Raw genomic sequence first — 533128 nt, 5'->3', positions numbered from 1 at the left:
GCTTCCTGGTTTGGGAGCACATCAGTACTGGCTGCCCTTCTTCCAAGGTGGTAGTGTTATTGTCTGTTTGCTAATGAGTAAGTTGAGAGTCTTGCTTCTTGACCTCCTGGGTATTAAAATGTAATCTTTGGGATGAAATCCTTCCTGCCTTCTGCTATGTTGTTTACGGCTGCACCTGCATGATGAATTGATTGCCTGAGTTGCAGACTATTTGGGGTCAGAGAGAACAAATAGCATATAAGTAAAGTTAAAAAAAAAAAAAAAAGAAGCTGGGCCTGTATGACTAACATAATAAAGACAGGCTATGCTGAGGGCCCCTCCTTTATCTGAAGAATATTCAGACGTTCCAGCCCAAGTTGCTCCTGTCTTTTTGAGCTTTAATTAATTGACTCTGAGTCTTTTTAGTAGACTTTCCTGGCCTTTTTCTCTTTTCACCCCACTCAGAGGTGGAAAGAAATACGGCTTTAGTGCATTTGCGTCTTTCCTCAGGGGTGGAGAGAAGTTCACCTCCATATCAGTGGGTAATTACCTGGGCAACGGAAGCCGGAGAGGTGAGGGAGAGGGTCAGTTTTTGGCTGACGCTAGAGCCTGAAAGAGAGAAACAGCCCCAGACTACAGCTTGTGAGCAATAAATAGATTTTAAACTTTATTTCTCCCTTTGACTGATTTCAGTTTTAGAGGTATTTTGCCCCAAGATTTCCTCTCCCTGAACTTAACAATGTAAGAAAGACTTAGTTTCCCTTTGTCTTCTGGGGAGTCCACCAAGAATCCCAAGATGTTTCCATTGAGAGAGGTCCCACTAAAACAAAGAGAAATTTTTAATGCTCCCCTCACGGGTACTGAGGTGAGAAATTTTAAGCATTGCTAGAAGATCCCCTTGGCCTAGTGGACCAACTAGATCTATTCCTGGGACCTAATATATATATACTTAAATTGAACTGATGTCCATCATGAATATCCTATTCCCTGGTAGTGAGAGTGAGACAGAGACCATAGATGTAGTCAGAGCAGGGTGAGGGCCTCCGGAGGGGGCAGGGTGGGATATCTGCAGTCAGAGAAATGTAACTACATGCAAGGAAACCCCCCTACTAAAACTCTTATGTTAAACATTGAGCTCTAGAATCATTCTTCAGTAAAATCAGTTAATGTTCCCCAGATAAAGAAGAGTAGCACATGTTTTATTATGCTAACCATTTATAATCATGTGTAAGGTTCACTTTAACATACTAAAAGGCCCAGCCCTGTGTGCTGTCTTTCCTCCTTCAGATCTGACGAGGTGATTTTGCAAACTGAGCAACTAACTTAGCATGCAGACCCAGCTGTAGACATAGTAAAAGGCAGGAAAAATTCCATCCTAAAGATACGACTGCATTTTTAACACCCAGGAAGTTCAAGAGGCAGGATTCTTTAGCAAGTAGACAATACCTCAGCCCACCTTGGGGGCTGGGCAGGCAGCCTTTTGATGTGCTCCCGGACCAAGGCCCCGGTGTCCCAGAGAGAAATCAAGGCAGGAAATTCCTTACAGTTAAGTTAATTTTTAATATTCAGGGACCACTTAACAAGTCCCCACCCCTAAGTTTTTTCATGTTCTCGAAAAATCCTCAACTGCCTATAAAACCCCCTAGACAACGCACCACTACGGACTCTCTTGTCCCCTCCTGGCATGAGCCGGGAGCTCTGTCCTTTCACTGTATCTCTAAATAAAAGCCTGTACCTTGCTCTCCTACCTTGAGTGTTTGTGAAGCTCATTCTTCGGCTCCACAAACAAGAACCCCGGCATCAAGAGGGGGGTGATCAGGAGAGCTGCTGTGTCCATTTGTGAACAAGAACACCCACTGGGCCAGGGTGTCCAGTCAGCAGAACAAAAGTTCCCAAATGTAGATCCTAGATGGGATAATAATAATCTAGGGGATAGAACTAAAAGGCAAGATCTTCGAAAGCTAATTATAAAGGGAATTAGGGAATCAGCCCCAAGATCTCAAAATGTTGCTAAAATGTTTGAAGTTCAACAAGAAAAAGAAGAGACCCCAACTGCATTTTTACAGAGACTCGGGGACCAGATAAAAAAGTATTCAAGACTTGGCCCAGAAGCTCAAGGACAAGATCTTTTAAAAGTCAATTTTGTAACCAAAAGTTGGCCAAATATATCTAAAAAATTACAGAATTTAGATGGATGGAATGAGAAACCTATAGAAGAATTACTGAGAAAAGCTCAAAAAGTGTTTGTTAGAAGCTAGAAGCTTATGTTTCAAATTGTTAGAGAGAGAGCCAGACCTTCTCCAATGGACCCAGGGGAACTGCAAATTCTAGAGGAATTGAAAGCAATCTTTAGTCACTACCCCAGTCCTGGCACTCCTGTCTTTAGAGAAGCCATTTCACTAGTTTGTTACTGTTGAACCAAGTTCCCTGTAAGAGTTTTGACCCAAGCCTGGGGAGGAAAGAAACAACCAGTAGCCTTTATGTCTAAACTATTTGGACCCAGTCTCTTGAAGATGGACTGAATGCGTTCAGGCCATCGTAGCCATGGCCTTACTGGTAGAAGAGAGCAGGAAATTAACTTGGAGGAACCCTCATAGTCAGTACTCCTCATCAGGTTCGGGTCATGCTTACTTAATCAGTGGGCTGGGCACTGGCTAATAAATTCTCAAATTTTAAAATATGAAGCAAGTTTACTTGAAAAAGATGACCAGGTCTTAATAACCACAAACACCTGTCTCAATCTGACCAGCTGCTTATGTGCAGGGGAAGCTGAAGGCCAATCAGAATTGAGCCATAGTTACATAGACCTCATAAAATATCATACTTGAAGTAGTCCATACTTTTGAAAAAATTTGGACAGAAAGAGGCCTTATAAACAGTAAAAGAAAAGAATTAATTCATGAGGAATTAAGGAAGTTCTAGAAAATCTTGTACTTCCAGCTGAGATTTCTATAACGCATGTGAATAGTCACCAGAAAAGAAGTTCTTATGAAGCCACAAGTAATAAGATTGCTGATGTAGCTGCTAAAGAGGCGGCATCTGAAAATGAAATTAGATTTTTGAACTTCACCCCAAATATCTCTAAAATCTCATTGATCCCAAAGTTTTCTGAGAAAGAGATTAAAAATCTAAAAGAGGTGGGGGCATCTCAAGATGAGAAAGGTCGGTAGACCTTACCAGATGGGAGAGAAATGATCGGCCAGCCTATTATGAGAGAGCTGATGAACATGTTACATAGGGGGGGCCATTAGAGTCCTCAGGCTATGTGTGATGCTTTGCTAAAGGTTTATGGGTGTATTAGCATTTACACCATTGCTAACAGGTTGGTGCAAGCTGCATAATGTGCAAAAATAAAATTACTAAAAAGTGTATGAGAAAGTCAGTATCTAGAGAGACTCCCAGGAATAAGACCACTCCAAAGTATTCAGATTGACTTTACTGAGATGCTGAAAGTGGGAAAGCTTAAATATTTAATAGTGATTGTTGACCATCTCACTGGATGGGTGGAGGCTCACCCATTAACAACTGCAACAGCAGGATCAGTGATAAAGGTACTGTTAGAGCAAGTTATTCCTAAGTTTAGGTTAATAGAAAATGTTGATTCAGATAACAAGTCATTTTACTTCAAAAGTACTACAGGGAATAATAATTACATGAGCTACCATATCTGGGAAGGGCAACAGACTTGCCCACTATAGAAACAAAAGATCAATTTTTAAGAGAATATGTGCTGGCCATGTCTTCTAACTTATCTTCTCTCAAGCTGAAAGGACTCCTCACCCAGACTCCCCAGCTTGAGTTCTTTGCTCACTGCTTCCAGCCTAGAGACCTAGTGTTAGTAAAATCCTAGAAAAAAGATCGACTCCAGCCCAGCCGGGAAGGCTCCTACCAAGCGCTCCTGATCACTTGAGACGCAGTGAAGATGGCTGAAAAGGGTTGGACTCATTACACCGGAGTAAAGAAACTGCGGGATCTGGGGACAAAACAGAATTAGCAAGTGTCCCAGGTGGCTAACCAACCCTTAAAGCTAAAACTAAAAAGAACCTAAAAATGTTAACTTTTATCCTTCTAACTCTGTATTTCACAGGCAAGTCACAGAGAGCCCTAGAATAAGAAAGAACTTCTAGTTATCCTGTCAAACTAGTAATATTACTAGAACATCAATCCCCAAACCATTAGGTTTAATGCTTGTCAAGTTCTCTCTTGTAGTGACCTAAATGACCAAAGAGCTTTCTGGAGACTGTAACAGATAAAATATCTAAAACAGACTCGTGAAATAGAGATAGGTTATGGAAACACCAATGCCTGGGTAGAGTGAGTTAAGTTTTCAGTACTCACTTTGAATAAAAGCGATTATTACACATGTGCTGCTGGATGGCCACAGGCACAGGTGACCCCGTTCCCTCTGGCTGGGACACAGACCCCACTGGGATGAACTGCATGTTAGCCCTGTACCAGGACAAGGATGCTTGAAGAAATGAGACTTGCAAGAGCTTGTCTTTACTCTTTCATGCACTGAAGAAGTCAGACCCAAGGGCAATCCCCTCTTTTTCCGTAGAGAAAATGAATCACTCATGCCTCTCTAGGCAAGGGGAAGGTTTCAAAACTCCTGTAAAAAACTTACTGACTTGTACCCATGTCCTAAATGTCTAAAGAGAGCAACTTCTCGAAATTATGCATCCCCCGAGCGGATGTTTGGTGGTACTGTAGAAAGGGGAACCTGCGCTACTTGTTGCCACCCACCTGAACTGAGACTTATGCTTTAGTCCAATTGACCATTCCGTTTACCCTGGCATTTCTCTCCACACCCAATGAAAAAATTTTTCATAGAAGTCAAATGTGTACATTGACTGAATAAGAGTCCCCAGGAGAGAGTCCCTGATGAATTTAAAGCTATAAACCAAATAGCTGCAAGATTTGAGTCAGCACTATTTTAGTAGTCCACCATCAACAAAAAGGTAGATTAGATAATTAAATATACCAGGAATGCTGTTGAAAGAGTAGCTAGTCAACTAGATGCTACCAGCAAGATAGCCTGAGAAAACAGATTATCATCTGTTATGTTAAAAAGAAAATATTGTACTTTTATCCCAAATAATACTGCCCCTGATGGTACTATTACTAAAGCCCTACTCACCACGTTAGCTAACGAATTAGCTGAAAACTCTAGCATCAGTGACCCTTTTACAGACTAGTTAGAATGATAGTTTAAAAAATAGACAGGTATAGTTGCCTCTGTTTTAACATCCCTTGTTATAGTTGCGAGAGTTTTAACTGCTGTAGATGCTGTATCATCCCTTGTGTGAGAAGCTAGACTCAAAAGCTTATAGAAGCAGCCATAAGATTAGAGAAATTTGAAAAAAGACCAAGCGTAAATTAAAATACATTACTGAGAATAAAATCAGAAATTCTTAAAAAGAGGGGGGGGGAACTGTTAGGAAAGAGTATAAAACCTAAATGTGATTTATTCCCACTAGGATGTTTAAACATTTTAGCGTAAGGTATTAACGAAGGGCCACGTGGTGGAAGCTGCTCGGGCTGGGGTGGGGGTGGGGAAAATAAGGGCCTGGCAATACCTGTTTGAGTTTTTTAAACCTACCAATAAAATTAAGACGTAAAAAAAAGATATAACTGGCTTAGGCGACGTCCGGGAAAGAATGTGAACCCTATAGTACTCAGCCAATGAGGAACCAGGGGAGGGACTCGCGCACTAGGAGATAAATTATAGGCGCCAGACTCCCCAGGTGGCCCACCAGACACCCGATCTTGCAAGACCGTCATTAAAGCCTCGCTCCGCTGTTCTCTTTGTCTCCGTGTCAACTTACTGAATTTAGACCAGTGAGTGTGTTTCTCACAGCCTTAAGATGAAATCCTTCCTGTTCTTACTATACTGTTTATATCTCAGCTTTTTGGAAAACTAATCATAATACTGTTCTCCTGTCTCTGCCCTATATCATTTTGAATTGCAGAAATAAAAGGTCTTTAAGGGTGCAGGGAGGAAGTTATTAGCAGGGGATCCATTGTTTTAGGCAAGGTCATCCTCCTACGGGGAACAGAAGGAGTCTGTCAGTAAATTTCCTAGTGCTACCCAGGAAATTCCATGTTGACTGACAGAAGGTTACATTCCTCGGGAGTGAAACTGCAGTTAGGTCAGATGTTCAGTCTTGGTTTGCTGACGAAGGGCTATTACCATGAGTGACTCCATCTTTGGGACTGTGGTTCTCTTTTTAACAATACCCACCAGCGCTTATCACATTATACACTGCAAAATCCAGCCTGTATGAGGCTATAGAACAAAGGACCTAGTTTCTTCAGTAAGAAGAAAAATGCAAGATGAAGGGGAACTCCAAAATTAAGAGAGTTTAGAAGTATCCCAACTGTCTGCAAGTTGAGGCCCTCATTTGGATCTTAATCCAAATAAACTTCAAAAAGCAATGAAGGGCATGGATAATTGGGAAATGTGATCATTTGACTATTTGGTGATATTAAACTATTGTTGATTTTGTGCATGTGAAAATGGAATTGTGCAGAAGGAGGAGGTCAAAGGCAGGATGTTTACATTTATAAAGTTTTCCATTTATATTTACCAGGTGGGAGTCTGAGTAAAATTGGGCAGAGCTCCTGATAAAATAGTCCGGAAGTGATGGGGTCTGTGAGCTGTTGGTTGGAAGCAGCTCTGAGGAGTACAGGCCTTGAAGGCACCTAATTGAGCTGACAAGGGCCTTATCCCTCTGGATGGCATCTAGCTGAGTAGCCTAACTGTTCAGATAAATGGATTCTTAGCAAGTTGCTGAGAGAAATTAGTTGTTTGCCCCTCCATTCTCCCAGAATAAGGTTCTGGGGACACAGCATGGCACAAGTCATCCTGATGGAGACTGAGCTGAAGGCTGCGAATGGCATTAGTCCTCAACTCTTGGTGTATCCGCCCCCCCTCCACATAAATGGTACAATATGTATCTTTCAACAACTTGATCTTGTCACTTAAGAATTATTGCTACATCACAGTCTCTAGATCTGTCATTCCATGGTACCAGTGCACTGTGGAATGCATAGTTTATATACGGTCATTCACTTTGGTTCTACATTTTCACAATTGAAAATATGCTACAATTAATATCCTCTGCTATGCTGTCTTGCTTCCATCTGGGGGTATTTCTCCAATATAGATACCCAGAGGTGGAATTGTTGGTTTGCAGAGATCCACTTTACATTTTATTTAAATGTGAATAGCTACTGCCAATTATTCTAGATATTAGTTATCCAATAAATTACACTGTAGCCAAACAGCTTATAACAATAATAAACAATTATTATCTTTCATCTTTTGTGGGTCAGGAATTCAGGAGAGATTTAGCCAGCTTCTGGCTCTCAAGGTCCCTGGCAGATGTCAGACTTCAGAGGATGGTAATCCTCTGTTAGAAATGGCATAAAACTGTGATTTGCTCCCGGAGGAAGTAACGTTTAAACAAAAGGGGTATTGACAGGAAAGACTGCATGTCTGAACACTTACCAGGGAGTCACTCTGGCTGGGAGGGGGAGGGAGATTGAGAAAGACACACGGGCTGTGTGTCACTTCAAAAAAAACTGCAGAAAAAAATTTGAACAGGCCAATAAAATTAAGACAAATGTAAAGAAAGCCTAGTATGGATATACCTTGTTTAGGTGACATCTGGGAGAGAATGTGAACCCTGTGGCACTCAGCCAATGAGGAACCAGGGGAGGGGCTCAGGGAGCTAACGAATAAATTGCTTGTTGTAACCCCCTGAGTGAGCCTGCTCTTCAGACACCTGATCTTGCAAGGCCACCATTAAAGCCTCACTCCACTGTTCCTTGTCTTTGTGTCCACTTCTTGAGTTGGGACCAGTGGGAGTATTTCTCACACCTCTGAAGGCCTGGCTGGGACTGGAGGCTCTGCTTCCATGGTAGCCCACTCAGAGCTGGCAGGTTGGGGCTGGTTTTGACAAAGGTGTCTGTTCCATGGAGGCCTCTCCTTCGGGTTGCTGGACTGTCTGCATGACACTGCAGCTCATTTAATTGAAGACCGGGTAAGCCACAACTGCAATGCCCTTTATGATGCGACCTTGAAAAGCACACGCTTTTACTCTGCCTCACTCTGCTACTTAAAAGTTACTAAGTCCAGCCCCCATTCAGGGGGAGGAAGACTGGATCTTACCTTTTGAAGGGAGGAGTCATTATCTGCAGACATGTTTACAAACCACTGTACACTCCAAATGGGCCGTTCCAGTTTACATCCCCATCAGTTCCCGCTCTCACCAACCGGCCCCTGATCTCATCGTGTTTTACATGTTGCCATGATGATGACAAAGAGTCTCCTTGTCCAAGCCTTAGTCAGCTCCTTTTGAGACAGGACCATGGGCTTCTGGGAAAAATAGGCTGAGGGCCTCTGGGTAAAACAAAGCAAGATAATCCATTGTGAGATTTGCTTTGGCCTGCTGGGGGTGCCCAGCTTATTTTTCTGACTTTACCCAGGTGCTGCTTTTCTTCCTCCAGCCCTAGTCAAGTGATTTGCCCCCTGGGCAATTTAACAAGCAAGCCCAAAACAAAAGGGAAGGATTCCATCTGGAAAATAAGATTGCATTTTAAAAACAAATTTGTTAAAAAGTAACTTTCTTAACATACTCTTTAACAAGCAGACAATAACTCAGCCCACCTTGGGAGCGAAGCAGGCAGTCTTGAGTGATATGCTCCCTGACCAGGAAGCTGCTATCCTGGGAAGAAATCAGAGCAGTAAATTTCTTGTAAGTAACCAGGAAGACTAATAAACTTAATGTCTCTTCAAAGATAAACATTTGGGGACCACTTAGCAGGTGTAAATCCCTATCCCTTTGTCTCTCAACAGCCTATGAAACCGCTAGACAGCACACCACCCCTGTCTCTCGTCCCCTCCTGGCCTGAGCCAGGAGCTCTGTCCTCTCGCTTTCCCTCTAAATAAAAGCCTCTGCCTTGCTCTACCTTGAGTGTTTGTGAAGTTCATTCTTTGACTCCGCCAAGGAGATCTCCGGCATCACTTTGAATCCTCTTCTTGACTAGGCCTTGACCTTGGCCCCTTTGGCCTGCCTGGTTCATTTACAGCAAAGGATTCTGCTAAGTCAGTTTAAGGAGAATGCTCCCCAGGCTTGAAATCTGATCAAATATTCATTCCCCACCTTTGGTTATCTTGTTAGGCCAGTTTAGCAAGAATCCCCCTTCTTTTTTTGTCTCCTCTTAGCAATTTTCTATCCACCAGCCCCCTCTGTCTGCTCCTTGGCTATAAATCCCCAGCTGTCTTTGCTGTATTCAGAGTCGAGCCCCATCTCCTTCCATACTGGCATGCTCCTACTGCAATAGTCTTCCTTAAATCTTTCTTTTTTAACAAGTGTCAAAACAATTTTTTCCTTAATAATACGTGAAAATGCGTTGTATCATTTGCATTTCCTGGTTATTAATGAGACTGAAGTCTACTTTTCTTTCTTTATATTCTCGGGGCCATTCCCTAGTGTTTCCAATTAATGTCCCTTTACCGTTTTCCTGGCTGGTTGACTTTCTAATTAGTGACTCATATGTTTCTTATATACTCTGGATAATAATCCTTTTTCCATTATATGTGTTGCAAATATATTCACTGATATATTGTTATTTGCATTTCCTTTACTTTTCTGATGTTGATGCTTGTTAAGTCCGGGGAGAGGAAATCCCAGGGCAAAATAGCTCTAAAAACCGAAATCAGTCAAAGGGAGAAATAAAGTTTAAAATCCGTTCATTGCTCACAAGTCACAGTCCTGGGCCGGCTCACTTTCCTGCTCCATCAGAAGTAAAATTGGCCGTCCCCCTCACCTCTCAGGTACAGATAAGCCCTCCAGTTGCCCAGGTAATTACCTAGTGATATGGAGATTAACTTCTCTCCACCCCTGAGGAATGATGCAAATGAACTTAAGCCATACTTCTTTCCACCTCTGAATGCCTATTGATATGCAGATGTACTAAAGCCAGGCAAGATATTCTGGAAATATTACAGTTTTGCCCACAATGCTTCTCCCAGGTATTGAGTTATTTGTTCATCTTTTTTTTTAGTTGTAAACTTTTTAATTGAAGGATAGTTGATATACAACATTATATCAGTTTCAGGTATACAACATAGTGATTCAACAGTTATCTACATTATTAAACGCTCACTTCAGTAAGTATAGTTACTGTCAACGCACAAAGATAATACAGTATTATTGACTATATTCCTATATTCCTTATGCTGTACTTCCATCCATGTGATTTATAAATTGGGATTTTGTGCCTCTTTATCCTGTTCAGCCTCTTCTGATGAAAAAAGAGGATGTCATGTCCATGATGTCCTAGTCATGTCCATTTCCATTTAACTGTTGGGCTCTTAATATCTTATTGTTTTGTGTAAATTTTTTATACACAATTTGGTACTTGCTGGCAATTTTATTGCAAAAGTTTCCTCACTTGTTTGTTGTTGTTTAGGATGGCTGTGATCACACTGTTTTGTAGTTCAGTGTGTCTCTTTTCGAGATGTCTTCCACGGGGTTGAGGCTTCAAAAGTCTATTATCAGTCCTTTAACCAGTTTCTTTGCTTCTCATGTCTCTCTTCCCTCTACTTGCGTTTACTCAGCACCTGTTGAGTACCAGCCCTGTTCTAAATACTAAAAATACAGCCATGAAGGAGCAGAGGAAGTTCATACCCTTGGGGAATGGAGGATCTAGCAAGAAAACACATCCATGCTCCACCAGATCGCCCTGCACAACACAGCTTCTGGGACCACCTCCTCTCTTGCCACTCCTCTTTTTTAGAACTTTCCAGCCGGGGAGCCACCAACTTGATCTGGGTGTGTTTTGAGATGATGGGCCCTCTTTCTCAGAGCAGACTGGTCAATACCCTCTCACCTCAGTCCTGGCCGGCACCCAACCCACCTGCTCCTGGCCTTCTCCCTCTCCCTCTCCATCACTCTCTCCACCCATCAGTTCTTCCTTCCATCCCTGAAGGTGCTCGTCTCCAGTTTCCCCCTTCAAGCTGTGGTACCATCTGTCCTATCCCAGAGGCCACCTGCAGTCTTCCTATCCCACCTTGTCACACCAGCTTCTGCCTCTCTGAGGAGGGGGCTCTTGTGGATATACCACAGGACTCCCTATCCCAGATCCACCGGCCTTGCCCCTTCTCCCCTCTGGCACCACCTGGCCCCATTGTGCCTCTGAGATGACTCCTCCCTTGTTCCCTTGGAGGGTTCCTGCTCTCTGGGTGCCCCCTGGAACACAAATGTGCCTCATGCTCTGTCCTCAGTCCACTCTCCTTTTCTCCACACTTATTCTGGCTCAATGTGTCCCCTCTGGCCAAAGTGCATGATATGCCCATGACCTCATCTCCAGCCGGATTCCCCAGAAAGCCCTTCAGCTGGGCATCTGCAGCCTCCTTACTCTGCCTGGGGCCAAGGTGGGTCTTGTCTTCCTCTAAACTTGCTCTAGCTTTCTTGTGACTAGGGTAGCCCCACTGTCCCTCACCATCTCCTGGGCTCACCCCTCCTCACCTACTTACCAGGTTTCCAGCTGGCACCACCCTCTGTCCTCACTCTCTGCCCACAACCCACATTGGCACCTGCCTGCCCTGGCTGAGGCTGTCCTCAGGGCCACGTGCACTTTGAGAGGGCAGGGTCTGGTTTTCAACTTGCCCTTCAGGCTCAGAAACTCAGGCAGCCACTCACTTTGCTACATCTCACCTCCATGCCTCTGCTGACACTGTCAGTCTCCTGGAAGACTTTTCCCATTCCCTAGAAGTCCTCATCGGTTACACAGCTGGAGGAGCACCTCTTCCAGAAAGCATTCCCGGAAGCCCACTCCCACTGGGAACCTCTGCTCCTGGAGGCTTGTCCTATTCTGCTGACCTCAGGCAGCTTTCTGGGCTCAGCCAGGACAACACTTCTCTTTCACCGATTTTTTCTTCTATATCTCCATCTTTCTTTTTTTACCACGGAGCTACCCTCTAGTTACATCCTGTATGCACAGTTCACCCCACCCTCTCAAAACGGCAGCGAAAGACACCCTGACTCCATCTATGGAGGCTCTGCTGGCTCTAATCTCTGGACGCGACCATTTACGGACGACCCTCCGAGGACGGGACCCTCTTGGAGGTGAATGCCAAAAGCCCGGCGGACTGCTTTTGGGACTGGGCTGGGAACTGGATTTACTTCAGAACCTCCGTGAACAGGAAAACACCTGCTCACACTGCCTGAGTTCATCTCTTCTCTCCGCACGCTGCAGAGGGCAGGCGAGGGGCAGAGCCCCGCAGACCTAAGGGCCCGAGAGGGAGGGAGAATGAATAGGAGAATGAGAGAGGTGGTGACGAGAAGGGAATGACAGGGAGTGGGGGAGTAGAGAGGGTCTGAATGTGTGAGAATGAGTTAGGAGGGAATGGAGGGACAGAGGAAACGAAGGGGGAAATGGATTTACAGGGCGCGCCCCCGCCAAGTGACAACCGTCATTTATTCACTCATCCATTCGTTCAGCCCCGCCAGGTACCAGGAGCTGTGCCACGTGCGGAGACACACGGTCACCCAGGCATCGGGGGCCTCTGTCCGCCGAGCCGAGATGGAAGCCTGCCCCGCGTGCCCGCGCCCGCCCAGCGCCTGCGCGTCAAGGCCACGTGACGCTGGAGGTCCCGCCCCGCGGCTGGCCGCCCCGCCCCCGCCTCCGCGAGTGCGGCCTCGGCTCGCTGCGGTACCAGGTGAAACGCAAGGCGCGGGCCGGGCGGGCCGGGCGGCGGGGAGCGCGGGCGGCGAGCGGAAGGCGGCGGCGGCTGGGCCTGTGCGAGCCGCGCGAGGCGCTCAGGGACGCGGGGGCGGGCGCGGGCCGAAGGCGCTGGGCTGGCGGCCTGAGGCGATCCCGCGGCCTGACGTGGCGGGGGCGCGGCGGGCGAGACCCCCGGGCGCCGCCCGGACCTGTAGCTGGCGCTCGCCGAGGTCCGCGGCCTGCTCGCCGCTGTGGAGCCCGGCGGCCGCCTGATCTCCGGGCCGGCCCTGGCGTCCGCGGCGGTTCTGAGGGCGGTCTTCCCGGCCTCGACCCTCGGCGCTGCTCGGGCGGGTCCTGCAACAGGCGTGCGGGCGGGACCGGGCTGCCGCCACCCGACATGACCTTGGTCTTCGGCCTGCGAGCCTCAGTTTCCTCAGCCGCGCTGAGGATCAGGGTCTGGAGGCTGAAGCGGGGAGCCCGGCCTCCACAGCTTTCGTGGTTTCCTGACAGAAGCCGGAGGTCGCGCTGTCAGGGCAAAATCTGCGGGCGCCGAAGCTTCGGTTTCCAGGTCCGACTATGTGCAGGTCTGGGCGGGCCGGCGCCGCGGGGCCGCTCCCACCTTCGGTCCTGGGCTCCTTGCCGGGGCCCCTCTCGCACCGGGTCTCCGTGGGGCCGCCGCAGGCTCGGCGCTGCGAGGTGCTCCCGCTCTGCTCTCTGGGAGGCCCGTTTCAGAGCGCCTCCGAGCCGCCATCCCTGCGAAGGCCCCCTGCAGAACCCAGGACCCGCGCCTTCCTCTTCCCGAGCGCCCCTCTCCCCCCCAACACCCTTTTTTTTTTTTTCTCTCCTTTCCCTTTGTTGGAGACCTTGCTTTATACTGCGAGGATTGGGGCTCGTTGAGGGCAGACACTGTTGCGGGGCGCTACGGGGTGCTGAGGGTTGCCTACTCGCTGAATGGTGCTTAGTTGAAAATTCAGAAATGCTTTTGGCCCAGTCGTATGTGTGTTTGTACGAATTCATCTTACGTCCTTCAGTTTGTACCTACTGGGGCCATAAAGGCTTCCCTCTAAAGCTTTGAACAACACAATGATTAGATTATTCTTGTACCGATTAGACTGGGGAGTGTTAGGGGTGGGAGGGAGTTTAATCTAGGGAAGGAATTTGTGATAACCTCTGTAAGATGGATAGGAGAACTAGGGTGCCGCTGAGCAAGCACCCGGGTACATTCTTTATTTCAGAAAACAGGCATGGGAAAGGAATCACAAAGGATATTTAATTTTTTATTTCTTGACACTTTGTCAATTACAGAAATGTGACATTGAGAAATGCTGTTTTTCATCTAAGTCAGCAAAGATTAGAAAACACTTGGTGAGTTACTGGTTGGAATCAGGTTCTCATACTTGGTGGTGGAAGAATAAATTGGTGCAGCCTTAATGGAGGGCAATTTGTTGATATCCATTAAAGTGACAAATATCCATTAACATTTTAATGACCCAGCAGTTCTGTGTAGTTACATCAGTAACTGCATATATGGCACACATCTCTCAGATCCTAATATTTTTTTAAGGAAATAAAACATGCCCTTTTAATTGTGACTTTGAATTCCTGTAATGTGTCTTTACTATTTTATACCTTAACACTTACCTGTAAGCAATACTGGACAGTATTTTATGTGTTTTTAAAGTTTTTTGTAAATGAAATTGTACTGTGTGTACCCTGCAGCATGCTGGTCTCTGTGCAGCTCTGAGGTTTCTCTACACTGGTGACTAGCTTGAGTTCCAGATGGCCCATCTAGTTGGCTAATGCGGGGAGTCACTGCGCCACAGTACCCAGTCCCCTGAAGGTGGGCATTTGGTCACGACTAGTGATTGCTTTATGAACAAGAAGACTGTGATGTGTGGTCTTGAATGCATCGCTGTCTGAGCTGTGCTCCTTCAGAGCAGGGAATTGCTTCATATTTCTTCACATTCCTCTCAGCACCTAGCTTAGTTCCTTAGATGGTGCTTGATAAGTAGGTGTAGCTGCTTACGTTTCCACCCAGCAGGGCAGAGGGGCTGATTTAATCCTCACAGCCAGTCCCAGAAGAGGAGGCCTTCTTGACTTCGTGGCGGTCATGGTGGTAAGGAAAAAAGCTAAGGCCTGTAGATAATGAGCTAAGTGCCTGGAGTCACGTGGTTTGCAAGTGGTGCAGTCTGCCACGGGACTTTGAGGTGTAAGGTAAAGCTTCAACCCTCTAAGACACAGAATCTCTTCCTGGTGAGTAGATAGGACCACCGTCAGTAGTGGAGCATTCCTGACATGTTCTTGATGTGGTGACAGAGGGGAAAGCGTTCAAGCTAGATCTTGACCAATACGGAGTTAGAAAGAGAGAAGGGCCTAGGTGGGAATCTCAAGGTTTTCAAACGATGACAGGTTGTCCCTTTTGGTCTAAGGGCTAGTGACAGGGTACAGAGGAAGGGGTATTTTGAGCCAGGTCATGCGAGCCCCAAGCAGGAGGCAGTAGGGAGGCTCAAGAAGCCAAGTGACACATTCATGGGCCATTTGAGGACCCTTGTGCAGCCTGGCAGGGGAGGTGGGGAGGAAGGGGTTAGGGGAAGGAAACCACTTGGGACATCATAACTTGCTGTGGTCTGACCCATAATGGTGGCCATCTGAGATGAGAGAGGAGAAGGAACTGGAACTAGAGGGTCTGATAGGACACAAGGGATAAAAAGGTATAGAGATCGTTGAGACCATAAGGTTTCTGACATGGAAATGGTGACTGGATTAGGTGTTGAGCCAGAGGTGCATTTGGGAATGCAGGGTAGACTTGGAAAAAAGGGGTGGACTAGGGTGGGATGTGTTGGCTGAAGGGAAGAGGTCCAAAAGGGGGGCATTGCTGTAGGCCAGAATTTCAAGGCAGGAGAGGTGGTCAGCTGGGGATATATGCCTCTGTCCCAGCAGTCTTTACATGAGCCAGTCCAGGGTCGGGAGGAAGGAGGGGTAGGTGGGCAGAAGTCCCAGGACTGGGAGATACACAGGGGGCCAGCACAGAGAAGTGAGCATGCGGGATGGGAGTCAGTGGAGGGCCTGGAGCTGGCAGGTCCCAGGGAAGGGAGAGAAGGAGGTAGCAATGGGAGTGGTGCTCCTGAGCCCCAGTATCCAGGAGGAAAGCCTCTTTTTGTCAGGTTTCACAGTAGGATCTATTTTTCATTTTTTTCTTTTAAAGATACAGTAGGAAATTGGAGAAGAAACAAATTGGGGGAGAGGACAGTGGAATGGTGGGAGGTAGGAAAGGCAGATGTTCACAGCGTGTGTGGCAGGTGGTGCCTGGGCCCTGCCTGCCAGTGGGCTGGAGAGAGTGCAGTCCTGCCCCACAGCGCGGTGCAGAACTGGACAGCCTGACCCAGGGCCCCTGACTGTCCACAGTTGCTTCTGGTTAGTTTGGAATATGCGGCCAAAGCATGTTTGCAGAAGGTGTTTTTACTGATTGGGTTTCTAAGGCTGCTATTCAAATTAGTTTGCACTTTCTGAAATACTCAATTTTTAGAAAGTAGCCTTTAATTTAAAACGATACAGGTGATGTCAAATGCACCAGGTTTAATTGAAGTTCCTGTGCTTGACTCTCAGAATCTTGGTAAAAGAAGGCACCTCCCCTGGGTCTCCTGACTGCCGCTCAGGCCTGTTGTCATTTTTATACATCTATTCCTGCATGGGGGAACCCAGTTTTGTTTTTTCTCAGTGGAAAGGAGGAAGAGCTCTTAGGACCTGGTCTGTGCTGGTACTTCATGTTCAATGTTTACCAATTTTAGATTTCCCCAACAGGCTGGGTGCTTTTATTTCCCTTTTTTCTGTTGAGGAACCTGAGACTCAGGTTGGTCATGCGGTAAGTCTGTGGTGGAGTGGGGGCCCCAGCCTAGCTTGGTCTGTCTTCAGAACCCTTCAATTTCCCCAGCGATGCTGAAAGAGATAAAATGGGATGAAGAATCTTGGCAATGAAGGGCCACAGGTCATCAGGAAGAAGGCCCCAAGTTTGGACGTGTGGTGGGAGGGGAGAGGGAGTTTAAGACCACATGGGAAGCATGGTGAGCTGGAGGGAGGAACAGAAGTCATGGGCAGCAGGTGCCGCTGGGAGCAGGGCTGGCCATTTTGTGCAGGGTGGGTGTTGACTTCCCTGGCTTATTTGCCATCCCCTCTGTCTTGCCAGCTGACGGCCGCAGTAGTGGTCTGGTGTGGTGGTCAGGATGGCGGAAGAGCAGGAGTTCACCCAGCTGTGCAAGTTGTCTGCGCAGCCCGCTCACCCACACTGCGTCAACAACACCTACCGGAGCACACAGCACTCCCAGGCCCTACTCCGGGGGCTGCTGGCCCTTCGGGACAGTGGCATCCTCTTTGACGTCGTCCTCGTGGTGGAGGGAAGACACATTGAGGCTCATCGCATCCTGTTGGCTGCATCCTGTGATTACTTCCGGTGAGTTATGTGCACCTTACAAGTAAAATAACAGGTAAACCTGGCTCCGTAGGAGTTCTGTTGGTATGAAGCGCCAAGTGCCTTGCTTACCCAAGCTTCTCCACCTGCCTGTTGTGACGACTTGATCAGCAAAGAGAGAGAGAGGCAGAGGCAGAGGTCTTCGTGTTTACGTTCTGCTGTCTTGTCATGTTTTCTTTTTTTTCAAAGATGATATGGTTGGCTTTACTTGTAATAATGTATTTTATAAAATGAATTTTCTGCTGTAAGTACAATATCTTGGTATAAAACAGATTTTCTTTCTGCTTTCCTCTGGTTTCTCCAACATTTCATTTTGAAAATTTTTATATCTGGACAATCTAATAGCATTATGAATACCTGAATACCAGTTGTTAACATTTTGTCATATTTGCTTTCTCTTTATACACATACACATCTTCCTTGAAACATTGTCATTCTTTACACCTTAGTGTTTCAGTTACCACCCCCCCTCTAACAATGGTGTTCTTTTAATGCTGGCTAGAAGCCCGCCTGAGCCCTGCTCACCACTCAGGACCTCTGGCCTCTGTGGGTGCTGAGCTGCGGCCAGTGGTTAGGACAGTGTACGCATGGCCTGCACAGCTACTCGATGTGTGAGTCACCCCTTTTGCGCCCCTTCCTCAGCCATCCACTTTCTGGCTTAAACCTTCTCATCCTGAGGATCTCCACCTCTGCCCCTCCTTGTGAGTTCTGTGGCTCCCTGGGGTTTTTTATGGTCTCCTGCATGATGCCATCTGAGCACTTGGCACTTTGGGGAGAATTGACGCCACTGCCCTCATGCACAGAGACGTGGGGCCCTCCATGGCCAGCTCCCATTCAGTTTGATCATTTTGTCTTCACATCTTGGTTCCAGTTCTCATTGTTTGGGTTTAGGAGCTATTGAGCACTGTATTTATTTATTTATTTATTTTGCCCTTGCACGATATTTCTTTATGGTTTAGGTGTCTCCTATTCTCTAGAAGGAGAGTGTGATCCAGTGGTGTCTTGGGGCAGACAAGTCCAGGGAGGGTAATGTTCCTTCAGTTCATGGGGGGTTCAGCTGAAGCTTTTATTGAGCTTCAAGGTAACATACAGGACAGTGGGCTGGGTGGGGTTGCTAAGAGCCACCTGCAGGGAGGACTGGGGGTCAGCAGACCTGATGGGGGCAGCTGGCTTAGGGCCTGTATAGGAGAGGCCGACGGCGCTGTGGAGCCAGCGGCATTTCCTTGACTTACAGGCCTGATCTCCTCTCCCCATGTGGACTGTCCTGACTGTTGCTGTCATACCGCTCTTCCTAAAGGACACTTACAGATGCTGCTTTTCCCTGATTGAAAGCCTGTGGCTCTTTGGATCCTCCAGGAGCGAATCCTGGCACTTTCTGTAGCCCTCTCAAGTGCTGTCATGTGCATGCTGGTACTCCCTTCCATTGGGGACCAGAGAGGGAGTGACAACATTGAGGGGCTCCAGAGTTACACATAGATATATAATTTGAAGTAGGTCATTCCCAAGCTTTAGCGTGTTCATTATTACTCATTTCAGTTATTTGATTTAGGTTAAAATGATAAAGGACCATTTTTACCCAGTAAGACTGGCAAAAATGTGGAAGGTTTGTAACACATAATGTGGGCAAGGGTAGAGAGAAGGGCTTTGGAGGGTGGGCTGGCCTGTACCCTGGGCCCTGCTGTGGGTGTCTAGGTGTCTGTTCTGTGGGATGTCATTCCAGGTGCTGAGCAACCTGGTGGGGGGCTGACGGCCCTTCCATTTTGCGGGTGTCTGGTGCAGCTGTTTACAAACAGGTGGATCAGAGCCTACTGAGCAGGAGGGTGGGCTCTGTGCAGAAGGGTGGGCTCTGTGCGTAAGGGCAAGAGGGTGCAGGATGAGCCGCCTTGAAGATCTGGAAGGACACACAGTGAACTCTGGGGATTGAGCCGGGGAAAGGGAGACCAAAGGACTCATGCACTGATTTTTTTCGTGAGGAACAGGAACCACTTTTGAGATGTAGAGTTGTAAGACATGCATGATGCATTTCTGGCTGGCAGAGTTGTCCCTGTGTTTGGGGGCACAGGGTTCAGAGGCCACATGTGGCTGTGGGTTCCCTGGCATGCAGCCCTCGGGGAGGTGCACCTGTCTCAGTCTCGCCTCCCACGTCTGTGCACTTGCCTTGCCTAGAGGACCCCTGAGGCAGATGCACTGTGGGCCAGTCGAGCTCTGGGCGTTCTTGCCTCTTTGCTTCTGCTGTTCCTCAGCAGTACTGCTCTCCCGGCCCTGCAGAGTGTTCTGTTCTGCCAGGCCCAGCTGAGTGCCTCCTGCTCTGGGGAGCCTTCCCCTCCCCAGCCTCTGGCTCTCAGGGCCGGCTCCTCCCTGCAGAAGGCTGCTGACCTGTTGCAGGCAGAGTGCTCCCATGCAGGAAGCCTTTGTTGGTGTGGACCTTGTACGCAGTTTAGGAATTGGCTGGTCAGACTGCGTCTTAGGTCTTCTTTTTTGGCTTGTGTTAGTAACTGTCCCCTGCACATCTCCTGGCTCCCCTGACCCTGCCCGCTTTGCCCTGTCTATTGTGGGCTGGTTCCTAGCTCCTCCTCTCCCCTGCATGTACAGGCAGCCCAGAGCTCTGTCCTGTAGCCTCCCTGGGCCACCCAGCCCTCACTCAGTTTGCATACCATGTATGAATTATAAAATAGGCAGCTTTGCTTAACTCAAAGCCTGTGATTTTGAAAATTTGGATAAAATTGATGATTTTGTAGAACATATAAATTGACAGAACTTTACCCGTAAGAGAAAGCGATATATTTGCCACAAAATCATGAAGCCCAGATATGTCCCAGGGAATGTGCCTTTTAGAAACAGACTCCAATGCCATTTAAACTTTCCTAGAGAAAGATAAAGGAAGTCTCCAGATTTTTTTAGAAAGTTATGTAACATTGATATCAAAATTGGACCCACAGAGGAAAATTACAGCTCATTTATAAATGACTATGTGAAATTTTCAGTGGGACCTCACGTGGAGAGCCCTACCATGCCCATGTAAATGGCAGAGCAGTAGGTCCTAGCCCAGGTGCATTGAGTTCTTGGAACAAAAGCTAGTTGCTTGTTTGATTAAAACCTTGCACTATAAGAAAATTTTTCTGGTATCAATCAAAGGTCACATAGCCTGTAGCTATCCAAACACAGGTGATGGGCATGCCGGAACATTCCATATCCATTCCTGCAGCTAAAACACTTCAGGTGTGAAAAAACTGAAAGCACTTTAACCCTGCCCTCCCATCTCACCCCCAAAAAGCATCGTAACCATTTGTGAATGTTCCTGTTCATCTACACATTGTTTCTTTTTGTAAATACTTTCCATAATTCTGAAACCCCAAAGGCTCTGAAATTAAGAGGTGTTTTGTTTTTTGTCCCAGTGTGTTGCTAAAACTTAGGGTGCTCTGGAGGGCTCCCAGACCTGTTTTTGTTAGCAGATAGCTGACAAATCGTGGATCTTTCAGTGGGGAGGGGAAAGCTGGGTTCTCCTGTGTCAACATTTTTTCCACAGGTTTCTGTTTTTTTCATTTTTGTAAGTTTAGCACAAACATATAAGCTACAAAATTGCACCCTGAGCTGCTATGAGTCCAATTATATTTTTATCATACTTAGTGTGTATCTTAATACATTTTGCTTTGGAAATATTGAGGTGTTTGGATATGAGGTACTGACCCGACTCCACTGTGTGCGTGACATTATACAAGGAATGGCTACAGTGTTTCTCTAGCAGAAACCTTGAAAACACTTGGCCTGATGGGTTTGGAGGAGGGATCAAGGGCCTGAACGGGCTGACACAGGAAATGTTCACCTTGCTGTACATCAGAGGCAGCTCAGGGCACCTTGTGACATCTGGTTGTGACATCCTGGCAGTAGAGGTGCCCTTGTTAGGTAGAGTGTTGGGGTTGTGTCTGTGCTCACCACTTACTGGGTTCATCCTCTTTCTGGGTACCTGGTGAACATCCTTTTTTTTTTTTAATTGTGATTTAAAAAAACACATAACATAAAATTTACATCTTAGCCATTTTTAAGGGTATAGTGTTAAGTATATTCACCCCGTTGTACATCTAATCTTAAGAACTTTCTTATCTTTTAAAACTGAATCATTAAACAACTTGCCATTCTCCTTCCCCAGCCCCTGGGGACCACCATTCCACCTTCTGTTTGTATGAATTTGATGATCTATAAAAATTTTATTTGTTCTTTTATGACTGGTTTCTTTCACTTAGCACAATGTCCTCAAGGTTCATCCGTGGTGTAGCCTGTGTCAGAATTTTCCTTCCCTTTTAAGGCTGAACAATATTTCATTGTACTGATGGATCGCATATTATTTATTCATCTGTCGGTGGGCACTTGGGTTGTATGCACCTCTTGGTTATTGTGAAAAATGCTGCTATAAACATGGGTGTACAGATACTTTTTCAAGACTCTGCTTTCAGTTCTTTTGAGTATATACCTAGAAATGGGATTGCCAGATCATAAGATAATTCTATATTTAATTTTCTGAGGAACCACCATACTTTTTTCCACAGTGGCTGCTTCAATTTACATTCCCGTTAACATTGCACAAGGGTTTCAATTTCTACACATTCTCACCAACTCTTGTTGTTTCTCTTTTGATAGTGGCCATCCTAATGGGTATGAGGTGTGAACATCATTTTAAAAGTTCTTTCTTTTATTTTGACATTACTTCAGTTACAGAAAAGAAGTAAGATTATGATAAAGAATTAAACATTCATTTTTTATTAAGCACAACAATACAAATGAATAATTTTATTTTTCTTTGGCCTTTTTTCCCCTACTCTTATTTTGAAAGATATGAGTCCTACACAAAAGTTGAAAAATAGGTAGAATGAACACCTGTGCCTTTTGCTCAGATTCATCCATTATTAAGATTGTATCACATTCATTTCAGAGTAAGTTGCAGACATGACTGTTTATCTGGAAATACTTCAAGGCACCTCTAAGAATAAGGACCTTCTTTGACATCTGTAATACCACTAAAATCTAAAAGTATTTGCAGGCATTCCATAAGTTCATCTGATATTGAGTCCATATTCCAGTTTTTCTGATTGCCCCCAAAGTGTCATATATCCTCTCTCCCCTCTCCTCTCAGGGTCCTCACATCCCATGGATCCTTTCTTAAGATGACAGTATTTGTGTGAGTCAATCTAAGCTCCCAAACCCTGCTGTGGGGGGTCGGTGCTCTAGCGCTGCCTCCCCACTGTTGCCAGCGTGGTCACAGAGGTCCTGCAGTCGCACAGTCCAGGAGAGTCAGCCGTAGCACCCCCGAGAGAGAATCAAGGACCACAGAGCACAGGAAAGCACCCTGAAGGGCTTCCTGTGGAGTGAGTGAACTTACAGGTGCCAGGTCTGTGGGAAGGTGACCTGCAGGACCTCCAGAGAGCCAGAGACTGGCCTGCTAGGTAGGAAAGTACATGTCCGTCACAGAGGTGCTTGCTCTCTCCATCAGCTTAAGTGTTCAACACATTCTTAGTAAAAATACCAAGAGGCTTTATTGGGAGAATTACACAAACTGTTTCTAAAGTTCAAATGCTAAAAAGCAAGCAATGGCCAGGGTTGTCTAAAAGAAAGGTAGGGAAAGGAGGTTGGCTGTACCCTGTGTTGGTGTGTGTTGTGGGGCTGCAGTGATCGAAACCGCTTCTGTACACAGTTGGAAGCTTCTTGGGTTAGGCTCGGGGTTTGGAAACAGACACAAACTTTGCATGTGATGAAGGTGGCCTCCTGGTCGGGGGAAGGTGGTGACGGGGCTACTATCTGGGAAAATGTAAAGTTGGACCCTTGTTTCACGTGTTGTACCAAAATAAATTTCAGGTGAATCAACAATACTAAATGCAAGAGATTAAACACATAAACTAGAGGAAAACATGGGGAAATGTCTTTAATTTAATCTCAGAAGGAGAAAGCTTTTTTCTAAGTTTGACGCAAAACTCACAGGCAAAAAAGAAAATGAGAAATTTGCATTCAAAACAGTCAAACTTATGTATGGTGATAAAGATCTGAGGTAGAGAAAAACACTCAACTGGGTCTAAAAATGGCAGATTTCTTCAAATTGATAAGACAGTGGATTTGTTTAGCAAATGGGCAAAGAATCTGGACGATTCAAAAGAGAATATAGAAATGGCTCTTAAATATTTGACAAGATCGTCTGTCCCATTCTTGTTAAGGTTTCTCCTGTACTCCCCTAGAGTCAGCCCTCAGCCTGTCCTCTGCCCAGCCTGGTAACCTCCTCTACAGCTCTCCAGCCTCACAGCCCTCGCCCAGCCTGCAGGAACCTTCCTGTTCCTGAAAAGTCAGCTCCTGCCATGCATGGGTTTTAATCAAGACTCCATCCTGCCCAGGGGTAGCAGGACCTGGCCCTGTCTCACCTCTTGCTCACCTCCTCCTCGCCCTGGCTGCCTTGCATGCTAAGTTCATCCTTGTCCCGGGCCTGGGCACCCATCTCCTCCACCTGGAGCGCCGTTCCCTGACTGGTGAGGTTTCATGCCCAGCCTCCTCTCTGTGCCTCAGAGTGGGCCTGTTTCTGCCCCACATCCCCTCCTCCCGCTCCTCCTTCCCAGCCAGGCACTCCTACGTCAGGTGTCCTGTTGTCCCCATTCCTAGTATTTCCTCACTCAGAAACACCATGGTTCTTTGTCGGTTGGCCTCGAACTCCATGTATGAAGGAATCTTGCTGCTTTACCTCACTGTTACTCCTCCTGCTCTGATAGGTACCTGGCATTTAGTAGACACTGAGTAAATACATATTGAGTGGAATGACTTATTGTTCCCCACTCATTCATTCAGAACATGCTCTGGGCTGTTGTGATCAGGAAATGTACTAGTAAATGCAGCAGAAAGTAAGCTGGATGTGGTTCCTGCTTGCGGGAGGCTCATGTGTGACTTGACTCCCTGTGGCACATGGAAACAGGGTAATTTCTAGAGTGGCTCCCATACTTGATCAGGAGCTTGTGGGCTCCTTCCCTGGCATGACTCGGTGTCCAGCCCAGCGTGAGCCAGTGTCTGCTGCCAGGTCAGCCCACCACTGTTCCAGTTGCTCTCTGTCTGTGGGGCCTGAGCTGGCATCCTGAGTGATACAGATTGATAAGAGTTTCATGTGTTGTGTCTTCACTTTGCAGAGGAATGTTTGCTGGGGGGTTGAAGGAGATGGAACAGGAAGAGGTCCTGATCCACGGTGTGTCCTACAATGCCATGTGCCAAATCCTGCATTTCATATACACCTCTGAGTTGGAGCTCAGCCTGAGCAACGTCCAGGAGACGCTGGTCGCTGCCTGCCAGCTTCAGGTGAGGCTCTCTTCCTCCAGTACAGCAGACTCATTCCCACGTGGGGTTTCCCTGGGTGCCCACTGGGCAGTGATGTGAGGGTGGGGCAGGCAGGGAAGGGGCCTGCGGGTCGGACGCCCTCAGATGGCGCCTGGCTCAGAAAACTGAGCTGCTCTGAGTGCCTCCAGGCCCAGGCCCCGCCTCTGCTTTTCCTTCTGCCTCTGCCTGTCTGGTCCCTTCCCCTCTGGGTCTCCCTGACACTGAAGAGACCCCGCATGGAAACAAGTTGGCTCGTCCCGAGGCTGAGCGGGTGATGCCCAGTGTGACCTGGCCCTGGCATTTGGTGAGGCTGAGCTTCCCTGTGTCTCCCAGGCCTTTCTGCCCATCCTGTGCACTTGGCCTTGTTAATCTACTTGAAACTACTATTATTTTTGTTGTTCAACTTTGAATACTTGTTTCCATACAGAACTCAAACGTTTTGAAACTTTGACAGTGACTTAGTTTGAGAAGATCACCCTGGCTCCGGGTTGGTGCAGTTATGGCTCCTTTGCTCACAGGAGCTGTCAGACAGTTCAAGCTGCTTAAGAGATATCTCTTCCCACATTTCTTGAAAGTGAAATGTAATGCTATGCTGAGTTCATTATTCTGACCTTCAGGTCAGAGCACGTCTGGGGCAGTCAGAAAAAGCTCATACAGGGAAACCAAGTTTGTCCCTGGGTGTCTGGAGACCCCACCCTGCATGGCAGAGCCATCTCGGCCCCCAGCTGCCGTTACTTGGTGGGTTTGAGTACAGCTCCCCTTGCCATATGTGATGGGCAGCTGGAGTTGAGCCATGACCGCCTTTAGGATAGAATTTCCCTACCTTCTTTTATTCAGAGACCTTGTGTGTCCCTATCCAGAACCCTCATCTAGCTCTCTGGCCTTGGAATACTTAACTCCATGTTCAGTAGCCTCAGACCCTCTCCACCCAGAGGCATTGCCTCCCCATCTGACGTACTCCCTCTCAGTTCCCCTGGTCTGTGTGCCCTGTGGCCATTCCGCCAGCTCCCTGGGCTCAGAGCCTTTGTCCCCTGAGCACTTCCATGTACCTTCTCTGTGTCCAGGTTTACATGAGTTGTCCTTGCAAATATTGCCTGCAGCTGTCTCCACTCTCTTATGTCCACATCCTCATCCTGGCCCTGGCCTCCATCTCATTGCTCCCCAAGCTGACCCCTGCCTCCTGCCTGTCCCTGCATCCGTCATACACGTCGACACCAAACCATCTTCCCAGACACTATTCCCCTCCTGCCATCTGCCCAGAGACCTGCTGTGTCCCCCTCGCTCACAGTGGAGGTTTGGCTGGTGCTCCGTGGGGCCTCTGAAGCCACTGCAAGGAAAGCATAGGGCAGGGGGTGCCCACTTCACCTCTGGCAACTTTTGCTTTGTCTTAGTTTTAACATGTTGGGTTTCTATGCAATTTTGTTTTTAAAGTAAGCCTTACTCAGCATAACAGTTCCACAGCCAGAGGCCCACCAGATCATGTTTGTTGGTGCAGCCGGCAGCTATCCCCTTGCACACCATGTGCTGTTCCCTGTGCTAGCTCAGAAGCAGATGCTGTGTGGTCAGACCTGGTTGGAGTTCCCAGGAGATCCTACCACTGGGTCACCCGTGGCTAGGGTTCCGTTCTCTGAGCCTCCTGTGGGGCTCCTGCCCTTGGCGGGCCTGGGGCAATACCTCTGTGGGCTTCCCCTACAGATGGCCTGCTGCTCTGATCGGAAGAGTGGGTAACTTAGTCGCTGAGTTCTTCAGATGCTGCTTCTCAGGCCCACTCAGGGCTGTTTGCTCTTGCCTTCCACCCAGAGCTTGGCCTTCAGTGTCCTGGCCCCAAGCAGATGAGACACAGCATTTTAGGAAGAAGTGGCAAAGCAGAAGAGCCTGCTAAAGGAGAGAAATGGATGGTCAAGCAAAGACTTTCAGGACCTGACAGAGCACTAGAGGGGGGCATCCTGTGTGGGGCAGACGCAGGCCTGGCACCTTGCAGGTTTTCATTCAGCCCTTAGTTCAGCACCTGGCAAGCACTAAATGTCTTTTGAATCAGAAAAAATAAAGACAAAAGATTTAAAATGTTTATTAATAACTTCACATGCCAGCAGAGTTACTCTGTGCAGTGGTTAATTGGTAATGATAAGCAAGGTATTCCCATTTTTAGAGAAATTCCAAGTTCTCTTTTCCTAGGAGTTCAGCGATTCCTGGGCAGCTTTCCTAGAGCGCTGTGCCCTGCTGCGCTTTGGCTGTCTGATCACAGGGGCCTTGACCCTTCTGCCCCCTTTCTGGCTCCCACCTCAGCACTGTTCTCTTGCCCTCCTTCCCATCCACTGGCTCTTTTGCATATTTGGGAGAGGGGAGGTGATGGCTGTCTGGAGCCCCTGTGTTTGAGTCGAGCAGGCCTCAGAGCAGGCAGGATGGCTTCCAGCTTTTCCAGATCTGGGTCAGGTTCCCAGGATGCATGCCAGGCAAGTGGGAACACTCTGCTGGCAGTTCTTTAGTGCCTGGGTGGTTCAGGGACCCACTGCTGAGCAAGGGTGGGTTCCCTGGGCCCACAGCTTTGGCTGGGCCTCCAGCTGTGGGGTTGGTGGCAGGAGAAAAGAGCCCCATATCTTCCCGAGAGCTGGGAGGGTAAGAGGCCCCGGTGCCTTCCTGATCGGGGGTTGCTGACTCGAGGGCTGTATGCTGCTTCCCTGTTTTCTGGAGGTCCAGTGCTTTCAGTCGGAACAGGTCCGTTCTGTGTCAGGTGCACCCTGTATGGTCTCGTCTTCAATTTATCCTTCTCTACCTTAACCATATTTATTTTATGGGGGAGGAAACTGGGGCTCAGAATGGTTAAGAACATGCTGCAGATCACTCCGGAGCTGGGATTTAACCCTAGGCAGAATGCAGTGAGCCCCAGCTGGCTCTAATGTGTCACTGGAGAGTGGCCACACCAGGCCCACGTGTCAGGAGAGGTTGGGGATGGTGGGGGGGCACTGTAACTGGCAGCTGCATTGGCCATGTCACCATTATCCTCTGTCTCCTGCACCCAGACACCATTCCCAGCCCAGGCTTGATTGGGGTTTGCTCCCTTCACAGATCCCAGAAATCATCCATTTCTGCTGTGATTTCCTCATGTCCTGGGTGGATGAAGAAAACATCCTTGATGTCTACCGCCTGGCAGAGCTGTTTGACTTAAGCCGCCTGACCGAGCAGCTGGACACCTACATCCTTAAAAACTTTGTGGCCTTCTCACGAACTGACAAGTACCGCCAGCTTCCCCTGGAGAAGGTCTACTCCCTCCTGAGCAGCAACCGCTTAGAGGTCTCCTGCGAGACTGAGGTGTACGAGGGCGCCCTGCTCTACCATTACACTCTGGAGCAGGTGCAGGCCGACCAGATCTCACTGCACGAGCCCCCGAAGCTCCTCGAGACGGTGCGGTTTCCCCTGATGGAAGCTGAGGTCCTCCAGCGGCTGCATGACAAGCTGGACCCCAGCCCGCTGAGGGACACGGTAGCCAGTGCCCTCATGTACCACCAGAATGAGAGCCTGCAGCCCAGCCTGCAGGGCCCGCAGACAGAGCTGCGGTCAGACTTCCAGTGTGTCGTGGGCTTTGGGGGCATTCACTCCACGCCGTCCACTGTCCTCAGCGACCAGGCCAAGTACCTGAATCCCCTGCTGGGAGAGTGGAAACACTTCACTGCCTCCCTGGCCCCCCGAATGTCCAACCAGGGCATCGCGGTGCTCAACAACTTTGTGTACCTGATTGGAGGGGACAACAACATCCAGGGGTTCCGAGCCGAGTCCCGATGCTGGAGGTAGGAAAGGGTGCCTGGCTGTGCCCTGGTCTGCCGGTGACGCCGTGGCATGGTAGTCGGGGGCTCAGGGTGGGTTATGATGGGGTGGGTTCTGCAAGGGCTCTTGGCTAGAGCCGAGGCAAGCAACCATTAAAAGTGATCTGATGGCCTGTGAAGGTACCCCTGTTCGTGGTAAAGTCCAGGCTAACTTGTTGAGTGCAGACGGCAGTAAGATACGGAAAAGGGGCCCAGAATGCTTTCCCCCTTCTCCTCTCAGAAACCCACTCACCCTGGATCACATACTGCTGTCCTGTTTGTGAGGGTCTTCGTCATGAGGGACATGCCCTTGGACTGGCTGAACACAGGGGGAAGAGCCCCAGGCAGGAAGGCAGTTGGGCCGTGGAAGGAGGGGGTCTAGTTGCTGGGGGCACTGGACAGGGCGATGCTCCTTCCATCTTGCCCTCCCCAGAGCTTTGACCTGGCTCGTCCCAGCCTCCCTTGGCCTGGCTGCTTTGCTCTGCGCAGTTGACCTCAAGCCATGCTGGCTGTGGCTTCCTGGTGCTGCCTGCCCTATCCCCTCCAGCGGTGGGAAGAACGACAGGCGTCTCTGAGCCTCATGCCTAATTTCTCCCCACACACTTCGGCAGCAGCTCTGAGCTCGCATGAGGGCAGTTTTCTGAGAGGGTGTGTGTGGTACTGTGATTTATGTACTTATGTCTATTTGGTCTTCAAACAGTTTCCTGGCTCTCAGCTTCCAAAATTCTTGGCATTTCCTAAGCGTTGAGAGTGATGGGGGGTGTCTTGTTTTTTTAATGAGGGGACCTAAGGAAAGCACCTAAGGGTGGGGCCTCGTCTGAGTCCCACCCCTGACCTCTGGCGGGGAAAGAGGGGCTAGAGGTTGAACCATCACCAGTGACCATGCCAAAGTAATGGGGCCTTCATAAGACCTACCAGGAGGGGGCCCCTGTGCATCTCTGCCATCTGGCTGTTCCGAGTTACATACTTTTACAGTAAACTGGTAATCTACTAAGTACCATGTTTCTCTGAGTTCTGTGAGCCAGTCTAGCAAATTAATAGAACTCAAGGATGGATCATGGGAACCTCTAATTTATAGCCAGTCAGTCAGACGTGCAGGTGACAGCCTGGACTTGAGATTGGCATCTGAGTTGGAGGGGTCATTGGAACCTCCAGTTTATAGCCAGTGGGTCAGAAGCACAGGTGACAGCCTGCTCTAGTGGCCGGCTTCTGAAGTTGGGAGGTGGCAGGGCCGTCTTGTAGACTGAGTCCTTCCCCTGTGAGATCTGACGCTGTCTCTAGGTAGACACTGCTGGAACTGAGTTGAATTGTAGTGTTGTGGGCAGCAGATCTGGCTGGGGAGGCCTTTCCCTGGGCACTAGGTGAAACCTCAGCCCATATGGGGGAGGGTTCTTGACTCTGCCCGAGGAAGATCTCTGGAACAGGTCAGACGAGTGTAGGTGAGGGAGGAACTCATTAAAGCAGCGGTGGCCGTGAATGGTAGCAGCCGTGCAGGCAGCAGAGAGCAGGGAAGAGCAGAGGGAGGAGAGGGGAGCTCACTGAACTGCTCAGCATGGGGCAGATCCCTTGCCAACTCCTAAGCCAGGGTCGCCTGGTGTCCGACGTCTGTTTGAATCTGTACAGTGTGGGAACTAAGTCCCTACCACCCCAGGATTTACCGGATGGAGTGAGTTTATGTTCTGAGAACTTCCCTTCCCTACTGGTCTGAAATGAAACAAAGGAACGGTTGTGTTAAGATTACAAAGCTGAATGAAATAGCAAAGGGACAAAGACATTTACCATCACAGGTGGAGGTTGGAGTAAGTATTCTTGTCTTCATCATGGAAAAGAGTTCAGAGACAAGTGCAGTTGGCTTATGTAACAAGAAAATTTATTTGATAAGTTAGTACACACTCAGATGGGAGTGTGGGTGACCTCAGAGAGGAGGTGTGCTTAAGGGTTTAGTGTCTGGGGTTTCATAGGGTCTTTTGGGTAGGTCAGCATAAGGCATAATGTATACAGGTGATTCATAATTCCTTTGAAGTTTTGTCTTAAGAATAGGGTTATTTAGTTGGCTGTTGATCTGGATGTCAGCATTCTTTATCCACGAAGGCTCATTTACATTTCAGAGGTTCATCTCTTGTCCTCGTTACAAAGTTACTTAATTGACTAAGGGGCTGGAAGAAGGGGAAGAACAGCATATAGATTAAGTTAAAGAATAAGGGGCTTTTTCGCAGGCTCAGTAGATTTTACAGTGACATGACCCATCATTGAGAATTGCTTGTTAGTGTGGGGAAGTCCTCCCACCTTTGGAATTGGGCCCAGGAACCCAGTAGAGGGGGTTTTGTGGACTGCCATGGTTCGTAGGATGCTTCCAGCTCTGTCATTCTATGAAGCTGTGATCCCACAGATCATTTCTTTGGGCAAAGCAAGAGAAGTAGAGCAAATCCGTGAGGCCATTATATTTCTGGGGCCCCCTCTGCTGTATGTTGGTTCAGTTTCTTGGGATTCGTGTGTGTGAAATGTCTCCATCCCCGTAAGCTGAAAGATGGCAGTGTAGAGAGAGAGACTGCCAGCTACTTTGGCAGCTGTGAGCCAGGCACTGACCGGGTTTGTGTTCATGTTTCCGTCTTCTGAGGTGGGGAGCAGGGGTGCCCTCCGGCCTGGCCGTGCCTCTTGGGCATGAGTGTGGTGGCCATGACCAAGGAGGAGACAGCTGTTCCTCGGCCCCTCTGCTCTCCTGGCCCCAGGATGCGGTCACCTTTTTTAAACTGTTGGGATCCAAAGCTTGGCAGCACACTGTGGTTGAGCAGGAGGATGGGCCAAGTTCAGGAAGAAGGAAACAATGCCTTCATGTTCTCATTATCTGAAAGCCATGTCTCCAGTGGGTAGGGCAGCCCCGGGTTCAGGCATCCCTCCAGCCAAGCCAATGAAACTTTTTGGGGGGCTGTTTCCCATTTGGAGGGCCAAGGAAACCCTCCTTGCTGAGAGCAAACCACAGAACTGCAAAGTAGACCAGGGTGTTGTGGCCTCCGGCCCTTGGCACAGGGGCTGCCCTGTGCCCGCAGGAGGACCCTGAACATGGCGGCCAAGGACACTGCCCGCCCCTGTAGTCTGTCCTGTCACTGCCATCGATGTCGGCTGCACTCAAGACTGGCTTCCCTTTCGGGAATATGTGCTGTGAGACCCAAGCCAAACTCTGGAAAATGCTGATGTCAGCCTTGTGGTTAACTGCAGCCTCAAACTCCGAGCAGGGTGTTGGTGAGACCTGCGTGGTGGGAGAAGCATCCCTGAGGGAGTGGGGTACAGTGTCTGCCGGGCTGGGAGGGCCCTGTCATCTCTACAGGGTGAAAGTTTGTTAATCTCCTGGTAGACTCTTAAACCTGACAGAAGGATCTTCATCTGAATGGCCTAAGAGTTTGGTCCTCTCCCCTCTCTCCTTGCATATTTCACGAGCCTCAGAATATGTAGGCTCTCAGAGTAGAGCAAGATCTTGTAGCTAATTAGAGTTTTCATTTTGAGGCATTGGGAACTTAACCAGGTTATATCTTAAAGCATTGTTATAGAAACTGCATATAAAAATTTACCTCTCTTGGAGCAGATTGTATTTATCTCTGAGATACCACTGTTTTCTCTTTTTTTTCTTTGATTATCTCTGTATTACCCACGTTGCCTTTTCACCTTTTCCGTAGCTACAGCTCTGTGGCTACTGAATACAGGTATCCTCGCTTTTTGAGTTTCCGTCATACCACTTCACTTTTACAAAAGATTTGTATTAGTACCTGTTTTCATTTTTGCTTTCACAGAAAAGGCGAAAAGCAGAAACAGAGTTTAGTGTTTGTTTTATAGCAAGCCATTACAGAGATATCATGTACCTTGAGCAGGGAGATGGCCCCACCAGGCTCCTTCCCCAGAGCTGTGCTCAATCTCAGCATCATGCCGCCGGAGCTTTGAGCTGCGTCTGTGAGCACCTGTGCTTTATCTGCATTTCTGTTTTATCCGTTAGCAAGATGTGTCCTAAGGAATCAGACAAGCCTGAGAGAGATTATTTTTGGGGTCTGGGAAGGCTCAGATTTTTTCCATATAAAGTAGTTGCTTCTTCACTTTACGCCATTTCAGTTTAAGAAGGATTTCCTAGGAACACTCTACTTTCAGATAACCAAGGAAACCGATACTGCCCACATGCCTTACCTGGTAGCAGCTGGTCCCATATTGCCACAGGCCCTGACGCTTCTTAGAATAGTAACTTGTTTTTTCCTTAGACATTTTCATGACTAGTAATATTTCAAAGTATACTTAAGAAATTTTTAAAAATTGTAATGGACTTTACTAATAGTCATGGGAATGCTTAAGCCATGGAAATACAGAAGAAAAACAGTCTACTAAGTTTAATAAGGACCCCAGGACATTTCTGTACCAACTCTAGATTATACTTTTGAGTTGACAATAGGATGAATCTGCAGTAAAGTGACTATGTTTATATCCCTATATGCAATAATAAAGCTTATTTTTATTAGAAAAAAATATTATTTGAAGGCAAAGTGGAAAATCCAATAAGGAGGAAATATGGGATATAGGACACAGTGGGGAGATGAGAAATGAACCTAACTGGTTATGTCTAAATGATTAATGTGTGGTGTGTGTATACATGTGCATGTGTATGAGTCTCCTGGACACACAAACCCAAAGGAACTCAGTCTAGGAGGCTGTGAGGGCAGGAGGCCAGAAGGAAGCAGGCAGAAGCATCTGGAAGGGCTTGTCTTGAAACAGGAGAGTCACGCATGTAAATGAGTGTTGTGCACAGTCCCAGGCTGTTGGCGGGGCCCCAGTGACCCATGCCAGCCAGCACCACCTATCCCCAGCAGGACTTTGACCTGACTGGGCTCTGGGTCATTCAGTTCTCAAATGCCGCCTTCTCAGGAGGCCCTGCTGGTCTCCATAACAGAGCTCTGCCCCGTGCAGACCTTGCTGTTCAGAGGTCACTCTGTGCACCTCACTTCTTTTCCTTCAGGGTTCCTGTCATTACATGGAGCACTTGCCTACCCTGTTCTCTGTAGCCTGTTTCCCACTCTGCAGTGGGAAGGAGGGCCCTTGTCTTGAGTTTTTCTCTGGGTTTCCAGTGCTGAGCACCATGCCTGGCCAACATAGGGTGGCCAGGATTATTTGTATAGTGAGTGAATGCTTTCACTGCTTGTAATCATTTAATTCGTTGAGCAGACAATGCATGATCTGCCCCGAGCTACGCTGAGGTCTAGGAATACAGGTGCAAACCTGGGTCCTTCACAAACTCCCCTTGAGTTAACAAGGACTGATTTTATGTGCATTGTCCCTTATAATCCCCATGGTAGCTTTTCTAGGCAGGCGATACCACCCACCCCATAGGACAGGTGCGGAAACTGAGTGAATCTTATCAGAGTAAAATTGATGCCCAGATATGCCCTGTGAGACAGGCAGAGCCAGCTCGAACCCTGATGGTTGTGACCCAGGTGCCTGTTCCCTCTCTCTTGTTGGCCCCAGTTCCTGAGGCGTCCTGTTGCTTGTAACTCCTGGCTGGCAGGGAGGGGCTGGCCAAGGGGCACAGACAGGAAGAAGCAGCTGCAGAGCACGTCTAACTTGGGCTTTGGGGCAGAGGATGGAATTGATCTCCCCGACGAGCACACGGCACAAGCCAAGGAAACCTTTGTTCACCCTCTTCTGAGCCAGCTGACGTTCAGCTTGTCCTCTTTGGAGTTATCTGACTGTAGAGGAATAACGACACTTATCTGAAAGAGGCTGTAATTACGCATGGGCCATTGAGCAAAGAACCTTGGAAAGCCGGTTCTCAGATGCAGGTGATGGTAGATGCCCAGGGGAAAGGCCAGACACTGGGTGGTGAAGGAGTGGACTTTGGGCCTCAAGCTCATGAGGTCCTGGCCCCTCGAGGCTCTGCGATCATCTGTATTCACCCCAACAGCATACCTGCCTGTGTGCCTTGCAGAGTGCCAGGCCTGGGGTGTGGAGAAGGGCGGGAGCGCAGGGGCTGAGTGCTGGAAAGGTGGGCATGCACTTGGTTTACAAAGGGCCTCAGTTGCCAGGCTAAGGCTTGAGAATTCTGGTGTGTGAATAGGGGCTTTGCTGGTGGGGATGGGATTGGATGAGTAGAGGAGGGAAAGCAGGGTTCCATTTAACACAGCTGAGCAGCCATCTGGGAATGGCCTCAGCAAGGAGGCATTGTGTGTCCAAAGTGCAGGAGAGAGAGAGGGCTGAGAGCTGGTCATGCTGGGTGGCTCAGATCACCAGGGCTCAGAACATGAAGCCCTCTGAAGGCAGAAGAGGGGCAGGGTGGCCTTGGGAGCTGTGGGAAGGGGCAGCACCACTCAGGAGTTCAGAAGAGAGCTGCTGCTTTGGGATTAAGCTTTTTTACAAAGGCTGATGGGAAAGGGGAAGGTACAATTATGGCTTAGGGACAGCTTTGTCCTGTGGCAGGGGTGTGAAGCTAAGCCTGATGTCAGGGATGTGAGACTCAATAACTGCTTGTAACAGTGCTCACACGGCACCAGGGCCAGGAGTGCTCCGGCCTTGAGGGGCTGCTGTAGCGCCAGCACAGTGTCTTCTTCCCACGGGAGCACCTGCAGTCCCACAGGATCGCTTTCACCATGCCCACAATGCCCACAGTGTAAGATCACTTCTGTTCCCACAACTGGAGGGGTCCGGGAAGCTGCGGGCGCGTCAGCAGCACAGGAGAGGCCCCAGAGGCATTGGGGTGAGCTGTGATAGGACTAAGCCCAGGCGGGGCTGGTGCTGGCTGCATCCTCAGGGGTGTTTCTGAGTGGGCGTGGGCAGTGGGGACCAGGAGGGGAGACAGGTAGGATAAAGGTGGGCAGCTGGGCAGGCTAGTGCCCACCCAGGAGGTGCACCTGGAAGGGGCTGGCCTCGGGGAGAAACTCCGCAGCTCCTGGCTGCACCTCCCTGGCCAGGCCCTGTGCCCAAGTGTGTAGCAGCTTGCTACTGTGGCTGGGGTGACCGTGTGCTGGTGTGTGTAGCTGAGGAGGGTTCAGGGAACGTGGGCAGAGCAGGAAGTGTGGACCTGCCAGGCAGGCTGTCCCACCCATCAGTGACACACTGTCCTTGCATCTCCTCCAAGGTATGACCCAAGGCACAACCGTTGGTTCCAGATCCAGTCCCTGCAGCAGGAGCACGCCGACCTGTGTGTGTGTGTTGTGGGCAGGCACATTTACGCGGTGGCTGGCCGTGACTACCATCATGACCTGAATGCTGTGGAGCGCTATGACCCCACCACCAACTCCTGGGCCTACGTGGCCCCGCTCAGGAGGGAGGTAAGGAAGTCCCTCCAAGAGGGGCCTTGTCCCTCTGCTGTCCTTGGAGGTGTGCAGGGAGTGAGAGGCCGGGCCAGGAGGCCAGCCTGGTGAGCAGAGGCCTAGGCCCTCCAGAGACTCTGTGCTGAGGTTGGGGCAGGGGACCCCTGAGCTTCAGCAAGCCACCTGGGGAGAGCCTCATCAAGCGTCCAAACCCTGTTCCCCAGAATCTTACTCCCCTCTCTGGGTCTCGTCACCTTGGCCCCAGGAAGCTCCTTTAACTCTGCAGTTCAAATGTAGATAGAAGCCTTCCCCTTGCTCGTCCCCTCAGCGCACCTGAGATGAGCCGGGACGGGTCCCAAGATGTTGAATAGGAGGTACCCTGTGAAAAGCCACAGAAGCCTCAGACTTTCCCCGACAGACTCCCTGGAGGGCGGGGCCTGTGAGAGGCCAGAAACACTCTCACAGTTGTATTTTTCATGTTTTTAAAAATAATTGGATGCATCTTGTATAATACCTTGATTCCAATTAGAAAATGTTTAAAATATGTTCATTGTGCAAAGGCAATGCTTTAGGGAAGTGCCTCTGTTTTCTCATGGCCTCGGGCTACTGGGACTCTGGGCTCAATACCAGACACCAGATCCCAGCGCAAGGAGGAGGGCTTGCTAATCCCGCGCTTCCTGGGGCCCAGCCTCTGAGAGCAGGGTGCATGACAATCCAGCACTGGCATTGCCATTTGTGGAGTATCTGCTATAGGCTGGGACACCTTTAGGGATCCCCAAGCACCTCTGAGGCAGACGGTGGCATGAAGGATGTACACGGGGCACCGCTCCAGGTCCTGCCCCCCTGGCTCTGGGAGCTTGGCAAGAGCTCCTGCCTTCCTGAACCTCTTTCCACACCTCCCCTCTCTACCTCACCCTTCCCAAGCCTCCTGGGGCCTTCAACTTTGACGTCAGGGGGTAGGAGTCTCCCCGATAAGGCCAGCTCCTCTTCACAGCCCGCACATGCTTCCTCCCAGGCATGGAACACTGGCTTGCTCCTTGCCTCTCAGCTGCCCTGGGGGAGGGAAGCCCCGCCGGAGGGCGCCCCCTGCTCCCATCTGGAGAAAGGACCAGGCTTTGCACGGGCAATATCAGGGGGGGTCCTTGAGACCTGGTGGTCCAGTTTCTGAATTCCTTCTGGAAGGGAGAGGGTGGGAATGAGCGGGTGGCCTCCTGGGGGCGGGGCCCTTCGGGGAGGGGCTTGAGGGCTTCTTTGTCTGGAGCCTCCTCGGGGAAGCTGCAGTTTTCCAGCGTGGCCACAGAGGGGCAGCGTCTGCCGCCAACCAGCTTCTCCCCGTCAGCAGGAGGACAGATGGGTTCAGGAGTGAGAAATCCGTCTAGAACATGATAAATGTGAACTGTGCAGGGACATCCGATTAGAAATGTCACTTTGACATGAAAAGTCAAGCTCAACGGAGTGGTCAGCCTAGAGACAGACGTGGAGAATACGGCAGTGTGTGGGCCGCAGGAATAGCTGCGATCCCCACATTGGGGCAGGGACAGCGAGAGAGCAGTGGGGGAACAGCCAGTGCAGGAGATGGGAAGGCTGCCGGAGAGCAGGGGTTTCATCCTGTGAGCAGAGGGGACACGTGGGTCCTGGAAAGACAGGTATGCAGCCATCATGGGAAGTCTTGTAGCAGGTCTTCAGGGATTGTGGAGGGGGTGGGCTCACAGGGTCAGCCCAGAGCCCATTCAGGCAGTGAAGGACTGAGAAGAAAGACTCACACGGCCTCGCTCATTTGAGAGGACTCAGAAAGGTTGAGAGAAGACAGACCAGCTGGGGACCTCAGAACCTAAGGAACAGCACAGTATGGTCATTTGTTCCCTGGGTTTTCTTTTTGCCTCATATATCTCAGACTTGGAACTAAAGAAGCTGACATCAGGAGACAAACTTCAACAAATGCATAAAATTGAAATCATGCAGTGCATTCTTTGACTCATACGAGAAACCACCAGTGGAAAGTTAACAGAAAACTCTTCAATCAGTTGGAAACTAACAACACATTTCTAAATAATCCATGGATCTAAGGGCAATAATAAAAGTACCTTGAACAGAATGAAAATGCAAAAACAACATGTCAAGATGTGTGGCACCCAGCTAAAGCTATGCTGAGGGACATCTGTAGCACTGAAACTTACGTTAGAAAAGAAAAAAATCTCCAATCAGTTATCCCTAGCTGGTCTGCCTTCCTCTCTCAACCTTCCTGAGTCTTATGAAGATTGTTTTACATGTAATGTCCTGAGTTTTGAGTTGTACTTAACAGGAGGAACTGGGAAGAATACACCTACTGTATCTTCCTGGAAGTGCATGTTTTAAGTAGCAGAAAGGGGGCTCCCTGCAAAGATCTCCTTCCTTTCCTCTGGAAGCATAAGAAAGCAACACTCGGCTTTAGGCCAAGCTGAGAAGAGCCTGTGACCAGAGTATTCTGCCCACTGCTAGGGCAGTTATCAGAGCTCTTACCTCAAGAGTCTAGAAGAAGAGCAATATAAACCCAAAGCAAGCAGAAGAAATAGTAAGAGCAGAAGTCCATGAAGTTAAAAGCAGAAAAACAGTAGAGAAAAATCAATGAAACAAAGAACTGATTCTTTCACAAGGTCAACAAAATTGGCAAACCTCTAGCAAGAATTGCAAAGAAGAGAGGCAAGACACATTTAAAATACCAAGAATGAAACGGGACATTACTGCAAACCCTGCTTATGAGGTTAATGTTACCCTGATACCAAAACCAATGAAAAAGACAAGAAAAGAGAATAAAGGCATGCAAATTGAATAGGAAGGAAGAAAATCGACCCTACAGATGACAAGATTGTCAAAAATCTAAAGGAATCTACCAAAAAAAAATCCTAGCACTTAAAAATGAGTTCAGCAGAATTGCAAAGATCAGATAAATATACAAAAGTCAGTTGTATTTTTTTAATTAAAGTATTATTGATATACACTCTTTGAAGGTTTCACATGAAAAAACAATGTGGTTACTACATTTACCCATGTTATCATGTCCCCCCCATGCCCCATTACAGTCACTGCCTATCAGTGTAGTAACTGCCACAGTCACTATTTGCCTTCTCTGTGCTACACTGTCTTCTCCGTGATCCCCACACACACACCATGTGTGCCAATCATAATACCCCTCAATCCCCTTCTCCCTCCCTCCCCACCCTTCCCCACCCCTCCCCTTTGGTAACCGCAAGTCCCTTCTTGGAGTCTGTGAGTCTGCTGCTGTTTTGTTCCTTCAGTTTTGCTTCATTGTTATACTTCACAAATGAGGGAAAATATTTGGTACTTGTCTTTCTCCTCCTGGCCTATTTCACTGAGCATAATATCCTCCAACTCCATGTTGTTGCAAATTGTAGGATTTGTTTCTTTCTTATTGCTGAATAGTATTCCATTGTGTATATGTACCACATCTTCTTTATCCGTTTATCTACTGATGGACACTTAGGTTGCTTCCATATCTTAGCTATTGTAAATAGTGCTGCAATAAACATAGGGATGCATATGTCTTTTTGAATCTGAGAAATTATATTCTTTGGATAAATTCCTAGGAATGGAATTCCCAGGTCAAATGGTATTTCTATTTTTAGTTTTTTGAGGAACCTTCGTATTGCTTTCCACAATGGTTGAACTAGTTTACATTCCCACCAGCAGTGTAGGAGGGTTCCCCTTTCTCCGCATCCTCGCCAGCATTTGTTGTTCTTAGTCTTTTTGATACTGGCCATCCTAAGTGGTGTGAGGTGATATCTCATGGTTTTTATTTGCATTTCCCTGATAATTAGTGCTGTGTGGAGCATCTTTTCATGTGCCTGTTGGCCATCTGAATTTATTCTTTAGAGAATTGTCTGTTCATATCATCTGCCCATTTTTTTAATTGGGTTATTTGCTTTTTGGGTGTTGAGGTGTGTGAGATCTTTATATATCTTGGATGTTAACCCCTTGTTGGATATGTCATTTACAAATATATTCTCCCATACTGTAGGATGCCTTTTTGTTCTGCTGATGGTGTCCTTTGCTGTACAGAAGCTTTTTAGTTTGATGTAGTCCTATGTGTTCATTTTTGCTTTTGTTTCCCTTGCTCGAGGAGATGCATTCAGGAAAAAGTTGCTCATGTTTATATTCAGGAGATTTTTGCCTATGTTATCTTCTAAGAGTTTTATGGTTTCATGACTTACATTCAGGTCTTTGATCCATTTTGAGTTAACTTTTGTGTATGGGGATAGACATACCCAATTTCATTCTCTTGCATGTAGCTGTCCAGTTTTCAGTTGTATTTTTTTATGCAACGAATATGTGGATACCAGAATTAAAAACGCAATACCGTTTGTTTACATTTGCTCGAGAAATGAAATGGTTAGGTGTAAATCTAACAAAACATTTATAGGATTTATATGCTTGATAATTACAAGATGCTGATGAAAGAAATAAAGCATAAATAAATGGACATACCACATTCTTGGGATGGAAGACTCAAATAATGAAGATGTCAGTTCTTTCCAATTTGATAAATGGCATTTAAATCAATTCCTATCAAAATCCCAGCAAGAGTTTTTATAGCTGTAAATGTGATTATTCTGAAATTTATATGGAAAGGCAAAGTCCTTTTGAAAATACTTCAGTTTTGAAAAAAAATAAAGTGGGAAGAATTAATGTATCCAATGTCAAGACTTACTACACAGCTACAGTAATCACAACTGTGGTATTGATATGGGTCAGTGGGACAGAACAGGGAGCCCAGGAAAGGGCCACACAAACAGGGCCAACTGATTTTTGACAAAGGTGCAGAAGCAATTGCATGGAAGAAAGATAACCTTTCAACAAATGATACTGGAGCAACTGGACATCTGAAGGCAAGAAAAAATCTCACACTTTATACAAAAATTAACTGAAAGTGGTTTACAGATATAAATGTAACATGTAAAACTATATATCACTTAGGGAAAAAAAAGTTTTGGGATCTAGGGCTATGCAGTGAGTACCTTAGACTTGACCCCCAAGGCAAAAACCATAGAAAGAAAAGCTGACAAGTTGTAGTTAGTCAGCATTACAGACTTGCTCTGTGAAAGGCCCTGTTAAGAGGATGAAAAGAACTACAGAAGGGGAGAAAATATTTGCAAACCACTTATCCAACAAAGGACTAGTATCTAATATAAACAAAGAACCCTCAACACTCATTATAGCACACACACACACACAAATAGACCCACTAGAAAGAAGGCAAAAGACTTGAGGCATTTCGCTGGGGAATATACAGATGGAAAATAAGCATGCAAGAGGGTGTTCACTATTTTTAGCCACTGGAGAAATGCAAATTAAAGCCACAGTGAGAAAACCGTGTATGAGAATGACTAAAATAAACTCTAGTGACAATAATGTTTGTATGTTGCTGTTGGGAATGTAAATGGTATGGCCACCCTGGGAAGAATATGACAGTGTCTTTAAAGTTATCTTTCAACTACCACATGATCTACCAGTTGCCATCCTGGGCATTTATCCCACAGAAGTAGAGATAAATGCCCAGGATGTATACAGATATTTATAACAATTTTATCGGTCACAGCCAGGAACTGGAAACAAATGAGAGAGGTGAATGGCTAAACAAACTGTGGCATATGCACAGCAGGAGTACTACTCATTCCAAAAAGGGACACACCATGGGTACCACAGCAGCCTGGATGATCCTGGGGTGGTGTAGAAAGCCTGTCTCGAAAAGTTATGTGCTGCATGATTCCATTCATCTAACACTCTTGAAAGGACAGAATTATAGAAATGGAGAACACATTAATGGTTGCTAGGGATTAGGGAAGGGGTGGGGTAGGAGGGAAGTGGGTGTGACTATAAATGGGCCCCAGGAGGGACCCTAGTGGAGGTGGAAATGTCCTGTGTCTTGCAGTCGGCATGCTGGGTATGATACTGCACTGCAGTTACAGTCTCTGACCGCTGGGGCTCTGGGCGAAGGGTACACCAGATCTGTATTGTTTTTTACAACTACACGTGAATCTACACCTACCTCAAAATGAGAAGTTAAATTAAAAAACAAAAAACACCCAGAACCTCCCCAGACTCACACCATTGATAGGGAAGACCCAAGGCCTCAATGTGTGGCCTGCCACTGCTGTGTTCTCTGTCTGCTGGCTTGCCCACCTCTCCAGCCCCTGATTGTGCCACCACACAGCCCAAGTGTTGGTGACTGGCGCTGTAACACAAGCCCTGGAGCCTCCACATGCTGTGGGACTCTCCTACCCCAAAAACCCACAGTGCCCTGCCTTGGGTCCCATAAGCACAGTGTTTAAGGCCTTCTGTGGGGCAGGTTCAGGTAAGTGGCTCTGAGAGAGGAGGTTCTGGCAGTGGTAGGGATCAGTGTGAGGGGTCCAGCTAGCTGGGCAGCAAGGAGATCCCCTGGGTGTGGGAGAAAGCACATGGGAGCTTGAGGACCAAAATCAAAGGCAGGCTGTTGTGTTTCCTCTCCAACATGTGCCCATCACTAACGTGGCCTTGGTCTTTGTGGTTGATTTTCCACGCCCATTTTTTCCTCAGCATATCCTTAGATATTACTTGTAGGCAAACAGATTTTAAAAATGGGTTGGGCCTGGGGTTCCTAGAAGTGCTGTCCCTTCTCTGTGCCTGGCTCCAAAACCTGTGCTCTGACTGCTTCAAGTTCCCCCATCCAGTGGTCCCCTTTCAGGCCAAGGGAAACACAAAGGTTGTGCTCCTCTTTATAGAAGCTCGGTCATCTCTGGGTCCTTAGACTTATTGTCCCCTGCTGGGAAGAGGCTGGGGTGGGTGACTAGTATGTCCTGCAAGAATTCAGGGCCCATTCTCGTCAGACTGTGAGGAGGAAGTTGGGACAGAGCTGTGGGGCAGCTATGGGGTATGCATGGCCTCCCTCATGGCCCACCTGCCCTGTTCTCGGTGGCCCCGTGCAGGTGTATGCCCATGCGGGCGCCACACTGGAGGGAAAGATGTACATCACCTGTGGCCGCAGAGGGGAGGACTACCTAAAAGAGACGCACTGCTACGACCCAGGCAGCAACACCTGGCACACGCTGGCCGAGGGGCCTGTGCGGCGGGCGTGGCACGGCATGGCCACCCTCCTGGACAAACTGTATGTGATTGGGGGCAGCAACAACGACGCTGGCTACAGGAGGGACGTGCACCAGGTGAGCAGGACCAGCATGTTATTCCTGCCCCTTCTAGTTGCAGATAAAAGTTAATTGCAATGTGGCCTTTTTTTCTTAACAGCCTTTGTTTCTTAGAGCAGCTTAAGGTTCACAGGACTACTGAACAGAAAGTACAGGTTTCCTATATACCCCTCACCCCCCACATCGCACAGCCTCCCCCACATCACCATCCCCCTGCCAGAGTGGGGCATTTATCACAACAGATTTGCCACAGCCGCACGTTATCACCCAGATTCAGGTTCACGCTGGTGGTGAGCATCCTATGGGTTTGGACAAATGACATGTCCCAACATTACAGCGCCATACAGAATAGTTTTGCTTATTTTTATTACTATTAAAAACTTACAAACTTAATATAATCACACTGCAGAACCCGTAAATGGAGAAGAGTGAGGAAAAACACTCATAATTAAGCCCACTGCCACCCGTTTTTCTGTCTTCCTACATATGCATGTCTCCCCCAGTTGTGTTTAAAGAACATCCATTCTGCTGCCTGCAGTTAGTCGTGGGTGTTTTCCAGTTTACTACGTTGTCTCCATAGCCACCCCCACCTTGCTGTGCTGAATTTTGTCAGAATGATGCGTTGTTTGGGTTGGTCTTAAGTTTCGGCTATTACAAATAACATAACAAGCAGTTTGCTTTATAGAGCTTTTCAGGTATTTGGGATTTTTTCCTTAGGTGAGTGCCCTGGTTTTCAAAGTGTTGTCCCAGACCAGCAGCATCGCCATCACCTAGGAGCTCATTAGCAATGCAGTTCCCAGGCCCCAGACCCACTGGCTTGCAGGCTCCAGGGTGGGGCTCAGCAGTCTTTTTAGCAACCCCCCCACAAGGAAGTGAGAACCACGAGAACCACCAGCTCTGGTGTCCTAGTTACCTATTCTTGCTACAATAGGTCACCACAAACATCACAACTTAACACAAGCATGTTCTTATCTGTAGGTCATGAGTCTGACATGGGTGTCCGCGGCTAACATCCAAGTGTGCAGGGCTGCTCCCTTCCTAGAGACCCTCAGGGAGAACCTGGGTCCTTGCTCACTCAGATTGTCAGAATCCAGTTCCTTGCGCTTGCAGGATGGCGGGCCCTGTCTCCCTGCTGGCTGTCGGCTGGCCTCTCTGCTTCCAGAGGCCGCCGCGTGCCCCGGCCTGGGGCCCCCCATCCTCAGAGCCGGCGGCAGCGGGCAGTCCTTCTCTCCCTGGTGCTCCTGTCAGACCTGCCCCTCCTGCTCTCAAGGGCTTGTGCCGGTACACGGGTCCCCCGGATGATGCAGGACAATCTCATTTTTATGCCTACCACAGCTTGAAAACCAAAGGTGTGACTATTAAGTCAAAAAGTAAGATTTTTGTGGCTCTTAATTCATGTTACGCAACTGCTTCCCTGGCATGTGAGTACTCTGGCTTTATTGTGCCTTCCCAAGCACTGACTTCCATGATTTTTCTTCCTCCAGTGGCTACTAGTCAATAATTTTGTCCCTGACGCCTAGTATGCAGTTCTTGGCTTACTAGTAGGTTGAACGTTTTTCCATATTTTTGTTTACTTTTTGGGGTAATTTTGAAGATGAGAACATTGGTGGTCATTGTTAATCAGCAAGTGACTATTTTCATGTTTTGTCTGCACATCCCCATGGTGTTGGGTACTGTGGGGAAGGTAAAGACTGTCCATGGGGTCCATTGGCGTCTACGTGCATTTCAGTCTCGTGGAGAGGAGAGAATAGTACCCCCAGGCCGTGGGTAGTAACAGCACACTGACTGGGAGGGGCTGCACGCGGGGCCACAGCAGGCTGGCTGAGGGCCCTGCAGGCAGGACAGAGTATCGGCCCAGCCCAGGGACAGGATGTCTAACTTGGCCCCCAACCCTTCCTCCAGGGGGCCAGGCCCCTCAGCCTTGGTGTGATCTGGGGCCTCGCCGAGAGCTGCCCTGGCCAGGTGGCCCAGGCCAGGCCTGTAGCCCCGTCTGAGCAGGTGCCAGCTTTACTCTGGCCTTGGCTTGCAGGTGGCCTGCTACAGCTGCACATCTGTGCAGTGGTCATCCATCTGCCCGCTCCCAGCGGGGCATGGCGAGCCTGGCATTGCTGTGCTGGACAACAGGATCTATGTGATGGGCGGCCGCTCACACAACCGTGGCAGCCGCACGGGCTACGTGCACATCTACGACGTGGAGAAGGACTGCTGGGAGGAGGGGCCCCAGCTGGACAACTCCATCTCCGGCCTGGCGGCCTGTGTGCTCACCCTGCCCCGCTCCCTGCTCCTTGAGCCGCCCCGCGGGACCCCGGACCGCAGCCAGGCAGACCCAGACTTTGCCTCCGAGGTGATGAGTGTGTCTGACTGGGAGGAGTTTGACAACTCCAGTGAGGACTAGGGCTCCAGGTGCCTGTTGTCTAAGGGGTGGAGGGAGCTCTGAGGGAGCAGGGCCCCCAGGCAGTACTTTACCCTTTACCTTGGGACACTGGCAGCCAGCCCTTCCTTCCGGTACTACCGCCCTGCCTGCCAGCCTGCAGCAGTGCAGGCTCTGCAGATGTGGGTTACCCTTCTGTGGAAAATGCTCGTGAAGGGCTCTGGTTCTCTGATGAAGTTACCGGGCCTGCTCCTCAGCTCAGATGGGGTGCTCCATCAGCAGCTGGCTTGGCCTCCCTGCTTCCTGGTTCTGGCCCCTGTTGGGCTGAGAAGGTACCCTTCTTTGGGGGACCTGGGGACTGGCCCCCCAGGTGAGGGGCTGGGGTGCACCTGTCACCCACCCCACAGCCAGGGGCTGGAGCATTTGGGAGTGGCAAGGGCTGGAGAAGGAGCAAAGATTATAAAATTGCCTGAGACTGGTTCTAGTAAGAAATCCCCTACAGCTGGGCTTTTCTGACCCCATGTTGTTGATAAATAAAATAAATCATCTTACAAAAAGGCTTGAATTGTCTTCCTGTGGCCACGGCCTCACTTCCTTTCACAGTCTGCCAGGCTGCAGCCCTGGGAAGCACCGGTTTCCGGGTCGGCTGCTGGGGCCCAGGCCAGAGTGCTGAATGCAGTGGGAGGGGAAGCATGGGGCTCCTCCGAGTAGAAGAGTGTCACCGGGAAACTCACCCCATTCTGGGGACAGGTGGTCACCTGGCCAGCCTGGGCATCTTCTGGTGAGGAGCTCTTCTCTGAGCTCCCAGTTAGCAATCTCTGAGCCCCAAGTAAAGCACATCCCGAGGTTCAGGGAACGAGCCCCCAGCACCTGCCAAGGGCAGTCACGGGGAAGGGGGCTGCATCTCCTATAGGTTTGCTGGGTGAGTCCTTAGCACATCTGCTCAAGGGACCCCTGGGGGCCTCCAGCAGCAGCCAAGCCTCTGCTCCACCTGAATGCCCTCCCCTTCTCCTGATGGGCACCACCCTGCACACCAGATGACTTCCTAAGGCCCTGTCCTGTCTGGTCAGCTGGGAGCTGGGTCTTCTCTCTCTCCCCCGGTGCCTTGCCCAGAGCTGGCTGCATGGTGCCCCTCTGTGGGTGGGAGGAGAGCAGAGAGGCAGGGAGGGCTGCTTGCTGGGAGGAAGTGGATGGGGAGGTACAGGCAGTGGGTTGCTCTGGGCTTTCATTTGAGGTGGGGGTGAAGCTAGTGGGAGTCACTGTCCCTCAGGGCTGTGTCTGTGACCTTCCTTGCTGTCCCAGGGTATCCAAGGAAACATGGCCCCCTTCCCTAAATGCAGTGTGACAGCATGTAGACTCTGGGTAGCAAGCCCAGTGTTGACCCTGGTGGGTCACTTCCAATGAGAAAGGATGGCCACATTGTCCAGTGTCATGTGCTCCCAATGGTGAAGTGGGAATCCAGTGCTTCCTGTCCCTGCCACCACCCCATGTCTAGGGCAACAGTTCCCATAGACCTCAGAGGTTTTGGGGAAGGAAAAGCACCAGAAGTGCTGCCCCCCACCCCTTGCCCTGCAAATCTCCCCAGTGTGTACCAAGCTCACCAATGCTACCTCTGTACCCAGAGCCACCAAGGTACAGCCACAGCCTTGCAGGGGACCTCTGGTCTGCAGGAGAGGCGGGAAGAGTCTGGAAAGCCCAGCACAGCATGGGGCCCTGTAGGGGTCCCAAGAGATGGGCAGCAGCCTGGTGCTGCCACCGTCCAGCCTTGAGACCCAGCCTGAATTCATGGGTGCCCCTCCCAGGACCTCCCTCTGAGCCCACGCGGCCAGGCTCACCAGCTTGACAGGCTCAGGCCCTGCATTCAGGCTTTTGCTTGGCTTATTGCTCATCCCTTCCTGCCTGCAAGTCAGTCTCCTCTGGGAAGCCATCTTGGCCAGAACTAGGCTCCCAGTTTGTCTGTGTGGTGGTCAGTTGTCTGTGGGTGCCTGTGACCCCACGGCTCCCTCCTCCTCATGTACACCTGGCACCAGGCCAGGCACAGGCCATTCACTCACTCCACCCACACCTCTCAGTCTCAAGATAGTGGTGTGGTGGCTGGGACAGACATGGACCCTGTCCTTGACACCTGAACTTGACTTCAACTGCAAGGTGGCCGTGATGGGACACATGCAGGCAGCTGAGGGTCTGTGTAAGACAAGGCAGGGGACGGTTTTACTGCTAGGGGGCAGCCAGATGTGAAATTGGAAAGACTACTCTGGGTAGCTCCCACAGGTGGGAGCGGGTGGAGATTTTGGATCTTCAGGAGGTCCTGGAGATGGTGTGGAGCGGGGGCGTCTTCAGCTCATGCCCTTCACAGAGGTGAGACTTTAAGGGGCAGGGAGCAGTTCTAAGGGAAGGGGCAGGTGGTGGAGTCTGAAGCACTTGTTCATGAACTCGGTCCAGCTGGGGCAAGTGCCTCTAGAGCCAGGAGCTGGGCTGTCACGTGCTGCTGGGCAGACACTGCAGCCACGCGGGCCGCTGCTGCCTCCTGTGCTGGTGGCCAACAGGCTGCTCTGGGAGGGGCCCCGGCACTGGGAGGGCACTGCTGAGTTCAGGCCATGCCCAGACAGAACTGCCCAGAAGTGGTTGGCCTGTTTACTTGCCCCAAGAAGTGTTTCCATTTGTGATCACCCGGGTGCTACTGCCCTCTCAGTCCAGCCAGCTGTTGCCTGCCTCTGGCCTTCCTCCTGCCCTAGCATGGCTGAGGGGCCCTCACCTCCGAAGCTCCATCACACCCTTTGCCAGCCTGCTTGGACACCTCCAGCCCAGCCAGCCTGGATGCCCACACCCTTGACCTTTCAGTGGCCCTTGCTCCAAGCCGCCTGCTCCAGCTCCACCTACTCCGGCAGGCCCTCCATATAAACTGAGAAAGGACCCCCCATCCCACTCCTCAGCAGCCTGCTTTCTGAGAGAAGACAGGTCCCTCCCTGCTCAGGCCCTCCTGCCAACTTCCAAGCCTGCAAAAGGAAAGCTTATCTTCACTGGAACCTGGTCACCCCACTTCTTGTTCCATCCCAGGCCTGCCCACCTTCCCTGCTCCATGGACCCTGGGGTTGGGTCTGCCCCTCGGAGCACTGGGCATCCATCTGTTCCTTAGGCCCAGAGTTCCTCTTCCTCCTGGTCCCCTGGGCCCTCTCCTCTCCATCCTGCCACCCCACTCCGCCCCCATCATCCCTATCATCCCCGCCCTCCTCTGCTCCCTGCGGTCCCCCCACCTCTCCTCCTCCTCCTGGACTCTCCCCTCCGGTGGTCCAGCAGCCTTCTCCAGCAGCGTCCCTCTCCCTGGCCCCCGGGCCCTTCTCGCCTTTGACAAGGGCCGCAGGATCTCAGTCCCTTTACCTCCGCATCTGGCAGAACTGGTGGCTAGGCCATCCTATCTCCCCCCGTATCTGTCCGATCCGCCCCTGCGGAGACCCCTTCGCCCGACCTCCGGTGCAGACCGAGTCTCCCCGGGCCTCAGGCATCCTGCGCGGGCCTCTGCAGGCTTTGATGGCGCCAAGTGCGCAGGAGCAGCTGACCGCACAGCCCAGCACAAGGGCCTCGCGGGGTGGGGAGAAAAGAGGCCGGCGTGCGGTCTTGACCTAGGCTGGCTGTGGGCCTCGCCGGCCGGTTCCCAGGCGCTAGGATCAGGGGGACTTCGGTGCGTCGCGCTCTCGTCTGCCACCCCACTTCCCGACCGGGGCCTGGCCGCGCAGGGAGCGCGCTGGGCGGCTTCTCCAGTGGGTGTCGGGGTGCGGGGAGGGAGGGCCGCAGGGACGGGGATTCCTCGCGCGCGCCCCCCCGGCTCCTCCCGCCCCCACGATCGGCGGACCTCCGCCAAGTTCGCCCCAAGTTTGCGAGCGGCCGCGTGGGGGCGGGGGCCGCGCGGAGGGGCGGCGGCGCGGCCGGAGGGTGGGGTCTGGCTCGCGGGGCGGGCGCTGCCGCCTGGCCGGCCGCGGCTGGCCCGGGATCAGGGAGCCGATGTGGAATTTCCTGCCCGGCCCGGCGCCCCTCCTGCCGCCCCCCGCCCGGCCGCGCACTCCGCTTCCGGCCGCTCTCCCTGCGGCCGCACCCGCGCCCGCGCCTGCCCCGCGCCGCATGGAGGGCGCAGGGCCCCGGGGGGCCGGGCCGGCGCGGCGTCGGCGAGCCGGGGACCCGCGGCTGCTGCTGCTACTCTGGCTGCTGCCCGGCCCCGCGGCGCCCCAGGAGCTGAACCCTCGCGGCCGCAACGTGTGCCGGGCGCCCGGGTAGGAGCGCGGCCTGGCGGAGGGAGGGCCCGCGGGAGGGGGCGCCCGGGACCTCCCCGCGCCGAACGCGCCGGACCCCTCGGCCGCCCTCGCTGACGCCGGCTCCGCTGCAGGCCGGGCCTGGGCGCCGGGCCACGACGGTGCATCCGAGGATACGCCGCGCGAGACGTCGGCCGGGGGGAGGACAGAGCCGTGGGCACCGGAGGGGTGACACCCGGTGTCGGAGATCTCACACCTAGAAACAGGGCCCCTTGGGCGCTCCGTGAAGGCCGTGGGGAGAAGCCGGGGAAGGGCATTCCGAGCAGATGGAATGGCATGTGCAAAGCCTGTGGGCACTACTGCGGCGCGAGAACGGAGGGGCGATGGAGCGGCGCCCCAGGGAGGTGGGCGCCGAGAAGGTTTTGAGGCAGGCGAGACCCAGAAGGACTGATTTGTGTCCCAGAAAGACAACTCGGGCGGGAGGAAGACGGTGATGGACGTGGGCACTGAGGGGCCTGAGCTCAGAATGGACCAGAAGCGGGAACTGAAAGGACAGTCACGTGCGCCGGGGTCGGGAGACTGAAACTCCCGGGCTGGGGCACTGGGTGCCCTGCCCGGAGCGCCGCGAGAGGCCGGCCGGGGAGGCCAGTGGGGGGCAGGCAAGGGACAGGCCCTGCCGGGGGGCGAAGAGCGGAGCACAGGGCGCAGGGGTCGAAGGACTTGCTCGGCGGGTCAGAGGCCACAGCGAAGTCAAGGATATCTGCGCGCGGGGCCAGAAGCCGGTGTGAGCGGCGCCTCGGCGCGCGTTTGGGGGCGCCGCGCAGGCGGGAAGCTCGACAGGCGGCCCCGGCGTCCGGCCTGCGTCCCGTCGGGGCGCCCTGGGCCGCAGGGCCAGGGGAGGCCGCGTCCGGGGGCTTGGCGGGCGCCTTAGACAAGGGGCTGTGAGGGGGCCGCGCGGGGTTTCCGAGCTCGGATCCCGAGGCGCGCAGACCCCTCCCCGCTGCGAGCTCCGCCTCCGGGGCGGGGGCCGGCCTGGCCCGCCATCTGCTTCGCATCGAGGCCGCCGCCGCCTCCCGGGCCTCCCCGGCCCCAGGAATGCAGTGGCGGTGGCGGGCGGGGCCGCGCCTGGAGAGGGGGAGAGCGGCCCTGCCTATCCGCCCCAGCCCAACTGCCCCACGGGGTCCATGCCCGGGGATCCGGTGACAGGCTCGAGCTGTGGGAGCCTGAGCTTTTCGCGCCCACACCCCGTTCCCCAGAGACCTCCCCAGGAGGTTGCCTCTGACAGTAGCCAGGAGCCGGGGTTTTGGTTTCAGCTCCTGGAGCCACTTCTCTCACCTGTGTGGCCTCAGGGCAAATAGCTTAACCTCTCTGGGCCTGACTCCTTGTTACACGGAATTGGTGATGGTCCCCACCTCGTGGACTGTGGTCACGTGGGAGCTGGTTAAGGGGAAGGACAGCCACTCTGGGCCTTGCCACCTGGAGGCTGGGCCATCACTCTCATTACCCTCCCAAGGCCCAGGCTTGCGAGGCTCCCACCAGCTGTTCCCCTCTCTTTCCCACCTCCCAAAAGGCAGGAGGACCAGTGGAGGGGGAGCATGCTTCCAGCCAATAAAATCCCTTGCGCCTACTGTGTGCCAGGCCTGTGGCTGGTGCAGGGATAAGCAGCAGAGACAAACACTTAAAGTCAGCTGACATCTATCAAGTGCTGGGGAGGGATGTTCAGATGCAGCTTCCTTTAGGGTGATCTGGGAGACCCATGGAGGGTGACAAGTGGGCAGAGGCCCGAGGGAGAGGGGGTGGGGCCCTGTGGTGTCTAGGGGGAGGCCCTGACTGCAGGGCCAAGGGGGCTGGGCAGAGCCTGGGGTGGGTTGGGTTGGGGAAGAGGCCAGAGTGAGGGTGAGCCAGACACAGGGGTCTGCCCACTCTTGTGAGGACCTGGGCTTTTAGTCTGTGGTCCAAGGGGACCTCAGGGGGCTTTGCACAGAGTAGAAGCAGGATCTGACCAGGGTTGGCTGCCTAGTGGCAGAGGAACTAAGGGCAGATGGGTGAAGCTGAGGCCCAGGAGAAACCAGAGAGCGAGGGTGGCAAGGGTGGCAGGGGTGTCTCTCACAAGGCTGTGGCAGGGGAGGAGAGTCCCCATCCCAGATCCACTTTGGAAGGTAAGCCTGGTGTGCATTAAGAGAGCAAAGTCAAGGGTGCTTCTGGGTGTTCAGTCTTCCACCCTGGAAAGACAGGACTTCCCGAGATGGGAAGGCCTGGGGTGGGAGAGGCTGGGAGCTCATATTTGGGAGGAGGGCCCTGCTGGAAGGCTCCAAGACATTCAGTGTCAGTGTCTCTTCGGGCCCCAGGGAACTTCCTGAGGGAGCCAGTGTGGACAGAGGAGAGGAGAGGACAGCCGAGGAGGCGGCAGAAACCAGAGGGGTGTCCAGGGGGCAGGAGGAGAGCTGGGCAGATACAGGGTCCAGGTGGTGTGGTGGGCTGGGGAGAGAATGGGGGCAGATGTTGGCACAGTGAGGAGCAGTGCCCCCAGGGACCTTGCTGCTGTGGCGTGGGCAGGTTCAAGATCCCCAGGGATAAATTTTGGCAGCTTTGCTGCCAATAACAGTGGACTATAAAGGGAGCAGCCTGCTGGGAATGGCTTGGGGGCATCTGAGGGGCATGATGTGGGGCAGCTGCAGCCTTTCCCTCCCAGCCCAGCCCACCCTGCCAGGGTCCTCGGCCCCCTCCCACCTTCCTCCCACCCTCTCATTGGGTTCTGCTCTCAGATCCTCCTTTTCTCTAAAATGTGAATGGCTGCTATGTGCCTTAATGATTTGGGCAAAGTTATGCTAGGTCCCATGGGACCCTACAAAACTGCAGCCTGTCCCTTCTCAGACGCCTTTGCTCCCCAAATGGGAACATACCCCATTGTGGCCCTCATGTGTCCTCTCCAGTGGTTGTGGCTTCATTCAGGCAGGGCCTCCAAAGCTTTGCGCCCACACACCCTCTCAGCTCAGGGTTCGGGAGGCCGTACCACTCCAAAATGCGGCAGTTACAAACAATTTACCTCCTACTGGAGTAACATCATGTATCTTATAATGCCAAATAAAATTAAAGGAGATTTTTATGAAATATGAGATACTCTAACATCTCCTTCCGCCCCAGCCTTGTCCTGGTGCTCCGAGGCTCTCACTGCCTTTACACTCACAGAGGGCCCCCCTGGTGTCCCCTACCCTTCTAGAAGACGCTTCTCGCTGTCCACACACACCTCGCTCAGAGGCTGCACATCTACCTTTGTGCTTAACCCCTCTTGCGCATCCAACTGTGTCCGTCTGGCCCAGCCAGTCCTGGCACTGCCAAGGTCTGTCACATTGGGATCCTGACAAGCTGAGCAGGTCCTGGAGCCCAGGCTCTGCTCCCCAGACCCCACCTCATTGCCCCTGTGTTTTTCTTTTCTCAGGTCCTGTGGATGGGGGCGGCACAAGGAGTTAGGTGGTGTGGGGAGTGGTGGGGCGGTCTCTTGCAGAGGGGCCTGGGGCATTCTTGGAGGTCAGCTCTGTTCGGGGTCTGCCCACTGCCATCTCCCAGTGTCAGATCCTTTGAGGGTTGTAATTTGTGTCTTTCTTATTCACGGGAATCTCCCAAACTACGACAGTACTTGGCATAGGACCAAGGTCTCAATAACCATCTCCTGAAGGAGGGGGGTTTCTGGGGAGCCCCAGAAAGGACAGGGATTAAGGGCTCAGGCTCAGGGGCCCTCTCTCTGTCTGCAGCTCCCAGGAGTCCATGTGCTGCGCCGGCTGGAGGCAGCAGGGGGATGAGTGTGGGATCGGTGAGTGGGGCCTCCTGGGGGGGCTGGGCATGGGTGGGGGCGTGGAGAGGGGGGCATAGTGTAGGGGCTGGACACCCGGCAGCTCGGCCTGTCTCTTTCGCAGCGGTGTGCGAAGGCAACTCTACGTGCTCGGACAACGAGGTGTGTGTGCGGCCGGGCGAGTGCCGCTGCCGCCATGGCTACTTCGGTGCCAACTGCGACACCAGTGAGCGAGGGTCCAGGCGGGTGCTGGGCAGTGGCGTGGAATCTGAGGGCGATGGGCGGGGCCTGAACAGGGAGGCGCGGCCTCTGAGTGGGGCGGGGGTCTGATCCTGGAAACGCGATCCAGTTAGGGGCGCGTCCTTAGAGGCGGGCGTGGGACGCGGGCAGGTTCAGGCTGCGTCTGGGCTCCTTCGCGAGCTCCCTGGCCTCCCCCACTCTCGGCTCCCCCCTCAGAGTGCCCGCGCCAGTTCTGGGGCCCCGACTGCAAGGAGCTATGTATCTGCCACCCTCACGGGCAGTGCGAGGACGTGACCGGCCAGTGTACGTGTCACGCGCGGCGCTGGGGCACACGCTGCGAGCATGCATGCCAGTGCCAGCACGGCGCGTGCCACCCGCGGAGCGGCGCGTGTCGTTGTGAGCCTGGCTGGTGGGGCGCGCAGTGCGCCAACGCGTGTTACTGCAGCACCACGTCACGCTGCGACGCACAGACGGGAGCGTGCCTGTGCCACGCAGGCTGGTGGGGCCGCAGCTGCAACAATCAGTGCGCCTGCAACACGTCGCCGTGCGAGCAGCAGAGCGGCCGCTGCCAGTGCCGGGAGCGCACGTTCGGCGCGCGCTGCGAGCGCTACTGCCAGTGCTTCCGCGGCCGCTGCCACCCTGTGGACGGCACGTGCGCGTGCGAGCCGGGCTACCGCGGCAAGTACTGCCGGGAGCCGTGCCCTGCGGGCTTCTACGGCCTGGGCTGCCGCCGCCGGTAAGCACGGACCCCCGGCCGGCTAGGGGGGACGCAGGAAGGGTGGGCCGCCGAAGGGGGCTGGGGGAAGCGACTCCGGGCCCTGCCTAGCCTCCCCTGCCTCCCCAGATGCGGCCAGTGCAAGGGCCAGCAGCCATGCACGGTGGCCGAGGGCCGCTGCCTGACATGCGAGCCCGGCTGGAACGGCACCAAGTGTGACCAGCCGTGCGCTGCCGGCTTCTACGGCGAGGGCTGTGGCCACCGGTGCCCGCCGTGTCGCGATGGGCATGCCTGCAACCACGTCACCGGCAAGTGCACGCGCTGCAACGCGGGCTGGATCGGCGACCGGTGAGCAGCCCATACCCGGATTGGCCCCAGACATGCAGCCCCCAGCCTGCCTCCCCCTGAATGCCCTTCGCGGAGCGCACTAGGGGCCTTCCTGTTTGCCCGCATTTGCGCTGATGCCCCCTCCCCGCGCGTTCCAAGGTGCGAGACCAAGTGCAGCAATGGCACTTACGGCGAGGACTGCGCATTTGTGTGCGCCGACTGCGGCAGCGGCCACTGCGACTTTCAGTCGGGACGTTGCCTGTGCAGCCCCGGCGTCCACGGGCCCCAGTGAGTGCACCGGGACCCAAAGGGGGTTGGGGGATACGTACCCGACACAGGACTTCAGCCTGACCCCCGGTGTTGCTATGCTGGCCGTCGAGGTAGGACCCTGGAGCCTTGGCCCCTTACCTCAGCTAGGGAGTGACGGCAGGCTCTTTCGGGCGATTTCCTGCCCTGGTGTGGAGCTGACCCTTGGAGCAGGATCTGGCGACCTGTCAACCTGTGGTCATGGGCTCCTGAAGACTCGGGCTAGGTGACCCCGAACTGGTGTGAAGCGAGCAAGGACCTCTCCTTACAGCCAAGGGCCTGGTCTGGCAACCCCAGTTCTCATCCACACAAGAGTCAGCCCCAGTAAAGGGCACTGCGGCCGGGTGACGACAGCCGTCACCAGTCCGCCTCCTGCTGGTTTTGCACACGTTTCTAAAGCATTGATGGCCCAGTGTGTGCCCGGAGGTGGGGGTGGGCATCAATCCTTAGTGCACGGAGCTAAAGAGCCTGGCTCCGGGCCCGGGGCTGGCTGGCCACAGGGCGAGGGCGGGAGGCACCACGGAGGCCGTTGTGGACCTCCCTGACCCTGAGACCCCGCAGCTGTAATCTGACGTGCCCGCCTGGGCTCCACGGCGTGGATTGCGCCCAGCCCTGCAACTGCCACGAGGACTCGTGCGACCCGGTCACCGGTGCCTGCCGCCTGGGTGAGTGCGGTGGGGGTCGTGTCCCGTCGGGGGACTCGGGGTGGGGGGAGCCGGCCAGCGCGCTGACCCCTGCCCCCCCCCCCACAGAGACCAACCAGCGCAAAGGCGTGATGGGTGCGGGCGCGCTGCTTGCGCTGCTCCTCGGCCTGCTGCTCTCGCTGCTCGGCTGCTGCTGCGCCTGCCGCGGCAAGGACCCGGCACGCCGGTGAGGAGCGCGCGGTGCTGCGCTCCCCCGGGCTCAGGCCGCACCCCGTCTGCGGCGCTGCCGGCCCCGCCCCCGGGGTGGGGCCCCGTCTATCTTTAGCTCAGGCCGCGCCCCTCCGAGCTTGGGCTCCACCCACCCTCTCAAGGCCCCGCCCCGCCCCTCACTCAGGCCCCGCCCCGCAGGGAGCTCTCGCTCGGGAGGAAGAAGGCTCCGCAACGGCTGTGCGGGCGCTTCAGCCGCATCAGTATGAAGCTGCCGCGCATCCCGCTCCGCAGGCAGAAGCTGCCCAAGGTCGTAGGTAGGGATGCCGGCACGGGGTCTCCCTGGGAACACCTCCCGACACAGGGGGCTGCTGGGAAATGAGTGTGAAGGGGTGTGGGTAGGAAATGCGGGACCCTGAGTGTGGATGCGAGTGGGCGTGGGGAGACGAGACCACAGGGAAGAGGGCCTGCCGGTGCAGGCAAGCCGGGGAGGAAGGCAGGAGGCCTAGGTGTGCAGGCGAGTGTGGGCCCCCCGTATGGGAGGCGGTGGGCCCTGCCTCTGAGTAATGGAGGGGCTGAGGACGTCCGGGTCCGCAGCCGCCCCCACACCCACCCCCCGCCCAGTCTGTAGAAGCGCACTGAGCCCGGGTGGGGAGCTGCAGGCGAAGACGCGCCCCTGCCTGCATCCCCTGCAGTGTGCTTTGTGCCTCCTGGAAAGTGGGCAGGCTGGTCTCGCCCCCCCCCCCCAGGATCCCGGATCGGGAGAGGGAGGCGTGCTTCTGTGGGCACTGACCCACCCCAGGGGTTGGCTCTCTCCCTCTTTCCTACTTGTTTCTGAAGACCAGGGGAAGGGGGAGATTCAGTCTTCTAGGAGGTAAATATGCAGACAGCCGAGAAAACCTGCCAGCCCATTCATTAGAGTGGGACCTATGTACACAGGTGTGGGGGCTGGAGCCTACATGCCATCTGTGTAAAGGGGACAGGCCAGCCAGCATCTGGGACTCCCAGGTTGTGAGATCTGCATCTGTGGAGCCCAGACCTGGGGGTGCAGCCTGCTGAGATGGGCTGAACCAAAGGGTGGCCTCACTACTGCACATTTGAACTCAAAAAGTGCTCCGGGGCAGTCCAGATCCCGGAGGACAGGGTTTGGAGCATTGCCTGGAGGCCCTGGTGGCCTGTCTCAGCCAGGCATTATCTCTAGCGTTCTTTCCCAGCCTTGTTCAGCTCCCTGACTTGCACACACTAGCCTTGCACCTTTGAGTGTGTTCTGGCCTAGTGTCACTCTGCCTTTTGAATTGCCTGTTTCACTCCGTTTTAGGGTAGGGCTGTGTTGGTCACCCCATCGCTTGTGGCAGGGGGGCTGTCGAGGGCACTGGCTGGGGCAGGATGGGGCCCTCTGGCAGCTGTGCCTCCCTCCGTCCCCAGTAGCTCATCACGACCTGGATAACACACTCAGCTGCAGCTTCCTGGAGCCACCCTCTGGCCTGGAACAGCCCTCGCCATCGTGGTCCTCCCGTGCCTCCTTCTCTTCCTTTGACACCACCGATGAAGGCCCTGTGTACTGTGTACCCCACGAGGGTGAGAACCACTGTGCCTGGGCCTCACTCCAGCCTGGGGAAATGGTCCAGCTGTGAAGATCCCTGCACTTGGAGGGACGGGCAGGAAGGGCGCCATGGGGCTTGGGCACAGCTGAGGCTGCAGAGTGGGGTTCTGTGCTGCCCAGCGCCGGTTGGAGGTGGAGCCTGGGGAAGTGGGTGGGCTGTCCTGTCTCTAGCCACACTTCTGGGGGAGACCAGGCAGAGAGAAGGTTCTGGGCCTGGGTGGGAGGTGTCAGAGGAGATAGGAGGCGGCCCTCTGCAGGATATGCTGACACACCTTCACCTGAAGCCTGGGCTGCAGACATCAGGAAGCAGCCTGACTGGTTGGGATTCTGGCCTCTCCTTGTGCAGGCGACTGACCTCTGAGCTTTAAAAGCCTTATCTGTTAAAGAAGGTTAATGAATCTCCTTTGAGGAGTTGCAGGTCAAATTTGATGATGGTGGCCCCCAGGGCTGGGGATGTGGTGGAGCAGGGGTGTAAGGCCAGGCCGAGGCTGGGGCGTCAGCCCAGAACCAAGGCCTTCACCGCACGGCGCTCAGCCACACGCCCTGGGTCTCTGAACTGTTTGTGGTTAGTGCTATGAATGGGCCAGGCGACTGAACACCAGGAGGAGGGAAGGCCAAGGTTTGGGCCTGGAGGCTGGACAGCCTCGAGCCCTTTCCGGAGGTGGTGACTGCCCCGCCCTTACCTTGTTAGAGGCGGCATCTGAGAGCCGGGATGCGGAGGCCCCTATCGCCCCTGCCGAGGCGCTGGCGTCATCCCCTGCACTGGTAACCATGCCAGCGCCCACGGAGGAGACTACGCCGCTCCGCGCGTCTTCCGACAGCGAGCGGTCGGCATCGAGCGTGGAGGGCCCTGGCGGGGCGCTGTATGCGCGTGTGGCCCGGCGCGAGGCCCGGCCGGTCCGGGCCCGGGGCGAGGCTGGAGGCCTGTCGCTTTCGCCATCGCCCGAGAACAGAAAGCCACCGCCACCGGACCCTGCCACCAAGCCCAAGGTGTCCTGGATCCACGGCAAGCACGGTGCCGCCGCCCGTGCACCCTCGCCGCCACCCGCGGGCACCGAGGCCGCGCCCAGCCCCAGCAAGAGGAAACGGACGCCCAGTGACATGTCCGCCCGGCCAGAAGAACCAGGCAGTCCCCGGGCCCGTGACCCGACGCCGAGGCCCTCGGGGCTGGCCGAGGAGGGGCCAGCCTTCGCCGCACCCTCGCCACCTCGAGCTCGGGCGCGGGGCCGCGGCCTTGGCCTCTCGGAGCCCACGGACGCTGGTGGTCCACCGCGCAGCGCGCCCGAGGCCGCCTCCATGCTGGCCGCCGAGCTGCGCGACAAGACTCGCAGCCTGGGTCGCGCCGAGGGGACCCCGGGCGCGCAGGTCTCCCGGGAGAAGCCGGCGCCGCCGCAGAAGGCCAAGCGCTCGGTACTGCCCGCCTCGCCAGCCCGCGCGCCCCCCGCGCTCGAGGCCCCGGGGCCTGAGAAGGCAGCGGCCGGCGTGCCGGTGCCCGACACCCCCCGGAAGAAGACCCCCATTCAAAAGCCGCCGCGCAAGAAGAGCCGGGAAGTGGCGGGCGAGCTGGGCAGGGTGGGCATGCCCACCCTGTAGCAGGCGCCGGCCCGGCTGTGCCCGCAGATCCCCCGGCTTAGCAGCGCTGCTTGCCACCCCACGCTCCGCACCCGCCGAGCGTCGCCCGCAGCGACAGGGCACGGCGCCTCCTGGGAACCCGGCCCAGAGCGTGGGGGGCAGTGTGTCTCACTGGCTCGGGCCAGCGGCGGCTCCTTGATTGGAGAACCGTGCCCGGGCGGGAAGGCCGCTTCCCATTTGCCGAGGCCTGACGGGTGCTTAGCTGGCGACCCCCTCCCATGCCTGTTCTTGGGGGCTCAGGCCAGCGGGGTCTCAGAGGCAGAGGACCTGAGGGTTCTGCGTGGAGTCCACATCTTACTGGCCCAGAGGGCCCTTGGCTGGGGCTCCCTTCTCATTGGCTGAGACCAGAAGCACTTCCGCCCTGGCTGCCTCTCATTGGCCGGGGCCTGGCGCCTGTGGCTGGAGGCTCCTTTCCTTGACCTTAGCCTAAGGTTGTTTCCACTGGCTGGGCCCTGGGGCATCTGGTTGACCAGAGCCTGGGGAGGAGGGCTGGTCTCTGCTCCTCAGGAGACTAGGCCCATCCCACCCCTTCCCCCTTCCCTCCGTGTGCCCCCAGCTCCTGGCTTCCCCTGCCCTGGCCCCTCAGCTGTCAAGCTGGTTTTGATGGCCTCCCCCACCCCACACGCCGTGGGAACCCGAGGGGTGACTTCAGTGGCCTGAGATGTATTTATAGGCCCCCGGCAGGGCTGCTCCCACCCCATCCCAGTGCCCAGGATGGGCCCCTCTCAGCAGGGGCTCTGCCAAAGCTTTCTAAATAAAGTGCCTTCCCCCCCTGTGCTCTGACTGCTTCCTACTTGCAGTCCTCTGACATGGATGTCCCCCAAAAGCAACTGTATGTGACCAGCCTGCACTCACACCCCCGGGACCCCTCCAGCTTCCGGGAAAGCCTGGAAACTCAGGTGTGGGTGCCCAGGGACTACGCTGTAAGTGGGTGGTGTCCATCTGCCCATCCTTGGTTCATCGAGTTCAGTGATCGTTCACCTTGGCTGGCCCATCCCGGACCTGCTGCCTGGGAGGAAGAACGGGGTGGGAGGCCCTTGGCTACAAGGAGCTGGTGCTAGGGCTCCTTCTGACCTGTGCTTTCCACACTGGCCACTGCTGTTACCCTCGTGGGCTCCCAGCTATTTGGTACGACTGGGGCAGGTCAGAGGCCGGGCCCCGGGGGCAGTGGGCCACTGGCACAGCTTCCAGCCCAGCCCGTCTGGCACAAATAAGACGGTTTGGACTGCACAGAGCCCTGCTGTCCACCTCAATGGGCTCCTTGTCCTCAGCCGGAAATTCTCACCCCCCACCCTGCCAGGCAGCAGGAGGTGGGGGCGAGGGAGGGAGCATGCCTGGCCCAGAGCCCTGGCTGGCTTTTCAGGCAGCCCAGCTTCCTAGCCTTGGCCAGCCCCCAACTCTGGCCTGGCCCTCTATCTCTGATCATTCGTTGCCCACATCTTCGCAGCCGGCCCTCAGGCAAGGCCTCCCTAGTGACCTTCCTGAGCTAATTCTATGGCATCCACTGTCCTCTGTCCACCTGGGCTCTTCCCATCTCTCAGACTCTGCATGGCCAGCTTCCTGCCCGTCTTTTGATGCCCAGCTCTTTCAATTAGGAGATTCTGCCAACATTCTCCAATCACTGCCCCGCCCCCATCCTGCAGCCCCCGGTTTGCTATGAGGTCTGACCAGGGCTGGCAGCTCAGGGGTCTCACCTGGCGAGTCTACAGCCCTCTGTCCGGATGCCACATTGAGGTCAATATTGGAGACCCAACACTGGTGACCACCAGAGTGGAGATGGCCTCATGTGATGGGCAGGACCTCTGGTGTGGCTTGCATGGACACAGCGCCTACATCTGGCCTGGGCAGGCAGCGTGTGGAATCTAGGCTGCCTGTCTCCCGGGCACGCTACCTCCCTCAGGCCGGCTGGGCACCCTCCCAGCCTTGGCCCTGTGGCAGGCCAGCCTCTGATGCGTTTAGGCAGCCGGCCATGCTGGCTGCTGGGGTTGAGAACACAGGCTTAAAGTTGGTCAGGAGGGGCAGATGCGGAGCTTGGCCCAGCAAGGGTAGGGCAGTGACTGAGGACAGTGGGGAGGACAGCCCAGTGGCACAGAACATTGTCTTGCTTTGCAAACCCCCCCGCCCCCGCCCCCAACCAGCACCACCAAGTGCCACGCTTCTGCTCCCTGGCCCCCACCTCCCAGCTCTGGCTCTTCCTCATCCCCCAGCCTGGGTCAGCACAGCGTGGGGAGACCAGAATGGTCCCAACAACCGGGCCCTGCCCTGGGAGCCCTCCAGGGCATGAGACCCTGACCTTCATGGGCCCCTCTATGTGGTTGCCCCACAGAGCAGGGGTGCCTCCTGTTCTTCCCGCTGCCAACCCCCACCCTGTGGGCTGGATGCTGTGCCCTGGATGCCAGGCAGGACTCAGGCCAAGACACCCCCAAGATGATCCTGGTAGCTGTCCAGGGAGGAAGCGGCCACAGCCCCTCAACACCCCTGCCCCCACCCCCTCCTGTCCCACCCCTGGCTCGCAGCAGCGCGGCTCCCAGGGCAGGCGCCACAAAAGGGAACCGCGGCTGCTGGAACCTCTGTTGCCATGGGGACGGGGACCACAGGACCCACATCTGGTAGCGATTGAGGAGGAAAAATTATGAGTCGTGGAAAATGCAAATATTTTTTGTAGCACAGAGCACAAAGGAGCGGGAGGAATGTGGGACTGGAGGAGGCCTGGGCCCAGCCGGGTTTCCAACGAGGACATACCACAAAGAGAGACAGAACTATGCGCGTACCCCGCCATGCTCGCAGAACACCGAGGCAGACACACACCACAGGCGTGCACCCACACACAGCCAGGCCCAGGACGCCCACCTGCCAGCATACACACTTCCCTGGAAGGAAACAGACACCATCACTCCAGCACTCACCCTCCAACACACGGAGACGCTGAGACGCAAACACGCCCTGCAGCATGGCACAAACACACCAGCAAGAACCAAAGGATCACCCAAGGAGAGAGGTGCACGGTAACAAGCACGCTCTGCGGCCAGCCCATGGGGACCGGCACGTGCTCACCCCGCAGGCACTTGCAATCCAGCTGATATGCAGGAGCAGCAAGCACGCGCTCTCCCAAAACTGCCGCTGCCACGTATTGCACACACTGGGACAGCAGAGAGATGGAAAGAAGGGCGCAACCGTGCAACACAAACACACACACCACCAACTTACAGGAGCATCAAGAGAGACACAGACCCCACAACACACACATGCAAACACCAAGAGGCGCTCACTTGGCAATCACATGCCCTCCACCAGACATCCAGATGTACATGCATACACACACGCCACACAGGAACATGGTGACACACACAGAATGTGTGACACACACATCCTACCAGACCCACAGAAGCATAGAGACACCTATCTTACAAACACAGAGAAACACACACCACAGCAAACAGAAACAAGTCTGCAGCAGCCACAGAGCTCACCAAGCCTGACTAAACGCTGAGGCCCACCCTCAGACTCAAACACACACACACACACACACACACGTGCAAACACTCCACCTGAAACAGAGAGATGAGTCCACGCACCCTACAAACCGCCAGACCCGTGGGGCACCCAGTCAGCTGCCGGCACTGAATCATCTGAGCCGTGTTGCAGAAAAGCAGAGATGGTTGGGAGATCGCATGTCTGTGCCCGGGAATGGCTGACCCTAAAAGCCCACTTGGCCCTCACACACACCAAGGACCCCCGCTCTTCCCCATGACTCCCTTGTCTATTCACCTCTAGGTGCTCCCAAGCACCCTCCTTTCCCTGCAGACAGTCTTCATTAGCAAACTTTCTTCCTGTCACTGGATCCCCATTCAAATCAGCCCCCCACGGTTCTGGCGCCCCGATTTGGCGTGGGTTGAACTTTGCCTTAGGATCCCGTTCACTGCGTCCAGGCAATGAGGTCCCTCGGAGCCCTTGTGTGCCACTCCTGGGTGGCGATCAAAGGCCCTCACAGCGGCTCTCCTCTGGTCCTGTGCCCTGAGCCCTGGGCCTTTGGTAGCACTGTAAGAATTTGATTTCGGGTTCATTTTGAGGACTTGTTCATTTCTGGTGCCTGATTCTTTTGGTTTCACTGTCTGACCATTTGGTCTTATGCTTGTCTTTTTTGTTTGTTTGTCTGTTTTGAGCTTAAATCAATTAGGAGTTTGTACCCACTGGAAGGATGGTTTGGAGACATGGCCAGTAGAAGGAAAGAGTGGGGCTATTTTGAAGGTTTCCTTAAGATCAGTCAGAGAGGCTGCGATAGGAACAGGCAGGTGAGCTTGTGACATACCCAACAGCACGCTTTGCTGAGACTCACCCAGGTGCCTGGCAATCAGTGCCTCCCGAGAGAGCCATGGTGCACCTGGCAGGGTTAGGAACATTGAGGTCTCAGCACAGGGAGTGAGGGCTGAGGACAGGTGAGGGTATCTGTGGAGGTCAGGGACCATGTGGCAGAAGAGTAGGGCAGGCGGGGTAGTAAGGGGGGTTCAGTGGGGTGTGGCCCATGGATGACTGCATCTGGGGTCTCCATCAGGGATGGTCTTCAGCAGAGGTCTGCCACTGGAAAGGCCAGCTGTAGGGCTGAGGTCACCTGCTTTAGTCCAGAATTTGGTTAGTTTCATAATAGCTGATACAGGGAAGCCACCCAAGGGTCCATCAGCCAATGAGCAGATTATCAAAATATGGTCCATCCATACAATGGACTATTATTCAGCCCTAAAAAGGAAGAAAATCATGACACATGCTACAACATGGGTGAACTGTGAGGACATTATGCTCAGTGAAATAAGCCAGACACAAAAAGACAGATACTGTATGATTCCATTTATACAAGGTACTTAGAGTGGTCAGTTTCATAGAGACAGAAGGGAATGGTAGCTTGCAGGGCTGCAGGGAGGGAGAATTAACCAGTTACTGGTTAATAGGTCTAGAGTTTCAGTTTCACGAGATGGAAAGAGTTACAGGGATGGATGGTGGGATGGCTGCGCAGGGCAAGTGTGCGTCACATCGCTGACCTGTCCGCTTAAAAATAGTTAAGATGGCAAATGTTATGTGTATTTTAACCCAACAACAGGAAGGAATTTTTAAAAAAGGAAAAAAGAGAAGTTGATCAGAGGGAAGTCCAGTGGGTGAGCCTCGGCTGTTGCTGGGGGCCGTCAGCCCAAAGCTCATCCCAAAGGCACCCCATTCCAGTGGCTTTTTTTTCCCACTTCAAAAAAAATGTTTAATGCTCACTGACTTGTGAAAATGAATATATAGGTGTTAACAAAAAACGCAGCTGATAAGCCTGCGAGCACACAGACAGGGCTCCACTGATGGGATTGACCAGCCATTTCTTACAGTCTCAGAAATTTCAGTCTTGTCAGGCATTTAAGGATGCCAGAAATCATGCCGAGCCAGGGGTTCAGATGTTGGCCTTCCAAGAAGAGCGCCGAGGCCGGCCGGGGGGAAGGTGGTTCCGCGCAGACACAAAGCGTTGGGCGGTCCTTCAGTTTCATTACACACCAGACTAGTGCTGTCTTGGTCAGTTTTTTCAGTCTTTTCCTTTCCACCATGATTTGCTTAAAAAAAAAAAAAAAGACTATTTTTTAAAGCAGTTTTAGGTTCACAGGAAAATTGAGCAGCAGTTACAGAGATTCCCCATATACCTCCCGCCCGTCCCGTAAGAGCCTCCCCAGCAGTCACCCTCCCCCACCAAGTGGGACATTTGTTTTGAGATGAACCTGCAGCGACATCCCATCGCCCAGAGTCCCTGGTTTGCGCCAGGTTCGCTGTACGTCCTGTGGGTTTGGACAGATAGATAATGACATGTGGCCACCGTTCTCGTATTTTTTCAGAGTAGTTTCACCCCCTAAAAGTCTTCTGTGCCGACTAGTCTCCCTTCCCCTCCCCTAGCCCGACAGCCTTTTTACTGGTCCTTGTGAGGTTTCCGCAGTTCTCCTTTCCCACGACGTCGTCCAGTTGGAACCACAGAGCATGTAGCCTTTTCAGATGGGCTTCTTTCACGCAGGGACGTGCACTTAAGGTCCCCCCCGTCCTCCCGGCCTGATAGCCCAGCTCTCTTTAGCGCTGGTAACATCCCATCGCCTGGGCGGGCCGCAGCTTATTCCCTCCCCTTCGGGAAGACATCTCGGTTGCTCCAGGGACGTTTTATTAATGACCTGACTTGCGTTTCTGAGAGGCAGGGCGTGCGCTGGAGGGATTCATTCACAGACCTACAGTGGGCATCCATGCCCACGGGCTGCCCGTCTGGAAGACTCGCGGCGGCGTTTGCAGCAGCCTCAGGGCGGCCTTCCTCCCCCGCAGCGTTTTGCCCGCGAGGTGGAAGTGGGGCAATGGTGCCATCTAGCGGTCGGCTGTGGCAGCGGCGTGACGAGCCCAAATGAGCAGGGGAGACAGAGCGGCCGAAATACAAGGAGCCCGGCAGCTCGCCCGCAGTCCGACGGGATGCGGTGTCCCAGGCCCTGAGTCCCCAAAGCAGGCACAGCCGGGTGATAAAAGCCAGAAGGCCGACTGACAGCATGTGCATGAAGTGACACCAGCCGGACCGCGATCCACGCGGGCACAGCGTGGACCCGCTGGCCCTGCCCTCATGTAGGACGACAGCCCGTCTCCCAGTCATGCCATGTGTAAGAGCGCCCATGGAATCTCCCCCAAGGTCTTGCAGGCACCAGAGTGTGCCACCCCACAGGCCACCAAGACACGGAGGGTCTTGTCCCTCAGAAGTGAGCACGGTGGGTGTCAGGAAGGACATCCCGACATCGCTCCAACGTGGGTGCGCCCGGACGGTGTCATGCTGAATGGAGGAGGCCAGCCTCAAGGCAGCCCGTGGATAGAGACCGAAAGCTGAATGACCTCAGGGCCGGCGGGTGGGACTTGCCGGTCAATGGGCAGAGTTTCTGTGTTGGGAGATGAAAACGTTTGGACCCATAGTAGCGATGGTCGCACAACAATGTGGATGTACTTAATGCTGCTGAACTGTACACTTAAGTGCTGTTAAAATGTAAATTTTATGCCATCTGTATTTTATCACAATTTAAATATATATATATAGAGAGAGAAAATACAACTAAAAAAAAAACAAAAGTGACTGTGAGTAGATGCTGAGAGGCTGTGGATACGGGCTGTGTAGAATGTATCAGCCCAGTTACAACAGTGAATACTGGCCCCCGGGGGACTGAATGGCCTGCACCCCTTCCGCTGTGTTAGGGACAGGGCCTGACCACTAGTTAGGGTTGCAGCAGTTCACTGTGAGGTGCCATTTGTCCTTTCTGGGTTGAAAACCAGGCCAAATTGGGCTGTTAAATGGCAAGAGAGGGTAATCACTGCTTCGCTTCATGCATCTTGTGTAACGGAGCTCATCCCTGAAGCCCTGTTTTAATATACATTGAGCCATATTAGCAATTAAATGACTTGGGCAAGTCTTTAGGATCTGAGTGGACAAGGCCAACAAGAAGGAGCAAAGGTTTTATTTTATTCCAACTCAGTCATCCATCCCGATCATGAGAAATCCCAGAGGAGAAGGAGCCAGACCCCCGGAACAACGAGGGAGTCTCGTTCACCTCCAGCTTTTGTGGGGGAGCATCCGGAGAGCTTAGGGAGCGCCACCCTCACATTTAGTGGGGTCTCTGGGGAACCAGTATCAACTAAGGCCATAAAAAGTTGCTTAGCACGTGGGAGCAAGGGACCACCACTTTTGCACAGAACGACTGTCCCCCTGCTCCCCACCGTGGTGTCCGGAACCCGGGGGCCCGAGCGCTTGCCTGAGGCCAGGGGAGGTGAGGGGTGCCCACACCCTGAGGACCCGGTTTGGAGCGGGGCTTGGATGCTCTGTATTCAGGAGAGCAGGTGTTCCTGTGGCCTTGCCTGAAGTCTGATTGGTGAGGAAGCCCGTTCACAGATTTGCCCCAGGTCGGGGAGAGGCCATGGAAACTCTGAAGTGGGGGCTTTCCTGGTAGGAAGAGTCTGAGCATTGAGAGCCTTTCTGCTTGGGCATTTCTGGATCCGGTCTCATTGCAGTTCCTCTGCCACACATTCCAGCTCGCCCTCGAATGCTGCCTTGGGTCCAGAGGAGTTGGCAGGTGGTGGGCCTGGAGTCAAATCTGGCTGGCTATGTGTTTTTGTAAATAAAGGTTACCTGGAGTGTGCGCTCACACGTGTACACATTTACACACCTGCGCGCACGCACACATGCCTGCTCAGGGCCCACTAGGGCTGCAGTCCGTGGAGTACTCCACAGAGGATAGCCCCCCTGAACAGCACACCAGGCTGCCTCAAGAACCAGCATCCCCCGCCGAAGTACCTCGGGCTGAGCACGATGCACGAAAGTCAGCAGTCACGGCGCAGGCCATCTTCCAAGCAACTGTCACCTGATGCAGGAAGGGAGGGCCGAGGCCGTGCCTGTGGATGCTGCAGAGGGTGGACGGGGCGTGTCCGCTCCCGTGAGACCAGCGGAGCCCACGTAACAGATTATCAGTCTGGGGGGCGGTCAACAAAATCTGCTGGCCGATCAGAGCATCTTGGTAGTGGTTAAAGTGAACTGAGAGCCAGTATGATGCACGTGCAAAAGCCAGTCTGCCTTTTTTGAGGTCTCAGTCCATAATTGTTTGTTAAATTTCAGATTTGTCTATTTTGCCAGCACCATAGTCTTGGCCACTAGCCTTTCAGCGAGCCCTGAGGCCGGGCGCCCTCAGCCCTGACTCTTCAACACTGTTCTGGCTATTCTGCCTTTTTTTTTGCTTTGCAAAAATCTTTTTTTTTTTTTGCGATATCCACAAAATAACTTACTGGGATTATGATTGGTATTGCATTGAATTTGTAGACCAAATTGGGAACAACCGATATCTTGACAATAATGAGTATTTCTCAATAAATGAGAAATGGCATATTTCAGTCATCGATGAGACATCTGTCTGCTTGTTTTTTCTAACACCGGTAAGCAGCGAACTCAATTCTGATGCTGTCTGCCTGGAGATAGCATCAGGTCCCACCGGCTGGGGCTCTGTCCTGCAGGACTGCCTCCCCCACTTCAGAGGCTGACCCTGAGTCCGGCCGCCACTTGTGCTTCTCACTGACCGGCTACAGACAGGAGGTTCCCCTCCTCGGGCTCTATAATTAGAGTGGCTCACAGAACTCAGGAAAACAGTTTATTTACTAGATTTCTGGTTTATTATAAAAAGATATAACTCAGGAAGCAGCCAGCAGCCGGATAGAAGTGATACCCAGGGCGTGGTATGGCGGAGGGTGGGGGGATTCCATGCTCAGCGAAAGCACCGCTCTCCCCGAATCTCTGTGTTCACAGCCCAGGAACTCTCTGAATCCCATCCCTTTGGGTTTTTATGGAGGCTTCATTACTTAGGCACGATTAGCTAAATCATCAGCCATTGGTGGTGGCTTCAACCTCCAGCCAGTCTCTCCTCCCCAGAGGTCGGGGGTAGGGCAGAAAGTGCCGACGCTCTAAACACATGGTTGTTCCCCTGGCAAGCAGTCCCCACCCTTAGGTGTTCTCCAAATGTCACCTCATTAACAAAAGACACCTTTATGGGCCTCGTAACTTGGGAAATTCCTAAAAACAGGGTTTTGGGAGCCCTGTGTACCAGGCTGGGGACAAAGACAAACTACATATTTCTTATTACAAATCACAGTATCATGATCAGGGGTGAACTGAAACTGAGTCTGATGCCCTTAACATTTTTTAAAATTGAAGTACAGTTAATATAATATTATAGTGTCAGGTGACCTTGTTCCATTTTCGCTGTTTGCGAACAGCGGTCAAGTCCCACCGGCCCTGTGCCCCTTGTCAGGGCCAGCTGAGACAGCCCCCCTGTACCTGTGGACTTCACACCACGGGACCCCCCAGCCCTCGCCTGGAGCTCATCCTAGTTCCAGCTGGGCCGGCCTGAGGGCCTGGTGCACATGGGCAGGAACTGCTTGTGCCCACCTGCTCGCTCCACAAGCCCTTTGGGTGACTGATAAGCTTTCTTTCAGATATTCCTGTTGCGTGGGATGTCCTCAGTATCGATGTCCAACCTATTAATTGGAGGTGAGTCCCTCACACTTTGTGGGGTGACCACAAAATCATTGCCTCATGGTTGGAGTGCAGGCTGGGAGCCCCCCTTCTGAGACCTTTCTTCTCATGCTCTTGGTCATGGAGCCCAGACCCCACCCAGCCTGTGGGGTGTGGCTCCCCACTTCCTGGAGGGGCTCGCCTTGCGTGTTGTGCTGATCAGGCTCCATTTGCTCATTCCCATGGAGCCTTTGTTATAGGTGTGGCTGAAATGAGAGTTCCTGTGGCCAGGATTCTCACCTGGCCCTGGCTGGCTGGCTCACTACGCACGTGTGGGCAATACATTGCTACTGACTCTATATAAAGAGCTCCGCCCAGTAGTCTGAGTGACACGGTGACACAGCTGCAAGGCTGCAGGAGAGCAGAGCAGAGGCTGGAGTGGCGGCAGCGCTGAGGACAGAGGGGCCCAGTGGCAGAGACTGGCTCACTGCAGGCAGACTCGCTCTGAGTAGAGGAGATTTTAGTGATTGACCTGCCATCGTGGAAACAGAGTTGGGTGTAGCCCTTTCACCCCAAGAATGTTCTATTGTCATTTCTTTGGTCACACTGAATCCACAGTGAACTTGCCCAGGACTGAAATCCATTGGCAAGACAATTGGTGTCAGAAGGAAAAAGAAGAGGCTGCCCTCATGGAAGGAGTGTTTTCAGCAGGCTGCACCTATGGACAGGGAGACGCTTGAATGTCCCATGTGGACATGTGGTACTGGGAAGGGGTGGAGGACTGGGGTCCCCCCCAAGAGAAAGCTGGCTGAAATGGCATGACTAGGAAATGTGGCCCGAGAGGAAGCGGTGTGGGAGAGCCCGGTACCGCGGGGCAGGGGAAGGATGCAGTGGGGCCTCAGCCCCAGGAAGGGAGGAGCGGAGGTCTGACTGACAGGTGGGGGTGGAGGTCCTGCAGCTATGGAGGCCTCGGCCCCTCCTCGGCTGAGACCCCTCCCCCCGGCTGAAGGCTGGTGGGCAGCCGGAAGGACTCGGCAGCCGCGGGTTCCTCCAGGAGGGGTGCAGCCCCCGCCCCAGGTCGTGGAGCGCCCCATGCTCCGCTTCTATCCTCAGGCTCAAGCACAAAAGGAAACACGTCTGCTTCTCGAAGGAGGAATTTTAAGGGCCCCGTGAAGGTCGCAAAGACCCAGATGTGGGCTGGTGTGAAAAGGCAGCAGCAGACGGAAAGGAATTGGATGCCCGGATCTGTGGCAATTGGGACCCGTGGGCAGTTCCGGCCGCCGAGGGCGAAGCAGAGGCAGAGAGAACGCAGCAGGCTCGGCCTGTGCGCCCGCAGGACGGCTGGAGAAGGTGGGTGCTGTAAGGCCCACCCGCGGTCCTTTGGGTAACTCCTTTGAGCAGAACTGGTTTGAGTACAGCCGGGATAACCACCTGGTGGCAATGGATCTCCTCAGGCTTGAGGGTTATTATAATTTGTTGTAATTTTTGTTATTTGTATATTGTCGTGGCCTCGGTTGTTAGTGTGGAATTTGGTTACAACGCTCCAGCTTTCTCACACAGGGACCATTGTAGAGGATTGAGGGCACGTAGATTGAGAGACGAGAATCCTGGAGGGGTGGAGTGTGGATAAAATGAAAGTTCCTGCGGCCAGGATTCTCACCTGGCCCTGGTCGGCTAGCTCACCACACATGTGTGGGCAATGCGTTGTTATTGACTCTATATAGAGTCCTGCCCAGTGTGTGGGCGAGACGGTGGCACAGCTGCAAGGCTGCAGGAGGGCAGAGCAGAGGCTGGAGTGGCGGCAGCGCCTAGAACAGAGGCCCGGAGGATGGCTGTGTGGGCAGAGGGGCCGAGGCAGAGACCGGCTCACTGCAGGCAGACTTGCTCTGAGTGAACAGGATTCTAGTGATTGTCCTGCCACTGTGGAAACAGAGTTGGGTGTAGCCCTTTCACCCCAAGAACGTTCTTCTGTCATTTCATTGGATCCATAGTGAACTTGCCCGGGGCTGAGACCCACTGGCAAGACAGTAAGTAGGTTTGTGGCCTGAGCTGCCTTTGGGGGCAGAGTTCAGGACTGAGGCCCTCCCATCAGATCTACACCTGGGTGGGGTGGGGGTGGTCTCTGTTCCAGCAGAGGCGGTTGGGGGGAAGGTCTCTCCCTCTGAGCAGAGGTGTGTATCCTAGCCAGGCAGTGACCCCTGCCTCAGTGCGATACGGGACCCCAGGGTGCTCGCTGTGTGAGGGCCAGCAGTCACCAGGCAGGGTGCGGAGGGCCGGACTCCCAAGCGCAGGTGGTCACTGGGATGCTCCGAGGCCTACAGGCCTTCGCAGCTGCTGGCTGGGGGCCTGGTTCTCAGCGCAGCAGGTGAGATGTGCACATCATGCGGGCACTTAGGGAAAATGGCCCCAGCTGTTGGGCCTTCCTCAAGGGCCAGAGGACACCTGGGCAGGAGAGAACTGGCTCAGGGTTGTCTGGGTCGGAGTGTGCGTGTAGACCTGAGGCCTTGGGCTAGGTGCACCAGTTTGCCCAGTTAGGTTTACCCTAAGAACTCTGTGAACATGTGTCTTTGCTCTGGGGTCGGCGTGGGGCTGAGGGGGGCTGGACTCTTGAGGCTGAAGTGCACGGATGCTGCAGCCCAGGTGACTGACCCTCAGTGAAAGCCCTGAACGCAAAGGCTGGGTGGCCTCTCTGGTCCGTGGGAATGCTCGCTCGTCGTGCCGCACAGGCTGCTGGGAGGGCTGAGTGCATTCCTGTGTGTCCCCACTGGGAGGGGTGCCTGGGAGCGCCCGCCGGGTCTCTCCTGGGCGTGTGCTTTTCCCCCGTGTGGTCTGGGTTTGTATCCTTCCACAGTGATAAACTGTAACTGTTTCCGGGTCCTGTGGGTCCTTCTAGCCAATCATCAGGCCTGTGGGTGGTCTCAGGGACCCCAGCACAGCAGCGTGACCTAGCGGGGCTCGTTGCATGAAGGCCCAGCGGTGACTACAGGTCGTTGTGGCAGCTGCAGGTCCACACTACGGGCGTCTCTGCTCCCAGCTCCAACAGGGGCCCCTAAAGCCAATAGGCAGCAATCGCCGACGGACGTGCCCGAATTCGGGTAATGCTGATTGGACTTCCTGCAGGGAGACATGCCACCACGAGCAGCAGGCGGCGACCCCCCCCAGCACACCCCATAACCACCCCCAAAACGATTCTACACGGGGAGGAAACTGACCTGGAAACAGATTTCTCTGACTCAACTCAATTGGAAATTCAAAATTTTATGTAGAGAATTTACCCAATTAGGATATGAAAAAGGTGCCAGTCGGCTTTTGTGCCGGTTATCTGTGCCCCTCAAGTTGGTAATGCAGGGCCTGCTGGGCTTAGAGAAGTGCATGCGCAGTTCCCACCTGCCGCGGTGCCCACAGGCCTCGGCCAGATATCGTTTCCCAGCAGCCGTTCAGGGCATGAAACAAAGCCCACCCTAGTCCCAACCCCAGCTCCCAGCCCGCCTCGGGTCTCGAGTGACCTTGCCCTGACCCTGATCCTACCGAGCACACAGACGTTCTGGCCTCTGGACCGGGCGAGGTGCTGCCGACACCAGTTCTGCCCCTGCTGCTGGGAGGGACCTGGGGCAGAGCGGGCACCCCAACCCACCCTGGCAGCCTCTGCCTGTGGCTCCCTCAGCCACCACCCAGCTGGAGGCACACCGGCAGGGAAGGAGGGTTGCTGCCCAGCCCCGGACTCGGAAGGGTGCGCGGGTGCAGCCAGGGTGTGTCCTGGGCTCTCCCTCCGGCTTGTGTCGGTCACATCACGGCTTTGGTCCAGACAGTAAAGACAGTGTCATTCTGGAGATGGGCCATAGGAAGAGCTAGGGACCCTGTATTTCATTGTTCAAAGTGGAAATTGCTTATTGTACTAATCAAAAGTACTAAGTGTCATCTTAATAACTCCCAAGGTTAAAAGTCAGTCCTGACCCAACATCTAGATATCGCAGGTGTCTGGTCCGTCTCCCTGGTTCCTGGTGGGTCTCCCCTGGTCCTGTCCCAGCCACTATGCCATATTCTGGGGAAGGGTCCCCACCCCTCTTCATTTATTATTATTTTTTGAGCAAGTGGGAGAACAGTCCTGTCGGTGGAGCCCAGCCACTGTATTGGGGCGGCCCTTCCTCTGAGAGGGGGCGGCCACCCAGTCACAGGCGGTTCACGTCCGGGCAAAGCCAGAGTGAAATTTTGGGATCATTGTTGGCCAATTCTGCTTCCTGCCCCCGAAGTTTTAGAAAAGTGAGTCCACACATAGTAACCTTGATGAGCCCTTGCAGAATGGAGTTTATTCCAGTGACAGATATGTTCGAAAAGCTTTTTATAAATCCAATTATATCTCCACCAAGGAAGGAAACCATTAAATCACTTTTGAGGTGTACCGAGGTGTTTGGTAAAATTAACACCCAGTCCCGATTTTTTCAGTCTTTTCAAACGAGGCCCATTTAGTTCACTGACGTGATAAACAGTCATGGCCAAGGGTTGACATGTCACCTGATACACATCTTCCTCCACCTACAATGGGGGTCACATTCCAATACACCCATCATAAATTGAAAACAAAGTCAAAACCCACTTAATGCCACTAATACTGAACATCACAGCTTAACGCAGCCCACCTTAAAGGTCCTCAGAACACTTACATTAGCCTACAGTTGGGCAAAATCATCAAACACAAAGCTTATTTTTACAATAAGGGGTTGAATATCTCATGTAAATTACTGACTGCTGCATGGAACGTGAACGGCAGAAGGGCTGAGTGGGCCCCTAAAGGCTGTAGGTGCATGGCTGCTCAACCCCGAGATCACAGGACTGCCGCTCGCTGTGACGCGCTGCCCAGCATCACGAGAGAGCATCATACTGCATCTCTCTAGCCTGGGGAAGTTCCAAATGTGTATCACTTTCACACCATCGTTAAATCAAAAAACTAAGTCAAACCATCATACGTTGGGACCATCTGCAGGGAACTACTGTATGTGTCTCCCTTCAAGTCAGGAAAAAGACCCAGAGGCTATGCCGGTGAAGAATGAAGCCACTGCGAGGAATGACAAACAGACTTAACACTATTTATTTTTCTTACGTAACAAGAACTCAGGAAGTTAAAGGTCAGTGGCTAACACAGCTGCTCAAAATGCCATCCAAGGCCTAGGATCCTCGTAGGATCCATTCCACTTTGCATATTTTGTCTTCATTTGTCTCATGGTCGGAAACAGCTACTACACCTCTAAGCATTACATCCAAGTTCAAGGCAGGAAGGAGAAGGTGGGGAGAAAGGAACAGTTTCTCTTTTATCAGGAAAGCAAAGACTTTCCCCAAATCTCTAGCAGATTCCCCTTGAGCCTCATCGGCCACAACTGTGTGCTGTAGCCACCCCAGGCCGCCACAGGTGACCACTGCCGCCAAGTGTTGTCTCCAAGTGCTGGCCAACGTGGGTTTTAAAAAGAAATAAAATAAAAGGCTACCTATAATAAAAGGAGAAGCAAACTTTTTATTTCTGTGTAATATAATGGTTTACCAGAAAACCCAATAAACTGTGAACTGTTAGGTGCCTCCCAGAATAACTCGGTAAAACTGCTAGGTATAAAATAAATATGCAAAAGGATTTTTACAACCAGGAGTTGTCCTGTTGTCCTGTGTTTTACAACAGAGATTTACAAACCCCACAAGATTAGAATGAACTTAAGGACAAATGTAAGAATATATGAAGAAAACTATAAAACTTTTCTGATGGTTAGAGGCAGGTTTGAATGAAGAGTCATCTACATTCTTTGATGTGAAGGCTTAATATTATATAGACCTATATCGATTCTTCACAAACTAGTCAGTTCTAATCAAAATCCCAATGAGATCTGCAGGGTAATGAAGAGTTGAGTTCTGAGAAAATGAATCCTTGGTTCCCTGAAAGAATAGATTAAAATAAAATAAAAAAACTTAAAAAACCTACTAAAAATGTGGTCCTGGTCCTACCCCATATTCAAGTGAATTACAAAGCAGTAACAGAAAAGAGGTCTACAGACTGGTAAGGAATGCCAGTGCAGCAAGACACAGGGACCTTAGATTTTACATCCCAAATAGATGGATTTAAGAGTTAAAGGTAATATGTGGAACCAAAAAAGCACTCGAGAAGGGAATTTCTAACAAAGGAAAAATACAAAGGAAATAAATCAAATAGACTTCATTACACAGAATTTAAAACCTCTGTACATAGAAAATGCAGTAACAATTACAGATGTACGTGCCAAGGCTATATATGTGTGTATATATATATATATATATACACGTATAATGTGTACATGTAAATGTATATAAAAACACAAATGGAATATGGATAAAAGAAATGGACAATTCATACGAAGAGAAAAAAATAGCCAAAAAGCATGAATAATATTTTTAATGTGTGGAAATGGCAAATATAAAAAGTGAGACATAAAAACTTAAGAATAAATGTAAGAACCTACATGAAGATAAAACTTTTCTGATGGGCAGAGGCGGAGGCACTGGGCAGGGTGTGGACGAGGGCCATTCCCAGGGCCCACAGTGAAGGTGGACACCAGGAGTGCTGGGCTGTGCTCAGCCTGGGAGCACCTCTGCAATATGACGCCTTTCACCCACTAGCTCCACTTCTCAGAATTTATTCTGATGAAATAATCAAAGACGGGCATAATATGTTTACCTCCCAGAATTACTTATAGGAACAGGTAATCAAGATGTTCAATGATAAAGGAACAGATAAATCATGTTATGACTATAAAACAAAATCATGTGGCCATCAATAGTTTTGAAAAATATTTTGTAATGTGGAAAGTGTTCATCATAAAATGTCAAATAGAAAAGCATAAAAATAACATGCGGAATATGAATCTAGCTTTGTTTCAAAAGAAAAGGCGTAGGTATAGATGCAAAGAAAAGACACTAGATGGAAATGCATGAACCGATACTGAGGCTCATTTTTATTCGTGTAATTTTCTGATTTTTAAAAAAATTTCTTAAATACACAAACATTCATATAATCAGAAAAAATTCATATGTAAATAAAAGAAAAACATCAAGACTCCAAAGAAGGGGCCAAGTGTATATTCAAATTATTTTCAAGAAGAAAGACAAATAATAACACGTCAATATTCAACCTTGTTAATCATCAGTGGTGTGAAGTAACGAGGCGTCGCCCTCAGCTGGGTATATTCAGGCACTGCAGGGCAGAGGGCACAGTACCCACAGCCCACAGAGCTGTTTGTATTTTAACTCTTAAAGTGAGCAGAAAAATGAGGATGATGATAATGAATCAAGCCAGATCATATTTGTCCTTTACTAATGCGCCTGTGAAGGGCACTTTTCCTGTCATGAAAGAAGGGCTCGTGACTGCCACGTGGCCCTGGAGACCACGTAACATGAGGCCGGCTCGCAGACACACCGGAGGGCTGCAGCGGAGTGGCTGACGTCCGGGATCATCACCGAGTTGTCTCCACGTCCTGCACAGAGGCTGTCTGGACACCCAGCTTCGAACGGTGCCTGTCTCTGGATCTGTAGGGGATGCTCCTGCCTGCCTGCCGTCTACTGCGGCCTGATGTCCATGAGACACATAAGCAAAAGCATACTAAGGTGATTCCTTAAGCAGTTCATTTCCTTTATCTCAAAATTTCCCCTTCTACAAATCTTCTCTAAGAAAATGAAGTAGAACGCAAAAAGATGTTCTACAAATGATTTGTAATACTGAGAATAACTTCAACACCTAACAAAAGAATATCTCATAGAATACCACACCTCCATCTGGAGTTTAAACTCCAAAGACAGGTTACTTGGGAAAAAATTCCATTCTGCAGCTAAGTAGAAAAAGAAAAGATTAAAATGATATATACACTATGTTTAAACTAATGTAAAAATGCATGATGAAAAGAGAAGGCAATGCATCAAAGTGCAAAATGCAGTTTTATTAAGAGTCATGGGCCTTTTCCCCCTTAATTCCACATTTCCAATGTGGTTATTTTGCCTCCATAGTTTAAAAGGTATACTGAACAGCTTTTCATGAGCTGCAGCACCCTTTATGCATGTAAAGGATCATCGCTGAGAAGGCATGTACTTGCTTAGAACTGAGTAGAAATAACGATTCTGGAAGAACATCGCCTCTACCCCTGCAGAAGGCATGGGATGGGGAAGGGATTCCTCCCCGGGGGCTGGGCTGGGCTGAGCTGAACAGTGACCAGAGGGGCCCTGCAGGCAGCCTCCCCAGCTGGGACAAAGGCTGGTTCTAAATACATCTACCTTGGCACCGCACCTGGAAGCCTGGGCAGCTGCCTGTGTGCTATTTCCCACCTAGGATTGGGCAGCCAGGCAGGATGCCGGCATGTCAGGACCTGGCTGCGCTGATGCTGGACCGTGCTGGGTGGCAGTCATTAATGAACGACTCTGCAGGGGACCTGCTTAAAGGAGGTGACTCTAGAAATTCATTTTCCCTCCTCTACATCCAAGATTACTCTCCCCTCCTGGAATATAACGTTCACTTGGAAGTAATATTGTTCATAATCCTTATTTTTTTAAAATTATCACTCTAAGCAAAGGTGTACCGGAAGCATTCCTGATCAAAATCAAGCCAGGAACCCATCTGAGGAGCCGCCGACCTCTACCTAAGAGAGGTGCCCCGGTGCATGGAGAAACACATGGGTGGAAAGGAGCTTCCTGGCCTGCAGAGATCTGCGTGGTCTGCAGGTGAGCCGCTGTGCCTTCTGGGCAAGGAGGAGCTGCACCACAGCTCGCCACCTCAGTTTCCGGGCTTGCTGCCCAGGGGGAAATTCCTGCTGGCTGAGGGCGGAACCACGCACAGGAGCTCTGCCATGTCCAGGGCATTCATTGGGTCCACGCTGCCAACACCTGTGTCCTCTGTGCCCAGCAGGCTGCCAGGCATGTAGTAGGTGCTCAGCAGGTGCTTGTTGAACTGGATGGCAAAGGGCTTCTCCTCGCTGTGCGTCCTCTGATGCTCGGCAAGGTGAGCACTCCAGCTGAACACTTCACCACACTCATTGCATTTAAATGACTTCTCCCCAGAGTGGATTTTCTGATGTTTAATGAGACAGTGGTTCTGGCTGAAGGCTTTGCCACACTCCCTGCACTTGTAGGGCTTCTCGCCCGTGTGGATCCGCTGGTGCACAATGAGGGATGAGTGGCAGCTGAAGGCCTTCCAGCAGCGGCTGCAGTCGAAAGGCTTCTCCCCAGTGTGGATCCGCTGGTGCACGATGAGGTAGGAGTGGGAGCTGAAGGCCTTGCCACATTCGTTGCACTTGAAGGGCTTCTCCCCGCTGTGGATCCTCTGGTGCACCACTAGGTAGGAGTGGCAGCTGAAACCCTTCCCACAGTCGCTGCACTTGAAGGGCTTCTCCCCAGTGTGGATCCGCTGGTGCAGGGTGAGGCGTGAGCGGTTGTTGAAGGCCTTCTCGCAGTAAGAGCATTTAAACGGCTTCTCGCCATTGTGGATCTTCTCGTGCACGGTCAGGGATGAGTGGCACGTGAAGGCCTTGCCGCATGCATCACACTTGTAGGGCTTCTCGCCCGTGTGGATCCTGTGGTGGCGTGTCAGGTGTGTCCTCTGGTTGAAGGCCTTGCCACATTCACTGCACTTGTAGGGCTTCTCGCCCGTGTGCACCCGGAGGTGCATGTTAAGCAGTGAGCTGCAGCTGAAGGCCTTCTCACAGGCACTGCACTTGTAAGGCCTCTCACCTGTGTGGATCCGGTGGTGCACATTCAGCGATGAGTGGCAGCTGAAGGCTTTCCCACACTCGACGCAGAAGAAAGGTTTCTCACCTGTGTGGATCCGCTGGTGCTCAATGAGGTTGGTACTCCAGGTGAAGGCCTTACCACACTCGCTGCACTTGTAGGCTTTCTCACGCGCATGCCAGCGCCTGTGCAGGGTGAGGGAAGTGCTCTGGTGGAAGGCTTTCCCACACTCCCCACACACAAAAAGACCCTCCCCGGGGCCTGCACCCTGCTGCGTGCTCCCTGGCGGGTATTTTCCATGTCTGCTGGACTTGCAGGAGTTCCTGGCTATGCACGTCATCTGGTGCTTCGCTCCTGCCTCTCTGGGCTGCATATTCTCCACACGTCCATCAGGAGAGTCGGCTTCTGTGGGAACACTTGGCTGGGCCAAGAGGGGGCACCTGGAGGGAGCATCCTCCTCAAATGCCTTGTGTCCCTGCTGGTAGCAGTTCGCAGATGCATCTGCACAGCTGGTGGGTGCCCGCTTCCAGAGCACAGCCTTGCCTCGGGATGGAGCAGCAGCTGGGCCCTCCCAGGCAGGCCCACCGCCTGGAGCACGGCTGTGGAGCCAGGACCTGCCCAGCTGCCCGGTGCCCAGCTCCTGAGCCAGCTCTTCCTTGCAAACGCCCCGCTGCTCAGCCAACTCCTCCTTCAGCCCCAGCCTGGGCTCCCGGTCTGTAAGAGATGAATGGGAGATGCAATTTTCTGTAAGCAGGCAGACATGTGGCTGGGACTCAGGTCTGAGATCTGACTTGGAGGTTTAGACGGGCAGAGAAAGGACAGTAGAGGCCAGCACAGCATGAGAGCTGCAGGCCTGGGGGCAGAGACTGATGGGGGAACCTCCAAGGCAAGACAGGCAAGCTGGGGAAGGGGAGGGACAGAGAAACCGAGAAGGGTCAGCGGTCCACTCAGAGAGCCTTTGACTGAGAAAGTGGGCGTCAGCGCCAGGCACAAACACAGGGTAAAATAGGGCCAAACACAATAACTACATTCAGATTTTCCCTGGTGTCTTAAGGGAACTGCCTAACTCCAGCTCTCTTTAGCATTTCCTTCAGAACACCTGGAATTGTAAATGTGTCCTCTGGCCCTGGGGTGCGTGTGCTTCTCCTTAAACACTAAATCCCAGAACACTGGGAAGTCTTCCTGGAGTCCTCCATGAACCACAGCTGTGTCTGTTTCCCTGTCCACAGGCGGCCACTGCCTCTTCTCAAGAGGTGAGTGAAGCCCGGACCCTAATTCCACACATGTGCTGCTCTGTCCTTTGTCTTCCCTGGTGCCATCTAACCATCATCACTCGTGCATGGAGGTGTTATTTCTGTCTCCAGCCAGCAGAAGGAGGTGCCTCTGCTCACCGCTGTATTCCCAGCAGAGCTCCTGGCACACAGTTGGTGTTCAATGTGTGTGTTGAAGGGAGGAAAAATATAGAAGCATGGAAGGTTCTAGAAAGGACACTGAGCAGGCACAGTGGACTGTGGAAAAAGAGGAGATGGGAGGGGCATCCTTCCCTGCCTTTGCTCACCTGGACACGCCCCTCCAGGGGCTTCTCTAGGCGCCTGCCAGGGCTCCTCGCCTCGTTCCAGGTGGGAGATCACGTCCGGCTTGCAGACTGGAGGCCCTGCTTGTGGAGAAGGAAGTGGTGTGCCTGTGTGCTGGGCTCTCCTGGCAGCACCACCAGGGGAAGTGAGACGTGTGCGCCAGCCCTGGACGTGGGTCTCAGATGCAGAACTCAGATTGAAGCCTGCACTGAGGACCCCAGGGTACTGACACTGCCTGGTCTCCCCAAAAGAGCTCCAGGGCAGGCTGAGCTCCCACGCCCCTGCCCGACCCCCTCCCCAGGCTCTACCCCAAACCAGCCACAACTCCAAGCAAGGATGCTGGTGGCTACTACACACTGCCAAGCCCCGCCGAGCACAGGGACATCTCTCGTATCCCACCGGGCACAGTGCCAGGGCTGTAATGCCTCTGGCATGGCAGAGTGCCCAGACTGCACGCTCTGAGCCTCAGGAACTGCCTTACCCAGGGCAAGGAGGTTCCGGTAGTTCTCCAGCATCACGTCGCGGTACAGGGCCCGCTGAGGCGAGTCCAGCTGGCCCCACTCCTCCTGGGTAAAGTCCACAGCCACATCCTTGAAAGTCACCAGCTCCTGGAATGGCATGCACATTGTCACTCAGCCAGGATGGGAGTGACGCTGACTGCATTTCCGGCCCCACAGGAGGTCCTTAGGGACAAAGTGCTGACCTCGGGTGACCTCCTGGGCCTGTAAGGCTGTGCTGGAGACGCCCCTGGTGGTACAGCCGTGACACCCATGCAACACCTGGACCAGGAATCGCCTTATGGACCCTGGCCTGGGCGAGGAGGGCCTGTCTAAGCAGACAGCCCATGTCTAAGTGGTACAGCGGCAACAAAGCTGCTGCAGTGAGTTCTGGGTAGGATGCTATGCTTCCCCAGGGGTCAAGAAAGTGCAACTTACAGATGTTGAAAAACATAGTACTAAGAACCAGAAAACCTATTAAAATCTCACCCCTGCAAAAGGATCGACATCAGATGAAGACGCCACCAGTGCACTCTACAGCAGGATACCCAGTGCTTACCGGCAGGTTCCTGCCCCCACGATCAGGGCAGCCGTTCCAGGCCTGTCCTGCCGGATCCCTTACTCCCCTGCCCTCCCTGGCCAGTGTCTCGGTGCACCTCACCCCTGCCTGCTCCCCATCTCCCCCCGTCACTGATGCGGGGTGACCCGCTCCACCCACTCCTGCTCTCGAAGCCCAGGACTGCCTGCCGCCAGCGGTCATCACCCACCCCGAGCGTGCGGGAGGCTGCCCTCAGCGGTCTCCTCACCCTCATGCTCTGACCCCCTCTGGGTCCCTCCTGCCGGCGAATAAGCTCTCAGGTGGCAGGAGCGGGCGGGATGCTTTCTAAGCAGCCACTACCTCTTCTCTCTTCACGCCCGAGACAGTTAATACCGATACAATATGATCTAAGATACAACCCATTTTCAAATTTTGTCAACTGTCCCAAACTGCCTTTGAATTTTTTGGATCTATGAGCCGTCGAGGATCATGTGCTGCATTTGATCCTCATGTCTCTTGAGTGTTTCACAGAATTACAGGGCATTCTAACACGTTACGGAAGCCTGGCACATCTCCCGATATGTATTTCTCAGGTATGTCTACCTTTCTGTAATCAGACCTCTTTCAAGTGGGAGGTTAACAGAATCACAAAATCCTAAAGAAGTCAAAGGACTCTCAATCCTCCAAACCTCACCACATCACACTGTCATCCCTTGTCAACTGTACACATCTAAATACTGTGATGGGTGCGGTATTTAGGACAAATGAGGTCTGCATTTGTAAAGTCTGTAAAAGGAGGGATTTGAGCCCCAGGGCCAATTTCTCGCTGAGCCCTCAGATCCTCCGGACCGCCACCATGGGAGCTAGTCGTAAGGACGAGGAGTAAAGCAAGGGGCAGAGCTGGCGCTCGCCCGGTCGGGGCTCTCTGGGAGGGACTGGGGTGGGGTCGGGAGCCGCCAAGTGCCCCCCGAGTTTCTGCACCAGCACCCGCAGTCAGGCAATGGGACACACACCTCAAGCCTTGAGGTGAGGCCTCATGCCTCCCAGGCACCTATCAGGAGGTCAGGGAAGGCAGAGGCCCCTTTTGGGGTCATAGGAGGTTTGACCTTTAGTTCTGAAAGTGGCTTATACTTTTAGATAATTATCAAAATTGCCACAGACTGAACTGTGTCCCCCTGAAGCCCTCACCCCAGATGTGGCTGTATTTACAGACAAGGTCCTGGGAGGTAACTGAGGTCACATGAAGTCATGGGCCCCATCCCACAGGCCTGTTGGCCTTATGAGAAGAAGACAGTAGAGATCTCTGTCCCCAGTGTGCACATCGAGGACAAACCATGTCAGGACACAGTTAGAAGGTGGCTGTCTGCAAGCCAGGAAAAGAACCCTCACCAGAAACCGGCCCTGCTGGCGTTCTGGTCTCCGAATCCCAGCCTCCAGAACTGTGAGAAATAACTTTCTGTTGTTTAAGCCCGTAGTCTGTGGTATTTTGTTACAGCAGCACATGCTGAGACAAATGCCAACATAAAACAGCAAGAAACTTTAAACCACTCTTCATACCACACACAAAACCCAAGTCCAGGAGGAGCAAGGATCTGAACATGAGGATTCTGGGAGGTAGTTCTGTGAATTCAGGAAACCCAGACACTGGGAGAAGGCTTATACTTACTCCATAGACGTTTTTTCTTTGCATGGAATACCGACAACTCACTAAGAAAAAGGCAAACAAGAGGAAAATGGACAAAGGATACAAGCCGTTCACAGAAGATTGGCAAATGGTCGAGACACAGATGGGGGGATGATCTCATTAGGCTCCAGATGCGACAAGAAGTGACACGGATTCAAATCATACAAATTTTTCTCCAATTCCACCATAATTACATTAGAAATCCATGATAGAAAGGTGTCTGGAAAATCCCCCAAATATTTGGAAATTAAACAACACATTCCTAACTAATAGATGGTTGAAGAAGAAATCAGGAAATTAGAAACTATTTTGAGCTGAATAAGAATGGAAATTCACTGTAACAAAATTTGTGGGAAGGAGCTAGGACAGCGCCTAGCGGGTAATTTATAGCATTGACGCTGCGAGAGCAAAGAAGGGAGGCGTCAGGTCAGTATTTGAGTGTCAAGCTTAAGAAACCCAAGTAAGTGAGGGAAGGAAATGATAAGGATCCAAAATCAACGAACTAGGAAACAGAAAAGCAGCTGAGAAAATCAATGAAACCAAAAGCTTTGAGAAGTTCAATTGAATTGCTAATTAAATATATTCCCTATCTGACTCAGAAATCCCATCTTAGATATTCAAGAGAAATTAAAACACATGTCTGTACTTGTACTCAGTCACGTACAGCAGGTGTATCTGTAAGAGCCGAAACGACCTGAATGTCCACCAGCTGGTAAATGTACAAGCAAACCGTGGAATATCTGTACAATGGTACAAGGCGCTGGACTGCGTCCCCCCCAAATTTGGATGTTGAACTCCTAACCTCCAGTACCTCAGAATGTGACTGTATTTGGAGAAAGGATCTTGAAAGAGATAATTAAGGTAAAACAAGATTATTGTGGCAAGCCCTGACCTCCTAAGACTGGTGTCTTTATAAAAGAAAATTTGGACACAGACACGCAGAGTAGAAAGGACCTGTGAAGGCGCAGGAGAAGCCCTGCCTCCACGCACGGGGAGCGCCCTCGGGAGAAGCCACCCCTACTGGCACCTTGATCTTGCACTTCCAGCCTGCAGGCTGCGACAGGTTTCTGTCGTCTGGGTCCCCGGTCTGTGGCACTTGGCTACGGCGGCTCTTGTGAACTACCACAAATGGAATATTACCCAGCAATAAAAAAAAGAATAAACTAGTGATTCTCATAATGACATGGTTATCAAAAACACACTAAGTCAAGTTAGAAACAAAAGACTACATACTATGTAATTCCATCTGAAAATCTTAAAAAGCCTAGGTTACAGCTGTCGCCAAGGGGCGGGGAAAGAGCACTGCCAGCAAAGGGGCCTCAGGGAACTTTCTGGGTAATGGAAACGTTACACGTCGTCACAACTGTGGTGCTGGCCACACAGTGACATACATTGACCGAAACTCACCAAATCCTGTACTTACAACCAGAGAACTTCATTGTGTATACATTGTACCTGCTCCAGAAAAACCACTGGATTTCAGGGAGATGAGAAGGTAGGACTGCGGAAGCTGGCTGAGAACCCGCCGTATCTGAGCCACACAGGGAGGAGGCACCCCAGCGGCAACACTGGCTGGGGGAGGGAGAGAGCAGGCAGAGACCAAGCTCCAGAGACAGCGAATGTGGTGCTGGTGAGAGGGGGTGTCGGAGCTCCGTGGCTGCAGTGTGGGGGTGTCAGCAGGCAAGAGCAGGATAGGGTCTGAGCCTTGCAGCAGGCCCTCCTGGTGGGCACCCCTAACCCACTGGGAGAAGCCTACGTCCGGCCTGTCTTCATTACGCAGGACAGGAAACCAAAAGCCCAGGGGGCCTGGGTGGGGATCAGATGCAGAGGTGGTAATGAAACTAGCGGAGTCAGAGCAGACCATGGGGGGTGTTCCAGGGAAGCAGAGCATTTGACCATGCGTGGGAGCAAGACTGCTGGAGGGAAGAGTACTCAGGAGAGGAGGACCAGCTACACCTGGGTCCAAGCTGATATTTTAGGAGTAACACCTATGCACAAGGGGAGTGCCTTGAAGTAATCACTCACACGTGTACACACACACATGCACGAGCACACTTTTCTGCCGAATCATGTGAAGGTACTTGCATGACATCTCACCCCACCTTCTTCAGCATGTATCTCCTAGGGACAGTCTCTTGTGCAATCCCAGGGCATGCCACCATCACACCCGAGACAGTTAATACCGACACAATATGATCTAAGATACAACCCATTTTCAAATTTTGTCAGTTGTCCCAAACTGCCTTTGAATTTTTTGGATCTATGAGCCATCGAGGATCATGCGCTGCATTTGATCCTCATGTCTCTTGCGTGTTTCACAGAATTACAGGGCATTCTAACACGTTACGGAAGCCTGGCACATCTCCCGATATGTATTTCTCAGGTATGTCTACCTTTCTGTAATCAGACCTCTTTCAAGTGGGAGGTTAACAGAATCACAAAATCCTAAAGTCAAAGGACCCTCAATCCTCCAAACCTCAACACATCACACTGTCATCCCTTGTCAACTGTACACATCTAAATACTGTGATGGATGTGGTGTTTAGGACAAATGAGGATTAAAACCCAAAGTCTGTAAAAGGAGGGATTTGAGCCCCAAGGTCAATTTCTCGCTGAGCCCCCAGATCCTCCAAACCTCCAGCTTTTTCCATGAAGGCCCATGTTGGGGGCCTGGTAGAGGAAAAGCACCCAGGCCCACACCCTGAACCATCACTCTTCCCCCTGCATGGCTACGCAGCCCGTCCTACACTACTCCACACCCCTGCCTGATCCCATCCCAGAAAGCTCCCCCAAACTAGGGCCAACCACCACAAGCACACGCTGGGTCTGCACGTGAGGCAAATGACCTCGTGTGAGCGTTCGCCTAAGGGCTCGGCCTCCACGAAAACCACTCAGAGCTCCCAGTATAAGGCTGGGCACACAGGCCCACCCACCGGACTGCAACCAGCTGGAAGGGGACGCTCACCTCAAGAGCACACGTGGGCTGTCACCCAGACTCTCCGACCATGCCCGGAGCTCCCCGAGGACAGGAGCGCAGGCTCCAGGCTCTTTCCCTGGGTAACTAAAGATCCCGGGAAGGGGGAGGAAGGTGCCAGCCCTCCTCATAAAGAAGTGGACGTTCAGAAGGTCGGACAGACAGCCACTCACCTCGGACTTGGCTTCCAGGAGACCCTGACCCCACGTGTCCTCTGGATTCTCTTTGAAGGGAAGTACAGGGTCCTGAGAGGGCAGAGCTGGGGAAGAGAAATGAGTCAAGGGGCTCTTTGGCCTAGAGCCACCAGGTGCACAGGCCGCCCGACATGGGGGGCAAGCAGAGAGCAACCAGGAACTCCCGGTGCAGGTGGGTGGTGGGGCAGCCCCAGCACCCTCACAATCCGGCGTAATTCTGCCAGTCAGTGTCTCACACTCTCCAATTGAAACCCGAAGTCTGTAAAAGGAGAGATTTGAGCCCCAAGGCCAATTTCTCGCTGAGCCCCCAGATCCTCCAAACCTCCAGCTTTTTCCATGAAGGCCCATGTTGGGGGCCTGGTAGAGGAAAAGCACCCAGGCCCACACCCTGAACCATCACTCTTCCCCCTGCACAGCTAAGCAGCCCTTCCTACACTACTCCACACCCCTGCCTGATCCCATCCCAGAAAACTCCCCCAAACGCTGCCATTCCCACTCCTGCTTGACACAGTAAAAAAAAATGGTTGTGCACAGTGAAAAGGCAGGAGGCCTCATTCTGCTGGGCGCTTCTGGGAAACTAGTCGACCTCTCTGAGTGTCAGCCTCAAGTGCAAATACACAGACCCACGGATTTAAAGAGGCAACTGTACCTGTCTCCTGGGGCTTCGGGGCAGGGGTCTCCATGGCGCCCTCGGCAGCGCTCCGGGGACCAGGCCCGGCCCAGAGCAGCGGGTCCTGCTCCTGGGGCTCAGGGACGGCCCGCAGGGGAGCCCCGCGGGATCGCACAGCCTCCCGGCCGCACAGTCACGCGCGCGGAGGCCCCTGCGCCCCCAGAGGCCGGGGTCGGGCAGGCTGGGCCGGCGCCGCTCCCCACCCCGGGCTGCGCTGCCGCCCCATCGCCCGCGCCCTCCTCCCAGGGCGCCACGCGGGGACCGGGCCGGCCTCGGCTCAGCCGCCCACAGCCACGGGCGCGGGGCGCGGGGCGCGGCCGGCAGACGAGGCCCCGCGGGGGCCTGCCGGGCGGACGCGCGAGCAAGCGGACGCACCTCCACAAAAGGACAGCAGCCCCCACAAAGGAGCAGCCCGAAGGCGCCGCGGGAGAGCGCGCCTGCGCCGACCGCACGTGAACTACAACTCCCAGGAGGCTTTGCAGCGCGCAGGCTGTGGACTCCATTTCCCAGAGGGCGTCGGGCCCGCGCTGTAGCACAGCCTTCTGGGAAGTGCAGTTCCCGGCCCAGCAACCGTTGCGGAAGGCGCTTGTGTCTCGGCTTCTGCGTGTGTGTCTAAGCGGGGCGGGAGGGGCGTGTGGGGGCGCGTTCCTCGGCCCCGTGCTCAGGAATGCGGCGTTGAGCTGTCCGTCTGTCCACGTGTCCAGGTGGAGTCGCGGGCTCTGGCCCACATCACATCCATCTCTGCGGGAAAGACTCAGGCACTTCGCTCTGGGGAACCTAGAGGTGGGTGGGCCCAAGCCCAAGGGTTTTCCCAGGCGCCTGGCTTTACTGTCCGTACCGGGACACCTGGGCCAATGGTCCTGACCCCCGTGCACTCTTAGGAGCTGGGCAAGGAGGGTCTGGGTGGTGGCCCAGCCATGACACAGTGCTCTAATGATGCCACCCTCCTGGACTTGAACCCCAGGCTCACTTTCGGACACAAGCTCTCCCTAGCTAGCATCAGGACACCACAGCTGTGCCCGGGCCTCCCCTGCTGTGGTGGCTGGTCTCCAGTTTGGTCCTTATAAGCCTTGTCTTCTGATAGTCAACACCCTTGGGTAGCAGAACCTCCCACACTGAATAAGGCTGACTTGTGTAACAAAATATTGTGGATGTGGTGGTGTGTCAGTCATGAAACTAGGTCATAAAAGACGGACTGCAGCTTCCTCCTCGCTTCCTCCTCGCCCTCTTGGATCGCTCGCTCTGGAGAAAAGCAACACCACATCCTAAGGATACTTGAGCAATCTATGGAGACGTCCACGTGTCAGGAATTGAGGTCCCCTCTGCCTACAGCCTGAACCCATCTGCCACCCATAAGAGGGATTGATCTTCTCTTCCTACAGCCCTCCGTGACATCTTGACTGCAAACTTAAAAAAAGACCCCAAACCATAAGAACACAGGATAGCCAGATATGGCATACAATAATAGAAGTTTATTGCTGTTTTAAGTCACTAATTTAGGTGTAATTTGTTGCACAGTGATAACAAATACCAGTAAAAGTAGTATATTTAAGTAGTGCAAATAACTAAATCCAGCATTAGAATACATTATTTTTATAACTTTTCTATAAAGTTAATCAAAAGTATTGGAGAAAGAGTTCACTTTATTTACTATTTTTTTGATGAGTAGAGTTTCTCCCAGTGTTTATTACCTAACATTTAGTAAGAGATAAGAATTCACTACAATATTTCACAAATTTGGCATATTATAAGTTTCCTTCATAAGAAACAGATTAATATTGTATGAATGGCATACTATGGCTGAATTACCTGCCACAGATACTATTCATAGAATGTCTCCCTTGGATTGATCTTTCACTGATGTTGAGCAATTTGAGTTATAGCTGACATATTTTTAACATTTAATGCATCTGTTGAATATCTCTCCAGTCTGAATTTCTTTATATATGGCACATTCTTCAGATTTATTTCTCTTCCGAATCCTTGGTGTTGAATAAGGTTTGCATTTATAATGAAGGCTTTCCCACATTTCATACATTCTGGCTTTTCCCCAGAATGGATCTTCTGGTATTGAGTCAGATATGCACTCTGACAAAAGCTTTTCCCACACGTTACACTTGTAGGGTTTCTCTTCAGTATTAGTCCTCTGGTGTTGATTAAGATGTGTACTTCTGCTGAAAGATTTGCCACATTTTTGTATTACAAGGTTTTTTTCAGTATGAATTCTTGGTGTTGAGTACGGTGTGTATTACATCAGAAAACTTTCCTCTACTCATTACACTCAAAGGCTTTTTCTTTCTTTCTTTTGTTTTTTCAGGCGCAATTGTTGGAAGTTTATTGTTTAATCTGTAAAGTATCCTTATAGGATGGGCATTACTGTCCTCACTTTGTAGATGAAGTGGGTTCAAGGTCTTACAGTATGTATTAGTAGCATAATGCCAGTGCTCTACCTTATTAGCTTATTGGTAAGCATATTTGTATGTGGAAGATCATGTCCATATGAACATTTATTGGCATTAATTTTTTAATACGTAAGGGTTTTTACCTGAAGATTTTGACCTATTGTATATATATATATATATATATATTGTTTATGAAAGTATCATTGACATACAATCTTATAAAAGTTTCACATGAACAACATTATTGTTTCAACTTTAACCCATATTTTCAAGTCCTCACGCTCCCTGTTGCAGTCACCATCCATCAGCATAGTAAGAAGTCACAGAGTCACTACTTGTTTTCTCCGTGCTGTACTGCCTTCCCCGTGCCCTGCCTGCATTGTGATTGCGAATTATCGTGCCCCTTGATTCCCTTCTCCCTCCCGACTCACCCCCCAACCCCTCCCCTTTGGTGAGCACTAGCTCTCAAAGGATTTTTCTTCAGTATGAATTCTTTTAAGTTGAATAAGGGATGACACAGCGGCCTGAAGGGCAGATCTATCCACTCTGGGAGGCCCTGATGCTGGATCCCTAAGTTGCATGTGGCCCCTCATTTAAAGAAGGGAACAGAGAGGGGATGTGACTGGCTCCAGGTCCTACTGCAGGTCTGGGGCTTCATGTGGGGGCTGCATCTCCATGTGTCCCCCTTCACCAAGGCCAGGTCCAGACCTGGCATGTGGATGGCTGCAGAAGACAAGACTACCCTGCCCTCACATACCCTCTACCCCTCTGCCTCGTTGGGTTGGGGGGAACCCGGGGATCTGCTTCCATGTGCCCCCCGAGGACTGTGAGGCCACTGTCACAGCCCCTGCTCCCCTGCCCCCTCCAAGGCCCTCCAACACACAAAGCCTGCCTGGCCCTGACTGCTGACGTCTCTCCTGGCTCCCGCTGTCCTCGGGCTCTGGGAAATAACACCTCCTCTCTAGGTGGCTGCCAGGGTTTAATGGCAACAGAGGGCAAGGGTGACGACAGTTAAGTCACATGGAGTGACTGGCCCCCTTCTGGGGCACAGGCAGAGCCGGGGGGTGTTCTCTCTCCCTAGGCCCTGCACTGCTGATGAGTCAGTGCGTGGCAGGGCCGCTGATGCCTGAATGCACACAGCCTGATGGCCCCAGGGACTGGTAGATGCCCACAGACGCAGGTGGCCTAGCTGCCCCCAGCAAGCCTGGTCCTGCCCTTCTGGGCACACAGAGAGGGGAAGGGGTGGGGACGGAGCCGGGCTCTTCACTGGGCCCAGTCGGCAACTCAACTCCGGGCAGGCTGGGCTGCGAGGAGCTCCCTGGAGCCGGCAAGCAGGCCCATGGGCAGGCGCCCCAGCCCAGCAGCTCTGTCCCACCCTGCTCCAACCAGCTGGCCTTGGCACGGGCCTCTGCCCACCTCCTTGCCTCCAGCCCTCAGCTTTTCTGCCCAGCCTCTCCACTGCTGGAGCTCAGGCTAGAGTCACAGTGACCTACTTCTTGACCCTCACTGCACTTGACCTCAGGGGCTCAGGTCACCCCAACCACACCCTTGTGCCCACCCCTCACCAGCACCTCTACAGCCCTCCTCAGGGCCCGTGGGGTCCCTGAGGCCACCCTTCCCACTCTGCACTGGCTTCTGTGCCATCTGTCTTCTCCACACCCGCGGCTGTGGGACTCTGCACCATGAGCCCTGTGCGCCTACAGGAACCGGAACTCCTGCAAAGCCCTTGGAGCACACCCCCTCCGTCAGCCTCAGCAGTCAGAGCCAACAAGCCCTGTCTGCCCAGGCTGCCTGCCCCGGCCCCCCCACCGCCGGCTCTCAACCCCCAGGCGCTGGTCAGCAAACCTGAAGTCTCTCTTGCACCCATCCCCACCCTCCCAGCCCCCCTGCCTTCGGCTTGTGGGGGCCTTAGGGGCCTCCTTCATCTCACAGCGGAGGCTCAGAGAGGGCAGAGCCTGGGGTCACCCAGCCTGGCTCCCGGGGGCCTGGGGAAGGAACCCAGGGCTCTTCTGTGCAGTATTAATTACTGAGGGGAGTGGGGCAGGGGTATAGTTAACAAGGCTCAAGGGATCTGAGCGCCACATGCTGGAGGTCCCAGGGGCCAGGTGACGCAGCAGGAGCGGGGGGGGGGGGGGGGCGTTCTCATCCCCGCTGCACCTTCCAGAGGGCCAGGATGCAACGAGGGAAGGTGAGTGAGTGCGGGAGACCCGGGCCTCTTCACAGCAGTCAGGGGCCAGGGCTGCCTGAGAAAAGGGCAGACAGACCCCTCACTCCCCCGCCACTGCCACACCCAGCCTGGAGCTGCACCGGGGCTCGGTGTCTGTGGGCCCTGGGGACACACGTCCCTCTGGCCCAGCCCAGATCCACGTCGGGCCCTCTCTCCCCACAACCTACTCGGAGGCCCCAGGGCACTCGGAGTCCTAACTAGCCCCTAGGGTTCAGGGAGAATGACACGCTGGGTAGGGGACACTGTGCTCCAGAGGGTCCACTGCCCACTGCCCGTGGCCCATGGCACGTGTGGAGGCCCGGGAGAGAGAAAGAATGGGTGTGGTGGGAGGGGCTCCCACAGAAGGTGGCAGGGACAGGAAAGCCAGCACGGATAACCATGAGGGCCTCGAATGCCAGGCCCTCCCACCCAGGACCCTCAGCCCCAGACTCGTCACCCATCTACTCTTTCATCCAACACCAGGCATGTTCAGCACCACTGAGTCTGGGTGAACCAGCCCTGCACCTGACCGCACTGTGGGTCACCTGGACAGAGAACAGAGCCGTTTAGGTCCTACTGTGAAGGGGGGCTGCCAAGGGGGGACCCTGCTGAAAGGTGAGGGGGTCAAGGACCTCCTGCCCTGCAGGAGTGGGGTGAGTGGGGGCTGCCAGGCAAATGGTGGTGGGGCATCCAGGCTTGGGAACAGCCTGAGGAAAGGCCCAGGTGATGGGTTAGAGCAGGTGAAAGAGACGGCCCGGATCCAGGCAGGCCGTGTGGGACAGGCTGGGACCCTGGGCTGCCTCCCGAGGGCTGGGGCATGGCACAGAGTCCCCAGGACCCCTGAAGGGCTTGAATGGGAGTTCCGGGGAGAACGATGAATTCCTGTACTGTGTGGGGAGATGGCGGTGGCCGGACTATGGTGCACGGAGCTGGCCTTGGCCAGTGAGGTCTGTGGGCTTGGCGACCACTGCCGCCGTCCCCTGACTGTGATGGGTGCAGCAGCTTGGAGCCGAGAATGTGGGCTCTGCTCCTGACCCTGGTCTGGGGGCCTTCATTCCACTTCCCGACACCCTGCCTGACGCTGGTCCCAGCCCCCCGCCTCTCATTGGGCCCCACCGAAGACAGCATGATGTCGGGGGGCAGGTCCGGCTCACCCAAGCCTGCCAGTGTCGCTCCCTGGGGTCCCCTGTGGGCATCACCCCGCCCCCGGCCCTGCCGGCCCGGCCCTGCATGGGTTCCCCGAGCCCCAGGCCGGATCCCCTGCGGCCTCGGTGGTTCCCAGAGCCCTCCCGGGGGGCCTTCTCCACGGCGCGTCGCCCGGGCCCCAGCGGTCGCTAGGCTGCAGGTTGGAATTCGCGGCCGGGCCGGGCGCTGGCGGCGGTGGCGGAAGCGGCGGCGCGGATGGCGGCGGAGCCCGGGCGCTCGTGGGTCCAGGCGCGCAGAGCGTACGGGGCCAGCGAGGTGCTGCGCCGCGCCGCGGGCCGCCGGCGGGGCCCCGGGCCGCAGCCCAACGGACCGGGCTCCGAGGAAGCCCGCGCCCCGGGACGCCTTGCTCGCCTGCGGGGCCAGCTCCGGGCCGAGGCGGCGGCGCGGGCGGAGGCGCCGCGGCTGCTGCGGCTGGTGGAGCGCGCGGAGGCCGCGGCGGAGGCCGCGGCGGGGGCCGGGGAGCGGGCGGCGGCCGCCGGGGAGCGGGCGGACCCGCGCAGCCGCGACTCCGTGTGCTCGGTGTGCGGGGAGCCGCGCGGCGGGGCCACCTACCCGGCGGGCGTCCTGGAGGTGAGCGAGCGGCGGCTGCAGGAGGGCCTGGCGGCCGTGCGCGCTGAGCTGGGCGCGGGGCTCGAGGCGCTGCGCGCAGAGCTGCGGGCCGAGCTGGACGCCCTGCGGGCGCTGCTGCCGCCCCCGCCGTCGCCGCCGCCGCCGCCGCCGCCGCCCGCCCGCCGCGCTCCCCGTGCTGCGCCCCGCGGCGCGGCCCTGCTGCGGGCGCTCGGCACCGTGAACGCCCTGGCCGCGGCGGCGAGGCCCCCCGACGACGGCGCGAACGGCCCCGCCGACGGCGGCGCGAACCGGGCCCCGGCTCGGAGGAGCTTCAAGAAGACGCCGGGGGCGCCAGGGGCTTCGCAGGGCGGCGGGGATTGAGGGCGGCCGAGCCAAGGGTGGCCCGCGCGAGGTGCCCAAGGCGCCGCCACTGGCGGGTGGGACCCTGACAATGGACAGCCCGCGCCCTCCAGGAGCGAGAAGGGTTTTCGGAGGCCTCCTGCCAGCGCTCCAGGGTGGGGGGCGGGCGGCGGGGCGGCGGGGCCTTGCGCCTGCGGAGCGGACAGCTCGCGCAGCTGGCGACCAGCGCTCGTGCCTGTCCACGCCGGAGGAGGGCGGGGCCCCTTCGGCCAGGGGTGTGCCAGCGTCCGGGAGGGCAGCGGGGAGCGCGCAAGGGGGGAGGCTTCGCCCGGGAGGGGGTTGCAGGGTTTTTGTTTCCCTGAAGGGTTTGGGGGAGGGGGCAGGGCCTCCAGGCCCTGGGAGAGTGTGTCCCCCACACCACGCAGTAGACTTCAGGGACACGTGGGTTGCAGGAACACTGTCACCTGGAGCCAGCCTCACTTGGGACAGCGCACCTGGATGTACACTCGCGCTCCACGGGGCATCACCGGGCCAGCAGCCTCCTCCCTCCGATAGTCAGACCCACGCTCTCCACTGCACAGTGTTGCCTGGACACAGCCACACCTAGTCAGAGTCCCTTGGGCTCTGCTTTGGACACTAAGCGACACCGAGGACACTTACCCCTTCACTTAGTCTCACGACAAGTCACTGGACACTGGTGTCTCTCCAGAGGGTGTCACCCTACGGACTCCGCAGCCTAACTTCTCAGCGCATCACCCGGACGTGTTGTTATCTCGGACAGACAGCCCTTCACTAACTGCCCCCGTCACCAGGCGCACCCCCCCAGCGCAGCCTGGAGCCAGGAGCTCTGCACCTCCTGGCCTTGGGGGACATCAGCTGGAGTCAGCATTTAACCACGTGGCGTCCCGGGGTCGGTCAGCCCGCTCATTCTTAAATAAAACGCGTCATCTTAGGCTTTGGCAGGTGGCATTTCTCCTTCCATTTTACCAGGAGATTCAGTTATAACGTGGTTGGGAGTGGGGGGCGCCTTCTCCCCCTCAGAGAGATTTGGGGGACCCAGGACTGGCTGTGGTGGAGGAGGGGGCGTCTCCCCGTGTGGACCGGCACAGTGAGGCCCAAGTTAGGGCAGAAGTCCCACTTCCCTGGGGTAGGTAGTGCGCGGTTTCCCCCATCCGAACCGCGTGAGGCCAAGGTCACTCTGGGCATCATTTATTGTGGGGATGAGGTCACGTCTGCATCCTAGGCACCCCCCACAGAGCCCCAGGCTGAACCCCAGGCCCCGCAGAGCCCCGCGCGCATGGTCAGGGCCTGGGGCGGGGCTGCCGCGCAGACCGAGGCGCCGGGGAGGCCGCGACTCTGCGCCCCCCAGGGGCTGCTGCGGGCCGGGCGGCGGGGGCGCGGGAGGCTCACCTGCGCGCCGACGGGTGCCGAGTCCCCGAAGACCGTCCAGAGCGCGGCCGTGGCGAGTCGCAGTGGTACCGAGCCAAAGGCTGGGGGACGCCCGGCAGCAGCGAGGCCAGCGGGAAGCTGGACGCCAGGTTCACGGAGAGCCCCGGGCGGAGGTGGGGAGGCGGGGTTGGAACAGGCCTGCCGGGGCCTGGGTGCCCGGCCTCCAGCAGCCCTGGTCGGATGCGATCCGACGGCTCCTCACCACGCGGCTTCTTCAGGCCCGAAACGGGGGCAGAGACATTGAGGCTGTCAGCATCCTGCCCCCCGGGCCGGGGCTCCAAGTGAGAAGGGCTCTGAATGGGGGAATCTCCAAAGGGGGCCCTCTGTGGGAGGTCTGGGGGGACTCTAATGGAGGTGGAAGGCTCCAGTGTGTTGAGGTACGGCCACCCCCGCTGACCCTGCAAACCCACCACCTCGCACAGTCCCCTCCACAGGCCCCCTGCCACTGCCTTACCAAGACTCCACAGGCCCTCTCTGCCCACTCGGCAGACCCCCAGGGACCCCCTCTCTGGGTAGCACAGGGAGTCACAGGGCCCCTCCCTCGTGCCAACAGCGCAGCCTGCGCCGCCAGCCCGTCAGGGTGGCCTCGCACCTCCCCCACGCTCAGGTATGGCCTGTTCTTGTGGGCCGTGTGCCTCTGGGAGGTCCCCAGCTGCCCCCACCATGCTCCCCTGGCCTCTGTGGGGTGCTCCCACCTGGTTACCCCATGCCAGAGCCCACCTCCATGGGGTGGCACTGGCCGTCCAGGCTGTGTTCTGAGCCTGCTCGCCGTGAGGCCCCCCGTGGAAGTGCCAGCTGTAGGGCAAGGCAGGCAGGCAGCAGCGAGCGGGCACCCCGAATCTCCAGGTGGCCCCGAGAGCCAGTGTCCATTGTGAGTCACACTGAGGGCAAGGGGGCACGTGACACCCTTTCCCCTGCCTACCCACCTTTGCGCCATTAGGGCATGAGTGAAGGTCCCCTTCGGGCCAGTCTGCTCCCTGGCTGGGCCTGCATGGGAGCAGGACCACACTTGGTGTCCAGGCCCCTCTGCTGGCCAGAGGCGTGAGGTCTGCAGAGGAAATCCCCCCTGCCCTCCCATGGCTGGATTCTGACCCACCTCAGCTATTGTCACTGTTGGGGGTGGTGACAGCTCCTGGGCACCCTGGTGCTATGGGCAGTTGACTTCTAGGTATGTCCTGCCAGGTCTTGGGGGACAATGGCTGGTTGCTATTGGTACAGGGTCCTGCCAACTGGATATGGAGGTTCCTGATCCCCGTCGGGGGGTGTCTTGACCAATGTGTATGGAGGTTCCTGCCTGTCTTGGGGGGATTCTGACCCCAGGGTGCTGACCTGTGTGGCCATCGTTTCCCAGAGCCCACAGGCCTGGAGGTGCGCAGGTGTGGCCTTGGAAGGTGAAGGGTACAAGGGTGCGGTCCCGATGGACCAGGTGAAGGTCAGTGCTGATGGGGGTCTGGGCTGGACCCCCACAGGCAGGGGCCATCTCCTTCCAGCGAGTGGGGCCTGAAGGAATGAGGTCTGGGGCCTGTAGTGGGGGTCAGGGAGGCAATGTGGGGGCACAGAGGAAGGTGACTCCTCTGTCCCTTCCACACATACCCAGAGGACAACCAGCCTCAGGAAGCTCCTCGCTGCTCCCTCGCACAGCTGGACAGGTCACAGCTGCCACACACACCCTGGCTTGGTCACAATGTTTGCAACACCCTCGCACGGGGGTACCACGTGAGCCAGGCCACACTCTGACACACAGTCACCTGTGGGCTGACTGTCCCATACGGAGCAAGGGTGGAAAGGTCCAGAGCATGGTCACACACCCATACGGGGAACCTCTGCCCCTGCACCCAGGTGGGCTGGCCTCACTGGCAGGCTCACGGGCCCCGACTGATACGAACAGCTTGGGCACCACAGCAGGACTGGAGAGCACGGCAGCCATGGGCCTGGACACGCTCAGAGGGTCAGTGGTGCAGACAGGAACCTGCAGAGACCACAGAAGTGCAGGCTACAGACCACCTTTTGGCCACAACAGCACCAGACTATAGAGCAGCCTCAGCTCAAAGACTGGATCCCACGACACTGTCCCCACCACACTCGGGTCGTGGGAGTGGTAGTACCAGGCGCCTGTGGGCGGAGACAGGAGGCGGAGCTGAGGGCGAGCCATCCGGGCCCTCCGAGCGCCGTCCCAGCCACAGTCCAAGTGGGAGCGCGGGGCTTAGGCCAGGGAAGGGCACCGTACTCGGCTCCCTGCCACGGGACTCCCCCAGAGGCAGGGCCAAGGGGGGGCAAGGAGTAGTGGTGAGGGAGGGCAGCTTCAAGACCAGGTGGGCAGAGTCCTGGAGCTCCCCCTCCAACTCTGCGAACTTCCAGCGGGACTGCGGGGAGGGTGAGGGCAAAGCCCGGAGACCACAGTGCGCAGGACTGGAAAACTCGGAGGGTGGCAGGGCCAGGCGGCTGTGCATTCACCAGTGGGTGGGCTCGTGGGGGGCCATGCAGGGACGATCGAAGGGGATGGCACCCAGGCAGGGCCAGCAGCAGGGAAGACAGCTCCCAGCTCCCGCGATGACCCCAGGCTGCAGCTGAGTGCCATCAACAATCGCTGGCATCTACCAGACCTAAAGGACTTTACGTGGACTCCTCCAATTCATCCTCCCAGGAGGAGGCTGTCGTGCCCATTTAAAGATGAGGAAATGGAGGCTGGGAGCAGAAGTGACCTGCAAAGGCCACCAGCAAGAATGGAAGATCAAGGGGGAAGGTCCCTTGGATCCCAGGGCCCTTGACTCATGGGGCCAGATGTCCTTCCCACGATGTGGGCCTGGGACCTAGACCACCCTCCCTTTTGCCAGTGTTCACCAGTGGGCCCGGGCGAGGCCCTGATTACTCTGCTGCTTGATGTGGCCAGGCAGGTGACGCTCTTTGGGAGGAGTTCTGTACCCGGGTGCTGGGGTGCTTGCCAGTGTGCGTGAGGGGCCAGCAGGCTGAGGTTGTGGGAGACGGGATGGGGTGGGCGGATGCCTCTGTGTGCAGTGCCTCTTTCCAGTCCTGAGGGCAGGTCCTCCCAATTTGGGAAAGGAGGGCACTGTCTGCAGTGCCCAGAACTCCCCACTGCCCAGCAGTTGTGTCCAGGAACAAAGGACCGCTTCCTTGAAGATCCCATCGGCCGCTCGGAAAGCCTGGCCTGGAGCGGCCGACTAGAGGCTGGGTTAGGAGGCGGGCGCAGGGCCCAGCCGAGGCTGAGTCCCTGGTGCCTTCTTGTCCCCACACCACAAACCGGGCAGTCACTGAAAGGACCACTGTCGGAGAGCAGACGGGCCCAGGCGTCCTGGGGCCCCACGCCTGCTCTGGGCTCCCACAGATGGCCCGCCTGTCTGCCCGTCCCTGCACCTGCGGCCTCACAGCTTGGCCGAAGCCTCCCACCCCAGCTCAGGTCACACCAAGGACTGGCCACGCCTCTCCCAGAACACAAATTTATTTGGCATTTGGATGAAATGGTTCTCACAGCGTCTTAAGAAAAGGATTAGTGCCAACCCAACCAAAAATAAACCCAAACTAAAAACCCTTCATGAAAGGAAAACATAAGAACAGGCGTCAAGACAATGTACAGTGTCACTCCCCACCTTCAGCAGGAAGGCTGGGCCCTGGGGGAGGTGGCCCCTCCTGAGAACCTGCTGTCCCTCAGGGAGCCCATGTCAGGGGGCAGGGGGCCGTCTGTCCCAGGTACAGGAGTCTCAGCCAGGGTTGGCCTCGAGATTCTTCGTGGGACCATGGAGCACAGTCAGATCTCACAAAGGGTGGCAAACAGAAGGGAGGCTGTAGACAGCCGGGCCACCCCGTGTTCCCCTCCCGCCCGGCCTGCAGCGGAGCTCGGCTCCCAGCACCAGCTCCTGGGGACACAGTGGGCCGCAGGCAGGGGTCTGTCCTGTCCAGCCCAAGAAAGCCCAGTGGTTGAGCACCCTTGGACAGAACCCTGGCCAGGCCAGAAGCAGTTCCACCCTCTGCAACCCATATGATCCGCTTCAGGCCACCTCCTCTGTGGTGCCTCCTGCAGGCCTGATTGGCCCCAATAGTCCTTCGGTCCCCAAAGGAAGATTCTCAGCCCCACACATCTCGTGCCAGCTGCCCTGTCCTATACACACGGTTCGGAGGCCTGGACCAGAGACATCGGCGGGGCCAGGAGGGACCCTGAGCTGTTGGGAGCAGGGCCCCGTGGGCTCCACTGGAGTGATCACTCCAAACAAGCCTGCTCAGGACACTCACCTGGCATCAACAGAGCGCGGGGCTGAGGCCCTGTGCCCAGCACATGCTGAAGGCATCACCTGCTTCCTGCTGTCTACGGCAGCCAGTATGGGCATGTGGCCCAGGACACCCTTCTCCAAAGCATTAGCCCTTCAGCAAGCAGCCTGCCTGCTTTAGGCCTGCCTCCAGCTCCCTGGCTCCTGAGGGTTGAGCCCAGAACAGGTAGTTCAAGGATAAAACTCACATCTCCAGCCAGCTCGGGGAGAGGTTTGTGGGGCAACTCAAGAATCTTATTCCTACTTGACAGACAAAACGATTTGCCAGCAGGAGGGTGTGAGCATGTGCCCGCAACTAGACCATGCCACCAAGGTCTGCTACCGCAAAGCACCACAGAGGCACCCACTTCCAGTCAACCCTCCCCCGGCTGCACGCTGGTCTGGACAGGCCACAAGGGGGCCCAGGAGCAGGGCTCCGCGCACGCTCAGCCGAGGGGCAGAGGTGCAGACCTGGCCAAGACTCAGTACTGCCCGGGATGCCACGGGCAGCCTGGGAAGGTGGGGCCCCAGGCCTGAGCTCCCGTGTACCACCATGACCTACAAACACCTGGACACGTACGTACACACAAGACACATGCGCGCACAGAAAAGGTCCAGACATTCAACGTAGAAAAGATATGGATGTGCTAAAAATCGCACAGAACCCGCGTAATCTCCAAACCTCAGAAATGCTAAAAGCCCTGTGTCAGGAGACAAGACCCCTGCCCAAGAGCAAGCAACAGGGTCCCTCAATCCAAAGGCCCCGAGGCAGGGTACCCAGCACCCTGCACTGCTGAGGGCAAGAAGGTGGCATGTGGCCGCCGGGCACTTGGCCCCAGTGGAGGCTGTGGTGTCCAAGAAGTGGACTTTCAGGAGATGGACACAGCCCAGAACATTAATTTCAGCCACCCCTCCCCTCAAAGAAACAACCCTTTATGGCACAAACAAGGTGACGTGGGGGGCAGGCCAGGCCCAGAGGCAAATCAAAAGGAGTGGGGGCTCCAGAGGGTAATAGACAGCAGCTGGCTTAGCCCCCAAACCCCAGCGGAGGGTCCAGGCATGCTCATGCATGGCTAAGGGCCTTGGTCATCCCGAGCTGCCTCCCTGGGGAAGCCATGCACAGCAGGGCTGGGGAGACCAGTGGTGGCAGCGGGTGGTGCAGGGCAGGGCCTCCGGGCACAGACATGGACTTCACAGAGCCCAGCTGGAAAGACAGTGAGCGTTCAGCTTCCTTCCAAGCGCCCACTCTCAGGGCCTCGCACACCAAGGCTGCACGCCAGCCCCCAGGCTCACCCTCGAGGCTCACGGACCTGGTGGAGGCCGTCCCCAGAGCAGCCACCGGAGCGCCCTCCAAAGCGCCTGCTTGAAGCAGAGGCAGCGCCCAGGCCATGCTGACCGTCCACAAACACCGGCGCCTGGGCAGCCCTGGGGTTCAGTGGCCGGCTGGCAGCCCACCAGAGCCAGGTGCAGTCTGACCCTCGCCCTGCCGCGGCTTGTTCCCTACCTCTGAAACGTGTGGTCTGAACAAACTTTTGTCATTCTCCTGCCGTTTGAAAAGAAAAAGACAGTGACCCAAAGCTATGTGTGTTTTTGAGGCCCTCAAGGAGATGGGTGCTCGCTCTCGTGGAGGTGGCGCGGTCCCTCCGTGCACGTGCACGCTGTTGGCCGGTGTGTGGCAGTGCAGCTCGCCCGGCTCACTCAGGGGCCCTGCAAGGCTCCCACGGGGATCAGTGTCTCCTTGACAGCAAACGGGTGCTCCCTGCACATCAGGGCCGCGGGCCGGGCAGTCCCTTACACCACAGTATTGAGGGAACCGCGGCTGTGGCGGCCAACCCCTGGCAGCGCCTCTGTGGCTGGGGCACTCCCGCCCTGGGCAGGGTCCGGGGGCACAAGCAGGGCACTGCTGCTGTCAGCTGAGTCTTCCAGGTCTGCCAGAGGGGCCCCCGCCGTGGGCACAGGCTGCTCCGGGAGCCGGGGCAGAGCGCCTTCACTGCTGCCAGCGCCCGGGGGCGGCGGGCTGGCCTCTGCCGGCTCAAAGGCATCATCATCTGCAGGAGGAGATAAAAGGACTGTGAGCAGGGTGGTGGGCCTGGTCGGGGGGATGCTCCCCCTGATGGCAGGGCAGGGGAAGCCGGGCTCACCCCTCCCCTGTGCCACGGTGTGGGCCGAGCGAGCAAGCCATGGCGCGGTGAGGGCACGCTGACAGCAGCACAAGGAAAGGGGACGGGGAGACCCTCTGGACTCGGTGGGGGTCGAAGCAGGGCTTGAGTAAGATCAGGGAGTCGCCGGGCAGGGGGTGGGCACCTGGAGGAGTGTGTGCAGCCCCCAGGCCAGGCACTGTCGCTGAAATTATGGGGACTGGGGTGCAGGAAACCACGCCAAGCAGGTGGCCCCGAAGGGACACCTTGAAGGGGTCTGCAACAAGTTCTGGCCTGAGGGGGGCTTTACGGGGCCTGCTCGTCCCGTGGGCCTGCTCCTCATTACCGGGCTTCCCCCGAAAGCTTGGGCTCAGGGCCCAGAATGTGCCTGCCCCTGGCCCACGCCCTGCAGCCCCAGCAGTGCTGCTGCCCTGCCAAGGGGGCAGCTGCTCCCCTGTAGCCTGGTGCCTGCAGGCGTCTGGGACCTGCTGCCCTGCAGCAGCATCCCTGGCATGAAGCTTGTCCTACCCTGGCACCCTTGACAGCCTGTGTCTCAAGGGCAGGGGTCAAATCCAAGTCTCTCCTTCCCAAGTGGACCACAGGTGTGGTCTGCTGGCTGACCAAGGGGCAAACAGGACCAAGAACACAGTGTGCAGCCTCACAACACCCGTTCTGCTGCCATCTCTGGGCACTGCCCGCGAGCCTGCTGCAGGGTGTGTGAGAGGCTGGGATGCACGGGGCCATGGAATAGGGACACCCAGAAAATGCACGAGGACCCGGCACTTGCGCGCATCGCTGCCTGGGAGGATGGCTTTCCAGTGTTACACGGACAACAGAGCCAAGTGATGAGCCCAACATCACAGAACAGAAGGAAGTGGTGCCTTCTTCCCACGTCGGAGCTGCCCCAGGCTCGGGGTAGTGCTGCAGTGGTTCTGCAGGGTGTCACATGCATCTTTGCAGCCCAGCAGCTGGCTCTGGCCCCACGACACCCGGCACCTGGCCCCCCAGCTGTCCAGAGCCTGGCTGAGGGCTCCCCAAGTGCTGCCCACTGGCAGGGGTTCACAGGAGGGCGGCATGGGGCAGGTGGCTGCCACCAGCAGTCGCCTGCATGAGATGCCCAGGAAGAGCCTGCCCACTGTCGGAAACCTTCAGGGGAGAAGTGGAGGTCACAGTGCTGGGAGAAGGGAGGACCCCTGGGCTGTGGGCCCCACAGGCCCACGGGTGCTGCCGGCCACCCCCTCTCCCTGGGCGCGGGCAGGAAGCAGCACCTGCGGGGTCGTAGAACATGCTGTCCGGGTTGACGGAGGCCTCATAGGGCGGCGGTGGGTCGTCAGGCTGGTCCATATCCGGGTACTTGTACGCAGTGTAGGGAGGCGGGGGGTCATGGAAGTGGAAAGTGCCTCCCTCTCCATCGTCAGAGAGGTGCAGTGGCGTGAGGCCCGTGCCGAACCCATCTGGGCCGTAATCAAAGCCGGGGATCCTCCGGCCAAGGTTGAAGTGGTGCACTGAGCAATCCACGGGAGAGATGGCGACAGAGCCATGTCAGCAGGGGCCACATGGCTCAGCCCAGGGCCCCAGACATCCCGAGTGTCATACTCCTGGGCCCAGCTGCCTACTGGAGAGCCCCAGACCTCCCGCCCAGGCCCCTCCTTCAGTGTACCCTTGCCCCTTGGGTCAGCCCAGTGTGCCCTTGCCACACCCCTCCAGCTCTAACGTGTTTCTGGGTGTCAAACCCACGATGGCCTTGGAGGTCTGCCCACCCTGGAGTGTGTGAGAACTGAGGGTCCGGGAAAGAACCTGGTGGGCTCACAGTGACCTGGGGCCCCAAATGCAGCCAGTGTGGCCCCCAGCACTCTCAGCACCCTGAGGCTGAACCCTCCATAGCCAATCTGCACCCGGCCTGTCCTCCCACAAGGGCCTGGGCCTGGGGACCCTGGCTGCTCTGGGAGACCAAGGGTACTCCAGCCGCGCCAGGGGTATGGGCCGCTGCCGAGGACCTGGGCTGACGAGGGTGAGCCACACTCTGAGTTGCTGCTCCTCTGGCAGGTGGCCTCCTGGCAGACGGCCCACGCTCACGGCCACACCGTGAGAAAAGTCACCATCTGAACGCGTGGCGGCCTGTCCTGGTTTTTGGCTTGGAACATCGGAGCAAGCACAGGGGAGCCAGGGGCAGCTGGAGCCATGGCTTCACCCCTCCTGCCACACATCCGTGGCCTGATCTCAGGTCCTGAGCTCCCCCAGCGCTCCTAGTGAGCGCTCAGCCCACAGGCAGGTGCGCGGGGCAGGAACACACTGGGCGGCCACCTCCATCAACGCCGCCTTTGCCCCCTGCCCCTTCCCACTTCCCGTGCCCCTCCAGGGAACACAGCCCGGGGCAGGGGGCACTCACAGTTGGCTCCAATCAGGGACTCAATGCGCTCCCGGCGCCTCTGGCGCAACCGGTGGACCATGAAGAGCAGCAGCGATAGGATGAGGAAGGAGGAGACGCAGCTGACAATCAGGCGCATCCCACTGGCCATAGAGTCGAACAGGCTGTTGCCATCTGTTAGGAGAAGGAACCCCACCGCGCTCAGGAAAGGGGACCCTGACCCCCAGGTGCTCAGTGCTGTGAGGTGGCCAGGCCCTCCACCACTGGGCAACCACACGGAGAAGGTACCTCGCTTCCCGAGTCCCTGCACTGGACAATCTGAGGACAGATGGCAGACATGAAAACAGCTCAAAATCAAGAATACTACGATAACAGTAAAGCAGAGAAGCGACCATAGGCCAGCAACACTGGTTCAACAGGACAGCCTCGTCAGGCACCCCCAGCCTGCTCCCCGTCCCTGAGCTGAGGCCATCCGACTACTGGCTCGCTTGTGCTGGGTGATGGGGCACCTTCCTTCCAGAGCCGCAGGCCCCAACATTGGCTGTGTGCAAATGCCCAGACCTGTTGGTGAGCAAGAAGCCTACTGTCCAGGAATCGAGATCAGCTCTCTGCATGCACAGGGAGAGCGCTGAAACCCCCTGCAGGGCCACACGCCCTTCAACAACATGGCAATTCTGAGTGTCAGGGAGACAAGCTGAGGAAAAAACATCATCTGCAGTGGGGAGTGGCACCTCTGAGGACTTGCACGGGCTGCAGGTGGAGGAGCAGGGGGGGTCAGGGAAGCTGTGAGGGGGCTCCTGCAGCGTCTAGTTGGGGGGAGAAGCCTAGTCCGGACTGGGGGTATTGAAATGGGAAAGTGAGAGCACGGGGTACCTTCTGGACGTGGACTCACATGCTTCCCAGACAGGCCAGAGGCAGCTGCAGTCCCCCTGGGGACGGAGGCCAGCCTGGGGACTCTCACGAGAGCCGCTGCAGCTGCAAATGGTTCCGTGGCTCGATCTTAACCCACAGCAGAGAACTTGCCCCGCTCCTCCCAACCCGTCTGACAGCAGTGCCGGGCACACGCGCAAAGATGCGCTCAGACATGCTCGCCAACCGTCACCACGTGGCTGTCACCGCAGGCGCCTCAGCCTGGCCACACCCCTGCTGTTGCTGGGGGACAGGGCCATGCAGCCACCCGCCCTACCTGTCCAGAGGGCACACGCCTGCCTCAGCCCTTCCCTGGGGGCTAGTGCCCAGCCCATCGTCCCCCCACCCCCATCCCTGGGGTGCGAGTCTCAGAAGTCACAAGGCTCGAGGGGCTGCTGAACAGGGCTCAGCAGTGGTCAGAGCATCTAGTACCTCCCTGGCTTCGGCCACTGCCCTGCAAGGCAGCAGTGTCCCTTCTACAGAGAGACCCGAGGCTCCGCGGGCCCTGGGACTGGCCTGAGCTCAGACCGAGGCTGCAGTCCCAGCAGGTGCCCCCAGGGCTCTGCCCCTCCCCAGCACCTGCACTGCTTGGGTGTGGAAGCCAGGGCCCGCTGGAGCCCCACAGGTGACCGGGGCAGCGTGAGTCCCTGTTTACCGTCCCTGCCCACACCGTGGCCCCCGTCGGCGCTGCGCTAATTCCCAACCTCCCCAGCCCCACTGCCTCCCAACCCTCCCTGTTGGTAGGGATAGCCAGGGGTATTGGAGCGTGGGCCCAGCACTGCCAAGGGCTCGACTGGCACTCACGACGTGGTGCGGAGGAGGGCACAAAGGGTGAGTGCTTACACAGGCCCTAAGATGACGCTCACCCCGCTCCTTTACGCCCCAGGCCACAGTCACTGCGGCTCTGAGGTGGAGGCCCTGGTGTCCCATGGCTTGAGCCAAGGGTCGGTGTCTGGCTGGCACCTAGACACCTTGGGACAGAGGAGTGGAGTCTGTGGCCCAGGCAGTGCCCGAGGTGGGCCGACCTCCCAGCCTAGTGCTCCTCCCCGGGGTGATGTGCCCCTGGACGGGGCTGTCACGGGCCCTGTACAGTGACACAGTGCAGAGTGGGGCACACGGACCTCATGCGATGAGGCGTGAAGGGAGAGAGCCTGCAGTGGAGGTGCCGCCTACGTGCACACTCGGTGCCCTCGCCTAGATGAGACAACCACTCGCTCCACGTCACAGTGACAGAACCAGGAAGCAGGCCCACAGACCCAGAGCGGGGGCCAGGGAGACTTCAGGGCGAGGAATGGCCTGAAGCCACAGGAAGTGGGGGGACTCTGTAGGCAGAAGGGCAAGGACTGTCAACTCCCAGCTCTGTGACAGTCACAGGGGCAGGTCCCCAGCGGCTTGCCCCAAGGAGACACCTCACAGTTGGCATGGGCTCCACGTGACAGGCTGGGCTCCAGGACCCTCCACTGCTCCTGCTGGGCCACCAGTCTGCTCCGTACCAATGCAGATGGCCAGGCTCACTCGTGCCCTCCTCCCACGGGGCCAGAGAATCTTCCCCCAAAGCTCACATATTGCTGACCATACTTGGGAGCTCAGCGTGTAGACAGAATCCACCCTCTCACCAGCCAGATGCTTCTGTGATGCCCCTGATCCTGTTCCAGTCTCCAGGGAACCCTGCGTCCCTGTCTGCGGGAGGAAGTCCATCAGCGCAGGGGGCTGCTGACATGTCTATGAATTACGGGCAGCTCAGCTCAGAGGCCCCAGGGGGACACACCTAGGGCAGCAGTCCCTTTGCAGCGACTAATTCTTAGTTCTAAAATAAACCCAAGGACATAGTCCAGGTCCGTTCTTCCATGGTGGTTGCCAGGAGGAAGCATCTCCTAGAATCAAGCCACCTGTGGTCACACACAGAGGACGGTACAGTCTTAGGAGCCAGAGGCCAGCCCGGGGATCTGGGGTGCGTGACCACCAGGAATAGTCTCCTGGGGCTCTGGGCAGTACTGTCTTCCAGGCTGCTGGTCTCCAGCTAGGCCTGGGCCCCAGACGGAGGACATGCCCTGCTGGGGCTGGCGCTACTGGAGCTAAAGGTGCCCTGAAGTCCACCTGGCCCAACCCTCAGTCTGAGGCCTGCACCACCCCGGGTCTGCCCCACATGGGGAGCAACCCAGCCTGGGCGCGAAGAGCTCCAGTTACAGGGAGCTCACCATTTCAGTGAGCTTGGTTACAGGTGCTGGCTTCAAATCTCTGTGGGCAAGAGTAGCTGGAGCAGACGCTCAGCACGGCTGAAGGCCAATGCCCGGGAGCCCAGTGGGCTCTGCTACTGGGCGCCACGAAGCCGGGGACCTCACTCCACCTCACGGCCCCAGGCTGCCCCGGGCGCCAGAGCAGGACAGGAGGGAAGCGCGGCTGCTCTGAGTCTCGGCTGGCACTTGGAGGTGTCGGGTATTATTTTAGCCTCTCCATTTGGCGAGGTACCCCAAGTGGACTCAATTTTGTTTCCCTAATGACCAAGTTGAGCATCTTCTCAGGGGCTTGGCTGCCATCATGTACCTTCTTTGTTGAAGTGTCATTTTAAATCTCTTGACTGTTTTGATGAAAGTTCCAAAGGAAACAGAGTCAATCACATTGTAATTTCTCTGTACGTTGACAGACAACAACTACTTACCTTGGTGAGCATTCAGTAATGTATATATAATCGCCAAATCACTATTTTGTACACCTGAAACCAATATAATATTACCTATCAACCATATTTCAATTAAAAAAATAAAACATTTGTCCATTTTTTATTAGGATGGTTTGTTTTCTTATTATTGAGTTATTAGAATTCTTTATATACGCTGAATATAAGACTTGTCTGATTTGTGTTTTCCAAATATTTTTTCTTTGTTGGTAGCTTATCTTTTCATGTCCTTAAGCATCTTGCAGGAAGCAGAGATTCTCCATTTTGATGAAGTCTAATTTACCAATTTTTCTCTTATAGATTATGCTTTTGATTGCATCTCTAAAAATGTCTATCATCAAGATCACAAAGATGTTCCTTTTTCTTTAAAAAGACTTGATGTTTTTTAGAATATATGTTTTCTTCTAGATGTTTTGTAATTTAAGGTTTGACAGTTACTATGACCACTTTGAGTAATTTTTATATATAACACGGCGTGTAAGGTTCATATTACTTTGGTATGTGCACGTCTAATTGTTCCAGCACCATTTGTTGAAACTTTCCTTTCTCCACTGAATTGTCTTTGCACCTCTGTCAAGTTCTCTGTTGACCATATAAATATGGGACTATTTCTAGGCACTGTTCTGATCTATGTGTCCCTGCTTTTGCTAAAACCACAATGTTTTGATTACTATGACTATATAGTAAGTTTTAAATCATGAATCCTCTAACTTTATTCTTTATAAAAGCTGTTTTGACTATTCTAATTCCTTTGTCTTTCCACATATATATATATATTTAAGAATCAGCTTGTCAATGTCTAAAAAAAGCGTGCTGGAATTTTGGTTGTGATCACATTGAATCTATAGATAATTTGGGAAGAATTAACCTCCTACTAACATTGAGTCTTCTAATCCATGAACATGGTATATATATCACCTTTTATTTATGCTTTTGATTTCTTTCATTAGTATTTTATGCTTTGTAGTAACATACAGATTGTACACTTATTTTGTAAGATTTATACCTAAGTATTTCATGCTTTTTGGTGTTACTATAAATGGTACTTTTCTTAAAATTTTCAATTGCCAACTGGTCGGTCACAGGTAGCATATATAAGCACAATTGATTTTTGTGTATTGACCTTATATCTGGAGGCCTTGCTAAACACACTTATTAGCTCTAGTAACCTTCCTGTAGATCCTCTGAGAATTTCTATGCACTACAAAGGGAGATGACTTCATTTCTTCCCTCTGGTCTGGCTGCCTTTCATTTTCTGGCACTGCCCTTGACCTCCTGTACAATCCTGAACAGGATGGTGAGAGAGGACAGCCTTGCCTCGTAAAGGGGACACTTTCCAGTGTCTCTATCTTGGCGGCAGTGCCCCTGTTATTGCTGCAGTGTGGAAACTTCCCAGGTGAAGATGCTCTGCCTGGGAAGCAGTCAGGGGCCAGTGAAAGCAAGGTCACGGGGGGCGGGGGGCAGGGTAAGGCGCAGGCTGTGGAGGAGAACGGAACGTGACAGCTCTGGTCCCACCCAGATGCCGTGAAGGCCTGTCCTCTGAGAAGTCTCTGGGCTGGAGGGCCCCACAGGCCTTGTATGTGTCTGGTTGGTCTTAGGAAGCCCAGACAGTGGGGCAAGGCAGCATTGGCCGACTTCTAAGAACTGGAACCAGGTACCCGGGTGACATGGCTTGTGAAAGCCAGCACTTGACTCCCATGGAAGGTGATGAGCTTCAGGCTCGGAGGGATGTGGCTGGGGCACTGGAGACCTGGTAAGCACCCTATCAGTGCCTGCCAGAACCCTGTAGGAATGTGACCTACACAAACATCTACCTACAGGCCAGCTACTCAGTGAGTTAGGGAGGCTTGAGCATATCTGCACCCAGGTCCACATCCACTGACTGCCTCCTCGGCATGCTCCACAGCTGACTGCACGTGTGTGGGACACATGCCAGGCTGCTCACGTCTGCTGGGCGTTGGACAGCCCTGACAGGGACACTGACAACTCTCTACTCAGGAGCAGCTCTCATTTCTGTGCCCCTCGCACGCTGGCTCCCGCTCCCTTCCCACTGGTACTAGGCGATCGGCCTCTCCTCCACTGGGGCCCTGGACTTCCACAAGTCTCTCCTGTGTCACTCCTACACTGTGGCAGCCAACCAAGAAACAAACACATGCTTCTCATTTACATTTCTGAGACCATGAATTCATACAGAGATGCCAATTGCCCTGGTGTGGAGAACAATCCAGCAGGCTACGAGTTGGATGTGCACTAACAGGGCAGGATCCCACCGCTATGCTTTTTTCTTGGAAGTGGAAGAAACAGGCTCATCTAGAGACCGCATGCCTGCATGGTGTCTACCCATAAGCACCAGCTAGTTGGGAGGAGTTTTACCTCAAAACTGATGGTAATATTTAATCGTTTTCTTAAAGATTCCAAAAGCAAAAATTGATGACTTACAAACAATGGAAATTGTCATTACCCTTCATATCACCACAGTCAGAAAACAGGAAGAGATCGAACAGGGACATAAGGTGGAAGTCTAAGTCTTACATGGAGAGGAATGACAGGTCTGCAGCACATCGGTCACAGCTGATCTGTGAACATACAGCCACACTCAAGTTCACGCTCACTGGTGCATGGCAGCTGTTTCCCAAGAGCTGAAATGAGCCAGCGTGCAAGGTGAGAGGAGGCAAGGTGGTGTGAGACACACATGCCTGCTAGAGTAGTTGGCCACCAAAGTCTGTAAGACAGCTGTGAGCAAACGCTGCCGTCACTGCTAAATGGTGTGTCATGAGTTCTCAAACATCCCTCCCACCCAGGAAGCAAAAGGACTTCTAGGCTCCAGCCCTGACTGGGGAGGCTGACTCATGATCCACTACCCGTCTCACCTGGGTCCAGGCACATGAACTTGCAGCACTCCTTGGGGTCCTTGCGGTATTGCTGGCAGCCCTGGGGCCGCTCGCAAAGTGCAGCCACACACATCTCGGGCTCTCCTCCATGGCAGGTGCAGCTCAGGCACGGGTCATCTCCTTTGGGGGTGAAGTAGAATCCCTCATCCACCACGTTATCCTTGATGTCAACACATGTTTGGCCTGCAAGAGGGACACACACGCACATGAGTATGTTACCAGCAGGGGCCTGGACTCTCCCCTCCCGGGCCTGGGCAGTGAACATGACAACAGAGGAGCTGGCAAGATCGACCTGGGAGCCCTCCTGGCACTGGACTGCTGTGGGTCTGCCTCACTGCCACAGAGCGCGGCCACCTGAGAAAGTCCACCAGGCACCCTGCTGGACACAGCATGCGGGGCCAAGGCACACTTAGCCATAAGCCTGGACAGCGAGGACAGAAGAGTGCGAGATTCCAGGGCAAAGTCTGTGCACAAGTGTGTGTGAGCAGTTTACTCAGGAGACTTCTTCAATTTCAAGATGCAGCTGCCACACATATCAACCATTTTAAAATCAGAGTGTGTCTCAAGTGACTCTCCCAAGAAGCTGCTGGTTCTGCTTGGGAAGACAGTCACTGGACCTAAGACACACTCAGCAAACTGTGTGCAGAGCTGATCTGGGGCTAGAGGCAGAGAAATGGCCACGGCCAAAGAGGCAGCTCAGAACTCAGAGCTGGTAGGCAGACCTGGCAGAAGCCAGAGGGAACAGATGAGGGGGGAGGCGGGGTGGGTCTCCAAAGGGACACATACTCAGCACAGTACAGGGACACGAGAAGGAAGCTGGTTCCAGTCTCTAAGCAGAGTAGGCACGTCTAGAAAAACTCCAGAAATTCCACAGCCATTGGGTCTGTACCTCACTTAAGACTGGAGTCAGATCTAGTCACCCATAAAATTGTTCTCTGCTAGAAGAGAGAGAAAAAAATGAAGAAAAAATGAGCAGAGCCCTTGGAGAAATGTAGACACCATCAAGTGCACCGACACACATGAAGTGGGAGCATCAAGAGGAGAGAGGAGCCGAAACAGCGTCTGAAGAAACAGTGGCTGAAAAGATCCTAAATCCATTGGAAAACAAAAACCGACAGGTCTAGGAAGCTCGACAATTTCCTAGTACGATAACTGGAAAGAGACTAAACATATCAGATACACACATCTTAGTAAAAATGCAGAGAAATCAAAGACAAGGGAAAAATCTTAAAAATAGCAAGTGAAAGAAAGGCTCATTACTCATCCGAGAGCCCTGAAAAGAGGAGCAGCAGGCACAGCACGGCGATTCCAAAGTGCTCACAGAAAACTGTCAGCCAGGAATCCTATATCCAGCAAAGCTCTCTTTCAAAAAAGAAAAAAAAAAAAAAAGGCAAAATAAAGATTTTCCCAGATACACAAAAACTGAGAGAATGTGTTTCTTTCAGTCTCAACTTACAAGAAATACCAAAGGGAACTGTTATCGCTAAAAGCAAGTGACTCTCAGAGGGTAATCTGAATCTACACACACAGAATCAAAGAGCACCAGAACAAGTAATTACAAAATTATAAAAGACAATATATAAATGAGCTTTTTTCCCTCCTTTATTCTCTTAGCTATTCAAAAAGCAACCGTATAATTGTACAATATGTATATAATGTAGTGTTTGGACCCATAACATATAAGAATACAATGTATGTATGAAATATTTGCCAATAATGGCACAGAGGTGTGTGAAAGCAAAGCTGTACTGGGCTCAGGGAATGACTGCAGAGAGTAATGTAATTACAAGGTAGCAGAGGGGTTTTAACAATGGGAGATTTAAGGTATACAATAATAATACCACAAAGAGAGAAAGGGAAGAGAGTTATATAGAAGTAACATTTCCACTTATCACTGAAATTAACCTAGAATCAATATGAAGCTGATTCAGATAAAATACATATTTACAGGGAATAATGGTAATGGTTGCACATATCTGTGAATATACTAAAAATCATTGAATGGGTACACTTTGAATGGGTGAATTGTAAGGTATATGAATTATCTCTCAATGCTATTTAAAAAAGAGATAATGGCTGAGGTTTTCCCATAATTAATCAAACACATAAATCCCCAAGTGTCCTAGAAGGACAAATAAAAACAAATCAATAGGAAGATACAATGTGATGAAACCTCAGTGTATCAACAGAAAGAAAAGCAACAAGACAAAGATTACCTGCCACTGTTATGTTCTTTTAGGCGATGGTCTGTTAGGTGTGGCCACAAAAGAGGACACAGGAAAACAACTTATTATAGGTCCTAGAGAGACAGAATCACATGCCAAGGGGGGGTCACATGGGAAGAGAACCAAGGCTGTGGCTCAACCAAGCAAGTGGAGGGTTGAGCGTGAGGACCTGCCCCAAGTGCTTTTTTAGGGTGTCAGTATGGCATGACTAGCAAAGGCTTGAGGCTGATTTCACTGGAGCATTTGAACGTTCCCAGGTCAGAGTCAAGTGAGCGCAGGAAGGGGAACCTATGGCAGGCAGAACCCAACCTTATCACATAGGTATCCCTGGCCACCTGGGCAGGGCACTTATAGTCTGTTTGTGGAGCAGGAAGATATGAAGTTCTGAAATTTATAATACTTCTACAAACCAAGGAAAGGCATATGACAGTTCAGAGCAAGGAAGAGGGCATAAAGAATAAAATAACATCTTCAAAATGTCTTGAGAAAAAGTAACTGTCAACTGACATATGTATACCCAGCGAAACTAGCACCCAGGATTAGAGGCAAAAATAGACTTTTCATACAGAGACCAGAAGTGTAGCACTAACACAACCTCATCTGCAAGAGCTCCTGAAGAATGTATTTGAGAAATGAAAAACCTGAACACAGAATGAAGTGGGATGCAATAAGAAAGAATAAGCAAGAAACTGATGAGCAAGTGGGAAATCTAAATAAATACTGACTTCACAAACAAGTTATTCATTTCAGAAGTATAAAAACAAAGTAAAACTAAAATACTGGACAACAATTACATGTAAGTCAGAGGCTGGGCCTTACTGGAGCTAAAGCAATTTAAGGTTATTATATTATTCAGAAGGAAGTTAGAGGCACTATCTTCATATAGATTTAAATGAAATCAATTAGACCCTTTAAAAAATGTTAAGACCAGGCACTAAAAGTATAGATATATATAATTTCTTAACAAGAATAGGTAAAAAAGAGACTAGAGAAAAGCTGGTTAATTTCATGTAAGTCAGGAAAAGATTAAAAATAAGCAAATAAAATCTTAGGTAAACAGCATAAAGTAAGGTGCTAAAAATCAACTTGAAGACTTTATTAAAAGAGTGCAAAAAGACATATCAAAAGGCAGCTAGCACAAATATATTACGTAATAATAAAAAGTTACTATGTGTCAAGAGTTTATGTTCACTGCACTTTAACTAACCTTTCCCAACAAGATGGGGAGGGGCTGCCCAATCACCCCTTTCCCTGATGTGGGACACAGGGGACAGAGCTTAAGAAATTGGTATAAGGCCAAACTTGGATTCAAAGTCTAGTTATTTGGCTATTAAGCCTCTTTTCTTAACACCATTTTAAAACTACCACTAGAAAAGAAATAGGCTTTAAGTAAAATGAACAACTACTACAGTTAAAAAGGATCATTACATAATGATAAAAAGGTTCCCTGTATTGGGAAGATATGATAATTATAAGGGTTTATGTCCCTAACAATATGACCTCAAGACAGATAAAGCTAAAATTAGAGAATATCAAAGAAAAACAGAAACATCAACATCCACAGTGAGAGATTACAACTCATCTCTTCAACAATCAATATATAATCAGCCAAAATAGATTTGGATACCATCAACAAGCTTGAGCTAATGGACATGTAAAAAATCCTACAGCCAAGAGATTAAGCGCACATGGAACAGTAACAAAAATTAAGTCAATTCAAGGCCACAAAACAAATCCTAACAAAGAAAAAAAAAACATAAATACTGTGTTATCTGTACCACATACATGTAAGCCACTAAATTAAATTAGAGGCCATCAGTAACTATAGTATGTAATCTATGATAAGAACGGCTTCTTGGAAGAGGGGAAACATGCTGAGGAAGTAGGGGCAGGAGGTACCTTCTGGAGCACTGGAAATAGTCCACATCTCGATCTGGGAAGCAGTTATGTGTGTGTACAAATCCATCAAATTTGCACTTACGATTTGTGTGCTTTGTAGGGAAAGCTGAACTTTGTTCTATTAGGAAAAAAAAGTCTAACCCTAGAAAGTATAAAAATGAAAAGAGTAAACCTAATGAGAGTAAAAGGATGGGAACTGAATTGAGCAGAAATTAATGGCACAGAAAACAGATACACACACTGAGACCCAAAGCTGGTTATTCACAAAGATGAATCAAAGAGGAAATAATCCAATAACATGGATCAAGAAAAAAGAAAGTATAAATAACTTCAGAAATCAAAAGGAGGTCATAATGATAGACATAAAAATGTTGCAAAAAATCATAAGCAAATGCGAATAGAATTTCACAACATTTAACTGGAAGATTTAGATAATGTGGGCAATGCCCCACATAAATATGACTTACTGCAAAGATTTTGCAACATCTTTCTACATTGATAGATAGTAACACTACACTAGAGGAGGTGAGGACTTGACAATGTGGGTAACTGTTGAACCAATGTGATGTACAATTGAAACCAGCATAGATTGTATATTGACACCTGTTAAAATAATATGACCTACCAAAACTGACTAAAAAACACTAGAAAATCTGAATGTCTGTAATCATTAAAGGAACTAAATCAGTATTTAAAATCCGTACCCAAGATACACATATACACATAGACACGCATGTACGCGCGACACTCACATCTTAGCCCTTGGGCCGCTGAAAGGGCATGAAAGCAACGAGCACAACCAGCGCCCAGGCCCTCCAGGGCTTTTTGGAGAAAGGCTGATTCCATAAAATATAGGATGACTTGGACATGCTCACAGAATGCTGGGTATATGCCCAAAGGGCAGCTTGTGAAATAAAGACTAATAGAATAGAAAGGAGAAAGAGATACACGCACAATTATATTTGTGGATTTCAACACCTTTCTCTCAGCAATTGACAGAACTCTTGGATAGAATATCAGCAAGAATATAAAATATCTGACCAACACAATTAACCAGTAGTATCTAATACACACACACACACACACACACACACACACACACACACACACACACAGTCCCCCCACCCCTCTCTCCCCAGCAACACCAAAAAACCCATTCTGGGAGGCATCCCAGACAGACAGTATACTGGGGCATAAAACACAACAAATTTAAAATAACTGTTATCATACAGAAATTACTGTCTGACCATAATGAAATCAAGCTAGAAATCACTAACAGGAAAATCTCTAAGCACGAGGAAATTGAACAACACACTTCTAATCCATGCATCAAAGAAGATGCCTTAAATGAAATAATAAAAGAAACAGAACCGAATGAAATAACATGGAGGATTCAGCTAAGTCAGGGGACTGCCAAGAGGTACAGTTATAGCATGAAATGCTTATATTAAAAATGAAGAAAGGTCTCAAAATCAGTAACCTAAGTTTCTATCTCAAGAAACTAGAAAAAGAAAAGCAAAAAGAAAGAAATGATAAACATCGATAAATAGTGAAACTGAAAATGAGAAAACCCAACAAAACAAAAAGCTGGTTCTTCAAAAAAAAAAAAATCAACAAAATTGGTAACATCCACCAAGACTGGCACAGAATACAAGATCAACATACAAAAACCATTCACATTTCTTTATACTAACAATAAACATGTAGAAACCAAAATTTAGAACACATACAACTGCTCCGAAAAAAATGAAATTATTAGATATCTACATTTAAACTTGTACAGAATCTGTTTGCTAAAAATTACAAAATACTGATGAAAGAAATATCTAAACAGATGGAGAGACATGCAATGTTCATGGATTGGAAGAGCCAAAATAGTAATGATGTAAATTCTCCCCAAACTGATTTATAGTTTCAATATGATTCCTATCTAAATCTCAGCAAAGTTTTTTTTTTTTAATTCTAAAATTTATGTAGAAAGGCACAGGTTCTAGAATCGCTAAAATAATCCTGACCAAGAAGAATGAAGAGGAGGAATCACTTCCTGGTTTCAATGTTAATCATACAGCTACAGTTGTCTAGATAATGAGGTATCAGCAGAGAATGAGATGTTGTAGGTCAATGGGACAGAGTAGAGAACTTAGAAATACACCCACACAAATGCACTCAACTAAGTTTTCACGGAGGCATAAAAGTGATCAATGGAGGGAACAGCTTTTCAGCAAATGGTGCTGGGCCGACTGGACATCCACAGCAAAAAAAAAAGAACTTTAACCTAAATCTCCCATCTTACAAAAAAATTAACTCAAGATGGGTCATAGACTTAAATGTAAGATATAAAACTTTTAGGAAAAAACATAGGAGAAAGTCTTCACAATGTAAAGCTAGGCAAAGAGTTCTTAAAGACTTGATACCTGGGATATAATGAGTCTTAAGAAATACATATTTGGTCATTCACAGAATGACCAAATACATTATTTCCCAAGTATATTTAGTCTTCATCCAATTTCTGAAAACCCTGCAGAGTCTTGAAGGTTAAATGGGTGTCTTGTCATGTTAATGAGAGACTTTAGAACCCCTGGGGGTGCCGGGCTGGAGGTTCAGTCAATGGCCAATAATTTGGTCAATCATGATTATGTAATGAAGCCCTCACAAAAATCCCTGAAAACAGCTTATTGCTCTCTGCTCTCTGAGGTCCTGCTTCTCCTTTGGATAGAACGTCCATGCCTGGGGGACCAGAACTCCTCCATATGCCACCAAGCCAGGCCCCAAGCTCCATGAAGACAGAAGCTCCTTTATCTGGAACCTTGCCCTATGCATCTCTTCATCTGGCTGTTAACTTGTGTCCTTTATTAAACTGGTAAATGTAAGTATTTTCCTAAGTTCTGTGAGCTGCTCTAGCAAATTAATTGAATCTAAGGGGGCAGTTGTTGGAACCTCCAATCTGTAGCCAGTAGGTGAGAAGCAAAGGTAACTGCCTGGGGCTTGGCACCAGCGTCTGGAGTAGGGGAGTGGTGGCGTGGAGGGCAGTTTTGCAGTACGGAGCCCTTCACCTGGAGAATCTGGTGGTGTCTCCCGGCAGACAGCATCAGAATTGCGTCGAGTTCTCAGACACCCTGCTGGTGTTCGAGAACTGAGTTGGTGGTGTGTGGATGGGAAGAAATGCCCCTTCCTTCCCACACACACTGGAATCAGGTCCAGGAACCTGAAAGGAGTTAGCACATCATCGCAATACCAAAGAATAATCCACAGAAGGAAGAATTGATAAATTGAACTTGAGCAAAATTTAAAACTTTTGTTCTGTGAAAGTCCATGTAAAGAGGATGGAGACAAGCTACAGACTGGGCAAAATATTTGCAAACAACATCTGACAAAAGATTTGGATCTAGAATACACCAAGAACTCTCAAAACTCAACAGTTAAAAAACCAATGACATGAACAGATATTTCACCAAAGATGATACAGAGATAGCAAATAAACACATGAACAGGTGTTTAACATCAAGAGCCTCAGGGAAATGTAGATTAAAACAACAATGAGACCATACTACATACCTATCAGAATGGCTAAAAATTAAAAACAGTGAAAACAACAAGTGCTGGTGAGGATATGGGTCAACTAGATTACTTATACATTGCTGGTGGGAATGTAAAATGGGAGAGCCACTCTTAAAGAGTTTGCTAGCTTCTTAAAAAAACTAAACAAGCAACTAGCATACAACCCAGCAACTGTAATCCTAGGCGTTTATCCCAGAGAAATGAAAACTTAAGTTCGCTCAAAAACCTGTATACAAATGTTGATGTTAAAAGCTCCAATGGAAAAGGAACACAACATACAAGATGAGCAATGGAAACCATCTCTCTTCAGCAGAGAGATGGAAACCATAAGAAAGAATCAAACAGAAATACTAGAAATAAAAAACAGAAAAAAATGTGAAAAAAAACAGATGAAGAATGTCTTCAAATGGACTCCTGAGCAGGCTCAACACAGTCAAAGAAAGAATTAGTAAACCTGAAAACAGGTCAACAGAAATTACTCAAAAAGGAAATTAAAGAGACACAGCGACTAAATGCAAATCCTGATTCTGGCCTGGATCCTGGACAAGGAAATAAACAGCTATAAAGCACATCATTGGGACAACTGGCAAAGCTGTAATGACAAATTATAGATCACTGTACTGTATTTATTTGCACCCATGTTAAATGTCCTGATTTTGGTAATTGTGCTACGGTTAAATGACAGCGTGTCCTTGTTCTCAGGAAACACACAACGAATATTTAGGCCTCAAGGGCACAGTATCTTTAATTTACTCTCAAATGGTTTGGTAGAAATATGCTGAGAAAGAATGATTAAGCAAATGTGGCAAAATATAAATAATTGATAAGTCTGGGTACAGGGTAGATGACAGCTAAGTTCCTTAAGCCATTCTTACAGCTTTTCCCTAAGTTTGAAATTATATCTAAATAACAAGTTCTAAACTCCTCCACCTCCCCACCCGAGGCCGGATAGTCCTATAGGGTAAGGTCTATAACATACTCAAGGACAAGATTATCCCCGACCTGCACAAACTGATTTAGAAACTGGCCAAAGACAACGCTTCCCAACTCTTCACAAAGCTAACATAAATGTGGAACAAAAACTAGTCAAGGAGAGCACAGAAAAGAACCTAAAAGGCCAAGCTAACTTCTTGAAAGAATTTCAGACATCCTAAATAAAATATTCACAGACCCAAGCTGGCAATATACAGCTGACCCTTGAACAACTCCGGGGTTAGGGGTGCCCACTCCTCCATGTGGTCGGAAATCCGAGTATAGCTTAACTCCCCCAAAACTTAACTACTAATAGCCTATACATGAAATAGTCAATTAACATGTATTTTGTGTATGTATTACATACCGTATTCTTACAATAAAGTAAGCTAGAGAAAAGAAAATGTTTCTTCAACTGTTGAGAACCTCCAAAAATTTTCCAATATAATTACTGATAAAAACCTGCATATAAGTGGACCACATACTGCAAACCTGTGTTGTTCAAAGGTGACTTATATACAAAAACCATGAGATGCTTTAACAGCAGAAAATCTACTAATGAAAGAGTAGGTGATAAAACAAAATCATGTAATATAAAACAGTATAATTAAAATAGTTAATAAAAGAAAACCACATAATTCTCAATTAATGCAGAAAAAGTATTTAATAAAAATCAGTCATCTTCATACTGTAAAAATTCCTAGCAGGAAGGGTACTCCTTAACCTCATAGAAGTATCTCCTAAATTGTACAGGAAGTGGTATAATTAATGTTAAAACACTAAAAGCCTTCCCTTTTAGGCTGGGAAGATAAGAACAATCACCATTGCCACTTCTAGTCAACACCACACTGGGGACCTTAGTAAGTAAAGCAACACCAGGAACCAAAAAGGTAAAGAAATAAAAAGTCAAAGATCTGAAAGAAGAAACAGAAATGTCTAAACAGAAAATCTGTAAGAATCCACCAAATAAGAGAACTAATAAGGGAGTTCAGAAAACTGACCCTAAAATTCATGTGGGAGGGAAAAGGCCAAGAACAGGCAATGTAATGGGCAGAACAAGGCTAGGAGGCCCCCCGCCGGCCGGGAGGGCTCCCCATGAAGCTGCTGTAAGGATGGTGCGGAATCAGCACAGGGCGCCCGGGCTCAGACGGGGGTCTGGGGTGAGGCTCGGACGTCTGCGAAAGCTTGGCTCCAACAAACGGGCGCGGAAGGGAGTGACGGTCCAGACGAACATCGCGGAGACCGCCCACTGCAGCACGGCCTGCCTCACATGCCGCGTCCGGGGGTGACGGTGCCGTCCCCTGCGCACAGGGGCCCGGGGGGGCGGGGGGCCCTTGCTGCCATTCTGCAGGACCCGAAACTGAAGGGACTTCGACGTGGAATGTGAGTGGGTGGGCCTGGCAGAGGGCCAGGGAGAGACCCGTGACGCCAGGGCCTGAGCGGGCGCATACAGACAGGGCGGACAGAGGAGCAGGGCACAGGGCCTGGGAGGGACGGCACAGAGCGGGCTTGGGAGCTGGCAGGGGTGCTGGCCAGAGGCTCCAAGACACCGCTTTGGCAAGTCCCCCAGTCACCGTTCTCGCTCAGCCTCCTGACCACACCTAGCGGGAGGGCAGGGATTACCGCCCCATCCTGGGAGAGAGATACCCACTGCTGCCCAGGCCACAGGACTACACTGCGGGCCTGGCCCAGGCTCTGGCCCTCGCCGCAGGGCACCTGTGCCCCTTCAGAGGAGGGCGCGAGCCTCCTGCCGCACTGCTGTAAACAGGTCTGCCTCAGGGCCTCGTGAGGTCAGAGCCCGCTCAAGGTCAGCCACATTCTCAGGAGAAGGGCCCTTCCTTACGGCATGCTAGGGGGCTGCAGTCGCGGTGGCTTACTTCTTTTACACAGGAATGAGGACTTCTCGTAGCAGCTCTCGGCGTGCCAGCTGTGCAGGTCGTGGTGGCGCAGGGTGGGGAAGTGGAAGCACTGCAGCTGGGCGCACAGCACGTTGTCGCTTTCAGACGTGGCTGAGGCGAAGATAGGGTCTGGGGGTAGGAACACCTCTGAAGAGCCTGTGGGAGAAACATACGGGGGGCTGGCCATTACAACACACGCCGACATGCCCAGCACACACAGTCCTCACGGGGACTGGCGCCCCCTAAACCGGACCCTCGGACACAGAGCTCGTGGTGGCCAAGTGCTGGCTGTACCGCGACTGCAGCGCCGCTCCCTGACAGCCTCCACCAGCCCCTCAGAACACGGCTCTGGACACCGCGCTAGCGGGGGTTGCACTCCCGCAGAGCCAGGGGCTGAGCACACAGGCAGGCACCACTGGGCAAGGCCCAGGGGAGGACTGTGCTTGCCTGCAGACGTTTAAACGCAGAGCAACGGGCCACGGCACAGAGGCTCACAGCTTACGAGGCCGCATGGGTGGACAGGTGACTGCGGCAGGGGAGGGGATCACGCCTCACAGCCAAGTGTCAGTACTGAGTGGAGAAGGGCCCGAGAAGGTGTGCACTGCACCTGCCAGGAACACATGTTCTCGCAGCCCAGTGGCCCTGGTGCCCAGCAGGAGCATCAGCCGGCCAGGGGGACAGAGGAGCGCTGGCCCCCTGGGGCCCTCCTCCCAGCTGCTGGGAGACTCGGTCGCCCACTCAGCTCCCAGGTTCCAAGCTGGGGACCAGGCGATCATTAGTCATGCTGCCTTCACAGCCTGGGGTGGGGATGCACAGGCATTGTGGGAGGGGCCAGGAACCTCCTAAGCCTCTCTTCTCCAGTATCCTAGGAAGTGGGGCTCTGGCCACACCGGGGCACAGCACAGCCAGCCCCAGAGCCTCTCCGAGGGATAGCCCTCCAATTCTTGACCGCCAGAAGATTCCTTGAGGCTGACCTGGGTACGGATCACTAGAAATACTCTCATTTTACTCAGTGGCGATGCAGTTTACCCTTCAACAGGAACACGGCATTCCCACGCATGCCTATCTGCTCCCAAGGCTATTCAGTGTTGAAGAGCCCGCGTGTCCAGAGGCAGGGCCTCATCCCGAGGGCACCAGGACACAGTGTCCTGGCTCCCTGACAAGGGCAGGAAGATGGGCTTCCAGGAAGCATGGAGGGCCAGAAGGCCAGTCCCTGACCGACAGGCACAGCCAGTGTCGTCCATCCCTGGTGGGGACATTGGGGCCCCAGCAGCCTGACAGCCTCTCTGCTGCTCAGACTCAGGGCCAGGCCACAGCAGGAGGCAGTAGGGGGCCGGGCTCTGGGGGATGAGTTCCCATGCCATCTGGGGCTCCGACCCACTGCTCAGAGAGGGCCCTGCCATGAACACCCTGCCACCCAGCCAGCGCTGCAGCCCTTCGAGGCTCCCTGCTCCCCCAGGAGGCTCTTATGCCCCTGTGCATTATGCTCTTCTTCTCCCTCACATGCCCCTTGGCCTGGGCAGCACCCTCCCTTTAAAAACATGGTTTTCTCCACTATTTGGCTTCCTGTCTTCATGGGCTGGAAAAATGAACAGATTCTTCCCATCCTTTTTAAAAAAACAAGTCTTCAGCCCCTCAGTCTAGTTGCCTTCCAGAGCACAATTTTGTTGCATGACTGCAAAGCTCGGACACAGGGCATGAGGGTAGAGCAGGCCAGAGCTGAGCTGGGGCGGGCAGGCAGACGGAGGCACGGGCAGGCCGAGCGGCAGGTGCTCCTTCCACTAGCTGGTGCCCATGGGACCCTGGCCTCCTCATCCCGTGCTGGTCAGAAGCCCCGTCAACGCCCAGGTTGTGGGCTATCATTCCTTGAACCAGTGACTGTGAAGACTGTCCACTTCCTCCTTGCCAAACTCAGATCCTTCCAGCCCTCATTTTACTTGCTCTCTCTGTGGCGTTTCATCCTCCATTTCCTTAAGGACGTCTCCATCCTTGGTCTGTCAGCGTATAAATGTGGCTGACCCCAACACGCTCGATGTGGTCTTCAGTTAGCACCTGCAGTAGGTTCACTGACCTCTCCCCCACCAAACGCATGTTCACCTTGAACCACAGAATGTGACCTTATTTGGCTCTTGAGATGAAATCACCCTGGATTTGAGGTGGACCCCAAATCCAATGCCCAGTATCCTTATAGTCAGAAAGGACATGGAAAATGGCCATGGGAAGGTGGAGCAGAGAAGGGAGTAAAGCTGCCACACGCCGAGGATGCCAACCGCAACTGAATGCTGGAGGAGGGGCCGGGCAGGATCGCCTCCTGAGCCCACCCTGCCAACACCCTGACTTTGGACTCTGTCTCCAAAACCGCAGGAGTGAATTTATGTTGTTTCCACCACCAAGTCCGTGGCGCTCCGCGAGGGTGGTCACAGGAACCCAACACAACCTGCTAAGCACGCTCACTGGCTGACTCAACAAACACCGGCAGGCGCATTTGGTGCACAGGCGCACGGGGCACACTGGGCAGCAGGCAAAGATCCTGGCCTCAGGGAGTTCGCATTTGAGGGGGTGGGGTGCGGTGGGTGGGGGGGTGCAGACAGATGACATAGCAGCGGACCTGATAAGGGAGTAAAGTGCCACGATGTCGGGAGGTCATGGCTGCTCAGGAAAAGCAGGCTGGAGCCCAGCGGTGGAGGCGGTCCTCGGGGCGGTGACACCGGGCGGAGAATGGAGGCAGAGCCGTGTGCTGCAGGCCCTGACACTATCCCACCGGGGCTCCCACACCACCCAGAGGTTCGCTGCTTTGCCAGGACTCAAGGGACCTTGCACGGAGCTAGTCACAGCTAAGATTTACCACAACAATGCATCAGGGGTGGGGCGCGGCCCAGGCCAGCCTTCCCCAGCACCCCACCCCCAGGAGGGTGCCGTGGGATGGGCCTCTGCCCGTAGTGAGTCACAGCAACACGGCACAGCGCCTCTGGCAGGGAGGCCTGAGGGCCGATCCCCTGCCACCACAAGGCAGACTCGTGATGGGAGCAGGCGGGCACCTTTATAAAGCCCTGTGCCTGAGCAGTCTGGGTGGCCTGCCTCAGCAGGTTCCTTCCAACCCAGCCCTCCTGCCACCAGCAAGGCCAGGCCGGTTACACCAGCTGCACTGGAGTGAGCCCTGAGCCTGGGAGGAGTGTCCCAGGGAGGGCTTATGGGGGAGCAGAGGCGGCACGTGGTGGGGTGGAGGGCTGCAGGAGTGAGGGGAGCAAAGGGTGGAGGGAATGGGCGCTGCTGGCCTCAGTGAGAACCGTGCTTTTGTGGGAGGAGAGCCATGAATGGCAACCCCTGCACCAGGCACCCTCCATGTCAGCCAGGCACCACCGGGGTTGCTAGGGGGGAGTGGGTGACCCCAACGATACCCCTCTGGTCAGGATGATGCCCCCCAACTTCACACGCAACGACTCTGAAAGACCAGGGAGGCTTACCTTTGAATGCCACCTCCCAGCGGCCTTCTAAGGAGTGGTTCCGGCTGGTGATGACGTACTGGTAACCAACCCACAACCTGCAGAGGCAAACACGTGGGCAGCCGGGCAGCGGGGAGGCAGCGCCAAGCGGGTGTGTGTGTGTGTTCACAGCTACCTTGACCTTTCAGATACTGAACTTCTCAACCATTCCTTTCCTTTTAAATTTGGATAATGAATTTTAATAAAATGCACTGAAACTCTAAACAATAAATTCAAACCCAGAAAAAGTTTTACCTTGGGCAAGTTATCTTTAACTCCTGCCAAGACTGATTTTACCAGCCGATCCAATAAAGCTTTCACATTAAGCAAGAGCAGCTTTATTCTTGGTGGACATGCTTGTGAATATGCCACAGGACAGTACATTTGACAGGGGTGGATTTTATGGTATGCAAATTACATCTCAGTAAACACAGACCCCTGGGAGGGTACAGCAGTGCTGGCCACCCATGGGGTCCCCCGCCCTGGGCCTTCCTGCCCCAGGCCTGCACCGTGCTCCCAGAGGGCGTCACAGCACTGAGGGGCTATGACCCACTGAGCGTACCCTTCTACCCCTACCTTCCAGCCCAGTCCCAGAGATGCCCATCAGCGGGTCCCCTGCCACTGAGGCGGGGCCCTGGCACAGTGCCACTCTGCCCTTCAGCTTACTGCCAGGCACACGCCCACCCTGGGGAGATGGGGTGCCTCCCCAGCCCCAAGCTGAGCCCTCTCGCTTCTCCACGGACTCATAACCACTCTGTGAGCCAGGTGTTCTTCCCACTTGGTACTAAGAAGGTGAAAAGAGCCGGCCCTGCGATTCGACGAGGTCCTGGGGCACAGCTGGGAGCCAGGCCCCATCTCGAGTCCTGAAGTGGAGGCTCTCCACCTGCAGTGGGCATCACACCCATGGTGGCACGGCAGCCCATGCCATTGCTGGGAGGGCACACTGGACATCTGGAGACCCTTGCAATCTCCTCTCCCACTGCTGACCCTGTGGAAGGGGCAGTGTGAAGCCACCTCCAGAGAAGGACCACCACAGTCCTCAGCACCCACCTGTTCCCAAAACCAAACCCCCAAAATGCCGGAAGATGCCAGCAACTGCCGCTGTTCCTGCTTTCTCCAGACTGTCTGGGTTGCAACCCTGGCATGCCCAGCTGGTGCATGCCCACGGTCACGTGCTCACCCACCCTGGCCTCAGTGTCCTCACCCACCAGCCCCAACGGGCCCAGGGGAAGCACTGAGCATAGCCTGGCAGAGCCCACTTTCCTGCATGCTTGTGTGCCCTTCCTGCCAGGCCTACAGACCCCCCCACTGAGCAGAACCCCCCTGCCACAGGCCCAGCCCCCACAGCTCAGCAGCCACAGAGCCCACAGAAGGGCCCGATGAAAGGGACTGGCCCAAGGTGACAGAAGGTGGTGGCCCGCCCCTACCCCTCCAAGAGTCCCTGACCCCTCCTCAATGCATGTTCTAAACCCTAAATCTCCATTTCCAGGGGACAGGGCTGCCCTTCCCCCAGATGTTGGCTGCTGGCTCTGCCACACGCATGGCCATGTTCTCGTCAGGCACTGGCCTGACCCGGGCCCGGGTCCCCACCCAGGACTCACTTGTGTTGGTCCTGCCAAGCAAAGCTCCGCTCTGGCTGGTCCCATTCCTGGGCTAGGACGAAGCGCAACTCCTGATCGGTGGAGAAGGTGGCAAGGGAGCCGTTCACGCGCTGGCAGGTCTGCGCTGCGTCCCAGTAGTTCTCCCCGCTCAGGTAGACCCTGTAGCAGCTGGCCGTGCCTTCATAGTGGTGCCACCCTGTCGGGCACTTCCCTAGGAAACATGAAGGACAGCGGGGAGTAGTCCCCCAAATTAGGATCTTTACTCCAACAAAATGCAACTACATGAGGTGTATCTGAGCAGAGCTCAGAAATCACAGAGAAATGGGGAGCCTGAGGCTTGGGAGGACAGCGCTGCCTGTAAGAGCGCGCGCTCTGTGCCATGCTCAGGTCCCTCCCAGACGCAGACGCCCCTGGGGCCTGAGGGCGCCCAGGGAATTCCTCCATCACTGTTAGGTGCTCACTGGGCAGGAAAGCCTGGCTGCTGAATTCATTTCAGCAAAGTGGGTTTTCTTCTCTGATGAAGTCTGGTTGACACACGGCAGAACCCCAACCCCGCTCACTGCAAGCCCTGGTGGGAGGGAGCGGGGAGGCTCCCCAGCCGTGCCGCCAGCAAGCCCACTGCTGCCCAAGCCTACTCCCGGGCCCTCCTTTCCTGTGTGTGTGGGTGCTGGCTAGTGCTCCCCTAAATCAGAGGTGCAGGAGGCCAGAGCTGGAAGGGCAGCCAGTCGGAACCAGAGTGCCCTCAAGATGGGCCGGACCAGGTGTCTTCTCACTGGGAGACCCACCCCTGGGGCTGGGGGGCCCTGCTACACTGTGTGGCTGGCCTCAGCTAACGGCGACGTCCCGCTCTGCGGGACCTAAGGCCTTCAAATGCTAGGGTACTGACCTCCTCAAAGCACATTGAGCAAGAGGAATGATTTTGAATAAAGCCACTTGTTAGCAAAATGTGTTTTTAAATGCATCTATCTCCAGGAACTAGTGAAACCTGTTAAAGACTGATGCTCGTGCTTTTATTATTTAGAGCCTGTATGTGTAACTTATTAACAAAGTGCAGAGATTATAGGACAGGAAACGGCAGCCCTGGCCCCAAGCCAACGCGACATGCCAGAGCCTTGGTGCGGTGCAGACGGCAGCGTCCTGCGCACAGGGCGCCAGCCCTCGGGTTCCCAGGCAGGGGCAGGGAAGGTGTGTACTTGACCAGCACGTTGCCGCCAAGTGTGTGGTGTGGGTGTGAGGGGTGGGGGCTCGCCAGCTGGCCTTCACTGTGTGTTCACCATGCCCTCGCCCACCTCGTGCCCTGCCTCGGCCCCTGCTGTGGGTTCCGTCCCGTCTCCAGGTTAGAGGTGCGGACAGAGAGGTGTGCAGAGACCAAGCGTCTTGGCTGGTGAGCCGCAAGGAGGCTTCCACCCCAGGTTCCTCGCCCACCATCTCAGGACAGACATGGGAAATCCTTCAGGGACCGATGCCAGTGGCCAGAACCCCACGGCTGAGTCACGGAACTGCCCTGCTCACTGTGTGCCCTCGGGCAAGGGGACCTCTCAGAGCCTCGGCTTCCCCCCGGCCAGGAGCGCACGCCTCCTCTCTGCGAGAATGCCGAGTTCACAGCTCCCGTGTGTCAGCGCCAAGCGTACTGTCAGGACCGAGAGGATGGCTGACCCCCGTGCCCAGCCCATTCAGCCCCCCAGACAGGAAGCCCAGGCTCCATGTGGGGCTGGATCTGCGAGGAATGAGGGGGATCCTGCAGGGCGCAAGAGGCCTCTGAGGTGGGTGTCAGCGCGGCCCCGTCACTGCTCACCAGGCCTGCAGTGTCACCATGCCTGAGCACATCTGCTCGGTGTGTGTGGGGGATTCCTGTGGTTTTTCTGCCTTCAACCTCCCTCCATCTTGTCAGGTGCCTTTAAAATCTTAATGTCATAGGCAGTTTATTAAATAACTAGTCACTTAAAAAACGTTTTTAAAAACAGAGGTAGAGCCTTCCCACCCCACGAGTGGCACCTGACCTCCTGGAAGCCCGGTTCCCCACTTACAGAAGGGCTGGGGCAGCCCAGCCCCAAAAGGCAGTGTTTGTGCGAGCAGGCAGTCCGGGGTTGTGCCGTGGCTTCACCACTAGGCTGGGTGACTGGGTGGGCACCGTAATGCCCTGACGGTCTGCAAGGCTGTTTCAGGGGGCTCACCCCAGCACCGCCAGGGTCAGGGGAGAGCTGGGGCCCAGTGAGGTGGAAAGGTCACACATGGGGCAGGTCTGCAACTTACTGCTGAAGCGGACGGGCTGGGCCACGTTCACCGCATGGAAGTGCTTGGGGTCGCTGCCCCGGGCCCGCCCCTGCCGCGGATCCACAGCCTCCTTTCCATGGTAAGCACGTGCCTCCCTGGTCACTTCTGAAAGCAAAAGAAGAGTGGGTTGTGAGCTCTGCTCAAGCATGGCCGTGGAGGCTTTTGGGCCAGCTCACGTTAAAATGCAGTGTGGCCACACTACTCGGAACCAGGGGGCCAGGTTGGGGGAGTGGCACACATTCCATTTATTCAGCTTTCTTTGGCCTCGTACGCTGCTGTTCCTGCCACATGGGTCACAAGGGCTTCCTACCGACTTACGCCTTGGTAGGCTTCATTTTTATTGCCACTGTGAAATGAGATTGCTCCTTCACTGCAATTCTCAGGCTACTGCTGGCTGCCGGCATAACACAGGATCAGAGGTGCCTGCTGAAAATCCCTGAGCTCAGCGCCATGGGGCTCTTCCCAGGGCCTACCCGACGGCCTGGGGGCCGTCCCGTTAGCACAAAGTGGGAATGGCTGTGTGCACTGCCTCTGTGGGGCTCATCCGTGGGACGGAGTTGCTGTCTGTCCACTGGCTGCTAGTCCCTCTCAGCCCAAGGCTAGGCCTCTGTGTCGTCCTGCCTGGCCGGTGGCCGCCTGGCACAGGCCCTGGTGTGATGCAGGCCCTGAGTATGGCTGGAAGCATGAATGGGAAGGAGAAGGACTCCAGTAGCGTGCATCATGGTCTGAGAGCAAGGCACACATCTTCCTTGCAAACAGCGTCTGTGGAGGTCTCCAACCCTGGCTCAGCGAAGTGAGCTGATTAACCCAAGGTGCAGAGCAGGAACGGGCCAGGGACGGCACCCTGCCAGGCAGCAGGCAGCGGCACCTCGGTGCACTGTGGACATCAGGCACAAATTCAGGACAGTGACAAACTTGGTCTGCATGGCTGTACACAGATAGGAAAACAGACACCTCACATGGGCCTGCTCTGCCACCACATGGCAACTTCTGGCAGGACCACAGCCATGAACCTGGCCTTCCATGGCTCTGCTGCTGGCCATCAGCCCCATCTGAATGTCGTTTCTCCAGTGGTCTGGTTCTGCTAGAGACACCCTCATAAACGTGTACTTTTTCTCATTATAAAATAACAAATGTTTAACGTGAAATATTTGAGAAATACAGAAGTTTTTGAAAAGACAAAACTTATTAACTGTTACTATTTAGGGTCTGCTGCCCTTCCAGTCTCCTTTTTTCTACACAAATCCTTAAAAAATACCGGGGTCACATAAAACACTATTTTATGATTTGCTTTGTAAGCTTAAAATGATACACAGATGTTCACACTCTCAAATGGGCTTAAGAGTTCACTTCTAATGGCTGCATAGTATTCCACGAATGGATGTCTTTAATTACTGTAATCCCCCTCTGGCTCAACATTTAGGCTGTTCAGATTTTCTTCACTACTCCCCCAAGGGCTGCCCTGCACACGGGCGAGTCTGTGTATTCTCACCGTGGGCCCTGTCCAAGGCCCAGAGGCTTTGGTTCCTCCCCGACGAGATGCTCAGGGCAGCCCCGCCCACAGCTCCTTCCCCGGCATGTCGCGGGAGTCAGGTGCCACTGGGCTGCAAATTGTTCTACACGTAAATGCACTGCCAGTGTCAGAGGTCAGCTCAACACCAAGAACACAAGGAGAAGCACCTTTAAGGCCTGTGCTGTGGCCACACTGCCAGCAGTGACGTCACTACCACCACCCTTGCGGTATGGGAAGGGTGGCCTGCGGCCGCAGCTGCTCCCTTCAAACACCAGGCCCTGGCAGCAGGGCAACATCAGCTCCCAGGCAGGACTGGGGAGCTCCTCTGCACCCCCAGGAGCAGCCTGGTGGCTCTGACATGGGGGCAACCCAACAAACCCCCGTCCGGGGCAGCAGGCAGAAGAGCAGGGCTTCTGAGGGACAGCAGACCAGGAGACAGGAGGGAAGGGAGGAGAAGGGCTGCCCAGCAAGGGCACAGCACGGGAAAAGGGAAAAGGGCACAGGCAGACAGTCTCGGAGAAGCAGGTCAGCTCGGGTGTGCCTCAGTTTCCCATCCCTCCCATCTGCTCAAACCAGCTGGACCCGCGAATCCACTTCGGAGCTCGGCTTCTTCCCCAGACCACATAGCACCTGGTATGTGACAGACCCAGCGGCCCTCCAAAGATGGATGAATCCAGGGCGGAGGGGAGAGAGGAAGAAGCCACAGCGTGTGTGTCGGGCCACATGGGCACTGACCGTCAGCGGCCTGGTTGCTCCCTGCTGGGGTGAAGCCATCCTAGGCCTGGGAGGAGCTGGACAGCAGATGAAAGGGGAAAGGAAGGTAGCCAGAGAACCAGAGGATGCTCCTGTGTGCACAACGGGCTCTCTGGGGCTCTGGGGGCAATTCTGAGCCCTCCTCCTTTCCACCATTTCTCTTGACATCCAAACGCCCCCATCCACACGCCCCTTCATTCCTTCAGTGCCTGTTACACCCACCACGGAAGCCCACGGGCACAGACAGAGGCCCTGCCAGCAAGAGGGGGAAGGCTCGGTGGGGAGACAGTGTGATGGCAGACGGGAGACCCCCAGGGCCCCAGGGGCCAGGAGAGCCAGGACATGGGGGTGGCAGGGCAAGAGGCAGAGCTCACCCGAGTAGCCCCTTTACAACCTCTAGGACCCCTCTGACAGTAAAGAATTTCCTTCTGAGACCCACAGGCAGCGCCGCCCCCACGGGGCCTGGCGGCAGGTGTGCTGCTGGGCGGCTGGCCTGGCTCTCCTGGCTGAGCTGATTCGTGGGCCGCCTGCCCTGGGAACCAGTTTCAGAGGACCCCCAAGTAACCTCCCCTCCTCATCCTCCCTCTCAGAGAGCCAGGCACTGTCCTCAGCACAGGGATCCTGGCAGTGAACAGGCAGCACACAGTCCTGTCCCCTAGTGAGGTTACGCCATCCTCTGCCATCAGTGACTGGCCTCGGACACAGGGCCCAGGAGTATGGTGTGTGACCAGCCCCAGCCCACGGAGGGCGTGGAGAGCGTGGTCCTTGCGCCACGGGTGTTCCGTGCTCTGCAGATGTCCTCATTGAGCTCTGGCTCCCAAAGATGCAAAGGGAGCCCATGGAGGGGACATGGAGCAGGGGGAGCGCATCGTGCCTGACCCGCCACTGGGAGACCAGGGACCTAGAAATGTTTTACAGATGGGGAAGCAGGCTCAGAAACGTTGTCAGACTTGCTTCAGGGCAGAAGTGGGGCAGGGGAGGTGGGCCCCTCTCCTCCGTGGCCACAGGACCCAAGGCTAAGGCCGATAGCCGGGTCACCGGGCGCCCGTCTCTGCTCCGGGGCACCCATCTCCCCAAGCAGCATGTTCTGCTGTGGCCTTGGGGCTTAGGGCAGCTGCCTCCTCCCCGAGCCCCAGACATGCCCAGCTTTCTGCTTCCCCAGCACAGACCTCACAAGGAGAGCTGGGGAACCCCAGGAGAACCTTGAGTCCAACCAGGAAACTGAGTCAGGGCAGGCAGTGTCATGCTTGCTTCCCAAAAGTGTTTGGCCAGAAATGAGGATTATTTGCAAATAAAGTACTAATGTAGATGTGAATGATTCTGATTTGTGTTTCCAGAAATGTATGATGTGTCCAGACATGGCCCCGGGTCTAGATGAGCTTGTATCCTCTCTGAATAAAGAGGAGGTTAAGACAGCCTGAGCCTCTGTAGGACTCCGAGTAGCCAGAACATGTACCACTTTCCTACTACACCAAAACAGGTTTAGAATCGTGGTAAAAAACCAGGTGTCGGTAAGTCAATGCCTGCTTACCAAAAGAGGATTTCTAGTATCAGAGATCCTGAAAATATTTTCATTACATTGTACATATTCTTTAAATTCTTTCCCCTCTCAGCTAGCGCCAGGGTTGTCTCGTTTACTGAGAATCTATGGTTAAAGGTTTGCTAGTTCGAACAATCCCCAGGGACCATCAGGGACCACCCACTGAGGTTTTGAGACCTAGCTTCTGAAATGCCAACATGAGCGCTTTCATTTCCCCATTTCACACCCATGCGGACATTATATGACTCAGCACAGAGAATAACAGCAAAAATACAGCCCTGTAACTTCCAAGCTCAAAATCTGCCTCCCTCCCGTTGCTCCTGGGTCCACGCACGTCTCGGGCACACGTTCACAGAGGGGCCATCTTACCTTCCTCTAACACCTGCGACAGAGGCCGACGCCACCAGATAGTCCCAGAACACTCTCAGGATGCGGCCTTGGCTCTCAACGGCCAGCAGAGCCTCTGGTGGAGGCTGAATGACCTACATAAGAACCCTCAGCCACGGTCTTCCTAACTCTTACATGTGTATGTCGCGGATGAAACTGCAGACCCAGCACTCTCCTCCCAGCTGCCGACTCCTGATTCCGTCTCCCAGAGACACCTTTTTTACCTATTTCTTCTAATACTTATGTCCGTATTTCCAAATAATAGGTTTAACTGGCTATTTCGTTTTATCGATTTTAAATGTTACCCACTGACTTGATGTTAAGGCAGGTGCACACTCAGATCATATACAGAGTTAGTTGCCAACAGGGCAGAATCAATTCCGTGACTGAACTCAGAAGGCAGTGAGCCAACAAGCACAGTCAGATCACTTCAATTCGCTAACAACTTTCTTTTTCCTGGAGTTAGCATTTGCACTGATTTTTGAGTTTACTTAGTTTTCTGTGTATCTACTGCCAATTTTTCTAGCTGCTACAGTAGATAACCACGGCTAGCAATGAAAACTTTAAACACTCAAAACATGATCAGGGTCTCGCAGCTTTACTTTGCTTTCCTGGGGGGCCCTTCCCTGGCTCCCAACCTTCTGGCACCGGTCTGGATGGGCTACTTTCTGGGCTGGGGCATGGCTGGGATCCTGGGATCCATCTGCTGCCTTCCTGCCTCACCCTCTGCTTTTACAAGATCACATTTTCCTCAGAAAAGGTAGGGCAACTTTCCTGAGTCTGTCCACATCTGAAAATTTCTTTATTCTGTTTTTTTGCACAAATGGTTCCCCCAGGCATGTAAATCCCAGTTAATAACATCTTGAAGCCTCCAGTTAAAGATATCAGATTGAACAAACATATTTATTCACCTTTAGCCTCTCCTGAAAGTCATTAAAACAACAGTAATGGAATTTTAAAAAGGCAGTTGCAAGGACAAGCAGAACAAGAAAGAGGATGCTTAAGTCATAAAAACTGGGAGAGAGATGATGATTAACTGAGAGGTGTCCACACATTGTAATTTGCCTGGGGACAACCTTGGTTTATACCTGCTGTCCCAGGTTAGCATTTGTTAGCCTCAAAATTGTCCTATTTTAAAAGTAAACCAGTCTAAACTTACTTAAGCCCAGAAAGTCACATTTTAGGTCAACAGCCAGGGAAGTGAAAAAGTAAACAATCTGGCAATATATAGCTAAACTACATTCACACTGACCCTTTGGCCCAGCAACCCTACATTTAAGAATTTACAGTGAACCTACCATTTGCAACAACATGGATGGAGCTAGAGGGTATTATGTTCAGTGAAATAAGCCAGGCGGAGAAAGACAAGTACCAAATGGTTTCACTCATCTGTGGAGTATAAGAACAAAGCAAAAACTGAAGGAACAAAACAGCAGCAGAATCACAGAACCCAAGAATGGACTAACAGTTACCAAAGGGAAAGGGACTGGGGAGGATGGGTGGGAAGGGAGGGAGAAGGGGAATAAGGGGCATTATGACTAGCACACATAATGTAGTGTGTGTGTGGGCACAGGGAAGGCAGTATAACACAGAGAAGACAAGTAGTGACTCTACAGCATCTTACTACACTGATGGACAGTGACTGTAATGGGGTATGTGGTGGGGACTTGATAATGGGGGGAATCTAGTAACCACAATGTTGTCCATGTGATTTTATATTAATGATAACAAAATTTAAAAAAAAGAATTTACACTGAAGGTGCGTTTCTAACAACTTGAAGGGAAACATGCAGGGGGCTATGTATGGGGGCAGTATATTTAACAGCAAACTAATGGCAGCAACCTAAAGGCCCATGCACAGGAGACTGATTAAATAAATTATGGTATGTCCCTCAGATGGAGTGCATTACAGCTCTGAAAAAGATCTTTATGAATTAATACACAGTGACCTCAAGGATATTTTGTTAAATTAAAAAAAAATTACAGTGCAGAGAGTATGCACACTAAAATACTTTTTTTTATGTAAGAAGGGGTCAAAGAAAAAGAGGAGGAAATAAAAAATGTAAATATTTGCTTATTTTTTAAAAAAAACAAAAAAATTTCAGGAGAGATAAGCAGAACTAATTGAATCAGTTACCTATAGGATGTGGGAACAGGGAAAAGGGAAAAGGAAATAGAACTTCCAAAGTGTATGTTTTTATATACAACCTTAAGAATATACTAAACATCATGAAATTGTACACTTTAAAGGGGTGAACTTCATGGCACATGAATTTTATCTCCATAACAAATCTTAAATTAAATGAAATAAATGAGAAGGCATAGTCCTAATACTGAATACAAACAGAATCAAATAATTCTAAAACTACCTTAGGATTGGCCCAATGATACATATACAGAGAATGTTGAAAACAAGGGTTCTTACTATGGGAAAAGGAAGATACAAATATGAGAAGAGAAGAAAACCTCTAATATAGCTTAGAATCAGAGGTATCAATAAATATGAACTTATTTTACAAAAAGGTTTTCTAGCTTTATCACACTGTAAGCGCTTAGAAGCAATGATACCCAAATAACTGAGCACAGCTAACACTCAGATCTTGATTTCTAAGTTCCATTCCTCACTGAAGTGGGGAGCTCCTTAGAGAAATGGCTGATTCCAGGTCCAGGGCAGGCAAAGTCCAAGATGAGCACGGAACATCTTGCAGGGCCAGAAGAAAAGGGTGCTTTACAAAGGATCATTTAAGTGGAGTGTGGAGGGAAGAAGTACAAAACCAACATTTTTTAACCACCACTATTATAACTGTTTCTGACACAAATCATCAATATAAGCTAAAACAATTGGTGTTACAGTTGTTGGAGAACATCTAGATTGCCAGTCCACAGATTATTTATTACTTATTCAGATTACTTTTCATTACAAAAGGGGAAAAAGACATTTATAATAGTTCTGTAATCTGGCAGATATTACCTTAACCACACAAGTGATTAGACTTAACATCACCAATAATGGGACAAACTGACTTCATGTGCCCGATGTGACACTTCATGACCTGCTAGGAAAAAGGTATCATCTGAATCTAATCATAAGCAAACAGTCCAAATTCAAGGACATTCTATAAAACAGCTGGCTTGGACTCTTCAAACAGGCCAATGTCATGTAAAATCAATGGAAAAAAAGAGAAAGCTGGGGACAATTCTTGATTAAAGAACAAAACAAGGTGGCAAGAAAATACAATAGTAACCTTTCAATAAATCCTGGATTTAAAGAAAAAAAAAACCTATGAAAGACATTTTTGGGACATGGAAAATTATCCATATGGACTGTATGTAAGAATAGTGTGTAGTAAGCTTTTTGCACATGAAAAGTGTATTGTGGCTGGGGGATTGTTCTTGTTCTTGAAAGACAGACATACAGATAAAATGTCATGATATTAGTATCAGTCTCTCAAAGGGTTCAGAAAAAAACACGTAGAGAAAGCAATTATAGCAAACTGCTACCGGTTGGTGAGTGAGGTCAGGGCCATATGATTGTTTCTTGTACTGTTTGTTCTTGCACCTTCTCTGTAGATCTGGAATCTTTCACACCTGAGCCCGGGCAGAAGGCAGCTGGCACACCCAGATCCCGTCCCCTGCCCTGGTGTGATTAGGCTGCCCCGCTCCTCCCAGACCCGAGGAGACCATGGGTGATTTGTTGACAAGGTAACGCAGGTGGCCTCTGGGCTTGGGGGGACAGCAGTCCAGCTGGAAGTCAGGGATCTGTACTAAGGGAGAGGGGGCTGACTCCCAGCCCCTCTTCCTCCACTGAGCTCCCAAAACCCCAGCCTCCAGGCCAAACGAAACATTCCTTTGTGGAAAAACCTGGCCAGGCCAAGAAAAAGGTCCCAAAGGATAGGAGATCTCCAGTGCAACAGTCCAGCCAGTTCGCCCTCTACTCTAGGGAGGTCCATGAGTACAGAGCTCCAAGTCCCTCCTGCCACATACAAAAGACTGGCAAAGGCCACCTACTTCAAGGGAGGGCCTTCAAATCAAAGGCAGAGACCCAAACCACAGAGGAACTGAGTGTGGAGAGACGAAGTCAAGCAACAGCGACATGCCACGAGCACTGGCCGACTGAGAGCCCTGTACTGCATACCATGAACCAAGAATGGGATGCTTTTAAGGAGCCCGTAGCCCACACCAATCCCCGCATCCACACCCACTAAAAAGCTCTCTCAGAAATGCAAACCTGACAGCAAAAATGGAAACTCCTTAAAAGAGGTGGTGCAAGTAGAAATTTCCACAAAAAGAGAGACCTGGAGAACTGGACAGATTAAACTTGGAAGGGAAAAGAAAGCTAGTGGTTTCATTCCCTAAACCAAAAGGCTTGAGTTTCTAAAAGACTGGCCAAGTGGCCAGTACAATGTACCAAAACACACTCAAAGCTGCTAGGAAGAAAGAAACAGGTTATGTTCAAGGAACAGGAGCTATCATGGCACTGGCAATGTTGAAAGCTTGTAAAAACGGAATAAGAGCTTCAATATTATAAGGGAAAATTACTTCCATCTTATAATTCTAAATCCCGCCAAATCAATCATGTATGAAAGGCAAATAAAGGCACTTTCAGACATGAAAACAGGCAATCAAACACTTCTCTGCTGTGGTCCTTTTCTGTAGAAGTTACTGAAGGAGGCAGCACACCACTTAACCAAGGGAAGGCAACCAAACAGGAGACCAGAAAACAGGATCTAATACGACAGACAGACAGACAGAGAGACAGAGACCCACCACAAGAGAGAAATCCACTGATCCCCCCACGCTGACAGTGAGCGGAGACCCCACGTGGACAGGGGAGGGTGGCTACAGGCTCTGCCGGCTCTAAGCCAGAGTGGGGTGGTCAGGAGCCGCAGGAGACAGAAGGTTCCAAAATGACTGACAGAATTCACAATACGTCTACAATTGAGGGGACATCAGGAAAGACGTCTCACTATGGGCATTTTTTTAAATGTCAATCTACAGCCACTATGGAAAACAATTTGGCGATTTCTTAAAAACTTAACATAAACTTACAACATGACCCAGAAATCCCACTCCTATGCACGTGCCCAAGAGAAGTGGGAGCGTACATCCCCTCAAACATTTGTGCAGTGATATTCACAGCAACTGTGTTCAAAGTGGAAGCAACTCAAAAGCCCATCAGACAACGAATGGATAAATGCCATGTGGGATTTTCCATAGTGGAATATTTGGTGAGCAAAGGAACTACTACTGATTCCTGCTGCAGCATGGATGAGCCTCAAATACATTCTAAGTGAAAGAAGCCAGACAGAGAAGATCGAGAATTGCATGATTCATTCCATATGAAATGCCCAGAGTAGCAGGTCTGTAAGAGACAAAAAAAAAAAAAAAGACAAGTGGCTGCTTGGGCCTGGGGAAGGGCACAAGGAGCACCTGCATATAGACATGGGGACCTTTTTGGGGTGACAGACATGCTCTAAAATCAACTGCAGCCATAGCTGTAGAACTCTGAATTTACCAAGAGCAACTTGTGCACTTTTAAAGCCTGGGAATTTTATGGTATATAAATGACATCTCAAAGCTGTTAAAAGGAAGACTAACACAGGACATGCAAAGTTTTTTTAGAAGAGTAAAACAAAAAGTCATTTCAACAATTTTCTTCTGAGAAGTGGGAAACTGGCAAGGCCCCACTGGCGGTGTGAGTTTAAACAAATCTTATAGAAACTATCTGAATTTTCGAATTGTGCGTTAACTTGAATAGAGCTACAGCTGAAACTGTGACCCAGACAGCTGGAGTTGGCCCCTCCGTGGAGGGGGGTGCCCTGCCCTGTGCGCCCTCACGTGGTGCAACTCCAGACCCCTGCACGGGATCCTCCCGCTTTGCAGGGGGGGGTGGTCTCCGCATTCTCTCTGTTGTGACGTAAGAAGGATCATGTCTAGGTCTTTCAAAAAGTATTGTGCTTTTCTAATCCAAAGCTATGTGACTTTTCTAATTCCTTCCCCTCCCATTTTTTTTTCTGTTTTCTTTAAAACAACTCTTACCAGATACTGGATCTTCTGGACTCTTTTTTTTAAATTAGTAAGAGCTCTTTCTTGCTTAATTATTCCTTTTCAGAGCATTCTGTTCATGTTTAGAAAACAGACCTGTGTATACATATTTTTTTTCATCGTGGTAAAATATATATAACATAAAAGTTTTAGCCATTTTTAAAGTGCACAGTTCAGAGACCCTGCTTTCAGTTCTTTTGAGCATATAACCACAGGTGGAATTGCTGGATCATATAACGTTTTAGCTTTTTGAGAAACTACCATATTGTTTTCCATAGTGGCTGCACCATTTTACATTCCCATCAACAGTGCCTAAGGGTTCCAATTTCCCCACATCCTCTCCAACTGGTTAGGATGCATGGCTGTTTTTATAGCAGCATCTTTTCATGCACACTCTTTATCTTTAAAATTCAAGTCCTTTGCCCTTTTAATCAAATTATTTTTGTTGAATTTTAAGAGTTCTATATATATTCTGAGTATTAGTTCCTTATGAAATACATGATTTGCAAATATTTTCTCCCAATCTACAGGTTGCCTTTTCACTGTTGAATGTTTTCTTTAATGTACACATTTTAAATTTTGATGTAGCCCAATTTATCTATTCTTTCATTGGCTGTGTTTGGGTATCACATAAAAGAAATTACTGCCAAACAGAGTATCATGAGGCTTTCTCCTATGTTCTCTTCTAAGAGTTTTATAATTTTAACTCTTACATTTAGATCTTTGATCCACTTTGAGTTAGTTTTTGTACAATTGTCAAGTAAAGGTTCAACTGTATTCTTTTACATGTGGCTGTCCATTCCCAGCACCATTAGTTGAAAAAATCTGCCCTTCCTCTGTATTCAGTGGTCTTGATATCCTTGTGTAAAATAATTTGACCGTATATATGTGAAGATTTACTCGTGGGCTCACTATTCTGTTCCATTAGCCTACATGACTGCCTTTATCCAAGTACCATCCTGTTTTGATTACTGCGTCAGGAAGCAAGAAATCTCCAACTCTGTTCTTCTTCAAGAATAATTTGACTATTTGAAGTCTTTTGAAATTTCATATGAATGTTGGGATGGAGTTTTCTATTTTGGCAGTAGTATTGACAGCTTCCTAAATCTCCCAGTCCATGAACATGGGATGCCTTTTCATTTATTTGTATCTTCCTTAACTTCTTTCAACAGTATTTGAAGCTTTCAGTGGACGAGCCTTTCAACTCCTTGATTAGTTTATTCCTAAGTATTTTATTCTTTTTGATGCTAATATCAATGAAATTGTTTCCTTAATTTCCCTTTTGGGTTGTTTACTGTTAGTACACAAAACACAACTTCGTGTTTTTGTCCTGCAACTTTGCTGAATTCTTTCATTATCCCTAACATATGATCTGTGTGTGTGTGTGTGTGTGTGTGTGTGTGTGTGTGTGTGTGTGATCTTTAGGGTTTCATACATAAAGAATCATGTCACCCGCATAGAAAAACATTTTATAATTTAAAAAATTGAAAAAAAATGTTACTTTCTTTCCAATTCTCCCGCCTTTATTTTGTCTAACTGCTCTGGCTAGAACTTCCAAATACTATGTTGAACAGAAGGGGCAAAATTCTTGTCTTGTTCCTGATCTTAGAGGAAAAGATTTCAGTCTTTTACCACTGAGTATGATGTTGGCTGTGGGTTTTTCATATATGGTCTTTATTATGTTTTGGTAGTTTCCTTCTCTTTCTAGTTTGTTGAATGTTTTTATTGTGAAAGATTAATTCTGCCAAATGCTTTTGCTGCAATGAGATGCTCACACAGTTTTCCCTCCTGCTCTGTTAGTGGGTGTATTACAATGATTTTAGTTTGTTGGACCATCCTTGCATCCAAGATTAAGTCCTTTTGGCCATGGTGTGCACTCCTTTTAATGTGCTGTTAAATACTGTCCACTAGTACTTTGTTCAGGATTTTTGCATGAATCTTCATGGGATATCAGTCCGTAATTTTCCTTTGGCAGCTTGCTTCTAAGAATTTGTTTCATTTAGCCCATCTAGTTTGTGGGCATACAATTCTTCATTGTACTCTTACGATCCTTTTTATTTCTATAAAATTGGTAACGCCCCAACTTTCGTTTCTTTTATTTGGGTGTTCTTTCTTTAGTCAATCTAACTAAAGTTTGCCAATTTTATTGATCTTTGGTTTTACTGGCTTTCTCTATTCTGTTTACCTGTTGTGATCTTTATTACTTTCTTCCTTCTGCTAGCTTTGAGTTTAGCTTGTTCTTTTTCCAGTTCTTTAAGGTGTAAAGTTAGGTTGTTGACTTGACATCTTTTTTTAATGTACGTGTTTACAGCTATACATTTCCCTCAGCACTGCTTTCACTGGATCTTATCAGTTTTGGTATGCTGTGTTTTCATTTTCATTTCCCTCCAGATATTTTCTAATTTCCTTTCTGATTTCTTCAGTGTGTGCTGAATTTCCATTATTGGTGAATTTTCTAGTTTTCCTCCTATAGATTTCTACTTTCATTAGATTAGAAAACATACTTTGCATGATTTCAGTCTTTAAAATTGATTAAGACTTGTTTTGTGGCCTAACATATTCCCTATCCTGGAGAATCTTCCACATGCACTTGAGAAAAAAAAAAAAAGCGCATTCTGTGGTTTGGGTGATCCTGTAAGTGCCCAAAGCTCCTTCACCTTCATTCATTCATTTTATCCCAAAGGCTCAATAATTTCAAAAGTCCTTTTTTTAAGTCCACATAGTCTCTCTTCTGCCTGTTGGAGCCTACTGTTGAGCCCCTCTAATGGATTCTCCAATCAGGTCACAGTGATTCTCTTTGGTTCCTTTTAATAATCGCCTTCTCTTTGTTGGTGGTCTCATTTTGTTCACCTGTTGTTTTTCTGACTTCCTTTAATTCTTTGAGCTTATATTAGCTCTTTGAGCAAATTTAGTAGAGTAGTTTTAAACCCTTGTCTAGGATGTCCAATGCCTTGTTTCTTCAGGGATAGTTTCTGCCACTAAATTTTATTCCTTTAAAGATGCCATGTTTTCCTGTGGTCCTTTGAATGCCTTGTGATTTTGTTGTTGAAAACTAGGCATTTGAAGAGAAAGTCACCTCTCTCAGTCTGTGCAGACTGGCTCTGTGTTGGGGAAGACCTTCCCTAATTAGCAAGATTTACTCTGAGCCTTGGGACCAGCCTTGGGTCACATTCCTTGCATGCTGGGCAGAGAGGAGGTGGAGCAAAGCAAGTAAAAATGCCACACTTCCTATCATTTGAATGTGGCTTTTTCTGGACTGGGTGTTCCTGTGGTTGCTGTAGACCTGTCTTCCAGAGGTTTTGTGAAGTTATTTTAGCCAATCTCTAGTTGCTTTTTTAATGTATCTGTGGGGAAATGAGGGTTTCAAACTTCAAATGGAGTTTCCTAGACTGCCATTTTGCTGATGTTAAATATATTTTTAAAACTTACTTTTACTCCCTGAATAAAATAACTGCTAATATACATTAAAAATTATTCTGTACCATGTTCTATTCTAGGCAGTTTATATGTGCTGTGTTATTTGAGCCTCACAGCAACCCTAAGTGGTAGGCATCTTATACATGAGGACAATGAAATTTAAAAAGCATCTTGCCCAGGGGCCCAGCCAGTAAGTGGAGGCAGCGTGGCGGCCCTCGCGGCTCAGGCGAGCCTCATTTAACCACCCTTCTACACACGGCAGAGCTGACCACCTCGGTCACTCTGCCCTTGCCTTTTTGGTCTAGGATGCTCCGTCCAGAACCTGGTGAGCACCTCATGGATGTTTCCCCACAGAGTCTACAGAGCACTGGCTGTCTTTGTGCTGAAGAGGAAGGCGGGCCAGCTCACCAGAGGCTCGGTGAGCACAAGGAAGCCAGGAGCTGGTGGGTTCTGGGGAGCATCCGGCGGGGGACCAGAGCTTTGGTCAGGAACCCTCCCTGGTGTTGACACCTCCCCCAGCTCTTGCAGGGAGAGCCCATTTCCCCAGGACAGACTCCTTCAACTGCCTGCCTGAGGCCCAGTCACAACTCTGTAATCCTGCAGACCTGCTGCTGGCATCTGGGGAGCAGGGCAGAAGACAGGCTGAGGCTCTCACCTGTTCCCACAGAGAATTTCTCTTAATTCCTCAGCTTTCAACCTGCATGGTTCCCCTCTGCTGGGCCTGGCGTCTCCTACTTTGCCAACTTTAAGTCTGAGGGTTGTCTAACAGAAATATAATGCGACCACATTTCAACAAGATAGTAATTTTAATAATTTAATATAACCCAATATATTAAGTACTATCATTTCAACATGTACTCAATATTAAAAAGTATTAATGGGTGCTTTACATTTTTTTGTACTAAGTCTTTGATATTCAATGTGTATTTTACACTTTGTAGGACATCTAGTTCTAAGCAGCCACAGCCCAAGGGCTCAGTAGCCACATGTGACTCACAGCTACCAAACTGGAGAGTGTAGGCCTAGAAAAGAAGCTTCACGTCTGCTGGTGGGAGAGAGAGCCTTCTAGCTACGCAGAGGGAGGAAGGACGGGGGGCAGGGGGCCAGAACCCCACCAGCTCTCGCTGCACTCCCACGCCAGAGGCTCGCCAGCCTCAGCACTGAGGGCATCCAAGCCTTTCAGGGGTGCTGCTTGTCAAACTGGCTCATTTCCTGGTGTTCTCTCTCTCAAGCAGGCCCACGGTTGCAGTTTCTCTGCTATGCTAAGTCAGTTTTCATTCTCCTTCTATTGGCTTTTCTAAAAAAGAAAAAGAAAAAGCTGAAATACTCCAAGAATAGATGAAACACACATGTAGAAATAAAACCTAATAACCAAATACAGTGGTGCTAGAACTCAAACAGCAGCCGTAGGGCTGAACCTCCAGGTTTGCTCCCAGCCCCACTCCTGTCTCCCCTCCAGGGAGAAACGAGGGGCCTGAACTTGGGGCCTCACAGCTTTGCCTCTTTCTGTTAGGTCATCACAGGTGGATATAACTGTAAATAAGATAATGGTCAGTTTTGCTTGTATTTATTGTGCTGTATGTACTTTTTGGCACTTGCCTTTGTTACCTATTTGTTTTTGGGATTCATTCATGTAGCTGCGAGAACTTAACATTTTTCTGGTCCATAAAACTCCATCGTGTGGACACAGACTTTGGGGCTATTTCCAGGATGTATATTAGTGCTGCAAAGATTTCTTTACAGTTTCCCCAAATGGAAATCCTGGATCGTACACTATGAGAATGCTCAGCTTTTAAAGTTAATGCCTGTTGTCCAAAGGGAGTGCATGAGTTTATCCTTCTCACCAATAGCAGAAAAGATTTCCAGGACACCTACATCCTCTCCAACATTTGGTTCTGTCAGATATCTTAATTTTTGCCAATCTAAGGATCTGTAAAATGGTATCTCATCTAGTCGTAGAATACTACTGAGATTGGATATCTTTTTATATGTTTAACCACCATCCTTGCTAATTTTTCTGATGTGTTTGTCTTTTGTCCATTTGTAAGAGTTCTTTACATGTGCTGAATTATAATTACAAGCTTTGAGTGCTGAAAATACCTTCCCATTCTGTGGCTTGTCTGTTCACATTCTATTGGCACTTTTTGATACAGGGAAGATCTTAATTTTAATCTGGTGAAAACAATCATTTTAATTTTAGAATTAACATTTTTTGTGACTAAAAAAAAAATTCCTATCACGGTGGTAAAGGTATTCTCCTATACTGTCTTCAAGAAGTTTTTCTTTAATTAATGCGAACCTGATTTTTCTGTAAGATGTACATAGAGATTCAATTTCATTCTTTTCAGACTGACACAGCACTATGTACTGAAGGGTCCACCCCTTGCCCACTGATATGTAATTCCACCTCTGCCATATGTCAAGATTTTTAGGGCTGTGTCCGGCAGCTCTTCTGTCCCCCTGGCCAGTGTGTGCTTCCCTGAGCCAACTAGCATAAGCACCGACACTGGGAGGCAAGGGCCCGCTCCTCCTCTTCTCCAAAGTACCCTGACACTTTTAGGACTTCATTCTTCCCGACATTTTAGAACTAACTTGCCACATTTCCCAGAAAACCCTTTGGAGATGCACTGAATCCACAGATCGATATAAGAACGGCAGCTTCATCATACTGAGTCTTCCTAGCCAAGAACATCCTGTCTCTATTTATTCAAGTCTCCTTTACTGTCTCTTAATAAAGCTGCCTTTAATGGGGCTTAATACATTTTGCCCCATTAAAACTTGTACACATCTTTTGTTAGTTCCCCTTTATATCAAAGATGGTTCTGTCAGGAGAACTGAAACCATGCTAGGTATTTCAACCACAAAAGAGATTTAATTCAGGGCATTAGGTGCCTTCCAAACTGAAAGGGCTCGAGTGTGGACAGAAGTAATGTGGGCCACCTCCTCCGATTTCACCTTGGCAGTGGCAGTGCAGAGAGCTGGGAAGCCTCTCCTGCCCTTCACAGCAGAGAAACCTGCAGAGAAACGTTGCCATGTCACAACTGCTCGGCAGCCCTGCAATGGCTGGCCGGCCAGTGGGCAGGTGGGAGCCACCGCAAACAGTCACTTCCACCTAAGCACACACAACACTGGCAGAGGAAGGATTCTACCTCCCCCTGCTTTCCAAATCTTGGGCAGGCTCTCCGAGCTAAACAATATCCGGAGGCCTGCAGGCGCAGGGTCTGCGTGTGCGGCTCCAGCCCTCCAGCCCCCGAAATGCAGGGCAAGTCCTGAATGCCTGGACTAACTCCAGCGTACCATCCATCTCCTATTCTCCAAAAACGTGCTGAAAGTACTGATCTATCCTTATACCTTCCCCCATTTCCTCCGTCCCTCTGGTTTTCTCTCTCTCATATTCTTTTATTGTAATTTTAGCAGTCTTTTAGCAGGGCAATGAAGTAATCTTGTGCTGTCACTCCAGAAGCTCATGCTGAAAAGCAGCCTCACTGATCATGGCTGGGTTTCCCCAAAAGTTTACGTAGACTCTCCCCATACAAGAAGGTGGCGACCAGCTAACCCCTACCCGCAAACCCCTCCTCGCACACAAAGATTTTTCTTCATCTTTTTTTTCTCTTTTTTTTCTGGTAGGGAGAATGTTAATGAATACTGTACCTACGTTCATGGTTTTTTTTAAAGTATCGATATACAATCTCATGAAGGTTCACATGAACATTGTGGTTTCAACATTCACCCAGATTATCAAGTCCTCACCACCCCACTGCAGTCACTGTCTGTCAGGGCAGCAAAATGCTACAGAGTCACTACTTGTACTGCTGTCCCCATGACCTACTTATATTGTGATTGCAAATTATTGTGCCCCTTAACCCCCTCCCCCCCCTTTGGTAACCACCAATCCCTTCTTGGGGTCTATGAGTTTGCTGCTGTTTTGTTCCTTCAGTTTTGCTTTGTTCTTATACTCCACAAATAGGGGAAATCATTTGATATTTGTCTTTCTCCACCTGGGTTATTTCACTGAGCATAATACCCTCTAGCTCCATCCATGTTGTTGCAAATGGTAGGATTTGTTTTCTTTTTATGGCTGAATAATAATCCATTGTGTATATGTACCACACCTTCTTTATCCATTCATCTACTGATGGACACTTAGGTTGCTTCCATATCTTGGCTATTGTAAATAGTGCTGCGGTAAATATAGGGGTGCGTGTGTCTTTTTGAATCAGATATTTTGTTTTCTTCAGGAACATTCCTAGGAATGGAATGACTGGGTCAAATGGTATTTCTAATTTTAGTTTTTTGACGAACCTGCATATTGCTTTCCACAATGGTTGAACTAACTTACATTCCCAATATATTCATGATGTTTAAAAAAATGAATTTCTTTTAAAAGAAATACAACAGAATTCCAGCAATTAATTCAGGAATGTGAGAAACAAATATTACATTGTTATTTGTATATTTTGATAATTTAAATTTCTCAGAATCCCAACTTGAAGAACAAATAGAAATCAATATGCTTATCCCACTGGCCAATGGCGTGGCACTACAGCACAGGGCGGACTGAGTGCCAGGTGTCAGGGGAAGCCAGGAGTGAACCCAGAGGGCCCACAGGGCCTCGGCCCACCCCCTCCCGGAGCGGCCCAGGCCCTCACACCTCAGCGAGTCTGCACACGCTTGCCGTCCTCAGGCCCTCAATGGTTGGGGCGGTTCCCTCAGAACTCCAGGCTCCTGTGAGAAAGACTTTATTTTTCTGTCTGGGGGTAAATACATCAACCTATGTCACTTCAAGTCAACACTGCGCTGAGCGGAACCTGTGGCCCTCTGTGCTGGAGCACAGGATCCAAAAGAGAAACCGGACCATGTTACTGCTTCCCGCAAGCCCGCGGTGCGCGGACAGGCGACCCGTGAGCGCCTGCCACTGTTCTCAGTACCTGTAGTGGGGCAGTTATTACACACAACTGTAACTAAGCCAAAGGGTGCTTCCATTTTAAAGCAAGCCAAGAATCACTTGGTCCTTTGCTCAGAAAATTCAACAGGAGGCTGGATATTAAGCCTCACCCCGTGAGACCCGAGGAAGCCCCAGCGACGATGCTGGCATTCACTGGGCTGACTGAGCGCTGGGCAGCCGCATCCCGAGCACCGGGAAGGCATGCTCTCTGGGCGGGGATCCAGGGAACAACGAGGTGGGCTCCCAGACACTGGACTATCCCGAGGCCCCTGGCCCGGCCGCCACCTTTCAAACACTCACGTGGGAAGGCAAACACCTCAACCAAAGACACGCACAGCCCAGTAAAGGAAGAACAGGTTCAGGGGGCGGTCAGGGGTGCCCCTCTACATGGCCGTCTTGCACCAAACGCATCTGACCAGATCACTTCTGCTGCTTATTTTGGAATGCCCCTCAAAGAATATCCCAAGCTCAAATGTCTTCTTCTGTTTGATGCTATACCTGATCCCCCTGGTTGGAGTCAATCAGTTTTCTCATAGCACCTGGCCTAGAGGAAATACACCTCTTCTTTCATTTACTGAATGTTGCAAAGGACCCCATCTTAGGCCACGTCCCACTGAGCAGGAGGACAGGTCTTCTGCCCCTAGGGAGCTCACAAGCTGGAAGGCACCATCAAGCATGGGCACTGGTGACAGTGAGCATTACCAGCAGTTCAGATGCTGTCAGAAAGGGAAAGGCAGGTACTGGCAGAAGCCAACCTCAAGCCAGAGGGCCCAGAGATGCCCACTTGCTGTGCTATCATCTGAGCCAAGCCCTGAAGGACAAACAGGACACAGAACACATGGAAACAGAACAAGGGCATCCCAGGAAATGAGAAAGGCACAAAGGAAGCATGTGGCTAGGAAATTATTACTGCGGTGGCACAAGCAGCAGCTCAGCAGAGCCACTGAAGGGGAAATAGTGATAAATTAGGTTAGCAAAGTAGAACCAAGCCAGACTGAAGAAATTTGAATGCCCGATCAAATGAATTTAGGTCTGAGATTCTCAAGCTAGAATAAGACACCCTTCCCCTCTCTGGGGCTTTCTCAGAACCACATAGAGTTCTTAGACAAATCAGTGTATGTACATGTATGTCAGTACATCACACACACACACACACACACGCATGAGCACGTGAGACCCTACACCTTGCGCCCTAACCCCAGTACAGAACCGGGGCTGTAGTGAGCACCATTGCTCCTGTGTGTGTTACACTCCACAAGGGCACAAGGGCAGAAACCCAGCAGAGAACCAACAACTTGGAGTCCCTGTGACATCTGCATACATCTTTAGGAGCCCACACATCGCCAGGAGGAAACCCCCACATGAAAGATCAGTAGTGACTGAGCAGGACACAGACACAGCCCAGGCCTAGATGACCCTCAGCAGGCTTCTAGCTATGCTGCAAAAGGTGCCTGCATCCAGAGCCAGGTGAGGGGGCAAGAGGGCAGCACGGCTGCAGGTGCACGTCCTGGGTGCCTGTCTGTCTCAGCACAGCCCTGACCCTGCCTCTTGCAAGTTCTGGGATCTGCCAGTGTTAGGCATCTATTTTTAAAAAGACAAGAGACACACAGACGGGAGGGGGTCAGCTCCCAACAACCTCCCAGTGCAGGGACAGAGCACAGGTTATGGGTTGATACCATCGCCCCCTCGTGAGAAGCACAAGCACACAGCTACAACAGTGAGGCGGGGGCCACATGCGTCCACCTGCCTGATACACTCACCTGGACAGTCGGTTTCGTCGCTCTCATCCTCACAAGTCACCCAGCCGTCACACTGCCAGGGGAGGGGGATGCACTGGATGGCGCCACTGCGACAGGCAAACTGCCCAGGGTTGCACCGCAGCTCTGTGGAACCAAAGGGCAAGAGGCCGTTGAGGAAGCAGCAGGCGTAGCAGAGACCTGGAGTGGCCAGGCCTGCCACCGCCTGGTCCTGCCACTGCCAGGGCCCCATGAACCTGGGCCAGACCCCAGGTAGCCTGCCCACAGCCCATCTCTCCTTGGCCTGCACGTAAGCCCCGAGGAGCAGCTGAGAGCTGGGCCCACAATGCCATGTGTCCCCAGAGCAGTGCACCCTGCGAGGCACTGCTCCTTATGAGCCACCTCACACACACACCATGCTCCTGCCTAAGTCAGGCTCTGCCTGGACCACAGATGAGACAGAACCAAGAGGGCACACCTCTCACCTCTGGAGGGATTCTGGGTCAATACGGAGGCCACACATACACACGGGCACACACACACTTGGGTTTCTGGCAGCAAATGGAGGTCGCTACACAGGAGTGCACAAACAGTGTGAAGGAAGGAGAAACTGCCCCCCTCACTGGGCTCTGGAAGGCTTCCCAAAGAAGGTGGGACGTGAACAGGGTTCCTGAGACAGGCCCATGGCGTCAGAGGGTATGTGTAATGTCACAGGAAAGGAAGGGCATCCCAGAACAAGCAGGGCTCGGGACAGAAGAGCTTGTCAGCAGACTGCGTCTGAGTGACAGACGGAGAACCACTGGAGATAAGATCAGAAATGCAAGGGCCGGATGACGGGCGGGCGTGTGGAGGGTAAGATATTCTGACTTTTACTTAGTACGCTGCAGGGAGCCACAGCAACATGACTGAGATCTGTGTTTTAAGCAAGGTATCACTGGTGATGGTTTCTGGAAGCAATTATCATAGGGGGGCCAGACAAAAATATTAAATAACTCAGCAAAGTAGGTGAACTGAGGCAGGGGTTGGCAAATGACAGGCCTCAGGCCCACTCCTGCCCATAAAGTCTTACTGGGTGTGTCGGCTGCCAGCACGTGCGGTCGGTCTACGGCCGCCTCCAGCTGCATCAGCAGAGCCGCGTGGTTCCCAGAGGGACTACGTCATCTGCAGAGCTGGAAGTATCTCCTCCCTCATTCTTTAGGGCAGTCTGCAGACTCCGGACCCGAGGGGGCGACTGGTAAGCAGGCACACCACGGGACCAGGGGAAAACCGTGAGGCGTGAGGGGCAGAGTCAGCCATGCAGCCGATGGCGCAGGACAGAGAAACAGACGGGCGGCTTCCGGTCGCCTCCCCTCCCCCACCATCAGCCCACCGGCACCGGGCAGACGAGGGGGCTCCCTGCACCTGCGCCTGCACAGAGCTGTCAGTCAGTCACGGCTGATCTGTCAGGAAGATGGACCCATCCAATCAGGCAGGACGTGGACGCCAGGCCTGAGCCCTCCCTGAACCCCACGCAGGGAAGCAGGCCGCCGCGCCCGCATGGCAGCAGAGCACCTCTCCAGAGGGCCCTGTGGGGAGGGGCAGACGGGCACAGCCCCACCCGTGTGCCCCTTAGGGCCAGGCCCAGCCTGAGTGTCCTCGGGTCCCAGGTGAGGCAGGAGCAAGGGCCGGGGAAGGGGCCGTGGACTCAGTGTTCGCTCTTCCCCATCCCCGCCACACACTGTGGTGGAACGATTCAACCTAACCACAAGGAAAGCCTTCATAAAACACGTAACACTGATGAAGAAGTCGCAATGCTTTACATTGTATAAGGCTTTCAGCCAAGGTGGCGTCATAGGGATGGATTTAACCACCCACCTGAAACAACTGGAAGAAAGTAAAAAGGACAAAATATAAGAAAACATCAGTTCTCCAGACAGTGGACATCTGGCAACAAAGGGCAGTGACCTCCGAGAGTCAGGAACCCCATGAGGTGAGGTGAAGGGCATTCCCAGGCTGCAGAGCAGGGAGAGGGGCTCCAGGGGGGCCCATGAGGCACCTGGAGGTGAGTGGACGCTGTTGAAAATTGGGGGAAACCAAGTCAGGCAGCAGAGCACTGGCAGGACCTTGCCCTGCACAGCCCCGGAGGAGAGAGAGCTGCTGGAGACGGACTCCAGAGATCTGCGGAGGGGCCCGCGGGTGTGGAGCACAGCACCCCCAGTACGTGGTCTCAGCAAACCACCCCAGGCCGGGCAAGGAGCCCGCCTGAAGGATAAGACGGAACAAAAACCGTAGTTCAGCAGGCCGTGGATGGGACCTGTTTATGGGCCACTGAGTCAAGTACTCAGAAGACCTTTGCCACATTAGTGGGAAAAAATTAACTCCAGACTAAACACTGCTCAGTCCTGCCTCACACAGAGTACAAATAAGAGCTGAAAGGATCAAATTATTTCCAAGTCTCATCCCAGAACCAAGTTCAAGGATAAGAGTGTTAAGAATGAAAAAATATGCAGCAACCAAAAAGGTAAAACTCACAAAGTCTGGCATTCAATATAAAACCACCAGACATACAAAGAAACAGGAAATTACAGACAAGATGAAAAAAAAATCAGTTAATTAAAACTGACTCGGAAACAGTACAAATGATAGAATAGACAAGGACATTAAAAGTTGTAACTATACTGCAAATGCTCAAGAAGCTAGAGGAAAAATGAAACATGTTAAGTAGAGATATGGAAGATTTACAAAAGAAATCATCCACTGCCTGAGATGAAAACCACACCAGACAGGATGAAGCATCAGTTTTGAGACTTGAAGACAACAGCAGAAACTCTCTCTAAACTAAATCACAGACAGAAAAATGCCTGGAAAACCTGGAAAATCTGGAAAAATGCCTGCTGTGGGACAACCTCAAGCACCCGAATGCCCTTGGAGGGGACAGACCGAATGTTTGAAGAAAAAGTGGCTGAGGAACTTCCCGATTTCATTAAAACTATGAACCCACAGATCCAAGTAGCTCAATAAACCCCAAACTCAGGAAATATAAAGAAAACTAAGGCACAGCACAATCTATTGCTTACAACCAGCAACAAAGAGAATATTTTAAAGCAGCCAAAACAGAAAGACATATTACACACAGAAAAACAAGAAGATGCCAGCGGACCTTTCCAGAACAATGCACGCTGGAAGACAATATTTTCAAGTTCTGAAAAGAAAAAAGAAAAAGCTATCACCCTAGAATTATTTAAAGCAAAAACATGCATACTATATTGTGAGGTCTACAACATGCAGAAGTAAGACTTGGACAGAATAGCACAAAAGCCGAGAAGGAAGAGCAGCTTTAAGGCCTCGTACCACAGGCGAGTGGCCTGCCACCGGAAGGCGGACCGTGATCGGGATGAACACACTACACTGACATACACGTGAGAGCGAAGCGGCCAACGAAGACAAAATGGAATGCCAGTGTGCAACCCAAATGAAGGCGGAGAGAAGGGAAAGGGAAACAGAGAGCACAAACCGAAAACAAATGACAAAACAGTAGATTTTCATTAATTCTGCCTAGTCAATAAACTTACGGGGTGCTTTAAACACTCCAATTAAAAGGCAGACTTTCTCACATAGGTAAAAAAGCAAGACCCCACTATATACCACCTAAAAGAAACCCGCTAAAAATAAGGACACAAATAGGTGAAAATCAAAGAAAAACATTTAACTAACTGACCAAAAGGAAGCTGGGAGTGACATCACACAAAGTGACTTCACAACAAATGGCATCACCAGGAATGAAGGTCATTTAATAGTGACAAAGGACATGATAATCCTGAATGCTTATGCATCCACAGCAGAGCTTTGAAGTATGGAGGAAAACCTGCCAGAACTGCCACCAGAAAAACTCAGAATGACTTCCAACCCCTCTCTGAGAGAACAGAAAATCAGGATGGGCGCAGACACCCTGAGCAACGCCACCACCCGGCCGGACCCACCAGTGTTTACAGGACTCTCCACCCAGCAGGAGCAGAATACACATTATTTTCATTGGCATATGTAACATCTACCATAATAGATATTAATATTAAATGTAATAATAAATTTATTGAGATAAAACAAGTCTCAATAAATTTATAATGACACAAATCATACAGTACGCTCACAGCAGAAAGAAATCTGGAAAATCATCCAGCTATATGCAAACAATTGACATATTTTTAAATAGCCCATGGGTCACAGAAATGAAAAGGGAAATTAGAATTTTAAATTAATGAAAACTTGTGGAATGCAACTAAGGCAATTCTTAAGGCAAATTTACTACATTAAACTCTTGTATCAGTAAAGAAGAAAGATCTCAAATCCATGACCTCAGCTTCCCCCTTAAGGGAAGCAGAAGAGCAAATGAAGCCCAAAGCAAACAGCAGAAAAGAAATAATAAAGGCAGGAGTGGGAATTGATGAAACAGGTAAAATCATGAAAACAAAAGCTGTTTCTTTTTGGATCAACATGAATAAACCCCTAGCCAGACTAATCAGGAAAAAAAGAACACAAAATACCTCTACGAGAAGAGGGGTGTCATCACTACAGATTCCAGCAATATTAAGGATACCAAAGGCAGAGAACAGGTGGACTGTATGGATGCCTTTATATTACTACGTTTGACAACTTAGATGAAATGGACAAACTGCTTGAAAGGCACAAACCACCAAAGGCCACTCAGAAAGAAATCAATAGCCTAGATACTTTTACAGCTATAAAAGAAATTGAACTTTAAATTAAAAACCTTTCCACAAAGAAAAATCCAGGTCTAGACAGCTTCACTGGAAAATTCTATGAAAAATTTAAGGAAGAAATAACACCAACTCTATACAAACTCTTCCAGAAATTTCAGTATTAAAAATTACCATAACAAAAGCATCAAAAATAGGAAATACTTAGGGATAAATCTACAGACAGACGTGTAGTCCTGTACACTGAAAATTACAGAATATTGCTAAGACAAATTCTTTAAAGACCTAAACCTATGCGGACATATGACATGTTCATGGATTGTTAAGATGACAATTCTACCTACAGATTCAATGCAATCCCAGTCAATATTCCAGCGGGTCTTTTTGTAGAAAATGACAAACTGACTCTAAGATTCATATGGAAATGAAAAGGACTTAGAACACCCAAAGTAACTTTGAAAAAGAAGAACAAAGTAGGAAGACTTACGTACCTTCAGGACTTATGACAAAGGTACGCCCATCAAGGCGACAAAGCATGAGCATCGGGACTGGGGAACCAGAGGAGAGAAACCGCCCACGCGGAGTTACAAGGTGCAGAGGTAACTCCCTGGAGAGAGAACCGACCTTTCAACAAATGGTACTGAGACAACTGTATACCTATTTCTTGTACCAAAAACAAACTCAGAATAGATCAGAGATCTAAATGTAAAGCCTGCAACTGTAAAACTTTCTAGAAAAAAAAACACAGGAGAAAGTCTCTGTGACTCTGGGCTAGGCAAAGATTTCTTATATAGACCAGAAGTACAATCCATAAAAGAAAAAGTTCATAAAAATTAGACTTCATGAAAATTGAGAACTTTTCTTCTTCAAAGACACCATTAAGAATGAAAAAACAAATCATATACTGGAGAGAAAATATCTGTAAATTGAGTATCTGATAAAGGACTTGTACCTAGAGTTTATGAAGAACACTCAAATTTCAGTAGCAGGAAAACAACCCACCCAATTTTTAAAATGGGCCAAGGATTTTAATAGATACTTAACCAAAGAAGATACACAGATGGCAAATAAGCACATAAAAAGATGTTTAACATCATCAGGAAGTGCAAATTAAAGCCATAATGAGATACCATTATACACTTTAATTAAAGTGGCTAAAATTAAAAAGAATGATACCAAGGGCTGACAAGTATGTAATGCAACTGGAATTCTCCTACATTGTTAGTAAGAATGTAAAATGATACAATTACTTTGGAAAACAATCTGACAGTTTCCAAAAGGCTGAATGTATCCCTACCATATGATCCAGTCATCCAGTTAGGTATCTACCTAAGAGAAATGAAAGTACATGTCCATACAAACACCCATTCAGAGTAATTTTATTTGTAACAGCCCAAAGCTGGAAACAACCCACATGTCCAAAACAAGTAAAGGAATACACTGGATGGATAAATACAGAGTGGGGTACTACTCAGCAGTAAACAGGAATACGCCACAAATGTGCAGAGCAACATGCAGAAATAAAAACAAAAACAAGGGGTAGGGCAGGCTATTGTATGCGCTCCCCTGTTCTGCAGTGGAAGTTCAGGGATACACTTTTACCCCCCACCCTGCACAGGGAGGCACTCACTAAACGCCTGATGAACTGAACCGCTCAAAGATCTCCCTCCATTCTTTAAGTCTATAACAGAGGGTCAACAGCTCTCTGGTATCCCCGGGAAGGTCCTCTCCCTCCCTGATTCACCTGTACTGCAGAGGCAGTTTTGAGAGCAATCAACCTGTGAGTTAACACATGTGAATCATTCATTCACAAGGTATTTACCAAGCACTATTTTGTGCCAGGTGACTCTCCAGGTGACTGAGCCAGAGTGGCAAACAAAGCACGCAGAGCCGAGACTTGGCAGTGTGGCGGGCACCAACACACAGCCGGCCACTGAGGATATCAGCCAGGGATTTGGATGGGTCCCGCTGGCATTACTCCGCTTGTCGGTCAACATTCTTCTTCTTTCTGCCCATATTCTCCCAAGTCCCTTTGAAAAGCATCCAGCACAATTTCTGCCACATACAAAGTTGCTCAAAAATAGTTACCCCTCTTCCCATCACTGGCTTCACCAGGGTCCTGTCCCAGCTTCCTCTTGTGGTGACTGTCTCCTGGCTGTGAAATGGGAGACCCAGGCAGGCTCTTGCTAGTGAGTGGGCTGTTGACACTTTTTGAAATGATCCATGCCCTCACCACTTTAGAGCAAGGCCACAATGCCAAGATTCCAGCAATTCTCAAATGTTTTCATCCTCAAACCCTTTCAGACTCTTAAAATTATGAGGGCCACAAGATCTCTTGTTTATGTGGGTTATATCTATCAACATTTACTTTATTATAATTAAAACTGAGAACTTTTGTAAACATAAGATTCCCAAGCAATATTCAAAAGGTTAAACCCAAGGGTTGCCCTATGACCCAGTAATTCCACTCCTAGGTTGTGTCCCAAAGAACTGAAAGCAGGGGCTCAGACAGACACTTGCACACCCATGTGCACAGCAGCTTCACTCACAACAGCCAGGAGGTGGGAACAACCAAATGTCCATCAACAGAAGAATGGAGAAACCAAATGGGGTCCATCCACACCAGGAACATTACTGGGCCATAAAAAGGAGACATTCTGACACATGGCACGTGGGTGAACTTTTGAGGACATTAAGCTCGGTGAAACAAGCCAGAAGCAAAAGGACAAACACCACATGATTCCACTGATAGGAAGTCCCTAGTTGAATCCAGAGAGGAGAACGAGGTTCCGGGGCTGGGTGGGTGGATGCGGATGGGGAGTTGCTATTTAATGGGGACATAGTGTCAGTTTGGGAAGATGACAAAGTTCTAGAGGTGGATGGTGGTGACAGTAGCAAAACATAATGTATTTAATGACACTGAGGTGTGCACTTAAAAGTGGTTAAAGTGGTAAACTTTATGTGTAATTTACCACAATTTAAAAAACACTTTTAAAAAAGATAGAATCCCAAGCACACCTTCCACTAACAGTCAATCTCACATCAGGTAGCTTTTGGAAATGCCCCTGTGTACTTCCCAGAGAATGCAGAGGCAAATGATACCTCGGTATTATGATGAACCCCACAGAGACCCCAAAGAACCCTGACCACACTTGGAAAGCTATGGCTTTCACTGTGCAATGTTTGGAATCTGGAGGATTCCTGCCTGTAGAAATTTAGACGTCTCTGCAATACAGATTCCTTCACTAGATTCAATTCTTCCTTTGTCAGCAAGGCTTGGCCTCATTTTAAATTATGTAAACTGAGCTGTCTCAAATTACTGTGTGAAATTTAGTATGCTGCCTAAATTGTCTGGAATTCATTTCTCCTCAACATTTTCCCACAAAGAAATAGAGGAAGGCAGCATTCAGCAGAAGCACATATGTCCACAGTCACATCACTCAGGAAATCAGACATTTCCAGCCAGGCAAAGCAGGAGAGAATTCTGCTCCAACTCCTCCCACTGCCACAGCCCGCTCCGAGGGTCTCTGCCAGAGAGGTCTGAGATCCCAGATGCAGCCCTCCATGCCCCGCAGGGCCACGAGCAGTCAGCTCCCCAGCAGGCCCGGCCCAGGCCAGCAGCACGGCCGCCATCCGGGCACATGGACATTCCTCCCTGGAAAGTGCTAATGGCTGCATCCGAGAGGGGCTTTGCGGTGGGTTCTCATTCCCATGCCACCAGCCCCTTCGAGGCAGGACTGAGATGAGGGTACTTGCCCAGCATCACACTGAAACCACGGCAGGGGGGACAGGACCTGGAAGTAAGGGCTGTCTGGGCCCCACTGCACAAGGGACACAACTCTAGGAGAATGGCTTACACGGCACGGAACGCTGGGATCCAGGCATCCCTAAGGAATGTGGGGGGGCCAGCCATCCCTGCTCTGGACACCTCCGAGTGGGAGAGAGACACTGGCGACAACACAGATGCAGTAAAATACAAAATACAGGGACTTCCTGCTAAGCAGGCCTTCTGAAGAAGGGTTACCTGTGTCCAGAGGGCAGGGTGTAGGACTAGGTGCTTCAGCTAGGCCTCGGATGGGGGACACCTGAATCACCAGCAACCCTGGGGAAGGCCTACAGGCCAAGGGCCCAGCCTGGCCCAGTGCCACTAAGCAGGAGAGGAGCTCTCTGCTCGACTGGCGCCCAGCGGCAGCTAAGACCAAAAGGTACTGCGGAAGCAGATGGCTTCGCGGGATGCGCTGCAGCCCCCTCACCCGTGGGAAGTGGAAGTGGTCACCCTGGCCTTGCCTCCCCTCATCACTCTGCGGTGGTCCTGAGGCCTAAAGAAGAAATCGCTAAAGTAGTACCTGGCTGCTGAACACTTTCGGGTATCCTGTCCCTTGGAACGGTTCTCTGAGGCCCTCTGCAGAGGCAAATGCTCTCAGAGGGACTCCGGGCAGGAAAGGCAGGACCGGGGCAAGGAGCTGGGACTGGGGACTTCGCACAGCACGGCCTGCCTCCTGTCTTAGCAGCCGGAAGGACACCAGCATTTGAACTTCAAGCTGCTCCAATGTTTGCGCCATTCTGCATGTGCCAGGCAGTGTATCAGGTACCTCAAATATGATATGATACTTAAATCCTCAGGACAAACCCATCAGCTCCATCACATGAACACAGCCTCACACCTCCTAGGGAGCCTGGTTCTGTGCTGGACTTGAGTGAGAAGAGCAGGAAGAGAACTCTGCCCTCCCAGAGCTCCTGGCGGGGAGGCAGATCTTCACAGCCTCAGAACAGGCAAAGATTTTTTAGAGAAACAGAAAGTGTAAACATTAAAAGAAAAAAACTGGTAAAATAGACTTCTTCAAAATTAAAAACTTTGATCAAAAGCTCAGTAAATATACAGAGATCAGTGAGTGGAACACAACAAAGAGCCCAGAAATAGACTCTCACAAATGTGAACAATTGTTTTTTTTCTCTGGTGACAGAGTAAGGGGAGGGTGGGCTGGCATTTTAAGGAGGATGGTCAGGGAAGGCCAACCTGAGGTGACGACTGAACAAAGTCCTGATGGAAGTGACGGGTTGAGGCAAGTGGACTCAGGGACAACAGCCAGTGCAAGGGTTCCGAGAAGGGAGCACGCGGCTCCAGGAGCAGCAAGAGGGCCAGCGTGGCTGGAGCAGGGGCGGGGAGGTGGAAGCAGAGGCAGAGAGCTGTGGGCTGGTCGTTGGAGCAGAGGATGCATGTGACGTGACTAAGGCCCTAGTAAAAAGCCAAATGTGTTAAGTGGCCGCTCAGCGTCAAGTTCTGACATGATTTAATAGCTCATGGAATCCTCCCTCCCCCATTGTGGCAGGTATATTATAATTACTTATTTATTTATTTATATTTTTATTAAGGTATCATTGGTATACACATGAAGGTTTCACATGAAAAGCATTGTGGTTACTACATTCACCCATATTATCAAGTGCCCCCCATACCCCATTGCAGTCACTGCCCATCAGTGTTGTAAGATGCCACAGTCAATACCTGTCTTCTCTGTGCTACACTGTCTTCCCTGTGACCCACACACACACCATGTGTGCCAATCATAATGCCCTTGAATCCCCTTCTCCCTCCCTAACCACTGCCGTCTCCCACCCCTCCCCTTTGGTAACTGCTAGTCCCTTCTTGGAGTCTGTGAGACTGCTGCTATTTTGTTCCTTCACTTTTGCTTTGTTGTTATACTTCACAAATGAGGGAAATCATTTGGTACTTGTCTTTCTCCACCTGGCTTATTTCACTGAGCATAATACCCTCTAGCTCCATCCACGCTGTTGCAAATGGTACGACTCGTTTTCTTCTCATGGTTGAATAGTATTCCATTGTGTATGTGTACCACATCTTCTTTATCCATTCATCTACTGATGGACACTTAGGTTGCTTCCATATCTTGGCTATTGTAAATAGTGCTGCAATAAACATAGGGGTGCTTATGTCTTTTTGAATCTGAGAACTTATTTTCTTTGGGTAAATTCCTAGAAGTGGAATGACTGGGTCAAATGGTTATTTCTATTGTTAGTTTTTTGAGGAACCTCCATATTGCTCTCCACAGTGGTTGAACTAGCTTACATTCCCACCAGCAGGGTATAGGAGGGTTCCCCTTTCTCCGAATCCTCGCATTTGTTGTTCCTAGTCTTTTCTATGTTGGCCATCCTAACTGGTGTGGGGTGATACCTCATTGTGGTTTTAATTTGCATTTCCCTGATCATTAGTGATGTGGAACACCTTTTCATATGCCTGTTAGCCATCTGAATTTCTCCTTTGGAGAATTGTTTGTTCATATCCTCTGCCCATTTTTTACTAGGGTTATTTGCTTTTTGGGTTTTGAGGTGTGAGTTCTTTATATATTTTGGATGTTAACCCCTTGTCGGATATGTTATTTACAAATATATTCTCCCATATTGTAGGATGCCTTTTTGTTCTGCTGATGGTGTCCTTTGCTGTACAGAAGCTTTTAGCTTCATATAGTTTCATTTGTTCATTTTTGCTTTTGTTTCCCTTGCCTGAGGAGATGCGCTCAGGAAAAAGTTGCTTGTGTTTATATTTGAGAGATTTTTGCCTGTGTTTTCTTCTAAGAGTTTTATGGTTTCATGACTTATATTCAGGTATTTGATCCATTTTGAGTTTACTTTTGTGTATGGAGTTAGACAATAATCCAGTTTCATTCTCTTGCATGTAGCTGTCCAGTTTTGCCAACACCAGCTGTTGAAGAGGCTGTCATTTCCCCATTGTATGTCCATGGCTCCTTATATTAATCAAATAATATAATATCTTATATTAATTGACCATATATGTTTGGGTTAATGCTTGGAGTCTCTATTCTGTTCCACTGGTCTGTGGCTCTGTTCTTGTGCCAGTACCAAATTGTCTTGATTACTGTGGCTTTGTAGTAGAGCTTGAACTTGGGGAGTGAGATCTCCCCCACTTTATTCTTCCTTCCGAGGACTACTTTGGTTATTCGGGGTCTTTGGTGTTTCCATGTGAATTTTTGAACTATTTGTTCCAGTTCATTGAAGAATGCCATTGGTAATTTGATAGGGATTGCATTGAATCTGTATATTGCTTTGGGCAGGATGGCCATTTTGACGATATTAGTTCTTCCTAGCCAGGAGCATGGGATGAGTTTCCATTTGTTAGTGTCCTCTTTAATTTCTCTTAAGAGTATCTTGTAGTTTTCAGGGTACAGGTCTTTCACTTCCTTGGTTAGGTTTACTCCTAGGTATTTTATTCTTTTTGATGCTATTGTGAATGGAATTGTTTTCCTGATTTCTCTATTAGTTCATTGTTAGTGTATAAGAAAGCCACAGATTTCTGTGTGTTAATTTTGTATCCTGCAACTTTGCTGAATTCCGATATTAGTTCTAGTAGTTTTGCAGTGGAGTCTTTAGGGTTTTTTATGTACAATATCATGTAATCTGCAAATAGTGACGGTTTTGACTTCTTCTTTACCAATCTGGATTCCTTGCATTTCTTTGTTTTGTCTAATTGCCATGACTAGGACCTCCAGTACTATGTTGAATAACAGTGGGGAGAGTGGGCATCCCTGTCTTGTTCCCGATCTCAGAGGAAAAGCTTTCAGCTTCTCACTGTTTAGTATGATGTTAGCTGTGGGTTTATCATATATGGCCTTTATTATGTTGAGGTACTTACCCTCTATACCCATTTTGCTGAGAGTTTTTATCATGAATGGATGCTGAATTTTGTCAAATGTTTTTTCAGCGTCTATGGAGATGATCATGTGGTTTTTGTCCTCCTTTTTGTTGATGTGGTGGATGATGTTGATGGATTTTCGAAATGTTGTAACATCCTTGCATCCCTGGAATGAATCCCACTTGGTCACGGTGTATGATCCTTTTGATGTATTTTTGAATTCGGTTTGCTAATATTTTGTTGAGTATTTTTACATCTACGTTTGTCAGGGATATTGGTCTGAAGTTTTCTTTTTTGGTGGGGTCTTTGACTGGTTTTGGTATTAGGGTGATGTTGGCTTCATAGAGTGAGTTTGGGAGTATTCCCTCCTCTTCTATTTTTTGGAAAACTTTGAGGAGAATGGGTATTATGTCTTCTCTGTATGTCTGATAAAATTTCTAGGTAAATCCATCTGGCCCGGGGGTTTTGTTCTTTGGTAGTTTTTTGATTACTGCTTCAATTTCGTTGCTGGTAATTGGTCTGGTTAGATTTTCTGTTTCTTCCTGGGTCAGTCTTGGAAGGTTGTATTTTTCTAGGAAGTTGTCCATTTCTCCTAGGTTTCCCAGCTTGTTAGCATATAGGTTTTCATAGTATTCTCTAATAATTCTTTGTATTTCTGTGGGGTCCGTCGTGATTTTTCCTTTCTCGTTTCTGATTCTGTTGATGTGTGTTGACTCTTTTTCTCTTAATAAGTCTGGCTAGAGGCTTATCTATTTTGTTTATTTTCTTGAAGAACCAGCTCTTGGTTTCAGTGATTTTTTCTATTGTTTTATTCTTCTCAATTTTATTTATTTCTTCTCTGATCTTTATTATGTCCCTCCTCCTGCTGACCTTAGGCCTCATTTGTTCTTCTTTTTCCAATTTCGATAATTGTGACATTAGACTATTCATTTGGGATTGTTCTTCCTTCTTTAAATATGCCTGGATTGCTATATACTTTCCTCTTAAGACTGCTTTCGCTGCGTCCCAAAGTAGTTGGGGCTTTGTGTTGTTGTTGTCATTTGTTTCCATATATTGCTGGGTCTCCATTTTAATTTGGTCGTTGATCCAATGATTATTTAAGGAGCATGTTGTTAAGCCTCCATGTGTTTGTGAGCCTTTTTGCTTTCTTTGTACAATTTATTTCTAGTTTTATGCCTTTGTGGTCTGAAAAGTTGGCTGGTAGGATTTCAATCTTTTGGAATTTACTGAGGCTCTTTTTGTGGCCTAGTATGTGCTCTATTCTGGAGAATGTTCCGTGTGCACTTGAGAAGAATGTGTATCCTGCTGCTTTTGGGTGTAGAGTTCTATAGATGTCTATTAGGTCCATCTGTTCTAGTGTGTTGTTCAGTGCCTCTGTGTCCTTACTTATTTTCTGTCTGGTGGATCTGTCCTTTGGAGTGAGTGGTGTGTTAAAGTCTCCCAAAATGAATGCATTGCATTCTATTTCCTCCTTTAATTCTGTTAGTATTTGTTTCACATATATTGGTGCTCCTGTATTGGGTGCATATATGTTTATAATGGTTATATCCTCTTGTTGGACTGAGCCCTTTATCATTATGTAATGTCCTTCTTTATCTCTTGTTACTTTCTTTGTTTTAAAGTCTATTTTGTCTGATACTAGTACTGCAACCCCTGCTTTTTTCTCCCTGTTGTTTGTATGAAATGTCTTTTTCCATCCCTTGACTTTTAATCTGTGCATGTCTTTGGGTTTGAGGTGAGTCTCTTGTAAGCAGCATATAGATGGGTCTTGCTTTTTTATCCATTCTATTACTCTGTGTCTTTTGATTGGTGCATTCAGTCCATTTACATTTAGGGTGATTATTGAAAGATATGTACTTACTGCCATTGCAGGCCTTAAGTTTGTGGTTACCAAAGGTTCAAGGTTAGCTTCTTTACTACCTTACTGTCTAACTTAACTTGCTTATTGAGCTATTATAAACACAGTCTGATGATTCTTTATTTCTCTCCCTTCTTATTCCTCCTCTTCCATTCTTCATATGTTGGGTGTTTTGTTCTGTGCTCTTTTTTAGGAGTTCTCCCATCTAGAGCAGTCCCTGTAAGATGCCCTGTAGAGGTGGTTTGTGGGAGGCAAATTCCCTCAACTTTTGCTTGTCTGGGAATTGTTTAATCCCTCCTTCATATTTAAATGATAATCGTGCTGGATACAGTATCCTTGGTTCAAGGCCCTTCTGTTTCATTGCATTAAATATATCATGCCATTCTCTTCTGGCCTGTAAGGTTTCTGTTGAGAAGTCTGATGATAGCCTGATGGGGTTTCCTTTCTAGGTGATCTCTTTTATCTCTCTGGCTGCCTTTAATACTCTGTCCTTGTCCTTGATCTTTGCCATTTTAATTATTATGTGTCTTGGTGTTGTCCTCTTTGGGTCCCTTCTGTTGGGAGTTCTGTGTGCTTCTGTGGTCTAAGCAACTATTTCCTCCCCCAGTTTGGGGAAGTTTTCAGCAATTATTTCTTCAAAGACACTTTCTATCCCTTTTTCTCTCTCTCCTTCTTCTGGTACCCCTATAATGCGGATATTGTTCTTTTTGGATTGGTCACACAGTTCTCTTAATATTGTCTGATTTCTGGAGATCCTTTTATCTCTCTCTGCATTAGCTTCTATGCGTTCCTGTTCTCTGGTTTCTATTCCATTAATGGCCTCTTACATTCCGTTCATTCTGCTTTTAAGTCCTTTCAGAGATTGTTTTATTTCTGTAGTGTCCCTCTGTACTTGCTCCTTTAGCTCTTGCATATTTCTCTGCAGATCCATCAGCATGTTTATGATTTTTATTTTGAATTCTTTTTCAGGGAGACTGGTTAGGTCTGTCTCTGCAGATCCTCTCTCAGGGGTTGTCTGGACTATTTTGGACTGGACTAAATTTTTCTGCCTTTTCATGGTGATTGCAGTGGCTGTAGGCAGGTTGCGGGTGTGTCAGCTGGGAGAAGAAAGTCCTTTCCTGCTTGCTGGATGCCTTGCCCTTCTCCGCTGCCTGTGTCGGTTACCCACACTCCTGGAGCCGCCACCAGGTTAATCCCCTAAGCTGCTGTGGGTGGGGTCTCCGTCAGAGCAGTGCAGAGCCCTGTGGGGAGTGGCAGGCATGCCGGGTGGTGCTCCCCCAAGAAAGCGGCGCCCCTGCCGGGCAGCTGTGTACCAGCAGTGGCCTTTGCGTCTGGCCCAGGCGGCTGTGCGTCGGGCTGGGATTCCGGTCGGCTGCTGGGAGCGCAGCTGCTCCCTCTGGCACTGCTGCAGGTGCGCATGGGCCTCTCCCGTGCCCCTCTGGTGGTGCTGCCGGCAGCACACATGGGCTGCTCCCGGGCTGCTCAGTCGCCACGGGCTTGCGTGGACCTCTCTCGGGCCCCTCTGGTGCTGCAGTCACTGGTGCGCACGGGCCACTCCCAGTCCCCTCTGGCGCTGCTGCCCCCAGCACACACTGCTGCTCTCCCACTACTGGGCAGGTGTGTCGGGGTCTGCGCTAGTTGAGGAAATGACTGGCAGGCTGCTTAGTGCTGTGAGGGGCTTCAGAGCTGCGCTGCCACCCAGGGGGTTAAGGCACCTAAAGTTCCACAGTATTCCCAGCTGCTGGTTAAGTGTGCCGGGACGACTTCGTCCAGCTGTGGGGTCCCTGTCTCTTTAAGACTTGCAAAAAGCACTTGCTTTTCTTTTGTCTCAGGGTCGCCGGTTGCAGGGACCTGCCCGCAGGTTTTGCTTTTCCATTTCTCTAATATCCAGCACCCCGTGCACCTTGTGTCTGCGCTCCAGGTGTGGATTTCTAGAGCTGATTGTTTACGGTCCTGGGCTTTCACTCCCTCCCCATCCCGACTCCTTTCTTCCCGCCAGGTTTTGGGGTGGGGGAGCGTTCGGGTCCCGCCTGGCCGCAGCTTGTATCTTACCCCCTTCGTGTGATGCTGAGTTCTCGCAGATGTAGATGTATCCTAGCTGTTGTACTGTATCCACTGGTGTCTCTTTTAGGAATAGTTGTATTTATTGTATTTTCATAAATATATATGTTTTTGGGAGGAGATTTCCACTGAACTACTCGCCACCATCTTGGCTCCGCCCCCCCCACCTATATGTCTTTTGATTGGTGCATTCAGACCATTTACATTTAGGGTGATTATTGATAAATATGTACTTATTCCCATTGCAGGCTTTAGATTTGTGGTTACCAAAGTTTCAAAGGTAACTTCCTTACTAGCAGTTTAATTCAACTCATCTAGTATGCTATTATAAACACAATTAAAAGGTTTTTTTCTTTTTTTTCCCCTCCTTCTTCCTCCTCCATTCTTTATATATTAGGTATCATATTCTGTACTCTGTCCATTCGACTGACTTTGGGGACAGTTGATTTGATTTTGCATCTTCTTAGTAATTAATTGGTCTACATTCTTTACTGTGGTTTTATTTCCTCTGATGATATCTATTTAGCCTTAGGAACACTTCCATCTATAGCAGTCCCTCCAAAATACATCATAGAGATGGTTTGAGGGAGGTAAATTCTCTCAAGTTTTGCTTATCTAGAAATTGTTTAATCCCTCCTTCAAATTTAAATGATAATCTTGCCGGATAGAGCATTCTTTGTTTGAGGCCCTTCTGTTTCATTTCATTAAATACATCATGCCTCTCCCTTCTGGCCTGTAAGGGTTCTACTGAGAAGTCTGATGATAGCCTAATGGGTTTTCCTTTGTATGTGATCTTTTTTTCTCTCTTTGGCTGCTTTTAACAGTCTGTCCTTATCCTTGATCTTTGCCATTTTAATTACTATGTGTCTTGGTGTTGTCTTCCTTGGGTTCCTTGTGTAGGGGGATCTGTGGATCTCCATGGCCTGAGAGACCAACTCCTTCCCCAGATTGGGGAAGTTTTCAGCAACTACCTCCTCAAAGACACTTTCTATCCTTTTCTCTCTTCTTTTTCTTCTGGTACCCCTATAATGCGAATATTGTTCCGCTTGGATTGGTCACGCAGTTCTCTCAATATTCTTTCATTCCTAGAGGTCCATTTTTTCTCTCTGTGCCTCAGCTCCTTTGTATTCCTGTTCTCTAGTTTCTATTTCATTTACCATCTCCTCTACTTCATCTAATCTGCTTTTAAATCCCTCCATTGTATATTTCATTTCAGATACTGTATTCTTCAATGTTTGTATCTCATTCCTGAATTCCTCCCTGAGTTGTTGAGTATTTTTCTGTAGCTCCATGAGCATGTTTATGATTTTTATTTTGAAATCTCTTTCAGGAAGATTGATGAGTTGTTTCACTCAGTCCTCTTTCTGCTGTTTGTGGGATTTTTGTTTGAACCAGGTTCCTTTGACTTTTCGCATTTGTAGGTGGCACCGTCTAGTGCCCAGAAGCTCTAGTCTCTGAAGCTGCTCAGCCCCTGGGGTGATGGTTGGGGTCGCAGGCGAGCAGCACTGGTGCCCTTTTCCTTGAGGTCTGCTGGTTTCCCCAGGTGTAGACAGTCTGTGTCAGCCTTCTTTCCTGTTGCTGTCTCAGGATTTGATGTATTTGCTATATTTTCATATTATATGTGGTTTTCAGAGGAGGTTTCTGACTCACCTCTCATGCCACCATCTTTAATCTTTGGCCTATTATGACCAATTGATTTTTGACAAAGGCACAGAGACAATTCAGTGGAGAAAAGATAATCTCTCAACAAGTGGTGGAACAAGACAACCACATATCAAAAACTGAACCTCAATCCATACTCTCACATCAGATATAAAAATGAATAGAGAATAGAGCAAAGGTTTACACGTAAAACCTAACACTGTAACACTTCTGATGGAAACAGTAAGAAAATATTTGTGAACATGGGTTAGGCAAACAGTGCTTATATACATCTCCAAAAGCATGGTGTATATAAAAAAGAAATGTTATAAACTGAACTTCACCAAAGGACCAGTGGTTGCCAGGTGGAAAGCTCAGGGTAGGGGGATGTGCTGACTACCATCTGACAGCATGAGGGGATTTCTAGGATGATCAAACTGTGTTCTGCATCTTAAGTGTGATACTGGTTACATGACTTACACATTTGTCAAAGGGCAAAGAATTCTAAAAAGAGGAATTTTAGTGTACTAAATTAAAAAACAAAACACACTTTTAAAAGTTAAACAAAAAGAAACAACAAGGAAGTACAGTTAAGTAAACGAATGGGTATGTCATCAACTAAGAAACTATTTGCAACATATCTAAGAACTTTTATCCGGAATATATAAAGAGCTCCTACAACTTGATACAATCATAGATAATAAAAAAGCCAACATCATAAAAAATGGGCTAAAGATGTAAACAGACACTTCTAAAAAGAAGATATAGAACATGAAAAAAGAGCTCAATGTCACTGCTCACAGGGAAATGCAGCAGAAGCCACAAGGTGCCACTGCACAACAAAACGGCTAAACCTAAGAAGTCTGACACAATCAAATACTGGTGCAATTGTGGAGCAATTGGAACTCTTACATAATATTGATGGGAATGTGAAATAGCACAACCGCTTTGAAAAAACATCCAGCAGATTCTCATAAAGTTAAATCTTATACTCAACAGAGTACCAGAAGTCCTAGCAAGTGCAATTACAGAGGGAAAAAAAAAGCCTGCAAATTGGAAAGGAAGAAGTAAAACCACGTTTGCAAATGACATGATCTTATAACACCATGTCTAAAGATTACACACACACCCTATTAGATCTAATAAATTCAGCCAATCACAGGAAACAAAAATCAACACACAAATAGCATTTCTATACACTAACACTGGATAAATTGAAAAGAAATTAACAAAACAATTCCATTTAGAACAGCATCAAAAAGTATAAAAAACTTAGGAAACCAATACCTAATCAAGAGGGTATAAGACGTACTTATACACTGAAAACTACAAAACACAGCTGAAGTTAAAAGCGGCACAAATAAATAGAAAGCCAGTCCATATTCCTAAAACAGAAGATTTAAGATGCCCATCAACTCAAGGCAATCCTTTTCAAAATGCCAATGATATTTTTTGCCAAACCAGAAAATGCCATCCTAAAATTAATACGAACTCTCAAAGGACCCTGAATAGTCAAAACAATCTTGAGAAAGAAAAACAAAGGTGGAGGCTGTGGGAATTTATATGGAATTTATATATAAAGTATGAAAATCATATGTATAAGCACTTTTGCCTTGATAGTTTGTTTATAGTTCATGATTCGTAGTCAAGACAGAAACAGTAGCCAAGACAGAAAGTTTCTGTGTTCGTTTACCATGAGGATTTGTTCGTTATCCTTCAGAAGGTGAAAACTGTTGAGAGTTGGACTTAATGATTGTGCATGGATACCCCAATATTGTTGTTAACAACCATTTCATCAATAAATATGAGAGCTGCCTTCTCGGCACCACTCTTGCGCTATAACACCTTGAGTCCCCTGGCTGGTCTTTAAGATCTTCGACGACCAATCGTGTCTCTTCCCTCATCTGCGGGTCAGAGACAGGGAAGGGACCCAAAAGAGGCCTTCCAGGTTTGTTTTCAAAACTTATCACAAAGTTCATGATTTCATGAACTTATTTCATATTTCAAAACTTGTTACAAAGCTACAGTAGTCAAAAACAGTGTGGTACTGGCATGAACAGACATATGGGCCAACAGCACAAAACAAGCCCTAAAATAAACCCTCACATATATGGCCAAATGGTTCTTGACAAGGGTGACAAGACCATTCACTGGGAAAAGGACAGTCTCTTCCACAAACAGTGCTGTGACAAATGGATGTTCATAGGCAAAAGAATGAAGTAGGCCTTACCTAACACCACATACAAAAATTAAATCAAAATGGATGAAGGACCTAAATGTAAGACCTAAAAAAATAAAGCTGTTAGAACAAAAAAAATAGGACAAAAGCTTCACAACACTGGATTTAGCAATGATTTCCTGGATATGACACCAAAAGCAAGAGTAGACAAAGGACTACATCAAACTTAAACAACAGTGAGAAAAGGAAACTACAGAATGAGAAATAATATATGCAAATCATGTATCTGGTAAGGGGTTAGTCTCCAACACATACAAAGAACTACAGCTCAACAATTTTAAAAAAAGCCCAATTAAAAAACAGACAAAAGACTTGAATAAGACATTTCTCCAAAGATGATGTACAAATGGCCGAGAATATGAAATATGGTATAATCATACAATAGACTGTTATATTCAGCCTAAAAAAAATTCTGTCACATGCTACAACGTGGACGAACCTTGAGAACATCAATGCTAAGTGAAATATGCCAACCACAAAAGGCATATACTGCAAGACTTCACTTCTACGAGGTGTCTAAAGTAGTAAAACTCTTAGAAACAGAAAATGGAACAATGGGTACCAGGAGCTGGGGGAGGGAGAAAAGAGTATGTTATTCCATTGGCATTGAATTGGTTTTGCAAAATGAGATTGGCTGCACAAAGTGTATATAGTTAACACTTAAAAATGGTTAAGATGACCTATTTATGCATTTTTTACTACAATTTAAAAATTAAAAACAAAAAGCACTGACCCTTGTTTCCCTAGACCCAGCTAACAATCTCCCAAGGTGCTTCTATTACTGTGCACATTTAGAAAGAACGAGATGAGCTCTCTGCCTGTCCCTCTCCAGGCTAGTTTCTCATGCGTCGAATGAGGTGGCAGTGGGCTGCACCTGCTCCTCACAAGCACATACAAGATACGGAGGGATTTCCACTAAACCCAAATAAAGAAAGTCCTGCCGGAAAGCAGGCTATATATCTGAGGCATCCAGACCCCCACCCTGCAGGATAGCTCAGCACAGCCAACCTCTAATGCAGGCTGGAACCCCCCAGAACTTCCACTCCCCAAAGTACACGGCTTATCATTAATGCACCTCTTTAAAGAATGCTCAAACATTTACAGCCTGAAAGTTTAATTTCATACGCTTACTTCAGAACTGAAATCAAGATTAAGATTCAACACACCAAAAACTCATTCTATAAGGTAGGGTTATAGTTAGGGTGAGCTAAGCTATCACACACCAAGGGCTTTGCAGAGGGCAGGACGGTCAGAAAGTGGGGAGGTGGTGGTGATATCAATGATGACAACGTTGACAGTCGCAGCTAAAGACCAAGGCCAACACCAGAGGACCACCCAGAAAGGGATGCTTTTAGCTCCCATGGGTCAAGTGTGAGGCACCCCAAAGGGCAAGTGGGAGCATAGAATGGGTGGTGGGCAGGTGAGATGGAAGCCAGAGCTGTGGCCCTGGGGGCCAAGGCTGTGAGAGGGAGACAAGAAAAGCAGGTGAGCAAAGAGGTTCAAGTAGCAAAGGCGGGAGAAGAAGAGGAGCCAGAGGGCTAAAGAACTGAGGATCAAGTACCTACTGAAGCGGTAAATATCCAAGCATGACTCTAGGCTGCCCAGGTTTCGAAAACTGGTTCCAACACTTACAAGCTGTGTGACTCTGAGCAAGTCACTTACTCTTTCAAGCTCTGTTTCTTCATCTGTAAAATAAGGCTGATCTGAGTATTCACTTTCTATTAAAAAAAGCATCACACCCCACACTGCAATTAATAAAGGATAAACACGCACACATGGTTTTACCATGTGCTCTAATCATTTTTAGGGTGACCTATTTTTTCAAGTATTATTAGCTTTACATTTTAATTATATGAAATCTTGTCTATTAAAATACTTTCCTGATCATTTAATTTTATTAATGTTTCTTAAGAGGTAATATATCCACATGGTTTAAAATCCACAAGGTGGTGACAGGTAAGATTAATAACCTTCCAAGATTCTCACAATGGACATGTTTGTTTGACTGCAATCCCAGGGCTGGTGAGGTGACCGGGGAGGGCCACTAAAACGGCAGTTCCCTATAAATCAGTCCACCAGGTCCAAAGAGCTGGGACAGCATCTGTGTCTACACAAGACGGTGGCAGAGCCACCAGCACTGTGAAGGCGCCCCCTCCTGGGCAGATGGGCACCACACGGTTCATCTCCACTCAGCTCTGTGGGAATCACGCTACGGGAGGCAGAGCACCTGGCTCAGGACAGCAGGCCTCAGTTTCCCATTTCTGCTGCTTCTACTTAACAGCCAAGTGATGACACCAGACACGGAAATCGTCCCTGGCCCTCAGCACAGCAATCTGTAGAAGGGACACACCACCGGCCTTGCGGCCTCTTGCATGAGCAGGGCTGTCGGATGAAGCACGTGTCCAACGACAGCCAAACTCCCAGGCCGAGCTGGGCCCCACCCTCAGGCAGCTCGCCCACACCCTGCCATCTACCAGAGCACAAGAGTGAGCCAAGTGTGACCCATGCGGAGGACAGAGGGCTGGGAGCTTACTCAACTTGGGCCCAAATGACCCTTGAACATCTAAGCCCTCCACTTTCTCTCCAGGAAGAAACTGAAAATCAAAGAGTGGTTTGCCAAAATCGTAATCAACGACAAAACTAGGACAACCAGGTCTTGGGACTCTTAGAAACGACAATTCATTTTTCAATATTCACTTTACTATCACAAAATAAGTTTCTAAATAAGCTTTGATTCTGGGGTCATGTTAGGTTTACAGAGGAGGTCCTGTACGCGCCTCATCTAGTCCTGTTGTTACTACCGCACATTACCCCCTGGTGCCTTTGTCACAAACAGGAAACCAACAGCGGGGTGTCTCCAGAAACTGAGGCCCGGCCTGCTGGAGCTCCGTCGCCTGCTCCGCTAATGTCCTCTTTCTGTTCCAGGACCCAATCCAGGACCCACATCGCAGGCAGTCTGAGGAAGTCATTTCTAATACAGTCCATCAGAAGATTTTAAGGTTAACAAAATAAAAAACTTATGACATTTATTAGTGCTAACATTTAAAGAATGTAATTAATTATAAATTTTACCTGGCCTTTCCATTTACTGATGCTAAGTGATCATTTACTTAACATACTTAATTCTCTTCACGTCACAGAAGCAAACTTGGAAAAAGCAAACAGCAATGTATACTAATGAGTTGACTGTTAAAACTATAAATATCTACTCCTATTAAAAATTATTTTTTAATTTATCCAGGAAAATACTATGTTTTTGAAAATGAGATGTTTCCTTACCAATTAATGTGATGAAATAGAGGCTTGTTATAACAATTAAATTACAGTACATACTTCTCAGTATTATTAATTTAATAAAGGTGGTTTCAAATCAAGCTTTGAACTTAACTATGAAATGCACACAGAAGACAGAAGAGAATATGAGTAGCTTTTGGTCCCAGCATCAGTCTAAAGACAGAGAGGGCTACAAAAGGAAACCTCTGAAACTCAGCTGGTTTGCTGCTGGCAGTGGTAAAGGGTGGGTGTAGCCCTTCTGAAACATGCTGTGTGAATGCAGGATTAAGCAAATGAGTAAATCTACTGATGTGCTTGGAAGCCAGAGTTCTCACTACAGAGAAAAGGGAGACACATACATGAAATGGGGACAGGAAGCAATATCCTGTAATACTGAGTTGGAACTAAAAGAACAGTATGGACTTACACAAAGAGACACACACACAGAGACACACACACAGAGACACTTACACAGAGATGGATGGACACACACACACACCCCTCAGCTACACTGAAAGGTCTAGTAGCAACTATACCCTGGCAATGATGAACAAATCCAGCACCAAAATTCTGGTTTCTAGAAACTACCTCCCGCTCAAAGGAACCAGTGCTCTGTGGAAAAATGCCTGGTGCAAGGAAGATACAAGATGAGCCTAGTAATAAAGAATGTTCAGAATGGATGAGGACATGTCAAAGGGATGCCTGAAAGGTTTCCACTGCCCAAATCAACTACACTCTAAGTATCAAAATGAATAATGACAACAAACTATAAAACTCTGAAACAACCAGAAGAATCCATGAATCCATACTGATTCTAAAAAAAAAAAGCAGGGTTTTGTTTAATAGTAGACTACTATTAAAGGAATAAGAGAAAATTACCATTTAGCAATCATCACACAGGTAACTGAACCAGGCAAGAATCATCAGCAGATGCTTAAAACCACTGCACGAGGTTTCCTATCTCCCTAGCCGTCCCTGCCAGTCACAAATAGGGAAAAGCACTCTTCCAGTGGAGAAACGCAGCTGATGCCACCTTACAAGGCGGTCAAGGTTAACATCACCATCCCGGGACAAAGTGACGGGCTGTGCTTCCAGACACGTGCAGTGAGGACCCCCCATTCTGGAGGGTCAGTCCTGCTGTAAACACATCGACTGAATGTCATCACGAGGAAGCAATCTGATGAACTCAAAATGAGGAATATGCTATTAAATGACCAGCCTGTAGTATTTAAAAGGTCTGTGTCATCAGAGACAAAGAAAGCATGGGAGCTGTTCTGGATTTTTAAGGATTAAATGCACATGACAATTAAATGCAACACATGATCCCAGTCTGGATCCTGGACAGGGAAAAAAAAATGTTGTAAACAGGACAACTCAGCACTACATCAACCTTAAACTTCCAAAATCTGGTAACTGCAGCAGGCTTGTAAGAGAAAGGCCTTGTTCTTAGGAAATCTAAACTAAGGGTTTTAGAAATGAAGGTCACAATGCCTACAACTTAGTTTCAAGTAGTTCTACAAAAAAAAAAGTGTGGCTGTACAGATATGTGTGTACACAGCACACAAATGCGTGGTGAGTCAAATGTTAGCCACTGGTGAGCTGTGAGGCACTGGCATGACAGCAGGGTTCACAGCACTATGCTTGCAACTTTTCTGTAGGTAGGAAATGTTTCCAAGTAAAAAGGTTTTTTAAAAGGACTGAGGACACTCTCTCCACTTTTATTCAACATAGTTCTGGAGGTTCTAGCCACAGCAATCAGACAACACAAAGATATAAAAGGCATCCAGATTGGTAAGGAAGAAGTTAAACTGTCACTGTTTGCAGATGACATGATATTGTACATAAAAAACCCTGAAGAATCCACTCTAAAACTACTAGATCTAATATCTGAATTCAGCACAGTTGCAGGATACAAAATTAAAACACAGAAATCTGCTGCATTTCTATACACTAATGATGAACTAGCAGAAAGAGAAATCAGGAAGACAATTCCATTCACAATTGCATCAAAAAGAATAAAATGCCTAGGAATAAACCTAACCAAAGAAGTGAAAGACCTATACTCTGAAAACTACAGGCCACTCACAAGAGAAATTAAAGAAGATACCAATAAATGGAAACACATCCCGTGCTCATGGATAGGAAGAATTAATATTTTGACAAATGGCCATCCTGCCTAAAGCAATCTACAGATTCAATGCAATCTCTATCAAAATGCCAACAGCATTCTTCAACTAGAGCAAGTAGGTCTAAAATTCATATGGAACCACAAAAGATCCCGAATAGCCAAAGCAAACCTGAGAAGGAAGAATAAAGTGGGGGGGGATCACACTCCCCAACTTCAAGCTCTACTACAAAGCCACAGTGATCAAGACAATTTGGTACTGACACAAGAACAGACCCACAGATCAGTGGAACAGACTAGAGAGCCCAGATATAAACCCAAGCATATATGCTCAATTAATATACGATAAGGAGTCATGGATATACAATGGGGAAATGACAGCCTCTTCAATAACTGGTATTGGCAAAACTGGACAGCTACATGCAAGAGAATGAAACTGGATTATTGTCTAACTCCATACACAAAAGTAAACTCAAAATGGATCAAAGACCTGATGTAAGTCACGAAACCATAGAACTCTTATAAGAAAACACAGGCAAAAATCTCTTGAATACAAACATGAGCAACTTTTTCCTGAATGCATCTCCCCGGGCAAGGGAAACAAAATAAAAAATGAACAAATGGGACTACATCAAGCTAAAAAGCTTCTGTACAGCAAAGGACACCATCAGCAGAACAAAAAGGCATCTATCTGTAAGTCCAGGGAGAGGAAATCTCGGGGCAAAATACCTCTAAAAACCATAATCAGTCAAAGGGAGAAATAAAGTTTAAAACCCATTTATTGCTTACAAGCTGCAGTCCAGCGCCATCTCTCTCAACCTGCTCCCGAAGCAGCAAGCAAGCCAGCCAGCCACTCTTCTTAACCTCTCAGGTTCAGACATGCCCTCACTGGCCCAGGTAATTACCCACTGACGTGAAGATGAACTTCTCTCCACCCCTGAAGATATGCAAAAGCCAGGTGAGAGATTCTGGAAATGTTACAATTTTACCCACAGCATCCTACAGTATGGGAGAATACATTTGTAAATGACATATCTGACAAGGGGTTAATATCCAAAATATATAAAGAACTCACATACCTCAACACCCAAAAAGCAAATAACCCTATTAAAAAATGGGTGGAGGATATGAACAGACACTTCCAAAGAAGAAATTCAGATGGCCAACAGGCACATGAAAAGATGCTCCACATTGCTAATTATCAGGGAAATGCAAATTAAAACCACAATGAGGTATCACACCAGTTAGGATGGCCAACATCAAAAAGACTAGGAACAACAAAATACTGGCGAGGATGTGGAAAAAGGGGAACCCTCCTACACTCCTGGTGGGAATGTAAGCTAGTTCAACCATTGGGGAAAGCAATATGGAGGTTCCTCAAAAAACAAAAAATAGAAATACCATTTGACCCAGTCATTCCACTCCTAGGAATTTACCCAAAGAAAACAACTTCTCAGATTCAAAAAGACATATGCACCCCTATGTTTATCGCAGCACTATTTACAATAGCCAAGATATGGAAGCAACCTAAGTGTCCATCAGTAGATGAATGGATAAAGAGGTGGTACATATACACAATGGAATACTATTCAGCCATAAGAAAGGAAGAAATCCTACCATTTGCAACAACATGGATGGAGCTAGAGGGTATTATGCTCAGTGAAATAAGCCAGGCGGAGAAAGACAAATACCAAATGATTTCCCCTATTTGTGGAGTATAACAATGAAGCAAAACCGAAGGAACAAAATAGCAGCAGACTCACAGACTCCAAGAAGGGAGTAGAGGTTTACAAAAGGGGAGGGCGGATGGGGAGGGAGGGAGAAGGGGATTGTGGGGTATCACGATTGGTGCACAAGGTGTGTGTGGGGTCACGGGGAAGACAGTGTAGCACAGAGAAGACAAGTAGGGACTCTGTGGCATCTTACTAACCGATGGACAATGACTGCAATAGGGTATGGGGGGACTCGATAATAACAGTGAATGTAATAACCACATTGTTTTTCTTGCGAAACCTTGGTAAGAGTGTATCATCAATGACACCTTAATTAAAAAAAAAAAAAAAAGAACGAGGAATCCCTCTGCCTCTCTTCAAAAGAAGATATTTTGAAATCTTAATTCTTTTTGGAATTAAAGTCTTCCTCATACCAATTAAAAAAAAACACATAGACCACTGTATCTTTGGGGTCTGGTTTCATTTTTCCCTTAAGCCACCTCTTAACTCAATCATTTTGTTCATGGCAAAGTTTCCCTAAACAGCCACTCTGACTCTAAATTATCCTTGGTGAAATTATGCCATGTAGATGAACAAGCAAACAAATTTGAGTTACAGCATCAATACATGGATAACACAGGTATCCAACCTGGAGGTGCTGCAGGCCTGGCTGGAGGCCGAGACAAGCCCGAGGGCCCGGGGCGAGCCTCTGCAGCAGAGCTCTTGAGGCTGAGGAGTCGGGGCGCGGTCTCCTGGCCAAGCCATCGCTACCTGTAAATCTCACCAAACTGCAGCTCCTGGATGATGAAAAGTGTTGGGAAGAGGTCTCTCCCGGAACCAGACCCACAGACAAAAACAAAACAAGACTGAGGAACGTTCTTGTAAAATCTTGTTTAAAATAAAGGGAGGTTAAAGATATACGTCCTAACCAACAAAGATCTCCAAAACACCTCAAATGAAAAAACTTAAAAAACTTGTAGAAAAAGTGTCATTCGTCATTCTATTTCTGTAAAATATTCTATGTATGAATTTTTGTAACTAGGAAAAAAAAATCCCCGTCATTTTTGCAGACTACCCTGGACTCTGGCTCGCCCTGCGGTCTGCACACACACCCTCCTGAGGGAGAATCCAAAGCGTCTCCCATCCCAGGAGGTGCCACCAAGCCACCACCCGCAGAAGCAAGGTGTGCCTTGGCCCACACACGCCTCGGCCCCTCGGGCACTTCCAGCCCTCTTGTTCTGCCACAACAAAGCTTTGTAATAAACCAACCCACACAGGGACCCCAGGACACAGCCAGCGGCACTGTAAAGGTCTCTGCATCAGGAGACCTGATGCCAATCTAAGTGCCCAAAGGGTCTCAAAACCTCACATCTCCTGGCTGACCCTCTGGGGCACCCTCTGAGGTGGCTCTTGCCCCTTGTCCAGCACCCCAGGGTACCCCAAGCAACCCTCTCCCTAGCTATGAACTCCCAAGGAAGGTCCCCCAGGGAACAAGGCTTCTGAGACAGAAGAAGGACAGGTCCTCATGGCCCGGCATTACCCACTGGGGCTCTGCTGTCAGCCCTGTCCAGCCGCAACACAGATCAGTCTACAGCTGAGGGCAGAGAGATGACAAGCTGATCTAACTGCCAGAGACCCAGAAGCCAGCCTAAAGACAAGGACCAGAAGGGGGCAGGGGCACTAACTGAGGTCAACAACTAGCCCAGGCTGACCCACATGAAAGCCACACAGGCAGAGAGGCAGGTATGTCACTCCCCGTCCCCACCAGCTCTCAAGCAAGGCTTATGCTAGGTGATGGCCGGGGAAGGGCAGGCCATGTCTTCATGTGGGGAGCAGCCTCAGACAGGCAGCTGGGCCCACCCACCCTGAAGGCTTCCTGGGGCCCCCTAACCCCTCCCAAACCCAGCATGCGTGGCTGGTGAACTTCAGCGAGTATCCACGTTATGAGAAGCCCTCACCTGCTCTCACCTCTCAGCCCAGCTCACATCTGCAAGAGCGAGCAAGTGCCCCACCAGTGTGAAGCCCAGGCCGCGGTCTCTGCAGCACCCCCCACACTGGTCCTCCACAGGCCTTCCTGCAGGCAGCCATGGGGCCCTTGTCCCTGCCAGCCCCACAGGGCAGGTGCAAGGCCTGCTGGCTATGGAGCTGCTGCTCTTTATGTCAAAATATAAATAGCCATTTGTGCATTTGTTCAATAACTGATTTCTGAGCGCCCACTCTGTGCCAGACCAGGCCCAGGGGACACAGCATGAATGTGACAAAGAGCAAAACATGTCAGTGTAACAATCCTAGCCCTGTCCAAAGCACTGTGGCTCTTTTGGGGGCTCTCGGCAAGCTACACGCCCCACTGCCCGCCCCCAGGCCACTGGAATGGCTAGACTCATTGGGCACTCACTGCATGTCAACACTGCTCAAAGCCACTGTGCCCTGCTGCCGCCCAGGTGCAGGCCTCTCCCAAGGAATACGCCCCTATGCCGGTAGCCACACACTTTCAGAGGCGTCCCTACACCCACTTAAGTCCATCCACAGCTACCATTAACAGCCTTTACGGCAGACACTTTTTAGAATTTTTTGCAGACTCACTTTGTCTCAACATCTTTCTGAGTTGTTATGTCCGTGTTGCAGATGAGGGAACTGAGGCACAGAGCAGTCAGGGTGGGCAGCAGAGTGGGACTTGACCCCAGGCCATGTAGCTCCAGGGGCCTGGCTCCTAGCCCACCAGGATGGACAAGCTGTGATGTGCTGCAGCAGCGCCCTCTACAGATGGCGTGTGTGAAGTGCCACCAGACTTCAGCTTTCCTCCCACCCCAAGTTAATGCCCAGATGCCTCAGAACACGCTGGGTCCCCAGCCCCCTGCACTCCAACTACAGCCCACAGGCCCTTCACTTCCCCTGGACTTGGCCTGCCAAGGTCGACCTTGTCCACACCGATCCACAGCCCAGCCTGGAGCAGCAGGCCAAGATGTGAACAGCTTTCGCTAAACATCCCAAGTCAATTGGTAAAATCGCCAGACACAAAAATCCAGCCATCACATAATCACACTGTGAGCCCACCTGTCACTCTGTTTGGAAAACTGCTGGCCCAACTTTAGGCTCTCAGGGTTCCCAACCGGCTTTGCAGACAGGAAAGGGAGGGGGCCGCTCACCAACTCCTTCGCACCCCAGGTCCCAGAGCACGCGTGAGGAGGGAACAATCCCTTGCTGTCTAGTAGGTCCTTAGTTGTCACTGACACATTTTGCTTACATCAACAAACTACTAGGTGTTTCCCTATGCCAAGTATCAAGGGAGGTAAGATACCGTCTTTGCAGGGAGGGTCGACAACTAGATTACCTCCCACAACTCCTAGCACTGCCTGGATAGTGCCGCAAATCGCCCAGGGCAAGGGGGTGGGGTGGACATGAAGCGCTGCTGCGCTAGGCCTGGGAAGGACCGGGGAAGGCTACAGGCAGGGCGACCCGGGCCTGAGAAGCAGGCGCGGTGCAGCCTGACAGTGGGGAGCAGGGCCAGATACACCTGCCAAAGTGCGGGACAGTGGCACACTCCTCATTCCTAGGACCAGACCCACCAACCGACGTAACAGCTCTGACTCGCTGCCACCTGGGCCAACTGGGGCTTTAACCACAGTGCTTCCTGTGCTCCCAGCATCTTCCTGTGGTGACACAGTGCCCAGCAGAAAGCAGGTGGAAGTGAGAGCTTGTTACAGGGCGACTGCAAGCAATGCGGTGGGGAGGCTTTGCCATTCGTCTCCTGGGACACAAGCCATCAGGAGCCGCCTCCTCCACTCTGCAGTGGCTAATGCGTTCAAGGGGACAGGCCATGGTCCATGCCACTTACCCTCAGGCAGTTCGGAAAAAAAAGTGTGCACGGCCATACACACACACAAGTGCACACATGGGGGATAAGGCAGATAAAGGAAAACGTTAAAAACACCTAAGTCTGGGTAGAGGAAATGAGGGTGTCTCTGCACTAATTTTATTCTTGCAACTTTTCTGTATGTTTGAAATTATTTCCAAACAAAAGGTTTCTTTATTAAAAAAAAAATCCAGTAGCTTGTGAGGCTGGAAAGTATTCCAACTAAACAAAAGGAAACTGTGAAGCCCGAAGCCCAGTCTGCCCGTGGGGCAAGCCCGACAGCGACACGGGGGGGCTTCAAAGGAAAGTCCTCTCAACTCAGGAGGCGCCTTGCAAGCCCAGGTGCAAGCTCAACTTTCCAACTCTTCTATGGACTTCAACCATGTCTGCTTGTAAAATATCCACACTCTTCCTAGTCACGAACGCTTGTGCTGCTCCAGAGGCCACTTGTCAGCTCACTGAGGATTTATTAGCTCAGCATAGCCAACGGGCCCCTCCAGGTCCCTGATGGCGAAGGGGACAGAACCCCGAACTAGGAGCCAGCTCACCCGGATTTGCATCCCAGCTATTCTGCTCACCAGACCTCAGACAAGCCGCTTGCCTCTCCAGCCAGCCTTCCCAAGAGCACCAGGAAGACACCTCCAGTCCTGAGACCTCATCAGGCAGCCAGCAACCTAAGCTGACACAGCACTCACTTTGGGGGGCAAGTGTTTTCTCAGCCATGTTGGGGGAGAGGGAATCACCCTGCACAGAGCTGTGGCTGACAGTAAAGCATGATTTTCTTTCATAATTGAAGCCACAAAAACACAGCTTTAGAATCAGCAACTGCTGCTGCATTCCCTGCATAGACAAAGGGTCAATAGGCTGATCTTGCAGTTAGTGGCCCCCACTGTTCCTCCACATTTGTTATCCATCAGCAGAGGCCCCAGTCTTTCTGTCCCACCACAGTACACACCACCGCTGGTCATTATGGCTGACCATAGAAGGGATTTGGGGTCAGGCTACTTCTAACCCTCAGCCTATTCAGATGGAATAAAGTTCTGCACCCTCACCTGGACAACCACGTCTCACAGGGGAAGGGAGGTGGCCTGGAGCACCACAGCTGGCTTGAGGGTGGCCAGGACAGAGCATGCACAGCTGCAGTGGACAGAGCCGTGGCCAAGGGTGCATGACAAGAGATGGGCAAACTTCCCGCACTGGAATCTCACCCCAGCCTATGCGCTTCATGAACTCTCTGCATTTCAGCTTCTCCATCTGTAAAATGGGGCTACTAACAGTATCAACTTCAACAGGACCACCTACAAGTTAAATTAATCAATACACATCAGTGCTAGGACAGCGCCTGGCACATAACACACCCTCAAACAACCAAGAGCAAATGTGCAGTTCAAAGAAACTACAGTGGAAGGTCAAGTTCAGCACTCTCACATTGCCCCGAGTCTGTGAAAAGTTCGAGCCCCTGGCCAGCATCAGAGAAGACCCCAAAGTGGCTTGGCCCCAGTAGTCAGGTGTCCACCTGGCAGAAATCAGGAGTCCCTGCCTCGTGGGAAGCAGGTTCTGCCCGGTGCCTTCCTCACATCCAAGTATGGGTCTGAGCCAGGACTCTGACAGAAACAATGTAAGCCAGGACCAGAGAAGGCCCCCCTCAAAAGCGCCAGCCAGCGGACTCCTGCCTGGAAGGGCACAAGAGCACACACAACAACCAGTGGCCCACAGTGAGTCCCACCTCCCTGCCCAGTCAGTATCAGGGAACCAGATGGAGCCCCCCAGGTTTTGCAGGGCAACTCACACCAGTCAGAGCTGTGGCCAAATTCTCATCTGGAGTCGTGGAGTGAAAAGGATAACTCTGCTCCCTTAACCAGAGCCACCTCCCTTCCCCAACCCAGACCTAAGGGTGAGGTCTCCTGTGAAGTCTTCATAGCTGGCCACCTTTGCTGCCTGCCTCTGGGCCCCCCCACTCAGTGGCCCAATTTACACTGAGTCCCCACTTCCACACCTGAAGGGTGCTCCAAGAAGAGGGGTTTATTTTCTTCATTTGAGCATCCCTACTATGGGCAGGCAGTGAGCACTTGAAGACACTTTCTGAATTTCTACTAGCCAGCTGGCAGTGTATGTGGTCGGATGGCAAGGGAAGAGGAGCTGGGGACATCGGTCACCTCCATCACCAAGGCAAATGTTAGACGTAAACAAGAGGCACCCCCAGGAAGACAGGCATGATGTGTGTATGGCTTCACCCCTCAGAGTCCAGTGACCTGATGGGTAAAACTGGGACCCAGGAGCCAGAACAGGACATCTCACCTCTGCACAGGTGTAGACATGTTTTCCAAAGAATTTAATCACAGGAACCCACAAATCCAGTGGCTCTGGTCCTCAGGAGTCCACGCAGTGCCCTCCTTCACAGGTGGCCCTTTTCCTGGCTTCTGTTCCTAACCAAGGCCACCCCAAAATCAGTCACCCTGACACCTAGACAATAGCCAGGGTAGTGAGCAACTGGCCCTACTTGGGGCATCCAGAGAAGCATCACCGGAGAGACTCCAGGCTGAGAACAGGCCCACAGCCGTGGCCACCAGGGAGCCGCGGGGAAGGAGGCAGCACACTCTGTGCAGATGGCAAAGGCAGAGGGCAGAGAGCTGGGCGCATCTGGGGCAGAAGCCGGGCCGGCCACCGCAGAGGGCCACACCCCACCGTGCTCTCCAGCCTGCCTTTACCCTTGGAGGCCTGACAGCACCCGCAGAAGACAGCTCTGGACACTTCTGCCTTTATGGACCTCTTCCTCCATAAAACAAAAATTAAGAATCATAGTTTTTGGCTGCCCTGGTATAAAAATGAATGTATCTGTGTGCATACTACAACAGTTTCTTCGACTTAAAAATTTGTTTTTCCTTTCCCTGGTGATTTTAAACTAAACCACTTTTCACAGGCCACTAAAACCATGGTGGACCTCCGGCACCAGGGCGCCTGTGCCTAATAAACCGGATCTGCCTTTGAAGATTTTGTTTTCTTGTTCAATGGAGGGGGAGATAATACCAGAAACAGGTAGACATAAAATTGTCTGGGACCATCTGGTGCCATGATTCTTAGTATCCACCCCAAGCTTACTTATAAAAACAAAAGCTCCAAGAGGAATTCCGAAAGCGTTTAACTGTCACATATGAGGGGCACTCCTAAGTGCCTGGCTCCCACACCAGCGACGCCGGACGCCGGGCAGCGCACCAGCTCGGGGGCCGGTCTCTGGCCCGAGTACTTGTCAACTGCCAATACCTCACTGAGTGACAATAAACGACATAGCTGCCACTTTCCAGCTGAGGAGTTTGTAGGCTGAGACGCTGGCACCAAGCCACTGCTGGGCGGAAACACGGGAAACCAGGTGCCTTCACGAGCTACTCTCTCGACCCGCAGCACCAGCCCGACCCCGGCCGCTGGGTCGGCAGGAAGGCGCGCGGCTCCTCGGCCGGAGAATTCCCAGGCCCCAGAAGCGAGGTCGAGCCCTGCACATCACGCCCGCTCCAGTCAACCTCAAGGCTCGCAACGCTCCACGGGTGTGGGACCAAAGACAACATCCCTCCAGAACGAAGTTCCCTGACGTACGGGGCGCTCGGAGCCCAGTTCACCCACGCCGCTGTCCCGGGCGGGGGGCATGGTCCGGGCGGGGGCGCGGCGACCAGCGGGCTGGCCTCGCTCTGCGCCCGCCCGCGACGGGGTCCGCCGAGGAAGGGAGGCCCGGGACCGCTCGGCCCGCGCGCCGCGGCCCCGCCCCCGGCCGGCCGCCCGCCCCGCCCCCACGCGCCGCGCCCGCCGCGCCGCGCACCTGGCCGCAGCGGCTCGGTGACCGTGAGCACGAGCAGGAAGAGCAGCAGGAAGGCACCGCTGTCTGCCTTGGGCACCATTTATCCTCCGTTCATCGTCCCCGGGGCTGCTGCGTGACCCCGCGGGGAGGCCGGACCGGGCCGGGCTAAGGGTCAGAGGGCCGCGCTGGGGCCGGCGCCGGGCGCGGAGAGGCGGAGGGAGAGGGCTCCGGCTGGGCCCCGGCTGGGCTGGGCTGCGCCGCGAGCTCGCACGCACTCTCGACCGCAGCCTCGAGCAACAACTCAGGCTCCCAGCAAGATGGCGGCCGTCCTGCTCGGTTCCGCGCCGCCCCGCCTCCCGCCCGCGGCGCCGCTGCCGACCAATGAGTGCCCATGAGAGGGGCGGGGCCTGAGCCCTTCCAATGAGTGTGGGCCATTGACTGGGCGGGGGCGGGGCATGGGCGGTAGTGCCCGAAAGGGGCGAGGCCTAAGGTGGGGAAGGTGGGGAGCGGGAGCGGAGGGGCGGGCCCGGTGGGAGGGCGGGACTGTAGGAAATGAAGTGTACCATTGGCTAAGCAGAGAGGTGGGGCTCAGGGGCGGAGCCTGGGCGGTAGGGCCTCCGAAGGGCCTAGAATTTGAGGGCGCAGGGCAGGGACGGTGGGGGAGGAGCAGCGGGACCGAACGACGGACAAAGCGGGCACCGCGGACACAGCAAGGGGCGGGGCGCCGTGGGGAGCGGGGGCGTCGGGGGCGGAGCGCGAAGGCAGAGGGGCGGGCCACGGAGCAGCGGCGCGGGTGAAGCAGCACCCGGGACCCGAAAGGCCCTCACACCCCGCGCACCTGCAGCTCAGGTCCGGGCAGCGGCCCAGGAACGCGCCCTAACGTGGTCTTTTTAAGGCCGACCCGCTGCTGAGGAGGCATGAGGAAAATGGAAAGGCCCCAGCCTGTCTTTGACGATCAGCCCTGTAAGGAACAAGGGAGTGTGGCTTCCCAGGCACACACGACGGAAAATGTGTCAAACATACGGAGAAGTGGCCCAGAGAGTGTCGGGGAAGCCCGGATCCTAGAGCAAAGGGGCCTCTGGAGAAAGGGCCCTGCCCGCGGAGGGGCAGGAGGGGAAGGCACGCGGGGCCGGGCTGGGCGGACAGCAGGCCGCGGCTGCCAGGAGGAAAGCCGAGAAGCTGCTGGGGACAGCGCCCCAAGGGCCGGCCTCGCACCTGCCGCCGGGAGCAAGGTGCCTGTGGACGTGGGCACAGCAGATGGGCGGTCCTCAGCAGGAGAGGAGCAAGCTGTCTGCGGGAAGGACCACTAGCCATGCCATGAGGCCTGGCACAGGGCATCGGCTGGGAGAGGGCCAAAGCGTGGACCCATGAGGAACATGGAAAGGCCCCAGCCTGTCTTTGAGGATCAGCCCTGTAAGGAACAAGGGAGTGTATCTCCCTTGAGTGTATCTTCAAGTGCTCTGTGAGGACCGGGACGCATGTGACCACCTGCCCTGGACTTCCTGGGATGCCCGGCTTGACCCACAAGCCGTCCTGGCTCCAGGTGGGGAAGTCTGGGCAGACTGATATATTCCCCGCAGCCTCCTCTTCCCTCAGGTCCCAGGCACGCACAAGGCCACCCTGCTGGCCTTTGGTCTGCTCCAGCCCGCTGGCCAGACTTGCAGGGTCCGAGTCCAGGTGGCTCAGGTCAGAGCCTCATTCCCCGAGGGCACCCCTCCATTATGACTTCACCGACTGAAGTTGCCCCGGAGACAATGCTGGGCGTTCCACCCCAGAGTCTTCGTCTCTGAGAGGCAGGGGTGGCAGGCCAGCCTGCCCAGGGTATCCTCTGTCCGCGGGGTAACTGAGGACGCTGCTGGCCCCTGTCCCGCGGGGGTGCAGAGGGCAGCCTCAGAGGCCCTGGGTGCTCCCGGCGCCATGGACGACGCTGGCGTCCTCAGGCGACGAGGCTACACCATGGGGACGCATTTGGGAGAGGGCTCGTACGCGAAGGTCAAATCTGCCTACTCTGAGCGCCTGAAGTCCAACGTGGCGGTCAAGATCATCGACCGCAAGAAAGCCCCCACGGACTTCTTGGAGAAGTTCCTTCCCCGGGAAATCGAGATTCTGGCCATGCTGAACCACCGTTACATTATCAAGACCTACGAGATCTTTGAGACATCAGACGGCAAGGTCTACATCGTCATGGAGCTCGGGGTCCAGGGCGACCTCCTTGAGTTCATCAGAACCTGGGGGGCCCTGCACGAGGATGATGCTCGCAAGAAGTTCCGCCAACTCTCCTCGGCCATTAAGTACTGCCACGACCTGGACGTCGTCCACCGAGACCTCAAGTGCGAGAACCTTCTCCTCGACAAGGACTTCAACATCAAGCTGTCCGACTTCGGCTTCTCCAAGCGCTGCCTGCGGGATGACAGTGGCCGACTGACGCTGAGTAAGACCTTCTGTGGGTCGGCGGCGTACGCAGCCCCCGAGGTGCTGCAGGGCGTCCCCTACCAGCCCAAGGTGTACGACATCTGGAGCCTGGGCGTGATCCTCTACATCATGGTCTGCGGCTCCATGCCCTACGACGACTCCAACATCAAGAGGATGCTGCGCACCCAGAAGGAGCACCGAGTCAAGTTCCCCCGCTCCAAGCACTTAACGGGTGAGTGCAAGGACCTCATCTGCCGCATGCTGCAGCCGGACGTCAACCGGCGGCTGCACATTGATGAGATCCTCAGCCACTGCTGGGTGCGGCCCATGGCACGGGGCCTGTCCTCTGCAGCCATCAGCAAGGATGGGGAGAGTTCCCAGGGCACCGAGCCTTCATGCAACCCCAAGCCCAGCTCTGACGAGAGGTCTGCCAAGCTGGAGACCCTGGAGGAGGCCCATCCCGAGGCCCGGCCCAAGACACAAGCCGAGGAGAAGGTACTGCAAGCACAGGTGTCAAGGCAGTTAGAGCCCCTGGGCCTCAATGGCAGTGAGCAGCTGAGCAGGGAGGCAGAGGCAGAGGTCCCCGTGGGGCCTTCAGAGACGCACATCTAGGAAGCCTCCTGCAGCCCAGGGGGCCAGCAGGGAAAGAGGCAGAGCTCATGGCTTTGCGCCTGGGTGCTGGAATTCAAGGGATGAGCCAGAGAAGGAAGACTGTCCCGGATGAGCCACTATTTTCGTCAGTTTCTCCTCCCTCCCTTTGAACTTGGTAACCCATGGTAACGTGGCTAAAGAAGCAATAAATCACTATATTAGTGCAGACCTCAAGGGGAATGCTGCTCTGCTGACTGAGGGTGTCCAGGGAGAGGTCGTGCACTCTCCCCTTTGCGCCCCTCCCCCAGAACTGCCCCTCCTCCTGGGGAAATACATCCCCGACTGCACCTCAGGCCCCGGACCAGAGCAGAGACCTGAGTGCGGAAGACGCCGCTTCAGGGGGGAGGCCTGGGAGTGTGGCACTGTGGCTGCGGGCTGCGGAGGACGGGTGGGAGATGGGCGAGGTGGCAGCCCACAGAGGATGGAGAGGGGCCACCTCAGCAGGAATCGGCTCTGTCTGCAGCTGCCACAGAGTCTGGGCCCTCAACACCCCAGGGCCACCCACCCCACAGGCTGCCTGCTCACCAACTCCCTACCCTGACAGGCAACGTGTTTTTTCTGCTCTGTCCACCAGGAGTTCCCCCGTGTCCAGCCACTACCCACTGCTCGACGGTGCTGAGTCATCCTATCCTGTGGTCGCTTGCCAGTCCCAGGGGAAGCAGGGGCTGCGCTGGGCGCCTAGTCACACCTCAGCCTGTGTGTCCCTTCACTCGACCACGTCCCATTCTCCTCTAGTCCATCTTTCCCCAGAGTGACACTCTGCCAGAGCTGACACTGGCAAGCGGGAGCAGAGGAATGGATGGGGGTCCTCATGATGCGTGCCTGGCCCCTGCGGCCATCTAGGCTCTGCAGAGGGAGAAGGCCGTGTGTCGTGTCACTAGCCCCCGTGTCATTTCTCAGGCCATCCTGGATTCAGCCCGGCAGCCCCCTCCTCTTCCTGCTCTGCACTCACTCTGGACAACCCCATGTGGACCTGCAGGTTGGACACACGAAGAGGACAAGAGCCTACAGATGCACCTCTCTCCTTGCCCACATCAGTGTGTTGGGAAAACCCCAACCCCAGGTCCCTGAAAGTGAGGTTCAGTGACCTGCCCTTTGTACCCTCCCCACCAATTCACTGCTCTGCTCAGCTCCACTCTCTCCCCACAGCCACATTTCTGTGTTCCTGTGTGTCACGGCTCAGCCTTCACCAAGGCCTCCATCTCTGCCCGCCATTGCCTCCCGAGTGCCAAAGCTCCCGTCATGCACCAGGCTAGCTCCCCCTGCAGGAAGGATCCCAGTGCCTGGCTTTGGAGGTCCTCCGGCCCCTCCATTATCCCTGCACCCCCACATGTACGTGCCTTAGCCCTGCATGTGGACACATCCCTGTAGACCTTGCCCATCTCTCCAGGCTCAGCAAGGTGCCATGGCCTCCACAGAGCCTTCCAGGGGCCCCTAACAGGGCTGCTGTGAGCTCTGCCAGGGTGGGCCCAAGTCCCCAGGGTCTGGGTGCAGAACAGGCCCTGAGTAACAGTGCAAGAGGCACCCAGTTTCTCCTGGAGGCTCTGGAGCCCAGTCATGCAGCTCGTCTGCTGATGGAGCAGATTCCAGAGCACCTGGGGCTGGCTTGGGGGGTGGGGGTCTCCTGGAGAGGCTCGTGAACCTCCCCTGGATCATCTCTGGGGCCTGCTGTGGTCACTGGGGCAGGGGGCAGTATGTGGAGAGAGGACCTGGGAGTGACTCACTGCAGCCCAGCCAGGAGGCAAGCCTTGGTGGGAGGGGGTCACAGGAAGGAGCAACAGCGGTGTGCTTTGCAGGGGAGGAGACAGCTCAGAGAGGGTGCAAAACTGCCTGGAATAACACAGCACAGAGCAGTGGCTCAGCTGTGAAGCCCAGTCCTGCCCAAGTGGCCTCACACTAGGCCATCCTGAGCTGCGTGACTGACTGGGCTCAGCCCTCCAATGACCTACTGAAGCTTTAGGATCAAGACGCTCACTACAGCCTCCGTGGCCCACAGTGGTCCCTCCTACCCTGCACACACTTGCCACACTGAGTCCTTGCAGGCCATCACATGCGTGAGCTCTCCTCGTCCTCCCCCGCTGGGCTGACTCCTCAGACCCCTGCCTCCCGTCGTCCGTCCTCACGGCCCTGTGTTCCTCTGTGTTGCATCGCAGCACCGGCTGTATACAGGGGCATGCATGCCATCAGTGTGACGCCGAACCTCCAGGAAGGCATGGGCCCCATGCAGGGTATCAGGCACCCCAGCACCAGGAACGGACCCTCAAATGCCTATAGGTAAATGGGTGCCCACTTCCCAGAGGAAGCTGAAGCTCAGACAGAGGCCTTCCCAGTCTGAAAGTCTCCCACCCACAGGACTGCAGGTTGGGGGCCCCAGGTCCTATCTAAGGCTCCCCACCCCAGGAGTGCCCCCCTCGGTGTGCACATCCTGGCCAGAGCTGCCTGCTCCAAGCTCCCCAGCATCAGTTGTGCAGTGCTGAGATCTGCCTCCTCCAGGCCGTGTCCCCAAAGGACCAAAGAGACCAACTGTCCTGGGCAAGGGCAGGGTGTGGGGAGCAGAACACACAAAAAGGGAAAAGCGGTTGGCAGAGTCAGCTGAGAAAGCAGCAGTGTGCAAGCAGCACCCCACTGAGCATTTGTGGGAGCCGGAGGAAAGCAGGGGAGGTGCCATGCTCCTGGGTCCTGTCTCAGAAATCCTTACAGCCGATCCCTTCTGGGATGCAAGGGAGTGAAGTTCTGGTTGTTTCTACAACCCCCAGGAGAAAGGCAGGCATGGAGCTCAGGTGACTAAGGACGGAAGCTCTGCAGAGCTAAGAGCAGGACTGGGCAGGGCTGTGGCTACTGGACGGCCCTCCCTGGACCCCCTGCTCCTCACTCCCACCTGGCATCCAGACTCTGGCTGCCCTGCCCCCGACACCTTCCACACAACTTCCAGGCACAGGGAGGCATCCTGCCCTCCGCAGGTGTGTCCACGTGGCTGTGCTCCAGCCACGACGTCACAGCCTGGCATGTCCTGCCCCGTCTACCTGGCGGGCCCTACAGATCCTCTGCACTGCAGCCCGCGGTCCGCTACTAAGCACCCACACAGAGGCAGGCCTTCCTCCCACCCCGCCTCCTACCCTCCCCCAAACAGCCCGTGCTAGCAACTTGCTGTGTGTGGGCACAGGATGCCTATGGCAAAGGATATGGATGGCAGGGCATCCGAAGTCCCTAAGGAGACACACACGGGCAGCCACGTTCCAAAGCAGAAACACAGGTTTTCATGTTGCTTCCAGATGCAAAAGGCCGTCTGAGATGCAAACGGGCATGCTCTCCCAGGGTTCCAGCAGGCTGTACAACACCCGGCCTCACAGAGGTCCACGAGACGGAATTCAGGCCCCCCTCCTCCCCTAGGTGCTGGCTCTGAACAGCCGATGCTCCGGGCGCGGCCAGCCCCAGGGCCCCCCCCCCTCCCCCCGCACAAAGCCCCACTGCACGCCGGCCCCTTTGCCGGCACACACCAGACCCTCCTGTCCTCCTCTGCTTCCTCGGGGCCGCCCTGCTCCAGCCTCTTTTGCTGAAAGGCACTGGGCCTCCGCTCCCCACAAGGCCCATTCCCTAAGAGCTGTGCCAGGGACCGTCTGAAAACACGGCTTGGATCGTGGTGCTCCTGCCCTGGGCCCCACTTACCTTTCCCTCCACCTCCCTCCTGACTGTGGGGCTCCACGGTCTCAAAATAAGCCCCCTCCTCCCCCAAGCTCTTCCCTGCCCGAATGCCTCAGCACCTCCTCCAAGTGACCAGAGCCCGGCCCACTGCCAAGCTGCCCAGCCCCAGAATACGCCATCTGCCAGCCCAGGGCCTGGGGACGCTCAGCTGGGCAGGCCCAGCACCCCAGCCCTGCCTGCCTTCCCGCCCCACACGCGCCCAGCTCTCCCCCCGAAACAGGAGGAGCCCTTACCCCCCAGGCAGGGAACCACCAGTCCGGCTGGAACAGGGCCAGACCAGGGCAGGCCTTCTGGGGCGCTGCTGCTCCTGAGGTCATGAGCCCTCGAGGGGGTTTCTTCATGCCCCCAAAGAAGCTGCAGGAAATAGGCCCTGGTGGGATATTGACCCCATGCCCCAGGCAGGGAAACAGGCGTGGAGCTGGCACTCTGCCTGGACCTGCGTGGCTCCCAGACGTGAGGAGCAGCAGGGTTACCACACCCCTGGGTGTCGGCTTCTTTCCGGGGCGCAGGGAGCAGGTGCTCCTGCCAGGACAGCCTGGCTTCCAGGGGTCCACCTTGGCAGCCTGGCTTTATGACTTCACACGCTGAAGTCACCCTGAGACAATGCTGAGTACTGCACCCCTCCAAGGCCCAGACCAACCAGACGGCTCCCCGCAGTGCCGATGCGGACAATGGCTGCTGGCCCGCGTGGGGAGGGGACATAGATGGCAGCGGCGCCAGCCGCTCCTGGCACCATGGACGATGCCGCAGTCCTAAAGAAGAAGGGTTATGTCATGGGCATCAATCTTGGCAAGGGCTCCTCTGCAAAAGTCAAATCCGCCTACTCCGAGCGCCTCAAGTTCAACGTGGCAGTCAAAATCATTGACCGCAAGAAAACGCCCTCTGACTTTGTGGAGAGATTCCTTCCTCGGGAGATGGACATCCTGGCGACCATCAACCACCGTTCCCTCGTCAGGACCTACAAGATCTTTGAGACTCTGATGGGCGTGTCTACATCGTCATGGAGCTCGGGGTCCAGGGCGACCTCCTTGAGTTCATCAAGTGTCGGGGGCCCCTGCACGAGGACATGGCTCGCAAGATGTTCCGCCAACTCTCCTCGGCCATTAAGTACTGCCACGACCTGGACGTCGTCCACCGAGACCTCAAGTGCGAGAACCTTCTCCTCGACAAGGACTTCAACATCAAGCTGTCCGACTTCGGCTTCTCCAAGCGCTGCCTGCGGGATGACAGTGGCCGACTGACGTTGAGTAAGACCTTCTGTGGGTCGGCGGCGTACGCAGCCCCCGAGGTGCTGCAGGGCGTCCCCTACCAGCCCAAGGTGTACGACATCTGGAGCCTGGGCGTGATCCTCTACATCATGGTCTGCGGCTCCATGCCCTACGACGACTCCAACATCAAGAGGATGCTGTGCACCCAGAAGGAGCACCGGGTGGACTTCCCCCGCTCCAAGCACTTAATGGGTGAGTGCAAGGACCTCATCTGCCGCATGCTGCAGCCAGACGTCAACCGGCGGCTGCACATTGATGAGATCCTCAGCCACTCGTGGCTGTAGCTCCCCAAGCCCAAAGCCAGGTCTTCTGCCTCCTTCAAGAGGGAGGGTGAGCGCAAGTACCAGGCCGGGTGCAAACTGGACACCCAGCCAGGCTCGAGGCCCAACCACCGGCCTCACCACAAGCTGGGGGTCAAAACTCAGCACCAGCTGCCAGTGCCCAAGAACGAGGACAGGCTGGAGGACGAGCTGGCCAAGACCTCCAAGGGGAAAGACCACATCCCCGGAGCCGAGGTAGGGAAAGCGAGCAGCTAGTGGTGTGGAGGCCCTGGGGGCGTGCCTTCTCGTGAGCTAAGTGGGCAGGTAGGAGCTGAAGAAGGCACGGGTGCAAGGAACAAGTAAAGTCCGTCAATTAAACCACTATTTTGATTATGTTCTATTAGCTTTCTTCCACTTAGTAGCAAAGACATTAATCACCATTAAATAAACCACAAAGTGTATACAAGCACCAAGAGCACCCCGTGCGGAGTCTTTTTCTGTAGGACTCAGCCAGCTGCCCTCCCTGTGGTGCGGCACGGGGGTCTCCAGCACGGGGCACCTGGGGCCAGTGCTCAGGCACAGGGACACAGGGAGGCCTTGTGGGCAGAGGGCAGGCCGGCGCCCATCCCCCCAGGTCTCCTGGTCTTGGCCCTGCCCAGGGCCCGGAGCCTTGAGCACCGGCCAGGTGCCCACGTCTCCCCGCCTCAGGGCAGTGCGGCTCACCCCAAGCCCGCCCCACACCCTCAACAGCCTCCTTCTCAATGTGCTCCTCTCCCTCCATTCCTGGGGGCGAGATCAGTGACTGTGGCCCCTTGAGTGCCCCCCACGCCCCAGGGCAGCCCCAGCAGAGACCCCTCACCTGCACCCCAGCCTTTCCCACACAGCAGCCTCACTGTACTGTCACCCATCACTTCCTAGGCACACACCCCACGCACCAGCCAAGCGCATGTGGTGGTCAGAGCCTGGCCGAAGATGGCCTTGTCTGGACACCCCCCCTCTGCCCTCACATACGCCCACTCAGACCTCTGCCTCCGTGCTCCCTGGGGACCCCTCAGACAAGTCCACCTCTCTCTATGGGGAACAGCACCAAAAGCCAGTTTCCTGACCCTGGGTAGTGCCAGGCCCCTGGTGGGTCACAGGGCACAGCCAGGGCTCAGCCCCCGGGAACTTGCAGGAACTCACTGTCTAGGGGCACAGGCTAGATGGCACACAGACAAGCAGGCCCTGCACCGCCTCCAGAGACCACGGGTGCTCACAGAGGGTGCCCGAGGACAGCCCAAGGTGACGGCCTAGCGTCAGGCGGGGGAGCTCCAAGCAGGGAGACCGGTCTGAGCAGGTCCCAGGCCCCCCCGCTGAGCGGCACGCGGCCCTCTGAGGTACACCCTGACCCCACCCTGACCCCACTTGGGCCGTGAAGAGGCCCCTCTGGGAAGCCCTGGCCCCACCTCCAGGTGGGGCAGCTGGTCCCGGGCCCTCAGGGCAGCACCAGCCCGAGTGGAGCCCGGCCCACCACCTTGGACACTGCGGCCCAGGTCCTCAGGGGGCCTGTGGCTCCCACTGCTGGGAGTGACGATGGGGTGGGGCGGGCGACTCGGCAGCACTGGAGGCCGGTGCCCGGAGCACGGGGAGAAGGGCTGGGGGATGGAGACAGCCCTGCCACCCTCCCAGCCTGCAGCCAGGGGCCTGGAGGTGATGGGGGGGGCCGCGGGGAAGGCGCCTCATGTGGGGGTGTGGCCTGCACAGAGGCCTGGGCAGCCCCACACAGCTGGCAAAACAGCTGGCTAGGGAGGCCGCAGACCTGAGCCCAGGGGCACAACCTCCAAGGGCTCCACCTCTGCCGCACATGGACAGGCTGCGGGGGGGAACAGCGAGCTATGAGCTCAGCTCGGAAGGCCGGTTCCAAGCCCCCGCGGTGCCACAGAGCGCAGTGCAGGTCACAGTGGAAGAGCCAGGCCAACCGGCTTTCAAGGGCCACCAGGGCCAGCAGCTCCTCCCGGGAAGCCCGCCGTCCTGACACCCCGGGGCAGGCATGCAGGCAGCCTCAGGGCCGTGGGCAGCAGGATGGGGAGAAGGTCCAGCTCTCTAATGTGCCAGGTGCTCTTTAATGAAAGTCAAGGGGAAACAGGCGGGGTTGGTAGGGAACAGTATCACCAAGGCGCTGGGGTGCGCCTCCAGGGCCGTGGGGCGAGGCCTGTGCCAGCCCGGCTGCGGCACAGCACCTTTCTTCTGGGGATCCCGGGACAGTCACCGCTTTCGGCCCGGGCCTGAATCCCCAGAAGGCTGGAGTCCTCTGCTGGGTGGGCAGCTGCCCTACAGGCTCCGCGAAGCTTCCACGGGCCCAGCCCAGGCCCAGCCCTAGAAGAAGTCGGAGGCTTTGCGCCGGGCGGGGAGCTGCAGAAGGTCATCCGTGATGGAGGCTGGGTCCTGGCTGAGGGGTGTGCGGGAGGCAGAACCGGGGGCCGGTGTGCTCGTGGGCGTGTGCGGCCCACCGGCTGGGGTCTTGAGGTGGGTGGAGCGCGCTGGGGATGGTGTGTAGCTGGCCCGCAGGGCTCGGTCTGTGTACTTGCTGGCTGTCCTGCTCACGAGGCGCTGCAGGGCTGGGGACATGGCTGGGCTCAGGCCTTTGGGGCTGAGGCTGGAGTGGAAGAGACAGAATTAGGCCCAGCTGGGCCTCCCATGACACCCCCAGGAAGACACGCGAGAAACGCAGGGTCAGTCAGCGCTGAGGACACCAGATGGTCTGGCACACAGCAGTGAGGCCCAACTTGAGGTCAGGTGGGGGTACAGCTTTTTGCTGGGGTGCCAGGATGGACCCCAAGAGGAGGCTGAAGACAGGAAAGACAACGAGAAGCCTTGGTCCTGGTCACAAGGGCCACGCGCTGCGCCACGGGAGCTGCTATGGGCCCACCACGGAACCCGGGTCTGCCCTGCAGACCAGGCGTCCACACTGAGTACCCCCTACTCAGGATGGCACCCCTCACCTGGCTAGGTTCTCTGTCACTTTCCGCAGGGCCTCCTGTTTCTTGGCCCGGTTCTTGGCGGCAGCCTCGTTGGCCATCTTTAGCCCCAGCCGCTCCCTGCGGCCCGGCTCCAGGATCTACAAGCAGTGGGCAGGTGGGGGGCCTGCACTGGCCTGTCACTGAGCCAGGCAGTCCCTCACTGCTGGGGCACCTGCCTCTCCCCACAGCCCCCCACAATGCACTGCTGCCCCCCTACCAGCCCCCAAAGTCGCCAACCAGCCTGCCTGAGCTGCCCACCAGTCAAGGGCCGGGCAATGCCCGCCTGTCCTCATGGTTCTCTGAAAACCAGCACTGCCAACGTGTGAATGAACCTCTGACAATCTTTTAGAAAAGAGAAGGTCTTATTTTAATCCGCTTCCTTCCAATTATTAGAGCAAACAGCTGTCTTTATCTGTATTTCTTCCAAGAACTTCCCAGAATTTACCCTTGACCAATTTTTCTATCCAGAGGCTTCTCTCTTCTGCTTTTGTACATAAGGAGCATCGTGAGCGTTGATTAGGGTCAGCTCGGCGGCCCGGGTCTCCCTGCGCCGTGCACCCACTTCCCTCCCGGCCCTGCTGTGCCCTGGGCCCCCGCACACGGCACAGTCCAGCCCTGCCGCCTCCATGCTTTCTTTCTTGGTTTCCAGGTTGACAAAATCCTTCCTGCCTTGAAGTCAGATAAAATACTGACAATTATTTTCTTCTAATTATGTTCATGGTTTTTATATTTAACTTTTCATCTTTCTCAAATGTATCCTGCTGTGCACGTAAAAGACCTGGCCTATCTTATTTCCAAATACTCTACTGCTCAGCACAACCTGGTCTGTCTCCCCTGAAACACCCTAAATTCTGACTTGGACGGAGGTTTGCTCAGAACGTCTCCTCCTCCCACTGGCCTGCGGGCTTGGGCTGCGTCTACACCTCCCAGTAGCTTGGCACCTGCTGGCCGGGTTCCCCCGCAGCACTCCGATCTCAGGTTTTCTTGGTCATCCTTGCATCCCAGACAGGTTTTTGAACCAAGGCTCAAGCTCCTCTGTACATGTTCTGTCTAGATGTGGGCTGCCCTCTGAACTACTCGGCGGGGGAAAGGAATGGTGCTACATGGGCAGGCCAAGGGGCACAGCCAGCTCCCTCGGGGCCACCAGCAGACGGGCGTTCTCCTGCAAAAGTCTGCAGCACAAGTCCATGGTTTCCTTACAAAAGCCAGGTTATTTCCAGTTACTCTAAACTCCCACTGCTACGCCGAGTGACGTCCCTTCTTCTGTTGCATCTCAAACCGACCACTGTCAGTGTTTAGGAGTAGTTCACAGTGACCTCTGACCCAGCTCCCTACACAGCCCTATAATAATTCCAGCTTCCATGCCTAATTCTGTGGGGTTTCAAAGCAGATGATGCAAGCCCACACCCTCTGGTCTCCAGGACACCACCAAGCCCTGCCTCCCATCCCCCAGCAATCCACAGTGGGCACCAGCAACGGCCCAGCACCCCAACAACAGAACCGCATGCTCCCATCATTCGGGGACCTCTCTTCTTTCCCCTCCAGTCAACTACACCAGTCACCCCGCCACACTGTGGACAGACCAGAGCACCCTGCCTTTCTAACCCCTCTCTGGGGCCCCTGCGCCAACCTGCTCATCCACACCATCCTGAGCCACCCCATCTTTGCAAACCCCCCCCCCCACTTCCCCACCCTGCCGGCCCATGAAGAGCCTCCTTGCCCACTCCAAGCCTTGTGACCCCCCCACTCCGACCACCCCTGCAACACTGCATGTCCTGAATCGTGTCTCCTACACCCAGGGGCCTCTCTCTGCAAGCATACAGCCCTTCTGAGGACAAACCACATCCCATGGAACCCTGGGGTTCTGGGAACCCCCCCAGGGCTGCATCAGTCAGAGCTCCTGGTCTGCCTCTGAGACCCCGTCTTTGAGCAGCCCCATCCTCCGGGCCTGCAGGCTCAGAGGCTCCGTGGCTGCTTCCTGCCTTGATGCCTTGGCCCCAGCCCCCAAATCCCTCCTTGACAGACCCCCTGGTCCTGCTCAGAAGGGTGGGGCCTGCGACATGCAGTCTGGTACCGAGCAGCTGCAGCCGGGCCGTCCTCTATGCATACAGCCACGGGTACTCAGAACATCACGCATCCACTCGGTCCCGCCTGCGTCACCTCAGCACAGCCCACCTTGAAGGCCGGCCCCGGCGTCCGGTCCACGTAGGGGGTTTCAGATCCTTCCACTCTCAAGGGCGTGTTCTCGACCTCTCCCCAGGTCATCAGCGGGGACTCATCCACACCTGCAGACCGAGAGCCCACAGTCACCTCACGCCAGGGGACCCAGGCAGTGGTACCACCATGGCCCACCCTCCACCACGACTTCCCGTGCGCGTCCCCCCGAACAGACATCAGGGCTGGCAGCTCCCAGGACTCCAGAACCCTGGCATCTCTGCCCTCTTAAGGCCACTGTGGGCCTGAGGCAGGCCCAGGCCCCCGTAGCCGCGAGGCGTGGCCTGGAGGGGGCGCTCCCTGGGGAAGCCTGGCTGGGTCAGCTGGGCCTCCGTCCTAGCACATGGCCAGGGAAGCCTAGAGGTTGCTGGCAGCACCCCACTCTGAGGAGAAACCTGGGGGCTTCCAAAGCTCCTAGACCTCCCAGGGCCCTGGGCAAGCCTGCGGCGTCCCCACATGCCCTGGCCTATACCACAGCACCCAGCACTCCAGGGCAGAGGCCAGTGTGCGGGAGGGCAGAGGAACACTACATGCATCACGCGACTGTCCCCGGGCTTCATGCTCCTCTGTGAGGAACCACGTGCTGGAGCCGAGAGCCTCCCCTGCAGAGCTCTCTGGATTTAGGTGTGTAAGGATGGTGTGCCCTGACGTGAGACCCAGAACTAGGATATGTTACCCCGGGAGCGACTGGGACACCCACGCCCAGGTCAGGGTAAGGCGAGGCAGCCTGAGGGAGGGGAGCACCCTGCCCTGCAGCGCTCCTCAGGCCCACCCTGCCCGGCCCCGCATGCACCCAGGCCCCCAGACAGCAGCTCAGCTCCATGCAAGTCTCCCACATGAGAAGATGCCCGCCTGACAGCTCGTTCAACTACTGCCCTTGCTGTTGATCAGACATCAGGCCCGGCCTCCCGCTGCCCCTTGGCGCACTCACCACGAGCAGTCTGTCCAGCAGAGCCCCAACACGCCCACTCCCCAGCAAACCCAGCCCGCCCACAGCCCCACTGGGCCCTGCTGTTGCAGACGGGATACTGAGTCCCTGGGTCACCATGGTGTGGGGCAGACTCAGGGAGGCCCCAGGAGTGGCTGGACCACCAGAGCCGCCCACCTCCCCCCAGAGCCCCATCAGTGGGTGGTTTGCTGGCAGGTGCATCTCTCACCAGGGGCAGGAGAGGGGGTGGCGACGAATCCGAATCCGCCCACTCTGGGGGACTCCTGGGGGATGAGCTCCTTGCCGTCAGGGCCCACCTTGCCCTGTTTGTGCTGGAGGGAGCAGAGAGGCCGGTGTCAGGGGGGCCTGAGCCTCAGGTCACACCCTACAGGGGCTGCCATGAGGGTACCAGAGCAGCCTCCCAGCAGCCACCGGGCTCAGCAGGGCAGCGACCACAGGCCCAGGCACCTCTGCTGTGCGCCGGGCCCCGCCCCGCCCCACCCTGCCCATCCAGGCCACCCCAGCCCTGCCTGGCACATGGTTGTGGGTCTGAGCAGACTGGGCTGGCTCCCAGCAGCTGCTCACCCCCCACGCCCTGGCCCACCCCCCAGGAGCTGGTGCAGATCTGACTCACGGATGCATCGGCTCAAGACCAAGTGGCCAACAGAAGCCACGGGGGTCGAGACTCAGGACCCTGCCACAAAGGGGCCCCCAAAGCCCCCACAGTACCAAGCTCCACCAAGGACGGTCCTAAAGGGGGGCAGCCCAGATCAGCAGGTAGTGCCTACCCATGGCCAACCCGTGCCAGCCCCTGCCACTCACCTGGGCATTGAGGGCAGCAGCCTGCTGCAGCTGGGACCTGCTCAGGGCCTGGCTGAACGGATCCGCGAGGAAGCGAGTGTTCTTATGCACCACCTGCCGGGACTTCTTAAATAACTGCTCTTCATCAGGGACACCTGGCAGACCAATCAGCAATGGCAACAGATATCAGGAGTGGGCAGGCCCCACGTCCGCTCCACGCTCAGGGCCTGAGGGAGAGGCCAGGTCACACCCCACAGAACAGAAGCGGAGCCTAGTTCAATCTCCACGCTACGGAGCATGAACAACACTGGGGAGGGCTTTGCTCTCTCACTAGCATCACATATGGACCCACCTGCCCAGAGACAGACCAGGACCCTTCTGAGGCCTGGCCTGCGAGGGAGCACAGACAGGCACACCTGGCAGGGCCAGGGCACAACACGCAGCTCCACCCCCACGCTGGGTAGTACACGAGGGAGTTCACGCCTGGCCCCACCTGCTCACCTTCCGGGTAGTACATGAGGGAGTTCTTGGCCTTGTACTTCCAGGTCTCCACGCCAGCCTGGCTGCTCTCAATGGCTTGGTGCTCTGCCGATGGGAGTTCAAGATTATCCTTCTGCCTCTGCATCACAGAGGAAAAGTGAAGGTCGGGGAGGCCCCCAGATGCCGTGCCCCGGCCCTGGGATCCCCCTCACCCCGACGGAGGGTGCCTCTGCCCTTGCACCCGGGGATACCTTCTCAAACTCCTCCTCGGCCTCGTACAGCCACGTGTGGCGAGCCCGGTTCTTCTCCTTGGCCACCTCCATGATCTCCTGGAAGGAGGCGTTGTCCTCACTTGTGTACCGGCTCAAGAAGACATCCAGGCTGGGCAGGGGCTCCTTCTCCTCCTCCTCTCCAGCCTCTCCTGCTCAGGGGTGCAGGTGGGGTGACACAGAACCACAAATAGCAGTAACAGCACGTTGCAGACACAGTCCCAGCAACCCTGCTAGCTGACAAGCAGGGCTGGAGCCTCACTACGGCTGCGGGTCTGCAGGTAAGAGCGCACGTGCCAGACAGCAAAGCACCTGGGGCCAGAATCAACCAGCCCAACCGCCTGGGGGGCCCTGGGCGCGACCCTCATCTGCGGGCTGCCAGCGAAGTGCACGATCTGACTCAGACCAGAAGGGACGCATCCGGGGGTTAGGGAAAAAGCAGGTGATCACAGTGGGTCAGCTCCCAATAAACTGGGCCAGGCCTGTAGGACCTGCCTCGGTACCCCAGGCTCCCCCTCTATCCCGGGGTTTCTGGGCCCTGACGGCTCTCCCGTCCCGTAGCTCTGCTACAGTGGGTGGCTGTCAGCTAAGCCTCCAGACATGCCAGTGGGCTCTGATGACACGCCTGCGTGTCACCCAGTGCTCTGGACAGGGCCTCACAGGCCCTGGGCGTCAGGAGGGAGAGGTGCCACCCCGCCCCTCCCGCCCTAGTAACAGCCCTGACACCCACTGCTCCGAGACCACGCACAAAGCACGGCAGCAAAAAGCTCAAGACCCGGGGCCCAAAAGGTGAGGGCTCAAAGCCTGTCCCACCACTGAGCGTGCAGCTCTGAGGTGGGCAGGTCACTGCCTTCCAGAGCCTCTGCTTCCGCATCAAAGTGAACAGTGGTGGCACCTTTGCTCAGAGTACTGAAAGGATGCCTGTGTTCACCAACAAATAAGGCGTATTTAAAGAAAAAGAATCTGCAAACTGCGATTCGAGTGCCACGGTGCAATGGAGAAGCAAGCTCCAAGGACACAACATGCTGTGCTGTGCTAATGGCACAGAGAGCTGGGTTTGAAGGAGAAAACGTGTCTGTACACACACAGCGCATCTGCGTTAGTGAGGCACACAAGCCCTAGTAACAGCATCCTGTCTGTCTGCACGGGCACCGACAATCCCCTACTGACAACACACCGACCCCCAAGGAGCTCCATAGCACACAGCACACTCATGTCCCGGAGGGCTCGGGACGCTCTCTCCTCAAGTCGGGATGCCTCGTTCCACCCCAGTAACTGTGGAAGAAGACAGCTTATCCACCTGTTCTGTGGACCTTGGAGGAAATCCCACTGTACACTGTGCACTGCATTCTGGGTGCAGAGCACAGACGCTAGACAGAGACCCTGTTCTCGTGGAAGACAGAAACCATAAACACACCGAAATTAAGTGTCACGTTCTGTGGTGAGAAAACAAAGCCAGGCAGGAAGGCACAGGCATCAGGGGTGATGGGACATCACACTGGGAGGTCAGGAAAGGGGTCCCTGAATGGCAAGTATTGGAGCAGAGGCCTGAAGGAAGAGGAATGAGCCCTGCAGTTCCCCAGGGGAAATGACCACCTTGGAGGAAACTGTGCAGAGCCCTGGGGCACCTCGAGGAGACAGCGAGGAAAGGAGCCCCCTGAGGCCCACGAAGCCCACTGGGCAGCCCACGGGAGACACAGTGAGCAGGCCCTGAGAGAGGCGGCGAACTTTGCAGGGGCTCAGAGAATTGCCCACATTTGGCAACTGGACCCCGATCTTCTGCCTCCTAGGCCTCTTCGGCCCCATGGGCTGCTGATTAGACAGGAAGGCCCCTCAGGGACAAGGTGTGATAGCTCCTGGACCGCCCCTTCAGGGTGTCACAGGCTGGGAGTCCAGGCAAACCCGACCCTGTGACGGCAGTGGGGCGCTCACTCACCATCACCGTCTTCCACGCCTTGGCCCCGGCTTTGGGACTTGGTGCCCACCACTCCGGTGCCTGTGTGCACCTCAGGGGTTTCAAAGGTGGCTGGAGTCACATCTAGGGGAAGGGGGGGTGGGGATTACAGCAAGCCAGAGGCAACAATTTGGCAAATGTTCCCGTCTGTCAACCACAGAAGTCTTCTTACAGGGCGGTGGGGGCTCTCGGGACACCTTGCCCAGGGCAGAGCCGAACTTGATGGCGATCTGGCGCATCCGCTCCAAGTCTCCATTCTCCTCGGCCTCCAAGTACTCCTTCTGGGCCTGCAGATTCTCCACATCAGGAAAGAAGTCCCTCTGAATGACAGTCTGGAGGCCCTGTCACGACAAATTAGAGCAAAAGTCAGAGCTTACGTCTGCCTCTCCCCTGCCCCGCAGCCCACCAGTGCACATGCTAAGGCCCTTGCCGACTGGCCCACCCCCATCCAGCCCAACGACCCTCAGAGCTGAGGGGCGCTTTCTCACGAGGATGACCGCCCCATGTGGTCTTAGCGCAACACCTCACATTACTAAACACGCCTCTGATTTCCACGGAACCCTCCTCTCTCACCTCACTACCCGTTCACGGGCGTTCTCCTTTACTGGCTTCACCGCCACCTCTTCCCAATCTGAATCCTTTACCTGGATGACTTCAGCGAGTCATCCCACCACCCGCTCCACTTGAGATTCTCAACTCTGCATGTCAAGGCAAACCTCTCTCCTGAGCTGCACATCTGTGCACCCAGCTCTCCATTACGCCTCCTGCCTGTATATGCCCGAGGCCTCCCATATTTAACCAGGCTAAAACCAAACTGATTTCGTCCAACCGCTGTGCCAGCCCCTCCTGCGTGTCTGCTGTAAGGTTAAGACCTGTTTCCAGGGCGGCTGGAGGCCCGCTCACTCAGTGACGCTGTCGCAATCGCAGCCTGCTTCCGGGACCCCCAGCCTTTGCACCTGCTCTCACCGCTTTCTATAAAGTCCCCTTTGCCGCGATTCTTTCAAACTCCTACTCACGCTGGAACAGAAAACCTTGTTTTCCCTGACCCCGCCCCATAGAAACAGAGCCGCCCCCATTCCCTCTAACAACACTGCCAGTACCTCCCCGTCAGTGACACCTCCCGCTGCACGGTGCTGATTTGGCTCTCCGACCGTCCACACCTTAAGGGCAGGGACCCGGGCTGCTCCCCCCTCTCGCGAGGGGAACACTGCCAGGACCCGAGAGGGGCGCGCGCCGGGGCGGAACCCAGAAGTCGCCAGCGTCTGCACCGAGGTCTTACCTCGATGTATTCTTCCTCGTCCAGGACCCGTTGCTTGCTGGTCGTAGCCCCGGCCTCCCCCGCAGCGCGCTTCCTGCGGGGCCGCGACACGGCCGGGAGCAACAAGGCCCCCGCCGACGCCCCCGGCGTCTCCATCCCTCTCCCAGGTTCGCTCTACTGGCGCAAGCGCGTAACTGTACCCGGCGGGGCGGGGGGGCGCTGAGCCGGCTGCGCAGGCGCTTGCTACAGTCGGCCAATGGAGGAGCTGTGCGTTTCGAAGGCCGACCCGCGCTCCGTAGTGACATCCCGCAAGCCCTTGTCCTCATGGGAGTTGTAGTCTTTATCTCACCTCGCTCTGGTCATGCGTATCTCGGCTGTGGGCACCAGGGGGTGCTGTGGTGGAGGCTAGCTGATGTGCGGTTCACGCTAACCGTGAAAAATTCCAGCACTGAGGAATTGAAAAGCCTTGGAATTCCAATTCCTCGCAAATAATCACTGTTTCTATATTAACAAAAACACACTTTTTAGAAAATTTGGTTATATACGAGTTTCAAGGTTTTTATTCAACGTTTATGTAAGGACCCTAAGACCATTCTTGATAGTTATCTAACAACAAAAAATACAATGGTTCAATGAAGGAATGTCTAGTCAAAAATTATTCGGTCCCTGAATGCCAGAGCAGACTACCCAGAAGAGGGCTAACTCTTATTGAAATGGACCAGAAAATTGCCTAGACATTTTTCAGGAATGATCATTTCCTGAAAGGGGGTTGTGGATTACCTCAAACAAGTTAGTTCTGCCCCAGAATGATTTAGTACAATAGGCAGTCATTCCCTCATTCACTGGGGACTCCGTCGTGGTGGTTCCTGTCCTCTTGGAGATGAGCATTGAATGGGGAAGACAGACACTAGTTAGATTATCCCACAAACAAGGCAAAACTGCAGTGAACAGGTACAAAAAAAGAGATTGCACCTGGGGACTCTTACCTAAGGGGCAGTCAGGGGAAGTTTGCCCCCTCATGAAGTGGTTGCAGACCCAAATGAACAGACATTGATCAGGTGGAGGGGAAAGAGCACAGGCAAAGGTTCAGCAGAAGGTGTGAGAAGACCTTTGGATACACACAGAATGCAAGAAGCAGGGAGGTGTGAGATGCTGCCAGTGGAGCCAGGCCTATGGGGCCTCCTGGGTCATACGGCAAGTCTTTACTCTGGAAGCAATAGGGAGCTCCTGGAGTGCTGCAGGCAGGGGAGAGGCAGGTTCAGACCTGCACCCCAGCTTTTAGGGAGAATGAATTAAAGAGAAGCAGAGTGGGTGCAGGCGGACAAGACCAGAGGTGGCTGCAGTGGTCAAGGTGAGAGGTGATGGCCGTTTTCATCAGGTTGGTGCAGTTGAAGCTGGGGATGGATAGATTCTGAGATTGCTTTTGGAGGCAGAATCAACTTGCAGTTGGCCTGGGTACCGTGGGTGAGGGAACGAAGGCGGGGGTGACTGCCAGCACTCTGGCTCATGCACCTGATTTGCACAGGGGAGACTGCTGTGGACAAGGTGATTTTGAGGTGCCATGAGCTTCCAGATGGAGTAGCCGAGGGGACAGTTGGACATAAATATCCAGCTCAGGGAGACGCCCGGCCTGGGGGTGTGAATTGGAGATGGGAATTCTCATAGAGGTGGGAATCGGAGCCTGAGGGCAGAAGTGGGGAACCAGCGAGAGAATGGAGACGAGAGAGAGGTGAGTCTGGGGGCCAGCCTCAAGGACACCTATGCACACGGGCAGCTATTGGACAAGACTGCCAAGGAGCAGCTTGAGAGGAAAGAGAAAAATCAGGAGCACAGCATAGCTGCTGGTGCCTTGCAGCTGGAGCTTTGATCATAGCTACCCTACAGGGTGACAAGTAGCCACTCAGCAAAGGAGGCCTAGGGTCCTGCAATTCAGCAGGATGAGGGTGCCCAGCCTGCTGGGGGGCTCTGCAAGCAGCCTGTGCTGACTCTAAGAGTAAGGCTGGGAGTCAGGGAACAGAGCTTTGTAACAGCCAGTAGTGTGCGTTGGTGGAACCCAGGGGTACCCAGCAGTTTAGGGCAGCCCTGGCTGGGAACAGCACAGTTGCTCATGTTATCTGAGCTGCTCAGCCTTGGAGAATCCCAGGTGCTGCAGTCCTGGTTTCTGCATCTTTTATGGATTGACTGTGTCTTCTTCCAGATACCCCTCCTTACCCCCCAGGGCCTGTGAGGAGGTACAACAAGGCCCCCACACTGGATGACAGGGGTGTTAGGGGCCTTCAGCCACTGGACAAGCCTACTTGGGGAATGGAAGCCTCATTTCATGTTGTCCTTCCCCATGGAGCCAGGATGATGGAGGAGAAGGCAGGCTTTTTCCAAGGCGGTTGGGGAGGGCCTCCACAACTGAACCTCCTATCATCCCAACAGGATGGCAGAGATGGACTGCGGTGAGGGAGGCTCAGCGCACAGCACGGACCCCCACCCAGCAGGTTGGCAGCACCTAGAGGCCAGTGCAGGCCGCCATCTGCGGGGCAGTCTGCTCTGCTGGGGGACACCCTGGCGCTGTGCTGCCTAGAGGAGCTGGCCTGCCACTCCCTGAGCAGGGAGGGGCAGGTCTGGCCGGCTGTGAGCAGAGCCATGGCGGACTTGGGACCCTGGACTGCTCTGTGCTGTTTGGGGTTGCTGGTTTATGTCCTAGTATCTGCACAGGCTCACAGGATTAAGATGCAGGGGGCTTCTGGAAATGACCTCCCCCAGCTTCTTCTTCTACAGGTCCGAACAGTCAGTGAGGACCTGCCAGTGGCAACACCCCAGGGGTGCAGACACCACCCGGCCTGCCTCTGGAGGGTTGTAAGCCAGGTCAAGGGGACTATGTCCATGCTGAGGAGTGGAGGGAGGCCAGCATGCCCCTGCAGGGGCAGGATTCTGGGTCCCCCTGTTGACAAGGGATGGGGTGTCGCAGCCAGGGAACCTCCTTGGCCCTCCTGCCGGCTTGCCGCTGGGGAGGAGAACCCACGGAGATGCTCGGTGTTCCCTCTTTTCACCAGGCAGGGGGCGCAGGGACACACTCCACTCACTGTCCCGCAAATGAGCAGCAGCTCCGGGACGCAGTGAGCGGTGCAGACGGGAGGATGCAGGTGTCTTCGCTCAGCTTCTTCTCGGGTAGGTCTGTCCACTTTCTGCGCCGTCTCCAAAGGCTATATGGCCAAGCCCCGCAAGCTCCCAGAGCCATCAGCAGCTCTCCTTGGGGGGCTTCTTGGCTCTGGGCAGGAGCCTTGCAGACGCTGACGCGCGCTTCTGGTGTCGCCACTTGGCCCGGCGGTTCTTGAACCAAACCTTCAACCAGAGGAGCGGGAAGGACTGCTCAGTCCCAGGCCCCAGGCTCGCGTTTCGTCCGGGTGGCTCCCCGATGGGGGTGCGAGCGGACCAGGGCTGCGGACCTGGCATCGTCTCTTATCCGAGGCAGGCAAGGAAGGCGGCTTGAGCAGCGGGAAGGGAACGCACGCCCACCCGGACCGGCAGTCCCTCTGTATCCCTTCCCACCCCCACCTCCGCCTGGCGGCGACCAGGACGCCCCGTCTGCGGCTCTGTGCCCTTCTGAGCTTCCCAAATTCTAGAACATGGGTGTGCGCCCCATTTATCGTCAGGGGAACAAAAGTTTAAAGCTACCTTACATCCCCTCCGGTTCCAGCGACACTTAACGGCGCGTGCCTGCCCCGCCCGCCGCTCGCCCCAGAACTGGCCCTGCGTCCCTCTCCCGCGCCTCCTCGGTCCGCCGCGCGGGGCCCGTCTGGTGCCAGGGCCGCCCTCCCTGCCGCCCCCGCCCTCCCGCCGGCCGCACCCACCTCCACGCGTTCCTCGCGCAGGCGGATGCGGCCGGCCAGGCGCTCGCGCGTGCCCACGTCGGGGTACTGGTTTTGCACGAAGAGCGCCTCCAGCGCCTGCAGCTGCTCCTCGCTGAAGATGGTGCGGTGGCGCCGAGTGCGTCGCTGCGGGCCCGGGCCGCCCGCGCCGGCCAGCGCCCCGGAATCCGCGGTCGGGGCGGCCAGGGGCAGGGGCGCCGCGGGCACGAGCCTCGGCGGCCACGGCAGCCGCGCGCCTGCAGGGCGAGGGCGCGGTGAGGCGCGGGCCGGCGGCCGAGCCCTGCCCCGACGGCGCCGCGTGGAGGACCCCGGCCCGCGCCCGCGCGCACTCACCCAGCCCGGGGGCCGGCTCCGGGGGCCCGCGGGGCGCCGCGCGGGGGCCGCCACCGCCGCAGCAGCACTCGCAGGGCGTCGCCGTGGGCGCCCCGGGCTGCGCGGGGCCCTGGCGGCCGGCGGGCTGCGGCGGGCGGGCGGCCCGGGCCGCGGGGCTGCGCTCCGGCAGGCCGGACAGGATGTGCTCGATGGAGAAGGCGCACGGCCGCGCGGGGCCCCCGGGGCTTGCCGCGGCCCCCGCCGCCGCCATGCCGTCCCGGCCGCGCCGCCGCGGCCGCGGGAATATATACATCGGGGAGGAGCGCGCGGTAATCCCCGGGCCGGGCGGCGAGTCCACGCGGGCTAATCCCGCCGCGCCGGCCTGGGGCGCGCTAATCCCCGGGGGCGACGGCGGGAAATCCTGCGGCCGGCCGCCGGGAGGGGTCCGCGGGAGGACCGCCGCCCCCCGCCGCCCCGAGCCGGGTCGCCCCCTGGACACCGCGGAAACCCCCTGGCCCGGCCCCTGGCGCACCCCTCCCGTCGCCCCCTCGTCCGAGGCGGGCTCCTCGTCTCTTCGGGGCCCTGCCCGGGTGGGGGAGCCGGGCTGGAGAAACCCGCATGGACGGCGCAGGCCCCTGCCCCCCGAACGACTGCTCTCCCACCTCAAAGGGGACCCAGATCTCCTGGCAACCCCCTCCCCCCGTCGCACGGCTCTTTGGCCCCGAAACTCCCACCCGCCTCCGACCCGGGTCTCCGCCTCCCGGAGGAAACGGGTGCGAGCAGGAGGCTCCGTCAGCGCATCAGCAAAGCCCCAAGCCCGCTGCCGGACGCCCCCAGTCCTCGGCCTTCTCCCCTGGGCCGGGGGAGCCTCGGGGACCCAGCCCAGCTCCCACCCCAGTGCCCCGCAGCCACCCCTCCCCCGCCGTCCCGGAATCTCCCCGCAGCACCGTGGACACCCGCGCCCCGCCCTCCTAGGGGCCGTGCTCCTCAAGCGCTGACCGGGAGGCCCCCCACCGCTGCGCTCAGGCCTGCCCCGGGGCGCACCATTCCCGGGGGGCGCGCTGCCCGCCGCTCCTGGTGACCTGCCTTTCGCCAGATTCGAGAAGAGAGTTTCATCCTCAAGGAGCGTTCGACAGCCGGCTGGGCATTCGGCCTAATACCGTCTACTCTGGACCCCCGGAAACGCACCGCCGGCTGGGCTGGTCCGGGCGCCGCGGGGTTCACAGTGAGTGGGTCGCAGTCAGCCACAGATTTCTTTGTTCATTCTCCGCTCGCACCGCTTCCCTTGACTGAGAAAGGTGCCCCTGGCTCACAGAACGGCCGCGACTGCAGCCTGGCCGACACCCCGGCCACGGCCTCCCGGCTGCGGGGACTTCCAAGAGTCCTTCGCCTCCTGTGCCTCAGATTTCCGAGCTGTAAGCTGGCATAGTAATGGCGACCTGACTCAAGAGGTGCTCTTGGGGCTCGGCCGGTGACTGTGTGGGATGTCAGAGCCCCACTGGGCACAGAGTCCCGGTGAATAGCAGGCGCGCCTCGCTCACATCCCTGCCCTTCTTCAGCTCCTGGCCGACCTCATGCTGGTGTTAGCGAGGAGACTGGACTTCAAGGGACGGAGCATGCTGGCTCGGCCCCTGTCACGAGGGCCCCGGGCAGAGCGCCCAGGACTTGTCCATCTGTAGGCTCAGTGAAGTTACCACCACCTCTGGGAGGGGCCCTGCCTCTCCCATGCTGCCCCCAGGCTGCCCCGTGGTGGCAAGCTGGCTGTCACAGCCCCAACCCTGCCATCTCCACCCGTGTCCCGTCGGATGGTAGTGGTACCTCTCCCGGCGCAGAGTCTGCCCCTCAGAACTGCATGCCCACCTACCCAGCAGAGAGGTGCACGGGGGCTGATCACCAGAATCTGACTTCTGCTGGGATGGGGGCAACAGCAGCAGGGGTCAGGAAGGCTGTGCCCTCTGCCCCCAGCCCTGACTGTCCGCCTTCCACCATCCTCACGCTTGGTGGCCTCCCCTGGCCTTGCAGCCTCAGACACCGTCCCTGAGACAGTGACCCCCAGCGTGGCTCCCCTGGACTGACCTCCCCCTCTACTCCTGGCCAGCGTACCCCAAGTTGGCTCCATGTCTTCATTCTGATCACCAATAAACACCTCCCGTCCACCATGCCTGGAACGGACTCAAGATCTCAAAGCCCATTTGTTCCCTGGTATTCCCCGCCTTGATGGGCGGGTCGTCTGCCCAACCTACCCCTCAGTCAGCGCTCCATTTCTCTACCTGCTCACCTCTTCACAGTCCCCATCTGCTTGCCAGCCCACCTGGGCAGGGGGCCACGCTGGTGCTTCTCAAACACGGCAGCAAGTTCTCTGACGGCCCTGCCTTCAAGAGATGAAATGTAGTCCCCTTCTTGAGCACGGGCTGGCCTAATGGCTTCCTCCCAACCTCTAGAACGCCACAGGAGTCACTGGTCCTGGAGGCTGGGCCAGGTGACACAGCCTCCCTCCCTGTCTGGCCTTGGGATGCTTGCTCTTTGGACCCAGCCACTGCACTGCGAGGCGCCAGCCACCACAGGGGAGGACCTGCAGAGGGCTCCGAGCCAGCGGCTCCGGCTGAAGGACCGGCCGACGGCCAGCGCGGAGCACCGCAAATGAGTAAGGAAGCCTGAGGGGTGGCCTGCCTCCTGCTGCCCCTGCCAGCGACCACGAGGGGCCAAACGGGGGTAAGAGATGGCTGCGAAGTTTTAACAGCACTAGGTCTGGGGTGGTTTGTTACGTGACTGTGGATAACTGGACGGGTTTGGTACTGGAAGGGACGCCAGCACAACCCTACACCACATGGCACTGGCTTGGGGTCTGGGCAGGGGGTGGGAGCTGGAAGGACCTGCTGAGGCAGACAGTGGGGTCTTGGAGGGAAAGGGCCCCTCGGTATGGATCGCTGAGTTTAGCAACAGAACAGGAGATAGAACAGTAAGCAACGAGGAGGGCCATCTAGCTGGGGAGATGCCCCGCGGTGATGTGGAAGGAGTTGCGGGTTACGGTGAAAGGGAAAGAGGCTGAGCCGAAGAGGGGGACATGGACACAGATGCAGAGAAGCCAGCTACCTGGTGACATGTACTCTGTGGCTCGAGCCAGCCACTCCTTTCCTAGGAGTCACCTTGGGGGAATGGGAAGTTCGGTCCACACAAAATGCTGCCCACGGATGGTTAGCACAGCTTGACTCGTCCTCACTAAAGCTTGGCAACAGCCCAGAGGTCCCTCCACGGCTGGGCAGGAGGACACGCTGAGGGCCGCCACGCCGGGGAGGAGCCCAGAGTGCCAGCAGCCGCACAGCAATGTGGCGGGATCTCGGGACCATTGTGCTGAGTGAAAGAAGCCGGTTTCAGGAGGCCCTGTGCTGTGGGGTTCCATGCTGGGGTTCCATGCATAGACCCTCTGGAGAAGCCAGCATCAGAGTGATGGAAAACAGCTCAGCAGGTGGTGTGGAGGAGGGTCAGGAGGGTTTTTTTGGGTGAGGGAGCCCCTGAGGTGGTGGGGAAGGGAGATGCTGAGGGGGACCCTGGGCCCACTCTAGGACAGGGGATCCAGGGCCACCATCACCCCCTCCGAGGTGGCTCCTGTCCTGTGCTCTGCAGAAGGGGCCGCCAGGAGGCAGCAGCCCAGGTGGCTGGAAGCCCTCAGCCCCTCCCCCTCCTGCACTGAGTTCACTGCATTCCTGCTCCCCAGGACTCTGGGCGAGCACCGTTTTGGGGTGCACCTAGGAAGGCAGGCTAGTGGGACTGGCTGTGACCCTGCGGCTTCAATGGGCCCCAAGGCAGTACCCAGGTGCCCTCCCCCCCTACCCGACCTAGATCCCCCCTCCGAGGAGCAGCCAGCACTTCTGAAGGGCCCGGGGGCTCGCCTGACAGGTTGACCCAGATCCTTATCCTTGGGGATGTGACCCCCGGGCACCCTGCCCTCCCTCAGGCCGCACTGGCCCCTTCACAGTGGCAGCTGGGCGAGGGGGCACCACAGGCCAGCCAAGGGGCCGGGAGATCCGTGCTCCCAGGATCTGGGTCCAGTATCCCTTTGCTCGATGTTGTGAGGAGCACAGAGCGACCTGGCCGCTGTCACACTGACTTTACTTGGACACACGTTCCCCACTTGGGTGGCTGGGGGTACTGGGGAGCTCCCCACACCCCAGCCCCAGCCCCATGTATTCCACCAATGGGAATGCCACACGGTCTAGGTGCCCCTACCCCAGCTTCCTTGTCTCCAAACTACTTGTGCCTTTGCTCTGTCTGAGCCCTTGAACCAATCAGCTTCAGCCGTTTGCTGTGGCCTAGGGGTCCATGTCCCCATTCACTCCACACAACACGGCTGACACCATGCTCCATAGAAGTTCTGCCTTTCGGAGGGCTTTTCCCTCACCACCGCTGTTCAAGGCCACCTGAGGGGTGAGTGAGGCCCAGTTGGGGTGGCGGTCACTTGCTCAGGCGGCTTACTCGTCATGTGCTCTGGATCTGCTTGGACCTGGTCCTGGCAATGCCACTTCCATCATGTGGTGATACCTTAGGACTCGGTGGCTCTGATGGCACCTCCCTCTCATGAGCCATTCTGGCCACGTGGCCACTTGTAGCCTGAGGTCGGGTGCTGAATTCCTGCCAGAGCCCAGTAATGAGTCAGGAGCTATTCTGTGTCTCCACTGGGCCTTCCTTGGGGCTCTGCGAACCAGTTCCACGCTATAGCACTTACACGAGTTCTGTCAGACCCCAGGGTCAGGTGGCCAAAGCCTGGACCTGCTGCAGACCCCTCTCCTGCTCGGGGCCCTAGTCAAAGCTGGCATGCTCTGTGTCACCCAGCTGTTCGCGTCAGTATCCCAAAGTTCAGGACGTACTGCCTCCAAAACCCAAGGAGCCTTTCTGAGTGTGCGCTTTCTCAGGGGCAGGAGGGAAAGTTCCAGTATGGGCCAACTGGCATAGAACCACTGGAGTCCTAGAAACTTGGTTTGTTTATCTTTTTATTATTTTATTACTTCTTATTTTTATTATTGGGTTGTGAGAACTCTTTATATATTCAAGATACAAGTCCTTAGCAGATACATAACTTGTAAATATCCTCTCTCATTCTTTGGGTGGTTTTTCACTTTCTTGGAGTGTCCTTCAAAGCACAAATGTTTAAATTTTTTTAAGTAAATTTAAAATTTTTGAATAAGTCCAATGAATTTTTTTCTTTGGTTGCAAGTGCTTTTGGTGTCATGTACAAGAAATGATGCCTAACCCAGGATCACGAAGATTTACTCTGATGTTTTACAGCTTTCAAATCTGTAAGTTTTATAGTTCTAGTTCTCACATTGATCCATTTTGAGTGGATTTGTGTATGTAGTGTGAGATAAGGGTCTAACTTCATTCTTTGGCATGTGGCTATCTAGTTGTGTCCCAACATCATTTGTTGAAAAGATCATTTTTTCTCACACTGAATTGTTTTCACCTCCACTTGAAAAGCAACTGACCGTAACCTTGAGGACTTAGTTCTGGATTCTGAATTCTGGTCTGCTGGTCTTTCCGTCTCTCCTTATGGCAGTACTATCCTGCCTCGACGGCTGTACCTTTGAAGTCAGTTTGAGATTGGGAAGTGTGAGCTCTCCAAATTTGTTCTTTTTTAATGGTGGTTTGTCTGTTCTGGTTCCCAGGAATTTCCATGTGAATTTTAGGACCAGCTTATCCGTTTCTGCAAGAGACAAGTCAGAAGTTTGAAGGGGATTGTGCTGATTTTATAGATCAGTTTGGGGATTATTGCCATCTTAACAACATTAACTCTTCTAACCCATGGACATGGGATGTCTTGATTATTTGGATCTTTAATTTATTTCGGTGATGTTTTAGAGTTTTCAGAGTATAAATTTTTCACTTCCTTGTTAAATTTATTCCTAAGTATTTTGATCTTTTTGATGTTACAATCATAAATGGAATGGTTGTTTTCATTTCATTTTCAGATTGCTCACTTGCCGGGAGCCATGCTACTCAAGCTGTGTAGCAAAGCTCAGGCTGGAGGAAGACCCCCTGCAAAGCAGGGGCCTTCGCAGCCAGCTCCCTCTATTACCCACCTTGATTTTGTTTTTCTCCATTATACTATTGGTTTTGTTTTTTGCTTGCATTATTGCCAAGAGCTAAGCTAACCTTTGCTGAGCAGTGTGGAAAGGATGAGAACATAAACTTCCCAAAAGCTTTTCAGGACGGTGCTCCTGGAGAATGGAACACGCAGGGGCCCAATGGCGATCTTGGCATAAAGTACCGAAACCTGCTGTTAGTCAAACATTGACCACCCCATTTCCACTGAGAATGCCCCCCTTGTTTACAATGCTAGTGACACTAGTGATGGAAAGTTTTATAGAAATAGAGTCATGAGAAAATATTGAATAGAATAACCCTGTTGACAATTAATCATCTCATGTTTTCTTCCCTCTACTACTTCTATAATTTGTTTTTCTTCTTTCCTAATCACAGCCCTTTACTAGAATTTGTGCCTCACCTTTACTAGAATTTGTGTCTCACCTTTACTAGAATTTGTGCCTCATACGTGAAATTACCAAGTATCGTATTCCAAGAAGTAAAGATACTTCAAAAACAAGTACTGGGCATAGAAGCCATGAAGCATAAATCTGCAAAGAAGTGAAAAACTAACCTTTTCAAAGAATATTACTTCTCTCTCACTTACCAACTTTACATTTCCCTGTATGGCCCCGTAAGATGGCTGGTTAGCCAGAGACGGGTAAGATTCCTCAAGGGAGGAACAACCTAAGACAGGCACAGTCGCAGGGGGGCCATCAGGTGAGAAAAAGGGGGCCAACAGAGGTGAGGCTTAGAACCTCACCCCCCCAGTTTTGAGAGAAATCTTCTACACCCGTGGATGTTTTGTTGCCCTTGTTCAATTTGGATTAAGACCTGGTCTGTAGGCACAGACCTGATCATCTGCACCTGCCTTCTTACAGTTCTAAATCATGCTTTCTATCTTTACCTTGCATTTACCTACTACACTAACATTTTATTAGATTCACATATAAAGTATAAAAATCAAATGAATAATCATACATTATATTTGACGTGATTGTTTATAGTTTAAGGTTTGTAGTTAAAACAGAAACAGTTTCTATGATATGAATGTCCTTGCATTGTTCACCATGTAAGAACTTGTTCAGTCCCTGCAGTAGTGGAGTCATGGAGACCTGGGTAGCATAGGTCAGGGAGATTTTAGTATCCACACAGAAGAAAGAGAAATGTAGATAAGAAGGAGAAATTTAGTTTGCTGCCTACTGTGCCCTATAAAGGGGTATAAGGTGAAGATATGAGTTTATGATTTTAGATTGATTATAAATTTATTAAAGCCTCTAAGAATATTTTTGTGGGAAAGAATCCTAGCTAACTGTGGCACTAGGTGACCTGTATTTCACCCTGAGCTGATAGACTCCATAGTCGCTGCTACATACTGCACACTCCTGCGGTCACATGCACTTCTTAGAAACTGCGTTGCATAGAAACGTAAAACAATAGAGTACATGTTAATAAGAAAAGTTTCAGTCAAAGAACAGAAAAACAATCACCCGTCTAATGCTTGACCAACCATGAATAGATTAAAAAGGAAAAGAAAGAAAAAAGCTTGCCTATACTTATTAACCAACTGCCTATACTAATGAATCATCAGAATAATAAAAAATAATCATATCCTAGTACAAAATGGTATAAATAAAGCTGTCATCGACACTTTGTAGACAGACCACCTCCATCTGACTCCGTGTCCTGTCTCTCCATACGCCGACTCCATCCTGCACCTTTGGGCATCCCACCCCTAGGCTGGAGCTGGACTCCCGCACTCACTGCAAGTGTATAAAACTACAGTTGATTCTGGCACATTGATCTTGTATGTTACAGCCAAATGATTTTTGTGTGTCTGTGTGTGTGGATTCTATAGGTTTTCTGATATACAAGATCATGTCATTTGTAACAGCGATATTTATTTCTTCCTTTACAATATTGGTGCCTTCTACTTCATTTTCTTGCATAATTGCCCTGGTAAGAACCTCCAATACAATGTCAAACAGAAGTGGTGGGAGTGAGTGTTCTCATTTTGTTCCTGATCTTAGAGGGAAAATATTCAGTCTTCATCATTAAGTGTGATGTTAGCCGTGGGTTTTTCATAGATGCCCTTTATCAGATTGAGGAAGTTCCCTTGTATTTCAAGTTTGTTGAGTGTTTTATCATGAATAGGTTCTGTATGATCCATCTCCAGTTTTTACTAGAGCCAGACTAATGGAATTAAACTGGGGTTTGCTGGAGCCCCCCGGCCTGCAGTAAGTCACTGACCACGACGTCGGCCTCTGCTGTGGTCCCAGGAGGGAGCATCGTTCACCTTGGTAGGAGGGTGTGGCTCAGGGGCTTCCACTCAGAAGACAGGCCTCACCCTGAAGGTCAGAAGCCACTGTGGAAGCTCTGCCAAGTGCTAAATACATCTTTGCAATTATACATATTTCTCCAGAAACTGGAGAAATGACTGGTGAGCAGGTTAGGAACCCCATGGATCCACTGTGAGATGGAATCGGGCCGATGTTCCGTTCAGTGCCTGACCCCTCCATGCGCGACACTGACGGGGAGGCCGTGCTGGCACTTCGGGTCCCGGATGTCGGCGTTAACACGGAGCCTGTACCCAGCAGCTCTGAGGTGGTCTGGGCTCTCCCCCTCTCCAGTACACAGCCACCTGAGCCAGCGGACGTAGGTTCCCTTTGCAGAAGGATCAGGGGCATCTCTCCCGTTAGCGTTTTCCATGGTGTCACTGGATCCTTCCTCATGGGAGGGAGACTCCAGTGGGTGCGGTAAGGCCCTGGGAACTGGCTGGAACCTGGGTGAGGGTGACACCTCGTGACAGTCACAGCCGTGATCTTGGCCATTTGCTGCTCTGTTATGTTTCTCTGCTCTTCTATTTTATTTACTCTTCTAGTGTGGCATGTGGTAAAAATATACATAGCTTGGATTTACTGTTTTAACCATTTTTAAGTGCCATATCAGTGGCATTAAGTGCCTTCACAGTTGAATAACCACCGTCACTATCATTTCCAGAGCTTCGCCATTATCCCAAACAGGCACTTAAACTCATTAAGCAGTAACTCCCCATTTCCCCTGATCCTCAGCGCCTGGCCAGCAGGCTTCATGGCTGACTTCCGCTGAATGTATAGATATGTTTTTAATCCGTTCATCTTTCAGCAGACATTTGAGTTGTTTCCACCTCTGACTATTATGAACAATGCTGTTGTGAATGTGGGTGTTGCTGGGCATACGGTAATTACATCTTTAGCTTTTTGAGAAACCACCGAACCACTTATAATGGAAACACCATCTTACATTCCCACCAGCAAAGTACAAGGGTTCCAATTTCTTCACATCTTCATCATTTGTTATTTTCTGTTTTTCAATTCATGGCCATCCTAATGGATGTGAAGTGGTGTCTGGTGGTTTGGGATTGTTTCCCTAGTGATGTGGAGCATCTTGTCATGTGCTTCTTAGCCATTTGTTTGTCTTCTTTGGAGAAATATCTGTTCAAGTCCTTTGCTCATTTTTAAATTCGGTTTGGTTTTTGTTGTTGTTGAGTTTATTTTTTCCCCAAATATTTCATGATGAAGTATTTCAAACATGTAGAAAATCTGAAAGGTTTGCTCAGTGAACAACCTTATCCTGCTCTCTAGATTCCTCGACTGACATTTTGCTTCATTACCTATGCATGCGTCCTTCCATCAGTCCATTTGGTTTTTTATGCATTCCAAAATCAGAGACATCAGTACACTTTACACCTAAACTCTTCGGCATGCATATCATTAACTAGAGTTCAGAATTTGTTTCCAATTTTTAATGTAAAATTTACATAAAGAGCATTATACAAACCTTGGTGTACCATTTTGTGAGTTTTGACAAATGAATGCACCCATGGAATCCAGACCCCTATCAGGTACAGAATGTCTGTCACTGCAGAAAGTCTCCTCATGCCCCTCATCAGAGTGGCACCGCCCCCGTCTCGCCCTCAAGAGGAACGCACTGCCCTGGTTTCCGCACAGAGTGGTTGTGCCCGCCCTGGCAGCGTGTGGTACATTCTTCTGCATAAGGCTTCTGTTCAGCGTAACATTTTTAAGAGTCATCCATGCTCTTGTGTAGTTTTGTGCTGGTCTCAGCCTACCAATAACCAATATTGTGGTTGGACCCTGTGGTTGTTATTATGATAGCCAGTCGCCCTTCAGCAATACCATCAGGAAACTGAAAAGTAGAGGTTTATTACTTAGAGGGCCTGGAAATTACACAGCATGCCTGGGCCCACACGGCGAGTCGGTGGAGAGAGCAGGTGAGCACACGGCCAGGTGTCCTGTTTTTATTGAGGCTGAGGATGGGGCCTCGGATTTCACAGGCTCTCTCTTTATTGGTGAATTTAAAACATAGAGCGGGAATTTAAAGCACAGGGAGAGAAAAGACAAGTGGCCCAGGTGGTCAGTTGTCAAAATCAACCGAGACCTCTAAAACCAAGGAGCCTCAGTTGGGGGTAGGTGACTGGGCTCTTTTTTATAGTGGGGTGGCTGGCATTGTGTTTAAGAAGAGGCTGTGTTTGAAGTGGAAACCTCAGCAATCAATGATTCAGTCAGGCACTTGCCTTAGAAAAAGACAGTCAGGGTTTACACTACATGTGTGTATCAGAGATTTTTCTTTTTCTCACTAATATTCCTTTGTTGTGAAGATATCCTGTTTTCTTCTAACAATGCTATAATTTTCTATTTTAATATCTATGATAGCTCCTAAGTCTTGTGCATCATCTGAGGCAGGAGTTGAAGTTAAATTTTCTTCCATATAGATCTAGTTGTTACATCATAATTTATTGAAATAATTTCCCCTTCCCTGTTACATTTCATTAACACCTTTTTTGATGAGTAAATGGCTATGTAAGTGTGGGTCTTTCTAGGCTTTCTATTCGGTTCCATTGGTTATGTACTGATCCTTCCTATGCCAGTAGCACACTGTTGATCACTGTAGCTTCAGAGAAAGTTTTTAAGTAAAAAAGCTTAAGTTCTTCAACTTTGTTATTCCTTTTCAAGATTGCTTTGGATATTCCTGGTTCTTTGTATTCCTTTTAAGTATTTAGACTTATTTCTTCAAGAAAAGCCTGCTTGGAATAGTGTTTAGGATTGGACTGAATCTAGAAATCAATTTTGGGAGAATTGATGTCTTAAAAATATTGACAAATCCATGAACTTGTATTTTACTCTCCATTCACTTATGCCTTTTTAAATTACTCAGCAATATTTTAGGTTTCATTTAGGTAAATGTCTTAGAGGTCTTTTATTACATTTATTCCTAAGTAGTTCATATGCTTTGATGCTATGGTAAACATTTTAAATTTAATATTCTGATTGTTATTATTATATAAAAATACAATTGTTTGCAATATTAACCTCATATTATGAATGTGTTAGTATGCAAGGGCTGCTAGTGAAGTACCACAAACTGGGTGGTATATAAAATAGAAATTTAGTGTCTCCCACCTCTGGGGGCTAGAAGTCTGAAATCAAGGTATTGACAAGGCCGTGCTCTCTCTGAAGCCTGGAGGGAACTCTTTCCTTACCTCTTCCTAGCTTCTGGGGGTTTGCCAGAAATATTTGGCAGTCTTGGCATGCAGCCGCATTACTCCAATTTCTGCTTTTGCTGTCACACGGCATTCTCCCTGTGTGTCTGTCTTCACATGGATATATTCTTTTTTTTTTTTTTGAGAGGGCATATCTTATATTTATTGATCAAATGGTTGTTAACAACAATAAAATTCTGTATAGGGGACTCAATGCACAATCATTAATCAACCCCAAGCCTAATTCTCAACAGTCTCCAATCTTCTGAAGCATAACGAACAAATTCTTACATGGTGAATAAGTTCTTACATAGTGAATAAGTTCTTACATGGTGAACAGTGCAAGGGCAGTTATATCACAGAAACTTTCGGTTTTGCTCATGCATTATGAACTATAAACAATCAGGTCAAATATGAATATTCGTTTGATTTTTATACTTGATTTATATGTGGATACCACATTTCTCTCTTTATTATTATTATTTTTAATAAAATGCTGAAGTGGTAGGTAGATACAAGATAAAGGTAGAAAACATAGTTTAGTGTTGTAAGAGAGCAAATGTAGATGATCAGGTGTGTGCCTGTAGACTATGTGTTAATCCAAGCTAGACCAGGGCAATAAAACATCCACGTATGCAGAAGATTTCTCTCAAAACAGAGGGGGGAGAGGTTCTAAGCCTCACCTCTGTTGATCCCCAATTTCTCACCTGATGGCCCCCCTGCGACTGTGCCTGTCTTAGGTTGTTCCTCCCTTGAGGAATCTTACCCGTCTCTGGCTAACCAGTCATCTTCCGGGGCCATACAGGGAAATGTAAAGTTGGTAAGTGAGAGGGAAGCCTTATTGTTTGAAAAGGTTAGCTTTTTATTTCTTTGCATATTTATGCCCTGTAGCTTCTATGCCCAGCATTTGTCTTGAGGTATCTTTACCACTTGGAAGATTTATGATACTCGGTAAATTTGATACGAGGCACGAATTCTATTTAAGGGTTGTAATTAGGAAGGAAGAAGAAAAGCTATAGAGGTAGCAGACAGAAGAAAACATGGGAAGATTGATTATTTCTTTGACATATCTTCTTGTAGAGTAATTTAAGCATGTATAGGTTTTAAACTACTAATTAAATTGCGCACACACATTAACATAATAGGAATACAGTTACATAACCAAAGCATATCTGTAATTACCAGCCATCTCCAGTGAGGCCAAGGAAACCAGTTAGGCACCTTAGGCATTTGTGAAAATTTGTCTATGATGTGATGGATATTGTCCAACTGTACTTGAACAGTCTGAGAGAAATCAGACAAATTAAAACAGCCCATTCCTGGAAACTGTTCACATCCCATATGTTCTTTTAACAGTAGATAGTCTGTAGTTGTAAGATTTTGGAGCGCTACAATTTGCACTTCTCCTAATTCTTGGTTGAGTTCCAACAGCGTAGATCCAGTCAAATTTGTTGTTTTACTGTATGCACAAGCCAGCTTAGATATCTCCTTCTTCATTCCAATGGCAAGTCCAGGAACCAGTGGGATGAATGCAGCTACGACTGCAGCATCGCCTGGATCTTTGTTGAGGTTTTTTGATGATCATCTTCTGGCATGACTCTTCCAGAGAGTGCAGATGTTGGAAGTTCTTCTTCATATCGTATCTTAGTTCTTTTTCTGGGTAGCCCAGTTAGGCTTTGATCCTCTGTATAAACACAAACAGAACCTTTGCCCACACTTTGATCTGCCCTTTATACCCTTGTGTAGAAGTCATTGGAGGTCACCACACAGGAACTGCTTTTTTTTTTTTTTTAAGAGAAAGGAATATTATCAGAAAAGTGTACTTCCATAGCCGATCATCTCACACCCTTTAAGTGATCAAAATTAAGGATATTTAAAGCATGCATTAATCGTTGATTTATAGTTAGTTTTATCCTAACATGGAGTAATCCCCCTTTTCTTTCTTTCTTTTTTTTTTTTGTTATCTTTAATCTACACTTACATGAAGAATGATATATTCTTATATGGACACTAGTCATGTTTGATTAGGGGCCCACCCTACTCCAGTAAGGCTCACAAATTATACCTGCAATAATCCTATTTCCAAATAACACCACATTTTGTGGTACTGAGGATTAGGACATCAACATATCTTTTTGGGAGAGGACATGTTTCAACCTTGATTTCATATATTAACTTATAAACTTCTATGATTTGTTTTTATAGAGATTTCTGTATAAACAATATCATCTGAAAATATCACCTGTCTAGTTCAATTCTTTTATGATCTTTATGACTTTTATTTCTTTCTCTTACTTATTGAATTGTCTAGACCTCCAATATGATATGAATAAAAATTGTAAAATCAAACATCTTTGCCTTGTTCCCAATCTTAGAGGGAAACAGCTCAATCTTTAAGCATTAAGTGTGATAATAAAATAGACTTCTAAAGTATGTTAAATCGGTTAAGAAAAGGCAGAAGAGGAGGAATGGAGAAACAAAAGCAGATAACAATAAATAGTAAAACAGTAGACTTAAGTGCAGCAACATTGATAATTACATTAAATTTCAGTGGAGCAAACACTCCAGCTAAAAGGCATACATTGTCATATTCAGATTTTTTTTTTTTAAAGCAACTAAGACCTAACTACGTGCTGCCTATGGAGATGCACTTCCAATATAGACACTAATGCACTAAAAGTAAAATCATGGAAAAACACATACCATACAAAAACAGTAAGCTTAAGAAAGCTAGTGCAACTATATTCCTAACAGAAAAAGTACACTTTAAGACAAAGACTGTTATGAGACATAAAAATGGACGTTTTTTTTGATAAAAGGGAAGAAATACAATCCTAAAGGTATATATGCCTAATAACTGAGTTTCACTAAACACAAAGCTGTAAGTGGTGGAATTAATGGGGGTAAACAGACAAATTGACATAGTTGGAATTCTAACACCCCTTTTACATTAATTAATAGAGCAACTAGAATAAATCAGCAGGGTCACTACAGGAACCACCTCGGCCACTGATGGCCACTGACAGAGCGCTCCACTCAACAGTGGAAGGACTGCATTCTTTCCAAGTGCACGTGGTACAGTCTTCAAGACAGATCATATGCTGGTCCATAAAACAAGTCTCAATAAATTTCAAAAGATTGAAACCTTACAGAGTATAGTCTCTGCCCAGAAATGGAATTAAATTGGAAATGGATAAAAACCAAAATAGTAGAAAACTCCAAGATATTTGAACACTAAACAGCATACTTATAACAAATTTATGTGTCAAAAAATAAAGCAAAAAAGAAAGAAGAAAATATTTCAAATTTAGTGATAAAAATGTACATCAAAAATTGCAATATGTAACAGGTAGTATTTAGTGGAGGAATTTATAGCTTTAAATATTCCTGTTAGAAAAGAATATATAAAATCAATGACATAAGGTTCTGTGTTAAGATGCAAGTAAAGCAAATTAAAAAAGTAGAAGTCGAAAGAAGGAAGTAAAAAGATAAGAACAGTAGCCACTAATATATAAAGCAGGTAAGCAACAGAGAAAAATAAAGCCAATACATGTTTTTCAAAAGATCAATAAAATTGATAAGCCAAACTCAATAAGAAACAGTGAATACAAATTACCACTATCAGGAATGAAAGAAAGGATACACTGCAGATTCTATAGACATTAAAAGGATATTAAGGAACTACTATGAACAACTCTAATAACCTAGAGTTAACCTACAGTTAATATCATACTTTATGGTAAAATATTGGACATTTTCTCCCTACGATCAGTACTAAGGCAAGATGTGCACACTCAGCCCTCCTACTCAGCACTGTCTTGGACATCCTAGCCAGTGCAATCAAGGAAGAAAAATACTTAAAAGGTATAAAGATCCAAAAGGAAAAGATAGCACTGTCCCTGTCTGCAGATAACATAATAGTTATGGTGGGACTGTGAAAAAGAACAAATGTTCTGGAAAACTGTAAAGCAGTTTCCTATGAAGTTAAACATGCCTCTATGTTCCAGCCATTTCACTCCTAGGAACTTACTCAAGGGAAGTGAAAATACAAAAATCTTGTATTTGATTGTTGATATAGCAGATTTACTTGTAATAACCTCAAACAAGAAACAACCTAAACATCCATGAACAGTTGAACTGATAAATGAATTGAATGAAATACAATTAAATACTACTCAGAAAATAAACCTATTGATATAAGCACAACATACACACATCTCTCATGGTCATTATTCTGATTGAAAGATACCAGACTGACCACCACTACCACCACCACCAAAAAAAGAATACATACTGTATGTATCTTAAAAGTCTAAAAGTAGGAGCTTTTGGGAGTGATCGACATGTTCATTAGTCTGTGATGATGGTGTCATGACTGAATACATATGACAAAACTCAGCAAACTATACACTTCAAATGTATGTAGTTTATAGTAAATTGTGCCTTGGTAAAATCTTTTTAAAAAATGCTGTTTGCTAATTCCAACATCTGAATCATCCTGGGGCTGGTCTTCACTGATTGCCTTTCTTCTTACACACGGGTCTTCTTTCCTGTTTATTTGTATGTCTAGTAATTTTGAGTTGTATCCTGGACATGCGTATGGTCTGGGAGAGAGGACAGTTTCTGTTTTGTTCCTCTGGAGAGTACTGATTTCTTGTTTCAGCAGACCATTAGTTTGGCTGAACGCGAACTGCAAAATCTGCCTCCAGTAGTATAAGGCAGCTGAAATCTCTGTTCTGTTATTTTAACCTCAGCTGGGCTACTTAGAATCCACTCTGTACATGCACGATCCAGGCATTAACCAGAGACTTGGGCAGAGTTACACTGTTCAGAGTTTGTCGTTGTTGTTTACAGGATTGATCCACAAGAAGTGCCTCCACCATTATCAGATGCAGAGCTCTGCTCGCTTATTTTAAATACCTTTTGAGGCTTGTCTAATTTGCTAGAAATTCTTTAAGCTGTCCCCATAGATCTGTGGTTCCAGCCTCCTTGCCTGTTATTCCTTCTTGTAATCACTTCCACTTCGCTCCGGACAGTTAAATGCTGCCACCCGGCACCTGCTTCTTTAGGATCATGTCACCCCCTTTCTGACTAGGGACCCAGTTCTTGGTGGCACCTCCCACCTCACCTGCAGAACACAGCCACTCCTGGGCTTCACACCAGTGCACTTCTTAGCTCCCTCTAGACTTTCCTGGAGGTCTCGGGCTGCCTGTGGCTTTTCTAATCATAAACCCAACTTAACATGCCCCATTCTCTGACTTCTGATCTCTTTCACATTTTCCTGTTTTGCTGTCTGGCATCTGTTTTGTTTGCTGTAGGCCATGGCTTTTTTCCAAGGGCCACCCTGGACTTATTAGAATGACCTCCTGGTGCTCCTACTATAGTCTCATGTGTCACAGGAGGACACCCCTATATCGACCAGCTCTCTTTATCCATCTCTGCAGTCCACTGTCTTGATCTGGCGCCCTCAGGACCCATCCATCAGGTGCCTTTTCCCGGCTCCTGCCCGCAGCACACGCTGGCCCTGCAGCGTCCTGCATGACATCCCTGCCCTCCGGCAGGCCCAGCACTTCAGCTGGTCTAGGCTCAGACATGATCCTTGGTGGGCAGGGGAGGCGGGTGCAGGCCCAGAGGCAAACACTGCCAAGGCGCCTGCCCCTTTGGGGGTCCTTGCAGAGTTCCTGTGGGAGGTAGGGCCGCCATTGTCCGCCACGGGGGGAGTGGCCGCTTCTGCAGGCCCAGAGGATTCGGGGCAGTCTGGGGCTCAAAGTGCTCACGTGCCTCCACCCAGTCATCCCCACTGCATGTGTCCGCATCCCATTCCTTCACCATCAGGGCCCTTGTTTTGACCCAGGAGGCTCATCTAGGTTGAGATCCAATCTTTTGGGGCTTCATCTTCATTTCTGTCTGCCCTCCTGCTTCAGGGTGTCTTGACATGTGCCAGGTGGCCTCTGACACACTTTGTTTTCTACTATTACCCTGTTATGTTCTCTCCTCAAGGAATCAATGTTTTGCAAAAGCCACAGTTCTAATAGTTACTGTCTCCTCCTAACCTCTCAGGTGCCTGAGACATTGTACCAGCCTCTGCCTCCCCTTCCACCTCTCAGCCCAGAGCGCCCAGGGGATGGTTTTCACTGTCACACTGCAACCCCTGCCAGGGGCCATCAGTTCTCCATAGGCCACTAGCGACAGTCCCTCATGGTCATCCGAGCTGGCTGGTGATCATCTCAGAGAGCCTTCCTTAGGGTCAGTTCCCTGCACCCACTCACTCCTGGTACCAGCTGTTTCAGGTTGAATTCCCGAAGAAGCAAAGCCTGATATGGCGATTCTTGTCCCCCATGAGGGACCGTCGCTAGACCACTGAAGGGATCTGAGCCGGGCCCTGCCGGCCTCCGCAAGACCCCTCGCCTGCTCACAGTCACACACTTGCCCCCTTAGTAAACAGCCCAAGGTCCCACTTAGCTGCCTGGATAAACACACACCCAGACTCCCGCTCACGTTGGTAGGTGCACACCTGTCCGTAAGTAAACGGCCCACTCACCTGTGCACCATGGTCCCCGCTCACCCGCCCCCAGAGCTGCCCAAGCCACAGACTGGGGGTGTGCTTGACACTCCCCTTGTCTTCACCCCCACGTCTCACCGGTTCTACCACCCACAGCTGGGGCTCTGCATCGGCCTCCTCTCGGTGCTGGCAGCAGGTGCCTGCCACCTGGGCCCCCCCAGCGGCCTCTCGATCCACTCCTGGCCGCGTTCCTTGCCTGGCAGCCTCACAGGGTGAGCCTGCCCGCAGAGGCCACAGAGATCTCTGCGAACACAAATTCCATCACGGTGCACCCTAGCCTCAACCCCTCAGGGTAAGAGGGTCCTGAGGATGAGGCGCCTCACCTCTGTGGTCCTGCCCCTGGACTCTGCCACCTCTACCCATCGGCCCCACTCCTCCTGAGCTGCCAAGCCCCGGGTCGGCTCCTCCGGCGCACCCAGCTCCCAGCACGCCTGCCCTGCTCAGCCCCACTCTGGGCTTCCGCGAGGGGCCCCCCTGCTCTCCGCCACCCCATCGGCGGCTCAGCGAGATGGACAATTCCAGCCGCCCCTAGCTGCCCCCGCTTCTGTCTCCCGGACTGAAGAGGAGACCGGGCCGCTTTCAGGACTAGTCAGAGCCGGTCGGTGACATGAGCGAGGGGCAGGTGGGGGTGCTGGGGGGGCCCTGGGAGAAGGCACAGGCCTGAGGCCTGAGAGACCACGGGCTCTGGACAGAGGCTGCAGCCCAAGGCAGGCCCAGCAGGGCCCGGGGAGGGGTTGGGGTTTAGTCCCCGCAAGCGCGGGGGAGGCTGACGGCGAAGGTCGCGTAGTCCTTCGTCGGAGATGGCAGCGGGGTGGCGGCGGGCACTCCTCGGGGCCGGGCAAGGCGGCCCCGGACGGAGCTGGGGAGCCGGCCGCCCGCATCCCTCCCGCCGCCCCCACAGGGCCCTTCCCCGCCTTCCTCCCGGCCCCGCCACGAAGCCATCAGGACTCCCCTGATTGCTTTCTTTCATTGCGGTGCCTTTCTTTGCCACACACGCCCGCTAATGCCGCCTTTATCACGGAATTAGGGGATTTGGGGCCGGTCGCACAAAGAGGCCTCGATAACGGCCGTAATCAAACGCCAATCGGCCGATCTCGAGCGCACGGAAAGGAGAGCGCGGGCCGGGGATTAGCGCGGGGCCGGCGGCCAGACGGCGAGATAGCATCGGCGCGGCCCCGCCGGGAAGGGCCCAGCCCAGGCTCGGAGAAAGGCCGGCTTAGCCGCTCGGCGCTGGGATTCTGAAGCCATTAGGGGGGATTAGCACCCGGGTTAATCTGCTTTGGCTGCTCGATTGTCAGCAGAGCGGGCGCGTGGGCGGAGATGCCCTCTACCGAGGGACCGCGCAAGCCCTGAAGCCCAGGCGCTGGCTGGGCTCAGTTTCCCCAGCTGTCACTGGGCCAGGTTGGTCCTGAGGAACAGAGGGAGGGATGTACACCTCGGCTGGTCAGGCCAACGGCCCGATGTGTGCACCTGGCTCACCAGGTGTGAGTGGAGCCAGGCCGTTGACCCCAGCCTCTGTCCCCGCCAGCCTTCCAGGGAGATCAAGGAACTTAGCCCCTGTCCATTCTCAGAAACACGCTTCCTTTCTCCCTCCCCAGCCTGCCCTCCCCACTCCATCTGACCTTGACCACCCCTTGTGGCCCTGTCAGCCTCCCCAGTGAGCTTGGGCTTCTCAGAGAAGCACAACCCCCTCGCCATCATGGATGGCTGGGAAGCAGGTTGCAGATTGGGAGGATCTTACGGAGCCCAGCAAGGAGTCACTGTCTGCAGACCAACTTTCCTTTGGGGTCCCTTCCATGGTATGTACCCCTGAGGGGCATGTTTGTTGATTGACTCACTGACAGGGCTGTGACGCCACCTGCTGCCCCCTCAATGCTACCTTAAACCCCTCTCACTAGGTGAGGGAGGGTGGGTGTGCAGGCTTGGGCCTCCATAGTTCCCATTTAGGTCCTTTATCTCTGCCTGCGTTTTCCCATCTAAGAAATAGGGCTCGCTGGTAAGAGGAAAGACCTTGCCAGGAGGCCCACTGTCCAGCTGTGCAGTCTGTGCCCGCTGCTACCTTCTGTAGGCACTCCCAGTCCCCATTCCTCCTCCTGTCGTTGCTAATGACAGGCCTCTAGAGCGGGGGGCTCAGAGGGGTGTCCTCGCACTGTAGGGGTTTTCCTGTCTCCTCCTCCATGGGGCCTCACAGGAGCCCGCGGGTGACAACAGATTACCGGCCTGGAGCTAGCCAGGCGGGCAGGGCCAGTAAGGGACGTAGCAGTGGAGAGGCTGGTGGAGTCCTCTCGGTCCCTCGCTCTGACCCCATCTCCTTTCCCATGGCTGAGACTGGGCACACTGCAGCAAAAAGATGCAGGGGGAGGAAAAGACAGTCTCAAGTCCTTCCTCTCTTCATTTGGCAGCGAGGTTTCTGCAGCCCAGTCACGCTCTCTGGGAGCTTGGGTCTGAGGGTGCAGGAAGGTATCCGGAACAGAGGGCTGTGCTGGGAAAGGGGAACAGGTCCCCGACCCGCATACAGGTGCAGACAGTGTGAGATTCGGGATGAAGGCCGAGGGCGAGGCGGCGCTGCGGGAACAGGTGTGCGGCGGCCCGGGGTGAGGCAGAGAGCCGGCTGCGCGGGAGAAGCCCAGCCCTAGGACACAGGCACCTTCAGGAGGCGGTGGGGGAGGCGCGGACGTCCGCTCAGCCTGGCGCGTCAGGAGCGGCCCTTGGCAGCGGCCAGGCGCAGTGAGTGACTCGGGGAGGGGTGGCGATGGCGGCGGGCCGCGAGCGTGTTCGAGGCATTAGCGCTGAAACCCGAGGACCGGAGTGCTGGCAGGGGCTGTCACAAGGCTCCCAGCAGGCCGCAGACGAGGCCGCGAGGAGCCGCACGACCCTGCGCGGGGAGGCGGCGCGCGCCCATGACGCCATCAGCGCGCGCCCCCTGACTTCCGCCGCGAGCATTCCCGCCGAGGAGGCCCGGGCTCCTCCCTTGGCGCGGAGTTCCCGTCCCCGAGGCCGGGAAGCCTTCTGCGCCCACAGGATCGGTCTCCGGACCTCCAAGGGCGGGTGCCGAGAGAGGCCCTTGAGCAGACGGCCGAGGGCCGCCCTCCCCTCGGCCCTAGCGGGTACAGCAGCTCTGGTGACCTGGGCCGACCGGCCCGAGAAGCCCCCGGATCACGATCGCGGGCGGGTCACCTTCTCCTCTCACGGCCCTGGGAGAGGGGCCCCTCCAGGAGCGAGGGGTGCCTCGCCAGGTCCTCCGCTGCGGGGCTGGAGCAGGGGGTCTGCGGGTGCGGTCAGGCTCTAGGGCCGCGGGGGGCGGACAAGCTGGCTGGACAGAGCGCTTCGGCGGCCCCAACCCGCCCCGCGCCCGCATGCAAGGTCCCAGGAGCCGCACGAAGCAGTGCTTTTCGGCCAGCGTTGGGCTGCGGGTCACTGTAGGCATGTGAGCAGCGCTTAGGAGCAGAGGAGGTGGGGTGGGTTATCCCCGACGTCACTTCAGGAGACGACACCCCTGTCGTCAAGTGGGGCCTCCCGGGCCAGTTCAGGCCGGTGCGTGTGGCCGGCCAGGCAGAGGGCAATCGGTCCTGGGACATTTGCCAGGTGGGGCCTCGGAAGAGGGGCGCTAGAGGGCCACCGTTCTGTGGGTCACCCATATTGTTGGCCTTGTTCATGTTTACCAGCCTGAGTGTTCCCTGTGGCCCTCCCATCATGCTTTTAGGCCAGTTCCCCACCGTGCTTGCATCTCTGTCCTTGTCCCTGGTGTGCCCCATCCCTGTTCCCACATCTTGAGGAGGCAGAAACTACTCAGACCCTGTGATTCTGTGCTCTTTACCAAAGACCACCGTCAGGGATCCAAAAACATGTAGGAAGTAGCAAGTCAGCGAGGAAAATACTCTGGCATTCTTGGCTGGGATTGTTTGTTGTGAAGGCTGAGTGTGCAACCGTCTATTGGCTAGACGCCAACCTCCAAACAACCGTCTTTGTTGGCTAGAAGCAGACAGACCCATTTGTCAGGAGTGACTGGCTGTTTCGTGTGCTCTGATCTTCACTTATCACCTACACAAGGACATGGGAACACCCAGGGGACGCTAGTGCTACTGGCTGAGGGGAGGCTTCAAGAGGTGTGGCAAGGGCTGGAGGTTAGCCAAGCCCTGCCCCAGGAGCAGCCACCACTTCACTCTCAGCTCCCTTGCCTGTCTCTGAGGCCACTGTTCCTCCTGGGCACATTACATGATAATCCCAGGCTTAAGGTTGAGCCAGATGGTGAAGGTTGGCTGTGGCTTTACAACTAGGTACAGAGGCTCCAGCCATGGCTGAATCTGGTGACTTGGAGTCCCACATTCCTCATTTCACATCTCATCTCTGATATGTGGACCCAGCCACCTCCTGGGTTTCTCCCTGGCCTTGTGTCCAGGTTGGTGGGGTGTGGGGTGTGGCAAGTCTGGAAGTTGAGTCTGTTCTGCTACCTGATTACTTAGAAGATCTGCACACATCTCTGGAAGGGCAAGGGTCCCCTGCCATCAGCCTCCTCTCTAGCCTCTGGGGTCTTACATGTAGCTGGTCTCCCTCCAGGCTCACTGCCTGTTCACTTTGCTCGTCTTGCTGGCTTTCCCTCAGCCCAGGCACTGCAAGCTCTTTCCTGCACAGAGGACACCCCTCCCCTTCAAGTCTCAGCTCCAAGTACTGAGTGTGCCTGCTTCTTCAGGTGAAGTGTGACAGGCGGGGAACGATTCCACCAGGGCGGGTGGCTACTCCTGGCCCCAGGGGATTCAGACGCAGCTTAATCAAATCTCCTGGCTGGGCAACCTGCTGTCCAAGTTACGCTGTGCAGCACAGGGACGGGAACCCTGGAGCCACAGCAGGATCCCTGCTGTTCCTGCGGAGGCGTTAATTACCTCTGGGCACAGGTCCCCATGCCCTGCACTCTGCCCAGTGCAACCTTGGCCCCTCCCTCCCTGTGAAGGGGGCCGGCAGCAGGGTTCTGGGGTGCTGTGCAGTGAGTGGGTGCCATTCCTGGAGGTTGGTATTCGGGGACATTTGAGTCCCCACAGGGCTCAGCAGCTGGGCTTTGCCTATTAAGAAATATGTGGAACTCAGGAGTCTGCAAACCTCCTGCAACCCTAAGAAAACAGCTACGTGTGCAGGCTTGTCCTATCACTGTTCTGAGCACTTTCTAGGGATCACATTTCATCCTCACAACCCACTCCCTGTTGCAGATTAGGAAACTGATAGGTGACTTGCTCACTTTGGGAGTTAGGGTTCTGTCCCATCTACAAATGGTGCAGCTGGAGGGCAGGCCCCAGGGGAGCTGTGTGCCCCTTGAGTCCCACTGTCCTGTGCTGTAAGCCAAGCCAGTGACTTAGGGTGGGGGCTCCAGCCCTGTTGCCTTCCCAGAGCTCCCACATGCCCTGCTGTGGGTGTGGGAGGCTAGCCCTTGGCCTCTGTGGGCTTGTGAGCTTTGCTGCTGGCAAAGGTCCTGTTGTGGCAAAGATGGGTAGGTGTCCTGTGAGATGAAGAGCACCCAGCTCAGTTCCTCAAAACTCCGTGTTCCCCTTGCATCCCCAAGCCCGTGCCTGGCCCGCAGATCTACCCCGGTCCAGACTCCAGGGACTCTGGTGCTGACCGAGGCTGGAGTGGGGCACCCTCCCCCAAAGGAGCAGCTCCAGGGACATGACCTGCCTACTGGGAGGCTTCTTCTAGGCTGTTTCCCCACTGACTGAGTGCCTTCTGCCCCTACACAGCCAGAGGTCCCAGTTCATCCCATCCTGCTCTTGGGCCTCCTCCACTCGGCTCAGGGTTGTGGTGCCCAGCTCCTGACACGGGGTGAGGAGGGGCACCCAGGGACACTCCAATTCAGGGCTCTGAGGTGAGGAGCCCCTAGCCCTGGTCAGGCAGCTTCACCCCCTCCTGCCCCAGGGCAGCTGCCTCCCAGCCTGTGTGAAGGGGTAAGAAAAAGGCCCCCTGCTTAGAAGCTCAGGGAGCCAGAAATTAGATGCCCCGAAGCACTTCCCTGTAAGCATGCCATCTTAAGAGAAACCACAAGTGGGCCTTAACGTGCAGGCTGAGGGGCAGACAACCCGGGAGCAGCTTCCCAGGCCCAGCCACCAGCACAGCGCAGCTCCACTCCGGCCACTCAGGGCTGCCTGTCAGGTGACCCTGAGGATGTGTGTTCCAGCAGACCCTGTAGGATCCTGCCCACAGGCCACGTGCAAATCCTGGACAGAGCCCGATTCCTCGGCCTCACCTGGCCAGGCCTCCTGCAGGGCTCGCCCACCAGCCTGCCTGCTGCTTGCTCTCCCTGCCCCTGCTGGTGCCTCTGCTGAGGGCCTGCCTTCTGCAGTGGCAAGTCCACCACTGTCCACCCACAGATGGGCCCACGCAGGGACAGGAGGCTGAGACAGGATCCTGTTTATTCTGCCTTGGGAGGGTGGTCCTGAGAGTGGTGGGGGCCACCCTGTCCCAGGTGGAGGGAGGGCCCAAGAGCCAGTTAAGGCCAGTGGCGGGAGAAGCGAGGGGCACACAGCCCCTGGAATGCGGTGAGGCCAGGCTGAGACCCGGAGGCAGCTGTGGTAGGCTGGGGCAGGTGCCCCTGCTGCCCAGCGTGGAAGGCACCGGGCTGGGACCGGGCCATGGCTACAGGGCCGTGGACCCAAGCCACATGGGCACCCCGGAAGCAGGGTACCGGGTCACATGACACAAAACATGAAACACAGGCACATGGCTCATGAGTAAGCACATGGACAAGTGGGCACAGATTCACAGGCCAGAGGGACACCCAGCCTCTGCCTGACACACCGACACAATGGTAGTTGACCGCAGGGCACACATGGTACTACAGGACATGTGGACTCAAAGGCCACAGGAGAGACCCAGGCCACGGAGCTCAAGGAATGGGGGTGGGGTCTTTTGGCACAACTGCACTGGAATTGTAAGGAGAGGGTGGTGTGGGCTGGTCTGCAGGCACCTGGGGGCAGCTCCCACTGATCCTCAGGGGCTTAATCCGTCTTCCACACCTTGTTGAGAAGCTTCACTACCTCATCATAGATGATGAACACGATGGCCACGTCCAGGCAGACCCGGCCCAGGCGGGGGACAGTGCCCTTGTAGAATCTGGGGGTGCCGGGGCAAGGCAGGCAGTGAGGAAGTGAGGAGGGGACAGCAGGGGTGGATACAGATGCTGGAGTGGGAGAATGGGACCCTAGAAGTAAGGATTCCTGGGCTGGCAGGGGGTTTGGGGTGAGGCCCAGGTAGAGGACAATGCCCCTCCCCTCCCCCACTCACGCCTTGAGCCCCTCGTTCCTCAGGATCTGCAAGCCACAGTCCCACGTGTTCCGGTACTTGTGCGCCTCCAGGCCCTGCAGGACACCAGCCACAGGGCTCAACAGCCAGTCCCTGTACCAAGACCCCTTCCCCTGGCCCCTTCCCGGTCCTGCCGCCACCTGCATCCGGGTCTTGATCACATCCAGAGGAGTGTTCCCAAAGACGCTGGCGGCGCCGGCGACAGCTCCAAACACCCCGGTGATCAGCGGGTTCATGGGCTTGTTGGGGTTGTCCCCTGGACGCGGGTGGGGGTTGTGGTCAGAAGGTGATGGAGGGCAAAGCAGAGGGCTCTGAGGGCTGAGGAGGAGCACGAACCAGTCCCCACGGGGCCCAGGGGCTGGGGCCCAGGCCTGGAGGCCTGATGGGAAGCAGAGCTTAGCCCGAAGTGTTTGGAGGTGGGATCCTGGGCCACCACCATACCTCGGTACCAGTTGCGCAGGGAGGTCATGACGAAGAAGCGGATAGCCTGGTTGGATCCCTGCTTCAGCACTGTGGCTGTGAGGCCTTGGTACGTCCCCTTCAGCCCTGGGGGCAGGCAGGCACGGAGGTTACACTTGGGGAGCAGCACGCAGGAGCGCTAGGGCGGGGAGCAGGCAGTGCAGACCGCTTCTGGCCTGGCCGAGCCGTCCCTGACTACTTGAGGAGGAAGGCCGAGTGGCTCACCTTGTTCCCGAATAATCTCCCTAACCCCGTGGAAGAATCCTCTGTATCTGGGGCTGGCAGAGGTCTGGTCATGGATGAACTTCACCTGAGAGAGAGGGATGCAAAGGCACCGGCTCCCAGGGTGCCTCCTGAAGAGCCCACCTGGTCTCTTGGCTTTGCAGGCCAGGGCTGGAGGTATACCTCCTCACCTGGAAACAGGGCCCCAGGGCCGTGGTGGGCACAAAGCCCCAGAAGACAACAGGGCTACTGTACTAAAGAGTCTTCCCTGTTTGCTGGTATCTCCTTCCATAGCTTAGCCAACAATCACTTTTTTTTTTTTTACGTCGTTTGTTTATAATTGTTTCTTAAAAAACTTAACTGGAGGGGCAAGAAAAGGAACCTAGAAGTAAGGACTCCTGGGATGGCAGGGGGTTTGGGGTGAGGCCCAGGTAGAAAAAAATGGCCCACCCCTCTCCCACTCAGGCCTCGAGCCCCCCATTCCTCAGGATCTGCAAACCACAGTCCCCCGTGTTCTGGTACTTCTGCGGGAGAAGGCACAGACTTCCCTGCAAGAGTGAAGGGATGGATGCCGTGGCTTTCAGACGCCAAAAACAGAAAAGGGGATGCCCTCTCCCCTGGGGACCCACTGTCCTCAGGACAGAGTCCAGCCTGCACAGGAGGCCCCTCCGGCGGTCCTCCTGCTGCCCAGGCAGTTCCCCCTGCATGCTCTGCGGCTCTTCTGTGCCCCCGCCCCGCCTCAGCTCCGAGGTCTCCTTGGTGCACGGGACCATCACCGCCCGGCCACCCCAGCACCCCTCCGCAAGCCCTGCCCCCTGCCTGAACCTTCCCTACCTTGATGGTCTCCATGGGGCACACGACCACCACCGCTTCGGCCACGCCGGCGCCCAAGCCGCAGAGCAGACCGCGCGTGCTGTCCAGCCGTCCCTGGGCGTCCCGCATGTGGTTGCTGAGGAACTCGAACATCCCGAACCTGGGGGCGGAAGGCGGGGGAGAGAGGGGCTGCCGTCGTGGGGGTGGAGGGCGGGTAGCCCCTGGGGGCTCCCTCCTGCGGCCGCCCCAGTCCTCCTTACCTGACGGCCGCCTTGGGGATGGAACCGTAGAGCAAAGAGCTGAGGCCTCGGTACAGGCCCAGAATGCCATGGCTACGCACGGTCTGCCGCACGCAGTCCCCTGCGGGAGGGGGCGGTCAGCGACCCCCGCCGCCCTCAGTCCCGCCCCCGCAGCTCCCGGCCGAGCTGCGCCCTCCGGGTGCCGGTTCTCCCGGGGCGCACCGCCCCTTACTCACCGATGCCTCGGTACCGCGGCGGGTGCGAGCGCTCGTCTAGCTGCAGCTGCGTCTTCACGTACTCGGTGGGGAAGGTGATGCAAATTTCTATGCCGCCCGCCAGGCCGCCTGCGGGGGGACCCGGGCGCTGAGACCCCCGCGCAGCCGCCCGGCCTCCCGCTTGTGGCTGCCGCCCGGGCCCCTCCCCCGCCCCGGACTTTGCCCGGCGACGGCGCCGCCGGAGGCGGGGAGGGTCCCCACGCCCCACCCTCGCCCCGCAAGGTGTGGGGGCGACCCGCAGTGCGAGCCCCCGCGCGCCGGCTGGGGAGCAGGGCCGCGCCCCCCGCCCGACCCGGAAGTGGGGCGGGGCCTCGGCGTCCCCTGCTCAGTCGGAAACCGCAGGGCCGGCGGGTGGGCGCCGCGGAGTCCGCGTCCGGGGGGCCCACCTGCCAGGATCGCCTTCCCCGGGTGCGTCAGCTTGGCCTTCCCAGGCGCGGGCGCAGCGGCCGCCAGAGCGCGAGGCGCGGCCATGGCGGGCGGGAAGGCGGGGCGTCGGGGCGCCCAGCGTCGGCCGCGGGTCCGAGCCTCCTGCTCTCGGGGATCGGTTCGTGGAGGCAGCCGGTTAGGGTCCGGGGGGCGGGGAGGCCGCGTCAGCTACCGGGCCCCGCCCCCGCCCCGCCCCTCGCCGGCCGGGAAACTGAGGCCGGGCGGGGCGTCCGGAGGCAGGCGCAGGGGCGGGACGACAGCCCAGCCAATGGCCGAGCCCGGGTCCTCGGGAGGCGGCGTTGCGCCCGGGCCTAGAGAGGTGGGTCAAGGTGCAGTTTCTATAACTTGCCTCGGTATCTGGCGGAGCTGGGTGCGGGAAGGAGCGGGTTCCACGGTCTCTGTGTCAGTCAGGAGCGACAGGACCCTTGGCAATCACGGGTGGAGAAAGGACCCTTCCCCGAAACACGTGGGGCTAGCTACCTCCCTGAAGTTTGAGGGTTTGGCCTTTCAACACGCGAATGGCCACGTGGCTACCACAGCTGCCACGGGATTTAAAGCTCCACGTAGGGCGCATCGTCGGGGAAGAACCCGAAGGCAGCCGCAGGTCCCCCACCCCGCAAGAGGTCCTGGAAAATCCTACGTCCCCTCCTTCGCACACCAGCACCAAGCAGGGAAACTTTGCCTTGATAAACCAACTTTAATATTCATGATCGGCAGGAGGCTCTGGGCCAGGTTATAAGGTCTGTTCAGTTGTGTCTGCAAGTAGCCTGGAGGGGGCGGCTCCACCGGTGCAGAATGTGGAGAGGGTGCCCTTCCCCCACAGGACCAGGGAATCTTGCAGACAAGAACTCCCCAGGAATGTCTGGCTCCGAGTCAACTTCCCTGCGTGAGGGCTGGAACCAGTCTTCTCCCAGTCAGTGGCTACCCTGGCCTCAGGCTCAGGGCTGGCTCAGAGGCTGCCATCGCTGGGCCTCGGCAAAAATAATGTCCAGGTGTCCCTGCCTGCCATCAGGGTCCTCTGTGCTTCTGGGCTGACACGCCCCCTGAGGAGGGTAATAACCCAGTAGAGGGGGTGTTGCCACTGAGCACCCACTACATGCTGAAGCCGGACACAGGAGGCTGGGTGAAGGCAGGAGCAGCTTCATATCCATAGGGGAAGCCAGTAGGGGCAGGGGCTGGGCCTGGGCCTGCTGTCAGCATCAGCTGCTGACCTGCAGAGGGAGACGCCAAGGGTGAGCAGAACTCACTGCTCCCAAGTCACCAGGGCCCAAGGAGCAGGTTGCACACCAGCCCTGACCACCCAGTGGCTGAGGCACCACAGAGCAGGTGCCTAGAGGCAAGGTCTGTGGGAGCTGCTGTTGGGCTGGCCAGGCAAGAGGGGTAAGCTAGTCCCAAATGGGACACTTACTTATTAGCTCAACTGGCTGGGTCTCACTCATGCCCATCAAAATCTAAAACAACCAGATTGACATTAATGGTGGGTGGGCACAATGACCCCAAGCACAGCTGGTGGGAGAGTTGAGACTAGGCTCATTTGCTGCATGTCACACCATGCCCTCAACCTGTGTTAGTCGTGAACACCAGGACCCAACAGCCTGTCTGTGCAGTGCACACACGAACCAATTTATCTGCTCAACAGCCAGGCCATCCAGGCAGGCTCCTAAGGGCAAAGCCAGCAACAGCCTTACTGCCTGGTGGAGGGCCAGGCAGGGTGGCACACAGAAGCAGCTTGTTGTCGGCTGGCTGCCAGGCACAAGGAGAGGCAAGGCAACCCCACCAGGAAGCAGGCACCAGAAATGGGGGGGGGGCAGGGGCTGTGCCCCTATGAACACTACTGAATACACGAATCTCCTCCACACCTGGCGGCCATGGCGGTCTTCCTGTCCCCCCACCCTGTCCATTCCTGCCTGGACCTGAAGCCCAGTCAGGGGAAGGTGGTACGAACTGCCTCCCCTTTTCTCCCCTCCCTAGGGGGCAGGGGACTAGGGACTACAGGTGCCACGTACCAAACAGGAGAGGGGCGGCTTCCACTACATGCTCCTCCTGTTTGCGCAGACTCTCTGAGGCATCCAGTCTGTCCACCTGCAGAGGCGAGAGCACAGGAGCGCCTGCCTGAGTGCCTCAAGCAGTCGGGGCCTGGGGGTGAACGTGGGGCTGGACGGCCGGCACGCAGCCTCCAGGAGCGAGCGAGCTAAGGAGGCTCCCGGGCCAATGCTGTGCCTGCAGGGCCCTCTGCCCTGCTCTACAAGATGAACCCTTTGTAACTGGGCAGAGACGGGGTGCCCGGTTGAACCCCAGCCACTGTTCCAGCCTAGTACTTTCCAAGCGGGCACTTGGCTGCCAGGTGCACCAGAGCAATTGTGGGTGACTGCAGGCTGTATGTGGCACGGCTGATGGGGCTGAGTGCTCCCCTGGACACAGGACCACCGCCAAGATAATGCGGTGCTCCCTGCTTCCAGCCAGTCCTGGCCACCCACCCCTTCCTAGGAGACCAGTCACTCACAAGTGCGACATTCTGGGACATCCTCCCTGCGGGGAAGATGCGCCCCGAGAGGTGGGCGCTGTATCGGCCATCTGAGGACAGCTCTCCCTCACTTTTCAGGGCTGCCCAAATGAGTCAAGAGCCGAGACTGAGGTCTCCAGTCGGAACGGGTCTGTGGCCTTGTCTGGGCCCCTCCACCTCACAGCACCCAGCACTGGGTCCAGTCAGCTGGGCCCCAGCCTCAGCTGAGAACCAGCCCACATCCCATCAGTGCCTGAGAAGCCCCTCTCAAGCCCCCTCCTCTCTCCACCATGACAGGCACCTGGTCTGGTGCTGGTGGAGGCATGTGGGATGGCAGGCAACAAGGCCAGGTGCTGTGGCAGCTCCTGACTTCTAGGACTAGAGGAGCATGGGGACCCCGGGCCAGGAAGCAGGGTCTTTCCAGCAGGAAGGCATCAGCTACCCAAGCACATATTCACCCTCTATGCAGGGCTTGGAACAGACTGACTGCTTCCAGGTTATGGCAACTTAGGCAGGGGGAGAGCTGTCCATCATGGGTAAAGTGGTTGTTGAGGACAAGCTCCACACAGCAGATACCTCCTGTAGGGAGCTGCCTTCCACTATAGTTGAGGAACCAGGGACCCTTGTGAATTCAGGCAGTCTGTGTCCTCTGGCAGCCCACATTCAGACTGAATGGCCAAGGTGCCCTTCTCCCACCCCCTGGAGAGTCTCAGGAGGCCTCCTGCTCAGATATGCTATGTGGATGGGACTGCAGCAGGGGGATGGCCTTGAATGGCCCCTGGGATGGCTCCTGCAGGGGTTGGGCAGTTCCTAGGAGGCTCTGTAGGCAGCAGGCAGAGCAAGCCCTTGCGGGCCAAAGCTGACAGCACCCGAATGCACCCCCCAAAGCTTCCCATTTCTTCCCTAGAACCACTGAAAAAAGCCGCAGCCTGGTGGCTTCTGGCATTGTGGGGCCTCCGCCTGGCTGGAAGAAGGGTAGGAGTATGGCTGGAAGGGCAAGTACGTGCTGCTGAGTGGTGGCTTTTCTGATGCCTTAGAAACAAACTGGGCCAGATAAGTGGGTCTCTGGACTGGGTCCAGCTTCTAGACAGGGACTTCTATGGCTTCAACACACAGGGAGAGCTAAAACCACACATTGCCATCTCATTAAACAGCTCAACAACCTGCAAAGAAAGCTAGAGTGGGACACAAGGATGCCAAGTGACATCTGGAGTGGCAGAAGTGACATGCTCAGACATGATTATGGCCCCTGGGCAGGGGAGACATGGGTCTGAGCCCATGTTTTCCTCTGTCAGCTCTGGACTGGGACTCCAGTGTCCGCAGGCTGTAGAGGGATGACTACCTTCCTGACAATATATTAAAGGGTTAAATACGTGTTAACGTTCCTACTAAATGCTTGGCAAAAGGAGGGTCACCACAACAGGTCTTCCAACAGCTGCACCCTGGACTTGATGAAGGGGCACCGAGAGGTGGGTGGCCCCTTGAGCCCACAGCTGTGTGCTGGAGGCTGCCAGCCGGCACCTCACTGTTCTCTCCCCACGAAGCCCTGGGCAGCGGGTGAGCACACCTGTGCCTCTGGCCCTGGGTGGGCGGCTCTCTAAGGGGAGGTGCTCAGTTCTATCCAGTGACCCCACAGTGATGTTCTAGAAGAGGTTAAAGTCACTCAGGTGTGAAGGACGAGGCCTCTCCTGAAGGCAGGCGGGGCTGGTTGGGCAATCAGGACTGGCAATGCCACGTGGCAGCCACGGAGCCACTGCAGGGGCAGTACTCACCTTGCTCAGGTACTCCTTCATCACCTGGATGAAGTAGGGCATGGCCAGGCCCACAAGGCCGTGTCTCCAGGCCAGCTCCAGCACCAGGTCCGGGGAAAGCAGGTCGTAGCAGGTGAGGAGAAAGGCTGCGAAGCACTCCTGCTTGCCCTCCTCCAGGAACCACCGCAGCAGCTTCTCAGCCAGCGCAGCGTCCCCGGATGCCGCAGCAAGCCGCATGGCGTCCTGCAACCAGGGCAGACACACAGCTCAAGCTCACCCTGCCTCATGCCACCCGAGGCACTTCCTGGGCTGCAGGGCACTGGACAGTACCAGGTTCCATGAAGGCCCTTACCTCACCTGGGGTGGGGGTGGAGGTGCCCCTGCGCCTTGGCTGCCCTCTGGCAGGACCGAGTACCACCTCTGGGAGGGCGGGGGGGGGACTCCGAGTGTGGCCCTACTAGCAGGTCTTTGCAGACCTGCCAAGGAGGTAGCACACGTGGTTGCTGGTGCCCTGGGAGATGGGTCTCAGAGCCCGACTGGCATGCAGAAGGGGTACAAGGGGCTGCCCCAGGGGAGGATTTTGAAAGGGGTAGGGACAGCGCCAGCAGGGCCTCCTGTAAAGGCCAGAGTCACTTGCCGTGCTCAGGACAACAGCCTGCGCTACCTTGGACTCAACACAGAGCAGCTATGTGGACACGGCTAGTGCCCAACAAGATGATTTGCCCTTTCTTTCTGACATGAAGTCGTCCCTAAAAAATCCCCAATTACTACTTTCACACTTGCAAATGTGTCTAAAGCATAATTTAAAAAAATCACACCTACCCAATGAGGAGCCCAGAGGCCAGCACGTGGGTCAGCCCCGAGTAGGCACGGCCACAGTACCCTTCAGAGGTGAGGAACCTGAGGCCCACAGGTGGGTCACTCCGACGATGAGGCACAGGTGGTCTCAGATGCCATCTGACTGCCTACCAAGCACGGCTGCTGCTACCTGGAGGCACACTCTGGTGCCTCTGTGCTCACCGGGCCTCACACCCACTCAGTCACCTGACATGAGCCTTCAAGGTCCAAACTGGAGACTCCAACACCCTGTAAGGCAGCTTCTGTGGTGCCCACTGGCCCTCCTCCCAGAAGGACCCTTCCCACCTGCTTGCTGCTCTGAGAGACCTGCCTCATCTCCATGCTGTTCCCACAAAGGCGCCAAAGTCACGCGAAAGCTCAGGACACCCCAGGCCTCCCGGGCCTGCTGCCAGGGACGCCAGCTCCTCTCTCCCCCACGGTGCCCTCCAGTCCAGCTGGGCCCACCCTTGGCCAGCCTGTCTGTAACTTGTGCCTAAAAGCAGGCACTTCTCTCCCTCCACAGCCTTGGGGACTGCCCATGAACTCTCACAGCCTCAGTTGCCACCAACAGAACGTGGCTGTCTCTAGTTCCCTTCTGCCCTGTAACTGCCTCCTGGCAGCTTCCTAGAGGACCCGGGTGAATGAGCCCCAGGTGACTCAGACTGCCCTTCCACAGCCCAGAACCAAGCTCAGGCCTGAGATTCTCCCACACCTTTCCACTTCTCGCCACTGCACTGGCTGGTGTCACCATCAGGGCATCTCTCTCCCTCATCCCCATCCCTCCCTTCCTCCCAAGCCACTGCTGGTCTCCTCCAGGGCCTGGCTCCAGCCCTCCCCTGCTCTCTGCTCGCCATCCCCTGGCCCATGACTACCGTCACAGGCTCCTGTTCTTCACCCATGGGCAGGAGGGGCCTGTGCACACACCTAGGTGGGTTCAGGCTGCACCTGCCTGCATCCTGCACCTTCCTCATGTCCTGCCTGCCCTGCCAATCCTCAACTGTCCTAGCTTCCCACATGCAGTTACTGCCCCCTCCACTCAGACTGGCCTCCAGGTAGCGTGCACATGCCCAAAGGTGGTCACCCTAACCAGGTGACTGTCCACTGTGCTTTTACACCCAACGTCTGCAATCTGCAAAACATGCTTCTTGTTCCGTAACTGTCCCAGGAACCAGCGGTGGCCACTCAATGTGCAGTGGCACACTGTGACCACCCAGTCTTCCAGGCCCCCCTCCCGGGGCAGGTTACCCAACAAGGCACTGCTGGCACGTGTGTGTGTGTGTGTGGTGGGGTGGGCATCACGGACCCTTCAGCACCACTCTGTCCTCCACCTACTACATGTAGCACCAAAGCCACAGGCTGACGTCCAGACGTGCCCTGGGAGTCAGTCAGCCCAGTTGAGAACCAGCACTGGGACGTAGCCAACTGCCTCCCGCTTTTGCTTTGTCTTAGATCCTCTTCCTAGTGCACTTTGCTGAGTGGGACTGTTGGTTGGAGGAAGGTGGACACCAGAGAGGTGAGGAGCCTGTGCATTCAAGACCATGGCACATGCCACTGGCAGGACACAGCAGCTGTGACCCCTTGCCAGACGGAGCCCTGCTGATGCCTCCCAGGGCAGAGCCTAGCCCCTGATGTGCAGCTAGACCCCTCTGCAGGGCCCTGTCAGCAGCCAAGGACCACCAGCACTGTCACAAAGAGTGAGGAGATGACGGCAGGTAACAGGTCCAAACTGGAGGTGATGACTTGGGGTGAACCTGATATGCCCTTGATGTCAAGGGTCTCTGGCCTCAGCCCATGTGCTGTGAGAGGGACGCACCTGCATGGGGTGGAGGGAGGCAGCTGTTGTGTCCTGGGAAGGTCTCAGGAACACAAAGGACAGCTCAGAATAGCATCCTCAGGCCAAGCTCATGGCCTGTGGAGGGCCTCCTGGGGGCTCCGGGCATGCAGAACCCTTGGAAGTTGGCTTAGGCGTGCAGCAGAGCACGAGGGCCCCCTTGGGCAGCAGCACTTGCTCCCACTGGGGAGATGCCGAGGACAGGCGGAGGGGCGGCAATGCCTCTAGGTTCTGGGATCTCTTCAGGCAGCCCACCCTGGCCAGCAGACGCCCAGGCCTGGATCTGCGCCCGAGGATGGTGCGGAGCCACTGCTCAGTGGCAGAAACAAGTACTCTGAATGTGATTTTACCTTAATGTTTCTATTCCCCAAATCTCGATAGGAAGCAAAGCAGGTGCCAAGTGAACATGGCCACATTGCTTAGGGAGAGTGAGATTTGCGAGTAACTGCCGGAGAAGAATCAACTTCGTGAGAGCCAGTCTTTCACCTCGAGTAACTTCTAAGGGGCTCTATGTCAATGGCAGATGATGATCATCACAATGTTCTAAAGATACCAACGCTCCCCACTTAGCTTCCTCCTGGTTCCCTCCACAAAGGTCTCCCGCTGGGGGCTGTGGCCACTCCCCACACCCTCAGAGTGCCAGGAAGCCCAGGGGCAGGTGGGCACTGGGACACTGACCTTGTAGAGCCGGTCCTTCTTGCACAGCTCCACGCTCTGGGCCCACCGGCTGCTGCGCTCGTACAGGTAAGCGGCAATGCGCCGGAACTCGATCAGTTGGTGCTTCTCCAACCTCTGCGCCAGGGCGATGTTGTCAAAGTTGTTGTAGGCATCAACAGATGCTCTCAAACCCTAGGAGGACACAGCCTTCTGTGGGTGAGGGACTGGGTGGAGCTGCCACCCAGGAATCAGTAGCAGTTGCTGCCACCATGGCCCTGGTGGTGGCATAAAGTCCTGTCCATCTGCTCACAGTGCCCTGCGGGGTCCACACCCACTTCTGTGCAAAGGCAGCCCACTGAGAGCACCCCAGCCAGCGTGGAGGGGGCCTCTCATGCCCAAAGCAGCTGCACAGTCCCTGGGGCTCGGGGGCAGCTGCCACCACCCTCTGACAGGGCTCAGTCCCCACACCCACCTGGTAGTCTTCCTCTTCTGTCAGCAGGTGGTTGAGTGCTTCGTTCACACTCTTGTTGTTGTGGCTCTGGACTGACCGCAGATAAGGCCTCACTAGGGGCAACTGCCCTGCCTGATGAGTTGGGAGAATGGTCAGGGCATGCAGACAAGTCACCAGGCGTCCACTGTGACATGCTGATGGGCTGCTGTGTACAGCCAAGGTCCAGGTCTCCTCCCAGAACCCTAGAACTGACAGGCCCTACCCACACACTCACACAAAGGGCTGCCTGTGTCACTCGGCAGGTGCCAGTTTTAGCTGTGGACGTCTGCCTGAAATGCAGACTCGAATGTGGAACCTAAAGCAGCATACCACACTTCACCTTTTCATTGGCTGAGGCTCCTCTCAGAGATGGCTATTAAGGTAATACCATGAAGCTGGCCTTGGCCCAGGGCACTGGCTGGCTCACCTTTGAGAAGAAGCTGATGGTCCGGCTGTGGTCCAGCCAGGGTGCCAGCACGAGCAGCAGGTCATTGATGAGCAGCGGTTTGTAATCCAAATAGAACTGCAGGGCTTTGTAGTAGAGCTCCACATTGGCGACCTGCGGGCAGGGCTGAAGGTGAGGGCCGGCCCGCCTGCTGGCCTCAGATGCTGTCCACTGACCGTACTGCCTTCCGCTTCGTGCCCTAAGGCACTTCATTATCGAAGCCTGTCATGACCATCCCTTTTAAGACTGAATACCCCTTTCCGACACGTACCCGTATCTCTGGCATTTTTCTCCTCAGCACTTGCCATCTGCCGGCCCTTGAGGCAAGCGGCCGCTGTCCCCTGCCCCACCCCGGGACCTGAAGCAGGGCCAGTGCTCAGCCAGTTATCTGCTGAGTAGTGAATGAGGGTAACAAGTCAGAATAAACCGAACTCCAAAACAAGGTTTTATCCACGCAAGCTTTCCCCAGCCCTCCTTGGAAAGCTCAGCTTGCTCTCGTGTCCCCAGTGTTCTTGGCAAGGGACTGTGGTGTTCAGACTGGGCACCAGCCAGCAGAGGAGTGCTGGAAGGCTCCGGACTGGTCCTGTGCCCCCTGGAAAGGGAGTCCTCCTGGCTTGCTGATGGCAGGGCCTGTGTTCAGAGGAGGGCATGGCGGTTCCTGCCCTTCAGAAAGTGTGACAGGTCATGGGCAATGAGCATGTCCTTGGGAGTGTGTGGAGGTTCAGGGGTGCACACGGGGCACGGTGACACTAGAGCCGTGTGGGTGAAGAGGGTGGGTTCAGGTGAGTGGGACCAAAACTTGGAAGAGGAGCACCATCTGCAGCCCTGCTACTAATGGCACCCTTGCTGATGACGGACAGCTGGACGTTCCTCTGTACTCCAATTAGGACGTGACATACCCTTCCCAGACCAGAGCACTCGCTGTCTTCACAGAGTCTGACCCAGATGGGCCTCAGGGTCCGAGTGCTGCCTCTGTGGATGCAGAGGACCGTGGTGACCCTTCTCCCAGGCACGCTTGCACAGAGCTCTGGAACCCGTTCCTCCTCCAGCCTGGCCCTTTTTCTCAGTGATATCCGGGCCTGGATCAGGGGTTTCTAGCTTGACTAGATGTCTAACAAGGAGAAAGAGCTGTTGGGACATAAGGCTGGGTCAAGGGGCACAGGCACTGGGGCTCCAGTTTGCCTACGGTGGTGAGTTTCCTCCTCTGAGGTGCTGGCTCCCTAGAAGCCCCTGCCAGCACTTGCAGGATGACTGAGGGATGAGGGAGGACTGAAAGGATGGACCTGGGCCGAGGTGCTTCCCCTGGAAAGGCCCCTCCTTGCACAGCCGGCAGAGGTGGTGGGGAAGAGCTGGCTCCCCACTCCGGGCACACAGGAGACCTGCTTCTCTGCTTTTTGAACAAATCTGTGTGGCCTTCACTAAAGCATGGCTGGTGTGCCCTGTCCCTCTGGTGGACAGTTTAAGGCATAACACAACTGACCACACTGCTTCCCCGACTGTGGAGACCTGAGGCTGGACAAGAGCTGGCCAACCACCTGGCTTGGCAGGTCCATGGACACTGTCACGTTGGGCTGAGCTGCTGATCCGGAGGCACCTGGTGCCCTCTGGAACGTGTGGGGCTCCCACCAGGGACACTGGCATCCACCCACACTCCTCCGGAGCAATGCACCAGGAAGGGCATGCCAGCAAGGCCAAGCCCGCCTGTGCAGCCGGCACAGATGGCCACCATCCTGCTCAGGCGCACACATGCATGCTGGCTCCACGAGCCTGGGCCCGGGGGTAAGGCATGGACCTTATTTTGCAGAAAAGAAAACTGAGACTCAGAGGTTGTGTCACAAGCTCACGGGAGACCAGCCAAGTGCACTCTGGCTCCCGACACATATCGCACCCTCTGTGGGAGGCATGGGAGTCACCTGCTGTATGCCAGGCACTGCCATAAACCACGCGGCAGGCAGGAGGCACTGTATCTGTTACGGATGGGGTCACTGAGGGTCACGGCGATGGCGCCAGCCCAGAGGGGCAGAGACCGCGAATGGCTGAGTGGGGACGCAAGCCTGGTCTGTGTCAGCAAGGCCCGTGCTCAGCCCTCCACTGCCCAGCCCTGTGCCCAGGCGATTCCAAAGCCTTCCTCTCATGTGCCCAGAGCCCCAGCAATGTCCCCTCTGCTGTGCCACCATGCCAGCCAGTGTCCTCTACCCCTCTCTCTTCCACACATGAGCTGATGGCCTGCCTCCCATGTGGCAGAGAGGCAGAGGCATCAGCGTGCACACCAAGGACAGAACGTGGCCGTCAGTGCACAAGCACGGCTCCCATGTGGGGCCATGGGGTCTGTCAGCAGGTGTCATGTGACTCAGGATGCCAGGCTGAGCTCCACCCCTCCTCAGGCATCTGCGGTCATGGTGGCCCACACGAGGGTCACATGACAGGGAGGCACCCAGGTGAGTACACCAGACACTGCTAAGAAACAAAAAGCACTGCTATGCCTACCACGGCACGCCATCCATTTCAAAAGGTGCCCTCTCATCGGAGGAGCTGAATGTGAAAAAAGCACGCCTAGACCTGGTCTGGTGGGTCTGCAGCATGTTTCTGTGCCTGGGGCATGGGAACTTGTGACCTGCCTGCCCTTCCTCTTGCAACCCGCAGATCCCACTCAGGGCAGGACCTCTGGCAGGCCGCTGCTGACTTCACACCCACCACACCAACTGGTGAGCGGAGCATGTGCAGGACCTCAGGGCAGCTGGTCCTCCTGACAGCTGCCCCTGAGGGCAGATGCTGGCACCACCCCCACCCCCAGCAGCCAGATGGGACAGAAGGCATTGCCCTGGCCAGTGGAGGGGGGGGGGAAGGGGCCCACACCTGCACCTGGTAGTAGCAGTCAGGGTGTTGTCTATCACTGCAAACAGCAAATGGGAGAGAAGTGTGGTCACATTACTCACTCAAGGCCACCAGGACTGAACAAGAGCGTTCAAAGCCAAAGGTCTGGGGACTGATGACAGAGCTTCCCCCCTTACCTCCTAACACGTGTGCAGAGCCCAGAGCGGTCTGGAGGCTGGGCCCACTCAAAAGCCAGAAACAGAATAGTGGAGGCCCACTTGGTGCTTACGCCCAGACCTGATACCTTCCGGCGTTTTTGGCAGCTGGTGGAGCAGCCCAGGTTCCTGGATTGGCCTAAATGGACTACAGGGGGGTGTCTGCTCCTGGGCACGGCGGGCACCCCAAGGCCAGCAGACCTGGGCCCGTGCCTTCACCATCTGTGCTCCCTCTGGGGGTGACAGTTTTGGAGAGACATGGAGAAAAAAATATGCTAGATGGTGAAAAATATGAAAAAAATGTAACAGGAAATGGTGATAAGACAGGGGTGGGAGCCCCTAGTGACAGGGCAGGAGGAACAGAGAACGTCAAGTTCTGGCTATAAAGGGCCCCGTATGGGAGCGAGGCGGGCTGACGCGGTGCTGGGAGGCTGGGGCGGGGGGCGGCGGGGGGAAGCGGCTAGACCGCAGCAGCACGCTGCCCTTGCCCTGCCCTCATGCCCTGGGGCACACACCCTGGCCCTCGTTCCACCCACCCTGGGACAGGCCTGGCAGTGGCAGGCAGGAGCTGGCACTCAGGGGTCCTCCTACCTTGGCAATGACGTCCTTGAACTGCCCTTCCCTCCAGGCATCAGTGGGGTGACTGATCATGGTAAGGAGGGCACTGTCGTACTCCTCGTACTTGTCCTGGAGGAACACCAGCTCCGCCCAGAGGTGCGCCTGCTCTGCGGCTCTCAGCACCTGCGGAGACAGCCACGGGCAAGGGCCCGGCTCGAGCCATGAGTGTACCTGCCAGCCGGAACCCCGAGGAGGGCCGGGTTACCTTTGGGATGTTGAGACGAGACCAGAAGAGCTCCAGGTGCTCGGACATCTTCTGAGGCTTGAATCTGGAGTAGAGGACGGCCAGCTCCGTGAACATGCCCACATGGGCCCGCTCCAGGCCCAGGGCTGCTTCCAGCAGGGAGATCAGCTCTTCAAAGTAGCCTCGATCCTGAGAGACCGACAGCCAGGCCTGGGGCAGGAGTGACCCCACTCGAGCGCAGCCTGCCTATAGCAGAGCCCATTCCAAAGGGAGGAAGGGGTGCAACGCTGCCAGCCCTACACCCTGCCTGTCACCTGCCCAGTGTGCCTGAACTGAAGGGAGTCTGACTGGCTCCTTTCTCTCCAATGACCACAAGCAGGGGCCAGCCCCGAGGATCACTGCATACATTCCTCTCTCCGTCTTCACTCTCTGCAGATAACCTCGCCCCTGCTTCTTGGAGAAAATGGAAGCCATCAGGAGGAAATGCCAGCATCTGTACTCACGCTCTGTCCACATGCACACTGTGCTCCTGCTGAGAACCAGCCAGCTTGGAGCGCTGGGTCCAGCTGCCTCCCCAGCCAGCAGCTCCTCCCCAACAGCTTGCCTTCAGCCAATGCTCTGTAGCTCGCCCACCCTGTAACGCTTTTCCTTGACCACGTCTCCTACCAGCTACCATCCCATTTGTCTCTCCTCTTTGCAGCAAGCACTCCTCAGAGGAGCTGCTCCTGTCCTCTCCCTGCGCTCTGGAGGCCACCCGGTCAGCTGTCCCCCAGGCCTCATGGTCACCAGTGTCCTCTACCTCTCTGCTCCTCCTGCCATCTGCCAGCAGCAGGACCCCACCCAGCTGACCATGCCTCCTGTCCACGTGACTGCTCAGACATCATCTTCTTTTGGGTTTCTTCTTACTTTACTCCAGCTCACGTGGGAGGCCTGGGAATCAGGTTTGGTCTCCTCCTTATCCACACTCACCCCGGGGGATCTCGTTCAGTCTGGAGTCTTCATGTGCCACCTGTTTGTCAATGGCTCCTATTTTATTTCACTTCCCTAGCTGGGCTTCTTCACTGAACACCAGCCCCTACTTCCCACTGCCTACTTCACTGTGTGAATCAAGCCGATTGGCAGCTCAAACTTGTATGTCCAAAACTTACCCCTGTCCACACAGTAGACACCTCTTTTCCCCATGTCTGCTGACAGAACTCTATCATTTCTAGTTGCTCAAGCCAAAAATAAACAGTCATCCTTGACTCTTCTCTCATTCCACACCAATCCACTAGCATAACAAGATTGTTGTGTGTTCAAAACTGCCCCACAAAACCTGACCACCGGACCATTTCTTAACCCCTGACTGCTTTCCTGCCTTTCCCCTGCCCCTCCGTCTGCCCACCCTGGAAAGACCTGTTCTCAGCATGTAGGCCAGAGTGACCCCTCACCCATCAGTTCCCACACCCTGCTGTGAGTCCTTCATGGAGGCCTGTGCCCCTGAACTACCCCCGCCTGCCACCAAGGGCCCCTCCTCAGACTCTTGGCATGTTCCTGCCTCTGGACTCTGCCCTGGACACTGACCCTCTCCTCAACTATACTCATGACCAGGCTCCTCAGTTTCTCCCGGTGTCTCTACATCTACCTCTCAATCAGTGTTACCTTGAAGGTCTCTTTATGACAATCCACCCAAGGCCTCCTCATCTCCAAACCTGCTCCATCTGTCCAGTAACTCATCACCTTCAGACACTATGCTTGTTGCTTGTCAATCTCACTGTGTGTAACTTAAACTGAAAAGGGGTTTTTCTGTTTTGTTCACTGATACCATTATCTAGAATAATGCCCAGCACATAGTAGGTACTCTAAATATGTGCTGAACAAGTGAAGTAGTCTATTTGTCAGCCTCTGGATTTCCTCATTACTTTCCCTGTTTCCTTTGTAATTCACTTCTCAAACTTCTGTGGAACAGCAAAGAGGTGTCACCGAAAAGTCAAGCCTAGCCTGGCGTTCTGGGCCTCTGCGGCACCCACTTTCAGAGGCTCACAGGCCCCCTGAGCTTTACAGCTCACTAAGTCCCCTCCAGGACGCTGTCCCTCAGTGACGGAGTTTCACGTGAACAGCAACACCGATGAGCCAAGTCAGCCTTTGGTCTGTCCTGCCTCCCTCTGGTCTGACCATGCAGTTCCCAGACTCCATGCGTGGAGGCCCAGGCCCCGAACTTGACAGCAAAGCATGACTCAGCAGCAACACAGAGAGCTCCCACTCTCCCCAAGGTCTCCGGGCATTTCCGCTTCTGGTCCCTTGCATGTTTTCTGTCTCTGTGGCACTTGAGAATCATACCCTCTGCAGGCCACACACTCTAGGGAACTGAGGGTTGGGCTGTGGCTTTGCCATTTCTGGCCCAGTTCCTGGCAAGTTACCGAAGGGCCGTCCACTGCACAAGCCAGTGACTGAGCTTCTGAAGGTGCAGGGACTCAAGGGGAGGGGAGCACTTCTAAAAACACAAATACTAGCCAGCAATGTGACCCACGATATCTAACATGCCAATCTGGTTTAACTTTTGGATGGGTTGTCTACAATGTGAAAGGACTTTCCCATGGAGACAATGCTTCATACATGCTTCCCCATGGATGTAACACACCCTAAGGGAATGGACTGTCCCTCTACCTGGAACAGTTAGATGTCATTCATCACCTCTATTGCAGCAGAGATCATCTCTGACCAGAGACTAGTTACCTGGTAATAGCTGATCAGCTCCTGCAGCTCGTCTGCATGAATAACAATGTGAAGACCACACAGCTGTGCCAGGCGGAACTCCTGCCCATCCACGCAGGCCAAGCACACCTGGGGAGGCAAGGCCAGGCAGCGTGAGCATCCCCAAGACAGGGCACAGCACCACCAGACTGGCTACCAGGGATGCAACTGCAAGCAGAAGTGTCAGCAAAAGGAGCTTCTCAAGTTGGATTCTGAATAAGTAGATGACTAAGGTAAGTTGCATGAGCCTGGGAGAAAAAATACTGACATTTCTAATCTGCAGGTCAAGGGGCTGTTTGAGATCATGGAGAGAAGAGGGCTCCCCTGTCACTTCTAATGCTGAGATGTGGAGTTTGTCTAGGTGACAGGAAAGTGATGCTGGATTCTAGGTCTGGGTTGTGAGACGGGTTTAACAAGGCTCATGAATACCAGCCGTCAGAGCACATTCCGCCTGAGGGCTGTGTACAGGTGAGGAGCTTGCCTTTGGCATTATTTTTAGGCAAAGTGCAGTATGCACACTTAATGACAACAGGTTTTAAGAAGTGAAGAACCCCCCTGTGCAGAAAGATGCTTCTGCTCAGAAAGACTCAGGCGGGCCCTCAAGCTGCAGACAGCCCCTCTGACAGGCAGAGCTGGTTTCCCTCGAAGTCCCCCTAACTTCCCGTCTTCTGTAGACAGCAAGTGTTGTCACAGGACATGAGGCAGAAAACGCAGATAACAAAAATGATAACACAGCTGCAAGATAACTAGTGGTTATCCTGAAACATGATCTTTGCCCATATATTCTGTACGACACCCACACTGGCACCCCTCTGATCTCTCACACACACACGTACAACGGAATCACGCTGGACGTCCTACCTACAGCGTTATTTCTCAGGGAGTGTGGAGACACCTGTGACTCCGCCTGCTCGTTCTCAGAAGGGCAGAGCTGCAATAAATACATTATATAACGAAGGCCTTGATAGTGGATTTTTAGGTTGATTTTATTCTTTTATTAAACACAATGCTTTGGAGGCTCACTGAAGCTAACTTTTTGGCACATCTTCTTACAAATTTCTCCTTATCTTTCTCTCATCTTATAGATGATTCTTATAGATATTATCAGAGAGCTCTAAGACAACCTACCTTACCAATTTACCACAAAAGACCAGCAATGTCAATTTACACTGATTATGCTACTAAAAGGTGATATGATTTTTAAAAACATTGTAAGTTATGATACTACTTAAAATATTGGTAATTCCACACTCTTCAGACAACTTCTAGGAGCTGACTAGTCCAACATGGGGGTTTCCTGGGGCTTCTGCTTTATGCACAAAGGTTAGCTTATAAGGTTCTCTTAGCCATCCCAAGAGACTCAGCACCCAGCCTGAACAAGGCAGGCGCCCAGATGCATCCTGCTTGGCACAGGGTGTGGAGCATGGGAGGAAGGACAAGGGGAGGAAGCCCGGTAGGCCGGCTCTCCCCTGGAGACTCCTGGGCTTACCTCCTTCCACGTGCGCGTGCTGTTGGCCTTCTGGCTGCTGTCCACAGCGGCCTGGTACTCCCTGAGGTGGGCCAGGGTGGAAGCCAGGCAGGCGAAGTTAGAGACACTGCTGAACAGCAGCTTGGCGGCCCCATACATCCCCTCCTTGTAACAGCGGTCTCCAACCTGCAACAGTCAGGTAGCTGTGCTGAAACCTTAAATGGGAAGATTCCACAGAGCTGCAGTTCCTAGGTGGCAGGGGTACTTTCTGTTCTCCGGGGAGGTGAGTATACTGATCACACAGCAGGCTGGGTCACTGTAGAGTCCTGAAGGACAGAGCATGCCCCTGTGCACACTGGCTGTGGGGTCTCACACCTGGGCCCGGCCTGGACGTGTGCTGCTTGCTGCTTCCAGGCCGGTCCCTAGGGCCCCACGTAACAACTGCTGACCAGGAATTTGCAGGGATCGTGCAGCAGCCCTCACTCCTGCTGCCATCCACAGGTTGTCCTCGTTCCCTGACAGGTCCAGCTTTTTTTGATGTCCTCTGCTCTGAGGACTTGTGTCCTCAGGACCACAGCCAGTCACATGCCCAGGAACCCTGGCACAAGAATCACTTCTCTGCCTGCCATCCATCCCTGTCCTGCTTACGGCCTCAAGCACCTCAACTCCTACCCCACCCCTGGCACGGCTGGCCTGCCTGCCTTCCTCCTGGTGGCCCACCGAGGGCAGGTGGTGTGCGGCTCCACCCTCACTCCCAGATTGCATCTGGTGGTACTTGCTCAACCAAACCCCAGTCTCTTTCAGAGCTGTTCTTTGCGGACTTCACACCCGGGACTGCGGAGCCAAATGCAGATGGCCAGGGAAGCAAAAGCAAAAATAGCCAAGCAGGACTAAATCAAACTAAAAAGCTTCTCTACAGCAAAGGACACCATCAAGAAAACAAAGACAACCTACTGCACGGGAGAATATATTTGTAAATGACATATCCAGTAAGGGGTTAACAACCAAAATATATTTTAAAAAACTCATATGAAGCAACACTAAAAAAGCAAAACAAAAACACCCCAATTACACAACAGGCAGGGGACCGAACAGGCATTTTTCCCAAGAAGAAATACAGAAGGCCAACAGGCACATGAAAAGATGCTCCACATCGCTAATCATCAGGGGAAGACAAATCAAATCCACAATGAGATATCACCTCACCCCAGTCAGAATGGCCACCACCCAAAAGACAAGAAATAACAAGTACTGATGAGGCCGTGGAGAAAGGGGAACCCTCCTACACTGGGAATGTAAATTGGTGCAGCCACTACGGAAAGCAGTTCCTCAAAAAACTAAAAACAGAAATACCTTATGACCCAATAATTCCACTTTTAGGAATTTACCCGAAGAAAACAAAATCGCTGATTCAAAAAGATATCTGTACCCCCACGTTTATTGCTGCATTATTTACAATAGCCAAGATATGGAAGCAACCTAAGTGTCCATCAGTAGATGGATGGATAAAGAAGATGTGGTACATATACACAATGGAATATTATTCAGCCATAAAAAGAAAGAAATCCTACCATTCTTGACAACATGGATGGATTTTTTTTTTGGTCCCAAACTCATTTATTGAAAAATACATCTTATCTCTCTGACAGAAAGGCTATCTTTGTTATATACTAAATTTCAATACGCAGTTGCTCTTATTTTCTACACTTTTAGTCTATTCCACTGATAAGTTTGCCTGTTTATATGCCAGTAGTCACAGTAGCTTTATATCATGTTTTACAATTTGGTGGGGACTAGTTTCCTTTCTTTACTTTACTTTTCTTTTTAATTTTTTATTAAGGTATGATTGATATACACTCTCATGAAGGCTTCACATGAAAAAACAAGGTGGTTACTACATTTACCCATGTTATCAGGTCCCCACTCATACCCCAATGCAGTCACTGTCCATCAGGGCAGCAAGTTGCCAGAGATCCACCATGTCCCTTCTCTGTGATACACTGTCCTCCCCATGATCCCCCACACCATGTTTACTAAACATAATACCCCTCAGTCCCCTTCTCCCTCCCTCCCCACCCACCCTCCCACACCCCTCCCCTTTGGTAACCACTAGTTCATTCTTGGAGTCTGAGTCTGCTGCCATTTTGTTCCTTCATTTTTGCTTCATTGTTATACTCCACAAATGAGGGAAATCATTTGGCATTTGTCTTTCTCCGCCTGGCTTATTTCACTGAGCATAATGTCCTCCAGCTCTATAACATGGATGGATTTATAGGGTATTATTACACTCAATGAAATAAGCCAGGCAGAGAAAGACAAATACCATATGATTTCACTTACATGTGGAATCTAAACTAAACCAGACCAACAAACAAAACAGCACAGACACCGAGAAGAGACTGGAGGTCAATGAGGGGTTGGGGTGGGCAGGTGAGATAGGTGAAGGGGATAAAGATGCACAAAATCTCAATCATAACAGAAATTAGTTATGGGGATGAAAATACAGCACAGAGGATATAGTCAATAGTAACATCTTCCTATGTTGACAATAATTACATTAGTTGGAGTGAGCATTTAGTAATGTGCCTACTGAATCACTACATTGTATACTTGAAACCAATATAACATTATATATCAACTATACTTCAACTAAAAAAGACATTAAAAAAATGGAAAAAGAAAATAAATGCAGACAGCCAAATGCCAAAGTGCCAGCTGGTCCCTCTTGAACTTCATTATGCTACTAACCCAGAGGCGCGTCAACACCAGCAAACTCAGCTGCCTTAGCCCAGGGTCCCTCCTCACCAGCCGTGTCCTGCCTCCTCCTCACCTCGAAGCTCCACAGGCTGCATCACTGGCGTCCCCACTCCTGGGGAAGCAGACGCAACAGGAAGGGCCCTTCCACAGGTTCCAGGACCTGCCTGCCCCTCGCTGCATTTGTGGCCCTCATCTGGCCATCACGGCCAGGTCTCGGAGCGCACACGGCCCCGCCTCCTGCCCTGCTCAGGTCTGCGCCCTGCCAGCCCCTGCAGGGATTCCCGCCTCTGCGCTGACTCACTCCTACACGCGAAGGGAACCACGATGTCCCCCAGCTCAAAACCAAAGCGAACATCCTCACTCTGACCTCAGCTCAGTTCTTGGCCACTGGTGTTTCTACCCTGTCCTCTAGAGCAATTGCTCAGAAGGCTGACTGTTTTCGGAGCCACCCCAGCCTCCTACTGTCCTCTCTGGACCCTGCGCAACCCGGCCCTTGCTGACTCCTAGTGGCGTCTCCGTGGCCCCTTCTCCACCCTGTGATGCGCCGCATCTAGTTTACTCACTACGCCCTCTGACAGACCCCGACGCACTTCCCTGCGTGCCCTGCTCACTTTTCTCCCCTGGCCCCAGCCACTTCCCGTTTCCACTTCTCCCTGCCCTGAGCTTTGGAGTGCCCTGGCCTCAGGCTTCGACCTCCCGTGACAATCCCATCCTACGTCGCAAGTGTCACCTGCACACTGAAGGCTGACACTCTCTCCTCAGAAGTGGACTCCAGTATCGGGCTGGACAGACCCCACGAATGTTGAGTAGAAATCAAGTTTGCCTGAATGTGAGTCCTGACGCCCTGCAAGGCAGGCTTCACGTGGCGCCCCACTAGTAGGCAGGGGCCCATCTGACCAGGGCTGTCCATGCCCCCAGCACGGACCTGCTGCTCCCCGTTCTCCTGTGCCTCCACTATATCCTCGAGCTCTCCTCCAAGCTCATCAGAAGCTCTCTGCTGCTTGCCTTGACTACCTTATTTGAGGCTGACATCAACCCTTGCCTGGGCCACTGAACAGCCTTTCTTCTGCTCTTACTGCTCCTGCCTCTGTCCTTTAGTCTTTTTCCAACACAGCAGCCAGAGGTGTTCTGGTATGCCCCCTCTGCTCAGAATCTCCCAGTCTCACCCAGAGCCCTGCCAGGGCCCACAATGCCCCACACGTGGCACCAGCACCCTCTCTTTGGCTGGAACTCCAAGCCTCTTGAGTGTGATCACCCTGCTTCACCTGCCTGCTGTGTCCGTGCCACTCTTGCAACACAGCCAACACCCCCTGCCTTGCACTGCTATCCCCTCCGCCCTTGGGTCTCTTCCCCCATTGGGGTGCAGACTCAAGCACTCCCTTCCAGGACCCTTTCCCGGCCTCCCTGTCCAGAGCTGCCCTGCCTGCCTCACACCATCACCTGCCCTGACACTGCCTGACCCTCCCCGCCGCACCTTTCTCCTTTCCTCTTAGCATGCCACAGATTTCTTGAGTGGCTCTTAAGTTCCACGAAGGCAGAAATCTGACTACTATTTTCATAGCTGCACCCAGAGCCCCCCTATCACGGCACAGGGTAGATGCTCAATGAGTTTTCTGAGTGTGACTCACAAACACAGAGAACAGACCAGTGGTTGCTGTGGGGAGAAGGGAGGGAGGCAGAATAGGTGAAGGGGATAAAGAGGGACAAACATCCAATATAAAATAAGTCAAGGGGATGGAAAGTACAGCATAGGGAACATAGTCTATAGTGTTGTGATAAGTTGGTGTGCTGACAGCTGGGGACTATGCTCATCACGGTGAGCATTCTGTAATGTAAACAACTGCCAAGTCACTGTGTTGTACACCTGAAAACAATGTAACATTGAATGTCAACTATTAAAAAAACGTTTGTTGAATGGATGAATTAATGAAGTACTGTATCAAAGGGTGTGCTCCTTTAAGACTCGGTACTGCCAATTTCAGGGAAAACGAGTTAAATGACATCATAGGAGATGCGGTCAGCAAAAGCCAGACTGTGGGACACAGACACAAACAGGCAGTGGGCCAGATCTGGCTGGACGTGACTCCCGCACTGGAGGTCTGGCCGGGGCAGGGAGTGTGCCCGGCCTCGGAGCCAGCACAGCAAGCCAAGCCACCTGTGCTCCCGGGTCTGGCTGGTCGCTGGTTGGGATTTAACTGCCACATGGCCCAGGGCAGTTCCTCTAACTATTGTATTTAACAGATTCACCAGCCAGGAGAATCATGTTATTAATTCAAAGAGAAGTTTGGGGTAAAAAGTTTTTGTTTTCTAACATTTTTATTAATTTTGATTATAAATGTTATTTTAAAAGTCATAGTCACTAATTAAAAAAAGAACTTGGCAAACACAGGCGACTAAAAGGGAAGTAATATAAATTGCCCAACTCCATTATCTCAGTCATCACTGTCCCCATATGGGTGTTTTTCTAGGTGTATATGTTCATTATATCGTACATGAAGGTTTTCACTCTGCTGGAACCTATTTTGAAAGCTTTTTCAATCACAAACAAGGCTCTACATTCTTATAATGGCTGTAATATATTCTATCAGTGGATGTCCTTTAAGGATTTCCTTTTGCTGGACATTGCTTTTAATTCTTAGTATAAGACATGCTGCAATGATTAAACACATATGTGTAAAGCTATATGGACCTTTCCTACTTTCCTGGGATATATTTTTACATCTAGACCTACAGGATCCACAATCAGGAATATACATATATTTGACATTTTTATGCATTAGATGGACTGGTAGTTTCCTTTATGCATTAGATGGACTGCTTACATGCCTAAGTATAACATACTAGGATTCAAATAAATTTTTAAATATTTTTTATTAAGGAAAAATCCCTTCAATTTTTACCTATAATTCTGTCATCTGGAACTTAATTTTGGTTTCAGAATTATGTTATGAACTTTTAACCCCTTTACAAACTCTAACCTACTAATCTCCAGCAACTGGACCTGACCTGAAGGAAGAAACCAAAGCCCGCTTCTGTGTCATGTCAGCGAAGTGTGCGTGTTCTGTCATGAAGGGAGCGCTGGCAGTCTCTGCAGCCACAGTACACTCGTTATCCTTCGTCTTTATCACTTCTTCCAAGGGCAATATTTTACCCCTGGAAATGGCAGGCTTTACAATTATATTTAGATTTTTCTTTCATGTCATGTTTTTTTGGTAAGGCTTATTTAAACATTTTGGTTTTATTCCTACTTAAAAAGGAATTTTTCCCCCATTATGTTATCTGATAATCACCGACATATGGGAAAGCTACTCATTTCCAACACATTTCTGATTCGGCCGTTACTCGGCTCACTTGGCTCTCGGGTGGCAGCAGCTACAACAGCTGCCCGTCGCCCTGACGTCCTCCTGTCTGGAAGAATCACTCTGAGGTGCCCAGTGAGGCCTTCACTTCTACACCAGGGATGGTGACGAGGGACCTACTGCGCCGTGCGGCCTGTTCCTCGCCACGACAGGGGTGGACCCCTTGCAGAGTGACCCCTGACCCTGCCTGCAGGGGTCCACAGTCTCAGGGCAGAGCCTACCTGCTGGATGTGGGCACTGTTGGGTCCATTAATACAATCTTCCAGCTCAGACAGACGGCTGGTTTTAGCAAAGGCAAAAATAAGTTCAGTCTCTATATAGGATTCGTGGCCCTTTTTTCTGGCCATCTGCAGGAATTTAATCAGATCCTCCCAATTGTCTAAAGACAGAAAACAAAAATAGGTTAACCCAGAGCTGCTAAGTTTATACAGGGGCTCAGCCGTCCACTCTGTCCCCAGCCAGGATGTGCACCCCTCACTCTGCCTCACTGGGGGCTCGGGCTCCAGAGAAGGCCCAGAAGCCCTATTCCAGCTGGGAGAAGGGGACCAACATGGGAAGCTCCATGGCACCAAGGAAAGCCCTCAACAGGGCACAGGACGCTTATTCCAGCCACTGAGGAGCTGGTGCCACCATCAACTGTGAAGGCCAGCGGGAACTTTGGGCCTAGGTCTCTGACCTTAAAATTATTATGACAATGATATCCATTATATTTCAACTACTTAGTCTTGTAAAAGAGGGAAACAGTGAGCTGAAGAGCTAGTGTCAGTAACAGAACAGTTATCTCAGACTCTTTTGGAAAACTCGCTCAGCCACATCTTCTGGATCTCCGGATGTGCAATGCATGCGGACCTGGGGGGCCACACCCTCACCCTACGGGCTTCCCACCAGGGAGCAGCAGAGCTCTGGGGGGGAGGTTCACTTACTGCTTCTGCTGGCTGCCTGAACAACCTCCAGATAAGAGGAAGCGTCGTCAGCCCTAACGTAGGAGTCGATGGCTTCCTTCACCAGGTCTTTCTGGAGCTGGGCGTAGGCCAGCTGGCTCCACACAGCAGGCTCACCGCACCTCTCTGCAAACTCGTACGCTCGGTCTAGGTTTCCAATGTGCTCAATCAGGACCTAAGGGTTACAAGAGGGCTTTCATTCTCCCCAACACCCGGTCAGCTCTAGGGAGCAGATGACCTCTGTTCAGTTCCATATTGTACTTAAAGTTGAAAGACCATTTCAGTTCAGTCCAAAGCAAATGGGCATGAAATATTTGTTAGATGAGGCCTGGAGGGACAGGGTGAGAACGACTGCATGGAGAGGGCACAGAGAGGATGCTCCAACAAAGAGGCATAAGGAAATGGAGATGGTCAGGCTAGGCCTCTCGGGGCATGGCCTGACACAGGAGCCGGCTGCTCATCTTGCAGTGGGTGACAGCACAATGGAGCATGTAGGTCGTAAAAAGGTTCAAAGTTCTGCTATCAGGAATGAGATAGCTCATCAGGCAGAAACACGCTTACAGGGCAGCCTGCAGAGCTGGGGTGCAGCAGCTGCCCCCCACATAGTTTGGTCTCAGAGCAAGGCAACAGCCTATGTGTGAACCAAACAGAGGAGCTTCTAGATTGGAGATTTCATGGGCAAATACTGAAAAATTGCAAAGGAAGAGGTAAAGACAGAAAGGATATTGCTAAGAGAGCAGTTAAAGTAATCTGTCCCGTGGCTTACAATAAACTTGAAAATAAAGCTTGAAAAAGCCAACAGACTGGGAAAAAAGGGATGAGGGTAGCAGGAAGTTCCTGGTGCGGCCGAGCACAGGCAGGAGGGCTGGCAGGGAGCTGGGAGCTGAGCAGCACGGGAGTGAAGGGCCGGAATGACCGTCAAGTGCGAGAGCCTCTGAGGATCAGACACTCTAGTCACTAGGGCTGCCCACACAACCTTGTGTCAGGAAACTGAGTCCAGGAAAGTGTCAGGGAATGATGGGAAGCAGGTAACAGCCAGATGGAAGGAGCACCAGTGGGGAAGCAGCCAACAGGCTGGGAATGTGGGTTACTGGCGAGCAGGGAAGGGCACAAAAGCTGAGATGCACCAGACAGCCAGAAGGTCTGGCACCCTTGGCGATGACGAGGACACAGTTTGGCAAAGGGTGACGGGGTCCAACACAGAGCACTAAGCAGCTCACCCGGACTGCTGAGGCGTTTACAGCGAACTTGCAGAAGATGGTGAAGGCCTCCTCATACAGTGCATTGCTGATGGCGATGTCTGCGACGTCTGGGGCATCATAGTTGTCCAGGCGGCTGATGTACTCCATGACCCGGGTGTGGTCCACCTTCATGGCAGTCAGGATCAGCAGATTCTGGAGATTCCTGAGGAGAGGCAGCAGTCGGCACAGTGTCAGCGATGAAGGCTGGGCAGGTGGCCAGCCCCAAAGCCCCAATTTAATAAAAGTATTTAATACGCACACACGACCAGTAAGTAGATACAACAGAATATTTATGAAGTATACGGGGTCTTAAGTCTTGGAAAGCAGCAGCTAGGAGAGCCCACCGATCACTGGCACTGCAGCAGCTGCTCCGGGAGCCGCCACTGCCCCCAGCGCAGAGGTGCCCATCCTGAGGCTGTCAGCTGCATGTGACTCTTTAGGCTTACCGTACACACTGTACATGTAAGCAACACAGGTAGTTTTATACTTTTTTGAACTTAACTTTTCTTTAGTCATCCTGGATGCATTCTTATAAAACGTATTTTCCTTCACCCTATTCAAAACCATGGGGGTAAAAAAAAATCAATGTAATGCACCACATTAAGAATCTAAAAAAGAAAAACAACACGATGATTATCAATTGATTCCGAAAAGGATCTGACAAAATCCAACAACCATTAACAATAAAAACTCCCACTAAACTAGAAACAGAACTTCTTCAATCTTATGAAAGACACCTACACAAACCGGCAGCCACACAGCACTGAGGTTAGAGATGAGTTGCTTCCCTCAGGACCAGGAACAAGACAAGGACAGCAGTTCTCACCACTTCTACTCAGTTCTGTCCTGGAGGCTCTAGTCAGGCATTTAGGCAAGAAAAAATAAATAAAAAGCATTTAAATGAAGAAATGAAACTGTCCCTATTTGTGAGCAACATGACTGATAGAAAATTCCAAGAAATCAACAACAAGAAAAAGTCCTAGAACTACTAAGTTCAGCAAGGTTGCAGCAAGGCAAAAAAAAAATCAATTGTACTTCTAAATACTAGCAAACATACAACTGTAAACAAAACAAAAAACCCAGTTACTTACAGTAGCTCCAATGACACAAAATACTTAGGTAAAAATCTAATATGTATACAATCTATATACTGAAAACTATAAAATGCTGATGAGAAAAATCAAAGATCTCAATAAATTGATATAAACATTGTGTTCATAGATCAGCACAGTAAAGATACCAAATCTCCCCATATTGGTCCACAGATTTCATGCAATTCCAGACAAAATCCCAGGAGAGTTCCCTGCAGATAAAGACAAACTAATTCTCCATTTTGAACAAGAATGAAGTTGGAGGAATCATTCTATGTGGCTAACTGATTTCTGACAAAGATGAGAAAACAGCTCAGGGAAGAAAGGACCCAACAAATAATGCTGGAGTGACGGGACATTCGCATACAAGAAAATAAACTTCAGCCCAACCCTCACACCTCTCTGGGTACTGGACCAGAGGTCTAAACGCACAATGTAAAAACCACAGAACCTGTAGAAGGAAACATAAGAGGGAATCTTTGTGACCTGGGATTAGGCAGGGAGTTCTTAAAGTAACATCAAAACGCAACCCACTAAAGAAAAGTTTATGGATTGGACTTGGTCAAAATAAAAACTTTTGCTCTGTGAATGATGCTGCTAGGAGAATAAAAAAGCTACCTACCCTGGGGAAAAAATATTTGCAAATCATAAATCCAACAAAGGACTTAAATCCACAATGTATAAAGAACCCTCAGTAAAAAACAGTAAAAAACCAAATAACGCAATTAAAAAATAGGCAAAAGACTTAAAGAGATACTTTACCAAAGAGGATATATGGATGGCGAGTAAGCACAAGAAAAGCTGCTTAACATCATTAGCCATCAGGGAAATGCAAATTAAAGCCACAGTGACATACCACTATATGCATACCACAATATCAAGTGCTCACAAAGATGCAGAGCGACTGGAATTCTCACACATTGCTGGTGGGAATGCAAAATGGCACAGCCTCTCTGGGAAGCAAGAGTTGGGCAATTTCTTGAACAGTTAACCACATATACCATGTGACCCAGCAACTACTGGATATATTCAGAGAGAAATCTGGATACAGATGTTTACCGCAGCTGTATTCACAATCACCCAGACTGAAAACAACCCACCTGTCCTCCAGAGAGCAAACGGACATGCACACTATGGAACATTCGTACAATGGTGCGTGCTATTTAGTAACTAAGGAACAACAAACTATTGATGCACACAACTTGGACGACTCTCAAAAATTGAAAGAAGCTAATTTCAAAAGATGCCACACTAAATGACTTCCTTACATGACAGTCTCGAAAAGGCAAAACTAGAGTGCCAGGAACAGACAGGCAGACGTCAGAGGTGCAGCGCTGGGGAGACATGACCGTGAAGGGTAGCTCGCATAAGGGAGTCACAGGAGGGTGAAGCTGTTTGTGTCCTGACTGTGAGGGTTACACAGATCTGGGTGCGGCAAGATTCCTAGTACAGCTGACCATTGAACAGGTGGGGGCTAGGGGCACCAACCCTCCACACACAAACCTGCTTAAAACTTTTGACCCCTGTGATATAATAAGTTATAAGAAATATATATTTAGTCTTCATAGTTCCTGAAAGCACTTCAAGGCCATGAAAGTAATGGGTATCTTGCTATGTTAATGACAGTCTTTTGGACCCCACCAAGGGTGGGGGCTGGTTGCTTAGGGGCACAAGCAACATGATTAGGGGATGGGAACTCAGCCCCTAGTCCCCAAGCCCTGGGAGGAGAGAGGGCAGAAGGGCTGGGGGCGAACCAGCCAATGGCCAATGACTTAAGTCAATCATGACTATGTAATGAAGCCCTCACAAAACCTATAAGAAGAGTATTTTGCTCCCCTTTGCACCCTGCTTCCCTGTCCAAGAGCTTCCATGCTTGGGGAACCAGAATGCCTCCAGGCCTCCTCGTGCCACTGAGCCAGGCCCCAAGCTCGAGGACAGAAGCTCCTTTGTTTGGGACCTTGCCCTATATACCTCTTCGTCTGGATATTGCATCCTTTATTAAACTGGTAAACGTGTTTTCCTAAGCTCTGTGGGCTGCCCTAGCAAATTAACTGAACATAAGGGGGGAGGTCATGGGAACCACCAAATGTATAGGCAGTAGGTCAGAAGCACAGGTGACTGCCTGCGGCTTCGACTGGCATCTGGAGTCTGGGGTAGAGGGTCATCTTGTAGGATGGCCTCAGTATTAAGCAGAATTCTCAGACATCCTGCTGGTGTTTGAGAACTGCTCCGTGTTATAGGTGGTAAAACCCTCTCCAATGCACACACATTGGATTTGGGTCTGGGAACCTGAACAGAATTGGTGTCAGAGTAGCGGAACTTGCTAGAATCAAACTCCCCCAAAACTTAACTACTAATAGCCTACTGTTGACTAGAAAAGCTTTACTGGTAACATAAAGAATACTTATTTTGTATTTTATATGCACTACATACTGCATTCTTACAATAAAGCTAAAGAAAATATTAAAGAAATGGTAAGAGAAAGTACATTTACTGTTTTTATAAGTAGACCCATGCAGTTGAAACCTATGTTGTTCAAGGGTCTACACTCTACATCTCCCCCCAAAATTACTGTATAATACTTAAAAGAAGAAAAAAATATTTAAAAGTTAGGTCCTAAGAGTCCCTGTGCTGTGCACAGTATTCATGTCCACTGCGACGTGGTACCCCACACAAGCTGTTTATAGAGGGGTGTCTGGGTGCTCTCAGATCTGGGCCACTGGAAACTGCTCTGAGCATTCTTGCCCATCTCCCAATATACGTGAGCCAACCTTCTTTATGGTTCACAACCAAGAACGGCACACACTCCTTTCCAAGTATAAGCAGCATTTTGAGCAGGGCATTAAGAGGCTGGTCCTACCGATGCTGATTAAGAGAGCCAGGTCCCCTGCTGCTCTGCAGGAGAAAAGGGATGGTGAGCAGCACCAGACTGTGTTTCTTTGATGACTGGTGGGGCTGAATTCCTGACTTGACTTGCTGGCTGGCGCTCATCTCCCTGAAGGACTGACTGCTCAAGTGCACCGCTGAGGTTTTCCAGGTTGTCTGAGGTTTCTCTTTCATTGTCTGTTCTTTGTGCTGGTTTTCTGTTGCATATACATGTCACATGTCGCAAATGTCATCCATTTGTAGCTTCTCCTTTTTTCATCTTCTTATGATAAAGGTCTGAAGTTTAACATAGTCCTATATATCAGTTTTTCACAAAAGGCTTCCGTTTTTTTGTGATTGTTTAAGTGTTCATTAGACCATAAATATATCCTTCTAAACATCAACTTGAAAAATATTATAATTTTATCTTTTATACTTTAATCCTTACATAGTATGGGACAGATGTCCAATTTAAATTGTTTCACATATGGATAACCAATTGTCCCATTATTTATTGAAAAGTCTATTATTTCCATCTGTAAAGCCAGCTCTGTCACAAATAAATGTTGTACATGCATGTGGCTGCATTTTAGGGCTCCCTATCATAGGGGCTCGTTTCTCTAGTCCTTGCCCAAACCCTCATGTCTTAATTTAGCTTTATAATAATTCTAGTTTAGAGTATGTACCATGCCAATCCCAACACCCACTCCCACCTCTTGGGTAATTTGTTATTTGTTAGAAACATCTTGACTATTGGCCTTTTTATCGTTTTGATTTAAAACTTAAAATCTCCTTGTCAAGTTCCATAAGCAAACAAATAGGGGTTTTCAGTTCTGTCAAAAACTCTATCATCCTTCCTCTAGTGTTTCATCCTCTGCTCTTTGAGGCTTTAATTAGATCCCCCTTTTACCTATACATCTCTTAAACTCTCACATTCTCCACCTGTCTGTCTTGGCTATGTTCTTTCTATTTCTTCACATCTGTCTTCTCTAATGCTGCTAAACTCATTTGAGGTTTACTTCAATTATATATGTAATACATCTATCATATATATATATATATGTATGATATTTATCAAAGTTACTCAGTATTTAAAAAAATCTGCTTGATATTTTTTCGGTATTTCAGCACATGGCACGGAATTGTGCGTTCGGTGTCTGCCCGCCCTGACATCACTGGCCCCCTGGGCAGGCCCCACCCTCCTGTGACTGCCGGCTCACTAAGGGTGCCCTGCTCCCTGTATGTTTTGTCAGTGTTTACCATGAGCTCATTCTTTATTTCTCAGAATGTTACCTGTCAGAGCACCGTGCAGCCTTGCTAGAAGGTACGTTCTCCTTAAAAGGGTTTGCTTTCGCCTTTGGCAGAGATTTGAAGGCACTACCTGATGGCAATCACTTTAAATTCCTCAGTTGAGGACTTTTAATATTACAGCAGTTCACCTGGATTTGCACAAAAAATCATTAAAGGACAAGGCAACACTGGTATATTCTTAGTTTATCCTTGCACTGAGGGTGTCTCTGTAGACTTGACAACTTTTTTGTAATGTAAGCCCTCAGGTCTAGTCTCCAGTCTTCTGTCCTGCAGGCTGTGAGAACCACACCCTGAGGTCAACAGGGTTTGGCAAGTCAGATTGTGTTCCTCCTATTTCTCTGGGTTTTTTTTTTTTTTTAATCTCAAACTTATTTATTTACTTGCTAGCTCATTGATTTATTTAAAAGATCAATTGTATATCTCATGTTTTAAATTTTTATCTCATCCTATGTTTTAAGTTTTCCCAGTGATACGATCTGTCCAAGTACGTAGGTATCTAGTCTGCCACACTGCAAAGGCTATTTTTACCTGCACACAAACCTGTCTGGTGAATCAGTCACAGAAAGAAGAGCAAGAACTTGAAGGTCCCCTGCATGTTAGAAAAGTCACTGTGTCCCAAGAGGCAGCACACAGAATCAGAACCACCTGCAGGGGCCCTTCTGTTAGAAGTGCCCACAAGCTAGTATCTGTCAAAGGTGGTTGTCCAGACAGCAGACAGAATATCCTAGCCCCTCAGGTACCTTAACTCTGCCAGCGTGTCACCAACCAGCGCTTGATTCCAGTAATATACAATTTCACATTCCATAATTAACCATATAGCATTTCCATTTAAACACGCACACACACATTCCTTAACACAGTATCACAGACCTTGAAAGCTTTTCTGTTCTACAAAATAAATCTTAAAATTAAATCTTTATAGCAGGATTTACATAGTGTGAACATACTATAATCTCTCTGACACAGAAACTCTGATAATGAGTTTCAAAAGGCAACAAACACAGGGTGAGTGCACGCTGAGGCACGCTCTCCTGCTGCCAACATGTTGCCCCAGCTGCTGTTCCTGCCAGAATGTTCCTTCTATCCCAGCACCCGCTCATCACACTCCTACATTACGTCTCCAGGAAATCTTTGCTGTAACATACCTGGGACATAGTGGGCCCTAGTGACTGTCAGCTCTTTTCTCTCAGTGTTGTGGTCAGAAACAACAGTGTGGGCCAGAGCAGTAGAAGGAAGGAAAACTTCCTGGAAAAGGTAGAACTTCGTTTGGGCTATGAGTCAGGTAGGACTTAAATGAGTGAAGGGAAGGGAGGGATGAAGGTATAGGAGGTGTTAAGACTGGCCACATGCCCAGGGAGCAGCTGATGGTGAGGCGCAATTGTAACAGAAGGTGAATGTCAGGCAGGTGTTGAATTGGACTGAGTTGGCAGTCCTGCTGGTGCACCCTCACCTGTGCTCGCTGAAGACAGAGCTATCCAGAATAATCTTCTCTAGCAGCTTAATTAGTTCGTTGGGCAGGTCAGCTGTCATGAAGGCCTTGACAGTGACTGAGATCTCTTCAGGATCCTGTGTTTCTGCCAATGCCGTTTGTACCACCTGTTTTAAAATCATTGTAAAGAACTTGGTCAGATAAAGTCAATTCAAGCCTGCATCTCTGAAGTTAAACAGAGGGGAAGGACTCCTACCAAGAGAGTCTAGAATAGACAAGAAAATGGGATATTTCTCATGGCAGGAAGAGTGTCTACAGGAGTCAGCCTCAAGGATTTCTCTTTGCTCTATTTTGACAGTTTTTCTCTGACATCAAAAAGGCTACAAACTCTTAATCTCTGCTCTAATGACTGTCTTGTAAATTTACTCCAAAGCCAGTAACACAGTGCCCTGAACAGGTAGCTGATATGCATGCTTCATTTTTTTTTTTCTTAAGCCACTGTTCAGAGCACATATGGCCTCCATTTCTTTAATGGAGATGCCACAGGGACCTCTTGCTAGCCTGAAGTGCCACTACTGCTGTGGCCCAGCCTTTTTGGGGGATGCAGGCACGTGCACCCCAAGCTCCGGAGCCCTCAGAATGATGCTCTGAAGGAAAGATCAGCAAGACTGGCTGCACCACCCTCATCGAAGTACAGCATCTCACCCACCAGAAAACTTACCAACTGGCGGGGAAGACACTTTCCCAGAAAGCACACTTCACAAGCAACAGCAGGCTAGAAGACCAGCGCTGTTCTTGCCCTTTGCACCAGAGGCCTTCGGTGACTTTGGGATCTACTATTTTTGCCAAGTTTCTGATGTTCATCAGAGGTGGACACAGCAGTGAATTAATGAGAAAGAACAGACAGCTCTGAGGCCGGACAGAGCTGATACGCACTGTGGTCATGAACTTTAACTGCAATCATGAGGGGCTTCAAAGGATCCAGGAACAAAACCAGCCCAGTCCCCCTTGCACATGGGAGCCATGTACTCAATGGCTCAAAATGCAGAAGTTCCTCCTCTGAGGAATTTATAACAACCCCAACAGGCATGCTGGGGAGCTTGAGAAATGGGGCTGTCACAGTGGTTAAGTGCCCAAAGCATACTCGAGGGAAAGCTTCCAAGTCAACCCAGAGCAGTGACACATTCCCTGGCATCACATGTTTCTTGAAACCTCAGAGTACCTTAAATACCCACTTGTTGTTTTAAGGGCAAAAATAAATTTCCAACATGTATTTGAGTTGAAATAGATGCCCAACCTAAGATCACCTCAGGAAACCGCTTCCTCTAAGTACATTTTCATAATGAGATTCTAGCCCAGACCTAAAAGCAGTCTGCCGCTGCAGTCACGCACCCCCTCCAGTTAGAGGGGCACTGAAGGAGGACGTCCCCCAGGGGGTGGCTATGAACGTGGAGCCACACTGGGCATAATGACAGAGCGGCGGCTCCGCACAGGCACAGGGAGGCCATGAGGCACTCATGGGCTCTCGATCAGCTCAGTGGTAAAGAGAGTCAAAGCTGTTCTTCCTGGCACATGTGATGCGGCCTGCACGCTGGACAGTATCTGGAAATGTCTGCTGTCTGTGAACCTGGAGGAAGATCCCTCGTGGGATCTTAGCTGACTCTGTCCCAGGGCCTCTGCTGCTCAACGTCTTCATTAGGTTTTTGGAAAAAGCATATTGACCTTTCAGGTAAATCTGAGAGATGCCCAAAAGGTGACTATAATAAAAATCCAAAATTTGAACAGGCTTCCATATATATTAAAGTGTTCCGAAATATATTAAAGAAAAAAAAATAATGCCATGGGCATGAGGAACAGTGGAGAGCAAACAAGCAGCTGCAATTCCGTAGCTCCAGGTGAAAGCCAGCCGTCGAGTCACACAAAGGGCCCAGTGGGCTGGCCGTGAGCACAGGGAGCTGCCTGCTGACCAGCTCAGGGCTGAAGCCCCCCTGCTGGATTGGGGTCTTGTTCCTACCTGATCTCACCTGCACAAACGGCGTGCCCGGCAGTCTATGGGGCTGTGCTAGGGACGGCGGAGGGCCCGAGGGTGATGCCCGGGGCCTTGAGAAGCCCGCTAAGTGGCTAATGTCAACACCCCCCACCCTGCCACGCTGCCAGGTGTGGGCCCCAGCCCCAAGCAGGCGCCGCACAGTCACAGGGGCTCCAAGGTACCTCGACAAAGGGAAGCCCAGCTGAGACAACCTTGGGAGCCACGTACCTCTGCCAATGGGAGCGAGCTGGAAAACTATCAAGGTGAGGCGCGCGTGCCACCAGAGGTAACTCTGATCAGGGCCAGCTCTGCCCTTAACCAACAAACCAAATAAGCAAAAACATGAGCCCACCTTGGGATCAAAACCATTTTTAGGCAAGTTGCTCCTGGAGGGGAGAGAGTACTGAAGGTTCACAAGACCGTCTGGTCATGCAGCTGAGGAGTTTTTAGATTAACAAGCCAGTCATCTGAGCGCCAGGACGAGTAGAGGGCAAAATGCACACACACACCCTGCCCTGCTCCCATGCCCCACCTGGTCAATCAGCTGTCTCCTGCAGGGGTTGGTCTCCTCGAGGACATGGGCCCAGAGCTCCGGATCCTTCCTGTGCACCAGGTAGCAGGCCTCAGTTTTGAACATAGAATTCTCATTGCAAACCTGAAATGAGCACACTTGTGTGTGTAACACAAGCAACCGACCAACAGCAGCTATGTGGGGATATCCAGCCCAGCCAGTTCCCTCTCCCTGACACCTGTTTGGTGTCAGCCAGAGGAGACATAGTGCTTTGACACGGGACAAGCAGCATCCCAAAGGGGGACAATGCACTCCTCCAAGTGACAGATTAACTGTTTCTCAGTTTACAACAACTGACAGTGGGCATGATGTGTGAGAGCCCTACTCATATCAGCCCGACCACTGCTCTAATAGCAGTGCTGCCCCGCAGAACTTTCTGAGACGGAAATGTTCTCGGCCTGTGCCGAGATACAGCCACCAAGAGCCACAGAGGCTACTGAGCACTTGGAATGCAGTGTATGAAGGAGGAACTAAATCTTTACTTTTTCACTTTTAGCAAAAATTTAAATATACATAGCTAGCCCTAAACCATCTCTAAAATATCAGAATGGCTTAGAACTGGTATAAAACAGCAGATATGCTGCAACATTTCAAGGCCTATATGCTTTCATTTAAAATATGTTTTCATTGATTGAACTTGTGACTTTTCTGAACATTGTAATACATCTCCCAAAAAAAGAACTGCCTGCTGGAACATTCCAATTTGTGAGGCACTTACCAAGGCCTGGTGGGAATCAAATTTGTTGGGTCCCAGATGCCAGGCACAAGGCTAAGTAAGGAACGTGTGTCTGCAAATGCAGGTTGCTCATGTGTGCAAGAGGCAGGGAGCAGGCTGGCCTGGCACCAAGCATCCAGGCACCCTGGCCCGAATCTCACCACAGCTCTCTCCCTGACAGAGCAGACCCTAATGAGTGTTTCTTTCTTATCTGAACTCTGCCTTACTAAAAGGCAATCTTTTATCTTACATCACCTTGGAGGACAGATAGATGCAAAGATCTCTGAGAGAGATTTGAACAGCACTTAAATAAAAAAAGCAGTAAATTAAGCCAAAGATGGCTTATAGTATCAAACTAACTAAGTCCCAGCTTCACACAAACAAGCTCCCTAGAGACTTGGTGAGGAGCTGTGTTCACCTGGCCTGTCACCTGTATGACCAATGTCCAAAGCTAGAGCAGGATGGGAAGCTGCCTTTGAGCTTCTGCTCTGCACCCGACCGCCTAGATTCCTTCCCCAGCTGCTGGGTTTCCACCATGTCGTCAGACGCTGTGAGGTGCTGGGAACAAACAGACCAACTGCCCAGGGAGATCCCAGTCTAACAGGAACCAAGTGCACCCACAGGAGACTGTGGGAGTTTTAGGTTATGTGATCAAGCATCAGCAGCTCAACCTAAAGAAGTCTAGGCAGATCCAAGTCAGGACAGAGGCCAGCAGGAGGCCAGCAAGAGCTCTGTGTGGGGAAGGGACAGTGGTGATGTAGGGGCTGCCCTCGGGAGAGGGGCAGGAAGTGAGGAAGTGGGCACGCAGGACAGAGGCACCCAGGGTGGAGGTGGGAAGGAGGGTGGCCATCCGCAGAGGAGCCCCCAGGGCAGGCCGAGGGGCCCTGCTTCGCTCCCCGGATGCCACGGGGCACTGAGGACTGTCAGGAGGAGAGCTGGCAAGTCAGATGAGGGGCGAGTTGGGCCTCCAGGTACAGTACACATGGACAGCACGAGCAGGTCGTGGGGGCGGAGTTAAAAGGAAACTGAGTTCATGGGAATGTATCTCATGGCCTGCAGCTGTGGGGTTCAGAGGACACCCATCCCCACCCCCACAGAGCCTGCATCTAAAGCGCTTCCCCGGAGGCCACAGGCACAGCCGGCAGCGAGGCCGACCCGCTGCCCACCTTGATGAGCTCAAGGTCACACTGCCCCCGCTCATAGGCAGCGCAGGCCAGACGGGGGTCCCGCCTCTCGCAGTAGCGGCCCACCACGCGGCTGTCGTAGTAGGGGTTCTCTCTCAGGAAGTGCTCTGGGCTGCTGCAACTGTCGATGTAGATCCTGGCGAGGGCGTTGTGCGTGGCGGGCTCTTCACAGCCTTCGCGACTCCGGGACTCCAGCCAGGGAAGCAGCAGCTTCAGCCTTTGAAAGAAGCAAGAGCACCCTGAGAGGGTAAAAGCTAGCATCTGAAACCTTGAGGGCAGCCCCTGGACTCTGAGAGTTGCATTTAGAAACAACAACAAAAATCTCTTGTTCCATGAACTTCTGGTTGCTCTAGGGGCCAGGAGAGGCTTGAGTCCCAAATTGGTTTCAGTTAAGTTTTTCCTAAAGGTCTTCAGTCCAGTACTAACTAACACCACTAGGTCTGAGATCTGTTACATGGCAGCCTGCCACAGAGCCAACCCTCGAGCTGGAGGCCGCCTGTAAAGGCAGGCACCCAAGAGGATGAGACTGGGCAGCAAGCCTGGGTCCCAGAGGCGAGAGACGGCACCGAGCTAGGACACCTCACCTGTTCCTTTTTTCTACTTCAGCCACCAGCTCCTCGGTAGAGAAGTGTCCTCTCACCCCCATGATCAGGTTTCTGATTACTTCCTCAGAACAATCCACGTCAAGCAGCCCTCCAACCACAGCTGGGATCCGACTAGGGTTGACCTAGAATAATCAAGGTGGTGACTTCTGCGCTGTAAGGACATGGCTCTAAGACCCCCAAGGCTTGGACAGTGTGGATGTCTGAAAGGACTCCTGTGAGGAACTAAACTGTGTCCCCCCAAATCCATATGTTGAAGCTCTAACCCCCAGTGTGGCTAGATTGAAGATAGGGCCTTGACAGAGATTATTATGGTTAAATGAGATCCTGAGAGTGAGGACCTAATTAGGGAGCAGTGAGCAGGTGGTGGCGTGCAAGCCAAGAAGGTCCGAGAAGGTGCCGGCCCGAGCCAGGGGGCAGCACCCTGGCCTTGGCCTTCCAGGCTCCAGTCCTGCGAGAAGTCAGTGTCTGTCCCTTACATGCCCCGTCGGTGGCATTCTGCTATGATGGCCTGAGCCGAGACACTGCCCTTCACGGACTGTCTCAGACACAGTCAGAGTCACAGGCAGCCTCCTGGATACAGACTATTACTGAGCAAGGCACAAGGCAGCTGGCGTCACCCAGGAACGGGCAGTACCTTCTGAACGTAGATCTCGATGTACTTCTGCAGGCTGCTGTGGTATAAGTACAGGACGAGATCGTGGACAAAGTCAAACCGATCACACACAATGATGAGGGGAAGCTGGTCTGTGAGCTTGGCCTCCTGTGAATTGGAAAACATAACGAGCCAGGCAGTGAGCTGCCTACCGAGCTAGGCTGCAGGGGCTGTAAGCCAGCAAGGCATGGCACCACTTCTGCAGCGGGGGACAGCCCCCCAGAGACTTGGAATGAGACTGTTCTAGACCGACTGCTGTTGTAAGGTGGGTGCTTCTGTGGGGGCACTGTGTGCTTTGGGAAAGACAAAACTGGATGAAAAAAAAATTCTGCTAACTTTGGCAATAAACATTCCAAGCTGGTCCAAAGCAAACACCCTTTGTGTTACGCCAAGCAGCTCATTATGCCTGCATCTGGCCAAGGCCAGGCTGTGTGAGAACGCCTGCGGAAGGGGCACCCTCTCAGGCAGGCAGCTGAGCCCCCAAAGCCTCACCCACAGAAACCCCCCATGCTGGCTCCTCTGTACTCTTTCCTTCCAGTTGACCAGGAAGGCAGTTTTCAAGGTGATGGGAGGAAGACAGCAGGGCAGCCATCAGCGCGGACCTTCAAAGATGGGGGAAGAAAGCCACCCCACCTACCCCCACATCCACCCAGGACTGCACAGGAGGTAGAAATGTGCTATTTGTTTTTTCTGCTCCCAGCACTGAGTGGTTTATTTCTATCTGCAGCCTTGCTCAGCCTAATTAACAGGGGCCCTGCTGGGGGTGTTGCCAAAATACAGTTCTTCAATAAATTAACTCTCTCCCACTCACATGTTAGACACTTAGCACAGCCTTAAGCTTCTGTCCACAAAGAGCCAGAAAGTGGGCAGTGGGTCCAAGAACTTTAGGCCATGAAGTAGAGCCCTGTCTCTGGGGATCCAGGGGCCTGGGGAGACAGGTCAGCTTTTCAACTCCTGGGTGGCTGACCGATGGTTTGCTCAAGGAAGGAGGTGATACCGCACCCACTCACCTTCAGGAAGTTCTTCACCCGCTCTGGGTCATAGCAATTACTCTCCCGGCATATCCTCTCGACTTCCTTGATCTGCCCTGTCTTACAGGCAGCCTGAATGTATTTCAAGTGCACGTCTGGATCTTGGCTAAAGTTCACAATTGAGCCCAGGAAGTAGAAGAGGCCTACAAAGAGACACTGTTCTAGCTTATGCCCCCATAATATCCACCTGCCCTCTCCACAAGTGCAGCCCACCTGCCCTTGACAGCCCAGCCCACAGAGACCTCGTTCCATTTTCCAAGACCCACGGCCTACTCAGAAATCACATCTATGTCAAGTTCTTCTGCTTTGGCATCTCCCAGAAGCAGCTAGCCAGATTTCCACGAAACTCGGGAGGTAGACCTGGGATGTTCTGATGTAAAACCCTGGCTATACGTGTAGGTGGAATCCTTCTGGGGGACCCAGGCACACCTCAGAGGGTCCTCTGCAGGAGGAATTCAAAGGTTGCTAAGTGGGCTGCACGACTGCTGCTCCACAAGGCACACCGGGGGCGGAGAGAGCAGCGCTTCAGCCCCTGCGATGAGCGCTGCCTGGCACTGAGCAGATACAAGCGTGGAGCCACTGCGGATGGGCCCAGGGTGAGCTGGGGGCATGCTGACTCATCAGGCGCGGCTCTCTCCCGGCCAGCAGAGGGGCCGGCCAGGAGGCACTGGTGACAACGGCAGGCCATGCTGCACCACGATATCACCTTCCCGGGAGGGCTCTGCTATAACTGGGGCCGGAACTGGCATCTGCAAGGCTGACTCTACTGCGGTCTCCCAGCCCAGGGCAACCCAGCCACTGCTGCGGCCTCTGCTCCTGGTGACAAGGCCGGCTCCCTGAGGCTGGTCTTCCCTTCACTCCTCCAACGTCCCAGCCAGTGCACAAGTGCTCAGTCTGTCCCGGGCAGGCCGGACAGCCCCTGCCTGTCCCCAGCAGGCCCCCACCTGGGAAAGCTGTCCTCCAGCCAGTGTGCTTTCTCAGTGCGATACCCACAGGAAGCCAACCAGGTCAGCAGCTACACACCACCAGAGCCCCCCTGGGCTCTCAGCCAGGGAAGCCAAGGGGCCACCCCCTCAGGGCCACACATGCCAGTGCCACTAGCTCGGGGCTTCTGGGGGACTTGGCAGCTCAGTTCCACAGAGGCATTCCAGGGACACAAGGGGCATTCTAAGTCTCCCCTCCCCAACAACAGATTTCTTCCTTTGCAGACCACAAACAGGGTACCTAAGCTGTGTAACGTGCACAAGACTGCAGGAATCTTTCACTATCAACCAACACCCAAGGCGGTGACTGTTGCATCCCACCGGGCTTGAGGGAAGCCCGACAGGCTGGGTGGGCAGAGTGATGCCCGAGCAGAAGCTGTGAGGTTCACCTTCATAACTCCTGAAGGATTCGAAGAGCTGCACCAGGGACTGCGTGCCCAGCCGCTCATGGTACTTGCAGGCCACCTGCACACACAGCCGAAGGTTCTGTCTGACGCTGGCAGACAGCAGAGCGTGCAGACACGCCAAAGAATCGTCCACTAACAAGGAGCCAAGGAAGTCGACGAGCCACTGGGAAGCAAGGAGGAATTTGTCCACAACTACACCCAGGCCCAGGTGTCAGCAAACAACAGTCAGTGTCCCCTGAGTCAGACATGAAGAATTTCCACTTACGGGGACTGAAAAGCGACTGTCCCTTGTGGTAGTAAGTGGGAGCTGGAAGTAAACTTGGGATAAGACGCTAACCTCAGTGGTTCAGCAAGCTGTCACGGACCCTGCAACAGCCCGCGGCTGACAGCAGAGCCTGTTCTGTAAGCTAGAACACAGCAGCTTCTGCTAATGGTCCAGACAGCCTGCTAGAGATGTCAACGTAAAAGTTCCTCTCTATAGACTAAGTCAGAAGTGGGCAAAGGAAAGAAAGACGATGCGCTGCTGAGCAGGTGGAGTTTGTGTGGGGGCTGGATGGGACCACTTGTGGCAGTGATGAGAGCCAAGCACGGGGAAGACACACACCACAGTCCCACAGCCACTGCTACATCCGGGAGTGCCAGTGGCCCTGAGGGCTGGGCCGGTGGGCCACAGGGGAGCGCCGTACCTCAGGATTGAGGAGGTGAGTGTGGATCACAGCCCTCTTGATGTGGTAGAGGTCACTGTAGTGCTCCAGAGCCCGCTGCAGCAGGCCCGCCTTCTCACAGAGCTGAGCTATGTGCGCCCGGTCGTAATGAGTGAACATCTGGTTTCCCAGGATGGCATCTGCGACCTGTGCAACAGTGAGTCTGGTAAGAGAGCCGCAGGGGGGCAGTAACTTTTAAAGAGCAGCTGCTCAACCACACCCTGTGGGCACTGCTCTGGTGGACGGGGCAGTGCCTTCACCAAGTCTGGGCCCTGGTTCCTTCCAAGTCAGTTGAGGCCCTTCGATCGAACAAGGCCCGGTCACCCCCGGATACAGTCAGGTGTGTGCAGAAGGCTGAGGCTCTTCGCTCAAGCACTGTCACAGGGATCAGCCCAGGCCGCCGCTCCAGCCCTTCGGCCATCACATTCACATGCAGCTTTCTGGGGCAGGGCCAACGTGAGGGCATGAGCCTGCCAAGCCTCCTTCTTTAAGGAGCTCGACCCTCAGACTAGGAGCAGTCAGACTAAGGCCTGAAAGTAACAAACCCTGTTCGGGTTGCTTCTCCGCCTGGAGTGGGAGGCTCACTCGAAGAACCTGACACTCCCGGCAAGAACTGTGATGAGGCTTGACGTCTTCTTTACATAAGCAACCTCTGGGCAAAGAACGAGGGCGTGAGCACAGTGACCCTGCTGCCTCGCTGCAGCGCCCTGAGCCGCGATTGGGTCAGCAGCTGGTCTGGAGGAGCAGCACTCCCGGGGCCTCCACCTGCTGCCCGTACACTTCCCCGTTGCTTCCAGAGTGGGGAACACCGACCAAGTTCACGGGGACCATAGACCCGGTCTCACACTGTGTTACTCTGGGACTGTACACACACTGGGTCTCTGATAGAAATGGCATAAAACTAAATGTGATTTATTCCCAGGGGAATTAACCTTTAAACGAAAGGGTACTGACAAGAAGCCTATGTGTCAGATCCCGCACCAGGGAGTCACCCCGCTGGGAGGGGGAGGGAGACTAAGAAAGAGCGGGCTGTGCATCCTCCAAAAAAAATGCAGAGAAGTTTTAAACCAGCCAAAAAAATTAAGAAAAATATATTTTAAAAAAGTCTAATATAGATGTAACTTGCTTAGGCAACATCTGGAGACAATGTGAACCCTGCAGCACTCGGCCCGCAAGGAGCCGGGGAGGGACTCGTGGGCTATGGAGTGACCTGCTCGCTGTGACCCCAAGCCTGCTGCTCCCAGACACCAGGCCTTGCAAGGCCTCCATTAAAGCCTCGCTCTGCTGTTCTTTGTCTCCGTGTCCACTTACTGAGTTTGGACCAGTGGGCGCGTTTCTCAGTCCCAACAAAGGAAATGATCTAAACCAGGTGCATAGAGGAGTTTTGTAAACCTCTGGCATTGCTCTGGTCTCCCACCATGTTCCCTTCAGATTACATCCTGCCTATCTCTTCTCTTTAAGAAACATTTCACCCTTCTTATAACAGCAGTGTAGTTTAGAGAACTTAGAAAATCAAGATAAGCCAAGAAAGAAAACATCACCCTGCCTCCAACATCCAAAGAGGCTGCCTCAAGGGTTCAGGCGCTATGCCCAGACACGTGCCCAGCCAGGCTAACCCGCTTCTGGGGTATGGACTCTCCTCAGCATCCGTTTGCTCAGTTTCTGAGCGGTGCTTAGTTTCTGTTTCAAAGCTCATGTACTAGACACTGTGGTATTCGATCCCCAAGCTGTAAGAGTCCACTGAACACCAAACAGCCGATCGACAGCACTTCTGTGTCCTACGGGTGGGCTATGAGACCACGCGGCAGCAACTGACTCCGGACGTGAATCACCGGAGGTAGCAGAACACTGTCCTCAATGCATTGTTTCCTGATTACTAGACAGTATCTTATTATAAAGAAAAAGAATTGGAAGATAAGTAAAGAACAAAGTCAAATTCCACAATTCTATCCATTCAGAAAACTATGATTAATAGCTTAATATAAATTTTGCCAAACTCCTTTCTTGCATATATATCCAAATTTAATTAAAAAACAGCATATACATATGATGTGATCACACCTATCCCCCCAATTTTCAGGTCAAGACATGTGTTGCCCCATTGAGATACCACTTCACACCCATTTAGGATGGCTATTATTTTTGAAAAAGCATACACCCACAGAAAATAACAAATGTCGGCAAGGATTTGGAGGAACCAGAGCCCTCCTAATGCTGCTGGTGGGAATATAAAATGGTGTAGCTGCTTGGAATACAGCATCCTGGCACTTCAACAAATCACAATGTAGAGTTACCACATGGCCCAGCAATTCCACCTCTGGGTGTACAACCAAAAGAACTCAAACTGATCCTTTTACACTGGTATTCATAGCAGCACTATTAACAATAGCGAGAAGGTAGAAACAACTTGAGTGTCCATCAACAAATCAACGGACAAACCACAATGTGGCACACACAGACAATGGAATATTACTCAGCCATAAAAAGGAATTAAATTCTGATCTGTGCTGCAGCACAATGAACCCTGAAAATAATATCTAAGTTAAACACTCCAGACAAAGAGACAGTGTATGACTCTACTTATGTGAAGTATCTAGAATAGAAAAATTCAGAGCCAGAGGGTAGAACTGAAGTTACCTGTTACTGCTAAACAGGTACAGAGTTTGTGTTTGTGATGATAAAAAGTCCTGGAAATATACAGTGGTAATGGTTGCAAAATATTACAAATGTACTTAATGCCACCTAGTCACACAAAAAAATTGTTAAAATGGTCAATTTTGTTAGGCATATTTTAACACAATGAATAAAAAAAAATGATGCCCCAGATGTAACAGTTGCTATGAAAATCTTGCACCACGGATTCTGGAAATCCCTTGCAGGGGGTCCTGGAGAATGTTCACCGAAGCATGAGCACCACCCAGCCCAAGGCCGCTGTGTTTAGGCGTGCACATCCCACACCCACTGAGGCAGGTGTGCTTCACTTGCCTGGGGTACGTGAATCAGGTTTATCTCCAACAGGCGAGTCTGGAGGTGCCCCTCGGCTGGGCGGTTATTTTTCAAGGCATCCAACAAGAAGGAAGTACACTGCTGAATTAAACTGCTTTCCATGAAAATGTCTATAATCTGCAACAGATCACAAGCCACATTTTTAGGAAATGTACTTAATTTTATTTAGGAAACTGTTTTATTTTCTTATTGAAAAAGCTCCTAAAACTGAATCTCATTTAGGAATTCAACAATTAGTTCCTTCCTTTTCATTTTCTTACATCTTCAAAATTCATTATTTCATGGCCATTGTTTATTTATAGGTAATTTTGTGGAATTACATCACTTACATTGTATTCACCAATGGAGCATTTTAGTCAGATTAAAGGAAGTACTTTTATCACATATGAATGCTCAGAAGTGATGCAAGCAATGTTAACAACCCACCCCTTAATCAAACCCTTGGGGCAGTCCATGCCTAGTAGCTAACCCATATACTCCCATTATTCAGGCCCAGTTGGGAAAATGCAAACACTGACTTAGATACTGGTCATTAAAGTTAAAGAGATGTTAATTTAAAGATAATAAGAGGTGAAATAGAAGTAATAAATTTATTAATCATGTATTGTTTCCATATTTAAGGTACAAGAGGAAAGTTTATACTGAAAATACTTTAAAAGTATGAAATACAATCCAGATGTAAACTGGGGCCTTCTTTCTGGGGTTTGTATAAATTTGGGTCAAACTCCAAAATATCTGTCAATCCCAAGATGTATAAACCCAATATAACTACTTACTTTTGTACAAGGTGTTGGTCTTAGCTTGCTTCGTCACACCCTCTGTGACAGCCCACCTGCACGGCTGACTGAAGGTGATGGGACACGCTTACATCTACACAGTGAGTATGTTATACCAAAGCACTGTGTTCACCTAACTCCAGGTAGCCAGATACCCACAGTGGAGGTCCGAAGAAGACAGCACTCACCATGACCGGGTACTGAGGCAGAGTTCAGGTGGCCTTAGTCTCAGGGGCTAGGGCTACCACCCTAAAATGGCACCTTCACCCCACGGCACCACTCACCACACAAAGAAACAAAATCCTCACAACCCAACACACAGACCTTCTAATGTATTTCAACAAAGATAACAAGTATTCACTGATGAAAGACTAGAAGACAAACCTTTCTGGTACTTCAGAAACTTTTAAAGACTGGAAGGTTAACAGACAAAAGAATCGAAACACTGGTAACAAAAATTAATGAGCAGGAATCTTCCTGATGGCTTTACAAAGCTGCCAAAGCTGTCCCCAGTGACCCTCCTCACCTGGTCAATGTTGGCCAGTGGCTCCTCACCCTGCACTAGCATTTGAGAAAACTGCAAGCCCTGTTCTGGACTGACCCTCATCACACTCCTGAGCAAGAGGATCCAGTCTGGGGCGTAGCCGACCTAGAAGCAAGGGAGCACGCATCAGAAAACTACATGAAGTACCTTGAGTGTTAAAAAAAAAGAGTTCCCCATCCTCTGTTTCAAACTTGTGCCTAAAATGATGAGCAGTAGGGGCACAAATACATGCCAGCCCGCTGCCAAACACAACATCAATTCAATGTGCTGACCACATATATACCGACATGCAATGAACCACACAAACAGGCCTGGTCCACAAAGACACCCTGACGAGTGTGCGAGCTCTGCCAGCCACCAGCACAGTGGCCAAGGAGCCCCGGGGGCACGCTGTGCTGGAAGCCCGCCAAAACACACAGGGTGCTGAGGGAGACTGGGGACGAAGGGAGCAAAAAAAGACACGATGACAGGAAAACCCCAGACTGGAAGGGAGACAGAAGGACTTCACAGTCTTTCCATAAGACAGGGATAAAAACATGAGAATAAAATAGGATCATTACTGCTGAATGACAGATGCTGAGAGCAGCACAGACACCGCTAAACCAGCACACTCACGAAGGGTGTCACAGCCGTCAGAATCAGCAACCACCCACCACCAGGAATGAGCAGTGAGACGCTAACGGTTAAGCATGCATCACCTTTTTGGCATACAGCACAATTTTCTGGAATTGGCCTGTTTCTGCAAAACACTGGATAACTTTGCTTGGCACATTTGCCCGAAGGTACACACTCAGAGCGAGTGTAGGGTCAGTGGTTTTGATCAAATCTCCAAGTTCTTCTGAACACTCCAGCTGTGGTGTGCCAAAGGACAAGGCAGGATTAGGACTATGACCTAGTTTCCAAACTGTTGGGGCTGTGATTTTACACGTGTCTGTTACCTTATCTTCTTTCAGCCACTTTTCTAAGAGCTGCTTGCGTCCCTGCTGAAGAACCAGTCGGCAAAGTTCTAGGGATTCAAGTTTATTGAGCTGACCCTGGTCAAGTAAGATTCCGAAGTACTGGAGCAAAGGAGAAGCCTGCCCAGGGGGGCTGGGAATACTTTGGAATTTCCGAACTGTGTCACTGGTGCGCAGGATGCCCTAATGATAAATGGAAATGCAGGTCATTGTGCTGTAATCACAGGTCATCCCTTCATTAACTGTCTCGTATTAAAAAAAAAAATCCGCCAATGGAAACTACACTGAGTAGTCAGGGACAAAGTCCTCTACCAAGGCAAACTGCCCCAGGCACAGTGGGCCTCACCTCCGGGCGACTTCCGGTGAGGACGGGCCTTCTCCCTAGCATGCTGTGGTGGGATTAGGCTTCCAAATGGGTTTTGTGGTATTGAAATTCTACCATCATGACATTCTAATTCAAAATACCCAAAATCCCAGGAGAAGACTAAAATGGTTCATTCATAAGCACCACTTGAGACAGAAAGAAATCCTTTCAAGGAGAAGCAACTTGTAAGCATTTATCTTCCCAGGAGCAGATTCAGTGCCAGGGCAATTTATCCTAATGAAACAGATCAAAGAAGATGCCTTAAGTTACTGCTGCTCTCTAGAAGAGCAGAGAAAGTCAGAGCAGACTAAATAAAATAGGGTCTGACCACGTGTTGTGTAATACAGCTCTGTGCTCCTGAGCTAAGAAGTGGGGTGAGAAACATGGATGCACACAGACAAGGACTGGAAGAGAATGACAGAGAGTAAGTCATTGCAGTAGGTAGAACTATGCTTTTTGCCTGTTTCCATTATTGTTATGTCACTGGCACAAAAATTCTCAAGCTACGACTAACGGGGCACTAAGACTCCGACGGCAGTCATGGAACAACGCTTTTGTGACGTGGTTCACTCTTAGCAGAGTGCACGGCGTCTGAGCGTCTTTACCTTTGGTGCAGTCGCTGCCACTTTGGCGGCTTCAGCATAGCTCCCCTGTGCAAAGAGGCCATGGAACTTCCTCACAAGTAACTCCTCTGCCCCAGCCAGGTTACTACGGATGGCCAAACGCAGACCAAGGTCTGGATTCTGAAGCACGTTGGCTGCATAATTCACAATGTTATCTTCCTCAACACAAACGGACAGCACCTGGAAGGACCCAGTAGGCGAGGCTAGTTCAGCCTGGAAAAGCACTCCCCACATGCACCGCCACACCCCACTCACAGGCACTGGGGTGCCACCACAGTCTAAGGTTCATGCTGAGTATGCCCAAGATGCTGGTTCTAATAGTGCCAGATGCGCAGGGGCCAGACACCTAATGGTGACCCAGTAGATACCATGACACAGCTATAGCCCGGGACTCTATGTAGTTGTTTTAAGACTGTAAAAATATCAAGTGAGAATGAGAAGATTCAGGGACACTGACCAGTGATGCTTTCAGGATGACAATTATGCCAAAATGGCCTGTTTTCATGGAACTGACCCTTTTTCTTCCTAAATGCTCTTTTTTAAAGCACGGATTTTCCTGTCTTTTTAACTTTGGTTGGGAAAGGTAAGTAGCATAGCTTGTGCTTTTACACCCTCCCCAATCAATGTGTGCATGGCTGGAAGATCCAGTGGTATCAGAACCGCTGCTCCCCTGCTAGACGCTGCATGCAGGGAGCTGCTCTCTTCACTGGGTTCCTCCTCTGGGAGGAGTGGTGCTGAGAAGTGCATGACGATGTCAAGGACGAGGGAGGAGGGAGGTGTGGGTGGGAGTTCCACAACAGGAGCTGACTAAACCCAACTGCTCTCCCTGAGGAGGAGGAAAGGTAAGCCCCAGGCCCCAGAGAACGGAGAAGGTGGGAGAGGACCCTCAAAGTGACATACCTGCCCCTTTTTGTTGACAGCGATAATTCCAGAGGTAGGTTCATGTGGGGCAGTTACAAAGATCGTGTCAGCACTAATACGGTTCATGTAGATGCACACGCCAGACTCCAGGTCATACATATGAAGACAGCCATACTTTGTGATCAAGTAAATAACACCATGTTTAGCTCCAACCTATGAGACAGAGAACAACAGGTGGAGAAGCAAGCAGAAGCCAAACAGAGCAAAAGAGTTCACAAGTGGTGAAAAAGGACTCGAGTTTCTTAGACCAAGATATCACGTATCATTGGTGGGAAAGTGCGTTCCTGAGACGTGGACCCCAAGTTGATTCCAGTCTTACCCCTTTGAGAACTAGTGTAAGGCCAACATTCTGCCCAACCACTCTCAAATAAAGGTGCCATTAAGTAGGCTATTCCATTTATCTTTCAGGTACAGCTATCCTTTCCCCAATTTCTTACCAAATCTCTCTGGGCAAGCTCTAAGTTCATAAAATAAGGGGAAAGTTTTGGACAAAGACCTCAAACACTGTGTTCATAGTTCAGCCTGCCCTCTACCACCACTTATTAACCTTTGACCTTTGCTAAGTGCCACTAACTCTTACAGAAAAATATTTTAACACATGGGAAATCTTGAAAGGGTGGGAGAAAGACAGATGAATTTGCCCAATTAAATTATTATAAAACTTATGGTGATTTAGAAGTATGATACTAAGAAATAAAGAGACAGAGACAAATGTAACTTAATTGAGAACTCTGAAACAGAATCAAACATATGTAAGAATTTAATAAGAATGAGTAGGTATTTCATATCAAAATAAGAAAAATTGACTTTAACCAGTGTATGATGTTAATATAACCAGCTGGCTAAGTGGGCACAGGGAATTAGGAATGACGGTAAGGAACTGCATCTCTACCCTATTCTTTAGATGAAAGTAAATTCAAGATGGTCAAACATTTTTAAATAAAAAACAAACAAAAGTAAGAAAGTAATAGAAGAAAACACGGGTGAATATTTTTGTCACCTTGGGGTCTATTATTCTTTTTAAAATATGCTACTAAAGACATGTAAAAATGCAAAACTCCGAGAAGGTGGAGCACACCACAAATAAACTTTTGTTATGACTGAGGAAAAATATTTGAAACACAATATTCACTTAGTACTCAAAAATTATAGAGTTCTTATAAATAAGATGAAGACTCTGATAGAAAAAAATGCCAAGATCAGGGAGAGGCAATTAACAAGATGCATATGAGTGATGGTAAACCCATTCCACCTCGACAGTAACCAGAGGAAATGCCACTGGACAGTGTCCAGCTACCAAGTGGTGCTGGCAGGAGTGTGAACTGGCCAGCATGGTCGTAAAGGTCAGCGACGTGCACATAGCCCTGACCTGGAGTTTATCCTTGGATTTCTGGAGTAATGTACAAAGATGCATGGACAACAATGATCCTAGAAGTGTTTACTGTCAACATAAATAAATGCCCACCAACAGGGAATTGTCTAAATGAGTAATGGTACTTCTACAGGGCAGATGATAGACATTAAAATATATACACACATTTTACTGGCATAAACTGGTCTACAAGATAGTGAGAGGTTGTAAAGCACAAGGCCAGTGCAAAGCCATTCTCTAAGTCTATCTGTGTATATGTGCATACATGCATGCATGCAAAACGGGATGTCACAATTACCAGTGGTAGAAGGATTTCAGTTGACATTTAATTGTTACATTTATTGACATAATTGGAGTTTTATGGACAACACATATTTTCTGTAGGACAGAAAAAAAGCAAATTTCACTTTGGGAAAAAAATTGCATTCTTTGGTCACATAACTATTTCCAGAAATCTAGCTTAAAGAAATTATTGTTAAGTATGGTCAAACACTTGAGAAGAGAAAAAAAGGAAATAGCTAAACCATCCTACAGTTATGATACATTTTTGAAAATAAGTGTTTCCCTCCCACAATATTAACAAAGAATGTAATACCTTATGGAGACACTTACAATGTACTGAGTAAAAGACTAAAAAGGAGGGTAGATTGTGTTATCTTACTCATATAGTGTGATCTCAGTTTTGTCTGGGAGAAGTTTTTATCTGAATTTTTAATATAACCAGTAGTAGGATCTCAGATATATTTTGACATGCAATTGGTTCACCTACTGATGGTTTTCTTCTTTGTGCGTCTTTATATAACAGCGACCAAAGGCAAAGGTCCGGGACTTCAGGATGTGAGTTGGAAAGTCCTGCCTATAGAAAGGAGAGCTCCTCTTCAGAGCGTCAGCGAAGCATGAGCTGGAAGACCAGCGTCAGTGGCAACTTCTCTGATCCCAGTATACTACTAGGGCACTGGCGGAGGCCAGGAAGCGCTATCTGCTGTCCCCCTGTCTGAGATTCCTGATCTTCTCCAATCCACTCAGAGAGCAGGACTTTCATACCTGCACAGCCACAGGGAAATCAGTCTGAGCTTCGGGAGGGAAAAACACGTCCACAGCTTTCTTTACAAAAGGCTGGTTTCCTGTTGCAGGCTGTCCAACTTCAACTATGTGCAACTGAAAAAGAGATTTTAGGTCAACCCAAGTAAATGTTACTTGAGGGCAGACTGATGCTACCCAGTGCACAGTGGTGAGCAGAGCTTTAGGTCCATTAGTCTGTAAGATGAATGATAAAACTTATATCCAAATAAAACAAGACAGTCTCTTGGTTGGAGTGCTCATGCTGTTCGGGGACCTGCTGCCCCCTACCAGGTATAACACGGAGAGCTGATGCCAGGGCCCCCGAGGGACGTTTAGCTTCAGCATGTGGCCGAGTCACTTCTCCCCTTGCTGGGCCTCTCAGTGTGATGCCTGTGCGACAAGGGGCCCCGGCGAGGATGTGTGTCTCCTCAGCTCTGCCACTGCTCTCCGGACACAGCTCAGCAAGCACAGACGTCAGTGGACGAGATCCCGTAACTGAATGAATGCCAAACTCCCAAGACAAGTGATTATAGCAAAGGCCTGAGTTTTTCAAGGTTATGCTGGGAAATTTAAGAGTCTTTGGAGATTCAGGAGGAATGAGAATAGATATGGGGGTCCATCCCTGCTTTTTTTTACCAGAACAACATCAAGTTCCTTTCAGCTAAAGAAAAGGTAACACAGCTGAAGCAAGTCTAGAAAAATCAGGAGTAGCGCTGGACCAGAGACTGAAACACGGGCTGGGGGAGGCTCAGCGGAGGAAATGGATGAGAGAACACTTACTTAGCAGAGAGCTGGCATTTTGCCTGGCAGAGAGAAAGGAGAAATACCAGAGGTTCAAGGCTAGTGGAGGATGAACCTGAGACAGGGGCTAGAAGGGGGACGGCTGATGCAGCAGGCAAGCGGGGGCTACTGTGAGTTACAACAGGGGAAATGAAACGGCATACAGGTACTTTAAGACAAGCCATAGTTCAGACAACTGCTTTCAATGGGTGTGGTGGCTCTGAGCACCTCATAAATGTCTACTCCCTATCCCAAATGTGGGTGTGATAAGGGTCTAGTCTACCACAGATGTGAGACTTGCTGAAGGTTGGACAGTGGCAACAAGAAGAGAACGGTCTCCCTGGGTGTGGTTTCTTGCTTGGGAGCTGGAAAGGATGGGGCACTGCCAACAGAAGGGAGGTGGGGAAGGAAGCCAGCCTCCTCTGGGAGGAGGGCGTGGCGATGGCAACAGTCAGCAGTAAGGAACTGGTGTTCAGATAGGACTCCGATCCACATGTGAGGACTCGAGAGCCATTCCCAGATGGGCTGAACTAGAAGGGAGGTGTGTGGCAAGGGACACACGCTGTGCAAACCACTGAAGGACCCCCACACCTCCCACTGGGTAGGGGAAGTGCGATTCAGCCACCAGTGTCAGGCGGCAGTTGGGCAGTTGCTGTGGGGGTCTGCGGTGAGGGCCCCACGGAGAGGGGCCGCACTGACGGCCGGGCCCAGGAGATGTGGGGGCTGCCTGTCTCCGGAGCCCCTCTCTTCTCTCCTCTTGCTACCCCCAGTGCGCAGGGGCTCCTGGTAGGCTCTCCTTCCCAGGGGGCCTGGCGGGGCAGGTTCTGCTCGGATGAGGGAGCCTGGGGCTGGCTGCCCAGCTCTGTCTGTGAGGAGGTGGGAGCCTCATTCTGAGGGGATATGGAGGCAAGCTCTTAGTGTAGGCTGACATTCTTACCTGACTCCTATTTTTCTATTGGTTCTCAACTGAGCAGGACATGCACTATGTTATACGAGAGACCAAAGTATCCAAGTAAGACTACTCAAGATGAGGATGTCTGGAAAGCTGCAGACTGCTTCAGAGCTTTTCTTTCGTGGAATATTTCTGGGTTACTGATCACCCCAAAATGATGGTATTGGGAAGTATCTTTGACAATAGTGTACTGGGATAAGGACCCTGTCTTGAGGCAGCTCTCCAAGTGACAGACACACCCCTGGGGAAGACAGCATGAGCCCTTCACTGCCACGCCCCTGCCCATGGCAGCCCCACCAGAGAGCTGTGAACCACACCCCCAAGCCTACAACTCAGCTTGCCCAGGGCACAGCGCGGGCTCACACCCAGGCCCCTCCCCTTAGCAGAGCACGCCTCGGTGACCATGGTGTGCACCAGTTCTTCCACAACAGTTGCCTCCAAGGGATGGGAGTGTGAGCGCAGAAACCACACACGCCTAGCTGATGTTCAGCAGACTCTGTCAAAGAGAAGCTTTAGGGGAAAGGGACAAATTAATTGGCAGCTGACTTCAGCTTATTGACTTTATGCAAAGGTTGGCCTGTGAAACTACCAATATGGACAAAAGTGAATTGTTCTAAATACCCTAAGAGCCTTCATTTACATGAACCACTTGTGGGCTGTTCCCCATTCTCAGTTATAAACTGGTTTCAGAATGTAGGCCAAGCGGCTACCAGTTACACCGATACAGACGCCTAACATAGACTCAGAACGTTTCTGGAGTAGAAGGCAAAGTGGAGTAGATCTTACCTTGCCCCCTGCAGGACTGCGTACAGCGAAGCAGAAAAGGGTGGCAGGCTTGGCATTCCCCTCGCTCTGGAACTCTGCAAAAGCAGCGGCGTGGCCTACTATGGGTTGGGAGACCTTCCTGTCCACGGAGTAGAGCTGCATTGCCCCAACCACACGGTTTTGCTGAGAAAAGACATTTTGCAATGCCAGGGAGAGAAAACAGACGGATACAAGCAATGGTTAAAACGAGTGTTTCTAAAATGAAAGTCTAATTTTTTATATAGTTACTCTAATAAAATATTAGTCTACTGGATATTAAATGACATCATACAACTGAATTTGATGTAGAAAGATAGCTACAAACACTAGGGAAAAACGAGACTACAAAACAGTATGATAAAGGATCCCAATCTGTTAAATATGTGTGTGTACACATATATTCTATGCACACACATACATTCATATACAATTTGTGTATATATATGTTTACCTATATATACCTATATATGTGTGTGTGTATGTATATATTCATATTCATAGAAAATCTTTGAAGGAAAAATTCCAAAACTTTAAGAGTAGTAAAATCAGGAGGAGGAGATTATCGGCCAATTTTGAAAATTGTTTAGATTTTCTCAACTTTATGAACAGCAAAAATTGTACTTAATAAAAACCAACATGGCTGGTATCTTTTATAAAACTTAGAACCTGTATTTCCCAGGAAAGAATTTCGATACATTTATATCCCAAGTCCAACGCTCAATAAGCCAAGTGAACAGAACACCAAAGCACCACAGGCCCGGCGCCGACAGCTCAGCTTTCAAACCACCATTGCGGCCGAGTAAGCTCCTGTGCAGCCTGTGGGTAACATTCAGATCCTCAGTCTACTCCCTACCTACCCACAGCTCCTTAAAAGGGGAAAACAAGGGCTTCAACTTCATTCTTTGTAAGCGTCCTTTCTATTGCACAGACTTATGTTAAAGTCTTATGCAACTTTACATGTGCATATGCTACAACACAGATGAGATGAACCTTGAATATGTGCAATGTGGAAGCAGAGAGTCACAATTGATTTGCAATCCCTAGTGACTAATAATACTGAGCATCTTTTCTGGTATTCAGTGGCCATTTGTATTATATTTGGCTAACTTCTATTCAGGTCTTTTTGCCCACTTTTTAACTTTGTTGTTGAGTTAGAAGTGTTCTCTATATAGTCTGGATACTAGACTCTTATCAGATATATGATTTGCAAATACTTTCTTCTATTCTGCAGGCTGTCTTTTCACTTTCTCGACAACATCCTTTGACGCAGAAAAGTTTTAATTTTGATAGAGTCCAATTTATCTATTTTTTTCTTTTGTTGCTCATGCTTTTGACATTATACCTAAGAATCCACTGCCAAATACAAAGCATGAATATTTCCCATGTTTTCTTCTAAAGGTTTAGACTTCAGCTCTTACATTTAGCTATTTGGTCCATTTTCAGTTAATTTTTGGTGTGAAGTAGGGGCCCAACTCCTTTCTTTAGCATGTGGTATCCTGTTATCCCAGCACCATTTGTTAGAGAGAAGATTCTTTCCCCATTGAACATTCTTGACATGTGTCAAAAATCAACTGGTCATAGATATATGGGTTTATTATGTATATGGAATTCCAATTCTCTCCCATTGGTCTACATGTTTACCCTAATGCCCATGGAGTTTTCTGTTGTCAAATGCCTGTGTGATATTGTGTACTGGTCTTTGTCCCTGGTTCCTGGCACAGAACTCCTCAAACCCTTGTCATTTCCTAAGTGACATGAGTCGACAAAAACATCTCTAGTTACAGTGTTTATTCTTAGTTTCTGATTCCTGACACAAAAGCTTCTAAGACCCTTGGAACCTTCCAGAGTGATGAGTGTCTTTTTGTATGCTAATGAGATGACTGGTGGCCCCCAAATAGATTCAGGATGGGGTCCGGTCACCAGAAAGACCAAAGAATGATTAGAGGATTGGAACTTTCAGCCCTACCCCATCCCAACCTCCAGGGAGAAGAGAGGGGCTGGAGACTGCGTTAATCACCAATGACCAATAAAATCTCCACCAAACCCCTACAGGATTCAGAGTCCTAGGCTGGCAAGCACGTTGATGCGCTGGGAGGCTGGAGAGCCTGCAGGAGATATGGGGGGCTCCACATGCACCCACTTCCTCTCTGTGCCTTGCCTAACGCATCTCTTGCATGTGGATGTTCCTAAGTTGCATCCTTTATAATAAACCAGCGATAGTAAGTAAAGTGTCTTCCTGAGCTCTATGAGCCATCTTAGCAAATTATCAAACCTGAGAAGGAGGCTGTTGAACCCGATCCATAGCCTGTTGGTCAGAGGTTTAGGTGGCTCAGGACTTGAGCTGTACCAGAAGGCCTGGGAGTAGTCTCGTGGGAGCCCTTCAACTGCGGGGTCTGTACCGACCCCAGGTGATTAGTGGATTCCTGGATACCCAGCTGGTGTCCACAGAGAAATGGAGAATTGCTTGGTGAAGAAAAACTAACATGCTTGGCGTCAGAAGTGCTGAGAATGAAAACAGTTTACAGCTTGCATTTTTTTATTGGTTTTTATTTTTGTCAGTAAAGCATAAACAAAGTAGCATTGTGATTTACAGTCTTTCTTTTAAAATAGCTTCTCAAATATGATGATTTCCTTATAAATGGGCATGATTCCCAAGAGTACTGTTAACAACTTTTTTGAGATATAATTCATATGCCATATTACTCATTCCTTTAAAGCATACCATCTGGTGTTTTCCAGTTTATTCACAGGACTGTACAATATTCACCAAAGCGTGATTTTAGAATACTTTTATTCCCTTACAAGAACCTCGTTAGCAGGCGACTCCCATTCCCACCCCCAGTCTAGGCAACTCCTTATCTACTTTCTGTCTCTATAGATAACTATTCTGAACATCTCATATAAATGAAACCATACATTATGTGGTTTTTATGACTGACATCTTTCACTTAGCTTAATATATCCAAGCTTAACCATGATATAACATATATTAGTACTTTGTTTCTTTTGCTGTCAAGGTGGTATCCCACTACACAGATAGACATCTTACTTATGCATTGATCAGTTGTGGACATTTGGGTTGTTTTTTCCTTTTTGACTAATGTTTCTATGGACATTCAAATGCAAGTTTTTAGGAAATTTCTATCTTAAAGTCTATTTTATCTGATGGTAATATAGCCAATCCAGCTCTCTTCTGGGTACAGTTTGTATGGTGTACCTTTCCCATCCTTTTACTTTCAACCCACTATGTCCTTCAATTTAAAGTGTGTCTATTGAAGACAGCATATAGTGGATCTTGGTTTTCAAAATATTCCGTCAATCTCTGCCTTTTTAATAGAATGTTTAATCCATTTAGTGCAATGGATAAGATTTACTTCTTAAGAGGAGTAAGATTTAATTCTGCAGTTTTGTTATTTGTTTTCTATATGATTTATGTCTTTTTCTCTTCTATTCCTTCATAACTACCTTCTTTGGTGTCAAATATACTATTCGAGTGTATCATTTCATTTACTTTGTTACTTCTTTTATGATTAAAAAAATTATTTCTTGGTGGTTGCCTGAGGACTACAATTAACCTCTTAATTTATAACAATCTAATTTGGATTAATACCAATATAATTTCAATGCTACACAAAAACTTTGCTCTTTTACAGCCATTTCTCCCCATTCTTTGTGCCATTATCATCATATAAATTACCTCTTTATATACCATATATATATATGTATATATATATATCCACACACACATACATATATCCACACACACACATTATTTTATGTAGTCTTTTAACTCAGGAGAAAAAAAGAGTTATGAACAAAAAATACATTTTTTGTCTTTTATATTTACCTATATAGTTGCTTATATCAGTGTTCTTTATTTTTTCATGTGGGTTTGAGTTACTGACTTGTGTCTTTTTATTTCTATCTGAAGAATCCTCTTTAGTATTTTTTATAGGGCAGATCTGTTAGAGACAAATTCTCTGTTTCTGTTTATCTGGGAATGCCTTAGATTCCCCTTCAGTATTTGAAGGGTAGTTTTGTGGACGCAGAGGTCTTGGTTGACAGCCCTTTCTTGTTGTTAAAGCCCTCTGAACATGTCATCCCACTGCCTTCTGGTCTCCATGGTTTCTGAAGAGAAATCAGTTGTTAATCTCATTGAGAGTCATTTGTGCAAGATCAGCTTGCTTCTTTCTTGCTCCTTTCAAGGTTCTCTTTCTCTTTTGATAGTAATTATGTCATGTCTAGGTCTGGACGTCTCTGAGCATCCTGGCTGGGCAGATTAATAGTTTTCATAAAATTTGCTGAGTCTTTGGCAATTATTTCTTCAAATATTCTCTCATTTCCCTCTGGGACTTTCTCTCCTCCTTTTGGGACTTTCATTATGTGTATGTTAGTCCACTTGATGGTGTCCCAAAGATCTATACAGCTCTGTTATTTTTTTATATTTTTTAGTTCTTTATTGCTATGATCTATGTGGTGAGACACTGTTCTCATGCTTTCCTTTAGTTCTTTTAGACATGGTTTCCATGAGTTTTTTAAAACATTTAAAAATAGCTGACTTAAAGTCTTGAAACTCCAATGTCTATGCTTCCTCAGAACAATTTCTACTGATGGCCTTTTCTCTTCTTTTTGAGTATGGGCTATACTTTGTTTCTTTGCATATCTTACTTTTTTTGTTGAAAACTGGACGTTTTAAATAATACAATGTGACAACTTGAAATCAGATACTCCCCCCTTCCTTAGGTTTATCATGGCTGCTTGTTTAGGAAATCTCTTGAACTAATTCTAGCAAGTAAATTCTTTGTCACGTGGTCATTGAGGTCTCAGCTTACTGGTCAGTTAATGATCTGAAAGAGGTTCCTTGAATCTTAGCCTTTGCTGAGAGGCTGTGTGTATATTAAGATATGCCTTCAATCCTCTGGTGGGAAATTTACAATTCTTACTTGGCCTTATACAGACCCTCAAGGTCAACCAGAGATAAGAGCTTAGAGCCTTGTCAATTCTTTCTAGGGTATGCACACAGCCTGAAGCATGCACTGGCCTTCTAGATTCCCAAGAATATGCTGAGTCTTTGAAAGCCCCTATGATCATCTCATTCTACAGATTTTCTTTTTAAATTTTTTGGTCAGCTTATTTGCCTCAAGTGCCATCATCCCTTCGGCAGCTGTGATGTTAAACAGTTGCTGCTGCTGGTTTAATAACACATGTCCCAGGAGATAAGGCTGTTTGCACTGAGCAGGAGTGAGTCAAATCAACTAAAGAAAAGTCCTGTGAATGGAGATCTCCAAGAAACTGCTGGACAAGTCAAATAATGACATTTATCTCGGAAAGGTACATTTGGAGAAACTTTAAACCATTCTGCCTCCTTCAGAGGCTATTTGGTTGCTTGATTTCACCAATTTGTGGAGCTGTTGGTTTTCAAGGCTATCACAAAGCTGGAGAGACGGGGATGGGAACAGGGCAAGTTCAAATGCCACCAAGCCTGCAGTTAATTTCCAGAGTTCTGAAAAAGTTGATTTTGACAATTTTTGCCAGGGCTCTCATTGCTTTCATGGAGGAATAGATTTTCAGAGGTCCTTACTCCATTGATCCTGCTAAGGTCCTATATGTGTGGATGTGTTTTCCTCTCTCTCGAGTGTGTAACTAGGAGTGGAATTCCTATGTTACGCGGTAACTCTATGTTTAACTTGAGGAACTGCCAAACCATCTTCCATCATAGCTGTGCATTTTGCATTCCCACCAGCAGTGTATGAGAATTCCAAGTTCTCCACATCCTTGGCAACACTTTTTAGTGTCTGTCTTTTTGATTAAGGCCATCCTAGTGGATGTGAAGTGATATCTTACTATGTTTTTGATTTACATTTCCACAATGACTAATGATGTTGAAGTATCTTTTCATGTGCTTATTGGCCATTTATATATCATGTTTGGAGAAATGTCTGTTTAAATCATTTATCCATTTGAAGACTGGATTTATGTCTTTTTATTATATAATTTTAAGAGTTTTATATATTCTGGATATAAATTCCTTACCAAATATATGATCTTGAAATCTTTTCTCCAAATAGTAGGTTATTTTTTCATTTTCTTGGTGGTATCATTTGTCCACATAGTATTTTAATTTTAATGTCCAACTTACCTATTTTTTATTGCTTGTGCTTTTGATATTATATCTAAGATGTTTTTGCTTAAAAAAGGTCTTAATAAGATTTACTCCTGTTTTCTTCTAAGAGTTTTACAGTTTCAGCTTTTACATTTAGGTCTGATCCATTTTGAGTTAATATTTGAGTATGATGAGAAGCAGTGGTCCAATTTCATATTTCTGTATATGGATATCCAGTATCCCTAAACCATTTGCTAAACGAACTATTCTTTCTTCCATTGAATTACCTTGGCATTCTTATAAAAAAACAATTGGCCATAAATTTAAGGATATATTTCTGGACTCCTAATTTTATTTTATTGATCTAAATGTCTATTCTTACCTTCGTAACATACTGTCTTGATTACTGTAGATTGTAGCAAGCTTTGAAATCGGTAAGAGTAGGAGTACTCCTGCTTTGTTTTGTTTCTATCAAGATTGCTTTGGCTATTCTGGGTTCTTTGCAATTCCACATGAATCTTAGGGTCAGCTTGTCAATTTTTACAAAGAACTAGCTGGTATTCTATAGGGAATTACACTGAACAGTTTGGCAAATATGACCATCCTAAAACTATTAAGTTTATGACCCATGAACATGGGGTGGTTTTCTCTTTATTTAGGTCTTTAATTACTTTCAACAAAAATAAAATGTTTAGTAATTTTAAGAGTATAAATTATGTAATTTAGTTAAATTTGGTCCTAAGTATTTTATTTATTTTTTTATGTGATTGTTAATGAATTGTTTTCTTAATTTCATTTTTGGATTGTTCACTGCAAGTGTAGGATCATAACTGAATTTTGTATCTCGATCTTGTGCTCTGCAAACCTGATGAACTTGTTTGTTAGTTCTGGAAGTTTTTTACTGGATTTCTTAGGATTTTCAATATACAAAGATCATGTCTTCAGTGAAGAGAGATCATTTCAATTCTTCCTTCTAAATCTGGATGCCTTTTTTTTTTTTTCTTGTCTAATTGCTCTAGTTGGAACCTCTAGTTCAATGGGGACGAAAGTGGCAAGAGTAGACATCCTTGGCTTGTTCCTGATCTTAGAAGGAAAACTTTCAGTCTTTTACCATTAAGTAAGATGTTAGTTGTGTTTTTCATAGATGCCCTTTATCAAGTTGAGGAAGTTCCCTTCTATTCCTAGTTTATTGAGCAATTTTATCAAGAAAAGGTGTTGGATTTTGTCATATGATTTTTCTATGTCTGTTGAGATGACCATATGGATTTCATCTTTTGTTAATATTGTATATTATACTAATTGATCTTTTGGATCAATTTTATCAAGAAAAGGTGTTGGATTTTGTCATATGATTTTTCTATGTCTGTTGAGATGACCATATGGATTTCATCTTTTGTTAATATTGTATATTATACTAATTGATCTTTTGGATATTAAACCTACCTTGCAGTCTTGAGATAAATCCTACTTGGTCACGGTGTACAACTCTTTATATGTTTCTGGGTTCAGTTTTGTTTTGGTATCTGGGTATTGCTGGCCTCTTAGAATGAATTGAGAAGTGTTCCCTCCTCTTCTATGTCTTAGAAAAGTTTGTGAAGGGTTAGTATTAATTATTCTTCAGCTATTTGGTAGAATTAACAAGTGAAGCCATCTGGGTCAGAGATTTTCTTTGTGGGTAGTTTTCCCATTACTAATTCAATGTCATAACTTGCAGGCCTATTCAGATTTTCGATTTCTTCTTGAGTCATTTTCAGTAATCCATGCCATTCTAGAATTAGTCCTTTCATCTAAATTATCTAATTTATTGACATACAATGTTTCTAGTATTATCTAGTAATTCTTTTAGTTTCTGTATGGTTTGTCCCACCTATTTTTGTAAATAAAGTTGTAGTGACATGCAGAAATGCCAATTCATTTACTTGTCTACAGGCTGCCAGAGCTACAACTTCAAAGCTGAGTAGTAGTGACAGAGACCATATTTTTTTTTGGCCCACAAAGCCAAGAAAATTTACTATTAAAAATTCTTTCTGACCTCTGGCTTAGAAGAATAAAATAACAGTTGAAGTACTCTAGTGAAATTGGAATAAAAGGCTTTTAATAAAAGTATTATAAGCAGGTAAAAAGTGTGGAGTGAAATAACTACAATCTAGTTTTATAATTCTCCACTCAAAACTCCATTCCTGTCCAACTTCTCAGACATCATTTCTGGGGGAACAAACACATTTCCATACCAGAGTCAGTACAAAGATTAAGCTTCATGGAACAAACAGGGAATTCAAAAGCAAAAAGTATTTTGGGCAACAGGGGAGGAGCAATGAAAGCTGCACTGAGGGCAGCTTTCCTTCCCGGTGTGTTTGTGTGTGTGTGAGGGGGGTGACTTCAGAGTCCTTTTTCTGGGAGCAACACAAGCTCAAACAAGCACAGCTTTTCCAGTGACTCAGGAATAGCGAGAAGAGCTGTGAGAGGGAGAGCCTCCAGTTCCCCTCTCAGCCCCATAGAGTCAGAGCGAATCCGTTCTTCCTTTTCACACCCACACCACCTTGAGAACTCACCGTGACAGCATCTGTTGCACAGATGTTTGTGACTCTCTCACAAAAGCATCCTTAGGCTCCGTGTAAGGTACACTCCTCACCCCTCATACCACAAACATCCCCGTCTTCATTTCCATTAGCAACACCTGAACTGTCTGCAACCTCTGTCCACCATAAGGGCAGCAACGTCCAGATCCTTCCCATGGAAAGCCAAAGGAAGAGTGTCCATATGAGAAAAGCTCCATAAATAGCATCTAAACTAGGGTTAGTACCTCCAAAGAGTAAATCACTCCATACATGATATGCCACAGAAAATGTCCTGGGTGTAAAATCACTCCTTTTATGTGACTTGACAATCAGACCCAAACAAGCCCTGTAAGGTTGACACCACTATAATGTCACTTCATGTGTGGCAGCAATGGGAAAGTCTGTAACTCCAGATGCGACATGCTGTTTCCTACAAATATGCTTAACTCTAAGCTCTGACAAGAAGAAAGAACAGGCTCATTGGAAGCCACAGGCCTGTCACTGAAAGGTTCTGTGATTCTTAAGCAAGTCTCTTAAATTATATCAAAGAACTCCCAAACCGCCTGGGAAGACAAGCTCATCGGTACGTCACCGAAACAGAAGGATTAGAGCCGAGGCACTGCAGCTCTCCCTCGTCTCTGCCCCATTCTGAGACAAACGCTCGGCCGTCACCCAACTCTCCTTTTCCCGACAGACATCCCATCCATCACCAAGTTTTAGCCACTTCACCTCTAAAATCTCAACTTCTGCCTATCTTGTTCATCTCCAATGCCACTACCTCCATCTCAGTCACAGATGGCTCAGTTCTCAAGAGTGGAAGAAAATCCCAAAGTGGAGAGAAGCAGTGCTTCCATCTCTGACGGCTCTTCAGCTCCCTCACGGATCCCCCTACTCCGGGGTGCACGGTGCGCCCTGTCATCCGTTATCTGCCCGCCAGACGGCCTCCCAGCCACCAGTCTTCATGGTGGGGCCCCCTCCTCATTGCTGATGGCACTGTTTCTACTCCACCACACTACTGAGAAGGAAAACGAATCCTACCACTTCCACTTTACAACCTGCTGCAGATGTTCCACTGCCTGCAGGACAGGGCATGCACCTCAGTCTTGCCCCAAACCATCTCTCCAGCCTTGTACCTCTGGCAGCCTCTAATGAACCCTACAGGTACCAGCTGCAGTGGATAACCCCAGACTCCCAGAAAGAGCCATTCTCTTCCGCTTCCATGCCTTTGCACACAGTTTCCTCCCAAAGTATGCTTTTATAGCTGGCAAAATGCAGCTCAGAGGCCCCCTCTGTTGTGGACCCTCCCTAACTAAAGAGACTCTCTTAAACTTCCCACAGCACTCTCTTCAAATGTTTGACCGTTCTCTATGTATTAGAATCCTGCGGTCATACCTTCCCCACTAGGCTATGGAAGACCATTTAATGGCCCGGACTGGCCAATAAAGGTCTAAGGCTAAACATCCTGTAGTTCTCAACTATCTGGTGACTGGTTTAGCCACCAGGAATAAAGAAAAAGGAAGCACGGCACAAAGTTACTGCTTTCTTTATAAAAGGGCATGAGCGGGTAACATTCCATTAAAGCCCTTAAAATAGGGCCCCAAAACTAATATCTAATAAACTTATAGGTTCCAAGTGGTTCTACACAATTCCTCAAAAATTCATTTCTCAAAACTTCCATAAAGTTTGAGGAATGGATATCAGTAACCTGACAGAATACAGTAGTTAATGGGCCACAGCTGAATTAAAATTCTTAAACGATCCAAAGGTTGGATTTCTTGGCAACCTCCGTTTCTTTCACTCCTGGGCTTATTTCTTCTGCCTTACACCTATACCAACTTTAATATTAGGACTAGGGTCTATCAGACCAGTGTCTGAAGGGAGCCAAAAGCTTACCTGAGCTGAGATGCCAACAAGCAGCAGCCACTTCTGATATCGGTCAGTCCGGTAGTGGATGATCTGGCACCCTGCCAGACTGGCATGTCTCTCAAACATCTTCACGGGCTGGGAGTCACCTTCCATGCTCCAGTGGTAGACTGTGGTTTCAGTCACCAGGGCAACAGTGTTCCCAGAGACCCATTTCCAGAAGATCACCTCTTCTGTCATTGTATGAGACTTTATTTTACTCTTTATCTCAATATTAAATATTTGGAGCATCTTCCCAGCTAGTATTCAATGTAATGAAGATAAGAGAAAGATAAATAAAAAAACCGAAAGACAAGCTCTTACATTTTTAATTCTGAATCCTTTTAATATTACTTTAAGTTGTACTACTGACAACTAATCTGATTAAGAGGGGGAAAAAAGCTGTCTTAGTAGTAATTAACCACATTTTGATGTCTAAATACTGAGAATAGTCTCCTATGCATTAGACCATTCTTCAGAAGATGGTAAACATGAATATTTATAGAATGTATGAATAACAATCAGCAATCAGTTCAACTGAAGCAACTATCAAAAGAATCAGTTTTAGGCTGGTTAGATTTAGAATATTCTAGTTTTAAAGTATTTTTTCGGATAGGTCAGCAAAAACAAAAGATACTTTTCTCTGTCTAGGGTCTCCAACTTTCAGGAAAGAACACAACCATCCCTTCAAATTAAACCAACTTCTCCACATATTTTTTCTTAAATTCTAGACCAGTGCTGTCAGAAAGAGTTTTCTACAGTATCTGAAATATTCTGTATTTGCACTGTCCAGTACAGAAAACACTAGCTATACACAGCTATTAGGCATTTGTAATGTGTGCAGCAAGACATATTGCAGGAACTGAAATTTTACTTTAATGTAACTTTAATTAATTTAAATTTAAATTAAACCTAAATTGAATCAAATTATGTGTCTGGTGTCCAAACATGACAGCATGGTTCTAGACAAAAGGCTTTGGCATACATTTTCTGACAAGACTCATATTGTTTCTATTTTTGATAAAAAGCTGAGTTCTGATTTTGGTATCTATATGCAAAAGTTAGAGCTAACATGAGAGCCTGTTTCCCCCTAAGATCAGGACCAAGACAAGGACTATTTCTCTGACCACATATCCTAGCCAGTGCAATAAGGCAAGAAAAGTAAAAGGCATAAAAACCAAAAAAGAAGAAAACCATCTTTTATTCACAGACAGCATGATTGTTCAAAAGAAAATCCTACAGAATCTAGAAACCTACAAAACTACTATCAGAATCAACAGGTAGAATATAACAATACTCTAGGATACAAGGTCAATATACAAAAATATCAATTGAATTTCTAGAATCTAGCAGAAAATAATTTAAAGAAGAATTTATAACACACTAAAAGAAAACACTGTTGACCAAGAATCCTGTATCTGCCAAAATTTTCCTTCAAAAATGGGGGAGAAATCAAGACATTCCCAGATAAACAAAAGCTGAGGGAGTTCGTCACCACTGAGACTGTCCTGCAAGAGATGCTAAAGGGAGCCCTGCAGTCTGACATGGAAGGACAGGAGACAGCGACTCAAAGCCATACGAAGAAATAAAGACCTCACAGAAGTAAAGTACATGGGTAATTACAAAAGCTGATACTATTGTAACCTTGACCTATAACTCTACTTTTTGTTTTCTGCATGATTTAATAGGCTAAACATTAAAAAAAATTACTAGTCTAAAAGCTAGTGTTATTATAACTGGTTTGTAAATACACTTTTTGTTTTCTATATAATTTAAGAGATGAATGAGTCTCTTTTTCGACACACGATTTAAAAAGATGTAATTGTGTGACATGAATAACTGAAAGAGATGGGGATAGAGATGTAAAGGAGCAGAATTTTTGTATGTTATTGATATTATGCTGGCATAAATTCAAATTAGACTGTTATAACTTTAGATGTTAAATATAATTCCCGTGGCAACCACAAAGAAAATAGCTATAGAATAGACACAAAAAAATGAGATAGGAATTTGTTTCCCATAAAAAATCAACTAAACATAAGAGGAAAGAATAATGCAGGAGATGAGGGACAAAATAAAAGCTATAAGGTATATTAGGACGGCAGACAATTTATACTGAGCACCTCAGGAGTTCTCACAGACATGAGGATAGATGCAAAAGGAGACTTTTCAAAAAGGGGTCCATCTCATGAAGAGCCCCTTTCCAATCATAAGACATCACCAGCCAAAACGGGGAGTCTTTGAGATTGAAGACTAGGCCTCTTGACTTTGCTTTTATGCTTTCACACTGGCACCTACAAAATAGCTAAGTGTGTGTAACAATAAAAGTGTGATTCAATTATCACTGTACAAATACCCTTTAGTAAAAAACAGAGTTTTGCTCACTTTGGCCTAGGATCTTTCAAGTACACTGTATACCCTCCACTTGCCAACATGTGCAAGGGTCATTCTTATGGCCACAGCAGTGCAGGAAAAACAGAACCAAGCTTGAAAATTGTCACTTTGGTTCCAGAGCCTCATACTCTGCATGCAAAAGCAAACAGCACTCAAAAATGTTACAGGTGATGGACTTGCCATGGGAATGAAGAAGGAGATATCTAAGCTGGCCTGTGCATACAGTAAAACAACAAATTTGACTGGATCTATACTGTTGGAACTCAACCAAGAATTTGGAGAAGTGCAAATTGTAGCGCTCCAAAATCTTACAACTACAGACTATTTACTGTTAAAAGAACATATGGCATGTGAACATTCCCCAGGAATGGGTTGTTTTAATTTGTCTGATTTCTCTCAGACTGTTCAAGTTCAGTTGGACAATATCCACCATATCATAGATAAGTTTTCACAAATGCCTAAGGTGCCTAACTGGTTTTCTTGGTTTCATTGCAGATGGCTGGTAATTACAGGTATGCTTTGGTTATGTAACTATACTCCTATTATGTTAATGTGTGTCTGCAATTTAAGTAGTAGTTTAAAACCTATACATGCTGAAGTTACTCTACAAGAAGATATGTCAAAGAAATAATCAATCTTCCCATGTTTTCTTCCGCCTGTTACTTCTATAGCTTTTCTTCTTCCTTCCTAATTACAACCCTTAAATAGAATTCGTGCCTCATATCAAATTTACTGAGTATCATAATTCTTCCAAGTGGTAAAGATACCTCAAGACAAATGCTGGGCATAGAAGCTACAGGGCATAAATATGCAAAGAAGTAAAAAGCTAACCATTTCAAACAATAAGGCTTCTCTCTCACTTACCAACTTTACATTTCCCTGTATGGCCCCGGAAGATGACTGGTTAGCCAGAGACGGGTAAGATTCCTCAAGGGAGGAACAACCTAAGACAGGCACAGTCGCAGGGGAGTCATCAGGTGAGAAATTGGGGATCAACAGAGGTGAGGCTTAGAACCTCACCCCCCCGTTCTGAGAGAAATCTTCTGCATACGTGGATGTTTTATTGCCCTTGTCTAGCTTGGATTAACACATAGTCTACAAGCACACACCTGATCATCTACATTTGCTCTCTTACAACACTAAACTATGTTTTCTACCTTTATCTTGTATCTACCTACCACTTCAGCATTTTATTAAAAATAATAATAATAAAGAGAGAAATGTGGTATCCACATATAAATCAAGTATAAAAATCAAATGAGTATTCATATTTGAACTGACTGTTATAGTTCATAATGCACGAGCAAAACCGAAAGTTTCTGTGATGACTGCCCTTGCACTGTTCACCATGTAACGTATTCACTATGTAAGAATTTGTTCACCATGTAAGAACTTGTTCGTTATGCTTCAGAAGATTGGAGACTGACGAAAATTAGGCTTGGGGTGGATTAATGATTGTGCATTGAGCACTGACTCCCCTATACAGAATTTTATTGTTGTTAACAACCATTTGATCAATAAATATGAGAGATGCCCTCACAAAAAAAAAAAAAGAAAAAAAAAAGTACACACTTCCAATTGTAAAATAAATAAGTAACCGGGATGTAATGTATAGCATAAGGAATATAGTCAATATATTGTAACAAGTTGGTATGGTGATAGCTGGTACCTAGAATTATCATGTATATAAATGTTGAATCACTGTGTTGTACACCTGAAACTAATGTAATGTAATACTGTGTGTCAACTACCCTTCAATAAAAAATAATTATCTAAAAAAAAAAAATGTTACAGGTGAAGCAATTCATATGAATAGTGACAAGGAAAGAAAAATAAAGGGCTAGCCCCGCCCTCAGGAAGCTGACCTGGCCCTCACAGTTAGCCATGCTGCCCTCCTAGTAGACATGAATGATCTCAGAGAACACCAGCCTCAGACAAGGTCCCTCTGAGTCCACAATAAAGTGAGGCAAAGCAAGGCCAATTCAGAATTTTATTCAAGCACAGACAAAAACAAGGTTTCTGTGCAATCCAGAAAATATGAAACAGCCCCTATCTTGGATAAAATAAGTGACTACTACTTCTTTACCAATGATACCTTTATCCTCACTCTAGTCTGCCCTTCCCCATAGATAGGATTTATGGAGACACCCAATCATAAAATCAACCCCAGTTTCTGACAGCATTCCATCTATAGCAATCTCCTACTTCCGCAGACCATGCCCCAAATCACCAAAGCCCAAGTCCTATAAAAGGTTTCAGCCGCCTCTTACTGTGACCTCCCCATTTCAGCATCACATGCATTCTCCCTCTCTGGAACAAGGAATAAACCCAACCTGTCAGCTTCAGGTGTGTTCCTGGTGCTCCCTGGCTGGGGGAGGCTGATGACATATAAGCACTGTGTTCTCTCTGCTATCCTATCACTCCCTCCACGCCCCCCGCCTGGAAGGTCCACACTATACACTGGTACACGAGAGCTGTGCTAGAGGAACAGGAAGAGTAAAGTGCTGGTCATCTCTAAGACCTACTGAGAATACCAAAAATCACATGACATACTAGAAAAATGTCTCCAAAAAATGGAAAAATGCAGAAAAGCCAAAAACACCACTAAGATCACTTGACGTGTCTCATGCACTTGGCAGTATGGGCGATGAGGCACAAAGCTTACTCAGCAGGGCATGCAAAACAGAGCTTTTGCTAAAACATTGGGAATTAAGTTTAGTATTATTGGTGACACTTTGCTGTGAGTTTACAGACACTTGTCTAATATTGAAGGTAGGCAACTAGGTAAAGTGACGTAAAATTCTGTTCTAAAAGTCCCATCAGGCTTACCTTTCAGAGCTATCACTTTAGAGGCTGGATTCATGATGGCACTTTCTGCAGAGATAGGCCATCTGATTGGTACCGCTGGGTCACTCATGTCAATCACCACTACCTGAGCCTGCTCACCAACTTTCTCTCGGACACATATGAACTTGTCAGATTCCATGGTCAGTGTGCTGAACCCAACGTTGGCTGGATTAATTCCCAGGTTTTGGAGCTAAACAGAAAAGAAACATTTGACTAAGGTAGATTTTTCTTCTCTAACATAGATTAAATCTAGCCCACTATTCAGCAAGGTCTAACAAAAGGAGGAAAAATTAAATGAGAGTTTAGAAAAAAGTTAACATTAAGTGACTCTTTGAGGTGAACAACTTTGAGGTGTGCGTCTCTGTGCTTTCAGCAGAGCCAAGGCGCTCCCAGTGGGCTGGGAACCAGCCCTCAAGAAGCTCCTGGAGGCCAGGAGACCGCCCAGGGAAACGGGCACCGCCGGGGGAGGGAAGGCTGCCGTGAGGGATACAGACTGGAGGAGACCACTGGGAATGGGCGAGGGGCCCACAGAAGAACAGCCCACAGGTAAGCCCACAGGCAGGAGGGAGGTCTTGGAGAGGTGGAGGAGGGGAGGAGACAGGAAGGAGAAGACACAGAAACTGGTTTCTCTAAAAGCGACAGTAAGAACGAACTAGCCAAGACTTGTTGCTTAAAGCATTCCCCTACATCTCATAAAGTGTGTCTACACCTAATTTAAATGAATTTCTAAGCCAGTTTAAGTATTTCTTGGTGAGTCTAAGGTTAATAAGAAGTCAACAGGTCTGGTACCTCTTTGGAGGTAGATGATGGCTTTTATGTGTGTAAACTGAAATCACGTGCCTTTCTCCAAAGGCCATTCTATACATAGTGCCAGGCTTGAATAAAGACTATTAATGAGATATGTTTCAATGAAAAACCACTCAAGAAACTCTAGCACCCCTATGAAGAGCTATGCCCATTTCTGCAGAACTCCCCTGCCCCAGCCTGCACACAAGGCCCTTCTGTTTCTCGACATCATTCTGCTCAGCCTCAAGCATGCTGCTATGGACTTGGACCTTTAATACCTGTGCCTTTGTATAGGTTTACAATAGCAACAAAGACCAGAAACTACTTGTTAAAAATCACCACTACCTTTTGGAGAGCGCACAAATGAGCTGTTCATGCTGCTAGTATTATTCATTACTCTGTCGCTCCCCTCCCCCTTCGTATGGACATGAACTCCTCACAAGCAGGCACACTATCTTGTCTGCCTCTTCAGTAGAGTCTAGCACACACTGGAAGTTCTGGCTGCTGAGTGGAACAGGCTGCAGGACACCAGGTCGCCTCATCTGATCTGCCCGCTAACCCATTAGGCAAGTATGCTATGTACCATTTACACTCACGCAGCACAAGACTTTTAGGCTAAGAAATCTTCCCAAAGCCACAGTGTTGATTAATGATGGAGGCAGGTGTGAATAAAGCCTGTGTTCTGAACCACAACACCGAGTTGTATGAAATTCATATTTCATTTGAACACCGAAAGAATGAACTAAGTGGACGTTAATGTCCCATGTGAGTCCACCAAAATAAACAAAACCACACGTAACAAAAAAACAAAATATCACTTCACAATTATCATGAAAAGTATTTAAAAAAAAAATAGAACCTACCTACTGATACTGTCATTACAATGAAGTCCCTTCCCACTCCAGCTAGGTTACAGGACAGAAAACAATGCTAACAGTGGGCAGTGCTCACGGGGGCACACGTGCCCGTGCCCCCAGCCGTGGCAGGGGCAGGCCTGCTGTGCTACAGAGCACTACCTCAGGGACTTGCCAGAGAGAAACTCTGACCTAGAGTCCTAGGTAAAGAAAGTTACCTCCTGAGACAGAACAGACCTATTGCAGAGAGAAGTAATTTGAGTTGAAATTCAGTCAAAAGGAAATCTCATTTCTAAAGAAATACCCAACCACAGCCCTTCCAACCCTGAATTTGTATTAACTGTCCCCAAGATAAAGAGGTAAAAACAATGAGACTTAAAGACTTCTTCTTCAAAGAAGTCAAAGGCAGTAGGCCTCAGGCTGACCCTGACGGAAAGAAAGTTTCAGGTAAAGAACGTGGCACCCTGCCCCCCGCCACCCAAGTTCTTCAGGAGCATTCCCCAAGTTCTACTGTTCTTCCCAATTACACTGAAGAGTCACCTTTATCACAAGTCTAAGAAATACAACTTCATAATTTTCACATTTTTTCTAGTTTGGAAGACTATATACCAAACTTACTGGTTATCTCCAAGGCATGGAAACCACCTTCGCTTTTCACTGCCTATGTTGTTTGAATACACAAAGGTTTTACTCTCGTAATTTGTGAGAAGACACACATAAAAAAGTCTTCTTTCTAATGGATTCAGCCACTTATCAATAAAAATGTGAACCTTTTGGTCAAGATTAAGGGAGAATTGGGGAGCTACTGTTGAATGGGGACAGACTTTCACTCTGGGAAGATGAAAGAGTTCTGGAGATGGACGGTGGTAGGGATTGCACAGCAATGTGAACGGACTTAATGCCACTGAACTGTACACTTGATAATGGTTAAAATGGTGAAATTGTATACTCTATATATTGTGCCACAGTAAAAAAAAGGTTAAGGGTTTTATAAAAAAGGTTTAAAAAGTGAATTATACCCTGGCGGCTATAGAGTCGGGCTAAAGAGTAAAATCAAGCACACACAATTAAGGGAAACGCATTGAATCATGGGGCATTTCAAATACTGAGGTTTTTATAACAACTCTTCATTTGCTAAAAACACCTGCCTGTTTGTTATTTCAGCATCTCTTTCGCCACCACAAACAATATCCACACACTGGCAGACTCCATTGCTGGGAACTTGGCAGAAATGACTCAATACAATTGCTAAAATTAGGATAACAAACAAAGGCAAGAATCTTGCTAGAAAAGCACAAACTGATTTTCTTTCAACAAATGCATATCCAGTACCTACTATGTGCCAGGCTTTAGGAACACAAAGAAAAATAAGGCAGACAAGGTTCTGCCCCAACACACACTTTAGTAAAGAAAACCAACAAGATTATTATAAACTGAGATCACTGTTACAAACAGTGATTTCCAGGGGAACACAGCTATTTTAGACACAGCAAAAGGACAAGAGGGGTCCTAAGCCATTTCTCAAATTCAGGTTGATAATTTGTAGTATATTTAACCTATTGCTTGTGTTAACTTTCCTAGTATTATCCTCTCTTTCCAATATGTTTTCTATCTCCACAACGTCTGCTTATAATACTCTGCTTGTATTTGTGCCATTATCTCAGAATTATCACAAACCCATCTGAAGTAGGTTAATGCAGTAAACACTGTAATGTAGTAGTATATAGTATAGAGAAGGGAAGTTGAAACTTCAGAGCAAGTAGTTTTCATACATTCATTCCCTAAGCATTGAACACATACTACTCACTAGCCACTGTGCTAGACTCTGACAATAGTCAGATACACAAGATAAAGTCTCACCTTCCAGAGCCCACAGGCTGTGGAGACAATTAGGTTGAAACATGTGAAGTTGCCAACAGGTGTGGCCAGGGGACAGTGAAAGTCACCTTGGCAGGCGGGGAAGGGAAGAAGGGAAAGGGTAAAAGGAAATTCCAGGAGACCTAAGTAGTCTTCCGTTTTTATCATGAAATATTATAAACATATATAAAACTTGGAGAACATCGTAACACTCAAGCATCCAACACCCAACTGTCAGATCTTTACATTTTGCCAAACTTACCCCACCTTTGTTACAAATGAAACATAGACAATGAAAAAACTAGACATTCATTCTCACTAATAAAGATGTGCTATTAAAAACAAAGTGCCATTTTTCTCTCAACTTTGGAAAAAAATTTAATTAATATCTAAGGTTGGCAAGAGTGTGAAAGAATGAATATTCACAGAGTTGCAGAGAATCAATATTTCATAAGCCATATAGCAGTTATAAATTTTAATTAAATGCCCTATGACCTAGAAATCTAATTTACACTAATATATCCTACAAAAATATTCTCTACAGCTTTACCAGTAACTGCAATACTTTGCAACTGATAAAAAGTGAACCCACTGTGTATGTAGTGGCTTGGAAAGAAGTCTACTGGGTGGCAGATCCAAGAGATTTTGCCTATATTTTTTTCTAAGAGTTTTATGGTTTCATGACTTACATTCAGGTCTTTGATCCATTTCCAGTTTACTACTGTGTATGGGGTTAGACAATAAACCAGTTTCATTCTCTTACATGTAGCTGCCCAGTTTTGCCAACACCAGATGTTGAAGAGGCTGTCATTTCCCCATTGTATATCCATGGCTCCTTTATCGTATATTAATTGACCATATATGCTTGGGTTTATACCTGGACTCTCTATTCTGTTCCACTGGTTTTTGGGTCTGTTCTTGTGCCAGTACCAAATTGTCTTGATTACTGTGGCTTTGTAGTAGAGCTTGAAGTCAGGGAGTGTAATACCCCCTGCTTTATTCTTCCTTCTCAGGATTGCTTTGGCTATTAGGGGTCTTTGGTGGTTCCATATGAATTTTAGAACTATTTGCTCTAGTTCATTGAAGAATGCTGTAGGTATTTTGATAGGGATTGCATTGAATCTGTAGATTTCTTTAGACACAATGGCCATTTTGACAATATTAATTCTTCCTATCCATGAGCACGGGATATATTTCCTTTTATTAGTGTCCTCTTTAATTTCTCTCATGAGTGTCTTGTAGTTTTCAGGGTATAGGTCTTTCACTTCCTTGGTTAGGTTTATTCCTAGGTATTTTATTCTTTTTGATGCAACTGTGAATGGAATTGTTTTCCTGATTTCTCTTTCTGCTAGTTCATTGTTAGTATATAGGAATGCAACAGATTTCTGTGTATTAATTTTGTATCCTACAACTTTACTGAATTCAGATATTAGATCTAGTAGTTTTGGAGTGGATTCTTTAGGGTTTTTTTTATGTACAATATCACATCATGTGCAAACAGGGGCAGTTTGACTTCTTCCTTGCCAATCTGGATGCCTTTTATTTCTTTGTGTTGTCTGACTGCCATGGCTAGGACCTCCAGTACTATGTTGAATAAAAGTGGGGAGAGTGGGCATCCTTGTCTTGTTCCCGATCTTAAAGGAAAAGCTTTCAGCTTCTCGCTGTTAAGTATCATGTTGGCTGTGGGTTTGCCATATATGGCCTTTATTATGTTGAGGTACTTGCCCTCTATACCCATTTTTTGAGAGTTTTTATCATGAATGGATGTTGAATTTTCTCGAATGCTTTTTCAGCATCTATGGAGATGATCATGTGGTTTTTGTCCTTCTTTTTGTTGATGTGGTGGATGATGATGATGGATTTTCTAATTTTGTACCATCCTTGCATCCCTGGGATGAATTCCACTTGATCATGACGGATGATCTTTCTGATGTATTTTTGAATTCGGTTTGCTAATATTTTGTTGAGTATTTTTGCATCTATGTTCAGCAGGGATATTGGTCTATAATTTTCTTTTTTGGTGGTCTTTGCCTGGTTTTGGTATTAGAGTGATGTTGGCCTCGTAGAATGAGTTTGGGAGTATTCCCTCCTCTTCTACTCTTTGGAAAACTTTGAGGATGGGTGTTAGGTCTTCACTAAATGTTTGATAAAATTCAGCAGTGAAACCATCTGGTCCAGGAGTTCTGTTCTTAGGTAGTTTTTTGATTACCAATTCAAGTTTCTTTGCTAGTAATTGGTCTATTCAGATTTTCTGTGTTTCTTCCTGGGTCAGTCTTGGAAGGTAATATTTTTCTAGAAGGTTGTTCATTTCTTCTAGGTTATCCATTTTGTTACCACATAATTTTTCATTGTATTCTCTCATAATTCTTTGTATTTCTGAGGTGTCCATAGTGATTTTTCCTCCTCATTTCTGATTCTGTTTGTGTGTAGACTCTCTTTTTTTCTTTGTAAGTCTGCCTAGCGGTTTATCTACTTTGTTTATTTTCTTGAAGAACCAGCTCCTGCTTTCATTGATTCTCTCTATTGTTTTATTCTTCTCAATTTTATTTATTTTGGCTTTAATCTTTATTATGTCCCTCCTTCTACTGACTTTCAGCCTCACTTGTTCTTCCTTTTCTAGTTTCATTAATTGTGAGTTTAGACTATTCATTTGGAATCGTTCTTCTTTCCTGAGGTAGGCCTGTATTGCAATATATTTCCCTCTTAGCACAGCCTTTGCTGCATCCCAGATTTTTATGTTGTTGAATTATTGTTGTCATTTGTCTCCATATATTGTTTGATCTCTGTTTTTATTTGGCCATTGATTCTTTGATTATTTAGGAGCATGTTATTAAGCCTCCATGTGTTTGCGGGCTTTTTCATTTTCTTTGTGTAATTTATTTCTAGTTTCATACCTTTGTGATCTGAGAAGCTGGTTGGTACAATTTCAACATTTTTTAATTCACTGAGGTTCTTTCTGTGGCCTAGTATATGATCTATTCTTGAAAATGTTCCATGTGCACTTGAGAAGAATGTGTATCCTGTTGCTTTTGGATGGAGTGTTCTGTAGATGTCCGTTAGGTCCATCTGTTCTAATATGTTGTTTAGTGCCTCTGACTCTTTACTTATTTTCTGTCTGTTTGATCTGTCCTTTGGAGTGAGTGGTGTGTTGAAGTCTCCTAAAATGAATGCATTGCATTCTATATCCCCATCTAATTCTGTTAGTATTTGTTTCACATATGTAGGTGATCCTGTGTTGGGTGCATAGATATTTATAATAGTTATATCCTCTTGTTGGGCTGACCCCTTTATCATTATGTAATGTCCTTCTTTGTCTCTTGTTACTTTATTTGTTTTGAAGATTATTTTGTCTGAAACAAGTACTGCAACTCCTGCTTTTTTCTCCCTGTTAGTTGCATGAAATATCTTTTTCCATCCCTTTACTTTCAGTCTGTGTATGTCTTTGGGTTTGAAGTGAGTCTCTCGTAGGCAGCATATAGATGGGTCTTGTTTTTTATCCATTCACTGACTCTGTGTCTTTTGATTGGTGCATTCAGACCATTTCCATTTAGGGTGATTATCGATAGGTATGTACTTACTGCCATTGCAGGCTTTAGATTTGTGGTTACCAAAGGTTCAAGGTTAACTTCCTTACTATCTAACAGTCTAACTCACTTCGTGTGCTATTACAAACACAACCTAAAGGTTCTTTTTTTTTTCCTCCTTTTTCTTCCTCCTCCATCATATTCTGTACTCTGTCTATCCCTTGGGTGACATCTATTTAGCCTTAGGAATACTTCCATCTACATGAGTCCCTCCAAAATGCTCTGTAGAGGTGGTTTGTGGGAGGTAAATTCTGTCAACTTTTCTTATCTGAAAATTGTTTAATCCCTCCTTCAAATTTAAATGATAAACTTTCCGGGTAGAGTATTCCTGGTTCAAGTCCTTTCTGCTTCATTGCATTAAATACACCATGGCACTCCGTTCTGGCCTGTAAGTTTTCTGTTGAGAAGTCTGATGATAGCCTGATGAGTTTTCCTTTGTATGTAATCTTTTTTCTCTCTCTAGCTGCTTTTAAAAGTCTGTCTTTATCCTTGATCTTTGCCATTTTAATTATTATATGTCTTGGTGTTGTCTTCCTTGGGTTCCTTGTGTTGGGAGATCTCCATGGCTTAAGAGGAGACTATCTCCTTCCCCAAATTGGGGAGGTTTTCAGCAATTACCTCCTCAAAGACACGTTCTATCCCTTTTTCTCTCTCTTCTTATTCTGGTACCCCTATAATGCAGATATTGTTCTGTTCAGATTGGTCACACAGTTCTCTCAATATTCTTTCATTCTTAGGGATTCTTTTGTCTCTCTGTGCCTCAGCTTCTTTGTATTCCTCTTCTCTAATTTCTGTTCCATTTACTGTCTCTTCTACTACATCTAATCCACTTTAAAATCCCTCCATTGTATGTTTCATTTCGGATATGGAATTTCTTAATGATTGAATCTCCGACTTAAATTCGTTCCTGAGTTCTTGAATATTTTTCTGTACCTCCATAAGCATGTTTATGATTCTTATTTTGAACTCTCTTTCAGGCAGATTGGTGAGTTCAGTTTCATTTGGCCCTTTTTCTGGGGTTTGTGAGATTTCTGTCTGAACCAGGTTCTTTGGACATTTCATATTTCTGGGTGGTGTCCACTAGTGCCCAGAAGTTCCAGTCTCTGGAGCTGCTCAGCCCCTAGAGTGAGGTTGGGGGTCGTAGGGGGGCGGAGCTGGTGCCTGGGGGGAGGAAAGATCTGTTTCCTGATTCCTGTCTGCCCTGCCTGTGTCCAGTGTCAGAGCCAGTGGGCCGAGCACACACGTGTAAGCCTCTGTGCTTGGTGTCTCTAGTTGTTGTAGGCAGGGCCTCCCTCTGGCTGGCCTGACGCCTGCGCAGTGACTGTGTCAGCTTGTGAACAGGTGCCGGCAGGCCAGGAGGGAGGCCCAGCAGGCTGCATGTCGCAGTGGGGGGCCTTGGAGCTGAGCAGGTAGCCAGGGGGATGGGGCGCCTGAAGCTCCTCAAAGTTCCCAACCAGTTGGGCAGTGTGCTCCCAGACAACCCTGTCCAGCTCTTCCCTCGCCCACGCAGCAAGCTCCATGCAAACCCGCCCCTTGAGCAGCCCTCTCGCTAATGGGGAGCCTCTTGGACCGCCTGCCTTTCCTCTGACACAGCGGGCCGGGTGTGCATCCCCTCCTCCACAAATGGCTGGAATCTCAGTCTTTCAATCACTCTGCCCGTCCGAGCTCCCCAACATCCAGAGCACCACAGAGCGTAGGTTTCTGCTCCCAAAGCAGACCTCCAGGGCCGGGTGTTCAGCAGTCCCAGGCTTCCACCCCATCCCCCCATGCCATTTCTCTTCCTCACCCCAGGTGAGCTGGGGTGGGGGAAGGGTTCAGGTCCTGCCGGATCAAGGCCTTCGTTCGTTACCCTGTTTCCTGAGGTCTGCCTGCAGTCTGGTGCAGCCCTCTTTCCTGTTGCTGTTTTAGGGTTGGTTGTATTAATTAACTATATTTTCATACTATTTGTGGTTTTGGGAGGAGTTCTCCGTCTCACTTCTCATGCCGCCATCTTGAATCCTCCTCACATATATCTTATTGCTTGTTTATTCTTAGAATCAGATTTAAGGTGTCCTCATTCTGAATCCATCAAAACATCTAGCACATAAAAGCTCAGGCAACAAATGAAACAAAAGACTTTTGGAAAGAGACAGAGAAGCATTATGTGAGCTTGTAGGCGAGCAGCTGCACAGCTAAACTGTGTCCCAAGGGTGCGGCCATATGGACCACTGTGCACTGGTGCTAGATCCCAGGGCTCTGACCTTAATCACCTGACAGCCAATATTTTAATTGAAGGGGCTTCTACTTGAAGCCCCAGATGAGGGTGTTTTAATTATCTGCTAAGGGTTTATTTTGAGACTGTCAAGATTCTAGGGTAACAATCTGAAGAGATTCTTAATAGATTTGAAGGGATCAAAATGAAAAGATAGGTGGACATGAACACAATATACAATATTTGTGTTAAATATCAAAGATTAAAAGATCAAAGGTTAAAGGATCAAAGCTTTGCCCAAAAAGCAGCTCTAAGACATAAAATGTTGACCAAATGCAATGTGTGGGCCTTCTTTGGATGCTGATTCAAACAGCTAAATAGACAAATAAGAGAAATTTAACACAAGATATTTGATCAAATTGAGGAATTAGTGATTTTTAGGTGTGATAATGTTACTAGAATATGTTTAAAAATAAAGAGTGTTTGAGAAGACAAGTAGTGATTCTACAGCATCTTACTACGCTGATGGACAGTGACTGTAATGAGGTATGTTGGGGGGACTTGATAACGGGGGGAGTCTAGTAACCATAATGTTGCTCATGTAATTGTACATTAATGATACCAAATAAAAAAAAGAGACAGTAAAAAATAAATAAATAAATAAAAACTAAGAGTTTTTACAATTTGGTACAGGCACAAGAACAGACCCATAGATCAATGGAACAGAATAGAGAGCCCAGAATATAAACCCAAGCATATATGGCAATTAATATATGATAAAGGATCCATGGATATACAATGGGGAAATGACAGCCTCTTCAACAACTGGTATTGGCAAAACTGGACAGTTACATGTAAGAGAATGAAACTGGATTACTGTCTAACTCCATACACAGAAGTAAACTTGAAATGGATCAAAGACCTGAATGTAAGTCATGAAACCATAAAACTCTTAGAAGAAAACACAGGCAAAAATCTCTTGAATATAAACATGAGCAACTTTTTACTGAACATATCTGCTTGGACAAGGGAAACAAAATAAAAAATGAGACTACATCAAACTAAAAAGCTCTGTACAGCAAAGGACACTATCAGCAGAACAAAAAGGCATCTTACAGTATTGGAGAATATATTTGTAAATGACATGTGTGATAAGGGGTTAACATCCAAAATATATAAACAGCTCACAAGCCTCAACACCTAAAAAGCAAATAACCTGATTAAAAAATGGGTGGAGGATATGAACAGACACTTCTCCAAAGAAGAAATTCAGATGGCCAATAGGCACATGAAAAGATGCTCCACATCGCTAAGTATCAGGAAAATGCAAATTAAAACCACAATGAGATATCTCCTCACACCAGTTGGGATGGCCAACATTAAAAAGGCTAGGAACAACAAATGCTGGCAAGGATGCAGAGAAAGGGGAACCCTCCTACACTTTTGGTTGGAATGTAAATTAGTTCAACCATTGTGGAGGTAAATTAGTTCAACCATTGTGGAAAGCAATATGGAGGTTCCTCATAAAACTAAAAATAGAAATAACCATTTGACTCAGGAATTCCACTCCTAGAAATTTACCTGAAGAAAACAAGATCCCTGATTCAAAAGACACATGCACCCCTATGTTTACTGCAGCACTATTTACAATAATCAAGATATGGAAGCAACCTAAGTGTCCATCCATAGATGAATAGATAAAGAGGTTGTATATATACACGATGGAATATTATTCAGCCATAAGAAGAAAACAAATCCTACTGTTTGCAACATGGATGGAGCTAGAGGGTATTATGCTCAGTGAAATAAGCCAGGCGGAGAAAGACAAGTACCAAATGATTTCCCTCATTTGTGGAGTATAACAATGAAGCAAAACTGAAGGAACAAAACAGCAGCAGACTCACAGACCCCAAGAAGGGACTAGCAGTTACCAAAGAGGAGGGAGGGAGAAGGGGATTGAGGAGCGGTATGACTGGCACACATGGTGTCGGGGGTTCATAGGGAAGGCAGTAGAGCACAGAGAAGACAAGTAGTGACTCTATAGCATCTTACTATGCTGATGGACAGTGACTGCATTGGGGTGTGGGGGGAACTTGATAATATGGGTGAATGTACTAACCACAATGTTTTTCATGTGAAACCTTCGTAAGAGTGTATATCAATGATACCTTAATAAAAAAAGAAATATGAAGTTTAAGAAAGTATTTTACATTTCAAACTTACCAGCAAGCTTTTCCCTGATTTAAGAGGGAGCTTTGTAAGTAAGGGTCTATAAAAAATCATGAAACTAAGGTCTTTTCTAGAACTTAACTAGAACTCCAGGACTAGGTTAATTCCGGGTAGTTTAAAAACTACATCTGTATAGTGCTTTACAGAACCTCTCACATTACACCACTGCAGGTTTTCTGTATTTTAAAACCAATGCATAAGACCCTATATTTATCCCTGTTAAATGTCAACTAGTTGGATTCTAGCCTGTCAAGTTCTGTTTATGATTCTAATTTTGTCACTGAACTTTGCTATCCCGCTCTGTGGCATCCTTCTTCGGTCAGCCAAAAGGAATGTCATCTCTCCCGAACATGGTGGCTACTAGCAGGACTCAAGCAAGAGAAGCAGCAAAAGAAAATGTAGAATAGCCTGCAAGCAAACTGGTGAGGCAGCCAGGGAGAGAGAAATCAGGGGGAGCAGGGAAAACAAGGAAATGCTTGCAGGATGGGGTAACAGGGTGCCAATAACCAGCATTCAATTAATAATAGAATATTAATAAGCAATACCATCAAATATATGCTCTGATCTTAAACATCTTCATACTGTGTTGTTACAAAAGCAAAGGACAAGAAAATATTCATAGTGGGATTCTTTAAATCACTTTTTGAAAGAGATAATGGTTTCCGTAATAGTGATTTCTTGAGAGACCCAGCAGTTAAACAGGAAGGCTTTAACTTTATTTATATTTTCTACTTGGGGCTATTCTTCCCATGCATATGTGTTACTTTAAAGCTTGTTCCAGACAGACTTTCGCCCGAGCTACAGAACGCTCAAGAACCTGATGCAGAGGACGCTTGACTAAGATTCTGTTTGGGGATTGTGAACATGTAAGTGTTCCATGGTGATGATTTGCTTTTCCAAGGAGGCCCTGTTCCAATCTACTTAGTGTTTGGTAATCCACCAGGCCACTGTTACAGGCATTCTCACAAACACCTTCCCACACACCCTGGGTGACTAGGCAGCTGCTGTCCTCACTTTGTAAAGGAGAAGTCAGAAGGTATGAATGGCCAGTATCTACCTTCCACACAAGTATCATCAGTCCGCAAACAAGCAAAATTCAACAACTTACATGTGTCCTTAGAAAAAGTTTTACATAGGTATACAACAATTTTAGGACAGAAGAAGCCTACTGTGGTTTGTCTTAGTATATCAAAAATCATTTCACAAGTGGATGGCTGTGTAATGGCAACATAAACCAAACAGGTAGTAGGCTGTGAGCACAGGGTCCTCTTTAAGAGTGACTCCCCAAGGGCCTCTCCAGCAGGCACAGGTGCTCAGAAACTGTTTTCAGTGCAAGTGCAGTCTCCTCCGTACTCACGTGGGAAAGGTTCAAACATCAACCTCTTTCTTTATGCCTGATGACTAATACCTAGAAGATGGTTCAACACAGCTACATGAGACTCACTGGGAAAAAATGCCAAAGTTCTCACCTTTCAGAGGTTCTGATTAACGTTTGAGGCGAGTGCCTGCAGCAGTTTTAATGTCCCAGCCTGGGCTGAGAGGCACCGGTTAAGACTTGGTGACACTTTGCTCCTGTAATTGATGGACATTGGCTGACTCTGTATCTCTGTGAAGAACATCACCTCAAGAGATATGCTACATAACCAGAACCTTGAGGGAATATATTTTATGTTGTGTTGTGAGCTGTGCCACATTTCAAAACTTACAAAATTAGCAGGTACTTTTGATACAGCTGGGAAAAAATTACCTGGAATTTATGACAGAATTTCTATGTCACCAAATGTCTTCAGTTCTTAGCCCTTTAGTTTTTTTCCATTCTCAGATATCACAAATAGCAATAAACTTCAAAATCAGGTACCTGAATTTCTTAAAAGTTCAACTACTACACGTAAGAAAAATATTTCTGCAGGACCAGGCCTCCTCTCAAAACCAGGGTGACAGGATAAAGCTAAATAGGTCACTATGCTCTGAAGCGAAGGAATGCTTTATTACAGAGTATTGGATGTGAAAACACAGCTTCTGCTCTAGGTGCATTCCTGAAAAGTTCATTATGGAATAAAAGTTCCTTTACACTGATTTTTATTTTCCCACTGACCATTACAAAACTGTTTTTCCTCTGGGAAAAATCTGGTCTGATAATTTTCATATGAAACCAACCAAAATTTAAAACAGAAAAAAAAACTGATATTCTTACAATTTGTTTTACAAATGTAAAGTGTCTAGCATTATTTTCTATGTATGGTACAGAAACCAAGATCTATAGAAAAACTCAACTTAATGAACAGAGGTGATATTTTATCAATCACTGGTCTATATTCTCCCCTTCCTTTTATTGAACAACCAGAAAATTGATTTCCAGTTTTTTTCTTAAAGAATTGTTGGTTTGGGGGAGTGATCAGTGGCGGAGCAGAAACAAAAAGCAAAGGCAGTGAGACAAGCGCGAGTCCTTTGAATAAAGGAGACTTCCTGGAAACCCGCCCCAGGTGAGCAAGCTGGAGGGCCTGAGGGAGCCTGCAAACCTTGCCTCAGAGATCCACACTGTCATCAGTCACGAATTTTACATTTTATTGTGAAATTGGTTTAATTCCTTCAAAGATCTGAGGGCTTCCTATGTCCCAGGCAGTGGGAATACAATTGCCAATAGAGGTGATCCTGAGCTGCATCCAGTAGAGAAAGTAACAACTTTCTAATACCACAGATGAGTGTCTTCACAAGGGCGGCTCAAAAGGCCACAGGGCTCTTAACTAGAACAAGTCCGAGACAGCCTCTGAGAGAGTGTCACTTAACAGATACCTGGAGGCTAAGCACAACTTGGTTGGGTAACGTAAGGGGCGGGGAGAACGTGTGTTGGAAAGAGGCAACAGCACATGCAAAAGGCCGACAAGCAAGAGTGTTGGGGCCCAGAGAAGGTCCTGGAGAACAAGAAGGGGAGCAGCAAGAGAGCAAAGCAGCTGCTGGACCAGGCAGGGCTTTACAGGGACCTTGGGAGTCTGGCATTTTCATCCTGGAGGCAATTGGGGAACCATTCACTGAAGGTTTAAGCAAAAGTTTGTCCTGAGATCTCTTTTCCTGTGTGCTAGAGAATGGACTGTAGGTGGGTAACCAGAGACAGTCACTGCAGCCATCTAGATGAAGAATGGTGGTTATGTTGAGAGAGGCAGAATAATGCCAAAAATAAACAGGAGGAAGAACCAATGGGATAGGGAGAAGTCATGGCTGTCTCTTCCGTTCCTGGCTGGAAACTGGAGGAGACACAGGCTTGGGGAGAAAGAGGAACCCTATTTCTGAACATGGTGTGTCTGAGGATCTATGGATCATCCAATGGCCTTCTCTGACAGCCGTCATGATGGCAGTAACAGCTGACAACACAGCACTTCATTATGTCCCAGACACTGACACTTTACACTTACCACATTTATTAACTCAAAGCCTCACAACTCTGTGAGGTAAGAATTTTATTTTTTATCTCTATTTTATAGATACAGAGATGGAGGCACAGAAAGGTTACCAAAGTTGCCCAAATTCACATGGCCAGTAGGTGCCTGAGTCTAGATTCAAACACTGCCATCTGGGCTCAGTCTATGCTCTTCACCAGAGCCTACTACTGCCTCTCCTATGTGAATCTCTGGGGCTCAGCAAAAATATGTAGCATGCTGGCAACACTGAGCAAATGGGAATACACGTGAATCACCCAGTAGAGCATACTGAATGAAAAGATGAAGGCGTCAAGACAGACTCCAGGCTCATGCATAAAAGGAGACTACAAAGGAAACGGGTGGGCAGAGGGGTAGGTGCAGCCCTGGGAGATGGCAGCACAAAAGCAGTAGAGAAAGGGCTGTGAGGAGGCAGTAAGGCCCAGTGTCAAATGCAGCTAGAGGGTCATGGGAGATGTTTGTCATGCTGGGATTGACAAACACAGCCTGTTTTTGTATGGCCCAACTAAAAATGGTTTTATGTTTATTAGAAGGTTTAAAAAAGGGAATATGTGACAAGAGACAGTGTGGGGCCCTCAAAGCCTAATATATATATATATATACTATCTGGTCCTTCGCAAAAAAATCTGCATGACAACTTGTGACCTTGGCAAGAACGATGCAGGGGAACAGTGGGGACAAAAATCAGACTGCAGGTTGAGGAACATAAGGGAAGCGACAAGGGGATAATCTGGTTCCTTCCCAGTGTCTGGCTGTGAGGTAAGAGCTTCAAGGGGACAGGGGAGAGGGAGAAGTTCGCTGTGAAGACGGAAGAGATGTGAGCACGGTCAGACACCACCAGGAAGACATTGCCAAGAGGGCCCGGATGAGAGACGCACAGGGCCACATTAAGGAGGGAAGGATATAGGATCCAGAACACAGGAGAAAACCCTACTTCTGAGGTAAGAGGAAGTTAGGAGACAGCAACTGCTGACAAATTTGTAAGGCTGAAGGCAGGAAGGTGAAGAACATTCCAGTTTACCGGCTACTTCTTCTCCCATTACCTGCAAGCAGCAAGTGGGAGTGGCAGGAGGAGGGATTTAGGGGACAGGCGGAAGTTTTGAAATGTCTGCAGCTAAGGGAGCGTGTGCAGACTAGAGAAAGTAGGGGTGCAGAGCAGCCTCAAAACCTCCCATGTAGATGCCACAAACCCCAGAGTGCCATTCACATGGCCTGTACGCCACACTGTTTTCCAGATAACAGAATATATCCCCTCAAGATATTATGAACTTTGATAGGAGTTTAAAATTCCTTACTGCTTCCCTGCCTTTCAAACTTACTTAAATAATGGCTAAAGCACTGGCTTTGGGGTCAGAGAAGCGGTTTAGAACCCAAGCTGTGCCACTTACTAGCTGGTGTACTTTTAGCTGAATTACTTAACCTCCCTGTGCCTCAGCGATGTAGGGTTAATTCAATCCCTTAGTTATTATGAGGGCTGAATTGAGATTTACAAGCTACATAGTATAGTGACTGGCAAGGGAAATGACTCAATAAATATTGTTATTTATTATATTGTCAAAATTAGCAGCAGCATAATGTTTTGCTATTTCACATTACTGGCAACAGGGCTCGGCCCAGTTGGGGAGACGGGTGCCCAGGGGACTCAGCGTCCACACAAGCCCGGCTCCTTCACTAACCACGCGACCAGGGCAGGGCACTCCGGGTATAGAGTTTCCAATGTGTGTAACGGGAGGACCCGGATGGTCACGTTCCCCTCCCACGACCTTCCTCCTTCAGACACAGAGTTAGAAGTGCTCTGTGTGCGAAAATAAGGCTTTTCGGTTCACCCCATTTCAGCCCACCGTGCCACCTGCCGCGCAGCTGCGCCGTCGGGGGGCTTGGGTCTCAGTCTTGCTCTTACTGCCTCAGTGACTCAAGACGTTAGTGATTTGCCATCTTTACGCACGGTTCCCTCTCCTAGAAGACAGAAAGTCTGATGCGTTTTATGGGACGGAGATGGTCTAACCCGAGGCACTGACGTCGCGGACACAGGGCCCATCTCGCCCCCGCGCGGTGCGAAGCAGACCGCCTTCCCCGGTGCGACCCGAGCGTGGGATGTGCGCGAAACCCCGTGCCCCGGGGGGACGGGCTCCCTGCCCGGGCGCTGCCGCATTAGGAGAGCTGCGGACAGGCTTTCGGGGCGTTCGTGCCCTGGCGGCGTCTCGTTAAAACACACCGTGGTTAGTGCTCCTTGCGGGCGCAGGCTGACGCCCCCCGGGCTCGCCACGGGCCCCCTCAGCCCGCCGTCCGGCCGCACCGCGGGCTCGGCAGCCGGCGGCTCCACACGCGCCCACCCCGACCCGCCCACCGCGGCCGCCGGGTCAGCGACTCCGCCGGGCCCCGGGCCTCACCTGGAAGAGCTCCCGGAGGCGGATGGGGAGGGCCTGCGCCATGGCTGCCGCGGCGGCGGGGCTCCCCTCGCGGGCGGCGGGCGCTCGGGCGGACCGGCCGGCGGCGGCGACGCGCAGGCGCACTGCCCGGGCCGCGGGCCGCACGTGCCGCGCGCCTCACGGACTCTGAGCGGGATCCCTCCGCCCGCCGCCCGAGGGTCCGCGGAAAATAGTCCCGCGCGGGGCCGCGCTTCCGGCACCCGGAGCGAGAGCGGGCCCGTGCCGTCTGGGGAGCCCCGGGGCAGGGGGGCGCGGGCGGGCGCGGCGGGCTGCTGCTGGGGTGGGCGGGGCTGCGGCCCGTGGCGCGCGCGGGCCGCCTGCAGCAGGTGCCCTGAGGCCGGAGGTCTGCGGAGGCGGCCGAGTTCTCAGACTGCCGGTGCCTGGGGACCTCCGGTGTCCAGGGGCAGAGGCGTAAGTTCTACCGCAAACTCTGGCCAGCTGAGTTCAGGAACAGCCTTTTTTTTTTTCCAAGTGTAGATGTGCCAGAAACTACAGAGTCTCGGTAGCGTGTGTGCCGGTGTGTCGGTGCAAGGCTGAGCCCTTGCTCCTGTAGGAAACGCCTTTCCTGGCTCACGATGTCTGGAGTGCTGTGTCAGTATCAGTGCAGAGCCTGCAACAATCACGTCCAGCCGCAGGCCAGTGAGGGCCACCCGGCGTGCCTGTCGTCCCACAGTAGTAGTAGCAGGTCGGGGACTAGAGCCCACACCTGCTTTGCCCAGTGGTCACTTGTTTTCTGAGGCACCAGTTGTGCATGTGTTTCGCATGCAGATGGCTCAGCTGCATGAAAGATGTTTGTCAGGGAAGGGAAGGCTTGGCATTCTGTGTTCTCACTCCCACGGTGTAATTGATAGCCTGCCCTATGCTTCACCATGCCCACGGGTAATTTTAAGAAATGAGTAGTCCACTGTGAATAACAGAGTGATGGTGCACTTACTTGCACAGTGGCTTCACAATCCAGCAGCCAAGAATATGTTAAAGAAGTGAACAAACTGTTCACTTTAAAATTAAATCCCTTTTCCAGTTTAGCCAAGACCTCTGCAGACCACCCTTTCAGCATCTGTGTACTCTCATCACCCAACAAGAGAGCTGACTGTTGCTGTGGGAATGCGGTAACATTTCCCAAATCTATTTTGGCAATAATGCCTATGACCCCAAGTACACTGTATCACTGTATGCCAATCATTATATATATATATATATCTGTTAGTATTAATAGTGTTCCCTAAGTCATCCCCCAGGCTTTCTGAGTCAAAACTAAGCATTTACACCCTAGAAGAGAGAATTTTAAGAAAATGATAATGAAGCAAAATGACAGGATTGTTAATCAGTCAGGACCTCGCCTGGAATCTATACTAGGAACTAAAGGGTTCTGACTTGAAAAAGATTCTAATATTCTAGCGGCTGGTGGGTAATCTGTGAAGTAATCCTGAAAAAAATCTTTCAGTCCTTTTTGTTGACTTCTTGTCTTCACAATAGAAATGATGTTAAGATCAACAACCTAGTAGAAAAATGGGCAAAAATATGAGAAAAACAATGCATAAACAATTACAACTGATTTTTAAACATGAAAAAAAACACCCAACTTCACCCATAAGCAAAAGGCAACTTAAAACTACACTGATTATTTATCTCTATTTATATATAATATGCTACATATATATTATACTTTTTTCACTAATCTAATCAGTAAAAGGTAAAAAACTTGTATAATGCTGTGTTGGGAGGGTTTGAGGAGGGCAATTTGCAGGTACATTTTACTGCTCCACGTGGTGCATCTATTCTACGGTTATTCTTGCAGATCCAACAAATAAAATTCCAAGGAAAATGAACAGCTCATGGTAAAAAAAAAAAATTAAAAAATAAAACACCGAAGGAAACAAGGCACCACACAAAGAACCAAGACAGATATAGACTCACAGAGATTGAGGAAAATGAAATCATCACAAACAGATTTTAAATTACTATATTTAATATGCTTAAAGAGCCAAATGACAAGCTTAAAAATACATGTGGAGAAAAAAGGTACATGCAGGAAACCTGAAACTGTAAAGAATGACCAAGTAGATTTGAGAAAGGACCAAATAGATATTCTAGAAATGCAGAATGTAATAGAGTACAGTAAAACCTTGGCATAACATTCCAAGTGGGTCCAAAGGATCTGATCATGTTGCCATGAGGTAAATTAGACTAGAGGAAGGACAAGGGTGGGAACTGCGTCAGTCCAGAATCCAGTCAGGAGACAGAAACCACACAAGTTATTTGAATAGAGGGAATTGGATATGAACAATAGTTAACATGAAATTAAGTTGTTAACTAGGTAGCTGGAAGGTAAAACAAGAACCCCAAATTATCATGGATGTACAAGTGTAAGAAGTAGCTACCACCCCTTGAGCTCAGTGAATACTAGGAAGAGCCTGGAAAATTCCCACTTAGAGAAAGTCTCTGCAGAGCTAGAACTCGGGCCTGGGGTCTCTAAGTCTACAGGAGGGGTCCTGTGGGGCCACAGCCCAGACCTCTGAGAAGGGTCCCTGTGGGAGTCACTGCTGTGGAGGGGCTGGCGGGTTGGAACCCAGACCTCTGAGGCGGTGTACTAAGGCTGGTCCTGCAAATCTTGGAAAAACTTCAGACTGGATTCAGCCTCTTCTGGGTGAAGAATTTGCTCTGCTTTAATTTACACCGAAGAAGTGTAGCTGGGGTGCTGCTTCCAGGAACAGACCCTGCAGTCACCCTGCAGTGTCCTTAGGGGCAGAATCTACCGGGGACGGTTTCCAGAGACGCAGTCCCAGCACCACAAAGCAATTTATAGGAGTGGGAAGGGATGGTAGAGCTGAAAGACAAAACTTAACTGGCACAGGAAACAACCTGTTACATCTAAATTGAAATTCTCACGTGGCTTACTGATGCATGAAATGTAAAAATCCATGGAGGACTTCTGCTTCCAGAAAGCATCGGAGAACAAACAAGGCAGTGAGTGATTATGGGCCAACATCCATGAGAAGGAGGAAGGGAGAGAGGTTGGTCTGGCGCTCGGGATGCTTTTTCCTGAGGGGCACCTGACGGTTCCAGAGGAGCGGCTGGGAACCTAGGACACTGAGCAGCAGTTTAAATATCCTGGTGGCCCTAGGAGGACAACGTTTGGGATATGGGAACCACCAGGGAGGTACCCTAATGCATTGTTTGGGGGCCACAAATTGTTTGGGACTCCATACAAATCATATCAGTCCTTGCTAGCAGCAAACAAATTCTCTTGGGAGAAGATAACCTCATGATAGGCCTCAGATTATCTCTACCACTGGTTATATACAGCAATCAGCACTCAATCAAGCATCCAAGAAGATAAGACAAATGATTGCAAACCAAGAAAAATAACAGCTCTATAGCAGATCCAAATTATGGAGTTTCCCCAAAGACTGTTAAAGGACTACATTTACTATGGTTAAGTAGATGAAGGAAAAGATTGAGAATTTTATCACTGATCTGCAAACTATAAAAAAAGAATCAAATAAAAATTCTAAAACTGAAAAATATATGAAATTCAAAATTCAATGCATAGTGTTTGTTGGCAGGTTACATACACAGTTGCAAAGAGGAGACTGAGTTGGAATTAGGTCAGAAGTATATAGTCAAACTAAAAAGAGAAATGGATAGAAAATACAGAATATAAATATAAAGAATGTGTAAGAGGGTCTAATGTACATGCAGTTGGAGTCCTCGGAGTGGAGAGGATGAGGCTGACCATGTCCGGAGAGAAAATGGGCTAGGGCTTGTGAGAATTGACGAAAGAGATCAAGGCTCAGGTACCAGAAGCATTACAGAATTCGATTAGAATTCATGAAAAGCAAACTGCACTTGGGCATATCACAGGAAAACTGCTGAGAGCAGAACAAAAACAAAAAACCTTAAAAGCAGCTGTAAGGAAAAGAAATTATTTTCTGAGGAATAATAAGTTGAGAACTGACTCCTCAAACAATAGAAGCCTGAACACAGAAGAATCATATCTTCAAACTGTGAAAAAAAAACCTGCTTAGATTTTATACAAAAAAAAAGTCCTTTAGGAGTGAAAGGGAAATAATGACATTTGCAGACCAATTAGATTTGAGGAAATTCACTACAAAGTGTGTCAGCACTACAAAGTAGAGCTGAACCAAAGGACACCGTACTTGTTTTTTTTCAGGCAAAAATAAAACGATCATAAATGGAAGATCGGATGTAAGAGGAATAAAACGGAATAGAGTGTATTCATAAAACTAAATGAAAGTTAACTCTATAACACAAAACTAACAATGCCTTCTGGGATTAAAAACTATCAGAATTAAAATATATGAAAACTATAGTATGTAACTCGAGTGGAGTATCTGGATTTAAGGTATTCTACAATCAAAATCCCAGCATCATCTGAGAAAGAGGGACAAATAGGTTAGATCTGCACTTGGTTGAATGACTGGTCCCGCCTCTTAGTCCCTGGTACTTTTGTTCATCCATGATCTTGCCGTGGCTTTGTGAGGCACTAAGGGAGCCTCTCCATCGCTCGGCCCTCATCAGGCCCAGCCCTCTGCCTTCCTCTGGCCGGCTGGCTGTCGGCAGGGGCGGTAGGAGCAGAGGCTGACGTGCCCTGTGCTGTTTGGCTGGCACCTCTGCACTCAGCTGCATCCTCGAGCACAGGGCGTCCCCGTAGCCACTGCCTTTTCAGCCTGCAGTTCAGAATGGGGCATGGAGAGAAGACTCCGCCCCGATCTGCAGCCTAGACGCGGGATCAGCCAAGGTCATCCAAACCCAGCCAGCCCCCAGGCCTGTGAGGGAAAAAGTAAACGTGGTTATAAGCCACAGAGATGTCGAGGTTGTTTGTTAGAGAACATTATTGTGGTAATACTGGCTGATACAGAAATTGGTACCTAGAAATGATGTACTTCCATAACAAAAAACAGAAACATATGGCATCGCTTTGGGACATGGTGGTGGGTAGTGAGAAACTGGTAAAAGAAGCTGAAGAAAATGGAGATTGGTATTATTGACAAAGTTGCCTGTGGTAAATGTTACGGGTTGAATTGTCCCCCTAAAACTCATATGTTGAAGTTCTAAGTTCAGAATATGACTGTATTAGGAGATGGGGGTCTTTAAAGAGGTGATGAAGTTAAAATGAGTTCATTAGGGTGGGCCCTAATCCCATATGACTTGTGTCCTCATGAGAAGAGGAAATCAGGACACAGATGCCTGTGAGGCCACAGGGAGAAGCCGACCATCTACGAGCCAGGCAGAGAGGCCTCAGGAGGGGCTGCTGCTGACACTTTGATCTCGGGGCTCTAGCCTTCAGAGCAGTGAGAAAATAAATTTCTGTTAAGTCCTGCTGTCTGTGTTATTTTGTTATGACAGTCGTAGTAAACTAAGGAGGTTTGCTATGGTAGACATAGAGTGACTCATAAGAAAGAAAGTGTATCTAATGAACTTTGTATCATTAGGTGAAAAGAATGAAGCAAATATTGAAAATATGAGCTGGTTGCTTTCAGCGTCACTGGGTAAGATTCTACCAAAAAAAACCTCATGATTCAGAAAAGAAGTGAACGATTTACAAGCTGTATTTAGAAGCAATGGAGAGATTGCAAAAATTGGAGCATTGGAAAAAAATGTTCTAAACCACATATAAGGCCATTACCCACCCACCGCAGAAAGAAGTCCATCTCCGAAACTTAGCCAGTAAGACACAGACTTGGGGTAAACACCAGTTCAAGGTGTTCTGTAACACCCTCTGCTAGGGTGCCACCCTGTGCAGCCTTTCAGCTGACTAGAGTGCTCATTTAAACATTAAGAGTGCGGCTCTGTAGAAGCCTAATGTGCCCAAAGAAAATTCAGAGGCATGTCTTGAAAAGAATTTTGGGTGTGGGTTTTGGCACATACAGTTGACTCATGACTTTGGCACATGGAATCAAACACATGGAAAGCCCACTACTACGGCCTGAATGTTTATGTTCCCTCAAAATCCACCTGTTGAAATCCTAATGCCGCAGGCGATAGTATTCAGAAGTGAGGCCTCCGGGAGGTGAAGAGGTCATGATGGCGGAGCCTTCATGAATGGGGTCAGTGCCTTCATAAAAGGGGCCCGAGAAAGCTCCCTTGTCCCTTCTACCTTGTGAGTTCACAGCAAGAAGCCAGAGGACATTGATGCTTGTTCATGAACGAGACCTCTGGGCCTGATCTTTCTGCAGGCTGAGCAAACCCACACGGTGTTTGGTTTTGAAGTCTCCTTCAGAAGTGGCCAAGAAGAGTGACAGAGTGGAAATGACCCCCCAGAGGGAGGAGCCTAGAGCACTGGGGGATGATGAGTGGGGAAGTGTTCCCACAGACCACCCCCCATGGGAGGGGTGCCTGGGAACTTGTGCCCAGAGGGTTTTTTAACTACTAAGGGCCAGTGACTTCTGGGTGCCTCTCATTCTTTCACCCTGCCACTCCCATTCTCTGCTACTGGGAGGATTTACTGCAGTTTTCCTGTCCTGTATGTTGGGGTAGCTAGGACAGGGGCAGGGATAAATATTTGTATTTTTAGCGTGTGGATCTCGGGATAGAGAAAAGTTCCATCCCTGATGATGGAGATCGTGAAATCCTGGACTTCAGGCCTGATGCCATGATGGATGGAAGGTTTAGGTCTCTCACTGGGTGGCAGGAGCATGTTTCTCATGAAGCACGATAACTATGTGTGAACAAAAGTGTGGTTTGAACATATAAATCAAGTATAAAGATCAAACGAATAATCATATCTGACTTGATTGTTTATAGTTCATGATGCATGATCAAAACCGAAAGTTTCTGTGATGACTGCCCTTGCACTGTTCACCGTGTAAGAACTTATTCACTATGTAAGAACTTGTTCACCATGTAAGAACTTGTTGGTTATGCTTCAGAAGATTGGAGACTGTTGAGAATTAGGCTTCGGGTTGATTAATGATTGTGCATTGAGTCCCCTATACAGAATTTTATTGTTGTTAACAACCATTTGATCAATAAATATGAGAGATGCCCTCTCAAAAAAAAAAAGTGTGGGTTGAGACCATTTGGATTGTTGAGTAACATTTCTTTCTATGCCATCCCACTGTTGAGCTGTACTTTGCCCTGGCATTTTTTAGGCGTAGCCACATGACTTACTTTGGCCAGTGGCTGCAGATAGAAATGACGCGGCATGCCCTCCACAACGCATCACTTGCTCTTGTGGTAGCTTCCTGCTCCATCAAGACCAAAACATGGCCCAGGCAGCCAATGCCCCTCCGGTCTGAGTCCCCCAAAAAGGTACATGAACAGAACAAAACACAGACCCTGCTCAAGCTGGGGACCTAATAGGAGACCTTCCTCACGAAAAGGTAGGACGCCCCCAAACATCATTACCCTTAGGGTCTGGATGACTCAGCAGCAAGCCAGCCCTGCCCCCAGGGAGGCCGAGCAGCATGGGGAGGGCACATCTCAAAGAAGACGTGACCATGACCCAGGCCTTGCATACACCGACAGGTCAAATTTGTTATCTTTTTGTTTCTCCAGAAAACCCCCAAGCCACAGATGTAGTTTGCAGTCCTCCTAGATTGGCAGTGCCACTAGGGGCCTGGCTGAAGCAATTCTAGTGACCTTTGGAGGCAGGCACCTTCATCCTACACCTGAAACATGTCTCACCAATGATTTTCCAAGGAAATCAGTCACCGAAAATAAACTAATCACACAAGGAAATAAGGCACAATGGGGGTGGAACAAGAAGAAATAGGGACAGCAGAAACAGACCCACACATGATTCGTACTGGAATGATCATTCAGATCTCAGAAACAACTTGCCATATCTCAAGAATTAGAAAGATACAGAGCAATTCTACTTTCAGGTACATACCCAACAAAAATACATAGATATGTTCACCAGAAGATATGTATTAAAAGTAGGACATTCATACATAGCACTACTATTTGTAATGCCCATCCCCCAAACCGAGACCATCCAAATGCCCATTGACAATGGAATGAATAAATGGTAGTGCGATCACACAACGGAATGCTGTAAGGCGATCTGAAACTACACACGATGTTACGGAGGGGACTCACAGACATAAATCAGACACAAAAGGATACATATTGTATGATGCCATTCATTTAATGTACAAAGATAGGCAAAACTAATTTATGTGTAGAAAGACAGGGTGGTCCTTGCACTTGGTGGGGTGTTGTGGCCAGAAAGGGAAGATGGGGGGTTCAGGGATATCGTTAATGTTCTGCTTCTTCTTGATCTGAGTGTTTATTATATGAATGTGTTTGGTTTGTGACAATTCACTGAGTTATTTAATTATTTACTTAACAGTTATGTAACAGATTTCCCCAAAACTTAGTACCTTAAATCAAGTATTTACTAACTCAGTTTCTGAAGGTCAGGAATCTGGGAACAGCTTCGCTGGGTGAGTCAGCATCAGGGTCCCTCCTGAGGTCGCAGTCAAACCATCACCAGGGGGGCTATGGTCATCCGAAGGCCCAGGCGGAGCCGAGGTTCCCTTCCGGGGGGATCCATGTGCATGTCGGCAGGCCTCGGCTTCCACTGACTCAGCTGGAAGCCTCGGTTTCTGCGCATGGGCCCCTGCACAGAGTGCCCGAGTGTCCCCGTAAAATGGCAACTGTCTCCCCAGGGAGATGAGAGGGACGAAAGGGAGGAGAAAACCCCAGTGTCTTTATAACCAGATGTCAGGATGCCATGTTATTTCTGCCTTATTATATTCAGAAAAGTGAGTTACTAAGTCTAGTCATTTGGACTTAGGTTACTCATCATGGGCTGGAAAATTAAGCTCCAGTTCTTGAAGAGAGGAGCACTGTCTTCATCTGTTTGGGCTGCTGTAGTAGCAAAACACCACGGACAGGGTGGGCGGCTCGGACAAGGAAATTTATTTATCCAAGTTCTGGAGGCTGGGATGGCCAAGCTCAAGGTGCCAGCTGCTTTGGTTCCTGGTGCCAGTCCTCTTCCAGCTCACAGACGGTTGCCTCCGGCTGTGTCCTCACGAGAGAGAGGGAAGGAGGAGGGTGCATTCTCCTTCTCTTCTTTTAGGGCACTAATGCCATTGTGAGGGGCTCACCCTCATGACCGCATCTAGACCTAAACCCCTCCCAAGGGCCCCACCTCCAAATGCCACCACACTTTCCTTACAGTTATGGAGACTGGAAGTTCCCAGATCTTTAGTGGGAAGGCCTGATAGGCAGGAGGGCTGACGGTGTACGTCCCAGTCCAGGCCTGAGGGCAGGAGGTGACTGACGTCCCAGCTCAAGGCCAACAGGCAGAGAGAGCACATCCTCTCGCTCTGTCTTTGTTCTGTTCAGGCCCTCAACAGACTGGATAAGACCCACCCGTGTTGGGGAGGAAAATGTTAATCTCACCTAGAAAAACCCTCACCGACATGCCCACAATAATGTTTAATCAGATGTCTGGGCACCTTGTGACCCAGTCACGTTGACACATAAAAGTAAACATCACAAGTATCAAGGAATTTGCAGACATATTTTTAAAACCACTCCATCAAGCATATATGTACCTTTCCAGCTCTACATTACCCTTCACTGGGAAGTGTTTAACAAGAGGCTGAAAAATACCTGTATGGAACAGTAAGCCGTAAGAAACAGCCCAACAAATTGTTTTATATCTTTATTGGAATTTTTCAAATTTCAATCAATATTTAAGGTACACTTGGATTAATGTAGACATATACCCATGAAACCAGCACCACAATCAAGATGAAGAATCTACTCATCACTCCCAGAGGTTCCCCTGTGACCTTAAAATCTTTCCCACCCCATCTCATCCCCAGATGACCTGCTTTCTCTCACTACAGTTCAGCTTACATTTTCTAGGATTTCACATAAATGGAAGCATACACCCCCATATATTCCCTTTTGTCTGGCTTCTTTCATTCAGCATAATTATTTTGAGATTGACTAGTTTCGATGTATGTATCAGTAGTGTATTATTTTTATTGCTGAATAACAATGTTATATGAATAGGCCACAATTTGTTTATCCATTCATCTGTTGATGGACATTGTGGCTGTTTCCAGTTTTTGACTATTACAAAGAAAACTGCTATGAACACTTCTGTACAGGTGTTTGGATGTATGCCTCCATCTCTCTCGGGTGGGAACCTAGAGGTGGAGTGGATGGGTCATACAAGTAGTCATACATTCAGCATTTTAAGAAACTGCCAAACCAAACTGTTTTCCAAAGGGGCTTTATCACCTGCATCCCCACCAGCAGTGTGTGACGGCTCCGCTTTCCCCACACGCTCTTCACAACTTGGGATGGTCACTCTTCAAAATTTTAACCATTCTAAGAGGCATGCGAAGGTATCTCACTGTGGTTTTAATTTTAATAATTTGCATTTCTATAATGACGTTGAACATCCTTTCAGACACTTAGTTATCATCTGTATTTGTTGTTTGGTGAAGGATCTGCTCAACTTGATTTCCCATTTTTAATTGTTTTCATTTTTTTTGTGTGTGTGGTAAAATATGCAAACATATTTATTATTTAAGTGTTTGTAAGTGTACAATTCAATGGCATTAAACACACTCAGTGTTGTGTAACATGACCATATGTCCTCAAGACTTTCTCATCAGCCCTAATATAAACTCTGTACCTACTGAAAAAATAACTCTCCATTCTCTGCTTCCCCAGACCTGGCGGCCACTGTTCTATTTCCTGTCTCTAGGAATCTGCCAGTTCTAGGTACCTCATAAATGGAATAATATAACTATCTGCCCTTCAGAGTCTGACTTTCTTCATTTAGCAAAAAGTTTTGAAGGTCCATCCATATTGTAGCAGATTTCACAGTTTCACTCTTTTTATGGCTAAATAATATTCTACCATATCCAAATTGGAAAGGAATAAATAAAATTATCTCTGCAGATGACATTTTATATGCAGAAAACCCTAAAGCCTGGACAAAAAACTATTATAACTGATAAATGAATTCTGCAAAGGAGCAGGATACAAAATGAATAAAAATCAGCTGCATTTCTATACACTAATGGTAGCGCTGGATTTCAGCCCCAGGAAAGTTCACTCTGGATTTAGTGAGACCGAAAAATGACAACAACGTATGGGGAAAAGGGTTCACACCCAGCTTTATTCTCACAGCACCGGCCAAGCACGTAGATTCCGTCCACTGCATCTGCATGCAGCGAGTCTGCCATTCACGCTCCATCGTCCATGCAGAGCACCGAGTCGGGGTCTGTATACAGCAGCACAGACAATGTGGCTCATTGCCAACACGTGTGCAAGCATGTGCCTGTGCAGCAGGCCAAGTATTACATCGGCATGAGATAACAGGCACCTGTGCGGTGGGCAAGTAGCTCAGGGTCAGATGAACATCCTGGCCATGGGAACTTCCGTTTTCCCTACACTAACAACGAACAATCTGAAAAGTAAATTAAGAAGACAATTATATTTACAATAGCATCAAAAAGAAAAAAATACAGAGAAATTAACTTAACCAAGAAGGTAAAAGACTTGTACATTGAATGTTATAAAAAATGTTGCTGAAGGAAATTAGAAAAGGCACAAATAATTGGAAAAACAGCCCATGTACGAGGGTCAAAGACTTAATATTGTTAGGATGTAAATACCAAAGTGATCTACAGATTCAATGCAATTTGTATTTTTCTGTGTATGAGTTTTTTTTTACCTCCTTGTTAAGATTTATTCCTCAGTATTTTTTGGGGATGCTTATTAGAAATAGAATTTCTTTCTCAGTTTTCTCTTTGGACTGCTCACTGTTGGTACACTTTAAACACAGCAGGTTTCTGAGAGTTGCTTTGGTACCCTGCAGCTTTACTGAATTTATTGGCTCTAACAGCTTTCTTGGGGTGAGGTTTTCTATATAATGGCTCATGTCATTTGCAAATAGAGATAATTTTGCCCATTCCTTTCCAATTTGGGTGCTTTTTATTTATTTTTCTTGTCTAATACCTTTGGCTAGAATTTCTAGTACAATTAAATGCCAGTGGTGAAAGCAGGTGTCTTTGTTTTGTTCCTCATCTTAGGGGGAAAGCTTTCAGTCTCTAACTATTAAGTATGTTGGCTTTGGGCTTTTCATAAATACCCTATATCATACTGAGTAATTGTCCTTCTATTCTTAGTTTTATGAGAGTTTTTATCACAAAAGTGTGATAGCTTTTGTCAAATGCCTTTTCTGAATCAAATGGAATTTATTTTATTTTTCTATTTAGGTGATGTGTTATGTTGATTGATCTTCTTAGCTTAATATGCTCTTGCATTCTTAGGAAAAATCCCAGCTGATCATGGTGACCAGTCCTTTTAATATGCTGTTGGATTTGATTTGGTAATATTTAAAAAATATTTTGTTGATTTTTGCATCTATCTACATAAGGATATTGGTTTTTAATTTTCTTTATTTGTGATATCATTATCTGGTTTTGATATCTGGGTAATGCTGCCCTCATAGAATGAGTTAGGAACAGTTACTGCCTCTTCAATTTTGGGGATTATTTGGGGATTTTTGTTAATTCTTCTTTAAATGCTTGGTAGAATTCACCAGTAAAGCCATCTGGTTCAGGATATTTCTTTGTTGGAAGCTTATAATTATTAATTAAATCTCTTTAGTTGTAGATCTATGAAATTTTCTACTTCTTGAGTCAGTTTAGGTAAATGTTTCTCAAGGAATTTATCCATTTCTGTGTTATCTAATTTATTGACATATAACTGTTTATAGTACATACTTATAATTCATTTTATCTCTGTAAGGTTGGTATAATGTCCTCAATTTCATTTATGATTTCAGTTATTTGCATCTTCTTTTTTTCTTTCTCAGTCTAAACTTTTGTCAATTTTGTTGATTTTTTCAAAGAACCAATTTTTAGGTTCATTGATTTTCTCTATTATTTTTCTGTTCTCTATTTTGTTTAACTCTAATCATTATTCATTCATTCCTTCTGTTAGCTTTGGGCTTAATTTGCTCTTCTTTTTCTAGTTGCTTAAGTTGAAATTTTAGGTCATTGATTTGAGATCTTTCAGTCTTTGAATGTAGGCATTTACAGCTATAAATTTCCCTTGAGCATTGCTTTGGTGGTATCTCTTAAGTTTTGGTATGTTGTGTTTTCTTGTTCATTTGATTCTAAGCATTTTTTATTCCCCTTGTGATTTCTTCTTTGACTTATTTTTGTTTAAGAGTGTGTGGTTTAATTTCTATATATATGTGAATTTTCCACTTTTCCTTCTGTCATTGATTTTTGACTTCATCCTGTTATTGTAAATGAACATACATTGTATGGTATCTTTCTTATACCATCTGTTTGGACTCTCTTTGTGGCCTAACTTAATGGTCTATCCTAGAGAATTTCCCATGTGCTCTTGAGAAAAATGTATATTCTACTGTTTTGGATAGAGTGTTCTGTTTATGTCTGTTAGGTCTAGTTAGTTAAATGTGTTGTTCAACTCCTGTATTTCCTTATTTATCAACTGTCTGATTGTTCTATCCATTACTGAAAGTTAGCTATTGAAGTCTTCAAGCATTATTGTAGACTATTTCCCCTTCAGTCCTATCAATTTTTGCTTCATATATTTTGAGGGTCTGTTACTAGGTATATAAATGGTATATCTATGGTGTCTTTGTCTCTGATAATTTTTTTTGATTTGAAGTCTATTTATCTGGTATTAGTATATTCCAGCTCTCTTTTCTTTAGTATTTGCCGGGAATATCTTTTTCTGTCTTTTTACTTTCAGTGGGTCTTTTGTAGGAAGCATATAGTTGGATCATGTGTTTTAATCCATTGTTTATCTCTGTCATGACTGCAGAGTTGAATCCACTTATATAAAGTAGTAACTGATAAGGAATTTTGCTATTTTGTATATGTCTTACTTTTTTTGTACCTCATTCCCTCCGTTACTAATTGATACTTATTGTATGAGGTTTTTAGTCTATTCTCATTTCCTTTTGTGTATTTTTTTTTCACTACCATGGGGATTGAGTTTTATATCCTAAAATTAGAACAACCTAATTTGAACTTAGACCAACTTAAATACAGCTCACTCCCCCTCCTGTTATTGATGTCACAAATTACATATTTGTATATTTTGTGTTAATACCACAGATGAGTAATTCTTTATGTGCACTTGTCTCTTCATTGCCAAGAGCTTTTTCTTTCTTTCAGCATTCTGAATGTATCAAGCATTGTCTTCTGGCCTCTGGGATTTCTCATGTGAAATCACGATGACCTTGAGGATCCCTTTTTGTGGTGAGCTTCTCCCGTCTCGCTGCTTTCGAGATTCTTTGTCTCTAGCTTTTTGTAGTTGGACTACAGTGTGTCTTGTTATCATCATTATTTGTTGTTGTTTTAGTTTACTCTAGTCGGAATTCATTGAGCTTCTTGGATTTGTGGATTCACGTTTTACATCAAATTTGGGAAATTCTCAGCCACTATTCCCTCCAATGTTCTTTCTGCTTCTTTCTCAGTGTTCCCTCTTCATGTGGCTCACGCTGTGCGGTGGGCGGTTCGGTCACACCACACCTGTCAGGTAGGTTCTCTTCTCTTTCTCCTTTTTCTTTGTGTCCTCAGACTCTTATCAGTTCAGTGGGCTTATCTTAAAGCTTGCAGGTTCTTTCGCTTGCTCAAAAATTCTGCTTTTGAATCTTCCAGTGAATTTTTCACTTCAGTTATTGTACTTCTCAGTTGCAGAGTTTGATTCTTTTTTAATGATTTCTACCTATTTATTGGTATTCTCATTTTGTTCATACATCATTTTCCTGTCTTTTTTATGCCATCCTTGAATTCTCTTGAGTATCTTTAAGAAAGTTGTTTTTAAAGTTTTGTCTAGTAAATCTGACAACTAGGGCTCCTCAGGGACAGTTTATGGAAATTTATTTTGTTCCTTTAAGTGGGATATACTTTCCTATTTCTTTGTATGCTTGTGATTACTTGTTATTAAAAACTGGGCATCTGAATTTTACAGTGTGAACTCTAGACATCAGACTATTCCCTTTTCCCAGAATCTGCTTTCTCTCTCTTTTAATTGCTAAAGGGTGTCTCTGTGCTGGAGATGAACCTGAGATCTTCTTAGGTTTTTTTCTGAGTCTTTATGTTTTCCTAGGCTCGCATGGTGGCATTCTAAATTCCCCTATATACATGTTTGGTTTTGAATGGCCTAATCCTTAAAGAGCTGACTCTCAAAAGAGGATAAAGGGGGAAAAGAAAAAAGAAAAGAAAAAAATGTCCCAGAAAATATTCCTTACAGATTATATGGATGTCAGATGGCTCCAACACCATTTGTTGAAAACATTATGCTGTCCCTCATTGAATTACCTTGACAGCTTTGTTGAGAATCAATTGAATATATACCTTTGGTTATATTCCCAGATTCCCTATTCTATTCCATTCATCTATTTATGTTTTGTATAAATATCATACCATCTTAGTGCCCCCACTTTAAAATGATTCAGAATCACATGGTGTAGGTCTTCCAACTATATTTTTTTCAAAGTTCTTTGGCTATTCCAGTTCCTTTGTATTTTTATATAAGTTACAACATTAGTTTGGCAGTTTCTCAAAAAGAGTTAATTGAAGTTTGGTTAGGAATGCATTTAATCTATAAATCAAGTGCATGGGGGTGAAATTCAAGGGAAAATAGGCACAAAGTTTTGAAGTCCTTTTCCCAGTGGAGTCACACACAATAAGCTTAATTCCCCCAAGAAGTTGTGACAACATTTGTGAAATGTCACCTACCAAGGAAGTCAAGCTTTAAATGCCCAGGGTTTTTATTTGGGGATGACAGACAACTCTGCTTGGCACATAACCAAATCCCAGAATGCCAGAAGGAAAGCAAGTGTTCAGAATAAACCCTACTGTTTATATAAGAAGTCTAGGCATAGTAAACCACTGCTACCAGTTAATGATGGGAATCCTCCTGAAATCTGAGTTTCCAGACACCAGGGCCAACCTTGTAAGATGCTATCAAAGCAGAGCAGTCAGGCGTGCTATGTTTATCCTTTTCTGCACTGTTACTGTGGCTTATTTTCCTATTTTTTTTTGTGTGTTAAAGTACATAAAACATAATTTTTAGTCATTTTAAGCACACAGTTCAGTGGTGTTAATTATATTCACAATTTGAGCACCACCCTTACCTGTCTCACAGTGAGTTTCCTATGGGCGGTGTATATAGAAGTTGACTGTTCTTTACGTCTACTCTGAAAATTGTGCCCTTTAGTCGGGGGCTGGCGGGCGTGTTTAGGCCATTTATATTTAATGTGAGTATGGACTGGCCTGGACTTAAATTTACCACTTTGTTATTTATCATCATTTCTCCCATCTGTATTTTATGTTTTTCCCTGCCTTGTTTTGGATGAATGGTGTATTTTTTTATAATATCACTGATCTCCACTGTGGACTTAGTGACCAGAAGTCTGTTTTGTTTTCTTTCTAGTGGCTGAACTAAAGTTTACAATATCCATAATCAACTTACCTCTGTTTCCCTTCAAGTAATATAACATTCACATTATACTTCAGTTTTTCCCTTGGCTGTTGTCATACATTTTACTTCTACATGTTATTAAATTCCACAATAAATTACTATTTCTGCTGTTGACCAGAAGCCAGCAAATTATGACTTGTTATCCAGTTGTCTGAATACAATTTGTTGAAAAAACAATTCTTTCCTCCATTCACTTGTCTCAGCAGCCTTGTTGAAATCTTGTGATGTCTTTGTATGTTTTTGGTACCTGAATGATACTGGCCTTATGTTCCACTGCATGTATATACCACATTAAAAAAATCTATTAATCTGTAATAGACACTTGGGTTCTTTCCACACTTGGGGTATTGTGAATAATACTGTTGTGGACACTGACATACAAGTATCTCAGCCCCTGTTTTCAATTCTTTTGGGAGAAGAATTAGTGGATCATAAAACAATTCTATTTATAACTTTTTGAGGAACCTCAAATAATGATTTTAAAATATACACACATGCACACACATATATATGTATATGCACATGTATATCTGAGTTTTATCATCAGTGGTTGCTCTAGGGCTTACTTTATACTTCTTTTTAGAAGCAGGTTTAGATTTATGCTAACCTAATTGTAGTGAGACACATAAACATTGCTCCCACGTAGCTCTATTCCTTCTCCACGTTTTATATTATTGCTATATATATATTACACCTATAGTTGTCACAAACTCAAAATGCATTGTAACTATTAATGTAATTTAATGGCTTTTAAAGAGGATAGGATTAAAGAGATAAAAAATATTAACTCTTGCTTATCATTTCTAATTCTCTTTATTTGTTCTTGTGTATCTGACTTGCCATCTGGACTAATTTCCTTAGTCCAATAATGCTTCATTCCACCCACCTCTTTTGTTTTGTTATTGGCAAGTATTTTACATTTCTTTAACTTATATGCCCAATAATACATTATATACATACTGTTTTATACAATCGCTTTTTAAAATCAGCTAAGAGAAAAGAGAAACCAACAAGATCTCATAGAATTGTACAGAATACTGCATTCAACAATAAAATGCACATTCTTCTCAAGCACCTATAAAATACCAACCAAGATAGACCATATACTGGGTCATAATACAACCTTATTAAATTCCAAATGTGTTGAGCAAACTAGAAATCAATAGTAGGGAGGTAGCAGGGACATCTCCAAACACTTGGGAGCTAAACAACATACTTCTAAATAATCCATGGGTGAAAGACAAAGGCTCAAGGAAACAAAAAAAAAAAAAACTGAATGGAACAAAAATGAAAACAAGACATAACAAAATTTCTGGGATGCAGCCAAAGCAGTATTGACAGGGAAATTTATAATAGTAAGTGCTTCTATTAGAAGAAAGGAGTTGACATGAGCAGTATGGCTGAATAAGATGTCCCTTGTTTGTGTCTCCACCACCACCAACAATTTGACATCCATCCATGGACAAATGAGACTCTGTGGGAACTGAGGTCCAGCACCATCTGCCAATGAACCCAGAAATCTTGCCCATCAGTGGGTCAGGTAGTAGGCATCCAGACCTTGGTCCTAGCTGTGGACCTTGTGATGGCCCAAGAACTGGCTCCAGCCCTTCTTGGCTATGGTCCAGGAGCCCCAGCAGACATGTCTTAGACATTCACTCATAAATGAGAGTCTTTGTGGAAGACTAAATTTCCAGTGGAGAATTCCAACCCTGTTGAAGCAAAAAAATATGAATGTGGATGCACTGGAGAGAATAAGAGGAACAATTTGACTTACCGGCATTGCCCCTTCCTCAAGGTGGCCAAGCTCAGGGCCGAGGGATCCTCTTGCCCCATGATTTCTCCTGCAGGGGAAGGTAAGAATGTTGAGTGAGTACGTGATTCCTCAGCTGTGCAGAGTGCTGCTAGTCAGGTCATTTGCCCTTCCCCTCTCCCCAACTAGAATACTGAACCATGAGGTGTGAGACTGGGGAGGCAGGAAGAGGCTGGAGAGTGACAGATAGGATGCTGAAGGGCATTGAAGAGATGAAGATCCTACTGACCACATCACAGACTCTATCACATCCACCGCTACCAGGGATGCCTCACCCGTGGATGCCCTGACTGGCCCATGGACACCCCCAGCACTTTGTATCTCTATATCACCACACCCCTCTCAACCATCCTGTGGCTGGTTCCCTGTGCGTACTCCCATTGTGGTGGTGGTCAGAGTGAGTTTTGGAAGACAGCTAGTAACACACAGAAAGCCAGCTGATAGCCTCATGGGGGTTTCTCAACAGAAACCTTATAGGCCAGGAAAGAGTGGGATATATTCAAAATGCTGAAAGAAAAACAAAAGCCACCAAGAATACTATATCCAGCAAAGCTGTCCTTCACAATGGAAAGATAAAGATGCTCCTAGATAACAGCTGAGGGAGTTCATCACCATGAGACATACAAGAAATGCTGAAAGGAGTTCTGCATGCTGAAAGGAAAGGACACTAATTAGGAACACAAAAACCTTTGGAAAATATACAACACACTGGAAAAGGTAGGCATAATTCAGAATACTCTAATACTGTAAATTGGTGGTATTAACCAGTTAATTCTGGTATGAAGATTAAAGGAGCGGATTTAAAATAACTTTAACTAAAAAACAATTTGTTAATGAATACACAATATAAGTTAAATTGTGACATAAAAAATGTAAAGAGGGCAGTAAAAGGATAGGTTTTACATGTGATTGAAGTTATCAGCATCAAAATAGACTTAAGTCTATAAATTATTTTATGTAAGCCTCATTGTAAACACAACACAAAAATCTACAGTAGACTCACAGAAGATGTATCTACAAATGTTTTGTGTAAGCCTCTACAATAGAAAAGCCTACAGTAGATTCACAAAAGATAAGAGAAGGGAGTCAAAGCATATCACTATTGAAAATCATCAATTCACAAAGGAAGGCAGCAGGAGAGGAAGGAGTGAACAGGCGAACTACAAAATAGCCAGAAAACAAGACTTTATTGCCTATAATTACTGAAAAATATTTTTCTTAAAATTTAAGACATTCTAATAGGTATGTGTTGTTATGTCATTTAATTGGAATTTTCTGAATGACCAGTGTTGTTGAACACCTTTTCATGTTTATTTTAGTTGTCATCCATATATCTTTGAAGTGTCCTAAGCTTAGAATAATTAAATTACAAAAGAACAATTAACCTGCACAAAAATCAGAAACTTAAGTCAACACATAAATAAAATTTAAAGATGAATGATCTGGAGAAAATATTTACCATGTGAGAGGAGAGGGACAGCAGATCCAATACAGAGAGAGGAGGGGCTGTGCTCTTTCCTGATGTGCCTTCTGCGTGCACACCCAGACCCTTGCTGCACCAATAGACTCACCTTACACGTGATCTGGAGGTTGAAGTTGGGAGGTGCTCAAGGCAGTCAAATCAGAACATTTACAAGAGGCAGGGAGTCCCAACCCAGGAAGACACAGGTCCCCATGTTCTGCTTGCAAACAAGGTTTGTGGGCAGAGGTAGTGAGAAGGTGTGGGGCATCAGTGGACAGGGGTAGTGAGGTTAGCAGGCATGGGCATGAGGGGTAAGGGTAAGGAGGAAACAGTGGGCATTTGCAGGGGCACAAGGAAGTAGGAAGGGATAGGGCAAGTTTTCAGTCATTATTATATCCAAATATTTTTTTCATCCACTTCTCTTACCTCTTCTTTGAAGATTTCAATTACTTGCATATTAGGCTATTTGATGTTGTCCTTTGGCTTACTGATGCTATTTTCTTTCCTTTTCTCTTGTGGTTTTTTTTTTTTGGGGATATTTTTATTTCTATGCATTCAAGTTCACTAATCTTTTCTTCTGCAGTGTCTAATCTGCCATTCATCCTATTCCCCTTTGCATGTTTTCATCTCCATGTTATAGTTTCCACCTCTAGAAATTTGATGTGACTTTCTTGTTATGGTCTTCTATGTAGCCACTTTTGAACATGAAAGGTAGTGTTATAACTATTTTAATGTTCTTCTCTGCCAACTCTAATATCTGTGTAAATTCTGGGTCAGTTTTGATTGATCAGTCAAGATTGATTGTTCCTCATTTTGGATCATATTCCTGCTTCTTTGTATGCCTGGTAATCTTTTGTTTGGATGCCAAACATTGGATGTTGCATACTTTCGTATTCTTTTAAATCCTCTTGAACTTTGGTTTGCAATGAAATTAATTACTTGGAAACAGTTTAATCCTTTCAGGTCTTGCTTTTTCATTTTTGTTAGATGGATCTGCAACAGTGCTCTGACTACTCTCCAATACTGAGGCAATACTTCCTGAGTACTCTACCCCAAATCTTTGTGTTACAAGTTTTTCTAGTCTGTTTGGTGGGAATAGGCACTATTCCTATCCCTGGGTGATAACTGGGCAATTTTCACTTTAATCTTTTCATATGGTTTGTTGTCCAATCTTGCTTGTTTCCTCATGTGCATGCACTTATCAGTACTTAGTAGAATATACAAAGGTGCCCCCTCTGCAGAGCCTCCAAGATCCTCTCTCCTTGGAGGGTTCTTCTTTCTGGTACTTTGCCCTGTGAACTCTGTCTTGCTCTCCCGGCTTCTCAGATTCATTTCTGCAACACCAGTTTGCTGGGCTCTGCCACAGCTTCTCCCCCCTTTGCTGCAGCCTAGAAACTCTCTCTGCAGTAGTACGCTGGGGCAGTCACAGGGCTCATCTTGTTTGTTTTCCATCTCCCGGGGATCATTGTCCTTTATTTTCTGATATGCGATGTCTTGAGACCTCTGCTTCATGTATTTTGATTGGTTCCTTTGGTTGTTCAGCAAGGGGGTCAGTTTGCTCCCTGTGATCCCATCTTGGCTGGAAGTATGAAGTCCCTGACCAGTCTTTCTGCTTTTTGTCTTCCTCTCCTCTCCAAATAGTAAAAACACTGATTGTTGAGAGTTTTCTTCAAAGAAGCATTGGCTATGAGCCAGGACTTTGCTTACATGACCTGTTAGTCCTCACAGCCACACAGGTTTTCTTAACCTCATTTCCATTTGACAGGCCCAGATTTGTGCTGGTTTAGACATAAGACAGCTCTGTCAGTCCTGAGGCTGTTTGCTGCTGCTCCCCAGAGTTCTCAATGCCTCTCTGCAGGGTTGCCAGGGTAACTGCCTGACTTGCACAGCATCTCTGGTTCCTCATTCCTTAAAGAAAAGCTCACACTACAGCTTGGCTTTTGAGGCACCCATGCCCACATGCACTCCATGCATTGGCTTGTCTGGCACTTATGTGTGCCCGGATCTTATCCAGGCATTTGACATTAAACAGACAGGAAGCTAAAATGGCCATTAGGCAAAGAAGCAGCCATACAGGGATGTCAGTGGCCAGAGTCACCCAGATGTCCCAATTCCAAGTCCAGGCCTCCTTCCCCAGACTCAGGATCCCACACGGCCGGCAGGGAGGCAACAGTGAGGTTGAGGACCCAGCAGTGAAGATGCTCAGCCCTCACCATGCTTGAAGATTCCGTGATTCTAGTTATCTCTTCTCTTGTGGTAAGAAATCAGGCTCCTAGATAATTCTTCAGAAAACTCACATCTTTACCTGTTGATTTCCTTCCATGAAATTGGCACGTCAGCTGCAGTCCTTGGTGCCGAGCATGATCAGGACCTGGGGATCAGGGCAGCCGGAACCCAGGACCTCGACACCTGGCCTGGGAAAAGACACGCACCAGGTGGCCTGCCTGCTGGTCCCAGTGCAGCCCGAGATCCTACATATCCAGGGAAGTGACCTCCACATCGTGAAGAGAATTTCTGTGTGGAGAGGCCAGGGATATTAGATGACATCAAAGACCCCTTCTGGTTCCGATCTTCTTTCACGGCCCATTTCAGGAGAGGGATCCACCATTGCAGGAGGAAGGTGCAGTTAGAAGGAAAAGGCAGGGGCAGCCAGGGTGATTTGGTATCCAACGTGTGTTCATTTATTTTATACTTACAAAAGAAATCGCCCACCCCCTGCCCCATCCCCCAAAAAAGACTCTTTTTACAAACATTTAAAAATTAAAACCAAATGAAGATAGACAAGTTAATTTCAGTACAATTATGTTTCAATGTAGCTGTCATAATTAGAGTTTAAATTTCCTACAAGTGACCAATGTCCAAGTGACTTATAGGGAAATCCTGATTATTGACCAAAAAGAAAATTCCATATTACAAGTTAGCAAATTCTAGTACAAAAATAGTCCGTGTGTCGGAATAGCCTTTCCTTTTACAAAGGTCTTGCGTCAGTCTCCTGACTGCATAATACACTACGTTTCAGGGTTCTCGCTTTCGCAAGTGGCTCACTTGTCATAGCTGAAGCAGCACGGCAACTGCAGTGGCAGAGGCCAGTCAGAGTCCACCTTGGGACCGTGCTCGTCACGGCAGGCCCGGGAGTGCCTCACTGACCCCGGGCAGCAGGGCAGGGTGCCAGCCCCAGCTCCATATGGGGTTCCTGGAGGGAGGGGTGAATTGCGGGCAGAGGTGCCCCCTTCTGAGGGAGCACCAGGCCCAGGACACAGGGGAGGTCCGCCCAGGAAGCGGGACCAGCACTGGTGCTGGACTGCCCACCTCCTGCCAGTGTCTCCTCGTCTTACTGTAACTTGCAGATGAGGTGAGAGGAGGCCCCGTGCGTTGCCAGTGGCGAGGGCATGGCCCTGCCCTTGCTGCAGCCAGGGCAGACCTCAGCAGGCTACTTGTCCCTCAGGATGTCAAGCTGTTCCTGACACTCGGTGAAGAGGCGCTGGAAGCGGAGATTCTGCCCAATGACCGGCAGCAGCTCCTTCAGCAGCTCCCTCTTCCGCAGACCCTGTGAACAAAGGGGTGACAGCTGAGTGCACGTGTCATGAGGAGACCTAGACAGCTGGGGGCTTCCCTGGCCTGGCCATCTGACCCCTGGGCATCCTTGCAGAAGCCACAGATGGAGAAGAACAAATCCTCTGCATCTTGGGATGCCCAGGGCCAGCCAGAAGGTGGAGTTGGGGCACACTGGGTGGAGTGGTAGGGTACAGGGAGGGACACAGTGCAAGGATGTGGCAGAGAAAACCGGGGCAGGTTCTGCTCCTCTGTGCCCCCCAAGTCTGCTGGTACAGTCGCGGCTGGCATAGGAATGCACTGGTCAGCAGCCACAGTAGCTTGGCCTCCAAAACAGGATGGAAATAGGATATCAGGGTGAAGGTTACAGCTGGGCTATCTGGGCAGAGCTGTTCCTTCGCTGATGCTCTCCAGGGACCTGACGTCATGCCAGGGGTGAGGAGGTGCCTGGGGGTAGTTACTAGACTTGGTTTTACAACCCTGGGGTCTCTGCCCCTGGCTCCTGCCCATGCTTCCTTCAAGCCTAGGTGCACTGGCATCATGTCTGCCTGGGCCCCTCTACAACATGGCCTGCCAGGTGAGGTCTCTAATGCACAGACCCAAGGAGCACAGCTGCGGCAAAGGGAAAACTGCCACCGGACAAGACTGAACACTGGAAGAGAAGGCCCAGGATGTAAAACAGGAGTGGAAACAAGATAAGGAATTCCAGAAAAGAACCAAGGACAGATGTTAAGTGCGAGCATATGGAGACATTTGAGATATTAAGTGGTTGAAGGGGATGGATCAGCAGAACGGACACTGCTGAAGACCAAGTCGGAGTGAAACCGGATGGAGGGGCAGCCCATGCGTGGGCAGGGAGGGAGGTGTGCAGAGGGAGCCAAAGGAAAGAGAAAGGCAGATGGGGGGCAGGAGACGGGCCCAACAGCTACGTAAGGAACCCTGTGGGAGAGACGGAAAGAAGAGAAAAGGAGATATTTAAAGAAAGAATACAGGCAGATTTCACATAATTAAAGAAAAATGAATGGCCTTAGGTTCAAAGGCTCCACTGAGTGCTGATCAAGTAAGATAGAGCTTATCATGTATAAAGGCAGAGATACCAAGATTCACAATAAAGTACTATTTTTAATATACTGGAAAAACCTCATAACCTAGGCTTTCTTACCCAGCCAAACAGTTATTCATATAATAGGGTGTAATAAAAAGAATTCTTAGCTTGCAAGACTCAGAAGGTTTGCCACAGGACACATCCACCCTGAAGATGTCTTGGAGGAAATAGTTAACGTATGAAGAGGTCAATCCAGGTGATGTTAAAAGAGGTCTGGAGAGCAAAATGACTGACTCTCTGGCTAAAGTTTATGTTGGTTAAAAAAAAAAAAAGTGTACATGGTTTGAACTTGGTGATGAAATAATATCTTGTCAGATTAGGTAAAACCAGCCACATGATGTCAGTAAAACATACATAAGCATGGATACAGAAAGGACGCAAGGTAAAGGTGGAGTTATAAGATGTTAGTAAATAATAAAAAGAAGAAAGCTCATATTTTACAATTATGAGACAAAGTAGCCTGTGAGACCAAAAACATCACTGGGGACAGAGTTAAAAGAGAAGGACAAAACCACCTCCACATGTAGGTTTTAATACACATCAAATTAGTAATGGGTCAGAAAGGCCAAAATGTGCAGATTCAGGTAACCCAAACTGAACATTTAGTAAACGTGATCTAATGGACACATACAGAATGAGGCACCCACAATTAGAGAACATACATTCTTCTTTGGCACACTTGGAAACATGAAAAATTGCTCTAAAAGCCAACTTCAACAAAATAACAGGTATCACGTAGGCTTGCAGGCTGGCATAGCCCAACCCAGCCTACCATCTATTTTTGTAAGTAATTCCATCAAAATGCACCCAAACCTTCCTATTTGTTTATATATCATGCTAAAATAGCAGAGGTCAGTAGTTGCAACAGAGATCCTAGGGGTTTGCAAAGCCTGAAATGCTTACTCTCTGGTCTTTTACAGAAAAAGTTTGCCAACTCCTGATATACATCATTTTCTCTGACTAAAACACAACTGAGTAAAACTCATGGGTCAAATAAATTAATCTAGTTAATTAATTAATGTTAGCTAACTGACATTTTAAAAATGACTTAAAAGTGGATGGTATTAAAAACACTCAACATTGCAAAACTGGTGGGATGCAGCAAAAGTGGGGCTTTTATAGGGAAACTTGCAAACATAAAACAGCTTATATTAGAGAATCCAAAAGAATGACAACGAATGGCCCAAAAGTCCAACCTAAGGCATCAGTAAGAAAAAAAAGAAAAAGAAAAAGACATCAGGTAAAACATTTTTAAACAGCAGAAGGAAGATGACAGTATAGAATTTAAAAAAAAATCAATGAACTTGAAAATAAATAAATATAAAATAAAGATGACAAATGAAGACAAAAGCCATGTTTTTGAAATGACTAGAAAGACAAAGTTCTTAGAAGATTAATCAAGAAAGGAAGAAAACTCAAAGAAACGGTATTAAAAAATGGAATAAAAAAGAGATATAACTACAGATGTAGAAGAGTTAAAAAGATATGAGTACTGTTCACCATGTAACTTATTCACTATGTAAGAATTTGTTCTCCATGTAAGAACTTGTTTGTTATGCCTCAGAAGTTTGGAGACTGACGAAAATTAGGCTTGGGGTGGATTAATGATTGTGCATTGAGCATTGACTCCCCTATACAGAATTTTATTGTCGTTAACAACCATTTGATCAATAAATATGAGAGATGCCCTAACAACAACAACCAAAAAAAAGTACACACTTCCAATTGTAAAATAAATAAGTAACCGGGATGTAATGTATAGCATAAGGAATATAGTCAAAATATTGTAACAACTTGGTATGGTGATAGCTGGTACCTAGAATTATCATGTATATAAATGTTGAATCACTGTGTTGTACACCTGAAAAAAAAAAAAAAAAAAAAAAAGATATGAGTACTATCAACAACTTTATGCCAATAATTTGAACATTTAGAGAAAATGGACTAATTCCTAGAAAAATGTAATTTATCTAAACTGACTCAGAAACAGAAAATATGGTTAAATCTTACCATGAAGAAAACATTATATATACCAGTTTTAAAAACTGATGTTTAAGAAACTCCTAAAGAACAGATTTTCCCAGTCTTATACAAGCTTAGAGGTTAAAAAAAGAAAAAGAAGGAACTATCCCCCCCACATTCTGTGGACAAAATAACCTTGTTTCTAAAATCAGACATGGACAGAATGAGAATGGAAGATCCCAGGCCAATTCTGTTCATGACATCAGACGTGTAAATCCTCTATAAATTACTGGCAATCAATTCTAACAGTTAACAAGAAAAAGGTAATAACTGTGACCAAATTGGGTTTATCGAGGAAAGCAAAGAGAATTTAATATTAGAAAACTTGTAATTTATTGTATTAATAGATTTCAATATTATGAAAAAAGGCATTAGAATTGAAAAATAGGTAATAAAATGATTATTTGAGATGACTTGATTGTTGACTCCATATAGAAAACAAAACTATTGACAAATTAATAAAAATAGCATGTGTAGAATGTGTAGGAAGATGATTGGTGACTCATATACTAAAGTCTAATGCATTTATACAGTGGCAGTGAATAATTAGGAAACATAAAAAACCAATACTGTCATTTAGAATAGCCACAATTGTAAGATATCCAAGAATAAATCTAACAAAAGATGCACATGGCCTACAGGCTGAAAATTATAAAACTTTACTCAAAGGCATTATAGAAAATGTAAAGGAATGGAGTGCTGATGGGAACAGTGGCATAGTTTGGCTATCAGGATGGAGGCCACAGAAGGCAGCGGCGGGAGAAGAGGCGTAAGAGAGCTGCAGGGGAACTGCAGACCCCTGGGTGCCTGGGGGAAAGAGAGAATGGGTAGAATACAGTAGAACATCTAAGGTTGTGAAGAGAAGTAGGAGACTCTTAGGGAAATTAAAATATTTAGAAGCAGCTTTGTAAAAGGGGAGATGGAAAAGCAAGTGCACACAAGGGCCTGGGAAAGACGCATCACTAGAAAAGGCCTGAAAGGACTATGAGCCTTTACAACTGACTGTGTGGTGGAGCCAGTCTATAAAGACTGGGAAAGTTGATTGGTTTTTTCAAATGTGCCAAATTCAACAAAATATCACAAGGCACAATATAAAGAAATGGGGAAACACGGTCCATTCGCAGGAACAAAATAAATCTCTAGAAACTGACCCTAAAGAAACAGAGGCCTGGAACTTATGTGACAAAACCTTTAAAACAACTGTCTTAAATATGATCAAAGAGAACATAGGCAGACAATTAAATGAAATAAGGTGAACAATAGGAACAAATGAGAATATCAATAAAGAGATAGAAATTATAAAAAGGAACCTAATCAAAATTCTGGAGGTTAAAAATGCAATAACTGAATTGAAGAATTCTCTAGAGGGGTTCAACAGCAGACTGAAAAAAACAAAGGAATCAGTGAACTTGAAGTCAGATTGTTAGAAATTATTGAGTCTGAAAAGCAAAAAGAAAATAGAACACAGAAAAGTGAAAATTGCCTAAGGGACACCATCCAGTAGACAAATACATGCACTACCTCGAGTCCTAGAAGGTTAAGAGAGACAGGGGAAGGGAGCTTATCTGGAAAAATAATGGCCCCCAAATTCCCAAGTTTGAGAAAAGATGGGTCTACAAATCCAAGAAGCTCAATGAACACTCCATTTAGGAAAAACCCAAAGTTTCCCGTCCTGTGCATAATATAATCAAACTGTGGAAAGTCAAAGACAGACAGAGAATCTCGAAAGTGGAAAAGTGATTTGTGTTGTAAAGGGGATCCTCAATATGGCAGTCAGTGGATTTCTCAGCAGGAACATTAAAGGCCAGAAGACAGTGGAGACATATTTAAAATGCTGAGAGAAAAACTGACATCTGAAAATATCATATACGATAAAACTGTGCTTCAGAAATGAGGGAGAAATTAAGACAGTCCCAGATAAATAAAACTGACAAGAGATCATTACCATTACACCTACCATAAAAGAAATGCTAAAGGAAGTCCTTCAAGTTGAAATGAAAAGATGCTAGATAATAAAATATATTTAGTAAAGGTAAAGGTAAAAATGTAGACAAATATACAAACCCCCATTTTTTCATTTTGTTTGGTAAATCTATTTTTTTCTTTTACAGGATTTAGAAGATGAAAGCATAAATTATAAAAATCCATCTTGCTGGTTACACAATGCATAGATATAATTTGTGACTTCAATAACCTAAAGTGGTTGGAGGACCTGTAAAGTAGAATGCAATGTTTTTATATGCAATTGAAGCTAAATTATTAGCTTATTGTTACGCCTTTAGAATGTTTTTGTTATCCCCATGATTACCAAAAAGAAAACACCTATAGGATACATACAATAGGATATGGGGAGGGAATCAAAGTGTGTCATAAAAAAAAACAAAAAAGAACAGAAAAAGATCAACTGAACACAAAGGTAGATAGTAAGGAAGGAGTTAAGGGACAAAGATAAAACATATGGGAAATGCCTAACAAAATGGCATTAGTAAGTCTTTACCTGTCAGTAGTCTCTTTAAATGTGAATTGAGTAAGTCCCCTAATCAAAAAATGGGTTAAAAAAACAGGATCCAGTATATTTTGCCTACAGGAATTCACTTTAGATCGAAGGGCACGCAGGCTGAAAGTGAAAGGACAAAAAAGAGCCCATTTAAAAGTGAGCAAGATAGAGAAGGGGCGGCTGTATTAACACCAGACAAATAGATTTTAGGTCAGAAATGTTAAGAGAAACAAAGAAAAACACTTGTATAATGATAAAAGGGTAAATTCATCAAGATGTAACAGTTATGAACATACATGCACCATACTTCAGATCTAAATATAAGAAGCAACCATCTGAACTGAAAGGAGAAATAGACAGTTCTATAATAATTGTAGGAGACCTCAACATTCCATTTTTAATAATGGGAAGAACAACCAGATAGAGGATCAATAAGAAAACAGAGGGCCTGAGAAACAGCACAGTCTAATTGGACCTAATGGACATATATAGAATACTCCACCCAACAACAGAATTTTTTCTCAAGTGCACACATACAGAACATTCTCTAAAACAGACCACATATTAGGCCATGGAACAAACCTCAAGTTAAAAAAAGTTGAAATAATAAAAGTATCTTTCCAATCACAATGGAATGAAACAAAAAAATCCATGGGAGGAAAACTGGAAAATCTGCAAATACATGGAAATTAAACAGAACACTGTTAAACAACCAATTATTCAAAGAAACCACAAGGGAAACTAGAAATGCCTTAAGACAAATGAAAACACCATATCAAGAATTATGAGATGCAGCAAAAGCACTGGTTAGAGAAGAAGTTATAGCTGTAAGGATCTATGAAGAAGAAAGATAAGAAAGATCTCAACTTCCCATGTTTTCTTCCGCCTGCTACTTCTATAGCTTTTCTTCTTCCTTCCTAATTACAACCCTTAAATAGAATTCGTGCCTCATATCAAATTTACCGAGTATCATAATTCTTCCAAGTGGTAAAGATACCTCAAGACAAATGCTGGGCATAGAAGCCACAGGGCATAAATATGCAAAGAAGTAAAAAGCTAACTTTTTCAAACAATAAGGCTTCTCTCTCACTTACCAACTTCACATTTCCCTGTATGGCCCCGGAAGATGACTGGTTAGCCAGAGACGGGTAAGATTCCTCAAGGGAGGAACAACCTAAGACAGGCACAGTCGCAGGGGGGCCATCAGGTGAGAAATTGGGGATCAACAGAGGTGAGGCTTAGAACCTCACCCCCCCTGTTCTGAGAGAAATCTTCTGCATACGTGGATGTTTTATTGCCCTGGTCTAGCTTGGATTAACACATAGTCTACAGGCACACACCTGATCATCTACATTTGCTCTCTTACAACACTAAACTATGTTTTCTACCTTTATCTTGTATCTACCTACCACTTCAGCATTTTATTAAAAATAATAATAATAAAGAGAGAAATGTGGTATCCACATATAAATCAAGTATAAAAACCAAATGAGTATTCATATTTGAACTGACTGTTTATAGTTCATAATGCATGAGCAAAACCGAAAGTTTCTGTGATGACTGCCCTTGTACTGTTCACTATGTAACTTATTCATTATGTAAGAATTTGTTCTACATGTAAAAACTTGTTTGTTATGCCTCAGAAGATTGGAGACTGACAAAAATTAGGCTTGGGGTGGAATAATGATTGTGCATTGAGCATTGACTCCCCTATACAGAATTTTATTGTCGTTAACAACCATTTGATCAATATGAGAGATGCCCTCACAAAAAAAAAAAAAAAAGGACAGACTTCCAATGGTAAAATAAATTAGTAACCGGGATGTAATGTATAGCATAAGGAATATAGTCAAGATATTGTAACAGCCTGGTAGGGTGATAGCTGGAACCTAGAATTATGTATATAAATGTTCTACCACTGTGTTGTACACTTGAAACTCATGTAATGTAATACTGTGTGTCAACTACCCTTCAATAAAAAATAATTATTAAAAATAAAAAAAAAATAAAAATAAAATAAAAAAATAAAAAAAATAAAAAAAAAAAAAAAGAAAGATCTCAAATAGTAACAACCTGCTACCTTATGAAACTAGAAAAATAAGATTCAAATAACAACAATGAAAAATAAAATAGGGACATTACAACTGAATCCACAAAAATAAGAGAATGCTATGACAAATTGCATGCCAACAAATTGGATAACCTAGATAAAATGGACAAGTTCCTAGAAACAGCCTACAAAGACTGAATCATAAAGAATTCAATAACCCAAACAGAACTATAACTAGCAAGGAGGTTGAATAACTAATCAAAAACCTCTCAACAAAGAAAAGCCTAGGACTGACCAGATGGCTTTACTGGTGAATTTTATAAAACAATTAGTAACTAACAACAATCCTCCACACACTTTCAAAAAACTGAAGAGAAGTGAGTATTTTCATTTAGTCCACGAGGCCAGCATTATCCTGATACCAAAACCAGACAAAGACACTACAAGAAAGTAAAACTACAGACCAGTATCTCTTGTGAACATTCATGCAAAAATCCTGAGCAAAACACTAAAAAACAGAATTCAATAGCAAATTGAAAGCATTGTGGGATTTATTCCTGGAATGCAAGGATGGTCCAATAAACTAAAATCAGTGTGATACACTACATAAACAGAATGAAGGGGAAAAAAGTCCTAGAAGATCATCTCAATTGTGTAGAAAAAGCATTTAACAAAATTCAACACCTTTAATTACAAGAACACTCAACAAACTAGTAATAGAATGAAATTATCTCAATATAATAAAGGCCATATATGAAAAACCCACAGATAACATCATACACACAAAAGATGGGAAACTTCTGTTCTAAGGTCAGGAACAAGGCAAGGATGCTGATGTTCATACTTCTGTTCAACATAGTACTTGAGGTTCTAGCCAGAGCAATGAGCAAGAAAAAAATAAAAGGCATTCAAGTTGTAAAGGAAGAAGTAAACATGCTTACATACAACACAATCTTATGTGCAGAGAACCCTAAAGATTCCATAGAAAACCTCTTAAGGACTAATAAATAAATTCAGCAAATTTGCAGACTATGAAATCAAAACTGAAAAACAAGTTGCATTCTGATACACTAACAATGAACAATCTGAAAAGGGAATTAAGAAAACAATTCCATTTATAATATCCTTCAAAGAAAAAAGTACTTAGGAATAAACTTAAGGTAAAAGACAAATACACTGAAAACTACAAAATGTTGCTCAAAGAAATTAAAGACACAAATAAAGGGAAAGATATCCCATGTTCATGGATTGGGAAACTTACTATTGTTAAGATGTCAATAATACCAAAAGTGATCTATAGATTTAGGGCATTCTCTATTAAAATCCTAATGGTGGTTTTCACAGAAAAAGAAAAATCTATCTTAAAATTCACATAGATTCGCAGAGGACCTTCAAGAACCATAAGAATCTTGATAAAGAAAATAAAAATTGGAGGTCTCACACTTCCTGCCTTCAAAACTTATTTAACAACTACTGTAATTTTTTTGTTTTTGAACTATGTGACTATATTACCACTCAAAATACATTTAAAAGGTAAAAACCTGAGAAAATCAATTTAAATGAATGAAAGGGAATGAAGTAAACTGCTATAAACAAAGCAGAACATTCTGCCTGCCTGTGGCACCAGGGGCAAGATAAAAGAGGATCTGCCCTTTGGCCTGAAGACGGGTGTCAATACCAACAGACGTCAAGCACACCTCCCGCCTTGGGCTCTCAGTAATGGACAATGATCCCCACTGCCTCAGGCGACAGCATGGGGCACAGCTTATCACCAGCTCTCTGGACAATGTCACAGGTCCTACAATGAAGAACTTGGCAGAGGGGGACTTCCTAAGAGTCTTCCTAGGGCCTGACTGGGGAGACAGTGGTCCGCACAGAGCTCAGAGACCTAAAGGATGGTTACTTGTGCCCCAACCCTCTGCTTCCTGTCTTTTTCCTGTGCACACGAGTTGTGTGATCCTTAGGGAAAGAACCCTGGACTTTTGGGGTCCCCTGAAGCACACTGGTAGCACAAAGAGTAATTTCCCCAATATATAGAGTTCCTATAGAGCAGTAAAAAAAACATGACAACAAAGTATTTCCACAGGCCATTCAAACAAGGAAACTACAAGTGGCTTTTAAATATTTAAAATGGTGCTTCCTTAATAAGCATCTTGGGAGGGCCACTGAGTCAGCATTGCTAGTCAGAAGTCAACTTTCCTTCCACAGCAACATTTTTCCAGACATCTTGAGGACCAATTCAATTTGAATGACCAAGTCTCACCATAAAAGTGTTCACAAAGAAACTCAACAAGAGAGCAGAGGGCTCATACTCAATTCACCTCCACTGCCGTCAATATCTAGATGAAGAGAGAATAAAAAGGTTTTTTAGAAAAAGGGAATAAATTCAGCATAGTGGTCAGGAGGGAATGTGGCAGGCAGCAGGAGATGGCTATGTCCACACCTGCTCCAAGACCTCTTCTACACGCTCTTTACTTCTTTCTCCAGCCTCCCTTGCAATGGGGGTGCCCAACTGATTTGCTGACTGCCTGTGCAGCAACTGGCTTCTGGGAGAGCTTTTTTTTCTGGTAAGAGGGGTGGATATTGCTGGCACTGGCTTCCTCCTGTCCTTCCTTGAACTTGGACACAAAAGCCAGCTTATGACCATGAAGGAAAGGCTAGGAGAATTGCAGAGATACAGGCTGCTACCTACCTCCAGCTAACTTACTTAGAGGAGAGAAAAAAACTATTTTAGCTACTACTGGATGGAATATCATTTGCCAGCAGCTCTAAGTATTTGTCATGGATACCAGGGACCACAAACAGACCGGAATTTTAGGCAGTTTACAGAAGGTAGAAAGTAGGTGGGACCACATTGATGGTGCTCCTGGGAAAAGCCCCAGTGAAGTGTCCTGCTTGGAGTTGGCAAGAATAAGCAGCAGGAAGGAGAGGGAGAGGAGAGTGCATGGCCGTTAACTGGTGACCAGTCTGTGCCCACTTCCCTCGCACCACACTAGCCTAGAGTGTTGGCCTTCAGGTTAAAGAGAGAACTGCCAAGCAGAGCTTGGGCTGATGTCTCAGATGAAGGCTCCCAGAGTGCCTGCTGGGTCTCAAAGTGAAGCCCCCATATCTTGGGTTTGTCAGGCATGTATCCACCTGTCTCCCAGCCAGCAGATGCCCTGTCAGGCTGCCCCAGAGGTGGGCGTGCTGGGGAAACAGCTCTACTCCTGCAGGTAATTCAGAGCGACCTTCCCGTTGAGGGCGGGGGACAAACCTGGACAAACAGAAACAGCTCTGAGGGAGCTAATGTGCTAGAGATGAAAGACAAAGTAAACGGTATCACGAAGGAAGACATCAGAGAGGGAGGCCTTTGCCTTGGGAACATTTATTGATGAGGAAGAGCCTGCGTGTATTTCTGCCAGACTTGAGGCCCTAGGAGGACCAAGAAGACGGCCAAGTGGGGGGTCCCTGGGATATAATCCCTCATTCATGCTGGCACCCCAAAGGATGCACCCTCGAGTAAGGGTGAACTGGAAGTAAACCAGCTCACACACCAACTAGTGCCCAGCCTGCAGTCCCCAGACAGCCTGGAAAACTTCAGTCCCTGGACTGGGTTGAGGGCCCTGCAGTGCTAAGAGCCTTAAGAGCTGGCAGCAGAAAATGCAAGTGTACATCATCTGAGGCTGCAAACCATTTCTACAAATAATTTTCAAATACCATATCCAGCAGATAGTTAAAAATGACCAGGTACATGAGGAAATAAGATAATATGAATGAGAGCCAGCAGAGACATTTACAGGCAACAGAAATAGGCCTACAAGGGTTCCTGATACTAGAACTGTCAGACATACAGCTCCAACATCAGCTAACTCAGCTTATAAGACTACACAGATAAAAGACTAAATTGAGTACCTGGGGGAACACTGAAACTATGAAAAATGATACAGCAGATTTTAAGAAAAGAGGACATGACATCTCTCTGATGATGGGGAAAATGGAAGGGATGATAAAGAGAACAAAGGAAAATCCACAGAATGAATGACAAGGGCTTGTGAATCTTCAAAACACCGGGACAGGATCCCCAAGGAACTTACAAAGCAATGAACATCACACTGGCAGCAGAGATTTTAGCAACAACATGGATGCTGAAAGTCTCTGGCACCATACCTTCAAAGACATAGTGGACTTTGAACTTAGGATTCTATTAACCAATCAAATTAAGACCTATTACAACAAAATAAAGATGGAATAAAAACTACAGGAGGCCAAGCACACACCAAGGCCTGCAGAGCTGTGAAGACTGACCCTCTAACCGTTGAGACCTTGACCGCTTTCCCCCTCCCACTGCCACTCTTGGCTGTTCCCCCTGCAGTGAGAGCCCCTCCACCTCAGGGCCTTTGGACTTGCTCTTCCCTCTGACTGAATGTTGCTCCCCAGGTATCTGTGGGGCTTCACCCCTCACCTTTTCTGGTCTCTGCTCAGTCAGTCAGGGAGGCCTTCCTTCATCACCCAATATAAAACAGCATCCTGTCGGCATTCCATATCCCCCACCCTCTTTACTTTTGTTCACAGCACCCATCCCCATCCAACTTACTACATGTACTTGCTCATTTGATTAGAATCTGCCTGTCTCCATGAGAATGTAGGTCCACGAAGGCAGGGCCCCTGGAGGCCTTGTGCACTGCTGCCTGCCCCGGGCCTGCACCCAGGCAGACAGAGCTCAGAGGTGACTCTGTCATTCATCAGTGACTGACTAAAGCAGTGGAACTACCTTTGGGTCCATGACTTCTCCCATCCCTGCTCCTTTCCCACCTCAGTCAGTGCACTGGAATCGTCTGTGGCAGCCAAGAAAATCCGGAGGGGACTGCACGGTCATCACTCTCTCTCCCTCACCTACTCCACACCCACTCACCCACCCACTGCCCCGCCACATCTTGCCAGTCTTGCTGGTTCTGCCTCTAAAACACATTGAATCTGTCTCTTCTTCCCTCTGCACAGCGAACTCACTGATCCAAGTCCCCTCCACCTACTGCTGGGACTATTGCAAAAACAAGCCAGCTGGTTTTCTACGTCAGTTCACGTCACCTCTGTGCAAACTCCTCCAACGGCTCCTGTTGCTGAGACGAAAACTCCAGCTCCTCACAAGGTCTCAGGGACCCACTGCCTGCTCCTGCCTCTCGCCTCATCTCACACCACCTTCTCCTTTACCTACTGTGTACCTCGCCCACTTCACATCTGCTATCACCTCTTCCTGGAAACTCACCAGGCTGCGGCATGGCCGGCTCACTGGTATCCTTGGGTTTCACCCTCAGGGTCCTCTCCCGAGGCCTTCCCTGGCCACTCTTTCCCAGGCACACTTATCTTCTTGCTCTGCTTATTTTCCTTCTTAGCACAATATAGTCTAGAACTATCTCACCAACTGAACTGCTTCCTTTCATGTCTGCCTCTCTACAAGACTGCGAGTTCTGTGAAGGCAGGGAAGGACCGTCCATCTTCTCTACACAAGGAATCCACAGCCCCTGGCAGGCAGCTTTCCTTAGCTTAGGTGCCTGGCTGAGTATTCCTTAGGCCTCTGATGCCAGGCCCACCTCCTGCCAGGGGTGCAGTGCTGGCACCCAACCCTTTCACTGATGCTGGGACTCAACGCACTGTGCTGGTGAAGCCTAATGTGGAAGAATTTCAAAGCGCTTTGGCTTATTTAAAAACACATCCACCTTCACTTTTCAAGAGAGTATTCTTGTGGCAAGAATGAAAGAAGCACCTACCACTACCGTTGACTCCCACTGGCTTCCAGTGGAGTAGTGAACCGGACCCAGTAAGTCCTTGCATATTTCTCGGAGTCGGTATTCAAACCCTAATTACAGAAAAAAACAAACAAAAAAACAAAAGAACAGAACAAAACAGAAATAGGAACACATTACAAAAAGAAATAAAAAATCAAGAATATGCTAAGTTGTTGTGGATATCAAAGCAGACTGAACCAATACTTATTTTATTGCCTATAGTGGGCAAAAAGCCTCTTGCACATCTCTGTTTGGGGCGCTGAGACCCATAATGACAGATTCTCACTCACTCACCCTTGACAACAAATGGAGTGGCCCCTCTGTGTGCTGGGCCCACAGGAAAAATGAGACTTAGCCATCTCTGGGATAAACTCCCCAAGGTAATGGGAAAGCATAGGAAATTGTGGATGGAGGGGAGTGGGCGAGTCAGATTTGAGAGAAGATGTCCTGGCAGCAGTGGAGGGGTGGCTGGCAGGGTCAGGAGGCAGCCTGCAGGAGGTAAGAAATGGCAAGGGGATAAATTCAGACTGAGGAGGTGGTGACTGAGCGGAGAGGACAGGAGAAGCAGGCGTGGGCCCATCGACTCAGGTTATGGGCACGGCCACGCAGAGTGCCAGAACGCTGGAGGCAGAATCTGGGGGTCTGTAGGCACTGGGGGCAGCTGAAGCCATAGGGAATGGATGAAATCACCCACAGATGAGGGTGGAGAGTAAGAGGATGAAGCTGGAATCAGTGGAATTTCAGGAGTGGGGTCTCCCTTTAAAACTTGAGTCCTCCTTTTACAGTTGAGGAAGCAAGGGATAGAGAGGAGGTGACTTGTGTATGGACACTGGCACAGACGCGTGGAAGAAAGAGAAGCAAGCAGAAGTGATCCCACAAATGGCGGCAGGCCCCAGAGGCGGCGGCGACCTTATGCGGGGCAGCAGGGTGAGCGCTGACCAACACCAAGATGGAACCAGCCAGAGAGGAGCCAGAGGAGAGGGTTCTCCAGGGGAATGGGTGTGAGGCCGCATGTGCCTGGAGCACCTGGCAAAGGTGTGGGGGCCTGGGGAGACCGGGTACTCAGGACGGTCAGCGACCACACAGACTGAGCAGGAAGAGTGCACGAACTCATTACTGGAGCCTGCCAGGAGGAGGAGGGCCCTCGAGTCCGTGAGCCATGCCTGTTGTCGTCAGGGGTGAATGCACACAGTCACGTCATCAGAGGCCACCTGCTGCTGCCAGGAGACGCCTGCCCCAGGGTGACTGGCTCCCTGCCCACTAAAGCCCCCAGGGTGCGAGGGAGGCGGGGTGGGCATCACGCCTGCACCTTCAGAGCATGTTCTTCCCTGCATCCTCACCCACCCCTGCCCGTGGCCTGTCCTCCACTCAGGGGCTCAGAGCCCGTGGAGGGGCTGGGAGTCTGAAGAGCTCAGGCTGGGAGATGGGGAACGGAGGGCCCACCTTGCTGCCAGGGAGCCAGAGTTCAGATGGCCCAAGGCCACTGCACCTCAGAAGGCTCAGAAGGGACAAGGGCTGAGCTGGGCCCGAGAGGCTGGAGGGGCCACCAGGGGCCTCACCTTCATTCACGAGGTACCTCGCATAGAGGAGGAGCCAGTGGCGGTACTCGTGGCTGGACCGCAGGGTGAGTGCTGCTGCGACCTGACTCTCCAGGTAGGCCAAGGTGGTCTCCCGCTGCACTGCATGAGGCACGGAGAAGAGCCGGGCTGCCTGCCTTCCTGAGCTGCGGAGACCAACACAGCACACACAGTGAGGCCGAAGCTGTCCCAGTGCAACCAAGGCACCAGTGAGGAGCAGAGGTGGGCAGGTGTCAGCTCCGTCCCAGCCAAGGCCCTCCTGGTTACGCTGGCTACCCCAGATGTATCCCACCCTGCACCTGCCCTCCTGGCCGGAGGTGGCAGGCCAGTAGCCCATTCCCCTCACTCAAAACACTGCCTAATGTGGGTGTTCCTGACCTGTAGCACATCAGATAGCCATCTGGGCTCTTAAGTGACAGGGCTTATGTCCCAGCACCCTGAGATATTAGCCCATGTGGGGCCACAACCCTTAGCCCCCTCAGCCTGCCTGGGCTGAGCAGTGGCTGGGCACACAAACAGGCAATCAGAGTGGGCCTGGGTAGGACTGTGCCTTCCTGACCTGGTCACCTTCCCCAGCACTCGGGTTACCTACGTGGAGGCGCGACCCTGGACTATGGCTAAGGGTCCCGAGCACAGCATGGCATCCTGGGGAGGCAGGCTGCTCCTGAAGTCCGCACACTGGGCCAGGGAGTCCTGCTTGTCAGAAACGAGGTTCCTGGGAAGACAAAGGGAAGAGCAGAGGTCAGAACTCGGAGGCTGCCAGAGGCTGGTGACAGGGCCGCCGAGAAAGCAGCACCATGTGGCCTGCCAGAACACCGGTGGAGGCAGAGTGCCACTGCATTCTCAGCACAGGGCCCTGCCGGGGCAGGTTTCACCACAGGAAACACTGGGGACAGTGAAGGTCACTGGCTGGGTTCTTGCTTCAGCCTGGGAACGCTTCAGCCCCACGGTCTCTGTTCTTGGGGACGGGGGCCTGTGTGTGAAGTGTGCCTGGGATGCCTGCCTGCCCGGGGCCCACATGGCCCGCCCTCGGAAGCTTCAGGGAATGCCAGGGGTCTAGCGCCCTGAGCTTCCACAGCTGCCAATCAGGCAGTGAGCTCTTTACCTTCTCTGGACCCTTCATATCTCTGTGAAGAAAACATTCTTCATGCACTTTTAAAATAGCCAGGTGCCTTTATAAATGTGTCTGAAATATGGAGTCAACATTTCCCTTCTTAAACAACCATGTTGTTCCATTATTATATTAATCACATAATCCACAACATTTTGTAATTTGGAAGAGCAGGGAGTGGGGAGTTTTAGGATTTTTTTTTTAACTCAAGAAAGAGATCTCAGTGTGAGGATAACCTTGTGCCTGGCAACTGGAGCAGAGCAGAGCTGTGAGGCAGAGCCTGGTTGGAAGGACCAAAGGGGCAGGTGGAAGAGGAGGGTTTCTGATCGGCTGGTACATGACATGCATGATTCGCATGTCTGGGTTAACATCTCTGACGAATAGAAAAGGGCCCCGAGCTCCGAGATTGGCTGAGGAAAGGTGCTGACCATCACACGTGGTGAGGGACGGGTCAGCCTCACCGAGTCACAGAGTTAGTGGGAAGCACCACTCGGCTGCTCTGTGCGACAGAAATGGACGAGTGGTGGCAAAGCTGTTGTGAAGCTGACTCACCTATGCCAGTGATAGCTAAGAAGGCTGGGCTGGAAAAAAGATCGAGAACCATGAACATTTTCAAACGCCTATTCCAAACAAAGCAACCCCAGAGAGCAATGTGGAAGAAGGAAGGTGTCCCTGTGCACAGGCCCTGAGGCAGAGAGGCCGGGGCCAGCAGCACCCCCAGGACGGCGGGGCCTGTACCAGCAGGTCTGAGCCCCACCTTCCGTAGCACACAGAGCCCTGCAGGGCTGTCCCTGTGGCCTCCACTCTAGGGTCTGAATCTCAGAAGCCAGGCCAGGCAGGCCTGCCAGGACCAAGAGCCTTTGTTCAGCCACCCTGGGCTCCAGCTCAAAAGGACACTCCCCCAGGAGGGCCAGGCTCGGGGTGGCCTGCTTACCATGTGGAAAGTGACGGATCAAAGCAATACACTTTCCCATCGGACAGGTTCATCACTGGGATTCCGTGCTGCGTCAGCAAGATCTGTGACACTGTCATATCACTTCCTGGGGAGACACCACAAGAATGGGTCCGCGCTGTGTTCTGATCGGCACTCACACCAAAGGCTGAGTCTGAACGTGGCCCTGCGGTGCCGCAGCAGGCGCCTCAGGACTGACACAGCGGCCAGTGGCAAGCTGCTCCGCTCTGCGTGTGCTGCTCTCACCGCCACCCACCAGGCTCTTGGGCACCTCTTGAGGACTGATTCAAATGTGCCCCCTGAGAGGCTGTCTCTCCCCACAGCGTAACTGCACACCCTGCTGGGCTGGGCCCAGGGCCTGTTCCCCATCAGACCTGGGACTTGAGCGGCCCAGCTCCGACACCCTCCACCCGCCACCCGCCCAGGGAAGGCCCACTGCTGAGGTTACCTGCCAGGATGGAGTGGAGAGACTCTTCTTTCACCACAACCACCTGCCTGTGAACATCCCTATGAGGCAGACAGGAAACAGCTTACTCTCCAGCTGGGATAAATGCCTCAGAGCACGCTTGGTGCTCTGACATGGTGCACACCCACCCCCGGGCTCTCCTGAGACGGTTCTGGGCCACAAGTGGCTTTTGCCCCCCATGGGCCACTATACTCCCTCCACACAGCAGAAGGCCTAGGCGACAGAACTGTGGGGCCTGCCACCAACACCACACCAACTCTGGAAGATGTGTGACCACGTTCTGGCAGCTGAGATACCATTTCTGGACATTGGACATGAAATCAGGCACCGTGACTGTCACCCGATTTGCTCCTGTAAGGACGGTAACAGGGGCCAGGCAGCCTGCCCGACTTTCACTTGTACATCTTCCCACCCCCGACACAGGGTGGCCACCAGAAACAATGTGCGACTTATCATGGCCTCCACGGGCAGTAAGACCCCCGGGCGAGCAGGGCCTGAGACGTATCTGCCGGGGAGCTCTGCAGAGCCCCATCCTGCCCTGCCTGGAGCCTGGCCCACCCTAGGCCTGCCTCTCACCAGACGGACAGTGTGGCCGCAGCAGTGAGTGCCATGACGTAGGAGCCCGTGCAGTGCAAAGTGGAGACAGGGGACGGCAGGAGGATGGGAGGGAGGAGGCGGCGACCACAGGTGGAGAACACTGACAGCATCCTCTTTTCACAGGCAACACACACCACATCACTGAGGAGGCAGAGGAGGGACAGGCATCAGATGACCGGGAGCTGTGGCCCAGGCAGCTGCCCCGGGGTGCAGAGCCTCCCTGTTGGGCTGCCCTACACCACTGGCCTTCCTCTGAGCAGGTACAGCAGAGGGAGACAGGACTGCCGCCTGATGGCCACACACGAAGGACACCTCACATGTCAGATGTGGCCACGCAGCACCCACCCGACAGTCTCCTGTCTGTGATTAGCTAGACCAGTCTTGAGAAGGCCTCTTCCAAGACAGGCTGGGAGCACTGGGGGAAGGGAGCAGTGGGGGAACGATGGGGCATGTCTCCACACGGGGTGCCAGCTGCATGCTGGAAGGCCTTTACAGCTGGGTTTACAGCGGGACATGAGAGGGGTGCCACTCCCTCAGCAAGGACACTTCACAAGCAAGCACGTGGGTGCTGTCAAGTCCTCCCCTCTGAGCAGCCACTAAGCCCCTCAGGGATGCTCCCCACAAGCAGGCTGCTGTCTTCCAGCGAGGGCCCCCCAAGAGGCCCCAGGACTGGGATGAGGCAGGAGCCGGGCTCCAAGAAGAGGGAGCAGGTGTGCAGCCAGCAGTGAGATTCTGGCCCTAGGAGACCTCCAGCAGCCCCGTCACGTCCCTTCTCTTTCGCTCAGCCAGTGCCTGTGGTCTGCACGGGCGGCAGGCCCACAGCAAGGCCAGCCAAGGAAGGGGCTCTGCTGCCCGCCTTTACCACCCAAACACTACTGTTACTGGCTGCTGGACAGGGAGCAGCAAGGGAGGTGACTCTGCTTACAGAGCTCTGTTTGAGCAGGGGGTTCTCGGGGAGAATTCTGTCTGACTGTCTCTGATGAGCAAAGCCTCCCTAAGCCAGCTCACTCACAGCAAGCGTCACTCGGAGGCCGCAGGGCCCAGGGTGCAGGTCTGTGCCCTTCGTGGGCACCTGGGATTGGGAGCCCAGCCTACTCATCTTGGGGCAGAACAGGAAGGAGGGATAGAGTGGTGGTTCCATCTAGGCTTAGCCTTACGCACCCTCTTAGGGCCCCTGGGAACCCTGACCTAAGAGGGGGAAGGCCAAGTGCTTGCAGACACTTGAGAAAACATTTCACATGTTAACTTCATGATAAATGATTAAGGGTCCAATTTAAATGAGTGTCTCTAAGCCAATCATCTTCAGAAAATCCTCATGGGAGTATCAAACCTGTGGTCCTGACCAGGGGGCCCTGTGCCTCAGCAGGCCTCTGAGGAGAATGCCCGTCCTCTTCCCGGATGGACGGCTCTGGGGATGTGGCCTGGAGGCCCAGGGGAAGACAATGAGTGACCAACCACTGAGTTAAGGTCGCCCCTCAAAGTGATGGATCTGGGAACATCTGGGCTGGGGACTCCGGTGACACTCATCCTGACTTCCTTGGAAACCTGAGGTCCAGGGAAAGAACCAGCTCAGGTCAGAGAGAACCAGGCAGAGCTCAGCCTGGAACCAGAACTTCAGAAATGTGTTCAGACAAGGGAGTCAGCATGCCTGGATGGAAATTCTCTGGGACTCAGTTCCCCAACCTGGAACACGGGGACGATGAAGCTGACTTCACTGGGTATGTGGGGACTGAGACGACAGAGGCACGTGCTTGGCCCAGAGCAAGGCCTGTGCAGGCCCCCGTGGGAGCAGGGGGACGGGGACACCCCCCCCCCCAATGGTAACAGCACCACACAGTGGGGCACACAGTGCTTGCTTGACATGAAAAGTGGGGTCGAGAGGCCAGGCAGAGGCCTGTACCCTTACCAGCTGCCGGCGGCGGTGAGGATCCGGCTGGTGAGCACCGTCTCCCACTCCTTCCCTTCCCGGTTACACTTCAAGCGGCTCAGCTTCACCCCCCCAACTGTGGTCACTTCGTTCTCCACCTCGATGTACATGGAGGGGTCGGAGCTCACCTGGGGGGAAGCACACATCTTTTCAGGTGACAGCGGCCCCACTCAGCCTTGGCTCATGGGACAGGCGGGATGCTCAGGGGCCCTGTGGTGGGGGGAAGACAGAGAGGCAGACAGCTGGCTGGCTAACAGGAGGGTGAAGGCAGGGGGCCCAACAGGGCAGGCAGGAGGGCCAGAGGTCTGCATGCGCAGCACCCAGGACAGGGAGAGTACTGGGAGCTGGTTTCTGTCTTGTCATCCCTGTGGTGCTGCAGAGAATCAGTGTCAGAACTAAAGACCCCAAGGCTTCCTAACCCCACCATGTTCCCCCACGAGGGGGAGGCAAGCGGCCTGCCCAAGAGCGCACCACCATGGAGGCCACAGCGAGCTGGGGACAGAGGCGGGAGTGAGACAGGAGTCTCCTGCCTTCTGGCTGAACTGAAGGGTCTTCAGGGATCACAGGCACTAACAGAGTATGGGCTGGGTCCTGGAGGAAAGGTCTAGAAAATCCTAAGGTTCTTTCCAGCTGCTCTGGCAGGGAGCCTCGGCCTGCTCACTGGTGGCCAGCCTCACAGGGGCGTCCCGAAGAGTGTGCACTCGAGGGCCTGGTTCAGTGTCTGGCTCCACAGGGGCTCCGCCTCAGCCCTTGCGTCTGGGTAGCTAACTGACATATTCCATATTGAAAACTAGGCAGAAGACTGGCTGTGGCTGGGAGCCGGGCCCCGGCAAACCAAGAGGAGCCCCGGGGAGCACTCAGCGGTGAGGGCCCCGTGGGGCTGGCAGAGTCTGGGGGGGCTCTGTGTGCCCTGCCCCAGCTCACACCAGCAACAAGAAGGAACTACGTGAGGCCCTGTGCTGGGGCCCAGAGGACCTGCTGCAGGAAGAAATGATACCTGTGCTTCAGGGCCCACGAGGGGCAGCCAGGCTGAGGAGCTGGGCAGCCAGGCTGAAGTGACCTACACACCAGTCCTAGGTTTCCTCAGGAAGTGCACCTAGGTCAGGGGACAAAGGGCAGGTGGTGATGACCTGGTCCAGGAGCTGGGCCAAGAGACTTAGAGGACCTCTGGGTCTTTAGGCATACTTGCTCTGGAACTGTGTTTTGAATAAGCACATGGTCACAAGCCTCCACGCTGACAGCCCTGATGATGACGCTGCTGGGCCCTGCAAAGTGGACAGGGCCAGCAGGCCGGCTGGGAGACAGACCACTACCACACAGCCCAGCAGACACTCAACCTGAGGCCACCCAGGGCCCACTGTGGAGACCGCGGAGGCTTCCAGAAGGGACATGAGATAAATCTTGAAGGAGCTGCCATCCAAAGATGGCAGCAGGGACTACAAAGCCACATGGGGGAAAGAGGCATCGGGGGACAGGGCGGGAGCCCCAGGGGAAGAGGCCAGCAATGTTGCTAAGACTGGGTGGATGCCCTGATCAGCTAAAACTTCCCCCAGAAGGACAGAGAGACAGCGGAAAGCAGCCCTAAGTCAGTTTAACAACCCAGGGTTTACAAGGGAGGTGGGCGGGGAGTGGAGAGGGCACACACACAGGCTGGGGGGTGGGGAGTGGAGAGTGCACACACACACAGGTGCACACACACAGGCTGGGGGGTGGAGAGTGGAGAGGGCACACACACAGGTGCACACACACAGGCTGGGGGGTGGGGAGTGGAGAGGGCACACACACAGGTGCACACACACAGGCTGGGGGGTGGGGAGTGGAGAGGGCACACACACAGGCTGGGGTGGGGAGTGGAGAGAGCACACACACAGGTGCACACACACAGGCTGGGGGTGGGGAGTGGAGAGGGCACACACACAGGTGCACACACACAGGCTGGGGGTTGGGGAGTGGAGAGGGCACACACACAGGCTGGGGTGGGGAGTGGAGAGAGCACACACACAGGTGCACACACACAGGCTGGGGGTTGGGGGCCTGCTCACCTGCAGGGTGAATGCTCTCTGGGGGCCCGGCATGGGCAGCCTCAGCGCAGGTGCTGGTACAGACAAGCACACAGCGTCCTTCTCTGCAGTCAGGGCAGCTGGCGACTGCAAAAGCAGAAATGTCCCTGAGCCCTGCCCCTGCCCTGTAGACAGTGCCAGGCAAAGGTGCATCACCCAGAGATGAGGCTGGGCCTGTTCCCCTGGCAATTCACACTCGGCGAGGGTGAAAGCACAGGGGAGCGCTACAGTGATCCCCACTTTACACCCCGGTTGGTTGACCCCAGGGAGCTGGCTCAAGGACTGCGGGGGGCGGCCTGCATGCAGGTTGGGGGTAGCACATCCCCCAGGGGAGTGTGCGTGTCTCAGCTGCCTGTTCCCCCACTGATGAGGCACACTGAGGCTCCGGCACTGAGCTCACAGGGTGAGGTGGGGGAGGCACCTAGCCTGCTGGCCTCACCTGGACAGACAGAGACACAGGCAGGAGCCGGGAGTCCTTCCGAGGCCGCCCTTTCTTCTTCTTCTCCACTGTCTCCACCTCAAGCTCCAGTTTTCGCTTGGACAGCGAGGAGGGTTTGGCCACAGGGACCTTCTCGTCGCTGTCACTGCTGCTCTCCAGCAGGTCCCGGGGCCTCGGCTCTTTCACGAGGCTCTGCTCTTTCAACCTGCAGGAACACAGACACCCGCGGCTTTGTCCACGCGACCATTAATGTTATAATAACAAAACCCATACTCATCCCCAAAAGTTGATAAATAAAAAAGTAGGAAAGGACTTCTGGTTTTTCTCCAACATGTGGAAAGTCTGAAAGTTGTCACTCCCATCCTCAAAATAAGACAAAGGCTGACAATCTGAAAATCAAGGACTCTTCTTACACCCATCAGAAAGTGAGGTCACAGGACAAACTGTGGAAAGCTGGAGCGCCAGTGCAGACGGCCACAGCTCACCTGGAGCAGAAACCCTTCGAGCCCCACCGCGCAGGAAGACTTGAAGTGACTGATACACCGCTAGAGGTGGAGAGCAGGCCAGCTTGGGAGCTAAAACTCCTGGGAGCCCAGGGTAGGAGGACACCCACGTTTTTGTTGGTTTTTACCTCTAGGAGTCCCCCCAGGCTCTCATTGGGTGATCAGGGATAGAGAAAATCCCGTGTGCTTTGGGCTGGGGGACAGGGAGAAGCAACCATGTGAAACACATCCAGAATTCTGTTCCCCTCAGCAAAATCCTGCCCTTAAGGGAAACTACTTTACTAGAGCCTGATATGCGACCTGTGGGCAGGACAGTTAACCAATTACAGTTCAGCTGCATGGGTGTAGGGGTACACACACACACACACACACACACACACACACACACACACACACAGAGGAACTCTTCCAAAGGTCATAGCTCAAGGACTCTGGTACAAGAAAAAAGAGGAGATTTAATCACAAGATAATACAGTACTTCGCCTCCCTAGCATCTCATCACCAACAGGGCTCCAATATAGTAACAGTAGATTACAACTAAGAGAGCTGAAAGACAAAGACTCTATTTAACAAGGAGCTTCTAGGGAAACTCAAAGATAACGGAGACTAATGCAGGGACACTGGGGGAAATGGAAGCCTCTGACATTTACACTTACAGGAAGCAGTAACATGGCCTACCTCTTACCTATATAAATGAAACTTCATACTAAAGGCCTCTTTAGATCAGTTCCTGCTGCTCAGTACATTATGTTTAGTTTTCATAAAAAATTACAAGGCAAAACAAAACCAAACAGAAAAATAAACAAAAACAAATAAACCACAGTCTTAAAAGATGAAGAAATCATCAGAACCAGAGTCAGACATGGCTTTGTCAGATTTTGGAGTTATCAGGCATGGATTTTAAATAACTATGGTCAATATGCTAAGGGGTCTAATGGAGAAAGTGGAACAATATACAAGAATAGATGGGTAATGTAAGCAGAGAGAATATAATAATAATGATGATAATAAGCTGAGAGTAGTAACAGTGTAATGATAATAGCTAAGAATTTTTCAAAACTAATGAAAGATACCAAGCCATAGATCTGACCTGCTTAGAGAACACGAAGTGGGATAAATACCCCAAACTCTACACCTATACATACCACCCTCAAACTACTGAAAACCAAAGACAAGGAGAAAACCTAGAAAGAAACTGGAAGAAAAAAACACTTTACCTATAAGGGACAAGGTAAGAATTAAATCTGAAAAATAAACCCACCAGCCTAGAACTCCATATCCAGTGAAGTTATACCTCAAAAGTGAAAGAGAAATAAAGACTTTCTCAGACAAAAACAAACAAAAAAACCCACAAGAAATTTGTTGCCAGCACACCATTCTGGCAAAAAATGATTAAAGTTCTTTAGTGCAAAGGAAAATATAGGTCAGAAATTCAGATCTGCATGAAGAAAGCAAGACTAGAGAAGGAATAAATGAATATAAACCTTTTTCTTATTCTTAATTAAAAGAGAGAACTTTTTGTTTAAACTAGTAACAGCAACAATGTACTGAATGATTATAGTTTGTAAATAAGTGAAATAAATAAATGGTAGCAATGTTAGAAAGCATGGACAGGAAAAATTGGGAATACTCTATAAAAAGGTATGTTTAAGTGGCATATATCTTTTGAAAGTGTATTTAGATTAAAAATGTTTATTGCAAACTGTAGGGCAACCACTAAAAAAAATCTTAAAAGCAGTATAATGTGCTGAGAGATAATGTAAGAGGTACATTACCTAACTATCTAAGGTATTGTTAGATCATGCGAGAGGAGAGAAAATGGAAGCATATAAAAATGCTCAATTAAAATCAGAGAAGGCAGAAAAAGGATGGGGTGGACTAAAAAAAAAAAGAAGGAACAGTGTAAGGAATAGAAACAGTTCAAGATATGGTAGATATTAATACAACTATATAAATAATCACTTTAAATGTGAATGTTCTGAATATACCAATTAAAAGACACAGATTGATGAAAAGGATAAAAAAGACTAAAGATTATGTTGTCTACAAGAAATTCAGTTTAAATATAAATACATAGATTAAAGGGATAATTCCAAATCTATGACATTCTGGCAAAGGGAAAACTATGGAGACAATAAAAAGTGGTTGCCAGGGGCTGGAAGGAGGGAAAGATGAGCAGCTGGAGCATAGAGGACTTTGAGGGCAGTGAAACTGCTCTGATGACATGGTAATGGTGGGTACTTGTCCTTAGAAATTTGTCTAAACCCACAGATTGTACAGCTCCAAGAGTGAACCCTAATGTAAACTAGGGACTTTGGGTGACCATGTGTCCATGAGATTCATAAATTATTAACAAAGTGGAGATGGAGGGGTGTATGAGAACTCTGTACTTTCTGCTCAATTTCGCTGTGAACTTTAAACTGCTCTACAAATTAGTCTATTAAGAAAAAAAGGGGGATGGAGAAAGACACAGACATATCTCATTGCATTGTGCTTTATCTTATTGCACTTTGCAGATACTGTGTTTTTTTAAAAATTGAAGGTTTGTAGCAATCCTGCATTGGGCTTTTTTTTTCCCCAACAGCATTTGTTCACTTCACATCACTGTATCACATTTTGGTAATTCTTGCTACAGTTCAAGCTTTTCCATTATTATTATATTTGTGATGGTTATCTGCGATCAGTTATCTTTGGGGTTACTACTGTAATTGTTTTGGGGTGCCATGAACTGCCCACAAAAAGACAGAGGATTTATCAAAAAACATTGTGTGTCCTGACTGCCCCCACTGACTGGCTATTCCCATCTTTCCTTTCCTTGGGTCCTCCTGTTGCCTGAGACACAGTATTGAAATTAGGCCTTCCTTAGAAAAATGTCTATTCAGTTCCTCTGCCCACTTTTAAACTGGATTATTTGGGTTTTGTTGGTGTTGATTTGTGTGAGTTCTTCGTACGTTTGGATATTGGCCCCTTACTGGACATATCATTTGCAGATATATTCTCCCATAGAGTAGGATGCTTTTTCATTTTGTTAGAGATTTCCTTTGCTTTGCAGAAGCGTTTTAATTTGATATAGCTCCACTTATTTTTGTTTCTGCTTCTATTCCTTGGGGAGACATATCAAGAAAAAAATTACTAATGCTGATGTTCAAGAGTGTACTGCCTATGTTTTATTCCAAGAATTTTATGGTTTCAGGTCTTATTTTAGGTCTTTAATCCATTTGAGTTTATTTTTGTGTACAGTGTGTAAGACAATGATTCAGTTTCATTTTTTTTCATGTAGTTGTCCAGTTTTCCCAGCACCATTTATTGAAGAGATGAGCTTTTCCCTACTGTATATTCTTGTCTCCTTAATCACATATTAATTGATCATATGAGCATAGGTTTATTTCTGGGCTCTTTCCAGTTTCATCAACCTATGTTTGTTTTTGTGCCCATACCATACTGTCTTGATTACTGTAGCTTTGTAGTATAATTTGAAATAAGGGAGTGTGATTCCCCCAGGTGGTTTATTCTTTCTTGAGATTACTTTGTCTATTCAACATCTTTTGTGATTCCACACAAATTTTAGGATTATTTGCTTTAGTTCTGAGAAAAATGCCATCGGTAATTTTCATGGGGGTTACACTGAACCTGTAGGTTGCTTTAGACACTATGGTCATTTTTGCAATATTAGTTCTTCCTATCCATTAGTGTAGAAAACCTTTTCATTTATTTGTGTCTTCTTCAATTTCTCCCACCAATGTTGTATAGTTTTCAGAATATAGGTATTTCACCTCTTTGGTTAGATTTATTCCTGGATATTTTATTCTTCTTGATGCAATTATAATTGGTATTGATTCCTTAACTTCTGTTAGTTCATTATTTATCTCTAGAAACACAACAGATTTTTGTATATTGATTTTGTATTCTCTGACTTTACTGAATTCATTTATTAATTCGAATAGTTTTTTGGTGGAGTCTTTAGGATTTTCTATGTAATACTACATAATACTTCACATGGTACTGCAAACAGTGACAATTTCACATCTTCCTTACTAATCTGGATATATTCTATTTCTTTTTCTAAGCTGATCGCTGTGGCTAGGACTTCCGGTATTATGTTGAATAAAAGTGTCTTGTTCCTAATCTTAAGGGAAAAGTTTTCAGCTTTTTGCCATTTTGAGTATGATGTTAGCGGTGGGTTTGTCATATGTGGCCTTTATTATGTTGAGATATCCCTCCCTACTCATTTTGTTCAGAGTTTTTGTCATGAATGAATGCTGAATTTTGTCAAATGCTTTTTCAGCAACTATTGAGATGATCATATGGTTTTCATCCTTCCCCCTTTTTAATGTGGTGTATCAGACTGATGTGCAGATATGGAAAGATCCTTGCATCCTTGGAATGAATCCCACTTGGTTGTGGTGAGTGATCCTTCTAATGTGTCTTTGAATTTGGTTCGCTCATGTTTTGTTGAGGACTTTTGCATCTATGTTTGTTAGAGGTATTGGTCTGGACTTTTCTTGTATTGTCTTTGTCTGGTTTTGGTAGATGGAGGTGATGCTGGCCTTGTAGAGCAAATTTGGAAGTTTTCTTTCCTTTTCAATTTTTGGAACAGTTTTAGAAGGATAGGTATTAACTCTTCTTTAAGTCTGGTAGAAGCGTCCTGTGACTTGACTACTGATTCAATTTCATTACTGGTACTTGGTCTGTTTGTATTTCTTCCTGGTTGAGTGTTGGAAGATTGTATAGGTTTTAGGATTTTATCCATTTCTTCTGTATTGTCCAATCTGTTCACATGTAATTTTTCCTGGTTCTTATAAGTCTTTGTTTCTGTGGTGTCAGTCGTCACTTCTCATGTCTGATTTTACTGAGTCCTCTTCTCTTATTTTTGATGAATCTAGCTGAGGGTTTATCGATTTTGTTTATCTTTTCAAAGAACCAACTCTTAGTTTCATGGATCTTTTACTTTTTTAGACTCTTATTTCATTTATTTCTGCTTTGATCTTTATTATTTCCTCCCTTCTGTTAAGTTTGGTTTTGTTTGTTCTTTTTCTCCTTCCTTTAGGTGTAGGGTTAAATACTCCAACACTTCTCTTTTGAGGCGGTTGAGTAAATATTTTCTATTATAATGCTGTAATAAACATCTGTGGATGTGACAGAATCCCTGAGTCAAAGACACCTCTCCTCAAGGAGTTCTCCATGAATTATACTACAGCACAGCACCCAAGAGCCCTCATTGCTGCCTGCATGCTTCCTGCTGACCAGGAAGTGTAATCAGGACTGTTGGCCCCTCCTCTGGGCACTGTCTTCTGCTGTTCTCGTTACTGGTAGACCACGGTCAGAGAAATGTGGGTAGATACACCCAGGACATACAGTCCTGAACTGTATTGGTACTCATAGGAAAAACCAGAAACTTCTGACTCTGCTCCATGAAACCAAAGAGGCTGGTCTCCATTTTTCTGATGCCCTACAACAGGGCAAAGCACCCACTTCTGGGTGTAGCTTGATGTTCTGGAAACCCTTAGTACTTTGCAAAGTCCACTTAAAAGTCCTTTCTAAAATTTTTGGATTTTTGTCTAACTATATAGTTTTGCAAGATACAGGAAGAATGTCATAGCAGTGACTGTCATATGAGTTGCTAAACTACTTGATCCCTTTCTGAGCTCATCCCGACAATGGCTCATGAACCTCACTTTGCTTGGCACTGCCCCAAATAAGTCTGTTCCACTGTCTGTGGCTGGGACATCTGTGAGAACCCTCAGCAGTCTCCGCACCTCATGCTTGGCCTGACACCCCATTCAGGGCCCCTAGGCCAGGAGCTCACTGAGAACCGCACCTGTCAGCCTGTGTGGACCTGTACCAGCAGTCACTCAGGAACCCCGGGAGCGCTGGTTCCCCTTGGACCCGACATCAGCTGAGGAACAGCACAGCTGGCCAGAGCTTCCCAGCTTACAGACTGGCTCCCTCCTAGGTCCTGCCTGCTCAGGCCAACCTGGGCCTCTTTACGCCGCTCAATGACACACAGGGCTGCCCCTCTGTGCCAAGGGGGGTAGCGCTCAGTCCCCAGACTCATCTAAGGCTAAGATGTGCTGGTCAGGTCGCAGGAACCTCACTGCCCAGCCACTGCGAGGCCAGGGTCAGCACATGATTTTACAGGCACCCCCTCTTCAGTCCTCAAGACCTAACTCCTGTGAGGTAGGTTCTCCTCAGGCAGCCATTCTGCCTAGAAGATGGGTTCACAAAGACTGTGTGTCTTGTTCAAGGTCACCCCACCAGGAAGTGGGGAGATGAGACTCAACAGCAGGATGTCTGGCTCTGAGCACTATTCCTGACCATGTGTGACACTTGCCCCAAAGGAAAACTTCCACTGATGGGTGGTTTAAAGGATTCCTCTTGACTTTCACTGAGAATTAATATAAAAAAAAAAACAAAGGGGCGGAAGATGGCGGCGTGAGTAGAGCAGCGGAAATCTCCTCCCAAAACCACATATATCTATGAAAATATAACAAAGACAACCCTTCCTAGAATAAAGACCAGAGGACACAGGACAATATCCAGACCACATCCGCACCTGAGAGAACCCAGCGCCTCGCGAAGGGGGTAAGATACAAGCCCCGGCCCCGCGGGAGCCGAGCGCCCCTCCCCCCAGCTCCCGGCGGGAGAAGAGCAGGCAGAGCGGGAGGGAGACGGAGCCCAGGGCTGCCGAACACCCAGACCCAGCCATCCGGGCCAGAGTGCAGGGCCCTCGATACTAGGAAAACAGGGCAGCAAGAACAGTGAGCAGGCACTGGAGGCCGGGTGTCGGAGGACATAAGAAAAGTGCGCGACCATTTTTTTTTTTTTTTGCTTTTTTGCTGTTTTGTTTTGGCGAGCGCTTTGTGGAAGTCTTAAAGGGATAGGGACCCCAATACTAGGGAAACAGACTAGTGAGCAGAGGCCTGAGGCTGGCACCGGAGAATAAAGAAAAACGAGCGACCACCTTTTTTAATTAAAAAAAAAATTTTTTTTTTTTTTTTGGTGGTCGTTGTTTTGTTTTGGCGGGTGCTTTTTGGAAGTCTTAAAGGGGCAGGGCGGGTCACTTAATCCAGAGGTAGGGAATCCGGGATCTCTGGGCACCCTAACCCCTGGGCTGCAGGGAGCAGGGAGGCCCCTTACGGAGATAAATAGCCTCCCAGCAGCTCCTGCTCCAACGCGACTCCACCATTTTGGAGTAGCTGCCCGAGCCAGGCCACGCCCACAGCAACAGCGGAGATTAACTCCATAGCAGCCGGGCAGGAAGCAGAAGCCCTGTCTGCGCGCAGCTGCGCAGCACAAGCCACTAGAGGTCGCTGTTCTCCCAGGAGAGGAGGGCCACAAACCAACAAGAAAGGAAGTCCTTCCAGCCGTCACTCGTCCCAGCTCTGCAAACTATTCCTATCACCATGAAAAGGCAAAGCTACAGGCAGACAAAGATCACAGAGACAACACCAGAGAAGGAGACAGACCTAACCAGTCTTCCTGAAAAAGAATTCAAAATAAGAATCATAAACATGCTGACAGAGATGCAGAGAAATACGCAAGAGAAATGGGATGAAGTCCAGAGGGAGATCACAGATGCCAGTAAGGAGATCACAGAAATGAAACAAACTCTGGAAGGGTTTATAAGCAGAATGGATAGAATGCAAAAGGCCATTGACGGAATTGAAATCAGAGAACAGGAATGCATAGAAGCTGACATAGAGAGAGACAAAAGGATCTCCAGGAATGAAACAATATTAAGAGAACTGTGTGACCAATCCAAAAGGAACAATATCCGTATTATAGGGGTCCCAGAAGAAGAAGAGAGAGGAAAAGAGATGGAAAGTATCTTAGAAGAAATAATTGCTGAAAACTTCCCCAAACTGGGGGAGGAAATAATCGAACAGACCACGGAAATACACAGAACCCCCAACAGAAAGGATCCAAGAAGGACACCACCAAGACACATAATAATTAAAATGGCAAAGATCAAGGACAAAGAAAGAGTTTTAAAGGCAGCTAGAGAGAAAAAGGTCACCTATAAAGGGAAACCCATCAGGCTAACATCAGATTTCTCAACAGAAACCCTACAGGCCAGAAGAGAATGGCATGATATATTTAATACAATGAAACAGAAGGGCCTTGAACCAAGGATACTGTATCCAGCACGACTATCATTCAAATATGACGGTGGGATTAAACAATTCCCAGACAAACAAAAGCTGAGGGAATTTGCTTTCCACAAACCACCTCTACAGAACATCTTACAGGGACTGCTCTAGATGGGAGCACTCCTAGAAAGAGCACAGCACAAAACACCCAACATATGAAGAATCGAGGAGGAGGAACAAGAAGGGAGAGAAGAAAAGAATCTCCAGACAGTGTATATAACAGCTCAATAAGCGAGCTAAGTTAGGCAGTAAGATACTAAAGAGGCTAACCTTGAACCTTTGGTAACCACGAATTTAAAGCCTGCAATGGCAATAAGTACATATCTTTCAATAGTCACCCTAAATGTTAAACGGCTGAATGCACCAATCAAAAGACACAGAGTAACAGAATGGATAAAAGAGCAAGACCCATCTATATGCTGCTTACAAGAAACTCACCTCAAACCCAAAGACATGTACAGACTAAAAGTCAAGGGATGGAAAAACATATTTCAAGCAAACAACAGTGAGAAGAAAGCAGGGGTTGCAGTACTAATATCAGACAAAATAGACTTCAAAACAAAGAAAGTAACAAGAGATAAAGAAGGACACTACATAATGATAAAGGGCTCAGTCCAACAAGAGGATATAATCATTCTAAATATATATGCACCCAACACAGGAGCCCCAGCATATGTGAAACAAATACTAACAGAACTAAAGGGGGATATAGACTGCAATGCATTCATTCTAGGAGACTTCAACACACCACTCACCCCAAAGGATAGATCCACTGGGCAGAAAATAAGTAAGGACACGGAAGCACTGAACAACACAGTAGAGCAGATGGACCTAATAGACATCTATAGAACTCTACATCCAAAAGCAACAGGATATACATTCTTCTCAAGTGCACATGGAACATTCTCCAGAATAGACCATGTACTAGGCCACAAAAAGAGCCTCAGAAAATTCCAAAAGATTGAAATCCTACCAACCAACTTTTCAGACCACAAAGGCATAAAACTAGAAATAAACTGTACAAAGAAAGCAAAGAGGCTCACAAACACATGGAGGCTTAACAACACGCTCCTAAATAATCAATGGATCAATGACCAAATCAAAATGGAGATCCAGCAATATATGGAAACAAATGACAACAACACTAAGCCCCAACTTCTGTGGGACACAGCAAAAGCAGTCTTAAGAGGAAAGTATATAGCAATCCAAGCGTATTTAAAAGAGGAAGAGCAATCCCAAATGAATGGTCTAATGTCACAATTATCGAAATTGGAAAAAGAAGAACAGATGAGGCCTAAGGTCAGCAGAAGGAGGGACATAATAAAGATCAGAGAAGAAATAAATAAAATTGAGAAGAATAAAACAATAGCAAAAATCAATGAAACCAAGAGCTGGTTCTTCAAGAAAATAAACAAAATAGATAAGCCTCTAGCCAGACTTATTAAGAAGAAAAGAGAGTCAACACAAATCAACAGTATCAGAAACGAGGAAGGAAAAATCACGATGGACCCCACAGAAATACAAAGAATTATTAGAGAATACTATGAAAACCTATATGCTAACAAGCTGGGAAACCTAGGAGAAATGGACAACTTCCTAGAAAAATACAACCTTCCAAGATTGACCCAGATAGAAACAGAAAATCTAAACAGACCAATTACCAGCAACGAAATTGAAGCGGTAATAAAAAAACTACCAAAGAACAAAACCCCCGGGCCAGATGGATTTCCCTCGGAATTTTATCAGACATACAGGGAAGACATAATACCCATTCTCCTTAAAGTTTTCCAAAAAATAGAGGAGGAGGGATACTCCCAAACTCATTCTATGAAGCTAACATCACCCTAATACCAAAACCAGGCAAAGACCCCACCAAAAAAGAAAACTACAGACCAATATCCCTGATGAATGTAGATGCAAAAATACTCAACAAAATATTAGCAAACCGAATTCAAAAATACATCAAAAGGTTCATACACCATGACCAAGTGGGATTCATCCCAGGGATGCAAGGATGGTACAACATTCGAAAGTCCATCAACATCATCCACCACATCAACAAAAAGAAACACAAAAACCACATGATCATCTCCATAGATGCTGAAAAAGCATTTGACAAAGTTCAACATCCATTCATGATAAAAACTCTCAGCAAAATGGGAATAGAGGGCAAGTACCTCAACATAATAAAGGCCATCTATGATAAACCCACAGCCAACATTATATTGAACAGCGAGAAGCTGAAAGCATTTCCTCTGAGATCGGGAACTAGACAGGGATGCCCACTCTCTCCACTGTTATTTAACGTAGTACTGGAGGTCCTAGCCACGGCAATCAGACAAAACAAAGAAATACAAGGAATCCAGATTGGTAAAGAAGAAGTTAAACTGTCACTATTTGCAGATGACATGATACTGTACATAAAAAACCCTAAAGACTCCACCCCAAAACTACTAGAACTGATATCGGAATACAGCAAAGTTGCAGGATACAAAATCAACACACAGAAATCTGTAGCTTTCCTATATACTAACAATGAACCAACAGAAAGAGAAATCAGGAAAACAACTCCATTCACAATTGCATCAAAAAAAAAAATACCTAGGAATAAACCTAACCAAAGAAGTGAAAGACTTATACTCTGAAAACTACAAGTCACTCTTAAGTGAAATTAAAGGGGACACTAACAGATGGAAACTCATCCCATGCTTGTGGCTAGGAAGAATTAATATCGTCAAAATGGCCATCCTGCCCAAAGCAATATACAGATTTGATGCAATCCCTATGAAACTACCAGCAACATTCTTCAATGAACTGGAACAAATAATTCAAAAATTCATATGGAAACACCAAAGACCCCGAATAGCCAAAGCAATCCTGAGAAAGAAGAATAAAGTAGGGGGATCTCACTCCCCAACTTCAAGTTCTACTATAAAGCCATAGTAATCAAGACAATTTGGTACTGGCACAAGAGCAGAGCCACAGACCAATGGAACAGACTAGAGAATCCAGACATTAACCCAGACATATATGGTCAATTAATATTTGATAAAGGAGCCATGGACATACAATGGCGAAATGACAGTCTCTTCAACAGGTGGTGCTGGCAAAACTGGACAGCTACATGTAGGAGAATGAAACTGGACCATTGTCTAACCCCATATACAAAACTAAACTCAAAATGGATCAAAGACCTGAATGTAAGTCATGAAACCATTAAACTCTTGGAAGAAAACATAGGCAAAAACCTCTTAGACATAAACATGAGTGACCTCTTCTTGAACATATCTCCCCGGGCAAGGAAAACAACAGCAAAAATGAACAAGTGGGACTATATTAAGCTGAAAAGCTTCTGTACAGCAAAAGACACCATCAATAGAACAAAAAGGATCCCTACAGTATGGGAGAATATATTTGAAAATGACACATCCGATAAAGGCTTGACATCCAGAATATATAAAGAGCTCACACGCCTCAACAAACAAAAAACAAATAACCCAATTAAAAAATGGGCAGAGGAACTGAACAGACAGTTCTCCAAAAAAGAAATACAGATGGCCAACAGACACATGAAAAGATGCTCCACATCACTAATTATCAGAGAAATGCAAATTAAAATTACAATGAGGTATCACCTCACACCAGTAAGGATGGCTGCCATCCAAAAGACAAACAACAACAAATGTTGGCGAGGCTGTGGAGAAAGGGGAACCCTCCTACACTGCTGGTGGGAATGTAAGTTAGTTCAACCATTGTGGAAAGCAGTATGGAGGTACATCAAAATGCTCAAAACAGACTTACCATTTGACCCAGGAATTGCACTCCTAGGAATTTACCCTAAGAACGCAGCAATCAAGTTTGAGAAAGAAAGATGCACCCCTATGTTTATTGCAGCACTATTTACAATAGCCAAGAATTGGAAGCAACCTAAATGTCCATCGATAGATGAATGGATAAAGAAGATGTGGTACATATACACAATGGAATACTACTCAGCCATAAGAAAAGGGCAAATTCAACCATTTGCAGCAACATGGATGGAGCTGGAGGGTATTATGCTCAGTGAAACAAGCCAAGCGGAGAAAGAGAAATACCAAATGATTTCACTCATCTGTGGAATATAAGAACAAAGGAAAAACTGAAGGAACAAAACAGCACCAGAATCACAGAACTCAAGAATGGACTAACAGGTACCAAAGGGAAAGGGACTGGGGAGGATGGGTGGGTAGGGAGGGATAAGGGGGTGGGAGAAGCAGGGGGGTATTAAGATTAACATACATGGGGGGGTAGGAGAAAAGGGAGGGCTGTACAACACAGAGAAGGCAAGTAGTGATTCTACAACATTTTGCTATCCTGATGGACAGTGACTGTAAAGGGGTTTATAGGGGAGACCTGGTATAGGGGAGAGCCTAGTAAACATAATATTCATTATCTAAGTGTAGATTAGTGATACCAAAAACAAAACAAAAACAAAACAAAACAAAACAAAAAGGGCAGTTCCTGTGTGGTAACCTCCAATGAGTTCTACACAAGGGTATAAAGGGCATATAAAAGTGTAGGCAAAGGGTCTGTTTGCGTTTATACAGAAGATCAAAGCCTAATTGGGCTACCCCGAAATGAACTAAGATACGATATGAAAAAAGAACTTCCAACATCAGCACTCTCTGGAAGACTCATGCCAGAAGATGATCATCAAAAAACCCCAACAAGGATCCACGCACTGCTACAGCTGTAGATGCACTCATCCCACCAGCGCCTGGACTTGCCATGGGAATGAAGAAGATATCTAAGCTGGCCTGTGCATACAGTAAAACAACAAATTTGACTGGATCTATACTGTTGGAACTCAACCAAGAATTAGGAGAAGTGCAAATTGTAGCGCTCCAAAATCTTACAACTACAGACTATTTACTGTTAAAAGAACATAAGGGATGTGAACATTCCCCAGGAATGTGTTGTTTTAATTGGTCTGATTTCTCTCAGACTGTTCAAGTTCAGTTGGACAATATCCACCATATCATAGATAAGTTTTCACAAATGCCTAAGGTGCCTAACTGGTTTTCTTGGTTTCACTGGAGATGGCTGATAATTACAGATATGCTTTGGTTATGTAACTATATTCCTATTATGTTAATGTGTGTGCGCAATTTAAGTAGTAGCTTAAAACCTGTACATGCTGAAGTTACTCTACAAGAAGATATGTCAAAGAAATAATCAATCTTCCCATGTTTTCTTCCGCCTGCTACTTCTATAGCTTTTCTTCTTCCTTCCTAATTACAACCCTTAAATAGAATTCGTGCCTCATATCAAATTTACTGAGTATCATAATTCTTCCAAGTGGTAAAGATACCTCAAGACAAATGCTGGGCATAGAAGCTACAGGGTATAAATATGCAAAGAAATAAAAAGCTAACCATTTCAAACAATAAGGCTTCTCTCTCACTTACCAACTTTACATTTCCCTGTATGGCCCTGGAAGATGACTGGTTAGCCAGAGACGGGTAAGATTCCTCAAGGGAGGAACAACCTAAGACAGGCACAGTCGCAGGGGGGTCATCAGGTGAGAAATTGGGGATCAACAGAGGTGAGGCTTAGAACCTCACCCCCCCATTCTGAGAGAAATCTTCTGCATACGTGGATGTTTTATTGCCCTTGTCTAGCTTGGATTAACACATAGTCTACAGGCACACACCTGATCATCTACATTTGCTCTCTTACAACACTAAACTATGTTTTCTACCTTTATCTTGTATCTACCTACCACTTCAGCATTTTATTAAAAATAATAATAATAAAGAGAGAAATGTGGTATCCACATATAAATCAAGTATAAAAACCAAATGAGTATTCATTATTTGAACTGACTGTTTATAGTTCATAATGCATGAGCAAAACCGAAAGTTTCTGTGATGACTGCCCTTGTACTGTTCACCATGTAACTTATTCACTATGTAAGAATTTGTTCTCCATGTAAGAACTTGTTTGTTTTGCCTCAGAAGATTGGAGACTGACGAAAATTAGGCTTGGGGTGGATTAATGATTGTGCATTGAGCACTGACTCCCCTATACAGAATTTTATTGTCATTAACAACCTTTTGATCAATAAATATGAGAGATGCCCTCACAAAAAAAAAAAAAAAAAAAAGGACAGACTTCCAATGGTAAAATAAGTAAGTAACCGTGATGTAATGTATAGCATAAGGAATATAGTCAAGATATTGTAACAGCTTGGTAGGGTGATAGATAGAACCTATAATTATGTATATAAATGTTTCATCACTGTGTTGTACACTTGAAACTAATGTAATGTAATACTGTGCGTCAACTACCCTTCAATAAAAAATAATTATCTAAAAATAAATAAAAAAATAAATAAAAAGAAAACAGCCATATCAAGAAAGCTGCACTTTCTGTAAAGCCTCTAATAAATATACTAGTTTTGTTTTATTTCGTTTTCCTCATATGAGGATCCAACTACAACTTCTCTTAGAGTTTTAGCACAAGGCTTTTATGACCCTAGTAGACACTACTGCTACTTTGGAAGCAGGGAGCTCAGCTCTGAGTAAGCACTCGTTCACTGCCGTTTTCAAGTGAGAAACCAAGAATGACAAACTTGATGGTCCCTTACTCTACAGACCTTGGAGTTGTATGTATGGCTAAAGGTCTTGTGAGACATGGGGACACAGCTGCTGAAAGACCGACTCTGGTGGCGCCAGGGCCCGGGATAGTCATGTTTTGCCTTCTGGCAGCCCAATTCAAGAAGCATCCTATGTGCTTCTCAAAGCAGGGTTTGCACTCCTTGAGACAGGATATGGAGTGACAAGGGCCGTGGAAACCTACAAGACAATTGTGGGGTGGCTTCCTCAATGAACGTTACAGATTTCTGTCTGTGGTGCTCTGTAGTTTCTCTAAGGTGGGATTTAATTTTATTTATTCTGTTCAGAACTCAGTCCATTCCCAAACTGAGGTTTCACACTCAAAGCTGTTGAACAGCAGCCACTCCCTCTTGACAGCTACGCCACAGCATGCCCTCTTTGGGAACCCTCCCTGTATCCCCCCATCACGAGCCTCTCTGTAGGTTCCACCTCCTCACCTGTGCAGCACCAGACAGCTCAGCAGATGGAATGCTCTCTAGCTGGGTCTCATCTGCTGTTGGGAATGTCCACTAGCTTTTTAATTACAATCATTGTTTTTCTTTTCCAAAAGTATTTTTTAGTTTATTTCTACATCTATCTGGTCTTTTTTGATGGTGTATTATTCTTTTTTTTTTTAATTCACAAGCCATGAAATTCACCTTTTAAAAGTACAGAATTTGGCAGTTTTTGTATATTCGTAAGATCATACAACCATCACTATTATCTAATGCCAGAGCTTTTTCATAATCCCAAAAGGAAACTGCCCATTAGCAATCATTCCATCACCCCCCCCACCCCGAGCACCACTAATCTTCCTGTCTTTCTGGGTTTGCCTATTCTGGACATTTCACATCAGTGGCATCAGGCAGTATGTGTCTTTTGTGACTAGCTTCTCTCACTCAGCATAATGTTTTCAAGATCTGTCTGTGTTGTAGTGCATCTAAATACTCCATTCCTTTTTATTGCCAAATAATATTCCATTGTATACACAGACCACATTTTGCTTATCTGTTCATCAGTTGATGGACATTTGGGTTGTTTCCACTTTGGGGCCATTATGAATAATACTGATATGAATATTTCATGTGCAAGTTTTTGTATGAACATATGTTTTCAATTCTCCAAGGTATACATTTTGGTGTGGAATTGCTGCTTCACATGATAACACTATGTCTGTAACACCATTTGAGGAACTGCCAGATTGTCTTCTAAAGCGGCTGAACCATTTTACATGCCACCAGCAATCTGTAAGAGTTCTGATTTCCCCTCATCCTCACCTACACTATTATCTGACTTCATTATATCCACCCTAGTGGGTATCTCATTGTGATCTTGATTAGTATTTCCCTGAAGGCTAATTTTTATGTGCTTCAGTATTTCTTTTATGGGCTTATGGGTCATTTGCACATTCTCTTTGGAGAAATTTCTTTGCCCATTTCAAAATTGGGTTATTAGTCTTTTTACTGTTGAGTTATGAGAGTTCTTTATATATTCTGGATCCTAAATCTTTTGATATGACCTGCAAATAGTTTCTCCCACTCTGCAGGTTTTCTTTTCATTCTGCTGTTAGTGCTCTTCAAAGCATTTCAAAAGTTTTAAATTTTGATGAAGTTCAATCTATTTTCCCTTCAGTTGCTTATGTTTTAGGTATTGTATCTAAGAAACAGTTGTTTAATCCAAGGTCACACAGATTTATATTTATGTTTTCTTCTATGAGTTTAAAATTTTTAGCTCTTATATTAGTTCTGTGACCTGTTTTGAGTTAATTTTTGTATACAATACAGTGTATTCTTCCCTCACATTTTTTATCTTTCATGTCTTTGATTATTTTAAGCATATTTAAAGTCTTCATATGAAAACTCTATGATCAGAATTTCATAAAGGTCTAAGCCTCCTGTTCATTATGTCTCCTGACATTCGCGCATAATGCAGTTTCCTTGAGTGTTTTGTTACTCTGGATCTGACTGCATCTTGGGCAGTGCTTCCTAAGTAGGAACACCATACATCCTGAGGTCAGGGGGCTGTCCCTGGCATGGTGGACTTGCATTTGTTTTGCCAAGAGCCTCTTGGTGTTAATTAGACCAGAATCTCCTCTTTTTTTGTGTTCACTTTTTGGCTTGGTGATTTCTAGATGACACAGGTAGTATTAAACTGATCCCCAGCAATGTACGGGCAGGGCTGTGGCTATACAGTCTCAGGGGAAGACTGTTTTTCTAACCCAGAGAACAGGCCGAGACATTTCAACTTCTTGGTCATGTATTCATGTTGCCACTCAGGAATTTTTTAGTCCCCCAGGTCCACTGGAGATATACTTTCTCAAGCAGCTTGACCTAACGTGTCTCAGTTGCAACCTCCTACACAGCTCAGAATGTCTTGAACCTATGTGGCCATTAACACTCCAGGTCCTTGGTCACCAGGTCAGTAGCCCCCTAACCCCTTACTCATGTCATGGTCCTACCCACTGCTTTGGTTGTTTTGTTTACTCTTGGATTTTGGCTCCTGGAGACTTCCCTTACTTTCTTGTGAACTAGTCACGTCTTTTAGGGATATGTTTTATAGTACATTCAGCATTTCAAAGTATTTAGCAGCAGGAATGCTTTTAGACCCTCCATGTTGCTGGACAGAGAAACTGCTGGTTATAAAGAGATCACACATATCTGTATACTAAAACAAGCATGATCATACTACAAAGTCGAATTACAATGTCCCACACCAGGTCACAGACGCAGTAGCTGTCTTGAAGGGAGAGTCCTCTGGTGCTGGTTTCCAAGGGCTGTTCTTCAAGGAGAACAAATCCTAATCAGATGAGTGTTTCAAGGTCATGAATGCAGCCCCGGGAACAGCACACTGCAGCTTTAGTTACAGGACACTGTACTACAAGGTCAGGTCTCATCACAAACGTGCTCTTCATTGGGCACCTGTGGGCTGGTTGGCCATTGCGAAGAGTCTGTGACTGATGTCCCTGTATCTGTCTGACGGTGACACAGGCCAGGGTATGTTTGCCCAGGGTTGCCAAGCCCTAGTTGCCTCAAGGTGGGAGGCAAGAGAAGCTGTGTGCCAATGACAGAGGCTGAGACACTCACACCGGCCACTTCAGGGGGACTCCTGCAGCTCCAAGAAATAAAGAACTACAGCCCATGTAACTTGGGGGCTATATTCTAAGGGAGGTGCAGGGAATGGGCAGGCAGCACAGAGCCTGCAAGAGCTCGGAGGTGCGTTGAGTCAGAAGGACTTTGCAAACACCTCCCCTCCACCCCTTTTCTCTGAGTGCCCACCATCCTGGTCAGCGTCTGAGCAGAAGGCCTTTCCTTCCCCAGTGCAATGGCAGCAGAGCCTTCCACCCTTCCACCCAATCTCCTGCCCCCTCTGGGCAAACCCTGGGCTCCATCGGAACATGATGCTCAGCACAGCCTCTGCCCTGACCAGCTGTGGTCCTTCGTGCCTGTGGTGTCACCCCACCCCTCAGCCCTTTCCAGCCTCCTTCACCCTGAAGTAGCTGCTTTTTCATCAGAACTGGGGGCTCCTGAGAACAGAGGGGCTGGGGTGTCAGCCCCACCATGTGAAGGCAGGCTGCTCGGTGGGAAAGCAGGCACTGCAGCACTGCTGGCCCAGGACTGCACCCTCTCTGGTCTCGTGGGGCCCCACGCAGACCCACCTACCTTTCCACGGACGTCGCAGTCACACTGGCCAGGGCAGGAGCACCTGGTGTGGCCTTGGACCGCTCCGTGAATCGGGAGTCAAACGCTTTCATGGGTTCGATCTTGGATGGGGTTGTTAACACGGAGGGTGATGACGCAGCAGGAACAGAGGTGGTGTTCACACTGGGGGTGGGGCGGAGAAGATGGGAGAGCGTGTCAGGCACAGCCAGCAAGGACTTGGGAGGCTGGGGTTTGCGTTACGGGAGCCAAGTGAAAGGCACAAACATCAAACTTCTATAGACACAGACAAAGTCAAGAAGTGATCTACTATTCCTACTTCTTCAATAATTTCATGTGTTAAAACCCTGGAAGCTTGGCTACCTCGGAAGGTTGTGAGCAAATGCACTCACACTGGCCCCACTATTTTGCCGAGAGCTTCTGGGAGTAGCAGGAGGCCTAGACAGTAGTTCTTACTGACTTTTCACTAATCATGCAGCCCCATCTGCACAGCTGGAATCCAGCACCTTCATGCAAAGCTACTTCCACTAACGCTTTACCCGCTTTGACAACAGGCCTGATGAGAGGAGCCCCCAGAGGGGCCTGCGACCGTACTCCACTCCTGGCCTTCATCCTCAGCCTGCATGGCCCCTCCTTTCTCATCTTGACAATCACACATTCTTCACACTCTCTTCCAAGTGCTCACCCAGAGCCCTGGCCGTCTACTCTACAGAGAAAGGAGAGGCTCAGGCATAGCCGACCAGCTTCCCCTGCACCCAAGGACACTCAACATGCTGGGCCCCAGACTCACTGGGTCTCCACCTGACCACATCCACCTGCCTGGAGCCCACTCCACACACCTGGCAGGCACCACGGCCAGCCCTCTCCCCTAGCACCTGCAGGGCAATCTGTTGAAGTACTGTGCAGATCAGAAGCTGCCTGTCCTTCCCCAACACCCCCCACCGCTCCAATGGATGCTTTCCGCCCTACCTGGTCTTGCTGCCCCATCTCCTCCTCTTTCCATTTGCCCTCACACTTCCTGCAGAGATGTGACACCTGACACATGGTACATGCTCCACAGCCATGACACCAGAGCCCAGAGAGGCTGTGGTGACACACGACCCTGTCCTCGCCAACAGAATCACTCTAACAGTATCAGTTTGTGCTTGGACGGCTGCTGAATTTGGGTGCCAAGGCCTGAGAAAGTGACCTTCTTAAATGTGAGTCCCAGAGCCTTCTGTGAACCCACTGTAGCGAGAGGCCCAGAGTACCTGGTTCAGCACAGAAGCCCGGCTTTCTCCCCCTTTCCCACCACTCCTCTGGGGCCTGGGGCTCTGCTGTCACCACTGTCCCCATCTTCCCCTGGGTGGCTTGATGGACCCTGGGCAGGGCCCCCTCTGAGAAGCCTGCCTGAGGACCGCTCTCCAGCCCCTCAGACGGCTGGCCATTTCTGCCCAGGGGACCCCAGGAGCCATTCTGCTCCCATGTCTGCCTCTTCCCCCACCAGCCTACACGCTCCCTGGGAACAACTCATGAAGCAACCCCCTGCAGACACCAGGCCGTAGGGCAAATGTTTGCTAAGTGAACAGTTCCTGGCTCTTATTCATGCTTACCTGGTCCTTTCTGACTTCTGATGTGGTTTCCAGGTAATGGTAAGTGAGGATGTGGGCTCCCTAAGCAAATGTAATTCTGAGTGTCAGAGGAGCCTGTACCTCCGCACACAAACACCCTAATATGACTGGTGTGGAGATGCTCTCAATAGTGCAGTGGAGGCCTACGCCACTTCTGGCATTGACCTGCAGGGAGGTTGGGCTGACCCTGCAGCAGGTGATGAGTCTCATGCTGGTTCCTACCCTTAGCAGCCCAACCCTGGGACTGCATGTTCCTCAGGACATGGTGTTCTCATGGCCCTGTGTATCCGAGACTTACCTGAACAAGGTCTCCAAGGAGGCCCTCATCTGAAATCAAGCATCTCTTTCTTTCTTTTTTATTGAAGGGGGCCACAAGCTATGTCGCTGGAAATGTGTCCAAATCTGAACATTCCCCAGGGGCAGGAGCGAGCCTTGGTGCACCCACTCACCTGTCCTTACTGACAGAGTCACCCACAGGCCTGGCACCAGCTGCTGCCACAGGCTCTGTGGAAGGCTTCGAGGCGCCAAAGGAGTTGGGGGTACTGGGGTCCAGGGGCAGCAGCTGCGCATCACTATGAGAGGAGAGCATGGTGCCTGCCAGGGAGCCCGAGAGTGGGATGCTATTGAAGAATGCCGTGGAGAAGTCCCTGTCGTCAAGAACAAAAGCCAGCCTCAGATACCAGGCACCACATCAAGTACTTTATACATTCTCAGTAACTCTTTTCTGGATCCAAAGGCAATGTATTTTCATGGAAGAAATTTGTGAAGTTACAGAAAAGTGGAAGGAAAAATCAAATCACTTCATACAGGATGTTTAATTGAATCTAAGGTAAAATGGCACTTTATGTACTACTGAGGAAGAAAAAAAGTATTACCAAATATAACTGTCAGCTGCCACTGATTATAAGATGTACCCTGATCTCAGGGATATTAAAATGTGCAAACGTATGTGTCAGAACTAATGCAGCATGCAGAGTGGGTCTCCCTCTCATTACAGCCATATGGGTGTGCCATCATCTACCTAACCAGCCTCTACTGAGGGGCGACCGTGCTGTGCCCCACCTCTTTCTGTAGGGGACACTGCTGCAACAGGAAGCAAGATGCTACAGTGCTAACGCTGAGCCCTGGGTAGGCCAACCCGCCCAGGCCTCACTTCTCTACATGTACAAGCTCTGGACCCCTGGGCACTTCAGCCACTCTGGGCTTCAGTTTCCTACCTGCAGAACAGAGAGTGGCAGGACCCTCCCCATGAGGTCACGGTCAGGACTCAAGTAGTCAGTGTAGTACACACTTAGAACACATAGTAGCTGCTCAAAGGTGCTCACTATCACAACTGTCAGCATACCTGCTGTTCCACATATTACACGGGATAAATCCCTGGAAGGGGAACTGCAGCAGTGTAACAGTCACTGATGAATTTTGGTAAAGGGTTTTATAGTGCCCTCCTTCGAGGTTTAAATTATAAGCAGTGTCTGAATGTCCACTTCCCCAGACTCTCACCACAGTTTTATCAAATCTCTTGACACTTGACAATCTGATGAAAAATTGTACCTTACTCGAGTTTTAATTTACCATTATTTTAATAGGAGGTTGAAATCTTTTCATATAGAAGGATCTGATTTCCTTTTTTGGTGAACTATTTGTTCATATCCTTCCTATTCTGTTCTCTTTGGTTAGTGGTCTTTATTAGTGACTGTAATACCTATTTATACTTGAAAAAATTCCTTATATGAGCAGTAAGTGTTTTCCCCAGGATACTGTGTTTTGGCTTTTAATGGTACAATTTTCCTTGCCCTCAATATGTTATTTTTGTGTAGTCTAAATTTTGTACCACTTGTAGAGAAGACTTTTTTTTTACCTCTATGATCTTCTTTTTATGAACTCTTCTAAAATGTTAAATACCAAAGAAATTAAACAAAAAAGCTAAAAAAAGAATCTCTGAGCTGTTCAGGACTAAGTAATTCTACGTTGTGAGGTAGGGCTCCAAGCCTGTTTCCAAAGGGTAGGTGGTCCTGATTCCCATTTTTGGATTAGCTGATGCTTCATCACTGATGCAAAATTTCCGTAAATACTTGGGCTTATTTCTGGGTTTCTGCTGTACCCCACTGCTCTGTCTAGTCATGTGTCAGTACCTCACAATTTTAGTTATTATGGGTTATAAGTTTTAATTTCTAGTGGGGCTACTTTCTACGATTAATTTTCTTCTTCAGAAATATTCCAGCTATTCCTTTCTAATTTTCTGTGTAAGTTTAGAAACAGCTCATCTGATTCTGGAAACTCCTGTGGTTATTGGTATTGGCTCATGTTACATTCATAGGTTGACAGAGATCCGTCATCTTTATTGTTGAGTCATGTTAGCTAATAAATGGTGTGCATGTCTAGTTATTTCTTTGAATTGTCTTCTAGGTCTCTCAGTAGGATTTAAAATTTTTTCTTCATAAACATCTTCTACAGTTCCTCTTCCATTCTAGGTATTGCATTTGTGTAAGTGATTTCTTCCTCTCTATCTTCTAAAGGTAGTTGGTGCTACTTGATCTAATTATGTTGGTTGTATCCAGTCATCTATTGTCTTCTTTCATAGCCTATGGCAGTTTTTCCAGTTGACTCTTGTAGATCGTATCATCTTTAAGTAATGGTACACTTTACCACCTCCTTTCCAACTTACTCTTTCTCTTGATTAATTGTATGGTTTGAGACCTCTACAACAATGTTAAATTACAGCCATGAAAGTATACATTTCTTGAGTTTTTCAATTTAATTTGAAATAAGGTAGTTTATCAACTTAAGGAAGCATCCATTTATTCCTATTTAACTTAATTTTAAATCGGAACACTGAATTTAATAAAACGCCTCTTAAGTATCTTAAGATGTCTATACAATTTAATCCTTTTGATCTTTTGACATATAGAAGGCAAATTAAGTTTCCCAAAATGTGAACCACCTCGCCTCTCTGAAATGAGCCTTCCTTGGTCATACTGTTTTGCCATTTTAACACATTGGAAGGTTCTGTTTGTCTCTATTTTATTTGCACTGACATTCAGAAAGGAGACTGATCAGGAATTTACTCTGTTCTATCTTTGCCCCATTTTGATGTAAATATTGTGTTTATTTTGAAAAAGATTTTGCAAGGTTTCCTTCTTTTTCTACACACTAGAGAATTTTCAATAGTATTAGAATGATCTGTTCCTTAAAAAAGTTTGTTACAATTTCCCTGTGAAGGCTTCTAAGTCTGGTGGCTTTTGGTAGTCTAGCTCTTTGACAGTGTCCTCTATATTCCTTCTATAATTCATTTGTATAGATTTTTTTCAGTTTCGGTAATTTTATTTTCTTCATTCATTTATTTGAAGCAGTTCAGCAAAGAAGTTTTCATCCTTTTGATTTATATCTGTGATTATTTCTACTTTAAATACTTGTGCTTTTTCTTCTCTTTCTTGATTAGCTGAGCTAATAACTGCCTATGCCATTGCTATTTGTTTTAACATTGGAGTCAGGAGGGCAAAAAAGCCTGTAAGACCAAAAAAATCGAGTCTGGTGCCAGAAATATGCACCCTGTGGTGGAAAGCTGGCTCAAGGCCAGGCAGGAAGCCAACTGCCACCTCTGCCTCCGCACCAGGTGAGGCCTGCAAGTATCGCTGAACAGAAGTGCCACCATCACCATCACCACCACCTCTATGATCCTCACTCCCACAGGCCCTGCACTCTTCAAAGCAGTCACATACTTGTCTTATTTTGCCCTAATAAAATGTAGATGGGTGCCATTACCCACTGTAGGTGCACAGCGGGTAAAAGACTTGGTCAAAGGAAAACCTCTCTTGGGAGGAGTTAGGAGGCCTGATTCTGGCTCCATCTGGTCAGGCCTCTGTCCTCTAAGGCCTAAGAGCCCATGTACCTAACATGCGGAGGTTGGATCAGCACATCATATGACTGAAGGTCTCGTCAGACTTCAAGGAAGATTTGGAACAGCTCATGGATGAACAATTGCAAAGTGCAGAGGACAACCTGTGTGTGTGGTACCCTGAGCAGACTGTCTGGATGAGTATAAAACCCAGGGTGAATCACCTTGACAGTGGGGGTCTGCTTCCTTTAGACAGGACCTTACCATCCTTTGAATCAACACACATTGTTTTGGGGGGAATGAACAATACAAAGGCAAGCCCTAATACAGATGCTGACAGGACAGCAAATGGTGACTGAGTCCACCTATTCCTTCTCTGATGCCTCAGAGAAATGTGCCTTAAGCCCTGCCCTCAACCCAGCAGTGCCACTTGTGGGAAGTACCCTGTGGTGGCAATCACAGGTGTGCTCAACGATTCATTTATCATCACACAACAGTGGGCAAAAACTATGAGTCCATAGTTTTTAGCTAAGGGGCTGGTTAAGTAAATCATGGTACTGTCACAGGCTGGGAACCTGGACAATCAGCAAGCCAATGCTTCAGAGGACTATTTATTAAAATGGATATAAGGTCAAGATACAGGGACAAGTGGGGAAAAAAAACTGGAAATACATAACCAAAATATTAACAGTGATTACATCTGAGAGACTGGATTATGAGTAATGTTTATGTCCTTCTTAGGGCTTTTACTATTTTTAAAAATGTGCAAATTTTCTTTTCATAATAAGAAAATGCTTTAATGGGAAAAAAGACACAGGAAAATATCAGTCTGACTTCTCTGCCTGGTGTCTTCAGTGCCTCACAATCAGTGAAGCAGGGCTAGCTGTGTGGACATGCTGGCACTGCAAAGGTGCCCTTGTCTGCCAGCCTGTCGCAGGATCCTCTCAACCCGCCTGCAGCACAAGTCAGGTGTGCATAGGGGCTCTGTGGGGAGCTGGGCTCAACAATCTCACTTCAAGATTCTATGGGTCAGATTGACCAAGAAGCTTGCAAAGACCCTGATTATGAAAGTGTTAATTGGTGAAAGGATAGAGGAAGACCTCCCCAGAGAAGGCCACAGAAAGCTCCATGAGTGAATGAATACCCGGTGTCCAGCTGTGCTATGCAGAGAGGTGTGATTCTTCTCCGACCATCTGCCGTCCGAGTCTCAACTTGTTTCTTCAAAAGATTCTGGCAAAGTAGAGTGACATAAAAGAATGGAAAAGTTTCTGCCAACTACCTCCAAATATCAAAAAGTAAGATTTCTAAGGAAATGAATTCTACTTTCCTTTTATGGCTTTCCTGGTCCACTTAAACTAAGCTACTGAATCAAATAGCAAGTGTTTTTATCAGGGTATATCCTCAACTTCCTGTACAGTAAAGCATCCAGGACAGAAGTTCCTAGTTAGATTCAGCAGCTCTCTAGCACCAGTACTGCAGGCATGGAAGGTCACCGGGTCACAAGCATGTGTCAGGCTGGCCACCCCTGCCCAGCAGCCATGGGTCTCGATGAGGGAACTAACGAATAAGAGCTGCACTACGAGCCACACTCTTGTCCCTAAGCTATGACTAGCCAGCTGTCTTTCATCAGAATCCTTTCTTCCATGGAAGGCTTATAACCAAGGGTTCCCAGTCATATACTGCCTGCATCACCTGGGGAGACTGTCACCCTGCACAAGCGCTCAGACGTGGTTTAAGCTCCCAAGGTGATCCAACATTTCCTGCTCTGCTCCTGCCCCATCTCCAGCCCCACCCCCCGTGAGACACGGGCTTCCACAGGGAAAGTGGGGAGCCCACAGGTGTCTCCTAAGGGCAGTGAGTTTCTCCCACTGTTCTCTGTATCTAGAATTACCTAGAATTGCCTAGAAAGGCTGCAAGTGAGGTTGAGAAGTTCCTACAAGAGATAACCTCTACAGCTCCTTGGGACAAAGAGGCCTTTGATAAAGGTGCCTCAGGCCCATTACTACCTCATGCGGTTGATGGCAGTGGGGTCAGGCAGCCCCAAGCTGGTTTATCTCTGGGTCCTGTCTACATACAGCACATACCACCACCCCACCACTCGTGTCCCTGCCCTGCTCCCCTGGCCCTTCTCTGGGCATGGGTCTGTGCCCAGGCTGTGGCCTCACCTTCCTGATGTCCTCCAGACTCTCCCCATTGACAACGCCAGCGACCGAGGCAGCAGCGCCTGTCTCTCTCGCCGAGGTGCCCTTCTGGTCTGGTTGCTGGTGCTGCCTGCGCTGGTACTTGAGCATCTCAGGGTTCTCGATAACAGCTGTGGAGAGCTGGGCCTCAGTCATGATGGCCAAACTCTTGCCATAGGTGGATTGGTGAATACGGCTCTAAGGGAAGTGGAAAGAAGTGCAACAAACTGGCTGTGAGCAGTACCATGGTGGATGCTGCCTACCAGCGGGCCAGCTGCATGCCGGCCCTCCCGGCTCTGGGAATGGAAAGGGCCCTGAGAGGGTCCCAGGTGCCAGCTCTCCGCTGCCACCCACTTCGTTCTGCCTGTTGCTGATTAGATGACCCTGAAGAAGTCTTACACCCTCCCCAGATACCCTCCTGTGTATCTATAGCTGGGAATGAGAGTGAATGGGTAACTGACAAGAAAACACATAGCTGGTGTAAGGCTGAGGGCACTGATGGGAAGAGCAAGCACATCGGACACTGATGACGTGTGGAAGTTCCCGGCTGTTGCCCCCTGCCAACCTGAAAAATGTGCCTTGGGCTAGCCAATCCTCGCACCGCTGTAAATCTAAGCTCTGCCTCCCCCTACCTTCTTGAAAATCTCGCTGCCTGTCTGCTTACGCGTGAATTCCCCAGCCTCCATTTCTATAGACTGGGGAAATCTCGCCCGGGTGTTTGCATTCAAATAAACTACCTGGCCCTTTGTTGCCTCTCTTCGCCTGCTTATTTCGGCTGGAATTTATCTTACAGCTGGTGCAGAATAAATGGCAACAGACAGTCAAATGTTAACTTCTGGCTCTTAAATCACTCCAAGGACCCCAAACACGTTTTGGGGATCAGATATTAAAACCCAGAGTCTGCTTTCCCTGCTCTTGTGGGCGGCTCTCAGTCCCTTGGGGTTGGAGGGTGCCATGGGGCTGCTAACAGTGCCCCTAACAGTAAGGGAAGGTCTGGCCCAGCAGAGCTGGGGAAACCCTTCTCTGTCACCACCCCAATGCATCCTGACCTTCTAAGTAGGGCCCCTCTCTCCATCTTGCCAGGTCTCGTCACTCCTTTGCTACAAGCCAGACAGGTGTCCCCAGAGGAGCAGACTCACACAAAGAGGTCAGGATGGCATGCTCCTCACAGCAAAGGACGCTAGGCAGGGGAGGTGGCCCCTCAGGACCGGCTCCTGCAGGCCAGTGTGCCTGCCTACAGCCAGGGACCTTCCTCTCTGCCCTTTTGCTCCTGCCACCTCTCCCCTGAATCCCTCCCTTGGAATCTCAAGGCAGAATTCAGAATTTGGCTGATGTTTCCCTAGTGTTCCTCAAACACGAGGTCTCTGCCTATTGTCTGGGAAATGGTGAGCTCTTATATGTGCTCCCACTTCGACTCTCCAAGGGGTGTGCAGCGATCCTGGGTTACCCTATGACCCTGACAAGGCGGAAAGATCTAAGGCCCCCGAGACACTCGTCCCTTCTGACTGTCGGGCATTCAGGCCCTGTTCCAGTGTTGTCAACAAGGCAGACTCCTACCCTTAAGAGGTATATATCATAGTGGGGGTCCACACAGTAGCTTAAGAGGGCATCTACCAGCAATCACATCACTAAGGGGAGAGCTGCCCACCTGCTCAGCTATCACAGGCTCAAATGAATATATTCCACTGAGTGTTGGCAAAGACCTATTTGTAGAAATTGCTTTCTAAACCAATGGTAGGTTCCCGATGCCGTTGAGGAAGTGCACAAGGGCTGCCCTGTCCTGGGCAGAGCACAGAGAAAAGGCCTGGCCCAGAAGCCCCTAGTTCATGCTCCATTCTCACCTAAGGGTCATGTACGGTCTCAGCGAAGGGCCATACTATCTTCTGAAGCTTAGTTACCTCATCAATGAAAGGAGTAAGCCCTTAAAGGGTTTTTGTGTAATTTAACTGGATATGTGCAAAATGCATGACCCAGAGTCTGGCACACAGTAAGTGCTAAGAAACGACCAATATTACTATTATAGTTGCTGGTCCTGGCAATTATGTCAGTATAAGAAATGGGGATAGTGATGTGAGCAGGGACCCTCTCCCACTCTCTCCCAGGGTGAAAACCTCCCAGTTTGTGGCTAATCATGAGCTCAAGGGGATGCCCAAAGTTGTTTTATTCTTAATTCCAGAACTGATTTCTGACATGAATAGAGACTAATTTTTAAGTTTCTCTATTTTATAAAGGAGAGAGATATCAAAATCTACAGAAGCAAACCCCCAAATACCTTAAGAAACAATGTGTCTATGTCACAGGAAGACGGTCCTATCAAAGGGGCCTCCCAGCGCTGCCATGGCTACTTCTGTGGCCCCGCAGCACACAGGCCGCTGGTCAGCAGCGGGTTTGCTCTCCTACCTTTTCCTCCTCGCTCAGTGGGTCTCCAAGCTCGTCCTGGGAGAAATCTAGGAACGCCACTGAGCCATCCATGGAGCACACCAGGATGCCCAGCCCATTCAGAGTCCTGAAAGAGACAGCTGTCAGCAGCCTGGAAGCAAGCGCTCACCCACGCCTCAGGGCTGGCTCAGGAGGGCGGCAAGGCAGGGCTCTAGGCAGATGCCCGTCACCCTGGCTCCCTCCTGGGCAGGGTGGGGGTAGGGATGGAGGAAATGGAATGTTCAAAAAGGTTCTACTGACCTTTGGTTCTAAGCACATGTACAAAGTATCTCTCACCATGTGCTTTTTAAGAATTTCATTTTTATTTATTTTTGAAACCTTTCTAAAAAATATGAGGGAGAGCACATCTAAATGAGGTCACAGAGAAGCAGAAAATGTGTCTCATGTCTGTGCTAACAGGGCCATGCGATGGCAGAGAGTGAAGTGGGACCGGATCACAGCGCTCTCCGGTCCCAGCACCCGTTTGTCTGGGAAGGTATTCTACAGGGGCAAATCCCAATGGAGCCGTGTGCACAGCTGCAGGCACGCCCCAAACAGCAGGCTCAGATGCCCTTTCCTGGACCATGTGTAAAACAGTGCCCTGGGGGTCTGCTCCTGTCACTACCCTTGGGTGGGCCCCCAGCGGCCTGACCCTAATCACGTCCAGGAGGCCTCATGTTCCAATGCGTGGCTTCTACTTTCTGAGCCCATTACATCTAACAGAAATCCATCTTACCAGGAAATATCCATGATGGACTTGTCAAACAGCTCATGGATGACAACCAGAGGCCGTTTCAAACATGTGAGCTGGAAGGAAAGGAGCAGCTAAGGTTAAGAAATGAATGGAAACCACTTTTTGTCCACTCAGCCCAGTCCTAGAAGTGTTAGCCCAGGTTTTGGTTGACACAGAGGGCACAGTCAATTCTATTTAACCAGTAACCACCAAGATCCCAAACTGTGAAACCAGAGCCTGCCAAACATATGCAAACTAGAGTGGCCCCTGCCTGAAGGGCTTGCTGTGACTGGCAGGGGGATGGCTCTACACGCAACTGGCAATGGGGAAGGGGGTTCTGGAAGGCTCATGGCCTGAGCAGAGAAGGCCTACAGACAAGGCATGAGGCAGCTAGAGCAGCTTCCAGGACAGGAGAACAGCCTCAGAGAAAATCCAGTACATCTTCTCTGGGCCCAGGGAGTTCTGGCACACATTCATGCAAGGCTTGGAGTAAGTAACTGCCACATACATCCACAGGCTTGTTCTACAGTGTGCGCAGACAGTTCAGAAACGCACAAAAACAGTTTATGCTGCTTTTAATCCAGACCCAAAGTTAACCATTATTAATGCTTTGATGAAATATTTCCTCTTGGTCTATCTTGTGCAAAGGTTTACCTTTTTAACTAAGGCACAAGGTGCACCTACTTTCAATTTTATGAACAGTGAGAATATCATTAAATATCCTATAAAAGCCTGTCTTTGATGACTGTGTGACATTCACCATGTGCAACCTCATTATCTAGTCACTGATGCCAGGCCGTGTGTTATCTCCACGTTCCCACGGCCTCCCACAGTGGCAGCCGTCTCTCATTTGCTAGTATCTGACCATTCTGCTGACAAGTCCTGGGGCCACAGGGCAGCCGACTGGTGGAAACACACTTCTGCAGAGGAGGACATCCTGGGACCACCCTCGTCCTAAGGAGGGGGCTGGAGTCTGAGCCATGGAATCTGTAAGAAGACTCTTGCCCCTACCCTGATTCCACATCCAGAAAAAAACAACTCTGTCCCTCCTTCCAAAAAATGTGTCTACAGACCCCTAAAAAATCTAGAACCCGTGTGAACACCTGACCACAGCATTCTAAAAACATGAGCACATAATCAGTAGCATTTTGTCTAAAGCACCATGAACAGGGCCCCAGACCAGAAGAACATGCCTGAAAATGCCTCTCGTGGCACAGTGTTTGGGTGCTGGAATGGGTGTTATGTGAATATTAGGCCTGAAAAAATCACAACGTGCACAGCAATTGATTTCTCCCTGACTGACAAACAACTGTAACAATGAAGCCAGAGGATGACCTTCAAATCTACAACTACAGATCCACTCTGCTTATGGGGAAATTGAAAGCCGTTGTTAAATGCAACAGCAAAGGTGAATCTGGAAAGCACCACGCCGAATGAGAGCAACACGACACACAGGAAAGTAAACACTGCACGCTCTGTTTACATGAAGCTCAGAAACAGGAGAAACTCATCAATGTGACGAATGTTGTTAAGAGTGGCAACCTTGGAAGAGGCAACTGGGGACTGGCAGGGACAGGAGGTGTTCTGGGCGGCGGTCACACTGGCATGAATGCATGAACAAGGCTCTGAGCTGTACTGCACACTTCGGGCGAACACACTCACGTAGGTTAAATGGCGATACCAAGGCTGGTTTAAAAGGGAGCAAACACAATGTGCTGAACCTGGCACTGCCCAGCGAGGCTGCTCCCAGGGTCTGGGCACAAGAGCTGCTCCGGCTGGGGGTTAGGCCCTCTCCTAGCTGCGTGCAGGCCCCCCTTAGGCATGTGCTCCCCCCAGGGCAATGGCGGGGCTGCTCCAGGCGCAGGGCGGAGGTGCCCACCGAGCACGACCAGAGCAGGGTCCCCGCCCCCCCGGGCCTCCCTTCAGGGCAGAGGGCTCCTGGGGGGCTCACCCAGACGGACAGGGAGCGGTCCTTGCTGCCCACCGCACAGCAGCAGTAGGGGCAGCTGGGCTTCGCGGAGCTCCCATTCTTCTGTTTCTTTTTGAAGATTTTTGGGTTGAATTTCTAAAGCCAAATAACAAAAGTGAAAATGATTAATCGAGCATCAAGTATGCACCCCGTGCCTTGTATGAGAAACGCATTCCGGGGCTGGCTCGTAGGTGGGGGCCCCAGACACTCCCCCAGCCTGACTGCATCTCCATGACTTCCGAGGAGGCATCCTGCTGAGGCTGAAGGAGGAGCAGAGGCCAAAAGGCACGTGTGAGCCACCGGGTGAGTGAGCGGCCAGACGCGGGTGTGACGCCGGCTTTCCCAACTTGCCATGTCTGGGCCTGCCGCCAGGCTGACGGTGTGAGCGCTACCGAAGCCGGCTCTCTGAATTCCCGCTGGCCGGGCAGGGCGAGCACCAGGACTGCAGGGACGGAGTCGGTCATGGGGACGGCCAGGAGAGGCCCGCTCCATGAATCCACCCCCAGCACTGTGCTCGCTGCTCCCAGGCTGCACTGCCTCGTGGGGCCAGGGATGACGGCCGAGTCATGCTGGGTTGGCCCAGGGGCTGCCTCCAGTGTCACCTGGGTGTTGCTTTTAGAAAGGCTGGATGCACACACTGAGCTCCCTGCCACCTCCCTGGACTGAAAGGGGTGGGAGCAGTAGGGTCGGAATCCTCCAGTCAGGACAGGCGGGACGGGCCTGGGGCCCGGTGGCCCAGAGGGGTTCTAATCCCAGCAGGCAGGCAGGGATGGGCAGGAGAGAGATGAGAGAACATGGAGGCCGGAGGTGTGCACCCTGGCTCGAGTCCCTGCTACCACTGGGCCTGCTGCAAGGCCCCAGCTGCCAACTCCCAGCGCTGCCGTTACAGCGGCCGGGAGGGCCACGCAAGAGCAAGCAATGTGCTGACCAGGAAACATGTCGGTAACAAGGTCCTGGATTCAAACAAAATCCTACATGGACTCCCATACAAAAAATTAAAGAAACAATATTTCATTTGTATGAATTTTAAGTCACAGTATATGATATTTATCATCAGTTTAAACAATGAGAAGGATGAGCCCACTGATGAAGATAAAAGTTGTGATCAGGGTCCTGGGGGTCCTTCCCCTTTACCAACCTTAGCCTTCCAATCTCTACTTTGTTTGGCTGCCCAGGCCTGGAAAATCCTGGTTCTCACAGATTGTCTGCAACTAGTCCACGGCTTGCCTCGGGCACTCTCTAACACCCTTCAGTTCAAGTCATCCAGCATAAAAGGAGTGGCCTAATACCCTTTTGAGACTGAAAGATTAACAGAAGCCCATACTGGGCATGTGTGCCCTCCACACTGCAATCAGGTGGGCAGCTCCAGATGCAGGACAAGTGCTCCAGGTGACCCACTGCACGGCTTGCAGCTACGACTGGCCACTGCTGCCGGGACATGGGAACAAGCACACGCTCAGCAGGACCACCATGCTTGAGTACCTATGAGCTGCCCCAAAGGTGCGAAGGCTAGGGCTACGCTGTTCCCAATCACAGGCTGATTCTGGTGATGCTCACTCATCATGCTAAAGTTTGCTTCTTAAATGGGTATGTGATCTATTTTGTAAAATTAGTTTTTCAATACTGAAACAGAAGTAACATGAAACAAAAACGAGGCATGCGTTGAATCTTGGAGCCTACCACTCCACTCCCTCAAGGGACCCAGCCTTGGGGAGGTACTGCCAGCAACTGGCCAGCCTGAGGCTGAGCATACTCACCACAACGGTCACAGCCTTCCGGTGGCCGACAAAGTCCATGTTGGTCTTCCAGCCCTCCCTCTCGATGATCTGGGCGGTGGGGCCGGAGTTGTTCATGGCGTGGGCAGACACCAGGTAGTGCCCATCAGGTGACCAGCTGAGCCGCAGCACATGGGTTGTCCCCCCACACTGCAAGAAACATCTGTGCTTAAAAGAGCTCAAAGGCCAACTCTGTGACCAAACTCTGGCCTCAAGAATAAAACTGAACTCAACTTAGAGAAGTATGATGGTGGGACAATGTACACCCAGGCCTAGCTACACTGATAGCTGTTAACTCCCGTCCCCCCAGGGGACCCAACAAGGAAGGCGGTGTTGGCTGAGATCAGGCGCTGCAACATCCTACACGTTCCCCAGGACGTGAGCCTGGAATGGGGGTGCCAGCCCTGACGGTGCCACAGGCCGCCTCTTCCGGCTGTCAGTCCTGTGTGGTAGCTGCTGCCCCCTTTCTCCTGTCCAGCACCAGTTAGCCCTCCCCACCCCCTGCGGCCTGCACAGCCCTCACCACCGTGGAGAAAGAGCCCTTCTGACCCTCAGGGGGCTGTTCCTGTGATGCAGTCTGTGACCAGGTGCCACCAGCTGCTCTCTTGTGCCTGTCTCCTCACCGGAAGCCTGGTGAAGCTACTAGCAAGGGAGAAGAGGCTTGTAAAGTCTGTGTAAACCATAAAACGCACAGTGGAAAGGCTCTGTTCCCCTGGTCTGGCCTGAGGGCTGGGGCAGGGCATTCCTCCACATTGTCCCTCCTGCAAAGTGAGATGATTTGGGCCAAAAGTCAGAGCCCTGAAGCTCCAGGTTGGTCCAGGGTAGCCCTAAAGACTTAAGAGCAAAGATCTTCGTCCCAGAGGAAGGCAGGAAAAGGCAAAGCTTATAGTGACGCACCTGCCTCAACCTCCAGGCAGGCCACAGACTGAGGCAGGCCAGGCCTAACCAGGGCTGCAGAGTGCTGCCAGCTCCCGCTAGGGTCCCAAACACTCCTGCCCCGCTTCCCACAGCTGCCCCCAGGAGACCAGCTTTGGGACCCTTGCTGCCTGACAGCTGGAGCCGAGGAACTGGGGTGAGGGCCCGCACCCCCTGCACCGGCTGCAGTCAAAGATGGCAGGACTAAGCAAGGTGAATACCAGTGCTAATGTGTCGAGTTCAGGAGCTGCTGTTGGTTTGGGGAGAACTGAATACATGATCCCCACTTCCCCCCACAGCCAGCCTTGACCTAGTCAAGTGGCTATCCTTCCTGCAAAATGTCACTGTGTCCCTTCCTCTGAGAAGCCATCTCTGTGATCCCTCCTAGGCCATTTCTGCCAAGCCTCACCAACTCCATCACCAGGCTCACAAGTGACGTGAGTGTGTCTTTCCCACCCAGCTCTAAGCTTCAATGGAAAGACTCCACCTCTATCTACTTTCACGTCCTGTACCCAGTACTGCCTTACACACAGTAGGCACTTAAGAAATGTCCAATGAATAACAGTGACCTTGAGCTCTGATCGCCTATGAAATGAGAACTCAGGTAAAGGAAGAGACAGTAAAATACTACCCAAGAAACTACAGTTTGACCCCTCCTTGAAAACCATACTACTGACTCTACCAAAGAGAGAAGCTGGCCGGCCTGCAGTCAGTGAGCAAAGCCACGGCACAGTCAGGAAAACACACAAGGGGGCTCGGCCCTCCCTGCTCAGCTGCGCCCCTCGTGAGGAGGCGCAGCACGTGGTGAGAAAGTTTCATCCACGACTGTGGCAGCTAGCTGTGTGGCACAATGGTGTGCAGGTTCCTCTAAGGTTTTCTTCAGCTTTAAAACTTATCAATCCTTTCACTTCAAAGCTGGACATTTAAAGTACCTGAAAAATGAAAGATTTTCATCATCTAACTCTTTGGGCCAGAGCCCCCGCCAGAGAACCCTGACGGGTGCGCTCAGAAAGTGGGGCCTCCTCTGAGCACGGAGGCCAGGAACGCCGCTGACTGAGCTCCTGGGCCGCATCATTACCTCATCGAAAGGCTTGGTGATGCTGGTCTCCAACTGCCAGTCCAGTGTCCTCCACACCTTCAGGCTGCGGTCGTCAGCTTGAGAGGCAATGTATTTACCAACAGGGTCCCAAGTTAGTCCCTTTACTAAGCCAGAGTGACCTCTCAGAGTAGCCAGAATTTCTGTGAAGAAAGTGAGAGATTGGAAAGGCGTCAGCTGGGAGGAACTCCTGACTCTCTACGGAAATGTGACCTGCAATAAACAGGCTACAAAATGGCTGGCTTGGAGAAGCGGCTTCAGGAAGCCTCCCTGGGCACAGGCAGTCATCCCTCAAACCAATCCCCACTGTGGAGACAGCAGCTTGAAGAGCAGCCACACCAGGAGGCAGGCACGGTGTTTTCCCATCGGCCATGCCCAACACTGTAAGTTGAGGCTGCATGTGCCCCCCAGGGACCCGCAACCAGGGGCCCAGGCTTGGGCCAGAGCCAAATTCTGCCTCTGTCTGGTCAGCAGTTGGCAGCCCTGCCCACAGTCTCCCTGTCCAGACAGAAGCTCACACCCACCTGGGCTGACTTCAGCACCTCTGATGTGAGCCTCCCCGGAAACTCCCCAGTAAGGAGCAGGCCAGACAGCTTGGGGTGGGTGCGTGCTAGTGAGCTCTCTGTAAGGCAGTGCTGAGGACACAGGTGTGTGAGGCAGCACCTCACTGAGATCTGTAACCCACATGCCACCTGGGCCTCTAAATCCGGTCCTCTGTGGCCAGGCTGAATGTCCCTGCATGTGCTGCCAGCTTACAAAGGAAGAGAACGACTGGATCAACTGCATGGGTGATGCTTTTTAGCCCATGAGGAAATATACCTCAGATACCAAGCACGAATGTGGCAAGCACCCTGTTAGTCATAAATGGCAGCACTGTGATGTGCTAGGCCAGCTGTCATTATTTTAAACACATTAATAAGAAAAATTCATTTTTGGCAAAACTGGATGTCAACCTGCACCTGCTCAAGGGCCTCACAGAAGAGATGGCAAGTGAGCTGAGGCCAGGGCCCAAAGGTGGGAGGCTGAGCCCTGAAGGGCACATGTGGGGGTGCCGGACACCCTTGTGCATGTGACAGCACAGCCCATGTGCAGGCAAGCCGGGTACAAGCTGGGCGAGGCCCCCAACACCAGCTGTCAACACACCTCCCTTATGGTGGTGGCACATCCACACAAGCACTGTTACTTTTTTTAACACAAACTTCTAAAACCTTCAACAAATGTAACTGAGGAAGAAAAAAGAACTGAGTCACCAAGACACACGAATCTCCGTCCACTGTGAGATACCTGCTGCCACCAGGTTAAGGGGACCTGCGCCCACCCCACCCCAGACACCAACAGGCAGTGCTCTGCTGAGTGGCCCATTCCAGTCAGAGGGAGCCCAGACCTGGGAACTTGACAGCGTTCCAAATGACGACAGTGTTGTCCACACTGCACGAGGCCAGCCAGGCGTCATGGGGAGACCATGCGACGTCCATCACATCTGGAAGACAGGGGGCTGGCAGTGAGTCTCCTATCTGACCTGCAGACTGAGTGAGGGGGCACTGAGCACCACCCTGCCTGCCAGCAGTCCCAGCAGTCCCTGGCATTCTCATGACCTGGGACCAACAGAACTAGACTTAAAAAAAAAAACAATCTGAAAAGCTTCCCCACTAAAGTGTTTCCGTCGGTCGTAACATCTGAAGCATCTAACAGACCCTGCTCCAGTCCTTTCACAGGTGAAGCAACTGAGGGCCGGCTGAGAGCTGGGTGCCTCGTGGTACCACCCCCATGTATCAGAACTGCGGCTCTGCCAGCCTGCAGGGCCTGTGGCCTCGAGCTGGCTCCCTGAGCCCACTCCTCTTGCTTCTCTAGTCCTAAATAGGCCTCCCTTGGAGAGCCCTTTAAGCACTGGCAGTAGGGCACTCCGTAGATGCCCGGCACATGGCCAGAGCTCAGGAGCCGCTCACTAACCGGGTGAGCGGGATGCCATCTCCAGGCCCTCCTCCTTACGAATTGGATCTCAACTCCAAGACCCTGCCAGAGCACCCCTTCCCTAAGGAGCCCCTAAACAGAACAATCATGCTCATTTCTTTCAGACTCAGTTCTCTTCAGTAAGATGCAGATAAAAAGCCAGAAACCTATCCTCAGCAGGTTATTGTGAGGATTCACTGTGAGAAACGGCTGTCGCACGATGCCAGGCACACACCAAGGATTGACAGAGGCCAGCTGGGATGACGACGGTGCCTGTGCTCATCTGTCTCACCCTCCAGCTGTGACGGACATGGTTAGTCTTACCAATTTTCTAACTCAGTGCCTGGCGCACTGCTAGGTGTACATACTGTGTACACAGCTGGTGAGGCAAAGAAACAGAAACCCCGCAGCAAGTTAACAGCTACCTAGTCCTTTCCTCATAGGATTTCTAAAAAGCATAGCAGAATATTCAAAATTTCTACTGTTCTTTTTTCTGTTTATTTTTTTTAATCTTCAGGGACAGCTAGACACTGGCTGCCCACACTGGGCGTCACACTGCGTGGGCCCTGACAGACGGTGGGAGCTTCAGGCTCCTTTCGTTTGCTCTGCGTTTCTTGTTGCTGAGAGCGCTCGTGAGCACAGACAGACCTGACTTAAGCATGAACTTTCACTGACTCTGGTTTTCATGCTCGCAAGCATGTGCATGTATGTCACTCTACACATTCTGGATTATTCCTCCGAGGCTGATACCCCAAAGTGGGAATACCTGAACATTCTTACGAGTCTGGATTCTCCTAACACTACAGACTGCTTTTTAAAACCTCGGTGACTTCACACTTCTACAAGCAGAATGTTGATTTCAAAAATCCCCATTGGCTTGAGGATTACGATTTTTTTCCCTTCTGACAAATTTACTAGGTACATTTTTATATTTTAATTTTACTTTAATTAGTAGTGAAAGTGAAGATGTTTTGTATCTGTCTGTCTCCTTGGACTACGTTGCTCCTACCTTCTGTCTGTTGGGAGGTTTTGTGTGCTGTGAGTTTAAAGAGTATGAATGCAGCGCTACGGACAGGAGAACAGGAATCTCCTTCAGCGCCCAGGAGGGGCAGACATGTGAACACCAGACTGCACTGTGACCTAAGTCCCACAGCAGAGACCTGTCAGCCAGAAATCCAGAAAGGAGGTGTGCTTAGCAATTCCATGGACTATGGATAATACAGGCATTAGCCACAATTTCTGTCAGTTTATCTTTCTATACTGTAGAAGATTTACATAGTAAAGTCTGTTATTCTCCTTTGTGACATTTTTCATTGCCAGTTAACTTTGAAAAATCCCCTCTGCTAGAGGTTTGATAAATGTTCAGTTCTGTTTTCTCCTGCTTTAATTATTTAGGATGTTTCTGTTTTTAGTATCTGGAATTTACTTTGGTGTATGCTGTATTTAGGAGGCTCTAAATTACTTTCTCCTCACTCACAAACTGCTGAGTGTGCACTCCACCTCAGGTGGGGAACAATTCTTTCTTTCCATAACTGATAAGGAATGCCTCCTTCACAGTACACCAAGCTCTTAGGGGCACTGCAGCTGCTTTCCATGTTGTTGGTTTCACCCCCAGATCTGTTTCAATCACTGTGGCTTTGAATGATTTATTTATTTTATTTTTTTATTTTTTATTAAGGTATGATTGATATACACTCTCATGAAGGTTTCAAATGAAAAAACAATGTGGTTACTACATTTACCCATATTATCAAGTCCCCACCCATACCCCAATGCAGTCACTGTCCATCAGGGCAGCAAGTTGCCAGAGGTCCACCATGTCCCTTCTCTGTGATACACTGTTCTCCCCGTGATCCCCCACACCATGTATACTAAACATAATACCCCTCAGTCCCCTTCTCCCTCCCTCCCCACCTGCCCTCCCACACCCCTCCCCTTTGGTAACTGCTAGTTCATTCTCGGAGTCTGTGAGTCTGCTGCCATTTTGTTCCTTCAGTTTTGCCTCATTGTTATACTCCACAAATGAGGGAAATCATTTGGCATTTGTCTTTCTCCACCTGGCTAATTTCACTGAGCATAATGTCCTCCAGCTCCATCCATGTTGTTGCAAATGGCAGGATTTGTTCCTTTCTTATGGCTGAATAATATTCCATTGTGCATATGTACCTCATCTTCTTTATCCATTCATCTACAGATGGGACACTTAGGTTGCTTCCATATCTTGGCTATTGTAAAAAGTGCTGTGATGAACATAGGGGTGCATATGTTTTTTTGAATCTGAGAAGTTGTATTCTTTGGGTATATTCCAAGGAGTGGGATTCCAGGGTCAAATGGTATTTCTATTTTTAAGTTTTTTGAGGAACCTCCATACTGCTTTCCATAATGGTTGAACTAGCTTACATTCCCACCATCAGAGTAGGAGGGTTCCCCTTTCTCCGCATCCTCACCAACATTTGTTGTTCTTAGTCTTTTCAATGATGGCCATCTTTACTGGTGTGAGGTGGTATCTCACTGTGGTTTTAACTTGCATTTCCCTGATGATTAGTGATGAGGAGTATCTTTTCATGTGTCTGTTGGCCATCTGGATTTCTTCTTTGGAGAACCATCTCTTCATATCCTCTGCCCATTTGAAAATCAGGTTATTTGCTTTTTGGGTGCTGAGGTGTGTAAGTTCTTTATATATTTTGGATGTGAACCCCTTGTCGGATATGTCATTTACAAATATATTCTCCCATACTGTAGGATGCCTTTTTGTTTTGTTGATGTCCTTTGCTGTGAAAAACTTTTTAGTTTGATGTAGTCCTATGAGTTCACTTTTGCTTTTGTTTCCCTTTCTCAAGGAGATGGGTTCAGGAAGAAGTTGTTCATGCTTATATTCAGATGTTTGCCTATGTTGTCTTCTAAGAGTTTTATGGTTTCATGACTTACATGCAAGTCTTTAATCCATTTCGAGTTTACTTTTGTGTACGGGGTTAAACAATCCAGTTTCATTCTCTTGCATGTAGCTGTCCAGTTTGGCCAACTCCAGCTGTTGAAGAGGCTGTCATTTCCCCATTGTATGTCCATGGCTCCTTTGTCATATATTAATTGACCATATATGGTTGGGTTTATATCAGGGCTCTCTAGTCTGTTCCATTGGTCTATGGGTCTGTTCTTGTGCCAGTACCAAATTATCGTGATTACTGTGGCTTTGTAGTAGAGCTTGAAGTTAGGGAGCGTAATTCCCCGTTTTATTCTTCCTTCTCAGGATTGCTTTGGCTATTCGAGGTCTTTTGTGGTTTCATATGAATTTTAGGACGATTTTCTCTAGTTTGTTGAAGAATGCTGTTGGTATTTTGATAAGAATTGCATTGAATCTATAGATTGCTTTAGGCAGGATGGCCATTTTGACAATATTAATTCTTCCTATCCATGAGCATGGGATGTGTTTCCATTTATTGGTATCTTCTCTAATTTCTCTCATGAGTGTCTTGCAGTTTTTAGAGTATAGGTCTTTCACTTCCTTGGTTAGGTTTATTCCTAGGTATTTTATTGTTTTTGATGTAATTGTGAATGGAATTGTTTTCCCGATTTCTCTCTCTGCTAGTTCATTGCTAGTGTATAGGAATGCCACAGATTTCTGTGTATTAATTTTGTATACTGCAACTTTGCTGAATTCAGGTATTAGATCTAGAAGTTTTGGAGTGGATTCTTTAGGGTTTTTTATGTACAATATAATGTCATCTGCAAACAGGGACAGTTTAACTTCTTCCTTGCCAATCTGGATGCCTTTTATTTCTTTGTGTTGTCTGACTGCCGTGGCTAGGACCTCCAGTACTATGTTGAATAGAAGTGGGGAGAGTGGGCATCCTTGTCTTGTTCCTGATCTTAAAGGAAAAGCTTTCAGCTTCTCGCTGTTAAGTATCATGTTGGCTGTGGGTTTGTCATATATGTTCTTTATTATGTTAAGGTACTTGCCCTCTATACCCATTTTGTTGAGAGTTTCTATCATGAATGGATGCTGAATTTTGTCAAATGCTTTTTCAGCATCTATAGAGATGATTATGTGGTTTTTGTCCTTTTTGCTGATGTGGTGGATGATATTGATGGATTTTCGAATGTTGTACCATCTTTGCATCCCTGGCATAAATCCAACTTGATCATGATGGATGATCTTTTTGATGTATTTTTGAATTCGGTTTGCTAATATTTTGTTGAGTATTTTTGCATCTATGTTCATCAGGGATATTGGTCTGTAATTTTCTTTTTTTGTGGTATCTTTGCCTGGTTTTGGTATTAGAGTGATGCTGGCCTCATAGAATCACTTCATAGAATGAGTTTGGAAGTATTCCCTCTTCTACTCTTCGGAAAACTTTAAGGAGGATGGGTATTAGGTCTTCACTAAATGTTTGATAAAATTCAGAGGTGAAGCCATCTAGTCCAGGAGTTTTGTTCTTAGGTAGGATTTTGATTACCAGTTCAATTTTGTTGCTGGTAATTGGTCTGTTCAGATTTTCTGTTTCTTCCTTGGTCAGCCTTGGAAGGTTGTATTTTTCTAGAAAGTTGTCCATTTCTTCTAGGTTATCCAGTTTGTTAGCATATAATTTTTCATTGTATTCTCTAATAATTTTTTTGTATTTCTGTGGTGTCCGTAGTGATTTTTCCTTTCTCATTTCTGATTCTGTTTGTGTGTGTAGACTCTCTTTTTTTCTTGATAAGTCTGGCTAGGGGTTTATCTATTTTGTTTATTTTCTCGAAGAACCAGCTCTTGCTCTCATTGAATCTTTCTATTGTTTTATTCTTCTCAATTTTATTTATTTCTGCTCTAATCTTTATTATGTGCTGACTTCTACTGACTTTGGGCCTCATTTGTTGTTCTTTTTCTAGTTTCATTAATTGTGAATTTAGACTGCTTATATGGCATTGTTCTTCTTGCAATATACTTTCCTCTGAGCATGGCCTTGGCTGTGTCCCACAGATTTTGTGGTGTTGAATTATTGTGGTCATTTGTCTCCATATATTGCTTGATCTCTGTTTTTATTTGGTCATTGATCCATTGGTTATTTAGGAGCATGTTGTGAAGCCTCCATGTGTTTGTGGGATTTTTCATTTTCTTTGTGTAATTTATTTCTAGTTTCATAGCTTTGTGATCTGAGGAACTCGTTGGTACAATTTCAATATTTTTTAATTTACTGAGACTCTTTTTGTGGGCTAGTATGTGGTCTATTCTTGAAAATGTTCCGTGTGCACTTGAGAAGAATGCGTATTCTGTTGCTTTTGGGTGTAGAGTTCTGTAGATGTCTGTTAGGTCCATCTGTTCTATTGTGTTGTTCCGTGCCTTTGTCTCCTTACTTATCTTCTGTCTGGTTGATCTGTCCTTCAGAGTGAGTGGAGTGTTGAAGTCTCTTAGAATGAATGCATTGCATTCTATTTCCCCTTTTAATTCTGTTAGTATTTGTTTCACATATGTGGGTGCTCCTGTGTTGGGAGCATAGATATTTATAATGGTTATATCTTCTTGTTGGATTGACCCCTTTATCATTATGTAATGTCCTTCTTTGTCTCTTGTGACTTTCTGTGTTTTGAAGTCTATTTTGTCTGATGCAAGTATTGCAACTCCTGCTTTTTTCTCTCTGTTAGTTGCATGAAATATCTTTTTCCATCCCTTCACTTTTAGTCTGTGTATGTCTTTGGGTTTAAAGTGAGTCTCTTGCAGGCAGCATATAGATGGGTCTTGTTTTTTTATCCATTCAGTGTATTTTGTGTATTTTGTGTATTTTGATTGGTGAATTCAGTCCATTTACATTTAGGGTGATTATTGATAGGTATGTACTTATTGCCATTGCAGGCTTTAGATTCGTGGTTACGAAAGGTTCAAGGTTAATTTCCTTACTATCTAAGAGTCTAACTTAACTCACTTAATATGCTGTTACAAACACAATCTAAAGGTTCTTTTCTTTTTCTCCTCCTTTTTCTTCCTCCTCCATTCTTTATATATTAGGTATCATATCCTGTATTCTTTGTCTTTCCCTTGATTGACTTTGGGGATAGTTAATTTAATTTTGCATTTACTAAGTAATTAGCTGTTCTACTTTCTTTACTGTGGTTATTACCTCTGGTGACAGCTATTCAACCTTAGGAACACTTCCATCTATAGCAGTCCCTCCAAAATAGACTGTAGAGATGGTTTGTGGGAGGTAAATTCTCTCAGCTTTTGCTTATCTGGAAACTGTTTAATCCCTCCTTCAGATTCAGATGATGATCTTGCCGGATAAAGTAATCTTGGTTCCAGGCCCTTCTGCTTCATTGCATTAGATACATCATGCCACTCCCTTCTGGCCTGTAAGGTTTCTGCTGAGAAGTCTGATGTTAGCCTGATGGGCTTTCCTTTCTATGTGATCTTATTTCTTTCTCTGGCTGCTTTTAACAGTCTGTCCTTATCCTTGATCTTTGCCAATTTTTTACTACATGTTTTGGTGTTGTCTTCCTTGGGTCCCTTGTGTTGGGAGATCTGTGGATTTCCATGGCCTCAGACACTATCTCCTTCCCCAGACTGGGGAAGTTTTCAGCAACTACCTCCTCAAAGACACTTTCTATCCCTTTCTCTCTCTCTTCTTCTTCTGGTAACCCTGTAATGCGAATATTGTTCCGTTTGGATTGGTCACAGTTCTCTCAATGTTCTTTCATTTTAGAGATCCTTTTTTCTCTCTGTGCCTCAGCTTCTTTGTATTCCTCTTCTCTAGTTTCTATTTCATTTATCGTCTCCTCCACCGTATCCAGCCTGTTTTTAATACCCTCCATCGTGCTCTTCAACGATTGGATCTCCGACCTGAATTCATTCCTGAGTTCTTGGATATCTTTTCGTACCTCTATTAGTATGTTGAGGATTTTTATTTTGAACTCCCTTTCAGGAAGAGTTATGAGGTCCATATCATCTTTCTCCAGAGTTATATTAATTTTACTCTGGAGCAGGTTCCTTTGGCCTTTCATGTTTGTATACGGCGCCCTCTAGTGCTCAGAAGCTGTAGTCTCTGGAGCTGCTCAGCCCCTGAAGCAAAGTCGGGGTTCGCAGGGGAGCAGTATTGGTGCCTGGGGGGAGGCAAGAGATATTGCCCACCTCCCATCTGCTGTGCCTGTCTCCACTGCCTGAGCCGGTGGGCCGTGCACACAGGTATAAGCTTTTGTCCCAGAGCAGCCAGATATAGATCTCTGCTTTCCACAAGCAGCTGGGATCTCAGTCTCTCCAGGAACTCTGCCTGTATTAACTTTCCAACCCCATAATCATGCGAGTATCATGAAAGCACCATGAAATGTAGGTTTGTGCTCCCAGAGCAGATCTCCAGAGCTAGGTATTCAGCAGTCCCAGGCCTTCCACTCTCTCCCTGCTCCGTTTCTCTTCCTCCCGCTGGTGAGCTGGGGTGGGGGAAGGGCTCGGGTCCTGCCTGGCCACAGCTTTGGTATGTTACCCTGTTCCATGAGGTCTGCTCTTTTCTCCAGGTGTGTGCAGTCTGGCGCTGTCCTCTTTCCTGTTGCTCTCTCAGGATTAGTTGCGCCAACTATATTTTCTAATTGTATCCAGTTTTAGGAGGAAGCCTCTATCTCTCCTCTCACACTGCCATCTTTAATCCTGTGAATGATTTCTTTCACAGCCTGACTTATCATTCCAGATGCCTTTTGGAGTCACTGCTGAGTTATGCAATAAATCCACACATGACAACATTTTCTCCCCAAACCCCAGACGGAAGAAAGCCAGTCTTCAGACTATACCGTTTCTCTCTCCATCCCATAGCACATCTACACACTTGAAAAGTTAGAGATCCTCCCTGCACTTGAAGAGTTAAGTTTGTGGTCAAAGTCATTCCAGCCAACACTCCCGTCACCATTCTTCGTGATTCCAAGATGCCTCCTCTAACACCCAAGGCTCCTGGATCCTTAAAATTCTCTTCCTCCTCCAATGACCCTGGCATCCACTACCTCAGCCTTTCATTCCCTGACAAGTCACTGCAACCCATTCTCGACGCCAACCCTCCCCCACTCCTGCCATCAACTCGGTGCTTCCAGCTCACGCTCAGCTCCAGTGGGTCTGTCAGGCTCCTTGGCCCCCTGGCACCATAGGACTCCCACTGTCTACTGTCTCCCTGTCTGGCTTGCAGTTCGCCCTTCACAGCTCCACTGCTGCCCTCTGCTCATCTCCTATGTCTTCGCAGGCACATGACAAAGCCCAGCATGGTCTAGTCCAGCTCTGTCCTCCCCTTCATCTTTCTTGAGGACCCTCCAATTTGGCTTCAACCCAACACGGCCACCAGCAGCGTCCATGCCGTGACCAATGGCCAATCCTCCACCCTCACCTGACCTTGAGACAAGGGAGGCTGCTCGCTCTCTTCTCCTTCAAAAGCTCTTGCCACTATCTGAACTAGTCTTTCCATCTCAGCCTCTTTTGCTGGTTCCTCATCAATGCTAGCCCCAAGGCTCTGCCCCTGTTTTCTGTTCCTACCCACACTTCTCACCCATGCCCAACTCACATACCCAAGTGCCTACACTGGCAAGTCCTCTTATATTGCTGCTTAGGCAATGCAAACATGTCCAAAACCCCTTCTAAACATTTTTCCCAGCAAACGTTTTCTGTCTTGCCCACACACAACCGCATCCTTGCCACCATCCCATCCTGATTTTTCTGCTTGTCTCACACCCCGTATGCCGTCCTCCAGGAAATCTGCACCTGACGTTTCCTGATTTCCATCGTTCTGACCCAGGTCCAAACTGCCATCATTTCTCACCTAGGTTATGAGCAGCCTCCTCGCTGGTCTCTTGGGTGCAGCCCTTAGCCCCCCACAGTATGGACTCCACACAGCTGCCACAGGCCTCCTCAGTCCTCTGCTCACTCGGAGATGGCCCATCCCTGCTCTCCTGCCCTCTGCCCTCCCTCTGTCCTAGCCCTACTGGTTCCCTGAACACACTAAGCGCCTGTCTATGCTCCAGGGCTGTGGCCCTGGCTGTTCCCTCCACCTGGAGAGCTCCTTGGATGTCCCCACAGTTGTCCCCTAAACTTTATCTGGTCTCCCCTTGGACGTCACCTTCTCTGCCTGGCCCTCCTTGAGAACCCTGCCTTATTTTGCTTCTTGGCACTTATCTTTAGTATCTTACATGACTAGTCATTGTCTGTCCCTCTTAAAAAGAACGTAAACTCCCTAAGGATAGAAGAGTACATGGAACATGTCAGGTGCTCAATCATAGATATTAATTTGGGAAAAAAATAATGTCTTTATTTTATTCATTCTTTCCATTTATGAAGTGGTCTTTTATATTTTTCAAAAAAAGTTTGTGGTTTAAATCTTAGAAATCTCATTTATTTCTTGGTAAGATTATTTCTGGGCATTTACAATTTTTGACCTTACTGTGTAAGGATTCTCCTTTCATTATTATTCTAATTGGTTATTCTTAGTGAAAGATAAATAATTAAACATTTTCCTCTATGACACACATCCAATGACTCATTTTCATTAGTCCTAAGTGCTTTTCAATGTTATAAGTTCTATGCACTCATTCCTTTAGGTTTGTTGATATACAACAATGCCATACTCATATCGTCTCACTTTTGTATTGTTTGCCACTGTGTCTACCTTCTTTTGATTTATTTAATTCTAATGCAGAAATTCCAAAGTAACAAACGAAGTGACAGCACCCATCTTTGTCTTTCCTTGATATAAATAAGGCTTGATTGTGAACTATATTTGCCATTGGTTTGGAAAAGATATAGAACTCCATCATGTTACAGAAATAGCTTTCTATGGCCATTTTCACAAAAGCATTATTTTTAGGAATTGATGCTGAATTATCTAAGATGACTCTGGCTTTTCATACTTAACCTCCTAGTATATTAAGTTATATTGTTAGATTGCCTTTATATAAAACTCTTCCATTATATTTAGTCAAAATAGTTTTCAAATGTTATTAAATACATTAGTATTCAGATTTTTCTATCTTTATTCATATTTGTTTTGCTTTTGTTTCATTTTTATTTTCATTAAGCTTTGGAATTGGAAACCCAGAGTTAAAGTTTCTTTTGAAAAATAAATGTTTCTAAGTTCTGGATTAATTGTCTTAAAAGCTTGAAACAACACATCAATGTACTTTAGGATCAGGAATCATTTCTGAAGGCAGCTTCCAATTTCTTCATTGGTTACTATTTTGTTCAGATTTTCCTAACCCTATGGTATCAATTTTGAAAATTTAAATTTTCTAGAAATTTATATTTCTTTACTACTATGTTTTTTTGGGTTAGTGATAATTTTTTCCTTAGGTTAAATGTTTTCCTAGACCTTTTACTTCTAGTTTTGTCTAGGTTTCCTCTTCTAACCCCTTGATTAAATATGCCAAGTATATGTTTTTCACACTTTGCTTTCAAATACTCAGTGCTTTCTATTCATTTAATTTCTGCTTTGTAACTGACTTGTTCATTGCAAATGGTCCTGCCCACACCTGCTACAAGGGCCACTGAAGAAGGAGTGGCAGGTACCCCTGCTGAGGGTGGACAACCCCCCTCCTGGCAAAGGAGAGCCCTGGAGTGGGAGGCCAGGAGAGAGGTCAAGGTTAGGGCTCAGCCTGAGTCTAAGGTCAGAGGCCCCATAAAAGTTGTCCTTGAAGCCCCACGCCACACCTGAACATCCTCACAGACACTTTCTCTGAGTTCCAGAGAAGCCCAGGCTGTGAGCTCACTAGACTCAACTGTGAGCAGCTGAAAATAAGTAAGGGTAAGTTACACATTTTTACTATTGCCAACAACACAATACTACTCTGTCAGCTTTCAAAAATGTGGAATAAATTTGTGGTCACCAAGAGGTGGGTTTGTTCTCCACTGAAAGTGCGTGCAGAGTATTTGTTGAGCATATATACCAATGGTTACACAGGATGCCCTCTAAGCCTCTCTCTCCCTCCCTGTCTCCCCCAGTGCTCTGGGCTCAATTCTCCATGACATTCCTCCCCAGGGCTACACCGACTGGCGTCTATCCCTACAAGCCTGTGGTCACTATGGTGTCAGTAAAGGACATCGCTGGCTATCCAGGCGCCCAGTTAGGAATCTCCCTCACCTCTACCCTTGCTCTCTGAGGAACTCTCCAGTCTCCTCTCCTCTAGCCCAGTCATCACAGACCTAGTCCAGCCTTGCAGTTTTCACCTGAACCCCTGAAACCACCTCCATTTCCACACAGCTGTCAGATGATCTTCCCCTTATGTTCAAAGCTGTTAATGGCTCCGACTCTTCCATGATAAAGGCTACCCTCATTAACAGGGAGTGTGAGTCTTCTACAACCTGGCTGCTGCACACTCAGCCAGCCCATGCTGTGCGGCTCCCTGCCTTGTATGGAGAGATCCAGCAGGGGTAAAATGCTGCCGACTCACCATTTGCACCAAACCTTTCTGTCCCCTTGCCTTGGAAACCTTTCAGGCCATTCCCAGGCTAGACCACAGGCTTTCTGAGATAAGACTACATTATATTCAGTCTGGTATCCCTGTCATCTATCTAAGAGTGCAGCATATAGCTGTAGACTCTATCGATCAACCTTCCTCCTCTTCATTCCAGTCTACAAAATGTGTCCCTTTTCATTCCAAGTCTGTTAAATACTTTGCAAACATATTCAAGGTCAAGTAAAAACTTTTCATTGGGCCCCCGTGTGCTGGTTTCTGTGGAATAAATAAAGTGTGCTTACGGACTTAGTGATCCACTGATGAAGGTAGTGATTCAGTTCACCAGGATAAACAGCAGAACGTGGGGAGTTCTACATTAAAGATATAAACATATACCCCATGAGGGCAGGAGTGGGGCACTGAATGCAGCTGGAGAAGGGCAGCGGGGACAGTGACTGCACAGACCTTGAGGGATAGGCAGGGTGTGACCGATGGTGACGGGGGGGACAGCCCAGCACAGGGCTGCTGTAAGGACCACAAGAGTACAGGGGAGCCGTGGAGGTGTTGCTGCTCATCTCAGACAGCTGCCGGGGCCGCCCACCCCAACAGGCAGCCCCACTCACCGCCTGAGTGACTCCGGAGGATGGAGACACAACGCCACTGCTCCACGTTGGCAAGCTTACCACTGGAGCCAAACACAGTGCTGGGGCCAATGTACCTGTGTGAGAGAGGAGTCAGAGAGGTACTCCGGGAATGCTTCGGGCATTGCACAGGATGCTTGCTGCAGCATGGCTTATCATGGCAGACAGAAAAGAGCAAAAACAAACAATGGTTGGAAAACAGCAAACTGGAACAGGGGCTGATTAAGTCAATTATGATCCATGCACTTGATGAAACACTACACAGCCATCACAAATCTTATGATGCATGGAATAATGTTCACAATATATAATTAAGTGAAAAACACAGGGCACTATATACAGTATGATACCACTATGTAAAGAAAAACTGCATGTAACATGGATATCATCTAGGCATGGAAAATGGGTCAGAAGGGTACACATGAAAAATCCCAAAATATTAACTGAGGCTTTTTTCAGGTGGTGGGACTGTGATTATGTTTTCAATTTTCCAAATCAGATTCTAAATATTTTATATTGGCTAAAATAGCAAAATTAACAGTATTTTTTAAGCCCCCTTGTAATGAATTGGACACCTGTGCCTTAACACCAGAGGCAGAAAGCTCTGGAACCACAGGTACTAGCTCCTGCCAGATGAGCAGTCAGCTGCGCCCTCATGGAGGCAGTGAGGACACCACCGCTGCGCAGAGCCTCTGCTAACAGTTGTTGCTTCCATAGGACTCTTTACACTCCCACAGGAAGAGCTCGATGAGTAGCTGAGAGGGGAAGGGCGGCAGCGCGCCTCTGCCCTCATAGCCATGGCCACAGGACTGCTCTGGCTCGGCAGTGTGGGGTAGGGTCTGACTGGCCTCCAGAGTCACCAAGAGAGCTGGTCATGGAACAGAGTCCCGGAACCCAGCCTGAGAGGCTCTGCCTATTTAAAGAAAGATAGTTTTCCAGGTAATGGTCAGTTTGTTGTGGGTGCAGAACAGGGCCTTTCAAGGGGAACTTCCTAAGCCCCAGGGTGAGGCTGACAGAGTATAAGGTAAATGGCAGAGGGGCTGGGCTCTGGATCCCCTGCCCTGGATGCCATCAGGGTGCAATTTCTAACCATTTGTTGGGAAATTTCATTTGAAGAACAAAACAAATGAAGCCGCCACTGTCAGCACTGGAAGGGACCAGCCTTCCTCTCAGATGGAAGCCCTGCAGCCACACGGGGGGGGCAGCTGCACAGGTCACCAGGCAGGTGGGAGCCTCCCAGCTCCCTGGTGAGGCCCCAGCTGCCCCTGGTCTATGTGTGCTTCCTGCTACTTATGAAGTTGGAGCTCTGGGGACTTGAGGGCAGGGCGGGGAAAAGTGACTGTGAATAAAGACCAGCAAAGAAGCTTCTAAAAGTAAAATGTGAAGAAAGGAAAATGATGCTTACGTAGCCCGCTTCCACACCATAATCAGTTTGTCATCTCCCCCAGAAGCTAAATACATCCCACTGTTTGACCACCGCACACAGTTCACACATGCTGGGAAGAAAAAAAAATAGGGTGATGAAAATCCATAGTCATGCCCATTTGCTTTATGCAGAGTTTGGCAAGATGCAAAGGGTTTATAAAATCTAATCTCTCTAATCTATTCAAGGCATCTACTGTGTTGAGAGCCCTAGAAGGATAATCTGTTCAAAAACTAACCTATCTGTGCTGTAATAACAAATGGCCAGAGCAGAACCTGGATGGGGAGAGGTTACACAGTCTGAGAAGGATTAGTGCTGGATGAAACATTCACTAGGAGGTTTATTTCTATGAAAACTGATAAATAACTAAATATCATTACTTCAAAGGGCTGTCTAATGATAAGATGTACTGAGTAGCAGTAATTCTTGAAATGATAGCATGTGCTAAAAAGACTGAGAAGCCTTTCTTAGAGCTTTTGGGGGAGCAGCTTGGTAAAGCATAAAACTCTGACTTTATCCCACCTGTCAGTCCTTTTAAATTCAGACTTTCCAAGCTTGTCAGCATTACAGGTTGGCTGGCTCTGCACTTACAGCTAAGGCCAGCAGGACCACCCCAGCCTCCCAGCTCCCCAGTGGGTCGGAGTCTCTGGGAGCACTCACAGCTCGGCCTTTGGGAGCCCTGCAATACGAGGGACATTATTCAAGTTGTGGCCCGCACGCGGCCTGTAAATGACTTCCAGGTCAGAGGACACTGAGAGGCATGTTGGGAGAGCAAGAACGTACAGAGCAAAGGAAGGGGAAGTAATTGTAATGGAGCACTTCAGGGGGCAGCTAGGTTGGAAACCAGAGCCGGATACAGTCACCCTGACGCTCAGGGGTGGGAAACTACGGCGCTAACACAGGAAAGGAGACCACCCTGTCCGATGGCCACTGAGGATCCTGGCAGAGGGCCTCAGAGAGACAGTGGCAGTGTGAGACATTCTGGTGAGTTAGTTTTCCGTAACATGCCCTTCCCCAGAGCCCTCCTGCCTCCAGGCCGCTGCCCCAGAGCCCCACGGAATCAGGCAGCAACGACTCATGAGCAGGAAATCACCAGAGGTACCTGCGGACTGTCCAAAGACGGTTCTGTGGGCGGGCCGAATCTTCTGCCGAGTAACTCACCCAGGTGTGCAGCCAACATCTGTGCCTTCAGACAGCAGGCCGAGGGCAGTTACCGCCGCACGGGGCCTTATCTTTCTAATTACAAACACATGTGCTAACCTTGGGCACTCTGCCAACACGCAAAGCCTGCAAAGGGCCACTCTGTAATACCTAAGTGATTGTCCATCTGGCAGAGCATCTTGGGAATATTTTCATCCTTCTCGTCATCCTCCTGGAGGACTGGAGACATATTCCAGATCACAACCTTCCCAGAATCCTGTCCTGGAATGAAGGAACAGAAATAACTCAATGTGCAAGTAGAAATAGGATACTGATATTAACTATGAGATGTACTTCTCACTTAGCTTTCACATGTCACAACTGACTAAATCGGAGGAGACTGCATTTGAATTACTAATATCTCTTATGGAAAAGATGGAGAAACACAGTGCTAATGGGGATAAAAATGCATGTGGGTTTAGTAGTAGGCTGAGGCCAACCTGACCTCACAAAGAACTCTGGACTGGAAATCAGGAGGGGACCAAGCTCTGATCTGGCCTCTAATCAGTATCCCCTGGAACCCCTAGAAGGTCCTCGTCCCTGCACAGGACTCAGACTCCTCTTCCGTAAAATGAAGAGGCGGAAAAGCAGATGTCCCAGGACCCTTTCAGGACTGTGCTTGGGCACCCTAGCAGCAGCCAAGGAGACACTGCGTCTCTCCAGCACTTCCCTCCCCCTCCAGGTGCTACCTGGAGTCCACGGCTGTTTCCACAGCTAACTGGACACTTTGGGAGCCAGGTTTGAAATGTGCCCTGAACACAGGAAAAAGGGCTCATTACTTTCTTATTTGCCCTTTGCTGTCACCTAAGATGGGAGATCAACCGAAGAGGGCATTTAGGATTCCTATGGTCACAAGCTGATGCAGCACTCTGTTAAAAAATACATCTATGCATTTTAGCATTGATTTCTCATTCTAAGCTTTCCATTACTGATAACTAACAGAAGCCCAGCCCCTCATTTAACTGTCTATTGTAGACGAGCAAAACCCAATAATATCTGGAAATGGACATGTCAGAATTACCATAAGGCATAATTGAAATTGCCTCTTGGGGCCAGTATGCAAAAATGTTTCCTGAACAACTCTCCTTAACCTCATTATGCAGAGTAGAGTGAGAAGAATGCTTCTTGTGGATGAGAAGAAAACCCTGTCCCCCAGCAAAGTCCAGTGGTTCCAGGAGACACGAGTGAGCGCCTCTCAGGTGCAGCCCAGAGCACATGAACCACCACAGTCTCGCTGCCCGATAGCGCCCCTGTGTGCCCTTGCAGCAGGAAGTCTGCAGGCAACCCCTCCTGCAGCACCTGGCCAAAGGATCCAGAACTCAAAGAGTTCCTGTCCAGGTGCTGGCCAGGGAGGCCTCCACCCAAAGACCCTGTGCTGGGGCGAAGCTGCTGGGGCCAGGCTCTGTGGGAATGCTACGTTGTGTCACCACAGATGCATCTTGGAGTCTTGGCCTGAGCAATGACTTTGTCTTTCCAAACAGAGCTGTGTTTTTGCAATACTGCAACAGACACTGGATGAAGCACACTGGTGACAATATGGACCCTATTTTCAAATCATGTGGACGTTTTTATTGCCCAGTGTACTTGCTCTCTAGCCCAGTTCAATTCCTTTCAGCCCAGAAAATGGGCCTAATGACGACACAACTGCCTCTGTAGTGACTTACTTCCTACCTTTCCCAGATGAGAAATGCTGCTAGAAACTAGACAAGGAGCCGGCCTGTTGCTTCTGGGGCTGCAGCTTGTCCATGGGACCACCTACCACTTTCCGCACTCAGTAAGCTGGGGCTCGGGGATGCAAACTGATTTTATTATTAACCCAGTAAGTAGAAATTAGAAAGACACACCCACTACAAAAACATTTATAGAGAGCAAGCACACTAGGGCCAAAAAAGGATTTTGATTTAACTTGTTCAGATTAACATATTATAACTATACATTTTAACTGAGTCACACCCATACTGAAAAACAGCAAGTATTCTCTCTTCAGCTCAATGGCAACCAGGCGCAGGGCTGTGAGCACACTCCGTGATTCCATGAACGTACCTTGTCCTCCAGTTGCGAACTTGGTCCCGTCAGGGTGAATATCAACTGAAAAAATTGGCTTGCCTGGAAATAAAAAAAGCAAAACAAAACACAACATCTACCTTGGCTTTTGTTCACTGGAGAAGAGCTAGACTCAAAAATTTTAGAACATTGGTTATTCAAGTGACACCTCTAATCATTGCTCCTGGGAAAAAATAGTAAGCTACCAATAAATTATCTGTAAGGGTGGAATGATTTAACAGTTTCAGTTCAAGTATAAACTGCTGGAAGAAGCTCCAAGTCACATTAAACTGAAAGTCTAACGTGGGAGAAAATACTCTGTCACTAGAACACCTGAGTGAGCCCCCCGGTCCCTGGGGCAACTGCAGAGGTCCATGGGCAAAGCCTGCCACCTCCTGGAGCTGCATGTGTGTAAAGGCTCCGAGCTGTCCATGAACACAGCTCTGAGGCACAGGGCCTATGCCTCTGCCCCCTCCCCATCCTACAGATCTGCACTTGGCTGACAGCCTAGACATGGGGCCCTTTTACCTGGCTGGCAGACAGCCAGGTAGGACCAGTGGCCCCAACGCACAAGCACTGCTCCCCTTGTCATGCTTCTGCTTCCCCAAAGCCCTCCTGCACATCTGGACTGCTCTGAAGCCCCTGGAGAGTCGGCCTTCTAGGCATTTCCTTTGGCTGAACCTCCTCTACGGTATGTGCCATTGTGTTCATCTAGATGTTTAGTCTTTGCAGAGGGAAGAGCTGTGGCTACTAGCTCCTAGAGTCCTCATAAGGCTCAGTGCGGGCCCAACCCCACACCAGGAGCCCATGAAGCTGGAGGGACCAGACTGGCAAAAGCACCAGAGGAGCTCAAAGGCCAGCAGACTGTGGAAGCAATCCTGGGGCCTATGCCCTGTGAACACTGGTCTGGCTCCTGGATCTGCTTCCAGGTTAAGAATGGCATGTCAATCACTGTCCAGTTCATCACCACTTCTTCATCTTCTAGCATGGGCCTGGTGAGTGGTGGTTCAGTAATATTTGTTCAGTAACAGATTAGACACGTGATGATTGACAATGAACTGAACATCAGCAATCATTGATACAGACATGGGGCGACTGCCAAGGAGTCTCTCGGTCGAGGATGCTCTGTCTGCTACCTAAGAGAAGATGGCGTGGGTGCTGGGGGAGGGTTACCAGCTCTGGACTCACATGACAGTAAGAACAGGCAGGGGCAGGGGCAGGGGCAGCCTGTGACTGCCTAAGAGCTAAAAGTCCTGCCACGGTTCCCATCCAAGTGTGGAGAATCAAATGCTGACACCAAAAAGGCGATGGCCAGCATGGGTCTCAAGCAGCACCCAGCTCACTTCAGCTTCTTGCAGAGAGTCACACCCCTACAGTCAAATCGAACATGAGTTTCCACAAGACCAGGGTAAAAGGGTTCTCCTTCTTACTGATCATTACATGAGAGTGGGGGAAACAGCCGTGAAAGGCCTTAGTGAGCAGGCGTGCTAAATGCAAGTACCCTTGTCTCAGGGAACAAGTAGAAACCCTAGAAAAGTTTGGAAATCACACCATATATTATTTCATCTCTAGTACTTACTGAATTCCAACAAAGACTATCACAATAGGCCCCTGTCATCATCATGTTGGCAGCCTGGTTCCTGAGCCCCTGTCACCTCCAGGCTCATAGCCAAGAGCCAGAGCTCTACAGTAGCAGGCTAAGTTCAGCCAAGCAGCTGCCAGCTGTCCTCCGAGAGCACAAGCAGTATGCTCAGAGCTGTTCCAAACACACAGAAAACTCAGCCCTGGTCTGCTCTGAGCTGTCACTCCAAGGGTTCAAAAGACAAGCCCCAGCATAGCTCAGCACTCTACAGAGCTTCAAGGGAGACCCAGCAATGGAGGGCACTCACAGAGGCCTGTGGCGGGAGAGCTATGCCAGGGACTCCTCTTCCATAGCCTGGATGGCCAGACCCTAGTCGGCTCCATCTCTATCTTCAAGGGGAGCATGCAGAGAAACCCTACACAGTGCAGCAGGTGCGGAGAACACAGGTGAGGACTGAAAGTGCTCAGAGGAGTGCTCCCTTGCCTATGCACTCAGTCCACACTGGCAAGCCTGCACCTTCCTGGCCAGGAGGCTGCTACATGTGATAAGCCAGGGTCCAACATGCTGCTACTAGATTGTGCCACACCTTCCCACAGGCCAAGGAGCTGGGAGCAAAGCAGTAGCGAGAAGGTAGGTTTCTTGCCCATTTGGGCCATGAGAAGGACTTCATGGGAAAGCCTTGAGAAAGAAGAAAGGACAGTCAGGATTGAGGGCCCAGCCTTGAGCTACACAGGCCATGGCACCCAGTGCTGAGACTGAGGGAAGCTCAGAATCCTGCCAGGCACCGGAGGACAGCGAGCAATCAGCACCACAAGAGCCTTGTAAAAGTCAGAGGAGCAGGCGTCTCTAAGCATTGTGAGGACAGCGGCAGGCGTCCTGACCCCTGCAGCACTGTCATCTTGGCCCAGGGCTTCTGAGAAGCTGCGGCGGGCCGCCCTTGGAGGTGCCAGCTGGTACCTGGGCAGGAGCCACGCTGGGTAAGTCCTGTGGAGCTCTGCCTCTCCAGCCTGCAGTTTGCTCTCCTGAGTGTCTGCTGTGCCCCTCCAACCCTGCAGGCGGCACGGCCCAGGGTATTCAAATTTCACACTGCCCTCTGAGGTGGACAGTCCTGACACCTCATCTTACAGAATGGGGGAAACTGAGGCACAAGAGAGGTTAGGCCCAAAGTCACATAGCTGTCTGCTCCAGAGCCAGAGGCTTTAAATTCTGGGATATGTTGCCCCTCCGAGTTAAGCTGGGTAGGGTGGGGGCACACCAAGAGCTGCTGTGAGGGTCAGATGACATTGCTTGGAGGAATGGATGCAGTGCACACAGGTGAAGAGTGAAGCAGGGAGCCAGAGCGCGTACAGGATCCTGCTGACCTCCTCTGCACCCCTGGACTTGCTATGCTGAGCATCGATCGCCCTGGACACCTCAGTCCCTCAAGTCTGTGTGGGAGATTTGCTACTTGGCTACTTCAGGAGGCCCCAGTGAACCACCTCTCCCAGGACTCCTGCCCTTGTGTGCTTCCCTTTCTTTGAATGTGGGCTGACTCTGTGACCTGTTTAACTGACAGAATGTGACACTGTTTCAGTTTTGGGCTTAAGCCTAAACAAGGTCCTGAAGTTCAACTTTGGCCCTTGGATAAAGTCAGTTGCTGGGTAAGAAGCTCAAGTACCCCAAGACCACTCTGCTGAGAGGAGGCCCAAGCTGGCCACATGCAGAGAGGACCAAAGAATCCAGACCACAGTGACAATCAAGGTCCTGACACAGGACTCAGGGTAGGCTGTTCTAGCCCCAGGCTGCTTGAGCCATCCCAGCAGATTCTGCACAGGACTGAGATGAGCTCTCCTCACTGGGCCCTGCTAAGTCTCAGAAGCACAGACGAATGATAGAAAAGCTATTGTTTTACCCCAGCAAGTTTTAGGGTAGTTTGTTATACAACAAGAGATAACTCAAAATGCCAGTTCATTCACTTTTCTGCCTAAATCACTTGAGCTGGGCATTTATCATTTAGAGCATGGAACAAAAATGTTCTGGCTATCTGGGCATCAGTATGGAGGCCAGCCAGGAGGAGCACCCACCCCACCAGCACGGTGCTTTCCAGTTCCTTAAGACTGGGAGATACTTTTTACATATATCCTCAAGAAGCACCTCAAATCCACTTACCTGTAAGCCACAGGCCAGCTTCACTCCCCCAGAGCATCTAGAGCCTAGCCACACTGAGTGGAGGGGCTCAGCTGCATGGGCACCAATCACAGCCTAACCCTTCCCAGCACACCCACATGCAGCATCAGCTGGCTGGGTGCTCATTCATCCTCCCTGTGGTCACCAACTAGGAGGCTGATATTGGGCTAAGCAGTAAGTGAAGGTTACAGAAGGCTCAGCCTACCCTCAGGAAGCTCCCAGAATGCAGATGATCATACAAACCTCAGTGATCAGCCCAGTCAGGGACTGATGTCTGCACAGGCAGAAAGCCACCTAATTTGGTCCAGGACTTCCTGCAGAAATCACAGCTGAAGTGATTCCCGCAGGTTGAGGAGGAGTCTGTCAGAAGAGCAGGGGAGGGGTTTTCAGGCAGAGGAGACACGGACTCAGGAGTGAGCCCAACACGCTGCTGTGAAGGAAGGTGCAAGGAGAGCAGCTGGCGAGACGGGCAGGGCCTGCCAAGGCTCCCTGAGGAGTGCGGACCTTCTCCTACAGCTACCTCCGAAGCAAGGGATGCCACGTTCAGATTCACATTTTGGACCTTAGTTGTTAAGTCGCCCTCAAGGCTCCAGGTGAAGGTAGAGGTGAGGGCTGGGAAAAGGCCTAGGTTTTAGCAGTAAATACCCCTGGGTTGACTCGTCAGCCCTGCAGCTTACCAGCTATGCAGCTTTGACTAAGTTATTTTCTCTTTCCAAACACCAGTTTTCTCATCTGCAAACTGGAGTGGACACTTTCACCCTTATAAGCACTTTATGGGGACAGATTTAGAAGCTGTGTCATGTTGCTTCCAAGGTACATATGCATGTTTTATACATGTGACCATTTCTGAGATGAAGATTGCCTTGGTGAGAGCTGTGACCAATGTTAACTGGCACTGTGTCCTCTCCTGGTTATGTGCCACAGACTGAATATGGCACGGCCCTACCCAAAGCCACCGACAGGTGCTGCTCCCAACCTCCTTCCAACACTAGACCTTTCAGATCCGAGGAGTGAGCAGCGCACATTCCTTTGGTGGGAATGGGTTTCCTTTTGCCAAGGGTTCTTTGAGGTAGAGCTGAGGAGGGAAATCTTATGGCTTGACTAGTTAGAGAAGTTCTGTGGCATGGCAGGATGAGGAAGACGAGGTCCCAAACGCCCCCAGCATTTGGCCTTTCTTTGTACAGAGACAGAGACAAAAGGTAATTTAAGACACTCCTTGGGCCCTAGAGCCACCAGGTAACCTCTGAAGGAAGGTGGGCAGCCCCTCTCCCTGAACACGCACCGCAGCACGTCCTCCTCAGGTCTCAGCCTCTGAGCCACCTCTCCGGGACCCCTTCCTGGACCCCCCTGCCCACATGCAGCACCCTGCTGTCACTCTCCCCACAGAGCCCTGACAGCGGGCCACTGTCTCCAGTCTGGGGGCTGCCAATCTGACGATGGCAGCGCGAGCGCTCTCCATCCTGCCGGAGTGCAGGTAAGTCATGGAGGCTGGGCTGCGGCAGGGTGCGCCCAGGTGGACTCCTCCTCCACTGCATCGGGGGCAAGATCCCTCGAGGCCCAAATGAGGAATTTAAACAGGGAACAGAGCTGCTGGCCAGAGAGAAAGACGCAGGGAGGGCACAGGTGAGAGTGGCCGGCCCCTCAGTGGCCCTGGGACCTTTGGTATGGGCTTCTGTCTCTGGCCTTTTGCTCTGACAGTTACTGGGCAGATCTGAATGGAACAAACAGGAGTACGTCCCACTGGAATGGAAGCTTGGGGAAGTCGAGGCCTTCACCCACTGTGCGCTGTTTCTGGAAATACTTCTCCTGTATAACCCAATAATACTCGGTTTTAACAAATCTTGGTGATTGGTAATTTAAAATGAAACATGAAAAAATGTTGGAAACATTTATTAAGTGAAAAAAGAAACTACAAAACAGTGTTAAAATATAAGGTGGGTGCAAAAGACATGATCTCATATGTAGAAAATCCTAAATCAATGAATTTAGTAAAGTTGAAGGATACAAAATCAACAAACATTCGTTGCACCTCTATATATTAATAGTGAAAAATCCAAAAAAGAAATTAAGAAAACAATTCTACTTAAACTAGAACCCAAAAGAAAAAAATACTTATAAGTAAACTTAACAAAGGAGGCCAAAGCCTTGTACATTAAAAACTAAAACACAGTGCTGAAAGAAATTAAGACATGAATAAATGGAAAGATATCCCATGTTCAGGAACTGGAAAACTTAATATTGTTAAGACATCAATAATATCCAAAGCTTTGAAGATTTAAGGCAATCCCTATCAAACCACAGTGACATTTTTTGCAGAAATTAAAAAAAAAAAATCCTAAAAACTCTTATGGAATCTCAAGGTACCCTGAATAGCCAAAGGAATCTTGAAAAAGAACAAAGTTGGAGGTTTCATACTTCCTGATCTCAGAACTTACTACAAAACTACAGTAATCAAGACAGTGTGTTACTGCTATGAAGATAGATGTACAGACCAATAGAAAAGAATAGGCAGCCCAGAAATAAAACCTTGAATAGGTTGTCAAGTGATTTTTGACAAGGGTGTCAAGATCATTCAATAGGAAAAGGACAGTCTCTTCAACAAATGGTGCTGGGAAAACTAGATTTCACATGCAAAAGTATGAAGCTGGTCCCTTGACTCACAAATTTATATAAAAATTAACTCGAAATGAATCAAAGACCCAAAATGTAAAACTTAACACTGTAGGACTCTTAGAAGAAAACACAGGGGAATAGTTTCATCACATTGGATTTGGCAATGATTTTTTAGATGATACCAAAAGCACAGGTATTGAGGAAAAAAATAGACAAACTGAACTTCTTGAAAATTAAAAACTTTTGCCCACTAAAGGATCCTATCAACAGAATAAAAAGGCAACCCACAGAATGGGAGAAAATCTTTGTAAGCCTCGTATCTGATAAAGGATTGATGTCCAGAATATACAGAGAACTCTTAAAACTCAGTAACAGAGAACAAAAAACCTGATACAAAAATGGGCAAAGGACTTGAAAAGCCATTTCTCCAAGAAGATACACAACAGCTAACAAGCATGTGAAAAGATGCTCAACATCCTTGGCTATCAGGGAAATGTAAATCAAAAGCAGAATGAGGTATTACCTCACCCCTACTGGGATGACTACTGTAAGAAAGAAAATAACAAGTGCTGATGAGGTGGAGATATTGGAACCCTTGTGCACTGCCAGTGGGAATGTAAAATGGTAAGGCTACTGTGAAAAACAGTCTGGCAAATCCTAAAAAAATTAAAAATAGAAATTACCTGTGATCCAGCAATATCACTTCTGGGTATATATTCAAAAGAATTGAAAGCAGACTCTCAAAGAGATTTATAAACCCATGTTCACAGAAGCATTACTCACAATACCTAAGAGGTGAGAGCAACTGAAGCGTCCACAGATGAATGAATGCATAAGCAAACTGTGTTCCATTCATACAAGGGAATATCACTCAGATCTAAAAAGGAAGGAAATTCTGACACATGCTATAATGTGAACAAACCTCTAAGACATTATGCTAATTGACATGAGCCAGTCATAAAAACACAAATACTGTATGATTCTACTTATATGAGGTCTCTAGAGTAGTCAAATTCATAGATAGAAATTACAATGGTGTTTGCAAGGGGCTGGCGGGGAGGGAAATATGGGGAGCTGCTGTTTAACAGGTACACAGTTTCAGTTTTGCAAGATGGAAAAGCTCTGGAGATTGGTTAAACAGCAATGTAAACACTACTGAATTATACACTTAAAAACAGTTAAGATGGTAAATTTTATGTTCTGTGTATTTTACCACAACTTAAAAAAATGCTAATCAAAACCAAGCCAAATGAATAAATAAGTGGTGGAGGGGCATGGGAGGGAGGTTGGTATGATTATAAAAGATTTTAGGACCATTCAATGTTGTGACTATGGTGATGGACACACAAACTTACACAGGTGAAAACTGTGTAGAACTAAACACCCACCCCCACACAAATGAGTACAAACCAAAATGGGGAAATCTGATTAAGACAGAGGAATTGTGTCGATGTCAATTTAATAATACATTGTAGTTGTGCAATGTTTTTTGCAACAGTTTTTCTCCACTGGGAGAAACTGGGAAAATGTACAAAGGATCTCTTAGTATGACTTCATACAACTGCCTGTGAATCTACAATTACTGCACTAGGAAGCTGTCTTGCCAATCGGTTTCAGCCCCTGGCAAGTTCACTATGGATTCAGTGTGACCAATGAAATGACAGTGGAACGTTCCTGGGGTGAAAAGGTTATACCCAACTTTTATTTCCACGGTGGCAGGTCAATCACTAAAATCCCATTCACTCAGAGCGAGTCTGCATGCAGCAAGTCAGTCTCTGCCTCTGGGCCCCTCTGTCCGCACAGCCATCACGCACAGCTGTCCTCTGGGCCTCTGTCCTCGGCGCTGCCACCACTCTAGCCTCTGCTGTGCTCTTCGGCAGCCTTGCAGCCGTGCCACCCTGTCGCTCAGAGCACTGGGTGGAGCTCTTTCTATAGAGTCAGTAGCAATGTATTGCTCACACGTGCGTAGTGAGCGAGCCAGCCGGGGCCAGGTGAGAATCCTGGCCACAGGAACTCTCATTTTATCCACAGAAGTAAATACACATGTACATAAGGTCTATTTTTAAAAATCTATATATGTGTATGCAATTATATAATAAATATCAAAACACCAGTGGCTGTCATAATGAAACCGATCCCTTTCTTGTGCAGGTTATAATGTGCGTATCTTACAATCGGAGATCTTGCTGGAGAAAGTCCCGCACCAAAGCATTCTCACGTCCAGGTAACTCCTCTACAAGCCGCCCAACGGACTTCGCAGCCTGCCCGTCCCCACCACGGAACTCCTCATCTTTTCACCCCGACCTGTTCTACAAGCCACCTGCTCAACAGCAGGGCAGGCCGTCCCTGGGACAGGAGAGACCAACAAGCCTACCTCACTCCCAGCTCTCCTGGCTGCCCCCACCCCAATCTCTGATCTAGTGCCCTGGCTCCCCCTCTGCTCTTAGGCTGCACTGGATGTGCTCCTACCCAGCGCCCTGCCCTGGCTCTTTCCTCAGCTGTAACCTCTTCTCCCAGATACACACCAAAGCTCTTTTCTTACCTACTTTCAGTTTTCGCTTAATGTCACCCTCTCACAAGGCCTACACTAATCACTCTACTTGACAATATTACTTCCCCAACCTGGCACAACCAACCCCGTAATACTGATCAATATTTTCTTAGCAATTTGTTACATACTATGTAATTTCCCTATGTCTGACCCTCCTGCCCACCAGAATGCAAACTCCAAGAGCTTGGCAATTTTTGTCTATTCTAGTCATGGAGTCACCCCCAGTACCTAGAGCAGTGGCCTGGCACATAGCAGGCACTCAAAAAATACTTATTGTTGCTAATGGCTGGAGAAAGCCTGCAGCAGAGGCCCCACACACCACCAATGTCACTGGTTTCTTAGTCTTTGGAAGGCAGGCTCATCTCCTGAGGTGGCAACTCAGATGTCACCAGCCACTTCCAGGTGGGAAGCACAACCTTGGCTGGCTCACAAAGCCATCTGTTGCTATCTCTACTGCTTTTGACCATAAAAACTTCTCTGGTCTTCTTAAGTAAGTGCTACTACAATGGCATCTCATAGGTGTCAGGTGGTGAGAGAATAAAAAACAGCAGAGGAAGGAAGCTGCAGCAATCACGCAACGGAGAGAGAGAGAGAGAGAGAGAGAGAGAGAGAGAGAGAGAGAGAGAGAGAGTGTGTGTGTGTGTGTGTGTATGTGTTACCATGAACTAAAATAGCTGCAGCAATCACGCAACAGGAGTGTGTGTGTGTGTGTGTGCGCGCGTATACGTGTGTGTTACCATGAACTAAAATAGAAGAGAGGGGTAGGCATATCATTTACAGACTTGAATCACTTTTCCTGCAACATCTGCCAACATATAATCAGGAAGTTTTGTTACCAAAACAGAAGAAACTTAGTATCCATTTCTTCTTAATTCTTTTTTTCCTCCAACTTTTGGAGTTATTCCTTTAAAGTTATTTGCAAAATGGATTTCTATAAATATAATCATCTCTTCCACCCACTTCCCTTAGAAAATTAAGAGCAATTAAGAACATTCCCATGGAGGGAGTATCTGTTAGCTTAACAACAATCACAATTAAGAGAGCAACTATCATTAATAATACTGTATTGCCTATTTGAAGTTGCTGAGAGAGTAAATCTTTAAAGTTCTATGGCAAGAAAAACAATTCTGTAACAATGTATGGTGATGGACTTTAAATAGATTTACTGTGGGGATCATTTCACAGTCTGATATATACAAACTAGTATCAAATCATGTACATGTGAAACTAATACAGTGTATGTCAATGACACCTTAAGTAAACACAAAAAGAAAAAGAAAAAAAATAACAAGAGTGCAAGATATTATGTAAGGGGAAAAGGCACAGCAACATTTTAGCTATTCCACTGAGGGAATATGAGCAATGCAAGGTCTGAAGGGAAGCTACACATAAGACCCTGGATTTGCTGTGGTGTCAGGGATTTGGCTAAGGTCTTAAAAAATTCAGATTTCTTTAAATAATGTGGCATGTATAATAAATAAAATGTGAAGATCACCAAGTTATCCAGTTTTTTTTCCCAAATGGTCTGGAAGACCACATAAGAAGTTTTAACAATCTGCTTTCTTTTTTGAGTTTTCTACTTTTTCCTAAATTGAGTATTACTTTTATAATAAGAAAAATAATTGTGCATTTTACAAATTTAAAGCATCAAATCACAAAATGCTCACAGCATACACATACACTACAGAATGTATCCTATATAATTCTATATGACAATTGTTGCTAACCACAAAGAAAGGTGTTTGTCTTGTTCCTCTAACAGCCCTGGAAGGGAGCTCTAATGTTACCAAAAGGGAGCAGGCAGAGAAGCCACCCACCAAACGTGTGCTTGCGGCAGGCCCTGGTGGCAGCCCCACTGGCCCCACACCCTTCTCACTGAATCCTGGCTCTTCCTTCCCACGGGGACAGCAAGGCTTCTCTTCCCGTGGGACTCACCCTTCCATCCTCCCGCATCTCACACCTCACTTCCACCCTGGAGACTCCCTTCACAATATGTCTGTCACCCAAATTTTCTGGTGGGGTGCAAATGTTCCCTATCTTGAGTGAGGAATAGGTTAGACTATATTTGTTAAAATTCATCAAATTGTATACTTCATTAGCGTCTGTGCATTTCACTATGTAAATTATACTTTAAAAATGTATGTGTAAGTAAGTATACTGTCCCCTCAACACACACACACAATCTAAACATTTCTCACCAGCACCATCACCTCCATCACCACCCTGGTCCAAACAATGGTCCCCTCTTGCCTGAATCATCATGACTACATCCTGACGGGTCCCCCAGCTCCCTCCCTTCCCCCCACACCCAGCCTTGTCCCAAAGCAGAAGCAGGGAAGATCTCTAACACCAGATCAGATCATGTTACTCCTCTGCTCCCATCACACTGGGAATCACGGCCTCTGAGCAGCCCACCAGGTGTTCTCTCTGGACTCCCCTCTTGGTGCTCTTGGCCTTGTGCTGTTCGTTCTCTCTCCAATCACAAGACATCCTTGCTATTCCTCAAAGTGCCAGGCAAGCTGTTGATTCTGCTGGGTCTGCTCCTCCCTCAGATGGCTGCTTCCTCACCTCCTGGTAGATGCTGTGGTTCCCTGCCCAGGTTCCCTCCCTCCAGGAATGAAGCACTATGGGAGCACCGGCAGCCTATGAGGGCTCCCAGCTAAGTCCTTTCCCAGGTGGGACCTGCCCTCAGAGGAAGAAATGCTTTGACCAATGTAGGCCCCCTTCACAGGACGGCTGGCACTGGACGACTGTGGAGGCAGGAACGTGAGCTCTGGGCTCCTCACCACAGTGCAGGGTGCCTCTGGAGAGCCATCCCAGCTGCAGAGCCCCAGCAGGCCAGCTCTGGCTGCTGCTGCCTTGTGCTGTAGCTCAGTGTCTCCCGGTCCAGTCCTGCCTCCCTCATGCCCCTGCAGGCAGGGTTCTGAGAACATTCCCCCAAATTCTCCTGCATGCAAAACTCTCCAGCTCGGAGTCGGCTTCCTGCGACGAAGTCTGCTCACACGTTACCTTCTCACTCAGGCTTTCCTAGAGCACCCATTTAACCATCCCCCCAATTCCCTCAGCTCTCTGCCGTTTCTCCCCACACCAACCCCCCGATCCTCTCTGTAACTGCTCTTGGTGGTGGTGTCTGCTGTGATCCCAATAAGCTCTCCTTCTCCATCTCCTTTTCTGCTTACACAAAAAGCCCTGGCAGATACTCGTCCCCAGTCTCACTGGCAAGAATGCGTCATATGCTGCTCCCCAACAGATCCTGGAATGCCACTTGGTTCACCTTAACATTTCCAGCACCCAGTCCCTGGCGCACAATTTGCACTAATTATTTGTTGAACAGATGGATTTACCCAGTGCCGCTGCACAGGACCTTTTGCTGGAGGACGCGGCAGACCTGGAGTATGCTCCTAGGAAGGGCCATTCCTGGTCCTCAAAGGAGGCTTGTACCTCTCCTGTGTGTCCCTCACCACAGTGGCTCTGGCCAGGGCAGCTTCCTGTGACTTGACCTGTCCTAGGTTGGTTAATGCACCAAGGCAGGTATTGTTTTTAAAAGCAACAAGTTGTGACCTAAATGAATTTTCTTTTTGCCAAGTATTCTAAACCATTTACTATCTGTTCTGTTTCTTCTCCTCCCCTTCCTAAAATGGAAAGCTCCAGGACACAATTATGTAAATGGAACCCTTAATTAAGAGCCTGGTCAGGATGTTTCCCTGCATCACTGGAATACCCAGCAGATCCCACCAGCAAGTCTGACCTACTAGAAGAGCAAGCCGGGATAGACAGGATGTTTCACGAAGCAAATCAACTCTACCACCCAAGGGCAGCAGATACTGTGAGCTGTCAGTCTTATTCCAGTATTCAACACTTGTCTGACACTCACAGAGAGTCCACTGTGGGGTGTGCCATGCAGTCGTAGGCCTGGAACTCAAGCAGGAGCAAAGGCAGAGCTTGCCCTCTGAGAGCTTGTTTTTATCAGGGAGGTCTCTAGCAGAACCCTCCCCTGTGTAAGCCAGTAGGCAACAGCGACTGGAATAAGAGAGGGCATGTGACCTAGCTGGCTCAAGCAGGCCAGTGGGGAAGACTCAAAGTCCCTGACCGGGTTCCCTGAAAGCACTGTGTTGATGATACCCCACAACTGCACAGCTCTCGAAAACCAAGTGCCAGAGAAGGCTCGTCAAGCACACCTCCAAAAAAATTTGCCAGGTTAGGAGCCCAAAGAGCCTCTGAGTGAGCCCATCATGCAGACCTATGGCTCACTGTGCTAGGAGCCTCTGCAGCCCATGGCCAACACTGTGAGTGAACAGGCTGGTACAGCAGCCTCTGGGGAGAAGGGGGGGCAAGGCAGATAAAGCTCTTCTTCCTGGTCACCGACAGGACCCAAGATCAGAGCAGTAGCATCAGGTTCCCTCAGTGGCCAAGACCAGAGCTGCCCAGAGTTCCTCCCCAGCTGTATGACTACAATTCTTCTCATAAAGTGAAAACAGATTTTCAACCATTTCTTAGAGTAAAATGTTTAAGAAAACTCCATTTCCTGTTCCTCATCCTTACTCTTTCTCCAGTATACCAAAGAAATAAACTCAGAGAGTGACCCAAACCTACACACAATTGACTGCCTCTGCCCTGTCCTCAGTGCCTACCCATGCCTTCTTTTCTCCACCACCAAAGACCTGCCCGTCTCCCTCATCATCCCTCACCAAGACCCCAGGAACTGCCCCCTGCTCCCTCAGGGCCCTGCAGAGACACAGGCTGGTGTGACATCCAGCCTCCTCAGATACTCAACGTCCCCACCCCGCAAATCCCCAGAAGGAAGTCCAAGCTTCTAGCAAGGTGCTCAAGGATGTGCCCCCAGTCCATTCTCCCCTTCACTGCTTAATCTCACCCCCTAACATGCTCTGTCTTCTCCTAGATGCTCTCAGCCCTCCCCAGGTTTCTGCCCCTGATGCCCCCACAGTGGCAGTGCCTTCTCCACAGCATGGTTCTCCTCCTATGAAGGCTCAGCTCAAGGGCACACCCACAAAGGCCCTCCTCCCCGGGGCTATCGCCTTGTAGCTCTGCTAGAATGTCCTGCATTCTAGAATGTGGTCTGTATGTACCCCTTTCCCACCTATGGCACAGATTTCCACATACAGGGATAACCTTATTTACCTCTGATCACCACCGACCTTCTTTCCAGAAAGGTTCAATGTTTGGAGTGCAAATCAGGGAAAAATCCACATGCACATTATCTAAGGCAAAAACCAACCCAGTTTTCTTCTGAATCCTCTTCAGATGTATCTGGTTATTTTCTTAAAATGACCTACTGTCTTCAGCATAAGTCAGTGAAAGGCAGTGTGGAGAGAGCTCATATTTCTTGAGCCTTCACAGGTAATAGGTGAGGCAGGTGTTACTGGCTCTATTTAACAGACCAGAAAAGGAGATGAAAAGAACTTCTGTAACACATATTTGGGGAACAGCAAATCACAGAGACTCAAGAACAGGACCGACTCCAAAATAAAAGGCAAAATTCTTGTCCTCAAGAAACTTACAATCTAGTTGGAATGATGAGACAAATACATGAAAAGGCAAATAACAATAAAGATGTTCTTACCTACAGCAAGGTTTCTCAACCTTGGCACTACTGACATTTGGAGCAAGATGATTCTTATCATGGGGGAATATTCTATACACTGCAGGGTATTCAGCAGCAGTCCCAGCCTCTACCCACCATATGCCAGCCACATTCCCATGTGAAACCAAAAATGTCTCCAGACACTGGCACATATGAGAACCCCTGACCTAGGACAACTGCAAAGATTATCTAATGACCACTGCAATCATAAACTCTCATCATTAGGATCCTTCCCAGCCTATTCTCAGAGACAGTCTGCAGTGCCCCTCTGGCAGCTGTACAGGGCCTTTTTCCCCACCCGCTGCTGACTTCATTATTGCACCATCCTGTCCCCATTTCCCCTTCAAGCTGACTTACTTATTCTCACCCAGATGCAGCATATGTCTCAGTAGGATACCTTAATATCCTTTTTGGAATGAGACAGAGTAGGGGAAAATAATGCAGTCATAGGAGAGGAGAGAAAACACATACCATACAGCAATGTGGTTAACTGACAACTTATCCCATTACTGAAAATTTGCTGAACACCTTTTTACAACACTGCCATCAAAATGTGAGCCAGAGGCCAAAGGAGAACGAGAGCTCTTTCAGTCCTAGCCCTTCTGGTTAGAAGGGGCTTCTCTGAGGAGATGAGCATGGACACTGTCTGCTCAGGAGTGAGAATTCCAGACAACACTCTCAGGAACAAAGGCCCAGGGAGGGGAAGAACCATGAATCTCAAAATTTTCTAGACACACAAACTACAGTTTTCTACAACTAAAAACCAATTGCTTTCACTTTTTGACCAATATACAGTCATAACCTAGCATAAAAATGAACTTTATTTTGGCCAAGCCTAAAATAAAATTAAATATATATGAATAGTATAGCCAAGAACACAGAGTAAAATGTGTGTGTGAACAGTGCCTGGCACATAACTTCTACATAAGTGATAAATTTAAGACTTTTTTACACTTGGGTGCAGGATGAAATGTCAGGGGTGAGTCTTTATCCAACTTTACGAAGGCCTACAGGTGGAGTTACAGGCTCGAGACTTCACAGCTAACAAGCAAAGGCATCTTGAATCTAGTCTGATACCATGTTTGAGGCTCATTCCACCGTGATATGGCAACCTCACGATTTATTAACTTACTAATCACCTTAGAGAAGTGATTCTAAACTGGGAGTGACTCTGGCCACCAGGGGACACTGGCAATGTCTGGAGACATTTTTGTTGGTCACAACTGTGTGTGTGTGTGTGTGTGTGTGTGTGTGTGTGTGTGTGTGTGTGTGTGCGCGCGCGCTAGTGGCATCTGATGGATAGAGCCAGGGATGCTGCTAACATCCTATAATGCACAGGACAGTCCCCACAATTATATGGCCCCAAATGTCAATAGTGCGGCTGAGAAACCTCCCTTAGAGGAAAGGTCTTACCACTGCCATCGGTGCCTTCAGGAAACTGAAGACCAAAAGTGTGCAACACCTCCATAGGTACCTCTCCCTCTGCTTCCTTTAACTGGCCCTGTTTTAGCTGTTCTCTGCACCCTGCCTGAATGGATCCCATCACCATGGGGAAAACGCTGGGCTTTCTACGCCTCCCCTCTTTGGACTCTCAGACACGAGGAAAACTATGTTCAAGATGCAGAACAATTCAGGAGACATGAAAGCAGAATCAGGAGGCCAGAAGTGCAATGATGCAGTCTGTACAGCACCGTGATCGTTTTTGGTTTGTCAGTCCAAAGTAAGCCCAATCTGACCAGCCACTCCCCACCGCTCAGGCTCCTGGCTAAGCAGACCCTGCTGCCAGCAGCTCCCACTATTCACCAGTCTTTAAAGGCCTGCTCAGTAGCTATCCAGCCCACCATCATGTCCTGCAGGGTAATGGTGATTTACCCTAATGCTCCTTCTAAACACTCTGTGAGACAGAGTTTGATTTCAGGAGATTTTAAAAGAAAGCAAATTCAGCAAAGCACAAGTTTAAAGAAGCTAAATCCCACCCAGCCAGAGTCTCAATTTCTTTTATTATCATCTCTTGCATTTCTAAAGCACTTTCTAGCCTGGGGACCACTTTTGGGTCTACCTTTCAAACCGGACATCACAATTGTACCGTGAAGAAGGCAGAGCGGATATCATCCTGTTCAGTTCTAGGGCTGTGGAGAGGCTGCAGCAGCAAGAGGCCTGGGCCCAATACTCTGCCAGTGCTGCCAGGCTGGGACGTCTGGCTGCTGGGCTGGTTGCAGACTCTCTCCTTTCTACCAGATAATCACTTACTTCTGCTTATACAGCATAAAACTTCTGTCCTACAAAGAAGCTGATCATGGAGCTAGAAATTATATGGCAGAAAGTAGAAGAGAGCTAGAGAAGGGTGAACTATACGCTCAAACTGATGTAGGCAAAACACTTAAAATTCCTTTAGATCTTCACTTACACGGCACACTAGTTCTTCATAAAATTTTTCCTATCCTGATTTACGAGCATCTTAGTTGTAATCACTGAACACTTGCCCAGTTCTCCAGGGTAAGATCTGCACACTACACATCAGGAAATGCTCTTGGAGATCAACACAGGAGACATGAAACTGAAGTTCATAGCTTTGGCTTTTGTGCACAGCAAATCTAGCTATGTCTTTGTATATGAGGGAAACCTCAACTTTCTTACCTATTTTAGCCAACATTCACCAAAGGCCCTTTACGTGGAAGGCCTTGCTGAGTGTGGCAGGGACTATAGAGGGGAATGAGACTTCCCCACCCTGGGGGTACATGTGGGAGACTTCCCCACAGAGAGAGCACCTCTAATGGAGTAACTCAGGAGGAATGGTAAACAAAAAGAAAAAGCGACCTCACCGCACCCTGAAAAATGAGGTCAATGTCGCACAAGATGATGGAAGGAGACAGCACTTGCGACTGAAAGACTCGGTTCAGTTTAGTTGCAGATGTGGAAAGCATCCCAGCATCAAGTTCAAAACTAAGAAGTTACATCTATTAAAAAGGCAAAAGCACCCACTTAGCTAATTCTAAAAAAACACTGTAGCTCCCTCTAGTCGCATTACAAAGTAGAAATGAGGAACAGGCAGAATCAGGGTGACCCTTTTCCTGGCCAGAATGAGGCTATGGGCCCTGAGCTGGAGGAGCGCCCCCTGGGCTTCAGAGAGGTCAGCAAGAGGATGGGGCCCGCGGCTCACCTCCCTGGAGAGCAAACGCCAACCCCTGCGAGAAGGCAGAATTGGGACAAAACTGCTGTCCTCGTTTTGGGGGCTTCTCTGTACCAGAGCCTGTTCTCAACCAGACGACTGGAAACGACTGTCCCCCAGGCTGTACCTCGGGACCACTGCCCCCGAGCTAAGGAAGTCATTCTCCTACCACACGCTTGCCCTACGGTCACCATTCCAATCTGCCTCGTACCCCAGCACAGCACAAATGGGGTTCCTTCACCTGAGGGCACTCAGACCCGGGCCAGAGTCCCCCAAATGGGGGCACTGTCACCAGATCCAGGTCTCGCCGGGGGCAGTCACAGCCCCTCTGCGTGGCAGAGACACGCAGATTCAGGTCTGCGTCCCGACACTGAAAGGCCACGGGGGGTTCGGTCCCAGGGTGACACACTGGACCACCTGAGCACCTCCCGGCCAATGCACACAAGTGGCAGGCGCTGGCCGGCGCCCAGGGCCACTCCCTGGAGCCGGGCCACGGTCTCCATGCAGACCACGGGTGGGCAGCCGAGGGCTCCGCGCAAGTGCCGGGGGCAAGGGCGGACCTGGCTGCGGCTAAGCAGAGCACGTGCCCGGGCTCGCCGGCCTCCCCGCACCGAGGACAAAGTCCGCTCCTGCCAGCCTCGCGGCCCGGCACTGGGCACCGGGTGTCGGGGCGAGGCGGGCGGGGCTTGCGCGGGGCTCTGCCCTGCACCAGACCCCGGCCCGACTTCGGGCTCGGCCTCCCGCGCCCCCCGCGCTCACTCACCATTGTGGTTGACCCAGGTCGGCTTCAGGAGCTTCATTGTTCGGCCGCCGCCGCCGGGCTGAGGCGAGAGCCGCGTCCCTCAGCGCGCCCGGGCCATGGGGCCGCCGCCGCTGCGTCCTCCCGCGCCGCGCGCCCTCCGGCCGCCGCTCGCCCCGCGCGCTCAGCGCCGCCGCGCCATCGCCAGCCCGCGCCCCGCGCCGCCGCCACAGTCGCCCCCTGCGCTCGGCCGCCGCCGCCGCCGCCACCGCCGCATCCCCTGTGCCGCTCCTCCTCCGGCGGCTCCCGGGCAACGCCGGAAGTCACGGCGCGCACCTGCCAAATCGCCCCGGCGGGAAACCGCTCCCCGCGCGGACGGGGCCTTCGGGCCTCCCCGCGGGCAGGGGCAAGGGAGAGTGGGTCCGCTTCGGGTCCGTCCCGGGCGCAGCCACCAACGAGGGGAGGGTCGGCTGGGGCCGCGGCGGGCGAACGGGGGCCTCGAGCTGCAGCCCGGGCTGGCAGAGCCGGGCGGGGTGACGGTGCTGTGAACGGCCTCTCACCAGCTCTACCTCGCTGGTTCGGAGTCCGACTAACTAGCTTCCGTCATTCATCAACACGCGTTCATTGGGCATCTCGCGAGCGCCAGGCCACGTGCCGGTGCGGGGATGCAGCCACCGTGGGGCGGCCGCGGCCCCGGGCACGAACGAATGCAGAGTTACGAGCCAGCCACGGAAGGGCCGAGGGGGAGGCCGAGGCAGGCGCGTTTACGGAGGCTCGGGGTCGTTTTCAGAGATGTGGACACTTGGAGAGGGACGCCCTCTCAGCTACTCTGGCTGCACAGCGGGATCTTGGCCCTTGTAGGGGCGAAGGCTAACCAGCTAGGGCGGCGGCCAGCGGGGCTGTGCCCACTGCCGCGCAGAGCTGGCGACGGTGGCGGCGGCGAGCCGAAGCGTTAGGAAGGCTCCCACACGGCGCGAGGTGCGAGGCGCTCAGGGCGTGCCCGCGCGCCGCCGGGACGTGCAGGGCGGGGCACGCCGGGGGCGGGGCCAGGCGTAGCCCAGCCCTCCGTGCCCGGAACGCGGGAGTGCGGAGCGACGGGACTGTCGGACCTTTGCGCTGCACACAGTGTACCGGACCGCCAAGAGGAACGCGCCCGGAAGCCGCGGATCGGCGGCCAGAAAGGCCATGTCCGCCGCGGGGCTCGGGGTGTCCGCGCGCGCTCTGCGCCCGCAGAGCTGGTGAGTGCCGACGCCGGCCGGTCGCGGGGTGCCCAGGGCGCGCGCGGGAGTGCTCCTGGCTGGCAGGCCCTGGCCTCTTCTGGCTCCCTTCCCGGCCGCCCTTGTCCTTGTGTATCTCAGGAGTGAAATAGCTGATCGCGCCCCGCCCTGTGGATGAAAATCCGAAACTCACTCCCGGCGAGCAAGGACTCTGCCCAAAAATCTCCAGCATTGACCTTGCTGTTGTATCCAGCAGAGGGCATTGTGATTTTTTTTTTCTTTCCCTCTTTAGTAGGTGGAAGCAGATACTTATATATACTCTTTGTCTTTTGCAGGCTTCTGGGAACTTGGCAGACACAGATTAGAGACACCCACCAACTAGGTTCATTATTGTCCTTCTGGGACCTCATTCCCATGAGGTAAACAGCCATGGGCCTGACCTCTTTGGGGCTGTCAGCGATAGATGTGCGCATGAACAGAACAAAGCAAGACGACGTCTGTATTGCAAAATTAATAGCCTAAGAAGTTTCTCACTTAATTTTGGCAGTTGCGTTTCTTTTCAGCGTTTTCTATGGAACACTGCTCTCTCTGCAATCAGAAACAAAAATTAATGTAAAAATAGTTTAAATAAAAATTAGCTTTGAAGGGATTCTTGTGTGTTTTAAAGAGCACAGCATCAACTTGTTTCTCCAAAGGCCTTCCATTTCTGACTTCTTGGAGGTGTGGGGGGAGGTGTGAGGATTAGATTTGCCATCTGGGAGTCTGGGTGCTTTCTAGGGTCTTGGCTGCTGAAAGTCAGTCTTGATGCCAGAGGATTTGTTTATTCTTAATTGTATATTATCACCATAGGAGATGTGCTTCTGAGAATAAATCAGACTTTCATGAGTGCTGTAGGATGGGAAAATTTGTTGTTGCAAATACATGCCAGTCACTATTATACTTTCTAAGTCTTAACTCCATTTATTTTTATAAATTACAAATCCATTAAAAATGTTGAGTAATGAGCTTCTAATTAATCAGTTTGATATTTACACTTTTCAATGCCATCTAAAGGCACACCTGAACCCCAGCATGAAAGCTGGCCACTTACCCTTAATTTATATCCTGGTGCCCCGTGAAGCTTTTCCAGTCCTTCCTGGGTTGACAACGCCCACACAGTTGTCACCCCGAGATGGAGGCTATCTCCCTGCCATCTTCAGCTCATGAGGTCAGACCCATGCAGTCCTTCCCAGCAGAGCTCAGTACAAGCTGGGCGCAGTTCACCCAGCACTGTGTCTTACTGTGTTCATGAGACCAGAGAGGGAAATGCTGAATGTTTGTTTTTTTCCATTAGAGCAGAGCCTCTGCGAAAGAAGAAGAAGCTAGATCCAAAAAAAGATCAAGCAGTAAAGGACCGTTTGAAAAAGAGGATCCGACGACTGGAAAAGGCTAGCCAGGAGCTAATTCCCATTGAAGATTTTATTACACCTGTGAGGTTCCTGGATAAAGCAAGGTAAGGGTCCTCTGGGGTTGGGGTCCTCAGGGCACTGGAATTCTGTCACCTCAGTTGTCCGCAGTTCGTGTCTGTGATGGGAAGGGCAAGTAGACCTGGACTGACTTGGTCTGAGTCCTTTTCTTCTTGACTGGGTCTTGCACAAGTTGAAGAAGTCATTCACCGTGGTGCTTTCGATTGTTGATAAGCCAGGCCAGGTGCTGGAGTGGTCACAGTGTTGCACTTTTGCAAGAGGAGTTTCAGCTGTGGCTGACGACAGGGGCCTTGGCTCTGCAGCCCTTGTGCCCATCCTGATGGGAGAAACCCCTGACCTCTTGTCCTGGGATGCAAATGCTCTTCACTGGGATGTGTGTTGTGCAGGGCTGCTGCCTTCTTGTAAAAAGTGGTACCATTTATAAGGCTGCACCTTCACAGATGGGACCCAGCAGATGCTTTCTTGGTGCTCCAGGGCCGAGACAGTCCATTTTACTTCTCACCAAAGGTGGTCGCTGCTCGGGGCAGGGAAGTGCTACCAGTCTTCTCAGAACATCAGTGTTTCTTGTCTCCACGTAAAGCAGATGACACTGGTTCCTGCCCTCAGCTGCAGCTGCCATCGCACTCAATATCCCATTCCTTAATTGTTGCAGACTTCCACTTCCTTGAGGTCCCACCTGTGTGTGACTGGGGACACATGAGCCCATGCAGGCACATAGACTTCCCTGCCTGGTGAGGCTGGTGCTCCCCAGGTGTCCTCACGCCTTTGGGTTTGTGTTCTCAGGCAGCGGCCTCAAGTGGAGCTCCCCTTTGAGGAGGAGGAGCGGAGAGCTCTGCTTCTGAAAAAGTGGTCCCTGTACAAGCAGCAGGAGCATGCAGTGGAGAGGGAGGCCATCAGGTCCATGCTTGAGGCCCAGCAAGAAGCGCTGCAGGAGCTGCGACTCACGTCCCCAGAGCTCCATGCAGAGGCCACCAAGCGGGACCCCAGTCTCTTCCCTTTTGAGAGGGAAGGGCCAGATTACACACCACCAGTCTCCAACTACCAGCCCCCTGAAGGCAGGTACCAGGACATCACCAAGGTGTACACACAGGTGGAGTTCAAGAGGTAGAGGATGCCACAGGCAGCTGTGCAGAACACCCTGCCCTTGAGAGCCAGACCCACCAGGTCTCAGGCCTGCTTATCACACAGGCAAGCTGTGAATAAATATGTTTAATCAAGTGTCTGCCTTATGTTAGAGTCAAAAAATAATTCACTTGAGGATGGATGGGGGTGAGAAACGCTGCTCTTCCTTGCCAGTGTTTGGGAGAGGAGAACCAAGATGTAGACCGCTGCCCTGCAGTAAAAAGATCACACTGTGTGGAGCAGATGCCACCAGCAGGAGGCAGAGAGTGGCCCCGAGGAGTGGACGTGGAGGATGGGCAGGCCGTGTGCTGTGTACAGAGGCGGGGCCTTCCCATGGGGCAGAGGGAGCGCATGTGCTTCCCCGCATCACCAACAGGGCCAGCTTTGGGCTTTACATGGGGAGCCTGGAGAGCGGAGCAAGCCAGGAACACACTACTTACCAGAGCTGCTGCGCCCCCAGGAGGATCCGATGCCTAATGGGCAGAGGGCTCTGTCTTTTATTCAAGTGCTATTAGTTTGGGTACAGAGGATTGTATTAGCTTGCTGGGGCTGCCAGAACAAAGCACCACAGATGGGTGTTAAACAGAAATCTATTCCACAGTTCTGGAGGCTGGAGGTCTCAGGTCATGGTGTTGGCAGGATTCTTTCTCCTGAGGCCTCCCCTTGGCCTGCAGATGCTGCCTACCCATGTCCTCACGTGGTCGTCCCTGTGTGTGTCTGTGTCCTAATCTCGTCTAATAAGGACACCAGTCATTGGGTTAGGACTCACCATATGACCTCATTCTAACGTAGTTATTCAAGCACCCCACCTCCAAATACAATCACATTCACAGGTACAGGGGGTTAGAGCTCAACTACAGGTATTAGCTGGTGGGGGACAACACCCCACACAATCAGCCCTTCAGAGTGAAGGTCCAGTGGATGAACAGAGCCGTTTCCCCCAGTGAGGGCCTTGGGCCCTTCACTACCTTAGTGGAAATAAACTAGGGAAAACAGTTTATTTGAACAAATTCATATTGCCCAGTTCCCTAATGTGTGGTCCACTTTTGATTTAAAAGCTCTTACCAGATAAGCATTTTTACTGGATAAAAGCGCTACCTCAGGATCCCGAGCCCTCTGGCTCTGCACGAGACAAAAGGAGGGCCAGCCCCGTCCCCCCCCCACCGCTTTCCCGCTGACGTATCCACGCTGGGCACTCCCGGCCCAGCTCCTGCAGCAGACCAAGGGACCTGTAAGACCCAGGTCAGTCAGGCCTCTGGCCACCCACCCCCGAGGGCAGCTCACAGCCCCTCCGGGACCCTGCCAGCACATGGGTCTCGCTCCCTGTAGCCTGTGTGGCCCTTTCTCACCCTGCAGGGCTCACGCCCCCTCATCCAGGTCGGGGCTCAGATGCTGAGGCCTCCTGCACCTCCCTGCCCATTGCAGACAGTTGATACTAGTGCTTTGGGAACAGATTAATCCATTAGGTTGTATAATTAATTCAGTTTCAGCTTTTTGTTCTGTAGTTAGAGGTTGGAAGTGAACATGCAGGGAGGTGCTGAATGGTTTCCTCAGCCTCAAGTATTCCCGCCCGAACACTTAATGCCCAGGAACTGACCTCAGGACACCTCAGGAAATTCAGATTTCCTGTTAGGTCTGCACTCGTCTCACTGCAGTTTCATCACGTGTGGCCCCGTGTAACCACCACCACCAAGGTGCCAGCACTGCTGGACACCCTCTGTACCCCTTTATAGCCATGCCCACAGTTTCTTGCCATCCCTAACCCTTGGCACCATTAACTGTTCTCCATCTCTATAACTACATCATTTCACCAGTGTTACATAAATGGAACCATGCTATATCTATCCTTTTAAGATTGTTTGAAAACTCAGCACAACTTCCTGAAGTTCCATCCATGTTTCTGCGTGGAGTTTATTTTCAATGGCATAGGACTGAAAATGTCAGCATATCACACACTACAGATAAGGACTGTTCTGTGAAGCTTGTGGGTTCTGTGCAAGTTTGGAAGCCGCTCCATCTTACCACTCTGTCCGTTTTCTTCACAGCATTTAATCATCAGAGTAGACTTTTATTTAATGATGCTAAAATGTGTACATCTGTCCCCTACACTCAACTGGAACCCTTTGAAGGCATTTTGTCCATTTCAAGACTGTGATCCTGGAGGCTCAAACTGCACCTGGCATGTAGCTGGCACTCAGCTGTTGTGAAGGTGTAAACACAGGAACGCTCTGTCCAGAGCAACAACTATCTGCTGATATGGAATTCATTCAGTAGCTCACAGATTACTCAGCTGTAGGTGACGGGGAGCATGGCTCCCGAGGGGACTCAGGACTGCTGTGCCAGCTGCCACTACCAGGAGTTTCCTGCCCCAGCCCCATCCCAGGAATCCCAAGGGAGCTGCTGCAATTCCAGGCATCACGTGCATCACAAAATTCAAACGTCTCTCCCCTGTGTTTCAGAGGGAGACAAATGCTACAGATGGTGGCAGCCTCTCCTCTCTCCCCCTTGGTCAGAAGCACTCATGGAAGTAGCCACAGCCGCAGTGTAGCTACCCTGGTTGGCTTAGACACACCAAGGCCTGGCCAGGATGGGGGACTATTGCTCTTTGTTATACTTACCTTTGCTCCTGGGGTCCTGTGCACTCCCACCCCTCACAGGCACACACATAGAGACTCTTGGGGCACACAGGAGAAAACACACTTAAGAAGAGAGGATTTCTTCTTTAATGTGTACTCTTCTGAAGAGATGGGTTATTTTGCTCCAAGAATGTATTAAAAGATGTCTGACCCACCAGGCCCCATGGCCAAGTCGGGGCCCAGCATGAGGGAGATGCTAAGACACAGTGGGCCTGGGACAGCCAGGAAGAGCAGCGAGGGCACGGTCTGCCACCGCCCTGCCCCTCGGCACCACGCGGCGGGGCTTGCCACGCAGCCACAAGGCACTGAGTCATTTTCATTAGTAACGGAGACCTCTTCAAGACGTAAGAGTTCTTGCTCTTTCATATACATATCTTTTAAAAACATCTATCTACAAGAGTATAAGCATACAAAATCCTAATGCTATTCAAGCACAGTGACATCAGGTACAAAATCTGACAGTTTCAACAATTAAACTGTGGATCTAACTTTTTTATTTTACTTGGGATCAAATGTGTGAAATGGCTTTTGATATATTCCACATTTTCTAAAAATTACCAGGGGAAATTTTGAGGGAAGGAGACCATAATTTCATGTGTCTTGGGCTTGGGTTTCTTAGGCTAAGAGTCCGTGAACTCTTTTAATGCAGAGCTGTATGTTCTGTGGCTGTGTGCACTTCTTCAACACCAGGGTCTCCAGGGCTGGTCCAGAGGTGTGCTCTGCCTGTGCCTGCAGAAGAACTGAGCGAGTCGGCTGAGCCGCATGTGAGCACCAGTGGAGGTAATACGTGGTCATCACCAAGCCAGGGCCAGGACAGGGGTTCACACAGCACAACAAACCATTCAGCTGCCTCATTCTGACCCCCTACATGTCCACACAGGTCAGGGACACCGCTTAAGAGTTGACCTGAGAATTCCAGACCTCAGAGCAGGCGGCTCCTGCACCACTGTTCCCAGCGAGGAGCGTGAGCAGCCTGGCCTGGCTGCCTGCAGGCATACCTGCTGCAGAGCTGGGCTTCCTGAAGCTGCTTGCAGCGGGTGGACTTGTCTTTGAATGTATGGTAGTGGCAAGGCTCCCTGAGCACAGGTGAGGGGTGGCCAAGCAGGGCTGGAGACATCAAACTCTGTGTTCCATGGCAGGTGGAACCTCCCAGGGACCACCAGACTGCCCGAGCTGCACACAGTCCTTTGAGTCACGGTGCAGCCCCAATCGAAACAGACTGGAGGAAAGTGAAGGGCTCAGTCTTTCTCCTGCTGTGGCAGGGGGAGGTGCCAGTCTGCAGGTGGCCTCTGCCTCGGGACCCACACCAGCGTGTGCTTCTGTGCAGCCTGGACTCGTGCACGCTCGCTCTCACAGAGGGACCGCTGTGCAAAGGAGACGCCCGTCACTTCCGCCCTCACATATGCCCTCACAGGCCTCTGGACCTCCCTACCCCTCATCAACCTCCCCAGGCCTCCCGGATGGACAGGGGAGTGTGCACTACTCCACACTGGCTGCTTCTACCTAACAAACAGGGACAATTGTTCCACATTATCAAACAGAACTAGATCATTCTTTCTACTAAGCTGTTGTGAAAACTGTGTAAATCACCGTAATTCGAGGAAAATTAAAAATTTTTAATGTTTTGATGCCTTTAGTTGACCTAATCAAATTCACCTGCTAAGCCCAGGCTGGGGCTGAGCTGGGAAGAGAGACAAGAGTCTGAAAGAGTGGCCAGAGGAGGAACATGGGGCAAGAGACACATGCCAAGGGGTCCTGGATGGTTGAGGAGGAGTACAAATGATAGACAGCAGGTGCCACTCAACCCACCAGCTTCTCTCTAACCCTCTCCCCAAAAAATGAACACAGGGAAAGACACCATGAGAAGGGCACTTGGTAGGTGCATTATACAGATAATTTCACCTTACTCATCTGTCTTCTTATCTGTCTGCATTCAAGCTCTGTTTTCTCAAATAGCATGTTCTGTTTAAAAGAGTAATCAAAACTGTAAACATTCCCAGTCCTCCATCCCTGAGAAGTTAACAGCTTCCCCAACACAATTTTAATGCCATCACGTGTTCCCCTGAATATGGAATAACCTTCCATTGGCTAGTGTTCTTCCTGCCTTTTCACCAAGCAGTACACCGTAGGCACCTTTCCATGCCCAGAGAGATTACTATCTTTTATTTTTAATAGCTGTGTAGTACCCAACTTTGTAGAAGAACTTATTTGGTCAAATGTCTATTAGCAGAATTTGGGATGCTGTCAGTTTTTGCACGATGACACTGACACAATGGACATTTTGAACTTTTAAATGTGCACTATTCCCCAATTACTTCCCTAGGGTAAACTTCCAGAAGTAAAACTGTGAGATCAAAAGGTATGCATCTGACATTTAGATAATCAAAACACCTGACTCTCCAAACCCCTTAGACACTTCTCGACATTCCACTGGGCAGAAACCACTTACGGCTCTTTTAACTTGTATACACCACCATTCGTTTTTCTTTTTGAATGAATTCCTTCCTCATGCTCCTTGCCCACCTTCTTATTCAGAAATCATCCCCATGTTTCTTTCTTTTATATAAGAGCTCTTTTTATTTATATATATAAGGTTATTAATCTCCTGCTATTTAGGCTGCAAGCTATCTTTCCCATGTTTTGGACTACATCTTACAGATTTGTCATCGTTTTCTTTTATACAGCAGCTTGGTTTCACATGTTTGTGTGTTTCAATAATCACACACATTTAGCAGCCTTGATGCAGCTGCCAGTCCTGCTGGCTCCCCTTCCCTGGCACCACTGTGGGGCACTCTCAGTTTCTCTCCATCTCCGCACCCACAATGGCTCCAAAGTACCACTGCCTATTCTACACTAGAATGGAGGTGCCTAGGTTCTGTTCTCATCACTCCTGTATCCCCAAGAGTGCCCAACATGTTAAGTGTCTGCTGAATGAATGGCCTAGAACCACTCCTGGGTCTCCCTGCCCCTCCCACCCTGGCAGCCAGACTTACCTGTTAAAGATATGAATCAAATCATGCTGCCGAGCACACGTTTAGGCTAGAATCTAAACCCTTTTTAAAGACCCATCAGGTCCGCCATAGTCTCCAGCTTCATCCCCTGCCCTTCTACAGCCCACGCTCCTCTTTCAAGCACCTGGACCTTCTTTCTTTTTCTCCGTTGTGTTTGTGTTCCCCCGGGGCTGGCTGAAAGCTGCTGAGGCTGGGTTCCCGGTCCTTCAGGACTCAGCAGTACCCTCTCCCCTGCAGGCCAACTGATGGCCCAAGCGCTGTCAGGGGCCCTCCGACGGCTCCGAACCACGCTACGCTCTTCTCCTTGCTTTGGCCTTCGTTGTCTGAAAGCCCCGTTGACACACTAACTTTTGGTATTTCTCGAAAGGAAGCACGAAAAGATGAAGGGCCCCGGCAGTGCTCCTCTCGAGTCCCGGGGCCTGGAACGTGGGAGGGCCTGGCCCGCGCACTCGGACGCCCCGGCCATGCACCCGGCGGCCCAGCGCCCCCCCGGCCTCCCGGGCGCACCTGGGCCTCGGCGCTCCGGCGCTCCTCCCACTCGCGGCAGCTGGCCAGGTCGCGCCGCCACTGCTCGCACGCCGGCCGCTCGCCGTGGACGTAGTAGTGGTGCAGGAAGTGCCCGGCGCTGCGGCAGAGCTTCCACTCGGCGCTGTAGGCCTCGCAGGGGCGCGGCGGCTGCGGCGAGAAGGGCACCTGAGCCGGGGTCTGCCGCCGCCCGGCCCGCCCAGGCCCATCTCGCCCCATCCCCGGGAGAGGGCTCGGTTTATCCGGTCGCCCGGTCCGACGAGACCCCGCAGGTCCTGGACAGCCAGGACACTTACCCGCCAGCCGCCACCATCAGCCATGTCCTGGCGACGGCCAAACCCCGCTTCCCGAGCCCGCTAGCCAATGAACACTGAAGAAAGCTGGCACCGCATGATTGACGGGTAGACGAACAAATGATCTCTAAACGCTGATTAAACTCCTCGCCCATCTCCTTGACACATGCCAACAGGCCGGATTGGGCAGCCAATAGCGGCAGGGGGCGGTGGCGCGCGCGCGCGCGCGCAAGGGCGGGGCCCGAGGCCCGAGGCGCGGGACAGAGGGCGTGCCCGACGGGTCCGAAAGCCGGGTGGGCTGCGGCCACAAGCCCAGGACCCGGCGGGAGCCCCGGACTGCACAGCCACCTTGTTAGCTATTTCTGAAACCACGTAATTCAGCTCATCTCTTTTCAGCAGCTTTTATTTTTGTAAATATTAAAGATGAAGTTCATTTTCTTAAGCACGTACTGAGCATCAACTCCGTGCGGGGAGGCTGCCACGTCTGTGGTTACAGTGGTCTCGCCCGAGTGTGCCCTCGAGGGTGGTGAACTCACGAAATAACCGGGGTTGGCTGGGTCTGATGGTGTTGAGAGTTGGGGTGTCTAGAGCACAGGATAACCCCCCAAGGAAAACCAGGCTGCAATGGAAGCAAGAGGAGGGCCTTCCCAGCACAGTGGCAAGCTAGACGAAGGCCTTGGAGGCTGTGTGGCACGCGGCGGAGGAGAGGTACTTGCAAGTCCAGCTGCTTGAATGCCTGAGAAGGCGCGAAGGCTCTACTCTGAAGCGTGGTAACATGTGGAATGTTTATAGACAGGAGAGGCAAGAAAAGCAAAGCAGTCTGGTGGACGGACCTGAAAAGCCCTGCAATACCTATGCAATGGTTCTGCAACTTGCGCAAAGCCAGTCATCTGCTGAGAGCCCCTTAGAACATGGCTGCCCAGTGCACCCCAGGAAGAATGGGTCCTACTCTCTGGCGGTGGACCAGAGAGCTGCAGTTTTACCAGGGATCCTGCCAAACTGGCTCACAGACCCAAGCTTGGAGAGGATGCTAACGTTGCAGCAAAGAGGACTTTTGCTCCAGGTGACTCTGCTACGTCATCAGAAGACCCAACAACAGGGTCCAGCCATGGCCTGGACAGGGGAGTGTGGCTTCTGCAAAGGACCAGTAGTGGTTTCACCGTGTACACAGTAAGTATTGCTTAGGGAAAACAAAAACCCAGGGCCAGCACCTTACTGTAACTTTATTCATAAAATGGCAATGTGTTAGCCAATGTGATCCTGCAAATAAAGGCTGTCTACCCACGAGGGAGGACTTCTACCTCAGCTAGTGAAACTGAGACCCTGAAGTGGAGGATCAGTTGTCAGCAGTGTTCTATGCCTTCCAAAACCATGTCCATTACCAGTGATGACAGTTTGGGCCACAGGGCCTAGCCCTGATCACTGGGGTCATGTATGCTCTCTGAGGACACATGGATGGACCTCAGGGCTTCTGTCCTAGAGGGGCCCTGTCCGGAGTTGGACCCCTCTGCCTATAATCGGGAGTCCTGGTATAAGAGAAGATGCTAGTCAGCCTGACCATCCCCAACCCAGGGAGCAGTCTCACTTCTCCCAACATTTCCCAGAAGCCCCCAGAGCAGCCCTTTTCTAATGGCAGGATGGAAAAGGGGGCACCTTTAAGCAGGCCTTCCTCCAACTCCTGGCTTGGTGGCCCAACCACCAGTCTATGTTGGTTACCTAATCAGACACAGGCAATCAGGTTTTAGTCACTGCCCATTTTTGAGATTCTTGACTTAAAATCACGTTTAAACAAACAAGAGACTAAAATAATTGGATTAACCTGTCAAAAGATTTCACACTGCAGAAAGTGAAGATCTGAGATCAAGTGAATGCTAATAAAAACTAGGCCAGCAGAACCTTGGATGATTTGATACATTAAAACTGGAATTTGGGGGGGGTGGTAGGGAAGGAAAAAGAGGAATGCATTTTTAATATTTATTCTAATATTCACATTTGTGTTTCACTATGAAGTTGTTTTACTGTAGAACAGATTCATTAAAGAGCCAGTTATTCCTGTATGAAATCAAAATAAAAGTGGAAACACATTCTAATCAGGTTTTCCTTCTTTTTAAAAAAGTCAGTATGTAAAATAAAAATAGAAACATTCTTCCTCACGTACTTAAATTGCAGCCAGAGTAATGGGATAACCACTATTTACAGAGTACATCTCTATTTAAACCACTTTTTTCTAAAGGCAACTTCTAAGCTAGTGACCTGGAAAAAGAATAAATGTAAAAAGAGAAAAACACCTCAAGTTAGAGCAATTCAATTCCCTCTATCGCTTTTTATCAGGAATTGAGGAACTCTGCTTTGGCTGGGGCAGTGAGAGCACCCCTGAGGGCAGAAAGTGAGGAGGTGGCTGCCTGCTGGACCTGAAACAGCTTTCTTTTTCCCCAAATTAACCTTGAAGTCTTGCTGTTCCACTTCCAGGTCAGACTCAGTAATTCTTAGGTAACTGTAAACAAACCTAAAGTGAAAGGGCACCTCTGAGATAGCCTCATCCCCCTCAGAGAAAATAACTAAAAGCCATCATGTTGCAAGTATTTTATTCTCCCATCAGCCAACAGTCCCAACTCAAGGCTTTCTTCCTTTTTTACGCAATGACTGTCCTTCTCCAGAGAAAGCAACGAATCTGCCTCCAGCTTCATCCTACGTGTGAAAATAAAATACTGTTTTCAGAAACTCCTTGGGGGTTCAGAATAAAGCCTTCATTCTGTTGACTCACATGCCATCTACCCATTTTCCTCATTTCCACATTATTTATAATAAGAAATGTCTTTGAAATATACATACAAACCATCAAACATAATCTACTGATTTGAGAAACAAAACCACACAATCACAGCTATGCCTCTACCACAGCCTTTATTCTCAGGTTGAATGTATATGCTTTTGCATAAGCATCACATTTTCAATTAAAAAATATAAAATACGCCCCCAAGAGAAAAGTCACCTAACTACACCACCCAAAATTAACATTCCCAGCTACTTTTCTGTATGTTTATATAAACTACTTTCATACTCAATTCTCTCGCCAATGGACTCGCCTGTGCACTCTGTAGGCTACAGAGGTTCCAGCCCATGGCAGGGACGGTCCCCCACCGCTGGGTGTCACTTTCCTACGTGCAGCATTTTAAATCGCTGTGGTGAGCAGCTTCATGTCTCTGCACACAGCTCTGACTTTTTCCTTTAAGTGGATTCCTTGATAAAATGACTGCACATATTTCAAGGCGTTTAATCTATGACCACTGACCAACCCTCAGAAACATTCTATCACGCTATGCTCCCACCAGCAGAAGAGGGCTTGTTTGTCCTGAATCCTTGAAAACAGCAGTTACCTTTTTATGGGCCTGTACTACTCATCAGTTGGAGGCCTACCTACGGACGACTTCACACTCCCCGACTCTCACCTAAGGCAGCTGGGGTACCTCCCACAAGGCCTGTGCAGAGTCTCCATGGTGGATCTGTGTAAACGCACCTCCCGCGGGCTGACCCATTTTCAGCCTTCCTTTCCTGCAGAGCCTACCGTTTGTCCTGCTGCCTGTAACTGTCTGGCATCTCTCCACCGCCCAGACTCAATGACAGCAGGTGTCCCACCAGACCTGTGTGAAGGTGTCTCCCAGCTGCCCTGCCTGTACTGGGCATCCTCCCAGTGCTGCACCTGGCTGTGCGGCTGCACTTCCTGATTTTTACCTTATTCCTTCATTTTAGTAGGGAACTTCCTGAGAAAGGGTGCAAGATGAATGCCTTTTTGTGAAATCCTATGTGTCTGAAAGTATCTTTGTCTACTTTTACATGATTCACTGGCAGGTTGGTTTGTGTTGAACTGATGGAGCTATAGCAACAAAGCACCACAGACTGAGGGCCTCACACAACAGAAATTTATCTTCTCACTCTTCTGGAAGCTAGCGTTCCAAGATCAAGGTGCCCTCAATTTTGGTTTCTTCTAAGGCCTCTCTTCTCGACATGCAGACAGGTGTCTTCTCACTGTGTTCCTGTGGCCACTCCTCTGTGTGTCCAGCTCTCCTCTTCCTGTCAGGGCACCAGCCAGACTGGACTAGGGGTACCCTGATAGCCTCACTTTAACAGAATCACCGCTATAAGGTCGTATCTCCAAAAATAGTCACATTCTGAGGTGCTAAGGGTAAAGGCTTCAACACTGAAATTTGGGAGCGTATGATTTATCCTGTAAGAGTTGGGTACAGAATTTCTAAGATAGTTTCCTCTCAGATTTTAAGGACACTGCTCCACTGTCTCCTAGCTTCCGGTGCCCTATTAAGCCCCTTGAGACTAGGGCCTGCATCAGAATGGCCCTCCCGTGCCATTCTTGATCTGTGGCATTAGTTCCCTCCTTCTGGGAACTTTGAGAATCCTTTCTTGGCTTCGACTTCAGGCTATTTGTATTCACCGGGCCAGACGCTCAGTGAGCCTTCTGATCCGCAAATGTGTGCCCTTCAGTTTGGGGAAACGAGTTCCCTGATGAGTTCTGCCCCTCTGGTTTCTCTAATCTCTTTCATAACCCCTAGGATTTGGATGTTGGCACTGGAAACTTTCCAACTGCAGTCTCTGCCCTGGGGCGAGCTGGCTGGGACATTCCTCAGGCCTCATCAGACTGTCCAGAGAACGTCCCTCAGACTGCAACGAAGAGAGCCTGCCTTCCAGGGTCTGGAAGCCAAGCAGCTGGGGACACCAAGGGTGGCAAACTGTCACTCCTCTTTTAGTCTGGTCCTTCCATCCACTGAGCTGACGGCCCCAGCCTAGGGCCCTGCTAAATCCTTTTCCAGAAGACAAGCCTCCAGCCTTCTTGCATCAGGGAGGTACAACCCCAGTGGGTGAGGGGAGACAGTGTGGTTCTAACTGCTTTGTGGCAGTGGCAGACATCTCTTCTTTACCCCCTGTTCCCAGAGGTGCCCTTCAGAGCTCTACTTTCTAAACTAGACTGCCGCTTGGCTTTCCCCACAGCCAGGTCAGCACGCCGCTGCCAAGCTGCTCTGGGGCTTCCCGCTACTGCTGCAGTCGCCTTCGCTCCTCTCACTGTCTTTACTACCTTCTTACCTTGAACCACAGCTTAGTGGGCTTTCAGGATGGAGCAGAGCTACACACGTGCTCTACTCAGTCCCGTCTCCATCACGTTCCCCCCTGAATACTTCCAGATAAAACAGCCCAGCTGGAGCGCCAGCCTCCCCCTCCCTCCCCAGTGTCTCCGGCAGTCAGGTGACAAGTCAGCCTGGAGGGCATACCCTGCAGAGGTCACTCAGCAAGCTGTGGCCTGGCCCATAGCTGGCAAAGGCCTAGGAGGGGCCTCAAAAGTTGGAGGGTGAGGTCTGCCTGGGGCCCACACCTGTTCCTCCATACCTGGGACTTCCCCAACACCGTGTCAGTTTAAGGAACATTAAGTTAGGAGGGGCTGTCGGGGGGCACGGGGTGTGTAGACAGCTCAGTGGTCTCTATCCCCAACCACCCCAAGGCAGAGGGGAAGGGTTCAGGCGTCAGGAGGGGCTGGGGATAGTCCTGCAGCCCGGAAGCAGCTGGGGACTGGCGTGTCCAGCGGCCCCTCCCACCCAAGGTCCCCAAGAGGTGTGGCCTTAAGGAAAGGAAGTGGTAAAGTGGTGCGTCTCAGGTAATCTGACATCCTGGCTGTCAGAGCCTCTGCTAAAGGCAGGCCCCACGCTGAGTGCCTTATACTTCACCATCAGACCCGGGACAGTCCCATGAGGGAACAGTGGAGTGTGCTGAGACACTTTCCAGCACCCTCCAGGCAGAAGCCCCTCTTTGCCAACCCCTCCTGCCCCGCCTGTAGCCTTCCCCTCCTGCCGCAGGGAACTCCCAGGCTTCGGGGTGCCACTCTCCTCAGGTCTCAGCAGAGGCCACTCTGGAGTGTGGTGGCACACAGGTGGCCATGCCATGATCAGGAGCTCTGCCCCTGGGCTCTCGGTGCCCTGGCCTCCATGTGTCTGTAAAGACGCAATGACAACAGCTGCCTCGTGGGACCGTCCCGGGTCCGATGGTGAAGTGTAAGGCACTCAGCATGGGCCTGGCCCTCGGCAGGGGCTCTGAGAGCCAGCAAGTCACATTACCTGGTGACTGCCATCACTAGGTGGCACCAGGCCAGTGCACACCCCCGCACCACCTCGACAGGACACTCAAGGCCCCCAGGGCAAGGAGAGCCCCAGGAATGGGAGAGAGATGACGGAAATACTGAGACCTCACCAGTCATCACTAGCAAATAAAACTGCTCATTACCAATTAAAAAAACCCACCTCTTCAACCTTTTTGACCAGTGGACGTGAATTTCTGATGAAAGTGATCTTACCAAGTTTAAATTCATAATTGGGAATTCCTCTGTAAAGAAAATAGAAGAGAAATGTTAGTCCCAGGAAAAAATAAAAATTCATTTTTGACAATCCAGAGAGAGGCAAGCAGGACAGCCAAGGGTCCTCTTGGAGACTCCCATGATGTGTACATTGCTGCACCCCACCCTGACCTTGGGCCAGCCCTCTGGTGGTCCCAGCATCCCTCCTGGAGGAAACCAGAAGGCAGCTGGGAGGGGCGGGCAGACGCAGGGCCTGGCCTGCGGTGAGGGCTCTCCTGGCAGCCAGCCTGCCAGCCCCGCAGACCCGGGAGGGCCACACTCACAGCCCTCCTCAGGAGACTGGGCGAACCCCGCCTCCAGCATTCCCCTACTCTCACACACTCAGCAGACTGGGGACACATCTCATTCCTGCCACCTCCATGATAGCCACCAGAGCAAGGGATCTGCTCTGAGGTCCCTGGACCAACAACAGAAACATGTAAGTATAGCAGCTCCTGTCTCCTGTTGGAAGAAGGTTGAAATCACATGACTTAATCAATTACTTGAAATCATAAAACAGCAAGTGGGCACATTACTCAACAGGAACCAGAAAGGTTCCACATAGGAGAGCTGATCAGGTGCCACTTGGGGACAGGTGGAGGCTAACCTGAAGTGGTCCTGGGGAGAGGCTTGGTGAATGGAGGGGAAAGGCATGGACACATGTCCCCTGGAAAACAATGACCCCCGTGAGGCTCCTGCCAAAAAGGGAAGGCAGGGGGCCATTCATCTACCCCACCAGCCTCCCTGATCTGGGCTTGGTCCCCACAGCTCCAGGAAGGCCACCCCCACACCCCAGGACTCTGGTGCAGACTCCCTGGAGGGGGACTAGGCATGGGAAGAAGTACGGCGAGGGCAGACCCACCTTTTAATGTCTCCAGGTTTGATGGGGGAAGGGCTGGGCTCTACACCTTTCTTCTTTCCATCCAGTCTATTCCCAGAGCCGGAGAAGGCCTAGACGGGCAGGCAGGAGAGTGCGTGCACCAGGTCAGGAGCCAGAGACCCCTGCGGCCTGAAGCCCTCACTGCCAGCTGCTGCAGTGTGGACAGCCACACACTGTCCAGCCCTCACGGGACTGCTGTGAGCTGAAAGCAGCCCCCTAGCCCAAGGACAGCCACGCCCCCCCCCCCCCCATGGGCAGCCGCAGTGACAGGGTGGAAGGTCTGGCCCTGGCCTCTGTAGGGCCACCCAGCACAGGGACTTGTGGAAGGGCCAAGGCCTCTGTGGCAACTGGTCAGCCTTCCTGTCCTGCCTCCTCCATCCCTCCCAGCACCCCAGTGCCCTTACACTAGCTGTCTCCACCCGTTGAAGAGAGCCTGGCTGGAAAATCATGTTGCAACTTACTTTCCAACAGCACAGGCAAAAGAAAAGAGAACACGCTCTTAGAGATAAAGCAAATGTGGTAACGCTGGTGAATCTAAATGAAGGACGTGTGTGTGTTATACTATTCTGGCTTTCTGCTAGGTCGGAAATTTTTAAAAAGATGAATACATCAGACTGCCTCACAGAGTTAGGTTTCCAGGAGTGTGACAAGTGCCATGTACTGAGAAAGGGCCAGAGACACGTGTGTATGGACACAAGAGACCCAATCCCTGCTGAGACCCCTGGGCTGCCATGAGGCTGGACAGGGCAGGAACACGGAAGTAAGATGTAGGGCCTGGTACTCACACGGAAGCCCAGCTCTCCAGCATAGCCACTGTGGTCAGCTTCACTTTCCTGACGGGGGAGCGGGGACAAAAAAAATGGGAAATGAGCTTCTCAGCAGGGACACCCCAGCTCCTCTCTTGTGCCTCTCATTGTCACTAATGTCCCCACACCTCAAGAGCTGGGACACACTGTCCCTGGGAGCAGGGCTGGAATAGAAGCAGGGACTGTGGCCATGTGGCCCCAGCAGCGGCCACTCACGGGCCAGCTGTCAGCGCACACCGAGGACACTCCCTCCCTGCGAGGTAAGGGCAGACCATGCGGGGCAGGGAGCAGCGCTGGGCGACGACTTACGGTGGACTCCTCATGCTGGACTTGTCTCTCCGGCTCTTTGTAACCCAGAGGAGCATCAAAGTCCACCTGTGCTCCCAAGATGAAAAATACCATTCTGAGACCTGGGGGCACTTAGGTTTCCTTAGCTTTTCGGTTCTGAATTGAGACAACTGTAGGTTTCCACATGGTTTAAAACGGCACAGAGAGCCTGTGTATAGTCTGCCAGGTCTCCCAACGGTGACATCTCATAGAATGACAGTATTGCCCTTTTAGTATGATCCAGCTGTCCTGTTCACATTTCTCGGCTTTACACTTGCTTCTGTTATGTTAAACCCTCAGTTTTATCACGAGTGAAGGTCAGTGCACCCACCCTGAGGTACTGATTGGCTCCAACATCTGTTATCCTTTTACAGCCACACTCGCCTCTCTCCTGGTCTTCTGCTTCCCTACCTCCTGGCAACCCCTGCTCTGTCCTCCATTTCCAAAGTCTTGCCAATTCCAAGAATTCTATATAAATGGAACCAGACAGAATGTAACCTTCTGGGATTGGCCTTTTCTCTTAGTGTCACTCCCTGGAGCTCCCCTAGGCTGCTGTGGGCACTCGGAGGTCCTTCTCACTCAGAAGTGAGCACACTTACTTAGCATTTGAGAACACCCCCTCCTCGGCAGGTCTGACATGCTGGCAGATACAGCAGTCCCAGAACTGGCACCCACTCTGCCACGACCACTTGCCCTGAGATAGATCACATAGCCAGCAGCCCCTAGATGTTCTGGCCTCATTTTCCCCTCTCACCTAACAGTCCCAGGGGCTGCACAACACCCTCATGGGGCATTGGCCTACCTGAGCCACCAACTGCCCATCTTTCCCTGCCTGAACGCACTGCAAGCAACAAAGCCACTCACGTTCATGTCGCACTCAATGATGGACACAGCCTTGTCAGGCTTGGTTTCCATCACCCGCAGTTCATAGATCTGTGGGGAGAACACAGACATCGATTGGCCGGCTTCACGGCAGCACTGGGGCTGTCCCTGTTCACGTCACCACAGCTCCCGACTTGGCTGCTGCAGACCCATCACTCGCCACCACACCCTTGCCCACCCGCACCTCCTGCTGCAACAGTGGAGCTGTGGGCTGGGCCTCTTTGACGCCTGTTCATCACTCAGCACAGACTGTTCTAAGTGGCTCAAATCAGACAAGGTAGGTATGCTTCAAATTGCAAACAATACTCACAACCTTAATCCCAGAAAGTTCACTTATAGGAATTTATTCTAAGTAAATAATTAAATATCCACAGAGAAAACTGAGAATGTTCACTCCAACACTGCTAATAACAGTGTATACCCCCAAATGCCTATCCATAGATCAGTTAAATCAATATTCATATATATAAACAACCATCACCAGTGGAATACTATTCAGCCAATAAGACATTAAAAACCAGTTATGTTGCTGTGTGTCAAGGCGGATCTCATGTATGTAAAAAACATACATAAGTATGAAGAACAGGAACTAAAAGTGGTGGGATCTACCTTTTCCTGCAGCATTTCAGGCTTCATTTTTGCCTAGAGTATGTCTTGCTTTTACACTGAATAGTCCGAAGAGTCCCACCATTAAGAAAACCCTGCATGTGAGTGGGAGGGACACCAAAGTAAAGTGAGAAGGCTCAATGTGCCCAGTCTGTTTTTACAGGTTTCTTCATTCCTAACAGTCCCAGGGGCTGCACAACACCCTCATGGGGCATTGGCCTACCTGAGCCACCAACTGCCCAACTTTCCCTGCCTGATGTCACTGTATGGATGTACTATCAGTTCTCCAATCAACCCCTGGGCTGCCCCAGTGGCTCTGCTATCACTAACAACGCTGCTATGAAATTCCTATGCATGGCTCCAGGGAGACATGTTTGGGTTTCTTGATAGTAGTTTTCAAACTGCAAGTTACAGCTAATTAGTGGGTTATAAAACTAACAGTAGTGCAAAACTAGAACTAGAAAAGAAAAATACAGCAAGACAGTATAATAAAAATACTAGGATAAACATGTGGTACACATAAATACTTATATGACATTTTGTGTTTTGTGTTATCACACTATGTAAAACTAATTTAAACTGTTTGTAAACATCCAACAAATAAGTAGAGCTTTCAGTTATTTTTATGGGCTTAATATTATTGAATTGTAAATAGAGAACACTTTAATTATAAACAACTCTCTAGACTTGCTCCAGGATTTCAGATGTCCTTCCTAAGCCTCTTATAGAGCGCGTCACTCTGCTTCACACTGCAGGAGCCACCAAGACTTACTTCCCACTTCCAGTGTATTTGGTCGCCCTTCCTTCTGGCAACCCTGTCTTTCCTTCTAAGAAATGTATGGTCCTGAAGCTCGTGTTTTTGAAGTTCCACTGGTAATAAAGTCTCCTGGGTATGGCTGGTCTGAAAATACTGCGATCCGCCCTCCTTCTTTAATGATAGTTGTGGTGACAGTTACTTTCTCTCAGCCTCTGAAGGCGGTCTGCTCTTTTCTGCTACAATGGCTGCTACTCAGAGGCCCCACTATTTGCCATTTTTCCATCAGTATCGTCTTTTCTCTCTACTTACCTCTCTGTACCTGGTATTTGGTATCTGTAACTTCTCATGTTTGATGTGTCACACTTCCTGTAACTATGGGTTGATGGCCCATTCTCAAACATCTCACTTACTATTGCTTCACAACCTCACTGCTCATCCATCGCCTCCTGCTGGGATTTCATGGAGTATGTCTGACTTCCTCAGTATGTCCACCACCTCCCTCTCTTGCTCACTGCCTGGCTTCTCTGTGCAGAATTCTAAGTCATTTCTCCAGATTGAACTTTTCATTTCGTTAATTGTCAGCTGTTGTCTAACTGTGACTGTTTTTCAGATCTTCCTGGTTATTTCTGACAGTCTTCTGTTGAAGCTGCATTTTATGATTCCATTTTTTAAAACTTTTTGAACATTTTATGAATCATTATTTCATATCTGCACCTGAAAATCCCAATACTGATCCCTGGGAGGGTCTAATCTGCTCTTGTCTTCTTCTGGGTGTCTGGTGGTTCTTCTTAGTTCCTGTTTGCTCAGCCGACAGCAATCCCTAACTAAACTGGGAGTGATTTTCCCATGAGGAATTCGGGTTTCCTCTCCTGGGATGAGGACGACACCTGTCCCTGGGTCTTTATTAGTCTCTTTCAGGTCTCAGTTTAATGAGGAAGCCTCTGATTCAGCTCCCACCACAGCACTCACATGGCCGTTTGCTCAGGAAGCCCCGGCTGAAAGATTATGAAAAACTTCTTGTCTTTTGTGAGCAACAATGCATTAATAACCTAGATCTTATCCTGATTTAACTGTGTTTATCAGAAGGACCCTTCAGAGTATCTAGTTTTCCACCTTTCCAAAAGTGGAAGTCCAAACATGCATTTCACTTCCACACATATCTATGTAACTCACCTTCTCTGTCAGTGCAGAAACTTCAGTATTACCTTTTCTCACCAGTTGGGATTGTCAGCATTACTTACTACTTTAAGAACAAAAACATCAAGGCTGCCTATAATTAATTATGAAAGCTTCAAGTATTCAGTTAAGATAGGCAACATCTATAATGTCCCCACAAAGCTAAAGGGAACAAAACTTAGTTTATGAAAAAATACAAAGCCCCAATATTGAAAAGTTAGGCTCCTCAGTAAGAGGCAGCTCAGCAAGAAGGAATGTGTCAGAGGATACACTGGGTCCCCAGAGCGACCTGAGGAGCGCTGGCCTCCTGATCCTGGGGGAGGCACTGGCCGCCCGGTAGGCTCCTGCTCCCGGCTGTGAGGCCACAGCCCCCAAGGGGACAGGAGAGTCTGTGAGGGAGCCAAAAGGGGCCGCAGGGGAAGCCAGACTGGGTCTGTGGTCACTCCTACACACCAGGAGGTCCGCCCTGGCAGCAGTTGGGAGGGCCCATCGCCTCAGGGCACCCTCACTACTGCACTCCAGGCCTGTGGCCCAAGGGGCAGGTCCACCCACTGTCATATCTCCTCTCAAACGTGTTGCCATGGGCAACAGGGAGGTAGATGCCATCCTGAATTCTGTGTCAGTTACACATGAAATGAATGGGAAATGGAGGATGAGAGATGGCACTTCACTTTACACCTATAATGTCTACATCTAGACATCTATGAAGCATGGAATCATGGATGAATGTTAAGTGGCGCTCAGACAGGAAAGATTGTGTCAAGAGGCTCAAGCCCAAAGGAGCTGACAAAGGAAAAGCAAAGCTAAAGAAAACAGGAGGAAGAGGACGTGGGCTCCCATGAGGAGAGGTGACCCCAGGTGTCCTCAGGCAAAGCCAGGCCCTGTCTCCAGAGTGCCCCACCTCATTCCGAGTGCAGTGCAGTGCCTGTCTGTTTCTAAGGGAGCGAATTCCAAGGACAAGAACCCAGGCAGGTTCATTTCTGTGTTCCCACATAGCCCAGCAAAGGGCTTAGCTGGTTATATATCCAGTGAAGACCTTTCTAATGGAGGCAGATCAGCAGCCTCACCGTCATGGTACACAGACATATGACTGATAGCATGAAGCTCACTCAATAAATGCAATCAATCAATTCTCACAACAGAGTTGCTGAATCATTTAGTACAGGGCTTTGTACTAAGTATGAACCCACAAAAATTTTAAAATGCAAACAGTAGGTAGTCATCAACTGATAAAAGCCAGGCATACTCAGCTTAAAAAGAACCCCCATTCCAACACCAGAACGGACACTGCAGGTGTCCCGCACTGAGCTGGTCCCACAGCTGAGACACTCACCTTCTCGTTGTAGTTAATGGCAATCACATCTCCGGTGGTCAGACAGGCAAAGTTTCTCAAAGCATTTTCTAACCTGCAGACACACACTGTCAAGGAAACATGGCAGGATGGGCACCTCAAATGTAAACAAGTCTCCACGAGGGCTCAGACGGGCTCTGTCCTAGATCGATGTCCCAGATCTGTCCCAGATCGATGCGCACCGGGCTGGCCCTGACACACGCTTTGCACAGCACGATGTTGCTCAGCAGTAAGAACGAATGAACTACACTCAGTAACGTGGGGACCCACAGCAGTGCTGAGGGAGAGCACAACAGCAAAGACTGGCCAGGGCCGCATCCCTGGAGCAGCTGAAAGGTGCTGGGATACCTGGGAAAGGGCACAGGGCCTTTTAGGAAGATGGAAACATTCTGGTTATAAGGTGTATACAATGCATTTTATTGTATGCAAATTATACCTCAACAAGCTGATGTAAAAAATCCTATGGGAGCACAGAGACAAAAAGATTAAATGAATCATAATAGATCCCTTCAAAATGTTCTCAAAATTCAAAGATGTTCTCATGTACACTTTTGTTCTTTCAGGCAGTAACCCAATTTAGGGGTATGTTGCAAAATGAGTATTAAAAAAACAAAAATCAAAAAGGAAAAAGTAACCTGTAAACCCTTTTTATAGTGAAAAGTAGTAATAAATTATTAAGAACTGAATAACCACAATGCCCAGGCAAGGAAATAGTGCTGAGTCACATGGAATATTTTAACCATGTCATCTTCAACCAATTTACAGAATTATTTTAAAGAGAAAGGTCAAACACCACATGGCCTCAGAACTCGGCACTGTGACCTGGCATGCCCGGTGAGAACCTCAGAGGGCTAAGGGTGGAGGAGCTGGGCTGTCCAGCCTCCCTTCTGAGCCCGCCGGCCTTCCAGGGTGAGAACAGCTTGGTGAAAAAGGCCTTGTGTGGCACGTTGTTTGCGTCCTTGCTTGAGATGCCACACCACATGGGTGTTCTTCCCTGGACTCCTCTGAGTGAGCCTGTGCAGCAGGGTCCATCCAAGCTGTCGGAACCAGCCCACTCAGCCCCTGAGGGAGGAGACAGTTCCTGTATAGTGGCTCTGAGCTCGGCATTTGCTGCTCCCTGCTTTATCTGGACCATCAGCCAGACCAGGGACACCAACTTGCCTCTAAGCTGATGAACGTGACTCCTCCAGGCACTAACACATTAACTATGTCCACAGAAAGAGCCTCTGAAAGCAATCCAGTGAGTCTGCACCACAATACATGAAAATCCAGAGAGAGGGTCACGAGAGGCTATGGTCAGTGGCAGACCCCAGTCCCGGGCACTGGCAGGCAGGGCTCTGAAGGACAAGCTAACCAGATCTTGCCACAGGACCCCATCTTGCCTGCAGGACAGGGAGCCTCCACTGACTGCTGTGAGCCCAGTGCCCTAAACGCCCACCATGTCCAGACCCAACCCCACAGGGGTCAGCACATCTGTCCAGAGCCAGCAGAGGACGCAGCATAGCTCCCCATGGCCAGGACCTGGCCAGCAGCACCCTGCTCCTGGGAGGGGCTGCAGTTCAGTGCACAGCAGGGAGGGTAGAGGCAGCTTTTTACACTGTCCACCTGCCTGGGTTCAACTGTTTTTTTTCAAGCATGAATTTTTAAAAATAGATAGTGGAGTGACCACCCTAATGATTCACCAAGCCAAATGGGGGCTCCTAAGCTAGAGCTTGATGGTAGCCCCCACACAGCACACCCCTCACCTCCACTGGTCATTCCCTAAATTATAAACACACACGTCTGGTTTACATTCAGAGAACATATCAAAAATCACTAGAACCTAAAACCTTTGCTTTTCTCTTGCTGAGACAGTAAATGTACTAAGCCAATGCTCCCCACAGGTTTGAAGGGAAAAGCCCTCAGTCTGGGTAAAAGGTGAGGTTGTGTGACAAGTTCATGGCTGAGCTGAGCCACCAGGGGCCACGCAGGGTTGGGGGCTTACACACATACTGGCAAACCCCCCCGCACCAGGACACACTGGGCTTCGTGCCAGCTGTCACAGGCAGTACACTCAAAGGAAGGACTCCCCTTTGCCTGCGAGGCAGTGTCTGGGCAGCACCCAGAAGAGACCCCCAGAGCGCCCAGCATGCCCTGGCCTAGGAGCCATGGTGGACCTGCTGATGTACAGTGAAATTCTCAAATCATGACTTCAATCACAAACATGTGGTTCCCAAAGTAGGCGCACACTCAGGAGAGTGCTGGTTGTTTATGGACTGCCAGTACCCCAACCTCTGTCCAGAGCCCTCCTGTCTCAGAAGGATACACTGCTTTGGGGTTGGTGATGTCCAGGAAGTCAGGGCTCTGGGGCTGGAATTTGGAGTATGTGGCCACTTGAAGGTTGACACTCTCCACCTGAACCAGGCCCCCTTCCTCCAACAGCAAGTTCTGCATCATCTAGAGGAAGAAGAGGGCGGTGAGAGGCTCCTGGGGTCAGGAGACCAGTATGAGCAAGCCAGGCAGGCCAGGGTCCCACATTCACAGGGCCTCTTCTTTGGGGACCTGGAAAAGGAGCCTGAGACAAGGGTTTGGGGACAGATAATTTGTGATTTGATGTCAGGAAAGAAAAAAGGAGCTAGTGAATTAAAGACATGGCAGGAAGAAGGCCAATGAGGGGGCTATGGAGGTCAGTCGCTGCAGCACGAGGTCTCTGCCAGCCTCTTAGAGTCTGCGGGCAGGGTAAGAGGGGTGGCATCAGCCGCCAGCTCCCAGCTATGAGGCCCCAACCCCCAGACAGGCCCGCCCTCCAGAGGCAGGGACTCCCCACTCACCCAGTGTGGGAGGTAGCAGATGCCCTCGTCTGCCACAAACTCCAGTACCCCGCAGTGCGTCGTGCGGTCTGAGTTCCTGTTGGTTAGTTTGAAGAGCATGGGGTAGGTAATGTTGAGTCGGCCTGAAGAGAGAGAGGCCAAGGCAAGGCTTCTGTGAAGGAGAGAAACCCTGTTCCCCAGGGGGCTTGCCTGGAGAGCAACCTCCCTGGGGGCCCACCATGGCGCCACACAGCCTGGCCCCCCAGGCAAGCACTCAGACTCATGCAGTGCTTGGCCCCTGGTCCGCCACCACCAGCCGCCACGCTCCCTATGAGAACACAGCACTAGGCCCAGAGGGATTCAGGAACGTCCGGTGACTCAGGCACATACCACCTGCTTATACTTGTGATTTTCTGAATTCTCTATTTTAAAAAGTGATTAAGGAGTGGAGACTGGGATTAAAGAGGGCGGCATGACAGGTGAGACAGAGGCTTCCTCCTAAAACCGCATATCATACGAAAATACAATTAATACAACTACTCCTGAGAGAGCAACAAGAAAGAGGACTGTGCCAGACTGCACACACCTGGAGAAAAGAGCAGACCTCAGGGAACGGGGTAACGTACCAGAGCTGTGGCTCCCGGGACCCGAGCCCCTCCCTCACCCCAGCTCACCAGCAGGAGGAAGAGAAACGGAGCAGGGAGGGAGTGGAAGGCCTGGGACTGCTGAATACCTAGCTCCGGAGATCAAACCTACATTTCATGGTGCTTTCATGATACTCTCATGATTACAGGGTTGGAAAGTTAATACAGAGTTCCTGGAGAGACTGAGATTCCAGCTGCTTGTGGAAAGCAGGGATCCATATCCGGCTGCTCTGGGGCAAAAACTTACACCTGTGTGACCGGCCCACTGGCTCAGGCAGTGGAGACAGGCACAGCAGCCGGGTGGCGGGGAACAGCTCTTTCCTCCCCCCAGGCACCAGTACCGCTCCCCTGTGACCCCTGACATTGCTTCAGGGACTGAGCAGCTCCAGAGTACAGCTTCTGGACACTAGAGGGCGCCATATACAAACATGAAACGCCAAAGGAACCTGGTCCAGAGTAAAATTAATATAACTTCGGAGAAAGATTTAAATGACATGGACCTTACGACTCTTCCTGAAAGGGGGTTCAAAATAAAAATCATCAACATGCTAATGGAGGTACGGAAAGACATCCAAGAACTCAGGAATGAATTCAGATCAGAGATCCAATTGCTGAAGAGCACGATGGAGGGTATTAAAAGCAGGTTGGATACGGTGGAGGAGACAATAAATGAAATAGAAATTAGAGAAGAGGAATACAAAGAAGCTGAGGCACAGAGAGAAGAAAGGATCTCTAAGAATGAAAGAATACTGAGAGAACTGTGTGACCAATCCAAGCAGAACAATATTCGCATTATAGGGATACCAGAAGACGAAGAGAGAGAGAAAGGGATAGAAAGTGTCTTTGAGGAGGTAGTTGCTGAAAACTTCCCCAATCTGGGGAAGGAGATAGTCTCTCAGGCCATGGAGATCCACAGATCTCCCAACACAAGGGACCCAAGGAAGACAACACCAAGATATATAGTAATTAAAATGGCAAAGATCAAGGATAAGGACAGACCATTAAAAGGAGCCAGAGAGAGAAATAAGATCACATACAAAGGAACACCCATCAGGCTATCATCAGACTTCTCAGAAGAAACCTTACAGGCCAGAACGGAGTGGCATGATGCATTTAATGCAATGAAGTAGAAGGGTCTGGAACCAAGATTACTTTATCCGGCAGATTATCATTTAAATTTGAAGGAGAGATTAAACAATTACCAGACAAGCAAAAGCTGAGAGAATTTACCTCCCACAAACCATCTCTACAGTCTATTTTGGAGGGACTGCTATAGATGGAAGTGTTCCTAAGGTTCAATAGCTGTCACCAGAAGTAATAAAACCACAGTAAAGAAAGTAGAACAGCTAATTACTAAGCAAATGCAAAATTAAATTAACAATCCCCAAAGTCAATCAAGGGATAGACAAAGAGTACAGAATATGACACCTAATAAATAAAGAATAGAGGAGGAAGAAAAAGGAGGAGAAAAAGAAAAGAACCCTTAGATTGGGTTTGTAACAGCATATTAAGTGAGTTAAGTTAGACTCTTAGATAGTAAGGAAGTTAACCTTGAACCTTCGGTAACCATGAATCTAAAGTCTGCAATGGCAATAAGTACATACCTATCGATAATTACCCTAAATGTAAATGGACTGAATGCACCAATCAAAAGACATAGAGTCACTGAATGGATAAAAAAACAAGACCCAACTATATGCTGCCTACAAGAGACTCACTTCAAACCCAAAGACATACACAGACTAAAAGTGAAGGGATGGAAAAAGATATTTCATGCAACTAATAGAGAAAAAAAGCAGGAGTTGCAGTACTTGTATCAGACAAAATATACTTCATAACAAAGAAAGTCACAAGAGACAAAGAAGGACATTACATAATGATAAAGGGGTCAATCCAACAAGAAGATATAACCATTATAAATATCTATGCCCCCAACACAGGAGCACCTACATATGTGAAACAAATACTAACTGAATTAAAAGGGGAAATAGAATGCAGTGCATTCATTCTGGGAGACTTCAACACTCCACTCACTCTGAAGGACAGATCAACCAGACAGAAGATAAGTAAGGAGACAGAGGCATTGAACAACACATTAGAACACATGGATCTAACAAACATATACAGAACTCTACACACAAAAGCAGCAAATACACATTCTTCTCAAGTGCATATGGAACATTTTCAATAATAGATCACACACTAGGCCACAAAAAGAGCCTCAGTAAATTCAAAAAGACTGAAATTGTAACAACCAGTTTCTCAGACCACAAAGGTATGAGACTAGAAATAAATTACACAAAGAAAATGAAAAATTCCACAAACACATGGAGGCTTCACAACATGCTCCTAAATAACCGATGGATCAATGACCAAATAAAAACAGAGATCAAGCAATATACGGAGACAAATGACAACAATAATTCAACACTGCAAAATCTGTGGGACTCAGCAAAGGCCATAATAAGAGGAAAGTATATTGCAATACAGGCCTACCTCAGGAAAGAAGAACAATCCCATATAAGCAGTCTAAACTCGCAATTAATGAAACTAGAAAAAGAAGAACAAATGAGGCCCAAAGGCAGTAGAAGGAGGGACATAATAGAGATTAGAGCAGAAATAAATAAAATCAAGAAGAATAAAACAACAGAAAGAATCAATGAAAGCAAGAGCTGCTTCTTCAAGAAAATAAACAAAATAGATAAACCCCTAGCCAGACTTATCAAGAAAAAAAGAGAGTCTACACACACAAACAGAATCAGAAATGAGAAAGGAAAAATCACTACAGACACCACAGAAATACAAAGAATTATTAGAGAATACTATGAAAAATTATATGCTAACAAACTGGATAACCTAGAAGAAATGGACAACTTTCTAGAAAAATACAACCTTCCAAGGCTGACCAAGGAAGAAACAGAAAATCTGAACAGACCAATTACCAGCAACAAAATTGAACTGGTAATCAAAATCCTACCTAAGAACAAAACTCCTGGACTAGATGGCTTCACCTCTGAATTTTATCAAACATTTAGTGAAGACCTAATACCCATCCTCCTTAAAGTTTTCCAAAGAGTAGAAGAGGGAATACTTCCAAACTCATTCTATGAAGTGATTCTATGAAGCCAGCATCACTCTAATACCAAAACCAGGCAAAGTCACCACAAAAAAAGAAAATTACAGACCAATATCCCTAATGAACATAGATGCAAAAATACTCAACAAAATATTAGCAAACTGAATTAAAAAATACATCAGAAAGATCATCTATTATGATCAAGTAGAATTTATTCCAAGGATGCAAGGATGGTACAACATTCAAGAATCCATCAACATCATCCACCACATACACAAAAAGGACAAAAACCACATAATCATCTCCACAGATGCTGAAAAGGCAATTGACAAAATGCAACATCCATTAATGATAAAAACTCTCAACAAAATGGGTATAGAGGGCAAGTACCTCAGCATAATAAATGCCATATATGACAAACCCACAGCCAACATCGTACTTAACAGCGAGAAGCTGAAAGCTTTTCCTTTAAGAGCGGGAACAAGACAAGGATGCCCACTCTCCCCACTTCTATTCAACATAGTACTGGAGGTCCTAGCCACGGCAATCAGACAACACAAAGAAATAAAAGGCATCCAGATTGGCAAGGAAAAAGTCAAACTGTCCCTGTTCGCAGATGACATGATATTGTACATAAAAAACCCTAAAGAATCCACTCCAAAACTACTAGATCTAATACCTGAATTCAGCAAAGTTGCAGGATACAAAATTAATACACAGAAATCTGTGGCATTCCTATACACTAGCAATGAACTAGCAGAGAGAGAAATTAGGAAAACAATTCCATTCACAGTTGCATCAAAAAGAATAAAATATCTAGGAATAGACCTAACCAAGGAGGTAAAAGACCTATGCCCTGAAAACTACAAGACACTCTTGTAGAGAAATTAAAGAAGATACCAATAAATGGAAACTCATCCCATGCTCATGGATAGGAAGAATTAATATTGTCAAAATGGCCATCCTGCCTAAAGCAATCTATAGATTCAATGCAATTCCTATCAAAGTACCAACAGCATTCTTCAATGAACTAGAGAAAATCATCCTAAAATTCATATGGAACCACAAAAGACCTCAAATAGCCAAAGCAATCCTGAGAAGGAAGAATAAAACAGGGGGAATTACGCTCCCTAACTTCAAGCTCTACTACAAAGCCACAGTAATCAAGACAATTTGGTACTGGCACAAGATCAGACCCATAGACCAATGGAACAGACTAGAGAGCCCTGATATAAACCCAACTACATATGGTCAATTAATATATGATAAAGGAGCCATGGATATACAATGGGGAAATGACAGCCACTTCAACAGCTGGTGTTGGCAAAACTGAACAACTACATGAAAGAGAATGAAACTGGATTATTGTTTGACCTCATACACAAAAGTAAACTTGAAATGGATTAAAGACCTGAATGTAAGTCATGAAACCATAAAACTCTTAGAAAACAACATAGGCAAACATCTCCTGAATATAAGCATGAGCAACTTCTTCCTGAATGGATCTCCTCGAGCAAGGGAAACAAAAGCAAAAACGAACTCATAGGACTACATCAAACTAAAAAGTTTCTGTATGGCAAAGGACACCATCAACACAACAAAAAGGCATCAGTATGGGAGAATATATTTGTAAATGACATATCTGACAAGGGGTTAACATCCAAAATATATAAAGAACTCACACGCCTCAACACCCAAAAAGCAAATAACATGATTAACAAATGGGCAGAGGATATGAAGAGATGGTTCTCAAAAGAAGAAATTCAGATGGCCAACAGACACATGAAAAGATGCTCCACATCACTAATCATCAGGGAAATGCAAATTAAAACCACAATGAGATACCACCTCACAGCAGTAAGGATGGCCAGAATCGAAAAGACTAAGAACAACAAATGCTGGTGAGGATGTGGAGAAAGGGGAACCCTCCTACTCTGCTGGTGGGAATGTAAGCTAGTTCAACCATTGTGGAAAGCAATATGGAGGTTCCTCAAAAAACTAAAAACAGAAATACCATTTGACCCAGGAACACCACCCCTTGGAATTTACCCAAAGAATACAACTTCTCAGATTCAAAAAGACATATGTACCCCTATGTTTATCGCAGCACTTTTTACAACAGCCAAGATATGGAAGCGACCTAAGTGTCCATCAGTAGACGAATGGATAAACAAGATGTGGTACATATACACAATGGAATACTATTTGGCCAAAAGAAACAAATCCTTCACCAAAACAAAGTGTTCACCATTTGCAACAACATGGATGGAGCTGGAGGACATTATGCTCAGTGAAATAAGCCAGGCAGAGAAAGACAAGTGCCAAATGATTTCCCTCATTTGTGGAGTATAACAATGAAGCAAAACTGAAGGAACAAAATGGCAGCAGACTCACAGACTCCAAGAAGGGACTAGAGGTTACCAAAGGGGAGGGGTGTGGGAGGGCGGGTGGGGAGGGAGGGAGAAGGGGACTGAGGGGTATTATGTTTAGTACACATGGTGTGGGGGGATCATGGGGAGAACAGTGTATCACAGAGAAGGGACATGGTCTGGCAACTTGCTGCCCTGATGGACAGTGACTGCATTGGGGTGTGGGTGGGACTTGATAATATGGGTAAATGTAGTAACCACATTGTTTTTTCATGTGAAACCTTCATAAGAGTGTATATCAATCATACCTTAAAAAGTGATTATTTAATTTATTCACAAATAATCTAAGTGCCAAACATGTACTGGGCAAAATCCCTGCCTTCAAAGGTTTCTCGTTGGAGAGGTGAGAAAGAACACAAACAAAGGTCCCAGACACAGTGGCTTTGGGGTGGGCAGGGCAGGAGGCAGCGGTCAGGGGGCCTAGGTAGGAAATTTCAGGACAAGAAGCAGCCTGAGCAAAGGTGCAGGGGAAAGGGAGCCTAGCCAGGCTGGGAATGGATGGCAAATAGGCAAGACGGGGCAGGGGACAGGATACCCTAAGGGTGGGACCAGTCTAGCGGTCCTTGAGGTGAGGCGCAGGGTGGGCCGGATCACTTGAATAGGGCTCCTGGCCTGCCGGCCCAAGAGTGCAAGAGGCATCGGACAGGCTGGTCATGTGAGGCAGGACCCAGGAGTGCCAGGCTCTGGGAAGACTGATGTAGCACCAGCATTCACCATATGCCAGGCCCTCAGGTGGCCTTCTAGGCACAGCGAGGTAGGTATTATCATTACCCCTATATCCACAAGGAACTGAGACATACAGGTTTGACAACACGCCCAGCTCCACAGAACCCAGGAGTGGAGATGCCAGGACTCAACACAGGCAGCTGGCCCACCACTGGGCACACCGTGAGGTCCACTTGAGCCTGGCAGTTTAGGCACACTCTGCCCAGCAGCAGGAGGTATAGCAGACTCCTTCTGAGAGCCCCCTAAAAACTCTGGGCTGCAGCTCAGGTAACAAGCTTGGGCAGGAAGCCAGAGCTGGGGAAGCCCCAGGAAGTGCCTCGGCACGGTGGAGGAAGCAGTGAGCATGAATGTCCCTCCACCGCCGAGAGGCATTGAATGCTGGCAGCACACTCGCCAAGAACCCAGAGCCCAGCCCCTCCGTCCCCAGGGCACCCCCAAGCCGTATAATGGCTCTAATTCCCCCCAATGGGGAGTGCAACACTGCAGGTCAAGGCAAACTGCATCAGACCTGAGCCAAGGGTGCAAGACTCTTGCAGCTGGAAAACACCACGTGGTCCTCGATCTGGTGGTTCTTAAACTGCAACTGGTGATTTAGAGAAGCACCTTAGAGTTCCTGGGCCCTCCACACCCGACCTCCTCCAACCTGAAGAGTGACCCTGCTTTTAAATTAGGACTGCCTATAAGATTCCACCTGCGTGAAGTTTTTCCTGTGACCTATAAAGGTTTGAACACTGACCTAAGTAACAGTCCCAATCCAAGTCACTGCGCAGACACTTTTGCCGTGATCACACCTGGAGCTCAGCTCTGTTCCCTCCCCTGTGATGGCAGGGGTTGCCTAGGGGCTGGGAACCTGTGGCTCTGTCCACCCACCAGCTGGCTGAGGCCAGATAAAGGCTCCCCTGGGTGCGGCCTCTGCCGCTGCTGTCCAACAATCCCAACCGCTTCCTTCCGACTGGCATCACGAGGCTGTTTATGCTCACACCACAGGGCTCCATCTAGGAGGGGGTACTCCTGCCACACGAAGGCTCTAATGAGCAGGCACTGTGTGTTCCCATTTAAAGATGAGGACACTGAAGTTCAGAGGCCATGTGACTAGTCCAGAGCCAGGCAAGGCTCAAAGCCCAAGCTGGAGGACACCAGAGCCAGCCACCCTTTTCCACAGCGCGGCCCACATGTACCAGATATGAAATGTGGACCTGGCGGCTGGCAGCCTCCTTGGCCTCCAGAAACACTACCCAAGCGTAAAAGGCCATGACTACACCAGGGGCTGGCGTTGTATCCAGGTGCAGTGGGTGGGGCTTAAGGAATCCAAACACTCCCAGGACATGAACTCAGGGCAAGAGGAAGAACCAGCTTCTCTCACAGCCCACAGGCCATCCTGACCCCAGTTAAGAGGCCGGGCCCACGGGGAGGAGCAACTTCTGGGGCAAACAAAGACTTGGTGTTTGGCGTGCCACACGCATGGATGCCATGGGACAGAGGGGTCAGAAATCCAGGCCTGGAGCTGAGGAAAGACATCTGGGGAGGAGATGAGATCCTTCCACGCAGCCCCCTCTTGGGAGCAGACTGCTGTCCTTTAGGAAAAAGCCCAGCGAGCCCAGCCAACAGCATCAGCTGCCCATCAACGAAAAGCACTGGTACTGGAACCTTCTGGGATCTAAGAAAAGTCGGCAGGTGCAGGGATGGAAAACCACCTTCACAGAGCGGAACCTGGAGCTGAGCATTCCCTGGCCCCCAGCCTGGACAGCTGGCAGCCCCTGGCCAGCACCTCACTGGGGCACTGGTGGCCCAGACTTCCCAGCCCAGCACACACCCTCTCGGGACAATTCCAGACAAGACGTGACGAAGGAGCCTGTGCTGAGTGCCTGAAACCCTTACTTATATGACCTCAGTTTTCAAGTCATAAGGAAAATACTTACTGAGTTGATCGAGGGCCGAGGGTGGCATGATTACTGTGGAAAGAACATTTGAGAAATATTAAGAAAATAAAAAAAGGAGAGAACAATGACGTTCTGTTATATGTTAAAAAAAAGTATTAAATAGGGTTTAGTAGGGGAGCCAGAATCTCATAATGATCTTTCATAGAGTTTTACTTCCTGTAATGTATTTTGGGGACCCAAATGGCTATTAGCCATAACTCTAATCATACTTAGAAACCCCACCCCCCGTAGGCTTGTCGGGGACAAGCAGCCTTTTCACTGACTCGCTTCCGGTTACACATGCACTGAACTGTGGTACCCCCTCCCATCAACAGGCGAGGGACGGTAAGCTGAGGGCAGGAAAGGGTACTATTCAAAATAGAAACAAGCACATACTCTTCCCGCCTTTCTCCACATCTGACCTGTCATTCGGCCCCGCAAGCATGGACACAGAGAAGCAGCGGTACTGCGTGGAGAAGCGGTTCTGGAAGACCCGGGGAATCGGGTGGTCAAACATGTTGAAGGAAAACTAGAAGAAAAGGAATGCTGCGGTTAAAACATAACAAAGGTACGCTTCTTCATGCCAAAAGCCAAATCAGGCCCGAGCAGTTAACGCTGTCAAATGAAGAACAAGATGCACAGAAAGCCTGATGGACTTACAAGAAGACCAGTAAATCTCAACCCATTCTGCCACACCCAGTCTCATCCCTCCCTTCTGGTTTCCACTGTTTTTAGATGGTGTGAGCTTAGTAAAATACAGAACTGGCCATGTTAGCCTGTCTGTAACCTCTGCCAACACCCACCCCCAGTCCCCAACCAGAGATCCTGGTCGCACTCACACACCCCTCAGAGACTGGTCACTGTTGGCCTCACGATATCCTGCACCTCTAGAAACCCTGCTGGGCTGGGTCCTCTGCCCAGAACACTTCTCCTCTTCTCGTTAACATAAAAAACAACTATTTATTGTACACCCACTGCCTGCTGGGATCTGACCTAAGCAAGAGAGAAACAGCACTCGAGGGATGTCTGCTCACTAATGAAACAAGGACAACCTCTGCCTGGCAGAGCCCACATTCCAGACAAGGGAAACAAGCAAAAGAAAATGCCTGCGTGTCTGGCAGTGCGGAAGGCTCCGTGGAAGAGAGAGTAAGGCACAGAGAGCTGCTGGGAATTCTGTTAAACGGGTGGTCAGGAAGGGCTCCGCAGAAACCTGAATGCCAGGAGAGGGGAGTCAGCCCGAAACGGACTGGCATTCCAGGCAGTGCCGCGTTGGCATCCATTCCACTGGCTTCCATGACTATCCTTTCCTTGGTCCAGGAAACTGTCCTGCTCCGTCTGGGGTCCAGACTCGTGCCCCTCCAATGTGCTCACATGTTGTGGTGAACTGTGGTACTCCCTCCCATCTATAAGTAAAGCCAAGACATGGTGCCACCAAAAAAGGTAGATCCCAGCTCTTAATCTGGATTAAATCCATTTAAAGTGGATTACAGTGAGGTTTAGAAAACATGTTACATAGCAATTTGGGGTCTTCTCAAAGAATTCCAATTACTATGACACTTCAAAAAACCAAAAAGGCGGCATATATCCAAAATAATTGAAAGCAGGGTCTTAGATATTTGTACACCCATGTCTACTGAAGTACTATTCACAATAGCCAAGAGGTAGAAACAATCCATCTGTCAATGGACGCATAAATAGATAAACAAAATATGATATATCCATGCATGATGGAACATTATTCAGCTTTAATATAAAAAGAAAATCCTGTCACATGCTTTAACATGTGACTTTAACAAAATGACTTTGGACATTATGCTCAGTGAAAAAAGTCAGACACGAAAAGGCAAATACGGTATGATTCCACTTATATGAGGTCCCTACAGTAATCAGATTTGTAGAGATAGAAAGTAGAATGCTGGGTGCTGGGGCCTGGGGGGTGGGGAATGGTGAGTTATTGTTTAACGGGGACAGAGTTTTGGTTTTATAAGATGAAAAAGGTCTGGAGATCCCATTACACGGTGATGTGAATATACTCAACGCTACTGAACTGCACACTTCGAAATGGTTAAGGTGGTAAACTTTGTTACATTTTTTTTTTTAATCTCACAACAGACTAGTATTTCTTGACTTGACTCCAAATACATGAAACAGAGGGAAAGCCAGCCTCTGATAAGGCAGGTCACCAGCAATTCCAAACCTGGCAGGCTGAATCAGCTGCCTTCCTAAGAGGCAGAAAAGAACCTGCTCCTGCTTAAATCTCAAATGGCTCCTCAGCCTCGAGCTCTGGCATTGCAGTTTCAAGCCTGTCTCTCTTTCTTCTTTTAAGCTGCAGAACTGTTCAACAAAATCTCAGCCAGAAGCCTAAGAGATGAAACACTGATTCTGGATGAAAGAAGACAGAGCAGTGGGGGTCTCCCCGAGCTCCCCAGGCTATATTATATACATACAGCACGTGACAGGCTGAATAATATTCCATTAAATGGACAGACTACATTCTGCTTATCCAGTCATCCACTGCCCAACACGTGGATTCTTCCCACCTCTTGGCTACTTAATATATATTTATATATATTATTCTGATGATAATCACCCCTGCCCCCAAGGCATTGTAGGAATTAAATGGGATAAGGTATAATTGAGGAGCTGTAGGTGTTAAGGAAAATCTGTTGAACTAAAAAATAATCAGCAAATATTAACTACTGCTGTGAATGTTTACTGAATCACTTAATAGCCAAAGGCAGCGTCCCAATGATGTTTCTCTTTGTAACGTGAGAGAGGAAAACGCTCTTTCACGATGGTCTTAATCTGACCCTCGCTACCCCGAGTCCAATGGGGTTTCCTTTAAAATGTTCCTGATACAAAACCCGGCGTATCAGCTAGACCTGTCGGGCAGTCAACGTCTGTTAAGGGGATGAATTTGAGAAAAGTAAGATTCAACACCGACATACGTGGGGTAAAATGTAATGATCATTCCTTGTTTTTACAAAAAAAGGTGACACCGAGGCAATGCTGCACAGCGGTAACGAGACTGAGCAATTTGGCTGCCGCATTTGGCTTCAAATGTGCACTCCTCACTTTTGTGACCCCAAGGAACCTGCACTTGGCTCTCTAACCTCAGGTTTCCCACGGTTAAAGTGATACGATTATCCTTGTCTCCAAAGCACCGCAGGGATCAGAAGAGAGAAGGCGTAACGAGGGGCGGTAGGTTTTAAAGAAAATCTGTGCAACGGAAAAAGCGCTCGTAAATATTAGCTACTCCTGTTGATCTTCCTGAAGCGCTCGAACCGCCGAGGGCACCGCCACACGCGAGGCGGGGCTGAGCCCCCCCAGGCATTCTCCGTGGGGCCCCCGACTCTGCTCCTCTCCCCCAGCACCCTTTCGATTATTTGGTGTTTATGGGAACCTGTTACGTGTCCAGCACTTGCGAGACCCGTGCGGAGACACAAATACGCACAAGGCTCCTTTCTACCCTCAGAGTTCATGTCCATCTGCGAGGAAATGCGAATTACACCCGGATAAGCGGACGCGAGCCGGGCCGCCCGTGGGCCTCGTCCGGCTCTCGCCGGAGCACCCCCGGCCCGGGTGACTCGGCATCTCCGCGACCGTCCCGGCCGCACACCGTGCGTCGGCCTCGAGCCTCGGCCCAGCCCCAGCTCCCGGCCCGCCCGGCCGCGCTCACCATGACGGACACCGCTGCCAGCACACGCCGCTTCGCCCACTGAACGTCTGGGTGGGAGCTCGCGTTCCCTCTCTCCTCACAGCCGCCGCCGCCGCCGCCGCTCCGACGCGCCGGAAGGCTCACCGGAAGTGCCGCGCCTCAGGCCCGGGGGGAGGCGCCCAGGACAGGGCCCGGCTGCAAAAGAGAAAACGCCAGGTAACGTCGCTAGGATCTAAAACTTCTCTGGAAAAAAACGAAAGACCGCTAAAATACCCCGTCCTAGTTTGTTGTCTCCTCGAGTAGTTTTGATTATTTGAAATGACATTTTGAGAGCGCTCCTCTCTAGACGAATTTCGTGGGGCCCATCCCCCTTACTGACTACACTACCCAGAATGCACGTTGTCCTCGCGGCCTTCGGGGCAGCCATGGAGGACTTGGGCGGAAGTAAGTACACATCCCCCTTCGACCTAGACCGAGAATTTACTGAAATCGTAAGTTGATGACGTCCTTCTATGTGTAAGTGAATTCAACTTGTGGCAAAAAGGTTTATTTTTCCCGGAACTCCAGTGGAAGTTATAGGCTTCTCTTCCCAGAGTAAAGATGTCCGCCGAGCGCCTGATTTCTGGGTAAAGGAGCGTCCAAAAGAAGTGCGCAAAGATGTTTGCGTCCTGCCTGTGGATGGCGCTCTTTCGGGGGCGGGCCGAACTGATCCATCCGTGAATGGTGGAGCACTAGTGTCCGCCCCCAATAGAGCCCAATCAAAAAGGAGGAACGCTGAACACTAAGTAGCTATTGGTTGGCCTCTGGGCCAATCGGAAGAGCCATGATTTGGCGGGAGCCTTGACCGCCGCGGGGGCTTAGTGTGACTGGGTAAGCGAGCTCCGGGCGTCCCGTCACCGTGGCCATGTTCGTGTCCGATTTCCGCAGGGAGTTCTACGAGGAGGTGCAGAGCCAGGTGACCCCCTTTCTTGGACCCCGAGGCCTTGTCGTGGGGAAGGGATGAGGTGGGGCGGCCGTGGGAGAGTGGGAGGAGCCCGGGTTCCAACTCCGCGCTCACCTGGAGCGCTCTTTGACACAGAGGGTCCTTCTCTTCGTGGCCTCGGACGTGGACGCCCTGTGCGCTTGCAAGGTCCTTCAGGTGAGCCCTGCGGACCCGGGAGGGCGGGGCCGGGGCGGGAGGCGGGCCGGAGGCGAGGGCTCAGGGCCGGGAGGGACCGGGGCGGGTGGGCAGCGGGGCCGGGATCCGCCGGCGCCACCGTCGGGTGAGAGCGCCAGCCGGGGTGGGGGCTGCCGCCGCCTCTGCGGGACGCTGGGGAGAGGTCGCCCTCCTGGCAGGACAGTGCCGGGTGGGTTAGAGAAGAACCGGGCAAAAGGCAGGGGGACTAGCTGGTGTTTTTGCAATACTCTAGGCAAAGGAATGCACCGGAGACGCCCGTAGACCTGTGGTGGTTCCTCGAATGTCAGGTTTCAGACCGAGGAACCCGTGACAACTGAGGGCCTAGGGGGGTTGTAAGCAATACTGGAAATGCAGGATTCCTTAGTCCATTAGGGAAGATCACTGGTTTCGTTTTGCACATGACTCCATCTTTACATGCATTCAGTGCATCCTTAGGTCAGGAACTACTTTGCAGAAGACGGAGGAATGAGATCGGCTTTTTCTCCCAATGTTTTCCTATGGTAATTTTCAAAAACTCCACAAAGCTGGAAGAATGGCACTTTGATCACTCATTCCCTATCACCTAGTCTCTCCTTTACATTTATTTATCTTACTTTATCACGTATCATTCGTCTCTTAACCTATCTTATTTTTTTTTAAGTGCATTTCGAGGTAAATTGCAGACATCCTCATATGATAGGTTTTGAATACAATCTCCCTCCAGGCCCTGTTCCAGTGTGACCACGTGCAGTACACTCTGGTTCCAGTTTCTGGGTGGCAAGAACTCGAAACTGCATTTCTTGAGCATAAAGAACAGGTATGAAAGATGCATTTTAGAATAATTAGACTTTTTTACTCAGTTGAAATGTCTTAACATTTGGTATTCTTTCTGTATCCACAACAAGTGGTATTATACATATAAGTCTCAAGTATATTAGGTAATATAGAAGAGAAAAACAAGCTATATGTTTAGGTGACTTACTGTCAAGTTGTGGAGACATAATTGACAAGGAAAGATAATGACTATGGACCTTTAACTTTGAACTTATGTTGCACATATTTCACTGTAAGGTGCTTGGAATTTAACAGTTAGTTTTTTATATGGTCTATTTAAAATTATTTTAGACTATGCCAGTATTTTACATTATCTCTCCAACAAAATGTATCCTAGTTTCCAACTTGGGATCCAGGAACGTAGCTTCTCCCTGTGTAGTTTAAACAGTAGAGACCAGGACCTTTTCAGCTCTGAATGCGACTATGATGAAAGATGAGACACCTTAGACCCCACATGGTCCCACAGCCCCAGAGGGCCAGGCTGGAGTGTGGAGGAGTCCCTGGAGTCTGGGCACGTCCGGGACTGTCTGGCAGAGATAAATTCTCACCTGGAGCTGCTGTCTTCATGGGAGGGACCTGTGCGAGTTTGGTGTATATAAGGAAAGGATTCTTTATAGTGATAGGATGTAATAAAAGACTTAAATTCATAATCAGGTGTCCACACACGTATGGGCTGCCCAAGATGGCTAAAAATGTGAACCTGATCAGTGCTGTTGGTATGGAGAGACAGCGCAGCACAGGAGAGTAGCTGAGACCTGAAAAGGCCCAGTTGCACAGCTGAAGTCTTGGTCTGCCTGCCGACACATCTTGACCCTGAGACTCGGGAAGTCTGTGCCTCTGCATCCTCCTCAGTGAAGCAGAGACAGCCCTGGAGCCTATATCTCACGGTGTCACCATGGAAACGAAACAGCGTATAGAGCCTGTTAAAGCACTTTACACCAGCCATCTGTGGCCATTTTTTGAGCCTCTCACCTTTAGGGGCCAGGTGTCAGGGGCTTGACGAGCCTCAGGAGAAGGACCCAGGCCTAGTGTGCTGAGGAAAAGGCGCCTCCCCGGTGCACTTATGTCAGTGTGTCTCTTCTTTTTTCAGTTCCATTATTTCATCCTCATAAACTGTGGAGCCAACATAGACCTACTGGATATCCTTCAGCCTGATGAAGATGCCATATTTTTTGTGTGTGACACGCACAGGCCAGTCAATATTGTAAATGTGTACAACGATACCCAGGTACCAGGCTTTGGGGCCCACGCCTCCCCCAAGTTCTCCCGTTGATCTGTCTGTACCTTGTGATGCCACGGACAGTGTTGTATCTGGTGTTCTTAGCAAGGCAATGTGCCCACCTCCCCTATAGGAGTTGGAGTAGCCCCTGAGGACAGAACCCAGTCCTGTCCATCTTTGATGCGAAGCAGGGTGCCTAACCTTGGAGGTGCCCTGAATGTATTTGTAGAATCATTTGCCCTGGGAGGCGTGAGGACCAGAAACCTCCTCTGAGTCTGCCCTCAGAGCTCAGGCCCAGCCCTGGGCCTGAATATCAGGGGCCCTTGGAAGCACCTTGTTTTCCCTGTAAACAAGGCTGGGACATGCCTTGCCCATCCGGAGGGTGGTGTGCAGATGCACGGGATGTGTTCAGGCTGAGGCTGTCAGCCTCGAGTGGCCCTGTTGCTCTTACTCTTTGAACGCTCAGCAGCTAACGTGGAGTCTGGCACAGGACAGCCACCTAACTGTTCTCTGAGGTGATCTCGCACTCATCAAAGTGTCAGCCCTGACATTCTCCTGGGAAGGACCTCTCTGAGAGAAATCAGCCCGGAATGGCTTTTAGAGCCAGAAGTTTTATGCACACTTTCATTTCTTCTGTCAGAGGCCAAGTTGTCAGAGGTGTTCATTCTGTTGGCTTGGTGTGTGGCAGGGGAGCAAGCTTTTTTTCCCAGACTTATGGGACTATAAATAGTTTTTAAATTCTTGTAATTTCTGCATTCTGTGAGATCCAACTCCAGTGCCTCACTGAGTGGAAATGAAAACAAAATGCCTGAGAAGTCAACTTCTTCTCAAGCAGGTGGCTATTTGCATGTACATTATGAGTCAACTAATTAGGAAGTAAAGATTCCACAAGAGCACGATAGTTTTCTGTCAAGGAGAGAGGAGAGACTTGATTGCTTTTTGTTTTAATCTTAGATCAAACTACTCATTAAACAAGATGATGACCTCGAAGTTCCTGCCTATGATGACATCTTTAGGGATGAAGAAGAGGAGGAAGAGCATCCGGGAAATGAAAGTGACCACGGGTCAGAGCCTTCCGAGAAGCGCACACGATTAGAAGAGGTGGGTTCGGGCCTCGCACCACAGTCTTGAGGAACGTGTCCCCGCTAGAGGTCAGTGGTCAGCCCGGAGTCTGCTGGATCCGGGGGACTGGCGGCAGCAGGTGTGGGTGCTGATCCTGGGCCCTCCTGTCCCCTGGTATGGCCTCAGGCAGGTTACTGGACTTCTCTGAGCAGCAGTGTCCTTATCTGTATAGTAAAATCTTGTCAGATGAAAGCTCTTCACCTGGATAGCAAATATTTTTGAAGGGATATCATCCATAAATGGCATTAGCATCATCTCCCTTCCCACTCCCCTCCATAATCTCTCTGTGCATTCCCAGAGATACGCGTGGGTTCTGCCTTGTGAGCCTTGGGTCTGAGCTGCTTACCAGATCTAGGGCCTGGCCACCAAAGGGGCTTCTGCACCATGTAAAATTTAAGGTGGGACGTGGTTAGTCCTCTAACGTAAGGGCCGTGTTTTATTCTAGTATTCAGTGCTGTCGGAAAAGCTGGTGCCCTCTGGCTCCAGATCCTTGGTGTGCAAGCCGAAGTTTGCCTCGGGAATGTTTTAGGGTCTTTCCTTCATTTTTGGCCTGATATTTCCCAATAAGGCACTTTCACAGGCCCTTTTGAGCCATATGTGGGACGTTAGGGACGCTGTCCATCTTGGGGGCATGTCCTGCAAAGCTAGGAATTTTCTCTGTCTTCCTCACCTTTGCCCGATCCTTTCTTTAGAGTTTCAGGTAGTCTGACCAGGGACCTCTGTGACCCATCCTTAGATTTTCCTCTTGCCCAGCTCTTTATCTGTTCCACTATCCAGGCAACTTTTGGCCTTTGGCTTCTGATCTTTGATTTCTAAGAGGTCTTTTTTGTATTCTGAGTCCTCCCTTTATTTTATAGCATTATTTTAACTATTGAAAAGCTGCCTTATACTTGGCCCCAAATATCAGTATGGGGTGGGATTTTCCCCTGGAAACATTCATGTTCTGCAGGTAAGAGTCCTGGGATTCTCCACTGTAAGAAGCCAATGTACTTTCAGCACTTACTATGTACCAGGTACTGGTCAGGCTCTGAGTACCAGGGGGAGAACAAAGTCCTGTCTTACAAAGCTTCCTTTCCAGGGGGAGACAGAAGAAATGCATAAATGAACATGGTTAGAGAATGGTTTCAGGTGGAGAGCTACATGTTTACAAAGCAAAATAAAGCAAGGTAAGGGGCTAGACAGGGTATGGGTTGCTGGTCTGTGAAGGTGGCCATGGACATTCAAGCAGAGGCCTGAATGAGGAAGGAAGGAGGCAGGAGGGCTCCTAGGAGGCCCATCCAGGGCAGAGCAGGTCCAGAGGCAAGGGCTCTGAGGGATGGGCAGGCAGGTGAGAGCTCACCGGTAAGTTTGGCAACAAGGAGAAAGTTGGTGGTCTTGAGATATCAGAACACATTAGATCTTCTGCTGACATGCTTAGTACATCTACTTAGAATCTGAGTTCATGAATGCTTATATAATGATCATGATATATGTGTATATGTATTATGCATAACTTCCCACTGACTTGTTATTTTGAATTTTTTTCAAATGTATACAATGACTGAAAGGATAGTACAGTGACTATCTGTACACCTTCCATCTAGATTCCACAGTTCACATTTGCCACATTTTCCACATCTGCCTTCTCTCTAAGCTTTTTTCTTTTGCTAGATCATTTGAAAATAAGTTGAAGATACTATGATATTCCCCCATAAATTCTTCCATCACCACAAAGATCCCTCCTGTGGCCCTTTCGTAGCCACTCGCACTTCCATCCTGTTCCCCCCTCCTCCTCAGCCCCTGGCAACCACTAATCTCTATTTCTATGATTTTGTCATTTGAAGAATGTTACATAAATGGAATCATATACTATTTAGTCTTAGGGAATTGGCCTTTTTTCACTCAGCATAATCACCTGGAGATTAATCCAGGTTTTGGGTGTGTCCATAGTTGGTTCCCTTGTTCCTGAATAGTATTCCGGTGGTATGGATGGATGGGCCGTAGTTTGTCTAGTCATTCATCCACTGAGGGGCAGGAGTTGTTTCCAATTTCTGGCTATTCTGAATAGAGCTGCTCTTTGGGTAAGGGTTTTGGGTTTGTGTGAACATGCTCTCATTTCTCTGGAATAAATGCCCAAGAGCACATTTGCTGGATTGTGTGGTGTTTGTATGTTCAGTTTTTTAAGAAACTGCCAGACTTTTTTTCCCAAGTGGCTGTACCAGTTTTCATTCTGACCAACAGTTTGTAAGTGACCTAGTTTCTCCACATCCATGCCAGCACTGGTGATACCACTTTTTTATTTAGCTGTTCTCATAGGTTATAGTATTATCTCACTGTGGTTTTATTTGCATTTCTCTAATAGCTAATGATGTTGAATATCTTTTCATGTGCTGATTTGCCATCTATATATCCACTCGGGTGAAATCTCTCTTCATGTCATTTGCCCATTTTCTAATTGGTTGTTTTTTACTGTTAAGTTTTATATGTTGGAGATATTAGTACTTTGTCGATATGTGGTTTGCAGATATTTTCTCCCACTCTGTAGCTTGTCTTATCCTTTTACCAGAGTCTTATGCAGAATGAATGTTTTTAATTTTGATGAAACCCAATTTATCAATTTTTCCTTTTAATGATTTTCCTTTCAGTGTCAAGTCTAAAAATTCTGCCTAATCCTAGAGCTCAAAGGTTTTTCTCCTGTTTTATACTAAATATGTTGTAGTTTTATATTTCCCATTTATGTCTGTGGTCTATTTTCAATTAATTTTTGTGTAAGGTGTGGGGTTTTGGTCAATGTTTATTTGCTTTTCAGTTGTTTGTTTGTCTGTGGATGTCCAGTTGCTCAAACACCATTTGTTGAAAAGGCTATCCTTCCTCCATTGAATTCCTTTTGCACCTTGTCAAAATGGCTGTGGCATATTTGTGTGGATCTATTTATGGATTCTCTACTCTGGCCTGCTGGTATGTGTGTGTTTACCTCTCCGCCCATACCACACAGTCTTGACTACTATAGCTTTCTAGTAAGGCTTCAAATCAAGTAGACTGAGTCCTCCCACTTTATTCTTTTCCAAAACTGCATTAGCTTTTCTATGTCCCTCACTTCCATATAGTTTTTAGCATAATCTTCTCTATATCCATAACAAATCTTGCTGAGATTTTGATAGGAATTGCATAAACCTGTATATAAATTTGGGACAAACTGACATGTTTATTATGTTGAGTTTTATAATCCATGAGCATGCTATGTTTCTCCATTTATTTAGATCCTCTTAGATTTCTTTCATCAACATTGGGTGTTTTTCTATAAAAGTCCTATACTTGTTTTATTAGATTCACACCTAAGTATTTCATTTTTTGGAGTGATTATAAATGATACTGTATTTTAATTTTGGTTTCTAGGTGTTCATTGCTAATATATAGAAATACAATGAGTTATGTATGTTTGTCTTTATCCTGTGACCTTACTGAACTCACTTATTAGTGCTAGGAATTTTTTTGCAGATTCCTTGGGATTTACTATATAGACAATTGTGTCATCTGAAAATAGGGACAATTTATTTATTTATTTATGATCAGTATACCTTTAATTCCTTTTCTTGTCTTATTGCACTGGCAAGAACTTTGTTAAATGAGAGAGTGATCTTTGTGTTTTTCCTTGTCATAGGGGGAAAGCTTCCAGACTTTTACCATAAAGTGGGATGTTAGTTGTGTAGATGCTCTTAACCAAATTGAGGAAGTTTCCTTCTATTCCCTTTCTTTTCTGAGTAAATATCATGAATACATATCAAATTTTGTCTAATGATTTTTTTCTGCTTTAACTGATAAGATGCTATGATTTTTCCTCTTTAGCATATTAATTCCGATCTTTAAAAAAAAAAAATTGAACCAGTCTTGCATCTCAGGAATAAACTTTTCTTGGTCATAGTGTGTAATTTTTATAAGTTGCCAATGTTTTGTTAAGGATTTTGCATTTATATTCATGAGGGATATTGGTCTGCTTTTCTTTTTTGTACTGTCTTTGGTTTGGTATCAGGGTAGTACTATCTTCATAGAATGAATTAGGAGGAGTTTCCTCCTTATTGTTTCTTATGCTTCCTTTGGTTTATTTTCCTCTTCTGGTTCTTGAAGTTTAGTGCTATAAATTTCCCTATTAACCCTCCTTTAGCATTTAGTCTTTATTTAATTTTAATTTAATCTCTTTCCCATACATTTTGATATATTTATTTTCACTTTCATTCCTTTCAGTGAATTTTTTAAAAATTTCCCTCGGGATTTCCTCTTTGACCCATGGATTATTTCAAAGTATGCTGGTTCGTTTTCAAGTGTTTGGAAATTTTCCTGTTTGATTATTGATTTCTAGTTTGATTATGTTGTTAGAGAGTATACTCTGATTTCAGTTCCTTTAAAAATGCCAAGATTTGTTTTGTTGCCCAGGATATTATCTATTTTGATACATGTTCTGGAACACTTGAGAAGAATATGTATTCTGCTGCTATTGGGTAGCATGTTCTATAAATGTCAATTAGGTAGATATTTACCTATTATGATGTATGTATTTAGGTGGTGGAATTAGATAATGGTGTTGAGTTCTTCTATTTCTTCATTGCTTTTCTGTCTAGCTGTTCTATTAATTCTTGAAAAAGAGCTGTTAAAGCCTCCAACTAAAATTGTAAATTTGTTTGTTTCTCTTTTCACTTCTCTCAGTTTTTGCTTCACATATTTTACAGCTCTGTTGTTTGGTACACACACATTTAGGATGGCTCTTGGTGGCTTAACCTTTTCATCATTATATAACGGCTCTGGTAGTTTTCTTTGCTCTGAATAATAATCTGATAGTAATACTGGTAATAATCAGTATTATCTGTTAATTGTATTTTTTGATAATATTACTGATAATAATATTGCCACTCCTGTTTGCCTTTGATTAATGTTTGTTTGCTTTGTCTTTTCCCATTCTTTTACTTTCCACCTGCCTATATTATCATGTATGTACTGAGTTTCTTTAAACAGCATAGAGCTGGGTCATGCTTTTAATCAGGTTTTTTAAGCCAATTTCTGTTAAATTAGTGGATTTAGACTATTTGCATTTATTGTAGTTATTGATATGTTAGGGCTTAAGTCTGGCATTTAATTTTCTCTTTTTTGTTTATTTTGCTTTTCACTTGTTCTTTGTAGTTGTTTTGTTTTAAGATTTCCATCTCGATTTATGTACGGTTTCTAGTTGTATCTTCTTGAACAAATTTTTTAGTGGTTGCTCCAGGTATTCTATTATATACCCATAACTTATCACTACCTACTGGTATTGTCATTTTACTAGTAGAGTCAAATGTAGAGATATCTTCCTTTATGTCCTTTACTCTTCCTTGTTTATAATATAATTTTCTTAAATATTTCTTCCATGTACATTTAGGACTGCATCATACAGTGGTATAATTCTTGCTTCAAGTATCAAACATAATTATAAAACTTAAGAAGATAAGGAAAGTCTATTGTATTTACCCAATTTTTGCTTAGCATTTTCTTTCTTCCTTCCTGATGTTCTAAGATTTGTTCTTTTGTCATTTATTTCTTTTCATAGAACCTTCTTTAACCACTTTTTAAGAGATCTGCAGGCAAAAAATTCTCTTAAGTTTTCCTTCTTTGAAAATGTCTTGATTTTCCCTTCATTCCTGAAAGATATGTTCACCATGTGTAGAATTTGGAGTTAACAGTCCTTTTTTTTCAACACTTGAAAAATATTGTGCCACTTCCTCTGGCCTCCACATAGTTTATTATTAGAAATCTGCTGCCGTTTGAATTATTTTTCCCCTGTAGGTAAGGTATTATTTTTCTATTGCTGTTTTTGAAGTTTTTAAATTTTTTGTCATCAGTGTTCAGAAGTTTAAATATGATGTGTCTTGGTGTGGATTTCTTTGGATATATCCTATTTAGAATTTAGTCAGCTTCTTGGATCTGTTTTCCAGTCTTGTTTTCTCTCTGTTGATCAGAGTAGGCAGGTAATTTCTACTATTGTGTTTGCTAGTTCACTGCTGGTTCTTTGCTCTGTCCCTCCATTCTGCTCTTGAGCCCATCCACTGAGTTTATATTTTGGTTATTATATTTTTCAGCTGTAAATTTCTATGTAGTTTTCCTTTATGTCTTCTATTTCTTTGCTGAGGCTTCCTATTTTATTTTTTCATTTGTTTCAAGTATGTTTGTAATTGCTTGCTGAGGCATTTTTATGATGGCTGCTTTAAAATCCTAGATAATTCTGACATCTCAATCATCTTGATGACATCTTGATAAAGATGACATCTTTATCATCTCTATCACAGGTATTAGCACCTATGGATTTCCTTTTTTTGTGTTTAGTTTGAGATCTTTCAATTTCTTGGTATGATGAGTGACTTTCCAATGAAACCTGGACATTTTTGTACTACATTATGAGACTCTGGGTCTTACTCAAACCTGCTTGTCTGCTTTCTCTGATACCATTCTGGCAAAGGAAAGGATGGGCAGCATGGCCTCTTTATAGCCAGCTGGAAGTAAGAAGTTCAGGTTCCCTACTTGACCTCTATTAACCCCTGAAGGGACTGGCTCCCTATTACCTCTGGACAAGGAAGATCTAGGCTCCTTACTTAATTAACCTCCTCTGATGTACCACCCCCGTGTGGGTGTTGGGAGGTGTTGCACATGGAAGGTGGGGGTGTAACAGGTGGGAGGCACTCACCCGGGTGGGAATCTAGGCTCCCACTCATCCTTTGCTAGGTGGATAGGGGTGGGGCCAAAGTGTTTTTGGTGGTAGTGGCTAGAGTAGAGCAGTTAGTGTCTAAAAATTTCCTGTCTTTGAGGCTGTTCCTTCTTGGTCCTTTGGTTTTTGGGGGGGAGTTTTTTCTGTGTACCTGTCAGTGTTCCAAGGTTGCCAGCTCTTTCAGATGTAAGTCTGGACTGTATGAGCCAAAAAGAAAACCCAGAGTACTCATCGGCCTTTCTCTCTACCTTTCAAAGTCTACTTTTGTTTGTTTTATATATAACGTCAGGGTTTTTAGGTATATGTAGTGGACATGCAGGGAAAAATACATCTCTATGTTTCCAGCCCAGAAGTCTTGGGCCATGGACTTTTAAAACTGCTGTACTGCCTCATGCCTTTGTTGTGAGAGTTAAAGAAGACTGCATCTGCAAAATTAGAATAGTCCCTGGCATGTGGCAGGATGTAAGAAACATTACTCCTTCTAGTCTGGTGGAGAAGCTAGTGTGAGGCGGCTGTGGGCTGAGCAGGCAGTGGGAAAGCATCCACTCCTGTCCGTGGTGCCAGTGGGCCCGGGGCTCCTGGCTAGCCCCTGCCCCAGCCTCTCCCTTCTCCAGTGCAGGCTGCACCCAAGGCATGGGATAAATAACCCATGTGTTCCCTCAGGGGGCTGCAGCCAATGGCTTCCACCCAGTTGGAGACTTCTTGGGCTGGGGGGATAAGTCCCTGGCTCATTTGCTCAACCTTTTGTTCTCTTTGTCCCTGCATCAGGAGATAGCAGAGCAAACCATGAAGAGGAGGGAGCGGAGAGAGTGGGAGGCCCGGAGGTGAGTGTGCGCTTCAGGTGGCTCCCCCTGCGGGACCTGTCTGGAGGCTGCATGCATATTTTTCCATTTGAGGACAATTCATTTAGTTTAGAGCCTCTGGGCCAGTGGCTGCAGGAGTGAGCATGTAGCCCCTGCATTGGAAAAGAGCTCTGGGTCCCCTCTATTGCCCTCTGGTCCCATGAGTGACAGGGCTGGGTGCAGAGGTTTCCCAAATACATGCTGTCAGGGGTGACAGGCCCTGGTTCTTCCAAGTTTTCCAAACATACATACTTTCATTTACAAGTTCTTTAAAAATGGGATGGATGGCAATTGTGTAAAACATTTCATAGAATAAAGTATATGAAAAGGAAACCGAGTTATCCATAATTCCTCTTCGTGCTGCAAGTTAACAAATTGGAGTGCTCTAAAATAAAACTATTGGGAAAGGTTATTCTAGCTTGAGATGAACATGCAGCAGTGCCCTGGAGCTGAGAATTCCTTGCTGAACCGAGTCCTTCAAGGTCTCTGCTAGTCCAGCTGAAGAGGTGTGCTTGGAAGGACAGTGCAAAACCAGTGTGGGAAGTTTAAGAAAAGAAAAGTGAATATAATCCACTCTCACTAGTGGGAAGAGAAAATTCTGTATCAATTTTCCTGGGTTATTCATACTTGTGAATATTTTATGTGATCACAATATGGACCTAATTTTGCATTTTTTCACTTAATATAATTATTTTCGGTAGTTCCGAACAGCCTTTATAACCTGCATAGTGCTTAATTCACCACTCCCTGTCTTTTGGCTGGGGGTTACTTCAGGTGTTTCTGCCATGATAACAAGGCTGCAGTGAGCAACCTTGTGGACATAGCGAGTCTTGTCCTGCTTATTCCTTTGACTTGTTCTCTTGGGATAACTTCTTAGAAGTGGCATTCTGGGTCTGTGACATTTTACATCTTCCATTGCCACAAGTGATTTGTGTCAAAATTACACCTTTCCCAGCATTATACATTATACACTCCATGAAAGTCCGTAAGTGAAAAAAGAGCACCATGACTTACTCTGCGTTTCTTTGATTACCTCAAGTTTGAGCATTTTCCAAGTGTTTTGTCTTCTTGTACTGCTTCCTATTGAAGACCCACATCTTATGTCATTGCAGAAGAGACATCCTCTTTGACTATGAGCAGTATGAATACCATGGGACGTCGGTAAGCGTGACAGGGGTACTTCACCATAAAGGTCTGGCTCTGGGGGTCAGTGTCCTGAAACAGGAGGAAGGACAGGTTTTAGAGCCACAAAAGCCTGGTTTGAATCTGAGCCCCACTGCTTCCACCTTGGGGAGGTGGTGCTGCCTGCTTGAGCTTTAAACTCCTCCGGAAAAGGAAGAGAACAATCATCATGTCAGAGGCTGTTGCTGGGATGGTCCTGCACACCCACAAGGTCTCAACAGTTATTTTTGTTCATCATCAAAAATATGCAGCAGGTCTTTATTAGTCTCTGCAAGAAGATAAAACTCCAGAATTATAAAGGCCCCCCACTGCTTGTGTGTCATGGAACATAATTCATATGGGAAACCTCCTGGTAGTGTGAGCAGAGCACAGGGCTTCAAGGAGCCCTAGAAAACCGGTCTCCAGTTCAACATCCTGTGTTTAGTCTTAGAATTTGGCCTGGGGCCGTGAACTCTGAGCCCCATATTGCCAGAATCCCTTTCTCTGTCAAGGTCCCATTGTCCTTTGAAGGGTCATCTTTTTACCCTCTGCTCTGCCCTGGCGAATGGAAGATTCTACACAGTGGGTGTGGTGGGTGGGACAGTGGATGCCGGGCTCCCTCCAGATACAGGGATGGTTCTCTTGGGAATCCTCTCTGACAGGCTGCCCAGCATCTCACAGCTAACAGGACTTCAGAGTTCTGGTGGGACACTGATCCCCCTCCCTGCCTCCTATGGAAACCTGTACCCTCTGCTCAGAGGGAACTGCAGGCTTCCATCCATGGACAGCCTGCAAGAGGGACCTTCCTCGCAGGGGGTCCTGAGGCTCCGCCCTCTGTAATGCCCAGGTAACGGGCCAAGGCCTTGCCTCAGCTGGCCTTCCTGGAAATGTGCGAAGCCACCAGGCAGCCAGGATCTGCACATGGACATAGGATGATGCAGACGGTGGGGTCCCCAACCTCCTGGCTTCAGAGCCTCCCTCAGGCAACACTGAGGCACCCAGTGAGATGTGTAGAGGCCCCGGCACAGGGCTGCAGCCTCCCTTGTAGCATGACAGTGTACTAGTTATCAGAGGACACAGTAGGGTCACTTGCCGTCTTCCTTCCTCAGTCTCGCCTGAATCCACCCCAGCCAGGCAGACCATCTGCAGGTGGCCCAGGTTTGGCCCAGCTGTGTGGCCTGCCCTCCTATAAGCACGGTTGGCCCTGGCTCAGGCTTCTCTTTCTTGCAGTCAGCCATGGTGATGTTCGACCTGGCGTGGATGATGTCCAAGGACCTAAATGACATGCTGTGGTATGTAGGCCCCAGTCAGGGTCATTGCCGTGCGGGGCTTCCTTCTCTGAGTAGCTCTGTCCTCCCACAGCGAGGCAGGTTCTGGAGGAAGATGTCCCCACATGTACGTCCCTTGTTCCCACCAGGAACTTTGGACACAGCCCCTTTTCTGGGCATGTGTGTGACCGTTTTCCTTCCTAACTGTGAGGCTCTTGACTGCACATAAACTCCTGGGGGCCAGGAAATTTGAGGAATAGGGGTGTGAGATTTAAACAAGGCAGCCCTTGCTAGGCATCTCTGCAACCCTGGCATATGGTGGAATCTGACACAGGAGTCGGTGTTAGCCTGCCTCTGAGCCTGCTGCATGGGCTTTACATGGGAACAGGAGTGCCACGAACATGGGTTGATTTTAGAGGCTAAACCTGCAGAGTCTGAGCAGAGACAGCATAGGTCTAGCCTGCTCCATCCTCTCAGCCCTCTTCTCTGGGCCCTTGTTTTGTCCTCTGCGAGGTAATAGTCTGGTGAGGTCCCTTCTGGCCCTGACCACGCACAGCGGGATTGCTGAACCAGGGCCTCAGGACAGCCAGGGGCTGGGACAGGGCTGAGGCCCTGTTCATGCCTAGTACCAGAGGTGTTCTGTCTTCACCTCGAGCCAGCACCTGGCTGCGTACCCACCTGTGTCCTTGGGCAGCTGCCCAGCCCCTCACCCTGGGCCCTCCATGGCATGGACGCACAGCCCCCACACCCTGGCATGGGCCAGCTTGCACATTGAGGGCTCCTGCAGCAAAGCTGGATGCAAGGCCTGCAGGCACGGCACCTGACTGCTATATCAGCATGGGGGAGCCTTTAGTGAGTGCCTGCTGTCTGCTCCATGCCACCCCGACAGCCCACTACACGCTCCTCACTTAGCAGTGATCAGAATATGCCCCGTGACATGCTTCTGGGAAACCCCCAAAACAGCAAGGAAACATGAGAAAATCAGCTGATGTGAAGTGCACACGTGCACAAGTTTGGAAGGAGGTGGGGTTGGTCGGGTAGGTAAGAGGCTCACTGCACTGGGAGCGGTAGTGGGGGGCTGGGGCCCCTGCCCCCACAGGTGAAAGTCCAAGGCCTCCCCCTCCTTGCTCCGCACACAGTGTCCTCGGCTGTGGGCCCGGACAGGGGTCTTGAGGATAGTGGGGACCCACGGAGGGCAAGCGCACACCTAGGGTAGCTGATCACACGTGGGGTCCTGGTCCCCTGTTGTGGTCTGGCCGTGGTCCTGGGGAGTTCAGGCCAGCCTGGGTCATAATAGAGACAAAGATGAGCTTGGCGACAGGACCTCAGAAGGTTCTTTCGAGGCCTAAATGCTGTTTCTCCCTATCCCACCGTTTTACGCTGGAAGGATGGGGGCTGCTGTGCTTGGTGGCATGTTGCCGAGGGGCGGTAACATGAGAGGCTCGGGTGGAACGACGTGCTGGGGTCAGCACAGATACTGTGTCGCCCTACGCTAGCGGAACAAGGGTGGAGAGCAGCTGGGCGAACCAGGATGCAGAGATGGCAGCGGGCCTGCCTGTCCCTGTCCTGGGATTTCCCTCGCGCACCCACCCATGTGACACCACCAGGAGCCCTGGGTTGCCCCTGTGGAGGGCAGATGCCTGTCTGAGGGTGGTCTGGGTCGGGTCAGGCCGGCAGGATGTTCCTGTGTGCGCTGCCCGCCCGCGCACACTGTTCCCCGCTCCACTGCCCTCTCTTCTCCTTCCAGGTGGGCCGTCGTCGGACTAACAGACCAGTGGGTGCAAGACAAGATCACCCAGTAAGGGCACGCTGCCTCAGCTGAGCCCGGCCGAGCCCGAGTCGGCTGCGGTGTGCTGGGCAGCAGAGCCAAGGGGAGGGGCTGCCCTTGCGCCTGGGTCCCCAGCATCAAGGGACGGCTCCTGACAGGAAGCCCCGGCAGCGTAGTGTGTAGCCGTGTGGGGACGCTCCGGCCGCCCTCGGGGAGCCCAGCAGGTGGAGCCAGAGTGCGGAGGGAGCTGTCTCGCAACTCGATGCCATCGGGGCAGCGGGAAGGGTCGGTGGGGAGGAGGCACAGAGGTGTGGCCCGTGCCTTGTGGACACGGGGGGCCGGGAGGAGGAGGAGATGAGGGCCCTGGGCGTCCTGCCAGCGAGGGTGGCTGTGATCTAAGGGAAGGGGAAGGTTGGACACCTTCCGTGTCAGGATGGCTTTGGTGCTTGCTCCCCAGATGTCAGACTCCCAGCAGGGAGCCCAAGGGCCGCCCAGAACACATGATGGGAGGACGGGTGCCAGGGCCCTTTCACCCCCCCCTCCTCGGGGGCTGTCAGGTGGGCAACTGACAGGGACCATGGCGCCAAGACGCTAACCTGCAGGGGCCCCGAGCCCGTGAACCGGCACCGCCCCAGACACAGCTTGCATGTGCACTGCTCTGCAGTTTGGAGAGGGCCCTGAGCCCCAATTTCCTGCCTCTCCCTCCCCACCCTGTCTACCCAAGTCCTGCAGTGTGGCCCAGGGACCACGTCAGACCAGCTGGGCTACTTCCTGGGCACCTTGCTGGGCCTTGCTCCCCTTCCTCTGTTGATGCCGTGGGGTATGTGCAGCACCAGGCACCATTCCGGGTCTGTGGCTGGCCCCAGCCTGCAGGGGGCCCTGGACCGGTCTGCCCCTCCTGCTGTGCTCAGGACCACTTCCTGTGCAGGGTCCACACCCTCTTCTGTGGTCCAGTGTTACTCCCAGGTGTGTCTGCAGGGCCGTGGCCTCCCTCAGTGCCTGCCCCCAGGAGGCCGCAAATAAGTAGGGACCCAGCAGCCACCTCCCAGAGGAGAGCGCACAGGACCCCCGATGCGGCCGGAGGCCCCCTGCTCCCAGCTCTTCACTCACGGCCCCCAGCAGCCTGGCCCTGTTGCCACCACACTTGGTTCTGTGCAGAGGCGTCAGGATGTCCTCAGGCCTGGCAGGAGCAGCCCTTGGGGCGGGCCACCCCTGAGCGTGCCCGCAGAGGCCTGCAGGAGAAGCCTGTCCAGCCCAGTGGTGCTTTCTTCCCAGGATGAAGTATGTGACTGACGTGGGAGTCCTGCAGCGCCACGTGTCCCGGCACAACCACCGGAACGAGGACGAGGAGAACGCCCTGTCCGTGGACTGCACACGGATCTCCTTCGAGTATGAGTATCCTTGTGGCTTAGCCTGCCAGGTGCAGGCAGCGCCCCTCCAACTGTGTGCTGTCCGCAGGCTGCAGCCCACAACCCCTCACCAGGCTGAGCCTCAGCTGCACTCGGAGAAGGGAGAAGAGCATGGGCCAGGGCTGCAGCCATGCAGAGGCCCTGGGGTGGGCTCGAGGAACAGGCTGGAGAGATGGGGGTCTGGGAGTCAGAGAGGCCACACCAGGGTGCCCTATGAGCCCAGGGCAGCAGGCAGTTGAGGAGTTCAGTTCTTGGAATGTAAAAAGTCTGTGGGCTGCTGATTTGGGGAAAACAGACTGGCAGCTACAGGCATGTCATGTGGCTGGGTCTCACCGCTCTGGTGTGGGTAGAGCATGGCAGGGATGGTGCTGTCCTGTGCCTGTATTGGGCTGGCTGGGGCCCAGTAAACCTGGGCGTGAGCAGTGGAGGTCCCAGAAGGCGAGTCCAAGAGGAGCCAGCTCCTGGGGGTACCCAGGGTATAGGCAGGGAGGACAGTGGCCCCAGGGCCCAGCCATCAAGGAGGCAGTGCTGAGGACTAAGTCCTCATGTTCCCGGAGCTCCAGGGCACCCATGTGATAACTGGTCACGTGGGCAGATCCCAGCGAGGCAGGGAGGGTGGCTGGATGGGGGACTTGTACACACCTGCTGAGCCCCGAGTCACCGCACCGCCTGGCGTCCTTGACTACGGGCCCAGCCTCCGCCTGGCGCTCTACCAGCACTGGTCCCTCCACGACAGCCTGTGCAACACATGCTACACTGCTGCCAGGTTCAAGCTCTGGTCTGTGCAGGGGCAGAAGCGGCTCCAGGAGTTCCTGGCAGATGTGGGGTGAGTGCCTGCCTCGGCCTGCCACCCCGTCCGCTGTCACCAAACTTAGTCCTGCACCCACTGCTGCTGTTTCTGCCCTGAGTTCCTTGCCTCGGATCCCAGAATGTCCTTGGAAGGCCGAGGCCGGGGTGCCCTTGTTTGCACATGCACTGGGGCCCACTGGGGGCTCTTCCCTCCCGCTGCATGTCTGCCGTCATGATTAAAGCCACTAGGCTGATTAGCAGTGGCTCTTTTCAGTCTCCCCCTGAAACAGGTGAAGCAGAAGTTTCAGTCCATGGACATCTCCTTGAAGGAGAATCTGCAGGAGATGATCGAAGAGTCTGCAAATAAGTTTGGGTAAACATGTTTTTCTAGATTAAGCTTCTTAAGGTTTCAGCTTTAGCAACATTCCTAAAATAAGGTGAAACCAAGAATGCACAGATGAATGTGACCTGTCTAGTCCTTTCCAAACTTTGGAGTTCTCTTTGGATTAAAAATAGGACTTAAATTGCTCAAAAAGTCTAGCATCCTCAAATTCTGGGGCTGACGTGCAGACCTTGGAGGTCAACCTTGCCTGCCCTCACTGGACGTAGGAAAAGGGCCTAAGAAGGGCCCGCTAGGGTCAGGTTCCGGGCAAGCTCTGGCCAACCAGGTCCTCCGGCATCCTGCGCCATGGGAGGGGACCGAACACATCGGGCCTGTCAGCTGGTTACTGCTTTGCCCCGACCAGCAGAACAAACGTGGATGAGGCGCTCAGTGCCCCCACTGCAAGGCTGGTATGACAGGCCTGTGACCCCAGCATTCTCGGACCACAGTGGCTGTGCCTCGAGCCTTAGCAGGGGCCAGGCAAACAGCACCTCGGCAGGCCTGGCAGTGAGTGCTCACCCACAACGCGGGGACGCTGCCACACACGCACAGGGTGACAGCTGTGCTGCTTCCTCCTGTTGCAGGATGAAGGACATGCGTGTGCAGACTTTCAGCATTCATTTCGGGTTCAAGCATAAGTTCCTGGCCAGTGACGTGGTCTTCGCCACCATGTCGCTGATGGAGAGCCCCGAGAAGGATGGCTCAGGGACGGATAACTTCATCCAGGCTCTGGACAGTCTCTCCAGGTAGTGGCACGGCCGTGAGCTGCTGTCCCCACAGGCCACCTCCAGGCCTCAACCTCACACGGCCCAGGAGGCGGGGCATGGGGGTGACTGTGTCCTGCAGAAGCCTCTCAAGTGTGAGTCGGGATCACAGTCCGCCAGAGCCAGGGGTGCGCAGGGCACATTTCCTGCCCACCGTTGGCATGTCACTTTCACTTGAATAGTTTTCATTTCTTCTTGATTTTTAAAATGCTTTTTTCACCTCCTGTATTTCTTAGGCATCATTTGTGGTGTTTATTTGTTCCTGTGTTTCTTCTACTTTAGTCTCTGTTTCTCGATTATTTTTCTTTTGCTTCTCATTTTTTCTTATCTTCCTGAAATGTCTGTTTTGTTTTGTGTTTTTGTCTTTTAGCTTGCTCTGAAATAGAGCGCTAGTTTCTGTCTTTGGGGGACGTGTCTCTCAGTGTCATTTCATCGTCACTACGGGTGCTATTCTTCTTTTTTCTCTTCTTTCTAGTAGTGACTTTGAGGGGATTTGACGTTGGCACTTCTCTGTGGCTTGGGTTCCCTGACATTTTGGGAGGGTATGATCTGGACAGTCTGTCTAACTTCAGAGAGCTCCCACTGTTAAAGATGTAGGGAGGCTCCTCCCTGGGCTTTCCTGGCCCTTTCCCTAGCACAGTTTTTTTTAAAGCAGCTTTACTGAGCTATAATTCAAACACCAAATAATTCACCCGTTTGAAGTTCACAATTCTGTTTTGTGGTGTATTCACAAGGCTGTGCAAACATCATCACTACCCAATTTTAGAACATTTCCATTGCCCCCAAAAGAAATCCTGCTCCCCTTCACATCACCTCCCAAGTCCTCCCAGCCCCAGGCAGCCACTAGTGTACTTCTGTCTCATAGATTTGGCATTCTGGTCATTTCATATAAATGGAATCAACATGATGTGCTCCCCTGGGACTGGCTTCTCTTACTTAGAATGATGTTTCCAAGGTTTGCCTATGTTGTAGTTCACCTGTGATCTGTCAGAATGTCCTTTCTTTTTATTGAAAATAATATTCTACAGTATGGATATACCACACTTCATCTGTTTATCAGTTGATGGACATTTGAGTAGCTTCTACCTTTTGACTATTATGAATAATGCTGCCATAAACATACACATAATTGTGTGGACATGTTTTCATTTCTCTTGCATTTATGCCTAAAGTGGAATTGCTGGGTCATATGGTGACTATATTTAACCTTTTGATTAACTGACAGACTGTTTTCCAGAATGACTGTATAATTTTGCATTATTACCAGCTGTGTGTGAGAGTTTGGATTTATCTGTATCCTTGTCAACACTTGTTATTGTCAGTCTTTTTATTATAGCCACCCAGTGGATGTGAAGTTGTATCCCATTGTGGTTTTGATCTGCCTTTCCTGATGGCTAATGATGTTGGGCAGCTTTTCATATATTTATTGGCCATTCATATATATTGTTTAGAAAATTGTCTATTCAAGTCCTTTGTCTATTAATTTGTCTTTTTATTATTGAGTTGGAAGAAATACATATTCTAAATACAAATCCCTTACCAGATAAATGTTTTGCAAATATTTTCTCCTTTCCTGTGAGTTTCCTTTCACTTCCTTGATATTATTTGTTGAATCACAAAAGTTTTCAATTTTGATGATATCTATTTGATGATGATTGCTCCTTTTGTTTCTTGGTTTTGATTTTTTTTTTATTTTGGTGTTATATTGAAGACACATTGCCTAATCCAAGGTCATGAAAATATACATTTGTTTCTATAAGAGTTTTATAGTTTTGGCCCTTACATTAGGTGTACGATTCATTTGAGGTTAATTTTTATGTCTGATGTAAGGAAAGGGCCCAACTTAATTCTTTTGCAAGTGGACGTGCAATCGTTCCAGCACCATTTGTTGAAAAGATTTCTTTCCCCTTCTGAATTATTTTGGCACCCATGTTGAAAGTTAGTTGACCATAAATGTGGGAAATTTATTTCTGGATTCAAATTCTATTCCATCAATTGATACATCTCTCATTGTGACAGTACCACGTGGGTGTGATTACTGTAGCTTTGAAGCTTGTTTTGGCTATTCTAGGCTCCTTGAATTTCCATATGAATTTTAAGATCAACTTGTCAGTTTATGCAAAGAAGTCAGATTGCATTGAATCTTCAGGTTGGTCTGGGGAGTACTGTTACCTTAACAATATTAAGTCTTCCAATCCATGAATGTGGGCTGTTTTTCCATTTATTTTGATCATTTTTAATTTCTTTCAACAGTATTTTGCAGTTTTATTGGAATAAGCTCTGTACTTCTTTTTGTTAAATTTATTTGTAACTATTCTTTTGAACATTATTGTAAATGGACTTTACATAACTTTATTTTTGGCTTGCTCATCACTACTGTATAGAAATACAGTTGATATTTGTATATTGATTTTGTATTCTGTGACATTGCTGAACTCATTTATTGCTTCTGATAGTTCTTTAGTGGATTCCTTAGAATTTTCTATATACAAAATCATGTCATCTGCAAATGGAGATGGTTTTACTTCCTCCTTTTCAGTCTGCTAGCATCTCCACTACAGTCCTAGGATATTTTTATCTGTACTTTCTTTTTCCCTTTTCTATCGTCTCAGTCTTACTCAATGTTGACTCCATTCTCAGAAGTTCTCCTCAGTGAGGGGCCCAGCATAGAAAGAGGGTCAGGTGAGACTCCCAGGGGCTGGACCATGCTGACCCCCACTCTTTACCGCACCTCTTCCCCTTCTGTGGCCTCTTGTACTTTACCATGGCCCCTTGGGCTCACCTGTTTTCAGAAACAGCAAAACTCCTCTCCGTTTTGGCTCCTGTTCCCCAGTTGCCTTGAGTGTTTCATGATTCTTAGGTCCTGCTGTTCCTCTGCTCCCTCCCACCCACGCTGACATCAGCAATAGCCAGGCTTTGGGCCAGTTGGGAGTCTGTTCCCACCTGTTTATAGTTTGAGGTCTGTGATGTTCCTTCCTTTCCTTGTGTTGCTTGTAATGGTCCCAGGTTTTTGGTTTTGTGATGTGATTGCTCTATTTTTATCTAGATATATGGGGAAATCCAAAAACTATACTACCAGGCCACTACTGTCACTCTAGAATTGATGGATCAGCTTCAGACATTGTCTGCTGACTTCCTGCTGTGACAAAAGAGCATTTATTCCACCTTTGTGCTCCTTCCCCCTGCTGTTTGCACAGTTATGCCACAGTTATTTTTACAGTTATTTTTAACTCCTTTGTAACTTTAACATAATTACATCTTGTTCTATCACCAGTGTCCCTTATCTCCCTACTTTGTAAGAAAAGGATATTAGCATCCCTCCCTTTCTCCTTTCCCATACCTCCCAATTTCTGAATTGTATGCTTTTACATTTTCAAGATTGATAACACAATCTTGGGTTAGAAAATAGAATGCAAGGTATCTCATCTTTGGCTATCAGTTGGTCGTAAAAGATGAAAATCAGTAGTGTTACTTCATTGTGCTAATAAAATATTCTAGAGTCAACGATGTGCAGTGATTACATTACTTTCTGGTATACCTCTTTGTTTTTCCTGAGCTCTTCATTGCCTCCTTTATCACATCCAGTTTTTTCTAGGCTGTCCATCCAGCAGGTATTCCCTGAGCCCCTTCTGTACCAGAGAGCCTGAGGCTCTGTCTTCTGACTCCAGCTTGAACCTCAGCTCTTTAGGCTTCTGCCCACTACCACCACTGATGGCCCTTGACTGTACCCCTGGGTTAGAGCCAGTGCACCTAGGATTCTCATCTGTGGGTTTTTTTTTTTTACTCCCTCATTTGGCTAGAGCACAATTCTCAAGTACTTTTAAAGTTACGTTCTTAGTTCTTAATGTTTGTTAATATCTTTATTCTACCCTCATCTGATTACTAGTTTAGCTTGTAGAGAATTCAAGGTGGAAGACAATTTTCTGTTGCATGTGGGTTGCATTACTACCCTGTCTTCCAGTAGCCAGTGGTGCAAACGAGAAGTCTGAGCCACTTTGGCTCTTGATTCTTTGTAAATGTACCGCCACCCGACCTGAAGAAGCTTACAGGATCCTTTGATTCTCAGTGTTCTAGAATTTCATACTGATGTATGTAGAGATCTTGTTTCATGTATTGTACTAGGCTCTCAGGTGAGCTGTTTGAATCCGAGGCCCTCCACTTGGAAATGCTTTTGTACTGTTCCTTTACTACTTCCCCACACGTGTGTCAGAGTTTATTATTCTTTACTTTTTGGGGGTTTTTTTTGTTTGTTTTTCCAGGCTTCCTTGAACAACACTCTGTCTCCGATTTTTGCCTTATTATTTTCCATGTCTTTGTCTTATTACTGATGTTAAGGAAGCTTTTTCTTGACTTTATCCTCTATGCTTTGAGTCAGTTTTTTGTTTTTTGCAATCATTTTTGCTTTTCATAAACACTCCCCATTTGTGGTAGGTCCTTTTTCATAGCATCCTGAATTTGGTTTATGAATGTATTCATTGCCCAGATCTCTCCAAAGATAGTAATTAGAGTTCATTTAAGTTTTCTTTTGTCCTTCAAGGTCTCTGTTTCCTCTTGGGTCATTTTTTCAGGCCACAGTTACTTCTCAAATGTCTTGTGGTCCTTCACATTCACAAGGGAGGCTGTGGAAGCCTCTTGAGCCCTAGGTCTCTGGGCACAGCCTGTTGGCTGGAAGACATCCCTTCATCTTGGTGGGCAGGACCCTCACTTGCTGGGTCCACAGTCCTTGCTTGAGGCCATCACATCTCCACAGAGGGTTCATTTTAATGTCCTCGGAAGGGAACTCTCCTTTTTGGTGGGGAAGGGTAAGATTCCACCTGTCACGGGGTGTGTCCTTGCCCAGGCGTCTCTTCTCTCTGTCATAGCCCTCCAGGCACCTTCCAGAACCTGCTGGGCAGTCTCCTCTCTGTTGGCTTTCGGTCTCCACATCTTCTGACGCCAGCACCCCTTCCCACCTCTCATGTCCATCACTGTGGGTTTATACATTTATTCCTTCCTTTCACATGAAAGGAACTCAGGAGGCAGGGAAACACACCCACCCCCTTAACCGCCGCCCCGCCCCACCCAGGAACCAAGTGCATTAATGACTCTGTGCCAAAGCCGTGCGCCTGTCACGTTACAGGAGTAACCTGGACAAGCTCTACCGTGGCTTAGAACTTGCCAAGCAGCGGCTGCGAGCCATACAGCAGACCGTCGCCAGCTGCCTCTGCACCAACCTCGTCGTCTCCCAGGGGCCCTTCCTCTACTGCGCCCTCGTGGAGGTCAGGCTCCCCACGGATGCACAGGCACTGGGCCACACCTGCCAGCTGCCCCCTCTAAACCATCTTTGTGTCCTCCCCTGTAGGGGACTCCAGACATCATGCTGTTCTCCAAGCCAGCGTCCCTGAACCTGCTCAGCAGACACCTGCTCAAGTCCTTTGTGTGCTCGGTGAGGAGCTGGGTGGGTGGGTGCCAGAAGGCAGATGCTCAGAGCAGAACGCAGACTGGGCATCAGAAGCTGGCCTTGGGTACCAGTGACCTTTTACCAGCTGTAGGGTCTGGGCACATCCCTTCTTTCTCTGAGCTGTGTTTTTCTTAGCTGACCCTTGGGAACCTTCCATTCCCACAGTCTCTGATTCTGTCCCTCCCTGTCCTGGTCACTTGGACAGGTAGGGAGGGGCCGCATGGAATCTGGGAGGCTGGAGCTTGTGCTCAGCTGTGGCAGAACACGGAAAGCTGGGGTTGCTTGTGGCAGACATACTGCCTAGCAGAAGTTTCTTTTCAGCGGACTGCATTTCCCATGCTTTGTTCTGTCTTCTGCATGTCCTAGCACCCTTCTTTGCTCTGGCCCAGGCACCGCCCTGACTCCGCCAGAGTTCGGGCAGGGCTCTGTGACTGAGGATGCACTTTGCCTCTGCAGACCAAGAACCGGCGCTGCAAGCTGCTGCCCTTGGTGATGGCTGCACCCCTGAGTACGGAGCAGGGCACGGTGACCGTGGTGGGCATCCCCCCAGAGACTGACAGCTCAGACAGAAAGAAGTGAGCTAAGTGCCACTTGCTTGGGGGTTTGGGAGCCACCAGGGTCATTGGCCCATGGGTCCTGCTGAGTCGGATGATATTTGCCCTTAACACCAAGGACAACCCAGGGCAGCCTTTTCCACCAGGGAGTGGGGCTGGAGTGCTTAAATCCACAGGCTGCAGGTCAGCCACCAAGCCTCTGTCTGCCCCCTTGACTGGACTTCTGACTGCTTTTAGTGTACATTCCTAAATGAGAATGTTTACTAAGTTCTGACAGTAGGTAGCCTGCTAAATGGGAGTGGCGGTTGCCTGTCATCTGCTGTTCATTCAGGCTGCTCCTACGTTTTGTTACTAGAAACGGCGTCCCCAAGGGCTGTGAGCACACAGGTTATCTTCTTGCACTTTGGAGAAGCGTCTCCCCCCTCTTCTAAACGTCCCCTTGGCCCTTCCTGCCTCTTCAGGGCTGGGTTCTGCCCCACCTTCTGCAGCAGGGGTGGGCAGAACCCAGCCCTGGAGAGGCAGGAAGGGCCAAGGGGACAGCCTGGTGTCGGCCAGCAGGCTCGGCCTGGGGGCTCCCCTGTCTCCCTGCTGCCCACGCCATGTTCTGCATGGCTGGAGGGCCTGGTGACTCTCCCAGGAGCTGCCTGTCACTGGCTTAGGCTCAGGCCTCGTGCTCCCCAGCACATCCCAAGAGGTGACCTCAGTGCCTAGTGGGGCGGCTTGGGGGCAAGGACCACACAGCATCCTGTGCCTCTGGGTCTTCCAGTTAGCCTGTCAGCCTCTGCCATGGAGGACACTGGTCCTGGGTCTGGATCAATCCGAGCCCCACTGCTGCGAGCTTTGACCTACTTCTGTGTCTGCAAAGGCTATTTAGTAACAAGTTGGGAGGGACAATGGACTTTTAAGACAAGTGCTCCCAAGTTGCGGGCTGTTTTCCAAAGCTCCACAGTCAGTCTTGGATTTGCAATCATGTGGTTGGAGCTGGCCAGGGGCTCCTGGGCTGGCTTCCCAAGGCGGACATGGAGCATTTTCCCATGGGCCAGCACAGCCACCTGCGTTCTCACTCTGATCACCAGTTTGTCCTTGTGCGTGGCCGTGCTGGTTAGCAGTCAGCTCTCACCGGTATGCGGTCTCGTGTGAGAGCTGTTGTGGAGGCACCTTACCTGCAGCGGCCCTGAGCCTCCAGGGGGTGGCTCTGTGCCCCTGGCTGTCTCGCTGCCTACCTGTACTCGTGGCAGCTCCAGCTGGGCATCTCAGGGTACTCCTGCCCCCCAACCCTCACTGGCCCGCATTCCAGCAGCGCTCCTCCCAGGCCCACCCTGCTATGTGTGATTTGGGCTTGTCTAAGACCCCATCCCAGCTCCCAGCGAGCCTCTGCCTCTCACTCTGCTCCAGCTGCCAGCCCAGTGCTGGGCACGAGAGGGGTTACAGTCAGAGCAGTGGGTGTGAAGCCTGGGGAGGTGCAGAGGACCCGCAGACCCGGAGGGTGGAGGAGGGCTCAGCAGGATGCAGGTTGGAAGCAGCAGTGAGGTGTGACTGTCCAAAGAGGGGTGAGGCCTCACAGAGCTGTAGCCCAGGAAGGGTCCCCCGTGGGCGGGCAGGAGTCTGAGCTGATTCCAGTGTCCGTCCAGGCATTGTGGGAAGGACCCACTGCAGTGGACAGGCCCCCAGTGTGCCTCTTGTGTGTCCACAGCTTCTTTGGGCAGGCATTTGAGAAGGCAGCAGAGGGCACCAACTCCCGGACCCTGCACAACCGTTTTGACTTCTCAGGTGAGAGTCCACTGCTCTGGGGCCCCCGGACATCAGTGCAGGGAAGCTGGTTGTCAGAGGTTCCCTGCCAGCGGGCCTCCTGTCCTCTGGGACCCAGCCCGGGCCAGGCTATTCCAGGCAGCTCAGGGGGCCCATGGGAGTCTGGCCTGCCCCATCTGGGCTCTTTGAGGCTCCTGGGGCAGGCCTTTGGGCAGGGAGCAGGTACTGCTCAGGGAACCATAGGCCTGGCTCCAGCCTTACAATCCAGCCCTTTGGACCACATCACCAGCCAGCCTGGAGGACTGGCCCACAGGGCCCCGCCATACCCCCAGGGTCTCCGCTCCTCCCGTGAGAGCGGATACAGCAGGGCCCGCAGTGACCCACATGCACACTCCACAGCTGTGCTGGCCAGCAGCTTTGTGTGCATTGTGGTGAAGGGTCCCCCCGAGGCTGCTGCGGGTCCTGAGTGACTGGCCCCACTGCACCAGAAGAGCCCCCCAGCTGGTGGCTTGAGAGGGCCATCCTTGCAGGTCGGCCCCCCAACATCACAGCTTCTCCGGATGCCAGCCTGGAACATAGTTCACATTTGCCCATATTTGCCTTTTAATTTTGATGACATATTTTAAAGTAAAACATATCAACACTTCACCCCATGTATTAGTCAGCTTGGGCCGAGACAAAGCATCAGAGACTTTGGGCCTTGAACAGCAGAGACATTATTCTCAGCTGGAGACTGGAAGTCTGATCAAGGTATCAGGAGGGACAGTTTCTCCCGAGGCCTCCGTCCCTGGTTTGTAGACACTCATCTCTGTATTCTCACTGTATCCCAATAAAGATCCCAGTCAGATTGGATTTGGGCCCACCCGAATGGCTTTTTAACTTACCACTTCTTTAAAAGCCTTATCTCTAAACACAGACACATTCTGAGGTGCTGGCTTAGGCCTTCAACACCTGGATTTGGGGAGGACAAGATGCCTCAGAAAGGGTGTTTTCTTGAATCAGCACCACGTGCCTCCACAGCAATGACTGTGGTCAGAGGCCCGGTGCCGCCTCCCACCCTGCCCCCTCTGTGGTGTGGCGCCAGCTCCTTCATGCTGGGCCATGGGTGCTGCAGCTCTGTTGGGTGGGTACATGTTCAGCAGCAGCCCCCCATTCATGTCTCATGCCCCCAAGTGAGGAGAGGTTGGCACTGGCCAGCCTGCAGGAGCAGCTTGGCTTCTGTGACTGGGGAGACAGCCGTGGCCCAAGGCAAATGGCTGGCGGGACCAGGCTGCCTGGTTTTGCCCTGTCTAACAAGGGCATGCTTGTTTCAGCCTGATGGGCCCCCAGAGATGTAGGCAGTTTGCAGCGTGTCCCCTTTTATAGAAGAGGACACACTGAGAGACCCGCTGGAAGGAGACCAGAGACGGGTCTCCCACAACCCGCTGTGGGACAGGGCTCTGTGTCCTGCGGTGGGAAGGCCCATCTGCCTAGCTCGATGTTCTGAACCATCACATCTCCTGTGCTCGCTCCGCTGGCTGTCACTGCTGGTCCCCTGGCTGCTTGGAGGGTCTACCCCCCAGACCACAGCACCAGCCTCTCCGACAGGGCCGTCAGGAGTCTCTACAGAAGGACAGAGAAATAGCACCTCTCAGTCCAGAATATTCCAGGTCGCCAAGGGCCTGAGCATATCCTGGAATGCCCTAGATGACCAGGAATGGGGAGGCTGCGCGCCCTGACTTGTTTTTCTCTCTTCTCCCTCACGCCCCGCCCCGCTCCTCCCATCTCACAAGATGTTTTTCTTTCATTACTTCAGTAATTGAACTGAAAGCAGAGGATCGCAGCAAGTTTCTGGATGCGCTTGTGTCCCTCCTGTCCTGAGGGTGAGCCGTGGGGGAGGGACGGGTGCAGGGGAGCTGGGGGGAGATCCTCTGAGGAGGCGGGGGTCCCTGCCACAGAGTCAGCCCTGGTGACGTAGACAGAGGGCCCTCCCCGATTCCCTGCTTTGATCTGGCCTTTTCCCTCCTCAGGCCAGGCTTCTACTTGGGTCTCAGACCAAGCAGGGCAGGGCTCCTGGGGAGATGCGGGGCCAACACAATTTTCCCAGGCATGTCTGTCCCTGGGCTGGCGGCAGTGCCACAATGGGGCATTTTTGAGGGAGCTAATGTCATCAACCTCCTGGGATCCCTTCAGAAAGTGCCAGCATTTGCCCCCTCCTGACCACGTTTACCCTGGTCTGGAGCCACTGCTATGGCAGATGGGCCCTGCCAACGCTCTGACATAGAGGTCTCCTCATGCCAGTCCAGGGTCCCCATCTGTGGTGAACTGGAAGCAGGTGCCCCTCCCCATTGGGGTGGTCTGGGGCGCACAGGACCCATGTTGGGGAGCAGCTCTGGTCCAACCCTTTGGGTCTTAAGCGAGGTCTTCCTGGTACCTCAGCAGGTGTGCCCACTCCCACATCTGCAGTGGGGCTGACATTCCTTGGACAGCAAGTGCCAAGCTCAGCACAGGGCCTTAGGTGGGACAGGGGTGTAAGCTTAGAACCCAAATTCAAGGTTACAAGTGGGGTTCTCAGGGAGGTGGGCTGGCATTGAGACATAGCCCTTCTCTGCAGTCTCAATGGTAAGCCAACACTGCTGGGCAGGGTGCAGAGTGAGTCAAGCAGGAAGGGCAAAGAGCGGTGTGCCAGGGGTGCAGGGAGAAGCCTTGTGGGGCACCACCAGGGTGAAGCTCAACCAGCTGCTGGGCAGGGTCTGTGAGGTGAGAAGGTGCCGGGGCCACGAGGCCTTCAGGGGTTCTCGCGCAGACAGCAGCCAGGACCTGACCAGGGGGGTGCAGTGAGGATGGAGGGCACCAAGTAATTCTGGGGTGGCCCTCTGCCCGGGCATACCCACCCCTCATCCCTGTGAGTGGTGGAGGCTTCTCAGAGGCAACAGCCCAGCATGTCAGAGGGAAGGCCTGGGCACTTTGTTTAATTTGGGGAAACATCAGAATTATTTGAAATTTATTTTTTTTCTCTTTTTTTTTCCAGAATCTGATTTCTTCAGAAATACCCTCTTCCTTATTTATATTAGTTGGCTTTTATTTGGACTGTAAGTTATGAACATTGTTTTAGATGCACGACAGTCAGTTTTTAATGAAATAAAATCCTTATTTTAGGTTTGGTGGCCCAGTTTTGGCTCTGGTCACAGGGCCAAGGCTTGTTTGTACCCTGAGCCTTCGGTGGGTCCGGGGAACCTTGATCCTGTGCCCTGGGTGCCCAGGAGGCCCCTCAGGAAGTCAGCCCTGGGTGTGGCCTCCAGGCTCCCTGGGCAGCAGTCGGCAGAGGCTGGGCCCCCGAGCACCTGGGCGCCCACATGGCTTCTGCGATGACCACTGCCCAGCAGGGCTGGCCAGGACCTGGCTCTGTTCGCCCTCCTACCACTTCCTCCTGCCTTCCTGGCCTCGGCAGCGTCTCGAGTCCACCCTCTTGACTATGCCCTTGTTCTGGGCCTGCTCCCCTATGGCCAGCATCTCACCTTCCAGCACCTGCCTGTCCAGCACCCCCATCCTCACAGGCACACAGCGGGCACTGGCAGGCTGCTGGCCGAGTCAGGCAGGGATAGAAAGGACGAGGCCTCCAGCGGGAAGGGCAGGGCTGACTGAGGGGCCCCAGACGGAGATGCCGTGGCCCCAGGTCAGCGTCACTATGCCCTGATCACAGAAAGCCAGAGCTGGACAGGACCTTGGTGGCGTCCAAATTCTTCAGAGCAGCAAGCTCAGGGGAGTTGTGGGGTCAGCTTGCCCCACCCTTCCAGACGTCCCCAGAGCACCTGCCAGGGTTGAGGGATGGCAGAGGCAAGGAGGATGCCATTCCTGCCCTCCTGGGAGGAGAGAGCTGCCCACTCAAGCTGAGGCCATCTGTGGCCAGCACCTGGAACACCGGTGCAGGGAGGCAGGCAGCCTGGGGGCACACGGCCACCTGGGGTGATGTTTGGGATAGCCAGCAGGAGGCTGAATGGTCTGGGCAGGCTTTAAGTTGGTGGGGAAAAGTCCATAAAGAGTGGCCTGGAAGTGAGGGATGGGCAGATGGGGCCAGGCCTCAGGTGGCCCTTGGGAATGGGTGCTGGGCACGGTGGGGCCAGCAGCTTTGGAGGTTGCTTCCCCTCACCTGGCCTCTGGCAGGTGGAGTTTGCTTTGCCTTCCTGGCATGGGTCAGATGGCAACAGCCTGGCTCCCTAGGGCCCTCAAGCTGCCCACCCTGGCCATTTGCAGAAGCTGGGGCTCTGCAGCTGCCCTTTGGAATCCCAGCTGATGCCTGGGGCCTGAAGGAGCTGGAGAGCTCTGGGCTCCTGTGGGATGCAGCCTCGGGCCCCGCTCCTGCCCAGACATTGACACTGGGCGGCCCCAGGGGCCAGGAGCATCAGTGGGGACCTTTGTTCAGGCCCTGCCAGGAGCTGAGGCTGCGGGGTCACACACTCCTGTGCCCGGGACTGCTCTTGGTCCTTGCGGCACAGGCCCAGGTGGGCCGCCGTAGTGGGCTGCTGAGGATCACTGTGCCTCCGACCCCGTCTCTGCAGCTCATCCAGCACCGTGCACTCTGGCCACTGGATAGCTCAGCCTCCCTGGAAGGCCCGCTCTGGCTCTCCTGCAACTCCTGGGATTCAGGGGAGCAAGCACAGGCCCTCTTCCTGTCCCACAGTGGGGATCCTGGACAAGGCCCTGAATCTGGGGTTGGGGCAGATGCCAAGCCTTCCTGCTGTCTGGGTTTGGAGTTCCTCCCTGCAGTCCCCGCTCCCCTCCACTGTTCTCCTGTGCCCAGGACATTGGCAGAAGGTAAAAATGCATTAGTTCATTGTGCCTAGAGCAGGACTGGAAGCAATGAGCCCTTGGTAGCTGTAATAGATAGCTCTGGTGTGCCCTGTTTTCCTGGGACCCCCACCCCAGCTGCCTGGCCAGGACCAGCACTAGCTCCCAGAGGTCACACGGTACTCCCAGCAGGGGCTTGCGGCAAGGTGCTTATGGTTGGCACAAGTCTGGGCTGGTTGGCAGGGTGGGCACAGGCCCTGCAGAGAAACACTGAGACTGCCAGGATGGGCTGGCTGGAGCTGGGCCCAGGCCCTCCCTGGGCACCAGGCGGTGGGGGCCTCCTCCCCACAGTAATGTGCTTGTCACCCTGCAGCTCTGCCAGAGCCCAGCACACATTTTGGACTCACCCCTGTTCCCATGGCACTGGGCAGGAAGGGCCCAGTCAGTGCTGGACAGGTGTCTGGCCATTTGATGTGATCCACGGCTAGGCAGGCCCTGGGAGGGCAGGTGCAGAACACCTCCCAGTAGTGCATGGAGCCCAGCCTCTCCTAGGCAAAGCCGGCAGCCTGGCAGCCTGCCCTTCGCACTTCCTGCATCCCAAGACCACTGCACACAGGCTGGTTCAGGGGGTCCCAACCTGCACCCTCTGCTGGGCCCTGCCTCCCTCTCCCCTGCCCCTGGGTCCCACGACTCAGCGGAGGCTGGCTCTTCTGACTATAGACCTCACTTTCATGGGGCGCAGTGAGCTGTGGCTGTTTCCCATCCAGTGGGACGGTGACCAGGTAGCAGAGGGGGCCCAAGAAAAGGCCATGGGAGATTCCCAGAGGAGTCAGGGTCGGAGGTGGATGAGTCGGGGCTGCTGGGCACAGGCAGTGCTGGACAGAGAACAGGACACGGGTGGGAGGGTATTCAAACCATTTACTAAGCAAAATTTTACCCTCCCCCCAAGCGGTGAAGGAGGGCGGGCCCTAGCCCCACACTAGATCTGGTGCCCATAAGCCTCGCCTGGGGAGCTGCTGGGGTGAGGCAGGGAGGTCCAGACCAAGTCTCTCGGTACCACTGGGCTCGGGCCCCACTGATGGGGTAAAGACCAGCTGTACACACCCCCTCCAGCAGCCCAGGCTGGGAGCTGAGGCTCTGCGTCTGCCGCGCTGGGGTCAGCAGGAGCCGCTAGGAGTACGGCGGCATCCAAGACCTGAGGGTCTGGGAGGGGAGCGGCACCTCCAGTCCAGTGTCCACACAGCCGAAGAACCTGCGCCCCACCCGCGTCGGAGCCAGTGCGGGGCGAAGACAACCCCGCAGGTCCAAGTGCACATCGCCAGCTGAGAGCGGGGCGCGGCTCAGGGCCCGCCTGTGCGTGGTTGGAGAGAACCGGCTGCAGGCGCGGGCAGGGGCCGGTCGCTGGGTCGCGTCCGGGTGCAGAACCCGGCGTTCCGCGTAGCCTGTGCGCCGCGTACCCCAGCGGAGGCGGCCTTCCATGCGGGGCTCCCCTGGCCCGTCCTCCGGCTCACTGGCATGGCTGCTGCAAGGGACCCCGCCGTGCCCCGCGTCCTCAGACGTAGTTCTTCTTGTCGTAGTCGCCCCCAGCCGTGGACCGCCGCGGCGCTGAGTACTTGACCGGGAAGCTGAAGTCCGGGCGGCCGACGCACACCCAGGCGCCACAGCACACGAGGCCGCCGCCGCACATGAGCAGCGCCGAGGCCGCCCAGCCGATGTACAGCGCCGCGCCCAGCTCGTACTTCTGCGACATGGGCACGGTGGGGTCGTAGAAATCGCGGACCACGATGTTGGCGAACCAGCAGAGCGGCACGAGCGCCAGCAGCCCGCAGAGCGCGTAGAGCGCGCCCCCGGTGAGGGCCACGCGCGCCTTGCCCGGGCCGGGGGCCACGCAGGTGGTGCACTGCGCGCCCGCCAGGGTCACGAAGAGCGCGACAAGCGCCAGCAGCACTGCGCCCACGGTGAGCGCCCGCGCCGCCTGCACCTCGGTGCTCAGCGCCAGCACCGAGTCGTACACCTTGCACTGCATGTGCCCCGTGCTCTGCACCACGCACGACATCCACAGCCCCTTCCAAGTGGTCTGCGCCGTCACGATGTTGTGGTCCAGGAAGGCGGTAACCTGCCACATGGGCAGCCCGCACGCCAGGATCAGACCCACCCAGCCCACCAGGCACAGGACCAAGCCGAGGATCTCGAGTGCCGCCGACCCCATAGCTGGAATCGAGACGCGCGCCCGACGGCCCCGGGGCCTCCGGGCTGGCGCGGCAGTGCCTCGGCCGAGCTGCTCAGCGCCCTGCACAGGCCTTGGTGCCTCTGCGCCCGCGCGCTCGGCTCACCGCCCTCGGTCCGCAGGCCCGCTGGCCCGGAGGTCTGCAGCACAGCCTTAAGTCTGCGGACGCCTACGGGGGGCTTCCCATTTGTAGGTTCGGGGGCGGACTCTGCCCCTCGGGCTCGGCCCCCAGGCCCCGAGCCGCCAATCCACGCGCCGACCATCGGCCCGTAGCCAATCACAGGCGCCCCCAGCAGAGGGAGTTAGGGAAGCTGCGCTTGCGGGTAGCGGAGGGTGAGGGGCCAGTTCTCCGCCCCGCCGCTCCCCCAAAGCCCGCGTCCGCAGCGGTTCCAGTCGCGGCCCAGCGCGATACGGCCCGTCCTGGGAGCCTGCGCGCGCGCCCCGCGGACCGCCTCCTTGTATGTCCCAGCCTGGCCGCTTCTTCGGGAGCTGAATGACCCTGGACCAACATCAGCCACATCCCTGAATGAACCTAGTGGTCTTTACCAACCTGGCCGGCTCCACTCTTACCTGGGCCAAGGTCCGCGGGCACCCCACCCCCACCCCCCAACATCACCAACGAGCTGAGCCTGCGTGGGGGCCTCCCGCGGCCCCATCTCCCAGGTCAGCCAGGTGCTGCTCGGCCTGTTCCTCGGGATGCTCGCCCTGGAGTCCCAGCCCAACCCCGGCCCTCCTGTGCCCCTCTGCTGTGCGGCTCCCCTCGGATTCCTGGAATTGTCTCCCCCGCAGTCCGGGAGGCCGGTCAGGCCTGTGTGGGTCAGGCCTGGGGCTCCAGCCTCGTCCAAGGTCTTGCCCGGTGCCACCGCCTCCCTGGGGCCTGAGGCCCCAGCAGGAAGCAGGAAGCGGGGACCTTTCCACAGCCCCCGGAGACCCTCACTGTTCCTGCCGCCGGAGTTTCCCAGACCCCCGGCCTTCGCCGTCGGCTCCCCTTCCTGGGGTGCCGCCCATCCCCCCGTCCTTGAGGCTCGGCTTCGGCGACGCCACCTGGGGAAGTTCCCAGAGTCCCCTGCGGCCCGGCGCGCGGGCCCTGCTCTCAGGAGCGACCAGGGGCAGGGCTGCAGCTCCTGCTCTGGCCCTCGGAGGGGACGCAGGGGACGAGGGGCTGCGCTCTGCCTTCATCCCAGCGGCAGAGGCGCCCCGGCCCCCGGCTCCAGGCCGCCCTCCGGAAGCCAACTTGGAGTTTCCTGGCCGGGAGGAAGAGCCCCCATCCCCGCCAGAGGCGGGAGGCACGGGATTTCCGGGCATTCTTCTGCACAATGGCCCAGCCATTTCTCAAAAGGCCTGCTGGGGTGGACACTGGGCCCCCGGGAGGCTCACCGCAGCCCCATGTAGGCACCGGCCACCTTCTGGCAGCCCCCTCCCCACCCGCGGTGGGCTCCCTTGTTTCCAGCCCTGCCTGGACTGAGACCACCGGGACGCCCCATTCTCTCCTCTGGCCCGGGGTGCGTGGCTCTGCTGGACAGCACGCATGTCAGAGAAGGCCTGGCCCCGAGGCCAGCCTCAGCCAGGGGGCTTGGACGAACCTTCGCTCCTGGGCCTTGGGCCCTTCTCCCTCCAGGCCAATACCCTGTTCAGCCAGCACGGGGAGGAGCCCAGGACAGGTTCGCTGGGCCGTGGGGGTGGGGAGAGGGGGTAGGGGAGGGTGTGTGGGGTGGGTGACATCACCTTCCTCGCCCCTCCCTGCCTTGCTCCCTGCACAGGGTGGGGCTCTGAGGACCTCCTCTCAGCCACCACTGTCACCTGGTGCTTCTCTGCTGCAAACCCGTGAGCCACGCACCCTTCACCTTGCAGACCCTCCTGGACGTCACCTCCTCTTGTCTACTCCAGGGGCCCGGCCAAACCTCTCACTCCCCCCCTCATTCATGCTCCCCCTGGCCCCAAGCCAGGGACCTTGCCCAGGTTCTCCCCACTGTGCTCCACACTGTCCTCCCAGGGCAACTGCTGTGACCACCTCAGGCCATCTGGGCTTGGCCCTTGTTCACTCAGGCTGCTGCTCAGGGCAATTGGGCCATCCTGGCAGGCCCATCTCCTGGATCACACCTTGCCTGAAACCCTCCACAGCTCGTGCTACCCATGGACAAAGCACTGACTCCTGGGAGTGGCCCACAGTGATGCGTATGCCTGCACGGGGCCTGGCCAGTCCAGCGAGACCTATTCCATGCTCCATCCAGACCTGCCTACCCCTGGCCCTCAGACTGGTCTAGCCTTTTCCTGCTGCGCTTGTCCCACAAGTGACAGTCTGTTCATCTTCTGAGTTGTGTTGCTGAGGTCACTTCCTCTGGGACACCTTCCTGGCCCTGTCCCTCAGCCTTCCTCCCAGAGGCCCAGGCTGGAACTGCCTGTCTGCTCTTGGTTTTCCTCACCAGGATCCAGGAATGAGTCTCAACACACTGTCTTCATGCATTTGTCCCTGCCAAGGGGCTGCCTGTGGCCCATGGCAGACCTCTGGCCCCTCGGTGTTGCAGCCAGCAAAAGGCTCTTGCGCTTTGCCTGGCCACCTGCCTTCTTCCCTCCACCCTCTTGGACCCATCCCAGGGCACACTCTCAACCTGGTCCCCTGGAGTGGCCCCAGTGAGCTCACATCTCTTTAGGGACAGCCTCACCATATCCTGGGGACCTGCTGGAGAAGCCTTAGCCTCCACATACCACAGTCGAATTTCTGCCCCAACACTACTGTGTTGGCTGTGGCCCAGGCCCTCAGTGGAACCAGGCCACCACGGAGAGGCCCAGCCCAGATCCAGGAGGGGCCTGAGGGCGCACTGCCTTCCTTCCCCTCCTGGGGATCTGACCACCTGCTACACGCTGGGCACCATCTCTGGGTGGAGCATACACCCAGGGAGCTCCTGCCCCCACCAGTCCTGGGCAGGGTCCTTCCAGGTGTGTGCGTGGCCACAGGCTGTGCAGCATGAGGAGGCCTCTCTAAGGAGGCCACAGGTCAGCCAAGATCTCGGGAAGAAGTTTTGAGCAAGAGCCCAGAGGCAGGAAGGGGCGAGGCGACCCAGAGCAGGTGGGGCCGGCGAGGCTAGGGCAGTGTGGTGGGCCGGGGTCTGCAGGCTAAGGTCAGAAGGGGCCCAGGGCTGGACAGGGTTGCAAAGCCCTGCTGTCTGGTGAGGGGCTCGGAGCAGCAGACCTGCCAAGGCCACCTGCTCATTTATGGCTATTGTTCTGCCTTCCCAGGGGAAGTGCAGCAGGATCTCACTGATTGTGGGAGGGAAAGGCCTGAGTCGGCAGAAAAGCAGGGTTTATCTTGAGCAGCTGCCGGCTGACCCTGCGCCAGGGTGATCCACTGACCTTCCAAGGACAACCTAAATTTAGGCTCCAGATTCCTGGGGACTGGGGTCTGGGAAGCTCCTAGTAAATGGATTTCATTTCAGAGGAAGTGAAAAAAAAGTTCTTTCTATCTTTTGGCTTTGAAACAGTTAAGGAGGTTTCCTCCAGTGCAGCAGATGTTTGGGGAGCCTCTGAGCGCAGAGCGATGCCGGCTGCCCTTTCATGGTGTCCCCGAGGCAGCGCGGGTCCCCAGCGTCACTGGGCCCTGCTCTGGGGGTTTGAGGCAACCTGCAGAGCACCCTTTGACAAACAGCCAGGGAATTAACAATTCAGACTACTTAACTGGCCTCTCCTTGCCTTAGTTTCCCTGTTGGTAACAAAGTCCTCCGCAGTGGAGGCTGCAAGTTTGGAGGGAGGCAGTTGCCTGTCCTGGGTCCTCTACTGCCATTCCTGAATGCCCTATGGGGTCCTGAGATGCCTCCCCGCCTCTCTTGACCTTTATGGCTCATCTGACTTCAGTCCCATCCCTCAGAGCAGGCACCACTGGCTATTTGTCAAATCTGGAAGGCACTCGGGCTTGACCACCCCCAGGGGTAAGGTGTTGGGGCTGGGGAGCACAGACCCTGGGGGGTTGACAGACCCCCCCCCAACCCTGCCTTCATGGACTATACCAGATGACAGCCTCTGCACAGTCCAGGCCCCCCAGAGGAGGCCAGCCAAGTCTGTATGAAGTGGCAATGGTGCCCCCAGGGCCCCAAAGCAGCCCCCACCCTCTCATCCCTCACCTCTCACTACTGCACTGCCTCCATGGCCTCTCTGTCCACTGTCTCTCCCCTAACCCTGTCTTTTTCTGGTTCTTTCCTTCTCTGCATGTTGCATTTTGCCACAATTTTATACTCTTTCTACTTAAACTTATAGAATAATTTTGGATTCTCCATTTTTATTTGACATCATATTGTAAACATGTCTATACTTTGTTAAAAACACCTTCATGATTATCATTGTTTCTAACTGCTTGGAAGAGGGCCTTGGGGGTTAGGAGGAGCCAGGATGGATTCCCTGCCACTATGAGGGCAGGATGTGGCCAGGGAAGTTTGCTCTGAGGGACTGTAATGCGGGGGTGACACTGGGCTCACATGGAAGGTTGTCAGGGATCATAGTGGGCAGCACTTCCTGGCTACAGATTGACACTGGATAAACATTAATGCTGATGATGGTTCTGGTAATTATGCAACATCCCTCAAGATAGTTTTATAAATGATTTTTCTATCATAAATAATACTGCTATGAACGTCTTTATTCATAAGCCTTGGTATTTTGGATGATTTCCTCAGGAAAAAATCCTCAAAGTAGAATTTCTGGCTCACATCCAGGGTTTTTTTTTTATCACTTAGACCCCTTATCTGAGTATGTTTTCACTGCCTGTCACCACCAGCACTGGGTATTCACAGTTTTAAAAGTTTACTAATTGGATAGGCAGAAAATCTTTCATTTGCATTTCTTGGTAGAGTAATGTAGTTAAAATATTTTTTCAACTTATATTGCTCATTTTTATTTCTTCTTTGGTGAATTGTCTATGTTGGTGTTTTTCTCAGGCTATGTGTTAGAAACATTCCTTGCTGTCTAACGTGTGGCACATACCTTTTGATGTTTGCTACTTAATGTAATAATGATGTTTTTCAGGATGTTATAGAAGTTTAAATTTTTTAGTATTTGAATCTATTAAAGTTTTTCCTATGTGACTTCTCTTTATTTCTAACCACCAAAAATTCCTTCTAGATCCAGAAGGTACAAATTAAGTTATATTTTTGTATAGTTTTCTTCTACTTCTCATCATGCTAAGGAGGGCTTCCGATTCTGACCAAGATAGATGGGACTAGAGTTTTGCTAGACAACAAAATAGAGGGGGAAAGAGGAAAGAATCAATACATTTGAAGATAGAATGATAGGATTATTCTAATCTTCTGTCTTCTGAACAAGACTGAGAATGTGGACTGAAGAGAAAGAAAGAATGAGCCTCAAGGAAATGTGGGATCATAAGAGATTTAACATCCATGTCATTGGAGTCCTGAAATGAGAAGAGAAAGAGGATGGGGATAAAAAGTATTCAAAGAAATAATAGCTGGAAATTTCCTAAATTTAGCAAAAAGAAAAGAAAAAGAAAAACTGAAGAAACCTATAAATTCAAGATGTTGCCTGAATCCCAAATAGGATAAACCCAAAGAAATCCACACCAAGACACATCATAATTAAACTTCTGAAAACTAAAGACAAAGAAAAATATTGAAAGGAACCAGAGGAAAAAGACATCTCACCTATAGGGGAAAGACAAATCAAGTGACCAAGGGTTTTCATTAAGAAACCATGGAGACTAGAGAAAGTAGCACTTCTTTTTAAGTGCTGGAAGAAAAAAAACTGTCAACCCAGAATTCTATATCTAGTAAATATATTCTTCAGGAATGAAGGAGAAATAAATATATTCTCAGAAGAAGGAAAACTAAGAAAATGTGTCACTTTCAGGTATACCCTAAAAGAATGGCTCAAGGATATTCTTGAAACAGAAAGGAAGTGATAAAAGGAGGGACCTTGGAGCACCAGGAAGGATGAAAAAACATGATAAGAAAAATCTTGGTAAATATAATAAACTTTCCTTCTCCTCTTGAGTTTTCCAAATTATGTTTGACACAAAAATTATTACGCTGCCTAAAGTGGTTCTCAGTGTATGTAGAGGAAATATCTAAGACAATTATATTATAAATAGGGGAGGGTAATGGGATAAAGGGAGGTAAGAGTTCTATTACTTCATTCCAACTGGCAAAATACTGACACCACTTGATTTTGATGAATAATATGTATGGAGTATAATCCTAGAGCAACCACTAAAAAGCTATGTAAATAGATACATTTCAAAACACTGTGTGTAATTTAAAATGAAATTCTAAAAGATGTTCAACTAAACCACAGGAAAACAGGAAAAAAAGAAAAGGAAAAGGTAAACAGAGAAATTAAGAGAATAAACGGAAAACAAAAATAAAGTGGCAGACTTAAGCCACCGTATCAATAATTACATTAAATGTAAATGGTCTACATACAACAATTAACAGAGTTTGGTGGAATAGACCCAAAAAATGCCCCAAATATATGCTATTTAAAAGAATCTCTCTTCAAATACAATGGTGTGTAGGTTGAAAGCAAAAGGATAGAAAAAGGTATAATATGTAAAAATTAATTAAATAAATGGAGGAGTGGCTATATTAATATCACATAAAGTAAACCTTGTTAAGAAAATTACCAGAGACAAAGACATTAAAAAATGATAAAAAGAGGAGGCAATCCTAAATGTGTGTGCACCAAACAATGCAGCTGGAAAATGTGTGAAGGAAAAAGTGATAAAACTGAGTGCAGAAACAGACCAACTGACAACCAATAGATGAATGGAATAGCATTCAGTTTTTAAACGGAATGCAGTTCTGACACATGCTACAACCACGGATAAACCTTGAAAACATTATGCTAAGTGAAATAAGCCAGACACAAAAGGACAAATATTATATATGGTTCCACTAATATGACATACCTAAAATAGTCAAATTTCATAGAGACAGAAAGTGGAGCAGTGGTTGCAGGGGAAAGGGGGGGAGGGGTTGGGGAGTTATTGTTTAATGGGTACAGAATTTCAGTTTGGGATGGTGAAATGTTCTGGAGGTGGATGGTGGGGATGGTTGCACAGCAGTGGGAATGTTCCTGATGCCACTGAACTGTGAAGTTGGTTTAAATTATAAATTTTATGTGATGTATATTTTGCCATAATAAAAAAAAGCAACTCAATGGAAGGTTGAAAATATTTTCAACGAATATGCAAAAGCAACTGGATATCAATAATTGAAAAATCAACCTAAATCTAAGCCTCACACCATAAAAAAATCTAAAAATAAATCCTAGACTTATATGAAAAATATGAAACTATCAAGATTTTAGAAGATAACTCAGGAGAAAATCTTTGGGACGTAGACATAATACCAAGAGCACACTCATAAAAGGAGAAAATGATTAACTTCATCAAAATTAACTTTTGCTTTGTGAAAGATGCTTTAAAGGGATAAAAAAACAAGCCACAGACTAGGGGAAAAATATTTGTAGTCCACATATCCAAAAAGGACTAATATCCAGAGTATATCAAGAACTCTCAAAATTTAGCATTAAAAAAGCAAGCAATCCAATTAGAAATTGGTCAAAAGATATGCAGAGACATTCACCAAAGAGGCTGGCAAGGAAGCAAATGAAAAGATATTCAGCATACTATTAATTAGGGAAATGAATATTAAGATTTTAAGTATGACATGATCATTACATATATAATGATGAGATATAGTTGCATCTATTAGAATAGCTAAAATGAAAAATAATGAAAACATCAAATGCAGGCAAGGATGCAGAGAAACTGAATATCTCATACATGGCTAGTGGGAATGTAAAATAATACAGCTATCCTGGCAAATAGTTTGGCAGTTTCCTAAAAACCACATATACACAACTACATATGATCCAGCAGTTGCACTTTTGGGCATTTATCCTAGAGAAATGAAAACTTATTATCACACAAAAACCTGTACATGATTGTCCATAGCAGTTTTACTTGTAATTTCCCCAAACTGGAAATAACCAAAACTTTCCCTGACAGGTTGGTGGTTAAACATACCATGCTACATCCATAACGTGGATTACCACTCAGCAATAAAAAGGAATGAACTACTGATACACACAGCTTGGATGGATCTCAAGGGCATTAAGTGAGGAAAAGCTGATCTCAAATGAGTACATACTGTATGATTCCATTTCTACAGAATGATGAAATTATAGAGATGCAAACAGATTAATATTTCTAAGGGGTTAAGGATTGTGGCAGAGGGAGAGAGTGTGTTGGCTTATAAAGGGATAGTTTGAGGCAGATCTTTGTGGTGATGGAGTAGTCTGTATCTTGACTTCAGCAGTGGTTATGTGAATCCACAAATGTGGTAACTTATACACATATATATACAATTGCACACACACATTGTACCAGTGTCAGATTCCGGGTTTGACAGCACACTACAGTGTGTAAGATGTAATCACGGAATAACTGGGGGAAGTGTATACAGGACCTTTCTATACTATATATTGTAAGTTTCTAAAAGCAAAGTAGACTTTTTCCAAACATGTAAGAGCTGAAAGAATTCATCACCAGCACCAACTGGACACAAGGAAGGAGAAAGGGAATGTACACAGAGGAATAAACGGCACCAGAAATGGCAAATATGGGAGTCACTTTAACAAATTCTAAATTATTTCTAAAACCTCTTTAAATATACTTTATTGTTTAACACAAAAAATATAAAATGTATTGTGGGGATATACAGGTAAGATGGATGGCAATATTTGCACAAAGGCTTGGTTTATCACTGTAAGGTTTTTATATGTGAAATCATATGATACTGCCTGAAAGTAGACTGATAAGTCAAAAATCTATACTTTATACAGTAAAGCAACCACTGAAAAAAAACAAACACGACAAAGAAGTGTAGCTAATAAGCAAAGGAGATAAAATGGAATCTTAAAAGAATTAATTAACCCAAAAAAAACCCCAACCCAAACAAAACCAAACCAAGGGGGAACAAAAGGAGGCGAGACAAATAAAAACTGTATAGCAAGCTGGTGGATATAAACTCAACCATCTCCATAATCACATTAAACATTAACAATCCAAACATTCCGATTAAAAGATTGATAGATTGGATTTAAAAAGCAAGACCCAACATGCGCCCTACAAGAACTCATTCTAAACAGAAAGATACAAAATAGAGTAAAAGCAAAAGGATGCTTCTGGTCTGGGGGCTCTAGGCCTGGGGGACACTCTGAAGGCAGGGAATCGTACGTGCCCCCCACAAAACAGAATGGTGACACATACCAGGTGTCCCCACCCCCACCCCCCGTAGCAACAGAAGACAGTGCAGGGCAGCTCACTCCCTGGACCCCACGGAGGCCCTCACAACCCCCGGCACACATCACCAGCAAAGGGGACCAGTCAGGGAAAGGGCTTTCCGTCTCCAAAGGAAGATGCCAGGGGCTGGGGGCAGTGGCGAAGGGGTCTCCCCTGCAGCAAGCATGGGCAGGGAGTATGTTTTATATTAGAAAAGCAGAGAAAATTTGTTCACCACCAAGCAAAAGAAAAAGTCACCAGCCATCGTCTCATCAGCAGACCTGAGAGGAGTTAGGGTGAAGGCTGGGGGGCCACATGCAGGGCTGTGAAGAGGGGCTGGGACCCTAGAGCTGGGAGGGCCCGCACCCCGTGGGGATGGACTGGAACGGGGACTGTTTGTGGTCAAAGTGGGCTGATTTTATTTTCTTCTTTAATTTTTTTCTCTTCTATTAACATTTCTCATATCCATGCATATTTTGTTTATACTGAGGCAACAAATACTAACAAGTGGCCGTGGGCACAGTGGCTAGAGCCCGGGTTCTGGGGCGGGGCTGCCTGCACCTGACTCCTCCCTCCAGGTGCCCAAACCCCGGGTGGGTAGACCAGGTCACTCAGCCACAAGGTGTAAAGGTCAGGACAGCTTCCCCTGGGGCTATGGCCGCTCAAACCAGCTCATGGGTTAGAGTGCTTAGAGCAGTAATGGCCCACAGGGAGTGCCACAGAGATGGTTTTTACTCTGTTATAGGGTTGCACTTCTTTTATTAGGCTTATTCCTGGATTCTTTAAATTTGTTGTTGCTATTTTAGATTGTATCTTTTTTAAATTGCATTTTCTCACTGGTTTTGGCTAATATATAGAAATGCAAATGAATTCTGCTTTGAATTCGGCAACCTCATTTAATTCTAGTAATTTATTGGTAGATGCCTTTGGCTTTCCACATAATCATATCATCTGCAAATAATAAGAGTTTTGTGTTTTCCTTTCTAAGCCCCGTGTCAGGTCTCTGATCTTTCAGGGAATGCTTGCACCATGCCGTCTGCCATAGTTTCCTGGTAGATGCCCTTTATTCTATTAGCTTATATTTCTATTTTCATTCTTCTCAATTTTTTCTTATGAATGAATTTAATTTCATTGGATAGCTGCGTACCTATTGACATATTACTGTGCTTTTTCTCCTTTATTCTGTTAATGCGGTGGTTTATGTTCTGTGATTTTATAATCTTACACCAACTTTGCATTTTTGGGAGAAACCCAACATGGCCATGATGGTTTATCTTTCTGGTACGTCCCTGAATTCAGTCTGCATCTGTGTTTGCGAGGGAGATTTCACCGGTGGTCCGATGTCTTGTCCTGTTCTTGTTCAGTTTGCGTGTCAAGGTGGTAATAGCCTTGTGAAAATAAGATGAGAGTGTTTTCTATTTTTCTATTCTCTGAAATAATTTGTACGAGATTGGCACGATCTGTTTCTGGAAAAGGGGAATTTGCTTATAAAAGCTATTTGAACATTTGTGAGGGGAAAGGGTAGATTTTAAATCAGTGATTTCATTACTTTAATGCAAGACAATTCAGGTTTTTCTTATGTTTTCTTTTTTTGGACTCCATTCTGAAAAACGGTTTTTCCAACAAATCATCCGTTTGTTGTTGTTTTCAAATCGGTCAGCATAAAGCTGACAAATTGCCTCTTTATTTCTGTTCACTTGCTGGCGCACCTGCGGTGGGATCTCCTTTCCTGCCCTGGAGTTCTTGGCCTGTGCATCCTCTTCCCCTTGTTCATATTGCCAGAAGCTGTATATTTGTATTTCCAACAAGTGGACGCTGGGGCTTGCTGCCCTGGGTGGTGTTCCGTCTGACACTGACACCGCCCATGGCCACGCTTGGCGGCCCTGCGCACGGCTGCCTTCCCCCCTTGACCTTCACTCTCATGTTCCTTTGTGTTCCAGGCGGGTCTCCTGTAACTGCAGAAAGCTGGGTTGTTTTTCATACTATGTGTCAGTCTTTTCCTGTATCTGAGGCATTTGGTACCTTTACATTTTGGGCAATTACAGGTATATTTGGATTTATTTCTAACAGCTTCTGTCCACCTCCTCCCCACTCCTCCTTTCTGTCTTCTTTTGGATTTAATTTTTTTTTCTCCTTTTCTTATTCCCTTTTCTTTTCCTTTTACCTGTTTGGAAATTATACCTTCTGTGCCTATTTCAGGAGCCACATTCTCAAGTGAACAGCCTCCAGCTTGAATGTCTTGGCCCTCCTGTCACGCCACACCAAAACCCCAGAACGTTTTAACCCGGTCACCTGCTGCCAGCTCCCAGACTATTGTTCCCCGTGCCCTGTGATTGTTTCACACACTCAGGACTGGCGTGTGGGGCCCACCCAGAGGGCAGGGAGAGGGTCCCCCGCCTCCTCAGATGGTGGCCACACCCCGCTTGCCAGACAGAGAGGCGGGCGCGGAAGCACTATAAACACAGGCCAGGCTCCCACCCTGGTCCCAGGAGCTGGCCCTCAGACCCTGCGCACTCACCCTGCCTTTGTCAAGTCCTCAGGACCTGGCACCCAGGCCAGTGTTTACCCAAACAAGGAGTGGGTCAGAGCCGCACACCCAGGGCCAGGCCGGCCGCGCCGAGGCCGTAAGGATGTTCTCGGGGCCTGAAGCCCTTCCCAGGATGGGGAGGATGTGGTGCCTCCCAGCCCACTTGCTCACCCGGGGAGGCTGGCAGGGCCTGGAGTGTGCAGAATCACCCTCAGGTGCCCTTGTTTGCTCCTGCAGACACCCCTTCTCTTCACACTTTCCCCAAAGAGGCAGGGCTGGGGGTGCTCTGTCTTATGAGTGGCCTGGGCTGGGGCAACCCCTGCAGCAAATGCGGACTGCGAATCAATGTCCACAGTGCGAGGAAGCCTTCTCAGATTGAGCCCTTCTGCTCTCACTGCAAAGCCCACAGCCTGAGCGGAGGGGGAGGGCTGAGCAGAGGAGACACAGCCACCTACCCACCAGACTGGGAGGCTGTGGAGGGGAATGACCCCGCATGTGGGTTTAGAGGAATGAGCAGTTCACCAGGGTGGGAGTGGGAACAAGCATCTGGGAAAGCGAGACCCTGGGCAGGAGAAGTCCAAGCCCTGGGGGCAGGGTGGGAGGCAGGGGGGACCAGCACAGAGCCCTGGGAGGCCCAGTGCGGCTGGGCCCTGCCTGGGGGGTGCAGGAGGAGAGGTCACGGCAGCAAAGCAGGGAGCCCAGGTTGCTGCGGAGTAAATGTTTCCCAGAAGCCTCTTGGTCCCAGGAGGGCCTCCCCGGGGACTGTGGCCAGGGAGGAGGCAGACAAGCACATCTTGCAAACGCCAGCCCTCCTTTGAGCAGCTTCAGGGAAGAAAGGTGGCCCTGCCCGGAGAGAAAACTAAGCAGATCGGTTAGAGACTTCCTGGCCTCTAGCGTGTCCAAGAAGAAGCAGGCCCTCTCCCTCCACTTTGGAAAACAGTCTGCCATTCTCTCAAAGGGTTGAAGGAACCTTCAGCAGCTCCCTCTGGGGCCCAGGTACCGCGCAGTGAGCAGGCCTGACGTGAAGATCACGTGTGGGTGCTGAGCCAACAACAGAGATGGAAGAAGAGGTCACCAGCGGACCCCCACCCAGGACCACATGGGGGTCCCTGAGCAGAAGCCACCCAGGTCAAGTCCAGCACTGAAGAGAATTGTACAAAGATCCTTGTTTCAGGCCCTGAGGTTTGGGGTGTTGGCTATACAGATAACCAGATTTAGTTTCTATAAAGTTGAAAATTAGTCTCGGGAAACCTTGGTGTTTAGGAATATGATACAGGCGGCTAAGCTATAAAGAAGAACAAAGAAGTAAGAACCATAAAAGTGGGGCTAGCCTTTACCTCTGGCGAGAAGGGGGTGGAGGGGCGTGCGGAGACCACGAGGTGGTACCGAGCAGTGCCCACATGAATGCTGGCTTTATAATAATTTGTGAAGCTGTTTATGTTGAATGTTATCTTTCACAATAAAAGAGTATTTTTTATTTTATTTTAAGAAAAGCTAAAAAGAAGGTAAAGTGCCCTGGGCTCGGATCACGGTGGGGCACAGCACCTGCCAGCAGCCCCCCCAATGCCTCCTGCAGAGGCAGACCCTCCCTCTTGTGCAGGGCCAAGCTCTGGGAGCAGCAGGCCGCCTGGCCATGAGGGGAGCCCGTGCCAGCCACAGTGATGACTGTGCAGCCAAACTGGGAGTCCCAGATTGAAGCCGGCTAACGAGAAGACAGACCAACAGCAGGAGCCTTGACAACCACTAGCCGCCTTTCCATCTCCGTGAATTTGCCTGTTCTGGATGCTTCATGTATGTGGCATCATCCCTGGCCTTTTGTGTCTGGCTTCGTCCACTCAGCATAATGTTTCCTAGGTTCATCCACAATGTAGCCTGTGTCAGTATGTCATTCCTTTTTGTGGCTGAATAATATTCCACTGTATGGATATACCACTTTTGTTTGTCTGTTCATCAGCTGATGGACATTTAATTTGTTTTCACTTTTTGGCTATTGTAAATAATGCTGCTGTGAACATTTGTGTACAAGTTTTGTGGGGACATATATTTTCATTTCTCTCCAGTAACTAGATGAGGAATTTCTGGGTCATATGGTAATTCTATGTTTAATATTTTCAGGAACTGCTCAGCTTTTCCACAGCAGCTGGACCATTTTGCATCTCCACCAGCAATGTATGAGGGTTCCAGTTTCTCCATATCACCATCAACCCTGTTATTGTTGATTTTTTAAAAATTATGTCCATCCTGGTGGGCGTGAAATGGTGTCTCATGGCTTAGATTTGCATTTTCCTAAAAAGATGTTGAGCATCTATCTCTTCATGTGCTTATTGGCCATTTGTATATTTTCTTGAGTTGTCTTTTTTTGCTGAGGTGTAAGAGTTCTTTATATATATATACTCAAATCTTATCAGATATATGATTTATAAATGTTTTCTCCCATCCTGTGAATTGACTTTTCACTTGTTGATAATGTCCTTTGATGCACAAGGCTCACATTTTGGTGAAGTTCAATTTATCGAGGGGGCAAGTATTCAGTCTTTCCCCACTAATGTTGGCTGCGGGTTTTCCATAGATCCCCTTTAACAGACCAAGAAAGTTCCCATCTCTTCCTAGTTTGTTGCATGTTTTTATCATGACAGGGTGTTTGACTTTGTCAACTGTCTTTTCTGTGTCTATTGAGGTGACTATGTGTTTTTCCCCAGTTTTTCTATTAATATGGTGTATTACATTGATTGATTTTTCCTGGGATAAATTACACTTAGTTACAGTGTATGATCCTTTTTAATAGGCTGCTGGATTTGTTTGCTAGCATTTTGTTCAGATATTTTGCATAAGGGACCTTGATCTATATTTTTCTTGTGACATCTTTGTCTGTCTTTGGTATCAAGGTAATTTTGGCTCCATAGACTGAGTTCAGAAGTGTCCCCTCCTCTTCTATTTTTGGAAGAGTTTGAGAAGGATTAGTGTTAATTCTTTAAACATTGGGTAGAATTCACCAGTGCAACCATCTAGTCCTGGAATTCTCTTTGTTGAGATTTTCTTTGTTGAGATTTTTGAATACTAACTCAAAATTCATCAAAGTTGGGAAGATTTCAGCCTTTATTTGTTACTGAGAATTAGCCCTATTTCTTGAATAAATTTTCCCCAAGTTGCTGCAAACCTTTGGTTAATTTCCAGAGTTCTGAAAAGTGTTGATCCTGACAGCTTTTTCTCCTATTTCCATTGTTTTCATGGAGCGGTAGAATGTGGAGTTCCTTTTCCATTTTTGCTGATGTCCCTCCTTAGTCAGGTTTCGAGTAGAGAAAAGCATCCCAACATACAAGACACTTAGCTATGGAGGCAGACACTGGGGTGATGGCTGTCAAACTGGGGGGTGCATAAGAAGTAACTAGAGATGATGACTCTAAGTGCATGTTTCTAGGTCTCACCACGAATTCTGTCGATTTGGGGAATCTGCTCAGAGGGCCTTCTTTGGAAACACTGGATTCAAAGAACAAAAAAGTAAAAACAAATATGGTAGGAAGTCGAGAGGAAGAGAGCTCATCTAAATGTGTCCGCTTCACATTTTTCACAGAACAGAACCAGGAGAAACTGTCTACAGCTGAGAAATCAAGACATGGGGTAGGCTTTAGGGTCATGGAGGTGACTGCAGTGAGGTGGTGAAGGGGACAGGCTCCAGGCAGGGACTTGACTTCCTTTACAGTTTCTTGAATGCAGCTGTTGCCTTTATAATAAGAAATACAAACAAAAGCAATGGGAGAGGCAATAGGAGGGCTGTGAGCAGACCGTGTCTGCCTCCTTGGTTCCTCTGCTACCCGTCGGCCAGTGGCTGCAGCTTTACCTCAGGGAGGTGGCACCTCCTTGGAGAGGGTGCCACAGAGCGGGGCCTCTCCTTTAGCACAGACCACGCCCTGGCCAGCTGCCTCCAGAGACGTGGGCACTAGCAACTGAGCTCCAACAAGATCGTGAGGAGCCCAGAGCTGCAACCTGGGGCCACAAAGGCTGCAAGGGACCTTCCCATGGTCACACAGTATGTCACAGACCTTCCCAGAACCGGTAGTTTTGGGGGCCTAAAAACATAGGCATAAAATAAAAAACAAGCTTTGCTTGGAAGCCGGCTGTGGGTGGCTGGCTTAGCTCACACCATGGGCTCAGCAGCCAACTGCTACCGGGGGTTGGGCAGGAGCCGTGAACAGGATGTGCGGGATGACAGACAGGGGAGGCTGGCCTGGGGGGCTGGGCAATGACAGCTGTGCCTCTAGGTGGAGGGATGCGGGTCCCCGGACCCTGGCTCTGCAGGACCAATTTCAGGGCGAAGGTTATCGGCCATCCTGCCGAAGCAGATGCCAGAGACTGGTGGTCCTTCCCACAGCAGATGTGCTTCTCCCTCCCCAACATCCTGTGCTGTGAGGCAAGTGCCTCCACACAGGGAAGGCAAAAAGGCCCTTCGTCTGCATGGAGCCCAGGGTCCTTCCTGGCAGGGGCAGGGACAGGAGGGAGGGTCAGCGGGAGGGGGTGTGGGGAGCAGAGCCTCTGTGCCCTGACAAGCTGAGTGACAGATGGGGGAGTGAGTGGCTGGCGGCGTCTCCTGGGGGGAGGGGCCCTTAGCAGAGACGCTTCGCAGAGGGACCAGCCCAGGAGCTGGGCCTGCACTGGGACCAGCTCTGACGCAGGAGGGCCACGCCATACGATGTGGCCCACCCCACGGCCTGCCTCGCGCTCCACAGGCCTCCTGAAGTGAGCTCGGGGAGGCGAGGGGAACCCCACAGGTGACACCGGATATGGCCCTCTGGCCCCGACTCACGGGGCCCACGCTGTGCTGCGGGGGTCTCCCGTGCTCCCCTCCAGCGTCGGGAGCGGTGAGAACCAGCGCTGGCTCTTCCCCGGGTCTCAGCCAAGTGTGGGTTGGCATCTCACACCTTCAGTTTCTGTCCCTTCCTGTCATCTGGCCTGATAGGCGGGTCTAGGGGTCATCAGCTCAGTGCCCAAGCCACGAAGCTGCCCGGCCAGCAACTAAGACGGCCGCAGCAGGCAGATCCACCCAGCACCCGCGGTGTGTCGGGTGCTTTTCACAGACAGCAGCTCACAGATGTGACTCTGATTCTGCTCCCAGTTTTGGTATGTGTCTTTTTCCCCGCCACCAAACAATTCTGACACCAGCTGGGTGTCCCACAACTTAACTCAGTTCTGACGCTCTCTGCCTGGAGGTATAGCATGGGATTACGCAGGTCATGGGCTGAGTCCTACAAGACTGCCCACCCCTGTCTCTTCAGATGCCAATCGCCAAGTCCAGGCTGTCACCTGTGCTTCTGACCCACTGGCTGTAAATCAGAGGTTGCCACGACCCGCTCCTTGGGTTCAATTAATTTTCCAGATTGGCTCACAGAACTCAGAAAACATCTTACTTACTGGATTACCAGTTTACTATAGGATAATACTCAGGAATCGCCAGACGGAAGAGATGCACACACAGGGCTCAGTATTTGAGAAAGGACGCCGAGATTCCCGGCCCTGTGAGTGCCGCCAGCCTCGGGTCCTTGGGAGCCACGTGCTGGAAGAATTGGCACCAGACTCAAACTTTGGCCTGGACAAGGCTTTATCAGAGCTTGTGCTCGAGCAGAAGAGAGAACAGAGGAAAGAATCCTCAGGCTGGCTCTCCGGAGAAGAGGCAGGGAAAGGTTTTTCAAAGGTCGCACAGCCGCTAATACTGAGGCCAAGATCATCACCAAACAGGAGTGACGCGAGAATCTGCACTCGCGGTGCTGAAGCGCCGCCTTGGAAAACCGCAGCCGCAGGCGCCAGGCAACACCAGGGGTGAATCTGAGATGCACTGGGACTGCCTGGCGAGTACACAAGGCGCGTGTGCAGGGAGGCGGATGATGGAAAGTTTCCAGACACAGTCTGCTAGAAGGGCTCCCGATCCTTACGGAGGATGTCACGGGACCGGGCATTCTGCCTCAGGAGCACCCCACCCTCCCTGAACAGCCATGTGTTCACCAACCCAGGAGCTCCCTGGATCCCAGCCTTGTGGATTTTTATGGAGGTTTTATTATTAAAGCATTTGACTAAATCATTAGCCAGTGGTCAGGGGTGGGACTAAAAGTTCCAGGCCTGTGATCTTGTGGCGGGCTCTCCTGCTCCCTTCCTTAGGTGATTTCCAAGTCACCTCAGTAACATGACAAAAGACACCTGTGTGGTTCTCTTCACTTAGGAAATTCCAAGGGGCTCAGGAGCTCTCTGCCAGGAACACGAGGAAGACCAGACTGATGTTTCTTATGATACATCATAGTATCATGGGCTCTGCCGTCAGGGCACCGGCGTTCAGAGGAGGATTGTGACATGTCACGGGCTAGGGAATGGCCATCAGGATCTGCCCAGGCCACTAGCTGTGTGTCCACAAGGACGGGGCCGGGCACCACGGCAGCCACAGATCCAGCAAAGCACCAGGCACTTAGCCCCAGTAAGTGTTCCCTCAGCCAAAGAATGGAAATGGGTACCCACAGGCCTCCAGGACTGTCACTATAGCTGCAGGGGATACAGGTGAATTTAATAGAAAGATATCACCATGCCCTCAGGAGCCACAGTAAAATGACCAGTGACGAGTGCTTGAATCGGCTCAACCAGCTCCAACCTTCACAGTGTGACTGGAGGTCTGAAGGAAGGTGTGAGACATCTGGAGTCCCTGCACTCCCTGTGGGGGCAGAGAAAGTTTCCCTTCTTCCCGCCTAGATTTGTTGGCTGGTCTAATAGTTAAACTGATATAAGATGATTAATAGGAGAAAAACTTAATTCCATACAGACAGGAGCCCCACAGATGAGACTCGAGGGCAGGTTGAGCCTTATATGCCACCCTGAGCTAAGGAATGAATGGGGTAGGGGTCTGGGGCTTCCAGGGGAAGAGGGGGTTCACAGGATAAGAAGAGCAGATGTCTGGCAATTAGCATTGGCTCTGCCAAACCCATAGGTCTTTCAGATAAGAAGTTATCTCTGGTAACAGCTCTCTTCTGGGCCAGACCCCATCGAGATTCTTTGAGGCAGTTAAAGGAGAAGTAAAGGGTTTTCTTGAGCCTGCTGACTTTAGCTCAAAATAATCTGTGCACCAAAGGGGTACATTTTGGGGTGGCATATTGGGCTCCCCTGTGACACTCAGAGGCACAGCTGGTTCTCAGCATCAGGTTTCACGAGGCTGAAACCAAAGTGTTGGCAGGGCCATCTTCTCTTCCAGAAGCTCTTGGATGAATCCACTTCCACATGCATTCAGGTTATTGGCAAAGTTCGGTGCTATGAGGTCGCAGGGCAGAGGCTCTGGCTCCCTTGCTGGCTGTGTACTAGAGAGGTCACTCCCATTTCCAGAGCTGCCCAGATTCCCTGGCTCGTGGCCCTTCACAGCCCAGAGCAAAGGTTGGGTCTGGCTCCCACCTCAGCTCTCTGGTCCCCACCTGCCTCCTGCTGCTCGCAAGGGCTCAGATGACCCCACACCCAGGCCGTGGGAATGAGCTTCTCACCTAAGGCCAGCTGGCTATAGCTTCCCCATTTGCAGAGGCCTTTCACAGCAGTAGCAAGAGTATTGTTTGATTGAGTAACCCAGGGTCAGGCATCTTGAGGGCCTACCTTCAGCATTCTGTTTATCGTGGTAGGTCTTTGGGAACGTAAACCTAAAGAATACGAAAAATGGATGATAAAACCAGCTAATGCAGAGAGAGCTGTCAGCAACAAGCTTGTTACTGCCCACTCGCAGGGAAGCCCGGCTCTGGCTACAGCCGTGGTGGAGGCCTTTTGCAGCAGTGGGAAAGGGCAGGGTGTTTAGAGGGTGGTGATCCGCAGAGGGAGGCGGGGCCTGGCTGACACCTCCACCGGCATCCTGTCACTCAGGACAGAGGGGGAAACTCGCCTGAGGGGCTGCCGTCTCTGGGGAGAGTGCAGAACAGAATCCCAAATAGAGAGGAAAGGAGAAGTGGTAGAAAAATATGGGCAAAAAAAGAGTGCTTTCAGATTCCAGGTTTCTAGGCTCTGCTGTGTCATAGTTTGAAATCTTCATTTTAAACATTTTCAGTTTCAGAAAATTTTAAAAATCTGTTTTGGCAAACCATGTCCTGGGGAATTAGTAAAGAAAATAGAAGTAAAATCATATTTTTATAATTGTCGACTTTTGTTTCTCAAATAATTCTCTGAAAGAGTGTCGTAGGACACGTCAGGACAGTCTACAAATGATTACACGTAAGCAGGGCTGAGGTCACAGCTTAGCTTTTCACCTCATTTGAAAAGTGGAATGTGTGCTGATCCGTGGGGCTCCACAGTGGCCTCTAAGTGGTAAACCCAGCCACATGGACAACAGGGTGGCCGGGGACTGGCTGGGGAGTGGTCCTCACGGCACAGAGGGGAGCCAGCTTCTGTCCCACGCTGGGGTGATAGGCATGCAGCCTTGATTTCCCCCCGAAGTCCTCGTCCAGTACAAATGTGCATTTCTGTAAACACTGATGACTGCGCCCCTCTGCCACTCACTGCCCCTCTCCAAGCTCGTGTGTGGCGCTGGCAATGGCACGTGGCCTTCCCTTCCTGATCCTGGTCCCCGACACTGGTCATCGCCATGTGGCTGCCCACAAAAGCCTGCTGGAAGGGCGCCCTGGCCCTGGCCCTGCTGCATTAAGCACATCCCCACTCAGCACCAGAGCTGCAGCTGCAGGCCTGCTGCCGCTCATCCGGGTCACCTTGCACGTCCAAGAGGCTGCTGGCACAGTGGTTATGAACGTGGGCTCTCGGTTCAGCAGGCCTAGGTTCACACACAGCCCCCTCCAAGTTCTACTATTTGGTAGCTAAGTGCAATTTTCTTTACCTTACTGAGTGTGGGCAAAATGGAAGTTCCTATGGCCAGGGTGCTCACCTGACCCTAAACTACTTGATGATGTAACTGGCCTAGTGCTGGGCTACTGCTCCTGCACCCGTAGGCAATGAGCTGTCACTGAGTCACTGTATAAAGAGCTCTGCCCAGCGCTCTGGGAGGAGGCAGAGAAGGAGGTGGATTTCAGACCTGCAGACTGCTGGGTGCAGACATGATCCTAGTGCTCAGTCTGCCGCTGGGAGAATAGAGTCAGTTATAAACCCTTGTACCCCAAGAAGTTCCACTGTCATTTCTCAGTCTTACCGAATCCATAGTGAACTTGCCCAGGGCTCAAACCCTCAGACAAGACAGGAGTTTGTCTCCTTATATGCAAAATGGGGAAGGCAGTACCCATTTCCTGGCATTGGAGTGCTTCACCCTACAAATACTGAGCACCTTCCAGCAGCCTAGGTGTGGGGGACACAGCAGGGCTACTGCAGTGCTGGTCAGCCCATCTGGGGTCCATGGGGAGGTCAGCATGTCTGGATGTGCTCAGAATCAGGGCCAGGCTCCAAATTCCCTGTTTCTTGAAAACCTCTTCACTCTTAGTGTCTACAGCGTGGCAGTGTCCTGGCCCTACTTTCCTTCCCAGCACCTCCAGGCCCCAGCAGGAGCCACTCCCACTCTGGGTCCCAAAGGGCTGTGATGGCTCATCTTGTACGAACATCCCTTGGAGACCAGAGACTCCTTTTTACAGACAAAAATGTGAGTTGCCCGCCCACCCCCATCTATAGCAGTTACACTTTCCATATCTTCTGATCAGAAGACTACATAATCAGGAAAAGGTATATTATGATTTCAGTCCTATTTTAAGTGATTCTGCATTTTATTAAGTGCAACAGGACCTATATACACTTGAAAAGGACTGTTAAAAAGAAAACCACAAG

At 49.6% G+C, this 533128-nt stretch overlaps 17 protein-coding genes and 1 long non-coding RNA gene across 36 annotated transcripts; 7 read left to right on the top strand and 11 right to left on the bottom strand.

The window, feature by feature from the left end:
- The first annotated feature begins 12608 nt into the window (after window positions 1–12608).
- On the top strand, window positions 12609–45696 carry KLHL22 (kelch like family member 22). Of its 4 annotated transcripts, XM_057491622.1 has the most exons (8): window positions 12662–12709; window positions 16516–16576; window positions 16898–17161; window positions 24331–24496; window positions 27581–28299; window positions 35417–35609; window positions 42551–42784; window positions 44796–45696. In XM_057491622.1, the coding sequence occupies exons 3-8, from the start codon at window positions 16935–16937 to the stop codon at window positions 45159–45161; spliced, it is 1905 nt and encodes a 634-aa protein (XP_057347605.1). In that variant the 5' UTR covers window positions 12662–12709; window positions 16516–16576; window positions 16898–16934; the 3' UTR covers window positions 45162–45696. The 4 variants fall into 4 exon arrangements, with proteins under 4 accessions (XP_057347604.1, XP_057347605.1, XP_057347606.1 ...); XM_057491621.1 differs by lacking the exon at window positions 16516–16576 and having other exon boundaries at window positions 12609–12709; XM_057491620.1 differs by lacking the exon at window positions 12662–12709 and having other exon boundaries at window positions 15392–16576.
- Window positions 45697–49103: 3407 nt separating this feature from the next.
- Window positions 49104–59622, top strand: SCARF2 (scavenger receptor class F member 2). 2 transcript variants are annotated; one of them, XM_057491603.1, is made up of 11 exons: window positions 49104–49402; window positions 53134–53192; window positions 53296–53397; window positions 53628–54147; window positions 54256–54474; window positions 54613–54741; window positions 55321–55424; window positions 55512–55629; window positions 55812–55927; window positions 57036–57188; window positions 57905–59622. In XM_057491603.1, the coding sequence occupies exons 1-11, from the start codon at window positions 49137–49139 to the stop codon at window positions 58804–58806; spliced, it is 2688 nt and encodes an 895-aa protein (XP_057347586.1). In that variant the 5' UTR covers window positions 49104–49136; the 3' UTR covers window positions 58807–59622. The 2 variants fall into 2 exon arrangements, with proteins under 2 accessions (XP_057347586.1, XP_057347587.1); XM_057491604.1 differs by lacking the exon at window positions 49104–49402 and adding an exon at window positions 51281–51540.
- Window positions 59623–73939: 14317 nt separating this feature from the next.
- Window positions 73940–86890, bottom strand: ZNF74 (zinc finger protein 74). Of its 3 annotated transcripts, XR_008993607.1 has the most exons (6): window positions 86703–86890; window positions 86033–86118; window positions 80648–80774; window positions 80151–80249; window positions 75346–79306; window positions 73940–74349 (listed from the first exon to the last, which is right to left on the bottom strand). XR_008993607.1 is itself a non-coding variant. In XM_057491421.1 (5 exons), the coding sequence occupies exons 1-5, from the start codon at window positions 86734–86736 to the stop codon at window positions 77643–77645; spliced, it is 2010 nt and encodes a 669-aa protein (XP_057347404.1). In that variant the 5' UTR covers window positions 86737–86890; the 3' UTR covers window positions 73940–77642. The 3 variants fall into 3 exon arrangements, 2 of the variants coding, with proteins under 2 accessions (XP_057347404.1, XP_057347405.1); XM_057491421.1 differs by having other exon boundaries at window positions 73940–79306; XM_057491422.1 differs by having other exon boundaries at window positions 73940–79306; window positions 80151–80246.
- A 4470-nt stretch (window positions 86891–91360) lies between these two features.
- On the top strand, window positions 91361–93658 carry LOC130680685 (protein FAM246B-like). The gene has a single exon (XM_057491823.1). It carries the CDS (start codon window positions 92733–92735, stop codon window positions 93465–93467), a length of 735 nt encoding a protein of 244 aa, XP_057347806.1. The 5' UTR covers window positions 91361–92732; the 3' UTR covers window positions 93468–93658.
- A 4678-nt stretch (window positions 93659–98336) lies between these two features.
- DGCR2 (DiGeorge syndrome critical region gene 2) lies at window positions 98337–183656 on the bottom strand. Of its 2 annotated transcripts, XM_057492235.1 has the most exons (10): window positions 183316–183655; window positions 148407–148529; window positions 128026–128151; window positions 125773–125983; window positions 124154–124230; window positions 120669–120845; window positions 110117–110320; window positions 103682–103834; window positions 102561–102797; window positions 98337–101202 (listed from the first exon to the last, which is right to left on the bottom strand). In XM_057492235.1, the coding sequence occupies exons 1-10, from the start codon at window positions 183392–183394 to the stop codon at window positions 100946–100948; spliced, it is 1644 nt and encodes a 547-aa protein (XP_057348218.1). In that variant the 5' UTR covers window positions 183395–183655; the 3' UTR covers window positions 98337–100945. The 2 variants fall into 2 exon arrangements, with proteins under 2 accessions (XP_057348218.1, XP_057348219.1); XM_057492236.1 differs by lacking the exon at window positions 148407–148529 and having other exon boundaries at window positions 183316–183656.
- A 1081-nt stretch (window positions 183657–184737) lies between these two features.
- Window positions 184738–187186, top strand: LOC130680720 (testis-specific serine/threonine-protein kinase 1-like). Its single transcript, XM_057491939.1, has one exon. The coding sequence runs from the start codon at window positions 185212–185214 to the stop codon at window positions 186316–186318; it is 1107 nt and encodes a 368-aa protein (XP_057347922.1). The 5' UTR covers window positions 184738–185211; the 3' UTR covers window positions 186319–187186.
- A 2647-nt stretch (window positions 187187–189833) lies between these two features.
- TSSK2 (testis specific serine kinase 2) lies at window positions 189834–191931 on the top strand. The gene is given in 2 exon segments (XM_057491940.1): window positions 189834–191034; window positions 191037–191931. Coding segments are annotated over 2 exon segments (1098 nt in total). The 5' UTR covers window positions 189834–190763; the 3' UTR covers window positions 191864–191931.
- Window positions 191932–193670: 1739 nt separating this feature from the next.
- On the bottom strand, window positions 193671–202686 carry ESS2 (ess-2 splicing factor homolog). The gene is made up of 10 exons (XM_057491938.1): window positions 202512–202686; window positions 201405–201573; window positions 201215–201316; window positions 199261–199430; window positions 199031–199148; window positions 198551–198684; window positions 197958–198060; window positions 196762–196871; window positions 194569–194684; window positions 193671–194222 (listed from the first exon to the last, which is right to left on the bottom strand). Exons 1-10 carry the CDS (start codon window positions 202644–202646, stop codon window positions 193943–193945), a joined length of 1437 nt encoding a protein of 478 aa, XP_057347921.1. The 5' UTR covers window positions 202647–202686; the 3' UTR covers window positions 193671–193942.
- Window positions 202687–202820: 134 nt separating this feature from the next.
- GSC2 (goosecoid homeobox 2) lies at window positions 202821–207432 on the bottom strand. Its single transcript, XM_057491941.1, has 3 exons — window positions 206684–207432; window positions 206333–206586; window positions 202821–205823 (listed from the first exon to the last, which is right to left on the bottom strand). The coding sequence occupies exons 1-3, from the start codon at window positions 206973–206975 to the stop codon at window positions 205719–205721; spliced, it is 651 nt and encodes a 216-aa protein (XP_057347924.1). The 5' UTR covers window positions 206976–207432; the 3' UTR covers window positions 202821–205718.
- A 9077-nt stretch (window positions 207433–216509) lies between these two features.
- Window positions 216510–224749, bottom strand: LOC130680724 (uncharacterized). The gene is made up of 2 exons (XR_008993789.1): window positions 220261–224749; window positions 216510–218390 (listed from the first exon to the last, which is right to left on the bottom strand). It is a non-coding gene; the product is annotated as an uncharacterized LOC130680724 (long non-coding RNA).
- Window positions 224750–231217: 6468 nt separating this feature from the next.
- Window positions 231218–234727, bottom strand: SLC25A1 (solute carrier family 25 member 1). The gene is made up of 9 exons (XM_057491942.1): window positions 234520–234727; window positions 234095–234202; window positions 233880–233979; window positions 233641–233779; window positions 232810–232894; window positions 232567–232671; window positions 232266–232381; window positions 232108–232181; window positions 231218–231936 (listed from the first exon to the last, which is right to left on the bottom strand). Exons 1-9 carry the CDS (start codon window positions 234602–234604, stop codon window positions 231822–231824), a joined length of 927 nt encoding a protein of 308 aa, XP_057347925.1. The 5' UTR covers window positions 234605–234727; the 3' UTR covers window positions 231218–231821.
- Window positions 234728–234749: 22 nt separating this feature from the next.
- CLTCL1 (clathrin heavy chain like 1) lies at window positions 234750–321078 on the bottom strand. The gene is made up of 32 exons (XM_057491937.1): window positions 320270–321078; window positions 302927–303134; window positions 297695–297963; window positions 287123–287284; window positions 284587–284700; window positions 282150–282323; window positions 281232–281429; window positions 280245–280445; window positions 280005–280157; window positions 279289–279411; window positions 277966–278103; window positions 274963–275127; window positions 274259–274439; window positions 272866–273029; window positions 271838–271963; window positions 271183–271325; window positions 270581–270815; window positions 268661–268783; window positions 266121–266266; window positions 259383–259566; window positions 258145–258337; window positions 257443–257600; window positions 251127–251291; window positions 249620–249727; window positions 246926–247093; window positions 246694–246843; window positions 243056–243187; window positions 242611–242721; window positions 242160–242330; window positions 238835–239056; window positions 236566–236641; window positions 234750–235770 (listed from the first exon to the last, which is right to left on the bottom strand). The coding sequence occupies exons 1-32, from the start codon at window positions 320309–320311 to the stop codon at window positions 235652–235654; spliced, it is 5022 nt and encodes a 1673-aa protein (XP_057347920.1). The 5' UTR covers window positions 320312–321078; the 3' UTR covers window positions 234750–235651.
- Window positions 321079–340575: 19497 nt separating this feature from the next.
- LOC130680744 (protein HIRA) lies at window positions 340576–438904 on the bottom strand. Of its 7 annotated transcripts, XM_057492012.1 has the most exons (26): window positions 438734–438807; window positions 420288–420350; window positions 418934–418996; window positions 418356–418466; window positions 417027–417117; window positions 415604–415698; window positions 403033–403128; window positions 401631–401791; window positions 399620–399787; window positions 397845–397958; window positions 395897–395967; window positions 395143–395248; window positions 392728–392940; window positions 391707–391792; window positions 387177–387374; window positions 385121–385282; window positions 366174–366378; window positions 365717–365821; window positions 363654–363802; window positions 361727–361888; window positions 361133–361191; window positions 360667–360772; window positions 359214–359336; window positions 358604–358767; window positions 357027–357115; window positions 340576–343603 (listed from the first exon to the last, which is right to left on the bottom strand). In XM_057492012.1, exons 4-26 carry the CDS (start codon window positions 418432–418434, stop codon window positions 343487–343489), a joined length of 2919 nt encoding a protein of 972 aa, XP_057347995.1. In that variant the 5' UTR covers window positions 418435–418466; window positions 418934–418996; window positions 420288–420350; window positions 438734–438807; the 3' UTR covers window positions 340576–343486. The 7 variants fall into 7 exon arrangements, with proteins under 7 accessions (XP_057347995.1, XP_057347993.1, XP_057347994.1 ...); XM_057492010.1 differs by lacking the exon at window positions 418934–418996 and having other exon boundaries at window positions 438734–438904; XM_057492011.1 differs by lacking the exons at window positions 418934–418996; window positions 420288–420350 and having other exon boundaries at window positions 438734–438904.
- Window positions 438905–439738: 834 nt separating this feature from the next.
- On the top strand, window positions 439739–442610 carry MRPL40 (mitochondrial ribosomal protein L40). Its single transcript, XM_057492017.1, has 4 exons — window positions 439739–439947; window positions 440262–440345; window positions 441260–441418; window positions 442176–442610. The coding sequence occupies exons 1-4, from the start codon at window positions 439895–439897 to the stop codon at window positions 442498–442500; spliced, it is 621 nt and encodes a 206-aa protein (XP_057348000.1). The 5' UTR covers window positions 439739–439894; the 3' UTR covers window positions 442501–442610.
- A 2611-nt stretch (window positions 442611–445221) lies between these two features.
- Window positions 445222–449087, bottom strand: C14H22orf39 (chromosome 14 C22orf39 homolog). 2 transcript variants are annotated; one of them, XM_057492009.1, is made up of 3 exons: window positions 448983–449087; window positions 448669–448836; window positions 445222–446514 (listed from the first exon to the last, which is right to left on the bottom strand). In XM_057492009.1, exons 1-3 carry the CDS (start codon window positions 449004–449006, stop codon window positions 446389–446391), a joined length of 318 nt encoding a protein of 105 aa, XP_057347992.1. In that variant the 5' UTR covers window positions 449007–449087; the 3' UTR covers window positions 445222–446388. The 2 variants fall into 2 exon arrangements, with proteins under 2 accessions (XP_057347992.1, XP_057347991.1); XM_057492008.1 differs by lacking the exon at window positions 448983–449087 and having other exon boundaries at window positions 448669–448976.
- Window positions 449088–451547: 2460 nt separating this feature from the next.
- UFD1 (ubiquitin recognition factor in ER associated degradation 1) lies at window positions 451548–477567 on the bottom strand. Its single transcript, XM_057492424.1, has 12 exons — window positions 477418–477567; window positions 474135–474267; window positions 473739–473771; window positions 464966–465087; window positions 464461–464591; window positions 462138–462210; window positions 458248–458316; window positions 457366–457431; window positions 457036–457083; window positions 456233–456321; window positions 455279–455360; window positions 451548–451667 (listed from the first exon to the last, which is right to left on the bottom strand). The coding sequence occupies exons 1-12, from the start codon at window positions 477418–477420 to the stop codon at window positions 451593–451595; spliced, it is 924 nt and encodes a 307-aa protein (XP_057348407.1). The 5' UTR covers window positions 477421–477567; the 3' UTR covers window positions 451548–451592.
- Window positions 477568–477728: 161 nt separating this feature from the next.
- Window positions 477729–507698, top strand: CDC45 (cell division cycle 45). Of its 5 annotated transcripts, XR_008993885.1 has the most exons (20): window positions 477729–478351; window positions 478475–478534; window positions 479277–479369; window positions 480477–480614; window positions 481560–481706; window positions 489202–489257; window positions 490388–490436; window positions 491667–491728; window positions 493452–493502; window positions 494748–494867; window positions 495576–495707; window positions 495945–496043; window positions 496637–496798; window positions 501936–502074; window positions 502158–502241; window positions 502713–502831; window positions 504504–504580; window positions 506355–506421; window positions 506732–506858; window positions 507570–507698. XR_008993885.1 is itself a non-coding variant. In XM_057492420.1 (19 exons), the coding sequence occupies exons 1-18, from the start codon at window positions 478301–478303 to the stop codon at window positions 506417–506419; spliced, it is 1692 nt and encodes a 563-aa protein (XP_057348403.1). In that variant the 5' UTR covers window positions 477729–478300; the 3' UTR covers window positions 506420–506421; window positions 507570–507698. The 5 variants fall into 5 exon arrangements, 4 of the variants coding, with proteins under 4 accessions (XP_057348403.1, XP_057348402.1, XP_057348404.1 ...); XM_057492420.1 differs by lacking the exon at window positions 506732–506858 and having other exon boundaries at window positions 477729–478339; XM_057492419.1 differs by lacking the exon at window positions 506732–506858.
- Window positions 507699–510227: 2529 nt separating this feature from the next.
- Window positions 510228–511833, bottom strand: CLDN5 (claudin 5). The gene is given in 2 exon segments (XM_057492423.1): window positions 510228–511652; window positions 511655–511833. Coding segments are annotated over 2 exon segments (936 nt in total). The 5' UTR covers window positions 511817–511833; the 3' UTR covers window positions 510228–510878.
- Between the last annotated feature and the right edge of the window lie 21295 nt (window positions 511834–533128).

Source organism: Manis pentadactyla, chromosome 14 (genome assembly GCF_030020395.1).
Source record: "Manis pentadactyla isolate mManPen7 chromosome 14, mManPen7.hap1, whole genome shotgun sequence".
Taxonomy (NCBI): Eukaryota; Metazoa; Chordata; class Mammalia; order Pholidota; family Manidae; genus Manis; species Manis pentadactyla.
The sequence above is the reverse complement of the archived record's forward strand: the minus strand, read 5'-3'. Positions and strand labels throughout refer to the sequence as shown.

Coding starts and splice junctions, on each gene's coding strand:
- SLC25A1 (XM_057491942.1), bottom strand. CDS start 234,604: ATGGCCGCGCCTCGCGCTCTGGCGGCCGCTGCGCCCGCGCCTGGGAAG. Junction 233,980..234,094: donor GCCGCGGTACCGAGGCATCG/GTGAGTAAGGGG, acceptor CCCCTCCCGCAG/GGGACTGCGTGCGGCAGACC. Junction 233,780..233,879: donor ATCCCCAAGGCGGCCGTCAG/GTAAGGAGGACT, acceptor TTCCGCCCCCAG/GTTCGGGATGTTCGAGTTCC.
- CDC45 (XM_057492419.1), top strand. CDS start 478,301: ATGTTCGTGTCCGATTTCCGCAGGGAGTTCTACGAGGAGGTGCAGAGC. Junction 478,352..478,474: donor ACGAGGAGGTGCAGAGCCAG/GTGACCCCCTTT, acceptor TCTTTGACACAG/AGGGTCCTTCTCTTCGTGGC. Junction 479,370..480,476: donor TTCTTGAGCATAAAGAACAG/GTATGAAAGATG, acceptor TTCTTTTTTCAG/TTCCATTATTTCATCCTCAT.
- LOC130680685 (XM_057491823.1), top strand. CDS start 92,733: ATGGCGGCGGAGCCCGGGCGCTCGTGGGTCCAGGCGCGCAGAGCGTAC.
- C14H22orf39 (XM_057492008.1), bottom strand. CDS start 448,905: ATGGGGCGAGATGGGCCTGGGCGGGCCGGGCGGCGGCAGACCCCGGCT. Junction 446,515..448,668: donor GCCGGAGCGCCGAGGCCCAG/GTGCGCCCGGGA, acceptor TCCTTTGCACAG/CGGTCCCTCTGTGAGAGCGA.
- ESS2 (XM_057491938.1), bottom strand. CDS start 202,646: ATGGAGACGCCGGGGGCGTCGGCGGGGGCCTTGTTGCTCCCGGCCGTG. Junction 201,317..201,404: donor CCGAGAGCCCCCACCGCCCT/GTAAGAAGACTT, acceptor CCCTTCCCCTAG/ATGTGACTCCAGCCACCTTT. Junction 194,685..196,761: donor CGCCGGGGCCGGCCTTCAAG/GTGGGCTGTGCT, acceptor CACTGCTTGTAG/ATCCTGGAGCCGGGCCGCAG.
- CLTCL1 (XM_057491937.1), bottom strand. CDS start 320,311: ATGGCGCAGGCCCTCCCCATCCGCCTCCGGGAGCTCTTCCAG. Junction 268,784..270,580: donor GTGACCTTGAGCTCATCAAG/GTGGGCAGCGGG, acceptor TGCTCATTTCAG/GTTTGCAATGAGAATTCTAT. Junction 251,292..257,442: donor ACAGTGCCCACATCCAGCAG/GTAGGCTCTGCC, acceptor TGACTGTTGCAG/GTTGGAGACCGCTGTTACAA.
- ZNF74 (XM_057491421.1), bottom strand. CDS start 86,736: ATGGAGACCCCTGCCCCGAAGCCCCAGGAGACAG. Junction 80,775..86,032: donor TCCTGGAAGCCAAGTCCGAG/GTGAGTGGCTGT, acceptor ATGCCATTCCAG/GAGCTGGTGACTTTCAAGGA. Junction 80,250..80,647: donor CCGGAACCTCCTTGCCCTGG/GTAAGGCAGTTC, acceptor CTTCTCCACAAG/CAGGGCCTCCAGTCTGCAAG.
- LOC130680744 (XM_057492010.1), bottom strand. CDS start 438,770: ATGAAGCTCCTGAAGCCGACCTGGGTCAACCACAATG. Junction 395,968..397,844: donor ACCGCTCCCTGTCCGTCTGG/GTGAGCCCCCCA, acceptor CTTTCCTTCCAG/CTCACATGTTTGAAACGGCC. Junction 361,192..361,726: donor GCGGCCACACTGTCCGTCTG/GTGAGAGGCAGG, acceptor TCTGCCTCATAG/GGATGTTCACAGGCAGGTGG.
- UFD1 (XM_057492424.1), bottom strand. Junction 465,088..473,738: donor CTCGGCCCTCGATCAACTCA/GTAAGTATTTTC, acceptor CTCTCTCTTCAG/GCCGACTCAACATTACCTAC. Junction 455,361..456,232: donor AAACCTGGAGACATTAAAAG/GTGGGTCTGCCC, acceptor TTTTCTTTACAG/AGGAATTCCCAATTATGAAT.
- DGCR2 (XM_057492235.1), bottom strand. CDS start 183,394: ATGGTGCCCAAGGCAGACAGCGGTGCCTTCCTGCTGCTCTTCCTGCTC. Junction 128,152..148,406: donor CGACGAAACCGACTGTCCAG/GTGAGTGTATCA, acceptor TTTTGCTTTCAG/AAGTGACCAGGGAGGCACGT. Junction 102,798..103,681: donor GTCCCTGATTGGAGCCAACT/GTGAGTGCCCCC, acceptor TGGATTGCTCAG/TGCACCACTTCAACCTTGGC.
- KLHL22 (XM_057491621.1), top strand. CDS start 16,935: ATGGCGGAAGAGCAGGAGTTCACCCAGCTGTGCAAGTTGTCTGCGCAG. Junction 24,497..27,580: donor TCGCTGCCTGCCAGCTTCAG/GTGAGGCTCTCT, acceptor CTCCCTTCACAG/ATCCCAGAAATCATCCATTT. Junction 28,300..35,416: donor GCCGAGTCCCGATGCTGGAG/GTAGGAAAGGGT, acceptor ATCTCCTCCAAG/GTATGACCCAAGGCACAACC.
- MRPL40 (XM_057492017.1), top strand. CDS start 439,895: ATGTCCGCCGCGGGGCTCGGGGTGTCCGCGCGCGCTCTGCGCCCGCAG. Junction 439,948..440,261: donor GCTCTGCGCCCGCAGAGCTG/GTGAGTGCCGAC, acceptor TGTCTTTTGCAG/GCTTCTGGGAACTTGGCAGA. Junction 440,346..441,259: donor TGGGACCTCATTCCCATGAG/GTAAACAGCCAT, acceptor TTTTTCCATTAG/AGCAGAGCCTCTGCGAAAGA.
- GSC2 (XM_057491941.1), bottom strand. CDS start 206,975: ATGTATATATTCCCGCGGCCGCGGCGGCGCGGCCGGGACGGCATGGCG. Junction 206,587..206,683: donor GGAGCCGGCCCCCGGGCTGG/GTGAGTGCGCGC, acceptor CTCGCCCTGCAG/GCGCGCGGCTGCCGTGGCCG. Junction 205,824..206,332: donor TGCGCGAGGAACGCGTGGAG/GTGGGTGCGGCC, acceptor CTCTGGTTGAAG/GTTTGGTTCAAGAACCGCCG.
- LOC130680720 (XM_057491939.1), top strand. CDS start 185,212: ATGGACGACGCTGGCGTCCTCAGGCGACGAGGCTACACCATGGGGACG.
- SCARF2 (XM_057491603.1), top strand. CDS start 49,137: ATGTGGAATTTCCTGCCCGGCCCGGCGCCCCTCCTGCCGCCCCCCGCC. Junction 49,403..53,133: donor AACGTGTGCCGGGCGCCCGG/GTAGGAGCGCGG, acceptor CTCTGTCTGCAG/CTCCCAGGAGTCCATGTGCT. Junction 54,148..54,255: donor GGCCTGGGCTGCCGCCGCCG/GTAAGCACGGAC, acceptor CTGCCTCCCCAG/ATGCGGCCAGTGCAAGGGCC.